Source organism: Jaculus jaculus, chromosome 2, assembly GCF_020740685.1.
Source record: "Jaculus jaculus isolate mJacJac1 chromosome 2, mJacJac1.mat.Y.cur, whole genome shotgun sequence".
NCBI classification, from domain to species: domain Eukaryota; kingdom Metazoa; phylum Chordata; class Mammalia; order Rodentia; family Dipodidae; genus Jaculus; species Jaculus jaculus.
Window position 1 is genome coordinate 128,514,445 of NC_059103.1, and position 576,716 is coordinate 129,091,160.

The following is a 576,716-nucleotide window of genomic DNA, read 5'->3' on the forward strand; positions in this document are numbered from 1 at the left end:
GAAAAGTCCTTCCACTTCAGTTAATCCTTTCTGGAAATGCCCTCCTAGACCTACTCAAGAGGTATGTCTCTTGCTTGATTACTGATCCAATCAACTTGATCATAGAAATTAACTAGCATAGCTCCAAAAAGAAAGTGTTGGCACTTAAATATTCCTTAGCAGACAAAGGTCTGATATTATTATAAGCCTTTAGGAAGATAGTAATGTTACCCCCATTTGATTCATGACAAAACTAGGTATAGAGAAGTTACCTAGTTTACATAGGCTCATAACACTAGTGAGTGGCAAAATGTGGATTTTAATTTACTCATGTTTGACTTCAGAGCTTCAATTCATGACCACTGTGCTGGACTAAGAGACTTAGATTGATAATTTAGTTACATGTAGTTTGGTAGTTTCAATGGCAAAAGATCATTTATTAGATGCCTTGTTTGTTAAAAGGATCCTTTGTTATTGAGTGTACTATAGATAACTTTAAAATGAATATTCAGATGATAATAATGATATTCAATGAAAAAGATAGGGTCAGTAGTTTATTATTTGTCAGGCACAGTAGGAAGATTTAAGGGACTGCACACTGTCCTTAAGTTTTAGTATTCACCCTTCCACTTGAGTGTGAGCTTAGTCCCAGTCCCTTCCTTTTACCAACAGAATACCACAGGTTGACATTATTTATTAACAAATAGTTAAATATCTCCATTATCATGGGATCAGAGATAGGTCTTACAGTACAATTCTAACTAATATATTTAAAAGTAAAGTGGGAAACAGAACATCATTATTAAGCAAAAACCAGGGTAATAAATGCTGAGGCAATATGCACTGATAGTTACCAAATTTTGTGGGCGTATTAGTTACTGTTCGCATGTTCAGCATAAAGGAAGGCGCATCTGTTTTGGCTGGTATTTAAGGCTATAGTTCATCATGGCAGAAAAGACATGGCAGGAGGGTCATAAAGAAGTTGGTCATTGTCTGTCTTCAGTCAGAAAGCAGAGAGGTGAACGCTGGTGTTCAGATCTCTTCCTCCTTTTTATTCCATCCAGTACCCCAGACCATGCAATGGTGCCACCAATGGTAAGAGTGAGCTTTCCTACCTCAATTAACCAAATCTAGAAACTCCCTCACAGACATGCACAGAGATTTGTCTCCTCTACGATTTTAGGTCCAATCATGTTGACAACAGATTTACCATCACAGTGGGCAAAATTTGAAGAGAAAGCAAGGTTTGACTATTCTCATCAACTACAAAATATTTATCCATTTTCAAGAGCAAAAAGAGTAACATTGTAGGAACCCAGTAGCCACAAACTTATCCAAGTGACCAAGGTAAACATACCAGTGATAGGACACATCGTTGTCACGGCCTCCATAAGAAGATGATGCTCAGGGGACACCCTTCTTCGCTAATGACATTCTGCCAGATGTGACTGATGAAATCATCAGGCAAATCATACTGAAGGTATTCTACAAAAAACTGACCGGTACTTTTGAAAAGCACATAGGTCACGGAGGATAAGGAAAGTCAAGGGAACTGTCCTAGGATAGAAAATACTGAGATAGGTAGGAAGTAGATGATAAATAGGGTCTTGGGCAGGAGGATTAGAACAGAAAAATTGTAATAATGGGAAAATTAGTAAAATTCAAATAAATAATAACATTGTATCTAGGTTTGACTCCTGTTTTTGGTAACTATAATGTGGTTATGTAATGCCACAAGTGGAATTAAGGGATATGAGGGACACTATTTTTTTAAACTTTATGCAAGTCTGAAATTAGTTTAAAGTGGTTAAAAACTTGTAACAGATACTAAACCAAATCCAACTATGTAGTCTTTATAAGAAATATATAAAGCTTCAGGTTATAGGGAGTTTTAAAGTAAGATGATGAAAAGCAAAACAAAATTTAAATGTAACAAAAAGGAAAAAGAAAAGAAAGTTGGGATGATACAATATTATGTTTGTAATATTAGAAGCATAATTAAGAGGCATGTGGGGTTACTTCATGATGTGAAATGGTTCATTTCATCTGAATGATAAATTAATTTTAAATGTATATGCTTTCAGAATCTATGAGGGGAAAATAACCAACTGTAAAGAGGAATGGATAAATCTGGAAAAATAATCAATAGTTGCTTAATAAATCACTTTCTCAAGTAGCTGTTAATGAAAAACAAAATAACGCAAACCCTAAACCTAGTAAATGCCATGGAAGAACCTTTGATCTACACAGCAAACAGAACCAGATGCTGCACTGAGCAACTGCAGAGTACATATATCATTGAAGTGTAAGGAACATATATAAATACTGACCCTCAACGATGCTATCAGGCAAGCCTCAAAACTGTGAGAAGATTGAAATAATACAAGAACTTTCATTACAATGCAGTTATGTTAGAAATAATGGAAGGTCAAAAATCACCAGATCTGTATAGACTTGAAATATTCTTTTACATAAACTATGAATTAAAGAAGAATTCAAATATAAATTAGAATATATTTTAACTGAATGGCAAAAATACCATGTTAATGGTATAGCAAACTCAGTGCTATTACATATTTTCTTATGGGAACTAAATAATAAGATACAATTTACATTAACAACTTAATAAAGCAAGCCTCACTTCATCCAAAGAACAAGAAATGCAGACATGACCAGAAATTAATTATATGAGACAAATATAATAGCAAGTGCATCAGCAGAGGAAAGAATTGGATCTTTATAAAAATTAATAAAATTGATAGCATCCAGATGCTACTAATAATACAGAGGACAAACAGAGCCAGTGTTTGGAAGAAAATGGCTATCTCAATACATTATGCAAACATTAAAAGATAACTGGAAGTTTTAAGAATAACAGCAAATCCATACATTAAAAAAATTTTAGAAGAATTGACCTTGTGAGGGGAAGAATACAAAATACCATTTTCAGAAGGAACAGGCATTAGACTTAAAACTACTTTAAATTTTGAATTAAATATACTCTGAAAAACTACAGGCTGAGGTGATTTCAACATTGAGTTCTAGCAAACGTTTACGTATGAAATAACTGTAGTCTTTTACAAACGTCTAGAAAATAGAGGAAGGAACTCTGTAGCTCAAGGACTACATAACCTTGATGCCTGTAGCAGACCTCTTCAGGTTCGCTGAGATAAACTTCCAGACCAAGCACAGTTATGGAGGAAGGGATATTTATTAACCCTTACAGATCCAGGGGAAGTTCCATAAATGGCAGAAGAAGCTGGCCTGCCTTCACAGGACCAAGCAGAGAGAGAGAAGTACAAGCCAAAAGCCAAAAAGCCACACAGCACAGCACACTTCAGGAACTCCAGCTAGGCACACTTTGCATATGTTTAGATTGAAATCTGAAACCCAACACCACACCTAAAGATCCACCCAGTGACATTGCCTCCAGCCAGGTAGCCAGCAGATGCAAACTACAAACAATAAAGAACTGATTATACTGGGGGCCATCTATCCAAACCACCACAATGCCCAAAGCTCACAAGAACACTGTAAGGGAGGAAAAGTGTGTCAGTCTCTTTCCTAGATGTAGCTGCAAAATTATTTAAAAAGGGAGCTGAATTTGCATATTCCCATTTATAACAATAGCAATTTATCTCAGCATGCTGAAGTTTCTTTTGGGAGTGTGAAATTGGTGAACATAGACTATTTATCACTTGACAAACTTTATGGGTAGAATGAAGGTGAAAGATACATAAACAACACAGTGTTACAAGGAAGGCACTTGACAAATTCAACAAGTAACAAAAAGAAATTAAAATCATGCTTAAGAAACTGCTAGAAATAGAAAGGAACTTATTTAATCTGATAAGAATATCTCAAAAGTAAACTAAGCATGCATGATTTATAATGAAGAAATATGAAATCTTCCAGTCACATTTAGGAGCAAGAGGAGGAGGTACATTAACACCGCTCTCTTCATGGGGCAGCACACAAACTCCATTGTATTGGAGGGTTAGGCTGAGTAACCAGCTTTCCATTACTGGTAAAAATACCTGAGATGATAACCTTTAAAAAGAAGGTTTATGTAAAGTAAGTCTGAGTTCAGCTGGCCTGTTGCTTTTGATATGGAAGTGAGGCACATTGTGGTGGAAGGCCATGCAGAATGGGAAGGGGGAGGAAGAGACCAGGTTCCCATAAACCCTCAGTGACCTTCCACTAGGTCCCACTGTAAAGATTCTTCCACCCTCCAGTGTTGCATCGGCTGAGAATCAAGGATTAACACAACTGCCTTTGGGGGGAAGATTCTGGATACAAACTTGAGCATTGCAATAGGACACAGAAAAAATAATTGAATATAAAGGTGGAGATTAATCTGTCATTATATGGCAACAACATAACAGCATATGTAAAAATAAACATAATTACTAGGATTAGTGGCTATGAGAAAATTATTAATTAACAAATTCAATGCTTAGATAATTATCAATGCATGAAAACCCACCAGACTCCTAAGTATTTCACAACCAGTAAGAAAATGAAAACAAAAGTTACCCTTTACAATGTTAAAAATGTCAAAACTCTAAGGACAAAGTGAATAAAAGATAGTTTTATAGATAGAGAATGACATAAATCTATAGGAAGACACATTTACAGCTAATCAAGTGGAGAGAGATGTCCTGTGCATGGATGAGAAAATACTACTATAAAGATGGAAATTCTTTTCAAAATTGTATATAGTGTCGAGGTAATCCTAATCACCTTAACTTTCTTTAAAGAAACTAGACATACTGATTATAACATTTGTTCTAAAATGAGGGAAAAGAGCGCAGGTCAGCCAAGACTATCTCAGAAAAGAACTGTATGGGAATCCTGACAAACCAGGTGTCAAGGATCTCTCTTAAACCAGCATGGCAGAGACAATGTGGTGCATGTCGGTGCAGTTACATGGATTGCTGGAACAAGACTGGGACTTTGGAAACAAATTGTGTCTTCATAGATATGTGATGACAGCAGTGATAACACTGAGTAAAGAGGGGAGAGAGCCTTGCTTTTACATTGAACTTGGACAAAGGACTCCCTGCCTCACACCAAGCAGCAAAATGTACTTCAATTGGATTGTAGTTCTCAATGTGAAAGACAAAAATATTAGTAATGATAATTTTATAAAGATTTAGATGACAATGCAAGAGAGTTTATTCATGTCTATAGATTTTCTTAAAATATGAAACACCAATCATAAAAACTGACAAATTTACTTCAATAAAATTGGCTGCATTCATCAACCTCAGACAGTGAAAAGTGGAAGGCATTTATGTCACCTATAAATAATGAAGTTCATATCCAGACTATATAAAGTGCTCCTAAATTACTATGAAATATGGAACTCACTGAAAACCATTGCAAAAATACATGAATAGTATTTTTCTGCAAAAGAAAAATAGAAAAAGAAAAAGTTGGGCAATCAAGCATATGAAAATATACTTAACTTCTTAACTTACTGGCCTCTGCTACTGAGTTTTTTCCTTCTCACACAGAAACCCAATCATCTGTAGCTAGGATCCACATATGAGAGAGAACATGCAGAGATGTAAAAGGAAGAGAAAGGAAGGGAGGAGGGTACTTAATAGGTTGGTATTGTATATATGTAAGTAGAAGAATAGATTGGGGGGGGGTGAAAAGGACCAAAGTGAGATCGGGGAAGAGATTGAGTAAAGGAAAGGTGGAGGGAGGGCTAATCAAAATCTAAGAGGATGCAAATAAATCATATGGAATCCTCTGGTTTCGGACAATGGACTCAGGAGCCATAGATCATTGTTAGAAAATTTTCAGTGCCAGGGATGGGATACCTCCAGTATGTTGTTGGCCAGGGAGGTCCCTGATGCCCCGAAAATAGGACATTGCTGAGGCCCTTGGTTTCCCGCCAGGAATAGATGTAAGACCCTATTGCTGAAGACTCCACATACTTGGGCTGCAAGGCCACTGAGAAATCCTGTTGGAACTGAGCTGATAACCTCCTCCATGTAGACCAACTGACAGAAAGATAGAAGCCATTCTACACGTAGTTCAATGGGAGAAAGAGATACCACCAGTGAAGGTTCTCAACAGTGGACACTGCAAGCCTTATAATTGGCCAGCCAGCCCAAATGAGCCAACGGGTGCAATAGTGGCAGGTCTGTCATGGTGCAAGCCAACTGCCCTCCAATTGGACTGGAGGCCCGCTCCATGGCGGGGGTGGAGGGGGTGGGGGGAAACACCTTCCTGATACTGAAAACTTAAAACAGGGGTAGTCATGAGCCCTAGGGGTGTAACATCTGCTGATGTCTGGATAAGTGCATATACTATGCTTATCAAACTGCCCAGTAAGCACTTAATATTTATACCCTTATATTAACGCTATTCTCACTTTGGGTAGAGAATCTTCTCTTTTCAGATGGCAGTGCTCTTGGGATGACTCAGAAGGTATCATAGTGATGGAAAGAAGTGACTGGAGTACTGACTAACATCTCAATAACACCTTCCAAGGCTCAGGGTCTAATGCAGAAGAGGTGGCAGAAAGAATGTAAGAGCCAAAGGAAAGGTAGGACTCCTTACAACATGCTCCCTCCAGACATAAAATGGCCTGGATATCCATGACCTCATAGTGCCTGACACTGCCTACACAAGACCGTCATAAGAGGAGGAAAAGATGATGACATCAAAATAAAAGAGAGACTGATTGAGATGGGGAGGGGATATGATGGAGAATGGAATTTCAAAGGGGAAAGTGGGGGAGGTATTAGCATGGGATATTTTTTATAATCTTGGAAAATGTTAATAAAAATTGAGAAAAAAAGAAAATACACTTAACTTCATTGATAATCAAATGCAAACTAAAATCACGATGAAATATCACTACTAACAAATTGTTTAAAATATGTTACAAAGAATTAAATTACAAAGCCATGACTTTGGACAGGACATGGTTTTCAAGATATTCTCATATTGCTATTGGTAGCAAGTATAAATTTATACAACAGCTATTGAAAACCTGTTAACATTAGCTAGTAAAATTGAAAGCATGCATTGCCTGACAATTTTTTCTATTCTTTTATACATATTTTTCAAAATTTTATGCTAAGCAATTCCAAGGCACATATATGAAGATGTGCATAGCAACATTAAAAGTGGCATCAAGTTGGAAGTACTTGGGTTATCATCCTGCAAAAATATAAGTAAATAAATAGTTATCTAAACAGAACAATATAGAGCAATAAAAAGAAACCCATCAAGGATATATTCCTCAGTGTTGATGAATCTCAAAATTCCCTGGTTGCCTGGAAGAAACAGGTAGCAGACACATACAGACTCACACAGATATATAATCTGAGGTCACATGCTGTGATTCCATTTCCATAAAGTTCAACATTTATCTAATGTGTATTAGTTTGAAACTAAATTATAAATAAAGAGAAAGAAACATAAGAAGCATTTATGTCCTGAGAATGTGTTATCACCACTTTATTATTCCTTGTACATTTACTTACACAAAGAAGAGAGTATGCCATTCAGACAGCATTTTTGGATAAATTATAATATCATAGCCCTGTACGATACTTAATAAGGTATTTTCTGTGATTAATTACATAATATTTGTAATAATAAATATTTATGCTTTTCTGAACTTTGATAGTCATATTTTCATCACAAGTGTTGTAGACAGAAACATTCTTAATAGAATTGTTGACAATGGCAATCTGTTTCATCAAGTTTTTCAGAAAATGTGGGCCAATTTCTTTTATTATAACCATATGGAATGTGAAACGAAAAGTCAATTTTTTCTTTAGTTGACTCCATTTTCAGTAAATGCCTCAGGCATAAAAGGGGCCCTAAATGTCTACAAGTTAACCAGTGAAACACTCACTGACTCAACTTCCATGATTCCACTAGGTGGCGCTAAGCACACATAGAATGATAGTTCATCCTCCCTGGAAGTTTGGCACATTAATGTGTTTTCATAATCATAGACCTTGTGAATTATAAAGGTCTTTTTTGGCTTAGAGCCTTGGGCATATTCAGTGTGGAAAAAGGATTCAGAATTCTTAAAGAATTATAGCTTATTTTAAGAATTAAATACATATGCTCAAACTCTAGGACAGAAAAGCCAATCTCTTGCCTCTTGCTGCTTCCACATCTCCGAATTATGAGCCCCAGGGAAACAAATAACATTGTCTCCAAACGACTGGAATCTTGGTAGAAATATATGAACCAGAAGATTTTCAATGGAATTAGTGTGGGAGACCAGGAAGGGAGAAGGAAGGAGTAAAGGAAGGAAGGTGTTCTGGGCTTGTCCAGCTTCCTAGGAGGTCAGGAAACGGTGGAGCCTATATGCCAAGGCTGGAAAGGAACATGATATTCAGACGGTTTTGGCTCTCTGTCTTAAGGAGGCACACTCATTTCATTTTCAGAGGGGCATCTTTGCTTGCTTTGTAGCACAGGCCAGACTGGAGCTCAAGGTACTCCTGCCTCAGCTTCCCAGTGCTGGGATTACAGGTGAGCATCACCAAAGCTCTCAAAGCAAAAGAAGTCCTTTTTATATGGACTCTTCTGCTGTTAGCCATAGACAGTTGTTTGTGGCTGGTGAAGACAATTGGTGGACAGCAGAAACACAAGAGGTGCCTGGGATGCTTTTTTTTTAACAATGATGTGCGTCAAATCAAGTCTTTTAGTTTCGTGTTACATGGTCTCTTAGTGAATGAAGTATGTCAGAATTTAGAATTGTTAAATTGTTGATAGGCTTGTTAGTACTACATAGTGTCAGGAATGACCTTAAAAGATACCTGAACTATCTCTTAGATTAATCTTTACCAGGATTTTTTTTCTCCCAATTTGCAATCCAGTATGATTGTTCATCTAAATCCTTTGGGAAAAAAAAAATCTTGTGAGGACTTCCTTCCTGTGAGGAACTCATGGCCTGCTTGCTTTTTGGCTTCTTCCCTTGGTAAACTCTTTGCCTGGGAGACAGGAAGCTCTTGGAGAGCATGGAGTGTGACATGTTTTCACCTGTGTACTTCCCAGCAGAGAACCAATGACTTATAGGAATATTCATAAACACACAAATGATGAATGGATTACTATTCTACTTGGTCTTCTACTTGGTCATCTACTTGATGAGATGCCAGGTCTATAACTACATCAAAATTGTCACATCTTAAGAGTAGAAAATTTGCTGAAAAATGAAATCAAATACTGTGCTTGGTTTTGAACCCAAATGATAAAATTTTAACCAAAACACCACTTTTACTCTTCATTTCCTTTCTTTTTTTGGTTTGGAGGCAAAAAGTTTTATTTAAAATGCTCCAGACTGTTAATTTCCTCCAAGAATGGAAATAATTTAAGTGATCACTCCTTTAAGTATTATTTGATATTCTTAAGGGAATTTTAGTTGTTAACTTTTAAATGTTACTCATAAGAAGCAAAAATGAATATATTAAGATTTAAGGAATTTAAAAATATACAGCTCTTTTGGACTTTGAAATTATCTTGAAAATCATATAAAGCACATAAAATTGGATTCCATTTATATTTAGGAGTTACCTTTATGTTTCTTGAACCATCAACCATTACTAAAAGGCCCAAAGTAATATCAGACATAGAAAAATATGAAATTTAACCTTAATCCACCCAAGAAGAGCTCTGTGAGACAAATTTGTATTTTTGCAGTCTATACAAATATGTGGAAAGAACAATAAGAAAGAATCACACTGCATTTCTTAACATTCAATAAAATGCAATATATAAGCTATGAATTAAAAGCCTCCCATCTTTAATGATAATCTCCTGATACAGAAAAATGTCCTTACAGGCAAAATCAAATGTTGCCTTCAAGGGCTTTTTATACACATCTAAACTTTAATGTAATTTTGTTAGAAGAGATACTAAGATTAAATGTTTCATATAGGTCTTGCTGATAGGTCTAAAGAGGGAGATTTTGTTGTTGTTTTGACGCAAAATGTTCTTCCTACAACTTTTAAAGAAATAATATGTGGAGGAAAAAATGAGTTACTGAGTGTTATAGACAGTTTCACGTTGCTGAGATGAACATCCAAACCAGGCACGGTATAGGGGAGGAAGGGGTTTATTTCAAGCTTACAGGTCCAGGGGAAGTTCTGTCAGTGGTGGAAGAAGTTGCTTCCATACATCCAAGCAGAGAGAGACCATCACCAGCCAGCAAACGCCAACAGCAACAAGCACAAACTTGGCACAGGCAGCAGGGAAAAGCCAGGCAGAGCTCAGACCTGAAATTCAAATCTGCCTCCAACATAACTTGGGCTGGACTTCAGAATCCACCCCCAATGACATCTCCTTCAGCCAGGTGGCTGGAGACAAGCTTTAATAAGACACCTGAGTCTATGGGAGGCATACATTCAAACTACTACACTGAGGCTAAACAAATGTTTGATTTTTTTTTTGTCAAAAAAGAAACATGGACTAATTTTTTGAACTGACTTTTGTGGATGCGAGTCTTCTGATTTGGATGTCTGTACCTCACACAGGACCTGGAAGATGTAGGCACTTCGTGAAGATCTGATGAGGAACGGTCCCTGGACACTGGTGATGCGACTTTCCCTGGAATCTTGCATTTGCCTCCTTCCTATACTGCCACTTCCTTCATGCTAGTCCCCATCATTGCTGGCCTTTTACAAACTTGCTGCCTAAATCCTCTCTGCTTCCTGTCATGTTGCCTTTGATTTATTCTCTATCATGTAACTTTAATGTTTTTTCCAATGCTACCTAAGATCACAGCTATAACTGTTTGGCTGGGGATATAGCTCATTGGTAGGGCACTTGCCTAGCATATGTGGGGCCTGGACTTTTATACCCAGCATAGAAAACAAAAAGCACTTTATGTAATATCATATGACTGAATTCTTGAAATCTCATTATAGTTTCAACTTTCAGAGAGAATATACTGAGAGACAGAGAGATTATATGAATTGACCATAGTTAGTATAACTATTGTTGCAACCTCCAAGTGACAACATCACAATTGATGTGTGGCTGGTGGCCCAGTTCTCCTTGGATTGTCTTAGTTTAGTACTACACTTCTGGTGTCAAAGGCAGTTCCAGGTAATGGATGGGGAGCAGCTGGTTATGCACTGGATAACATTGTCTTGGCCAATGAAGACCAGATACACAATGATGGTCTCCTAAGATAATACTGCCTTGTGACATTGTAAGCATCATAGTGCCTTGGTGTTTGCACTGTCATGAAAATACCCAGTGATGCTTTTCTCAGAACATATACTCCTCATCAAGAGACCAAATCTCTCCTTCATTTATCCTCTCCCAAATTTCATGCAATTCTGGCATACATTTTTACTCTTTAATGAGTTGTAATAAACTTCATGCTACATTGTCAATACTTGTGGCAAGCAGTCAATTATTCATAAGTTGGGATTTAAATGTTTTTAAATCTTCTTTCACTTTTCCTATATTTTCCAGTCTTTTGTATAGATCTAGATTTCCACTGCTCATTCATTTTGTCTTTCTGAAAAGATTTTCTTCAGCATTTCTTATGATGTGGCTTTGCGGCTGCCAGTCTTTCAGCTTTCATGTATCTTCAATGTTTTTAATTTTTATTATAGTATTACAAGAAAACAGAATTGAAAGAAATAGATTTATAGATTGATACTTTTATTTCAGTATTTTATTTATTTATTTATTTGCAAGAGAAGGAGGGAGGGAAGGAGGGAGGGAGAAGGAGGGAGAGAGAAGGGGAGAGAGAGAAGGGGAGAGAGAGAGGGAGAGAGAGAGAGAGAGAAAGAGAGAGAGAGAATGTGTGTGTGCCAGGGACTCTTGATAACATAATGTAATTCCAGACTGTGTGCCACTTTCTGCAACTGGCATTACATGGATACTGGGGAATTAACTCAGCTTTGCAGGATTTGCAAGCAAGCATCTTTAACTGCTGAGCCATTTCCTCAACTGCTTATTTTAGTATTCTAAAACATTTGCTTTTTAAAATATTTATTTCCACTTATTTATTTGGGAGAGAGAGAGAATGTGGATGCACTAGGGTCTCCAGCCACTGCAAATTCACTCCAGATGCATGTGCCATCATGTGCAACTGGTTTACATGGGTACTGGGGAATCAAACCCAGTCCTTAGGCTTTGCAGACAAGTGTCCTAACTTGTTCTAACTTCTTTCTCCAGCCCAAGTATTTGCTTTTAAGTTTTGTGATCTGCATTGCTTTTCCTTAAAAAATTTTTTTTTGTATTTATTTGCAAGAAAGAGAGAGAAGGAAGAGAGGAAGAGAATGAGTTAGCATACATATTAGGGGCCTCTTGCTACTACAAATTAACTCCAGACACATGGGCCTTCTTTGTGTGTCTGGCTTTACATGGATACTAGGGAATCAAACCCAGGCCAGCAGGCTTTGTCAGCAAGCACCTTTAATCACTGAGCCATCACCCCAGACCTATTTACGTTTGAAGTTTGCTACCCTCTGTGTAGCCATCTGTGTATCATTGCTCTGGATGTCTGCATGATTTTTATCTTTGAACAATTGGTTATGATGTACCTTGTTAATTTCCCCTGTTTCTTTTACTTGGGGTTTTGGGTTTTTGTATTTATCGTTTTCAACAAATGTAGAGCAATTTTGGCCATCGTTTAAAAATTTTGACTTGTCTGCACCTCTTTCATCTCTTTAAAGTTAATTTCATTGCAAACTGAAGTCTTCTAGTTTTAAAATGTCTCTTTTTATCCTCTTTTTATGCTTCAGTTTGGGTAATTTTGGTTACTATTTTTGAATTCATAATGTTGTAATTATTTGTGAACAATGTGATTTCTAGTAATAATCACATCCAGTGTAACTTCCACTTTAGGTATTTTAAATTTTTATCTCTAAAAGTTAGATTTGGGTCTTTGAAATTTTTATTCTATCTCCCAGCATATAAAATTAAGTTATAATGACTCTTTAATATCTTGCCTGCTAATTTTAGTATTACGTTCATACTGGGGTGGGTTTGATTGATTTCTGTCCTCATTATGAGTCATATATTTTTGCATCCTTGTACCCTGGTAATTTCTGATTAACTCCATGATATTACACAGTCTATGTTTTTTTTTTTTTTCTTTCTGTGATACAGTTAAGCTACTTGAAAACACTGATGTTTTAAAGCCTTGATGTTAGCATCTATTAGACAACTGGTGCTGGACTTAGTCGAGGATAATTTCCCCAACTCCAAGGCAGGACACTTGGAAACTCCAGTACATGTCTCATGAGTCAGAAGTTTTCCAGCTGGGCGGTGGGGATGAGTACTCTCTTTAGCCAGATGAAAGCCCTGGACCTGTCTACCTCTCGTGTTCCATGTGATTTCCTCTATAGCCCAAGAGTCCCTTTATTTGTACACCATAACTTGTAGTCCTCTGAGTATTCAAGAAAAATCCTCATTTGATTTTTCTGTTTTCTGTCGACCTTCATCTGATCTCTCTTCTCCCTAGACACTTGACTCATGCTTCTCTTCCATAGACACTCCTCTGTTCTTTCTTCTCTGTCCTGTGAACACTGGCTTTCTGGCTGTCTATGTCCTTGTGGACTTTCAGACTCATCTCTTCAAAGTGCAAAGTCCTCTGGGCTCCCTATGCTTCCGGCTCATGCTTTCTTGCTACCTGAAGACTCCGTTATGGCTCTAAGATGCAGCAACTGTAGCGTGTCTTCATTTGTTTCCATTTCTCGTGGCTCACTTTGCTTTGTTACCTGTCTCATGAGCCACTTTTTTTGTTTTTGTTTATTTATGGCTATTCCAGGTAGAGTGTAAACTCAGTCCCTCCCTGTTCCTCTAATTTAGTACTAAGTCCAAATTATGCTCACTAAGTGGTCAGGACATACTTTAGCTTACATGTTGCGTGATATATTAGCATACAGACTTTGTGTCACCGCTTATGTATTTCTGAACTTCATTCAGTCTTCTGCTCTTAAACAAGTTACTGTACTTGTATTTGTATTTTAAAGAAGATGAGAAGACGGAATGGTTAACTCTAAAGATCAGCTACTTACAGTGTAAGGCAAGCAGTACAGTTCTAGAATGGCTTATTACTTTTCCCCTTACCAGTTGCTTCTGACATTTTGAAATAACTACATTTAATTAGGCAAAAAACCATTTTAGATTATGTAAATGTGATTTAGTTAGCCAATAAAATATTCTTCTGAATGGATTATATCTGTTCATGTAGCTGGAGTCATGATCTAGAGAATTCAACTTATTTGAGTTCAGCTAACATTTTCTGGATACATTCAGCGTGGCCCACTGAACTTTGCCTAGTGATCCAGAGGGAAAATAAAGAGTCATGTTCAGGAAGGCCTCTTAGGAAGGAAGGGTCAAGATGTGAAGTGAGTGCTAGAGGGATGGCTCAGAAGTTAAGGCATTAACTTGCAAAGCCTGATGGCATGGGTTCAGTTTCCCAGCACCCATATAAAGCCAGATGCACAAAGTGCATGTATCAGGAGTTCATTTGCAGCAGTAAGAGGCCCTGGTGTGCCCTTTCTCTCTCCCTCTCCATTTCTTTCTTTCTTTCTCTCTCTCTCTCTCACACACACACATTCTCTTGTTGCAAATTAATTAATTAATAAAAAGTTGTGAAGTGACAGTGTAATAGTGGCTATAACTACTATATTTATGAGTCATTGTGGAAGCACTGAAGAGGAGTGCCCTATATAACTCAGAAGGGTGAGAGACTGTGGTCTAGAGGATGTAACAGATGTCCACTCTTCTCTTTTTCCTTGTTCAAAAAGCCTTGATTTAGTGACTAGGCCAGAAAATTACATTCAGAAGTTTGTACCAATTACTGTACTTCTATTCCCATGGTCACTGGTTAGTCTGGGTGTGAACCTGGGACATGACGTTGAGAAAGATGATAAAGTAGCTCCCATGATGAGACTTGAAATAGGCAGAAAGGAGACATTTCCTTTGTAGGATTTGATCACAATTATGTAGTGAAAACATAGAACTTATAACATCCCTGTTGTGATCCTGAAAGGTCAGGTGTGAGGAGAATATCTATCATGCTGAAGATGGAAGGGCACAAGGAGGAGAAGCTGCAGATCCTGGTTGATATCAGAGTATTGCTGGATTGTAGACATGACACTTTCCTTTCTATCTCTTTCTCTTTAGTTATTGTTTTAGACCAGATACTAGGCTTTTATTGTCTAATCCACTTTCACTGATAATATGAGATCAGAAAATTTTAATTGATCTGTAAGATTTCCAAAGAAAGTGAAATTTGATTCATGATTTGGAGAACCAAGAACATGAATGTTTGAGAGATGGAAGAGGGGGCAAAGGGACCCAGGCAAGGGGAAGAGAGCAACAGCTTACAGACATACAGCTGCATGGAGTGTTGAGAAAGTACAAGCAGGTGGTTTCAGACCAGTTTAGATGTTTTCATACTGACATAATGTGCTTTGCACATAATAGATATCAATGACTATTTTTGCCTGATTACTTTTATGTTTTTTTAAATTATATTAAATTCAATTCAAGAAATATATATAATGATACATTAGAATATAATATATATGATATATTAGAATATAATACATATAATGATATGTTAGAATATATATGTATACATATACATGTATATATATATATATATACATATATATGTAAAATATGATATGATATGTTAGAATTCCATAGGCACATGTGGCAGAATTTATGTGATGATACCCATTACAGCCCTATCCCCTTTCAAAATGCTGAAAGCTAAAACTATTCCTCATACTGTCTTAAGAATTGATATGGACTGAATGTTTATGTCCTCTCAAAATTCACAGGCTAAATCCCTAATTTCAAATATGATAGGATTGAAGATGAGGCCTTTGTGTTGTAATGAGGTCATGAGCATGAAGCCCTCATGAGGAGAGTAATGCTTCTGTAAGAGGAGACAGGCAAGTACAAGCTTTCTCTCCCTCCCTCTCTCTCTCTCTCTCTCTCTCTTTCTCTCTCTCTTCCAGTTCCTCCCAAACTAGGAAGAAGGCCCTTACCAAAAGCTGACTATGTTAACACCCTGATTTTACACTTGTAACTTTCACAGTTGTGAGCAACAAATGTTTATTTGTTATTTAAGCCATCTAGTCTGTGGTATTGTTGTCATAACAGCCTGAAATAGCATAAGAGCTATGAGCTATTTCCCATCACAGATACAATCATTTAGACCTTTGAAAAGTGGGTTGATTGTGTATAAGGGTTGGGGCAAAAATCCAAGTCCATACTCCTGCAATATTGATGGCATTGTTCTTTACACTGTGTCCTATGTATCTTTGTACAAAAAAATCAATTGTCTATAAATTTAATTTATTCTGTTGTTCAATGTGTCTTCAATGTGTCTATTTTTAGGCCAATGTCATGTTATTTTTATTTATGTAAGACCTCAAATTAAAAAAAAAACTAGAAGAAAACTGGGGAAATACTCATCTGAGCAACTTAATAGCCCCTGTAGAAGAAGCAAACAATAGAATTGAAACACACCCCCCCCCAGTATTAATATTTATAAGCCATACATTTGATAAAGGGTAACATCCAACATATATAAGGAGATCAAATAACTCAATAGGGAGAAGATGTATGAATGGCCAATTAGCATATTAAAAGATGTACACTACCACTAATGAAGGAAATGCAAACTCAAACCTCAATGAGATATCATCTCACATCTCTTAGGATGGCCATCATCAAAAACAAAGAAGAACTGGTGTTGGCAGGGATATGGAGAAAAGGGAACACTTACTTGTACACTATTAGTGGGGACACAAATTAGCACATTCATTGTGGAATACCACATAGAGGTTTCTTAAAAACTAAAGATAGGTATGATATAGTACTTCTTTTCTGGATATATTTCTAAAAGAGTCAAAATCACTACAAAGACATAGCTGCTCTCTCAATTAATTGCAGTGTTAGTCACAGTAGGCAAGATATATAAAGGACTTAAGTGTTAATCAACAAATGAATGGATAAAGAAAATGCCATATATATATATATATATATATATATATATATATATATATATGGACATATATATATATATATGGAATATTGTCTGGTTTTTAAGAAGGAAAAATGTGTGTCATCTGCAAAAGTATAGGTAAGCCTGGAGAGCATTATACTAAATAAAATAATCCAGACACACAAAAATAAATAGCTCACAATCTCACTTACATAGATAATCTAAAAATAAAATCAAACTCAAAGAAATAGAAAGTTGAACGATGGTTTTCAGGTGCTGCTAGGTGTTGGGTGAGGATAGATGAAGACATTTTGGTCAAAGGATATAAACTTTCGGTTAGACAGGAAGAATCACTTTAAAAACTGTAGATTATCAAGACAAGTGTGGTTAATAACAATAAGTTGCATATGTCAAAATTGCTAACAGATTGTAAATATTCTCACCACAAAAATAATAAATATGTGAGATGATAGATGTTAATTAACTTGATTTAATCATTCCCCAATATATTCATATAGCCTCATGTTATACTCCATAAATATATTCAAAAATATCTGTCAATTCAAGATAAAAGAGATGAAGAAAGAAACAACAACAAAAAAATCCAAATGAGGAGAAACAGATTGTGAGGCATTTCTGTTTTGTTGTGCAGGAGGCAGAGGTGATGGGTGACCACACATTTCTTCACTCTGGTGATTGTTTCATTTGCTTTGCAAAAGCCTTTTAATTTCATGCAACCCCCACTCCTTGACAGATATTGGTATTATTTCCTGAGCTATTGGAGTCATCTTTAGAAAGTCTCTGCTTATGCTTGTGTTGTGAAGTGTTTCTCTATTATTTCCTCTTATAGTTTCATTGTCCCAGATATCACGTTAAGGTCTTTTATCTATTTTGAGTTAATCTTTGTACATGGTGAGAGATGGATCTAGCTTCATTCTTCTACATGTGGGTATCCAGTTTTCCCAGAACTATTTGCTGAAGAAGCTTTCTTTTATCCAATGTTATTTTAGGCACCTTTTCCAAAATTCAGGGGGCTGTAGCTCTGTGAATTTATTTTTGGGCCCTCTGTTCTGTTCCATTGGACTACACGTTTGTCTTTATGTTCTCACCATAACATTCTTGTTACTAAGAGTGTGAGACCAGGTGGTGAAGCCATCAGCGCCACTATTTCTGCTTCACGCCCTGATGAGTCAGGATAGTTTGTGTCTACACATGAATTTTAGGATTGCTTTTGCTGCTTTTATGAAGAATGTCATTGGACTTTTGTTGGGAATTGGCCTGAGTCTATATATTGTTTAGGAATATAGATATTTTCACAATATTAATTCTACTGATCTATGAGCACGGGAGAGAGTTTTACAGATTATAGGTATTTTCTTCAAGTTTATTGTTTACTGTTTTGAAGTTTTCACTGTAGAGATCTTTCACCTCTTTGGTTAGGTTTATTCCCAGGATTTTATATTTTTGCACACACGTGTGCTTGTGCATATGTGTGTGCATGTGTGTAATGTAGTGTTGTAAGAGAATTTTGGCTATCTGCTGAGAACATCAGAGCCTTTCCCCAAGTATTGGTGAGGTTGTAAGTCAGGAGTTAGGGTGCCAAAACTTCTCTTGAGTCAGTGGCTTCTTGATTCTTGTGTTACGAATTCAAAGACTTGAAATCTATAGATAAGAGAATAAGGTTCACAAAGACTTTATTAGACTATAGGTAGAATTTAAGAAAAGGGAGGCAGGCAGGGCTCTTGCCCAAGGAAGCAAGTGGAGTTTAAATAAAATAGGGCAGGCCACCCCAAGATCTCCTAGGACAAATGTTAGCCCCTTGGATGGTCTGCTGGACTTCTGATGCCAGGAATCTGGGTGGTATTAGGCTGTGGGTAAAAGACTAACTTATATTCTTTGCTGTCCCAGAAAAGGAAGAGATAAGAACAGAGATGGTTATTTCACCTTCTCTGGTGAAACAAGTATAAAAATAAAACAGATTCACTCTTTTAACATTTTTGACCTGTAGCAAAGTGAAATAACCTAGAATTTTCCTCTGTAGTCTTCAAGACATTCTGTATTTTTACTTGGGAATGTGCCCAGGCAGAGCCCCTGTGCGCATGGGGCTGAGTTCGTTTGCTGCAGTGGAATACTGGTGTCCTGCTACATCATTCTTTCCCCTGGTCTCGCTTTTAAGCCAATGTTTCTTTTTACTCATACTAGAGCTTTTGGGTATCCTATAATTTTTAGGTCTGTTCCCCTTGTGGGATTAGTATTACAGATGTGCATGCTCACACCCAGATATTTTATGTGGGATCAAACTCAGGAAGTGTCAGGTCCCTCCAGGCTCTCATGTTTGTGCACACTTAACTGCTGTGCCAAATCTCCATCCCAATTCCTAGATATTCTTAATAGTTTCATGAATGAGATTTCCCCCCAGATTTCTGTCTCAGAAAATTCAGTATATATGTTTTTTGTTATTGTTTTTGAGGTAGGGTCTCTCTTTAGCTCTGGCTGACCTAGAATTCACTATGTAGTCTCAGGGTGGCCTTGAATTCACATACTCGGCTGCGTGTCTCGGCTCACAAGTGCTGGGATTAAACTTGAGCACAACTATGCCTGGAGAGAGAGGAAGAGAGAGATATAGACAGAGAGACAGAGAGAAGAGCAAGGAAATAGGTGTACCAGGGCCTCTAGCTACTGCAAACAAACTCTAAATACATGTGCCACTTTGTGCATCTGGCTTTATATGGGTACTGGGGAATCAAATTCCGCAGCTGTTGAAATGATTGTATGATTGCTAACTTCATTCTCTTTATATGCTGTACTTTTCTTGTCTACATATTGTTGGGGTTTGAATGCAAATTATCTCCCATATCCTCACGTACCTTGAGTACTGATTCCCAATCCCAACTGGTGGCAACTTAGAACAGTTGTGGAGCCTTTTGGAAGTGGTGACTTGCTGGCAGAAAGGAGATATGCCCCTGGCGAGGGAGAAAATCCTGAGGTTTCTTAGTCCTGCCCATTGGGTGTTTGTAGCTGGCTCACTCAGACCATTTCCTTCTTCTTGCTGTGGAGCTGTGACCCCGGCTCCCAGCTCAGGTTTGTCGTGCTTTCCCTACCAGCAAGCCTCAGAGCTATAAGCTGAAATGATCCCTTTCCTTCCATACGCTGCTTTTGGTCAGATGTTTTGTCCTAGAAATACTGCATTACATAATGTGTAGTAACTGCTGTAAGTGTGTGGAAACGGCCTTGTGTGCTTGGAACACAACCAGTTTGATCATGGCCTATGATGTTGTTCATGTGTTGTTGATTTCCTTTTATAAGAGTTTTATTGAGAATATTTACAGCTATATTTGGCAGGGAAATTGATCTGTAGTTTTATTTTTGCTTGGATTCTTATCTGGGTAATATTGGCTTCATACACAAGCTTGATAGTGGTTCTTCCTTTTCTACTTTATGGAAGAGTTTGAAGATACCTGATGTTCAATCTTTAAATGTTTGATAGAATTTTGTAGGAAATCCATCCAGCCCATGCTTTTCTTTGATGAGAGACTTTTACTGCTTAAATCTTGTGGGCTGTTGTGGCTTCATTTACATTGCTTGCAATGTGGATGTTGGGGATTGAAATCAGGTTCATGCCTGTGGAGCAAGTGTTCTTACTCACTGTTTCATATTACCACCCTCACTCTGATTTAAAAAAAAATTTTTTTTTATTTATTTGAGAGCGACAGACACAGAGAGAAAGAGAGAGAGAGAGAGAGAGAGAGAGAGAATGGGCGCGCCAGGGCTTCCAGCCTCTGCAAAGGAACTCCAGACGTGTGTGCCCCCTTGTGCATCAGGCTAACGTGGGACCTGGGGAACCAAGCCTCGAACCAGGGTCCTTAGGCTTCACAGGCAAGCGCTTAACCGCTAAGCCATCTCTCCAGCCCCTCACTCTGATTTTTTAATGAAACTACTTACATCTAAGAAGTTCCTCTTAGAACCTGTACCAAAGGTTCTGGTAAGTCATGCTTTCATTTTCACTTTGTTCTAGGGAATATTTATTTATTTACTTTTGAGGCAGTGTGTCATTCTAGCCCATGCTGACCTGAATGAAACTCATTTTGTAGCGTGTGCCACCATGCCTGGCTAATTTTTTTTTATAAATATATATTTATCACATCTTCTTGATGGGTTGTTACCTTTACTAACATGTGACCTTTTTTTTTTTTTTGGTTTTTTGAGGTAGGGTCTCACTCTGGTCCAGGCTGACCTGGAATTAACTCTGTAGTCTCAGGGTGGCCTTGAACTCATGGCGATCCTCCTACCTCTGCCTCCCAAGTGCTGGGATTAAAGGCGTGCGCCACCACGCCTGGCTAACATGTGACCGTTTTTATTTCTTTGGATTAATTTTGGTTTGAAATCTGCTCTACCTGGCTTAACTATAGCTGCTCTTACTTATTTTTGGCTTCTATTTTGTTAGTAGATTTACTTCCATGCTTATACTGTTGATTAATCTTTCTTTCTCTCTCTCTCTCTCTCTCTCTCTTTGTCAGTGAGGTGTGATTCTTGCAGACAACAAATAGTTGAGTCATTTAAAAAATCTAATTAGCTAATCTGTGGCTTTTAATTGGATAATGAAGATCTTTACTTTTAAGGTTATTATTGATATAGATTCATAGATTCTTATATTTTTTTTATCTTTTGAGATCCTTGTAATCTTTTTTTTTAAGTTTATTTATTTATTTATTTATCTGAGAGCGACAGACACAGAGAGAAAGACAGATAGAGGGAGAGAGAGAGAATGGGCGTGCCAGGGCTTCCAGCCTCTGCAAACGAACTCCAGACACGTGTGCCCCCTTGTGCATCTGGCTAACGTGGGACCTGGGGAACTGAGCCTTGATCCGGGGTCCTTAGGCTTCACAGGCAAGCACTTAACCACTAAGCCATCTCTCCAGCCCAGATCCTTGTAATCTTAATGGTTGCCTCCCTAGTTGGTTAAATTACAGTTTTGTTTAATCCCTATTCATATTAGAGACTTCTTGGTTTATTAAAGTGGATGTGATTGATTTTTTTCTTCACTATCCCTTGTTCATCTGTTTCTTTGATAAAATTCATTCATCCCTCGGCCCTCATGATGAGTTTGTCTCTCTCCTTCTTTAAGCAACTATTACAACTTGAATTTGGTAGACATTATTTGCTTTAGTTTCTGGTATTCTTGAAATGTCTTTGCTTTTCTATTATAAAAGATAACTTTCCTGGATAGAGTAATCATAGTTGACAGTTATTTCAGAGCTTCAAATATATTATTTCAGGATTTTCTGGGGTTCAGGAAAATCTGCTGAGATGTCTGATGTTGTTCTGATGGAATTGCCTTTATAAGTGAGTTGATGGTTTTCCTCTTACAGTTTTAATACTATTTGTTTGTTATGTAGTTTTAGCATTTTAAATATAATGTGTTATGGAGAGTTCTTTCTTTTATTATGTCTAATTGAGTTTATAAATATTTCCTGTTTTTAAAATCCATGTCTTTCTCAACATTTGGGGGATTTTCTGATATAATTTCATTGAATATGATTTCTATGTTTTTAGTTTTAAATCTTAGCTTTGTCTATTACCCAATAAATTCTTAGGTTTGGTTTCTTGATCACTTCCCAGAGTTTGTGGATGTTCTATATATGTTTTTTAATAGATACCTGATGTGATACTTCCTCAGCTTGTCATATACACATGATGCCCTTTCTTCTGATTGATTTCATCTATTGGAGTCACTGAATTTTTAATTTCTGATATTTTAATAAAAAATCTTAATTACCACTTTGTTTTCTTTTTGAGGGCATTTTAATTTTAGACTTTCGATTTCTTTGTCTAGCATTTCAACCATGCTAGTATGGTTAAATTCAGTAATTTGGGAGTCATCTCATGGAGGTGTCATTTTGCCTTGCCTTTTCTTATTTCTTGTGTTGCTATATGAGTTTGTGACTGTTAGCTTAGATATAACCATGGTGTTTATGTGATGCTGTTAGTGAATAATGAGGACTCAATACTTAGTATCACTGAAATAGAAAGAATTAATTGCTTGAGAAGTAACATCAAAAATTTAACAATATCTAGAAAAACAATAAAAATCAATTAAAGTCAACAGCACTATACCAATGACCACAGAACTGTACACAGCAAAAGCAATGTAGAGTGTGCTATGAAGTTCAAAAATACTTAGGGTAAATGTGAAAAATAGCAAAAATAATGAAATAAAGGAAAGTGGCAAGGAAAGTAGAAAATAAAAGGATAAATACAATACGAGAAAATAGGAACAGTCGAGAATATTATGGAGGGAGAAAAAAGACAAGCAATACCAATGACCTGATTCTGGGGCTTGGGAGATAGCTTGATAATGAAGGCACTTGTCTTGCAAGTGTTAGGGCATGAGTTGTCTCTTTAGTACCTGTGTAAAGTCCTGGAGGTGACAGTACATAGCTGTAATTCTAGTGTGTATGATGCAGCAATAAACAAATCCCTGGAGCTTGCTGGCCAGCTAGTCTAGCCTAATCAGTAAGCTCCATGCCAGTGATAAATCCTGTCTTAAAAAGAGGTAGGTCACAAAACTGAAGAACCACACCTTGTGTTGATTTCTGGTTTCACCATGTGTGTACACATATGTGTGTGCACATACATTCACAATTAGGTACCCCCATACATGAACACATACACATGCAAACAAATCTGATTGCTCAATAAAAATGTGCCAACAAAATTAGAAAAATGTAAAAAGATGAATCCTAAATAAAAATATAAAAGCTTTAAAAAATAAAAAAAAAATTGTGAAGTGCTTTTAAAACTATAGTAACAAGAGAAAGAGGAAATAGAAGCAGCCAAAATAAAAATAGAGAAGCTTTTTTTCTGGGTTCTTTAATACTGTAGTCTGCTCGGAGAAGATGGAGTGCAGGGTCAGTTGAAGTTGCAGATTATTGTCTTTCCTATCATCAAGGCTGATGCTAAAGTAGGACTGGACATGTGTCTGATGTTTGATAGAGCACTCCTTACTTCAATAGCTTCCTTTGCATAGCAGGAGATTTTGCTGGCTACACATAGCTTTGCAATCTGTTTGTCTGGCAGGTTATCACATATTCCTTGGTCTTCCCAGTAATTAGATTGTGAGGTAGCTAATTTTCTAACCAATAGGTGTTTCTAGATTGCACTGGGCATAGGGGAAATAAACAACATTGAGTTCTGTACAGGCTGAGCAGTCTCTGGCCTTTCAAAGCCTGCTCAGCACTAAAAACCATGCTACACAGATGTGGCTGTGGATATTGAGTTCTCTGTTGGGGCTTCAGTGTTTTTATTCTTTTAGCTGTGAACTGTGCATCAGATGGTGGTTCCAGAGGTTGAGCCGATGTCAGGCTCAGGGCTTTCAGAATCCACAGTTTATGGGATCTTCTCCTAGCCCCTGACTATAGAACTACCCATTGTGTGGCCGAGTCTTCCTGCTCCTGAAACTTTGACATGTTTTTATCTAGTCTTCTGCCTTGCCTCCTCCTCTTCCTGCCCCTTGGAGAGAGATTTAGCAGGCTGGCACCAGGCTCCTTGCCTTGAAATTGTTACTTGTTATCAGGACCCCAGGAACGATTAGTTTTAAACAGTAGGTTTCCTTTCATAATGGTACAGGGCTACATCATTTGTGAGAGGGGGAGTGGTAAAATGGGCCTTTTCTCTACTTTTGACACATCATACCAGAGGAAATACTGTCTCCTTAAAACCCACAATTGGATTCAAAGTTTGTGAGAACTGTATCTTGTGGGTAAAACAGTTAGTCCATTTTTACCAGAGCCACCTGGCTTTCTTTTGGGATGTAAGCTTCTTATTCTCTTTCCTGCAGTAGGAAGCCATGGTTGGAGCTTGTTCCTTTATGCCACACCCCTTCCTATGTCCCTGTTCTGTTCTGCTGGCCTATCATGGCCTTTGTGATTTCTGGTGCTCCACCAATCTTTCTGTCTTTGGAGTTGGGTCTATTCTTTCTTATCCTGACTCAATTTTCACTGCTTCACATAGGGGATGCTTTTAATCCATCATCAATGGATGAATTTACTGATAAAGTCACAGTTCTTATAGTGCAATCACTCTCAGAACTGCTGCATTATGGAACAAGTCTTCAACACATGAGATTTTGGAGGATATTTCAGATACAAACCATTATCTATATCTTGAGTTGAACATCCAGTATTTACCTTGAATATGGCCAGGGTGAAAGGAGGACCAAATCCAGTCAAGGTCACTAAACCCATCCACTCTAAGATGGGGATACCCCTGAAGAGAAAATTTTAGTGTCCCTCCTGTTGTAGTCAAATTATCATTGATGGGGTAATGCACTTGAACCGAGAGGTTAGTCACCAAACCTTAAAGCACCAGCTTTCTCTCAATTTGACATGAGTTCTAAAATAATCTGGGTCAGCCATATCTTGGTCATAATATTTTGATAATTGGAATTGGACAAATAGTTGGTATATACCACTGTGTCCCAGTTCTGAAAATGGTTATCTCACAAGCTTTCATAAGCATAGACATTCTCACCCTACAAAACATACTCAGAAAAGAGCAACACTGCTGAGATGGGGCTTGTCAACATCAAGGTTGTGACAAATAATACATCTAGTGCTCTGTATCTCCAAGTTTCAATAATGAAATCCATTAGACAGATTTCCTAGGTAATCTTTCTCATTAAAAGTATCTCTTCTCAGGGCTCAGGAGGTAAGAGAGCTTGCTGCACAAGAATGAGGGCCTAAGAAGGACTGAGATCATCTTAGTTTTCTTTCCCAGCATGCATATAATAGCCATATATGCCAGTATATGTCTGTAACTCCAGTCCTGTGGAGAGCAGAGCCCAGAGAATCACTGGCAGTAGGGGAAATAGTAGCTTCAGATACAGAGAAGAGACTCCAACTCAAGGAAACATATGAATGAGAGATACAGAGGGACACCTAACATTCTCCTATAGCCTCCACTTGCACACATGCAGGACCTACCCATCTGCACACACATATGCATATACCCCACAGACACTTACTATAAATACTACACACAAGAAAACCCAGAAAGAAGCATGTATGACAACTTACCATGTTTCTGAAGCAAGCAGAGTCAGCACTACAAAGTCATTGTTATATAAAGAAGATTATTATAAAAGTAAAATGAAAGGTACAGTAGTAGGAACTCTCTTCCCTCAGCCCAAAAGATGTTAAATAACAACTCAAAGAATCCTCCCCCACTCCTACTCAATTGTTTTGTTCTCAATCAACCTGGCCAACTGTGGATATAGGAAGAGAAAGGATTTATTCTCATGTTACATACAAGTTCACACAGAGAAGTCATCAATGTTGAAAGTGACATTCTGCTCTTGCTCCAGAAGTCAGAGCAAAAAGTGAAACCTGAGGTTTGTGATCTCTTTAGAGAAGTAAAATTGAATGCCATATACCCTCCATAGGACAAGTTGTCAATCAAATAGTATTTAAGCACAGTACAGAGCAAGCTGACTTCCTCTAAACTCACTGTGTTTCAATTCTAGGTCCATCCTGGTTTATGAGGTTGGCTCTTGAAAAGGATTGTGTTAGATATAACAAGCACATAGATTCAAGCAGTAATTAAAAGACAAGGGCTCCAATTTATTGTTTTAATTTCTCTGTATATTACTATGAATTATATATTATAAATATGTTGCATATGCTAAGAAAGAATATATGTGTACATGTGGTAGTTTGAATAGGTGGCCCCCAGTATATTTAGTGTTTTATTAGTTTGTAGTTTAAATCTTTAGCCACCTGGCTGGAGGAGGTGTCACTAGGCAGAGATTAATGTTTGGTGGTGGGTTTGATTTTCCAATCTAAAGTTATGCAAAGTGTCTGAATTTTTGCTGGAGTTCCTAAAGGGTGCTCTGTAGTAGTGGCTTTTGGGCTTGTGGCTTCTCTATCCCTCTGCCTGGTCTTTTAAGAAGGGGCCAATTTATTCTACCAGAATGGAACTTTCCCTGGATTTGCAAGCTTTAATAAATCCCTTCCTCCATAATTGTACCTGGTCTGGAAGTTTATCTTAGAGAACCTAAAGCTGACTGATTCAGAAATTTTAACAGGAGTAGGGTGAGATGAATCTGACCACATGGATTTTGGTCTTTTGGAACTTTTCTTTTGGAGGTACAGGAAAGGACTTGGTACTTATGAATGAAGACCCCTTCTGGAGCAGTAAGCTAAGTATTATGGACTATTCTGATGAGAGTTTGAGAATGCTAACTGCAATAAGAATTGTATTTGGAGGCTTGGCTTATGAGCTTTCATAGGAGAAAAAAAGACTATAGAAGGCTTTGTTGGAACTGGGCTACTGACATAAGGCTGGATTCATTCTACTGCCCAGGCCCAGAGAGTTTGACCAAGGTAAAATTTGTAATGGACTGATGTGCTTGGCTAAAGATATAGGACCAAGAGATTTAAGATTTTAAGTTGGAAAACCTCAAACAAGCTAAAATTACAGGCACTGAGACTGGTTTTAGGTTGCTGAAGCTGCTATTGTCAACATGTTAACAATCTTAAGAAAGATGGCCCAACTGCTTTACATTAAAACAATGGGAAAGATAAATGAAGAAAAACGATGATAAACATACAAACTCTTTAGAAAGAGTTGACTGAAAAAAGAACCTGCTTTTCAAGGTTACAAAAATATGGCTGTGTCCTGCACACCATGCATCAGTTTTAAAAACATAGAAAATAGGGTTTTTGGGCAAACAGTGTGTGGGCAGGCAAAGCAGTCCGGAGTGAATAGGCCAGACCCCTGTTTCCAGAGTCCTCTCACCTCTCCAGACTGGGTTGCTTGCTCGGGCAGTGTGTGGGCAATGCAGAGTGTGCAGGTGAGCATAGTGGTCTGGAGTGAGTAGGTCAGACCCATTTCCAGGCTCCCCCCACCTCCCCAGTCTGGTGGCCGGTACTGAGAGTGTGTGGGTGAAGCGGCAGTCTGCAGTGAGTAGGCTAGACCACTTTTTCTAGGCTCCTCCCACCTCCCTGGTCTTGGATCCCTGTGCTGGTCTGGGTGCTGGAGAGTGTGAAGTGTGACATAAAGTAGGCCAGGTCCCTATTCCCTTGCTCCTCCAAGTCCCCTGGTCCTGGTAGGTTCCACTGTGCCTTGCTTATAAAGGCCTGGTCCCTGTGTGAGCTGTGAAATCAGGCCATTTGCTCAGGTATCTTGACTGGCCACAGGGTACCAACATCCCATTTCACCTGAGTCAGAGGGTGCATGGGCCAAAGGACAAAAGCTTGCTTCTTCCTAAATAAAATAGTCTTCCTAAAATGGATAGACAACAACACAAAAAGCCAATAAAAGTCAGAAAACTGAGAGGTCTCCACCAAGGATGCCTAGTCCTACAATGGAAGCCTCCAGTGAAATCATAGAAAAATCAACAGAAACTTATTCCCAAAACGAAAACACAACAACCAATGAGACCCTGATCAAAATAATCACTGAACTAGAAACAAACTATCAAAGAATCAACAATTGTATCAATGAAATTAAACAGAATCATTTCCTAGAGCATTCAGCTTTTGACAGTATACTTAACTAAATTGAAGAAAACATTAGATCCCTCCAAAGTGATATAAATAAATTGAAGGTAAGTTGAGAAATGGAAAATCTCAACAACTGGTTGATTAAGCATAATGAAGACTTGATCAAATGCAAAACTGAACTCCAGGAAGCATCAAGAAAATCAGAACTCAAATTGAAATTGTACCTCAAAAAAGTGAAGGGCTTGATGCAAAATGACACAACAGAAAACTAACACCAAATAGAAATTTTAAGAACCTCTCTAGAACTGCTCACCAACAGAGTTAATCATGTGGAAGCCAGACCTTTTGACCTGAAAGATAATACAGAATAAATTGATCAGGAGGCCAAAAACTTTGCTAAGTTCAAAAAACCAAGTGAACAGAATATGAGAGAACAGTGGGACACCCAAAAATGACCAAATATGTTGATAATGGGCATACCAGAAGGAAAGGACATCCAGGCCAGAGGCAAACAGAACATATTCAACAAAATTATTGAAGAAAAGTTCCTGAATCTCTCAAAAGAGAGGATGATCCAGCTATAATAAGCCCAAAGACACCAAACAGACAGCACCAAAGAAGAAGCTCTTAACAACAAACAAAGAGAAAACTCTTAACAACAAAAACAAAGAGAGAATGTTAAAAGCAGCAAGAGAGAAACAATTCACAACATACAAAGGCGTCCCCATCAGAATTACATTATATTTCTCAATGGAAACCATGAAAGTCAGAAGGGCCTGGAATGGAACACTTCAATGTCTGAAAAACTATGGCTTCCAACCCGTAACTCTACCCAGCACAAGTATTCCTCAAAATAGTTGGTGAAAGAAAAACTTACCAAGAAAAAAGTCAACTCTATGACTATATGAACACAAAGCCAAACCTACAGAGAATACTTGAGGAAATACTCCACAAAGAACAGTCAAACAACCAATCTCAACAGCCAACAAGATCACAATGAACAAAACTGACTAGGCTCAAAATAGTACAAAACCCAAGAATACACCAAATCCCATAAAACACCTCATCATGACAGAGATTAATTCAAACCTCACAGTAATAACTTTAAATATTAATGGTCTAAACTCACCCATCAAAAGACACAGGTTATCAAGATGGATCAAAACACTGCACCGTTCTATTTGCTGTCTTTAAGAAACCCACCTCACCACTAAGGATAGACACCTTCTCAGGGTGAAAGGTAGGAAAATGATACTCTAAGAAAATGGATCTTAAAAAAACAACCAAGTGTTGCTATATTAATATGTGATAAAATAGACTTTAAACCAAAAGTAATCAAAAAGGACAAAGAAGGCTACTTTTTACTCATGAAGGGAATGCTCCAACATGAACACATCACAATCATAAACATATATGGGCCAAACACAGGTGCACCACATTTTATCAAACAAAATCTACTCGACAATAAAACAGAAATAAACAAGAACACCATCACAGTCAGTAACTTCAATACTCCATTATCATCAACAGATAGATCATCCAAGAAGAATATCAACAGGTAAATAATAGAGCTCAAAAACATCATAGATCAACTATACCTATTGGATATCTATAGAACTTTCTATCCCAAGTCTAAATAATACACAATCTTCTTAGCAGCCCATGGAACCATCTCCAAAATTACCTATATATTAGGCCATAAAGCGTGCCTTCATAAAATCAGGAAAAATGAAAAACTTCCTGCATCATGTCAGATTACAATTCTATAAATCTAGAAATTAACAAGAGACAAATCAAGAACTCCACCAGCTCCTGGAGACTAAACAACACAGTTTTAAACAATGAATGGGTCCTGGAAGAAATCAAAACAGAAATTATAAAATTCCAAGTATTTAATGATAATTAAAATACAACCTGCCAAAACTTATGGGACACAATATAGACAGTCATAATGGAAAAATTCATAGCCCCAAATAACTTCATTATAAAGATAGTCAATAACCTGACAGTCAACCTACAGGCACTGTAAAAACAAGAATGAAAACAAAAGAGCTCCAGATGAAAAGAAATAATCTAGAGCAGAAATAAATAAACTGGGAACTAAGAAAAGAAGGGTAAAAATTGATGAAATGAAGAGGTGGTTCTTTGAAAAAGTAAACAAGATTTACAAACCCCTGGAAAAAGTGATCAAGCAAAAAGAGAGAGAGAGAGAGAGAGAGAGAGAGAGAGAGAGGGAGGGAGGGAGAGAGAAGTCTCAAATTAACAAAATCATAAATGAAAAAGTAGACATCACAACATGCATCAATGATATTGGAAAAATCATCAGGGCACAATTCCAAAATCTATACTTCACAAAATTAAATAATCTGGAAGAAATAGATGAATTCCTAGACACATACCACCTACCAAAATTAAACTCAGAGCAGATTAATCTCCTAAACAAATTTATAACATGCATGAAAATTGAAAAGTTAATCAAAAACCTTCCCAAAAAGAAACCTCCAGGACCAGATGGTGTCTCAGCTGAATTCTATCAAACCTTCACTGAAGAACTGAAACCATTTTTTTCAAATTGTTCCACATAATCAGACCACAGATTCCTTCCTGACTCCTTTTATGAAGCTAGCATCACCCTAAAACCAAAACCAGAGAGAGATGCAACAAGGAAAGAAAATTATAAGCCTATATACCTAATGAACTTAGATGAAAAGATCCTGAACAAAATCCCTGACAACTAAATTCAACAACACATCAAAAGCATTATCTACCTTGATCAAGTAAACTTCATTCCAGTGATTCAGGTATGATTTAACATATGGAAATTGGTCAATGTAATACACCACATAAATAAATTGAACCATAAAAAACACATGATTATCTCAAATGATGCAGAGAAGGCCTTTGACAAAATACAACACCATTTCATAATCAAAACACTGGAAAGAACAGGCATAGAGGCTTTATATCCCAACACAATAAAGGCTATATATAAGACTACTGATGCCCAATTAATACTTACAAAGAAAAACTCAAGAAGTTCTGACTGAGATCAGGAACAAGACAGGGGTGCCCACTCTTACTGCTTTTCTTCAACATAGTATTAGAAGTACTAGCCCAAGTAATAAGACAGGAGAAAGAAATAAAAAGGATTCAAATTGGAAAGGAAGAGGTCAAGTAAGTACAGCTACTTGTTCTTTAACAAAGTTGCCAATAATGAAGACTGGAGAAAAGACAGCATTTTCAACAAATGGTGCTGGACAGCTTGGATGACTATATGAACAAAAATGAAATTAGACCCACTCATTTCATCATACACAAAAATCAAGTCCAAATGAATTACAGACCTCAATATAAGACCTGAAACTCTTTAACTACTGGAAGAAAAAATAAGAGGCACTCTCCAAAATATGGGAATGGGAAAAGACTTCCTGAACAAAATCCTAGTAGTCCAGGAAATTAAACAAGCACTCAACCAATGGGATCTCAGGAAGCTAAAAGGCTTTTTCAAAGACATATCATGAGCAGAACCAATAGATTACCCAATGAATGGGAAAAAAAATATTTGCCAGTTATACCACTGACAGAAGCCTAACCTCTAGAATCTAAACAGAACTCAAAAAACTAAACAATTAAAAAAATCAAACAGCCCACTCCAAAAGTGAGGCAGAGAACTAAATAGGTAATTCTCAGAGGAAGAATTACAAATGGCTAACATACACTTAAGAAAATGTTCAACATCACTAACTGTTAAGGAAATGCAAATTAAAACCACTGTAAGATTCCACCTTACACCAGTAAGGATAGCAAACATTAAAAAATCAAATGAAAACAAATGTTGACGAGGCTGTGCATAAATAGGAACACTCATTCACTGTTGGTGGGAATATAAGCTAGTACAACCAATATGGAAATCAATATGGAGACTCATGAAAAGGATGCATATAGAGTTACCAACAGACCCTGTTATTCCCTTACTGGGCATTTGTCCTAAAACTTTCTCATCTCAGTTCAGAGATATTTGCTCAAACATCTTTACAGCTGCTCAATTCATAATAGCTAAAAACTGGAATCAACACAGGTACTCATCATAGGATTAATAGGTAACCAAGATGTGGTATATCTACTCAATGGACTTCTACTCAGCAGTAAGAAAAAAATGACACGCTGAAATTTGTAGAAAAATGATTGAACTTGGAATGAATCATTTAAGTGAATGCACACAGTCACAGAAAGGCAATCCTTGTGATCTCATGATCTCACTCATCTGCAGTTCTTAACCTTGATTGGCCCAAGTTGCTGACATACCTGAATAGCATCTCAAGGGTTGCACAATAGGGAGGGTAAGGCTTGGGGGAAAGGAAAGGGTGGGGGACACAAAAGTGAAACCAAATTGAACTGGTACCTTAGAATATTATATCCTGGAAGTCAGATTAAAAGGTGGAACCCTCAAGAAAACATTAGTGGAGCACATACATAGAAGGGCCCTGGAGAGTGTGAGATGAAACCTAACCTCAAATTTCTCCTGTTTCTCTCTCTCTTTTTTTTTTTTTTTAATTTACTTGAGAGCGACAGACACAGAGAGAAAGACAGATAGAGGGAGAGAGAGAATGGGCACTCCAGGGCTTCCAGCCACTGCAAACGAACTCCAGACACGTGCGCCTCCTTGTGCATCTGGCTAACGTGGGACCTGGGGAACCGAGCCTCGAACCAGGGTCCATAGGCTTCACAACCTGATGTGATGCTCACCCAAGTGCAATAGTGACACACAGCCATGGTGGTTAACCAACTGCTCTTGTACTGGCTAGCAGATCTTCACAGTGGAAAGGAAACCATATCTGGAATTGGGAAAGAAGTCAGATTCATATCCAAATAATGATTCCACTTTCCATTGTGAAGTTCCCACTAACCTTAGACTATAAGAGGATCTACACCCTTTTAATTCTCTCTAAATTAATAATGGTTATCCCACTCAACCAGTACTGACTTCATTCACTGTTGGAGAATTTGCTTTCCTTTTTCAGATGGGAGCTGGACCTGAGGAGATAAACAACCCAGTGCACTCCACCCCAGCCCCAGCTGAAATCACAGAGGAACTGAGGAAATGAGCAAGAGTGCTGCTTTCTTAGTGAATCTGATATCAGCACAAGGGTGATGGACATAGATACTGAAGACACTCAACACCTTCCAAACCAGAGATCCAGAAACTCCTAAGTGCCCATCACTTAAGTAGACTTAAAATGCTCCCAGCATGACTCAGGGAATTTTGCCAAAGATGGGGCAGAAAGATTGTTAGAGCCACAAATGGGGACATTTTGCACAGAGATATTGTCCCCCCACCCATGATGCATGATTCATAATCCCCATTGGGTTGACCTGAATCCCCAATGAGAAAGGCCTCTTCAGAAAAGGGGCAAGGAGCTGACACGTAAAATGGAATGGCATGGCTGAAAGCCAGGAGAGAGTCAGTCCCCAGACAGTCAGTGTGTTTAGTGCCAGAAGGTGCTACATGGGCGACTGGGGGAAATGACCAATATTTGTCCAAGCATCTCATTGTCTAACCTAATTAGCAACAAATAACCTGATGTGATGCCCACACAAGTGCAATAGTGGCACACAGCCATGGTGGGGAACCAACTGCTCTTGATTTGGCTAACTGATCCCCTCAGTGGTACGAGACCCATAGCTGGAGCTGGGAAACAAGTCAGAACCATACCCAAACATAAGCCCACTCTCCAATATCAAGCTACCATCAATCATGGGCTACAAGAGGGCCTACACCTATCAAACTCTCTATCAAAAAAGTAATTGTTATCTCAATTTTCCGGGTGCTAACTTACTCTCCATTGGAGAATCTGCTTCTCTTTTTCAGATAGATGCAGATCCTAAGGAGAGAGCTGCCCCAACATACCTCAAAAGGGGCCCGACTGAAACTAAGGACAATTGGCGAAACAAGCAAGGGTGTTGTTTTCCTGATGAAATGGATACCAGCACAAAGGGGAAGGAGACCAACACAGAGAAAAATCAACTCCTACCAAATCACAGAGCCAGAGCCTCAGAGGCCCCCAACACCTCATCACTGAAGCAGACCAAAAATGAACCCAACATGGCTCAGGGAAATTTTGCGGAAGAAGGGGCGGAAAGAATGTCAGAGCCACATGTTGGATCATGATATGCAGAGACATTTATCATACCAATAACTGTGAGCTAACTCCACAATGCATGACCCATTTACATCAACAAGGAGGGTCCAGTGGGAGGGGGTAGATCATGGATGAGCCTAAACAATGGTACCAAACTGCCTGTATTTGCTGAAAAGAAAACTAATAAATTAAATTTAAAAAAAAAAAAAGAAAAGAAAAGGGGCAAGGAGGAGGAAAGGGATGGTACCAACATGTGGTGTTTATATACTAAGTATGTCCATATCGAATAAAAAGAAAATTGAAAAGAATTATCACATGAAATAACTAAGAAGCAGAAGTCAGAGTTACCTACACATATTCAAATCACAAATTTTAAGATTTTTCTGACACCCATCAGCTCTCTCCTGCTCCTTGATTCATTCCTTTTCCTTTGGTGATTGACAGCTTTGTGATTAGCAACATCCATTTCAAATTCTATGTAAAAATATATTTCACTTTCCCCCAGTTCTGAAGCTATATTGTTTCATTGGTATTTATTACATATCTCATATGACTTTTAGAGTCTTTTTAAAAAAAAACATTAAAATGCATACAGTGGTCATAAAATACATACAGTTTCAGGAGCCACTGCTGAGATGTGGCATGAGGCAGGGCTTATTGCCCTGATATGCTGACAAAGTATATTCCAGGACATGTTCCCACCAGGCACTAGTCTGACTGCATGGCTAGGGGTGAGGGCTGGTAGTGACTGTTCCCAAATGGCATTGGTATGTCCTTATAGCCATGTGGGCTAAGCATGAGCTCATGCCAAGTGTTGGTCCTCCTAACTGGAAGATGGACCCTGGTTTGCATGGAGACCCAAAGATGTTTTGGATATACGGGAATATGCAAGGGCTACCATGGAAGATACTGTTGGCCTAAAATGGAAATGTTCACTGTCTACTCTGCCTAGCTGGAGAGGTGGAATTGAAAAATCTAGAGACTGTCAGTCTCTGGTTATATTAAACTTAAACTGCAAAAATTTGATGTTTGGGGGCTAGGGAAATGGCTTAGTGGTTAAGGCATTTGCCTGCAAAGCCTAAGGACCCTTGTTAAATTCCCCAGGACCCACATAAGTCAGATGCACAGGGGGCATGTGTCTGGAGTTCATTTTACAGTGGCTAGAGGCCCTGGCATGCCCGTTCTCTCTTTCTCTCTCTCTACCTCTCTCTATCTCTCTCAAATAAATAAATAAATAAAATACATTTTTTAAAGTTTAATATTTTTCTGATGGTGGTTAAATTTACATTGTTCTAGTCTCTCCTTGCTTTGCCTTATACCAGTTGAAAATGTTTACTCTGTGCCTTTGTATGTTAAGAGTATTAAACTTGTTTAATTTAATTTTATAGGACTCACATCTAAAAGAAAATCTTAAACCTCAAAATAAACTTGGGACTATCTTAAGTTGGTCAAAACTTTGGGTACAATTAAAATTAGACTAAATACAATTTATAATGTGTAATGGTTTTAAAATCTATTGGGGGGCCAGGGGTGGAATGTGGTAGCTTGAATAGATGACCCCCCCCAGTATATTCAGTATTTTATTGGTTTGTAATTTAGATCCATAGCCAGTTGGCTGGAGGAGGTGTCACTGGGTGTATCTTAAGGTGTGGTGATGGGTTTGAAATTCTAATCTAAAGATACATAAAGTGCCTGAGTTCCTCCTGGAGTTCCTAAAGGGTGCTGTGTGGTTGTGCTTTTTGGCTTTTGATTTTTGGACTTGTGGCTTCTCTCTTCCTCTGCCTGGTCCTTTAAAGAAGGGGCCAACTTCTTCTACCAGTATGTAACTTCCCCTGTATCTGTAAGCTTTAATAAATCCCTTCCTCCATAATTGTGCCTGGTCTAGAAGTTCATCTCAGTGACCCTGAAGCTGTCGGCTACAATACACATATTGTATACAAATATATATTCTTTCTAAAACTATTTGTATTAGCATAAAAAGAATGTGGGTCCATTAAAGTGTTTTTCAAACAAATTAGGTTTTCTGTTTCCATTCCCAGCATATCCCTTCTCTCTCTTCTCACTTGTGCACTCCCTGCATGATAGCCTCCTTTACATTTCATGTTCCCCCATTCCCTGCACTTTCTCATCACCTATTGATCCTCTCTCATGGTCTGCTATCTAGTTTCATATCCTATATCTCCTCTTGAATCCTGTTATTTTACATGCATATAAACATAAAATTAGGATCCACATATGAGACTATTTGCATTTTTTGTCTTTTGCGGCCTAAACTATATCACTTAGATAATCTTCCCAGTTCCATTTATTTTAGTGAAGATTTACTAACTTCATTTTTCTTTAAAACTGAATAAATTTCCCCATTTTAAATACTTTTTGTTTATTTTTTTTAGAGAGAGAAAGAGATAGAATGGGCATGCCAGGACTTCAGCCATTGCAAATGAACTGTAGAAGCATGCACCACATTATGCATCTGGCTTATGTGGGTCCTGAGTAGTTGAACCTGTGTCCTTTGGCTCTGTGGGAAAGTGCCTTAACCTCTAAGCCATCCTTCCATCCATCCATATATATATAGGTTTTTTGAGGTAGGCTCTCACTCTAGCCCAGACTGACCCAGAATTTACTCTGTATTCTCAGGGTGGCCTCAAACTCATGGCAATACTCCTATCTCTGCCTCCCAAGTGCTGGGATTAAAGGCATGTACCACCATGCACAGCTTTTTTTTTTATATATAGCACATTTTCATTATCTAGTCATTAATTGATGGATATCTAGGTTAATTCCACTTACTATTATAAATACAACAGCAATGAGCATGGATATACAAGTATATCCAACATAGAGTATTGAGCCTGCATAAGTTACTTTCATGTTTGGACAAAATACCCAATCAGAAGCAGTTTAAAAAGTAAAAGTGTTTATTTGGGCTTGAACATTTGAGAGGAAGCTTAATCATGGTGGAGACAGTGTGACAAGTGCAGACAGCCAGTGTCATATCATTACGTTTACTGGGAGGACATAGAGAGAGCCAGCAGGGCTGGGCTGTAACTCAAGGCCAGCCCCCAGTGACACACTTCTTCAGCAAGGCTCCAACTTCTAAATGTCCAGTAACTTCCCAAATGTAGCCACTTTTCTAGGGAGTATTCAAACACATAAGAATATGGAGTCATAATTGATTCAAACCACTACAGAGTCTTTTGGGTGTTGAGCCTTGAAAGGCCCAGATGCGAGGCCTGGTGGAACTTCCTGAACCTAGCTAAAGTTTGGCAATCCGCCTGTGGCCAGCTATGATGCAGCAAGACGCCTAATGGCCTCTGTCCTCTTTCTTCCATATAGGAGTTGGAATTCCTGTGCATGCATGCTTAGAACCAATCATTTCAAAAGTCATGGTATACTATTGGCCCTTACCACTTCCCCCATCCTAGAATCCCCACCCTCATTCTCAACACTATATAGGCAACTGCCTGTAACAATAAAGTGAGTTCCTGCTTCGACAAGACTCCTGGCTCACTGGTATGTTCCTGGCCATTGACACTAATCCTCCTCCTCAACCCCTTGGGAGGAACCAGCAGGCCTGGTCCTTCCTCAGCACTACCTGCCGGGGGAGCCCAGCATTTGGGTATATACCCAGGAGTTGGTATAGATGAATCATATGACAGTATAATTTTTAGCTTTTATATTTTATTGAGAACTTTTATATATAAACATACTGCAAATTGGTCATCTTCCCATTAAGTTATATTTTTATGTTCTCTCTCCTTGTCTCCATTCCACTGAGATCATCCTCAGTGGAATTATCAATATTCACTGTGAGGACACGGATTCACCAATCAGTCTCTGAGTTGGGAGAGGGGGGTAATGACTCAGAGCATACCTTCTCATCTTGTAGCTTTGACATTCTTTCTGTCTCCACATCCACGATGTTCCCTGAGCCTTGAAGAGTGTGTTATAAGTTTCCTTTAGTATTGAATCTCAAAATCCTCTGATTTTCTGCTTCAATGAGTTTTGTGTCTTCTCAATATCTACTGCCATCTCTCTGGAGGAAGTTCACAGGCTAGCAGTGAGAGCAGCACTCATGTTTAATCCATCACTTCCTTTGCAATGTTTTCTAGGACCTGGCAGATGTGTTAGTAGAGATGAATGGTCTCACAGTAAGCAGTCGTTTTTCTTTTCTTGTCATACTGATGAGACTTGGGTCTCCCCAGTGTTCACTGTCATTTGTAAAAAGCATATTCTCTAGTCAAGAGTGAGAGTAGCATGGATCCAAAGGGGTAAACATAGACATTTAGAAGAATTTTTTAGGGGTATAACCTCTTCTTGTAGCCAAAGAATGGTGAAAGCTTCCCTCTAGAGTCCTTCCAAGCCATAGGTTTCCAGTACCAAGAGTGAAATCCCTCCCACTAAGTGGTCCTCAGATCCCATCAGAGAAGAGTTGATTATGCCCACAACCTATATGCCACTATTGCTTTTGATGTGCACATCTTGACTGCCTGGTTGGTTGTGTAGCTTACAAGAGCCACTGCTTGTTTACACTCTTAGTGACCATTATCACCCAGCAGCACACATAGCACTTTCTAGCACTGTAATAGCCATCAGGGAATTGGCTTCCATCTCAGATCCAGCTTGAAATCTCCATGTCCTGAAACCATAGCCTGTAGTACGTTCAGCAACAAGGTGGCCTACTTAGTGCATTCAGCTCTGGAATCCCTACTCTAGTTAGGTTAGGCAGGCAGGAAGGCTGGGCACTTTTAGCTTTTTGAGAAACTTCCACACTGATTTCCACCTCATGATTGCCCTACAACCTCCACATGTGTGCTTTGATACACACACACACACACACACACACTCACAAACACACATACACCAGAGCTACCTGGTGGTTTGTTTCATTTTCTGGACATGTTCCCACCAGGCACTAGTCTGACTGCATGGCTAGGGGTGAGGGCTAGTAGTGCCTCTTCCCAAATGTCATTGGTCTGTCCTTATGGCCAAGTGGACTAAGCATGACCTCATGCCAAGTGTTACAGCTGGATGGGCTGAGAAGAGCCTCACTTTGTACCTCATTTCTGGGTTCTAGGGTGTGTCTATTCCCCTCCTGATGGATCCCATACACAAGTAGGTTGCATAACAACAGAGTCTGTAGCTGGCAACCACAACCTTAGAACACAATTCTATTTTTCATCTTCTATTTGACTTTGGCATCTTTTATTTGACTTAGCTATAGTGGTCATACTGTTTTGATAAAATTAAACATGTAATTAAATAAATCATCTTATAGTCTTCCTAAATTACTATGATTAATTTAACTATTAAAAAAGAAACAAATCTGTCAAAGCAACTCATGGTCTAACCTACTTAGCAACAAATAACCTGTTGTAATGCCTGCACAAGTGCAATAGTGGCACACAGCCATGGTGGGGAACCAACTGCTCTTGATTTGGCTAACTGATTCCCCTCAGTGGTATGGGGCCCATAGCTGGAGCTGGGAAACAAGTCAGAATCATATCCAAACATAAGCTCACTCTCCAATATCAAGCTACCATCAATTATGGGCTACAAGAGGGCCTATACCTATTAAACTCTCTATAAAACAAGTAAGGGTTATCTCATTTGTCCTGGTGCTAACTTACTCTCTGTTGGAGAATCTGCTTCTCTTTTTCATATAGATGCAGATCCTAAGGAGAGAGCCACCCCATCATACCTCAAAAGGGCCCCAGCTGAAACCAAGGAAAGTTGGCAAAACAAGCAAGGGTGCTGTTTTCCTGATGAACCAGATACCCGCAAAAGGGGGAAGGAGACCAACACAGAGAAAAATCAACTCCTACCAAATCAGAGAGCCAGAGCCTCAGAGGTCCCCAACACCTCATTACTGAAGCAGACCAAAATGAACCCAACATGGCTCAGGGAAATTTTGAGGAAGAAGGGGCGGAAAGAATGTCAGAGCCACATGTTGGGTCATGATATGCATAGACATTTATCGTACCAATAAGTGTGGGCTAACTCCACAATGCACGACCCATATACCTCAACAAGAAGGGGCCAATGGGGAGGAGGTAGGTCATGGATGAGCCTAATAATGGTACCAAACTGCCTGTATTTGCTGAATAGAAAACTAATTTTAAAAAAAAGAAAAAAAAGAAACAAGACCATTATCTTCAGTGTGTAGTAGCTACACAATCATTCAGAGTGGCAGTAGCTCTCTAATCTGGTTCAAATCCCCTTCCAAGAACTGTTGTGTTACAGACGCTCTGATTGTTAAGGAAACTGTCTGAAACAGTAAGCAATGTGGAAGTGAAAAGAAGCCCAAAGAAGACAAACTTCTCTCAAGATAGGCCAATGTGGAAGAGGATAGTGGTTACCTTTCAGCATTTCTAGGATAAGTCAACTGATCTGAGGACTGAAATTAACTCAATATCAGCTGAACATTGAACACCCTCTGAGGTCCTTAGTTCAAATTCTTGTTCTTCACCAGTCAGAGCAGAACAAAGCAACATTTGGTAAAGCTGGGGAGCTAAGAGTTTGAACCAAATGTCCTCATAAACTCATATGCTTTGGGTGCTTCAGCCTCAGCTGGCAGTAATTTGGAAGTGGAGCCTTACCAAAGAAAGTGTGTTACTGGGAGCAGGCTTTGGTGTGTTGTATCCAGCTCCCTCTTGTCAAAGTTTGGCCCACTCTCCTGCTGCCACTTTCTGTCTGCTGTGCCAAAGGTGATGTCCAGTCTCTGCTCATGCTACACTTTCTCTCACCATCAGAAAGCTGCCACTAGAGACTACAAGGCAACATAAAAATATGCCTCCCATCAAGTGCTATTCTTTTTTTTTAAATTAAATAAACAATGATTCAACATCCAAATATCCCTCAAAATATTATCTAGTTGGTCTTATTTTTATTCTGCTTTTCAAAACTTATGTACAAGAGGCATTTATACCATGAGTAGGTTTCCAGAAATGTATTATGGTTTATTTTGAATTGTCACTCATTTCCCCTATCCCAAATTTGTACTGTTACCATTTTGGTATAGTTGTGTAAATGCATGCCACAGCTGTTCAAAAACCTCCCTGCCACAATCATTATCACCAACTGTTTGTCATAAATCACTGGTAAGTAAAAATCCACAGAAAAGGGAGCAGTTTTGTTTTATACACATGAGTAAATTTTGTATGATACTTAAAAAAATTCTATTATACTATCAGAATGAGAGCATATTAAGGTTCTGTTTTTCTGTAAACCTGCCTATAGCCAATCTTACAAATGACATATGCATAAGAACACTGAAGTCTTCTCATGTGTGATACTAGATTTGCCCTAATTGTATTTTTACAATGAATTTGAGTATATAAAATTTAGAACTTCAATAGGATACAGCTTTTCCATGTTGAACATATATCCAAAGGAAATAAACTCAGTACATCAAGCTATAGATACTTATACCCTCATGTTTATTGCAGCATTACTCACAGTATCCAGGATATCACCTAAAGCACCCATCACCAGATGACTGGAAAAAGTTATGTGACACATACATTCAGTGGAGTGTCATTAAGGTTATATAATTTCCTAAAGGTTCTATTTTACTATTTCTGTATTTTTCATATGAAATTTAACATTATAAAAACCAAATTCTTTTGTTCTGTTCCAGCACTAATGTTTCATTTAGGACAGAGGGTGTCCTTTACCATCCCTTGGGGACAGTGTGGACCATGGATTAAAACTACTCAGCCTGGGCTAGAGAAAGACTCTATATTGAAAAACCAAAAACTAAAAAAAATGTATTGAAGTATCTATATGAAACGTTCTTAGCATTTTCGTCTTTTTCTTCTTTAGTATTCTACTAACTCAACCTCTGTCAGAAATTTTATACTTGCCAACAGTTTGAAAACCAAGAATGCAACTGAATCCCAAACCCTTGATAATAGATTTTCAGCTTACTTGCTCCTAAAATAAGCAAACCTCCCTCTGCAAACACTCCAAGCCTGATGCCATTCTATGTGGGTCTTGTATTTTCCACCACTATCACACTGACATTGTTTTAACAAATATTCAAACATACAGCACTGTTTCCTGCAATATGGAGGAAGAATGAGGAGCTATTTGAAATTGAGCTCAAGTCATAGACCCTTGTCCTGGTGAGATTTCTAGGGTGACAAGTGCTACCCCTGATCTGGGCCCACACAGGTACGATGAACCTTAGGACTCTGGAACCTGAGTGCTTACCTGCAAAGTAGTCTGCCATTGGGAATAGAAACATTTTATGAAATACCCTGCCATGGTAGGATGATACATTAATTCTAAATGGGCACATTTTCAAATTTGTAATTGTGGATTACAATTACTTAACTTCAGGGCAACAGAAGCTTTGATTGTCCACAGTGTAAAGTAGAAGGATGACCACTCCTAAGGAAAACATAGTTGCTCCTTGGTGTCTGTGTGATTTGACTTCTAAGACCTTCGAGGATACCAGAAAATATAAGTCCTCAAGTCTTTAAATATGTGTGATATTTGCATTTAACATATGCATATCCCTCTATATCCTTTAAGTTGTCTCTATGACAATACCAAATGCAATGTTGATGCTATGTTGATAATTGTACAGCATTGCTTAGAAATAGTGACAAAGGATAATGTCTGTACATATTTAACACAAATGTATTTCTTCTGAATATTTTCAGTCAACAATTGGCTGAATCCATGATTATAAAACACACAGACCTAGAGGGCTACTGTATAGAAATTAGAGGACTTCTGTCTTCTAATGTCATAGCTAAAGGGAGTGTTCCTGTGTTTCTCATAGGCAGCAAAGAGCAAGGGCAAATGGCTAGGTGAAATACAACAGCTGGGCACTCATGTTATGCTGAGCTGTTACTGTTTTTTTTTTTTTTTTACATGATTAATCAGGCTAACTTGGTAAAGCTCTTTGAGGACACAAGCAGTGTTTCCAGAAAGTATTATTATCACAGATGTTACTGCAATATAATCAAAACAACACATCTAATTTCGGGATATAGAACACTTGGTTTCTGTTGCTGATTCTATCATTTGAAGCTTTCAAAGCTGAAGGCTTTCATGATTAAGCACATATTATTCTCCTGGAAGATATTTCTTTTTTGGCAGATAAGATAATGGAACAAATTCACTGTTTGTCAAGAGGAGTTACTATGTCATTAAAAAGCCTTTAACACAATGTTTTTTTTTTTTTTTCTCTTACCCATGCTGGTTGAAAAGATTTGAATGCAGAAACATAGATATAACAATAATAGTACAAAACCTAAATTGTACATAGAAGCTTAAACCAAGTTAGAATTTTCCATTTGCCAAATGCTCTTCAGGCAATTTAAATGTAATTCAAAACAGACATTCAGTAGCCACAGATGTGTGTTACATCTAAATGATCTTTGCCTTGGTTGCATACAATCAACTTCTTTCTGAATATGGCTACAAAAAATACTATTACCACAGAAGAAAAACTGTATAAATTTAATTATAAAACTTATATAATTAATTTTTTTTGCTTAACCCTAGGAAAGTATTATCATTCATCTAAAAATGGTCTTTAATTATTTGATGCTTTATAATTGAGAATGATCCTAGAAAAGGATTTTGTAGTGTCATGTGAGTTTCTTCCCCACCCAGGGCTGTGAAGTCAGGAATCATCAGGAACATTACTCATTGTAAGAGTACATGAAAAACAGCTATTGCTTTTTGCTCATTTGTAACACAAGGATCTTAAAGCACTCTATATCCAACAATGGGCAAAAACATACCTTGACTATATATCAAAAGATACTCAACATAGAGACCCCCACTGAGATCATGATTGATTTCCTCTCTGTCCAACCTAGATGCATATTGTCTATATGCATCTATATGCCCTACCCAATCCAGGAGTACCAATCCTCCAGGCAGAAGTCCCTGGTATTCTTGTGTTCTTCCTGTGGCTAATCCAGACACATGCAGGCTACCTTCCCAGAGCCAGAAGGACCTTATGAACACTTAATTTTTCAATGGAAAGTCTAAAAGGTAGAAGGGCTTAGAATGTAGTATCTCAAATAGTGAAAGACCACAGTTGCCAACACAAACTACTTTTTCCATCAAAATTATCCCTATAGTAGAAGGAGAAAAATAAGCCTTCCATGACAAAAGCCAGCTATATATGAATTTGTGAGCATTAAACCAGACTTTAGAGAATTCTGAATGAAATTTTTCACACTGAAGAGAAGAACAAACATATTCAAAAGACTATAAGAAGTAGACTACCAGAGTTAAGCTCAGGGGAGACAAGTAATTTAGACAGAACTATAATAAAGTAACACGATTGAATAGAAAGTGAAGGATAAGCGGGACTTAATAGGATGGTATTGTATATATATGAGTAGAAGAACATATTAATGGGTGGTAAAAAGGCCTAAGTGAGATCAGAGGAAGAGATTGAGCAAAGGAAAGGTGGCGTGAGGGCTAATCAAAATCTAAGAGGATATAAATAAATCCTATGGAAACATACCTTTCTGGACAATGGACCACTCAGCAGCCATAGATTGTTACTAGAAAATTTTCAGTGCCAGGGATGGGATACCTTCCAGTGAGTTGTTGGCCAGGGAGGTCACTCCTAAAACATTACAGGCCATTACCAAGGCTCTTGGTTTCCCACCAGGAATAGATGGTAAGACCCTATTGCTGAAGATTGCACATACTTTGCTTGCAAGGTCACTGAGAAATCTTGTTGGAGCTGAGCTGAAAACCTCCTCCATATAGATCAGCAGACAAAAAGCTGGAAAAAAGCTATACTGCATGCTGTTCAATGGGAGTGAGAGAAATCACCAGTGGAGATACTCAATGGTGGACACTATAAGCCCGAAATTTGGCCAGCTAGGCCAAATGAGCCAACAGCTGCAATAATGGGATGTCTGTTATGGGGGAAACCAACTGCTCTCTTAATTGGAGTGGAGGCTTGCTCCATGGGAAGGAATATATCCTTGATACTGAAAACTAACAACAGGGGTAGTCTTGAGTCCCAGGGGTTTAATATCTGCTGGTATCTGCCTATCTGCCTACATATATATATATATATATATAAATATATATATATATATATATATGTATATATATGTATACACTATGCTCACCAAACTGCCCAGTAAGCACTTATCTTAATGTTCATACCCATATATTAATGCTACTCTCACTTTTGATTAGAAAAGCTTCTCTTTTTCAGATGGCAGTGACCTTGGGATGACTCAGAAGGCACCATGGTGCTGAGAAGTGACAGAGGAGTGCTCAGCACTGCAAAATCTCTATTATACCTTCCAAGGCTCAGGGTCCATTGAGGAAGAGGCGGTGAAAAGAATGTAAGAGCCAAAGGAAGGGTAGGACCCCTTACAATGTGTACCTCCAGACACAAAATGGCCTGGATATCAATGACCTCACAGTGCTTGACACTACTACACAAGACCATCATAATAGGAAGGAAAGATCATGACATCAAAATAAAAAAGAGACTGATTGAGATGGGGAGTGGATTTGATGGAGAATAGAGTCTCAAAGGGGAAAGTGGGTGTGTGTGGGGGAATTACCACAGGATATTGTCTATAATTATGGAGGTTGTCAATAAAAAATTATAAAAATTTACCCCAACTAAAAAGTGTCTAGTACAATAGATTCACTGCTGAAATTTACATATTTTTATAGAACTGAGCTGAAACCACTGCTTCTCAAGATATTTCATAAAATTGAAAAGGAGGAAATGCTTTGTAGCTCTCTCTTTAAGCCACCATTACACTAAAATAAACACCAGACAGAGACATAACAAAAAATTATAGATCAAAAACCCTAATGTACTTAGATGCAAAAATTCTGAATAAAATTCTTGCAAATTGTATTCAAGAGCATATTAATAATATCATCAGCCCCAATCAAATTATATTTCATTCTAGGGATGCAGAGATGCTTCAACATATAGAACTCAATAAATATATCACATAAACATACTTATGGACAGAAATCACATTATCATTTCAATGGATACAGAAAAGACCTTTGACAAAATACAGCAGCTCATGGTATAGATCTTGGACAAACTTAGGAGTGATGGAACATAGCTCAATATAATAAAGGCTATGTACAAGTAACCTAAAGTTAATATCATACTAAATGGGCAAAAACTAGCTTTCCCACTAAAGTCTGGAACAAAGCAGAAATGTCCACTCTTTTCACTACTATTTTACATAGTGCTTAAAATCTTAGCTCAAGTGATAAGACAAGAAAAAAAAATTAAATGGCTACAAATTGGAAAGGAAGAAGTCAAAGTGGCCTCATTTGAAGATATGATTCTGTATTTAAAAGATCCTAAAGCCTCCACCAAAAAATCTCCTACATCTAATAAACACTTTCAGAAAAGTGGTAGGAGATAAAATTAACACACAAAAGTCAATAGTTTTCTTTCGTACCAACGACAAACATATGGAGAAAGAAATCATGGAAATAGTTCCATTTACAATAGCCATAAAATTAGATATCTTGGAATATCTGTAATCAAGGAAATGAAAAACATTGACTTCTACAATGAAAACGCTAAAACTCCAAAGAAAGAAGTTGAAGAAAACATGAGAAGACTAGAAGATCTCCCATGCTCATGATTTTAAATAATTTATATTATGAGAATGGCCATCCTACCAAAAGCTATATGTAGATTCAATATCATTCCAATCAAAATTCCAGCATGATTCTTCATAGAAATAGAAAAAAAATAATGTCAAATTTCATATGAAAGCATAAAAGACCTTGGATATCCAAAAATGTTTTCAGCAAAACGAACATTGCTGGGCTGGAGTGATAGCTCAGCAGTTAAAGATGTTTATTTGCAATGCTTGGGATAGCTTGGGATCAATTCCCCAGTACCCATATAAATCCAAATGTACAAAGTGGCACATGCATCTTGAGTTTGGTTGTAGAAACAGGAGGCTCAGGTGCACCTAACTATCCTCTCTCATAAATAAATAAAATATTTTATTTTTTTCTCAATTTTTATTAACATTTTCCATGATTATAAAAAAGATCCCATGGTAATATCCTCCCCCCCACTTTCCCCTTTGAAATTCCATTCTCCATCATATCCCCTCCCCATCTCAATCAGTCTCTCTTTTATTTTGATATCATCATCTTTTCCTCCTCTTATGATGGTCTTGTGTAGGTAGAGTCAGGCACAGTGAGGTCATGGATTTGCAGACCAGTTTGTGTCTGGAGAACCATGTTGTAAGGAGTCCTACCCTTCCTTTGGCTCTTACATTCTTTCTGCCACCTCTTCTGCATTAGACCCTGAGCCTTGGAAGGTGGGATCGAGATGTTACTCAGTACTCCAGTCACTTCTTCCTAGCACTATGATACCTTCTGAGTCATCCCAAGGGCACTGCCATCTGAAAAGAGAAGATTCTCTACCCAAAGTGAGAGAAGCATTAATATAAGGGTATAAATATTAAGAGAAGTGCTTACTGGGCAGTTTGATAAGCATACTATATGCACTTATCCAGACATCAGCAGATATTACACCCCTAGGGCTCATGACTACCCCTGTTTTAAGTTTTCAGTATCAGGGATGTATTCCCCCTGATGGAGCGGGCCTCCAGTCCAATTGGAGGGCAGTTGGTTTCCACCATGACAGATGTGCTGCTATTGCACCCATTGGCTCATTTGGCCTGGCTGGCCACTTATAAGGCTTGCAGTGTCCACTGTTGAGTATCTTCACTGGTGGTATCTCTTTCTACCATTGAACTACATGTAGAATGGCTTCTTCCAGCTTTCTGTCAGCTGGTCTACATGGAGTAGGTTATCAGCTCAGTTCCAGCAGGATTTTTCAGTGGCCTTCAGCCCAAGTATGTGGAGTCTTCAGCAATAGGGTCTTACCATTGATTCCTGGTGGGAAACCAAGGGCCTTGGCAATGGCCTATAATGTTTAGGGGGCATCAGGGACCTCCCTGGCCAACAATTCACTGGAGGTATCCCATCCCTGGCACTGAAAATTTTCTAGCAATGATCTATGGCTCCTGAGTGTTCCATTGTCTGAAACCGAAGGATTCCATATGCTTTCTTTTCCTCCTCTTAGATTTTGATTAGCCCTCCCTCCACCTTTCCTTTACTCAATCTCTTCCTCTGTCCTCACTTTTAAAAAAGAATGCTACTGGTTCATCATCATTGTCTGCAAGATATACTACAAAGCCATAGTAAAAAAATAGAATGGTGCTGGCATAAAAGGCAGACACAAAGATCAATAGAATAAAATATCCACATATAAGTTAAAGTAATTATAGTCATCTGATTTTCAACAAAGAGGCTAAAAATACACATGGACAAAAATAGAGCATTTTCCACAAATGGCACTCTAGAAACTGAATAACCACATGTGGAAGGATGAATCTAGACCTTCTCTCATGCTGCACAAAAATCAACTCCAAATGGATCAAGGTGCTCAATATAAGACCTGAAACTGAACTGGCTTCAGTTCCAAGAGGAAAAGGCAGGGAGAGTACTCCAACATATAGACACAGGGGAAGACTTTCTGGAAGAGACACCCCAGTAGCCCAGGGAATTAGCCCAGCACTCAACCCTGAGATCCCATGAAACCAAGAAGCTATTGCATAGCTCAGCAAACTATCAACAGAATTGTAGACAACCTTCAGAATGGGAGAAAGTCTTTGCTAGCTATACATGTGACTGAATTTACATTTGACAACTAATGCAAGAAACTGGGCAATAAAAAAAAATCAATCCAGTCAAAAAATGAGGGAGGGAACTGAATAAAGAGTTCTCAAAGGAATCAACACAAATGCCTAGTAAACATCTAAAAAATGTTCAGCATCTTTAGCCATTAGGGAAATGCAAATTAAAACTATTTTGGGATTCCCTCTCACCAAGGTCAGACTGGCTACCATCAAATATCAAATGACACATGGGAGAAGAGGACTCTTATTAACTATTGGTGGGAGTGTTAACTGGTACAGCCTTTATGGAAATCAGTATAGAGGTTTCTCAGTGTTGCAGTCCGGTTCGCATTGCTGGTCGAAATCACCCAACCAAGAGCAGCTTCTGGGAAAAAGAGATTTATTTTGGCTTACAGGCTTGAGGAGAAGCTCCATGATGCAGGGGAAAACGATGGCATGAGCAGAGGGTGGACATCACCCCTTGCCCAACATATGATGGACCACAGCAACAGGAGGGTGTGCCAAACATTGGTATGGGGAAACTGGCTATAAAGCCCATAAGCCCGCCCCCAACAATACACTCCCTCCAGGAGGCATTAATTCCCAAATATCCATCAGCTGGGAACCTAGCATTCAGAACACCTAAGTTTATGGGGGACACCTGAATCAAACCACCACACTCAGAAACTTAAAAATAGATCTATCATTTGACTCAGCTATACCACTCATGGACATACACCCTAAAGACTACAATTTACTGTAGAGATATTGTTTCAGCCATGTTTGTTGCTGCTTTATTCAGACTCCTTAGGGAATGGAGTCACTCCAGATGCCCATCAACTGGTAAATGGATAATGAAGATGTGGTACATATACATAATGGAGTTATATTCAACTATAATGAAAACATGAAATTCACAGGAAAATGGGTGGGCATGGAAAGAATTACATTAAGTGAGATAATCCAGGCTCAGAAAGACAAATGCCACATGTTCTCTCTCATATGTGGATCCTAACTTGGAATAGTTAGATTTGTTTGTAAGTTGTATTAAGCTTCAGTAGAACTGGGCAGGAAGCTAGAATGAAGCCTGGAAAGAGAAGAGGAGAGGGACTTGGGGACAGGATAGTAGACAGTTAAGTGGTATGACAGTATGGGGTGGGGGAGGTAGAAAGGTTTAAGGGGGAACAGGGGAAAGGAAGAGAGGTGAGGGTAATGTACGTACAGAACTTTAACGATACTATGAATTAGTACTGTAAAAACCTATTGTTTGTTAGCTCCTATAAAGATATAATATTTTTTTTTTTTTTTGAGGCAGGGTTTCACTCTAGCTCAGGCTGACCTGGAATTCACTATGTTCACTATGTATTCTCAGGCTGGCCTCGAGCTCATGATAATCCACCTACCTCTGCTTCCTGAGTGCTGGGTTTAAAGGCATACGCTACCATGCCTGGCATAAGATATAACTTTTTTAAAGAAAGAAATAAAGATAATGTGGACAGAAGTACCTGCTTGGGTGAAGAATGCCTTACCCTGAAGCTATAGGTTGTTGCAGGTTGACGATGGGTCACCTCTTTCAGAGTAAGCTGTTGGTGAGAGAGAGGCCCATGAAGCCTTCACCCCAAAACAATATAAACTATTGCTAATGCTCTTGGTTACTCCCCAGAACTGTATCATAAGACCGTATTGCTGAGGATACCACATGCTATGGCTGCAGGACATTGAGAAATCAAGCTGGAACTCCATAGAAGCCAGTTCACTGTTGGCTAGCTGTCATAGTGTTGGAAGGTGCTATTCTGGCTGCTATGGGATAAAAGTTAAGAAAAGTCTGAATAAACAGTGGATCCTGCAAGCTACACAATCAACCAGCCAGACAAGATGGACCCACAGGTACAATAGTGGCACACAAGTTATTCTGGTAATCAACTGATCTCTTAATTCTCCATGGGAGGGAATTCATGCATGGTACTAATAAGTGAGTCAATAACCTATGGCTTGGAAGGTCAGGTCATAGAAACCAGAAAGAAGACTCCCTGTTCTTTAGCTAAAGGGAGAGGTTATGCCCATCAATAAGCTTCTAAATGTCTACCACCTGTGATTAATGCTGCTCTCACTTTTGGTTAAAGAACCTGATCTTTATATATGATGGTGAATACAGAAATACCACAAACCCATTAAAATTACCAAAAGGCAAAGCAAGGTGCTTAGACAGTGTAGGGCTTGCTGCATGAGCATGGTTGCCTGGATTTGAATCATCAGAACCCATGTCAAAAAGCCAGGGGTGATGCCTCATTCCTGCAATCTCAGAGCTGGGGAGGTGTTGAGAAGATTCTAGCTAGTGTAGTCAAATCAGTGAGCTTGTTTACTGAGAGATTCTGTACCACAAAATCAGTGGAGAGTCATTGAGAAAATATCTGACATTGACCTTTGGTATGCATGTATACCCATATGCACATGCATTTGTACCTACCCATATGTGCCCACACACATATGAACATGCATACACATGTGCATGTATTTCCCCCACAGCCTGAACATGACCTGTTGAATGTAGTTTGAAATTAAGATTTTGTTTTCATAATAAGGCAAATCTTTATACACTAAGAGACCTCATAATGAGAACCTGCAGTCTATTCACTTCAAGCCCAGCATCAATGAATGAGATTCTATTGATCCTATTGAAATGGATTTCAGAAGAAATTGAACTGAGATACATATTCTAGAATCCTGGAAGAGATATCTTATTTATCAGTACAACAGGTTAAACACAAGGCCTTGAGCATGGTAGGCAAGTGTTTTTCCACTGAGCTGCACCTCAGCCCCTTCAAGGAGATTTTTCAGGCCCCTTCTGCCTCAAAGCGTAGGCCTGCATGATGCTTTCAAGTATGTAGGCTGCAAGAGGAGACAGAGAGGTGTTCACCACAGATCTCACTGAGGTGGTTTCTGTTTCACAGTGCTCTAATGGTTGTATTTATGAAAAGTTCCACTAGACAGTACACGATCCTGGGCTCTACTGTGAAAACCACAGGCTAGCTAACATCAGCCTAAGATTTAAGGAAAGCAGACTTATAATTATGTTAGCAAAGATTTGTAAGAGAGAAAAGCTAACAGCCCTCCAAAGGATTTTTAAGGAGAAACATATTGTTGATTTGTTACACTTTGAACACCTTAATGTACCTACCCATATGTGCCCACACACATATGAACATGCATACACATGCAAGCAAACTCCTACCTTTTTGTCACATGTTTGCATTCTGTCCACTGTAAGAATGAATAGGAATGGCTTTGAAAAAACCATGTCTGGTTTCTGAGCATAGCCCTGTCCATCAACAAAACAGATCTGAAAGACATCAGAATGTGGGGCCATGTATTGTGTAATAGGCATTTTTCCAACCAGAATGTCCTTCTTAGTAATTTGAGCTTTTCCTGAAGTTTGAAATTCTATTTCATGAGTTTTAATGTGATACAAGATATTAAAATTTAACAGTAGGAACACAGAATTTGTTGATCACATTTAAATCCTTAAATTCCCAATTCAGACTGCATTATCTGTAACCATAGCAGTATGCTAGAACTCCAAAAAAAGCCACAAAAATACATAGGTCTAAAATTACCCTAAGTTCCATTTTTGAGTAAATGATCCAACTGTGGTTTTTAATATCCTACCCCTAGTATCCTTAAAATTCTATAACTTAGAGACATTCAAATGTGAGCTGGCACAACCTTTCTGAAAGACCACACAGGCTGAATATACCTCATCTGAAATTCTTGCACCTGTGTTTTAACTGAAGTCTATCACGTGGTTAGGTGTTGAATTCTGTACTTGTGGCATTGTGTTATTTCCCAAAAAGCTTTGGATTTTGTAGCATTTCAGATTTTGGAAGTCCAGATTTGGGATATTCATCTTGTATACCAAATACACTAAAAATAATATTATTATTATATTTTGTCTCAGCAACCTTACCTTTGGAAATATATGATGAAAAAATAAATGGGCATGTATTGCCAATAATATGAACAGACCATTGATTACCAAATAATCTGTAGTAATGAAATTCTGGAAACAAGAAGTGCAAAATCATCCACCATAGCTATGAAAAAACAAAACTCCATGTCATTTTCATTTTCTTTTTTTATAAATGGCATGAGAGAAAAGGGGCCAAACTATTTTGGACAATGAATTTTGGAAAATGAAATCTCTGTTGAGCAACCCGAGTCCACTTGGATGGGGGTCTTTCAGCAGCTAGGCCTGGAGTCTAGCAAAAAATGGGCATGGGCTCGGTGGGGAAGCAGGACAAGATAGAGTGGAGTCTTGGAGGGGATCTTAGAGAGTGAATAGGATGTGGTTCAACTGCCAGGATGGGAGTGAAAGGCATGGGAACACACGAGCAGATCGCCCTCTACCGGCGGATGCTTGGCTAGACACTGGGTCTTGTAAGAGGTTGAAGGGACAGAGAGCGACTCTTCTCTTTCTCCACCTTTCTTCAAAACGTTTCTAGCAGAAAACTTTTATTCATGCAGTGTTTTTTTTTTTTATGAAAAGCTAATAGTAACCTGCTTGGCCTTGTCAAAGAAAAGGGCCAAAGTAATTACCACACCTGGGATTATAAATTATTAAAATCCACTCCAAGTTGATCTCTATTTTAAACGTAAGTTAGAAATTTTTAACAACTGTATGGAAGATAAAGTCTGTACCGTGAAACTTACAATTTTATTTGTAAAGTCAAAACTAGTGTGACCGTATTAAAACACACACACACACACACACACACACACCCATAAAAGTAAAGATAATATTTCTCATGTAATTGTCATATATTCCAGATTTCTATTAGTATTTCATGCACTGACCATTTTTTTTTTGTCACAAAAATTCTATGAGGAAAGTATCTGTAGTCCTATTTACAGATGAGAAAACTGGGGTGTGTTTGAAAGATTATCTTTCCTAAACAAGCACAAGATAATGGCTGAGCACAACATAACTGACTTGTCACTCCAAGCTCTTCAGAACCTCACATGACTGAAAGCCCAGATGTAGTCTGGAGGGGCATATGGTGACATGAAGTGTCTGCTCAAGGTTAACTTCAAGAACTCATTCCAGAACAACTTCTTGCTGTGCAAATCCAAGTGTGTCAGGGCAGGAATGGAAGTCTGTGCTGTCTGACTAGCATATGATTTTTCAGTATTGTACTGGGTTCTTGCTCTCTCACCTTGATACTTAGCAGCTTAGGAGTCAGAAGAGAAACCCAGGATATCTTTTTTTCTTATCCCCAGTATTAACCTTATCTATCAGGCTTTCCTACTCCATTGAAGTTAAGCTCATTTCAAGATGCAGCCTGGAAAACCACAGGGTCTACAAAAGACCACTCCTATTCCCTGGCATGTGTAATAAGATGGGTGGTGTCCCAGGTACTGAGGATGATGAAGACTTCTGGCTTACTGAATGTACTTCCTTGGCCTTAGGTAAGGCTGCACAGAGAGCTCCTGCCAGCCACAGCACTCTGCAGAGTCAGAGCTCCTGGTCTTGTCTTGTGTTCCAAATGGCAAGACATATAATCATGCACTGCAAAGTGATGGTTCAGTCATTGATGGACCATTCCATAACACAGTAATGAACCTGAGAAATTTCTATCCTCTAGTGTTTTAGAAATGTCTTTATGTAGCATGGTATTCATATGTTTGTGCTGATGAAGATGCTGGTCACATAAGAACCAGAGTTTACACAATCCTTCAAAATAGGTAACATTTGATAACAAACAACAAACTGGTTTATGCATTTATGCCATTATTTTTTATTGTTATGTTAAAACTATTCCTACGTGTAAGTGTAACACAGTATGAGGTGTTAGCCAACACAGCTGCAACCGTCCCATTTAATGCAATCTCTTGATTAAATTAGGAGATCCAATATAAGGGTCTGGGGAGATGGCTAAGTGGTTAAAGGTGCTTTCTTGCAAAGTCTGTTAGCCTGATTTCAATTCCCCAGCCACCCACATAAAACCAGACACGAAATAGTGGTGTACATGTCTGGTCCTGGTGTGCCTACCTACATACACGCACAAATAAATGAATAAGTTAATAGACTTCGTGCAGTGGTTGACCTGGACCATGCATCTCTGAGTAGGTGCCCTCTCTGTTGTCCACCAAGATCACCTAATAGCACATTTCTCATAACACATCCCCATTGTTAACTGACATAACCATCTTTCAGTACATTAGAGAAAATGATTAGGACATCAAGAATATGATAAATTGGAGGTTGGTGATAAACAGAACGAGTAAAGTGGGATTTGTATTAGGATTTGAAAATGCAAGATCTATTAGATTGCTTAAGATGTCTTTGCAAATCTTTCTACAGGAAATATCTACTAATGATAAGGATTTGCTTTTGTAGTTTTGTTTGCTGAAAGGCACACTTCCATTCCACAGGGAGCATTGTGAGGAGTGGAGCTCTTTTTTTAATTTTTTTAATTGTTCATTTTTATTTATTTATCTGAGAGTGACAGAGAAAGGAAGAGGCAGGTAGAGGAAGAGAGAGAATGGGCGTGCCAGGGCTTCCAGCCACTGCAAACAAATTCCAGATGCGAGCGCCCCCTTGCACATCTGACTAACGTGGGTCCTGGGGAATCAAGCCTCGAACCGGGGTCCTTAGGCTTCAAAGGCAAGTGCTTAACTGCTAAGCCATCTCTCTAGCCCATGGAGTGGAGCTCTTATAGTTATTCTCTGGAGTTATCAGAGTACCTCTTGTTTTCCAGCACAAAACAAAAAATATTAAAAGTTGAGTAACTAAATCTACCTCCTACTTATTCATCCTTCCTAAGACTTGGCTCCTTCACTTGTCAGATGGAGGTAATAATAATACTTGCTCCACGCACAAAGGAGCTTTGTACACTGCCGTATTACTGGTGCCTAAAAAATTACCCAAGAATTTAAATTATTGTTATTGACAATGTAGCTGTTACCTTCTCATTGCTGAGAACTGACCCAAAGCAGGTGATAGGAGGGAAAGGTTTGTTTCAGTTTGCACAGTCTCAAGGGGAAGTTTCATCAAGGCAGGGCAAATGTGACAGAGCAGAGGATGGGCATCACATTTTGCCACAGCAGCTGGGAAGTAACAGCAAGAGTGAGCCAGCTCTGACATGGAGGGCTTGGGCTGTCCTACATGTATGATGGAATTCCAGCCCATCTATGGCAAGACGGGAGACAGAGATAAAATAATCCCTGGAAGCTCGCTGTCTAGCTAGCCTGGCAACTACAGTGGTAAACAATGAAAGACACAGCACCAAAGAAAGTAGAAGGTGAGGACCAACACCCAACCTTGTCTTCTTACCTCCACATCCTTGCCATGCCACACGTGCACCTGGATTCACACACACAAACATGCACATGCAGGATGCGTCTGCTATCTCTGACCCTTTTGGTAGCAAAACAATCATCTTTGTCAAGATGGCCTGTCTGTATCCTGGTATTATCATTATCTTAGGATTCAGGCTTGGAACCTAGAGAGCCATTGGGCCCCATGGGAGTCTTCCTCTAACCAACATCTCTTGCATCTCTTGGCAAGGCTATGCTGTTTTTTTTTTTTTCCCCTGTACTCATAGACAAATACACTGAACATAAACCCAATTTTAAAGTCTTTTCTTTTTTGCCTACCTATGGCTTCACTTTTATGTTACTCAGTAACTTTACCCACTATTATATATCAAATTGTAATCAATTGGCTATTATAAAATCATTAGGGTTAAGTATATTGCTCATGGTTATACTTGCCATGGGGAACTTAATTGACCACACATTTTGAACTTCTGTTTGTTTTTCAACTTATTAATGAAACAAAGCAAAATAAAACAAATCCAGAAAAACCCCTAAACCCATAACTAAGGGAAGTGGTAGCTGTTAATTGTAAAGGTTTATCTCCTTTTCACCATGGTTTGGAGAGTAGATTCCAACTTTATTGAACTTTCATATTACGTGAAATGAAAAAGTCATTCATGCAAATATTGTTTATGAATATGGGTAACTCCACATGCATTATTTATAAACATAGAACATTTGGCTTTGCATCTAGCAGCAAAGAGAATAACAATTCCAGCCTTCGTCCTAGGAGACGTCCAGATCACTTTGTTATTCTAAGAGTTGCAATAACTCCAGGCACTTTTCAGACACCTAGATATTCACTAATGGTCCAAACCTCACTGATAGTGTGTGAGACAGTCAACTTCTTGAATTTCAACTGGTTAGGTTTCTAAAAATATGTGAGAAATAAATACTGATTAAAGTGTTAGGAGTGACATTGATAGTATTCTACTTCAGGGTTGTGGCTCTCTTTAAAGGAGAACTTGTGGTGGCTGCTATGGGAGCAGGTCTTGGCTTACTTTCTGTTGGCCTCATGTCCTCTGATGACTTAAATGCAATGCCTCGGTCCACAATGGCTGCCATGATTCAGTCTTCCCATTTTTGTGAGTAGCTCATAGTTATGATATCTAACTGGTACTAAGTGTTACATAGAGATCTTCTCTCTGCTTTGAATCTCACCCAGCCGAGCTGTTTGGGAGGAATTAGACAGAAAATCATGATTTGGGTTTTACCCCACAACCTGCTTAGGCAGTCTCTGGGAAGTTGTTTGTGAACTTGTGTTTTCTGACAGACACTCAGTGGGAGAACTTATCCGGAAGAAAGCCGTGTCTAATAGGACTGTCTGATCCCATTTATTTTTTGTTGCCATCTTGCAGAGTTGTTCTTGGCATGCAGCTATTTAAGTCATCAGTGTCAAAAATCAGAAAAACAAGGAAGGCAATACTTTATAAACCATTTCAAGCTTGCACTCCTAAGCATGTAAACATTGATCTTTTCTGTAGTACTCTGGAGTTTTTCCCTTTGACCTGCACTAGAAAGAGTTAAAGATGCTTTTTTCCTTGTTTATAGGATTTACATTGTTTTATTTCTAAATGCTAATTTAGAAATAAATCTTTAGTTCTTATTTGGTTTTATCATTACTTATGTTAATTTTGTTACTATTTAAATATTATTTTGAATATATCTGGTTTTGTTATTATTTACACTTGCTACCAAAAATATGAGTTGCAAATTTTAATTTTAGGCTTCAATGTGTGTTTTCTTATACAAGGGAAATGCTAGTAATTTAGTAAGGGCTTTTTGGCTGAGATGTCCAAAGAACAAACACTAAGGATCCTAAAACCCCAAAAGTACTCCCTTTCAAACAATGCTCTACCTAAGATTTTGATCTTACAAGATTACAAAATGTGTAGCCTCCACTCCACTACAAGTTTTCAAGCTTGTCATCTATTGGTTTCCTCCTAAATGTGGGGACATTGAAATGGAATTCCCAGTACTCACAAACCAAAGGCACTCTAGCCTCTGATTCCACTCTGACCTCTTTGCCAAGTATGTGAACTCATTCATCTTTTAGTGTAGTAAAAGAACATTTATATTATCTACCCCAGGCAACATTAGAGAGATGAAGTAACTTCAATGAGATGTCAGTTCATACCAATTAGAATGGCTACTATAAAAATAATAATAAAATTTGGCAAGAATGTGGAGAATGTGGAACCCTTGTGTACTATTAGTAGGATTGTAAAATGGTACAGCTATGGTGAGAAATAAGAAAAAATTTCAAAAATTAATCAAGCATAGTGGGTCATGCCTATAATCCCAGCATTAGGGGGTGAGGGACTGAGGTACAGGATTGCCATGAATTCAAGACCAGCCTGGGTTACAGGTTAGCTTGGACTAAAGTGAGACTCTGCCTCAAAAAAAAAAAAAAAAAAAAAAAAAAAGCAAGAAAGAAAACAGAAGCCATATATTGTTACTAGAAATATCTCAGTGCTAGTATTGTGATACTTCCAGTGAGTTTAATACCCTGAAATCATTACAGGCTATTGTCAAGGCTCTTCCTTTCCCACTAGAACTACTGCTGATATAGAGACTCCTAAAAAAAAGCTGACTGTAGAGTTACCAACAGAACCAGTTATTCCTGAACTGGGCATGTACCCTAAAAGCTCCACCCCTCAGCTCAGAGAGATTTGCTCAACCATCTTTATAACTACTCAATTCATAATAGTCAAGAGCTAGAATCAACCCAGATGTCCATCATTAGACGAATGAATAACTAAGATGTGATATATCTACATGATGAAATTATACACAGCAGTAAGGAAAAATGGCATAATGAAATTTGAAGAAAAATGGTCAAACCTGGAACAGATCGTTCTCAGTGAACTCACCCAATCATAGAAAGATAACCTTCACATAGTTTCACTCATTTACAGCTCCTAACCTGAATCTACTACCCAAGTTGCCAACATACCTAGCAAGCATCTTGAGGACTGGATAACAGGAAGGGTGGGGAGGGAGGGGAAGGTAGGGATGGGGCGGGGGACACAAAACTGGACCCAAACAGCTGTGGTACCATAAAACTCTACATCCTAAAAGACAGACCAAATGGTTGAGCTTTCACTAAGTCCTTAGAGGGAACACTGGTTTCACAAGGCCCTGGAGAGAGTACCATGAAAACTGACCTTTATATTCTCTTGTTTCTGTTCCTCTCTCTCTCTTTCATCTCTCATTTCTCTATCTCTTTTATATCACTTATCGTTTTTTTCCCTTCTTTTCTTGGGTGCTGCCCTGTAACTCCTGGTACCAGCAGGTGGATATCACCCACAATGAGCTTTTGATCTAGAGACCTACAAGGTTTCCCAATAGAAGACAGATTTATGTCAGAGTGCTTGATGACACACCATAGGTTAGTGGTAAGACTCTACTGCTGAAGACACCATATGCTGTTGGCACATAACATGGAGTGACATGGCTGGAAGCTGGAAGAGCATCAGTCACCAGACAGTTAGTACATCTAGTGCCTGAAGGCGCTACATGAGTGACTAGGGGAAAATGAACAATATCTGTCCAAGCAACTCATGGTCTAACCTACTTAGCAGTAAACAACCTGATGTGATGCTCATACAAGTGCAGTAGAGGTTCATAGACTTGGTGGGAAACCAACTACTTTCAATTTGGCTAACTGATCTTCTCAGTGGAATGGAACCCATAGCCAGAGCTGGGAATCAAGTCAGAATCATATCCAAAAATGAGCCTGCTCTCCATTAAACTCTCTCTAAAAAATAGTGGTTATCACATTTATCTGGTGCTAACTTTACTCTCCATTGGAGAATCTGCTTCTCTTTTTCAGATAGACACAGATCCTAAGGAGAGAACCACCCCATCATACCTAAAAGGACCCCAGCTGAAACTAAGAATCACTAGGGAAACATGCAAGAATATTTTCTTGACAAACTGGGAACCAGCACAATGGTGAAGGAGATAGAGACAGAGAATAATCAACCCTTACCAAACCAGATATCTAGAGACACAGAGGCTCCCAAGCTCTCAACACTGAAGCAGACCTAAAATGAACCCAACATGGCTCAGGGAAATTTGTGGAAAAGGGGGCAGAAAGAATGTCAGAGAGAGGGGAGGACAGGGAGGAGGCTAACAATGATACCAACTTGATTGTATTTACTGGCTACAAAAAATAAAATAAAATAAAAAGTTCATTAGAAATGAAATTAACAAAAAAGAAGACCCTGTTGATGAAGATCCCTATGTTTGGGCTGTAGGTCACTGAGAAATCAAGCTGGAGCTGAGCTGCAAACCTCTTCTCTGTTGACGAGCTGTTAGAATGCTGGAAAGAGAAAAAAATTGTCAACAGTCTTAATCAGCAGTGGACTCTGCAAGCTTTATCGCTGACCAAATGTACCAATGGTGGCATGTCCAAGCCAAGTGCTTTCTGACTGAACTTGAAGCCCACCCCATGACAGAGAAGTTATGCCTGGTACTGAAAAACTAATCAAAAGCCTATGGCCAGGGAGGCTCTAAACCCTAGGGAGGAAACTCCTTTCCTTATCTGGGAAAATGGATATATTATACCCTTGAGATACTTATGTTTACATAAGTATACGTATATATGTATATGTTTACATAAGTATATAGTATATATACATATATTAATGCTATTCTCATTTTTGGTTAAAGAAGCTTCTCTTTTCAGAGGGCAGTGACCACTGGGGTGACCCAAAACTCACCAAAGTGTTGAGAAGAAGTGATGGTGGAGTGTTTATCACTAAATGAGACATCCCTATCACACCCTCCAAGGCTCAGGAACCATTGCAGAAGAGGTGGTGGAAAGAATATAAGTGCCAAAGGAAGGTGAGCCGTGTTTACAATACTGTCTTCCTGACACAAAGTAGCCATGATATGCATGACCTCACAGTAGCTGAAACTACCTATTTAAGACCTGCATGATATCAGGAAAAAATGATGACATCAAAATAAAAGAGAGACTAATTGGGAAGAAGAAATGATTCAGTGGAGGGGAGATTTGGGAAGGGGAAAGGGAATGTAGTGGAAGGGGATTATGATTATCATATATATGTATTATATGATTATCATATATATGTATTATCTATATTTATGAACATTGCCAATAAAAAGCTTAAAACCAACAAAAACATTTAAAATGTAATTATCATATCATCTAGTGATTTTACCTCACAGTGAATTTTCAAGAAAATTGAAAATACAGTCTTGAAAAGATGCTCAAATGGTCATGTTCATAGAAGCTGTGATTTTGGAAATAACTCAAGTGTTCATTTACAGATAAATGTCACTAGGTTTTGTGTATGCACTCCTACAAAATAAATATATTAGAACATAACCTCTAGGTTAAGGACACAATGATGGTGGGGGTGGCATGATGAGATGGGACCATTTGGAGGTAATTAGACCATGAGTGCAAACCCCTGAAAAGTGTAGTTAGTGAATCCTGATAAAAGACTTGAGGGAATGAGTCCATATAATCCTTCAATCTTTGTTGCCAGCAACAAAGTATTGTCTTAGAAGCCGAGATCAGCTCCTTCCAAGACACCAAAACTTCAGACTTGTGATCTTGGATTTCCTATTCAGAACTGTGAGAAATAAATTTCTGTTCCTTTTAAATTCTCCCCTATTTCCTATTTTATTATAAGATAACATGGTTAAAAATTGTCTTATGTGCATAGACTGGCCTCTGAAAAGAAGGCCACTCAGACATGTACCATAATATGGATGACCCTGGAAGACAATATGCTAAATGAAACAGAATAGTCACAAAATGACTAGAGCATCCTAGAGAATTCAAATTTATGGATATAGGGAGTAGAATGGTAGTTGCTAATGGTTGCATGAGGGTTTGGGGGAGAAAGATTGTTCTTTAGTAAGGAGAGTTTCAGCTTTACAAGAAGAAAAGAGCTATGGTAATAGTTTCATACAATGTGAGTATTTTGAACATGATTTAAATGAGTCTGTAAAATATATTTGATAAACTTTATGTAATATGTACTTTTTCACAGTTAAGATGAATTAAGAGATAGATGCAAATAATATTTTCTCCTATCTCCTGTGGAACAATTTTAGTCACCTCTTTCTGCAGACTGCTGGTGTTGAGCTGTCCCAACAACTAGGCAATGACAGGCAGTAAGCTATACCACCAAGCTCCCTCCAGGCATGGACAGCCACCCTCCAGGGTCTGTGCCAATCACTCTGAGTTGAATGTCAGCTGAAGAGAACTCTTGCTGTCTGGGGTGATGAGGGCAACTGAAGGCAGCAGCATCTAGACTGAGGTAGGGCGCAGATGCCCAGCTCTTTTGGCTTCATGGCACTCTGATGGTGTCTGGATTGTTCACACTGGGTTTTCCGGACTCAGATGTTAAGATGGAGTTTGGGCATAAAGTTTTCATTAGGATACACACCTATGCCAATGAAGGAGTTAGAAGTGGATTTGAGCAGGCACAGAAGTAGAACAGATGCGGTCAGGTCAGCCCAATGTGTGAAGCAGTGGTCAGTCTGCTGACTGTCAGAGTGCCACAAGGCCAAGAGAACTGGTCATCTGAGCCCAGTCTCAGTCTAGATGCTGCTGCCCTGGGATAACATCCCCTCAGAGGGACAGAATACACAGGTTGGAAAGATCTAAATGGAGTCAGGGGAAGAGGATAGGGAGAGAAAGCTGTTGAAACAGGAACACACAAAATTCCATATGGAATCCTACTTCTTTGTTAACTAATTAGAAATATAATTGGAAAACAAAACAAAACAAAACAAGAGAGAGTTTGGTCTGAAGTGCCTTGCTAGGATGGAGATTGCTGTGCCCCAAAGTCATAGGTGGTTCCAAGAACATACCAGTACCAGGAATGAGCTATCTCTCAGTGAGTCATTGATCAGAGAGGCCCATGAGTTCCCCTCAAACAATATAGACTATTGCCAATGCTTGTGGTTACCAACCAGAATTAGATGTAAGATCCTATTGCTGAAGACAGCACTTGATTCAGTTGCAGGACACTGAGAAATTGAGCTAGAAGCCTCCTGCCTGCTGGCTAACTTCCATAATCCTGGAAAGTGTTATGTAGGCTGGAGGGGGTAATAACTCGGTAATAACTCCTTAGCAGTCTTAACCAGCAGTGGACCCTGCAGTTGACGTAGCTGGTCAGCCAGACAAGATGTACTTACTAGTGCAATAAGGGTACACCAGTTATGGGTGGGTGGGGGTAATGAACTATTCTCTGATTGGATTTGAGGCCCACTCCAGAGGAGGGAATTCATGCCTAGTACTGAAAACCAAGTCAAAAGTGTATGGCTTGAATGGTCATACACAGAGGTTATCAACCAGAAGCTGCCACTATTCTTTGGCTAAATATATACATTGTGGCCATCAAATTGCCCTCTAAAATGTTTGTGTTTATACCCACTGATTAGTGCTACTCTCACTTTTGGTTAGAGAAATTTCTTTATGCAGATGGCAGTGGCAACTAGGGAGATCCAAAACACTTGAAGGTGCTGAGAAGAAATAACAGTTAAATGCTCAGCGCTGGATGAGACATCTCTATCACACCCACAAAGGCTCAGGGAACATTGCAGAGGATGGTGGAAAGAATATCAGTGCTGCTCTCACTGCTTACCAGAGAAGCTCCTTTTAGGAAATGACTGTGGATACTGGGGAGACTCAAAACTCATCAAAATACTGAAAATAAGTGGCTGTTTAGAACTTAGAATTAAATGAGACATGTCTATCATACCCTCCAAGGCTCAAGGAACATTATAGAAAAGAGGACAAAAATGTAAGAGCAGCCTTGTAGAGAGGTGAACTTTGGGGAACTATTTTCCAGATATAAATTGATGGGTGCATTCATAACCTCAGAATGGATGTTGTTACTTCCACAAGATCTTCTCACTATTGAGTCCATCTACATTTTGACGTAGAGTATGGAAAAGAAAAAAAAAAGAATAGGCTCTTTGGAAAGAGGACAGGGTTCATTGGAAGAAGAGTAGGGGGCACAAAAGAAGGTAATGACAAGGGATTATGATCAAATTATAGTATGTTCATGTATTAAATTCTCAATAACAATAACAAATTAATCTAGATTATATATGTGTGAGAAAATATGTATTATATAATTAAAAATTAATGAAACTGGATGCCTTAACTTCTAAATGAGTGAACTAGATTTTAAGTCACTTAGCAAGATGATGACCATTTCATGTAAATATTAAAATATTAAGTTTGAGCTCAGAATAGGTAAATTAAGGCTTTTGTTGTTTTAGCAACCAGAAAATACATGACAAAGAAAATCAATGAATGTTAGAAATCATGCCACATAGTGATCAGAAGCTTGTATTCTGTGTAAGCTAGTGGTTATAAATCAGGTTCAAACATTGTGTATGCTTCCTCTGGGAGAATCCTCCCATGCTGTAATTGTAGATAGTGACCCATGGGCCTGGAGTATAAAAGGTAAATATAGATTAATCCATCATCAAACCAGTTCACAGGCATGGAGAGGGCAAGATAAAATGGAAAAACAATGCCTTTCAGTAGTTATTTACCTGATAAATATAGGTATGCCCTTTGAAGAATCATGGTCCTTTCTCTGATTCTTTTGACTACCTTGGTGAATGGTCCTGAAATTTTTTTTTTTTTTTTTTTTTTGGTTTGGTTTTTAGAGGTAGGGTCTCACTCAAGCCCAGGCTGACCTGGAATTCACTCTGAATTCTCAAGGTGGCCTTGAACTCAACAGCAATACTCCCACCTCTGCCTCCCAAGTGCTGGGATTAAAGGAGTGCACCACCACGCCCGGCTTTAAATCTTAAATTTTTTATGAGAAATCCTAGATGCAGAGGAAATGTTTCCAAACTTTGTTTCTGTGAATGTGAAAATTAACTTAATGTTAATTAACCTACAAGTGTCAGAATTAATCTTTGCTAATGTGAAAAAAGTGATCCATGAATTTTTAGGCTGTCTTTATATATAAAAATGATTAAAGAAATCATTTACTAATTTAACTTCTGCTTCATTTTAGCTTTAACTGACTGAAAAATACATGACTTTCTACACATACAACATTCTTGAATATCTTTGAAACCTTCCACACATAGAAATGAATTCTTGGTGGTCATAAATGAAAGAAGTAAAGTAGAACTATGTAATGGTTTGTAAAGGCATATTAATTATATTTTTATTTGACTTTGACATGAGATTTAAAATGTCATTCTGCATGTTTTTCCATGCTGTGCTAATGGAAAATAATATTTAGTGGCCACATAGGATAGAGTGTTCTCTATCATGAATCCCCATTTTCCTCAACACAACCACACAGAAGGAATTATTATCATACCTACTATACAGTATCGAAAGACAGATTAGAGAATTAAACAATTTGCCCAGAGTTACCGCAGTGAAGATGTGAAAGGATCAGGAGGGCTTCAGGTGGCTGCCTGCAGAGCAGAAGTTCATCACCAGCTAGCCTGCTGTCCTGGAATGCGTCCAGTCACATTCGCCAACAACTTGCTTAATTCTTGTCTGTGTCAAATGAATTGGCAGCTTACTTCAATGTTCTCAATCACAGAATTATATTATTTTGGGCAGACTGATATTAATTAGAAAATGATAAAATACTTAAATCGACTTATAAGATTTTTTTCATTAAAATATTTTGGGGGTAGGTGTGTAGTATATGTTAAGCAGGTGAAGCCCTGAGTTGGATTCTCAGAATCATAGAACCAAAAACAACACACATACATGCACATACACACATATGTCATATTGATATGCAAGCGTTATTGAAGGAAGACACCCATTCAACGAGAATCAATGAACAGTCTGTTGGATGATTCCTCCAAAGGTGATAATGGTGGAATGTCAAATGTACTGTCATGATAATCTAAATTTCATTTACTAAGGAAGTGATCAGCTTGCCTTCCTTTCTTTGAAATGTGTTTAATTTGAAGTTGCATTGCGTAACACAGGCACAGCAGATTCCTTGTCTTGTCTGGTTGCCAGCACTAACAGATCACAGCACACACAGAGCTTAGATGGGATCTACAGTTTATTTCAGCATAACCCAGGTGGCAGCCATCATCCAGTGCCTGGAGGAAATTCAGCTGCTTATTTTTTTTTTTTTTCTCCAGTTTTATGGCACGTGAAGTGGGGAAGTTGGGAAATCAAAGGTGAAGCTCTAAGTCTATGGGTGACTTCATTGCACATACCTGAGGAGTCATGATTCCAACTTCAACTTCAATGTAATACTATGGGCTGTGGTCTTAAGGAAAAAAGGTTTTAGGAAAAGAGCTATCTTTCACCTTCTCTTGGGTTCCTACTAGGTAACTGGATGGTTAGTTTAAATGATAATTCAATCTCATTTAGATTGATACTAGCTTAACATTTTAATGTTCTCATTAATAAGTTTGTTACATTAAGGGATTTTATCTTCCAATTCAAACTTCATACATCATTTTTATGTGACAGACACATGCTAGGTGATTTTTAAATCATTATATTGGGATGAAAACTAATTACAATGTTGGCCTCTTCAGAGACCTTCACAGGCTGAAGAGGGCAAGTATTCTGAGACAAGCCTTTTGGAAAACCTCAGATAACAACTCAACTGAGGTTCCTTTGCTTATGAGTAGGAATGAACCTGTGTCTTACAACTAAATAGAAATAAATGTTCTCAGCAGGGAAGAGTCATTACCAGTGTAATGAACCAGAGCTCTGTTTACAGCTCTGTGAAGGATCATAATGTGTAAATTTAGATAAAACACCATGGCTGTGGATTAAGTATTCACATGTGAAATATTGATTTAGTCTGCTCTTAACTTCAAAAGTAAGACATATAAAATGGAAATATGTCTACTGAGGTCTCTGAGAGGCTGTGCATAACTAGAGGCCCCAATAGAAATGCAAACAGCACCCTACTCAATAACTGCAGGGACCTGGGGTATACACTGCCACTTATGTTCAGCCTGTCATAGAGCTGATGGTCTATATTAGGAAGGGCATTGAAATATATGTTGCCATACATACTTGAATGCATATTTTTTCATTTATTTTTTTGAGAGGGAGAGAGAGAGAATGAGATAGCATGCATGCCGGGGCTTCCAGCCCCTGCAAACAAACTCCAGACACATGTACCACCTGTGCATCTGGCTTATGTGGATTCTGGGAATTGAACCTGGAACCTTTGGCTTTGCAGGCAAAAACCTTAAATGCTAAGCTATCTCTTCATCCCAGAATGCATATGTTTTTCTTTGAATTATAAACTGAAAGCACTGAAATCATCCCTTGAGATTTGCCACAAGGTCTCTTTCTCTAGTTTCTTCTGCAGGACAATGTCTCCCTCAATCTAATTTATGTTGCTATAATTTTCTATTAACTTTAAACATGAAGCCTGTGTAGACATTACTGATTTCTCAGTGCCTGAGTTTATGGACCCTTCCTGTTCCATATTTGGAGCTCAAGAAAGAAATATTTGTTAAAAAAATAAATGAGCGGATTTTTGAAAAGTATTGCAGCTGAACAGACATTTTTGTGTAGTACTTTCTTACCATAATTAGTTAGCTTTAGTTCCTGGTCAGCTTTGTTTTATATTAGTGAATTCAATTGTCTGATCTTCAATGAGAAACCCAACCCACATTAGATGAAATAAGTCACCTATCTCAATAGAAGATTCAGGTACTTCTGAAAATGAACCAAGATTTTTCAGATGGTCCAACTGACAAAAACCAAAAAACCAAAACAAAACACTTAAAAGGAATCAATGTCCACATATCTAATTTCTGTGAAAACTCCTTGCTAAAACTTATTTGTCTGGGAACATACACCCAACTCTTCCACTGCCATTATCATGTTTCTTAAACTTTGTAAGAGAAAGGATTGTTTCTTTCACAAATTGACTGTCACAACAATGGATTGCCTGCAGGATACAAACTGAGATGCCAATAAAAAAGGGTCTTCTTGACAGTAAATGTAGAATCTAATAGCAATTCACTTAGGGCAATAAAGTGTAACACAGATGTACTTTACAATTTCCCTCCCTTTGAATTTACTCTAAGCAAAAAACCAGCAGGTAAGTTAGTAAATATTGGTAGAAATTTAAAAACATTCTTCACAAAATTGATTAGGTGACCATATTCTATGAATGCATGATTTCAAAACAAAAACAGGAAAAGAAACTACAAAAACAAACCCTTATTGAGTTGTCAGTTGAAAGATGAAAAGACACAAAAAGATATTTATACCAACATTATTTGTAGCAGTCCTCAAAATAGCTATCCCAGCACTAGAGAGATGGTTTATCAATTAAGGTGCTTGCCTACGAAGCCCAAGGACCTATGTCTGACTCTTCAGATTCCACATAAGCCAGATGCACAAGGTGACACATGTGGAAGCGTACACTTGTACACAAGGTGGCATGTGCATCTGGAGTTCAGTGAAGGTGTCTGGATCCCTGGTGCGCCAATTCTCTCTCTAACTTGCTCTTGCTCTCTCTCTCATAAAACAACAACAGCAAAAAAGGCTAGTCTATTGGGCTTGCCCCACAATAAAAATAGTTATACCAAATCCTCATTGTGGAATGGATAAATAAATCATGGTATATTCACACAATGGAATTCTATGTAGAAATGTAAAAGATAAAGCTATTGTTACATACATTAAAATTAGAAAATGACTTTCATAGATACAATTATGACAAGTTCATTGTATGATTCCACTTTATGAAGTACAACAGCAGACAAAAACTGATTTATGCTAGAGACTAACGTAGTGCTTACCTTCAGAAGCTTAGAGTCTGGGAAGGAGGACAAGGCAGACACATGGTAGATGCAGCGAAAGCTCTATATCTTGCCCTGGGTAGTGGCCATTAAAATAAAATAAAAAACCAAGAAAAGATATAGGCAGGAGAATATATCATTAATATATTATAATATAATAATATTATATAATAATATAATATAATAAAATAATAATATTATAATAATATATTAATATCATTAAGCTCGTTTTCTTTTGACATGATAATCAACACTAACTTGCATGCTCAAAGTGTCCTGATCTCTGATAAATTATGTATGTGACAAATCACTTTGATATTGTGGGTCAGAAATCCATGCAGGACTCAGCTGAACAAATTTCTACCTCTATTGGCCTGGGACAATGCAATAAGTACATGACCTGGATTGGGGGACTCAGGAAGATGCCACTCATTAGTTGAGGTGTTTTTTTTTGGGGGAAGACAGAAGGCTGGGCTCACTTGAGACAGTTCATTGGGATGCCTACAGGGGCCCTTTCCAGAATGGAGGCCTTAGAGTAGTCGTACTTTCCATGTGGTGGCCAGTAGGTTTCCTTTAAGATGAATTTTGGGATATAGCTCATAAAGTCACATCATGTCTTTCTGCCTCACTTTGTTGGATGAAGCAGCCACAGCCTGCTCATGTTAAATCAAAGGACTTGAGAAATCACAAAGTTTTTATACAGCAAAGGACACTGTGAATAGAGCAAAGAGACAACCTACAGAATGGGAGAAAATCTTTGCCAGCTATATATCTAACAGAAGATTAATATCCAGAATATACAAAGAACTCAAAAAAAACTAAACAATAAGAAATCCATCAACACTTTTAAAAATGGACTATGGAACTTAATAGAACATTCTCAAAAGAAGAAATACAGATTACATATGAACATCTGAAAAGTGTTTTACATCCTTAGCCATCAGGAAAATGCAAATTAAAACTACTTTGAGATTCCATCTCACTCCTGTCAGAATGGTTATTATCAAGAAAATAAATGACAATAAATATTGGTGAGAATGTGGAAAAAGGGGAATCCTTCAACATCACTGGTGGGAATGTAGCCTGGTACAGCTATTGTGGAAATCAGTGTGGAGATTCCTGAGACAGCTAAAAGTAGATTTACCATATGACCCAGCTAAAGCACTCCAAGGCATATATCCTAAGAACTCTTCTCACTACCTTAAAGATATTTGCACAACCATGTTTGTTGCTGCTCTGTTCACAATAGCTAGGAAATGGAACCAGCCTAGATGTCCTTCAACAGATGAATGGATAATAAAGATGTAGTATATTTACACAAGGGAGTTCTATACAGCCATAAAGAAAAATGAAGTCATGAAATTTGCAGGGAAATGGATGAATCTGGAAAGGATTATACTAAATGAGGTAACCCAGGCCCAGAAAGCCAAACATTGCATGTTTTTTCTCATATGTGGATCCTAGTTACAAATGTTCAGACCTGTGTGTGAGTTGGAATGAAAATTGGTAATTGGCCAGTAAGCTAGAAAAGGGCTATATGGGAGAGAGGAGTGGGGTGGACTTGAGAGGATGGTAGCGTATATAACAGATTACTGTGTGTGGAATAGCTTAAGCAAGATCAGAGGAAAAGATTGAGTAAAAGGAATGTCGGGGGGAGAGGTAATACAAATCCAGGATATTGTGAATAAGCCACATGATAACCTACTTTTTTGGATAATGTCACACCCAGAAGCCATAGACTAGAAAAATTTCAGTGCTAGGGATGGAAAATCGTCCAGGGAGCTGTTGCCAGTGTGGTGGTTTGATTCAGGTGTCCCCCATAATCTTAGGTGTTCTGAATGTTAGGTTCCCATCTGAAAGAGAATTGGGAAATAACATATCCTGGAGGGAGTGTATTATTGGGGGCAGGCTTAAGGGTTTTATATCCAGTCTCCCCTTGCCAGTGCTTGGCACACTTTCCTGTTGCTATTGTCCACCTGATGTTGGTCAGGTGGTGATGTTCACACTCTGCTCATGCCATCATTTTCCCCTGCCATTGTGGAGCTTCCCCTTTGATCCTGTAAGCCAAAATAAACCTCTTTTTTTCCCCCACAATTTGCTCTTGGTTGGGTGATTTCTACCAGCATTGAAAACCTGACTGCAACAGCCAGGGAGGTTCTTGATGCCTCCAAATTATAGGCTGTTGCCAAGGCTCTTGTTTTCCCACCAGGAATAGATGGTAAGATTCTATTGCTAAAGACTACACATGCCTGGGCTGCAAGGCCATTGAGACATCAAACCAATGCTGAGCTGAAAATCTCCTGTAGACCAGCTGACAGAAAGCTAGAAAAAGCTGCACTGAATGCAGCATTATGGGAGACAGAAGCCATCAGTGGTGAAAGCAGTGGACACTGCAAGCCTCCAGTTAGGCCAGCCAGGCCAAATGAGCCAATGGGTGCAATAGTGGCATGTCTGCTATGGGGAAAACCAATTGTTCTCTAATTGGCCCAGAAACCCACACTATGGTAGGGAATATATGCCTGGTACTGAAAACTTAACCAAAAGCCTATGACAGGGATGGTCATGAGCATTAGCAGTGTAATGCCTGCTCTTGTCTGCATAAATGCATATATGTTGCTCACCAAAATGCTCTGTAAGCCTGTAAGCACTTTACTTAATATTCATACCCATGTACTAATGCTACTTTCACTTTTGGTTAGAGAAGCTTCTCTTTTCCGATGGTGGTGACAATTGGGATGACCAAAAGGCACCATAGTGCTAAGAAGACAAGATGGAATAATTTTCAACAGTAAAACATCTCTATCACACCTTCCAAGGTTCAGGGTCCATTGCAGAAGAAGTGGTGGAAAGAATGTAAGAGCTAAGGGAAGGTTAGGACTGCTTACAATGCAATTGACAAGACAGAAATTTCCCTTGGTATCTATGACCTCACAATGTCTAGAACTGTCTTCACAAGACCCTCCTAATAGGAGAAAAAGATGATGTTATCAAAACAAAAGACAGACTAATGGAAAGAAGGACAGGATATGATGGAGTGTTTATCTGTGAAGGGGAAAGTGGAGGAGGAGAGGGAATTATCATGGTTTATTTTCTGCAAGTATGGAAGCTGTCAATAAAAAGGAAAAAAAAAAAAGAAATAGAAAAAAGAGGAAAGGACTTGATTTGCAACCAGTTTAACTGCACTTCTCAGACCTGTCCCTAAGAGATTTTTTTAAATCAATTCTATCCTTTAATATTCTTTCATCCCCTCTCTGATGATGCTTGGTAGGGGAAGGAGAAGGAGATGGAATGGGGGTGGGGGTTACCTTCCTTAAAGCAAACAAAGGCTTGGCAGTCCCTGGACAGTTGGAGAAAGCGAAGTAACTGGTTTTATTATTAGCAAAGCCTCCTGCTGGGATGGGAGGGGTGCCCAGAGCTGGGAATCCCTTACACTTCCTTTTTCCCTCCCCTTATGCTATGATGGATCCAGCTACACCTTTTCTCATTGTTTGTTTTGTCAAGAAGCCTCTACTCTTCTTTCACGAGAGTGTTTCCCTCAGGTACAGTGATGTAGGGTGGCTTCCTTGACCCCTTGCTATTTCATTTCCTCAGGTGCTGTGAAAGAGAACACAGGAAAGCAGCTTAATGAAATAAAGAGGTTATTACAAGACATGAGTAAGGAAATAGAAATACTGAAGAAAAAACAGGGTGAAATCCTGGCTCTGAAGAATACATTCAATGAAATAAAATACTCTGTGGATAGTCTTTCCAGTAGGATGGATGATGGACAGAACAGAATATCTAAATTAGAAGACCAGGTGGCAGATCTAATACAGTCCAACAAAGAGAAAGACAAGCTAATAGTAAGGTATGAATGGGAATTTCAAGATATCTGGGACACTATGAAAAGATCAAACACAAGAATTAAGGGTATTACAGATGGAGAATAATTTCAATCCAGAAGCCTAGTAGGTGTTTTTAACAAATCATAGAAGAAAATTTTCCCCAAATTGGGAAAGGTATGCCAATGAAGATACAAGAAGATTTTAGAACAACAAACAGACAAAATTTGGAAAGAACCACTCCTTGCCATGTTATAATTAAGCTACTAAACACACAAAACAAAGAAAATATTTTGAAAGTAGAGAGAAGAAGCAAGTCACCTACAAAGGCAAGCCCATCAGAATAACTGCAGATTACTCAACACAAACTTTAAAAGCCAGAAGGGCTTGGAATGATGTATTCCAAGTTCTGAAAGATAACAACTGTCAACCAAGATTATTTTATCCTGATAAGCCACCTACCCAAATTGATGGAGAAATAAGGACATTTCATAACAAAAAACAGGCTAAAGGACTTTATGACAACTAAACCAGCTCTACAGAAAGTACCTGAAGGAATTCTTAATGCCAAAGAGAAAGGATAACACACACAGGAGGAAATAGGAAAAAATAAACCACACTCAAATAACAGTTAAAACAAACAAGTAAAGGGAAAAAAGGCAACACTACAAAATAAGAAGAACAGCAAGAATAAATGTATGTCTTTCAATAATAAATCTTAATATCAATGGCCTTAATGCACCACCCAAAAGACACAGGCTTGCAGACTGTGTTAAAAGACAGGATCCTGCCATTTGTTGCCTCCAGGAAACTCATCTCTCAATAAAAGATAGACACTGCCTTAGGGTGAAATGATGGAAAATGGTATTTCAAGCAAATGGACCTAGGAAACAAGCAGGATTTGAAATCCTAATATCTAAAAGGATATACTTCAAATCAACATTAGTGAAGAAAGATAAAGAAGGTCATTTTATACTGATTAAGGGAACACTCCATTAGGGCATTACAATCCTAAACATATATGCATGGGGGCTCCCAGTTTAATCAAATAAACACTGTTAGACATAAGGTAACAGATAACATCAAACACAATTGTAGTGGAAGACTTCAATACCTCACTCTCATCAAGTGACAGGTCATCCCAGCAAAAAATAAACAGAGAGACACCTGGATTAAATGATATCATGGAACAAATGGACCTAACAGATATCCACAGAACATTCCATCCAATTGCTGCATCACACTCCTGTCAGAATGGATACCATCAAGAAAATAAATGACAATAAATGTTGGTGAGGATGTGGTAAAAGAAGGACCCTTCTTGTTGGTGGGAATGTAATCTGGTACAGCCATTGTGGAAATCAGTGTGGAGGTTCTTGAGGCAGCTAAAAATAGATTTGCCATATGATCCATCTATAGAACTCCTAGGCATATATCCTAATGACTCTTCTCACTACCTTGGAGATTCTTGCACAACCATGTTTATTGCTGCTGTTTTCACAAAAGCTAGGAAATGGAACAAGCCTAGATATCTATCTACAGATGAATGGATAATAAAGATGTGGTACATCTACACAATGGAGTTCTATTCAGTGGTAAAGAAAAATGAAATTTGCAGGGAAATGGATGGATCTGGAAAGGATTATACTAAGTGAGGTAACCCAGGCCCAGAAAGCCAAACGTCACATGTTCTCTCTTATATGTGGATCCTAGCTACAAATGTGTAGACTTGTGTATGATCTGGGACCAAAAATCAGTATCAGAGGCCCATAAGATAGAAAAAGGCAATAAGGGAGGGGGGAGAGGGAAGGTCTTAATAGGATGGTATTGTATATATGTAAGTAGAAGAACAGATTGCAGGGAGGGGAAAGGGCTAAGTGAGGTCATGGGAAGAGATTGTATAAAAGAAAAGTAGTGGGGAGAGGGTCAATCAAAATTCAAAATATTTTGAATAAGACATATGAAAATCTACTTTCTTAAATAATGGCACATCCAGAAGCTATAGATTGTTACTAAAAAGTTTTCAGTGCCTAGGATGGGATATCTTGCAGCGAGTTGTTGGCCATGGAGGTCCCTGTTGCCTGCAAAATGTTACAGGCTATTTCCAAGGCCCTTGGTTGTCTGAGAGAAAGAGATGGTAAGACCCTATGGCTGAAGATTTCACATGCCTGAGCTGCAAAGTCACTGAAAAATCAAGTTGGTGCTGAGCAGAAAACATTCTCTCCATAGCCCAGCCAACTAAAAGCTGGAAAAAGCTGCACTGTATGCAGTCTTATGGGAGACAGAAGTCATCAGTGGTGAAAACGATGGACATTGGAAACCTCAAGTTTGGCCAGACAGGCCAAATGACTGAACGAGTGTAATAGTGCATGTCTGCTCTGGGGGAAACCAACTGCTCTCTAATTGGACTGAAGGTCCACTCTATGGGAAGGAATACATGCCTAGTACTGAAAACCTAGTCAAAAGCCTATGGCAGGGGAGGTCATGAGCCTTAGGCTATACAGCCTGCCCTTGTCTGGATAAATGCATATATTACTCTTATTAAATTGCCCTGATAGCACTATACTTAATGTTCATACTCATATATTAATGCTTCTCTCACTTCTGGTTAGAGAAGCTTCTCTTTTCAGATGGCAATGACCGTTGGGATGACCCAAAAGGCAACATAGTGCTGAGAAGAAGGGATGTAGGAGTGTCCAGCACTGAAACATTTCACACCCTCCAAGGCTCAGGGTCCATTGTGGAAGAGGTGGTGGGAAGAATGTAAGAGCCAAAGGAAGTGTACCACTACTTACGTACAATTGTCCAGATAGAATTTGGCCTCAATATCCAAGACCTAGCAGTGCCTAGCTATGCCTACACAAGACCCTTATAATAGGAGAAAAAGATGATGACATCAAATTAAAAGAGAGACTAATGGAGAAAGGGAAGTGATATGACAAAGAGCAGAGTTATGAAGGAGAAAGTGGGGGAGGGGAGGTAAGGAGAAGAGAGGGAAGTATCATGGTTTGTTGTCTGTAAGTATAGAAGTTTTCAATAAAAAAATATTTAAAAAAAAGCAAGTTCCTAGAAATTTCAAAAGCCAAACATAGCACAGTGTATTTCTTGATCACAATGATGTTAGCATGATAATTAGGAAATTTTAAGGGTTACAAATATTCAGATTTTATTATAAATAAAATACTATTTTAAATTAAAAAAAAAAAGAATTTGGTTACTAACAAACTCTTTTGCCTGCCATTCAAAGGTCTTGCTTGCCTGCTTCTGGCCTAGCTTTCAAAACTTACCTCCTGTAGCAACTCTGGATAACTTGAATCTACAGCCAGATGCTCTTCATCATGTTCCTTACAGCTCCAGTGTGGTATCCTATCTGAAATGTGCCTTTTGCCTGACATATCCAGCTGCAGACTAAGTCTAGAACTTCTTGGGAAGCCCAGGCTGACCTGGAATTCAGTATGTAGTCTCATGGCAGCCTTGAACTCACAGTGATCCTCCTCCCTCTGCCTCTTGAATGCTGGGATTAAAGGCATGTGCCACCATGCCCGGCTTTTCTTACTGCACTTTGAGTGAGCATGTGAGCTGCTAAACATTGAGATCCTGAAATTTGTGATCTTAGGAAATTTCCTGCCCTTTTGTGGGGCCTTGGTTTTCTATTCTGTAAAGTAGGTTAACAATAGGACACAAGGCAATGGTGCTGTGAAGTTCACATTTTATTAAATACAATACACTTAAGATATAGTATGGTAAACAGTAATCACTAAGTAAATCTTAGTCATTATCATTATTTTTACCATCATCCTTCTCAATTGCATATATTTACTTTCTCTCATAATTAGGCTATAAGCTTGCTCTTTTGAAGCTGAGGAATATATTTTATATAGTGATGATATTTTGGAATGAGTCGGAGCTTTTGGGTAAGGCAGGGCTTCTTGAGTCCAGCTCAGCAACTCATTAACTATAAGACTCTTGGCTGAGTTTCATTTCTGTGCCTTACTCCCCCCCCCCATATTTAAAGTCTGCATAATTATACCTAACACTGAGTTGTCATAGGGACCTAATGAGGTCTGATTTGTAAATTGCCTAGTTTAGTTTCTGATACATGGTATGTTCCCCAAATGATGATGATAATGATGCTGAGAGTATAATGATGATGCTAAAATGATCACTCTGATAGTTCTAAGAATCTCTCCACTTACTACAGTATATAATCTAGTAAGTGTTCTTCTGGACATTTATATGCCATTATAAACATATGTTCCCTTAATTAGGATTATATTATGTTTAATTTATTTCTTTTTAATTATTTACTACAAATAGTTAATGTCTTTAAATTTCAACCTATATATATTTACTTCATCTTTCACAATGATCATATGGTGCTTCTTTTACATGTACCGTAATCTTAATGCCTTACAATGAATATTCAAGGGTTTCTAACATTTTCTATTATGCACTAAGATGTAGCCAGATGAATTATATTCTTGCCTTTCCATGCCTATCTAATTATTTCTTAAAGATAAGTGATCAAAAAAATTACATGGGTGAAGGAAGCGTCCTTCAAGACTTGCATGTGTGCAGTGCATGTAGTCGTCCTACTGGCTGGCTGGTGCGGCAGGTGCTCCTCCCATGTGGTTCCAGTGCCTTCATCCCTCTTCAGTTCCTATGTTGAAGCCCAATCACCAGTGAGCGCTTGCCAGTGGGATTAGTGAGTGCTCTTTTAACAGCTTGCAACATCCAGGAGTCCATGGCCCCTTTCACCATGATGTATCAGAAGGCACCATCTGTGAGCCACGAACAGAGCTCACTAGACAAGGACTGGCAAGTGTCTTGATTTCAGAAATTCAATATCAGGAACTGTGAGAAGAAAATTTCTTTGACCCTAAGTCCCACCCCCATTTATGTCAATTTGTTGTAGCAGTTCAAATAGACCAAGACACTCACCAATTGGGACCATTTGTCCTAGACACTTTGTCAACTAGGCTTTGGCAATAATTTACACCTTTGTCAAAGGTATTTTCTGCATCTGCCCTCTGAAAATCAGTAGATATATTTCTAAGAAGATGAATTTTTATATGTTTTTATGACTTGGCATGTATTAATTGCATAAAATAATGAGTTTCATTGGGACAATTTCATACATACACATTGCACACATATTCATCTTCCAGTTACCCTCTTTTACCACATCCTACTCCCTTCTCTTCCTGAATGGTCCTTGTTCTATTTTTATGTCTCTTTCCATACATTAAAAAAAAAATGCTGAATCTTACTTAACTCACTTAACATGATGATCTTCAATTTTATGTATTTTAATATATATGCATATTATATGTACATATGTCTTATTTTTACAGGATGGCTTAGTACTATGTCCAACTCAATTGCTGTTTGTCATAGTTTGATCTGGAATGTTCCCTCAAGTGTTACCTGCTTATCCCCCACTCCAGGGTGGTGCCATTAGGAAGTATCTGAAGTATCTCCTGGAAAGTCTTAGGCCATTGGGGGACTCTAATCTTTTTGACTCAGTCTCTTCCATACCAGCTGTTAAGTGAATGGGCCTCTTCTACCAGATCTTTCTACCATGGGCCCAAAGCCAGCAGGCCAACTGGATCATGGACTGAAACCTCCAAAATCTTTCCCCTTTTGAAGTTCATTTCAGGTATTTGTTACAGTGGTAGAAAGCTAACTCATGCACTCTTATTCTACATGGTGTTGGCTCTGGGGCTGGAGGTAGTTAAGGTAGAGGAATGAAGGAGAAGAAAGAAGATACTGTATTTAACTATGAGAAATATCATTAAGTGATTTTGTTATGCCAGTGTGGTGGGATTACATATGATTTTTTTCTCTTTTTAGTTACTTAAAATGTATTTTATTTAGAGTGTATATGTTGCCTTCAAACACTATGGTGAAAAAATGGCTTGAACATCTAAGACTGATGGGAGCTCTGAGGTCCAGACAGGGTAAGTGGCTTTTCCAAAGTCATACAGCAGGTAGGCAAGTGGAAAGGTATCTCAACTAAGCTTGGAGTTTTAGACTCCATGTTTTTGGCCAGTGATCACCTATTCTGTCCAAATGTTCTCTAATAAACAAAAATATGGCATTCAGGGAAAACATTTGTTTTTTTCAAGGTAGGGTCTCACTCTAGCCTAGGCTGACCTGGAATTCACTATGGGGTCTCAGGGTGGCCTCAAACTCATAACTCATGGCGATCCTCCTACCTTTGCCTCTCGAATGCTGGGATTAAAGGCATGTGCCACCATGCTCTGCTAGGGAAAACATTTTTAAGAAGGGGAAATATGAATCTAAAGGCAAAAGACATAGTGAGTGCAATGGATGGAAATAATGACAATTGGGTTTTGGTCCATATCTGGATATTATGCTTTGTATATAAAATGACTTCCATAACCTCATTTGTTTTTCTTCCCAGGTGGTGGTACTCTTTTAGGAGGTGCAGGATCTCACTGGAGAAAGTAGACTGTTGGAGGCTGGCCTTAGAATTTTAGCCTAGCTCTAGCTCTGGCTCAATTTACTTCTCTGCTTTTGATCTGCCTCATGTTTCCACTACCACAACTATGAACTGTCAGGAACTCCACCATACCTTTCTTTTGGTGAGGGACTGTGTGAACAAAAATAAATCCTCTTCCCTGAAATTGTTATGTTGTCAAGGTGGTGAGAACAAATAATTACATGTATTGGAAGAGCCATATAGGGTACATGCTGGTTTGTGGAAACAGGGAGGCATGTAAGTGTGTCAAGGAGATTCTGGATGAGGACTTGTGGAGACACTGAAGAGAGGGGCAGTTTCATGTGTCCATCACATGCCTCATTGTCCCATCAGACTTTACTTACAAACCCATATTCAAAAATAAAATGTGAATTTTAATGCAGCAACAGGGTTTTAACTTCCAATTGTTTATCCTTCTGAGCATGAGGTTTATACAACTGCAGAGGTCATTTGCTCATGAAGTTGGTCCTGTTTTCTTCTTTTTAATTCTCTTAAGCCCTTGTAGGTACCATATTACATATTTATTTTTAAATATTTATTTATCAAATATTTATTAATGAGAGAGAGAAAGAGAGAGAGAGAGAGAAAGAGAGATAGTGGCCATGCAAGTACCCCTTGCTGCTACAAATGAACTCCAGAGGTACACACAACTTTGTGTATTTGGATATATGTGGAGGAATTGAGCCAGGCCACTAGTCTTTGCAAGGAAATACCTTTAATCCTTGAGCTATGTATCTAGTTCCCATATTTTATATATTTACTTGACTATTGTCTGTCTTCTCCCATAAGATGTAAACTCCAGTGAAGGATAAATTTTATTCATTCTTTATATCCTTAAGTGTCAATAGAATAGACACAATAATTTCATTTAGGTTCATTGTCATTTCCTTGCTCAGCCTCCTTATTATTGTTCAAATAATATTTAATTGATATTTTTCTAAAATTGGAAGAAAATTGCATGAATGCTGATTATCAGATATATGAAAATATTCATAAGTGCTCTATATGTTTAACTTTCTAATGTAATCTAGAAAAGAATTAATTCATTTCAGTTATTACTTTTGATGGAGTTCCACACAAAACAATAATTTTATATTATATGTCTTTCTAGAAACATTTTATAGAAAGCAAGAGGATTATTCCTTACTACCCAATGGGCAAACAAACATTTCGTTGTAGACAAAACCATGAAAGAAACAGTTCAAAATGGAGAAACAGATTCAGTATATCAACACATCTGAAAGGTTAATTTAGAAATAAAATCACATTTCTTGAATTGTAGTCATTTAGTTACTTCAAGAATATCTTAGAATTCCTCTAGATAATCACCCACAAGGGGTTCAGCATATTTGGTGGAACATATAAACCAGATGAGGGGCTGTTGATAGAAAATAAACATTAATATTCACCTTTCAATCCATGAGGGATTGGATTTTTTTTCTTTAGAGGTATGTTATAGAGAAACAGAACCAACAGGATAAAGGGCAGGAAGAGGTGAAGAGGACAGAGGAAAAGACTGAGAATCAGATTTTTTTAAAAATTTTTTTATTTTTTAATTTAATTTATTAGTTTTCTTTTCAGTAAATACAGGCAGTTTGGTACCATTATTTAGGCTCATCTGTGATCTACCCTCTCCCATTAGACCCTCCTTGTTAATGAAAATGGGTCGAGCATTGTGGAGTTAGCCCCCAGTTATTGGTATGATAAATGTCTCTGCAAATCATGACCCAACATGTGACTCTGACATTCTTTCCACCCCCTCTTCCACAAGATTTCCCTGAGCCATGTTGGGTTCATTTTTGGTCTGCTTCAGTGCTGAGGTGTTGGGGGCCTCTGAGGCTCTGGCTCTCTGATTTGGTAGGAGTTGATTTTTCTCTGCATTGATCTCCTTCCCCTTTGTGCTGGTATCCAGTTCACAGGAAAACATCACCCTTGCTTATTTCGCCAGTTGTCCTTAGTTTCAGTTGGGCCCCTTTTGAGGTATGTTGGGGCAGCTCTCTCCTTAGGATCTGCATCTATCTGAAAAAGAGAAGCAGATTCTCCAACGGAGAGTAAGTTAGCACCCAGAAAATTGAGATAACACTTTTTTGATAGACAGTATGATAGGTTTAGGCCCTCTTATACCCCGTGATTGATGGTAGCTTGATATTGGAGAGTGGGCTTGTGTTTGGGTATGGTTCTGACTTGTTTCCCAGCTCCAGCTATGGGACTAGTACCACTGAGTGGATCAGTTAGCCAAATCAAGAGCAATTGATTCCTCACCATGGCTGTGTACCACTATTGCACTTGTGTGGGCATCACATCTGGTTAATTGTTGCTAATTAGGTTAAACAATGTGTTGCTTGGACAGATCTTGGTCATTTCCCCCAGTTGCCTATGTAGCGCCTTCTAGCACTAGACACGCTGACTGTCTGGGGACTGACTCTCTCCTGGCTTCCAGCCATGTCATTCCAGCCATGTCTTCAGCAATAGGGTCTTACCACTGGCCTTTGGTGGGTCATCAAGTACTCTGACAGAAGTCTGTCATTGTTTTGGGAAACCTTGTAGGTTTCTCTGATCAAAAGCTCATTGTGGATGGTAGGCCCAAGCTGGAAGTGGGGGTTACAGGTCAGTGTCCACTAAGAAATTGAGGAAAAAGATAACTAATATACAAGAGTTAGAGAGGAGAGAGATAGAGGGGAGAGAGGGAGAGGGAGGGAGGGAAGATGTAGGAGATTTAGGTCAGTCTTGATCCTACCCTCTCCAGTGTCTTGTGGTTCAGGTGTTTCCTGTAAGGGTCTAGTGAAGGTTCAGCCATTTGGTCTGTCTTTTAGGAAGTAGAATTTTATGGTACCATTGCCGTTTGGGTCCGGATTACTGTTTTCCACCGTTTGGAGAATCAGATTTTTAAGAATTGGCTGTCATGATTCCAGAGGCTGGCCAATCCAAGTTTGATTGTATAAGTCAGGCCCGTAGATTGGATAGCCAAGGAATATCTGGTGTTTTAGTCTAGAATGTAGAGGCTGACTGGGGACAGAGCACCTCATTCTTCAGGGGACCTCACCCATTAGAATCTTCAACTGATTGGATAGAACTTGTTCACATTATAGAGAGCAATCTTCTGATTCAATCTACTGATTCAAGTATTTGTTACATCAAACAAATACTTTTAGGTCAACATTTATACTGGTGTTAGTCTGAAATGTGGGTATCATAGCCTACCTAAACTGGCCTGCAAAATAAATCTTTAGAAGATCTAACTTTCCCTCAGTAGGCAGTTACCAAGTGAACTGGAAAAGGTCCTAGTATGTTCAGGTTTCAGTTTTGCAGGAAATACAGGGGGAGTCAAAGGGGGCAGTCAAAAACCCTGGTAGAACATGAACTATAATATCTGACTTTGAACACAATTCTCTGGGGTGAAGTTAAAGATATTGGACAGCCAGGAAAACAAGTGAACAGTAAAGAACTTTGTCACCATATTAAACCAACATAAATTCTTCAATTTATGGCCAGTCACACAAAGGATCAGCGACTTTTTTAGTCTCCAAATTGTCACTGTGGTAAAACAGTTTGCTTTAATACATGTGCAACAGACATGCATAATGTCAGCATTTTTAGTAAATAATGCTCTATCAACCAAGAGAAATAAACAGAGTTGAGTTGTAATCTCTATCCTTTTTAGACATTACAAGGTAGTTAGTAGAAGGAAAGAAATAATTTAGATCAGAGTAGAAATCAATGACATAGAATGTAAAAATAAACAATAAAAACTGCTGTACTGAAGAGCTATTTTTGGAAAAGATAAGAAATATTGACAAACCATTAGTCAAAGAAAAAAGATAGAGAAGACCCAAATTGACAATATTAGAGGGGAATAAAGGAAACATTACAACAAATACCAAAGAAATTTAGAGAACATACCTTAAAAACTCATATTATGCCAAAATAAAGCATTTAAAATGAGTGAATTTTGAGGGCTCTACCTTTTGTCTTCTTATAAATAGGAGCTCTCTGTATGTTCTCTTCTTCCCTTCTCTTAACCTAATAGTCTCACTAAATCTTAAAAAGATGATGAATTCCTAGAGGATATGACCTACCAAAGTTGAATCAAGATGAGCTAACTAAATTAAATCCATTCATAACAATCAACAAAATTGAACCAATAATTAAAATCTCCCATCTTTGAAAAGTCCAGGTCCATATGGGAGCCACTGAAAAATTACACTAGACCTTTAAGGAAAACTTAGTCCAATGCTTTTCAAAATTTATTTCATGAAGTAGAAAGAAAGGGACACTCATGAAGGCAGCTTTAACCAATAGCAAAACCAGATAGTATCACAACAAAAAAGGAAAATTATAAAGCAAATGAGGAACAAAGTCCATAATGGACAAAGATGCAAAAATACTCAATAAATACTTGCAAACTAAATTCAAGATCACATCAAATATCCTCTAAATATTTATGTTTAGGTCCATAGATTAGTGCTATCTCATTGTTGCTCAGAGCAGCTTTGTTTTATAGAAGGTGGTAGATACTAGAGAAACTCAGAACTCCCTGATTTTTGAGTAATCAGTGCTAATTGAGACATCTCTATCAAACCTCTTTGGGTCAGTGAACATTGATGAAGAGGGCTGGAAAGAATGTATGAGGCAGAGGTTGGACAGGGGTGTTTTGGAATGATGCCTACTAGACATAAGTTGATGATTGCATTCAGAACCTCAGAGTGGCTATCATTTCCTACATAAAATATGCACAATAATGAGCCCATAAACATTCCACCGTAGATGATGGAGAGATAAAAATATATCAAGAAAGAAGGCCCAGTAGGAAAGAAGAAAGGATTTGGTGAAAAGAGGATGGAGGCAAGGGACAAAAGAAGGTAAGGAGAGAGAATTAGAAAATGAGAAAACAACAAAGAAAATGACAAAAAGATCATTCACTATGATCAAGTTGGCATAATTCCAGAGATGGAGGTATGGTTCAACATATGCAAATCAATAAATGTAATATATCACATATATGGAATCAAATACAGAAATTACATGATCTTCTTAATAGCTATAGTAAAGACCTTTAACAAAAACCAACATGTCTTCATAATAAAAACCCTGAAGAGACTAAGATTGAAGGGGAACATGTCTCAATATAATAAAAGCAATATATGAGAAACCTATAGCAAACATCATACTAAATGCAGGGAAACTGGAAGCATTTCCACTAAGGTCAGGAACAAGTCAAAGTCCACTCTCTCTGCTTTAGTTCAATGTAATGCTTAACGTTCTGGATAGACCCACAAAACAAGAAAAGGAAATAAAATGGATACAAATAAGAAAAAAGGAAGCCAAAGTATCCTTATTTGTAGAAGATATAATTCTACACACAAACAACCCTAAGGATCCCACCAAAAACTCCTAGAATTAATCAATGCTTTATTAATATTTATTAGTATTAATTTTCAAGATACAAAATTATTGTTTAAAAATCAGTCTCTTTCTTATATACAAATGGCAACATATTGAGAAAGAAGTGAGGGAAACAATTCTATTCACCGTAGACTCAACAAATTACCTTGGCATAAACCTAACCAATGAAGTAAAATACCTCTACTATCAAGACTTTAAAACTCTGAAGAAAGAAACTGAGAAAAGCACTGGAAGATTGAAAGACCCATGCTCATGGACTGAAGAGTTAATATTTTGAAAATGACAATTCTACCAAGAGCAATCTACAGATTCAATACAATCTCAGTCAAAATTCCACTGCGATTTTTACAGAAATATAAATAATAGCATTAAAATTTGTACAGAAGCACAAAACCTCCGAGATCCAAAGGAACTCGGGACACAGAGTACTGCTGGAGGTGTCACCGTGCCACGCCATACCTGCTTTAAAGTTACACTGTAAAGTCATAACAATTAAAACAGATGTAAGTGATGCAAACCAGAAAACAGACAATGTTGGTCAGAGAACCCATGTATAATTCTATATAACTAGAGCCACCTGACTTTTGACAAACAGTATTGGAAAAACTGTCTACAGGAGATTAATATCTAGAACTCAAAAAACTAAACATCAAGAAAACGAGCAACTCAGTTGAAAAGTGGGCTATGAAAGTCAACAGAGTTCTCCAAAGAAGAAATACAAATGGTTAATAAATATTTTTAAAAAGGTTTCAACATCAATATCTATCAGCGAAATGCAATTTAAAACTAGTTTGAGATTTCATCACTTTCAAGTCAGAAAATCGATCATTAAGAAAACAAATGTTCATGAGGATGTGGGGAAAACAGTGAATTCTTATCCATTGTTGGTGGGAGTGCAATGTAGAACTCTCATATTACCCAGCTCTATCACTTCTCGCCTTATTCCAAATGAAATCTATAGCCTGCTACAGGGATGCATAGCTATTCATTGATGCTCTATTCACAATAGTTCAGACAGGAGACCATCCTAGATGTCCAGCAACTGATGAATGGGTAATGAAAATGTTGTATATATGCTAAAAGGAATTTTATTCACCTATAGAGAAAAGTGAAATTTTCAGGAAAATTAATGGAACTAGAAATAGCATACCAAGTAAGGCAACTCAAGATCAAAACAACAAATGCTGCATGATCAGCATTCACTTAGGCTTGATTTAATGAGGCCATATTAGATGTGGGCACAGTTTTTATATATTCAGAATATAAAAAAGTTACAGATGAAAGCTTATTTCTAGAAAATTCACAATATGGTGTGTGAAGAGAGACATGCAAATGGTTTAGGTGCATAAGGCAAATGCATCATAGTTATATGTTGGCATAAAAGCAAGGCGGGGTCTGAATGACGAAGGGTTTCTTGGAGAAGGTAACATTGACCTCTATATTGAGGAAGAGCTTCCACGTGCAAAAGGGAGGTGTACAGTACAGACTAATGAAGAGAACATGAATAAAGGGTGTCGAAGGGTGAGTTTTTGGTGCTTGGGCTCAAGAATATATGTATATTGAGCTGAAAACTTCAGCAGAGTACAGGTGAAAGCATCAGATACATTTGCCACATAGGATTTGAATTCCATCTATAGGAAGTCAGGCACCATTGGGAGACTTTTAAACAAGATTTGAATTGTCAGTTCCCTACATTAGAAATGTCTTCTAGGTAAAACAGAAGGATAGATCAGTGTTCAGGGCTAGCTAATATGAAGATCTATTTCTTACAAAGGTCCAAATGAAAACCAGATCTGAGAAGGGACAGTCATGATCTAAAGGAGGTCAAGAATAGCTAAAGGTCTTCTGAAGGACACAAGGATAGACTTTTATTGTCATTTCACTGCAGAAGAAGAAAGAGAGGATAGCTGAGGATGACTTACATGTCTTGATCTGGAATCAATGAGAGTGAAGGATATAGCCACGTTCTTCATTGAGGCAAAAACCAGTAAGTGGATTAATGAAGGAAGGAACAGGTTGAGTTTAGTTTGGCCATTTAGCAAAAATATTATCACTGCATTTGTTTTTTTGGAAGGTCTCTGGTGATCAGAAAAAAAAGATGAAAGAGAAAAAAAAATGCAGGTGTGAGAGGAGAGAAGCAATTCTGAATAGGAAATAAGATTGGGTAGAACAAGTCTATCATCTGTATTTCTCTGATCTAGTGTACATTTCTAGCCCTTAAACCAGTTCTTTCAGGCTGGAGAGATGGCTTAAGGACCCAGGTTCAATTCCACAGTACCCATATAAACCAGATGCATATGTGGCGAATGCATCTGGAGTTTGTCAGGCAGTGGCTAGAAGCCCTAGCAAGCCCATTCTCTCTCTATCTGCCCCTCTCTCTCTCAAATAAATAAATCAATTTAAAACAGTTCTTACCTCCTAGTAATTATCTACAGAATCTTAAATTTAGTAGAGAAAGAGGAAACATTCAGTAAACTGGCAATTTTAAAACCGAATTAGAACATGCACTTAATCTTACCAAAACATTTGCCTAAAACTTCACATAATCTAAAGAAAATATTGTTACTATGGCATTAGCCTTTAGAAATGACAACAAATGCCCAAAATCATGTAAATTCACTTTGAAGATTTAAAAGAATGAACATCTGGCCATTATTTTAGTGCTACATTAGCAATAGAAAAACATAGCTAATATATATATATTTAATGTAGGCTTGATACAGACTCATTGTCTGGAAGCTTATAAGGACCACTTGTAAATAGCTTTGTCTTTGAATAAATATGATCAGAAGGTGGTCTTTATTTTAATGTGAAAGTAACTCAATTATCCAAACTGAGACATACTTGTAATTGTTCTTGGACTAATTTCTAGTGTTGAAAAAAAAATACATGAAGAGCAGATGTTCCTAATGAAAGATTTTTGTATCCCTACAAAACTTCTTATCCTCCATAGCAGGGACTTTATCTACTGGGGAGCATGAATACAGAATAATGAGAAAATCAAGCCAAAAATCTCAGAAGTACCCACATCAATTGAGTGATGTTTGCATTTTAGGATCCCTAGAGAAGATAGGCATATAAAACATCATCTGCTATAGTGCAGTTAACAGACTGTTTTGATGGAAATTTCCTAGGGTTCCCTGAATTATTTAATTTGTATCAGTGAAGCTTATCAGATACCACCCCAGAAAGACATAGGACAACTTCTTTTTCTTTTTGGTTTTGTGGCCCAGATTGGTCTTGATGTCATTGTCTTCTTACCTCAGATACTTGAGTGCTGGAATTGCAGGATAGGACTAAAATCATGAGATTATACTATGTTTGGCTTATGTGTAATTCTTTTTTAAGCAACTGAAGGCATTTAATGAATATTTTTCTTTTTTAGATTGTATTAACCGCAGGGTTTCCTGATGGATATCTGAAACCTGACACCCAGTTTGTAGGCAGCGGAGTCAGGTGATAGTGAACTGGACAAAGGCCATCTGGGTTCAGAAAACAACAGCAGGAATCAGAATTTGTGAGCCTCACTCACTCTTCTGTCACTAGTGGCTTGCAGTGTCCTAGCTACCAGAATCTGCCTGACCAGGTTGGAAAACACCAGAGAAGTCTGTAGTGTTTCATCTGTGTGCCTCTAGTAAAAATGCAAGTCCAGTGAGGACATGGATCATGTTTTCAATTTAAATTTCCCTTGTCAGGTACAGGGAAGAGGAGGGACAGCAAATTAATAGGGAGGGTTTTCTCAGAGTGGGAAATAGCTGACAGCTTTATTCAACCTCTGCTGGTAAATACAGTAATGTTATTGGGGTGACTGAAGACATGATTCTGTGATGTAAATACAGTGATGCCATTAGGGTGATTGGGGATATGTACTTTGTTGCACTTTTTATAGACTGGGGATATATAGATTCATCTGTGGAGTCATCTCCAAGTAGAAAGTAAGAAGAAAAAATTAGGTTTAATGGTTCTTTATCAAATTTCTGGCTGACTGACACTGGCTACCTTTCTTTAAATTCAAAGTAACTATTTCAAACTCCAAAGTCCATCTTTCTGGGCTTGTGCTCCTTCATCAAATACACTAACAGAGTGAGCAAAATCACCAGTCAGCTGGCCATTTCTTGACACTGTACTTAAGAAGGACACATGGCATGAAAAATACATTCTGTGTAATAAGAGGTTCATTGGCAAGAGCAGATGCTTCCCTTAGGCAATGCTCTTTCCAGAATGATATTTGGATTTGATTGTATCCAGGCTCAGTTCACTATCATTTTGGTGGCATATCGTAGCAAATACCTGCATGCACATATGACCCACCTGCACTGATAGGAATATCAGCTGGTACCTTCTAGTCCTTCTGTGGGTGGAACAGCCTGTTGCTATAGCAATCTTCACTTGTACCTTGCTGAGTCATTTGGAACCACTTCTGAAATGCTTGTGTGGTAGACTTCAAGAAAGAAGCCAGCCTCTCCCCGCTATGCTTCTTTCCAGTGAAGGAAGTCATAAATTTTAGCCAGAATTGTTTCACTCAAATGGGGAGGGCTGTACACTGATGTCTCCCTTATCTTAAAGGCTTCAGAAAGCTACCATTTTTCTTGATTTATGAAAAAGAAAGAAGACAGGGAAATTTTTGGTTGTTCCTGTTCCTGAAATGACATGGTCAGGTGTCCTGAGGAATGTCAACCCTGCGCTTTCTTTTTTCTCTCTGTGAAGACAGAATTATGACAGCATGAGGCTCTTCCCCGCATCCCAGCAGTACCCTCCAAGGCTTCTGGGATAGACCCAGCACTGTAGACCCGGAGCTTCTGTCTGGCACAATAAATTTACTACTTGTAGAGAAACTGTTTCCTCTTGCTCTCACAACCCTGTCACTTGTCAAGGTAGAGTTGTGAGTATATTGGGGCCAAGACAGTAGCTCTAATCTGTAGGATTATGTAAAACATAAATTAGAAAGCATTTATGTGCCAAAATTATGTGCTCAAAATTTATTTTAAGCTGAGATTGCAGAAACAATCCTCTTCAGAATGTGGAGTGGAGTTCTAACCTGATGATGATGCAATGTAACTGGAAATCCTGCCATTGAGGGAAACAGCACTGGGTAAATCCCATGCTACTGAGTAAGGCTTCTCTGCTCCTTACATCCCTCATCTTTGCTTCACTTTCCTTCTTGGTGGCTAGGGTTTTTAGAAGAGGGCTAGCTGAACATTGCTCTCTGCTTCCTCCCTATGGACTGAATGTGGCTGTCATGCCTTGCACACCATGATGGATTGTGACCTGAAACTGTAAGCAGAACTAAACCCTTTCTCCTTTAAACTGATTTTTGTCAGATATTTTGTGTAAGTATGGAAAGGTAACTAAAGGGGGCTACTGTTAGTGATGGTAGAACATTTAGCTTATAGGCCTTATGGGCACTCCTAGTTTATGGGAGTGTGTCCTCAAAAGTATTTATGGGATCCCACCTCTTCCTGATTCCTCTTTACTCCTGGCTTGTGATATGAGTGGCTTTGCTCTGTGATATGCTCTTTTTTCCAGAGGTCTGAAGCAAAGAAACCACTTGTTGATGGACAATAAGCTTCAAACACAAGCCTTTCCTCTTTATAAGTTACAAGTTAACTATTTAAGGAATCAGCAGTTAAAGGTGCTTGCTTGCAAGCCTGCTGGCCTGAGTTCAGTTACACAGCTCCCATGGAAAGCCAGATGCAAAGTTTCTGCTTGTCTATAATTCCAGTGTGCCTATGGCAATGGGACGTGAAGCTCAGCTCCAAGGTCAATTAAACTCTCAATGCAGGTGCACCTTCCCCTCTCCATATTCATTTAAAAATTAGCTATATAAGACATTTCTTTACAATGATGGAAAACCAACATATTTGTCTGGTTGATTTTGGCATGAGAATTTTCCTTCGTATTATGTGTATACACATGTATAAATGTAATATATTACATATTTATGTCTATATGTTATGTCTACTATTGACATGATGTGCATCTACCTAAGGGTGCTTTGTGAATCAAGGTTTGTTGGATGTTTATGGCTGTCCAGAGACAGATAAACAGTTGGAGAGAGGAGGCTTTTGAAATGGGCTTGATCTTCAATACTGTATACTTATGAGGTAGAGGCTGGAAGATCAGAAGTTTGAGGTTAACTTTCATTTCATACAGAGTCTGAGGCCAGCATGGGATACGTGAGATGCTGTTAAATAATAAAATAAATAAGTAAATAAAGTAACAAACTATAATATCAAGCTCTAGATGTGAAAAAATGTGAAAAATGACTAGATAATGTGAAGTCAATCTTTTTTTTAAATATTTTTTTTGTTCATTTTTTACTTATTTATTTGAGAGTGACAGACACAGAGAGAAAGACAGATAGAGGGGGAGAGAGAGAATGGGCACGCCAGGGCTTCCAGCCTCTGCAAACGAACTCCAGACGCGTGTGCCCCCTTGTGCATCTGGCTAACGTGGGACCTGGGGAACCGAGCCTCGAACCGGGGTCCTTAGGCTTCACAGGCAAGCGCTTAACCGCTAAGCCATCTCTCCAGCCCTGAAGTCAATCTTTTCAAATAATTTATACCTTTTATTTTATTCTCTACTGACTCCATTCTCTGGCCACAACATTGAAGAAAGACTCAGGAATGGAATGGATATGTCTTTAGGGTACCTGGATTAGTGTGAGAGCTAGTTACTATTATAACAAAATATCCACAACTGGTTACCTATACGGAAAAGATGTTTATCGAATTTGAGAGGCTCAGGGGAATGGCACCAGCTCTTGTGAGGACCTTTTTGTAGATGATACGACATGTCAGGACCATGTGGGAGAGGAACCACCTGCATCACCAGACTTTGGAAGCCAGAGTGAGACTCAGGGAGAGGGGTGCAAACTAACTAGCACCACAGAAAAGCTACTTAATTCCTTCCATGGCACACCCCCAACAACCTAACAACCTCCTCTAAGATCCAGTGCCTTAAAAGTTCCAACAACACAGGGACAGTTAGAGGACAAGCCCACATCCAAGCCTTAGCAGTGGTGACCAAGATTTGTTTTCACATTTTCAGTTGCTTTTTAACATTATTTTTTTTTCTTTTTAAATTGAGGATTTCATACATAAACAATTGTAATTTGATCATAATTCCCTCCCATTATTCTTTATCATCTATTCCACTGAACTTCCTCCTTTAACTAAGTGTCAATCTTCTATTTTGATAGCTCATTATTATTATTTTTGTCCTCTTCCATTTTATGTCAAAATGTTGATGGGTGCAATACTGTGCAAGTGTTATGGAGGTAGTATTGATAACTACTGTGAGGTCATGAATGCACCCATCAGTTCATGTCTGAAGGATGGTGCTCCAAAGTACTTCTCTCCACCCTCTGGCTTTTACATTCTTTCTGCCCCTTCTTCTGTCATCTTCCTTAAATCTTGGAGGCCATGAGAGAGATGTCTTATTTAGCATTGAACTTCCAAACAACTTTTATTTTTGAAGGCCAACAGAAACCATTGATTCTGGAGACATTACTGACCAAGGAGTGGGTGTACAGGAGTGGCTGGAGTTCAAACCAATAAGTAGAGAAGAGTGAGTAAGAGCCCCTGGAACTAATAATCATCCTTGGTCTTCTCAGTCTTTGTTCTTCTCAGACATGAAGGCATCCGCTTTCTGGGCAAAGGTTTCAGCAACCAGCAGGGGCAGATCACGGGGATGTCAGCGTGGACCTTGACTGGCTGTGTATCCATCCGGAGCTTGCCCCAAAAGATAGCCTCATCTGGACAGGCGCCCGAGGCATCAAATTCCTGGGCTGCGTTGATGGGGCATAATCAGCCCCATTCCGCATGAGTTTGGCATTGGCAATGTGGTGCTTGACCATACCTCCACTCAGGATGATCAGACTTGAGAGCTCGGCGAAGATGGCCTGTGTGTTGATGAGCTGCAGGTCCTCAACCATGTCTAGAACCAGGCCTGGGTTCTTGTAGGAATGGAAGAAGATCATGTAGCCCAGTGAACCATCCGAAGTGCAAGGTGCAGCACTGCGATGTGGTTCTTCTGGGCCCAGAAACACTGATTCTGGGTTGTTGATCTCCTTGCCTAAATGGACAATCATCTTGGAAGGGGTCCACTTAACACCCTCCGTGTTCTGCTCCAGCACCATCTGGTCTGGAATGGGCTTCTCGCAGTCCTCGAACTTGCAGTCACTGTCATTGGGCACAAGTAGGTTCCCAGTCCAGTTGATCCCGTTCTCCCGGAGGCCCTTTCCTCTGAAGCTGAAGTAGCTAAGGTATGTGGGTGTCAGACGTTTGATGAGGTCCTCTTCCACACCTCCAGCAGTGGTCACCAATACATCCACCATGTTGTTTTGTACGAGGCAGTGAATGGTCTCACGGATGCCTCAACTGATGAGTTTGGATGGGTAGTCCAGTAGAGAGGTGCAGCGGGTTAGTGTCCGTTGGCTCTGTGTCAGATCCGGATGCTGGTCTTCTCGTGCCAGTGCTTCCAGTTCGCCCGAAGCTGTCAAAGGCTGAAGTCGCCACCTGGGACCTGGGCCCTCTGGAGGCGCGGCCAAGCTGTGGGACCGATTTTTTTTTTTTTTTTAATATTAAAAAGAAGAGTCTCCAGGCTAGACTGAGACCCTATCTTGAAAAACAAAACAAAACAAAACAACAACAACAAAAAGGAGTCTCTCAGCACTTTGATGAATTTGATGAGTTCAGAGTTTCCTCAGTATTTATCACCATCTCCCGAGAGAAGTTTCTCTGGCCAACGGAAAGAGCAGAGCAGCACTAACATTCTCTCCCTGAGCCCTGGAGGTGTGATACAGATGTGTGGTCTAGTGCTGGACACTTGACCGTCACTTTTTCTCATCCCTGGAGCTCAGTTTGCTCTGGTAGTTACTGCTATCTGAAGAAAAGCGTTTCTCTAACCCAAAGTGACAAGCAACTCATAGTGGTTCTCCCACACTTGGCGCTGGGATTACCAGCAACAACCTATAGTTTATAGCAATTGTATTCTCTTCTCCGCAGAGTGATTCTACCCAAATTCCTTTCTTCCTTTTCTCTCTCTTTTTCTCTTCCTTGCCTTCCTTTCTTCCCTTCCTTCCTCCCTCCCTCCCTCTCTCCCTTCCTCTTTCCCTTCTTTCCTTCCTCCCTCCCTTCTTTCTTTCTTGTTTTTCAAGTTATATTTTAATCAGCTGACAAAGAAGTAGGTTTCCTTAAGGCTTGTTCATAATGTCTTTAGTTTTGTGGACATTCCCCCACCCATTCCTCTCCTCCATTTTCCTGGGCTGAACCAACTTAGACCTTTCCAGCCTCTCTATTATGTTCCTATACTTACATATATATACTATTCCCTCCCCTAAGCCCTCCCCTTCTGCCCACTCCTGGACTCATTCTATCTTCCTGGCCTCTACTACTGACTCAAGCTCCAATTTACATACAGATCTAAAACTCCAAAGCTAGGATCTGCATATGAGAGATAACGTGTGGCTTCTGGCTTTCTAAATCCCTCTATCTTCCTATGAACTTCATAATTTCAGTTTTCTTTACAGCTGAATAAAACTCCATTGTGCATATGTGCCACATCTTAATTATCCATTCATCTGTTGATGACCATCTGTGCTGATTCCATTTCCTAGTTATTGAGAGTACAGCAGTAGAGAAGCAACAAACATGGCTGAGCAGGTATCTCTGTAGTGAAGTACACAGTATAGCCTTCACGGTACATACCAAGGAGTGGTATAGTTGGGTCACACTGATTTCCAGAGTGGCTGCACCACTAAATAAGGGTTCCTCTTTCTTCACATCCTTACCAGCATTTGCTGCCGTCTGATTTTATTTTATTTTTTTTGAGGATATAGTTATTCTGATCTGGTAAGACAGAATTTCAACGTAGCTTCAATTTGTATTTCCATGAAGGCTAAAGATGTTGAATATTTTTGCAAATATTTATTGGCCCTTTGTAGTTCTTCATTTAAAAAATATTTTATTTATTTGCAAGTGGAGAGAGAGAGAGAGAGAGAGAGAGAGAGAGAGAGAGAGAGAGAGAAGAGAGAGAGAGAGTATAGACATGCCAGAATCTCCTGCCATTGCATACAGACTTCAGATGCATGTGCCACTTTGTTCATCTGGCTTATGGGGCAATCTCACTCAGGCAAACACACTGAATCATCTATCCAGCTCCTATGGTTCCTCTTTTGAGAACTCTCTACTCAGTTCCATGGCCCCATTTTTGGTTTGTATAAATTATGTTTTAAGAAGTTTTTCTTTGTATTTTTTAGACTTAATCCTTGGTCAGATATTTAGCTGCAGATTTTTTCCCCCCTAGTTTTTAGGCTGTCTGTTGACTCAGGTGATGGTTTGCTTAGCTTTATAATAGCTTCTTAGCTTCATGAGATCCCTTTGCTTATCGCTTGTCTTGTTCCCTTGACTGCTGGAGTCCTGTTCAGAAAGTTCACCCCTAGGCCTCAACCCTTTTCTACTCCATCTATGCAGGGTTTCAGATCTTACATCAAAGTCTTCAATCTATTTGGATTTGATTTTTGTGCAAGATGAGAACTAAGGTCCAGATTCTTTCTTCTACATGTATATATTCAGTTTTCCTAGGACTATTTGATGAAAATGCTGTCTTTTCTCCAATTTGTGTTTTTGACCTCTTTGTCAAAAGTCAGGTGGCTGTAGTTGCATGGAATTATACTTAGATCCTCTTTTCTAATACCACTGATCTACATGTCTTAAAATTTTTAGTATTATTATTATTATTTGGCCAGTACCATGGTGTTTTTATCACTGTGGCTCTGTAGTAAAGCTTGAAATCATGTAGGGTGATACTTCTAGCATATTATAATAAATATCCTCTTATGATAAAATCTTCAAAAAAAATTAGGAATAGGAACTGAGAGATTGCTCAGTGGTTAAGGTGCTTGCCTGAAAAGCCTAAGGACAAGAATCCAATTCCCCAGGATGTTTTTGGATATTGTGTGTCTTTTGTTTTCCCACATAAATTTAAAAATTCTCTTTTTCTGTGAAGAATGGTGCTAGAAATTTGATTGAAATGACATTAAATCTGTATATTGCTTTTGGTAATATATCCATTATTAATTATTACTTATTCCAATTCATAAGCATGTGTCTTTCTTCAGTGTTTTAATGTTTTAATTGTAGAGCTCTTTTACTCCCTTAGAGATATTTCAATGTATTTATATTTTGTGTCTATTGTGAATGAGACTATTTTCTGATTTCTCTCAATATGTTTATAGGTGGTTGTGGTGGTTTGATTCAGGTGTCCCCCATAAACTTAGATGTTCTGAATGCTAGGTTCCCAGCTGATGGAGATTTGGGAATTAATGCCTCCTGGAGGGAGTGTATTGTTGGGGGCTGGCTTATGGGTATTAAAGCCAGTTTCCCCTTGCCAGTGTTTGGCACACCCTTCTCTTGCTGTGGTCCACCTTATGTTGGCCAGGGGGTGATGTCCACCCTCTGCTCATGCCATCGATTTCCCCTGCCATCTGGAACTTCCCCTCGAGCCTGTAAGCCAAAATAAATCTCTTTTTCCCAGAAGCTGCTCTTGGTTGGGTGATTTCTAACAACAATGCGAACCGGACTGCAACAGTGGTACACAAGAAGACTGTTGCTTTTGGAAGGATAATTTTGTGTTCTGTCTCCTTGCCAAAAGTGTTTATCGGCTCTAGGTGTTTTGGGGTAGAGTCTTTTATATATAGAATAATATCAATTGCAAATAAGGAAAATAGTTTGACTTTTTCTTTTCCTATTTATATTTCTTTTATTTATTTTTTCTTGTCCTATGGCTTTAGTAAAGACTTAAAGTATTATATTAAGTAGCCACACAGAGACTGGACACATTTGTCTTGCTGCCAATCTTAGTGGAAGCATTTCAAGTTTTTTTTTTCTATAATTAGTATGATTCTAGTCATAGATTTGTTGTATATAGCCTTTACTATGTTGAGAGATGTTCCTTACATCCCTATTTAAATTTTTTTTTTAGTTTTTTATATATTATTTATTTATTTAAGAGAGAGTGAGTATGGGTTTTCCAGGGCTTCCTGCCACTACAAATGAACTCCTGCTGCATGGCCACTTAGTGCCTCTGGCTTTATATGGGTACTGGGGAATTGGATTCTTGTCAGGCTTTTTAGGCAAGCACCTTCTCTCCAGTTCCCATTCCTAATTTTTTCGAAGATTTTATCATAAGAGGATGTGGGATTTTGTTAAAGGCCTTTTATGCATGCATTGAGATGATCTTACGATTGCTGTACTTGAGTCTTTTGTGATATATTACATTTATTGATTCATGAACCATCACTGCATCCCTGAAATAAAACCTACTTTATCAAGGTGGATGATCCTTTTTTTAAATTAATTTTTATTTATTTGAGAGCAACAGATAAAAGAGAGAGAGAGAGTGAGCATGCCAGGGCTTCCAGCCACTGCAGACAAACTCCAAACGCATGTGCCCCTTGTGCATCTGGCTAACGTGGGTCCTGGGGAATCAAGCCTCGAACCGGGGTCCTTAGGCTTCACAGGCAAGTGCTTAACTGCTAAACAATCTCTCAAGCCCTGATCCTTTTAATATGATCTTAGATTTAATTTGGAAGTATTTTATTTAAATTTTTGCATCTACATTTGTCACAGATACTGGTCTATAGTTTTCCTTTTTTGTTGTGTCTCTGCTTGGTTTTGCTAATGGTGTAATGTTAGCATCATAGAAGGAGTTAGGGAGCTGTCCCTCTTTCTCAATTTTATGAAATAACTTGAAAGCAGAGTTTTCAGATATTTTATGAATGTATGATAGATTATGCAGTGAACCCATCTGGACCTGGGTGTTTTTATTGGCAAATTTTACTCTTTCAATCTTGTAGCTAGATATAGTTCTGTTTAAGTTGTGTATCACATCTCAGTTTAGCTTTGGTAGATCATATGTGTCAAGAAATTCATTCACTTATTTTAGATTTTCCAGTTTGATGAATATAGCTTTTTTCTTCTTTTTAAAACTTTATTTATTTATTTTATTTCAGAGAGAAAGAGGGAGGGAGGGAGGGAGGGAGGGAGGGAAGGAGGAAAGAGAGAGAGAGAGAGGGAGGGAGGGAGGGAGAGAATGAGCACACCAGGGCCTCTAGCCACTGGATATGAACTCCAGATTACATGTGCCATGTGCATCTGGTTTATGTGAGTCCTGGGGAATTGAACCTGGATCTTTTGGCTTTGCAGGCTGCCTTAACTGCTAAGCCATCTCTCCAGCCTTTGTAATACTTTTTGTTTGGTGTTTTTCCGAGGTAGGGTCTCACTCTCTCCTGGAATTGAATATGTAGTTTAGACTGGCTTTGAACTCATGGCAGTCATCCTACTTCTGCCTCCTGAGTGTTAGGCTTACAGGTATGTACCACCTCCCCTGTCTGCAATACATTGTTTAGAAAATGTTAGTGATAAGCCTTTGGAATATAACATGTACTTAGATTCTTAGTTTTTTGTGGAAGGCTTCACTGTTATGTAGAAATGTCTTAACTTTGGCTTAAATATTTGTATCCTATTTTTCTGTTCTTAAAAGTAGTAATGAATTGGAAAGATGGCTTAGTGGTAAAAGTGTTTGCTTACCAACTCTGATGGCCCAGGTTTGATTCTTTAGTACACACATAAAGTCAGGTACACAGGCTGGAGAGATGGCTTAGCAGTTAAGGCGCTTGCCTGCAAAGCCAGAGGATCACTGTTTGACTCTCCAGGACCCAGTAAACCAGATGCACAAGGGGGCGCGTGCATCTGGAGTTGGTTTACAGTGGCTGGAGATCCTGGAGTGCACGCACTCTTTCTCTCTCTTTCCTTTCTCCCTCTCAAATAAACAAACAAATAAAAATATTTTAAAGTCAAATACATAAAATGGCACATGCCATTTTACAGTGGTAAGAGGCCCTGATGTGCCTGTATTCTCCCTCCCTTCTTTCTTTCCGTCTGCTGTTTCTCTCTGTCAAAAGTAGAAATATTTTTAAGAAGCAATCACAGTTTAGCTGTCATATTGTACAAAATTGTGACTCTTACCTTAAATTCTCCAACAGTTGTATTAGGAGATATTGAATATAGACATGCTTATTATTTAAATGAATTATATTATTTAAATGAATATAGTTTTTTAAAGTATGTCCTTTCATCAATATATGTTGTAATCTCTCCCTTTTCATGTCAAATCTTATTGAATAGGGTCCCCCCACCTTTGGTTAATTTAGCTAAAGTTTTGTCAATCTTGTGAATCTTTTCAAATAACCAAGTCTATGTTTTATGGATGTCTTTGTGTGTTTTCTTTTTTTTTTTTTTTCTGTTTCATTTATTTCTGCCTTGATTTTGATTGCTCATTTATGTCTGGTACCTTTGGAATTGCTTTGTTTCTGCTTTTCCAAGACCTTCAAGCACATCATCAAATCATTTATTTGAGAGCTTTCTATTTTCATAATGTAATCATTTTGAGCTATATCTCTTAGAACTGCCTAAACATATATCCCATATATTTTGGTATGTTGTAGTTTCACTTTCATTCAGTTCTAGGAATTTTTTGATTTCCTTCTTTACTTCTTCAGCTACCAATTCATTGTTCAATAGTGCGTTGGTTCCATCTTCAGGTATTTGCACATTTTCCATTGTTTTTCTTGTTAATTACTAGCTTTATTGCATGGTGGTAAGATGTAATACAAGGAGTTATGTCACTTTTCCTAAATTTATTGAGGCTTGCTTTGTGTCATAATATGTAATTTGTTTTAGAGAAGGTTTCATGAGTTCGTGAGAAGTGTGTATATTCTATAGTGCTTGGAAGGGTTTGTAAATGTCAGGTCCATTTGATCTATTATCATTCAATTTAATTGTTTCTTTCTCCATTTTCTATCTAGATGACCTGTTTATTGCTAATAGCAGGATATTGAGGCCATCTACTATTTTCGTGTTGGGATTCATTTTTTGACTTTGTAATTAATATGTGCACCTGTGTTTGTTACATATATGTCTAGAATTTTAAAGTATTCTTTTGTGTATTGGTCCCTTGATTAGTATGAACTGACCTTCTTTGTTTCTTTTGATTAATATTGGTTTCAGGTCTATTTTGTCAGGTATTAGAATAGTCACACTTGTTTACATTTTAGTTCAACTTACTTGGGATATATTTTTTACATATGTTTCTTGGTGAGGTAAGTTTTTTTAAGATAGCAATAGATGGATCTTGTTTTCTGATCCAACCTGTCAATCTGTTTTTTTTTTTTTTTTTGATTGAGATGTTGAGATCATTAATATTCAAAGTCATTGAAAAGAGTCAGATTATTACTGTCATGATGGTGGTTTTGTGAAGTTTTATGTTTTTTTGATCGTCACATTTTTAAGAACTGTCTATCTTTGGTTATATATATATTTTTTACTTTTGAATTCTTTAGAATTTCCTCAAAGTAGCTTTTCTTTCTGGCCTCTACTATATGACTGGATCTTCTTTCTTTTTTCAGTATTTAATTATTTTTATTAATTTGAGAGATAGAAAGACACAGGGAGAGGGAGAGGGAGAAAGAGAGAGAGAGAGAGAGAGAGAGAGAGAGAGAGAGAGAGAGAGAGAGAGACAGAGAGAGAGAATGGGCATGCCAGGGCCTCCAGCCACTGCAAACAAACTACAGAACTCTGGATGCATGCTCTACCTTGTGCATTTGGGCTTATGTGGGTCCTGGGCAATCAACGTGAGGTCCTTTGGCTTGCAGGCAAGTGCCTTAACCACCAAGCATCTCTCCAGCCTGACATTCTTTCCTTTTTGGGATATATTTTCTTGATCTTTGGGTACTTGTTTTTCTTCTTTTTAAACATTGTTATTTTATTTATTTGAGGCAAAGAGAGAGAAGGAGAGAATGAACATGCCAGGGCCTCTAACCACTGCAAATAAACTCCAGACACATGTGTTACTTTGTTCTTCTGGCGTATGTGAGTCCTGGGAATTCAGATCTAGGTATTTTGGCTTTGTGGGCAAGCACCTTAACCACTAAACCATCTCTGCAGCCCTGTACTTGTTTTTCATTGAGATTTGCCTGTCAGGAGATACTCCATTTGTCTTTTAAGACTGTTGTACCATATACAAGGTGACAGTTCATAGGAAAGGCATGAGTTGAAGTGGGATGTTGGGCTTACATGTGGAAGGCCCACACAGTGGTGTGTGTGTGTGTGTGTGTGTGTGTGTGTGTGTGTGTTGTGTGTGTGTGTGTGTGTGTGTGTGTGTGTGTGTGTTATATGTAGTGCTGCACAAGGCTTTGTAGCAAGAAGTGTGATAATGGAGGTTTACCCAGCCATGATGAGTGGTGAGGGTGGTGTGTTCAAGTAAATAGGATGAGCACAGATAATTGGGACACTAGGAATGGGAAATTTACTTGCAAGGCTTGGATCCACAGACTGGTGGCAGCTCTGGTGGGTTGGGGAGGATACCAGGGTCTGTGAAATCGACTGTACCTGTCAGCTCCCTGAGACACTTAGATAAGAAGGATTAGAAGAGGATGATGAGGAACTAGGTACTCATCCCTGGTAGTGTGTGGCTAAGCTGGACTTAGTCTTCTGTTTTGATATTATTGCTTTAAATTACCTTTCCACAATTGACTAGCTTTGAAGTAAGTCAGGAGTGCCTGGCATTTTGGCTTCTCTGGGCAACATTGAATGAAAAATTATCTTGGGCCATGCATTAAATCCACAAACACTAATGAAGATTGATGAATGAATAAAAGATCTGCATATAGTTTTTGTGACATCTACCACTACAGATAAGCAAAAATTCCTCCCATTATAATCCTAATTATGTGGTGTTCTGAAGAGTATTTTAAAATTATCAAGTATGTCCCAAGTTTGAGATTACTAATAAATAAAATGAAGGCATATAAATAGTAAAACTTTGAAGCTGGGCATGGTGGCACACACCTTTAATCCCAGTACTCTGGAGGCTGAGGTAGCAGGATCACTGAGAATTCAAGGCTACCCTAAGACTACATAGTAAATTCCAGGTCAGCCTGTGCTAGAATGAGACCCTAACTTGAAAAACAAAACAAAACAAAAAGTAAAACTCAATTGATCTTTTAAAAATAGTTTTATTATAAAGGCAAGAGAAGAAAACATAACACTAGTAGGATATTTGACATGATACTTGAGAAACTAATACATCAGTACCTGTCTTGGTGGACGTATTTGTATTCTTCAGTGAGTTCTCAAGGTGCTTATCAGATATTTTGGTTATAATTTTACTCTTATTGAGCTTCATTCTTGGAAATCTTTGGTCACAAACATAGGCACTGCCAAAAAGTGACATGCACCAGGCATGCTTGTGAAGTGAGGGATATTTGTCTCCGGGAAGATGAAGCCTATTAAAGCATAATCATGAGAAATGTTCAAATTTTAACTTGGATATCAGATCATATACATTCCATTTGAAAATGGCAAGTAATATACTTACATTGACTGAAAATGGATTTGCGAATATGCCAACATATTATTTTCTTGGAAATCTTGAAATCTGTTTTCAAATACTTGTATCAAATCAAGAAGCATGGCTACACATTTTCTTGCTATCCATAGGACTGTGTTTAGTCAGTGTGTCAAACTGCATAAAACTGTTTGTCTTAATTTGAGCTTATCATAATTTCAGTTTCATCAGGAACACTGTAATGATTTAAAATATTATATTGATAAATGAGGTTTCACCTTAAAGATGCATATTTAAATCAGTTAAATGAGTGGTTAAATTCACAACAAAAAACCCCATAAGTTGTAAGCCAGGTTTCATTGTCAAGTTTTGGTGCTAATTTTGCTGTTGACACTGTAAGTGACTTGATAATGTGTTAGAAGCCATCTCCTCAAAATTTGGTCACTTAGACATGTTACTTCTGTAAAGTAAATGATGTATCCATAGTCAGCATCAACACTTTTCAGGAGTTCCTGGAAATAACAATGATTTTATATTTTAGTCCTTATGAAATAATAGCATTGATGATTTGTATGCTATTATCCATTTTTAATGCATTTGCATATCAATATTCTTCTTGTAGCATGCAATAACTTTATTAAGTTTTGGGCAATAATTGCCTCAACTTCTATTAATTTTATACATCTCTCTCTCTTTTACCTATTATTGTTTGGACTCCTTTTCTAACTATATCATACCATTGATAACTGACAACGAAAATTCGTTAATATATTTCCTGCTTTGTGCAAATCCCTTGATTTAGTTGCATCTTTTACTGGCACTGAAGAAACCATGTCTTCATCTATATGATCTTCATCACCAACATCTCTCATAAAATGGCAAGTTGAGAGTGGTATTTCTAGCATCTGTACTGCCATCTGTCATCAAAGTTAAAATTTAAAATCAGCAGTTCTACTCTATAAGCTTCTTGTCACAGATTTTCTAATTTTATCTATTTGCCTGGCTATAATATGGTGAAACAAAATGATTTCAGAATCATCTCCCTCTTTTTTGGTCATATTATATCTGCTTCATTCTCCAAACATGGCTTAACAAACTCATCTGTAAATGATAATTTTGCTATCAAATATACTACCACATACCTGGCTTTTACAATAGAACCTTTCTGAATTATTACTTATTAAAATATTTTGTTAGAAAGACAGAAATGTATGATCTTAGAGCATATATAGGTTTATTTTGTGTGACACTACAACATGATGCTGTCATCTTCCAAGTTCACACTTGAAAATTGTACCACTGAGTTATTAAAGATTGCATAGATTCTCATATTTTAAGTGGGTAATTTTTTGCTTTGGGCCCCATTCCTAGTTATCTTGAGCCATGATTGTGGACTGGACACTTTTGGTAAGGACTAAAAAAATAATAAGGGCTTGAAAGATAACTTAGTGGTTAAGAAGCCTGCCTTCAAAGACTAAGGACCCAGGTTTGATTCCCTAGTATCCATGTAAGCCAAATGCACAAAGTGGTACATGTATCTGGAGTTTGTTGACAGTGGCTAAAGGCCCTGGTGCTCACATTCTTTCTCTTTCATAAATAAATAAATAAAATGCAATAAATACCAATTGCGTGACTGCACACTGGGAAGTTCAAGAACAAAACCCCAACCTTTAGTTATAAAAACCAAACAAACAGAATAATAAGCCTGAGAAGTCATAGTGTGCAAAATTATAAGCAGGTTGTGAGAGACCTCCCCACCCTTTGATGATGGTTTCTGTTCCAGCCTTCTTCTATCATGCTGGTGTGAACATATGCCTCTTTCCCATTCAGGTTACTTTGAGGCACATCTCAGAGGCTGCTGGAGTTAGAATACAATAATTCTTGGGGTATAAAACTAATAATCTCAAATTTTTCTTTTCATTTTCTTTAGCACATTCACAATATATGAAGAAATAATGTATTATTATCTCAGAGGAAACATAAGCAAAAACAGGAAGCCTTGATTATTAATGTCATAAAGATGTTTGCTTAGAGATTTTCAAGATCTCTCTTCATTATGAATTACAGTATTAGCAAGAGCACATGTCTGTGCATTTGAGATTGTATCTGTTCCAGAGGAACTGAAACATTCTGCTCAAACCCCGTTTTCATGTACTGTGCAGATTCAGAGCTCTTTCTGTATTTCCCTAGAGTCTAGAGCCATGGGTGAAAGCATAGTTTTTACACTTCTTGGACACCTCATATTTCAGTCTCTGATATGGTTAGAATATTTTTTATTATCTTTTCACTTTATATATATTCTCACTCTCTCCCACTGTGCTGACCTGGGTGGGTAACTAACTGAGAAATTTTCATGATATCTACAAAAATTACACATATTATTTCCTGCGGATACAAAATATTTTTTGCAAATGTGTGTGGTAATGGTAAGGATGGCAAAAGACCAACATATTTAATCTTAAAATGGAAACTATGCCAGACATAATGCTCTTAGACTTAAATGTCTTTAAGTGAGCCTTTGAGATTAAAATTGAGAAAATTCAAACTTTGAAATATTTAGAATATAATAATGATAAAATAAAGATTAACATACAAACCACCCAGAATTATTGAATCTTAACAGTAGGCTATATAGTTTTGGATCCATTTCTTTAAATAGATGAAACATCATGGAGATAGCTGATGTTCCCTCTGCAAAATCCTCTGTGTCTCCTTGCTTTTTTTTTTTTTTCATTAACTCAAGTTTTATTGAACTCCTTGCTTTTTGTTCATATAGAAAACTGCTCTCAGGATCTCAGCCCTTAATCATTCTCACTTTTTTCACTTGTTTTACAATATCTTTGTAGCCATCATGAGTATATATTATTATATGACATGTTTTAAACTTTATGTAACTGATATAATTCCATATATTCATCTAAGTTATTATTGAAAATTCAACGTTCATCTTCCTTTACTTCTTTTCTTCTTCCTTCCTTTCTTTCATTTTGGGTCAAGGTCTTTGTATATAGCTGAGGTTGCTATCAAACCTGTAATCCTCCTACATTGGATTTTCAAGATCTGGAATTAAAGGTGTACAGCACCAAGCCTGGCCTTTGAATCATTTCTTAAAGGCTACATTGTATTCTATTTTATGAAAATTCTATATTTTATCCATTTTGCTACTACTGAAAATGTAGTTTGTTTTCATTCTTAGCTATCACACAAAATTCTATGAGAGGCATCTTTATCATCTTTCCTTGAATACATGTATTGCAAAACCCTTGAAGTAACATACCTGAAAGTCCCATTGAGTATTCTACCTCTTCCAGAGCTAGCCTAGTATGCTCATGTTGCTGTTTCTATTGGTTTTCCCCTTTTTATTTCTCTTTGTCCCTCCTTTTCGCTTCTATCAATTTGTGGCTCATCTGTGCAAATGCAATTCCACGATGCACATGTCTGCAGGGCAAAAAGTACAACTAAACTAAATCAGACCTTTTACCAGGGCTTGGGCCCTTCAGCTGTTGATACTGTACAAAGAGTTTGCTGTATCTATTACTCTTGAAAAACACTCCATAGGGTGATGCTTTCTTGTATTTCTTGGCTAAAAGGATCACCATCGGTTTGTGAGATGCTTGTCTTGAAGAATAAAATGCACTAATTGTTCAACACATCTCACACATGTTTACCTGGTACTGTACTTAGAGGTACTGGAATGATCACCAAGCAGTGTATGACTTAAGAAACTCAGTCTAGTCCAGAAAACAAACTAGAAGCAAACATTTATGTTTTAAAACTCTTTTTCCAAGTTGTGTGTAAATACCAAAATGAACAAAAGAAAGGAAGGAAGGAAAAAAGAAAGTAAGTAAGTTATGTTTTGCTTTCTTGAGATGGGAGTTCTCTAAAAGAAGAAGCAGGAGAAAGAATGACTGCAAGATGTAATGCTGTGTAGTGTCATGGATTGGCGATTGGCAAGGAATTTTGTAATTAAATTTAAAATTTTGGGAAATACAAGTGAGACATGGTATAGAGCAAGGTGAGCTGGTGCTAGACTTGTGTGGATATATACAGCAGGCTCAGCTACTGAGATTTTAATTCATAAACCAGGGAAGAGCCACAAGTGTTTAATAATTAAAACTTAATATTAAAATAAAACTAACAGCAGTTGGTAAGCATGGGATGGCACTTGGGTCACTGCAGTGGTGGCCCAGGAAACAATGCAGAGGGAGGGTGTTGAGGTTCTGGGGTAGGAATATATGTCTAGTAATTCATAAGTTTAATTGATCCTCAGGGTTTGACATTTATATAAGAGTCCCACTTTGGTGAGGGATGAAAGGTTCATTGCTTGGGAGGGCTAGCTATGTCACAATGACATTCTCCAAAGAAGGGAGTTTGAGAAGAGGATCAGGTCTTCATTGGAAAGGCATGGGCTTACTTTAGGCTACTTTCACTGTCAGGTAGGTTTTAAGGCAGAAGGCTGTTGTTTGCTGTGGTCAATGGAACTGCGCATTAGTATTTATGAGAAGTAAGGCTGATGGAAGAGACTTAAGGGAAAATTCCAGTATTTTCAAGAGCAGCAGAGAACTCAAGATGAGTGTAGAAGACATACTGAAGAAGCAAATCAGGGATAACTATGGGCACTTTTAACAACACAGACTGTAGGAATGTAATAGAAAATGCATTCACTGAGTGAATGGCAGTTGATGTGGTGGCTACAGCTGATCTCATTCCTAATGTCGGTTCTCTGTTGGTTTTTTTGACAGGACAATGAGCAATGGGAGATGCCAGTCTGAAACCACACAGTGATCGTCTGCTCGACATTTCTAGAAAAGTCTGTGGTTTCCTTCCAGGCATTGCCTCCTTTCATTTCCCCCTTTTATTCTCTACTTCCTTGCATCTTTCTAGAATTCTGTAGGTGGCAACAAGGATGTAAGGGATACCTGCATGTTAGGAACAGGTTGCTGAGAAGCCACACTTCCAGCCTACCTGGCTCCAGACATCTCAGTAATCATCAGCTAGGTCATTTTCATTAGGAGAAGCTTATTCTTCAACTTGATATTAACCTTGTGTACTGGCAACAGAAGGTCTCTGAGTCTTCAAAGTTTATGGTCAAAGATCAGCTTGGCATCCCTTTTTGTAATTAGTATGTGGGAAACTCCTAGATAGCTATGAATTGCAGGTGCTGGGACATCATTCTGCACTGACTGTATCAGGTTAGCTGGAAATATAGCCTGAGAATATACTTTGAAGTCACTGAAAATTGAGAAATGCAATGTTAGTGTGTTGTTTCTTTCTGCTACTTTTAATTGTATATGTAGACATATAGGCTGCAGGTGGAAGTAACTTCATGTCTATTACACTGTGGTGCATGGCTTTGCTTTTATCTGGACGGATTTTCAGGAATCATTAAAAAACTAATTTTAAATCCAGTGGGTAGGAAAGTCAGACTTCAATGTAGGCTGGTCTTGCATGGATGACATCAGTTCTCAGTGCCTGTCAAATGTCTAAAAGAGTTAAGTGTGGTGGGTGGTGCATGTCAGTAATCCCAGCACTCAGGCAGCGAAGGCAGGGAGACTGTGAGTTCAAGGCCAGCCTTGAGCATCAGACTTCATCCCAACCCCCCAATGGCCTACCAAAGTCTGAGAAAAATGGAAATCTTGAGGCCTATTGAATAACTAAAGGAGAAAAATTCATGCAAGCACATTGTGTGCAGGAATTTTTTGTATTTCCTTCAGCATTAAACCCATGGATATATGTGGTACCTCTGTACACAATAAATTCAGAAATTCCCAAAGAGCAAAGGGAGGTAGAGAGGAGACAGATGGAGTTAGAAGGTAAGTCACATAGTTGAATACTTATCTGTTTTAAGAAATTATGTTTTCATACCATACTATAGTTCTTATTGTATAATTTACTAAAGTTCATTGTTACATAGTTTCACTTTTTATTTTATTTATTTTATTTTTTATTGCATGTGTGTATTCATTATATATGATAGCTCATGTGTGTGAGGGTGCATATGGAGGCTGTCTTCCTTAATAATTCTCCACCTTATTTATTGAGTCAGCATCCCCTCATTGAATAAAGAGTGCACTGATATTACTACTAGTTAGCAGCTTGCCCTGGGGACGTGTCAATCTTGCCTCCGGAGCACAGGGATTGCAGGTGCATGGCAAGTGCTTTCCTGAACTGACCCATCACCTAAGCCACTCTCCCTTTCTTTTTTCTTTTCTTTTATTTTTTTCGAGGTAGGGTCTCACTCTAGCCCAGGCTGGCCTGGCATTCACTATGGAGTCTCAGGGTGGCCTCGAACTCATGACGATTCTCCTACCTTTTCCTCCTGAGTGCTGGAATTAAAGGCATGCACTGCCACACCTGGCCCACTCTACCATTTTTATCTTTACATAACTTAGATTTTATCTTCTTGTGCTAATACATACACTAAACCCAAGGTGACATCAGCCAACCAAGGTGTTTATAACAACTCTGTGCTGCACTTCAACATGGTAAAGTTTCAACGTGCTTATTTGCACTTTCCCTCTTTAAACATATATTCTCTGAAGAGTTTTCTCCTCTCGTATGGTATGTTATCCAAATGGAAATATTCTCCAAAGTAATGACATCAAGATAAAACCAAGATAAAGAGCCGGCATCATTATGTTTGACAGAGCATTACAGTGCTGATGCTGAAATGGAAATGATCAAAACTAACTTCATGGAGAAATGCAAACACTCAAAGACTGTATGAAAATATGCATAAATCAAATTTATACAGCAATCCCAGTCACTTTCTTAAAGTCTAGTCCCATTTAGAGGAGTCATCAGCTCGATTCTGGTCCACGAGCTCACTGGGCGGTGGGACTGATGATTAAAGCCCAAGACATCGGCAAAACTCCTACATCTACAAAAATGTGAAAAACCTTTAGGCAAAATGCTAAAAATAGGCTCATTTTGGTGAAATGAAGCTGTTTGAATAAATGAAACTAATAGTTTTTATCGAAACCATCTGTGGTGTGAAATGGGAAGTCATATAGAAAAGTCCTTGGAGACTGTGTGCTAGAGGAGAGGGGAGGAGAAACTGCTTACTCCCCATTTATCTGGGAATTAACAAAGTGATCAGTAAAGAAAAGCTGGAGGCCAGAACTTGCTGGCTGTAGGCAGTGTGCCTCCTCCAGCTGGTGCCGCCTTGGAGGTGAATGTTCCCGGAATATGGGACCAGATTATGTTAGAAAACTGATGGGCTATAGAAAGTAGCAGACTTTGTCTCCTGTTGGGAAAAAAAAAAAAAAAAAAGGAGAGAAAGGAAAGAAAGAAAAAGGCAAGGGAGAAGCAAAAAGGGGGGGGGGCGCCCGAGAAGCAGATGGCAAACAAAACAAACACAAACCAAAAAATAAAAACACGACCTATGCTTAAAGGACTATACGTGCTTAGGTTGGTCTGTTTAAACCACATTATAAACAGGTGCTGAAAATGACACAACTAGAATGGTTTTCTAGATATCTGTGGCTTGTAATTTTATCCAGACACTGCTGTTTCATTTAGATCCACATTTCTTTCTTTCATGCCATATAATATTCTTGCCAAAACCAGGTATCTCTGAGGCTAAATTGATTTTTTTAAAGAACAAGATACACAATACACCACAGATTGTATAATTTATGGAGAAAGGAAGAAATGAACTCTGGATTTTTCTCAGGTTGGGGAAATTGTATAGTACTGTCAAATGTAACAGGATAAATGTATCAGGATGAAATCACAAGATTCTTTTATTTGAGACAGTTTTATGCAATCATTTAGCCAAGCATGTTAGATTTTTGGTAAAATGGACAAGAAGCATTCAGGAGGGTAGGGAGAGCAACAAATTTGAAACACAGAAAGTATTGATCAAATAATTTTTGCACTGATATGAGGTTCAAGGAACCCTTCAAAGTAACAAGGGATATTTCTGCCCAATGTAGCATGTGGCCCAACTTCTTTTTAAAATAATTTTATTTATTTGAGAGAGAGTGAAAGATGGAGAGGAGAAAGAGTGAGAGTATGAGAGAATGAGCAAGCCAGGACCTCTAGCCACTGCAAATGAACTCCAGATGCATGCACCACCTTGTGCAGTTGGCTTCAAGTGGGTACTGGGGAATCAAGCCTAGGTCCTTAGGCTTTGCAGGCCAGTGCCATAACCAGTAAGCAATCTCTTCAACCCTGGCCTGACTTCTTATTGTGTGTAGTTAACCACCATGGATCTGGCTCTTGCCTTAGAAAATGGCTAGAGTTTTTATAAATCCAGAGCTATTTTAGGAACTCTGGAAGTGATGTTCATAGATGATGATGTTGATGATTTTGGTTTCTTTGAGATAGGTTTTCACTCGAGCTCAGGTTGCCCTGGAATTTACTATGTATTCTCAGGATGGCCTCAAACTCATAGCCATTCTCCTACCTCTGCCTCCTGAGTGTTGGGATTAAAGTCAGGTGCCACCACACCTGGCCAGAGTTTAATTTTTAAGTGGCTTCTTTATACTACAAGCTTTCTTTTGTCCATATTTTGGGTTTTGCAGAACTGGCTTACCATGACCAGCACATTGTGCCCTCATTGTAGTAACCTTGTTTCTCTCATTGCAGGTGTGGAGTGAGTATTTCTCATCCAGCAACCTTTTCCCATCATGGTGCAAGGAAAGGACTGTGCAGATAGAACTATGGAAATTTTTCACAGGGCTGAGTAGTATGGTTCAGTTGTGTATGTCTTGGGTTCTTCCTGGATTTCATCCTCATTCACATGTCAAGCTTCAGACAACAGTCAACTTCAAAACAAAGTTACATGCAAGTGAAGCGCTGGCAAACACCTATTTGAAGTGTTCTAGAAAGTTTAGTTATTATCCACCCCTCACCCCACAGTGCCATGTGAAGGCCAGCTGAGAAAGGTTTAGGATGAAAAGGTCTTTTGCATGTGCTCTGATAGCTTACTCCAGCCCAGTGCAATGTGAACAGGTTGAGATTAACTTCCCATTAGTCCTACTGAAAAGGTTAATGGCACTTTCACCATAACACTGGGCCTTTGTATTCTGATGTCTAACTACATTGGAATGCTGTTCTTTCCACTGCCTTTATTACAGAACTTGGATTTAAAATACCAGATCTTATTGCAGTACAATTTTCAATCAACTTTTCTTTCATATTATCCAAACTGGTTTTGTTCTACAGGTTTCTACTGAATCAGAGTAAGGGGCATTTTGTTGTTTTTTTTTTTTTCATATGGCTTGCCCTTATTCCAGAGAGAGCCAGCTGTTCCCATGCTATGTGGACTGATGGCCACTATCCAACTTTTCCTTACTTGGAGAAACAAGACATTAATTTTGGGATGCCAATGGCTGTAAACCTTCGATCACCACTTTCTGTCTTTAAAACCTTTTTCCTACAACAGTTGTAGGTTGTGGCTTTCTTGTCTGCATCACTAACCACACCACATTGTCTATGTGGGGAACGTGTTCATTTAGCAGCCAACCACCTCTTGGCTTCCGGCTGGGGTATCAGCTAAGCCATCAGCCATGAGCTGACATTTCAGCTCTGTCTAGTTCCCCACCCCCACCAGGAAAAAAAAAAAAAAGTGACAGGAGGAGAAAAAGGCTCATTTGGCAATGGTTTGTTCTTGCTGTTTGGCCCGGAGAAAGACATTCAGAATGGAGGAAGATTGTTCAGTAACAGCTGGCGAGCACCAGGGTGTGAGGCTGAGTTTCAGATATGACAGCCACTTACAGGAATGCTGCCAGATACAGCTGTTTAAAAGCCTTAATAAACAGCGAGTCAATACTAATCTTTGCCAAATTAATCTTTTCCCTGACAGCCCATCAGAGCAATTATGTTTGGGCTTATTGTAAAAACAATTGTCAAGCCAGAATGCTCCAGATTTTAGAAACACTGTACTTTCTCTTTAGATTAAAAAAATTATTTTTTGCTTTGTCTATAGAATTATCTTTCCATTTTATTTTCTGATACCACTTTTTTTTTTTTTTTACTGGCCTCTTGTCAGTGTGAATAGAATTTCACTTTCAAATGTCTCTGCCAGAAAGCTGTTAATAAAATGTGCAATGATTCGTGCTGGTGGGCTTCCTTAATTAGCTTCAGCTCTGACCATTCTGAAATACAACCACCATTTTTCTGTGTCAACTTCCATCAGGGAATAAGAACTCCAGTTCCCCTTCTTCTCATCTGCTGGGTACACATGACATGATACTGGCCTTAGTCTGAAATAAGAAGGCAGAGTTGAAACTCTGTACACTGGTTACCAAGTACCTCTAAGCCAGGGGCAACATTCCTTCTTCCGGCTGCTGCTTAGGCATCCCTTCCTCTCCTTTGTGGGTAGTCATCTGCATATTTTTTTTTTCCAAGCAATAATCTTGTCTCAGGACTTAAGAGATATATTTGTTAGGAAAGGTTTTCTCACAGAGAACTGGTGCCAAATGAAATCATGAAAATTCCCTTTGAGGATCTTTAAAGAGTAGAGCTACCTGCACATGTTTGGGCCAGTTATGAGTTCTGCCCCTCCCTGGGGCTTAGCTAAAGGCAGTTGGTGCTCGCCAGGAAGCAAGTCATGTTCTTCGGTAGTGTAGCCACTGAAAGGTGGTGGGAGAGGCAGTGGAGGTGAATATGCTTCTATACATATACATATACATATACATATACATATACATATACATATACATATACATATACATATACATATACATATACATATACATATACATATACATATACATATACATATACTATACATGTACATGTACATATGCATATACATATACATCATATACATATATAACATATAAAAATCATTAGAATAGTAGAATTATTGAATTATTTCTTCTTGTCCTGGTAAGATCCAGGAAATGAGTCTTTTCTTCCTATACTAACTTATACTCACATTTAGCACTTAGAAAAAGCAGTATCCTGTTCATCAATGTTTGAATTTAACATTCCATAAACGTTGTCTCTTGTTCACAACACTCCTACATGTCTAGCACCCGTTTCTCTATTCCTTATTTTCATGACATGTATATCTTTTGCTTTTGTCATGGCTATAAAGAAGCTCCTTTTTAATTTTTTTTTTTTTTGAGGTAGGGTCTCATGTAGCTTAGGTGTCTGGTTTATGCAGTTTTGGGGATTGAACTTCATGTCTGTTAGGCAAGCACTTTATCAACGGAACTACATTCCAAGCCTCAGGGGGAAAAAAAACTTGATCAATTATGTAGAGCACAACAATACAGAAGAAGTACTTTTAAAATTCTGTCTTTCAAAATTTTGTACCCTTATATTTCTTGATGAAAACTTCTCATCTTTTTCTCTTTCTCAAGCTTGCCTTTAAGTAACTACTAAATCTGTTGTATTTAAAAGAATGCACAATGCAATTTTTGTGAGGACAGTTTGTGATACTTCACCGATATAACATTGCATTTACTTTGTGCATATCTTGTGCTCTAACATTCCAAATTATTTTTAGAAATAAGAAAATGACCTAATTTCAAGGAGTCAGAATGAGATTATTTTGACATTTGGCAAATGACATAAGTTTACACAGGAGCTAAATTATGATATCAGATTTGTTCTTGGCCTTGTCCCTGTTTCAATGTTTTGTCACCAACAATACAGATGACATTTGTATCTTTCTTTTTCTTTTTTTTTTTTTTGAGGTAGGGTTTCACTCTAGCCCAGGCTGACCTGGAATTCCCTATGGAGTCTCAGGGTGGCTTTGAACTCACCGCGATCCTCCTACCTCTGCCTCCCGAGTGCTGGGATTAAAGGCGTGCGCCACCACGCCTGGCTTTGCATTTGTATCTTTCTATTCTTACCTTAAAAAGAGAATTAAGAGTAGACTAACAAAATTAGGTTAACTCCCCCAGTCAACAACTAATATTATGAGAGAATCTACGTATAACAAAGTTTTCATATTTTAATAGATAACATATTATAAATTTCCACATGAAACTTTGAAGACAATATGTGTGTGTGGATGTATGTATGTATGCATATATATATATATATATATATATATATATATATATATATATATGTATATGTATACTTTGATACCACATAGCTTTCAAGGATGCATTCTATGTGAGACAACTCAAACAAGCTGTGGATTAGTTCATTGAGTTTTTTCATCTCTAACTGCATTAGACACTATATTTAAAGTTGGAAATGGAACCAAATTTTGGAGTTCCACATCTTCTGATGGATCATCTAAAATGACCTTTATACAGGAAAAAGTGTGAAAACTGGCATTTTTCCATGGTTAAAGCGAGTGAGTTTTCAAATGAATGGTGCAACTATTTTGTAAAGGGTGAGAATACTATGGGAGCAGATTATAGGCTGTTGCTCTCAATTTTGAATTCTTAAGTTTTAAAATTTTCTTAGCAATTAACTTGAGTTTTTTTTTTTTTAAATCTTGTCCTCTATGGACATTTTATGCCCATGTAGGGAACTTCCTTGCATTTAAGATAGCAGATAAAATATTATCACTTAAGACAGCTTCATCCTCATGAATTTGATCTATTGGAAGTCATTATTTGTCTCATTTTCTCATTGTGTACTCATTGTCACTTGGATATGAATTGGGATTTTAGAAGACTCTTCCTTCATAATGTTAGAGATGCAACCCAGTCCTACTCATGGTCACACAGATTTTCCTGTACTGCTTAGCTAAAATTCTGGTATTGGATATGCTGGTGATGATATTTTGTGTTAAGTATCATGGTTGGCTCTCTCATAATTATTCTTCACCTAGGAATTCTTTGGATTACAGATACCACCACCACCACCTTCCTGCATGACATGTTATCATCTATTCTGCCTGAATTAGTTGCTTGATTCCTTAAAGGTGGCAGACTTAAATAAGGCACATTAAAAATGGTGGATCTCTTAGTCAATAGCTCACTTGTTCTAGAGTCTCAGATTTGTGGGAGGGCCTACTCAGAGTGTTGGGAAAGAAGCTCTGAGGCCATCACAGCCACTTACACATACTGTATGCAATCACATCTGGATTAAAGTTATTTGGGAATCCTCCTTTGACTAAGCTTGCCCTTTTACAGTGTGATGGATCAGTAGATAGGGTATGACAATGTGTGGTAAGAGTGGTTTTTTTTTTGTTGTTGTTATGATGGATTTCTCCTATTTATTAGCATTTGTTGTATTTTCTATTAAATTTCAACAGTCTTTCTACCCTGGTTACAGACCTGCTCAGGAAAAGCTGTAAACAACATCTCTACATAAACTTCCATCAAAGTCACATAGCTTGTTCTCACCCAGTGATTACTTTCTCAGCTCAGACTTAGTGAAGGAGAAAACTTACTTTTATCATAATATAATAAATAAAAGACATTAGGTAATTAGTAGTGCTGGTATATTTCTAAAATACTAAACAATCAAACAATAAACTGTGAACTTAACCACATGAGTTCTTACACAGTTTCAAGACAGGAAAATTAGAGGTCTCAGCTACAGTCATTTTAATAATTACATTGGATCTGCATTATTTATTCACTATTACATGCTGAAGTGATTCAAGGTTGTACAATGCCTACAATCATTCCAAAGCAAGCATACCTTTTGTCTTCTTGATTCTGACTGCATTATATAATGCTTATAGATATTTCAATAGCTGAATTTACTTTGTATATTCCATGAAAGAACTATTCTCTTGGTTTCCAACCATATGAACGGACTTGATATGATCCCCTCCCTAGAAGGGAGAAAGTTACTCGTTCCTTTTTGGTGTAAATGCTTGCAAACCCATGGATGCTTTTGATTCCCTAGTAAATCCCTACTTCCCTCAGAGTCATCTTGGAGGACCCAGGAAGCCTAGAATGAAGTAGCTTGTAGAGACACAAAAGACAGCAAGAATGTCATTTCTCACAAAGGCTTCAAACTTGGGATGCTTTCTCTCTTTCTTTCTTTCTGGCTGTGTGGTTACTCACCTTTCACTCAGATTTATTCTTCACAGTGTGCTCTCCTTTTATTTCTTCCTCACTCTTGTTCCTTCTTAAGTGTTTCCTGAATGTTGTGAGAAGCATGCAGCTTGAGGAATTTTGGATAAATCAACTTTAGTTTTGCTTTCAGAGGTCATTTTCAGAATTAACTAAACCAGCTGAGAAACGAGAAGAACCTTTTAGGTACAAGATACATTGGTGCCTGTTTAGCTTTGATGCTTATATGAACTTTGGGGCAATTCTCTGTTGTATTGTATGAGGAAAGAAAGTTCTAAACTAGAATACATTTTCATCTATACCAATCAGAAATATGCATTGGCTTACTTTAATCTGCTACTAAATGAAAAGCAGGTTTGGCTTCATTCATTTCACTGTAAAAATGGAGTAAGAAAATATTCACACCAAGCATGAATTTCTTTTTTGCCAGCAAAAGCTAAAACATCAAAGAAAACCCTTTCAAATACTAACAAAATTACTTACAAACACCTATATTTATTATTTCATAAATAGGCGCAACAGGTTTCATAAAAAAAGATTAAATACAGACACAGCATGAAGAGACAATGAAACAGAGCCAATGATAAAGGTTATAATTAAGCTGTTTCCAATCTGTCTGCATCTAAGAAGATATCAGGTAAGCATTTGGCAGTTTTATACATAAAAGGACTTAGATGACATTTACTAATCATTACACAAAAAGTGATACAAAAAGCAATTTTTTTCTGCAGTACAAAATAAATGTGTTTGCGCTTCCCTTAACACTAGTTTATTTATTTATTTTTTTGTCTGATCAATGAGACAAAGCCAATTTGTTTTTAAATTAAAATCATTTGGGAATAGTTTTTCAAATATTTTGAAAATATAGAACTATTAGTCAGTTGTTTTTTTTAAAAATGAAGTAAAAATATGAATGTTTGCCAATTTAACCCCTCTGTGAAATCAATAAACTGGAGTGAGCCAGTTTCAAATTACATTTTAGCTACAAAAACATTCACATTTTATACTCTAGGAGAGTGTAACATAGATGCTATTTACAAACTTGCTATGACTGCTACATCAAGCCATTTAAAAAGTCTTTAGTAGTTCCATATAAACACCCATTATGAAAACCAATGGAAAACCCAGGACTGTCACCCGAGACATCTACTGTTGCTAAGGCAGTTACTAGAGCGCAGCACTTCACAGCAAAAACCAACATAAAATCGGAATGGTCCATATTTCCTTCAGGGAAGAAGAACAAGTTCATAAAGGATTAAAAAAATAATAAAGAAGCATGACTATTTCTTCCAGAGTGGGTGACCCACAAGCTCAAATGGTCCTAAGTGCTTAGCAACTTGTATTTTCTAATAAAATGGGGAACTGCCTTGCGTGGACAAAGCAAACTCTGGTGAAAAGACTTCCCTGAATTCATCAGTGGAAAGAAGAGATGTTGAAATTTTCAGGTGAGGTACAGCGCTTTATCCCTCTGCATGCCCCTGTGTGGAGAGAAAACAATTTCCAGTTATAAGAAAACTGGCACAGCAGATGCCAATGGAGGGTGAAAGGCTGAATTATTTCTTCTAGCTTGAGGGAAAGCTCTCAGAACAGAAGCTCGAAGGCGTTTGTTTGTTCTTGGAATGGCCAGATGGCTCTAAATTTTTTGGTTGGTACCTTCTCCCTTCCTGAACGTGAAACCCTCCCAGTTCATGAAGACTAACGTGTATGCTATGAGACTATTCACCACCAGGTGGCAATGGCGGGCCGCTTACCCACTACTGCAGTAGTCGTTATTCCAGTCCACCGGCTGTGGGGCAGGATTTCTGCACCCTGAGCGCACATACTCCATTGCTTGGGTGACGACTTGTGCGGCTGTAGATGTAGGGTTGATAATAGTCTGATAGTCGGGTTGAAGAGTAAATCCCTGAAAGGGGAAAGCAAGTCCACAATGAAGAATCACAGTTCCATTTTGAAGAAAAGCAGCCCGTATATTTGGATTTATCCATTCTCTGCAAGCTTGTAGACCCTGCTGCCTTGGCCTTTGCAGGAAGAACCTATGAGAAGGACCCAGACAACTTACAGACATAAAAGAAATACCCACAGCCTCATTATTCTTACCTTTCCTTCGTTTAACCACGTGTCAAAAGCCTTTAATTATACTCTTGAGCAGAGTTGAAAAACAATTTGAGGTACAGAAATGCCAACTCAATCAAAACGAAGGGCTTAAGTCTCGGAAAGTTTGTGTTGTCTACTCAACCTCAGGATACATTAATAGTTAAGCCCCAGAATATGCAACTGAATCTTTTGTGAGGGATTCAGGCAGCAGGTGGCCGAGTGTTTTATTAGACTACACCTATTCACATATTGTTCTTAAAACCCCCTTTCTTCATTCGGTCACAAAGGGACCATCTGCTTCTTTTTTATTTGTATTTCTCGCTCAGCTAAAAAATTTCAACCACAGCTTTTTATCAGTTGTTGGGCTAATATGTAGGGAAAGAGATGGAAAACAACTTGCCCTTGAAGCACATAGAGAGGGAAAAATGTGAAAACACTGCAAATATTTTTTAACTGAAAAGTCTATTAGCTAGTAAACAATAATGAGACTTTGGGAGGATTCTTTTAATTCACTAGTATGGGGAAGTGTTGACTTTAATTCCAGCAAAGCAATTCAAAAATTCAAGACAGAAACTCTGCAGTGTATTGCTACATGGTAAACAAAAAGAATGATACACAAAGATTTATCTTTAGCCTATCTGGTTAAAGTCAAGGGCAGCAGAAGCAAGCTTTCCTGGAAGTGGCCAAAATAAGCAATTAATCTCACGGATGACTGCAGCAGATTCCAGCCATGGCTTTTAACCATGGAGAAATCTGCGTTTTAAAATGTACCATACTCAGGGTCTGGAAAGATGTCTCATCAGTTAAGGTGCTTGCCTGCAAAGCTTAATGACCTGGGTTCAATTCCCCAGTACCAGATGCAGAAAGGGTATATACATCTCGAGTTCTTTTGTGTTGGCTGGAGGCCTTGGCACACCTATTTTTGTTCTAATTCTTTTTCTTTCTCTATTTCCTTGCAAATAAATAAATAAAATATTTTTAAAATGTACCATCCTCTATTTGCTTGCAAGCAGCATTTTAAGGCAGAAAGTAGCTTAGTATTTCCTTTTCTTAATCTCATTGGGATGAGCAGAAAGGTTATTCTTGACAAGGAAATTTACTCATGTGTGGTTTTTCCCTCCCACAGTGATTCTAAGATAACACCCATTATCCAATGTCCTTAGTCCTAATGTTGGCTTGGAGATATTTATTAATTTTCTATTCAAGTGATAGCCTGCAAGATGTTCATGTCCACTCTAATATAATTGTGTAGAAAGACAAAATTCAGAATGGCTGGAAAAGAGTTAGTGAAGGAGCAGACATAGGTGCAACCGCTTGGTTGACCTCATATAGACTTAAATAAATAGATTTCATAAATTAACAATTAGATTGCCTGAGTAGATGTCATTTGTAACCCAAACCATAAACATCTTCTAAAATGGAAGTGTGAAAGTGAAAGGGCTAGAGGGTTGTTGGATATTCTCTCCTTTCCTGCTGAAATCATCTTTCTCCCATCTTCTGAGATTTTCAACCTGAAATGAGCCCCACAGCCTCTGTAAAATGCCATCATTTTCTGTGCATGACCCTGTGATCACTGTTTGATGTACTGTGTGTTCTCAGGGCCTAGTCCACAGGAGAGGCTCAATAGATTATGCTTTCCAATGAATTGAGTTCAGACTTTGCTATGTAAGAAAGACGTGGGGAGCGTAAGCAAGTAAAATGCCAGGGATCCTTATCTTTTCAATGTGAAATTCTCCCTATTAGCTCTTTTTCATAATCGGACTTTACACAATTGACAAAATGTAACTAAAAGTAAAAAAGTATCAAAACAAATGAATAGTTGGAAAAAATCTTGAGTTAGCTGAAGGTATGAAAACATGGAAAAGCAAAACACACACAAGTTGTGGTGCCATTTATTCACTCAGTAGAAATAGGTTCTCTGCTTGAGTGAGACAATATCAGGAAACATTATTTTTTAAGTGACTGGCTTTAGATGAAAATCATGTGTTAACTACAAAGTTCAAAGATGGAAAGAAAGTACAGCTACCTTTGATATCTATATTTAAAAATTCAAGCTGGGCGTGGTGGCGCACACCTTTAATTCCAGCACTTGGGAGGCAGAGGTAGGAGGATCGCTGTGAGTTTGAGGCCACCCTGAGACTCCTTGGTGAATTCCAGGTCAGCCTGGGCTAGAGTGAGACCCTACCTCAAACCTCCCCCCCAAAAAAAAATCACGCTAAGTGCAACTAACCAAGGGAAAAAAAAATATGTTGAGGAACAGTATTTAACATTGTACTTTCAAATTAGAAAATAAAACATTCTTTTTTTTAAAATTAGTTTTCTATTCAGCAAATACAGGCAATTTGGTACCATTATTAGGCTCACTTGTGACCTACCCCTTCCCCATTGGCCCCTCCTTGTTGAGGTATATGGGTCATGCATTGTGGAGTTAGCCCACAGTTATTGGTGCGATAAATGTCTCTGCATATCCTGACCCAACATGTGGCTCTGAAGTTCTTTCCACTCCCTCTTCCGCAAAATTTCCCTGAGCCATGTTGGGTTCATTTTTGGTCTGTGAAGCATTCTTCTTAATACTGTATGAAGATATGCTGAGGTCAAATTTAGAGCTAAGTACAAATTTATTACTGATGTAAATAGGAAATAACAATGATGATATAATTTTTTGAAAGATGTTTGCTTAGTAGTCTAATTAAGCAAGGCTGAATATTTTGCATTTTAATGCTCAGCAGAAAAATCACCAACTGTTTTGTAGCATGCCTGGAATTTTAAATTTCATTTTCTGGTGCCAGATTGAAATAAAAATAGGAAACATGATAAAGATTAATTTGATGTCAGAAGGGACATTTGCTCTTTAATTAGATGTCTGTAGCCCTCATAGTTTTTCTCTGCCACCATAGCAAGTCCAAAAAACCCTTACAGCATGACCAAACGGTGATCCTCATAGCCACACTTTACTGGGAATTAATTTCATTTCCTGCCTGTCTGGAGAGGTATTTTCAACAGGCATCAATGTTTTTGTCTTCATGACTGATTTATTCATCAATCTCAATGTGATTTTTCTAAACCTTTAAATTATGCTGTAATCCTAAAGCAGCTGTTTATTACACAAGGAAATTGAAAATCTGTCTGTGATATCAGAGAAAGATTTTTTTTTCTTAAGGTTATAAAGGAAGTTGACAGATATTAATGATTTTTTTCTCTTGACCTCATTCTACAGTAAGAATGAGTTAGAAAAAAATGAAGAAAACTGGACCAAAAAAAACAGGTCTAATGTATAAAATATTCTTCTAAATATATGAAACTACTATTCCCAGTAGACTGAACAATCATTTTTGTAGGAAACACTCATTTTCAAAAGGATAATAAAATAGATTAGTAATGAGATATGAGATATTCTTTAAAAAAACAGTAGCCATTAGTTTTCTTTTCTTTCCTTGTCCTCTTTTTGGAACTTGGAAATAGGTGTGTACCTTCTTAAACTAAGGAACAAATATTTGGATGATGAATCAAATAGATCAAATTTTACTTATACCTGGGGTCTGAATCTACAGGCTAAAATCTCACTGGTGACAAGAACACATTGTGTCCCCAACACATTGCTAGGATTGAAGCCAATTACTATCCATGGTGACAGACTTGACATTGGTTTGAGGATCATCCTCTGGCTGGAGCTGCCAATCTCTGTAACTTGCAGGATCCTGTTTCACCTACCTGCCCATGGCTCCAACCTGGTCCCCTCCACCTCTCAGTGCTAACCTGCTTCCTTCCATCTCCCTGGAGCACAGGCTCTTCCTCAGCTTGGTGTCCAGCCCAAGTCTCTTTTTTTTCCTTAATTATTTTATTAGAATGCAATGAATTAGGCTTCATTATGGAGCTTTGTTTTTCTTTTTCTATTTTTTTTTTTTTTAAGGTAGGGTCTTCTTCTAGCCCAGTCTGACCTTGAATGCACTACATATTCTCAGGCTAGCCTGGAATTCACACGATCCTTCTTCTTCCACCTCCTGAGTGTTGGCACCTCCTCAGTGCTGGGATTAAAGGTGTGCACTGCCACGCACGACTTAAAAAAAACTCTTTTTTCTTGACAATTTTCATACACGTACATAATGTATTTTGATCATAATCCATTATCAATATGGTGTTTTCAAATATATTTATTTCCTTTACTTTCTCTTTCCTCTTTTCCCCACCTCATTTCCCCTTCCCCCAGCCTCTTTTATATAATGGCTGATCTTTGCTGGCCTGTCTCACACCACCCACTTCTCAGTCTTTGCAGGCTGCCTACTCTCCAATCCCTCAGGTCTCTGCCAGGCCTTGAGAGGGGCTTGATCACTCTTCCTAGCTAAAGGCTCTGCCCTTCTTCCATGACACTGTGCGCTGTCTTTTCCTTTTCTTTTTCCTAAAGGATATCTGTTCTTTGCCATCTTATTATCACCCCTCCATGGGGGTGGGGTCTCCTTCCCTGTGCTCCTTTGTCATTTATTTCCCAGGACCTCAACAGTGCCTGGCACTTGGGAGGGTTCACAGAAAATATTTTGAGTGGGCTGGAGAGATGGCTTAGCAGTTAAGCGCTTGCCTGTGAAGCCTAAGGACCCCGGTTTGAGGCCTAAGGACCCCGGTTCGAGGCTCGATTCCACAGGACCCACCTTAGCCAGATGCACAAGGGGGCGCATGCATCTGGAGTTCCTTTGCAGTGGCTGGAAGCTGTGGCGCGCCCATTCGCTCGTGCGCTCTCTCTCTCTCTCTCTCTACCTCCTTATCTCTGTCTGTCACTCTCAAATAAATAAATAAAAATAAACAAAAAAGGAAATATTTTGAGTTATTCAAATTTTTAGACACTGAATGAATTAAGCTGCTACAACCTTATCTTTAATTGCTTCTAATAGTATGAGCAAGGTTTTGGTAAAAGTGATTTGGGTTAGTGTCGCTCTTGTAGCTACTTACTTTCCATTCTGAGTCCTGTCATTTTATCTGTTTCTTTTTAAGAAAAAAAAAATCATTTGGGGGCTAGAGAGATGGTTCAGTGGTTAAGGCACTTAGCTGCAAAGCCTAATAATCTGGATTTGAATACCCAAATAAAACCAGATGCACAGGGGGGCACGTGCATCTGCAGTTCATTTGCAAAGGCTAGAGGCTCTGGCATGCCCATATTCTCTTTCTCTCTGTTTTCATCTGTGCTTTCAAATAAATAAAAAAGTTAAAAATTATTTATTTGCAATGAGAGATGAGAGATGAGAGAGAGAGAGAGAGAGAGAGAGAGAGAGAGAGAGAGAGAGAGAGAGAGAATGAGAATGAATGAAAATGGATGCACCAGGGCCTCTTGCCACTGCAAATAAATTCCAGACACATGCACCACTTTCACTTTTTGCATCTGGCTTTATGTGCATACCCGGGAATGAAACTCAGGACAATAGCCTTTGCAAGTAAGTGCCTTTAACTGCTAAGCCATCAACCCAGCCCAGTGGGTTTATTAAGAGTATAAATTAGCTTCTACCACTAGATAAGTTTTGGAATGCATTAACAAAACTGACTTAAAGACTGAGACCTTGTCAAATGCAATGTGGTTTTTTCCCCTATCCCCCTACCTCCATTCAGTTGAGATTCTGTATCAAAAGAAAAATCTCTTGAATTTTTACATCTGGTCTGTTATAATTCTGATGCGTTAGAAAACTGTTCAGGATCAGAGCTACCACATGTAAGCTATTAGCATGAATAGAAAATGGAGAAATTTCTGTCTGAACAAATTAGGAAAAACTCCTCTCTGGACACAGCTCTGGCCCTAGCTTAGGGTAGAACTGTGCCTTTGGTATTCTTCCTTCCTGGAAACAGCAGCTGAACTACATACAATAGAGTGATTAACACAGGCTCTGAGCCCTGTACATCGACTACTGGTCAACGTGATGCTTCTCAACGAATTCATTCTTCATGCGACACTATTGGACTAAAATGGAGTGGCATCCAAGAGCATTTCATGGAAATAAACACAGCTGTAACTAGAGCCAGAGGTTAGAAACTGCACCTCCCTACCCTGGAAGTCTTCTTCCTAATAAAGAAGAGTCAACATGGCTTTCTCAAGAGTAGGTAGGAAACTCAGACATATATGCCTTCCGAACCAAAGATGACTTCAATGAGGAGATAAATTCCTTTGCTCTTCATAATATTTTGATTTTAGAAGTAACTAGGATTTAAAGACCTTCAAAATTCTTGAGACACAGGCTTTGTGATACAAAGTCATTCATTTCCTGTAGTAATGACTGAGGCTGAGAGGCAGCCAACTAGGCATTGAAGATTTCTGGCTCTGATTTGTGAAGAGACCTGGTTTGAATCCCAGTGCCCACCTTGGAGGTTCTTTATTCTAAGTGCCAATCCTCTATTACTTGATCTGTCCAATAAAGATAATACTCACTCCTGCACTCTTAAGTTTTCTGGGAATTAAAGATGAGATAAAATATTAAGGTTTGCTGTAGTAAGCTCTAAGAAATCTGCCTATAATGATCATAATAAAAATTTGAGACTACCTATATTTGGCTTCTCTTTCTGTCTCCTTACCCTCTCCTTTTGCCACAGAAACTATAAATTTCAATTATGCAAACAGCTAGATATGAAGTCTAAGGGAGATTATGTTTGCATATTTATTCATAATTCTGAGGATGAAAGAATAATTAGATAACAGAGTGATAGTTGAATTTTCTATAATTTGCAGTTTTTATTTTTATTTTCTTTAAAATAAGTTGGTCTTTTTTGTCATGTTTTTATGAGAGAGTGAAAGCAAGAGTGTCAGTGTGTGTGTGTGTGTGAGAGAGAGAGAGAAAGAAAGAAAGAAATCTATGCTCCATGGCCTCTAGCCCTTGCAAACTCTAGATGCATGCACCACTTTGTGCATCTGGCTTATCGTGGGTACTGGGGAATTGAACCTGGGTCCTTGGGCTTTGCAGGCAAACACCTTACCTGCTAAGCCATCTCTCTAGCCCTTTATTTTTATATTCTAAAATGAGAATTTTAGGATTTTTGAATACTTTAGGTTTTGTTAAGTTTATGTATTATATAGTAAGATACTGTATTAGTTATCATTGCAGGGACAAAATACCTGACAGAAATCAGATTGGGGAAGGAAGGATTTATTTCAGTTTACTGTTCTAGCATTCAGTCCATCATTGCTGGGAAGGCATGGTGTCAGGAGCTTGAGGTAGCAGTCACATTCAACATAGACAGGTAACAGACAGTAACGGGCCAGCTCTCAGCTAGCTCTTTCCTTTTCATAAAGACCAGAGTCTGGTGCTGCGCACAGTTAGGGTTGGTCCTCCTACCTCAGTTAACCTAGTCATGATTATTCCTCACAGATGATTGTAGGTCCAATAAGGTTAAGAATCAATATAGTACAACATAGCTCCTATTAATTTTGAAATCACACCAAAATAGAAAAGGAAAAGTTGACAGAAAAGCTAAGACTTCACAGAAACTATTTAAATACTCAAGGAGAGAGTAGAAAGGCTACCAAAATTCCTGTGTTTTCTACCTTCTCCAGAGGCTATTTATCCATTTTTATCACTCTTGCACATTTACACCTTCATTTGCAGTACTGAGGATCAAACCCAGGGCCTGACACAAGCTGGTCAAGTGCTCTATCCCCCCAGCACACCCCAATATCCATGTTGAAGTTAAACACCAGACAGAATGTTCAGTTCTGAGGATTTTTAGTGTTCCATCAAATTTGGTATTGAACTGACTTTCATTTTCCAGAAGTTATGGAACTCACAAGATGCTCCAGTCAAGAAACTGTGGTTTCCAAATAACATTTAAATAAATTATACATCTCTATTCCAACAAGATCTGCAGTACATGTGGCATCTTAAAATGACATATGCACACCACTGGGGAAAAAGGAAAAAACAGAAAAATGAAAAGGGCATTAAAAGGCAAAATCAGATGGATATGATAGAAAGATACCTGTCTGGACAGAAGCCACATCCATGGCCAGGGTGGGATGGCTCTGCACCAACTACCACTTGTAAATTATGTTTCCCAGGAAGTAGGTATCTTGTTGCATACCTGCGTTTTCCCTCCACATCAATAGAAGTACACACCTCCTCCCCTTCATCAGGTGACAAACTGGTGCCCCAATCCTTCAGGAGGACACTTACTTGTTGCATGGTGGGCGAGTGTAAGGCAGACTGGACCTGCATGGGCAGCTGGCTCCCGATGGGCTGCTGCATGGTGAGCGGCTGGTGCTGCTGCACACTCAGATGCTGGTGGAGGGGTGGGCTGATCTGCAGGGGAGGTGGTGGGGACACAGCCATGTTGGCTATGGAGACAGTCACTGGCATTTGGTTATTCGGCTTGGGTGCTATGTTTCTGGGGAGGCTTGGATGCATGGCCGTGAGGTGAGGGTTCATTGCTGGCTGTTGGTGATAATGAGAGCTTAGGTACAGAGCTGAGTGGGCCTGGGTGGGCCCGTGGAACACTGAAGGCTTTGAGTTGATCAGCTGGGGTGGCTGAGATGGCTTCACATCCACAGGTTCACTGTAGCTCTGTAGAGGGGACACAGGAGAGTGCTGAGAGACAAAGGGATCAAGACAATGAGTTTCCTCACCAAGTTTCATGTGAACCAACACTCACCTGTCTGGGGCTCTTATTTAAGGATCTCCCCATTGTTATTTAGAACATAATGTACAGAACACTGATTTTAGTTCTCTTTCATGAAATCTAAAGAATCTGTAATAGCATTTTACTCCTTTGCCAAAATGCCAAGCTCTTGCTTACTGACTATTCTCATCCAAAGATAGAGAAAAAAGTGGAGGAGGAGAGGACACACCATCACCCTATTGGGAAACAGTGCCACTCACTTTCAAAGTAAGTCACTTCTGTAGCTCTCCTATTGATTATATATGGTTAATTCTTCCCTTTTGTGTTCTCAAAGAGCATTGACTTAGATATTTGCAAAAAGAAAACAAATCTGGTTGATGGTATTGCTGTGGAAGAGTTCTAAAATACCTTTTCAAAGTCATAGGAAGTCACATTAGTATGTCTTCAAAGGACCATGAAGATATCTTGCTTTTTTCTTTTAAAGAAGTTTGTGATAAATTGTCCCTCTTAATGAAGTAGATAAAAATACTCCTTCTTAGAAATTTTAGACTCCATCATAAATTACTGTAATTTGGTCCTAATTTTTCCACAACTTCATATGGTCATTTCCTAATATCCTTTTAATTGGCTTAAAAACCAGACATTTCAGTGGAAGCTGAAGAATATCATTACCTCCTGGGCACAAACTTTTTGCAGAGAGGCAGAGATTGCCAAGTGGGGAGGGTGAACCAGCGGAAGGGAAAATGCTACTGGAGAAAACTCTTTGTCAATGGGTCTTGAGTATTGTCCTGCACTCTCACCCGGCAGCCCCCATGTGGCTTACAGGGTCACTTGTTTCTTTCAGCACTGTGGGACCCTTGTGCCTGTACTGGCCTTAGTGTCTCTCTTGCTTGGGCCTTACCACCTGCTATCTACAACCCGCTCATGGAGGAATCCACACCAACCTGTAGCACAGTTAGCAGTGCATGTGTTCCCAGGAGTGCAGGAAAATTCAATGAAACCCATAGCAAGAATGGTGTCCATATGTGTTCTGGATTCTTTGGTTTTCCCTACTGTGATGGGGTGATTCTCTACTTCATTAATATGGCTTATAAAAAGGACACACGCCAAATATATACATGTGTGAAAATAATAGTATGAAATAATGAACCTACCCCAAACACACACACATGCCAAACCATTGTGATCTGGGGTCCTTTGATAATGATACTATGCAATGCAGCATCTATCAGAAGGAATATCCAACGGATCCCTCCAAAAGCCCCTTCCACCAGAGTCTTCTCACTGGGACATTGTTTTTCTGTATCAGTGTTGATGCAGCCTTGTGAAATAGGAATACATGCATAGATTTCCTGTCTTCTGAATTAACATTAAGATGCCAAAAAGGTGTGCTAAAAGTTTGTACAAGGAGACTGAACACCAAACTTTATTAAACATAGTTCCTAAAAAGTACTTTCAGTTAAAGAAAGTTTTCTGTAGATGTTTTTTGTTTTGTTCTTGCTTTCAAAATTCAATCTTATTGTTGTGTAAAACACTTAATTCATGGAAAAGCTCAAGTACATTAATTCAAGCTGGTAAACAGTGGCACTTGCTACTAAAAAGGACATGAATTACAACCCACCTGCTCTGAGAAGATGATGTGTTTATTACGTGTTTGTCATCTGCAAAAGTGTTTGATTTTGCTGGGCGTGGTGGCACATACCTTTAATCCCAGCACTAGAGAGGCAGGGGTAGGAAGATCACTGAGAGTTTGAGGCCACCCTGAGAAACCATAGTGAATTTCAGCTCAGCCTGGGCTAGACTGAGATCCTACCTTGAAACACCAAAAAAAAAAAAAAAAAAAAAAAGTGTTTTTAATCCTTTATTCTAGACTATTGTAGAGGGGCAAACTTCACATTTAGTTATGGACTACATCTACTTCATATTAGAAAGAAATTATATATAATGAAATCCTTTTAACTTTAGAAAAATTAAACTCATTTACATTTTCTATATAATCTAAACCTTGAAATCCACCTAATTTTTAAAATAAATAAATAAAGTTTCATAGAAAACTACCTTATGTGTATATATTGGAGTTGCATCTGTAGATGTTTTGTGGAAGGTTTATCTTTAACATACTGAGTTTTCTTTTCTTGAGTTTTTTAAACCATTTTATATGTTATGCAACAAGGTTTTCATGTTTTCTCATTAAAAATACATGAAATACAGTAATTGTAAGAATGTTTTCATTTCTTTTTTAAACAGTGTGTCAGCAAATTTAAAAATTTAATCTATCTTTCCCTTCTTTCTTTCCTTCCCTCCTTCCTTTCTTCTCTTCGTTCAGTCCTTTTTCTTTCTTTTTTTTTTTTTTTAATTTATTTGAGAGCCACAGACATAGAGAGAAAGACAGATAGAGGGAGAGAGAGAGAATGGGTGCGCCAGGGCTTCCAGCCACTGCAAACGAACTCCAGACGTGTGCGCCCCCTTGTGCATCTGGCTAACGTGGGACCTGGGGAACCGAGCCTCGAACCGGGGTCCTTAGGCTTCACAGGCAAGTGCTTAACCGCTAAGCCATCTTTCCAGCCCTCTTTCTTTCTTTTATCTTTGTTTCAACATACTGAATATTGGTCATAGTACCCTCTGGTTAGATTTTTGTCTCTTCTCCCCACCTCTATTCCACGAAGGGCCCTCCTCAATGGGATTATCATTATTCATGATAAGGTCATGAATGCACCTGTGTGTGTGTGTGTGTGTATAAAGCAATGCTTCAGGATACATTTCTCTACTTTGTGGCTTTTACACTCTTTCTTCTCCCTCAAGATATTTTCATTTCTTATTTCTATATATTCCATATACCTTCTTACTAGGCAATGAAGTGATTGTTGGCTACAGAAATAAAAATATTGTGTTTAAGATAAAAAAAGAATCAAATCTTCTGCACTCTATTGTTAGAAAAATAGCATGTGTTCTAATGTAATACATACATATTTATACATATATATGTGCATATACATGTAGAATATATGTACAGATAGAGACACAGGACTTATAGAAGTAAATGGCAACTTAATTTGAGATACCTTATTGTCAACCTTGTAAAGGCTCCTTTACCCATGGATAATTAAACACAAAATATTTTCTCCATCCAGCTATGTGGTATTTATCTTCTCCATAATGAAGACTACAAAGACCAGACCTCCTAAACTATTTGAAATAACAGGACCTTTTACACACAAGGACTGCTTGATTCTCAGATTAAGTAAATTTCTGAAAACAATGATTATGACAATGCTTAAAATGTCATTTTTAATATAGAAGATTGAAGTTTCACGAGTAATTTTTTTTCCTTCTAAATGTTTGTTCCTTTCTAAATGGCTGATTTTCACAGACTAAATATCATTCTGAGCCCTTCTCTGTCCACAGCAGGCGCTTTGATATGAGTTTTCTCACTATATTTTCTTTACAAAGATGCCTGGAATGAAGGACGAGGTCTTTTCAATGGGAGGTCCCTGACTCTCTGCAGCCCATGTGGAGAGCATGCTGTCAAGCACACATGGTGGAATGAGTGAATGACTAGATGTCTGAATGACTGCTCTTGTCCATGCTCCAGGTAGGCTCTATTGTCCTTGCTGAGATCTCTTCCTTAGACATGCCCTTGGCTGCCCAAGGAGTGAGGAAGGATGTGAGGACTGAGAAGCACCACTGAATATATTAGATCACTCCTCTGTGCTGACTTTTCTACTCTGAGCATGGACTTCACTCTGTCTGAAGGAGAAATTACAGCCCTTTGTTCTGGGCTTGGGCCAGACAAAGAGCTCTTCTGCCCCATGACTTTTGGGTGGAGGGCCCCAGTAGGCAGCTTGAGATATCATACCCAGGCTTGGGGAATTTGAATCTTTATGTAAAGGTTAATCATTTAGATGAGGCAGCTAATTTCTAGCTTCACTTCTAAGTGTTAATTGGATCAATACAATAGGCCATCTTTTAATTATAGGGCTATTTGATTAGTTTGGCAGATAGATAAAATAGGTTCACTTTTAAATAACAAAGAACTGTAAATTTCATCATTCTTTTAATTAAACTACAAAAGGAAGACAACAATTTTGCAAATCAGATATGCTGCATATGAAGATACCTATAGCTGCCAGTTAAAAACTACAGCTAATTTGTAACATTCTGAATAATTTAATTTTTTTGCACTCTCAAACCCATTAGCCATTTTTATTTTGTGAGACTTGTGTTGGTCATTGTGGTGGTTTGAATAGATGGCCCTCAATATATTCAGTTTTTATTTGTTTGTATTTTATATCTGCAGCCACCTGGCTGAAGGCAATGTCACTGAGTGGATCTTAAGGTGTGGTGGTGGGTTTCAGGTTTCAATCTAAAGATATGCAAAATGTGCCTAGCAGGGGTTCCTGAAGTGTGCTGTGCTGTGTGGCTTTTGGCTTGTACTTCTTTCTTTGTCTGCTTGGACCCACGAAGGCAGGCCAGCTTCTTCTGCCATTATGGAACTTCCCCTTGCTCTGTAAGCTTCAGTAAATCCCTTCCTCCATAACTGTTTCTGGTCTGAAAGTTCATCTCAGTGAACCTGAAGCTGTCTGCTACAGTCATCTAACAAATGTCATCTTATCAGTGTAAACTAAAAATTAGGAGAGACCTTTTTTATATACTCAATTATTTTTCCAGTGCTGGGGATTGAACCCAGGGTCTTGCACATGCTAGGCAAGTATTCACTCACTGAGTCATGTCCCATGGTATTTTTCCCATTAGTTTCTAGGTACACTCTTTGTTCTTTTTGTTTGGAAGACAGGATCCGGATGACATTTTATAGGCAAAAGGAAAGAGTGCTATCGACAAAGACCTATTGGGTCTTATTAGTAGAGATTTCCTTTCATATGTGCAAAATGTGACAGAGCACAAATCCAAAAGCCTAAAGAGAATTCTTATTAACCAAGTTGATGACCATCCAAGATAATTTCACTTTCATTTACTTTGTATAATGAAGATAATGCTGTTTAGTGTATAAATGTCTCCATTCTGGGATGATGTGTGCTATAAAAATGAAAGACTGACAAAGTAATTGTTATTTAAAATAGGAAAGTATAAACATAAGACATAAAACCCAGCGGAAGCAACACTATAGGAGCTGCTGGACCAAATCAAATTAATAGTCCATCTAATTTGATTCTTGTTTTCAGCACTGACCAATACCTGATGTGCTGAAAATTAAATGGAATTTATGCACCTACTCAATTGTGCACTGTTGCTTCTAGAAGGAAAATCCTCCTTGGTCCTTGCAGGTGATTAACTTATACCCTGAAGCATGAGATTTTATTATCTTTAAATCAAGATCTCAGCTTACAGAGCTGCAAATTTTATGTTAACAGTCATAAAATGATCCATCCCATTTGAAATTCAGACTCCCTGTTTGTCTCAATAGTTCTCTATGGCATGAATTCTGTATGTTTATCTCATTGTGCAAGAAGTATTTTTGTTTCTAATTCATTCTCCTTTATTTCAAACGGAGCATTGTGCCTCTTTAATATTGATCATGGGAACAGAGGACGTCCTTAAGTTAAACAGATATTGTCTTGTCCTATATATTAAAAAAAAAGTGGTTGCAATGTCTTTTCTAAGCTTTGATTCCCTAGTTGATGAGCTAGTCCTTAAGGTAGCAACAAAATCTCATCTGTGATGTCAGAATTTTATCAGAATATAGACATCCAAAACTTGCCTTCCCAGTTGGCTCTTTTAAAATAAAAGGTTTATTTATTTATTCATTTATTATCCGTTGGCAAGGAGTGGGAAGGAGGGAGGGAGGGAGGCAGAGAGAGAGAGGGAATGAATGAACATGAATGGATGTGGCTGAAGGCTTGGACAAAAAAAATTACAGATGCATGCACTACTTTGTGCATACTGGGGAATTGAACCTAGGACAGCAGGCTTTGCAAGCAAGTGTCTTAAAATACTGAGCCATCTTCCCAGCCCTCCCTGTTGGGTTTTGTGAAGCCACTTCTTTGTTTCAATACTGATGTTTTCTGGGGGATATTTGGGAACTTCCCTAGTGGGCTTTAGAGCATATGGCATATTATTTGATATTTCCTGAGATAACACTTTTGTTTTTTGACTTTGAATTTGGAAATAGTTAAAAGTGAGTAAAACTCAAAGTTTCAGATTCTACCTAGGTAATGTTTGGAGAAAAGAATGAAGTTTTAAAAGAAGTTTGAAAACTATTTTGAACCCAAGAAACAATAAAAAAGTGAGTAGTCTCCCAAAGGCACTACTTTGAATTTCACCCTCACTTTGGAATATGAAACTAGTCTATGTGGTAAAATAAAGCTAGATCTATTGCTTTAAAATTATACATTATTTTCAATATAATTATTTAGACTTGTGTATAGGAAGTTCTTAGTCTATGGAGAAACTACATTTTCTTAAGCCTTATTTAATCAACTAACTCAATTTGACCTTCGATAGTGCATAAACTGACTAAGGCAGAGAGATCTGCTTCCTAATAGTACGCTTAGCCTTTGTAGGGTTCAAACAGACTAACTACTTCAATTAAAAAACCTGTATAGGACTGGAGAGATAGCTTAGCAGTTAAGGCATTTTCCTGCAAAGCCAAAGAATCCAGGTTACATTCCCAGGACCCATGTAAGCCAGATGCACAAGGTGACACATGCATCTGGAGTTCATTTGCAGCAGCTGGAGGCCCTGATGTTCCTATTGTCTTTCTGCTTTTCTCTCTCCATATATAATAAAAAAAATTTTTTAAAAAAAGTTTAAAAAAGAAACCTGTAGACACATATGTATATTTTGTTACATTTAGATTGTTATCTTTATAATGATAAAAATTTAAATATGTACCAAAAATTTTGATTTTTAATGTCACTTTGAAGTATCTTTATATCAAGGTAGTCTTGCAACTAAATTCAAACTATGAACCAGCTAAATTTTCAGCAACACACATGTTTTTCCTAGTCCTTTTCATATTTACCAATAATATTAAAATATAATTAATAATTACATGTATTAAGAATTTCCTATGTGCAACACCACAACCCATGCAGTTTGATTTTACAGTTTGAAAATTTCATTTTATTGTAATAAGAATTCTTCATATGAGATCTACCCTTCAGACAAATTTTTAAGTTGGCAAGAATTATTGTAAACTGCAATTACAATGTACCTGTTGGTTATCAGTCTTCACTTTCCCCTTCTGCCCATACCTGGAAACTACTATGTCACTTTTTTAATCTATTAACTTGATTGTGTTACATTCTTCATGTAAGTGGAATTGAATAAGGCTTGGTCTTTATATGATAGACTAACTTTATTTAGTATAAAGTCCTTAAGTGAGTCATGAAGTTTACATAGATATTATTTTTTGTTTTTCCTGGAGTTCTTATGATAAAGATCCTATTATTTTTTTTCTCTTTAACACTTGAGGAAGCTGAGACTTAAAACATCCAAGTAACTGCTGAAGACATGTGGATAGGGAGTCAGAAAGCTGGATGTTGATCCTAAGTCTCCAGTAATCTTTGGTGTGTTCCTGTAATGTGTTGATTCCTTTGATTCCATATGGAAACACAGGGAGAAGGTATCTTGGAGGCTTTCTCTACTTCTAGTATAACCTTTGCTTCTGCTTTTAAACTTTTATAGGAAAAGAATTTAGTCCCACAATTAAGATTTCAGTGTCTTCTCATCAGATTCAATGCCTCTCATTAGAAATGATGTCTGGTTTCTTGCTTTATATACAGACCAAATATAGTACAAGCAATCCCCAGAGTCTGCCTGTAGGCCATGGGTCTCCCCAAATCTTTGTGTTTCAAATTTAATAAACACAAATCTTCTCTACTTCTGATACTACCTTTGACCTTCCAACAATGTTTAGGCTTTCCTCTTAATTTTTTTATAATGACAGTGCCTAAAATTGAATGTTATTCTGGGGTCTTCCCAGCCCTATGTTTGCAATTCTCAGTGCTCTTGCAATTCCCGAATGCTTGAGTAGTAGGAAGAGGCTTGGTTCTGGGCAGTCTTTTCATTTCCCCATATGACTAGGTAAGGTACTCAACTGGAGCATTGTGGTTCAGTGCAGGGAATCCCAACATTTTGTAGGCCCCGAGTCCTCTGGTGTTTGTGGTCTGGTGCTAAGGATGGGCAATCTTCCAGACCTCAGCCTGAATTAAGCCAAGGCAGATGCACTCTTAGCTGTCAATCAGTAAGGTTTACCATGGAATTTTAGCGAACCAAAAAGGTATGGTTTCTAAAGATAAAACTCCTTAATAATCATTAATGTTAGAGACAAGGCTAGAAGCTCTAGGAGAAGCTTGGACCTCCATGTTGCACCACCTTCTTGTCATGGAAGACATGACATTTCAACTTGGTTTGGGAGTGGAGCTCAGACAGTTATAATTAGCAGGGATCTGTAGGTGATGCCTAACACAGGGCATGGGCACTCAATAGCAAGATGGTATTGCTATCATTTTGTTGTACAGAGATGAGAATATTCATTTATTAGCACTGAATTTGGGGCACAATTTTAATTTTACTTAGGCCTGGAGCCATGGTAATGATGGAGTAACATACAAATAAATGACAGAAGTCACAAGTGAAAGGGAAGGAACCCTATGGCTGTTCATAGAAATAGCTATGGTCACTGGCTGTTTCCATTTTAGAGTATGCTCTTCAAGAAGCTGCTAATTTTAGAGGATAGTTTCAAATCTCTGAATTATCATGGAACATTCCACTTGGACGTGCTTACTCCTCTTTGTCTTTCAGCACCTTGCCGTGGGCCTGCCATGGAACAGTGACTCGAAGCCCTGGGCTGAGTGCAGAGTGGCTTGGAAGGGAGGCAGTGAGAAAACTACCATGTGGCTACAAGTGAACAAGATCTATTGGCTTCAGAATGTAATGCCTTATTTGAAATAATGAATACATTGCATGGAAGATAGTTTGCAAAACATTTATTTTGGGGGAAGTAAATCAAAGTTGCTGGTAAGAATTCAGGAGAATGGACATGGTACTGTGGCTCATAGTTTTCATGGACAAAAGTGGCCTTTGAAGAGAGATTTCCAAAGCTATGTCCTGACTTTGGGACAGTGAGGACTTGCAGGACGCAGGTGAGTGGTGTGGTTTAAGCCCATGAGCAGTAGAGCCCAGCAGAGAGACAGAGGCCAGGGCAAGGGGTGGCACTCAAACAAAAGGCCAGAGGCCACGTCGGCAGTGCCAGCCAAGATCACCAGTTACCAGCTTGTTCTTTTCCTCTTCAGTGGAATGCTGGCAATTAAGCCTGTTTTGCAGAATAAAGTGTATGGATACCTGGAATTTTTACACTTAAAGTGAGCTTTCAAGTCTTAGTTCCTTAAGCCATTAAATAACTGCCTTCTACCTGGGAAGACACCGCACCTCCTTTTGCTGTCCCGTGTAGCCTCCGTGATTGGGCTTGTGCCCAGCTCCCGAGCCTTATATCAACCCACCCTTCCTACAGTCATTTAGTTCTGGCCATGGTGACCTCATTTAACTCACAGCCCCCACTTTGCTATCCCAGGCCTTTGCAGTTGTTACATTGTTGTTGCTGACTGCTTCTTTCCTTGGGCTTTCTCATTCAGCAAATACCAGTCCTTGAATCCCACCCCAACCATAATGTCATGTCTTCCAAGAAGCCACTACAAACTAGCCTAGCTGTTTTTTGTTGTGTGGCATTACATTATCCAAACTTTGATCATTTAGTACTTTTTGTTTTTACTAGGGCGCTCTCTTGACAAAAGAAAGTTCGTAATGTTTAGGGGATGACTTTTCCTGTTGTCTGGCATCCTCTGTGCCTGGCACAGGCAAGATGCACATGCTCAGAAAAAGTTGCCAATAAATACATGAGTGAGTGAACAATAACAAAAAAGAGTGGAGCCTGGTCAACACATGGTAGGTCTTTGGAATTATAAGTTTGTTGATTTAAGTCTTTCCAAATAGGGCAGTAATTTATAATGTTGTAAAAATTTATAACATAGAAAATGAATGGTGATTCTCTGCTTAGTCATAATTAAAATTGAAAAGAAAGGGATTGTGTGCTCTGAGAGGTAGGCTGATCAACTTTCTGTAGTTATGAGAAGGTTATCCAGCAAACATATGCTCACATATATCATAAGAGGGTCATTTTTCTAACCCGAAGAGAATGAAAGTGACTTTCATACAAGTTGTATACACATAATAGGGAGTTGTTCATAAATAGAGATTCAACAGCTCCAGCAAAATTTCTACTTCCAGAGAGAAGAAAAATGTCAGAGTAAGCTGTAAAAAAAGTGCTTAGTTTTTTAAATGTAGAAATGGCAATTTAGAGCATTTATACAAATTGCCATATACTGAGGGTTGCAGCTCTGAGTGAATACTGAGAGAAAGTTGTAGCAAAGAGCCAATCTGAGGACACTTGTTTTGGAAGTGAGACTTAGTGTTGCAGCATGCTGGCAATCTGCTTGTCATTAGCTAGAGTGCTTTGTGTCAGGAGTGAAACTCTTCCATATTGATTTTCTCATATATAAAAGTGCTCCAACTAAGACCCCATTGAAAAATGCTCAAAAGGAAACTTACCTTGGATGACATAATTTGTTGTTAAGTCTTGTAATTTTGGCATATAAATTTGTTAAAATATCAATGCAATTGATGGCTGGATGGATATTATATGTGGTGCTTTGCTTTTTTTTTTTTTTTAAAGAACATTGTATGGATTCTATACACATATTGAAGTATGAGATAGTGTCAGCTGAAAATACAACTAGCTTCAAATGGAGTTGAAAAATTAGAAAGTGCAGATCTTGAATGAGATAATACAAACAACTTGTAAATATTTAAGGCTAGAACATATATAAGAAGTTTTTCTTTAAAGTCATTCTTTGGAAGTAAAGCATGAGTTTGGGTTTATAACAGTGTACTGAGATATTTTATCCATTTGTATTTTGTCTTTTTTTCTTCTTTTAATATGTTCAGTGCATATTTACTTTAGTGAAAATCTAAGTTATTTAATTATTTTATCATTTTTAGAATGGGGGTGGTTATTCGTGGATGAAAACAGAAAGCATTTTTCATGGGTAAGAGTAATGAAGTCTAGAAAGTCTGTGGTCTTGGTGAACAAAGGGCATCAATCTTGACTTGGGATGGTGCAATATTATGTCCTTTCAGACACAGCTGTGTTGCTGTGTGGTCAACTGCCCTGGCAATTATATAAAGGGGAATGTGTTACTTTGTGTGTGTGTGTGTGTGTGTGTGTGTGTGTGTGTGTGTGCGAGAGAGAGAGAGAGAGAGAGAGAGAGAGAGAATATTGGCATGTCAGGGCCTCCAGTCACTGCAATTGAACTCCAGTCACGTGCACCCACTTGTGTGCATGTGCAACATTACAGGCTTATGTCTTTGTGTGTCTGGCTTACGTGGGACCTGGATAGTCAAACATGAATCCTTAATCTTTGAAGGCAAGAGCCTTAACCACTAAGCAATATCTCCAGCCTGGGAATGTGTTTTTAATAACATGAAACAAAGCAGAGTCAACTCTTCAGTATTTATATTAACAAGGACTAATGTATGAGATATTCTGAACCACAAAATACTTAGAACTTAAAGCAGGTGGCCTTTCCTCTGTAAAGACCATGGTTCAGAGGGAAGAGTTGGGTCTGTCTAGAGGGACAGAGGTTGGCTTCTGAGGGAGAAGTTACTATGTCTGCACCACACAACCAATAATCCACAGGTGATAGAATTTTACAGATGGCCAGCAGGGTGCTGCTATGGACTTCTAGTGATGAACAAATATTTCCATCACATGTGGCTTTGTTTTGGATGCACTTTCTTTCTAACAAAGAAATTGTGCAGAAATGTTAACGTGATCTTTTATGCTTTTCAATGACTATCAAAGTCAGCATAAGATGGCCACAGTCCGTCACAATATCACACAATTGCACGTTACCTTGGATACGAGGCTGGCTCTGTATGCTGCTAGTTGCTTCAGGTATTCCTTCTTTGCAGCCTCGGTTTTCTTTTTATAGACCTGTGACAACATTGAAGCATCTTAAATTAGAAAGTGCATCTGCTTTTGTTTTCTGAGAAGTACAATACAGAATGATAATCACACACACACATATAACTATATAATATAATAACACATATCTCTCTGAAGATTGTGTTTTCCTTCTAATACAGATTTGAAAGAAAAATGACAATAGACTCAATATGAAAAAGATTAACAATAGTAGAAATTTTACATTTTACATAATTCATGTGAAGAAATTCCTCTGGGTTACTTTGAGTGGAAGTAAATGGCTTAGAAAGGCACTATTGACGAGGGCTAGGAAACCACACTTGAGGAAATAAGAGGCTTGGTTTTTATAATGGTAGATTATTCTATAGTGCAGCCATGTTATAATGCATGGCCCTTGCTGAATACAAAATAAATCTGGGATTTAAAAATGTTCTATGTGAAAATCAAAGGACAGGTGATTAAGGGTAAAAGTTTATCCAAATCTTAAGATTTTAGTTTTGAAATCTGTTTTCAAAGATTCAGGAAGCAGGATGGCATCCAAGGGCTCATTTGGAGCTGGGATGGGAATCCACAGTGGCTAAGGGCCACAACCATGCCATAGCTCATGATGGTGCTGCTCAGGCCCTCCCCAATGAAGACATGGTATGGTACAGTTCTTTGCATGTATGATTTGATGCATGTAAAAGTGTTCTAAACTTGGGGTCTGGAGAGATGGCTTAGCAGTTAAGGCACTTGCCTGTGAAACCTAAGGACCTAGGTTTAATTCCTCAGGACCCATGTAAGCTAGATGTACAAGGAGGTACATGCATCTGGAGTTTGTTTGCAGTGGCTGGAGGACTTGGTGCACCCACTCATTCTCTATCTATCTGTCTCTTCCTGTCTCTCTCTCACATAAATAAATAAATATTTTTAAAAGTGTTCTAAAAAGAACTGCATTTCATAGAAACATTTCACTTTTGAGTGGAAATCATCCTGGAAATAAAAGTAAAATAATCTGAAATTGAAGGAAAGGTCATATGGCTGAGTTAAACAGAGAGGGAAGGCAGTGAATGTGAAAGATGAACTTGGGAACACTGGGTTACCTTCTGCCATTCAGTGTGTCCTCCAAAATATTGTCTACACATTTAGCAATCTGTTCAAATCAGCCCAAAAGAACAGAATCATTTCATCATTCACCATGGAATGAAAGTGTATTCCCATGATGGGACTATTGTCAAGTTTATTCATCTTTTATTTTTACAGCAAAGAACAATGGCTTGGATAATAGTTTGTAATGCTGAGCTCCAAACTAGACACAGGTTAATATTGCAAAGTGGCATAGAATTAGGCATGCCTTTAAAGAGGAATTATGTCTAAAGACCAAGTGTTTGCCAGGTGGCAGTAGAGGGCAGTCTCTGCTTTCCAGTGGTCATGGCTTGATAAGGCTAGGACCCAACTGTGCTATTCAAGATGTGAGAAATATTATTTGCTCATGAATATTTTAATTACAGTAGAGAATTTTATTTAAGGTAAACAAATGACTGACCTTGTCAACAGAATTATAATGGGATCCTCTGAATGTGCTGATTATTTATTCGCCTTTAGGGAGGTTTTCAGCCTGGGGTTTTGCATTTTTGCTAAAATAATAGTCAACTAAAATACAGGATCAATAACCACAATAATATTATCAATTGATCATCTGGCATCTTTATTAAATGGGAGGCTACAGAAACTTAAACATTCTATTTAGAATTTTATTGCTCTCAATAAAAAGTTAATACATATTATGATTAAATATTGAGAATATTCTGCATTTTCAGGGAGGTTATAGATTATTGAACTGATTGTCTGAATTCCAGTTCAGATTCTTGTTTAGAAATTTCCAGTAAGTCTGTGCTGGAGTGGTGGTGTGAAGCCCTGGGCAGTGTGGTACATGCTCACCAGGTGCTTGTATTGTCCAGGTTTAGAGCAGAGCTTTTCTCATTTTCATCATTTTTCTTCTGGGGGATAGACTTATGGCTTCCTCTAAACATAATTTGTAGTTAATGACCTTAAGCTGACATGGTTTACATTTATTTTTAATACCTTCAGATGGCGTTGAGAGGGCTTTTCTTCAAGCAGATAAATATCTTATTGAGGACTTGGAAAAAATATTTAATAAACATATCTTGATGCTAATACACATTAGTGTATCCTATATAATTGCATCGTGCTTTTTGTGAATAGCCTATTCCAAGTGACCCCATCAGGTAACTAGGGTTCTTGTAGACCCCAGTTATAAACATGACCTACTTTGGTCCACAGCATTGCCCCAAATTTCATTGTTCAAGTAGCAACATATGATAAGAGGGATGATACTAGCCCTACTTATTTTTCCCTCATTTGGTTTCTATTGATACAGCAACAGTATAAGGGTGAGGCTACCTTTAATTGGGCTCCTAACAGTTAACACTGAACAGTGTTAAAGTTCCTAAAATTTGTTGTTTAAGAACCATGGATAAAGGTGGCTAACTTCGAGCATTTCAGGCTGAATATGTGGCCTTTGTATTACTCCAGGATCAATGTTGTTATAGAATACCTGACTAGGGCTTAGAGCTCCCTGTTTTCTGCAAATGGCTCCCCATTGGCTATTGATGACCAGCGATGTGGGGATCACTGTGTAAGTGCCTAAATAGCACTTTAGAAAAGAGTAAACTCATCACATCACATTATGAGGATTGATGGATCCACTGATTCCCGAGTAGCTGAAGATGTGCAGAGGGAAAATTCAAAGGAGGTCATTTCAGAAGGTATGTTTCTGTGATTGTGTTCAAAGGGGGAGTAGCACAGACCTGAATTAAAATCTGTGGTCATCCCCCAACAGTAATAAGACCCTCCACCTTTGAGAGCTACCTAATAGTTCCAGCATTACACACTATGTATGCCTCCATAGATCTGCTTTCTGAAATCAGATCAGGAGGCTGCTTGAGTCCTCTCTTCAGAGAAAACATCCAAAGACCTCAGATATGTGAGAATGACGTTAATATGTAAGAACTCATGTGCAAAGGAAGTGTGGAAATTCTTTAGAAAAGATGTCTTAAAATTATCAGTAAAAGCTTTCTAAAAGTTGTTTCAAAGCCTCAAATTATGGATGGAGAAAGTCCTCTAATTGCAGAAACCACACAGGCTGTGGGGCTACATTTGGCAATGAACAGTCACCCCCACTACCAAGTATACAAGCCTAACCTGTGAGGATGAGTCTGATTTATTTCAGAGTTAAGTTTGAGAAAGTAACAGTTTCTCTCAGGGAAAGACAAATATTTTAAAGGTATGTGATTCACACAGTAAATATTAGTACTCTGCTGAGCTACAAAAGGCTTCCAAATGGCCCGCAGCTGTTTGAAATCAAGTACAAAGTTGGCCAGATGAGGATTTAAAAATCATATAATTTATAATTTTCTCCAGCTCATCCAAACACGTTTGAATTCATTCTGCCTAATGTAGTTATATACTGTGTTTTGTTATTCTAGGAAAGCTACCATGTCCTATCTAAGGATTGCATCTCAGTGGTTAAACTAAAACATACATGATGGCTAACCCAAAACATATGCAGACAGACATCAAATAGCAATCTGAACAGAACCCAGATTCTGTTTGTGTGATCCACGGATTCACTAAATCATTTCTGAAATGCTCTGAAGACCAGCAAGTACATATGTTTTTATAGGCTGATAATCTCTAATTAGAATCAGCAGTTCAATGTCAGTGAATATGACAAATTTAAGCAGAAAAAAAAAAATCCTTGCACAATCTGTCATTTTACTCTTGCTTTCTTCTTTCCTAAACAACTCATCTAACTATTAGAAGAAATCAGTAATCTTATAAATACCACCTAATTCCTTCTTCCTTCCTTCTTCCTCCCCCATCTGGCCCCTCATCTCTAGTCATAGTTTATTTTTTACAGTTGTTACAGCAATACTGAGCAAAAACTATAAAATCCTTCCTATTCTGCATTCTACCCAAATACTATTTTAAAAAGTTCAAAAAGTGTTTTTCTTTCTGGTTAAATTCAAATGTATTTTCCAATAACGTTTCCTATTTATAGAACATGCTTAGAAATAGAATTGTGTATAAAGAGGAAAAATCTCCCCTGCACCCTTTAGAAACCTGGAACGTTTGGCTTCTTTCAGAGCTGCTATTGTTTAGGTCAGTCAGAGCAAGTGCGTGTACTTTAGATGGAACTTAGTCCTTAAATGTGGTCACATTTCCATCTTGTATAACTTGCTCAGCATTTTCTTAAGTGTCCTAAAAAAACCAAAGATTTTTATCAAGTGGTATTCAGAGGATTGAAATATTACATGATATGATGAAAAGCTTATGGACTTTGTTTGAGGCCCATCTGATGTATCTAACAGATCTTGACCATATTGCTATTGTCTTTTTCTGGGCTGGTAGGAACCAGATGTGGGCATCTTGCCTTTAAAAATAGCTATAAGGGCTGGAGAGATAGTTTAGTGGTGTAGGCATTTGCCTGTGAAGCCTATGGACCCAGGTTTGATTCCCCAGTATACATGGTGGTACATTGGGTCTGGAGTTCATCTGCAGTGGCTAGAGGCCCTAGAACTCCATTCTGTCTGCTCTCAAAACATATCTGTTGATATATTAAGTGAGAAGGACTAGCCAAGTGCGATGTTGTTAAATTACTCTTATCCAGAAGAAAGTGAGTGTCTGCTTTGTGCTTAGCGTGGTGTGAGGCAGGGAACCCTCAGAAACAAAAGCAATAGCAATAGAATTATTCTTTGTTCCATACATTTTTGTTATTATCAGACATTTTGTTCATATCTCTACTTCTTCGAACAAAAATGCTACATTGGGATTATTGCCCCCATTTTACAGATAAGGAGACAGACACAGCTGGTAATTAGTATGTTATAGTAGAGCCATGGCTTGAATCAAACCAAGCTGGTGTCAGAGAGCCATCTGTGTTAGCTCAATTGCTCCCCCTGGCTATGGGAACTTCCTTTAACATCTCTCAAAGACTGAAAATACATGGCCTGGCTTTTCTCACTACAGGAACGAACCTCAGCATGAAGGGCAGTGCCTGATACACTGTGGCGCCTCAGGCCATGCAGCCAAGCATCACTTAGTGGCAGGGCTGCATTCTGAGAAATGTGTCAGTAGGACATCAGGCCAAATGAGATAGTCAAATGTCATTAGGCTACATAATTATATAGGATCACTATTGTATATGAAGGTCTCATTGATGGAAGTAGAGTTGTACAGCCCAAGATTGTATTTACTGAGTACATAATCCCTGGAATTGGATTTCTCCTTTTATGAATCAATGTTTGCATGAGTTCTAAGGATGAATTACTAAATATCATCATATAATCTAAACATACCTCAATGGAAATTGAGGGCTTGATAGACATATAAAACTATCACAAACTTTACAAATAAGTTGTAACAGACTTTAATGGGTATCACATTAGAATTATTTTCTTACTAAAATAATGAACAGCTTCAAATGAAATGTCTGTTCTCTTTGTGTATGTGTATGTGAATATTTATACACGTATATTACATGCTTACAGTCATGATGCTATGAAACAATCTTATTGCTGTACATATATATATATATATATATATATATATATATATATATATATAATCTAGATTTTAAAGAAATTCTTTTAAATGTTCAGCTGCAAATTTTTATAAATATAAGTGTGACTTATATTATATGGTTTGTAAATGGAAAATAGTTTTACATATTCTTTTTTCCTCTTTTTAAAAACATTGTGAAAATACCTGAGGTTTATAAGGAAATTGCTTTGATAAACTTACACATATATAAATGCTTCAGTGCATCAGGATTTCTGTTAACCTTAAGAATTGTTGACATAAAATCCAAATTTTATCATAAGACAAGGGGAAAAGCCCAGCAGCACTTATGTAGTGGGTGTCTGAGCACCAATGAGGAGTAAATGATTTGATTCTGTGGGCTCAGAGGACTTGTCAGCTGCCTCCTAAGTATAATTCTGGCTCTTCATATCCCTGCTGCTTCTAATTTAGCAGGACAGGCTCATAATTGAAGCAAATTAACTATTTACACTTGCTACTTCTACCAAGGAACAGGACACAGCAGCAGGAAAGAATGAGTAGGAAATTACATTCTTCCCACTTGTGTCAGATCTGCCCTTATATAAACACATTAACAGTAATTTCATGAGGCGTCAAACATAGGAATAAATACTGAGAGATAAAATAATGAGGTGCTGCTATTGAGCTGAACTGCTGTGGCTAATATCCTTGGATATGAATTATGCATCCTGAAAGAAGGCATATGTTACAGTATTCAAACACTTTCCCTGCAAGTGATATCTGCTCATTAGGCTGTGCGTCTCGAGGTAAATCCACTCTCTTCTTCCATGACAGGACTAGCATTTACAAAAATACACTCTCCAGGCACCCGTGGGCTGTGGTTTCCCATGAAAACACTAAATCTGAATAGGCTTTCCACTCCATTTTTAGCATAACAGCATGTTTATTTAGCTCTTGGCTGCAGCTTTAAAGCCATTTAATGTAATGTAAACAAGAACATTTTGTTTGTAATTTGCTAAATGTCTTACAGCCCGACTGTGTCTCCAATTAGGAACTTAAGGTTCATTTAGCAATTTACATCTGGTCCTGATTTAAGGTGACTTTCCATGGCTGAAAAAGGACTTAAGAATCCTTTATAGCTCACTGGGCTGAACTGTTGTATTTGAAAACTGGACCAGTGCTTTCATTGTATCCAGTCTGACTTATCTTGTCTTGTCACTTTGAACTCAGGTTCTGAACCACAGTGATCAGAGATCATGGAGGTAGACAAGAAATGTAGTTGCACATGCAGAAAAGATGCTGATGGTCACTGAAGCTCCACGGAGCCAAAATATAATGGGGGTGATACTGGAATCTTAGTTGTCTTTCTCTGTAGGCTCCAGCCAGTGAAAGCTAAGTGGCAAAGCCCAACAACACAGCAATGCTCGCATTTTATTCTCCTTTCTCCATCTGGTGCCTTTAAAACAACTTAGCATGTTTCTGAAATGGGCTCCTCATTGTCTTACGAGTCATTAGCATTTAAAACCCCCCGCTTGGAAGCCCAAGCACAATTTTCTTTGCATTCCAGATTCAGCCCATCTTTCCCAGTATTAAAAAGGAGGCATTGCTGATACATGGAGTTCGTTTGGAGGCTTTGGAAGGAATAATCCATAAGGGAGGTTTGGTGTTCCTGGAGGATTTTTTTTTTTATCACTTTTTAAAGTTTCCTTTTGATTTCTCTTCTTTGAAAGAGACTTTGCATAACCAGAGTACATACAGTTTCTCTGAAAAATAAATATCTGCTCTTCTGCAGTGACTTCTTGTTTCCCGCCCAGACTCCACAAGGAGCAGGCATGTGAGGTGAACACACAGCTGCTTGGAGTTTTGTTCCTTCTGGCTGTCAGTAAAACGTTCAATTGTAGTCTCACTAATAGCTGTTTTTTCTTAAATATTGTAATTTTCCAAGCTCCCCAATAAGTCATCGATAAATTGGTCCATCTCTCTCAGTTTATGTTTATATCTGTAGCTGCTCATGACTGTGGGTGGTTATGACAACAGGTGTTTTGAACAATTGTTGTACATGAAATCTTAGCTGTTGACTCAACCCAGCTGCTTACTCAAGGCTTAGAGCATCACATGAGTTTGGGCCATTGTATGTACTTTTATTCAAAAGTTTTGAAGTTTAATAGCCTCTAAGCTGCTCCAGAAATATTCCTTTAAAATATTGAATAGTGTATGTGTTCCTCAATTTAAATATTAAATGAGAATGAGATGCAATTAATTTAACTTTGAAACAGATATTACCTTCTGTTGGCACAATGAGTCAACATAAAGGGAGTGAACAGGTGGTATACAGCATCATAACACTGGGATATTTTGCTGAAATTTTCTGGATGCCCAAAGGTGTCTTTGAGGCAGGCATGTTTCCTTTGCTGGCAACTTTTGCAAATTGTGAGGGCCAGCTTCCAGCAGAGTGGTGGCTGGCTGATTCAAAGCTACACACACCCTCTCCTAAGCAGTGTCTGATGGCCTTCAATAGAAGTGAAGGGATGGGCCTATGACCTGGAAGCGCTGTAACTAAAACTTTTGGTGGAATCTGTGGTTTACCTTCCTTTATTAGGCAAGGTTATCTTTATTTCCAAAGTTGAGCTGTGCTGTTACTGTGAAACCAACAAGGTACATCAGGCCTGGGGGAAGACCGTCTTAGAGTGAACAAACTGTCCTCAATACTTTGTTTTGCTAATTCTGAAAGTAGTGCTCAAAATGTAAAATATTTATTCTTTATGAGAAACAAAAGACTGAATAATTTCTCTAAGAGTATTTTCCTAAACAATTTTATAATAACTTTTTTTAGAAACTGAATTTTGATTGTAGGATTGTTTTATAGATATCCAATGAGTTATGCAGGACAACTATTCAATAATCTCATACTTTATCAAATGGATTTCACCCAAAACACCTCAACTTTGTGTCAGTTTTAGAGAACCAGTGGTTGGCTCATTTTGAGTTGCTTTATCATTATAGGTATGAAATTAAAAATTCTTGAGTATTACATTATAATTGAAATCATACTTATTTTGAACTTCAGAATGAGGGAATGGGAATAATTTCCCCTCTTCATGTCACAGTTGATAATAACAAATCTCATATACTGTTTTTGCCTGTAAGTACCTGATATAGTGCATATAATTACCTGATATAGCCAGAACATAAACAATGTTGAAAGCTATTTTACTATGCCTCTTTTGCTATGGTACAAAGGACAAAATATTAAAATAGAATTAGTGGGATAAAATCCACTTCTTTATTTTTACTGCTTTGAGGAATTACCTGATTTTAATCATATGAATAACATTTTGTTTCCACCAGAAGCAAGAGTATAGGTACTTCTTTAATACTGGTCATATGAAGAACAAATACTGGGCTGGGGAAGGCTTATAAAAAGCTTGCTCTTAAAATCATGAGTTTTGACTATGGGAAATTATTAGGAAAATCAGCCTCAGATTAAGATAGGTTAAGAGTATTAACCCTGGCAAGTGACATTTTTTTTTTAATTTTTTTTTGTTCATTTTTTATTTATTTATTTGAGAGCGACAGACATAGAGAGAAAGACAGATAGAGGGAGAGAGAGAGAGAATGGGTGCGCCAGGGCTTCCAGCCTCTGCAAACGAACTCCAGACGCGTGCGCCCCCTTGTGCATCTGGCTAACGTGGGATCTGGGGAACCGAGCCTCGAACCGGGGTCCTTAGGCTTCACAGGCAAGTGCTTAACCGCTAAGCCATCTCTCCAGCCCAAGTGACATTTTTAACAAAGCAGAAAGTAAGGCAGAACAAGGCACCTTGGAGCAATCTTTCCAGCTCAGCCACTGAGTCTTCAGTCAGAGTGGCTGGGTCTTAGGAGGAGACTCCTACATATCTTCTGATAAACAAGAGTTGTCCCCTAGGGAGAAGCTACTTTCTGGAAATTTTATGTTAAAAAGAGTCCAAGGGAATGAAGCTCAGTACCCATCTAAGAATACACAGAGAGTTGCTAAAGCAGAGAAAGGGAGGTATGTCCTCCAACGTAGCATCATACATGGAATAGCAAGACATTAAGGTGACATCATTCACAGAAGAGGGACAAAGGCTGGACTTCTTCACCTATGTGCAATTAATCCACCACTCAGCCATTCTCTATTTAGTGTAAATTCTAGCCTTGACTGAGATTGGCCTGGGTGGGGGAGGGGAGATGAAGTATGGTAACAAATTGATCTGCATGAAGATCAAAACCAGCTCCAAAATCCTGAAATAATCTCTTGAGGCTACATTAGAATTACATAATACAATGTCACCTGCCATATTAATAGTCAGGTGCATTTTTCATTGTGTGTGTGTGTGTGTCCATGTGTTGGAACATGGGTGCTTAGGTTCCAGGGTTTACAGGCAGAGGTCAGAGAACAACTTTGCATGTCAGTCCTCCCCTGCTACCTCCTTTGAGGCTGGGTCTCCTGCTGTTTGTCTCCTTTTACCAGGTCAGCTGATGCCCGATCTTCACAATCCTCCTGGCTCTGCCTCACTTCTTAACATAGGTGCCCTGGATTAGATATTCTGTTTACATTATAGCATCTGGATTTATGTAGGTTCTTAGAATCTGAACCGGGATCATCAGCCTTGCATACTAAGTGCTTTACTCACTAAGCAATCTCACCAACCCAGATATTAAAATATATTTGTTTTTTACATGTGTATGTGTGTGTGTGTATTGGTCGAGGGGACATGCCAGAGCCTCTTGCCACTGCAAATAAATGCCAGGTGTTCCACTTTTTGCATCCACCTTATGTGGGTGGTTTGGTAATTGAACCTGGGTTGGCAGGCTTTGAAAACAAGTGTCTTTAACTGCTGAGTCATCTTCCCAGCCCCTGATTCCAGATCTTTTATCTGAGTGCACAGAGAAAGTTGCTGTGAAGTGTTCATCAGCCCTGAAGAAGACTCTTGCCACACCGTACGATAAGACAAGCCTAGCTTGCCCTACAATAGCATTCCTTCAGGCTTGCCATCTTGAGGACATAAGAAAATACTGGAGTGGCAATTGCTGTGTTGCCTTAGCAACTGGTTTTATCATTGCAACTCTCCTTGATACCCTAGCCTTTGTTAGGAATAAAAACATGCAAGCTAATCTACAAGTTCTTCTTAGAGTAATGCTGTGTTCCAGACATTTCAGTTTAGGCAAAGGCAATGGAGGCCTGCTTGTCCTGTCCTCTGCCATTTCTGTAGTGATTAGAACAGTGCCTAGCAAATGCATATTCAAAAAATTGTCAAATAAAGAGATGAATGATGTCAATTTACCCAGCCCAATTTCATAATCTATAAATTTTGGATACTTCCCTGTAAACCTGAGTCTTACGTCATACAAATGAGACAATTCAAAAACACTTTAGGGGTTGGGGATTTAGCTCAGTGGATGAGCGCTTGCCTAGCAAGCGCAAGGCCCTGGGTTCAGTCCTCAGCACCAAAAAAAAAAAAAAAAAAAAAAGACAAAATCATAAAAAGACCAAAAAAAAAAAAAAGGGAACAAAAACACTTTAACAATATAAAATCCTATTTATTTTATGATGCTGATACATAGTCACATGAATATATCTTTCTAGAAGCATGAATAGGTTTAAGAGTTTTTTCCTCATTTTTTCATACTTTTCTGGGCAGGGTAAGAGTAGTAAATGTCTCTAACATGAATCAAATATGAGACATCATTAATGCAGTATTTTTTCATAATAATTTTTCATAACCTACTAGTTATTTTTGCAACTTATTTTAAAGATGTTTATCTAGTGTTTTTTGTGACAGTAACATTCTACAATCTGCATAGTAACAAGGGCCATCTAGTTTCAGGTTTAGACACAGGGGATCAATATTGCTTCCCTGGGTGGGTTTCATCTATTTTCTGAAACCTCATTCTCTAAACATGCATCCTCTTCCTCTATAGGCACTGCTGGGCTACTATGCCACTGACATGTCTCATGTGGCCCTTCCTAAGCATGACCCTTGGCCACAACATGACCATTCACAAGAAACAAAATGAAACTTAAGCATCTGGTACCATTTAGCACAGCCTAAAATATGGTCTATATATACATGGGGGATTGAATAACATACCCTGGTAGTCTTTAGGGAATGACCAAGGGTAGAAACCCTTAAATTTGAGGTTCATTTTGCTAAGGACATAGAGTGTTTTGATGACAAAAGGGTAACTAGCAAGTGCTGAAGAGAGGTGTGGACAGTTTTCAAAATACTTTTAGGATTTTTAGTCTTTATGATCACATTGGCAACATTAAGAAGTTATGTAATCCTGGCTGGGATATGTAGAAGTCTTTCCAAAAGTAACTACACTATATAAACTTTGAAATAAAGCAACTAACATGCTGTTTATGGAGGAGTAGTAAAGGAGTATAAAATTAGGTGGGCGTCTCTTAAAGTCTGGTTCTGGGAGGGTACATTCTTGGCCATAGTTCTGGTGTCTGAAGAATTTACTGGAAGTCCTCAGAAGCCATCTCTTTAAACTTACATGCACCCTCTGAAATCATGCTGATTTCCATTCATCCTATGGAATCTTTCTTACCTGCTTTTGCTCTTCTCCTAAACCATCCCACATGGAAGCCACAATCTTAGAGACTTCTCCAAAGGTAGCATTTGGATTTTGACCCTTGATGGCAGCCTGGGTATCACGAAAGAATAACGCATAGGCAGACACAGGCTTCTGGGGCTCATTGGGGTCCTTCTTCTTTTTCTTCTTGGGAGTTTTTGGTTTTTTCCCCATATCAGAGGCAGGTCGCTTCTCCCCACCATTGATCTGAAATAAAAATAAAGATAGCATTATAGAGGAACTGAGAAAGTCTGAGGTTAACTCATGGTTTGTCTCCCTAGAGAAGTAGACATAAACCACACCCCCTTCTCCCCAGACATCTCACAGCAGAGAGACCTCTAAGGGACATTGGGTAGCATTGCTGTTGATTCTCCACATATAAACTGCATAGTTTGGGCTGGGGGTATAACTCAATGGAAGACTGCCTAGCATGCTTGAAATCTTAGGTTTGATCCCAGCATCACAATAAAAGAATAAAGAAACAAAACCAATATATTTCATGTGGTGTTCTTATTCAGTTTTCTCTCAGCTTAGTTTACATAGCTTTAAAATACTGTTGATTTTGTTTTAAAAATATTTTTATTTATTTCATAGCAGACAGAGAGAGAGAGTGAGAGCGAGAGCGTGCGTGAGTGAGAGAGAGAGAGAGAGAGAGAGGAGAGAGAGAATGCATCTGGCTTATGTGGGTACTAGGGGATTAAACCATGGGTCTTTAGGCTTTGTAGGCAAGTGCCTTAATTGCTAAGCCATCTTTCTAACCCTGATTTTTTAAAGATAATATTGCTACAAAATTGAAGTGCTACCCACTTAGCTCTTGTAACTTTCCCTCTTCCTGTAATGGTGACGGCTGACTTCTCTTGTACTGGCACTGCTGGATTGCACTCTAACTTGCTTTCTTCTGGAGAGTTCAGATTTAACATTCTTAATTATGAATTTAAAACCATGGGTCCAACATGTTCAACAAGTAGTCAGGTGTCTCTCCTTGACCATGTAGTCATGGTCCTGGTTTCAGAGCATGGTGTGATCTAGTTGCTGGGTCAGTACCATCCAGTGGAACTTCCTTCAATCATAGGAAAGATCTATAATCTACACTGTCCTATATAGAATATGACACTAAATGAACACATAAAGTGTGGCTTGAATGAATGTGAAGAGAAATTATAGCCTTCTTCAATTTTAAATACCAACAAAGCCTAATGACTACTTTATTGGAGGCAGCACCTCTAAAAAATGTGAGAGAGTTCTAGAATTTTACTCAATTCAAAATCAGCTTTCATGTTTCTACATTGCTCTCTGGTACAAATATTTAGGTAATTTTAATTGTTATTCTGGAAAATTTCACTGACTATGCTTATGTAAGTCTGATCATTCTATTTGTATTAAATAAAGATGATGCCATTTCATCCACATATCCAATATAGGATTCTAGCTAAGATTTCTGTCAAGCTCTAGAGCCATGTGAATTGACAGGCATGTTCATTAGGGCTGTATGTGAAGACCCCTGTTCCATTTACATCTAATCCACCAACCTAAGTCCCATGTGTACACTGCTTCCTGGCACATTTATCTTCTATGACATGGTTACTACTATTTTCTCTGTGTAGATATAGAGTAACATATATCTTACTTACATAACATTCTGGGTGGACATTCATGCGAAATAACTTCCACCCTAGCAGAGGAAGCAGGATACACCCAGGGTCCTATGGATATTCAGGATCTAACTTCATGCTTTCCTTTAATTAACTTTAGCTGTGTTATCTTGCACAAGTTAATTTTCCTGAGTTTCTGTTTCTTCTCTGTAATTTAGTTTCAGTGCAGCTTTAAATTATTGAAGTGGTGTGTATTTATATGCATTATAAATGTTAAAAGTAGGCTGGGACTATAACTCAGCTGGAAGAACGTTTGCTGTGCAAACCTGTTGCTCTGTATTCAGAACTCAGCTCGGGGTGGAGCACTCGCTTAGTGTTTAAGGTGTTTGCCTGCCTCTCTCAAACAAATAAATAAATACTTCTCTTTTTTAAAAAAGTATGCAACTAAAAAAAAAGTCAAGTGCAGTTGTACACAGTTGTAATCCGAGCACTGGGCGGGGGGGGGGGGGGGGGAGGGGGTATTGACAGGACGATCCCTGGGGCTCATTGACCAGCCAAGCTAGCTTATTGTTGAACTCCAGGGCAATGGTAGACCATATTTCAGAAAAAATGAGCAGTGTCCCTGAGGCACAACACCTGAGATTGTCCTCTGGTCTCTGCACATACATGTGCACATTCAACTATGCGTATATATGCAGCCATATACACAGGAACACACACACACATACATACATGCAAACTGTAAAAAAAATTCAAGTATTAATTTTGACATGTTAAAAACTTTAAAAATAACTCACTGAATGAATGATATAATACCTTACAATCTGTTTGAAAGACTAGCCAAAGAACAAAAAGACGTAAGAAAAATGTTTAGTTAATTCTTTCACTTTGGCTTTTTTTTTAAGCAAGTCAAAGAACCCCAGGGGGACAAGATGTTCTAACCAAGTTGACAAGCAAATGTAGATTAACACTGGTTGATTAACTTCTGTAGGATGAATATGAGATGTGGTCCTGTGAAACTACTGACCCCACAGTACTCTATTAGAGGAGTAACATAGTGGGTAGTGTTGACCCTAGGCTAACTCATGGGCCAACTCAAATTTCACATATAGGCATCTGTGACCTAGAATGGTCATCATCAAATATGGCTGCACAATCGAATGACCTGGAAAGCTTTTAATAAGTATGTCAAGGCCCAGAACACTGATTTAGTCAGATATCTAGGAATGCAAGACTAGCCTTTGTCACACCATCCCAATTCTGTTCTTCCAACTTACATTTAAACATGTTGAGAGACAAAAAAAAAAAAAAAAAAAAAACAACCAAAAAAAAATGAGCTAATTTTGTATCCTGAATATTACACATGAAAGTATTTTTCTCCTCCTCACAAACTTCACCAAGCCGTTGTATGTGTTGGTTTCATGCTGCCTCTGCCATTACTTCTAGGTGTTTTCAACCCCTCTCAGCTTCCCATAAAGTTACTGCTAAATCTAGTGCACCTTTTGCTATTGCATTTACTTGATTTCACCATGGGAAGGCCTTCTCTTACTCTAGTCTTAGAGTACCACCTTCTGGGACATACTCCTGTCTATTGACCTTACTGTTCATAGAATATTTTTTTGGTGGTGTGGGGGGGATGTATCTCATCTTCCTTCACATGGCCACTATATGGTAGCTTTTTTCAAGCATATAAGCAACAATTATTTGGCATCTTTATTTATAAATCTTAAAGATATTTCAAACTGGAGTTAGGCTCCTGTTATATACTTGATGGGTGATATACAATTCCATCCACAGAATATCTCAAACTTGAAACTGTACAGTTGTGTGTATGGTCATTTGGTTTGCCTCTATCCCTCAGTGTGTTATGAAGGTAGGGTCAGGACCAGTTTTAGTCATGAGCACTTATCTTGGTACCCAACATGCTATAGTAGTAGGAAGTATAATCACACAAAATGATAGTATGACTGGAAGAATAAATAATTGTCAACACAAATGGCTTTAGTTACAGGAAATTAGGCCTCACAAACATACTTGAACACATTAGTATAATAAGCAAGCATTCAGTGAAGGAAAAAGCATGACTAGTCTTTGTACAAAGCAGCTGGCATGGTGCTTGTGCTTTCTTTGCATTACAAGAGGGATCTTTGTGAGATTCTTTACAGTTTCCAGCATTCCTAGTTTTGTAAACAGCCGTTTTTACATTCCTAAACAAAATCTTTATTAAAAATAAGAAAATAATAAAATGAGTCAACAAGGCTTACAGTGAAGAATATTAAGAATGGAGTGACCAAAGTGTACAAACATTCCGTTCTGAGTAATTCTGGGGCTATAAACAGGCAGTGTAGTAAGTAGAGTTAACAACACTATAGTCACTACACTATAGTGTCTGCTCACAATTGCTGAAAGAGTATACTGTTAGTATTCAAATTAAAAACAAAACAAACAATAACAACAAAAAAGGTGACCAAGCAAGGGAAAGTGGCAGATGTGTTAGCTATCTTGGTTATCACAGTCATTTCGCAGCATATAGATTTATCAAATAATCACACTGCACACTTTAAATATGTAATTTTTGTGAATGATACCTTAATAAATCCAGCAATAGAAAGGGTGATTATAACATTGGATAGCACATTTCATCACATATTGATAACATTTAAAAACAAGGAACAGGGCTGGAGAGATGGCATAGCAGTAAAGGCATTTGCCTGCAAAGCCAAAGGACCCAGGTTCGATCCCCTAGCACCCACGTAAGCCAGATGCACAAGGGGGTGCATTTGTCTGGAGTTCATTTGCAGTGGCTGGAGGCCATTCTCTCTCTCTCTCTTTCTCTCTTCCCTATGTCTTTCTCTCTCTCAAACAAATAAAAAATATTAAAAACAAGGAACAAAGTGCGGAGATGAGTGTTTCTCTATAGAGAATATTACCTAGATTTTTTTTAAAATTCTAATTAAATAGCAGTGATGGGACAAATTGGAATCTATAAGACAGGTTTATATGAACATTTTTAGAAAATACTCAAATGTTATTCATAGAGATAAATCTCTTATATAGTGTGAATGTTCTTATTAAAGGATTTCTTCAAATTATTTAAATAGTTTTCTTTGTCTCAAATTGTGACAAATGCTTATTCTTATTTACTTATTAAACTGGCATTAGAATGGGGATCTACTTTGTTTCTAGGACTCTACTTTCTAGGATGAACTGAAGAAACAGGAGAACCTGTTACTGACAGAAAGAGACCCAAGTATCAAGTACATCAAAACTGAAAATTAGGCTTGGGGAGATGGCTCAGTGGATAAAGTATTTCCCATGTCAGCATGAACACCTGGGTTTCAATACTCTACACCCATATAAAATACTGGGCATGGGGATGCATGCCAATAATCCCAACTCTGGGAGGATACAGGTTTTTTTTTTGTTCAGTTAATCTAGCTGAATCAGTGAGCTCCAGATTCAGTGAGCAACCCCATTTCACAAGATAATAGGGGGACTGATTGAGGAAGACACCTAGTGTTACTCTCTCATCTCCACATGTGCACACCTGCATACAGACTTGTACTCACATACACATAAATAGGCACACACATGCACATATACCATAATCACATAAACAAGCCAAAAATCTCCTATAGATTATCATTTTGAAGTGATGTATGGTAACCCTGTAGAAAATCCTAACTAATTAAGCCACACAACTGACCCATTCGGTTATCAACCTTGTTGCTTTCCCTATTTTCCTATGGGGTGGAACAGATACAGGTTGGCTAAAGGTCAGAGTTTTGTTTAGTAGAAGGAAGCATTTCACAGACACTGTCTCCAAAATCTGGTGGCTCAAGAGACATCATCTATATGCCATGGGGCATAGCTCTGGATCTTCAATAGTTTACCTGATTGAGTTCCTGACAGTGTGCTGTTAATCTGGGGGGTCACAGAGATAAATCTCTTATGTAAGGTGAATGTTCTTATTAAAGGATTTCTTCAAAGGCCCAAAAATAATATATAATCTTTGTTTTTTTATCATGGCTGAAAGCAAGAACACACAGATCTTCTTTCAGTCAAGAGCATGCTATGGCTTCCCTTTAGAGACATACTCATGTTACCCTTGGTTTGAATTGTCTGCCATGTAAGAGAATTGGTATCTGAGAAGACCAGTTTAAAAGATAGACATAGAATATTCATTACTAAAGATTGACTACCTTTCCTTCACTAATTTATTCAGATCATCAAAGCTGTACTCTTGGATCATACTCTTGTAACACACATAGGCTTGATCAAGTGAAACTCAGCTATGATTTGAGATAATACCTTGATTTCTTCCAGACATATAAAGAGAAAAACAGCTATATATGAAAGATCTTCATTTTATAGAAATATGTGCCTTAAAGAGAATTGTTTGTTATAGATTAACTGTTGTAGTTTGATGCCATTTATATTCAAGTATTTGGACAGTGCTTAGTTAAGCTGCTTGCCTCATGCACACTGGGCATTGCCCCTTGATCTGTGGGTTGTATTTTCTCCCCAAACTTTTGTTACATGGAAAAGATGCAGAAATATTAGCTGGCATGTTAGATTCTATGTAATGAAATGGGAATTTTTAAGGCCTATTTTCTGGAGGTTTGTTACTTATGTGAAAAGCACATGGTCATTGCTCATATGCAAAGCCTCCTTGGAAAAATAATTTTGCTATAATTTAGAAGCACTTATATCCCAGTAATGGATTGCATTTTGAAAAGTACCTGGCTCTTTTGACCACAAACTGTACAGCATGAAGACAATAATGATGAATATGATTGTGGTTGAAAAATTAGCTCAGTGTATTTACAGTATGGCTCTGGACCTTAATTTCAGGCATTGTCTGGATCTTGACTTCTTGCATTGATGGTTAAAAGCTGCAATTTTATACCTTATCTTCCTAAGAAGCTCAAAATTCTATATATTCCACAGCAACACTGTCTCATAGAACTTTCTGAAATAAGAGACATGTTCTCTGTACTGTGCAAAGGGTAGCCACGAGCCACTTGCATATGCTGGTTCAATTGAAGAGTTGAAATGTTTTAGATTTAGTCTTAATTGAACATAAATTCAAGCAGTCATAGATTACTACTATCTACTATAAGGATTGCACAGTTTAATGGATGCTGTTCTATAGTGCAGCATTTCAGACTCTACCAGTGTTCCATGACCCGAGAATAAAATTGAGTTCCATTTGAGATTTTTAAGAATACAGGACAAAGAGCCTTATCATGCAAAAATATATAAATTCCCAACAATGACAAACATTGCAAATAAGAAACAAGTCCTGTTAATCTTCATATCCTCCCACTGCATTATATGATACCTCACATGCATTTCTGTTTTTATATTCTGCAGCAATGGGTGAAGGCATAGGACTGGAAATCAGGCAATATGAAATGTATTTAAAATTATATGAAAATAAAGTAATTAAAAACATGGCTGATCTGAAGCCATAAATGCAACTATGATTACTCACAGGTTTATTTCACATTAGTTAAAGCACTAATGAATAGATACATTCAAAATGCATAAATAAATATTATACATGAGCTTTCACAGTTATTCATGCTTCCTGTAACTTACAGACATAAATGTACCTCTTGAAACTCTGTAGGTATCAAAAAGGGTTCAACTCCTGTCATGGACTGTTGCTTAATTATAATGAAGCCTTGAACTTATTTATCACAAGAAGCAATAATTCTTTTACTGTTGAAAGGCATGTGTTCACAATGTTGCTTAGGTAATACTTCCTATGAATCTAGGGGTCAGGACCTTAAGATTATTAAGCAAAGGGAGCTAGGAGTGTGGCCTAGTAGTAGAGCACTTGTCCATCACACATGTGACCCTACGTTTAATGTACTTCACATAAGAAAAAATAAAAGATTATCATAGAAAGAGAATAACTGATACTGAAACATCCCCAGAGAAGTTAGCAGTGTCTATAAGCATATTTAAAATAAACTGCCATGGTCCCAAAGCCTTTAATGGAGCTGGGAGAGCTCTTTAATGCACACTATCTTGCAGTAATCGCTGTAGTTTAAAATAGATTTTAATCAAGCACCATCTGCATAATAGGCTGAACAAACAACATAGAACTCCACTTACAACTCTTATCATATCAAGTAAATATTATAAAATCTTCACCATAGAAACAGGCACATTATAGCACTTTTGTGATGGTACTGTTTCGGTAAGTGAAAATTTTGCTGTTTAAATTCATTCTCTCTTTTCTTTCTAAACTGTGCCATCTAAAATCCCCTTATGAGAATACATTCAAGTAAGCATGGAAAGCAAGTCATCTAGTTACTGCAAAATCAGCAAGGCTGTAAGATTTTGTTCATCTTACAATTGGGTTTATTATTATCACTAATAATAACAGAACATTCAATGACTCAAAACATAAATTAAAGAAAATACATATGAAGGGCTTTGCTTTCAAAATGATTCACAACTCTGGGGAACTGTGTCAGCATCACTTTGTGGAGCAAATTAATTTTTAAGAATCTTTGATTCTGACAAACAGAGCTGAGTATTAATTTTGGATGAGTTTTATAGATACTTGGTACCCTTAATGTGAAACAGTGTTTGGCTTCCATCTAGAAAAATAATTTTCTAGTGAAAAAGAGGTTGGTTTATAATTAGATGTACCTTCTAGTTTTCTTGAATCCATTTGATCTTTTCTAAGTTTTTCTGAATAGGGAGGCATGCTTATTTTTGACACTTTTGAAGGGGGAAGGGGTTTCTTTTGCCTTGTAAATAACACAGCTGCTGAGGTAGGGGCCCGATGAGCTAAATGCCAGGTGGTGAGGCTAGGTTTCACTTATTTTTATTCCATGAATTAATTAAATGTGCTCTGGCATCTAGAATATGTCTAAGAACATGTGCTCCTTGAAAATACTATATCCTAGTATTATTTAGTTGTTTGAATAAATTTTAGAAACAGCCATTTTGAATCAGGGGCTGGCTGGCTGGATTTTATTATTTCCTCTGAACTAATTTATTAAGCCTCACCTTAATGAATGGAGAATATAAATATATATAGTGCTGGGGCCTAAGGAATTCTTGGAATTATCATACCTATTACAGAAATTCTTGAGCAATTGCATAATAAATATACTATAAAAGTCAGGTTTAGAAAATATCTGACTGTCAGGACCCAATTTAAAAATTTCTGAGCCAGGTGTGGTGGCACACACCTTTAATCCCAGGACTCGGGAGGCAGAGGTAGGAGGATCACTGTGAGTTCGAGGCCATCCTGAGACTCCATAGTGAACTTCAGGTTAGTTTGGGCTAGAGTGAGACCCTACCTTGAAAAACCAAAAAAATAAAAAATAAAAATAAAATAAAAAATAAAAATTCCTGTCACATTTCTTTTTTAAATATTATTTATTTATTTATGAGAGAGAGAGAGAGAGATAAAGGTGGGGGAGAGAGAGAGAGAGAATGGGTGTGCCAGGGCCTTCAGCTACTGCAAACAAACTCCAGAGGTATGCACTACCTTGTGCACCTGGCTTACGTGGGTCCTGGGGAATTGAACCTGGGTTCTTTGGCTTATGCAGGCAAGTGCCTTAACCAGTAAGCCATCCCTCCAACCCCTCTCTCCTTCCTTCCTTCCTTCCTTCCTTCCTTCCTTCCTTCCTTCCTTCCTTCCTTCCTTCCTTTCTTTCTTTCTTTCATTTATTTATTTTTTGGTTTTTCAAGGTTGGGTCTCTCTCTGGTCCAGGCTGACCTGGAATTAACTATGTAATCTCAGGCTGGCCTTGAACTCATGGTGATCCTTCTATCTCTGCCTCCCAAGTACTGGGATTAAAGGTGTGCACCACCATGCCTGGCCTGTCCCATTTCTTGATAAAGTGGCATGACATTTGGTTCCAATAGCACTTAGTTTTATTTAATGTTTATAGAAATCTGTCTAGACCTTTTACCATACTTTAGCAGTCTCCTTGCCTATGAAACATGGCTAAAAACAAACTTTTTGTCTGAAGGCTTGTTTATTCACTGCCCTACTGACTTATTCTGTTTGCTTCAATAAAACAAACAAGCAAAAGCTCCCGTACCCCCACTCTTCTGTTCTAGTGTGGATAGTACATTCATTGAGGAACCAAGTACGAATCCTTTAAAGGCAAGGTTTAAGTGACAAGAGAGAAGTTAGGAAAGCCCTTAGGTCACTCGTCATCTTAGAGATATCGCTGTACCAGCTGTGGCACTGGGCTAAAGGGTGCAAAAGACTAAAGCCAGTGTGCATCCAAGGTGGGGTGTTCAGAGAAGGGTTTATTGCAAGCCAAGACACAAAATAATGAGGCTTTCTGTGCAAGAATTGAGTGAAAAAATTTTCCTTATAGGTACTCTCTTAGGACTTCAGGGATAGATTCTTTGGAACCCTGATACTAAGAGAAGAAACACATTCTCTTGCAGTAATTATTAAACAGTAGCCAACATTTGTAAGTACTACATGGGGTGGGGGTTAGAAAAGCTTAAGAAAAGTGGTTCTAGATTGTATTGGCTAAAATGGCCTGGATAAAACTCTTTGGAGGAATCTATTTTCAAACCATATCCAAAATATTTTCTACAAAGTTATAATTAATATCAACTTGCATTCTAAAAACAAAAAGAGAAAAATAAGACAAACTATTATAACCAATGGAATCACACTTCAAAAGACTTCATGTACTAGAAAAAGACAAGAAAGCTTGTAAAACAAATATACTTGACATGTTCATATTTTTTAAAAAAATATTTATTTATTTGAGTGATAGAGAGAATGAAAATGCATGCATGCCAGGGCCCCTTGCCATTGAAAATAAGTTCCAGATTCATGTGCCACTTTATGTATGTGGATTTTTGTGGATACTGGGGAACAGAACCTGGGTCATCAGGCTCTGCAAACAAGCACCTTTAACTGTTGAGACATTTCACCAGCCAACCATATTCACATTAAAAAAGGAAATTAAAGGCTGGAGAGATGGATTAGTGGTTAAGGTGTTTGTCAGCAAAGTATAATGACCTGGGTTTGGTTCCCTACTACTCACGTAAAGCTAGATGCAGTGGTTCATGCACTTGGAATTCATTTTCAGTGACTGGAGGCCCTGGAACTCCTATTCTCTTCCTCTCTTTCTGTCTGCTTGCAAATAAATGAATAACATTTTTTAAAAGGTAATTAAATATATGATAAAATGAAAAGCAACTTTAAATATTCAATTTGAGAAAAAAATAAATCTAGGAACATATTTATAATTAAAACTTCCAAAGCAAAATGAAACAAACAAAACAAAAAACACCTTCCATACATCATTTTGACTTTCAAATTAGTTATAACTGAATGGGAATTATGCCCTGGGAAATCAATATAGGCAAATTAATCTGAATGTAATATAGTAGGCCAGGAAGTCACAAAAAGGGGCCCGTGAAGGACAAGATTAGAAAGTCTAAACTCTATTCTCTCAGAGTTATAAAGTGACAAGTGAGAAAGGAGATGGAAGACAATATCTGAAATAATTAATGGCTAAAAGTGTCTGAGAATGACAAGGCAGGTAGATATTTGAGTTCAGATGAATGAGAAGGAACATCTATATACCACAGTGACACTGCAAGTCATCGAAAGCAAGAGATCTTAATACCAGAGACAAAGGGCAGATAGTTCACTCTCATAGAAAGACAAGGAGACACTGGATTTTATTTGTTTATTTATTTTTAATTATTTATTTGAGAGTGACAGAGAGGGAGAGAGAGACAAAGAGAGAGAGAGAAAGGGCACTCCAGGGCCTCTAGCCACTGCAAATGAACTCCAGATGCATGTGCCCTCTTGTGCATCTGGCTAACGTGGGTCCTGGGGAATAGAGCCTCAAACTGGGGTCCTTAGGCATCACAGGCAAGTGCTCAGCTGCTAAGCCATCTCTGGATTTTGAAATGCAACAGTGGAAATCAGTAATATGATACCTTCAAACTGATTGAAGGGAATTGCTGTCAATCTAGAATTCTATACCCAGTAAATGTATTTTTAAAAGTATACATGTTTGCAACATAGCTTACCAAAAACAAACAAACAAACAAACAAACAAAACCAAAAACCAAAAAACAACAACCAAAAATAATATTTTAAAGCTATACATAAAGTATTGCATTAGCAGTGATATAAATTTAAAATGGAAAGAAGGTGTTTAGATTTAAAAGTAATCCAAGAAAAGTATAAAGATAATGATTAATTCTTTTTGTGTGTGCTGAAGGTATTACTGTATGCAAACAAGTATCTTTAACTATTGAGCCCTTTCTTCAGCCACGTATGCATGTTCATATGATATGAGCAAACGTGTATGGAGGTGCATGTGTATCGCACATAACATGTGGAAACCAGAAGCTGATGTTGAGTATCTTCCTCAATCACTATCCTCCTTACTTTCTGAGACAAGGTCTCTCACTGAACCTACAGTTTACCAATTTTCCCAGCCTAGTCAGCAAGCTCCCATATATCTTTCTCTCTCCACCTTGCCAATGCTATGGTTACAGATTTTCTAGCATACCTAGCTCTTATGTGGGTACTAAGACCTGAAATCAGATCTTCATGCTTGCTCAGCAAGTATTTTGCCAAATCAACCATTCCCAGACCCAAGATATTGACTAATTTTAACTTATTTTAGGTTGTGTTCTAGAAAGAAGCCATGAAAAGAAAAAAAAAACTGTATAAAATGTAAAATTTCCTGATTTCCTGTCCTAAAATTATAAATAACAGGAGAAATAAAGAAGATGGAAAAGAAAAGTAGTATGAAACATTTGTGGGGCAAATAGAAAGTATCACAATAAGGATAGACAGATACATATATTTTAGTGTTTCTTTTAGTATAAATGCTATAACTGTTCCCGCTAAAGGGTCGAGATCATCTAACTACACTCTACTATTTAAAAGAGACATACAGAACAGAAGGATATTTTCAACAGAAAAACTGAAAAAAAAATACTATGATACTTAGTCTATAATTTACTTAAAGGAAAAACCATGCCACAAATACACTTGTAATGCCAGATACTTGAAGTGTCTGTTAAATTACAAGTACTGGATTACAGGCTTAGAGCCACAAGCTGCTGGAGTTTATGTTTCTTTGATGCTTTACTGTCTGTCTCGTTTGTGACTTAAAGCTGTCAACACAGCTTTGGAGCAATCAAAACCCTGGGTAGTGTTTATAAGGTGATAATTAATTCTGCTGGTGTATTTACAATATTTCTCTCTGTCAAAACAGAGTTATTTCATTTAATTGTTCAATTAGATAAACTGGAATCAATATGTAATTGCTTAAAGAGAGCACAGTGTTAATAGGAAAGCCTTAAAAGCTGCCTTTTTTTCTGGTTTGGAACTCAATATTCTTTTCTGGTTGGCTTGTTGGAAATGATTTCAATGGTCTATTTGACAATGCTGTTTCACATTTAACTAGAGTTCTGGCACTGCAACATCCCACAGAAATCCTACTCACAAACAAAGAAAAGAATTCTAGCTTAATCCTTAACTGAGCACTTTCATGAGATGACTTCTCCAACAGTGTAATAAATACAAGTTGAATGAGCAGATTTTGAATCAAAGGTGAACAGTAGTGTGCAGAGTTGAACAGGAGGCTGAAGTTTCTGGAGATGGAAAATACACTTGAATACTTTCTGTCAATGTCTGTGTAAACAAAAGCTAGCTTTAGGTGATAAATTCATCTTAATATACCTAAACACATATCAGTAGATCACAATACCAGCAGTATAGGAGTCCTTACCATTCAATGCTACGCCATCACTGGTAGAGAAGCATGCATGTTGTTTTAAACATGTGGATGCTGTTTGATTGGGTAGGAACCCGCAGACAAAATTTTGCAATGATCAGGAGGTTTATAGCATTGAAATACTGTATCAGAAAAAACTTAAGAATAATCCTAACATATAAAACTGTAGGAAGAGGCTACTAATTTTGCATCTAATTTTCTGTAATATCAGCAAGGAATAATGATAAAGATAAAACTCATATGCTAGTAGGAGCAGAACATTCACTTTTTCTGCCCATAATAAGTACATAACACTCCTATTTAGCAACCTGTTTGGAACCATCCATCAAGAATCCAACATTTATACCACTAGCTGCAAGTGAATTCTTGATATTCAAACTTAGACCCAGGTACTCAATGGCTATTAGGTACAATTAGAAGAATCCATATTTTCTGAAGAAAGCTGTTTTGCCTACTAAATAGCTATAGTCCAGACTTTTAGAAACACAATATATTATTTATGTAATATCAATTAGCTCTTTTTGCCTCTTCTTTATACCAGGGGATAGTGTCTTTTTGACAATAGGGAGAGGCTGTGAGGCATGATAATCAATGTTTGCTTGTGCAGCCATTCTATGATTTGTTTTTACTCTGGATGGGAAACCAGCAAACATGGAAATGATTGCTTTAAGGAGAAGTTTATATTCACAGACCCCAAGAACAGGAGGCATGGTATGCTACATGGCCATCTGGGGAGGCACCAATGTCAATGAGGGACACAGAGAAAGAGCACCAGTGTGGGACAGGGTACAGCTCATGTGTTGGCGATGTTATGGGCAGGAATGGGTGGGCCAGGCCAGGCCTGCTCAGAAAGTGGAGGACTGCATGATCTATATAAGGTCATCAAATGCTGGGCTCCTGGGCTTGGCCTAGTTGTCTATACCTGGTCCTGGGGTAAGGAAGGGAAAGGGGAGTATTATACTAACTTGGAATGTGAGGGTCTGAGCTATGTATGGTTGGCTGGTTTGTATATCAAAGGGGGCTTCAAAGGTGATTCATTTGTTGCCTCTAGAAATTACCAACCCTATAGTCTTTCTAGGATTATGATTCCCCAAATACTAGAGCATCAAGAATATAGAAATAAAACAAAAATGTCATCAATGTTGCAGTCTTGTCTGTCTAAATTCATCTATGAATCACAATTCTTTTGGATCTTTGAAAAATCACGTGGCTATTGGAAATTAACTGCATAGATCAGATCCCACAATTCTATCTTTGGCCACATGTTGACAGGTTAATTTTACCAAAACAAAATTCTCACAAATGTGAACGGAAAACTCAGTGGGTGACACATGGCTATTAGGAAGATATTTAAAAAAAAAAGGAAAGGAGAAGTATATAATACTCATTTAATAATGAGGGTCCCTCAGTCCTTTCTCTCTGGGATAAGTCTGGGAGATTCTTCACTGATAATTAGGGCAATGGAAAAAACTGTTTGGATGTTTTCAGGCAAAAGTGCACACAGTTTGGGTTTGGGCTTTTAAAAAAATATTTTAGTTTAAGTAATTAACTATTTCATTCAGCTAATTTTCTACCCTTACAGTACTTAAGATAAAATTTCCAAATGCATGGCATAAAAGAATGGCACTGGTAACAGAGTGATAGGGGTGATAACAACAGCAAGATGTTAAACAAAAGGCATGAAGCACCCAGACCTCCCTTCTATAAAAAGTCAAATATATCCTGGTTCTTCTTTCCCTCATCCTCAGTAGGAAATAGCTGGGCCAAGTGATTCCAAGAATTTCATCTTGCCATAGCATTATGTCACACATCCTGCCACACATACCAGTTTTCTTTGAACCATACAAGATGATTTCCATCCAACAATAAACTAGTCTCCTTTGACAATATGGTTTTTACATGGGTACTGTGTAATTGAACCTGGGTCAACAAGTATATGCCTTTAATCATTAAGCAATCTTTCAAATAAATAAATAAAATAGTAAAAATATTTAGGAAATGATGGTTTTTTATTATTTTTATTTTGAAAATTTTTTAAAAAATTAATGAGTTTTATAATCAACTGAAATGATGGTTTTTGAATGAGAGGTGATATGGATTTGACTTTCAATTCATGTCTCACAAAGCTTTTGGTGCCTTACTCACTATGCAGTCCATATATTTTAGGGGTGCAAAAAACTTTTATGATTAAACATATCTGTATAAAAAGGATGTAGAAAGAAATTAAAAGCCTATGGTTTAATTATTCAGTTTGTAACCTCATGCTTCATTAGCCAAGTTTTCATCCTCACCAGTGATTCTCATGGGGAAGTTATAAACTTGTGTCCCTCACTGGGCAAGGAAGGTGTAAAACAGATCCCATGGTAATGTCGCCATACCTTGGAGGTATCATCAGCCTCATCTTCATGTACTGAGCTGGAAGGGGAAGGTGTAGCAGACTTGCTTCCAGGTGGAGAGGGAGAGCTGTGGGGAACATTGTTCCCTCCCATGTTCAACCCCAGTTGAGCACTCAGCTGGGACTGGTTGATGGTGGTCAGCTGGCCATGCTGCATCATGCTGGCCTGGTGCCTGACATCTGCAGGTTGCCCTCGTGGCCTCATGGCTGCCATCTGAGGGTGGGAGCTGTACTGAGCTCCTTCTGGGTTCCGGATATCTTGCATCTAAAATAGATGAACAAAAACAATTTTTCAGAAACATTCTGATTATAAATTTTTGTTTTGTTTCATTTAAAATTTTTGGCCTTTAAAAATATTGTTTAATTAATTAATTTATTTATTTGAGAGTGACAGACAGAGAGAAAGCAGAGAGAGAAAGAGAGAATGGTCACACCAGGGCCTCCAGCCACTGCAAACAAACTCCAGATGCATGCATCACCATGTGCACCTGGCTTATGTGGGTACTGGGGAATCCAGCCTAGAACTGGGGACCTTAGGCTTCACAGGAAGGTGCCTAACCACTAAGCAATCTCTCCAGCCCAACTTTTTGTCTTCTTAAACACAGGATCTTACAAAGTAGCCCATGCTAGTTTGAGATTCAGTTTTCCTGCCTCAACCTCCCAAGTGCTGGGATTAGAGGTATATAATAACACGTCCAGCTAATGTTTTTGCTTTTATAAATCTGTACATTGCAGGATGTCCTACTGTTCTCTGTGGCAATATAATTCTAACAGTATGTTTCACCTTAAATATTAAGATATTGGGCTGAGGATATAATTCAGTGGCATAGCATGTTTTTAGTATGGGTAAAGAACATGGACTCCATTCTCAGCCCAAATACACAAAAATAGAATTTGATCATTTAGTTAACATCATGTTCCATTACTCATGGACAATTCATTACACTTATCATGCTATTGTACTGATATGTAGACATGTCATATATATATATGTATATATTTACACACATATATGTGTGTGTATTTGTATAACATATGATGCAAGTTTCAATATACTCATGTTTTAGAGCAACTATCCAAATTGTAAAATTATTAGTGGTTATAGAATTATAGCCAATCATTAAATCCTATTTAAAAAATTCTGGTTATTTAAGAAATGTTTTAGGAGTTGATATGTGACCTATTGTTCTTGGTTTAATTCTTTATAGAATAGTGCTGAACAGAATGGTCTCTTAACTATTAGGCTCAGAACACTTACAGACTGGTATTAACCAATTGATTAATTGACTATTGAAATGATTTGACTGCACAGACAGATTTGAAAGTGAAGCTCTAGAATTGCAAGGTCACCATATTAATCCATTACTCTATCTGGGTCACTGCTTTTTAGCCTTAATGAGACTCACTCTTGTATCAGGCAATGACTTTCGTCTCAGCAAGGATTAGAATTAAAAGCATTGGAGGATGAAGTGCTTAACGTTATCTGGAGGTCAAACGCATTGTGTAAAGAGGAGTATGGTGGATTTCACTTAACATTTCTCCAGATATTTCCAACTTAAAATATAATGGGGAATAGCTTGTGTGCTTAGAGATATAGCTCAGTTTTTGCACTAAGTGGGTTTGGGGAATTCACATAGGTAGAAAGTGTTCCAAACAAGAGAGCAAGAATAAAGAAAAATGGTCAAAAGGAGCATAGTGGAAGAATCTCTGGTTAAAATTCATGTAGAACTGAAAATTTTATTAGTGTTATCTGCTGCTTTGCTAAAAAAAAATCCAAGCTGGGAAGATATCTCATTGGGCAAAGTGCTTGCTGCACAAGCATGAAATTGAGGTTTGGATCTCCAGAACCTACGTAAAAATGCTGGGTGTGCACACATGTTCCCAGCACTTGGAAAGTGGGCACAGGGAATCCTTGGCTAGCTAGTCCACTGAATCAGTAGGCTTTAGGATCAGTGAGATACAATTTCTCAAAGAATAAGGTAAAGAGTAATTGAGGAAAAGTCCTGACATTGACCTCTGGTCTACCCATGCATATACATACATGTGCACATGTATCCACCCACACATAAGTTCACATACACATATGAACAGGCACTCATGCACACATGCACACACATACGCACTCGCAAATCCCACATACGTATTTAGTAATTGCCTATTTGAAATGTTATGACCTAGAAGTATTATGAAAGTCAGGTGAGGATCCAGGTCCTAGACTTTGTTTTAGTTTATTTTCTTGAGTTGATAAAGTTGTCTTCCACCAATGTTCTCTAGTCATGTCACCCAGCTAGGAGTATCCATCTGAACCTTGCATGTAGCTGTCCATGGTTCATGTATGTCCTATATTCAGGCTCTGTAACAGGTTTCCTACCATGACTCTGAGGTCTCTTATTAGGCCACTTCATCCTGTTGGCCCTTTCCCAAGCTTAAATGTCCAAATCTCTGGCCTTGTCTTGGTGAAACTTAAGTTGGCACAACAAGTTTATAGCTGCCAGATTCCTGGTCCAAACCAGTATTTTTTCAAAAAACATAAGCTATTTATCTAATCCTTTAAAGGTAATTTTCATAACTCTCCTTTCATGAGGTCTTCATGAATAGTTATTACTGTCCAATGACACACATCAGAGCTTGTGGGCTCTTAATGACACATTCTATAGAAAAGATATTTATTTAACTTTCACAGGTAGCCTGATAATTCTGCCATTTTCAGAGGAGGCCATAAAAATGAAAACTGACTTTTGAAAACACATCGAAGAGGGAATACACACTAAGTTCTTTTTCCTAGGCTTACTCTCAAGTACACTAAAACCTGTACTTTTAACATTTAAAGCAGTGTTAATTATGGACATGGACAAATGAGTGCCCATAAAGTAACACTATCCTATACAGCATAGCACTCTTTTCACAACCCCATGCCAAATAATGCACTCATTTGCACATTCAGACATATATTTATAGAACACATTTCATAGCTCTGTAAATTAAAAGTATCTGCTAGCAAAGTCATACTTTTGCTAAATTATCTTTCCAAAAATATCTAACTACTTGATATCATTGATGTCTTTTTTTCTCTTTCCCATAAATCCCTACTTACAAAGCATATACAGTTTGTAGCAAATCTACTTTGAGGTCATTTCATCTTATCTGCTCAGAAATCTTGTAGTTTTAATGTGAGGTTATTACAGGGGATGATTTCACAATTGATTTCATACAGTCCTTATAGATTGATGATGGCAATGTCTTCCTTCTCAAAGTCTAAAGCAATCTCATTTGATATTATCTATTTCTCCCTCTGTTATGCAATCTTTTAAAATGTTTTCTCATATTAGTTTGTGTTATAGGTGGCTCTGAGAAATAAAGTGTGCATTCCTTCCACTGTATTAAAGAAGTGATAGGCTTGGCCATTAATGGAGGAAGGAATTATTTAGGTAAGGTGGTGGTTAAGCAAGGACTTTTTCCCCCACAGACTCAACATTATTTCAAAATTCACATCAAAAATACTGTTAACAAAGTGCATAGCAGCTTTGATATTGCATTAAGATAGAATTTTTCTGCATGGAAAGCAGTAAGCACAAGCAAGAGATCATATTTATCCCTTTATCCCTCACCCATTCTTATGGATAGTTGAATCTTATTACCACCATGGCAATCCTGATATTGGAAGACAATTTTCTATGCTATCCTTCTTTCATAGGACCCAGTTCAGTATTATACTGACTAATGTTTAATAGGGGGGAATTAAACCAGATGGAGTTTTTGAAAATAAAATAATTAATAAGCCCAGGTAGCTAAGCAAGGGTTTTCATTACTGATTTCCTTCTAGGAAGGGATTAATTATCTACAGCTTCTTTTATTTTAAAATATTTTATTTATTTATTCGTTGATTTATTTATTCGACAGCGAAAGAGGGAGTGGGGGGAGAGAATGGGCACACCAGGGCCTCCAGCCACTGCAAATGAACTCCAGATGCGTGTGCCTCCTTGTGCAACTGGCTAACATGGGTCCTGGGGAATCAAACCTGGGTCCTTTGGCTTTGCAGGCAAACACCTTAACCACTAGGCAATCATTTCAGCCCAGCTATAGCATCTTAATGCCAAATAGACATTTTGAACTAGCCAGATATTTTTCCATTTATTACCCATATTTCAAAAATTATAGTGAATAATTCAGTCAAGGTATATACTTGGTACCATCAATTATCCTTTCTGAGCCTTCTTAACTCCTTCCCTGATTTCTTTTCTTTCCCACTCTTAAATGATTCCCTAACATTTGGTTCTGAGTCACTTTTCTTCCACCCATCTAAGATTTATCATGATGTATTCATGGAGAATGCTCTAGGACAAGGTGAAGTTCTGATGCAAATACCAGACCAAATTCTGCAACTACTTGCTAGATATTGCTGCTTGAACCTCATTCCAGCTGTAGGGGAAAACAAGGTTTTCCTTCCCAAACTTACTTTCTTCCATGCAACCAATTTTTGTTGATGCTCTGTTTATTCTCATAATTTCCCAGACATATTTGAATATTTCCTTTCCCAAACTCTACAGTTCTGTTGAGTGTAACAGAAATATCAATCTTTCCCACCTGTTTCTTCTATTTTCAGTCCATTTACCTGTTTTAGGCCTTCACTATCTCTTCCCTTCAAATAGCAGCTTTGCCAAAAACCAGAGTGTTACATAACTAATGTTCATGAGCCATGGGTTCACTCTCCAGTGGCACTGGCCTTCCAGATGAAATCCAGACTCTTGGTAATGGCTTTAAAGGTTCCAATAACCTTACTCCTGATCACTGCTTTCATGAGAGCTGCTGCTTAGCTAAAGTTAAGTCCTCTTCTTTGCTTGTGTCTCTCACCTTTGATTATTAGTTTTTTTATGCTGTTCTTTCATCATTTAATAACAATTTTCTTTGAATTTGCTGCATAATTTGCTCCATGATTTGTGTTCTTTCTGCCTAGTACTTTCATCTAGTGAGCATTAGAATTCTCCTTTGACACAGGCTTGCAACTGGCTGTTTCTCACAAACATGGTAAATGGAGATAGGTTAAGTGATCTTAGATTCTCTACCAACAAAGAACACATGAAATATATTTATTTTGTATGCATGTACTTTTCCACCATTCTATTGACATCGTTACCATCATCTTGACATATCCTAACCCTAAAGACACTTAAAAGCTTAAAACTTAGCTCTCCTATAAAGTTTCTAGAGCCTTCTTTTTCTAAGATGCCCAAACACTTTATTTACGTGGCACTATTTTTAAATTTCTCAGTCTGATGTGCATATTTTTTTCTAGAAAGTCTGCACCTTGATTAATTTATGATTAAGGTGATTTCTAATCCTCCGTGAAACTGTTTTTTATCCAGTGATATACCAAATACTCAAAATATTTTCTCCCCCCCCCCCTCTCTCATAGGTATATTGTTATGAATGAATTTAAACAAGTTTAAACAGGTTTCATGATTCTTTTTTTATTCCTCCTTAGGAAATTCATTTAGCACAAGTGAAAAAGTGGGAGGATTTTAACATCTACTTTGTTTTGTTACAGAAACTTAATTCCTCAGATACTGTCTTTATCTTGAGGAACAAGCCTCTTATATTTGGCTGTCTGACCTAGCAACTGACATAGGAGAGCATGAGTAGCTTCCCCTGGAGGTACGTATGGTCATACCTTGGGAAATGTAAGTGAAAATAAGGCATAACCTTCCAGAGTCTCCTTGAAGAAAGAAAACCACCTTCCTGTGCTCTTTTCTTCCTCCTGCTAGAAAAAATATGGGATGGTGATGTCTTGGACCTACAAGAACTGCTCTAAGGTGGTTGGAAAAGTAAGGAGGAAGGAGTTTCAGGGTCTTATTACAATGAAGTCTTACTACCCTGAGCTCTTTTTTTGTGTTTGTCTTTGCCAACTCATCATAATTGGAGTTATCTATTATATCCAGCTAATGAGAATCCAAAAGGGTACACCCTAATATAAACTCAAAAGAGCATGCATTTAATCTAGCTTATCCACCATTGTAAGCCAGGAGTCTAGATATTTCTGCATAGTAGGTATCATCACATATTTCTTGAATAATGAAGAGACAATTCATTCAGGTATAGTTGGGATTAATGATGCTATCTTCTTAGACACAGCAGTTCAGATCTTTGATCTCTTGGGAATTTTATATGCTAAACTCTAGGGCTCAAATGTATAATGTGTAATTTCAATTGTGTGGATTTCTCACTTCATTTCGAGATACATAAACTTCATGTAGTGTTTGTTAAAGATCTGTGTATCATTGACTTCCAATTTTGAGGGGCTTTAGACACTCATGTCACTATATGGGAAATACAGTCCATTTGAAAAATGAACTGACTTTCACATTCTTGAAAACCTGATTGATCTGTTTCTTTAAATATTCCATATGCTATTTGAACCCTAATTTTTTGTACTTATGGGAGTAAAATGAGTCAATTAAAATTGTAGAGAAGAATTATAATGATGAAGAGGAACTTTCATATGTGTTCTTTCAAAACCTTTTTTCAATTAATGTAATAGAAAAGTTCCATTAAAGACAATTAGGAATCCAAAGCAGACATGATGCATCCATTCTGTCAAGTCCATGTCCCATGATTCTCCCCAAATGTGGAGATAACAATCCTTCTCCTTTCCTGATCACCTAGACATGAAGAGTGCTAGGTGGAGGGTGGTGCTCAAATAGGAAACCTCAGCAGAGGATGCAGCATGTTTCAGCATGCAATTTCCTTGAATTATCTTTGAAAGGGGAAGTTGCACACCTTGAATTACCATTTTGAAATGTGAGTATTGTTTTGGTGTAACTGGAATTATGCTCCCCTACCCCAATCCTTGCCATACTGTTAGTTGTATTAGTGGCTAAGCAGTGTAGAAGCTGCACCCTGGAATGGCATAGCACACCTGAAAGGCCTGCTGTCAGTGTTCAGAGCTGTGTGTTTCACAATCCTTCTCATGTCTGCACTGCTGCTTTGAACATCAGCATTTTCCCTGTCCAACACTCAATCCTTGAAAGCTATCATTATCTCTACCTCTAGCAGACAATCTATATCAAGACAGTTGTACACATAAAACTCTAACGATGCCTTGGCTCTCTGTGCTCTGATCCAGCTGTTTGAGTGAATAGCAGTTGGTGAACAGAGTGCTACTGAGGTAGCCCCAAGGCCCTCTTTGCTAATGTGGCTCACCAGCTGCTGTTTTCTGTGGTCTATGCAGGCTGCACCTGGATGTGTGCCAGATACAGCAGGAGAACTGGAAGAATCTAGCAAGCCCTTGCATTTACCCCTGTCTGTCAGCATTTGACACCCTTCACTGTGGAGTGCTTTCCCCAGGGCCACAAGGAGACCCTACTGGCTTTGGCCATACAAGCAAGTGCTTGCTGTTAGTTCCTTTTATGTACACTATCAAACACATACCATTTTGAGCATGTAAAGAAAAACTTCTAAGCCTTGCTCTGAGTTCTTGCAGCCCTGTATGATTAATTAGGGCAGGAAGGCAAGGCTGTTTCATTTTTCTCAGGAATAATGCACTCCAGGAGTCTATGAGAAGAATGTAAATGTTGATGTTACTTAAGTCCCCAATTTGATTACATAGTTTTGCCAGGGATTCAATTAATATGTAAATGTATATACCAGAACAAATGTGTGGGTAAATTTAATGAACATATTTTATCTATTATTTTTCTAAATGCATTTCCAAGAGAGACCTTAATTATTTGTTGTCCAAACAAATTAGATAAATCATCCTAACGTGATCTCTTTGTGTGATCTATTTATCATTTAGAAATCCATAATTTATTGGAATGTTTTTGTTTGATATTGAACATTGATATTCTCATGCATAACATGCTATATTTATATATTTCATAAGTTATTTTAAAGATTAAAAAAGTGAGTTTTAAAAGTTAGGTTGATTGTTTAATGGAAAATATTTTATTTTTAAGTTTAAATTTAGATTAGCTTGAATTCAACTCTTTCTCTCTAAAAGTAAAATTGTTTTTGAAGTTAATTTTTCTAATCTTTACAACCAGTAGGGCTCATTTTCCTTTCCAGTGACCTAAAGTGGAATCTTTGTAGTTTACTGGGGTACAGAGAATTGAAAAAGCTATCATAAGAAGCAAGAACTCAGGACAGTTTACAGAATTTTACACTGAACACAGCACTCTCAGAACCACCACACCCTGGCAAGATTAAAACCTTGTTGAGAAACAAGAGTCATACCTATGTGAAACACCATGATGTTAACTCATGATGTTAACTTTCCTGCTACTTTAGATCATGATCTCTCTTTTCTCATCACCTCTTCCACAGATGCGACCCTGGTTATACGGGGGAATTAGCATGTGAAAGATAAATATCACTGAGTAGTTTTAAAAGTGATATTTAAAAAATCTCAATGGCTAAAAATCATTTCACCATTTTTTATCCTCTCTCAAAGATGAGGTGAGGAAGTATGAGACATTGGAAAGCAGTTACATCTGGGAGACGAGTATGTTCAACATTTATACAGTCCATCCCTCTCTAGAGTTCAGCTCCTATTTCTGCCATATTCAACACACCCAGAAAGGAGCATTTCATTCCTGTGTGCATGTAGTAAGATCCATATCACAAACAATTGAGAGAGCAGTCTTGTATGGCTTGTATCTGACATGCTCCCTCACAGGCTCATGTTTTGAATGCTTGATTTAGCAGGCCATGGAGGCTTTAGAAGTTGAATCTGCCTGGTAGAAGGAGTTTTCTAGGGTGGGCCTCTAAATGGTACATCTACTTTTGCTTCTGGCTTGTGATTTCTGTATCCTGTTTGCCACGATGTAAACATGTCTCTAAGGTTTACTCTGGCCACTGTGATTTCTGGCATGCTTTTTAGCCATGAAGACTGTAACCTCTGATTCTGTGAATTGAGATCATTCCTCCCTTTATCTGTTTCTGTCAGGCATAGTGATAAGACAAAATAGCTAATTCACAGTTTTGCTCTATTTTATTTCCTCTTCCTTTCTCAGAAGGAAGTGGGGTGCTGTCATGGAGGGTGTTCCGCTCAGCACATCAAGTCATCTCTCTTTCCATTGAGCTGGTATTCTAACTTTTTCAACCTTCATTCTTCACAATATTTAAACACATATTTCTTGAGTTCCTATTATGTTCCAGGCCCTGCCCTTTGTACCAAGCAAAGAGCAGTGACCAAGTAGTCTGAAACCTTTGCTCTTATGCAGCTCAGCTTCCGGGGGGTCAGGAGACACACTACAGCAGGTGAGTACCATATGTCATGTGTGATGGTGACAAGACTTGAAAAGATAGATGCAGATCCTAAAAAGAGAGCTGCCCCAACATACCTCAAAAGGGGCCCAACTGAAACTAAGGACAACTGGTGAAATAAACAAGGGTGATGTTTTCCTGTGAACCGGATACCAGCACAAAGGGGAAGGAGACCAACACAGAGAAAAATCAACTCCTACCAAATCATGGAGCCAGAGCCTCAGAGGCCCCCAACACCTCAGCACTGAAGCAGACCAAAAATGAACCCAACATGGCTCAGGGAAATTTTGCAGAAGAGGGGGCGGAAAGAATGTCAGAGTCACATGTTGGGTCATGATTTGCAGAGACATTTATCATACTAATAACTGGGGGCTAACTCCACAATGCATTTTCATTAACAAGGAGGGTCTAATGGGAGGGGGTAGATCACAGATGAGCCTAAATAATGGTACCAAACTGCCTGTATTTACTGAAAAGAATACAAATAAATTAAATTTAAAAAAAAAGATGAATAAGAGAGGAAAATGATATTGTCTTTCAAGTACTCTTACAATCACCCATCAGAAATAGCTCAAAGTATGCATAGTAGTATGAGTTATCCAAAATGATACTCCATGCTTATGTAACTTATGTAAACTTGAGAATGCAGTTGTTTTCTCATGTTTTTCACTGGCCTGTTGATGGGATATGCACAAATAGACATGTAAAGTGGAACACTGACTTCACCTCAATTTGGAGCAGGCACATTGGGTGGTGAATGGGGATATTGGATTCAGAATGGGGTATTGGAGTTCATCTGGAGTGTCTTAAATCATCAGAAACCCATGACATCAGCTTTAGAAGTACATCACAAAAAACAAAATGAACACATATTCTCCCAGCATCAAAGAACTTGCTAAGAAGAGTGTTTGTATGCTCGCATCTTAATCAGGACTTGAAGAAAGGTCTGATTTCAAATTAGCATTTCAGGGCTAGAGAGATGGCTTAGTGGTTGAGGCACTTTCTTGTGAAGCATATGGACCCAGTACCCAAGTAAGCCAGATGCACAAGGGGATACATGCATCTGGAGTTCATTTTCAGTGGCTGGAGGCCCTGGTGAGCCCATTTTTTTCTATCTGCTTCTCTCTCTCTCCCTTCCTCTAAAATAAACAAAAATATTTAAATTATCATTTTATTATGGAACTCAACCAATAATCTCTTTACTGACATAATCATAAAATATTAAAATAACATAAAACCCAGAGAGGAAAAAGCTGGAAATCTTGTCTGATTAAGCATGGTGTTAATAACTTGGGAAAATCAGTCTAGAAATATTGTAACTCTTCCAGTTCCTTTAAAGTATCTGACTCTGTAAGTGATCTTAAGCTCCTTTAAAACAATTAAAAGACTCAAATATTTGTCTGCTGAAATTTTATACCAAGTTAGATAATGGGCTGAATATAGTTATATACAGTCTCTATATTTCTGGGTGTATTTAATTTAGTTAATGTTAACATTACTCATTCATTTATGCCTTTATACATGTTGAGTCATATAAGGTCAAGGTCTTAAAACCAATCATAAAAACTACTGACTGCTATTCATGCTAATATAATAACCCTTTCTTTAAAACAACTGCCAATAAATTTCATTATAAGAAGTTATTAAAAGGGTTAAAAACCTATTAAATGTCAAAGAATTTGCTTGACTCAAACTTCTAATAAAGCAAAGAGAATAGGCTTTCTTTCTGAATTATTTAAATCTTTACTGACTGTGCATTGAACCATGAAATTAGAAAAGTGTTATTAGAAGTGTTCTCTGGTTTTTATAAAAGTTGGAGCCCAGAATGTATCAAGCCATAGTCTTTAACAAGACTAGTCAAAGCAGTAGGTTTTAATCCTAAATACATGGCTTCTACTGATATAAAGGTCATAATTAAAACTCTACCCTGTAACTTGGTGATAATAAAATTATTATTATAGAAGCACACATATTCATTTATAGTATGGGAACTTCATATTTTGATTTTAATTTGGACAAATACCTTCATATTTTGAGCATTTAGTGTCCACTAGAAGAGACCCTCTCAATCAATAATTAGGTTTTAATAGTGGCTAATTTTAAATTCATGTTAATTTGAATTATCCATAATTTAGATATTTAACACCTATGAAGTTTATATTGAAATTAGAGAACTATGGTCTAAACAGTTAAATAAAAACTAATAATCCTGTATGATAATAATCCAGTGAGGGAGTTGGCAAAAAATAAATTTGGTATCCAGTATTAATAAGATAGTAAATATATCTTATACTATTAAAATCTATTTGTTCAGTGAACTACACTTAGCACATCTAATTTAAATTGGTGTGTACCCAACAAACAGATAATTTCTACTGAAAGTGTCCTTACTGGCTTATTCACAGCCTTCAGTAATTATGGTTGTAAGTCCTTTTAGTAATACTACCTAATACTTACTGCTCTTTCTTGTACAGCAAACACAGTGCTCAATGTTTATATGCACTGCCCAACAGAGCCCTATAATAACCAAGAGTGGCCATCCCCATTGTCAGTGCTGCAGTACTGTGGGGACCAACAGCTCAAAGAAGCCATTCTGATGTTTTTCACTAAGTAGGTCAGCTGGAATTTGTCACAGGCCTAATGAACATCAGGAATATCTAACTGTATAAGTCAAATAACTGACAGGCATGCTCTGATGGTGAGACCATCAGCAGTCTCATAGACTGAGGCTTGCTTACTTGCAGAAGAGATATTGGGAAGGAATTGGATCTGGAGAGCTGAAACTTAGTCAATGCATCAGTCCCCTGATAGAGTCATAGTACTAGGATAGCATGATTTGGGGCTGGTGAAGAGAAGTCAGTGGTAAGTATCCAGAAAAAGCGTGTCATTATAGATTTGTTCTGTGGCTATAGTCCAACCCTGTAATCCTTTTACTCTGCTTGCCTGGCTGCCTTGATGTGAGCTGCTCAATTCTGCCACATCTTCCCCCTGTGACAGACTGATACCTCTAAAACTATGAACAAAGAGAAATCTTTCCTCCCTTAACTTGTGTTCTTAAGTATTTGATCACAGGGTAACAAAAGTAAGTCACACAGGTGGCATTGGAAACTTAGCAGAAAAGAACACTTTTCTCTGTATGTTCCATTCAATTAGCATGACTTTCTTTTAGATTTAGTCATCATGTATTACCTCCCCATCTCATTTAAGAAGGTCGAGAAGGCTGAAGAGATGGCTCAGCATTGAAGGCACTTGTCTGCAAAGCTTAAGGATCCCAGTTTGACTCCACAGTACCCACAAAAACCCAGAGGCACAAGGTGGCCCAGGTGTCTGAAGTTTGTTTCCTGGGGCTACAGTCCCTAGCATAGCCAGTCTCTCTCACTTTCTCTTTTTGTTTTTAAATAAATAAAATATTAATTTTTTTTAAAAAAGAAGGTACTAGAGAGGAAGAAGCTAAGCAGCTTTCAACTTTAGACACAAGAAAGCCTAGAAGCACCATTTTTGTGTTCCTGTGTGTTGTTTGAATTGTCTGCAATTGGATTCACTACAGAAGGGGATGAATATAAATGTTGACTATCAGGACTCTTAATATGGTCCCTGCCATTACATGGATGCTACCTCAGAAGATAAGTTCCATTAAGTTACTAGTCTAGATACCATGATTTTAGAAATGAGTCCAGGTCTTCCCAGGAAGAGGTGTCTTTCCTGACTTAAAAAATTTAGTATCCTAGGGTTTCTTTTGATTCTTGTAGAAGATTGTTTTACAATTCCTCTTCTTACTTTTTTGTTTCAATAAAGTACTTGATTTTAAATACAACAATATACACATATCATTTTTAATATATCTTGATTTTACAAACATAAATTCTCATCACCATCATTTTTCAGTTTAAGGGCTATGGAATATAGTAGGTCAATTATTTGCTGATATGTGGGAGCACCCATTTTATTAAATATATTTCTAGGTTTTAAATTGCTATGCAGCAAGGAAATGAAGAAAAAAGACAAAAAGGGAAACATAAGCCAGTCAGCCATGAAAAGCTTGATTAGACTCTTAATTTATATTTAACTTACCATGGAAAATTTTTTCATCAAAGCAATATTCAATTTGTTATTTTACTATTTTTCATAAATTATCTTAATAGCATTGACATTTTTTAACAAAAAAGACTTATTATTACCTTATATAAACCTAAAGTCTAGTTGAAGTTAAAGCACATGTTCTCTTAACAGAATTACTTAATAACACCATGAACTGCTAGATTTTACAGCACTTAGTCATGTAGAAACTGTCACAGGCAAACATTCATTGACATATTTAGCCAACAATACTTCAGCAGTAAAGTCCAACAGGTGCAGAGTTCAAGCCATGAAAAGCATCAGTTACTTTGGGAAATCTATAATTATAAGACTGATCAGCCCCAACCATTTCAAACCCATGGAAATAAGAGTTGAAGTAATATTTGTTATGAAAACTTAATTGTAACAAGTGAACCAGTAGAGCCACTATTCTACTGAACTTCCTTGTGGACCCACATTGTTGTATTTTCTATTCATTTATTGAGCAATGGCATGAGGCAAGCTTAACTTTAATATTTCCTAAACTGCCTCTTGAAAAATGTTAATTGACAGAAGAGTTATCAAGAATAGAATTAGTCTTGGGCTGGAGAAATGGCTTAGTGGTAAAGCGCTTGCCTGTGAAGCCTAAGGACCCTAGTTCGAGGCTCGATTCCCCAGGACCCATGTTAGCCAGATACACAAGGGGGCGCACATGTCTGGAGTTCATTTGCAGTGGCTGGAAGCCCTGGTATGCCCATTCTCTATCTCTCACTCTCTTTCTCTGTCACTCTCAAATAAATAAAAATGAAGCAAACAAAAAAAAATTAAAAAAAGAATAGAATTAGAGTCTTAATAATTGGCCATGTATATGTTGATACATGCCAAGTCTGCTATGCCTTTTTCTCGGATAATAAAATAATTCAAAACCCAATATCAAATCAAATGGCTTTTAAAAGAATGTTAAGTATCTGTGCTACTGCAAGGCAAGGCATTTTCTTGTAAGTTATGAAAAATGTACTTTGCTCATGGGTAAAATGTGGTTTAATGATATGGAAATAAGTTCACAGTTCCTCTGTATTGTATTTAGAATTTTGTGTCTAAAACATATTTAATATCTCTAGCATAATTGTATGACCACAAGATGACAGCTTCAACAAATGGGAAAAATCTCAATTACATCATTCAACCAAAGGAAAAAAGAGAAACTCAGATCATTAAAGTTTAGAGCCTATTATAAGGGAACAAGAAAGTATATCTACCCAGCAGTTTTTAAATTTAAAACCATCTGATCATTTTTCTGCATCTATCCCTATAAAAACTAATAGAATTTTCAAGTAACTATTTATTTTCTGATGAAAAATAAATGCTTTTCAAGACAAAAGACATAACTTTTTGAAATGGTACATAATATTTGACTTTTCATAGGTCAGGAATATGTGGTTATTTTTTAAGCTTACATTCCTTCCGTCCTTTTCTCCATGCTTTGTGTCTGATGCCCAAGGTGCAGCCTGGATTTAGAGGGTATAGAGGATTCAGTCTCACTTAGATGAAGTCTCCTTAGAGACATTTTCCTTGGCAGGCTTGTCAACAGACCCATTCTTGCCATCTCAGGCACTCTTTGTGGCATAATCACAATCTACAGTCATTTCAGACAAGGCTCTGTAAACTTTAACATACACATGAACTTCTTTGGGATTCTCTTAAAATGTGATTCTGATCATCAAGTCCAGGAAGGGGTCTGGAGTCACCATTTCTAGCAAACTTCAAGGTAGTGCCATGTGCCCAATGGATAAGCTTAGCCCTGAGAAGGAATAGAAGAGCATGGTTGTTCTATTTATTTAAGATTTTGCTTGTGTGTATGTGTGTATGTAATGTGTGTGGTGTGTGTGGTGTGTGTGGTGTGGTGTATCCATGTGTATTTGGCAGGCAACTCATGTGCTTGCCTGCTGTAGCCAGAGCAGAACATTGGATTTCCTGCTCCATCACTCTTCTGCTGGAGTCTCTTACTGATACTGGAACTTGCTACTTTTTTCAAGCCTGGGCAATTTCCCTGGTATCTCCTCCCCTTTGTTGGACTGGGGTTACAGGTATGCTGACCACACACAGCTCTTTTTATGGATTCTGGAGAGTTGAAGTAGGGTAGTTTCAGTACCCCCTCAGATCTTAATGATTGGGCTTGAAGCACACTAATTCCTGAGGTATCTGTCCAGCTCAGAGTGGTTCTTATCATTTGATTCCCTTCACCAGAATCTAAATTCTAAAGGTGCAGCCTATGTCTGTGTTGTTGATTGACAGCTGCAAAATTTGGGCACAGTAAAAAGCATATCTCAGAATATATTCAGGTGATTGCTACTGAATGGTGGAACCTTACTTCAAGCTTCATGAACATCCATGGGAGTTTTGTTTGCTCTTCAGGGTTCTCTTTCTGGTTCAAATGGTACAGATCAGGCAGCTGACAATAGGGCACTATAATTTGGCTTTTCTGTAGGATAGACTGTCAGGAAAATTATTGCTGACTCTGGGTTATTATTTATTTATTTATTTATTTTGGGTTATTATTTATTAACAAAGAAAGGAAATAGAGGGATTTCTTTCCTCCTGGCATGGCAGTACATTGGACAATGTGGGAATCAGCCTATGGCCTTCCTGGACTTCCAAGTACTTTCAAGTCTAGGGTACCTTTCCTAAAGTAACTAATAAGTTAGCTATTTATCATTTCTTGACACATTAATAACTTTAGAAATAACCAGTTGAAAAAAATCACAGTATAATTTGTAGTAAAAGCAGAGGTTAGAGGAAAGTTTATACTTACAATAGACCAAACAGAAGGAAACAATAAAAATCAGAAGAAGAGCCAATGGAAATAAGCATAGAAAGCTCAGGGTGGTAGCCTCAACAAAGTCCAAACTGTTTCTCTATAAACCAGAAAAACTGATAATGCTTTATATAGGGTCACCAACAAAAAGGAAAGAACTAGAAGCAAAAGCGGTTATCATGCTGGTAACAGACATTAGAAAATTCTTATTGAAGAAATAACTTGAACAACCCTACTTAAAATTTGACAACTTAGATAGTATATATAAGCTCCCTGAAGTTGAAAAATAACTAAAACATGAAAAAAATAGATTGTTCAAACAATTCAATACCTATCAAACAAGTAGAATCAATAAGTAACAATCTTTGATAAGAAAATCACTAGTCACAGGTGGTTTCTACAAATATGTAAGGAAGAAATGATACTGATTCTCCTCAATGTCTTTCAAAGTTAGAAGCAGATGAAGAACTTCATAATTAATTCTTTGCAGCCTTACCCTAATCCTCAAACTAGATGAAAGTGCTGGGAAGTAGAGACTGGTGGATCCCTGGAATTCTCTAGCCAGTATTGAGCTCCACCCTTGTCCCCTGACCAAAGAAAACATGGATGGAATGTTTGAGGAATGATACCAGAGGTTCTCCTTGGCCTCCACATCTATGAGCATGCACACACATACATCTGTACACACACTTGCACCTGTACACATATGGACACACCTACATGAATAATAAGAAAGCCCTACTATTGACATCACACTGAATGATGAGAAATGGAATGCTTTCTCCATAAGGTCAGAAAAAAGAAAGCAATGTTGCCTCTCAGTACTCCTGATCAACACTGTACTACATGTCCAAACTCATATAATAAAAAGAAACATGAAGTTATATTGTTTATGTTCCCAGTTGCCATGGTTTTACATGTAGAAAACTTCAACCATTCATCTTAAACAAGAAACAACTCCTAAAAACACTAAGTCAATACAGCCAATATGCCAAATACATATGTTTCTATACATCAACAGTGAAAAATTAGAATTTTTAAAATTTAAAATAACTTTTATGACAGTCTTTCAAAAAATGAAATACTTAGGTATAAATCTAATAAAACATGTTCAGGCCCTGTAGAACAACACAAAACATTAATGAACAAGTGAACAAAGATATAAATAAATGGAGAGTATTCTATGGATTGGAAGGATCAAGATTAACAAGATAACAAGTTTTTCTCACCTTGATCTACAGGACTCAGTGACATTCCAATGGGATCTCAGTGAGCTAGTTCACAGATATTAACAAACTGATTCAGAAAATTTTATGGAGAGGTAAAGGACATAGGATAAGCAATATAAACAGAAGAAGACTAAAGCTGGATTCATACTAATAGATTTCAAGATTTATTGAAAGATTACAGTAATGAAGACAAGAGTCCATTAGTAAAGAAGAAAAGAGCATGTCAACAGAGCAGAATAAAGAACATAGGCACAGACCCCCACAGATATAGTCACTAATCTTTAGAAAAGCAATTCAGTGTAAAACATAGTTGAAAAATAATTATGTTGAAACAATTGAACATCCATATGCCAAAAAAGTAAAACAGGACCTTGCAATGGCTATTGATGATATTCCAAAATGTTACAAAACCGCAGAAGACAGCTGAGTAGTTACTTATAAAATTAAACATAAAATTGCTACATAATTAGTAGTAATGATCCTGGTAATTTATTCACCTTATTTGAATACATATCCACATCAAAACTTTGTAAACAAATGTTTACAGTAGATTTAGATCAAGAGCTAAAAATACTCTGTAGTTGGTGCATGAATAAACTGCAGTTTATTTATATAATAATAATATAATAATAGAAAGTATTGTCAGAAACATGAAAAAGATGCATAGAAACAAATTATTATAAAGAATAGAAAGAGACTTTGAGAAATTTTAGTGCATATTACTAAGCTGGAAGGCAGGCAGAAGAAGCTACACAATACATAATTTTACATATGTTTCATTCTGGAGAAGATGAACTAGAGTCAGAAAACATTGGTTGCTATGTACCCAAGGAAGGAGAAGAAGTTGAATAGGTAAACCAAAGAGGATGGGAAATCTATTCCATATGACACATACTGTAATTGAGAAGACAGAATAGTAAATATTTGTCAAAACTCATAGAGTTCAACTGCTTAAAAAGTAAATCCAAGTCTATTGAAATGAAAAAAAAAAAAAGAGGTTGAGAGAATTCCAGGATGGAATGTATAACGTTACAAAAGAATCCTAAGTACTGCTGATGTATAAACCTCACTGAAGGCAGTGGGGTAATAAGAAGTTGATCTAAGTAACTCTGGGAATGCATATCCATATTACTAATGGGAAAAGAATTAGACAAAAGCACTTTATCCTATCTGAGAAAGTTGTTTCCTATGGGGATTATGGTTTATGATTCAGCTCTGACTACACATGTCCCAAAGAATGAAATAGGAAAACAGAAAGACAAGGGATGGTGTGAAACAGATTTCTTTTTTTTTATCATGGGTGGAGGTAATAAGAAGGAAAGGAGGCTAAATGGATAATAATAATTGAAGAGCTCACAATAAACAAATTCTTAGTTTGCTTAAGATGGTTACATTTACATAGGTAGATATTTATAAATATCTGTGTATATTTAAACATTCACATCTATTTGCCTACTCTGTCAGCTATGCGGTCCTTGAAGAAAGGATATCAAGGGAGTATTAACAATTCACATCCCAACCAATGTTTATGACACCATTCTGTGATAAAAGAAACTAGTGTTTCTTAGATAAATAGATGGTTCTAGGATGGTTCTAGAAAGTGTACAACATGAACTTGTAGCTATTTGGCAGATAGCGAAATTGTTCAAAATACATGACTATATCAATAGTGACAAATCACATTGGTAGTGTGAATCTTTGATGTGTTGTGATGATAATGGTACTTCTTCAGAGTCTCCTCCCAGAGATACATTACCCTCATCTAACCATGAGAAAAACATCACACAAATCTCAGTGGAGGAACAATCTATGGAATACTTAACCAGAATGTCTCACAACTTTCAAGGTCATCAAAACAAGGAAAGTCTGACACAATTGTATAACTGAGAGGAATTTAATGAAAGTTGAAGTCTTAATGAAATGTGTCACACTGGATGGGATCCTGTGCCAAGGAAAGGGCATTATGAGAAAGCTGAGAATATCCAAATGAAATAGTTTTCATTAATTATGTATCACTATTGGCTTAATAATTGTGAGATGAGGCATTGTCCTACTGAACATGACATGAACCAACTAGTGTATTCCTGATCCCTCAGTCATTACCAATACCCCTACTGAGGAGGGCCATCAGTGGAGTGGATGGGTGGGAGAGGGGAGAAAAGAAGATAACCTGATGGGAATATGACCAATTTAGAGTATGTTCATATATTAAAATTCCCAATATAATTATTTTACAAAAAATAGGGAAAGTTGGTTTGGTCACTTGGGAACTCTGCTCATAATTGTCTTTTTAAAAATCTTTTTAAAAATTAGGTAAATCAAAGAATAGGTAAACTAAAGGGGATAGTAAATCTATTCTATATAATACTATAACTAAATAATTTAAAAATTGTGTAGACAGAGTTTTTTTTTTTTTTGCTCACATGTGTGCAGTGTATGCAAAAATATGTGTCTTGAAGTGCTCCATGTGCTTGCCTGCTGTGGGGTGCTCTCACCTGTGGTGGTTGGAGTAGAACTTCTGGTGTCCTGTTCTATAACTCTTCTGTAGTGTTTGTTCTTTTGAGAGCCAGAGATTCCCAGAACTAAATACATTTTTCTTTTAGTTAGCACTGGTGCTTCTTGGATCTCTAGGATTACAGACACACATGGTCATTCCCAGCTGTTTATATGGGTTCTGGGGAATGAAACATGAATGGCCTCTCAAGCCTCCTCAGGTCCTCAAACTTGAAAAAGCTGGAAAGCTAAGTTTAAGCTTCAGAGAAATGTTTGTTCGTTTGTTTGTTTGTTTTGATCTTCATTGTTTAGGAAGAAGACTCTATCTAATTGTGTGCCTGTCCAGAAGGCTGTGAATACTGAATATTTCTTTTCCATATCTAAGTGCATACTAGAGATATCCACAGTGATTCATTCTTAATGAAGGAAGTATAGGGTCTGAACTTTTTTTCTCTCCATGATAGATGAGGTTCTATTGTTGGCAAGGCATGACAGAAAACTGGGTTCTATCATTAATCACATGGAACGAAAACTAACTTCTGTAATGTTCCTTTTACCTCATGGGGCTCCTGTAAGTAGCATCATGCATTTGTGGTAGATAGTAGTTCTACAGAGTTCTAACTGCTAATCCATGTATTTTTTTTTCCTCCTAACTTCTATTCCTTAGTGAGTATTGCAGATAGCTTTGCATTGTTGGCAGAAAACACCCAAGAGCAGCTGGGAACCTAGCATTCAGAACATACAAATTTGTGGGGCCACCTGAATCAAATCACCACATTCTGCCCCTGACCCTCATAAACTGATAACCATACAAGGTGTAAAATGCAACAGATTTAGTCCAACTTTAAAAGTACCTACAGCTTTGGGCTGGAGAGATGGCTTAGTGGTTAAGCGCTTGCCTGTGAAGCCTACGGACCCCGGTTCAAGGCTCGGTTCCCCAGGTCCCACGTTAGCCAGATGCACAAGGGGGTGCACGCGTCTGGAGTTCGTTTGCAGTGGCTGGAAGCCCTGGCGTGCCCATTCTCTCTCTCTCTCCCTCTATCTGTCTTTCTCCCTGTGTCTGTCACTCTCAAATAAATAAATAAATAAATAAATAAAAAAGTACCTACAGCTTTTATCAATACCAATGCTGGTCAAGTCCAAGGTCTTTTAACATTATACAAAAACCCCATAATGACTCAGAATAAATATTCACGCTGCAAAAGATGGCATTGGGTATAACAAAAAAAAGAAAATTCAAACAATATAAGATTTACAACAAACAGGACACATAGCAAACTCTGTAGATCCTAGTCTGACAACTCTAACCAGTGACAAGTCCCCAATTCTGATAAATATAACCAATGATAACTGATGAGTCTCTGAAGTTCAAATTCTCCTTTCTAGCTAGTCTACTCAGAGTTCTGGGAAGCTTCCTTTGGTGCTAGAAGATCTCCTTGGCAGTCATTCCATAGTGCTGACATCTCTACTGGGTATCTACTGCAACCTACAATTCATCCTCGTGACTCCTTTGAGCCTCTATGCAAGTAATCCAACAAGCCTTCTTCATACTGCCCATGACCATTTCCAAAATACAAAATCATGTTGCAAATTCAACAAACCTTTCTTTCCTGTATTTATTATACACCATAGTACCAGATGGGCTACCAACTTGTCAGTCCAGGGGGGAATACAGCAGACTTTGAAGAACAGGACACTTCTTCAGCATTCAGACCTCTTTCAAAGACTCTGCATTCTTTCTGTTGTCTCAATGCAAGTCAACTGGCCCAATCTCAGAGGTTATAATATCTTATATAATTTTAGCTGAACAGGTAGCAGTTTCAGCCCCAAATTTCATTTTTTTCTGTACTGTATCCCTCTGCTCACACAAGTCTGTTTCTATGTAATATAATGCTGCACAAATTCTCAGGATGCGGACATAACAGTAAGCCTCTCACACAAACTGCTTCTAGCCCAGTCCAGGCAAAGCTCTTTCTCATAAGCCAAACCTCATAAACCAAATCTCACAGTGCCTAGTTTTTACTGCATTCAGGTCTTTCAACTCTTACCAGAACACCTCCATCAATCTGTTTTTACCGAACTGCAAGGGTAAGGTTTCAAATTGTTTCACTTTCCTCCTACAAATCAGTTCCAAAAGGCCAAAGCCACAGAATCAGGTTTCTAGCAGTAACATCCCCACTTCTCAGTACCAATTTTAATTGTTGCACTTAGCTTTGTTTTTCTGGCAGATAAAACTAAACCAAGAACATCTTGTGGGAGGAAAGGGTTTATTTGGGATTAAAGACTCAAGGGGAAGCTCCATGAAGATATGGAAAACTGATGGCATGAGCAGAAGGTAGACATTACCTCCTGGCCAACATCATGTGGGCAATAGAATCAGGAGAGTATGCCAAACACTGGCATGGGGAAGCTGGCTAAAACACCTTTAAACCCACCCCAACAATATATTCTTTGGCTCCAGGAGTGTCCCATTTCCAAATGGCATTGCTGGGGTCCTAGTATTCAGAACATGTAAGTTTATGGGGGATACCTGAATCAAACCACCATAGTGGGATTTTAAGAACTTGAATATTAAGCTTTTAGCAAGTTTTACTATTTCTTTTAGTTTCTATAAAATAAGAGAGTGACTTTTGAGAATGATAGAATTTTTATTTTGTTTTTAGACCAGAAAAGCTTGAGGAATGTTTTGAGTTTGTGTGGGTAGACAGTGGTATGAATATACGTGTTCCCAAGAACATTCTGGATTCATAAGATTTTGTGAGTACTAAGGTAATTCTGGCTTTTGGATTCACCCACTCAATACATTTCTGTGCCAAGATTAGAAAATCAGAGCCAAGGACAAGAATCACCCACTATTCATTTTTGAGAGAAGAACGTCTATTTGTAGTGGACTCATTTTCCAAAGAAGGATGTCTAAAAGTCTCAAAAGATGTTACAAAATACAAAATGAAGGCAAATTTAATTTTAATCCACCTTAATTTAAAGCAGGAATACTATGCTATGAAAAACTTGCAGGAGTTAAAAAAAAAAAAAGCTAGTTACATTGGATGCAAAATTATCTAGATAGAATGTCCAATTTTAAAAAGCTGAGCCTGAGCTGGGTGTGGTGGCACATGACTTTAATCCCAGCACTCAGGAGGCAGAGGTAGGAGGATCAATGTGAGTTCAAGGTCACCCTGAGATGTCATAGTGAATCCAGGTCAGCCTAAACCAGCATGAGACCCTACCTCCAAGAACCAAAAAAAACAAACAAACAACAAAAAGCTGAGAACCCCTGTTGCTGCTGACAGTTTTGCAGATCATGAAAATCTTAACCTTTCTATAATTCATGCAACATCAGGATGCTAAAGAAGAGGATTATACAGTTCATTTGTTCTGGGAGGGAGAGAGATTTTAAGTACCACTCCCTCTATATTGCCTTTCATTACTGTCTGTTAGCATTGGTTTTAAGAATGAGGCCTTTCTAGTGATGCCTCCTGTCATTGTTTCCACATCATACATGAGAAGCCAACAGGAAGATTTTTTTTCAAATATTCCTTTCATTCGTTTATAAAAAGCAAGTGAGTTATAACATGGTCATCTTGCATGTACATGATGGAATCAGCTGAGCTCACAATGGCTCTTCCTTAGAAACTTCTCCTAAGTCACAATCCTCAAGAACCCAAGGATTCTATGGATTATTCATTGAGAGGGGGATAGACTAGCACGCAGCTACTTATTAACTCTCTGCCTCATGTTTTTCTCAAGGATGATTTTCTGAGCTCAGGAATAATTTTTTTTTCAAGGTAGAGTCCACGTAGCTTAGAGACTTAAAAAAAGTGATTCCTTGTTACAATAATAGTGTGCCATAAAAAGAAGAGCCTGGTATACTAAAAGTACTTATAATATCCTAGCTGTACAGTAGTTTAAGATAAAATATCTTTTCTTAAATACATGCAATATTTTTGCTGATATTTTATGGCAGTTGGTCTTGTGCATGGTGAGCAAAAAGGACTTAGAAGGAGTTGTTCAGTTCCTGACAAAAGTTCTCAAAGCCTCAGGGATCTGACCTAGGTTACTCTAGCTTAGCCACTGTGGGTGACCACAGACAGATATTGCACCTCATTCTTTGTTCTTTCAAACACTGGATGAGATCAGATGATTCATGTGGTGTTCCTGCAGCAGCTATGGCAGATGGATGGTGCATGGATTACAGAAGAATGTAAGCACACAGACAGCTTGTCCTTCTCCCTTACGAACAATCTAGGGCTAAGAATATAGCTGAATGGTGGAACATTTGCTTGATATACATGAAGCTTTAAGTGTGAGTTGTTTGTTTATGTGTGTTTAACACAATATACTTTATTGAGCTTCTAAGCATGCCTTATCATTTTTCCAAGTGTTACTATTTTATTAATAATCTAGGTTTAGATATATACATTTCAGAAAGCAAAGACTTGTCCCCAAATATCCATTAAGGTACAATCTAGCTATTTTTTTAATGGAGAAGATTGTGTTTCATTGTGTATTTTGATAACTAAGTGCCCGAATGTGCTTTTGTACCCCAGTATTTTTGACATATCTGTAATGTTGACTTTGTCCATATTACATTAGAAAGGGTAAATTTATCATTAAAGTAAGGTTAAGTTGGGTTGATCTTGGATACTTGATACTACAGATGATCTTCAACCTAGAGTATCCTGTATAAAGGGAATCATTAGGTGCTCATTGATTTAGGTTAACATGATTTCCTTAAAATAAGGGGAAGTGACAATTTTGAAACCAGATGTAATCAATCACACTTTTGTTTGATTGAATACAACATCATTGTTTTCCTCTGAAAGATTATGTGAGTAATTTATAAAGGTGGTTTAATGAGAGTTTATGAGGACAAGGACATTTTCCTGGGGATTCAGGATCCCAGCTATGTATAATCAGTTGGAACCACAAAGGATATAAGTGTTTAAGTAGCAGAAAAGATGAATGTTTCAAAGACTAGTGGTACTGCTATGTGGAAGGAAATATTGACCATTTTGTGTAGTAATTTCTATTTTTCTCCAAGAAAGGAAAATAAACGTGAACACCTACTTTAGAAAATCCAGAGGATGTTCTGAATTCTAATTAGTATAGTCTCTTCAGTATATTATATTTTGAACTTTTAGGATGAGGCACATTAATAATTTAGCTTTGAGGTGAACTCAAGTGAAATGATGTAGAATTAAAAGCATCACAAATGCTGCTAAAATATTTATGGAGACTGCATTTGACTAAAGGATTGCATTTACAGAGGGATTTATGCCCTAGTTCCTGAGGCCCCAACTTACAAAGGAGCCAAAGATGGGAGCAAACTTCACAAGTGTGCTTTTCATTATGAAAAGCTTGTGCATGTATCATCCTTTTTACTAACTATTTCAGCAATGCATCTAGATGGTCTATAGTAGAATTACACATGACTTACTTTCAAATCCTGTATCCTACATGAAGATCTACATTTTGTCTTTATACATCATGGGCACTAAATGTGTGAGCAGGACATGAGGGCTCAGGTCTAAACCTAAGCTCTTGTGAGTCTGAGGTAGATTGATTGCTATGAGCTCAAGGTCCATCTGGGCAATATCACAGCATAGTGAGTTCAAGCGCAGTTTGAGCTATGGTGTGAAAGCCTGCATTAAAAACAAAAAAGTAAAGAAGGTATAAAAGCTATTAGAAAGGGTTATCCCATTTATCTGATTTTAACTCTACTCTCTGTTGGAGAATCTGCTTCTCTTTTTCAGATAGACGCAGATCCAAAGGTGAGAACGACCCCATCCTACCTCAAAAGGGCCCCAGCTGCAACTAAGAATAATTGGCAAAACAAGCAAGGGTGCTGTTTCCTTGGTGAACCTGGTACCAGCACAAGGGTGAAGGAGATCAACACAGATCAACTCCTACCAAATCAGATATCAAGAGATACAGAGGCTCCCAAGACCTCATCACTGAAGCAGACATAAAATGAACCCAACATTGCTCATGGAAACTTGCAGAAGAGAAGTTGGAAAGAATGTCAGAGCCACATGTTGGGTCATGATACGTGGAGATATTTCTTCCTACCCATAACTGAGGGCTAACTCCACAATGTATGACCCATATACCTCAACAAGGAGGGGCCAGGGTGAGGGAGAGGGACAGTGAGGAGGCTAACAATGGTACCAACTTGACTGTATTCAGTGAGGACAAAGCTAATTAATGAAAAAAAAAGAAAAAAAAAACTATTAGAAAAATAAAATGTGGAGCTGAGGAAATAGCTCAGTCAGTAAAATGAGGACCAGAGTTCAATCCTAAGAACCCACATGGAAATGATGGGCATGGTGGCTCACATGTATAAGCACTAAAGAGACAAAGACAAGGGTTATTGGGGCTTTCTGACCAGTCAGTTTAACCTAATTTGAGAGATCTGGGTCAATGAGAGAGTGTCACAAAAAAGGTAGATGGTATTCCTGACGGGAACACCCAATGTTGTTATCTGGCCTCTACATATGTGTGTATTCATGCACATATGCACATGCACACACATGCACCAATATATACATGAACATGCTGTTGCAGTCAGGTTTTCAATGCTGATAGAAATCACCCAACCAAGAGCAGATTGTGGGAAAAAAATGGATTTATTTTGGCTTATAGGCTCAAGGGGAAGCTCCATGATGGCAGGGGAAAATGATGGGAAGAACAGAGGGTGGGCATCAGGTAGGCAACAGGAACAGGAGATGTGCCAACACTGGCAAGGGGGAAGTGGCTATAACACCTATAAGCCTGCCCTCAACAATATACTGCCTCCAAGAGGCTTTAATTTCCAGTTGCCATTAGCTGGAAAACCTAACATCCAGAACACCTAAGTTTATGGGGGGCACCTGCATCAAACCATCACATTCCACCCCTGGCCCCCATAAACTGATATCCACACATGATATAAAATATAATGTATTCAGTCCAACTTTAAAAATCCCCATAGTTTTTATCAAACCCCATGATGTTCAAACATCTCCATAGTCTAAGATCTTTTAACTGAGCCATAATACCAAAAAAAAAAAAACAAACCCAAACCCATAATGACACAGAATAAATACACTGCAAAAGATGGCATTGGGCATATCAAAGAAATATTCAGCCAAAACAAGATTTAAAACAACCAGGGCATAGTGCCAGAAGGTGCTACATGGGCGACTGGGGGAAATGACCAAGATCTGTCCAAGCAACACATTGTTTAACCTAATTAGCAACAAATAACCAGATGTGATGCCCACACAAGTGCAATAGTGGTACACAGCCATGGTGAGGAATCAATTGCTCTTGATTTGGATAACTGATCCACTCAGTGGTACTAGACCCATAGCTGGAGCTGGGAAACAAGTCAGAACCATACCCAAACACAAGCCCACTCTCCAATATCAAGCTACCATCAATCATGGGGTACAAGACAGCCTACACCTATCAAACTTTCTATCAAAAAGTGTTATCTCAATTTTCTGGGTGCTAACTTACTCTCTGTTGGAGAATCTGCTTCTCTTTTTCAGATAGATGCAGATCCTAAGGAGAGAGCTGCCCCAACATACCTCAAAAGGGGCCCAACTGAAACTAAGGACAATTGGTGAAACAAGCAAGGGTGATGTTTTCCTGTGAACCGGATACCAGCACAAAGGGGAAGGAGACCAACACAGAGAAAAATCAACTCCTACCAAATCAGAGAGCCAGAGCCTCAGAGGCCCCCAACACCTCATCACTGAAGCAGACCAAAAATGAACCCAACATGGCTCAGGGAAATTTTGCGGAAGAGGGGGCGGAAAGAATGTCAGAGTCACATGTTGGGTCATGATTTGCAGAGACATTTTTCATACCAATAACTGTGGGCTAACTCCACAATGCATGACCCATTTACATCAACAAGGAGGGTCCAATGGGAGGAGGTAGATCATAAATGAGCCTAAACAATGCTACCAAACTGCCTGTATTTGCTGAAAAGAAAACTAATAAATTAAATTTAAAAAAGCATATTATATGTACTAACAATGTAGAAACTTGAGACTAAAATAATGACATTTATATAATATATCATATATATTTACAATATATAATATAAATATTTTATATAATAAATAAATAAGGACAGTTTAAAAGTAAAAAAACCCAAAAACCAAAAAACAAAAAAAAGAACCAGGGCAAACATCAAACTCTGTAGCTTCAAGTCCAACAACTCTAGTCAGTAACAAGTCTCCAAGTTCAATAATCCTAACCAGCAACAAGTCTCTGGAGTTCCAATTTCACCCCTCCAGCTAGGCTACTCACAGTCCTGGAAAACTTCATTGGGGGCCACCAGCTTTCCTTAGCAGCCATCTCAGGGTCCCACTATCTCCACTGGGTCTCCACTTCTTGAGCACTCAGGCTCCTTCAGAAGAGTCTACATTCTTCCTGCTGCCCCAGTGCAGGTCAGCTGGCCCAATCTCAATGGTTGTAAACTCTCAAACAATTTGCAGGTAAATGGGTGGAAGTTTAGGCTCAAAGAGCTCATTTTTTTTCTGTGACAAATCCCTCTGCTCACACCAGTCCATTTCTATGCAAGGCAACCCTATACAACTCCTCAAAACATGGGCATAAAAACAAGCTTCTCAAACAAACTGCTAACCCAGCCCAAGCAAAGCTCCTTTTCACCCTCATAAGCCAAACCTCACGGTCCATAGTTCTTACTGCATTCAGGTCTTTCAACTCTGACCAGTATAGTCCATCAAACTGTACTTATTCCACTGCAAGGCATTTCTTAGGCCAAGATTTCAAATTATTCCACATTCCTCTTGAAAATCAGCTCCAAAAGGCCAAAGCCACATAGTCAGGTGTCTAGCAGCAATCCCACTCCTTGGTACCACTTTAATGTTGTATTCAGGTTCACATTGCTGGTAGAAATCACCCAACCAAGAACAGCTTGTGGGAAAAGAGGCCTATTTTGGCTTATGGGCTTGAGGGGAAGCTCCATGATGGCAGGGAAAACAATGGCATGAGCAGAGATTAGACATCACCCCCGGCCAACATAAGGTGGACAACAGCAACAGGAGAGTGTGCCAAACACTGGCAAGGGGAAACTGACTATAAAACCCATAAAACAAACTACACCTCCAACAATACACTGCCTCCAGAAGGTTTAATTTCCAATTGTCATCAGCTGGGGAACCTAAAGTCCAGAAAGAACATTTATGGGGAACACTTGAATCAATCCACCACACGTGCACATCCACATATATTAAAACACCATATTATTTAATACATTAAGTAAAAAAAAAAAAAAACCTAAAAAACAAAAAGCCATGCCTGATGGTTCCCTCTAACAATCCCAATACTCAGGAAGCTGTTGTATGAGTTCAAAGCCATCATGAATTACATAGTGTGTTCCAGGTCAGCCTTAACTACAGAGACCTTTCCTCTACAAGAAAAAAATGTTTGAAGATATGTGCTTGTACATACATATTATATATATACATTTGTTGTACTTCGGATGGAACTCATGGTGTTTGTTGTTCATACTAAACCAGTGCTTTGCCACTGAGCCATATCCATAGCCCTGTGAAAAGAAAATTAATGTACAAATGTTGCTAGTTTTAGTAATATGACTGGGAAAGTGTGGATCAGCTCAATTTTCCTAAAACTTCACTAATTCTGTGCAGGCACTCTGTGCTGATAAAAACTATATTCCCGTTATCAATCTCATGAAATAGAGACTCAAAATCCTTTTTAATAACCCTCTACCCTTGCCTGCTGTTTGCACACACAGTTAGCTGAATCACTCACTGCACATAATCCAATGAAGCTCACATCACCAAAGACATATGTAATCAAGGATCTGAAAGACGCCCTCCAGGTTAGATTCAGTCTCTTTCAACTTGTACTTCACTAAACAAACAGACTCTTCAGGCAGAAAGAAAATATATGTCTGTCATGAAAAGCAAACATGAAGTGGTAGGGTAGAGGAAACGTACAAACCCACCAAGCACTTTTTAACCCAGCCCAGTCTGGTTCACTGCAGAACCAGATGAATATTTAGAAAAAGCCTACATATTAAAAAAAAAAAAGCCTCAGGAAATCTCTCCAATTGATTCTGCCTGCTCTCAATATTGTTCTCTGATTGTTCTAGGTAATGAGGAGGACAGAGGGGCTCCCTTAGGTCACCCTGTTTAGGGAACAGCATAATAATATCAAATACTGAATGCCAAGGGTCAAAGGTCACCAAACAACCAGTTATACAGACCCCAGGTGTCTCAAGTCAGCTCTGAATCTTCCCACTAGTAGTGTGATGAGCTTTCACTTCATTCCTTTTTTCTTTTCTTTTGTTCCCTCCCTCCCTTCTTTCCTCTCTCCCTGCTTCTTTCCTTTCCCCTTCCTTTCTTTTCTTTCTTCCTTTCTTTCTTTCTTCTTCCTTCCCTCCCTCCCTTCCTCCCTCCTTCCTTCCTCCCTCCCTCCCCCTCTCTCTCTTTCTCTTTCTTTCTTTCTTCTCTAACTTTCCCCCTTTCCCCTCACTCCCTCCTTACCTCCCTCCCTCCCTCCCTACTTTCTTTCTTCCTTCCTTCCTTCCTTCCTTCCTTCCTTCCTTCCTTCCTTCCTTCCTTCCTTCCTTCCCTCCCTCCCTCCCTCCCTCCCTCCCTCCCTCCCTCCCTCCCTCCCTCCCTCCCTCCCTCCCTCCCTCCCTCCCTCCCTCCTTTCTTTCTTTCTTTCTTTCTTTCTTTCTTTCTTTCTTTCTTTCTTCTTTCTTTCTTTTGACACAAGGTCTTACTATGTAGTATGTTGGCCTGGAACTCACTGAGCAGATTAGGTCAGCCTCAATCTTACTGTGATCCCATTGCCTCTGAGTGCTGGAATAACAGGTGTGTGCCCTCACATAGGCTTAGTTGATCATATCTTCACTAACAGAAACTTCCCCTGAACTTTACAGGAGAGTGGAAAGAGGCTGGTGATATGAAGACAAGGGAATCCATAATCTCTCTTGTAATCCCTAAATCAATTGAACATGAAGAGTGTGACCTGGAGAAAGAAGCTAAAAGTGTGTTTAATGATACCCTAGTGAATATGTCTCAGTAATAGCCTATCTTCAAAGTCTTAACAAAATGTTTGGTATGCCAAAGAAACTTGAGAACCTTACATATTATCTTTTAAAATCATTCTTAAAATCTTTTAGGTTTTCCATTTTCTTTATTAGTTTGTGATGAAATGAAAATTTAAAAAACATTTTAGCTAGGTGTGGTGGTGCATGACTTTAATCCCAGCACTTGGGAGGCAGAGGTAGTAGGATTGCTATGAGTTTGATGCTACCCTGAGAATACATAGTGAATTCCAGGTCAGCTGGGTTAGAGCAAAACCCTATCTTGAAAAAACCAAATCCATCTATTATCTATCTATCTATCTATCTATCTATCTATCTATCTATCTATCTATCTATCATCTACCTACCTATCTATCTATTATCTATCTATCTATTATCTATCTATCATCTATCTACCTATCATCTATTATTTGTCTATAAAATGTGCAGGGGGAGGTGAGGAGTGTGAATGAGAATGGGTGTATGGGAGTGCCAGGGCTTCTTGTCGCTGCAAGCAAACTCCTGACACATGTGTCACTTTGGGCATTTGGCTTTATGTGAGTACTGGGAAATCAAGCCAGAGCTTGTAGGTTTTGCAAGCAAGCACCTTTAACCACTGAGCCATCTCTCCAGATTTGAAATAGTTCTTAATCTTTAGTGAGTGCGAGGATAAACCTTATCAGTGAAAGCACAGAAGTCATCAATCAAGTTCGATTTCATAATACCCTGCTCAAGTCCTGGATTCCTGGCTCAACACAATTGGCTTGGTTTGTCTTCGATAAGAATTCTGTCTTTCTGGACATTTCTGAGTCCTATAACATTCCCAAGGCCTTTCTGCAGTTCCAGCTCCCATATGGATGAAAAGAAAACAAGCCTTTGTAATAGAATTTTTTTATAATATTGCATTCTTTGCCAGTAGACAGATGCTCATAAGAATTGTATGTAGGTAAATGCAGCAAAAGGAGATGAATGAAATCTTATTTTCATTATGAGCTATATTCATGTGCAATGGCTTCTACTTAGAACTTTGTAGAACCAGTGGGGCTTTGATATTTAGGGCAGAAACCACATAAGTCTCCTGGCATGTTAGCTAAGAATTTCTGTGTTTCTATGGTGATTTACTTTAGTTTTGCCATGATGGTTAAAATGTCAATTAGTGAATAAAATTTAGAAATTATAGTCAAGCTTTCTAGAATTTTAAGTAAAAATCAGATGTTCTCCCAACAGAATTAAAATTAATTTTCTCTAAAGGAGCATTACGACAATTCAAGGGAACCTTAATTTCTATTTAAACACCAAAAGGAATCACTTAATTTTTTGACTTGGAGTCTGTGTGAAGCGACTGTTTCAGTCATAGCTATTACATCAAGCAAATACACTTTATTATAAATGAAAAAAGTATGTGCCCCAAGAGTGTTCAACCATGTAATCTAGCCGTCTAATAAATTTTTTACTGTGGTTGACTAGTCCTGTGGGAAATGTCACATTATATTCTCTGCAAAAATCAAGGAATTGGCTTGTAGCAAAGAAATTGTTTCTTAGAAACAAAACTAAATGAAACAAAAGCAAACTCTGGAATTATAGTTGATGAAATTGCAAAACAAACAAGGCTCATAATGGTATTTCTATGACAAATGTTAGATATATAACTTAGGTATTTAGCTATAAGAATTAGAAATGAATATTCTCTATAATACAATGCTGATTATATATACCAGATAGCAGGCTATATATTTCTAACACTTTTCATTTTCTTTCTTGTAGAAAATGGCACTGAATAAATGATTGCTGTAGTTTGTTATCTTCCATGTTTTCAAAATTGTTTAAGTTCCATTTCACAATATCCAACAAGAATGTTCTACAGAAAATTCACTCCTGTGGAAATGTAGAGCAGCCCACACAGTTCCCACTCTATAAGAGGAGATTATTTCTGGGCACCTGTGTGAATACCATAGAGTGCACTTCCACACACCTGGGGCATCTGTGTAAATACTGTAGAGTGCACTTACAGACACCTTGGGCACCTGTGTGAATACTGTAGAGTGTACTTACACACACATTGGTCTAGGTCTGTCACTCTAGTGCTGAACATCAGGTGCACTGGGCTCATGTGCTGCAGTATACCTACTGACAGTAAGATTGAATATATATTCCTTTTGAGGCAAGACTTCACTATGTAGCCCAGGCTGGCCTGAGACTCTCAAGTGCTTAGGATTGCAGGTGTGTGACACCAACTCCAAAGCTACATTAAAGCCTTCTTTATAGGAGGATGTTGTAAATGAATGGGTAAAAGCATAGAAAATACTTGCTCATTCATTTTCAAGTGCTATAGATTGCACATAAATGTATTGCTGTACTGGAACAATGTAGGCTTGCTTATGCCAGCATCATCACATGCACATGAGTAATGTGTGCTGCTATTACATCATTAGGCATTAACACTCTTTCAGCTGCATTGTAACATTATGGAGCTACCATGATTGTTCACAACAGTGTCATTACCCACTGTTGTTGTATATGGAATATATCTGGCACAATTAACATTTTAACAAATGTTGATGACTATTATTCTAGCCATATCACTTTTAGTTGAGGTAAGCCTTTTTTGGTATCCAGAGAAGGAACCATGACCACACAGAATGGCAGCTTCTGAGTAGTCTTTCAGTGAGTATAGGATGGGTATTAAATAATAGGAAAAGCAATTTCTCTCTTCTGTTAGGGCAATACTCTAAGCTAAACATGCAAAAACAAAATGGGTGTGGAAAGAAATTGCAGTGAATGTGCCTCGTGTGGTTAAGGTAGCTCACAGAAAAATTAAAAGCTGAAAAAAGCACTTTGATGTGCCTGATTGTCTTTGAATCATATTAGAAATGGTCCCTTGATTATATCCACTGAAGTTATATATTTATTTTTATGGTTTCACTGAGGAAGAAGCACCTGGTGTCTTGGGTATGTTGAAAGAATACTTTCACAACCCATTTTATTGCATCTGCTTAAGGTATCTATGAGTATGCACGAGTAACTTCACTCAACCATGTGGCTAGCCTCCAAAGGAAACAAACCATAAATAGGTTGAATGTCTACTCAACCAATAATTATTGTCATGCTCACCAATATGAGGCTTTGTAAGGAGTCTGGTGACAGTGGCAAAAAATGCTGAGTGAGGTAGGGGAGGAAGAAACTTGGCAAGCTCACAGCAGATAGCCAGACTTTAGGATTTCCTGACTAGCAATGTCTTCAATGTGATGGCAATAAAGATCTGCCAATTTTTCATGCTGGTCAGTGAATATGGTAACTGACTTAGTATTTCCATGTCACAAATGAAAAGACTAATTAACAATCATGAAATTAGAAGACAATCTGCAAAAGGGTTATCTCCTAAAGAGAATGAATTTTGCATTATGAAAAAATATCATGGATTTTCCTCCCTTCTATGAGAAGCAATAAGGATGTCAGGACTGACTAGTACCCATTCCTGCATGGGCACATGCAAGCCAGTGATGTGGTGGATAGCATGCCATGATATCTGTAGTAAACTAAGGGTCCTTTGTCATCGTCATGATTTGGTCACACATCATCTATAAGGTGGACAGCAAAGGCATTTTATTCACATTTCACAGAGGAAATGGGACCTGAAGCAGTGCAGTAACTTGCCCATGGTTTGTGTAACTGTGCAACTGTGATGAAATCCTTTTCTGTCACCCTGTAATTCCAGCGTGCGCATTGGGTGGACCATGGCAGCTAGAGAAAATGACCCCTTTTCTAGCAGCTACGGATGCCTTAAAGCCATTAGGATGACATAAGCATGGAATAAGAAGACTGTCCTCTCACAGGCCTTGTGTGGAAGTCTTGGTTTCCTGATTGTGCTGAAACCTTCCCTGACATTTGCATTGGCGTTGACTCTCACTGGACATGGAACAACTGTCACAGCAGAAGACCATAGGAGAACAAATGTCAGAGGGTATTGAGAAGTATTTCCAAATTTTCTTCAAAATTCCAAATCATAGCTAAGTGACTGTAATTTAACACAAGTTCTGGCTTACTTATGAGACCACAGAATGAGTTCCAGGGAGGCTGGTCCCAGTTCCGCTCTATAATTATCTAAACCTTTAATCTACACAACCAGACCCATTTCCTCTTAGAACACATCAATGCACCATATTTTTAAAAAGAAAATTTGGAAAGATGTTCAAGCTCAACATAAAGATTTTTTTTTTTTAAAGCAGTAGCAGACTACAGGGAATTGTACTAGCTTGTCATGCAAAAAGCTCTTAGTACTGAGAGTCTTAATGCATAGGCTTGAAGAATACATGATGGAAATGGGTGGGGAGGGCTGAAGTGCTTCACTGGGGAGAGTTCACTGGATACTCTTAATGTCAAATCTAGGATTCTTCAAATTGCCTCTTGCAAGTTTATTTACTGATTAGGTTTAGAGCACATGGTGCACATAGATACCTACATTTGGTCATTCTTTAAGGCACAGGAAAACTATATCTCATTTCCAAATAAAGTCTATTTCCAAATAATGCTAACAGATAAAAGTAAAACATTTTGGTTTTGGTAGATAAACATATTTAATATCAATTATTGTATGATATAGTCCATCAAACCCTTAAATATTACACATTCAAAAATAACTTATTACACTACTTTACTTTTTTGTGTGGGACTTATCAAAACACTTAGAAAATTATATTATAAAGAAGGACCTTAATGCTTCTTTTCTTAAAGTGATTTTCTACATTCACAAATAATCACAATAGCATCATGCAGTTAAATTTCTTACTTATGGAATTTTTTCCAAAGTTTTAATCATGTATTGGAATTCATCATTGTAACAACCTTGTAGAATGAAAGCTGCATTTAAAGTTCAGTATTTGAATCACTTATCAAAGAGATTCTATTTTCTTTATCTTGATAAGTGAACAAAATATGAGATATTGAAAAATGCTCATTTGTGTGATAGTTTTGGAAAAAAGTGTATCACTGAATGTACACAAATTATAATAATGACAAAATCCACAAATGGAAACTTCAAAGAAGACATCTGATTGCCTTAAAAAATAATTGGTATCTTTCCACTTAATCTACATTAATATAAACAATAAATCTTCTCCTAAACAAAGATTTTGTGAATCTTCATTTATCTTTTATGACAAGAGAACAAAGGTTGTAATTTAATGAATGGAAAGAAGCAACAAGGTCAGGTTTAAAAGCCTCAGAGGTCAAATGTCTGACATCACTGAACATTTTTTTAAAAAGCCCTAACATGAGGAATTCTATTTTAGTCAAACCACAGGGGTCCAGCTGAGGCTTCAAGTATAAAGAAAACACCATAATTTAGTAACATAGAGACAGGCAATTGGAATGACAATACCCTTTTAGGATGTATTCAGTAGCATCTTAATAGGTCTGAATTAGGTAGATCTGAAAATAATTTTGAAGCTTTAAGCTTTGAAAGCTGACAACAATCCCTGGCTTTCAGAAAGAGATAAAGAACAGCATATACTTTTATTTTTCATACGCATTGATTTCCCCCCAAATGGATGACCTCTGTCATCTAAAAAGGTTATTCATAGATCCAAAGAGCTGATCAGGGTCATTAATAACAATAGCAAACTGATCATCATTCCAATGGGACCTGACAAGTTTCTTTTCAAAGTGGATACTAATGTATTGATGCCTGTGAAGTTCATTACAGCAGTAATAAATCATTAGTCTTCACCAAGTGATTTATAAGTTGGTCGAAATGCATTACAACAGACTGTCAAAGAGCTCTGCTAACATGAGAAGGTCTCTCTCGTGTCTCTCCTACACTGTGGGGTTGAAATGCATTACAACAGACTGTCACAGGGCTTTGCCAACATAGGAAGGCCTCTCCCATGCCTCTTCATGATTTCACCCCACCCTCCCCTGTCAGCACAGGAAAATTGTGTTTACTATGCTTGCTTCTTGTTTGCCTACAAACCAAGTTTGAACTAGCAAATCTTTAATCCTGCCTTAAATATTTGTCATGTAGTTACTACTGTCTTATAAAAGCTTTAGTTTTTTTCTATTGTTCATTCTAGTACAACTTATTGTCATTTTTGTGTAAATTTCACCTTTTGTTTCTGGTCACAATTAGTCTCAAGATTATTTGCATGCATGATAATATACAGAGTAAATATCCGCAAGAATTTAACATTCTGAGCTAACTTTGCACTGAAGTGATTCAAGGTTGAACATAGGTGACATGTTTATTTTTAAACATGTATAACAATGCTTTTATTATGCCTATAATGCTTTTGAAAGAGCTAGGCATATTTCCAGGTACTATTTATCTTTTGCAAAAAGAGGAGTTAAAGTTAAAAGATTATTAAACTTTTTCAAAAAATAGGAAGGCTTTCTGATAGGAAGGGTAATCCAACATTCCAACAGAGGAATGGGCCATGGATGATCTATACTTAATTTGAAAGTGGACAGAAAGAAAAAACAAAAACTTTTGTCATTTATGTCTTTTATAAGGGAATTTGGCAAAAAGTAATTTTATGGCTTTCAATATTTCATTTCTCATGTGCGGTATTGTGTCGTGATGTGTGTGTCATGTGTGTATAGATGCATATACCCCATGCATGTGCGTGGAGGTCAAAGAAGAATGCTGGGTACTATCACTCATCGCTCTGCTGCTTATTTCCTTGAGATGGAATCTCTAGCTGAATACGGAGCTGCTAGTTTTGGTTAGTGTATTCTCCTGAAAGCACTGGGGTTCTAGTTGTAATGGCCCCTTGTCATATGTTCCTGTGGGTGGGGAGTGGACGTCAGGGTGAATTAGGCCATCTCAGCTGTTAGGCTTGTATGCAAGTACTCTCACTTGCAGAGCCTTCTCCCCCCTCATCCAAGATCCCATTTGAAAGATTACTTAATATATATTTTTCTTCGATTAGAGTACTTAGGTTGTATCCTGCCTATTGCTACTTCTGGTTGAAAATCAGTACAAGTGTGTTTATCTCCAGTCTTTTTTTCTTTTTTTCTTCTGAGTAGCTTTCGCTATGTGTTAAAGCCCACTTCTTATTAACTTCTTATTAATTTATCTACTTGTGCTGGCTCTTGAACTTTCTAATTCTTTCAATGTAACTTTTAAATTTCATTATATAGTCTTCATATGCTTACTGATATAACTAATTAAGGCCTCAAATTCTCATATCAAGAGAACATTATCTGTGTTTTGTAAATTCTGCAATGTCATATTTCATTCACTTATTTTTGAGAAGGACTCTAACCACATGGAAACACATGCTATTTATAATAGCAACATTAACTATGACTACTGATAAGTTGGCAGTAATGTTTGACAAACATGTATGTCATATGAGAGATATCAAAAAAAACCTACAAAATGTATTAAAGGTGACAAAAGAAAAATTTTTTTAAAAGAAAATTCATCCCATGTACTTGAAGAAATGGACTCAATAACAAATTATGCTGGTTTTCTATAGGCTAGTTTATAGGCACAGCGTAATACCAACAGAGGATGACCAGATATTTTGCTTCTGTTTTCATTTCATTTTTGGGTTTAGGCAAATGTAAAAAAATACAATGGAGAGCAATGGATAAAAATGATTTAGTTTGATAGACATTAAAAGGTATTGAAGGGCTGGAGAGATGGCTTAGCAGTTAAGCGCTTGCCTGTGAAGCCTAAGGACCCCGGTTCGAGGCTCGGTTCCCCAGGTTCCACATTAGCCAGATCCACAAAGGGGTGCACATGTCTGGAGTTTGTTTGCAGAGGCTGGAAGCCCAGGCGCGCCCATTCTCTCTCTCCCTCTATCTGTCTTTCTCTCTGTGTCTGTCGCTCTCAAATAAATAAATAAAAAATTAAAAAAAAAAAGGTATTGAAATACTTGCAAAACTCATAGTAAAGAGGACTACTAGAGGCAAAGAAAGATTACCAAACAGAAAAATCTATAAATAGATTTAACTGTAGATTACAAGTACATCATATAATCACTGGGCCCAAACTTTTGAATTAAGGTGAGTTTGTTCAATTTATGAGCTTGAGTTGGCTAGTGAGCCTGCAGAAAGAAATTAAATTGTATCCATACTTTCCATGTAAAGCAGGATATGTTCTGACTGACAGTTTACCTTGAAAAGGAGTCTTTATTTTATAAAATGATAGTACATTTTATTAATCCATCAGTTGCTCAAAACTTAGAAGTTTAATACAGCTGGAGAAATTGGGATGCCCCATAGCCAGATAATGACAATGTAAACTAGTACAACACCTAGAGCGTGCAATTTATTATAGCTATCAAAATATTTTATTTATTTATTTGAGAGCGACAGACAGATAAAGAGGCAGAGAGACACAGAAAGAGAGACAGAGAGAGAGAGAATGACATTCCAGGGCCTCCAGCCACTGCAAACGAACTTCGGATGCATGTGCCCCCTTGTGCGTCTGGCTTACGTGGGTCCTGGGGAATGGAGCCTCGAACTGAGGTCCTTAGGCTTCACAGGCAAGCCCTTAACTGCTAAGCCATCTCTCCAGCCCAAACTACCTACAGTTTTAATCTAGAAATGCTACCAAATGTGTCTGCACTTATATGTAGTATTCATATAGGCCTCCTTTGTTGCACCTTTGTCTATAAATATCAAAAAAAGAAAAAGAAAAGAAAATATGTCTCAATAAAAGGTTTTCTACTCAAGGGGTTGGGGATTCTGCTCAGTGGTAGAGTGTTTGCCTAGTAAGTACAAGGCTCAGGATTGGACCTAGCACTAAAAAGCAAACAACAACAACTCCCCCATAGAAACAGATTAGCTAATTCAACTATGAAGGGTCATGCAATGGAAAACTATGCAACAATAAAGAAAAATGTGGTATTAGATATCTGCCAATCACAGAGAAAGGAAGTGAGTACTACATCATCTTGTATAAAAGAAGTGGTGGGAGTAGGCTGAGAATCTAATGTTCAGGAAGGAGTTTAAAGAAACCAAGGCAGTGGTGACTTGGGAGAGAAGTAGAAATACAAAGATGGGGTGAGCAGAGGGGTTGCTTTCTGCCTTTAAAAGGCAGTTATGCTTACCACTATAATATCAACAACGCACCTGCTTCCTAGATTTTAATTATGTGGATACTAATTCTTTTACCTAATTTTTCAAAGGTTATCAACAATAAATCTGTGAGCAATGTAGGGCCCACCCATAGGTGTCAAAGATTTCCTATCTTCAAAAAGAGTATCCAACAGAAGCCACTGCTTACAATGTGAGTAACTATGTCCAAAAGACCTGTCCAGCACAATTTTAATGCTGAGATAACTATTATTATATAACTGTATTATTGCTAGGTTTGTTTTGAAATATCAATGATAAGTGCAAAATTGGCTAACAGAGTTCAAAATTCTGACTGTGACTCCAGTGCTCTCTTATCAGAATGAGACTTCCCATTGAGAAACCCTAGAGGCTATCGGTATGCTGTGATCTGACTCACAGCCTACCAGGTAGAGATATACTACTCAGAAGGATTGGGAGTGAACATTGAAAATTATTTTTTAATAATTTAATAATGGTGAAAAATCAGAGAAGAGAGGTGTTCTTATTCCCCACATTTTATAACATATGTTCTGTCCATAATCTAATATGCCTTCCTGGTTCTTTTTTTGTTGCTGTTGCACGTGTATGTGTGTGCTCATATGCATGTGGGCATGTGTGTATGTGTGTGTGAATGAATATAGGATTGCTAGAGGTTGATGTCTAATGTCTTATTTAATCAATTTCTGTTTCATTTACTGAGGTAGAGACTCTGTTTTGAACCCAGGTCTTGCCTACTTGGCTAGTCTAGCTAGCCAGTTTTCTCTCTCTGATCCCCTATCTCTGCTTCCTAAATGCTGGGATTACAAGTGGGCTGTCATGTCCAGCCACCATTTATGTGGTTGCTAGGAGCATAAACACAGCAAGTCCTTTATCTATTGAACCATTTCCCCAGACTCTTCTCTACTATTTTTTATTAGTTATGAGCACAGTGTATGTACAGTCATGTTGATACCATCATTACCTTTTACTAATATTAAATAAACCATCTATAAACCAAATATCAATCTATCTCATAAGTGAGACATATCCAGCACAAAATGTGGTTAGCATTCCACATTAGCAGGAATTCACACAAGGGTCGAATTATAAGGCTAGCATCTCGTAGTGCTCACCAAATAGTAAGCCTGACTCAACAATGTAGGGTGTAATGTAGAGAATGTGAGGGCTGCACAACAGAGGAGTCAAATATGCTAACCTGAAAGCACCTGGAACTGAATTTATACACTGGGACTAGTCATCAGAGGAAAGAAACACAGAATATTCCAAGTAAATTAATTTTATGTGGGTACAAAAAGTACAGGAAGTATTCTTAAAATGTCAATGTATTTGATTTTGTTAATGCTTGTATTAGACATATAGAGAAATAAGATTGTAATTAAAGATGGGTAGTAGGTGATACAGGACAAAAGGAAAAATATGTCACCAGGTCACATAATTCCAGGGGTCTCACCTCATTGATAGCTTTTCCCACAAAGGTGTCTTCTATTGAATGGACAATGAGAACCCAGAAACTCTTGTGAGCATGGAAATGAGATAATAATATTAAGCTTCCAAAGACTTACTCCTGTAATAACTACAACAAAGAAATGGGGGTCAGATGAATACTTCAGCATCTGAACATTATTTCATAAAAGAGATGATCCCTGTATTAATTACTTTGCTGCCACCATGAATAAATATATAACAAAGCAACTCAAAGGTTTAGAGGATCTAGCCCATGTTTTTTTGGTTGAACAGAATATCATGGTACAGAAAGGGAACATTTGACAGAAGAAATATGTTCATATCAAGTCAGGCAGGAAGTAGAGAGGTCAAAGGAAGTGGGCAGGGATACTATAACCCCAAAGTCCCATCTGTTGACCTATTTCCTCCAGGTAAACCCTGCCTTCAAAAGTTACTAGATCTTCCCACACAAAATACTACTAGCTATGGATCAAGAGTTTAAAGCATTAGCCTACGAGGGTCATTTCAGATTTAAAACTATAAATCTTTCACTTTCTCTTTGAAATTGTTAGATGAGTCTTCCACAGTGAGGTGCTGATGTGTAAAACGCTGTATAAATGTGAGAAATACTACAGAGGGAAATGACAGGTGGGTCAGGGAGAAGAAATAATGACAGGCTTCAGGTGCTAGTAAGTAGGAGAACCGTAATAGAAGATGAAGTCAAGCAGAAGAACTCAGTGTAGTAAGGATATTAAGTTTGAGATGCCAGCAGAAGACCTGAAGGGGACAGTGCATAGGCATTTTAGGTCAAAGAATCTGAAGTACAAAATGAGAGTGCCTCAATACAGTGATGGTGTTACCCTTAGTCTTGGCTGAGGTGTTGGCATGTGGTCACGGTTAGGATTGGCAGAGATGGCACTAGTGAAAAGCTAGGGATATGGACTCCTATCCAGGCAGGAAATCATCAGAGAGATCACTGTTCCTTGGCTTGAGCAGGCTTATCTCTAAGACTTTCTCCATTTTGTCTCTTCCTGTCATTTTTTAAGTGAAGAATCTGAGGTCTCGAAGCAAGGCAAATGGTTTCCAGGAGTTTTCACATGGATAATAAGGGCATCTCCGAGGTATGGGCAGTAAACGAATGAGATGGGCAGGCAAATGGTTGAGAAAATAAGTCTCTAGGGGCAGTTATCAGTTTCTGTTTTTCATTAATTTGTTTTGTACTCGGTGAATACAGTCAAGTTTGTACCATTACTAGCCTCTTCCCTGTCTTCCCTCCTCCCCCTGGGCCCTTCTTTTTGGAGGTATATGGGTCATGCATTGTGGAGTTAGCCCTCAGTTATAGGTAGGATGAAATGTCTCTGTGTATCATGACCCAACATGTGGCTCTGACATTCTTTCTGCCCCCTCTTCTGCAAATTTCGCCGAGCCATGTTGGGTTCATTTTAGGTCTGCTTCAGTGATGAGGTCTTGGGAGCCTCTGTGTCTCTGGATATCTGATTTGGTAGGTGTTGATTCTGATTTGGTAGCGTTGATTATCAGTTTCTTTTTAAGAACCCAAACACATGTGCAGGTAGAAAGACTTTAATCCAAAGTAACAGGCCAATACTTAAGATAAAGAGAAGAATTAAGAGTCAATACACATTTACACTTGTTAATCTAAAGAAAGTCAAAACAACACAGAAAAAGGAAAAGAAGAAGAAACTTAAACAAAACAAGGAGGCTTCTTTGTCAGCAGCTAAAGGGAAAGCAAGAGAGTCAGGCTGTAGTCCATAAGTATTTAGGAAAACAGGTGAGGAGCATGCAGGAATTCTACAAGAATGAGTGGCGGTGGAAGGAGTCTCACCTCTGAAGTTTGCCACATAATTCTAGTTTCTACTGCTCGTATTTTTTCTGAACCATTTGTGTGCACAGCATGCTGTAGGTGAAAACAATGAGAAGGCTATTGTATGAGGACAAAATCACCATTATCATGGTAGAAACCATCTGCAAAGATGTTGATTATCAGGATACTCAGCCATTTTGACAATTTGCCATTGTCATAATTGCTTTGCTAAGAACAGTCAAACATTTTGGTTCTTAGGGTTCCTACATTTTTTAATAGCATACGTTGGTGCAACACAATGACAGCTTCAATTCTAGTAGGTATGGATTGCTAAGGGAGGCAGGTGAAAGGAAAAAGGTGAGGGTAGGAAGAAAGGTAGAGGAAGACAGAAAGATTAATTTCAAATCAGTAAGGGGCATTTTCATCTCCACATAGAATGACACTGCTTTTCTTGTGGCTTTCAGTTTAACGGATACTGTAACAGTTAACTGAACAAATATAACTTGAATTGCCCTATACTGGATTAAAATACACTTCTGTTATGGTTGGATGAAGAATGTTAGCTAGATTGCATCTAAAACAAATTAAAAAAAAAAAGAATTTAGTTTTGGGCTCCTTTAAAAGTTTCACTCAACCTTAAGAACTCCACCTTTGCAAGATCTGACATAGTGAGTTAATACCAGATAGATAAAATCTTGCACACCAGGCACATTTGCTTCCCATGCAGACTACATGGTGTCCTGGCTAAATATGTGCATTGTAATGTTTTCATGAGGTGCTCTTTGGAGGAGTAGAATACTGAAAAGCAGCATCTTATTGCTGTGAGCTTCTTTGCTTTACTGATTCTGCACAAGTCATTAAAATTTTCAGCTCCCCCATCTGCTTAACTAAAAAATGGAGCTTACTATTGCTCAAGAGAGAAAAACTATAGTGGACAAACTTGGAATTACAAGAATGCTGACAACAATAATAGACAATGTTACAGAAATGGTTCTAGAAATACCTAGAAGATGATTGATATGTTGGTTAAAACCACATGTGTGAGGGTAGGGCAATGGCTGAATGGATCAAGTGCTTGCTGTGCATGCATGAGGAACAGAGTTTGGAAGCCCAGTACCCATGTAAAAGCCAAGTACAGTGGCAGTGCTTATAATTCCAGTGCTCAGGAAGCAGAGACAGGGCATCCCTAGGTAAACTAGCTACACTATTCAAATAAGTGAGCCCTGGACTTGGGAGGCTCTGCTTCAGTGGATAAATTGGAGCGAGATCCAGAAAGATGTCCAATATTAACCTCCATATGCATGTGTGCACACATGCATGCATATCTGTACAAACATATAAACATACATGCACAGACATGTACACTCAGGGAAAAACATGCATGAAGTCAAATAAAGCATAAATGCAAGTAAATTGACTCTATATTATGCTACATTATCTATTGGCTTATTTGCTCCAATTGCTACATAATTCAGCAGTAACAGTTTGTGTCTGTAGAAAACACAGAAAGTTATAATTTTGCAAGGAAATGATTAATCCTTCAAATTGCACAAATCACACATGTATATGTGTGTACACACATTCACACACACATCTATGATTCTGGGCATTAATTAAATTCTAAATAATTTCATTCTCACCTTTGAATAGAAGAATATACTTCTTACCTTTTCTCAAATACATTGTTTATTTTATATAGTCTTTTTAATTTTTTTGTTTATTTTTACTTATTTGAGAGTAACAGAGAGAGAGAGAGAAAGAGGCAGACAGACAGAGAAAGAGAGAGAGAGAGAGAGAGAAAGAGGCAGATAGAGAGAGAGAGAATGGGCATGCCAGGGCCTCCAGCCACTGCAAACCGAACTCCAGACGCGTGTGCCCCCTTGTGCATCTGGCTAACGTGGGTCCTGGAGAATCAAGCCTCAAACCGCTGTCCTCAGGCTTCACAGGCAAGTGTTTAACCGCTAAGCCATCTCTCCAGCCCTATATATTCTTAATATTAGGTACTTTGACATGATGCTGCTGTGGCAGTTGGTACATAAGAAAAAATGTAACATTCTGCCCAGTATCCCCATTTTCAATTTCTTTCCAAAACAGAATACTATAAAGTGCATATAACATATGCTAAACAGGATATGTTCACCAAAATTGTTTAATTTGCCACAAAGTGAGAGAATTATCCTGTTTGGATAAGTTAGGGGATCTCTAATAAAATAAATTGAACTATCTTCTAGTCTGTAGAGTTACAATTGCCTTCACTGCCTGGGGTGGGTTTTCTTGCCCAACAAATATCAACAAAGTACTTCATAAGACTAAGTTGGTGTTCCATGGATGAGAGCAGTACAAGCTTTCACACACTTCACTTTCAGGTTCAACAGAGCATTGCCCTCAACTTAAGAACTGGTCATGGTAGAAAGGTGAAGGCTAGTGGAACTGAAAGCGTGAATTATGAATGCAACAACTTCTGAGTATACTAGATTTTCTCGGGGCAGGTGAAAATGGAGGCTGCCCCAAGTAGTGGCTGGGAATGCATCCTCTGATCCATTAGCTTTACGTGAATCAAGAAGAATGATCAATGTTTGAGCACCAAAGCCTATCTGCTAGCATTAAAACTGACCAATCTTTGGCTTACTAGAAACAATTTGAAGAAACACATCCTTTGTTTTCACTTATTTTAAAAATCTTCTAAATTGCACATGTGCACTTTGAAATAATTGCCCCAAGGCCATTGTATATGCTATATGAAAGCTGAAAATCTGGACATAGTAAGACCATGGGTCAGACTGGACTCAGGGGCTTTGATGACTATATACCGTGAGACAAACAGGTGCTATCCATACTTTGCAACATTTATTTTCAAGCACTTCAACAGGGTAGGTTCTTTTATTTCCACTTCACAAATGAATTAATAAGGGGTCTGTGTTGAACCTTTATCCCTGGTTAGTAGTAAGTTGAGCTTTAAAAATAGGTTTTCTGACTTTATTCTTGGGGATCATCCTTGTTTATTTTTTACTATCTCTCCATGTGCATGATGTGTGTGCATTCATAAATGTAAGTATATTATGCCATTTTGCATACATGGAGGTTAGAGGACAACCTTGTCTTTAGTCCTTACCTTCCCTCTTGTTTGGTGGCAGAGACTCTTGTTGTTCACCACTGGACATACCAAGCTAGCAGTTCTGCAAACTTTTAGGGAATTCTGGTATCTCCACTCCCTATCTCTCCATAGAAACACTGGGGTTACATACACTTGCCACTACATCTGTTTTTTATGTGGGTTCTAAGGATGCAAACTTGGGTATTGCCACTTGTTTGGGTATTGTCACTTTAAACACTGAGCCATCTCTCCAGACCCTCTTTTATTGACATTGCTGTAAAAAAAGTAATAAAGGGGCTCCATCATGATTATTTCTTTTTTACTTTTTCTTTTTGTCTTTCAATCGTATATAATATACAATTCTCTCCTGATAGACAAATGCCATCCATATTGACATGTAAGAAGGTTGCCAAGAGTTCCACAATCAGTTCATTCATCTGTCTGCAGGCTAAATAATATCTTAACAATTTCAACAGAATATCACCCTTTGCACCCTGAAGAACTTAGCTAATAATAAAGCCTCTCAACACTTTATTTGTATGATTATGCAGATTGTTGAGTCACATCATGATTATTTCTGGTATAATGATTTATGTAATAGCATGACTGTTGTTAATTTATTTAAAATTTATTTTTCTAACATGTACAATTTTGGCAATTATAGGGTACTGGTCATTTGGAATGTAATAAATTATATTTGAATAACCTCCCTATTTAAAGTATGGTTAGTCTTTGGAAAACAAAGATGATTTGGAAAGCATATCTATATTAATAAAAAGATTATAGTTTTTTTTAAAAAAATATATTTATTTATTTATTTGAGAGCAACAGACACAGAGAGAAAGAGGCAGAGAAAGAGAGAGAATGGGTGTGCCAGGGCGTCTATCCTCTGCAAACGAACTCCAGATGCATGCACCCCCTTGTGCATCTGGCTAACGTGGGTCCTGGGGAATGGAGCCTCAAACTGGGATCCTTAGGCTTCACAGGCAAGTGCTTAACCACTAAGCCATTTCTCCAGCCCAAGACTATAGTTTTTACATACAAGTTTCTTATTTATTTGTGTTCATTTGGGAGAGAGAGAGAAAGAGGGAGAGCAAGCAAGAGAGTGAAAATTGGCATGGCAGGGTTTTCAGCTGCTGCAAATGAACTCTAGACACATGTGACACCATGTGCATCTGATCTACATGAGTCCTGGGGAACTGAATCTGGGTCCTTCAGCTTTGTAGGCAAGTACCTTAACCATCAATCCATCTCTCCAGCCCATGTTTTTTATATAAGTAAATACATATGGCATGAAACCAAATATTTTCATATGTATTATATTAAAAGTATAAGCACTGAACACAAAGCAGGATGGAGAATAAGAACTTCAGAGAGGTGTCATAACCCTTGAAGGGTACTAGTGAGCCAGTGGCACATATTCACCACTTGGTTCCTAGCCATCCTGGACAGGAATCCCAACAGTTCATGCATTTGGCTCCTGTGTCTCTTCTAAGCCAAAATCTAACTGGACTGAACTCACCTCACTTGAAGATCATGTGAACCTATAGCATACTTGTGTGTCACAATTACAGGCTTCTCAGCAGCAATTGTCCTAGGCAGAGAGATGGTACTATTTGCATTCCTGTTCTTTCCTTCATAATACAGCAGGTTGTTTAGGGATGGGATACTCTGGAAAAATTAATGTAGTAGTTTGAGTATGTGTTCCCCATAGGTCAGACCCAAAGGTATGCTTGGGCTGGGGCAGATCTGAATTCCAGACGGGCAGATAGGTCTGAGCTCTGGGGCCATGCTTGCTGCTGATTTTGTGCATGCTACTTTCTTGGAGTTTGCTGACTGGTGGTGGTTTCTCTCTTTCTCTCTGCTTGGATTTATGAAGAGGAGCCAGTTTCTTCAGCTATAGATGGAATTACCACTGGATCTGTGAGCTTTAAAGTAAACCCCTACTTCACATAATCTGTGTCTAGTTTGGATGTTTATCCTAACAATATGAAGCTGGCTACAGTCACCAGAAGGGAAATTAATTTATTGTTTTATGGTCATGGACAAAGAACCTGTGGTCATTCACATGTGCGACAAGCAATTAACAATTGGGCTATATGTCCAGCTCTTGTCCAGAGACACAGAGGCTCCCAAGACATCATCACTGAAGCAGACCTAAAGATGGCTCAGGGAAATTTGTGGAAGAGGAGGCAGAAAGAATGTTAGAGCCACACGTTGGGTCATTATGCACAGAGACATTGCCTCTTACCCATAACTGATGTCTAACTCCACAATGTATGACCCATATTCCCCAACAAGGAGGGTCCCTGCAGAGGGGGGAGGACAGGGAGGAGGCTAATAATGATGCCAACATGTCTGTATACACTGTGTACATAACTAATAAAAAATGTTTATTTTCATACAGCTTCTCACTGAATTGTCTATGTTGACCTTAAGCTAGCCATGTCACCTATATGCATTACAAATCACTCAAATGGCTCACCCATCCTTTACTGCAAAACAAACATGTACTAGGCTGGCTTGAACTCATGATATTCCTGCCTCAGCATGTTGGATTTACCAACATGCACCACTACCTCCTGCTCCAGAATGGTTATTAATGTTTTCCTTATTTCCTGAGTCTGATTCTCTGTCTACAGAAAAATGGAGATCACTGTGTCCATCAGAATGGTGCTGTGAAGATTAAACATCAAATTGTAGTCATAAAGCTCCTAACACATGCTTATTCTGCACTGAAGGATGGGTGAGTCATTAAAGAGTGATGTGTAATGCATATAGATTATTATTTCAAAAACATATTTGAAAAGCACTCAATAAACATCAATCAAACATTTTGCACATACTTTTATCACTCACCCCAATATTAATAATATTCTAGTGTTCACATACCTTTGATTCCCTAAATTTACTTTTGCTTCCTTTGGACTTTATCAAACATGGAGTAAAAAAATCTTTCTACCTTGGTATGGATGAAAAGCAGGACTATGTTTATTGCCACTCAATTCACAATGGCTGAGAAATGGAACCAGCCTAGATGTCCCTGAACTGATGAGTAGATAATAAAGATATGGCACATTTATACAATGGAATTTTACTCAGTGGTAAAGAAAAATGAAGTTATGAAATTTGCAGGAAAATGGATGGATCTGGAAAGGATTATACTAAGTGAGGTAAACACAGGCCCAGAAAGCCAAGCGTCACATGTTCTCTATCATATGTGGATCCTAGCTAGAGATGATTGGGCTTCTGTGTGAGAGGGAAAAAACTCAGTAGCAGAGGCCAGTAAGCTAGAAAAGAGATATAAAGGGAAATGAAAGGAAGGGAGGGTGGTACTTAATAGGATGGTATTGTATGTATGTAAGTAGAAGAATAGATTAATGGGGGTGAAAATGCCCAAAATGAGGTCAGGGGAAGAGATTGAGTTTGAAAGGTAGAGGGAGGGCTAACCAAAATCTAAGAGGATATAAATAAATCATATGAAATCCTACTTTCTTGGACAATGAAACACTCAGGAGCCATAGACTGTTGATAGAAAATTTTCAGTGCCAGGGATGGGATACCTTCCAGTGAGTTGTTGGCCAGGGAGGTCCCTGATGCCTCCAAAACATTATAGGCCATTGCTGAGGCCCTTGGTTTCCCACCAGGAATCGATGGTAAGACCCTATTGCTAAAGACTCCATATACTTGGGCTGCAAGGCCACTGAGAAATCCTGCTGGAACTGAGCTGATAACCTCCTCCATGTAGACCAGCTGACAGAAAGCTGAAAGAAGCCATTCTACATGCAGTTCAATGGGAGAAAGAGAAATCACCACTGAAGATACTCAACAGTGGATACTGCAAGCCTTATATTTGGCTAGCCAGGCCAAACATGCCAATGGGTGCAATAGGAGCATGTCTGTTATGGGGGAAACCAACTTCCCTCTAATTAGACTGGAGGCCCGCTCCATAGGAGGGAATACATTCCTGATACTGAAAACTTAAAATAGGGGTAGTCATGAGCCCTAGGGGTGTAACATCTGCTGTTGTCTGGCTAAATGTATATACTATTCTTATCAAACTGCTCAATAAGCCCTTCACTTAATGTTCATACCCTTATATTAATGCTACTCTCACTTTTGGTAGAGAATCTTCTCTTTTCAGATGTCAGTGACCTTGGGATGACTCAGAAGGTTTTATGGTGATGGAAAGAAATGACCACAGTGCTCAGTACTGCAACATCTCTATCACACCTTCCAAGGCTCAGGATCTAATGCAGAAGAGGTGGTGGAAAGAATGTAAGAGCTAAAGGAAGGGTAGGACTCCAAACAACATGCTCCTTCCAGACACAGAATGGTCTGATATCCATGGCCTCAGAGTGCCTGACACTACTTGCACAAGACCATAATAATAGGAGGAAAAGATCATGACATGACATCAAAACTAAAAGAGTGACTGATTGACATGGGGAGGGGGTATGATGGAGAATGGAGTTTCAAGGGGGAAAGCAGGGGAAGGGAGGATATTACTATGGGGTATTTTTTATGATCATGGAAGTTGTTAATAAAATTTTGGAAGAAACAACAACAACAAAAAAGAAAAGCAGGGCTATGGCCACAAGGAGGCTTGAGTGGCAGAGTACTGACTACTTTAAGATTCAAACAATATGACAAGAGGGGCAGTCACCCCAAACTTTTGGGAAAGAGGCTTCTAGGCCTCTGGCAAAAGTTCATGTACTGTTTTTCCTATAATCTGGATTCATGCATCCTGGGATAAAGGGGTAGAAATGGGAATGGTTTCACTTATCATCACCCCAAGTGACCTATTATCCAAATTTTTGCTTCCTGTTCCTGCAATTTTATACTCTGCTGGCCTAGAGGTCTTGGTTCCAGAATGGAGGGAAGCTTTGGCCAGGAGGCACAAAGAACATTCCATTGAACTGGAAACTAAGACTGCCCCCTGGTCACTTTGGGATCTTGATGCCCTCCAGTCAACAGGGTAAGAAAGGAATTACAACAGTAGCAGGGGTGATTGATCCAGACTATTGGGGGAAATCAGACTGCTGCTCCACAATGGAGGTAAGGAAGAGGATGTCTGGAGTGCAGGAGATCATTTAGGGTGTCTTTTAGTGTTACCCTGCCCTGCTATCAAAGTCAATGGAAAACTGCAACAACCCAATAGAGGTAGCGTGATAAATAGCCCAGATCCTTCAGGAATGAAGGTATGGGTCACCCCTCCATATAAAGAACCAAGACCTGCTGAGGTGCCTGCTGAAGGTGGAGGAAATACAGAATGGGTAGTAGAAGAAGGTGGTTACTGTAATTGCCATGAGTGCTTCTGTCCTATCTTGATAAGGAATGTTTGTACATATCTACACCAATATTAAGATTATATCCCTATCTATCCACTGTTGAATTTATATTTGACCTATTATATTAGAGATTAAGCATTCCTCAAGGAATCTTCCTTTGTGTTGGGGGGAAGATTATGCATTTCTGGCTGTGTATGGGATAGTTATACCATGTTAGGCAGAATTATGAATTTATGACTGTTTTCATTTAGAAATTAAGTATGATGTAAGGAGATATGGTTTGGGGTCAATTGACAAGGGGTGGACTTGTGATGGTTAAGGTGTTGTCAACTTGATCTGTTTAGCAATCCACAGAAATCCTTTTTGGGAGGTTGCTTCCAGGACGGATTATTTGAATGAGGAAGTCCTTTCCCCAGAGTGAGCCCTTCCCCTGAATAGTGGCCCCTCTCAGAGGGGGAGTTTATATAAGGAAGCTCTGGGCAGAAAGAACCTCCTTCCTTCCACTTGGCTGCCACAGCTCCTTGCTGCCTTCCAGCGTGGATTGAAGACCAGTGCATACTGAAGACAAGAATGGATTAAAACCCAAGAATGCCTCAGGAAGCCTCCAGGCCTTTAGTGCCAGATTGGGTCTGCTGAGGCATCCAGCCTCATGGACTGAGCAGCTACCAGGTTCCTTTATTCCCAGGCCTACAATTGCTGTTGGACCATCGTAAGCTAATCCAATAAATTCCCTTTTAATATAATTCGTTCTATTGATTCTGTTACTCTAGAGATCCCTGACTAATACAGGGTTATCCCCAACTTTTGGGAAAGGTGGCTGCTGGTTCTCTGGCAATAGGTCATGGGAATAATATTCCCTGAACTGGCCTTGGGAATACTCTATTACTATTAAAAAGTACTGTATATAGTAATTTTTAAAAATAATTTTCTACTAGTGAGAAAAATGTTCCTGTATCCAAAGTGCTGAGCTCAGGCCGTTATTCTGAGTAGACTATGTGATAACTTGCATCTGGACAGCCACCATCCTCTCACTTGCTCACTCACACTTACACCAGACACAAAGAAATGCTGAGATTCATTTTTGCAGCATATTCCTGAAGCAGGGATGAGACATATGTATTCTGTCTCAAGCAGCACAAAAGCAAGACAGACTTTTCTTAAGTCTTTTATTGTAACAAAGAAATTGCTACATTTCTTTGCTGAGACCATTGATGCAAATGGTTGTAATTCTTAGTATGTCACTTCTGGATACAGTAAAAATGATATTCCTAATATTGCATCTACCATCTAATATCACCAGTGACAATAAAACATAAGGTCAATTACACACTGGATTATATTTCTTAGATATAGAAAACTCTAGAAGCAAATTTATTATATGAAATTACACCACTTTCCCTAAGCTATGATTTCCATGTTCCTTAATTATTGCTTATGTCTTACTCCAAAAACATATTTCTTTTTTAATGTTAATATTTATTTTACTTCCACTACAACTTCTCTATCTAGATGTCAGAATCCTGAAATTTGGATTTAGAACTCCTGGATACTATAGAATGAATTTACTTGTCAGAAAAACAATACCCAGTGAAGACAGGGTCTTTCAAACACACTCAGGAGGGTGTAAACCATATATCACAAGTGCATGTCAAGCACAGGCATGAAAGGAACTCACTGTAGGAAGAAATATATCATTCAAAATCAAACTGCAACACCAAGTAGAACTCAGTAATGTGTTCTCTGCATCGCTTTGACCTTCTATTGTTGCTTATTTGAAGATCCTGGCAAGTGTCAGTGATGGAATATTCATGAGCCATAGTCATTCCAAGACTAAAATGTTAAATTCTGCCACTTTTTCATAGATGGCTGTAGAAGTGAGAGTTCATTTAAATATAAGTCTTTAAAAAACACACACATCCCACATACATGAGTCAGTAGCCATTGTGGCTGAACCATGAATATAATTTCCATGAGTGATAAATCCTATTTGCCTCCTATAGTGGACATTTCTACATTTTTTGTTATAATGACTTGGCAATATTTCAAAAGATTAGATAGCTCTTGATTGCTCTTATAGGGAAAAATTAAATTGATTTTTGATTCAATATTCATTTTTTACTATAATTACATAATAATCTAGTAATGTAGTTGTAAACTATAGTAATATTAAAATGTTTTCAGAATAAATTTGATAAAATATAAAATATTTCCAGGTATAGATATTAAAAATCTTTTAGCTATCATGCACATACTAAACACATACAGGCTGCATCTCACAATCCTATGCAAATATCAAAAAGATTTTTCAATTTGACTTCCTCAGTAGTTACATAGAATTATTATGAGTGTAATAGTTTTATGTTCAAGTGGGATTTTTCTGTATTAAACTCATTGTTAATCAAATCAGTCAAGCTCTCTCTGGAATTTCAATTTATACCTTTGCAAAATATTAACCATGATTAATGTTTGATTTATTCACATTTGATTATTATTCACATACAGCTTTACAAGCATGAGTGTCACCTCCCTAAGCCACTTTCTTTTATCTTCAGTTATGCTGGAAAACTATACATTTTCATTCTAATAGGTTATAATTAAATTTTTAGTAATATAACAACTACTGACTCACTAATGATTAAAAATTATTCAAAACTTCTGGATTGGGGGAAACAATTGATATTTTCGTCTATGTTTTACATAGTTGTGATATGAGTAGCAGAGTGTCATACCAGGATATAAGAACAGAGCCCCAAAGAACAGCTTCCCACATGGACCATGAGGAAGGCATTGAGGCTTATAACACTAAGAACACAATCATGCATGCTCACAGTTTTGTGAGAGTCCAAGGTTGTCTTTCTCATCTCAGTTTAGTGTTCAGAAGCAGCATTCCATGATTTCTTTGCAATGCAAACCCTTGGAATGAAAACCCTCTAGCTCCAGAGTAGCATTTAGGGCAGCCCCACACCATCTTATTTCCTTAGAAGTATGTGCTCAACCATGTTTATTGCTGCTCAATTTATAATAGCTGGGAAATGGAACCAGCCTACATGTCCCTCAACTGATGAGTGGACAATGAAGATGTGGCACATTTATACAATGGAGTTCTACTCAGAGGTAAAGAAAAATGAAGTTATGAAATTTGCAGAAAAATGGATGGATCTGGAAAGGATTATACTAAGTGAGGTAACCCAGGCCCAGAAAGCCAAGCGCCACATGTTCTCCCTCATATGTGGATCCTAGCTACAGATGATTGGGCTTCTGCATGAGAAGGAAAATACTTAGTAGCAGAGGCCAGTAAGTTAAAAAGGAGATATAAAGGGAAGAGAAAGGAAGGGTGTACTTTATAGGTTGGTATTGTATATATGTAAGTAGAATGATTGAGATGGGGAGGTAATATGATGGAGAATGGAATTTCAAAGGGGAAAGTGCAGGGGGGAGGGTATTACCATGGGATAATTTTTATAATCACGGAAAATGTTAATAAAAATTGTGAAAAGATAAAAAAAATTTTTAAAAAGAAAATCAAGGTTCTAGAAGATCCAGCAGTTTGGCTAAGGTGACACAGCTGGGTCTAACCATGATTTGGTCTTGTTACTCCAAATCTGGTGCACTTTGCGATTTCTAATGACAGGTGCCTGTCCTCCTTGTATCACAAGCTGGTTGTGAAATTCGAATGAAATCATATACATGGAAAGAAGTCCTTTGTAAGCTAGAAAGAGACATAAAGCTGGAAGGGACCTATGACTAACATACTTCATCCTCATTTTCCTTCTTTTCTTTGCACTAACTGGGTAAAATAGTATAAGTGTCTTATTCTTTACCTGGGAAAATAGCCCTTAAAGACAGTAACTTCAGGAGAAATATGAAGGAATACTGGTAGAAACTCTAATTTTTCAATTTTTAACAGACTCTAGGCTTTAGACACTATTCACTTTAAGAGATAATGTCTTTCTATTTTGGGGAAATGTTTTAAGTTTTGCTCAAACAAAATAATATCTGAATCTCACACAAAATTATGGCAGAGTGACCAAATGAGAACTTCATGTTGAAAATGAGAAAGTTGGGAAATATTATTAATGTCTCTTAGCTGAAAGAATAATGTAAAAATACTAATAAACCTTAACAAAATGAAATTTTGAAATGCTATTTGGAAATTTCAGGCTCTGGTAAAATACTATTGATGAATAGTATTGACTGAAACCCAAACTTGTTGCATACATGTATATGTTTCCATAATTACAGGTCAAAGCCTTCCCAGTTGGATGCTAAGACAGGGCTAAAATTGTCACTTAAGGTGACTATCCATTCCTTGTAATCTGTGTAAGCAATTACTCTGTACAAAATTATTTTCATTTATTGCAATCCATCCTATTTCAACTTGACTGTTCTCATATGCACTTTCTATATGCACACTTTCACTTATCCATTTACTTATGCACAGAGAAGTATCAATGGAATAGACTTTGGCTTCAACCAGAGATTATCTTATCAGAAAATGAATGATATATCAACATTTGGAAGAAATATATTTTATTAAGAAATGTGACTTCCATGTACAAATGAGTGACTACATGTTGTGATATATTTCACAAGATAGATAATGCATGTATGAAGATGATCATGAAATAAAGAAAATGAGTAACCAAAAGAAAAATATAACTGAGCATGTATACCAATTTTTATTTGTTTCTGGTAGAAGCTCTTTTTAACTAATTTTTAAATTTTTGGTTGTCTAACAGTTATATGAGCATAAGTAGATGATCACATTAACTCTAAATTGAAAAAAAATCATATCTTATAACAATTGTGAATATGTACTTTTAGTAGCAACTGACCCCATCTGTTCATATCACCTAAGTGTATTTCTTGGGGCAAAAGACTTGCAAGGCAATGCATATAGGCCATAATTTAATCATTGCAACAAGGATAGCCTAGGAATTATAGTAGTGTGTATAATTATTATATATAAACTTTTACATGTGAACATCACATCAATATGGTACATACAGCAATAAAGATAAATAAATTAAAATGAAGATAATTTGTAATTGGTAATGTTTTTAGTAAATGTGTAGATATGTGTTGGAAATAATTTTTATGAATACTAAAGAGCAACACTAAAAAATTTCTTCCTGCATATTTCATCATATCAGAATGTCTGTACAGCTCATATCACTAAGGAGAATCTACTATTTAAACTTTAAATTTTGGACAGCATTAGTAGAATTTTTAATTTTACTGAAGACCATTCTTAATTAGAAACCAAAAATGTGGAATAGCTTATCAAATACTTTATTTTTTCTGTAAAAGTACACATAGGAATTTTTGGTGACTTTGCTTTGAAGAAAGTATCTTTTATTACTTATTTTAGTACAACACATTAAAATCAAATATCTCCTATAGCAAAACGATTCAAGTCCCTGGAACTCAAATAATTTTCTAATAAAAAATGCATGAGACAAATAAATGCACTTTATGTTCCACAAGAAAAGGCAGTTTCAACAGGCTAATGCTCAGAGAAAATTCATTTTATCAACCAGCCATTTCATTCTTTGGTGCTGTTACAAGCTCCTTCTAGTTGCTAGGCAACCATAATTCATAGTACCTTTTAATGGATACTCTGCTACTGCTGAGAACATTAAGGTGAAGAGAATAAATGCCTTGGGTGAATCTTGAAATCTTTCATTATGCATGTCATTCTATTTCTGTAATGCTATAATGCTGAAATGTTTCTGTGGCAGGAAACTGAGTTGTAGTAATTGCATATTCCACTCATATATGTTTTGTAAGCAGAGCAGCACGTACTTGTCTAAAATGAGTTATTTCAAACATGATTGAAATTGGACTTTTCTACTTCTAAAGGTAGTAAATAAATCTAAAGAAAGAAAGAATAGGTTTAGAGTAAAATGTCTTGAAATTTCCAGGAAGAATGAAGAAATCCTACAGAACAAATCAAAAGTAATCAAGCTGGTTCAAGCTTGATCAGTATGGTTTATAAATATGTGGTACATACAAGTTGAAGTTTAAAAATACAATAGAGAATATGCTGCAGGCTGTAAAATAACCCAGCCAGACTTCACAAATAGGTGTATGCATGCAACAGACATTTTTTGTCTAATTCTTGTAGGATAGAATTGGGATGTTCCATGTATACTTACTATACTGTTGTCAAATGGAAAATATATTGCATATTAATGCCATAGTTTATGTATTCTATAGTGCAGCATTCGTTTTCTTGACACAAGTAAGTTACCTATATATTTTAATGCATAGATATATAACATTGCATTAAAAATAAATCTAGGGTCATAAACCACAACAATCATAATTCTAAGCTTCATTAGAATGTATGTTCTCCTCCACGTTTCTGCTTAACTTGCTACATATGTTCCTTGTAATATAAAAATAACAGTCTTTATTGGACAGATTCCATTTTTAACTCTTATTGCATGCACTTACTGGTCACCATCAAATTCTGGGCTGAAAAAGCATAACTATTCATCTGTCTTTATGCATGAATGAAAAATGAACACTTCAATCTGTCATCTGCATGCTGATCCAAATCAGCAGGTCTTCATTGGTGGCAGTTGGAGGAGGGCCTGGAAGACAGTCCTTTGCCTCCTGTTGACCCACAGAATAAGAATCTCTGGAAATGGACATTGGTGGGGGAGACACCTATTTGGGGTTTAAAACCCAAGCTGAGTAAACAATTTCAAATAGAGAGGCTTCTTTCAGGCTAGAATTTAAGATTATTTTAGTTTTCATTTTTGCATCATACACCTATTTTTTTTAATTTTTTTTATTTATTTATTTGAGAGCAATAGACACAGAGAGAAAGACAGACAGAGGGAGAGAGAGAGAATGGGCGCACCAGGGCCTCCAGCCTCTGCAAATGAACTCCAGACGCGTGCGCCCCCTTGTGCATCTGGCTAACGTGGGACCTGGGGAACCGAGCCTTGAACCGGGGTCCTTAGGCTTCACAGGCAAGCGCTTAACCGCTAAGCCATCTCTCCAGCCCCATACATCTATTTTTTATAAAAATGTGGGTTATATGCATGTTTTCTGGAAAGATGAGATCATAGATCAATTTATTTTGTCAAAAATGGGATATGGATCTTTGAATCTTCTGGCCACTTGGATTACATGAATTCATTTTTTAATTTAATAGCTGATTGAATTACATCTACCAAATCATAGTGAAATGCACTTCTTTGTTCTTTAGGATCCTACCCTTATGCCTAAAGAGAAGCTACATTTCCTTTACATTTGAAAATCCAGAGAATGTTTCGTGTATTCCTATGAATTTACTTGTATTCAATTGCTTAGAATACTCCTGGCTCTGTTGGTTCCTGGTAAGTGTTGCCCCACTATCCTCTGATATCTCATTAAATGCTGGCTGATAGCCCAGCATGAATTATGAAAATTAAAGTGCCTGCTCTAAAATAAAAAATAATACTGTTTACCTTAAAAATGTGAGTTTAAATGAGATTAACCTTTTGTCAGAAAGAAAAGCACACTAAGTAAGCAAACAGGACTCACATAGTTTATTTGAAGAAATTCTATAGAAATTAAGAACTGCAGAAATGTCAGGGTGAGAGTAGAGACTTAGAGGAAATGGAAAATTGTGTAGGAATTGATGCTGCTGAAACTCAGTACTAAACAAAGGTTCCAAGATGAGTGTTAAGGGAGTTTACTAGATTACAAATGTGTAGTGGACTCTGTTGTGGACTGGGTGTTAAAACTGAGTGTCTTGATCATATGCCATCATTAATGATCCCATGGTAAATGTAGTTCTTGTAGGAAAAGTTTGGCTAGTCAAAAGCTTCTGGACAAATTCCAACTGTGTAATTACATCCCATCTAAATTCCCTCTACAGTTTCCACTGGATAAAGTATTTTTTCACTTCTAATCCAAAATTCAGATGTAGTTTGTCTCCACACTGCTCAACAGCTGCTGCCTTTCTGCCCCCAGTGGTATTTAGAAGTGGACTCAGATGGGTTTTCCACTTACTTCAGGAATATTCATCTTTGCTTCCCAAGTTTAATAAGGGATCTTTTTGAATATTGGCTAATATTTACATTACTGAAAGCCTCACGAATTGGGGGATACATGGTGAATAGAGAATTTTCAAACAGAGAGAGACTGCAGGGATCATCTCATCCTGCATCTTTCCTTTAAGGGAGAAAACTGAATTGCTAATGGGTTCACAGAGACCTAGGGCTATTATCTGGATTTAGGAAATTTAATTATTGGGTTGCTCAAAGTTAAAGAAATATATATGAAAGTTAAAGAAATCATATCTAGAATTCTTAACCTGTGCCCCCAGCCTGATCACATAGGACTCTTGGCACTATGCTGCTGTTTTCTATTCATTTCTAATAAAGTGTACTGTTTTATGCTTGGTCATACAGGATAGTGACCAAGCAGTAGAAACATGAGGTTCACATGCAATACCAACCTTATTTATACCATCAAGAAAGTAAGTATGTTTAGGAAACAGGGTCCAAGACATGTTTTATAAAAAGATGCATGGCCTGTACCAATGAGAAAAGTATTCAGATATTTACTTTGATAATTTTGCTAAGGAATGTACTAAAATTCTTGACCAACAGAATGTTACATAATGGAATAAGATGCATGATAAATGCTTACATATTGTTAAATGAGTTAATTTTTGTATAGTAATTTAATATTTTCTTTCTCAATTGTATATTTCATGATTGTAGGGACTACCATGGACTATTGTCAAAACATGTATATGCATATATAAACACAGATATACCACATACACACATAACTCACACACATTTTGTTTACTGTTTTATGTGCCACTAAGGCACAGGACATGGTTCCCCAAAGAAGGTACAAGAACTATTTGCTGTCAGATTACTTGCTGGATTTCCAGATTCCAAAGAAAGCAGTTCCTCATTTGGTATTTGATTCTATTTCTACGATCAACTAGAGACTAAAGCACCATTTCCACCTGTTGGTGAGATCTGGCAATATCTATAAAGGAACATTCACTCAGGTTCTGTTGACACAAAATGATAGGCTCTTCCATTGTAGTCCTGGAAGGCCCTGGGAAACTAGCTGCATGCCAACAACTACTTTTCTTTTTCCCACTCAGGCAACAGCTTGAGAAGCCTCATGGAGGTAATGATCATCTATTGTACACTCACTTTTCCTTTTCCCACATGGCATTGGCTGAGAATGAGTTCCATTCAGTCTCAGTAAGCTCACTGTGACTTCAGTGTGCTGGCCACATTGCAGGAGTTCTACAGATATTTATATTTACTGGATGAGTGAATGAAAATTAAGTAGCCACATCAGAATGGATGGGAAGATCATGAAGGACTAGAACACTGTCAACATTAACACCTATCCTGTTCTAGTTGGTACAGGATTCACCCTGCACAATCACAGGCTTCACAGACAGCCCAGCATTGGGACATCTTCCCCATCTGTAGGATAGGGAGATATGGATGGAATGGTCAGTGAGGCACTTCAAAATTCTAAATGAAATGAACAGAAGGTTTTGAATTTCAATTACTTTTTGTGAAAAGTGAAAGAACAGGAGGGGTAGAAATCTGACAGCAGATGAATGAGGAAGGAAATGTCTGTGTCACGGAAGTATAGATAATTGTCATGAAATAATATTATTCACTACTATAAAGGAAAAAAATTATATTTATTTAAATCAAATTACTATTTATTTAAACTTTTCTTCTTGAAAGATATCGTTGACAGGCAACGTTTACCACTTGAACATTTTCTAATTTGAAAGGTGTCTGCTGACAAACAAACCTTTACTAGACATATTGCTTTGTTTTGAAAATGGAAAATACTTCCAATACTTCCATTGACAGAGAATAAGCAGCATTACCAATAAATTCTGCCTTCCAGGCTAGTCGTACAGGGAGGGGTTTTGTCACCCTCGGTTGAGAAGTCTTTCATAGGTTCTGCTGAATTTGCTCCTTATTCTAGAAACAGATCCAGCTTTCTCCTCTGTGCTGTGTGGTGGCAGATTTTTCAGTGAAGGCACAGTGCGTGTTCACTGTGTGAACCATTCCTACATTGTTCCTTTGTATTATCAGAAGTGTCTAAGGTACTTTTTGGATTCTGTTTCCATTATGTTTCATTAGCCAATCACCCAATGTTGACAACATGGCAATCTTTAGTCACATTTCTGAATGTGACTAAAGAAGATCAGGCGAGGGGTTGTCACATCATGTCAGAAACTTTAAGCCAAAACACCTCCTAATTTTGCCTTGCCAGCAGTTTGAAACCATTTTCATTTTAATTATAGTCAAATTCAATTTTATACCTTCTCATTCTTTGTTTAAGAATGTACTTTTCTAGGAATATAAAATATTAACTGCTATTTACACTTTGCCGAAGCTTCCTATTAATCTTTTTTCTGAAACAAATTTAATTGTAAGCTCAATATTAATTTGAAATTGACAGGGATGAGTATTATATAAACACAGAAAATGAATTTCCTGTCAAGCAAACATGCTTTTGTCAAGTTTTCTGTTTGGTCCAACACATCCACTGTAAGGGTCACAATCATGCAAGAAAAACATGTAAAACTAATATCTTAGTTATGCTAATGCAAAACAACCAGTGGCTATTCATATCATTTATCAAAGGAAGAAGGAATAAAAAAACAAACAAAACCCGAAACCATCCAGTGGAAGGTCACAACCAATAACATTTCTGCAAATGGGAAACGATGCTGAAGCATCAGATGTAAATTGCCATTTGCTGGAGAATTTTAATGGAGTTCTACGTCACATTATAAAATGTTTAATTGTAACCCCATTTTAATAACACCATCTGATTAAATGAAAAGACGCCTTGCTGATCGCAATTACAATCTGTCAAGCTGCATATTTATTTACAGTTTGGTTTTCTAAAACCATAAGATAAAAAAAGAAAACTCTATTCAGCTTGTCAGGAAACTATAATTATTGTGTATCCTTCTGTCAGATTCTGCATAAAACTTTTGGTCCTAAAATGGATCTAATTATATCTACATCAACATTTTTATAAATGCTACATTTTTTCTTCCATCTCAGAGAAATCTTTGTCGTTAACTAGGAAAAACATATTCTCTCTTTTAAATAGGCATTAGCCAAGCTTGTTTGCTTTCTTCCTTCAAGATGTTATAAAATAAAACATCCTTTTCAAAATATAAAAATATTTGCTTATGTCCCTCTCTCTGTTGGCATGAGATTATGAATAAAACCTACAGTTTTGGGTTTTCTGGCAACATGGTTTTGATTGTCTTGGAGATCATGAAATTATTTAAGTGCTCAGCAATGAAAATCTAAGCCTCATTTCATAGCTATATTCTGAGATTTAAGGACTAGAAACTCCCTCCAGATACCAGCAGGACCAAGATGTGGGAAGTCAGAAGGAAAAGACTGGTCAACTGAGGCATCTTTTCCCTGAGGTCCTCTTGCCCTGAGCCTTCTGTTTGCCTTACCCTCTGACCTTCAGCACACTCAGTGCCTTTGTTCTTCATGTGGTTGTTCACCTCGCCAAAAAGCTCATGGGTCTGGCCAGGTGTGTTGGCACATTCCTGTAAACCCAATACTGGGGAGGCAGGGTTGCAATAGGTTCACTGGAAGCTTGAGGTCAATCTCACTTACACCAGAAGTTTCAGGCCAGCGAGGATTACATAGTGAGACCTTGTGTCAAACAAACAAACTCAAATATCGCAAACACTGAATATACATCAAATCATATACACTTTGATTCCATCAAAACACATACATTTTATGTCCTATCCTTAGAAGTTTCATTTAGGTGATAGACTGGTTTGTTGATATGATGTTTGTGCCGATATGTGCATAACTGATAATGGTTAACATGCAGCCTATTCTTGGAATATGAAGCTTGTAGTTCTTTAATGGAGTACTAGGAATCACTGTTTGCAGGTGTGAAGGCAGCGCCTATGGTATTAAAGCACAAGAACCTGAATTGGACCCTTCTTTTTTTGGACAACCTGGATCACCATCTAGGACGTCCTTTAACATTTCATGCTGGCTTAAGCAAAACAACATAGAATAAAACCTGTGGCAACTTCTGGAGGTTACAATCTAGATGCTCTTAGTTGACTTTATAGAAGTAGAGACTAGAAAAGCTGTTAATCAGAGGCTGAAGAGATATTGGTCAGTGAGTCAAAAGTTAGAGTCAGACTAGCAGAGAAAGTTCTGGTGTTCTGCTGCCTAATAGGAGACCATGAAAGTTCTGCACTGAATATTTCAAAATACTGAAAGACAGGATTTTGAATATTCTCACTCCAAGGAGGTGATGAAGGAATCTGATACAGATATGCTTATTACTGCGATTTAATTAATATACAATATATACATGTAACCAAACATCATGCTGTATTTCATAAATATACACAATTATGTTCCAGTTAGCAAAATTAAAAAGCAAACATATTTGAGGCAAATAATCTGAATTCAATTGACTGGATTCCAAATATGATAGGTGCTTTCAAATATATAGAGATATATGACTTTATAACTCAGAAAGATAAACGACTATTCAACATGAAAAATATTATCTCAAGTCAGAATGGGTAGAGATTCTCTAGGTCATCATTGCAAGCCTTTTACATGTAAGTGATTTGTACTATCACGACATGGCACAAAGGCCCTCTACAATGGTTTCTACCCAATGGGCTGGCCTTCTTTCCTCTCATGCCTTTAATGCCTTAGCACCTATCTCTCCTTCCCCAGCTGTGACAACTCCACACCTTTCTCTGGTCACAGTGGTTCTTCTGCCTTAGAAACTTGTTCTTTTCATTCCTCAGAATTTCTCACCTCTGAACATAGCTTGAAAATCTGTTGCCAGATTTAATGAGATTTAATGAACACTGTTGGCAGATACATGAGGAATTTCTCCTATGTCCCTCAATCAATATGATTCATCTCATCCAAACATTGATCAGAACACATTTCTTTGTCTGATAATACAAGTGCAACAGTTGTGGTACCACTGCCAGGCCAATGTGTGTTTTACTGCTTAACACACAGAAGATAGTGTGTACTAACAGAATGAATCAATCCATGTAGCATGTTTGCTACTTTCTCATGAAAAGTTCTCTGGTCTCGGTCTGACTCTAGGGACAACATTTATTTCAGCCAGATCTGCCTGTTCACAGCACTAGCCATTCTACTAGACAAAGGCTTTTCTTTTCTTTCTTTTTTTTTGGTTTTTCGAGGTAGGGTCTCACTCTGGCTTAGGCTGACCTGGAATTCACTATGTAGTCTCAGGGTGGCCTCGAACTCACGGCGATCCTCCTACCTCTGCCTCCCGAGTGCTGGGATTAAAGGCATGCGCCACCACACCCGGTTTACAAAGGCTTTTCTTATACATTATCATCTATATTCTAGTGCTTCTCATTAACAGGATGACATTGGCAAACTTCCCTTTTAAAGAACTAGATTCAGAGATTAATGAACTTTAAAGGAAAATAGAAAAAGTGTAGCTTCATGGTTAGAAATCATGGATGCATATTAGTTTAATCTGGGGAGTTACAAAATGTCCTAATCTCCGGATCCTAGAATAATCAGACCAGATGGAGTCAGGGTGGCATGTGGTGCATTGTCTCCTGCTTGTCATTTATGCTGGGCAGCAGAAAAACTGCCTCCTCAAGCTGTGGTTCTGGACCAGTAGTACAAGCTTTTCTCTGAAGCCTCACCTCAGGTGCACAGTCCCAGCATCAATATTCTAGCAACTCCCTAGTGATTTGCATGAGCATTCTAGTTTGAAAAGCTCATAGAATGACTCTGAATTAAGCTTTTGGGTCCAAAGTTCATGAAATATCCATCAAGAAGCAGAGCTTGTTTCAGGCAGGTGAGGTGATCTTAGAGACCATTTGACACCATCTTAATTTGCCTAATTTTCTGCTATTCTGTTTTGGCAATACATACCCTGCATGATTGATAATCTTATTTGTCACCTTAGCTAGATTTTGAATCACCTAGGAAATAAAGTGTGTCTATGAGGGCATTTCCAGAATTTGGCTGCGTGAAGAACCTCACCCCTTCATTGTTGGTAACATTACCTATGGACTGGTGACTTGGATTGAACAAACGGGGAAAAAGAAAAAGCCAGAGTGTTCTGACACTCCTGCTCTCTGTTCCCCTTCCATCGCAGTGTAAACTATGCTGCCCACCTCACTGCCTCATCCTCACTTTACAATGAACTGAGCCCTGAAATTGTGATTAATAATAAACCATACCTCCTTAAAAGAAATTTATATTAAGTAGTTTGTCCTAGCAATGAGAAAATAAACTAGTATACTCTAATTTGAGTTAGGTGGTTTTGGAGAATTCCAGTGGTATAAGAGCCTACAAGCAAACCACATAATGTAAGATATGACAAAAGATTTTTTTAAATTAAGTCTCCAGAAATGCTACAGAATTTACAAAGGATAATCAATTCAATGGCAGCATTGCTAAATTCTTTGGCAGTTGGGCATTTTTTTTAAATGATAAAACTTGAAAGCTCAACTATTATACATTGGAGAAATTAGGTATATTTTTTGAAATTTGAATGTTATAAATTTGCAAGCAATTATTTAAGTGCCACCTTTCAGAGTGAGTAGAAGCTTACTGAGCCTGTATGAACAGAAATGCTAGCTTTCAGTGTCTTACTGGCTCTTTCTGCATAGATATAACCTCACATCTATCAGGTGGCTCACATTTTGTTGAAGCATGTGGTGACAATATGAATTCTATTATTCAGGAACTGATTTTTGGGGGAATATAGTTTTGAAAGTTTCAAGGAAGTGAATTGAACAGTATGATTTGGTTTTCCAAAATGTATTTCAGAAGAACCTCTAAAGGAGACCACTTACTCAGTTGCAAAGACCTGTAAATGCTAAACACAAAGAAATGGGCCTTTTCTAAGATCATTTTCATTCTTCGACTTCGGCTGTCTGTATCTCCTACTCTGGGCCTCTGTTCTATTTTGAAGCTATTGTTTGTGTTTATCAAACAGATCCAAAAAGTATTTGCAATGAAGCACAAACACAGTGAGGTACTACTAAGCTCTGAGGACCACTAGAACATGCATCTTGGACAGACAAAATACATTTTTCCTAAGAAACTATTTTACATATGATAGTTATGGTCAACCATTTCCTAGTTCAGCACATCTTTTTTTTTCTCTCTTCAGAACAGCATTTCTCTCTACAATGTAATTTTTAGTCTTTTCCTTTTCCCTGTCAAATTACACAACCTTTTGGATGTCTTCCAAATTCCTTGAGGAGCTTATTTCATGGTTTAATACAGGATGACCCATTTTAAACAGCTCTTCTTGAAAGTCTACAATGGAGGCTGTCTAAAGTGAGGCACTCTCAGTTTGGGAAAAGCATAGTTATTTAATTTAATTTAATATCTGGGTCCATAGCTAAAGAGGTCATTGGAAATGTCCAGAAACCTGAATGACAATATTTGAAGAGAGCAGAGATTTGAGGAATATTGACTTCTACTTTCAAATTTGTTTCAATCTTATATTATTATATTATTTAACTATGTGTGTGTGTGCATGCGTGTGCATAAATGTATAATTGTGTGTGAATGTATATATAATATCTCACTACCCTTGCCATTTGGGTCAAGTTCAGTAAATGTAAAATTTCATTAACTATCAAATATCAAATTAAGCCTCCATTGATAATTCTACATTCCTCAGAATTGATTAAACCACATGATAACAACTGAGGCTGATCATTTTGAACTTTATTAAAAGATGACATAGTAATTTTTAAGCAGAACAACAAAAGACCATATACCACACTCAAGCTCAATTACTCGATGTAATGTCCTGTGTTGCCATATCTCTAGGCTTCTGCTAAATTGACAATTGAGTTTTGATGTTCCAGAAGGTATATTTGAAATGGATTTAGATGTTTTCTTGATTTTTTTCTGGTTATAGGATATTATTGTGTTTTCCTCTGCAGATTCTATCATAATTTTCTTAAACTATATTTATATATTTAAATGAACTTATATTTTGAAATCAAAGAAGGATGCTTCACCTTATTCCTTTAATGGATTTATATTGGGATTTAAAATGGACTGATTAGGTCTTATAGGCACAAGGAAATATACTAAAGTAGTGGGAGAGAATTTAATTCACTTTATTTGTTATGATTGGGTTATATTTTAAAATCAGACTAGATCAAACTGTGTATGATTCATTGTATTTTTTGAGGACAATGATTGTAATTTTTCTCTTTTTTAAGGGAAGGTTGTGTGCATTTTCTTTTTTCTATCTGGTAAATATTTATAGATAGTCTAGATAATGTCTAGAACAGTTGTCTTCAAATTAGCAGAATCATTCTGAAGGTCCCCACATCCACATTTCAGGTCAGGAAGTCTGAGGTTAGGGTTAAGGCTAGAGGATGCTGATTCATCCTGTGGCTCCTGGGTGAATTAATATTTCTAGACTCAGTGGGCACAAGGTATGGGAATACCTGGCTTCTCTTTCTCTTTGACATCATCATTTTGTTTGTACTAAATGAAAAGTTTCTCGCAATGGCTGTGCTAATCTCCCATCCTTGGAGTTATGATTAAGGCATAGATCTCACTCCAGTCATACTATGACCTTATATCAGAGTTTGAAATTCAGATTAACTAAGGAAGACAATGGCAAACTACAAATTCAGTAACATCTCCTTTGATTATAACCCTCCGTGGTTTGGATGCCATGGCTTCACATTAATTGTTCTCTATCAACTGGCCCCAATCTAATCATTTTATCATCTTCATCTATTAAATTGATGTTTGGTGTTGTTTAGTTCTTTGTTCTTACCCATTGTACAACACAATGGAATTGAAACTCTTGTTTGTTGGTTTCACTTACCTTCACTTACCATCTATAAGATGCCTTCACATGCATTGTATTCCATACAACTTTTCTCTTTTGCAAATGCAGGAAATAACTTCAAATCACAGGATTATATTATAGTATTTGTGCAGAGACAAGCATGGCACTTGGCATAGTGTGTTCTTAGTGAATGTCTATTCTTCCTTTTCTCCTATATTTCACCTAATGTGCCATACTTTCCTACTAAGTATTGCATTAGATTGACTCAGTTATAACTCATTTCCTTTTGTATGCATTTTAGAGCTTTCATATTTTTACAGGAGCATTATGTCTTCCTTAGAGCTAATAGATAGTTAATAAACATGTTAAATGTTAAATATGATGGTACTAATATTGAAAATTTTAAGTTCAGATTATAAATGTCTATTCAATGCTATATGGAATAGTTATTGCTGTTTTTTTAAATGCCTTTAGAGAAATTCAGATTTACTTAATTTTGTGTTTAGGAACCATTGTTTGGCTCAAAAATATCTTTCACTTAGCTGTATTTCAAGGAAAATATAAATCATATCCTAGTCATTAGAATGACAATGAATACAAGACTAAGTAAGCTGATGGTATGTTCAATAGAGTTGAAAAGAGTTTCAGTGGCAGATGGTCTATCGGGCTCACTTTGTAGGTGGCTGACCTAGGTAAGCTGGCTTAAGTGGTATTTGTCAGAATGGTAACCTGAAAGAAATGGAGAAGATCATGTCCTTAGCTCAATTCTGTCAATTTCTATGCCTCCTACATCCATTAGGAATGACAGAAAGAACCCAGGTAAGTCAGGAGGAATAGGTCTCTCCCTGCTGCTAACTGCATGAACTGAGGCCAACTTGAACAATTCTGAGCCTTGATGTCCTGGACCACAATGTGAAAGGTTATAGGGTTAGGGTTGAGCCATATAATTTACTCTTATTCTATTTTTATTCTGATAGAGTCATAGTATAGGTAGGTAGAAAATCCAGATGCTCCTGCAGAGAGATGGCTGGTATAAACCTCTAATCACTATACACTTCATGTGGACTAAAATGATCAACCTAAAAGAGTGATGTGATGGTTAATATTGTCATCTAGACAGGATTTAGAATCACCATGGAAACAAACTCTGGGTTTGTTTGTGAAAGAGTTTTTAGATTAGGTTAAAATTAGATAGGAAGACTCCCTCTAACTTTGTGTGGCACTGTTCCATAGGCTAAGGCCAGAGATGAAACAGAAGGGAGAGAGAAAGCTGAGAGTCAGCATTCACCCCTCATTGCTTCCTTACTATGGATTAAATGTAATCAGCTACCTCAAGGATTTGTCACATATGCCTTCCTTGCCATGTTGGACTGTATGCCCTTGACCTGGAAGCCAAAAATAAATTATTTCTCTCTTAAGTTTCTATTTGTCAGATATTTTGTTAAAGAAACAAGAAAACTAACCAATACAAGTGATTCTCATTAGCAGACATTTTTTTCCCTAGATGAAATTTGATAGTTTGGAGATATTATGACTGCCATAGCTATGGAGTGAAATCTAATGAGTGGAGAGCACAGCTGTTGCTAAGAGCTTACAAGGTAAAAGACACTGTCTTCCATTCCAACAGAGAATTATTCAGCTGAAATATCAATTGTGCCAAAATTAACTCTCTGATCTAGGCACTAATTTGGATAATAACATCTCTGTAAGAGTTACTTTTTAGCATCCACAATAGTCTTGGGAACATAAAAAATTGGATATATGCTAGCTAAAACTAAAAGAAAACATGCATCTAGTTTTAAAAGCACATGATGTTCCTGGCTCATTAGTCATCTCTTAGAGATAGGATCACGTAGGTCCCTCTAAAGATACATCTATGACTCATGGTCAGTGACGCAGGAGCTGATTCCATAAGATGTCTGGTCATTTAGGAGAACAGGTCCTGTCTTGTGTGTGGGCAGGGAGTTAGGAAAGGAAACAGAACCATGTGATGTTACTGAATGAAAAGCCATCTCATACAGAATGTCAAAAGGGACTTGGGACTTGAAACTTTCAGACTATGCAACATGTAACCTAAATTTCTATTTTAATGATGCAAAATGACTACTTTTAAAATTGAACTACTAGTCAACTTTCAGCATGAAATATGAATTGTCTCATGAAAGTTTCAAATGACTTCAAAGAAATGTACAGCTGGTACTTTAATTGAGATAAGAATAAATAGGGCTCAAATTTCCTAAACATTTCTGTAAGATCTCAATGTATGTAAGAATTTCCAAAGGCCAACATGCTCACAACAAATACAGAGTGCTTTAACCAAACATAATATCAGAATAGATTTGGTGTTAAGGCTCCAAAGGATAGGTGACTTACCACCATCAGTTCCCATAGGCAGAAATCAGAAAGACAAGAACAGATCCCAAACTCTTTATTATTTTTCTATATATTTTTCTATAAAAATAACTAGGAAAAATATTTGTCAGTCTACTAGATTCAACAAAATACTACAAGAAATGTTGTAATTACTTTTAAAACCCAGGTCATTAACGTGCTACTTAAATGTCCTGAAAGAAACTGTTTTCAGTCATTTTATTAAATATATATTTAAATATTTATACTTTAATATTAACCTGGAAATTTGGTCAACTGGAGAACACTTCCTGTGAGGATATATTGTCAACACAGTCCCAGGTGTCATTATTTTAAGGATTGTCATTAGATACCTTGAGATGGGAAGAAAAATTATATGTCACTGGCCTTGTTCCAGAGCTTCCTTCTCTGCTGGATTACAGAATGCTGTGGTCTGATGTCATCTATGGCATGAAACTAGGGAATATCAGGTGTAGAACACACCCCACACATGTAAATTAACACTGGGGTCATCTATGTGGCTTATAAGCTATCTCCTTGATGTCTCAATTATATCTGTAAATTTTTCTAGGATTGTCCTAAGTTCCTTATAAATTTCGTATCACTGGAATTGATGCTTAATGGGTAAGAGGCAAGAGAGGAAGGAAAGACAGAATCATATTTTCATCATTATGTTAGTGTATTTATTTTCACAGAGAATGTGTGCATGTGTGTTTATATACTTGCCAAGTATATAAACATATATATGTGAGCTTTACTACAGATTAACCATTCAAAGGCCTCTTAGAATCTGTCACAGACACTGTACTCAATATATATATATATTGCCATTCAACCTGTGTCTGTGATGTTTCTTCTAGCTGTGTGAGACAATGCAGGTTAGGTACCTGACTTCCCACCTCTCATGGGAACCTCCTGTCTAACTGTAGTGAGGGTGGGGTACAGATTCACTCCTTAAAATAAGACACATCATTTCAGAGAGCTACAATACTTTGAATAGCTTACATGTTTGCATTTCTTTTTCACCATTTCTGCTTTATAGTGTTAACTGACTTCATAGAGCAGCACACTGTGGTGAGGAATAGGTGACAGGGCAGGTGAAAATGCCACTTCAGACTGATGTTTCTGAGAAATGACATTTGATCTGAGAACTAAATGTGAAGGTATAAGGTAAGAGTGTTTCTATCAGGGGAAAGCCGGTACCAGATCATCATGTGGGAGGTGGGAGTGAGCCAGAAGCATGACACTGTGCTTCTGTCAATGGCCCAATGGTGTGAAACCAGCCAGAAAGCTAAGAAGAGCCTGAACATCATGCTCTGAAATACAGAAGGTTTTTCTTTTTTGTTCTAAGTGTAAGAGTGAGAGTCAATCTAATGTACACTAAGGTCATATCAACTCTAGTGTCACCATTTGAATTGTTTCACGGCTCTTTGTGTCTATACTCATTTGTTCTACTAGACACTTGAGGCAAGGAACTGTTCCCATGTTAATTTTTGTATCACCTCCATCAGTAGGCCTATTTATACATCTAGTTATGACCACTTGCTTGCATTACTTTCACACTGAGTTGGTTTGAGTGACATACTCCTGTACAGTAGATATTCAACTGCCTCATCAAAAGGAACAAAAAGGTTCAGTTTCAGAATCAGTTTTGGAAACTTCCAAATTCTTTGAAGCATTAAGGTAAGACACTTCTAATAAAGAAACTAGCATAGAAGCTAAGAGTGGTTACACTGTAGAAGATCATGGCCCATCTGCAAACAGAGGTAGATTGCAGAGTGATGAGTTGCAGACATTTGAAGACTTTAATACTTCAAGCATTGTTCTGTTTGAGATAAAAAATGCATGCTTGATACTAAAGCAAGTCCTGAATTTTCCAATATCATGTGAAGGGTTAGAATATGTATGGAGCCATTTCCAAATTATACTGAAATATTAAAGTTGACTTCCTCTCCATACTTTTATGCTTAGGGGAAGTAGGAGACTTTGAAATGAATCTCCCTGACAACTAGTAGCAGGATTACTGCCACAAATTTTCACTCAAGTATTCTCAAAAAAAAAAAAAAAAAAAAAAAAGGAGCCAAAACTAGCTTTGGTTAGGGCCAGACATTTGAACATTTGATTGTTCTCTTGTGGACACAACCACCATCACTTTCTCCTCTTGCTCATTTCATTCCTGAATAGCATCTTCGTAACTTAGTCCAAGAGCCCTCTGGCCAAGATCCTTCTTTCTCTGCGTGGTAAAGTCCTGTATTATGGAAACTCTTCTCCAATAACCTGCAATATGGAGAATCCACTAATTTCATACATCATAATGTTGTTACTAAGATGCCAGAGGAAACCCTTTTGTGATCCATGACTTAGTTACATGCATTTCTCTCTTGATAGGTATTTGATATTTTCTAATTACTAATGTATTTTATTTTTTTATCATTTTATTTATTTATTTATTAGATACAGAGAGTGAGAGAGAGAGAAAGAGAGAGAGAGAGAAAAAATGTATGTACCAGGGCCTTTTGCCACTGCAAACAAATTCTAGATGCATTTGCCATGATGGGCATCTGGCTAATGTGGAACCTGAAGAATTGAACCTGTGTCCTTAGACTTTGCAGGCAAGCGCTTTTACTGCTAAGCCATCCTTCAAGCCCACTAATGTATTTTTCTCAACATTTTGACAGATTGCCCAGAGAAATTTATTTCCTACATTTTTTTTGTTTTCTGGATTATTCAGGAAGATGTCATTACAGTCATCTTTCTGTTTTCCTCCTTTTTAATTTTCGAGAATGGTTTCACATTTTTATTTTGTGTTTCATGTGGTCATTAAAGAATAGGGTGATAAAATGTGAGGCATGAAACAGCTCCTCCCTTTTTGTACTGTAGCCCTTAACTTTCAAGAAGCTTCCCTCCCAAACTTACTGCGTTTGTAGAATCTGAATCTATTACGTTTGGGGTTTTTGCATGTGCATGTGTATGGAGTGCATGGATATGTTTGCATGTGGAATCCTGAAGCCTATGTCAAAGATCATGCTCAGTTGCTGTCCACTTTATTCTTGTGAGCATTGTCTCTCCCTGAACCCAGAGCTCAGTGATTCATCTGGATAAGCTAACAAAGAAGCCCTGGTGGTTCTCTTGTTCCTCTTTCCCCAGCACTAGGATTACAAGCATGTGCCACAATGCCCAATATTTTAGATGGGTACTTTGTACATTGTATCAATATCATATCATGTAATTTAAAACAGCAGGTTTTGTAAATCTTCACATTTACACATTACTGTGAACAAGATCCTAAAGCAATTGCCTTCTTTGTACAATCTCATTTAATTCTCATTAAAACAAGGAGGAAACCCAGTACATGTCACTCAGTTTCCCCATGTCACAAGCAGGGAAAACTGTTGTCTTCTGTTCTACCTCCTAAACCCAGGAAGGGTTCATGTTTCTATCACTCCCTACTCCCACACACATACATGATCATTGGTACTTTCAGTACACCTTGCCAAATTTCTGTCCCTGTGATAATCAACTTAAAAGAAGGAAGGGTATAGTTTTGCTCATGGTTTCACTGCATGATCACTTAACCTTTGGGACTGTGAAGGTATAGTGCTTCACAGTAAGAGCTCATAGTGGAGGGCATGTGCTCACTTAATGGCAGCCAGGAAGTAACGGCAAAGACACTGGAAGGGACCAGGATCCCAATTTACCCTACTAAGGCATTGCCTACCTTCTGTCTACCACACCCTACCTCCTGAAGATTCTACCAACTGGGGACCGAGCCTTCAACACATGGCAGATATTTAATATCATACCAGGCCTCTCTATGTTATGACTGGGATTTTTTTTTCCTTCAGATGTCCCCAATTTCAATGTTCTTGTCATTATAACAATAGCATGCTCCTGAATGGTCAACACATCAACACTTGAATTATGGCATTAAATTACTTGTGCTTTAAGTAGCTCTTTGATGTACTATTTTTCTTAGTTTAGTGGCACCTAAATGTGTGACAGCATACATTCTAATGTCCTATCATCTTGCTGTATAATGACCTTTTAAATTTTAATTTATTTGGTTTTTGAGACAGGGGCTCAGTCTGTAGACCAGGCTGGCCTCACACTCATGGCCTCTACCTTGCCTCTACCTTCTGAGAACTGGGATTACATGCATGTTCTAGCATGCCTGGCATGCATGTTCTAGTGCCTATTCTAAGTCAGTAAAGATGCTACAATCTCCCAATCCCTCCCCCGCAAAAAAAATTCACTGTGGCAGGAAGGCACCCTGGGCATTGACACAGCTTGGTCCACTTCACTGCCCTACTAGGTCCATTACAGACTAGATCTTGCAAGCAGGGGGTAGGGTTTCAGAGTGCCTGGGTTGACCAGGACTATGTGAAGAACCTCACAAACTCAGACATGTTCAAAACATACAGTTATTCTGAAATAACCAGGCAATGCCCTGGTGGGAAGAGTAATTTTCTAGCTGACTTCTGGTCTATGAAGTGGATATTCATGGCAAGGCACTCTGGCTGGGACTTCCACTTCACCTGGTGAATGGAGGCTAGAGACCTGTTGGCTGGCCTCATCCTATGCAGACTGACATTTCATTCATATCTGCAATTCAGGCTATACCAGGAAGGTCCTGAGCTCACCAGGGCCATGGCCTGCCAACTTGCTTTTATGTTTCCTATCATTATTGGGCAGAAATGAAGAAAACTTTGTTGAGAGTCATTCACAGTACACTTTTTCTTTAGCTTTTATCAATTCCCTGTTGCAAAGAATGTTCCAGTTTTAGAGAAAATGCAAAGTGATGCGAGCACATCAGAATAACAGAAATCTTTTAAGGAGAATGAAACATTTCTATCTAATTTTAGGTCAGTAGTCACTGGCAAGATACCTAGATATTTTCCTTCTTGGTTTACAGAAAAGGCAATTATTTTGTACTTTTAAAAGTTATATGTTCCATGTTGCTTCAGCAGCATACATACTAAAATTAGAATGAAAAGAGAAGATGAGCATGGCCCCTGTGTAAGAATGAAATGCACATTCATGAAGCATTCCATATTTTCATAAAGCAAGACAGGGATGCCCACTCTCACTGCAGATCTTCAACATAGTACTGGAAGCACTAGTGCAAACAATGAGACAGGAGAAAGAAATAAAAGAGATAAAAATTGGAAAGGAAGAAGTAAACAGCCCTATTTGCAAATGACCTGATCATATATATAAGTGACCTGAAAGTCTCCATCCCAAAACTTCTAAAGGTGGTAAATTCCTACAGAACAGTGGCAGGATACAAAATCCATGCTCAAAGATCAGTAGCTTCTCTATTTGCAAAGAAAAAGTATACAGAGAAAGAATTCAGTGAGGCTATTCCATTTTCAATAGCAACAAAAAAATTAAATACCTTGGAATAATACTAACCAATGATGTGAAAGATCTCTATGATGAAAACATTAAAAAAAAAAAACTCAAGAAAGAAATTGAGCAGGACTTGAGAAAGACCTAGATCTCCTGGATATGCAGAATTAATATCGTGAAATGGTAATTCTGCTAGAAGCAGTACACAGATTTAACACAACACAAATAAAAATACTAGCATCCTTTTTTTTTTTTTTTTTTTGCGGCAGGGTCTCGCTGTAGCCCAGGCTGACCTGGAATTCACTATGTAGTTTCAGGGCACACTTCAACTCATGGAAACCCTCCTATCTCTGCCTCCTGAGTGCTAGGATCAAAGGCATGCACCACCAGTCCCTGAACCAGCATCATTTTTCACAGAGGTGGAAAAACTGATCTGGAATATACAAATAACTCAAAAAACTAAACAATAAAAAAATCAAATGACTCACCCCAACAATCGGCAGTGAACTGAATAGGGAGTTTTCAGAGGAAGAATTACAAATGGCTAACACACAGTTAAGAAAATGTTCCTAACATTTTCCTAACATAAAAATCCCTAACATGCCGGGCGTGGTGGCGCACGCCTTTAATCCCAGCACTCGGGAGGCAGAGGTAGGAGGATCGCCGTGAGTTCAAGGCCACCCTGAGACTACAGAGTTAATTCCAGGTCAGCCTGGACCAGAGTGAGACCCTACCTTGAAAAAAAAAAAGAAAAAAAAAATCCCTAACATTAGGGAAATGCAAATTAAAACAACTATGAGAGTCCACCTTACCCCAGTAAGGATAGCAAACATAAAAAAAAATCAAATGAAAACAAATGGTGAGGATATGGAAAAAATAGGAACACTTATTCACAGTTGGTTGGAATATGAACTGGTACAACCACTATAGAAATCAATAGAGAGACTCCTACAAAGGCTACCAACAGACTCTGTTATTCCTGTATTGGGCATTTACCCTAAAAGCTCCACATCTCAGTTCAGAGATATTTGCTCAGCCATATTTATAGCTGCTCAATTCAGAATAGCTAAGAACTGGAATCAACCCAGGTACCCATCATTGGATGACTAGGAAAACATGATGTGGAATACCTATATGATGGGATTCTTCTCAGCATCAAGAAAAGATAACACAATGAAATTTGTAGAAAATGGTTGAACTGGGAACAGAACATTCTAACTGAACTCACACAGTCACAGAAAGACAACTGTCACATGGTCTCACTCATCTGTGGTTCCTAACCTGGATCAGCCTGAGTTTCTGACATACCTGAATGGCATCTGGAGGCTTGGACAATAGGGAAGGAGAAGGGAGTTGGGGGAGACACAAAAATGAATGCAAATTGAACTGGTACCATAAAATCTTACATCCTAGAAGTTAGACTAAAAGCTGGAATACTCAAGAGGACCTTAGGTGGAGCACCTGAATAGAAGGGCCCTGGAGAGGGTGAGATGAAACCTAGCTTCAAATTTTTCCTGTTTCTCTTTCTTCTCTGTCTTATTCTTTTTTCTTTTCCCTTGGAACTGACCTGTAATTCCCTGTACCAGGATGTAGTTTATATCCACAATGATCTGTTGATCAGAGAGACCTACTAGATCTTCTAAAACAAACAAGACAGACTTCTGTCAGAGAACTTGATTACTTACCAGAGGTTAATGGTAAGACCCTACTGCTGAAGACACCATACACGGTTGGCATGGACCAAGGAGAGACCTGGTTGGAATCCAGAAGACAGCCAGTCCCCAGACAATTAGCCCATCTAGTGCTGAAAGTGGCTACATGAGCTACTGGGGAAAAGTAGCCAACATTTGTCTGAGCATCTAAATGACTCAGAAGCAAACAACCTGACATGATGCTCACACAAGTGAAATAGCAGCACACAGCTATGGTGGGTAAGCAACTGCTCTTGGATTGGTTAACAGATCCACTCAGTGGAAAGGAAACCATATTTGGAACTGGGAAACAAATCAGAATCATATCCAGATAATGATTCTGCTTTCCATTGTCAAGCTCCCACTAATCTTGGGCTATAAGGGGGTCTATTCCCTTTAAATTCTCTCTAGATTAATAATGGTTAACCCATTTAACCAGTGCTGACTTCACTCTCTGTTAGAGAGTATGCTTCTCTTTTTCAGACAAGAGCTAGACCTGAGGAGATAACCAACCCAGTGCACTCCATCCCAGCCCCAGCTGAAACCACAGAGCAACTGGGAAAATGAGCAAGAATGCTGCTTTCTTAGTGAATCTGATATCAGCACAAGGATGAAGCAGATAGACACCGATGACACATAACACCTTCCAAACCACAGATCCAGAGGCTCCTAAGTGGTCATCACTGAAGTAGACTTAAAATGCATCCAACATGGCTCAGGGAATTTTGTGGGAGAGGAGATGAAAGATGGTTAGAGCCACAAGTTGGGACAGTTTGCACAGACACATTGCCTCACCCCCATAACTAACTTCCTGCCTCCATAATGCATGACCCACAATCCCCATGGGGTTGACCTGAATCCCCCAATGAGGAAGGCTTTTTCAGAAAAGGGGCATGAAGGAGGGAAAGGATTGTACCAACATGTGTTGTTTATATACTAACTATGTCTATATCTAATAAAAATACATTTTAAAAAATGAATAAAATACTTATTTTCTTTTTTTTAAAAAGTTATACACCTTATGCTATGATGGGAGCAAGGAATAGCTTAAGATTAGTAGAGTGTGGATATATGGCAGGGACAGAAAACTCAACTTCTTAGCCCGAGGCAGAGAGCAGGCAACCTGCCTATGAGGTTAGCCTGCTGTTTCTTGAGGAGGTCTTCTTGAAGAAATGTGGAATCACTTAAACTACCGGATCATGGTGAGTAGCTAGCCAGGCATCATCAGCAGCAATGCCAATATGTACATGATCTCTGGAGAGTACACCTAAGCCCTCATGTACTAGAAATCCTGTTCTTGTGTCCTGATCCCCACAGCTACACAAAAGTATAAATATTATTGTCGTCACATTTTCCTTCTACAGATTAAAAAATATTGAGGTTCAGAGAGATTAAGGGATTTGATAGCCATCCAGCTAAATTCCAAGTACATCCGATCTTTTTCACAGAAAAATTTGCACTGTCATTTCCTACTCACTTTATGTAAACACAGTGTGAAGGAGAGAGAGGGAGTAGGGGAGGGGGGAGAGAGAGAGAGAATGAATGAATGAATGAGGATTGTAAGTGGCACTACATTGAGTAGCTAAAACATTAAGTTGGTCAGGACTTACTCCATAGAGGCGAAGAAGTGAGAAGTCAGGACAGGACAGGACAAATGGCTCAGATGAGACTCTCGATGCAAACTTATTGAGTCACTGTCATATGCCAAGGCCAGCATCCTACTCCATAAACTACAGAGGTGATTAGCACCCACTTGAAATGACATACGTGATAAGACCTGTAGGTCTTCAATGTTGCTCTGCTCCGTAGGGCATGACCCACCCTCTGGTGCGCTTGTGGGGATCCAGAAGGAACCAGTAGGTATACACCAGGCCCAGACCTGGTGTGCTTGTCAGCTATCTTGCCACTGTGACAAAGGACTTAAATAAATCAACCTGTAAGGAGTGAAGTCTTGTTTTGACTCATTGCCACTTGTCCCTGTTGTCTCTGGGCCAGGGGCATGTCACAGGACTATGTGTAATACAGAGTAGAAGAAACTGCTCATCTTATGGTGGCTATGAAGCAAAGAGTAGGGGACAGAAAGGGGCTGGTATCTTAATTTCTGCTTGGAATGTATGCCCCAAGCAAATTAACTCCCTTATGACTAGGTTCTACCTCTTAAGGAATCCTCTGCTTCCTCTAGTTTCATCCTTGGAGGACATTCAAAATCCAAACTGTCACACCTAGCAAACAGAGATATAAAGCAGCTAACATGTAGTTCACGGTTTGCCTAGAGCTGTTTCCTGGCCATCAGACAAAGATATCCACTCAAGTGTCAGTATCAAAAGGATATCTGAGGCTCAGAAAGTTGATATCACCTGTCCATAGTGGGGCACTGCTAGTGAGAGGCAAGTCAGGGTCAAGTTCAGGCCATTTTACTTTGGACTATTGGCAAAACCACCATTCTCACGTTTCTTAAGTATGATGTCCTCATCAGGATTCAGCAGGTCATGACACACTCCCAGACAATATGAAGAATGCTACATATTTGAGAATTTAATCTCCCAAGCTTCCATACTTTCTCTGTATTCTCTATATATGTACCTTTTAGTACCCCAAGTGAAATGTTAGTTCCTGGATTTTAAACATGCTATACATAGCAGTCCTGAGGCACAATATAGATAGAATAGCTGGTGACTAGATATTTTATGGCAGATTGTAGCTTCAAAAAAGGCAAAGGATTGGCCACATGCTGGGCTGGCCTTATGTGTTGCTGTAATAAGAAATGCTGCTGTTGTGTGTGTGTATGAAACTAGCCAAGTGCAGAAGAAACTATCTCATAACAAGTAGCTGCTACTCAAATGGAACATGGTCAGAGGTGGTGACCATTATAGTACCTGGTTTTCTCCTCTTATCTGTTACTTTTCAACCATCATATGCATCATTAAAAAATTATGCTTCAAAATGCTAAAAATTTTGTCAATTTTTAAAGGGGGAGAGGTAGTAGTAGGGATCATTTCTAAGTCCTCAGTCATGCTAAGCAAACATTTTAACACTGAGCTCCATTCCAGCCCTCAGTTCTTACCTTTCAGTTTGAGATAGGATCTAAGTTGCCCAGGCTGGCTTTGAACTCATTCTGCAGCCCAGGCAGCTCTTGAACTTACAACTCTCGTGGGTAACTGGGGTTCCAGGACTGCACCACTAGGCCTGCTTTGTTTGACTTCTGATAGCCTTTGCAGCACAATGTTTTGAGTAATAATATTAAAGAAACCACTATCTTTAGAACTGAGGAGTTATTTTCCATTCAACACTGTTGAAAGTTTCACAGTGCAAGAAGGATGGTCCATTTTCAGTTTGGCAAACCATTAGTTATGTATGCTTTTTGGTAGAGGATGAGATTAAATGGTATAAATGAGATGGAAAATTTTCACAGTATAATATATTTTTCTGGGCTGGATAATATTTTTATTAAGAATAATCAATATTACTATTAAAGAAAGCAAAACTCCCTAAATGTTGAAGAATAATACTTTTTGAAAGTATTTGGGTAATTTGGATAAAGCATCCTGCTTATCAAAAACAGAAATGCTACCCTTATGTATAAGAAGGAGTTTAGTACTTTCCCTTGGAAATGAATGCTGTGCATTAAATTCCAAGATGTTCAACTATCAATCTTGTGTGTGAATAAGTGTTTATCAAAATGTAAACTTTCCCTGTTAAGTAAATGAAGAAAAGACCTGCTCTCTGCATGATTATTATATGGGTGACTTAAATAATTCAAAGCATGCAAGTCAAATCTAAGATCTTAATGATTCAAACATGGTTCACAACCCTGCAGCTCTTCATCACATCTCTTCTGTGCATTGTGCACTGTTCCAGCAGTGACAGCGAGAGTGGTGAATGCAAAAAGACAAAGATCACCATGTTTCCATTGGTGACACTTGTCCACATAACAGAACTTTCACAGTAAAAAAAAAAAAAAAAAATGAAATGGGAGAAAAATGCAGTAGGAAACCAGAACCTGCTCTTAAAATATTCCTATGTGCTCTAGATAATAGTCAATAAATAATTAAATAATGAAGCATGTAGTGCTTGAAAAAGAGACTAGCTCACTGTTCTCATGAAATACAATTTAGACTAATTCTCCCCTGACTCCACAAAAAATGGGTTTAGAGTGCAAAATTTTAATTTTAATGCAAATAATCCACTTACTGAAATGAGGCAAATGGGAAGTCAAAGGTAGAATCATTTTGAAAAAAACAATCAGCACTGGTCATATAGGCAATTCTCTCATTACTGCTTTATATTTCTACTTTTTGGAGGGGGACTATGCAGAAATGAGTTCCTTTAGAAGTCTTGCCAATTACAATAATATTTTCCCATAAAAATACCACAACTCAGAAAATAAAAGTATTTGGACTGGAGAGATTGCTTAGTGGTTAACTTGCTTGCCTGCCAAAGGACCCAGGTTCAATTCTCCAGTACCCACCACAGCCAGATGTACAAGGTGGCACATGCATTTGAACTTTGTAGTGGCTAGAGGCCCTGGTGCACTCATTCTCTCTCTCTCTATCTGCTTCTTTCACACACTTTCTCTCAAATGAATAAATAAAAAATATTTTTAAAAAGAAAATAAAAGTATTGATCTAAAAAGGAGAATCAACTGTACATTGTAAATGATTTAATTGTGGTGAGTTAATAATTAGTAGCTAATTATGACTACAAAGATGTGTATGTTTAGGGATAAAACCTATTTAGTCACATTGAAAGTACTATAATGGGTTAAGTACCTTTTGACCACACATTATGCAATATTATGTGTTTTTAAAAGTTGGATGAGCTGGGTGTGGTGGCGCATGCCTTTAATCCCAGCACTCGGGAGGCAGAGGTAGGAGGATTGCCGTGAGTTCAAGGCCACCCTGAGACAGAGTTAATTCCAGGTCAGCCTGGACCAGAGTGAGACCCTACCTCGAAAAACTAAAAAAAAAAAAAAAAAGTTGGATGAGTTGGACATGTTGACAAATTCCTATAATCCCAATGCTTTAGGAGAGTAAGGCATGAAGATGAGGGGCTTGAGGCCAGCTTGGGCTACCCAGCAGCTTGGTCTGCAGAGTGAGACCAAAAAGAAACAACAACAACAACAAAAAAAACCTCACAGTTATAAAAGAAAAAAAAAAATGGAACATTTGTATCATCATAGGCGACAAAAGAGCCCCTTGGGGGCAGTTTCCAAAGGGACACTAGAACCACACATACAGCCATAATAGCTTCATAGCTGTCTAGTAAAAAACAAGGATTTTAGATGGAACCCACTGGGCTCATTCATACACTTAGCAGAAATAGCCACTGAGCTCCTGCAGGTTTGGCTTAGCTGCATGGTGAAGGGCACCCAGAAAGTAGTCTGTGACCCATGGGGGAGGGGTCTTGATTGTTAGCTAGTACTAATACTATCACAGAGAATGATGAGGAAGCAATTTCTGAACAAGAAGTTGGATGGGCAAGAGTATGGAGGAGAGTACCTCAGATGAGCCCCTGTGGCTTGAGCAGGGTTCTGCAGAGTTTATTTTATTGTATTTGTGATGGGGTTTGAACCCAGAGCCTTGTGTTTGCTAAGCACATGCTATACCACTGAGCCACACCCCACATCATCCCTGAAGTTCTGGGTGTATGCGGTTTATTTCTACATCTCACCTACCTACTTTTCCTCCCAGCTCCATGTTGCTTTCCCCAAGTTCTTGCATCGACATGCCAGGAAGCCCTGTGCTTACACTGTCAAGGCTCCAGTGTGAGATTGAATGTTCATGGCTTAAACCCAAATTCTTTCTTAAGAATCCACTTGTCCACATGTAACTCTGTTTTCTTTTCCCTCTTTGTTTGCTATGGGCTATTTAACTAATGGATGCCCAACCAGGGGGAAAACATAACAAAACAAACCAAAACAGATTCCTTAAAGAGCAATACCATGATGGCCTTACCCAGATGTTTGCCTTTAGGATGGAAATTGTGTTGCACTAATACAACACAGGAAATTACTGGTTAGAAACTAAAGCTGCATGAGACACACTGTGAATTAGTATAATTGATTAGTCAAAAATTGAAAATTTCAGCTACCAATGACATCATTAAAGACCCTGTCATCCATGAGGGTCCAGAGAATAAGTTGAAAATTTCAGAAGTTATTCTACAATATCTAGAGTTGTCTCCCACCACGGCCAACATTCTTTAGGATTCTAAATGTTTAAAAGCAAAAGGGGTGGAAGCTAATTTGATTTACAAGTTGAAAAACAATGACCTCTGAGGTAAGGCTCAAAGAATTGGGGTTACTTGGGCCAGGTAACACACCACTACAGGATTAACTTAATAAATGTCAAATACTTGAAATAAACTCTTCTATAAGCATTTACATGGCTGAAGCAGACAGAGCAAGCTGGAATTGCAGTTAGAAACTTGGGGTTAACTTTAATAAGGAATTTCCTGAAAGGAATCTAAATCTCTTACTGCAATTTAACTTAATGTTACAAGGTTAATTAAACACAAACAGGCTACCAAGCAAAGTTGTGGAATCTTGGCTCTTGGGGAGGAAACCATACATCTCAACTGGTTTAGTTTTACTCCTGCTCTGACCAGAGACTGGGGTGAATAGCTCCCCAAGTTTGCTTATGGCAGATCATATAACTATGTCACAGTTTTTTTTTTTGTCTTCTACCACACATGAGTCAGGAATACATTCATGTAAACTGTATAGCTGAAGAAAAAGTACAAATTCACTATTCTAGTGAATCCTGAGTGCCTGACATACAAAGGAAACTGTTATTTTTAAATTGGCTCCTTTCCAGAGTACTATTACAGAGAACTCTAGTTTGGAATATTTTATTATAGCACTAAAAGATATCCTAAGTCATTAGCATACTGAAGCATGGAACAACTCATTGATACCCCAGTTGAAGTGCTCTGTTTTGAGCAATTAAAGTGCTCTCATGCAGCTTCACATGCAACAACAAGCGGTGCTTCTTTTTGGCCTTATTAAGTATTTGTTAAAAAACAAACCAAAACAAAAGTCTGAAACACACTCATTCATTACATGTGGTCAAATGGAAAATGAAAATAGCAGCCATTTCTTCACAGTATTAAAAGGATTTAGTAGATTAATTTCAATTCTAAAATATTAAAGATTAATTACTTTTTAGTTTTGACAAGTTCATACATGTATATAGTATGTTTTTACCATATTTATGCCCCATTACCCTGTCTTATCCCTCTCCCACTGCCATGAAGTCTCTTTTTCCTTATTAATTCCCTTTATCTTTTATGCCTTTTTTGTAATGATAATTTGTATAGATAAGTGAGGGGGTAAATTGTAGTTGTTAAGTGCTTAATGAATTATGGCATAATGCTAAATAGTTATTCTTCATATTTTTCTCCTATTGAAATGGGCAAAACTCACTTGTATTTATTGCTCCTTTCATAATTTTTTAAAGAAAGAAATAAGCCATTATGGCATCTCTCACATTTGAAACGAATGTTTATATTATTCTACATGGAAATAGGCTGACACCATCAGACCATCTTGGCCTGAAAGGTCTTTAGCTCTGGTCCACTGTTACATACTTCATGCATTACATGAAATAAAATACCTCAAGATTTTGAAAATATTTATTTTAAAAACAGCAATCAAATTGTCTATAATCACATTTTCTGCTTGGCTTTGAAAGCTGCATTATTCAATATGCCACTGGTCTTTCCCATAATGGCAACATATTAGAAATTCACGCTGCTCTAATACATCTGAATTCCTTGATGTACAGCACTCCCCATGGGCCCAGAGGAGCGCTCTTGCTTCCATTGCATGAGTCCTGCATGGGACCCAGCGAAGTGATGGCTGTCAAAACAGCTGTACAGTGGCCTTTGAACGCAAAGTGTGCCATGACTACATGCAAAAGACTACAATAAATCTAAGTATATACATTATGCTTGCTTTTGTTGCCTGGAAAAAAAGAAGGCATTTGGGAAATAAACCCCCAATTTTATTGCCTTTTAACATCTTTTTTCCATTTTAAACTCCAGAACTGGAAATTTGAAGCATTCAAAGAAATTGAAATCTTCTTTGTTGCTTTTTTCATTGTAAATTTTCTATAATGTGCCATTAGAAACCACACTCTACAAAAAGCTCAGGTTCTAAATGAATCCTTTCTGTGAGGCCATTCTAAAACTTTGCACGGTTTTTCTTTGTATGAAAGAGCTTCTGTTGATTGCACAAAGAACAAGCAATCGCCACATATAGGCCAAGCAGAGGCCTGGATGACTTTATACAAGGTTGCATTTTTCCCTTCCACCAATCCATGATTAAACCCAGCTCTGAATGTATCACAGTGGAGAGAAAAAAGAAGAGTGGTGCTTGATTTCAGTCTGTAGGAATCAAAGGACTTTTCTGAAGCCATGAATATTTAAAAAGGGCATTTTCTTACTCTTTCCTCCAAAAATAGTTTTGTAGCTTCTTTTTAGCAACATGAAAACCCCATCCATCCATACAAAGCATTTAATGGTAGAATAATATTTTCCCTCCAAAAGAAACTATCTGTTCAACAGGTTCAAATATCTTCATAGCTGATTAGGCTTTGAGAGGATCAGTTAAAACAGTAAGAGGAATAAAGCCATAGCAGGAAAAAATATTAACTGGCCAGGCAGGGTCATATACTCCTGTAATCTTACCACGTGGGACACTGAAACAGAAAGAATTCTAGTTCTAGGTCAGCCTGGGCTACATAATGAGACCTTGTCTCTCAAAACAGTGACTGATTAGAGAGGATGATGGGGAGAAAATAAATTATTAATGAACTGATGTTACAAGTCCAGTAAGTCTTTGAATGTGGCACAGAATTATTTGGGCCCCAAAAGGAATCATAGGAGGATGGCAGTCATGGAAAGGGCTACTCAGATCAAACATGGGTTTTTACCTTTCTGGGGAGAGAAGTTTTTGTTCAGGGGATTTTTATAAGAAAAGCAAATAACATAAACACAAGAAAACTCTGCTGTCACTCACTGCTTGCTTTCCTGGCTCTAGGTAGCTGTGTTTGGGCCACAGAGTAAATCCATCCCCAGCGGTAGACAGGGTGTGGGTCTTGCTTGTGGTTAACTAGCTTATCCAACCTTCATTCCATTGCTTCTATAACTGGACCCCTCTCTGAGGAGTGCAGACAAATCAGTTATCCTGTATCAAAACAACTCAGGAGAATTTTGAGAAATTGCACTCTTGCATATTGGGTCATGAATGGCTATTGAACTTGAAGCTAGAGAACAAGGACTAATTGGCATTTTTTTTAAACAGTATATACTTAAAGAATTTCTACTTTGCTTTATAGCCTATTCATGGACCAGAGGGATTAAGAAAATGGAATCTTTTTAAAAGTGCCAGAAAACAAACTTGTTGCAGCAGTTCTAGTCATCCACTGGATGAGGAGTCCCAACTGATCATAAAATGGCAAAGAATATGGAAAAAGAAAATGAAAAAGTCAACAGTGGGGAATCTGGAAAAGAAGAAAACTTCCACCCTCTGTGTTCTGCACTCTATATAGGCCCATGGTAAATTTCAGAAGGCAGAACACATTTTACCATCTTGGTGGCTTATCCAAAAGGGATTCTCATTGAACAGACATTAATTTGTACTAGTAATATTGCATTATGTCCTTTTGTTTTATTTTTATTATTTTAAGAGATGAGATTTCACTATATTGCTCAGGCTGGCCCTACACTACTGAATTTAAGCTATCTTCCTGTTTCAGCCTTAGGAGTAGCTGGAACATAGGCTTGGACCATCACACCCACTATACTCATTTTTAAAGACGAGAGAACTAGAGCACAAAGAGGTTATATAAATTGTTCAAGATTACATCCAGATAGGCGATGACACCAGGATTTGAACAGAGGCAGCCTGGCCCAAAGGTGCTGATTTCATTCAATAATGTATAAGGACATTCACAAGGAAGGGAAGGCCTCTTTGCTTAATAACAGGCTTATTGCTGTCCTTTATTTTTCTTTTTTGCCAGATGTGAAGAAGATTAAAGATTAAAGTACAGGGCTGGAGAGATGGCTTGGAGGTTAAGCACTTGCCTGTGAAGTCTAGGGACCCTGTGACGCCAGGACCCACATTAGCCAGATGCACAAGGGGGTGCACATGTCTGGAGTTCATTTGCAGTGGCTGGAGGCCCTGGTGTGCCTCCCTCTCTCTTTCTTTCAGTCTCTCTCTCTATCTGTCTCTTTCTCTGTCACTCTCAACTAAATAAATAAAAATGAATAATTTTTTTAAAAAAAGATTAAAGTGTAAATAACTCTTTTGAAAAGTCTTCTATCTCATATATTTTAACATCTCCAAAACATTCACTCAGGCACAGGCATGAGAAAACCATGTTATCCAACCAGCACGTACATAAGGTTTCCTTGGTACAAGCCACCATTCTCAGCAATTATTCAGACTCCTTTCACATTATGGGGTAAGGCCTAAATATTGTTCCCAATTTCCCCTGAATGAATCTGGAGCATTGCCTGGCTGAGCCACTGAACAACCGCTCTAAGCTTCCATTTACAATTTGTGACTCTGGGGTATGGACTAATATGTGTTTAATATACTAGAATTTTGAAGGTAACACTGTGCCAGGGTGAAGGAGACAGGCCCTGAGGATACTCAACACTTACTAAAGCAGAGATCCAGAGGCTTCTAAGAGCTCATCACTGAAGTAGACTTAAAACGTACCCATCACCCTCAGGGAATTTTGCAGGAGAGGGCAGAAAGAGTGTAAAAGCCACAGGTTGAGACATCATGTCCAGAAGAATTCCCTCTGCTGCTCCCACAATGTATAACCCACAATCCTATAGGGAATACCTGAAACCCCACTAAAGAGGGTCCCCAGTGGAATGGGGGTAGGTACAAGGGAAAAGAGTCTGCCAACACATGCTGTATTCATACAAAATATGTTAATAATAATCATAATTAAAAATCAGAAAAACAGAAATAAAATAGTTCCATCTCTTTAATTCACTCAGACATTAATGTTCTACCATGTAAAAACAGTGACATAAAGATATGGTCACAGTTTTCTGAGCACAAGGCTCCATGTCATTCGACTGAAGAGCTTCTGTACCTGTTGATAGTTGAGCATGCACAGATATATTCCCAGTGTGGTTACTACTCACAAGACTTTAAAGTCACCTCAAATTCCTTACTTAGAATATACAATGGTTGGTTAGCTCTTACTAGTTACTTGAATTTTTAAGTGAGGTGAAAAAAGGGAGAGGAGTGAGCACTGAGGTTTCTAAGGTTTCAGTGTTTATACTCTAATTTTGGTATTATTTCTGTCCTGTCTGTGTGGCAACTGATAACCAAAATTCTTCTTATTTGTAAATATATTTCAACAACAGGCAAACTCATCAGTTGTCAATTTTTAATTTATTTTTTATTTTAATTTAACTTAACTTTTTATGTGACATATGAAATTTGCACATATTTATGGTGGCTTATGCAATGTTTCCATGCATATATACATTGTGTGATACCAAATAGTTTGGTTGGTTATGACCCTATCCAGCACGAGCACAAATTGTTTTTCCAAGGAGGTATGTTGTGATAACCTTATGCTCAAAGTCTTCTCCATGAAAAGAATCTTCGGACTGGGAAGATGGTTAAGTGACTAAAGGACACTTGTCACTTAAGCAGAAGGGCTAATACTGATATAGCTCAATTCCCCAGTGCATACACACACACACACACACACACACACACACACACACACACACACACACCAGAGGGGAAAAAAGAAAGAAAGAAAACTATCCCTTAGTGAGTTTTAGCTTAAAATAAGGAAACTTGAGGAGGGTGTTCATGTTTAGATCTCTATGCATTCAAGGGTGATATGGAAACAACTTAACGGCCCATCTTCCTGTCCTTATTGTTCTACCTCTGACAAAGTTCCTTCACATTTTTCTCTTGACTTGGGACAACAGGCTTCTGAGGCTTAAACAGTTTTTGACCATAGCTGTCCACTCAAGATCCTGTTTCCAGAGTGTTCTCTGGCAGAGAGGCTTTTGTGATGCTCTGTCTCCAGTCTTGCCTGTGGTTTTTTATAATCTATTCCATCAAGCCAGCAGTGTCTCATTGATTTTGAATCTCTTAGGCAAATCTCCCAGTTTAAATATCCAACCTGATTTCAAGTGCTCTCAACATGCTTTTCTTCCCCTCTCTGTTTACCCAAATCAAAACCATTCCTCAAGCTGACTTCACTCCTGTCTTTCTCACTAAATTTATAACAAAACCAGGCAGGTTACTGTAATCTCTACAACTAGGAATTACTACAGAGTTCATGGCCTCTACCAGAGAGTTTAGGCTGCCCCATGGTCTCTAATTACTTCATGATTCCCTCTAATTTTCATAACATTTTATTTTTTCTATAGTCTGTAAGCTCCTAAGGGAAAGTGATCATTTCTTATCAATCAGTCACTTGAGCTTCACACATTTGACCAATGTGAGCACTAAGAATGGACACACTAGGCAATGGCATTCTAACTGACAGCTTAAAGCAAAAGCTGAAGAGGTTCTTTGTTTCTCCAGGAACTGACAGATGAAAGATAGCCATTTTCTCTTCCACTGTTCTAAGATTTCTGTTTCACATTAGACTATATAAAACTCTCACTCCTGAAATCCATCCAGAAAAAAATAACATCTTAAGATACAGGAAACACATTTAATCTGAACATTGTCTTTCTCCAAGCTCATGGTAGCTTGAAAAACACAGAACTAATATGAACTTAATAGCTATCATTCACTAGACCTACACTGTCTAATGTAGTTGCTATTAAGTGCTTGTAGCTGCTTAAATGTCAAGGCCTTTCAATGAAATAAAATAGAGGTGTCCTTCAGTGCTGCTGGGCATACTGAAAGTCCTTGGCCTATGGGTGACTGGTATCACAAAACTGTACTAGTATCACATGACATCCCACTGCAGAGCCCCTCTAGCCCAAGACTCTCCACACTGGCCATGTGCAGCAATCAAGTATGATTGTGGATCCACTGTATTGAAGCTGTACACTGGCCTCTCCCAGGCTGCCTGGTCTTATCAGAAGGCCTGAGGAATGCTAACGACTGTAAACCTTGCCTAGGAAGAAGGTATGGTTTCTATAAAAGGCTTTGAGACTTAGAGGATATGTCACTATTTCTATCACTCCAGCACCGAACTCCCATTCCCACCAGGAGGATGGAGCACAGCAATGGACAGCTTGCTGCTTCTGCGCTCTGCCTCAAAGTAGATAGGGTCTCAACTGAATCTGATTAGGCACAGGACCTGAGTCTGAAGGTAAAGTCCCAAGGAGGAATTGACATGCACTTTTTCAAGCTGGTGACTTCGATGTACAACAATTTTCAGATTCACACCTTCAGAAATTTAAAAAAAATTGACTTCTATTTTATGGAGTCCTACTTTATACTTGTAAGCTACATCTACATTGACTGAACACCATCTGAAAACCGAGGATATTGATGTTAAGTTTTCTACTAGTAATTGTGTTACAAAGGAGTTCTTCCCTCTTAGCCACCCAGAGAGATGGAGAGTTCTGGAAAATTCCATGCACTGTGTGGCATTCAGTCTTGTTTCCCCAGAAAATCTACTTTTGTGTTTCCTTTGATGATCCTTTATCCACCCTGAAAATGACAAGATTTAGTGATACCATTAACAAGTTGAACAATCAAAACCAAAGAGCATGAATGAAGGTTTTAGGATATGGTTAGATGACGTTGGTGGAACATTGCTCACTTCTTGTTTGCACTCTTTGGAATAGATAACAGAAATTAAGCTTATAGAAAACATAAAAACTGGAATGAAAATTGTTATGATAACCCAGTATTTTTCAATTAAGGGAGCTTATTAACAATAGAGGGTCCTAGACTCTGAATGTGGCCTTGGGATTTTTTTTATTTTTATTTTTGCTAACTTTCTAGGAATGTCTTTAAGCAATTCAGAATGAAAAAACATCACATAGATGAATCATCTTCATGGAGATAGTGTTGATTAAAAATGTTCCCTCTCTCAAACAGAAATGAGGGCTGTTTTTTTAATTTTAAATTAAGAATATTTGTGGAATTTTAGGTTGATCGAAGTTTCCTTTGAGAAGATGCAGGAATCTTACTTGTAAGGAGGAGTGCAATAAATACCAGAAACAACTCCACTTAGGATAACCTTTCATCTGGAAGATGGTAAGCCACTCTATATGACAGCACTGTCAACAATATTTCTGGGTTACAAATATGAATGATCACACAAGTAATTAACTGATTTTCTCTTGAATTAAATATAAAACTGAAGATGGTTGTAGGAATTTACAAGAATTCTGGAGACCACTTCTAGAGCTAAAAACATCTGCCTGAATTCCCAATACCTTTCATATCTTTGTTTTTTGTTTTTTGTTTTTTGTTTTTTTTCTTTTTCAAGGTAGGGTCTCACTATATAGCCCAGGCTGACCTGGAATTCACTATGGTGTCTCAGGGTGGCCTCAAACTCATAGCGATCCTCCTACCTCTGCCTCCCAAGTGGTGGGATTAAAGGCGTGCGCCACCACGCCCGGCCCTTTCATATCTTAAAGGGACTTGCATTGAACTGTCCTTTGCCTTTCCTATGCCCCTTACTCTGTGCCACCATCAGATAACTGAATTCTTACCACAGAGATGGAGTTGGAGAGCAGTGTGCCATCCTGACCCAGCATGTTGGACACGGTGATCTCTGGCAGGTCTATGTTTTGTGGGTGGAATGGAAGCAGGCCATTGTGGTTCATGGTGTGACACAGAGAGTGGTAACCAGCCTCGACTTCATTCAGGTGCACCAACGAGTGGTCAGGGAGGGAGGGAGGAGTGATTGGTGGAATGTTAAAGTCTTCACTTTCCAGACTTGGACCTGGGTAGGACTGAAAAGACAAAAGTAACATGATTGCAAATTAGCATCTCCCCGTTTTTCCTTGTCATGAACAAGTAAACACGACCCTTTGCATATGGCTCCAAGCACCAGATCAGATTGAGCCAGGAGGCTTCAAATACCCAGACCTCCCTGTCACTATTCCACTTGTTCTCAGAGAAGAAAACTGCCTCAAAGGCATTTCCACTTCGCGTACAAAGCCTCCTTCCATTAGGTGGGTTTATTTTTCCAGGAAGTTGAACTCAAACACATTTTAAAGATCTCGTACTAAAATTTTCCAGAGTTTTAATCTAGATGAGTTCTTGAGTTCTTGAGAATTGTGGGCAAGGAAGGCAATTTATAAAATGAATGTTTGATCAAACAGGTTTCATAGGGCTCCCTACTGCATAGATTATGGGATGTAGTAAGACTGAAATCCAGAAGTCTGAGGCAATTTTCATCTTGAAAGCCACCTGCTCACAACCGACAAATCAAAGTTAGTCAAGGATAAGCTTGAGCATGTGCCTAAGTGTGTGTGAACTGAAATTTTGGCAGACTTAAAATGCCATTAAAAGCTAATTTTAACACAAACATTTTAAAATCAAAATAAAAGTAAAAATGGTTCTATGATGGATATTATTTCATCTTTTTCCTAAAAGCCAATTGTAACCATTTAAATTTAGTTCAGTTCACTGTGAAAAACAAAAACAAGTTTAATATTATTATTATATATAATACTCATTCCAAAATAAAATCAATCATTAATATAAACAGCATAAACACATCTTAGGATTTTCTTTTATAAACTAACATAACAAAATAGGAAGGGAGGAACAGAAGAAAGATTGTATATGAAGATCGATCCATTTCAAAATGGAGTGTGGTTATACTGAAAAATATAAGAAACAACTCAATGAAAGCATACTGTTAGCAATCAATAGCAAATAGCCTAGAAATATATGGAAATTCTTTGTAAAACAGGTGTTATAATATTAAAGGAAAATTTTGGTGTAAATAATTCTTGCAAGCCTATCATTAAACTGCAGGGGCCTTTGGTGTTTGGGTCCATGGCAAACAGGATTCCCTTGTCTAGCTGTACAGCATGCTACAGCATGCAAGGTTTGATATGTGCAGAAGCCAAGTGAAGGAGCTCCAGAAAGTCGTGTATGGCATACATTGGGTCTTTGGCTAGTACATTTTGGTCTTCGTCATCCAGGTGCCTGAGTTTTTTTCCAGATGCCATCTATTTGTCTAACAGAAAGAAAATCTCCGAAGTTGCACTTGCAAAATGTTATATAAGTTTTGATATATTTGTTTAGGTGCTATCAGAATGCAAGATTAAGTGACAAGTTATTTGGAACATCTGGTTACACAGAGAGACACTTGTAAGCTACAGTCTGAAGTACATGAAGGAAAGTGTTGACTCACCCATGCAGAGAAATTTTCATAAATATCTAATATTCTGCTGAAAAAAAGTCACTAGTTCTAAAATTTCCATCACCTGCTACGAAAGTCTTCTGTTAAGAGTATATACTTCTTGTCTAAAAATATATTAGTGCTCTGCATCAAAATTACAAGTTTGATTAAATATACACAAGTCCTTGGTGCACCAATCTAGTCCTATAACTCATTGTGTGACCAGTTTACGTAAGTTATTAAAGATGACCAATGGGGTGGTGGTAGAGATCACGTACTTACTACTTGATATGAAGTCCCTCCACCATGTTGTCTTAATTGAAATTTTATTATAATCCTTTGTGTAGTTTACTATTTTGTTTGTTTGTCTTTGAGGCAAGCCCAGCAGACTGGGCTTCTTTTATGAGAAAGAGAAAGAGAAAGAGAGTGAGAGTGAGAGTGAGAGAGAGAGAGACAGTTGGTCTCCAGGTTGGTTAACAGGGCCTCCAGCCACTGCAATTGAACTCCAGATGTGTGTGCCACTTGTGGGCATGTGTGACCTTTCACTTTGGCATTACCTTGTGCATCTAGTTTACATGGGATCTGGAGAATCAAGTATGGGTCCTTAGGCCTTGCAGGCAAGTGCCTTAACTTCAAATAATCACTCTAGCTCCTTTGTGCAGTTTTTATTCCTCCCTTTTCCTGATGAGAACACTGAGGACCAGAAACATCAATTTCCATTTGCCATCAACCTAGTCCATCTTGGGGATGAACATCTGATGAAAGAAGACATAATAATGGCTGTGGCATTTAAAAAAGTGGTTCCATTGTTATTATTTTACTCTTCCTTCTTCCCTCTTATTACCTCATCTTTGTGCTCTACCACTGAGCTATCACTAATTGCTACTCTCTTCTTAAGTTGAATGACACAAAATTACTAAGATCTGTCTTTATTACACAAAATGTCATCATTTAAGTATTAGTTTTAGCATTACCCATAAGTTTTTCCTTGTCTCAAATTCCCACCTATGAAGATTAATATTTACCCTACAAAATCACAAGATTCCATTTGTCTCTTTTGTAAATGCTGAATTTTAAATGCATATCGTTTTAGGCATTAATCAGTACCTATTTGAAACTTTTTCAAAAAAGGAACATGTAATGCAGAATGCCATTAAACCTCTGAAAATACTAAGTGATATTTCACACAGGGTATACCATGACTTCACATTCTAGAATTTCTTTAGTAGTTAAATCTTAATTTGTGGTGCTTTAAAAGAAGGTTTAATTGGTATCACTTTACGTTCAGTGATAACAATTGCCCTGCAATTTAACTAAGCTACATGGTTTATTTTCATCTAATTACACATTAAGGTTATTTAATCCATGCAATTATATACCAAAACCACAGATTCCACAACTTAACCAGTAATAGGTAGTTATCTGGGTCAGGAATTTTAACAACCTAAGGTTACTTAGCAGTTTCTGTTCTTTACATTAGAAGTCATAATGTGGTTATTTGCCATGAGCCTATTACAGTGTAATCGATACCATATAAAAGTATTGTCATAACTGTTTAAACGTCAGAATGCTCCAGTAATTTAAAAAGTTCAATTTCTAGCTAATTTTCAACTTTTTTAAATGTAGAGATGAGTTAGTTAATTCTCCAATATTGGTTTCTATGAAATGACAGCTTTATTTTGATTTTCAAAACTTAACAGGAATGTGTTTAACCTAATAATAATTATGGTTTGTATTACATCTGATTTGCAGTTTGGGGCACATAGTATGAGAGGATATGATTCAATATTTTCTCTATGCCACATGAGACTGCCTGTTAGAATTAGTGAGAAATATTTGATGAATGAATAAACAAAAGAATTACTGCATACATGCATGAAGGAATGAATGCTAAACTGAGTTTTTAAAAGCACAAAGCTTGTGACTGCACCAATGTTATTCCACTAGTTTGGTAATTATCTTGCAACCTCAAGACTGTTCTGACCAGCTCATTATACAGAGTGTATCATTCAACTCACAGTGTGACAAAGAAAAAAATCCTATTAGAAGTGTGTGGCTGAAATTGCATGAGGATGGAGGGGAAGAGGAACTGTATTCTCCTATGGCTTCTAACCTGGCCACAAAGTGGCTCATACTTCTGTGGACAGGACGGTTACCAGGATAACAGCTAGGTAACCTGAAGTCAGGTTATGGCAGAAGTTCTGATACCTACCTGAAGAGCAGCAATGGCCTGGTAAGGGAAGTGGGCATAGTAGGGTGCTCTGATTGTAATGGAACACATAAGAAGGGCTAGGGGTGTTTAGTCAGATGATGCCATGGTAAGGCCATCCTGGTGAAGTGGGACTTGGTATAGTTGCTCATAGATCTGGCCCTATTATCACTCCCATTTATGTTTCTCCCTTCATGGTGAACTGAGGGTTAAACAATAAGTTATTCCCCAAACACTTTTGGAACAATGATCATGTGGTCATTTCCCAAAAGTTATCTATATCCCCATGTACTCCTGGAGAACACAGTATCATGCATTTTGGTCTGAGTTAGTGTCCACTGAGAAGTCCATCTGTGCCCTGGGAGGCTCTCTAGGGATGAGACCCACTGAAGACTGCAGGGTAGGCCAGGTATGGATCTTAAAGGAGTTACTGTCTTCCTTATTTCCACCTATAATGTCTTTTATGTTGCTCACCACAGATGCCAGAATACAACCACCTGGCTCCCCTGTCCCCAACAAATGAAGAAAGTCACTGGGAGCTATCTACATGAATGGAGAGAAATCACTTAAAGAAAATGGGGTGTAATTACTGCCAATACTTTCCATTTACCTTAGGTCATCACCTTAATAAAAGATGAATTGGAAATACCTACATATACTGTTATAGTATAAATTATAGTTATTTAATTCATTAAAGTGATTCAAAAGAATTCAAAATATATTATTGTTACCTACGCAGATTCCCTTGATCTTAGGCCACATAGTAGGTGGAGACATGGGATAAGTGGGAATGGCACTGGGGCTGTGGTACATTTCCAGGACCCTCAATGACAATGCAGAGGACCTGTGTCTGTGTCCTGGTGCATGCAAGCTCCCCTGAATGTGAGGTGGGATAAGGTGTGCTAGTGGAAAGCCTGGCTACTTCTGGAAAATAGAGGAACTACTCAAGGCTGCAAGGAGATTGCTGGAAACATTAAAGTAGTTATTTAAAAGTGTCCTCTTCAAAAGGGTATGTTTATATTTGTAAATAAGAGTCGATGACTATTGCGAGTCATTTTCTTGAAACCGTAAAAAGCCATATTTACATGTTGTACTTACAAAGCACCACATATTTCTCTGATGAGGAGCAGATAAATATTGGACTACTTATAAGTATGCATAGTGATTCCTTTCAGGACTAAGAAGAATGGTTCCAGAGCATATTGGAAGGAATGGAGGCTGTGTCAGCCAATCACAAGTCTCAATCCAGGTTCTTTTTAGCATTTCTGAATCTGGGTTCTGAACCATGTTTCTTATTCCTCCTGAGTCTGTTTCCAAACTCAGTTCGTAGCACTCAAGTATTACATAAAAGCCCAGGAGTCTGTGTTATATACATAAAAATGTTTGATAAAGCATAGTTGTTAAATGAATTATACATGGCTTAGATTGGGTCATGTCTAAGAAGACAAACATCTTTGGGCAGCCCACTTGGGATTGAGACTCCACAATGATATTGTAAAATAATTTTCATGTATTTGCCATTGATAAGGCCTCATAGGAGAAAAGTGTACATCATCTGTGAATAATGTATCTAATTGCACAATACATAGCCAAAATAAAGTTTCATATTTACTGAAATGGATAAAATTGCACATCTTATGTTGAAAAACAAAAAGAATGGGGGATAAGTTGACAAGGAATGCTAATGTACAGAGGGCCAACAAATTCGCTCTTTGATGCTCATCCTACTGCCAAGGGCAAAGGCAAAGGCATTTGTGAGCTAAAATGCTCACATTTATGTGTGCACAAGGGGTTTATTGCTAACATCATGGCCTTATATGTTCTTATAGAAGCTGTCTTCCCTGAGAGAGATTTTTGGCAAGAAGGTAAATTGGTAAGCAAAGGGATTAGCTGTGGGCCAGAACCAAGAGACTGGAGTTAGGAGCCTTCTAGATGATCCTTTTCACTTTCTGTGAACTTGTGTGCTTTTTCTTCCATCTGACCAAAGCCACTATCTCTCCTACATGTCTCACCTACCCAGTCCCTTTTTCAGTGGGACAGAAAAATAAAGTTCTCACCCAATCTCTATAAAGTCTCGTTTCTCCTGTCTGTTTAATTACATACCCATACCCCTCTTTAATCATCATGCTTTTTAGCCTCCATGACCTGGGTATCTTGTTCATATTATTTTCTCCGTCTGCATCCCACATTTCCTTTGCTACAGCTTGTTCTGATTTTGTATTCTCATTCTACATTATTGCATCTGCAAGTGGAATGTTAATTATGCTGACTTTGCTTTGGATTGTGGAGATTTCATGTTTTCATATTGTCCAGCTACAGAGTTTATATATGCTGACCAGGAACAAATGAGGAGTTTCTTCTAGCACTTGTCTGCCCCTCTCTTTGCACTCTCCCATTCTCTATAGTAGGGTATTGTGCTCATAGCTCCCTACCACATATTGCAATGATTATGCACAGCATTCGATGTTTGGTGACAAGAAGCCCCATAACTCAGAATTCAAAAGATATCATCTTGTATACATCTTTAAATTATGTGATGGGCTCATGCAATCATGCATACACTCAAAATATGGCTATAGTTATAGCATTGTAAAATATGTTTCTCATATAGGTCTTTATTTGAAAGATAAATACATACAACTGCCATCAAACATGTCCAGAATGCCTTAATTTTTAATCTGTAACATAATTCCTAAAGCCAGTAGAAAAATGCCAGTGTTTAAATATGTTTCATCTTATATTACTGAGGATTCTTGGTGACTGATTCAGATAATTCAGTGGAAAGCAAAGGAGCAGAGAAATTTATCAGGAAAATAATAAACTCTCCTCTGTACATGTTCTGAAGTTAAGACATAGCATTGTAGTGATTTCCCCCAAAGACTTTAAACAGCATCAGCACGATCTCTAATTTCTTTTGAGAAGACCTTCAGAAGTAGGTATTTTCTGATTCTTTTGTCTCTGCATGAACAAGGGTTGATAGCTTGAGACTATAATGTATTACTGTGGAAAGCTTCGGTCTGTTACATAAATCATCTTAACACTCAGCAAGAATTGTCCAACAGTGCCTTGATGTGCTCAAGCCAATGATCCTGAAAACAATTTTTTGTCTTTCTTCACATGTTAGACAATAGCAATAAATCATCTTCATTTAAAAACATACAATGAACTAATTTTTCACTGAACAGTTATAAAAATGAAATTTTTGGTAGAAAGCATAATGTTTATTTGTGCTCATTAGTTTTTATAATTTGTGTTAAGTAAAAGACATCAAGTGCTTATTTGGTATGGAAATATTTGTTGTGTGCCTACCATGTTCAGGACACTCTGCAGGGTGTAAACTGAGATGTAAGAACCAGATCATGTGTACAAAGGAGTGAATCAGAAGAGAGAAATAGAAGCCCAATCTCCCCATAAAGGAACACATACTTGAAGTGCCAGACTAGGTGATCTCAGAAGGTGATGAAAGGGGACTTACTTCAGGGTAGCATGAGAGAGGAAACTGCATGGATAATGGGCCTGAAGAGCAGATGCCTCTGTGGAGCTGTGACATGTCTATCTTCTCCCATGTCTTCCCAGGAAAATCTTTAGCTTCTGTATACATGGTTTCTTGTGCCAGCATTCATTAATGATTCAGGAATAAAGAGATCTATGTCCCCTCAGTGTTTCTGGGAGGTCCACATGAATCTCCACACTACATATATATATATATATATATATATATATATATATATATATATATATATATATATATATATATATATATTTATTTATTTGAGAGTGACAGACAGTGAGAGAAAGAGGCAGAGAGAGAGAGAGACAGGGAATAGGCACACCAGGGCCTCCAGCCACTGCAAACGAACTCCAGATGCGTGTGCCCCCTTGTGCATCTGGCTAACGTGGGTCCTGGGGAATTGAGCCTCAAACCGAGGTCCTCAGGCTTCTCAGGCAAGCGTTTAACCGCTAAACCATCTCTCCAGCCCAACACACTATATTTTTAGAGGGTATTTTAACCAAGTATTAGGTCCAGTAGTAAAAAATTGGAGAAACAAAACAGAACAACAACAAATAATGTACTTCCTTGGGCACTGACAGTGGGGGGGGGGGAGGGGCTGCTGCTGACATATGTGCAGGCCTCAAACACCCTTTCCAAAAACAGAACATCACTCCACAGATAGTGTTGAAAGGGGCTAATTCAAGTCTTCAATTTCATTGTTTAACAGGAAGTCATATAAAATGTAATCTATACTTTCATGAGTTGTCTAGATTTTTTTTTTGATTCCTAAAATTACTTGATACATTCTAAGGTCTACTTTTGTAAATCATTGAGATTTGGTTTGGTCGTTAGAAACATGAACACAAATCTGAGGTTATCTCTTGATGAAAACTGTTACTTAGTTCCTTTAAATGTCAGATTCTTAATTTATAAAAGAGAGATTCAGCTCATTAAGAGGTCATGAGGATTAAGAAAAGAATGTGTACCTACTAGAGGTGATACACTGGTTTCTAAGCAATCAATTCATGTTAGCTACATTGCTGTGTCTGCTATGCTGTAAAATTTAATTTTACTGCATAAAATGAATCATGAATGATTTTTCATGCCAATCAATATTACCTATTCCATAGTTTATGCTATCAAATATTTTCTATCTGTTAATGGGGTGCTATGGGGTCCAGAAAAGTCCTTGAACCCCCAATCCTAGGTGAACTTTTAATTTTAATCAATGAATTGAATAAAAAAGAAGGCTAAGAAGGATAATAATTAAATTATTATATTTACTAGCCAGGCGTGGTAGTGCATACATTTAATCCCAGCACTCAGGAGGCAGAGGTAGGAGGATTGCCGTGAGTTTGAGGCCACCCTGAGAATACAGAGTTAATTCCAGGTCAGCCTGAGCTAGAATGAGACCTTACCTTGAAAAACAAACAAACAAAAATTATTATATTTATTGAGGGAAGTGCCTAGCTAAGGAAAGGCACCTATGTGGCTAGAGAGCCCATGTGGAGTGCCTGGAAAAACCACAGGAAGACAAGAAAGAAAAGAAAGTTCAAGGAGCTCCTGACATGTGGGGATCTGGAGAGGGTAAAGGAGCTCATGTGGAGACTAAGGGCTATGGGACCCTCCCCTCAGCTCAACCTGGCCAGGCCCAGGACAAAGCTCAGCTGAGAGAAAAACTCACCCACACCTGGAAGTTCCCAAGTGGTGTGAGAGCTTGCCCTACCCTTGCAAATGTATGTATAACCTTATGGTGGTGGGCTATCTTCTGGCCGAGGAGAACCAGAGGGATAGGTGGTTGGATAAGGTTAGTTGCAGGGGCTGAACTTGATTAACCACAATGTTTAAATCTTATGAAAGTGGCCCCTTCCAGGAGAAGTCCAGATTGTTTGTGGAAAATCAAGTCTAGCAAATTTGGCAAGAGATAAGAAGTCAGATCATCTTTGATTTCTAGCAAGTGCAAACTTTCCTGCCTTTTTTTTTTTTTTTTTTTTTTTTACCTTCAGGGGACTAGTCATCCTAACTGTGCCCCCCTCTCAGATCCATTAGGCTTCCTGTTAACTTATTTTTAATACCTTATATATCAATAAAATAGAAGAAAAATGGAAATAGAGAAAAATTAAACAGAATCCTTCTTTGGGTTTCTGGGAAGACTAGCTGGTTCTGCTCCTAACTTGAGGAACTGAAATTGTTAAAAGAAACTTGACACTTGTGAAAGGTGGTTGAGGGAGTAGCAGGTGAAGAAACAATGGAAAGTCTCAGGAGAGATAGGGGTGGGCAGATGTAAACCTCAGCTTTCAGAAACTGTGGTGTTCTTATACTCAACTGTGGTGTTCTTATACTATGAGTAGGCAAAAAGGCTTCTACTTGACATTAAAATTTTAGCGAGTGTTCAGAACAATTTTCAAGTGCCTTGGAAACAAAGTTGGTATAGATAGACATTCATTATTCAATGCTTTGCCACTCTGAGCTTGAAATGTGACATTTGGGACATTCCTTAGTGACGAGCATATTATGAGTGCACATGTATGTATGTGTGTGTATGTATGCATATGTACATATATATCATGTTATAATGGCAAATTTTGCTAGGAGAGTTCATTAAGATTTCACATTCATTTCTGAGCTCCATAAAAAAATTCAACATACAATTGTGAACAAGTAAAAGAGGTTGTTTTCAAAAAGTATCCAATGCCATTGTAACAGTTTCAGGTGGTACCATAGCCACATTCTTCTTCCCATTGCCCAAATGGGCATGGCATGGCTTCTCTTGAGTTTTTCCCCAAGAAGTAAACCATGCTTAATATGTTTTTAACACTAATGCTATTCCATTCATATATTTTTATAATTTTTATCACTGAAATACATTTCCCTAATGCTTGAAAAAACCAAAATATTAGACAATTACCATGAAATTCTCAAGCACAACCAGAAACAAACATTCATTTTCTGAAATAAAAAAAAAAAATGAGTCTTATATTCACAAATCCCACTGCTTGGAAATGTATATGATACACAACATTTAACCCGTCAGCAGCCTCATTAGTGTCAATGAGAAGAAACTGGCAATCAGTAGATGCTGAGCATCACATGTGTATGGTTTAAAATGTTCCTAAAATAGCTGCGCTAGCAAGGCTGATACACACACTTCTACTGGACTCATACATGTCAGTTCATATTTCATGGTCTACTTATACCTTTAAGGAATTCATATTTCACAAGTAAATGACCATTTGTAATTAACATAGTTAGTTCCCAACTAAAATAATAATAACTTTAATGTATGAGAACTCAAAAGTTCAAGTACACCAGTAAATAAATGATCAAGAAAATAATCAGGATGACTGAAGTATGTTTAATAATCATAAGCCCAAATATGTATATTTGCATGGTGCCTGCATTTGGCATCCATACAGCTATTAAGATATTTTTTATAAACTCTAAGGAATATGTAAGCTATTTTGAGAGATAATGCTGAAAAACAGACTTCTAGGTAAGAAGCCAATTTAGGAAGAAAACAACATAAACAATAGTAACTTGTGTGCTCAAGTGAAGCATCTTTTTAATTTTGAGTAATGAAGATGTCAAGCCAAGTGCTACAGTAGTTTAACTTAATTAGGTGGCCTATTTTTCCAGGCATCCTCTCATTTCCCATTGAAAACCCAGCTTGTATGCAAGGCAACAAGAGCAATTTTGTCTGTAATGAATACCTTGGGGACTGCACAGAGTGATCATTTGAATGCTATACTGAGGACTGGTTTGAGTAACTAGCTGGGCTTGTTAAGATGCCAAACTGTGTTGGACTAACTAGATTACTAAAAGCATGGCAGTTTGATCATGGTATTGGGCCAATGGTCAAAAAGTCATGTTGTCTTTACTCCTGATATTTCTTCAAAACCAAAAAAAAGAGCAATTGGTCCAATTTATGGCTCAAATTAACGTCACAATCATGGAAATTGTATATATCATTGCAAAGAATTTTTTTCAAAAATAATACACTTTATAGGCTTCTTTTGTTATGTCTCATTTACACTCTGACATGCAGAATTACCTCATTAGGAAAACATGTAATTACAAAATACAGATACTTGTCTGTTTGCAAATTTTATAATACAATTCAAAGAGTAGACTTGAGGAAACACTATAATAAAAAAGAGAGCATGTGACTGCCTAGTGCCACCGTCACAGCATTGGTCATTTCAAAACACGTGACATTGTTCTGGTAATTGCAAGCTGTTAATTTATTCATTTCTATATTTATTGCTTTCTTATTGAGATGTCTTTCTCAGGAGGAAACGACACTGGCACCTTGGGTTAAGAAATTTTGGGGGCGTGAGGTTTGAGATTACTGGAGAGCATGAATTAGATCTGTATGAACTGATACATAGAGTATGCCCTGGTGATAGGGACAGCTGCCTAGTGGAATAGAAACAAAACCTGAAACATGGAGAGAGCTGCCTGGCACATGTAAGTTGTATTATAGTAGTACATATGCTTCATTATAAGTAAAGCACAAAACTACTCTATTTTATTGTGCCAGTCAGCTTCCCAATAGTAAAGTATTTAAGACAATTATCAAGGGAAAGGCTTGTTTTGACTCATGGTTTAGATAGTCCAGTTCATGACTGAGCCGGCCCGTTGCTCTTAAGCTTCTAGTAGGCCTGCTGGAGGACAATGTTGGGGAGCACATGGCCAGGAGTCTAAAGGGGCCATGGTCACATGGTCCCTGCACAAGCCTGTCCCTCTTAACCAAAAGACTTCCCATATGGCTTTATGTTCTAATGATACCACATCCTGATCACGCCCCTTTGCAGACATGACTATAGTATGGGAACATCTGAGGAGATTAATCTAAACCAGAGCATTTTATCTATGTGTGTTTTTTAAAAAGTATTTTATTTATTTTATCTATTCATTTACTGAAAAGAGAGAGAGAGATAAGAGAAAGAGGCAGACAGAGAAAGAGAATGGGTGATCCAGGGCTTCTAACCACTTGAACTGAACTCCAGACATAGACGTTATGAGGAATTGAACCTGGGTCTTTAGGCAAGTACATTAATCACTAATCCACGTCTCCAGCCCTTGTTATGTGTTTTAAATCTTGGGATTTGAATATCCAGGTCAGGATTCCACTGCAGGGTGCAGGTGAGAGAGGGACTGACAGAAAACAGATCGCAAGCTGAAAACACCTAAAGCCTGATCCTCAGATCCAATGCTTATGACGCTCAGAGTTCCTAACAAAAGTTCACCCAAGATGAAAGGGATGAAAGGGGACTGCCCTCAGAAAGAAAGATGGAAGAAGGACAGAGGAAGGAGGAGCAGAGGAAACAAAAAAAGCCAGTGTGTATATGTGGCAGGGGACAGACAGACAAACAGAAGGGAAAAATTTAGCACAGTGAAGGCCAAATTTAGCCCAGATGTGATTCTCCCCCCAAAATCTTGTTTAAACATGTAGCCCAAGCTCCTCCATTACTGGACACCAGAAATTCCTAGTTCCCTTACCAAAGGGAAATCACTCATTTAAAAATGGCCTGTCCTTTCCCACTGCTTCACACAGAGCTGACAGAGTACCTAAGTCCAGAGACCTGGAGTCCAGCACCAGCCCCTGTGAATGGAAGAGTAGTATAAGTGGATGGCATGTGAAGGGATGTTCTTGGAATGGACCTGGACTAAAGAATAAGCAGAAGCAAACAAAATAACACTGCAGCCATACAAAGTTCTGAAGAGAACCAAAGCCCACTTCTGTTTCACTCAGACATTTATAACTTGATATAGTTTCATGTGAGAGACTATGGGAGATGCTGCAATGATGCTTGCTTATAGAAAATGGCTTGACTTGGTTATGGAGAGAGGAGACCCCACAGCAGTTGTATCTGAGTGGGCTGAGAAGGTTCTGGTGGGAACCCAACTCAGGTACTTCCTAACTCCTCTGTTCTATGCTGTTTTGCCATGCTTTCTGGCATAGTGTAGGTAGTTTGTAAAATACATTTTGTTGTATATGTTCAACATATGCAGCATGATGTTATAGAATATATAGAGACAGGAAAACGGTTATCATAGTAAAGCAAATTAACATATCCATCATTTCACAGAACTACCCTTTTCCTCTATGTATATAGTAAGAAGACCCAAAATGTACTCATATAGCAAAAATCTCAAATATGCTATTACTAACGTTACTCATATTGCACATAAGATTTCTGGATTTATTCATCCTAAGCATGTGATACTTTGTATCTTTTTAGTCTAACTGCTGTCCTGCCAGTCAAGCATGACAGCAAAGAAGAGAGTGAGTCTCTTTGGGACTGGTGCCCTTCTTCTCCTCTGGCTTCCATTCATTAGCCCCTCCCACAAGAGTGTTCAAGCAGGATCCTGCCAAGTGAGCTGACTGGTAACATGGTCCTTTCAAATAGGGTTTGGAAACACAAAGAAGACTTCCATTACTTGTTTTAAATTCTACCCAGAGTAAGAAAAAGTTAAATGGTGTTTAAAAATACTGAGTGACCATAACAGTTATAACTGCTATAGCAGAATAGTCAATATTCCAAGAATGGCACCAGGGTTCAGTGGCAATGTTATGGGTTTTTATGACATACTCATCAGTCTTATTATGGGTGATATATTCAATTTAAAAACTGCCTATCAATTACAAAGCCATATGCAAAAAAATTTAAGGATCTGTATATGCTAGCTTAAGAGGTACAAATGCATTCCTCAGATTGGGCCAATGGGCCCTTTGAGACTGTCTAAAAGAATATCATTAATTTTTACAGTGTACTTTCATTCCTGGAGCAGCTCCAGCCCCTGCTTTCTATAAAAATCATTTCAAGTTCAGAATCCTGCTATATGCTTGCAGCAACGTTCCAGCCACAGTAGTGTTCCATATGCTGCTACTTAGCAACACAGTCTGTAAGTCCCAAAGCATGTACTGATTTGAAAATTGAACAGGAATTATAATTGTTGAGCGATGCTATGAGGCAAGTTATCTTGGATTACCAAACTATGCAGATGTTTGATGGTACGGAGGAAAGGAACAAAAACTTTTGTTTTTCCATGGGATGACTAAAATCTTTTTTTATGGCTACCTAAAGGGGTAAATTGATTAAAATTCCCTAAAAGAATACCAGGTAATGAATTCTTGAACATATTGCATTACAGGAAACAAAAAGAATGCTAAATATAAAATTGAGCAAAGGCCATTTAACTTAGGTTATATGAAGCCTATTCACCTCCAGGGCATGCATTATCTTATATTAGTCTGATTTTTAAAACAGCTCATTCTAAAAGCACTTTCATACATGCTACATTATTATTAACAATTACTTCCTTTTGGCTTACAAACCTAACACATCGTTAGATAGGACTGAAAGTATGTGTCACTGATATTGGAAACATACTTGGCAGCTCCTGACCAAGTATTGAGAGAAACAATGGCAATGGTTTGGTTTCAGTCAGGGCTGAGCATTGTCCATGATACTTGAGTTTAGAAATCCAAGGAGAATTGTTATGATGCATATGCTCTGCATTTCCAATCCTTTATCCAAAACTCCTTAGGATGGACATAATGATTCCCTGAGAGGCAGCAGCTGCTTTATAGCACTAATCATTTATTGAGTTTGTGTTTCTACTGTTTCAAACAAATTCAATTAGCCCTTACACTTCAAAACCCTAAAGGCACCAACGAGATGGTACCAGGTTGCTTTAATCTAATAGTAATACTAAACTTGTCAGTACAGTTTTGGGATTGATGGTTAGAAGCAAATTAATAGTAACATTTTTCATTTTTTAATCAAACAGTCCTATTCAGATCTACCTATGGGTCCTGGAGGCTACTTAGCAGAATGAATTTAACTGAGGAAGAATTTTCAGCAGGAAGCTTGTCTTATAGAGTATTCTCAGATGGATCTGCTCAACTGAATGAAAGAAAGCCTGCTCTGGGTCTTTGAACTTTAGGATGATCTTTTTGGCCCAACAATAGAGTGGAATGTTCAGCAGGTCTGCAAGAAGAGGCAGTGCTCAAAATGACTCTTAAATAAATGTTGTGTTTCTAGATATACAGGCCTGGCTGCTGCCAGTTGAGCAGGAGATAGGTTGCTCTAGAAATACACCCCTAACGTACATTAGATTGGATTGCCAGACAACCACCACAAAGAAAAACATTTTATGCACCCCTTAGCTCCTCTGCCCTCCCTCTCAGTGATCAAATCTATTTGGGCAGATAAAAAAGCATTGAAAACTACTATCTAGAATTTACACTATAACTACTGGTATGCTGGTATGTGAAATTCCAAGCAACTATGGATTTACTGTTCCAGAAAAAAAAAAGAAAAAAAGGTTCATGTCCACAAATAGCTGCCACGAACCCTTTCTACTCTCATTTATTCACTTATTTATTTATTTATTTTTTTGCTTACAGCATTCTTATATTTTGTTATGTTGGTACCCTGGGGCACTTATAATTTTATTTTAAATGCCCTCTATGGATTCCAGGGTCTTGTTTTAAGTATCTAAAAATAAATAGGTAAGTATTTGCTTTTATAAATGTGACCATTTACATTCTCATTGTACTTTTCTTGTCACTTCTTATGATTAAACACCTTGTCAGCTTCTCCCAGGGAAACAGACACAGAGGTGCCCTTGAAATATTTCAATCATATTGTACTCTGGGGCCTTAAAAACTCCTTTGCCCATCCCACACCTCTCCTAGAAGATCCTAAACACAGTCATCTAGTACCCACCAGTCCTGGGATCTTAGAAATACAGACTATGTGGTTGAAAATGGCCTGAAACAGCTGATCATTAAAGCGCTTGGTGACATGTGCAGCTTACAGTGATGAACTCGTCTCCAGTCAGGAAGCACAAATAACCTGCACCTGTGAAGACTTTATTTCCTAAAGGTAAAACAACTGTTTAGGAAAGATCATGCTGTCAAAACAGCTGCTTGCCATTCTGGAAAGGAAGCGAGGTAGCATCCTTCAACAACCGCCAAAGCTGGTGTTTTATCAGCTCCATCTCATTAACTGGAAACAAGGCTTAAATGCTTTGTTTATAAATTATGATTATTCCTGATTGCGGCAGTTACTGATAGTGCTACTCATTTGCAATGCAACTCTTTGAATTTGTTTAATTACAATTTGAAACAAGGCAGAGAAGATTAATTAACCCACCTGGCTGGCTGGCACATAGTCCTGGCTCGGCTCTGTCATGCTCATATACATGTTCTCACCGTCAAACTGCGAATGAAATAATAGTAAACATTCAGCAATCTTCACTGTGTGTGTATTTTTTTTTCTACCATCAAACTGGAAAACAGTAGCCATAAAGAAAAAAAAAATTACTGTGGTTGGGAATATGAAAAATCTGTCACAGCAAGAAAGCCCCATCTTTTCTTTGATGTTTCTGTTGTCATCCTTCCTGACCCTGGCTGCCAGTGATTCAGAGTAATTAGGGCTCTAGTAATTACAGCAAGCAAGCAAGAAATGAATGGTTTCCTTTCATCTGCAATCTGTTTTAAAACAAAATGGTTCATTTTGCACGCCGTGTATACATATCGCAGTTGCGCTGTAATGAAGTATTAAATGAATGGCAATGTTTCTGGAAGAAAAGTATAATAGAAAATACAAGGAGCCATGCTTGGTGCATTTTGAGAGCTTAGTTTTCAAAACAGAAAAGGTGCAGGGTTTTCATAATGCACTAAAACTGACTTCACTTCTGGTGAAAAAATATTTATAATAATATTTGAAAAGAGCCTATGTCACTATAAACATGGCTAAGAATGGATATAAGAATAACAATGGATAACAATGGAAACACATGAACCAGATGATTAATTTAAATTTCATTTTCTGAAATTTGCCAAGACCGCATGAATGTACAAAAGCAGAGTACTTTACCCAAAAATGTGCAGGTTGGGAATCAGAGGGAAGGAGGACATTTTGGGGGCAACCCAGTTGAAGTGGAACTGCTCAACAGCCCAGCATAGCAGCGAGGGCAGCAAAGTGTTGCTCATGAGGCCGGGTTGGAAGACAGTCATCATTCCATTCAGATTTTATCCTGCCCTATCTCGAGACACCCAGACACTTGGTCTCTTCTTGGGAGGAAGAGTTTTCCAACTCATCAATGGACAAATAGAATCAACTTCAAACAGCTGAGTCTGAATCCATGTTCAACAACAGGCTCTTCAGACATGGGAATTGGCAGATGTGAAAAATCACTTGACAAAAAGAACAAATATCACTAGAAATACTACAAGTGAATAGTAACTTGAACATATTTTGTATATCTCCAAACAGAAAAACAAAACACCTTTGTGATATAAGCAAAAGTCAACCTTACTTTACAGACAGTGCATTTCATCACCTATGAGCTGCTAACCTTGTGAATACAAACCCAAGGGATTTAACAAAACCTCTGAACTGTAGTCAGTGAGAGCCTTGAATATTTAAATAAATAAGCTATGGTAGCAAAAAAAAAAAAAAAAAAAGTCTCATAACACCACTGAAGCATTCATCAGGTTTAACTTAAATAATCAAAGGATTTTCATGCCATCACCTTGTAAACACAGTCCATGTCATGCAATTAGCTCAAATCGAGAAGGGCTGGGTGATTCAGCTGCTCTGTCCCCTGGCTCAGCAGCCTTGAGTTCCAGTGACTTACCCACTGGTCAGGTAGACCTCCTCAAGACAGTTGAACACTGTTTCCAGCAACCGGAAACCCAACAAAGAATTTCACACAGTGTTCCTCCAGCATTGCCTGCTGTTAGAGTACACTGATTTGTTTGCAAATGTTTTTAATGTGAAGATGCCAAAGAGTAATTTAAAATAGGACAGTTTCCTTGACTGTAACACACTGAGTGGAACAGAAGTAGCGAAGTGAATCAAATGTTCCCTGGCCCATGCATGTTCTATAAATGTGTTACTTTCTATTTCATCTTTTCAGACTCATTTTCTAAAACGGGCATCATTCTCAAAACTGACTTGGGCTTTGAAGTTTTGGTTTTAGTCTTTCCAAAGTACAGGCTAATTGAGTGTATTCATGCTACTGCTTTGGATAAAGACTTTTCTCTCAAAAAGTACCAACAGTGAAGTGATTCTGAGCCAAGGCTGAAATGGCATTTTACAATAATAAGTATGTAGCTATAAATATTGTAACTTTTTGGAACACATTCCATGTCTTCTCTACCTATCTATGTATTATCTGACATGTACTATTTCAGTCTTCATAAAATCCCAGTTTTAGGGATCATTATTAATGTCTGTATTTTATCAATGAAGATGTGATACAAAAGAACATAGAGGTTAACCTAGATGCTCCAACTTATACTGCTCATAAAATGCATGGTGGGACTAAGTCCATAAAATGCATGGCTGGTTGGCACAGGCACTCACTCACCTGTCAGGGCATGTCTACATGTACTGTGAGTCATCACAGCCTTGCTACCACTTCTGAGAGCAGTTACATCACAGTAAGGCTGAGTATTCCTAATCTGAAATTTGACATGCTACAGGAAATTACCTTCAGATTTTGTGTATATGGTACATATGGCATATAAGTGAGTTTCTTGCTTTGACTTGAGTCATAACCCCAAAGCATCATAATATATACATATAAGCGAATATTCCACATTTGGAAAAATTGTAAAACTCAAAACACTTGCAGTCCTAAGTGTTTGAGATAAGACAAACTTAACCTATATCTGAACAATCTTGAGGTACTGTGTGTGGAATTTCCATGGTACAGTAAATTTGTTTTGAGGTGTCATAGTGAGCTTATAATTTAGTAATTTGCCTGGAAGTATGTCACTAGATGTTTCAAAAACTGATGGAGTTATGATGATTAATTTTATGAGTTAACATGACTGGAGCCATATATTTCCCAGGTATTTTACTGAAGATATGGTTAGGAGGGAATTTTTGTATAAAATTGGCATTTAAGTTGGTAGTCAGAGTAAAGCAGATGGTTCTTCCAATACAACTGGGCACAATACTGCCTGCTGACATTCTGGATTCCTCCTCCTTTCTGCTGTACTAGTACATCAGTGTTTTTTATTATTATTTTTTTTTATTAATTTTCTATTCTGCAAATATAGGTACTTTGGTACCATTATTAGGCTCATCCGTGACCTACCCCCTCCCCATTGGCCCCTCCTTGTTGAGGTATATGGGTCGTGCATTGTGGAGTTTGCCCACAGTTATTGGTATGATAAATGTCTCTGCATATCATGACCCCTGAACTCAACTGAAACATTGGCTCTTTGCATCTCACAGCTGCCAGTGTTCAGACCAGAAGTGTATAATCCATTCTCCCAAGGCTCCGGTTTGCCAAGTGCAAGTCTTGAAACTTCTTGGCTGCCATAATCACATAAGCCAATTCCTTGTAAGACATCTCTCTGTCTCCCTACATGTAACGATACATATACTGTTGGTTTTGTTAACAGTGGTGGCTTCTTTCATTACAGTCATGCTATTCATAATACCTTCCAAAGCATGCTGGCTAGGCATGGTGGTACACATACATAATCCACACACTCAGGAGATGAAGCAAAGGTCTTAAGTTTGAAACTAATCTAGGCTGCATAGAAGGAAACTGAAAAAAAACTATGACTGAGAAACATAAAATAGTCACATTTCTGGAGCAAGTACAATGTGTAAAACATTCGCTTCTTTAGAGCACATGGTTTCTAGACAACAGACCATTGGGCTTGCTAAGAGAGTTGCTGGTCTGATTTCTTACCATGCCCACTTCCTGTGCTTGTACACCCCACACACATTTACTCCCCTTTGTCCACACTGCCTTCTGTCCCTTTGCATAATGAAATATTTCCTATTAGTGAGGGCCAGCCATGCTTTCATTGGGAGTCCTCTGGGCAGGACTCATTTTCTGGTCAGGTTTGGTGGATGAGAATGGACAGTGAGCTAAGCAAGAACAAAGTTTATATCCTAGTTATCCTTATTCCCAAGGCTTAGGGTCAACACATGCTCAGTCATGAAGAAATGTTTATTATCTAATTGCCAAAACTTGAACCATGCTTGCTTCAGAAACAAATGGCCTTCCTGAAAGAGTGACAGTTACTCTGAGGAAGAAGAGTCAGCTTCCACAGAATGTTTGATGACTTTATTTTCAAAATTTTTAATTATATCACTATTTTTAGGTACTTGGGTGGAGTTCAGGGTTTAGTATATGCTAGACAAATGCTCTACCACTTAAGGAAATTGACTCAGAATTATATAATGGAATAAAATTGGTGGATATTAAGAACAGAAACATTAAGTAGTTAAAAAAGAAAAAGTACAGTAAGGACATGAGCACAATTAATCAAAATGCTATATCCAATTGCTCAAGATTTGTGTTTCCTAAGACTTTATTTAATATAACATACACAAATTGGCCAAGAACCAAGAGATCTGACTATACATAAGCATGTGTCCCCTTTCTGAGTTGCAGAACAAAACTCTATACGTGTCAAAACAGGCCTCCTCTTTCCTTTTGCGGCCAAGGTTTATAGCTGACTTGCTGATGAATCCTGAGGGAGAAGACAAGCGTACCCACCCAGCTCCCCCTCCAGCAGGCTCACCTAACAACACCCTTTCCAGGAGCTGTTGCCAAGGGCCTCAGCAGGCCTCCTGCTGATCCAACAATCTTAAAAGGCATCTCATGTCACGGGCTTATGGCCAGCTGTCTTTCGAAGTACTGAAGTAGAATTATAGCTCATAGAGTCCTAGAATTTGGTTTGGTAAAAATCCTTTAAGACATCTTTCAGAATCTTTCATGTCATGATGGAAGCTATAGACTCCTTTGCTGGTCACATGGTTCATCTGGGAATAGGACCAAAGCCTGAGTTCTTAGTAGAAAAACTTTCCACCATGATATACTACTTTATTTTCTAGCACGCATCAAAGTGGGAATCAGATTCTACTGCCTCAAATGTTCCTGAACTTGCCCTAGAATAAAGCCCTGATAAACCCATTGTTAGGTAGAAAATATTGTGAGACAAAAATGTACTAAATACACCTAACTATCAAGTCATACAGATTTGCAACAAAGTACATTGGTGAGTGTTGGTGCTTTCTCTCATGTCAGCATGGCTGATGACGTGGGGTGGCTTGCTTCCAGCAATCAGCCTCAGAGAGAAGATTGAATGGCCTGCCACTGGGCCACAAAAAGAACCAAACTCAAAACTAGAAGTATGGCACTGGGAATACGACTTAGTGAAAGAGTTGTTTCATAGCATGCATGTGGCTCATATTCAGAGTGCCCCAAACAAACAAACATTAGAATGACAGTTCCTACTCAATGCTTATTATCATTGCTTATTATCATTGCTTATTATCATTATAAAGGGTAACGAAAAGCTAACCTTGAGCATTATAGGGCAGACATTATCTTACATGGTATACTCCTATACTCACAGATCTGAAGGCCCACTGGTAATCTTATTACACTTTAATGACCCCAGCTTGCTTTACATGGACCACATATTAGATGAGCCTTATTAGATTATTAGTAATTACTACCATCAACTTGTTTCATTAAACATTACTAACTACATTTCCTTATTCCTTCTGTTTATCCCTGTTGTTATTCTTAGAAGTAAACTGAATTTAGGCATTATAACTTTTCAAAATGTATATAAGCATGCTAGAGCTTTTAATTTCCATGTATTCTCAATTTAAAAGCTGAAGCAAAGTTTGAAAGAATAAATAGACTGACTTATTTAAATCTAAATGTAAATGGCATCAGCTCAGGATTAGCCTTTCTGACCAAGTGCTTTCATACTCTTTATTGTGTTTTCATTTCAAAGCACCAGGGGATGCAATCACATAAAAAGTCATTTATAATCTTCTACTACAGTTTTTTGAAATTGTTTTTAGAGGATATTAACCAAACCCATAATCCCAAAGAGCTTTTCAAACTAGGTAGTTATTATTTCTTCTATTTAAAAACTGAAAGCAGACATCTAGCTCTGGGTGAACAGAGTGAATGATGAGCAAAATTGGGCACTATTAGGCTTCCAAAACCACAGAAACTAGAGAAATCAAAGAGACATAAAGAAATATAAATCAACCACTGGAATTGGGACAGAAAATGGGATCATTTTTAGGGAAACTATTAAAAGAAAACCAAAAAACTGCTGCTAAGAAAGAAAAAGAAAAAGCTCATGGAATTCATGAAACACTACCACTCTGTATTGCCTATGAAGGGAACAGTCGTGCATTTCTAGTATTTTCTAAAGGAACTTTAATACTTTAGTTAAAAAAAAATAAGCTAAAAATGGAAATACTTATATTAGGGAATTCATTGGGTATTTCTTCAAAGATGTAAGTCATAATAACGGAAGATAATGACATTAAAACCAAATTGCATTGTTGTATTCCATGGTTCAAAAATAATAATTTAGTGTTATTTATTTATTTATTTATTGTAATGAAAGATATAACTTTGGGTGGCAAAGGCAAAGAGATTTTGCTTTTTCATTCACAGCCAAGAGGAGTTGGAGATTTAAGACAGAGGAGAACATTTACCTATTAAATGTGAGACCTGGCTTTGATCCCCTGCACCAGAAAAAATAAAATCACTTAGAGGTATATGTAGCAATAATGCTATTCCGATGCATAATAGCAAGCAGCCAGCAAGAAATGCAGCAAGCTTAAGTGTTCTCCTCCTACATACCATTGTGGTTCTCTTTGGGACAGGAGGCACTGGAGGGTGGTAGGGGACACTTGTCTGTTCTCTCCTGTGGCAGTCACCTGGATGCTGCACCCTGCTGGATGTATTGAAAGTGTGGCTCTCACAGGGTGAGTCCAGGTTCTCAACAGGCAAAGCAAACAACCCAGAATTCTCTGCTCCTGCTTCCTAAGCTTATGTGCTTTAACTCAGGGATACACTGAGCTGGACAGGGATTGCCTACCTCCTGCCTGTGTGTGTGTGTGTGTGTGTGTGTGTGTGTGTGTGTGTGTGTGTGTGTGTGTGGTAAAATTTCACTATAGATCTTAATGGGATGTAAAGGGAAATGGACAGAACATAATGTGAGTGCTAGGAGAACTTTGCCATGGGCAGGGTAAAGAGAATACTATACCACAGGTTAAGTCTGGGCTCTGCTTTGTTGACTGAGTTTAGATGATCACCTTTGTCGTAGAAGAGTATTTATTTATAAAGTATTACATCATGTGGGTTTTGTTAACTTGGAAACCTGTAATTTTCAATACTGTGGCTATACAGCCTTAAACTTAAACTTGTCCTTGTAAACAGTGTTCTATCACCTAATGTGGCTCAAGGCATGGATCTCTTTCTTTAATTTATTTTTATTTTTATATTTATTTTGTATTTATTCGAGAGAGAGAGAGGTTGTACCAGGGTCACCAGATACTGCAAATGAACTCAGGATGCATGTGCCACCTAGTGTACCTGGCTTATGTGGGCATTAGGGAATCGAGCCTTGAACTGGGGTCCTTAGGCATTACAGGCAAGTGCTCTGCTAAGGCTTCTCTCCAACCCATTGAATGGATCACTTAGGAGGAGAAGCCTCTGCTGTTCAGCATGTGGTTTCTATGCATAGGGTTCTGTTTTGGTTGTTAATTATTCTAAACCAATGTGCTAAACTTACTAATTCAAATGGTCATTGAATTCTTTGGAGGAATTTTTGCACAGCCTCCACATGTCTGGTAATAAAGCCATTATGAATCAAACCACTTCTAACTTATCCATTGGGAGGTACATTCTGATCCCATTGCATATACTTAATCATTAATAGTTGGTCACAGTACTGGAATATTGTGTCTAAAAGAACACCTACTTCACAGAAGATATAGCTGAGCTGTGAGAATTTACAAGCTTCTCCCAGATAGACTGGATCTCATGCTCTTCAGATCAGCTCTGCCTTCCTGATTCTCAGGCCTTGCCTAGTGACATTGGTTTCCAGGGATGGCTACATCATCCCCATGGTCGTGGAGCTCCCTACAGCTAGGAACCCAGGTGTTTCCAAATAGGGCATACACCTATATGGAAAAGCTTGGCTTCTTGATGGAAAGGAGAAGAGGGTCTGCTTGCTTCGGCATCTTCAGGCCTGGATGAGGTTCCATGAAAGAATTATCATTAAAAAAGGAGAGGACTTGTCCCTGCCATCTCCTGTGTTCTACCTGGAGATGCCCCTTATGCCTACCAGCTGTGACGAACGCTTTACAGCCACATCAGCTGGAAACATACACATACACTGTACAAAGTGTTCCTCCACCTCCAGTCTTCCTTTACTCCCTCCTTTCTTCTCTTCCTTCTTCCCTCCTCCTTCCTTCCTTCCTTCTCTCTCTCTCTCCCTCCCTCCCCCCCCTTCCCTCCCTTCTTCCCTCCCTCCCACTCCTTTTTCCTTCCAAGGCACTTTGGCTTCCCTGGGCTTACACTTGTAAGATTCGTATGGGAGCCCACACTTCTGGATCTATTTTCTGGAGAGAGTGGGTCAGGACAGTGCCCAATGTCATTGATGATAAGTGACTATGTTCTTAACTGCAATGCTGCACTAATCATGTCTTATCTTGTTCTGTTTCATTATATTATTTTTTTAAAAAATTTATTTATTTATTTATTTGAGAGCGACAGACACAGAGAGAAAGACAGATAGCGGGAGAGAGAGAGAATGGGTGTGCCAGGGCCTCCAGCCTCTGCAAACGAACTCCAGATACGTGCGCCTGGCTAACGTGGGACCTGGGGAACAGAGCCTCAAACCGGGGTCCTTAGGCTTCACAGGCAAGCACTTAACCGCTAAGCCATCTCTCCAGCCCTGTTTCATTATATTATTATTAAGAGTTATGAGTTTTATTTTTGTCACTGTTATGTAAAGATAGAACCAAACTCAGGAAGGATAACAGGCAAAAGAAACAAGATTTCCTCTAGGGTTAATAGAAATACTTCATTTAAAGGACCTAATACAAGTTTCTAGAAAACTTTATCCATCTCAAATGTTCAATACCAAGCAATCTATCTTCATTATGTATTGTTTAAGAAAGAAAAGAGATATCAATTCTCCAGGTCCCATGTGAGCCAGATGCACAAGGTGGTACATGCATCTGGAATTTGTTTGCAATGGCTAGAGGCCCTGGCATGGCCATTCTCTCTCTCTCTCATCAATAAATAAATAAATAAATAAATAAATAAATAAATAAATAAATAAAATGTTAAAAAAAGAAAAGTATGTGGATGGAAACTTAGCTATGCAACCATACTGGTGAGCTTGATCAAGTTAATTTAACACAATTAAAATACTCATGACATGCTTGCCTGTTTTACTAAAAGGTGATTATAAAGTTCATAGGTATTGTTCAGAATGAGCAAATGGTTTTGATGCTATGCAGGGTTCTTGTTTATTAAGTAAATTCCCAAGTAATTTCTTTGGTACTGTAAAGCTTCATGCCACAAAACTGCAGCACATTTGAAATGAAGCACAGTTCCAAATGTTTGGTTCAGAACATTCCTCTGACTTGTCTTGTTTTAGACAAATTTTTCTGAATCTATCTACAAAGGGAACATTTGAGAAGTACATCACACTTGCTGGCAACCTTTACCTAAGCACACTTATTTCCACAACATATCAGCTGTCACTTCATTTACCACAGTACCTAAATCCTACAGAGATGTGGAAGGAAAAGTATGAAGGCAATTACTCTGGGGGTGGTTGGCTCTTGTATTGCCGGCATTCTTTTTTAAACACAGTGAACATTTTTCAGTATCTGACATGTACAGGAAAAGGTGAGAATATTTTTTCAACACATGTCTGGTCTAGAAGAGTATGCTCAGCTTGGGGAATCTCAAACAAAAAAATGTCAAAGTAGAAGAAATTCAGAGAATTGAAAGATTATGTGAATTAAACTACTGTCGTGTATATATATATATATATATATATATATATATATGAACAACAGAGTAACCGTAAAGTTATATTTAGACCAGTTAGGTGACAAGTGAGCAAGTAGTTAAGAGCTACAGCCTTTAAAATAGTCCAAGGACATATAATTTGAATAATTTTGAGATTAAAAGTGATAGTACCAAATAAAAACACACACAAGAAAGTACCGGGTTATTAGGGTGGATATTTTCACTTCTCCATTATTATTACTCAAATAGCTCTGTGACTAAGTATAACATGGTTATAAGAACAGACTTTTTGAAATTAAAAGTTCCTAATGTTAGGTCAGGTGAAGAAATGTATTTTGTCACATTTAGATTGAACTTGACCAACTAGAAATATGAATCTCTGTTTCGATTTACTTCATTTCTCTTTAGAGATTGTCTTTGACATTTATTTTTTCACATTCCAGAGGTTGTGCATTCTAAATGAAAATATGATGACATTTTGAAGAACTGCATGAAAAAAAAAAATCCTCCAAGTCACTGAGTTTGAGGATAGATCTGTCCATTGTGAGAGCATACAAAGCTCTGCTCTAAGGGATTTGAGGTCATTCAACTCCTGTTAGAGCCAGAGGGGGAGAATTTTACATTGTCTTTAACATCTTAAAACATTCCGCGGCTACATCCATTTTTCCATCTCCTTGAATATTTAACTCATGATCTGATCTGACTTTCTCTGATGGTTTGTTCACACTTTTATGTGGAGGAAGATGTGATCATTTGGTATGCTTACATTAAAGTTGCATACAGTGTCCCTTCCCAAGGCATAGTCAATACATGGATTTTAGAGTCAGGTCCAAAGTTGATTTTTATCCTGTTTATGGAAGTTCTAAATACTCCCTGGGATCATTAATTCATTTTTCCTCTTCAAGTTAATAGTTTTTGTAGTGTCCATTTTCCAGATGTTTCATCTTCCCCTGTGACATTATCAGAAGAACACACAGATTGGAGCTGAAATTTTGTTATTGAAAGCCATATGTGTTCTTTCACCCAAACCTTATCTATTCTGCATGGTGAGGGATAGCTGCTTTTCTTTGTCTTAATTTCTGGAATGACATTCCTTGGTGCACTTTTGGCAAAAAGTTGTGAGTAGAAGATATTACCATATGACCCAAGTAAGCATGTACTCCCTAAAATGGCCTTGCTGGCACAATAACATTAAATGATGATTGATGCATTTCTAATGTAGCAATAGCTCATCAATTCATCAGGAAATTCACATTTTTCATCTAATTATTACAGGCAGGGCACACAGCAACACTATGATGAAGGCAGTTTTCATATATTGTAATCAGTAAGCAAGGTGAGTCCTAGAAAAGTAGATGTTAAGTGTTCTTAGCATCTGGCTTCATCTACAGTTTTATTCTCACATGTCCTTCTGTATCCCACTCTTGCTTAGTGACTTGTATGTGGGCCTAGTCTGTGTCTCTCACCACTTTTCTTCCTTTTTTCTCTCCTCATTTCCTAATAATAAGGTAGGGTTAGGACTCATCAACCAACTTGGAACACATATGAGTGTGAAAGGTGAGACTACTACTAATTATGAATAATAGACATTAACTTGGATCTCCCCAACCAAGGGGAACCTTTCCATCAGAAAATAATCCTTCCTGGATGTCATGATGATTGTCCTTCTCTGCACCTGTGTAAGAGCTTTATAGGATCTGTGCTTATATCAGCCTGTATCTCATTGTAGTAGTAACATTGGGAGGGCAGCAACTTCCTGACCCTAACACTTAGCCTAGTCCTAGCAGGGTTTTTTTTTTTTTTTTTTTTTTTTGCCAATGACAATAACTGATCTTCAGAGGCATGGGGGGAAATCTTCAGTATACAGACCACACATCAGTTTCTTATATTACTTCCTGCTCTACAGGGACAGATTCTTTTCACTCTATGATTTGAATATTTGAAAGCAAGTTGTTTTTCTTTTAAACCAAGGTCTAGATAACAGTTAAATACTTCATGGCACAGAGCAATCCAGCATTTGGGCTCCTTGATCCAGTGAGTACACTGCGCCCACAACGCTCTGCAGCTCATGCCCAGCATGAAGCTCTTGAGTACTGCTAGGAGGCTAGAGCAGCATGGGAAGGAAAAGCCCATAGGCTGCGTAGAGAACACTTCATTCTTTCTGCTTCCCATGTGGCTGGTGGGTAATTCCCGGCTGGGGTTCATTCATAGGTATGGCACAATGGGTCAGCTATGAGGAGAGACAAGACATCATGAAGGGATCAAGCACCCAGAAAAGAGTCATGTCCTGACACTTCTGCTCAATTTGCTTTGGGATTAAGAGTAAAGTTTGTTCCTGCTTTATGCAATTATGGCAGATTCAAATGAGATATGCAAAACCATTTTTAAATTGTAAAATACTATACCTATCGATGCTGAGCTCCATTCTGGGGACTATGGGACTTCCCCCACATCGCAAATTTGTTTGACTGTTTCCATCAGCAGTTGGCAATGTCACTAGGTGGAAAGTAGTGGAGTCATCTCAACAGGCCCTAACATGGACTGTGATGAAATGTTTGATACAGAAAAATAATATCTAGACAAAAATTTTATCTCTCTATATGTAAATGCAGCCATACATTAAATATTATGACAGGAGAAAATTAAAGGAAAAGACAAAAGACATTAATAATAAAATGACCAAATAAATGCAAATTTCTGTATATATATATAATATTTACCCACTGTGTATCCACAAATTTTTTTCTTACAAGATTTTATTTCACTGATGATTTAGTTATTCTTAAATAGTTTCATTTAGTTGCAAGGAAATAGAAAGGCATAGAGAATGATAATGAGAACGGGCTCACCAGGGCCTCTAGCTGCTGCAAATGAACTCCAAATGCATGTGTCATTTTGTGCATCTGGCTTTACATGGGTATTGGGGGACTGAACCCAGGTCATTAGGCTTTATAGGCAAATGCATTAACTGTTGAGCCATATCTCCAGCCCTTAGTTAATTATTTTGATTATATATGAGAGCAAATATTATGTCATAGTAGTAAAAGCTAGCCTACAAAACCCCAGGGAGGTATGTGAAAAGGCAAAGTATGGTTGAACTTCTCTCTTTTTGTATTTGTCTGTCTCTTTCTGTCTGTCTGTCTATCTATCTATCTATCTATCTATCTATCTATCTATCTATCTATCTATTTATTTATTCAAGAGGGGGATTGAGAGAGGGAGAAAGAGAGAGCGAAAAACAGAGACAGAAAGACACTCTGGGCATGATAGCCTCTTGCCCCTGCAAATGTACTCCAGATTCACGTGCCACTTTTAGCATCTACCTTTACTTAGGTAATAGGGAATTGAACCTGGGCTGGCAGGCTTTGAAAGCAAGTACCTTTAATTGGTTAGTCATTTCCCCAGACCTGAACTCTTCTCTGAATGCATGCAGGAAGTTTTATTCATTCACAGCAAACTGCATATCACATTCATTAAAATTACATCAAGCTAATTTATTGTCATAAAAAGTGATGCATCAGAGGTCCCTCCCCCAAAGTGCAAAGTTGTATAATTTAATGAATGCAATAGTATGATATAGGGTGGTATAAGTCTTCTATAGATTTCTATTTTCCATAGCTTATTAGTTTTATTCATTCAATTACCCATAAGATAACAATTATTCACTCTATTTTATTGAACTGTATGATAATTTTTGTTCTAGTTCAACAATTATATAACTTAGCTAGAAACCTGAGCTATTTCAGTTACTAATAATCATTCCGTGTATTGCTCACATCAAGGAAATTATATCATCTCTACTACTGATCCATTATTCACCTTCTTCAAGAAATAGTACATTGTTAATATCTTTTTCACATTTCATATTTTCTATGAAAGATTCTGGCATGATATATTTTTATAACCATTAAGTAAATTAATATTAATGTTAGATTAAATGGTTTCATAAATTTTTTGCTTGAAATGTCTTTGGAATAGTTCTGAGCAGAATGTACATGTTTTAAATATGTCTAATGAGTCTTGTCTCCAAGAAATTCTTAAATGCTACTTGAGACATTGAACTTGAACCAATAACTCAAACACATTGAAATAAAAAAAGACAGAAACTAAACATTAGAACAGATTAAATTATCTAAAATGAATTTTTATTTTTAAAAGCAGAACAATATTACTTTATTCAAAGCTAATACAACTATTCTTCAAACATTAGAGTCTCTAATCCCTATTCTACATAATTTAAGAGCAAAACTCCTTGGACACATGACAGAAAATATCACACATCTAATATTTAACATCCATATTTTATAAAACTCTACTGCAACCCATTTTCAGGTAATAAACCTGCTTTTGTAAGAGTCCATCTTTATTAGTGGTTTCAAAGGTTAATGCAGTTTCTCAAAACACCTATTTTCCAACCTTTATGTAGACTGAGCACTATATTTTTTAAAACAGTGCATTTTCACACTGTCAGATTACTGAAAAGGAAAGGGCTTGTGAATACACATTTGCAGAAAAGCCTGTAAGGCTCCATGCATCTGCTATTTTCTCCATCACTTCTCTGTATATTTTCTCTGTTAGCAGCCTCTGAATACTGTTTTCAGTCAAATACTCTTTGTGGTGTTAGGATAACTTAATGAATGGTTTCAATGATGCCAACTACATTAACTATGTGGTTTAAGAGGTCCCATTATTAAAGGGCTATTAGTATTTTCTTGCTTATTTTTTTATTCAAAATTTTTAGTTTTGTTTTTCTAATTGCTTGACCAGAGCTCTACTTACATAAAAATTTATTTATTTATTTATTTATTTATTTATTTATTTATTTATTTATTTATTTATTTGAATGAGGGAGAGAGAGAAAGGCAGAGGGAGAGAGAGAGAGAGAGGGAGAGAATGGGTATGCTATGGCCTCTTAGCCACTGCAAACAAACTCCAGACACATGTGCCACCTTGTGCATCTGGCTCTATGTAGGTACTGGAGAATCAAACCTAGGTTCTTTGGCTTTGCTGGCAAGCACCTTAGCCACTATACTCTTTACTTATGTTTATTCAATCATATATTGATAGAGACACCCTGCACCCACAGCTTTCATGGAATTTGTTCTTAACTGGAAATGAGTTTGCTATGCTCTGAGAAGGGCATTTGGCAATCTCTGGAACCAGTTTTGATTGATGGGAGCTTCTGACATCTCTTGAGTTGAGGACATGAATAGTGCTGTATATACTAAAATGCTAAGGACAGACTTCAGACTGGTGCATCCTCAGTCTACCATTGCTGCTGATCCTGGGAATCATCCTCTAACTTTGGATCATTTTCACAACAAACTGAGTGAGAAAGGTGAGATGAACTATGAAATGATTCATGTGAATAATAAAAGCATGTCAAATCAAACAATAATGTCATTTGGAAAACTCACTTAAATATGGCTCCAATCATCTATGCACTATAATAGAATTTCAGAATTCCTATTGGGGCCTATAGCACTGGTCAATATGCTTTGGGTGTGGTGCTCTAAAACAGAATTAAAAGTCCTTAAGTATCTCAGACTTATTAGCTCCATTATTTCCAGATAAATAAATAGTGTGTCTTACATATTTGGAGTTACAATTATTATTAATCAATGAAGGTTAACAAAATAAATTCTTCAAGATACACACAAAACTGCCACTTGTCATGCTGAAAACATAAAGCTTTAAGAGAAAATTAATGATTTGTTAATTAAAATTCTATTTATCCTTTCCTACACAAAGCTAATTATTTCTTTACAAGATGTTGCATCTTCATTGAAGCCATCAGTATTCTGAGTAGATAGTATGAATTTTTTAAATGGAATCAGGATTTTTCACTACCATGTTTCAAGCAGTTCTTATAAGTGCATATTTCCACAGGTAATAATATGTCTCAAAAGGGCTAACCTTGGGCTGAGGGGATGGTTTATTATTTAAAGATGCATGAAAAGGCTGCTGGCCTGGGTTCAATGCCCCAATACCCATGTAAAACTAAATGCACAAAGTGGAATATAAATTTGGAGTTTTCAGCAGAAAAAGGATCTGCTGTGCCTATTCTCATTTTCTCTTTCCTCACAAATAAATAAATCTAACACATTCTCCTGCTAACCCATTTCTGGGGATATATTTAAAGAAAATGAAGGCAACATGTTGAAGAGACATGTGCACTACCATATTCATTGCAGTCATATTCATGATAGCCAGAAACAGAGTCAACCTAAATGCCCTTAAGCAGATGAAAGGATAAAGAAAATGTTGTACCTTTCTAAGATGGAACATTGTCCAGTCATTAAAGGGTAAAATCTCTACATTTGTTACCATATGGGTGAAACTGGTGGCCATTGTTATTTGAAATAAATCACATACAAAAAGACAAGTATTACATAATATCACATATAGACTCTGAACTTCTAGAAGTTGAGAGTACAGGAGTAGGTATATAAAACTGGAAAAAGTCAAAAGGAATGGATGGAGATGATCAATGAATAATAAATTAGTTTTAATAAAATAATTAACAAGTTATAGTTTGAAAAAATGAGTTTCTCATGTGCTATTGAGTAGTAGAGACTATCTTATTAATATACTGCATATATTTAATAAGCTAGCAGAAAAAAGTTTGAATGTTTTTATGACAAAAAGATAATTATTTTAGGAAATAGATTTATTTACTCCAATTTGAATATTACATATTATCTGGATATATAGGAACAGCACATGACATCCCATAAATGTGCATTTTGTGTATCAATTAAAAATTGAAAATCAGCTATTTTATAGCATAAAAGCTAATTAAATACACTACATAGTATCCTGCATGAAACAGATAATAATATTGTGTGTACATGCATATGATTACATATTAAATTATATATATATCACTATTGGGAGACTAAATATAAATTCAAAGAAATAAGTCTCCTTTGCAATTTTTCTAAATATGGGGAGTCCATGATCAAGTTATCTCCTAAGAGAAAACTTATCAAAATTCAATAGTTCAATTTTAAATGTATTCCACCCATTCTGGGCAGAGTATTTATTTCCCCAGTTGTGATTTAATTGATTAGTAACATTATGGACCTCATTTTCTCATCAGATGGAGGGTATTCATGGGGAGATGCTTCAGGGTAGCACAGGGAGCTAGACAATTAGATAGCCCCAGGCAACTTACTAAGTAGAGGATTCCCCTAGTGGACAGCTGGAAGTAAGGAAGTGGAGTCACTTTATTTATTTATTTCTTTTTTTGGGGGGGAGGGAGTTCAAGGTAGGGTCTCACTCTAGCCCAGACTGACCTGGAATTCACTATGTAGTCTCAGGGTGGCCTTGAACTCACGGGGATCCTCCTACCTCTGCCTCCAGGGTGCTAGGATTAAAGGTGTGCGCCACCACGCCCTGCTGTCACTTTGTTTTGAGTGGAACCAAAGAAGAAAGCAAGAAAATTGGAAGTACTCAGATGAAAACAAACAACAACAAAACAAACCAAAAGCCCTAAAGCAGAAATCAGAAATCTGTAGGGAGTTGGTCTGAGTTCCTCCTTCTCCAGAATTACAATGGCAGATCTCTCTGTGCTTCTGAGGTGCACCCTTCACACTAAACACATGATTTTAATGAGAAAAGCAAGGAATTTGCGGATAGAGTTTGTTGAAAATCTGAGAGACTACAAGCTACCTAACTAGTTAGTAACTATTTAAACACATTTCTAAACAAAAAGTGCATTAATAAATACCACATTGAAAGTAGCTTTTTAGGAACTAGAGGGCAGGCTCAGTGGTTAAAGGCACTTGCTTGCAAAGCTTGTTGGTCCAGGTTAAATTCTAGTACCTATGTAAGTCAGATGCACAAAGTGGCACATGCACCTGGAGTTCATTTGCAGTGGCAAGAGACCTGGCACACACATGGTATCTTTTTTTTCTCTCTCTCTTTCTCTCTCTATCCTTCTGTCTTCCTTTTATCTCTCTTCTTGTAGATAAATAAATAAAATATTTTATAAGAAAATAGCTTTTTAAAATTAATCAACTTCATTTTAAGGGCAACTATAGGTTAGAACAACATACTGTCGCATTCTCCAAACCCTTCACATCATTATTATGAATGCTTTCCCCCAGAGTGGAATATCATCTAAAAAATCACCACCCTACATTGATGTGTTATCATCATTAAAAATACACATTTTAGCCAAAAGTGGGGCTAGAAAGAGGGCTTAGCAGTTAAGGTGCATGCCTGTGAAGCCTAAGGACCCTGGTTCAATTTTTCAGGTCCCACCTAAGCCAGATGCACAGGTTGGCACATGCATCTGGAGCTTGTTTGCAGTGGCTGGAGGCCCTGGTGCACCCATTCTCTCTCTCCCTCCCTCCCTCTCCCTCTACTTCTCTCTCTCTCTCTCTTTCTCTAGTAAGTAAATAAAATCTTTTTTTTTAATGCCAAAAGTATTTATTAATGAAAAGATAGCCTCTCTTCAGCAAAAGGTGCTGGGAAAACTGGGTATGTATCTGTAGAAGGATGAAAATAGATCCTTATCTCTCTCCATGCACAAGAATTAAGTCCAAATGGATCAAAGACCTTAATATAGGACCTGAAACTTTAAAACTGCTAGAGAAAAAAGTAGGGAAAACCCTTCAACATATTGGTCTTGACAAAGACTTTCTGAATATAACCCCAATTGCTCAGGAAATAAAACACAGATCAACTGCTAGGGAACCTCATGAAATTACAAAGCTTTTGTACAGCAAAGGGCACTGAGAATAAAGCAAAGAGGCAACCTACAGAATGGGAGAAAATCTTTGCCAGCTGTACATCTGACAGAGGATTAATAACTAGGATATACAAAGAGCTCAAAAAATAATCCCAGCATTTGGGAGGCAGAGGTAGGAGGAACACCATGAGTTCAAGGCCACCCTGAGACTACATAGTACATTCCAAGTCAGCCTGAGCTAGAGTGAGACCCTACCTAGAAAAAACAAAAATCAAACAACCCAATTAAAAAATGGACTATGGAACTAAATAAAGAGTTCTCAAAAGAAGAAATACAGATGGCATATAAATATCTTTAAAAAAATGTTCTAGGAGGGAGGGAATTTCCATGGGATATTTTTTTTATAATCATAGAAAATGCTAATAAAAATATTAAAAAATGTTTAAAATGGAAAAAAAATACATATTTTACATTGAGGTTCACTATTGGTATTGCATATTCTATAAGACTTGATTCAGTTAGAATGACAGATAATGTACAGAAGTACCATGGTATCATATAGAAGAACAATTCTAATGATGGTTCTTAATTAAGTATTTTCATCTATACATTTCACATTAAGTGACTTCTTTTCAGCCATTTCCAAAAGGTGCAGCTACTGTAAATACAGCCCCAGGTCTGAATCTCTGCTTGTAGCTCACACCACACTGAGCATTCATTGAATTTTTCTTAAATTAGTATTGGGGAAGGTATGGAAAATGCTATGCCTACTTAATGCTCTGCTTATTTGACATGATACCTGTCCAACAATCTCTGTAAGTAGAGCCAGGATTTTACATGGATTAAATTGTTGGTGGTTAACTTCACAAAGAGAAACTAGAACAATTATAGTTCTCCTGTAGTTCATATTCACACTATATTTCTGGGAAAAATTCCAATTGTCTCCAACAGTTTTTCTAGGTTAGTGACCAGGAATGTTTGCAAGTGACTAAATTTACATCATTTAGACAAAAATTCCATTTTTATTTCAAGCAATGTTGATATAGAACAAAATAGAGAACTGGCAATTACCCTATTAATTTGATGAATGTGGATATTCATATGTGATGTTTCAAATCACCAAATAGATTTTTGTCCACTGACATTATTTGTTAATTATATTGCCAAGATTTCAATTTCCTTCTCTTCTATATGAAATTATTCATAATTTTTTCAGTATTTCCACTATCAGCTACTTAAGGGAAATATATGTAAATAGGTGTTTTTTTTTTAACATTAAAGCTGTATTTCTCACCCTGTACTAATGATATCTAGTGAAACATTGAAAGAACAGAGGCAGCTATGGTGATTTTTTTCCTTGTTTTCTCAGTGGCTGGCATATAAAACTATGCTATGCAGCCTAGTGGACATGCTAAGCAGCCTTGTAGCTTGAGTTCACATCCTGGCTCTGTCTCTTCCTATGAATGTGACCATGGCTCTGTTTTTCTATCTGTGAAATGAGCAAACCCTGTTGATTAACTTCTAGGTCACTGTAAAGATTGAATAGGTCACTGCATGTGTAATGCTTTAAATGGAACTCAGAGCAGAGGAAACTCATAAACTGCAACTATCATGTTGACATTCAGATCCATTGTTGAGAGTGTCCAAAGCCATGAATGATGCTTCTTGTACGAGGAAACTGTTCTAAAACCCAACTTATAGTGTGGTTGTATTACTATGAGTTTAGAAAACAAACAAACAGAATTATTTAATTGTTCACTTAGCAAAGATGTCAAGGGAACTAAGTGATATCTCAACAAAGCTAGTATTTAAAAAAAAATTTTTTTTTAATATTTATTTGAGAGTGACAGACACAGAGAGAAAGACAGATAGAGGGAGAGAGAGGGAATGGGCGCGCCAGGGCTTCCAGCCTCTGCAAACGAACTCCAGACACGTGTGCCCCCTTGTGCATCTGGCTAACGTGGGACCTGGGGAACCGAGCCTCGAACCGGGGTCCTTAGGCTTCACAGGCAAGCGCTTAACCGCTAAGCCATCTCTCCAGCCCAACAAAGCTAGTATTTTAAAGAAGATTGTACAGTCTAATGTCCTTGTCATACCGGGGTATAAATCCGGGAAGTAAGACCTGAGAAACATGGAAGAGAAACTATCAGAAGGAGCTAGAGCCTGTGTCCTTTCTTCAAGCAAGAGCTAAAGAGCCTCCTTTAAACATGTAACCTCTGCATTGTTCTGTGACCTGTCCTCACATAGTCCAGAGAATGTCACAGGTTGTGCAGGACTGGGAAGTGACCTTGAAATGCCTAGGTATTCATTTAAAATGTCTCAAGACTAATCCAAAAGATTTTGCTTCCTCTCACTGTCTTCTTTAATATCAAGTCCATGGTAACAACATAGCATGTAGTTGTCCCAATGCTGGACAAATAAGTAAAGAAAATAAATGTGAAACCTTGAAGAGACATCTCAGTCCCATGTTTGTTGCAGCACTACTGACAAGGGACAAGGAGTAAACATCCACCAATTGATGAGTGGATAAAGGGAGCTAGGATGTACATGGAAAACTGTTAAGCAACAATAAAAATTGAATCCTAACATTTTTAAGAACATGGAGGGGCTGTGTACTTTAGATTAACAGTAGTAATTCAGGGACAAAAACACAAACACTGCATGATCTCATTTCTAAGTGGAATCTGAATCTCACAGGTAAAGAACAAAAGATCTTCTTTCCCAAAACTGGGAGGGAGTGACAAGGTTAGGTTGGCCAACAAACACAAAGTTACAGTAAAATAGAAGCAAGTTCTGGAGTTCTAGTGTACAGTAAGGTGACTAAAGATAATAATGCACTGTGCAGTTTCAAACGGGTATAGGAAATGATTTTGAGTGGTGTCGCCATAAAGAGTAATCAATGAGGACATAGGAGATTACTTGAGTCTAAATATTATATATAACACGTGTGTATATGGAGCCATCACATCACAGGGTACTTCAGGAATATGTGTGATTTTTATGCATTTACTGTAAAAAGTCTTGTATGAATTAGCACTAGTCTAGGCAGCATTTTCATTACCTTACTTCATTGAATTATTATTTTTAATTTATTTGACGATTTATTTTATAATTTAGCTTTATTATTAGCATTCCACATGGTTTAGGAGTATTCCTAGAAATAAGACAGAAAAAAGGCCAAGATAATTAAATATCTTCTCTCCAAGGTCTTATAGCTGTTAATGTGTTTTAGACCATCTGGACCTGCCCTTCTTCAAATTTACTGACTATTCCACAGTTAAAAGCAATAAACTGTAATTAAGCTATTCCCATTTTTTCCTTGTAGATAGTTCTCCTACTCCTTCCTCTCTTGGGTTACAAGGGAGAGATAAGGACTGGTTCTTCCCCTCTAATGCCCCATTCTAGGCTTCTCTTTATAATCTGTGTCTACTTCATATATATATATATATATATATATATATATATATATATATATATATATATATATATATTTGTCTTAACTGTTACCATCCTGATTTGTATATTTCTATTGCTGACCTTTTCAAAAGTAGCTTCAGATTTGGTTTGTGGCAATTTCAACTAAAGATTATGAACACAGACTTCCTGTAGGCATGGAAGTGGCAGAGACTGCAGTGTGCGAGAGTGGCCTTTGTGGACCGCAAATGGTAAATCCCTTACCTGAATAGAAGTCACTGTCTTCTCACCTCTTTCCTCAGTTATTTTGGATCACTTTTCCTTCTCCTCTTCCAACTGCCTCTACCTTCTTTATAGGTCTGTGCTCCATCCAAGTGAAAGGGCAAGATATGAGCTCAATTTCAGGGTTGATCACTTTAAGGAAAATTTCTGTAATCCTTTGTTTATAGAAATATTTAATTTTTGCTGCTTTGTTTAATTTCCTGGAACTTTTGGTTTAGAGCTTTATTTATTTATTTATTAATCTATTATTTGTTTTTGCCTTAATAGTCTTTTTCTTCCCTGATCTCCTATCCAAGTACTAACCAGGCCTGATCCTGCTTAGCTTTCAAGATTAGATAAGATTGATCCTGTTTAGGGTGTATGGTTTGTAGACATCCTTCTCTAATCTCATTCTCATACTCAGGCCCTGCTTCAAAGACACGTAGTGTATAGAAATAATCATAAACTTGGGCTGATTAATTCCACTCTGCAGTCATGTTTTCCGATCTTATCTTAGTTCTAACCTCATTGTTCAACTTTTCCATTAAGTAGACATCACAAATTCTGTCTTACTTATTCCAAACTTCTGCTCTTTGGATGCTCCAATCTCTGGTTTTATTAATGTACAGAAAGGTTTACCTGAACTGGCGCTCTCAATTCTAATCCTCAACATCTCCATATCTTTATTTTGTTGTTGTGGTTGTTGAAATGGAATATTTTTTCTTTTTAGTTGCAGGGATGCAGTGCTATTCCCGTTTTTTTGTTTGAGTTTTCTTTTGTGTATGTATGTGTACATGGTGTTCATTCATGTGTGTGTGTTTTAATGTGCATGGTGTACATGTGTATGGGCATGTCTGTGCATATGTAAGAGTCTACACACTGGTTCCTGGGGTGGACATTGGGTGTCCTAATCAACCATTGTGTACCTTATCTTTTGAGTCAGGGTCACCTTGATTCAGCTAGGCTAGCTAGCCAGCAAGCACTAGGGATCCACCGGTCCCCATCTTCTTATTGCTGGGATTATAGGCATGCACCACTGCACATGGCTAGATTTTTAAAGTAGGTGCTAGGGCTAAAACTTGGGTCCTCATTCTTGTTTGTGCCTTACTGACTGACCCATCTCCTTACCCTTCTTCTCTTTTTTGTGTGAATAATTTAGCCCTTTCACACTTGCTTGGCTTCCCTCTATTAACTTGCCCCATCTGTTTTCTCATCTTTTCTTTACCCTTTTCACCTATAAAGAAGGTTTTGAGTCTTCTTTGTCCTAGAAACAAAACAGAGTCCATACAATTAACAATATTTCCCTATACCCAATATTTCCCTCAAGTTACTAGTCTGTTTCTCTATTCCTCATTATCACAGAAATAAAAAGAAAATGCTATGACATGTTTCTTGCATTTCCTCACCACCTATTTATCTCTCAAGGACTTGTTTTGAAATCTCCAGCCTTTTCAGTATGCCCTTACTCTTTGTGCATACCCCTAAGTACTTCAAAATCAATGGCTTATCACATCCTGTTTTTAGGGTGATCCTCTTCTTGCAGAGATGACTCAACATTTATAGGAATGGTCTCTCTCATTTCTTTTTGTTCCTCATTATTCCTTATTGAACCCTTTATCAGAGAAACTTGCCAGAACCCCAACATGATTGTATATAAGATTCAATTTTTTCTCCCTTCTAAAGTTGGTCCTCTAATTTTATTTAGAGCAAAACTCCTCTTCTTTAGTCCTGGAATATGAAGAACATAAATGTCTTGTAAATCTTCCCATCATCTATACACATCAAACTGTTGATGATAGTTCCCAAATCCTTCATCCTTACTTATGTCTTTTTCAACTCTTGTGTAGATGATTGCTATCATCATCTATGTAATCATCTAACAGATTTTCCATATCCCTGCTTGCCCCCTCCCTTTGTATTATTTCTGTCTCTATCTCTATGTTTATATCTCTTTATCTTAACCCTATGGACTAAAACCTGGGCCTCAAACATGCTAAAAACAACAAATCCCATGTAATTTCTAATCCAACCCTTCCCAGCTTCTCTTATCACAGTCTATCCAACATAATTATGAGAATAAATTTCTTAAAAATGCAGCTTTGATCATGTTTCCTGCTCAAAAATTTGCCCTGACTTCTCACTGCCAACTGAATATAATAAATACTTATTCTAATGTACAAAGCTTTCTGCCAACTACTCCCTGCCTAGTGAAGCTGAAGCCACTGCCAAACTGAGCTGCTCCACATGCCTTTATGGCCCCATCACCCTTCTCTCTGTGTTCATGTGGGCTATCTAGCTGGAATATCTAGTCTTAACTCCAAATGCTTGATTCAACCATTCCTTTGCATCCCTCACTGATACTCAAAGCCCCAGTGCGATCTAGGTCTCCTCTAAAATCAGAAAAATGTCCAGTCTGTCTATGAAGTTGGTATCATTTGCCCATCTGAAACATTATGCATTGCATGCTTGCTTGTTTGCCCATCAAGAGCAGAACCTGTGGGATTCAGGATTAGTCAGTGCCTGTGCCTGTACTATTAGTAGTGAGATGTTTGCTACACAAAACAAACTACAGAGTTCCCAGGAGCTTATTCAAATCTAGGTGACTGTATCATTCTTATATTTATGAATCAATAAATCATGGATAGGTTCTGAGAATCTGTATCTACAGTGATGCTAGTACTTCTGGTCCAGGAACCATACTTTTGAGAAACACTTTAGAGAGCTAAAGCTCCTGAGGTTAATTATATTTTCTACCTCTTAAATGCAGGGGACTTTGAATTAGTAGACAAACTGTCTCAATGCCAAGTTCTTCCTATGAAAAAGGGAAATCACAATACTGCTAAACCTACAAATGTCTGAAATGGTTGTTAAAATCAATGACTGAAAAATCTGTATAACTACATATAATCAAATGTCAAATGAATAAAAATAATTAAGCTATCTACCTTGGAATGTCAAATCCATTTTGGTGACATTTCTCTTGGTTCCTTATTTCTTGCTTCAGGGTATGTTTTTGAGTTGATTCTCCAGGGAAATAGTCACTTCCATTTTTCCCAATAAAAGTGTTAGATAAACCCATTGCTATATTTAAAAGCAAGCAATGAATACATTTCATAACTTCCCCCTTTGTGTTTTAAGATATACATGATAACTATTGGGCCTGTCAGTCAAAAGGTCTATTCACTACAAATGAATGGCATGGTTCACTCCATATGTGTTCCTGAAATTCACACCAGTTCTAAGGAAATGAATTTATCTCAGAAGGAAAACTTAAGACAGTGAGGAAGAAATGAGTATCCAAGATAAATGATATTTAAAACAATGTTTGTAAAAATCAAAATCAATACAAAAAAATCCTTTCTGACAGAGAAATGTGTCATGGTATTGCATTTGGTAAGATTTCATAGATTACTTTGAAAACACAGGGAACAGAAGAGTAAGAACAGGCAAACTGGACTATATCCTATTAAAATTTCCACACATCTGAGGAAAACATTCATGACTTCATATCCAGAATATACACAAGAACTTCAACAGCTCGACAAACAATTTGATTTTAAATAATCAAAGGACAATAGTCAGTTGTCCAACTAAGATCCATTACTGGCCAAAAGCATGTCATATGATGTTCACTACAACTAAGCAGTAGGGAATGCAAACCAAAAACACAAGGACATGATACTTCACACCCATTACTATAGTTATTGATAAAGAGGTCTTAAAAGCATTGTTTGTGAGAATATGGAGATACTGAAATTCTTGAAAACTGTTAGTAGGAATGTAAAATGGTGAAGATATTATTGAAAAATAGGATAGAGTTTTCTCAAAAAAATTAAACATAAAGTTAGCATGTGAGTGAGCATTTCCAATTCTATGTATGTACCCCCCAAAATAGAAGTTGGGCTCTAGGATATATACAGATACCCACACATGATCATCACAGCATTATTAACAATGGCAAAAGGTGGTAGCAACCAGTTGTCTAAGAACAGACAAAGAGATACACAAAATATGGTATATTTGTGACAAAGGAAAAATATTTAGTCATAAAACAAAGGAAAATCTGAACACTGATATTTTAAACATGAGAGAACCTTGAGGACCTTAATCTATGTGGGAAAGCTAGCTATAAAACTCACACACTATATGGTTCTACTTATATGAAGTTCCAAAACAAAGTAATACAGACAAAAATATTTGGCAGTTATCAGAAGCCAGAGAATATTAGAATGGGGGCACAGATTTTATTGTAAGCTGTGCTTGGGGAAGCAAGTGCTGGTTGCACAGCTGTGTGAATGCACTCAACACCATTCAACTATACACTGGAAAATGAATCCAATGCTACATTTTGTTATTAGTATTTTTCTAAAACATTAAAATATAGATGAAAATCTATAATGAACAAAATGTTATATAAAACAAGATTAGTATATATTTTTGATATTTCTATTTTTATGGTAACAGATCCTCTGACCACACAGATCTCTTTGTTAAATTTTTGTGAATTGATAAATGTTGTCTTAGTGTCTTGTGAAACAATCTCCTATTATTTGGCTTTTCCAACTACCAGATGTCCGAAGTTTTCAAGGAGCCCTGTGATATTCAAAACCTTCATTTCTTCATGTGAAAGGATAATAGGACCTGCAATGCTCCATCAATAATAATTTGTCTTTGAAAGGACAAAAGTTTTCTCGGTTGACCTACAGTCTGTGTGCATGCTCTGTTCAATGATGAGCCCTTGCAATAATAGACAGCATATTGCAGTTTCAGTGAAATTCAACCATTCCTTTAAAAATTCTGGCTTTTTAAAAAAAATATTATCCTTAAGGATCATTACTTAAATTTACTGATGAAGAAACAGGGCAGACTGTGGTGGTTTTGCTGTTCAGAGAAGGCTTTGGAATATAGAACAAAACCTTCACAGTATTGAGAGTTGAGTTCTGATTTCTCAACTGTGGACTGAAAATTAAACATAGGTTCCAGGAAGAGACTACCACATTGCATCCTCAAACAGAAGTTCTCAGCTCCATCATTTGTACCTGAACCTAAAGAAAAGCAAGCAACTTACTGCTTAGTTCATGCAGTTCAAACTAACTTGAAGCAATGTGCATTGCATACGCCCCTGGAATCAGGAGGAGATTTGAGGAATATGCTTTGTATCTTTTTTATTTCAGCTCAAAAAAGCAATCTGAATTATATATCTGATTTTATTTCTTCCTGTTAAACACAGACATTGAAATGTATATCTTGTCCCTCTTAGAAGTACAAAGTCAAAGTCATGTCATGCATTGTGCTCTAGCAGGTAATTCAGCATTTTAGGAGCTGTCGAAAGATTTATCAAGCCGCCTCAGAGAAGCAGAGTTCATGCCTGGGCTCATCAATAATACATAAATAAACTAAACAATTAGGTACAAAGAGGCTATCTTGTCAGACAACTTATTAGCTGATAAGTGATATACTCACTCTCTGCCTTTAGTACAGGCAGAAAAGATGAATTAGGACAGGAAAGGGCTGAATGAGAAACAGAGAAGCCTGAGCACCAGGAGAACTTCCTGCAGCTTGTCATCCTTCCTATCTCATCTGCTATGGAGAAGAAAGGCCGCAATATGAGGGGAAGATGCTCTTGCCAGAAGCCACTAGTCTCTATGTCTCTGCTGTTTATTAGCAGCCTGGAGGGTAGCATCATTATTTCTAGAGATGTGGTGGGTAGGTCATGGGGGCTAGGTTCTTAAATTGATGCCTAAGGTACCACATGGAAACAAATGGCCACAAACAATTCTATGGCTGATCTGGATTTTGAGATGTCTAGTGGAGTGCCTCTTCCTCCATGAGGACCACATAAAGAGAGTACTTGTGTTTCAGGGTCATGGAATAACAAAGGCCAGTGTCACACATACCTGTTTCTCAGCATGTGTAAAGAAAGGACCAGAGGACATGCAACCAAGCCTAGGCTCCACAAAGGAATGGACAGAATGGATCCTTGTCACCTAATCTTGCTTTTCCTCAAGACCAAATTGAAATTCTGTTCCTAAATTTAAAACATCTTTGTCTCCTCTGTAAATAAAAACATATTAAGTACCAATCATGAGGGTGCTTTGAAACAGTGGAATATAAAGTTAATTGATATACTAAGTCCAACTACAGCTGGTAGAGTTTTTAAAAAAAATCTGAAGTGGGAGTTGCATGGGAGATTGCTTGTCTGACAATGTAAGGCCCTGGGTTCACAATCTCCACTGCATAAAAGAAAGGAAGGAAGGAAGAGAAGGAGGGAGGGAGGGAGGGAGAGAGGAAGGGAAGGAAGGGAGGAAGAAGAAATACAGGTGAGAAAGTAGGAAGGAAGGAAGAAAGAAAAGAAGGAAATAATGAAAAAAGAAAATTAAAAAAAGAAAAGACAATTCAAATTATGTATAATACAAAGTTCTAAATCAGTGCTAAGGTGAACAGCACGGAGTTATTCCTGACAGCTAAGGCTCCAAATAGGTGTTAGATAAAGTGGCTAACTTGTGTTTAGTAACTAAGTATGATATACTTCGTAAATTATTTTTCATTTCCTTTTTATTCCCTATTTTTTTCTTTTATTTATTTGAGACAAGGTCTCTTGCATCCCAGTGTGGTCTCACACTTGCTATGTAGCTGGGGCTGCTCTAGAAATCTAGATATTCTCACTTTTACTTCCTAAGTACTGGAATTACATATATGCACAAGATATATGTCTTTAATTTAACAGCCAACTCCAACACTAGACTCATTGTGGCCAAAGGAACTGATAGAGGTGAGGCTGGTGGAGGTGAGGTCAGAAGGGAAATCATATTACTTATAGCAGGTTATGTATGTACCTCATGAATGCACTCACCTCTGATTGTTAGAGGAGACTACTGTTCCCTAGCTAAAGTGTTTCCTTACAAACAAATGAAGATTAAAACTCAAAGAAATGAACTTGTTATCCTCCCTGAACCTGATTTGAATACTTAGAGCCCAATTGAATCTACTACTATGCTGCTGTTTGATGAATAAAGACAGGAAAATTCAGTTTTGAAAAATAAAATTGTTATATTTGTGTGCGTATGTGTGTGTGTGTGTGTGTGTGTGTGTGTGTGTGTGTGTGTGTGTATGTTCATGTGTGTTCCCACTCCCTGCTTTCTGTGCTGGGATCAAATCTTGAGCTTCATACATAAGCACTCTACTGACCAATACTCTAGACTAAAATTGAAATCATCATAGTGCATTGATTAATCAAAGATAGATGTCCATTAACCCCTGTCATCAGGTATGCTGGCATGCCCCAAGAAGGTTATTAACACTTTATAGCAGCACAGTTATGCCCTTCATTTCTGTGTCTTCACAGACTGTTTCTGGGCTACAGTAACAAAGCTGAGTAGTTACTAGTTACTGTTTGGCCTGGCCAGCCTCAAATACCTACCTACCATTTGATATATTACAGAAAAAAAAAAAAAATGCTAACCTCTGAGCCAGGTCAGTCTGGAAGCAAGACAGATTAAAGGTGTTTGCAATGAATCACATTCATTAATCAGGGTAGGCAATTCTTAAAGTGGGAGTCATAAAACTAAGTCTGTTAAACACTAAGAGTGTTTTGTAAAGATGAATACAATGAACCAACAAGTTTGGAATGTTTTAAAAGCCTACTACAGGATGTTTTAGTCTTCATTCTGCCTTTGTGTATTGAGAACATTCAAAATGAAGTGAAAGGTATCATTTTTTCTTCAATACTTCCCAAACTTATTTGACATATATACCACAAGCCAATCATCTGCTTAACTAAACCACCGGAGCTGGGAGAAAGAGTGAAGGCAGGGCAAAACTGCCAAGACTGGCAGCCACGGATTTCCTTGCTGAATATCTAGATTCTTTACATATAAAGTAGAAATGATCAAATTGTTCTCCTCCAAGAGCCTAGCACAGATCATCTAAACAGATGCCTCAGCCTAGAATGTGGACACACCCCAAAGAATTCACCGTCACTTGAAAACATCATTGAAGATAAAAACAAAAATAAATATTTTTTTAAAAAAAGGTCTGGCTGGGCGTGGTGGTGCACACCTTTAATCCCAGCACCTGGGAGGCAGAGGTAGGAGGATCATTATGAGTTCGAGGCCACCCTGAGACTCCATAGTGAATTCCAGGTCAGCCTGGGCTAGAGTGAGACCCTACCTCGAAAAAACAAAACAAAACAAAAGAAAAAAAGGTCTGGACATTTTTCCTACCCATAACTGAGGGCTAACTCCACAATGCATGACCCATATACCTCAACAAGGAGGGGCCAAGGGGCAGGGGTAAGTCACAGATGAGCCTAATAATAGTACCAAACTGACTGTATTTGCTGAATACAAAACTAATTAATAAAAATAAATAAATAATAAAAAATTAGAAAAAGGTCTGGAGAAAAGGCTCAGATGTTAAGGCACTTGCTTGCAAAGCCTAATGACTAGTGTCCTAATTCCCCAGTACCCATGTAAATAAAGCCAGATGCACATTGGTGCATACATCTAGTTAGTCTGCAGCAGCTTGAGGTTCTATGTACCCAGTCCATTCACATTCTCTCTCTCTCTCTCTCTCCCCCCTTGCAAATAAAAATATTTTTATAAAAATGGTACTAATAAAACTGACCTTCCAAATATTATCACTTAGCAACACAAAGCACTCTGCAATATGGTGTGTTTTACCCTCAGGATTGTGAGACTGGAGGGGAGCTTAGGTTCAACTGCTGCTACACAGAGGGACATCAGAAAGTCAAATGTGTATAACCTTTAAAACAAAAAATATATCATTAATCTGAGCCAGTGTGTGGTGGCTTGAATGTAATTTGCTCCATAGAGTCAAGGTCTTTTTTTCTTTTCTTTTTTTTTTTTTTTTTGATTAAGCTCCTCCTTACATCTCTAGTAAGCTGAGCCCTGCTAGAGGTGTGTCCCTGGGAGTAGATCTTGAGTTCAGCCCTACTAGGTTTGGGTAGACAGTCAGCATGAGCTCTGGTTGCTAATGTTGGTTTTTCTTTCTCTTTAAGTGATGCTTGGAAGTGAGCCAGCTTCTTCTGCCGTGATGGAACTTCCCCTGGCTTCTGTAAGCCTGATCTGGTCAGTATCTGACTCAGCAATGAGACACTAACTGTAACACAGTTCTAGTTGGAGAATTAACTGTATTACAGAACCTTGAAAAGCATAAAATATTTAGGTATGTTTACTGTGCAGTGAAACAATAAAGTGTCCTCATCAACAACCTAAGACTCCCTGAAACCAAATGGGTACTGAGCTGTAGCCACTGAATGAAGGGACTATTTCTTTCTGCAATGCTGTGCCTGGGATTTGGTGGAGTTTCCTGGTGACTATGTTCATTTAGGATTCACTTAATGAGAAAATTAAGTGTGGGCTTCCCAGATGGAAGAGAGATTCATATTCTTTCTGAAACATTGAAGTCTAATTTCCCAAAATGCGTGTCCTATTTAGGAAAATCCAACAATGCCTTCATTGACTATTTTGGTGTGTATTTTAAAGTCTCATGTGTTAAAAGTCTGGTCATCAGCTTGAAGTGACACTGGGGGGTGCTGAAGCCTTTTTGAGGAGAGGCATGATGAGAGGAAGTTCGTTTATTAGGAGCATTCCCTTGAAGGAGACATTGGGGCCCAACCTCTTCCTCTCCCTGCTTCTGCCAACATAAAAGTGAGTCTTTTTTTCTACTAAGTGTACCACCATAATGTAGTTGGCCACATTAGGCCCAGAGGCAATAGGGCCATGTAACCAGGAACTGAAACCTCTGACATAGTGAGCCAAAACAAACCCTTGCTCCTTTAGGTGAATTTGCCATTGTAAGTACTGTGTCATAAAGAAGGCTCACTAATATACCAACAGAAAATATACAGAACACCAAGTAAAAGCCTATGAGAGGAACTGCTATTCATAGCATTATTGTTCTGACATCTTGTATCTTCAAAACCTTTTCTAAACCATAAATGTTTAGCTAAAAATAAAACATCTTTTGAAAAGTCTATCTACCCCAAGCAGCACTTTTTTTTTTTGAGGCAGGGTCTCACTTTAGCCCAGGCTAACCAGAAACTCACTCTGTAACTCTGGCTGGTGCCTTGAACTTATAACAATCCTTCACTCCAGCCTCTTGATTATTGGGATTAGAGGTATGACCCACCATACTTGACTCCACCTAGATTTTTAAAAATGTTTATGCTGACATTAAAAACCATGTGATCCAAAGTTACTGGCTGTCCTGGATTTATGAAATAAGAGTTGCATCTTTAAATACTAGAATTCCAGCCCTTGGGAGGCAGAGACAGAAGTTATCCAGGGAAAGCTGGCTGGCTAGACTATACAAAAGGATGAGCTGTGGGTTCAAATGAGAGATCTTATGTCAGTAAATAGAGTGTAGAATGAGTGAGGAAGATACCTAACATCAGTGTCTGGAGAGATGTTTTAATGGTTAAGGCACCTACCTCCCTGCAAACACTAATGGCCTGAGTTCCATTCCCCAGTATCAATGCAAAGCAAGATGCACAAAGTGATACATGCATCTGGAGTTCATTTGCAGTGGCTAGAGACTCTGGTGTGCCTATTCTTATTCTCTCTCTTTCTCCTTGAAAATTTAAAAAAAAAAAATTTAAAAAAGATCCCTCACTGGGCTGGAGAGATGGCTTAGCAGTTAAGTGCTTGCCTGTGAAGCCTAAGGAGCCCGGTTCGAGGCTCGGTTCCCCAGGTCCCATGTTAGCCAGATGCACAAGGGGGCGCACGCGTCTGGAGTTTGTTTGCAGTGGCTGGAGGCCCTGGCGCACCCATTCTCTCTCTCTCTCTATGTGCCTCTTTCTCTCTCTCTCTCTCTGTCGCTCTCAAATAAATAAAAATTTTTAAAAAAAATTAAAAAAAATAAAAAAGATACCTCACATCAACCTCTGGCCTCCACATATTCACATCTCCACACATCTCACACATATATACAATGCACAAGCAAAACCAACAAAACAAAACCAATTTCAAAGAAGCATACAGTTCCACACTCCAATATCATTTGCATTGCCTTCTTGGGTGTTTATCTCCTGCAATAGACCCATCTTGCAGAAGTGTTAGTCATTGCATACACCTGTGAAATCACTGCTCCTGGGACTTAGGAGAGTCAGTTCCCTGGGGGACTCCAGTCAAGGAGAGCAGTAGGAATCAAGGTTGCCCTAACTGCTCAGTAGCAGTGGGTTAGGAACCGATCTCAGCATGGCAGAGCTGAGGGCAGAGGGCTCTGTTAGACTAGTTGTACCTGGCAGGCCATGCTGGTTCTGGGAAAAGATAAAAGAAAAAGTCCCCAGGCAACCTCAGGCTATCTGTTTCTGCTGCACATGCTGCTGGCTGTGACTTTGTAGTTTATGTAAATATAGTTGTTTTCTGAAATGCAATGAAAGCAAGTCCAAGGGAGGCAAGCAGACACTGCAACTGCAAACCACTTTATAACACAGAAGCCAAAGCCTACAGGAATTCTGAGGGAAGAGTTGATTAGTCGTGACTGACAGCCAGGAGGCAGCCACAGGATTCTCAGCTTGATGTCTTGGTCAGTCAATGTATACAAATGGTTGCCACAAGTAGAAAAACATCAGTGTTTCCAAATGGCAAAATACTGTCACCTTTGTGCACATATTTTTTGTCTTTTCTACACTGGTATATATCTGCTCCAGCACTGTACAAAATATTCATATTCAAATATATGCAAATGATTTTTTCTTTTAAAAACCACATACATAGTCTGGGGGTGTAGTTCAGTGGTAAAGCATGTACTTAGGATCTAGGATTTCCTGGGTTCAAACTATAGCTCAAAAACTTGATTATTTTAGACTCCCAACATTATTTTTTGGTTTGGTAGCAAACTCCTTTTTGTTTCTCCTAGATGGATTCATGGTCACCTCTGTTTTGCAACTTCTGAAGGTCATGTTCATAATGTTTAAAAGTTGGGCTGGAAAGATGGCTATTGTTTAAGGGTACTTGCTTGCAAAGCCTGCTGGCCTGAGGTTCAATTCTCCAGTGTCCACAAAAAGCCAGATGCACAAAGTGATATGTGTGTCTGGAGTTTGTTTGCAGTGGTAGGAGACCCTGACAACACATAGTCTCTTTCTAAACAGAACTTTTGTCATATCAACTGGCTCACCATTTTTCACCTTATTTACTTAGAACTTAGGTCTGGAGATGTGGAGTTGACAAAACATGGGCGAATCATCTTTCTCAGCTGTCACTGTGATTATTTGTGAGCTCTATTTTTTTGCATAGAGTAGGTATCTTCACTATGTGGAATTTGAACCATGGGAGTTAGGATGATCTATCCTTTGATCCTAAATAAAGACAGGAGCCAGAACACAGGCAAAGTGGCTGCCTGGCCTCTCTGGTATATGGCCTGTCACAAGAACAAAGAACAGGAACTGGGCCCATAGACAAGAACCAGAACCTAGGAGAGACACCTGTCTGGCTGAGTGTGGGTAGAATGAAGTACTAGCACTGAATATTTCTCTGTAAGAAAGGTTCAGAGTCCTTGTGGTTCTTTGGCAGGGAGGAGATAGTATAATCACAGGTTTCATTTGAGGAAATCTGGTAAGTGTAGCAAGGGATAATGACCACTCCCATCCTGCCTCCTCCACAGGCTCACTGCCTTCCACAGATACTAATAGAACTGTGTTGTGGAGTTCTGCCAGGGACAGTGGGAAGAGGGTCTGTAAAATGTGCACAGAATATCCAAAGCACAGGCACAGAATTGTTGGGAAATGCCTGTCTCATCCACAAGGTACAGGAAGAGCAACACTGTCTGTGGAGAAATAAAGAATTCACAAGCTTAAGCCAGAGTTTCTTTTGAGTGAAAATGAAAGCCACGATGTCACTCAGAGAGGACAAAACTGAGACAGGGCTTTGGATTACATTAACATTTCACTTCTTTCTTACCATTCAACTTTCCAGCCTCTTGACAGAGTTAAAGGCAGAATGGGAGGAATAATTTATATAGCACTTTAAATCTAGGGCCACAGAACTTTCATCTTGGGCAATTATTTTTATTATTGCATATAGTGTGCATGCCAAGTTTATTAGTGATAGTGCTTCTGGCAATCCCAGCATCTTCAATGATGACCTAGGGGAAAGGCATCTGGACACACTTTGTTCCAAATAAAGATACAAACATTCCATGCCTAGCTGGGTGAACAGTTACCATAGTAGCAAAAAGTACAGTCTAAGTATAGATTTCGTGAGATGTTCTACCTATGGAAAAAGTTTTCAAAAATAGAACACAGCCTATCGTAACCTACATTCACAATACTTTAAAAAACAACACTTATCAGAGGCTTCCAGAGACTTAATCCAAGACTACAAGACTACAATAGTCAGAAAGCAGAGAAGTGCTCAACTTGAAATGACTTGTCTTGGCTAGTCAGCTCCTTCCAGAAGACCTATATGAAGTGATCACTTTCTAGTCCTATATAGGCAGTAGTCGAGAAATATCTATGGCTCAAGAGGAAGCTCAGTGAATTGGTATGATAATATCATAGAAGAGAGGGACTCGGAAACAATCACTAAGTGCTGTTTTAACAGATAGCTTCAGGTTCGCTGAGATGAACTTCCAGACCAGGCACAGTTATGGAGGAAGGGATATTTATTGAAGCTTCCAGAGCCAGAGGAAGTTCCGTAATGGCAGAAGAAGCTGGCCTGCCTTCACAGGACCAAATAGAAAGAGAAGCACAAGCCTAAAAACCAAAAGTCACACAGCACAGCACACTTCAGGAACTCCAGCTAGACACTTTGCATATCTTTAGATTGAAATCTCAAACCCACCACCACACCTTAAGATCCACCCAATGACACTGCCTCCAGCCAGGTGGCTGCAGGTGCAAACTACCAATTAATAAAACACTTAATATATTGGGGGGTATCTATTCAAACTACCACAGCTGTGTAGAGGAGAATGCAGAACCCATCAATGTGCATAATGAGACAACGCATATTAGACATGCACACACCTTTCCATGAAGAAAACAATCACAAAAGTCATGTGTCTCTATTTACACTGTACCTTTCAAGTACCAAGAGTGTGTACATGTCCATATGTATTACATTTTAATTTAGTAAAAAAAATAACCTTTTTAGGCCTGCTCAGAACTCCAAGCCTCTGTAGTTGAAAATTTGTTATGTAGAATGTTGAATGAATTTCTGTTCTTGCATGACTGCTAAATTCTTACTGCTATTCTCTAACCACACTCTGTGGAAGAAGTTCTCTGGTAGAACTGAGTTATAGACATAGAAGTAGATATGTATTATAGGAACATAAAAATTAAATATGTATTAAATTTTAAACAGTTTAAGGCATTGCCCAATCTTTCAGAAAGGTCCCAAGACATGGTTGATTCCAAATAAGCTATTACCCTTCTCCCTCACTTGAGGAATATAGATAATACAGATGTCCAGCAATATATCATTATCAGTGCCAGTTTAGCCACTCAATTTTTTAAAAATCCTAATTGACTTCCCTTAAGACAAAATTAACTTTTCTAAATTTTTGCTTATGCTCTGCTAATTTATTCAGACTGCATTCTTAAGAGAGCACACTGCAAACCAATGAACAACACTGTCTTTAAAACAAAGTAAAGTCTACAACATGACAATCCCCTTTTACTTTATTGTCACTAGGAGTGATACTACTATTTCTATCAGGCCAAGCTGATACACAGAACACACAGGTGATGCTTGTCAAGATCCCACCATCTAACTGCATAACAGTGAGTACCGAGACTGCATGATCTGAATAGTAAAAATAGAGATACACAGAAGTGATTACCTCCAAAATGGAAAAAAAATAAATGTGTTCACTTTATGTTCTAAAAACATAGAAACTTGGAGGACAGCAATCAAGACCCAGCCTTCCTCTGCTGGTCATCTTTTCTATCATGAAAAATACACTTTAGCATTTCATAGCTCTGTGACTGGTGTGTTGATTGAATGAATCCTTACCAACAGGTAAAACACCATTTCGATTACTCTGTGCCATTTCAAACTGAGGTGACTCATTCAGTGATGAGACAGAGTAAAAAGTTGTTGTTTTCAGTGGTTTTTTTTTTTTTTTTTTCCTGGAGCTGGGAATAATTTTAATTTACTTGTCCCAGATGCCACATTTCATCTAGTTGGTATTCCCTCCATTCCTGAGCTTCTCTCCCCTTACTCAATAAATATGGAAATCTATTCCTCATCCAGCTGAACACTGTAATTTTTATAGTAGTTGTACTTTCTCTCACAAGCATGTTTCTACTTTCCTTATAGTCCTACAGAATGTGAAGAAATGCATTCTTTCCTAAAAATGCTTCCCATTTGTACATGTCTTGTGGGATTCAAATTGCCTATGGAAATTGTTTAATTAGTATTACCACAAGGGCCTACAATATCTTCCTACTCCAGCAAGTTGACCAGAGAGAATGACTGAAGATCTGAGTGGGTCTAAATAAAATTTTGAGGTCCAATTTTAAGAGTTTTCCACTCCCAGGGTCTCTTTTCAGAGGGTAATGAGGCTCAGAATGACACTCAACCTGACAATCATCAAAATTGGTAACCTGTGCATGGGTCAGATTCTAAACATGTTTTTGCTTCTATTTCTTTTCTTCTTTCATTTCCTTTCTCACTGTCTGTCTGCTTCCCTCTGTTTCCCTTCCTCCTTTTCTTTTCCCTCCCCTTTTCTTTCTCTCCTCCCTTTCCCTCTCTCTGTTTCTATTTTGAAGGACTAAATGTAGAATGCAGGGCCTTCAGCATGCTTGGGGTGTGTGGTATACAGTCAGACTACACTCTCAGGCCCTATTTGCATTTTTAAAATCCTTTCTGGAAAATGAGAATTTAACAAAGCAAGAAAATAAGCAACCAAGTAATTTAGTAATGAATATAGGAGCAAGGTAACTTCTTTCACAAATAGTCATCGAGGCCCAAGCAAACATAGATGCCAACCTACTTTGCAGGACTGGAAGAGAACTTCAATCTGATTCAAGGTGGTGATTAGAGACCATTTCCTGGTTCTTCTTCCTTAACTTTTCTAAACCTGTTCTGAGTTTGCACTCTACTACTGGGCCTACCAACCAATTAAGGTCCTTCAGGTACATGTGGACAAGGCAATGAAACTTACCCCAATTGGTTGTCTAATTTATAAATAAGAACTGAGTCAAGTCTGCCCCCTGGATTTTACCATTCAAGACCCCTCCCAGGTTCTGGAATGGAGGTCACTTCTCAGTGTGGGAGCTTTTTGCTTCTATTCTTTCTTATTTTTAGTCTCAAAATAAATATTTTATAACTTAACCTTCCATCTGTCTCCATTTTTTCAACTCTTTGTTCATGGAAAGACAAAAGAACCTAAGACTTGAGAGCCACTGTATTGGGGATTTATGTGTCCATACAGAGCTGAGTGGGGCTTTTTAAACTCCTAACCTCATAACATAATGATTGAAAACATAAATTAGTCCAGTGCTCCTGCTCTGTAACTTTAATCTCTTGTGTCTTTTAATGAGGAAACACTTTTTCCCCGAACTTCCATGAATTTTTGAGAACATCTGATTAATCAGATATGTAAAACCTGTTTATTATAATCCTAGTACTCAAGAAATTGAAAAAAAAAAATCAAGGCTAGAGACACTCTATATGGAAGGGAGTAGAAAAAAAAGCCAGATATCTTTTTTAACTAAATTGTTTCATTGTGCTGTACTTAGGAATGAACAAGAAATGGACAGTCTTTATTAGAAAATGGATGTTTGTATGCAAAATATTTCATGTTTATTCCCATTAGTGAATGATCTTTGTTTAGTCAACACGACAATGAAGTGGTCACACTGACTTTGGTTGAGAAAACTATGATCTTTGAATTTCTAGTAGCATTTGAATTATCAGTTATCAATAGGCCATTTTGCAATGCTATTGCAAAGGCTCCCACTTCAGCTGTCTACCAAGTCCTGTCCAGAGGGTTTCCTTCAGCCTGTACCCATGTTCTGTACCCAGAGCTCCCCACGGTTGATCTCAGCCTCTACTACGCCCTGTCCCAGCTTCCTTCGGCCTCTGTCATGCCCTGCTCCACAGCTTTCTTCAGCCTCTGCCGTGCCCTGTCCTTAGTACCCCCACAGCCTCCACCACCACCACGCTCTGTCCCTGGAACTCCCCTTAGTCTTTGCCATGTCCTGCCCCTAAAGCTCCCCTTAGGCTCACAGAGCTGTGGTGACTCATTTCCTGTTGAAGTATTGTCAGAAATGCAAGACTACATGAAGTTCACATCTTCACATGAGTAAGCAGAGCCCACACAGCCAGATATTTGGTGAACACACCTTGAAAGCAGTCTTACAAAATGTATAGGCAGGAAGGTCTCCAATACGAAACTCAGCTTTCCCTCCAACATAACCACAGAAGAAATCTGCTGTTACAAGTGTCCAGGAGAAAGACTGTTATTCATAAGTCTGTGAGATGAAAATTGTGCCCCATGGTGGGCTGTGATGATAGTGATTGTAGCAATGGGTGTTGTCTAAATAACAGAACAAGCATGGAAAGCCACACTGGGATCCACCCTATGAAGAACACTAGAATTGATGGCCACGGTCCAGACCCACATATATGGTTTGTGCAGCTCTAGGACTTTGATGAGGCTTTGACACTTATGAAGCCTTTTGGTGGACTTCAGGTTATCCATCCTCCTAGAGCAACATTATTCATCAACCTGCCCTCTTCTTATGGATGTCAGGACAAAGTTGTCTGTCAGTCCTGCTTCCACACCATCTCTGCATATCACAGTTTGACAATATCTTTCTGGGTTTATAGAATAGGTTTTAAATATAAATGCTTAGAAGTGGAATCTCATTCTGTGGTAGTGTTTGCATAGCATGGGAAAGGCCCTGGGTTTAATCTCTAGCACCATAAAATAATTAATTAATAAATATTCAGTGCAATAGCCAACAAATAATAAAATTAATATATTACAAGTGACATTTTACCTGTGGAATGAATGAAATATATATTTAAACCATACATATAATTTATATTACTATTATAAATTTTGAAAATACTTCTTCTTGGGGAATAAATATTACATAGAACACAATATTAGATAGAATTCTTTGATTAAGGATACTATGTGTGACCAATATGTACATTTAATATATCTACAATATTTAACTGAATATGATAAAATGATTAGTATTAACACAGCAAAATAATTACAAAACATTTTGCTTATCAATCAGTAGCAGTTAAAAGGGTTATTTGCCCCAAATTATACACATATGATAAATCTTCATTACTTACAAAGATTCTGTTACCAGAGTGACTGATTCAGATAGTGTTTCTATTTGGAAAATGAAAACATTCAATTTTTTGGCCGTTGTTATTTTTGGTTTTTTGAGGTAGGGTCTCACTCTAGCCCAGGCTGACCTGGAATTCACTATGGAGTCTCAGGTTGGCCTAGAACTCACAGCAATCCTCCTACCTCTGCCTCCTGAGTGCTGGGATTGAAGGTGTGTGCCACCACGCCTGGCTGAAAACATTTTTTGAAAAGTGCAGAGGCTGGACCTGAACTCACACAACAGGTTAGCCTCGGTGCAAAGGCAGAGTTGAATTTCTTAAGTCTGAATCCTTCTAACTGAATACACTCTGAAGTCATCAGTTGCTAATTCATTTTGTTAATTCAGTTCAGTCTGTTGCTTCAGAGACCTACCAAATGTTTTCTTTGGCTTCATGTTTATAATCAAAATGTTTGCTTTAAAATTAAAACATTTGTTTTGGTGACATGAATTTCCAAGTGCAGCTGTAATTCCCAGTGACTGAAAAGAAATGAAATTCAAATTGCCAGAGAGTTTTCTGCACTTCTCACTGGTAACCAAATAGCACAAGGGAGAACAGAACAAAATATTTTTGGTTTTGGGAATATAGACATGATTGATGGAAAAAAAAAAAAAACCACCTGATTTTAAGACAACTCAAATGGACAGTTCACTAAAAATGAACCTGATGAATGTATCCAAACACAAATGAAATCTGTGTTTCTGATCCTCAGGAGATAATATATCAGTTGCGAAACAGATAAAAATTTAAAGACATTGAGTCTCTGCATGGTGTAACCAGTCAGAATGGAAAAAAAAAACGAAACTAAAAATAAAATTGGCAAAGTTTTTGGTAAACTAACAAAGCATTGCAAGATTGTCTGGATCATTGTGGATATACTGTCGAGCCTGAATGGAAGGCAGAGGTACAAAATTACATAATTACCTATGACTTACTTTGATATGAATTAGGTATTAAACAAAAACAGGTTCAATCCCATGAGGCAAAGGACTGGGGAAGAAGACCATGCCAGAGAGGACAGATTCATAGTTTTCTATAGAAGATGTCATCTGTCACTTGTAGATGACAGGCAGAGCAAATCATGTGAGGCAACGATTTCTAAAATGTAGTAGGATGGTAATGTCTAACTTGTAGCAGAGACAGGGGGATCAATCACTTCAAATTCGCTATGGGACTCAGGGATTTTCTAGAGAAAAATCAGTTTGTTAACCTGAGTGAGTTGTTATCACATCATGAATGGAAGAAGAAATACCTTAGTCACTATTCTGTAAGATCCACATATAAACATAGATTATAAACACATGATGGTCTGGACTGATTTTGAAACTCAACTCAAACTTATAAAGATAAGTAAAAAGTCTTTAGGATTCTGCAAGTCAGATTTTAAGATGGAAAGATGAAGGCAAAATAGAAATCTTTCTATTTTGTGAAAATTCTAAGAAAGTTTTCTATTTTTTTATCTTTTCTCTTCTTTTAAAATTTTTCCTTTCCCCTTCTTTTTCTTTTCTCACAACTAGGTATCCTTTTAAAAATGTCCTGTCTGTACAAAGGGAAGAATGTGATTTACAGAGATTTTTGTATTTACTGAGTGGTAGTGGGAAATCCTTCGGAGAAAATGAAATGTATGGATGTGTATATTCAATTCTTGCAGATAATTGTTGAGGGGTTATAAAATAAAGCTAAATTTAATTGATTGGCAGCAAGGGAGAAATGATATTAAGGAGAAAATGATAAGGAAGGAAAATTGTGTCTATGGTTCTACACTCTAGAAATAATAAAGTAATTATGGTAAAGGCACTGTGGGAAAGCCCAGCATGTACAAAAGAGGCGCTGGAGTATACATAGATATTATTTAAAGTTCACTGGAAAATGAGCTGGATCCTGTAGGAAAATACAGTTAGATATACAGTGGATTTATAATTGGCCCTAAATTTGTACCTATAAATATCTTTTGATCAACCCAATAGTATAAGGATTTTCTTGTTCAGTTTGGCTTAAGGATCTTTGAATTTTCTACCAGAATGTTTAATGAACTTGGCTCAGGTCACCTGACATCACTGCTACTTAGTGGAAAACTTACTACATCAGAGCAAGTCTTCCACAGATCTTTCAGAACTGTCACATATGGACAATGAAAGTTGAAGACTTCTGTCATATTTGATGTCCATGTAGCAATACTGCCCAGGCACACATGCGACAGAGACGAAGCCTTTTTGGTCACATATCACAACTCTCAGTAAAAATTCAGAGCACGAGGAGGAATATGGAAATAATTCAAGAAATTAAATGCAAACCAGGCAATTCAGTTATGAAATTTAAAGGTGCTTTCTTATCTGACTTGTGTGTCTGTCTTTCTTACTGTTAATCTATTTAGAACATCTCACCAGAAAGAGAAGATGGACTCACAATAGAATTATGACAGCAAAACTGGCACCACTGGAGGTTTTGGTGGGCCTCTGCACAAGAGTAACCTCCCTAATAGTCTCAAGCAAACCCGAGTCTGCTGGATGTCGGCAAGAACTAGCATTGCTGTCCCTCACCCTCAACACACTTCCAGTACTGTGTAAAGGAGGGGTTTTCCATGTTGAGTAGTCCAATCAAGTATCAAGATGATGGTCTTTTTATTGTTATTTATTTATTTATTTAGAATGACAGACGAGAGAGAGAGAGAGAGAGAGAGAGAGAGAGAGAGAGAGAGAGAGAGAGAGAGAGAGAGAATGGGTGCAGCAGGGCCTCCAGTCACTACAAACGAGCTCCAGATACATGCATCTCCTTGTGCTTCTGGCTTATGTGGGTACTGGGGAATCAAGCCTCGAACTAGAGTCCTTAGGCTTCACAGGCAAGCACTTAACCGCTAAGCCATCTCTCCAGCCCAGTGATGGCCTTTTTGACGTAGACTATCAGGTTAATTTGTCAAGGAAGCAAGAGGAGCATTATCTAACACTTTGTCTTTCGTCTTAGAATCTACTACTCAGCATCTAAACTGACATAAACAACATTTTATATTTGTGGTTTAGTCTTCCTCATTTTATTTACTTGATAAGCAGTCCTTCCCTAACAAATTGTATTTAGAAGTTGACAAATGCTGATGGGAAAAGTAATATTAGAAACACAATGTGATCAATCATTCATTACTCTATGGGACATCAATTGATAGGACTGAGCATAATTATGAAGATGGCATTTTGTGTTCTGTCCCAGTCCATGATAACTCAGGCATATCAATAAGTGGCAACTGTGAATTTTAAGGGCAATACTGATTTTGAAGATAAAATAAGTACTTCTAAAAGATAAGGATCCAGGGCTGGTGAGATGGCATAGTGGTTAAGGTGCTTGCCTGCAAAGACAAAAGACTCAGGTTCAATTCCCCAGGACCCACGAAAGCCAGATGCACAAGCTGGGACACATGTCTGCAGTTGGTTTGCAGTTGATGGAGGTCTCGGTGCCCCATTTTTTAAAAATTAATTAATTTATTTATTTGAGAGCGACAGGCACAGAGAGAAAGACAGATAGAGGGAGAGAGAGAGAATGGGCGCGCCAGGGCTTCCAGCCTCTGCAAACGAACTCCAGATGCGTGCGCCCCCTTGTGCATCTGGCTAATGTGGGACCTGGGGAACCGAGCCTCGAACCTGGGTCCTTAGGCTTCACAGGCAAGCGCTTAACCACTAAGCCATCTCTCCAGCCCTCGGTGCCCCATTTTGTCTCTGTCTGTCTCTGCCTCATTCTCTTGCTTTCAAATAAATAAATAAAAATTTATTTAAAAATATAAGCACACATTAAAGAAAAAAATAACCAAACATTTATTACACGTTTGGGTAACTTTAATGTGTGTTTTATCACAATCTTATTATGATCAAGAAATAAGAAATACTATAAATACAAAATTATATATTACATATATACATTAGTCGCAAAGCAAAATCAAAACCAAACAAATTGAAAGAGACCAGGAGAAACAAGCTTTTAAAAATATTTCGTTTATTTATTTGAGAAAAAGAGAGAAGGAGACAGAGAGAGAAAGAGCGTGAGCAAGTATGGGCACACCAGGGCCTCCTACCACTGCAAATGAACTTCAGACACATGCTCAGCTTTGTGCATCTGGATTTACATGGGTACTGGGGAACTGAACCCAGGCTGTCAGACTTTGCAAACAAGCACTTTGAATTGCTGAGCCATCTTTCCAGCCCCAACAAACATGTCTTATAAAAAGTAGTTTCCCTGTATATATAAAAACAGACTTACATAATCAAAATTCATCTTATTTAAAAATATCTTATAAACATTTAACAGATGCACCACACATATATATGATATTACGAGGTAAATGAAAATTATAATTTTCATTATTTTTAAATAGTTTATTTATTTATTTGCAAGCAAGGTAAGACAGATAAAGAGAGAGAGAAAGGGTGGGGGGCGATCCAGCCACTGCAAACTAGCTTTACATGGGTACTGGGGAATCAAACCCTGGTTATTAGGTTTTGCATTGAAGTATCTTAACTACTAAGCAATCTCTACAGCCCTAAATTTTTATTTTATATGTTTAAAAATCTGTCACTGTTCAATGAGATAAATATCACATTCTCATCTTTTTCACTAGGAACAAATTATTAGTGTTAAGCTATTTAATTTTAAAATGAATGTGTTGCAGTGAAGTCAACTAATGTCCTTCTTGATGTTATTAAGCAGTTGGATATCATTGCCTCAAATGAATGAAAAGGGACATTCACATATTAACATGAGCTGGTGAGGAGAATCACATTTCTTTCCATTGAAACTTATGTCACATTGAAGTTAAGTGTGGTCTTGTACTTTTAACTTGAGGCCTCTGAGCTAATTACATTTTGATAAAACCAATCTTTAGGTTCAACTTCTTCCAAAAACTATCTTTGATTTGTTTTAAACCAGCATTAGCTAATACAAACTTGGAAATATATTTATACAATGACCCTTTTTTAATATTTTACTTTTATTATTTATTTGACAGAGGAAGAGGGAGAGAGAGAGAGAGAGAGAGAGAGAGAGAGAGAGAGAGAGAGAGACAGAGAGAGAGAGACAGAGAGAGACAGAGAGAGAATGGGCATGCCAGGGCCTCCAGCCACTGCAAACAAACTCCAGATACATGTGCCCTCTTGTGCATCTGGCTAACTTGGGTCCTAGGGAATCAAACCTGGATCCTTTAGATTTGTACGCAAATGCCTTAACTGCCAAGTCATCCCTCCAGCCCACACAATGACCCTTTTTATGTAAATAGTGATACTGTTACTGATTGGGTGAAAAAAAATGTATTATTTCAACATATTGAAAAAGAACAACTTGCATGCTCATTACTTTCAATGTCTTTTTTCCATTTGCTGACTTATTTATAACTAAATAATAATTGAAATGTTTTCTTTGTGAGATCTGACTGAAGAAATATTATGTTCCCAGCACAGTCTTGAAGAGCTCTTAGCCATGGGTTCTAATGAGTGACTTCAGGATAGGGCACTCCAGTCCTGTGGAAGTTCACGATTCAAGACAGTAAGAGAAAAGCTCCACACTGGATTTTGTTTTTTCTAACGATGAAAGACAAGGAAGGGAAAAACTGAAGAAAATGTTTGGTTTGTGAGATGTTAAATGATTGAAACAGTTTCTATTTAAATGCAAATTTGACTTTTTAAAAGATGAGACTACCAGTAATGGCACCCTAAATGGTAAAATGAAAATCAATTTGAAATACTGGATGAGTAAAGTATATGTGGGTTTTCTGGGACTGATCTTTTTTTATTATTATGAAAACCCTGATCTATTTTCCTTTGTTCAATCCATCTTATACTGTGGACAGTCAGGTCTGGGAAAAGCAAATATTTTAAATTTGTTTAAGCAGAAAGGTAGTATGCTCACTGGACACTTTTTTGTTCAGGTCAGATTTCACAAACTAATGGTTGACTCTACGATATATGTAAAAGGCAAGACCAGAAATGAGAGTTTAACTGTGGCATTAGAATGCCCAATACTCACTTTGTATTTTTTATGAGGTTGGGAAAATCACTTTTAAGAGATGGAAATCACTACATCCTATTGATTCAGGAACAGAATCTTCAAACATAAGTCAGAGTGGCGACACATTCAAATACATAAAGTGTGACATCTGCTCTTACAAATGCACTATACAGGCTGTAAATCACAGCAGAGAAAAGCAGTTCAATGTCATCTCAGCCACTGTAAGCTATGGTTTAAAAATAGTCATATTGTCTCTATGACATCTAAACCACTTTTCAGGTACAGTATTCCATGTTCTAATTTATCTTTGTGGTTGAACAGCACAATCAATTGTGAGTAACCACTGGAGTTTGATTCTAGTCAACAGCAATTTTCTATAGCTTTATCTTTCCCTTCCATTTTGGAAATATCCATAACATACTATCTCAAGTTTTGTGGTTGCTTCACTATGTCAAGCATTTATTCATCACTCGAAAGACCAACTTATGGTATAATCCATACATCACATTTACATTCCATAAAATAGACACTAATGATTGTAGCTATTATGAAATTATAGAGTCTATATTATACTAGAATATTTTATTAGACTGAAAATAAGAAGACTAGAAAAATATAGACTTCATGTAAGACTCTTGCTTTCCCCACTTACTAATATTAAAAAATTGAGGGCTTTTTTTTTATATTATATGACAAGCAATGGTAGGCAAGTAAATCATCCAAAAAATAGGATAAAAGTCCTACCTAGCAGAGCAATTTTAATGATTATGACAAGATAAATGCCTAACATGGTGCTTGACAGATTAAAAACATTGAATATATTGAATATATATTGAATATATATATATTGAAGTTTTAAAATTTTAGTATTTTTATTGGTATAAGATTTTTTAATGGTCACAGAAAATAATAATCTTTGTTTACTTGTCATCAGGCTGGAGAGATGGCATGACACTTAGAGCAAAAGGACCCAGGGCTGCTTCCCCAGGACCCATGTGAAGCCAGATGAGCATAGTGGCACTTCTGTCTGTAGTCTGTTTGAGGAGGCTGAAGGCCCTGGTGCATCCACCCTCTCTCTCTCTATATGCCTCTCTTTCTCTCTCAAATGTATAAACAAAAATAAAATATTTTAGAAATTCCAACACCTAAGCTGTGCCTGGAATATGAATTGTGTTTTGATTTTAGTTTAAAAATAATGTTGATATCCAATTATTTTCAGAAACTACTTCATGTAATCTTAACATAAAAATATCATCATAGGTAGTTTTTTATACAATTTATTCAATGAAAATTATGGTAGCAAGGATTACAATTATCTCTTGTTAAAATATAATGGATACTAAGTAGATCTAAAAAGAAGATGAGACTGTCTATACACGTATTGTTATTAGTTGGGAAAAGAGTTCAGGTACACACATGCAGGGTTGTACCCAGACTGATGGTTTTACTTGTTGCACTGCTGTGCTAAATAATAACTTTTGGAAAAGTAAAAATTATTATTACAATAAAATTTAGTGTGTAGTTTTCTCATAGAATTAAATATATATATATATATATATATATATATATATATATATATATATGTATATATATATATATATCTCCACTACGTAGTACTAGGAATAGAAGCAAGGCCATCAGACTTTGCAAGCAAGCACCTTGAACTGCTGAGCCATCTCTCCAGCTGGGCCTTTAGCTCTTGAAGTTGTACAACTATAAAAGCTAATTGTAATAATTAAACCAAAATTTAGAATAATGATCCTTTTGTCCATAGGCCTCCAGACCTAAAAATAACAAAAAAAATAACTATTGAAGAAAAGGTGAACAGCTTTAAATTCAATTATGCTGGCTGCCTCATCCAGTTGCTCAGTTCTACTTCTCCCTCACTCTAAAAGGGATAGATTGCTTTCTTTTCTTAATTTCCAGAAGGAATAATTCTGAGTGCTGTCATGTGGCTTAGTAGTATAAGATGTACTTAGCAGAAACGATTCCACTGGTTCAATCCTTAGCACCAATCTCCCCAAACAATTATGCTAATAATAATACACATGTAATAGCCATGGGCTTGTGGCATGCAGTTAGTACACAGTTGATGGAATGACTCACTTTGGAACTGGGCAGCAAAATCCTGGACTGCCAATGCTAAGAAAAGGTAGAATTTTCTCCTATCCAATGTATAATAGTAGTGTGCTTTCTGCCTGCTTTCCTTCTCTCAGTGCTCACAAAAGAAGTCAGTGTTTTTCCAGCATATTCACCATCATCATAGCTCAGCTGGGAAATATCTAGATTTACATGCTATCTTAAGTATTCCTATTCTGAGGCTGATGTAGTCACAGAATAAAGTACCTAAAATAAACTCACTAGGTTTCACTCAATGCTGGTGTGATGAGATTACTAATGGACACGGGGTATACAAGGAACAGTGGAAATTGCGTTGGATGTGGTTTTCTTTCAGTAAAAGGGAAAACTTCCCTCCAACCCCATTCTGGGAGAGGGGCTGCTGAGCAGTTAGCTGGTTTGTTCTCATTGCTAAGTGCTCCCTGTACCTATAGAGGCTGGGTGTCATGGGCCATCCTTTTGTGTAGAAACCTTCTCTACCCTACTCAGTCCCACTGAAAGAATCACATGACACAGTGACCACTTATAAAAGTTTAGGAATGACCAATTCCCACGATGTCTCCTCCACATGGGCTGTCTTCATAGCAAATTTCTTAAGATGACTGTATCCATTGAAACTCACTGGCAAGTTACCCTGATAGGCAATAAAGTTGATCTCAAAGAAGGCCATCAACAGACAGTTACTCAACACTCTGTTACTGTTATACCTGAATTTTACAATTGTAAACATCCAAACAGTGTTCTTTCCTAGGGAGTGGAGTGGACAGACCAGGAAGATTCCAAAACCCTTTACACTCTAGCTTTGTCTTCCTCATTGAATTTTGATTAATTTTCTTCCCTGCTTCAAGCCTCTTCCTTCTGTCTCCTCTTGGCTTCTTCCCCTTCCTCCTTTTCTATTCCCTCCCCTGCCCACCTTTCAATTTCCTTCTTTCTTTATGAATATATGATTCCAGAAGATACTGATTTTACCTTCTTATACTGTTCTGTTCTTTACTCTTGTCTTTTCTGTCTCAAATTCCTATTTTATGCCCTTGTCTTCTGTACGTAGCAGAGGGTCTTTTATATGTGTCCCTTCCTTTTCCACTGCAAGCTTTGGCCCAGTTTATGAGAAATCAAATGAAAAGTCAGCAGCTCCCTGTCTAGCTCTTGAGACACCCCTTGCTCTCACCCACAGCCTGACAACAGCAAAGAGATATAAAACAGGCAAGAAACACACAAAGAAAAGTGTATTAAAAAGCTGACCAGCTCCTAGTAATTTGTAATCCAGTTTTAGAATCAACATGGGAGGAACAAAGAATGGCTTATTTAGACTTTCAGCTTTTCTATTTGGAACATTGGAACATTCTAGAGATTTATCAGAATGATCCTCTTCACTTTGAAAGAATTTTCAGTGTATATTAAAGATATGAAAGAACAGGGAATTTATGAACATCAGTGCCCAGATCTTCAGTATGAAGGCCCTATTAAATTTTGGACAAGTTTTTAAAATCTAAAAGTCTGAGTATTCTCATGAATATTATGATACAAAATATACTTAATCAAAAGATTATTGCAATACTAAATGAAACAATTATTAAAATGCCCACTAAGTTGCCTCACACACAGTTTATAAGTGTTAGCAATTATGGTGACTTATTTTATATTCAAAAATCAGCCATAAAAAATTTTAAAAATTGGAAGAGCTGACTGAAGCATTTTGTGTTGGTAAATCACTGATAAGATAATAGTAAAACATTGCATATAATTTTAGGAGTAAAGAGTAATACAAAACTGAAATAAAAAAAATTTCCATGGTGCCATAAAGGTGCTGGCTTCCCCACAGAGCAGTGAGTTCTGATGAGATGTGAGCCTAGTTGTGTCATCTGACCCCTGTTTGAGATCATGAATGCCATTTAATCTTTGTAAGTTGTGAAAATCACAGCTCTTCTCAATGAAGCTGGGATGATAACACATATAACATATCATTATTACAAGGACCAACCCTACTAATCTGCTTGACAATGCTCTATAATGAGCCAAGTGCTATTATCCATATTTTTCTGCACTACTAGAACACAAGTATATTTCTCCTATAGTCATAACTCCTATTAAAAGCAAGTGGGAGTTAATTGGAAAAACTGGTGGGAGTTTTGACAGAGGATCACTGTACATGTCAATTGCATTAGCCTGCTTTGGTTCAGGTTGCCTGCATGTGGGTCCATTTGCATGTTCTAATAGTGCACAAGGGTTCTTCCCTCCCTTGCTTTGGGAAATGAGATACAGCTAGCTTTCTAGGGAGACATTTGCCTGGATAAACGAGGGTGTCATGGAAAGACCACAGAGTTAATTTCAGGTATGCTGTATTTTTAGGGCTCTTTTCCCTTGTCTCATGAAACATATCAGGCTTGGCAATTGCATATAACTTATCTAAGAACATAGAGATACAGGTGGTATCTGGACATTGTTTAAGAAAAGCCAAGGTAATAATGTGACCAAAGATGCCACCAATATGATTTCAATCTATCAAAAACTTTCTCTTGGAGGAAAATCCTATGTATTTCTTTTCCATTTTCCAAGTGAGCAAGTTTTCTGAGCAGAGTTCCCTCCCTCCAAGAAGCAGCCTTTCCCAGGGAAGCCTGCCAGTAGTATCGTCTGACTCCACAGGGACCCCAACCCAGACTTGCTGGAGTTGATCGAAAAGCTCTGCAAAAGGCAAGAGGGAAGAAAGAATTTTTGTTTATAGTTTGGCTTTTAAGAGAATCAAAGCTTCCTGGACATGGCAGCTTAAGTTGGTAGAACTCAGTAAATCAATTTTTCAGCGTTTTAAAATCTTTTGACTAATAAATGCATGTATTTGTAATATTTTCCAAACCAGGCTTAGTTTGGGCTACAAGGGAAGTGCTTCTCTATCTTACTGTCTAGAACGTTGACCAAGGCAACCTCTTTCCCATCTTCCTCTAAGTTTCTTAATTTGTCAGATGGAAAAGTAATGTTGTCTTTTGGTTTTACAAGAAGCTGAGATGAAAATCATGTCTATAGGGATTGCTTGATGGCTCAGTAGAGATGAGAAGCTTCTATCCTGCCACTGAGTATAAATGAAAGCACGTGGAGTCTCTCTTGCACCTCTGCTCAGAAGCCCCGCATCCCCAAACACACCACCTGCTTTCTTTTTTTTTTTTAATTTTAATTTTTTAAATTTATTTGAGAGCGACAGACACAGAGAGAAAGACAGGTAGAGGGAGAGAGAGAGAATGGGTGTGCCAGGGCTTCCAGCCTCTGCAAACGAACTCCAGAAGCGTGCGCCCCCTTGTGCATCTGGCTAACATGGGACCTGGGGAACCGAGCCTCGAACCGGGGTCCTTAGGCTTCACAGGCAAGCACTTAACCGCTAAGCCATCTCTCCAGCCCACCACCTGCTTTCTTTTGAAATCGCTGTTCAATATGCTATCTGATACCATTCCTTAATAGAACTTTTTCAGCACATGATGGGGACATAAATGTCACAGAGAAGAATTCATTCAAAAGCAAGTTAGGATCTCACTAAAACTTAAGAAAGAAAGAATCTCAAATCCAGCCTGTCCTGGACTCACCTTTTATGTTGGAAATCATTTCTGAGGCAGAAAAGGCTATCAAGGTGTCATTGCTTCGTTTTCCTCATCCCCTCCCTCATGGTCATCATATCCTCTCAGAACACATGAAAACCAAACGAATGTAAGTGTTGTATCTTTAAAGTAGTTACATGACTGGCTGAGATGGCTCAGCAGATATGAATGCTTGCCCTACTATTATGAGAGCCCAAGAGCATCTGGTTCAACCTGAGTTCAATTTCCCAGGGTTCAGTCTAACATCACACCATGGCCATGCACATCTATAAGCCTAATTCTATGGGGAGCAGAGACAGGAGAATTGCTGGGGTTCAGTGGTGAGCCCGTCTGATTGAAAACAGAAACTCAAGGTTCAGTGAGAGACTGTCCCAATGAAACACATGGATGAGTGATAAGGAGGCCACTTGACAGTCTCCTCTGGCCTCTGCACATGTGCACTTGTAGCACCCACATCTGCATGTACATATGCATATACTATACACATGCCACACTACAAACACCACACACACACACTAGTTAGAATAAGTGTGCATAAACACCCTAGCACACTGCATAAAGATTAGCAATGTAATGGCTCACTGAGCTGACAGTCCGTTTCATATTTGGAGCACACAGCAATTGGAGGAGCTCTATTTCTTAGTGAAGAACTGAAGCAAGAGGACATATTGGTGAATGAATGGGAAAATCTCCATAAATAGACATTTCAGCTTGAAGGTTTTAGGGTACATGGGGAATGTTGGTTTGGGGAATGAATGGGGGAAATCTCAACAATTGGTCATTTCAGCTGTAAAGTTTAGGGTACACTGGCAATGTCAGGAGAGTGTAAGGGAGGTGTACTGGGCCCAGGAAGCCAGGTTAGTAAGCATTTTGGGAAGCTGGACTGGAGACAGTGTCCACATGCCAAAGGACAGGGACACTCTTGCCTGCTGAGTTGCCTTGCCTATGGCTGGAAGAGAACTCAAACTTCATCAGAGTTCATGGGAAATAATATTTGGTTTTGAAAAATAGGACAAGAAAGAGTTAATGCTAAAGGAGAAGCAGGATATTGGTTTCTTTCTGGAAAAAGTATCTTGTAATTTCAATTAATAGAACACTGCCTAGGACATTAATTTATATTAATCCTCATGATTTGCTCCTTCATTTATAAAATATTGATCATGATTATAACACATTTTTAAAGAATCATATTTGTCTAAATACATCACTTTCTCTTTCACTTGAAAAATGGCAGAATCTCAGTGAAGAAGAGATCACCATCTCTCACCTTTACCAAGAAGAAAACTGAGACTCTGGGAGAAATGACAGTCTTAGCTAGCTGCAAAAGCCTCCTATTCCTAGGCACTGGGCCTGTTCCCCATTCACATCTGTTGCAAAAGTTAAAGCACACCATGAAATAAACTGAGGCAGGAAACACTGGTGACAAATAAATCAAACTTGTGATTCATACCATGAGACAGTTCTTAGTAATATGCCAGCAATGCTACTCCTGTTGTGTTGGTAGCACATTTTCACATATGCCTTCATACAATAATGAACAAGGCAACATTTCCTCCACTTTAGGATCTCCAGCCATTAGTGAGGCTGCTGTTGTTTATCTGTTTATCCCCGCCCCCTGCTTTGGTTCACTATTGCCATCCTGCTTATGTCTAACAGAAGCATGAAACAGCATCCCCTGTGTTGGACTTTACTACACATAGCTGTCATCAGCTATATAATGTCATCTAGCCATCGAGTGACAAGAATGTGAAATAAATCATTCCACCCTAGCATGGTGGAGCAAGGCTGTAAACCCACAATATAGAAGCTTGAGTTTCTAGCCAACCTGGACTACATAGGGATAGTGTTTCAAAACAAAACAACAGGGCTGAAGAGACAGCTCACCAACTAGAGAGGCACTTTCTTGCAAAGCCTGACAGCCTAGGTTCAGTCCTCCAGTACCCAATTAATGCCAGATGCACAAAGTGCCACATGCTCCTGGAGTTCTTTTGTAGCCACAGGTGACCCTGGCATGCCCATTCATATTCTCTCCCAAATAAGTAAATTAAAATATTTAAAAAAAAAACCACAAAAGCATTTCATACCAGAAAATTCTATAAGTGTTTTGGCTTTAATAATCAGGCCAGTCAACCAATTCTGTCCCCATTTTCATCCACCAGAATTTAATTGTGATTTGAAACATTTTCAGTTAATTTAATTTAGCTAAGTAGAGAAAGCAAGGCAACTCAAGTCCTTTTCCTCTGTCTATTTAATTAGTAAACTAAGAAGAATTTTGTAAAATCCTGTCTCTCTTTCAAGAAATATAATATCAAAGCTGTCTTGAGAAATCTTATGTGAACCTATTTCTAAAACCCACTTCCCAAGGGACTAGTTCTCTCCTCTAAAGGTTTCTATTACTGGAGAGGTTAAAGGGGGAAGAAACAAGTCATTGTTTAGAAATGAAAAATTCACAGAGAAACTGAATTTTATGCTAATTTAGAGAATGTTATTTATTAATAACTGATTAATAAAAGTATATCATTGTACTACAAACGAGGCTTTTGCACACTGGGGACACTGACAGAATGCTCTTACCCTGTGGGGTTCTGAGACATTAATAAATGAGTTCCAAAATAAAACACTGATAACAGGAGTTAGTGCTCTAGCTTTTGTAAAGCTCCTTTAAATCAGAAACCATCAATAAATTAGAATGGGATGTCTCTTTGCAAATTAACAGTTTACATTCTCTCTCCTGACTAATCATTTAATATTTCCCTGTCGTCTAAGGTTCTCATACTGATTCTGGACTTCTGTTAGTTTTCCCAAGTCTCTGGAAGGAAAGAGGAAGCAACTCTATCCTGACATACAAAATTAACAGAGCACTGAGGCTAGGAAGACTTCCTTTTGCAGACGAAGCAATCTAAATTCAAGCTATAGTGAATATCTGAACTTGAAGACTAGATAGAAAAATCTAGTTAGCAAAATATTAATGGTCCACTCCAGTGCTCAATACCTTTGTTACAATGACAGTTGCAAATTGAGAGCATTTTGGAGTCCTCAGAAATATCACAATTTCATTCCACTCCTGTATTTATTCTTAGCATCTATTATTATTCATTGGGTACTCCTCAAATCATGGTGGTATGGTTTTGCACAGCAGAATGGGATAGGGGAGTTGCATCATATATTTATAATGGAAAATTTACAAACACATAGAGAAATTAGTAATACTATAGTTATCAAAAGAAACAGGCCTAATTAAAGAAATAGCTACTACAAAACATATGCAACTCAAAGCAGAAAAAGACAATTCAAGTTTAATGAATGCCTTTAATATTAATTACAGAATTCTTAACAATACATTGGGACAGCTCTCTTGGAGAATTCAGCTTACTGTTTAACAGTTTCTGACTAATTTTATTAACCTGTACATCTGAGAGGATCAACCCCCTCTGGGTTTAATTAGAAGGAAATTCAATTTAAATCTAAATGTCAACAGTGGTTACTAATTATGGCAGCGCCTGGGATGGGACAGTCAGTCTGCAATCAGGCAGTACCCTGGTAACAATTAACACTTTCTTTCTGAGTTCCAAGAGAGTTAGGATATTTTAAAATAAATATGATTCAGCATGGGACATTGCTAATATCATGAGCCCTTACTGCTAGGTGCAGACATGCAGAAGAGGATGCCAAATTAAATTACAGAGATTCCTCAAACATATAGCTGAATAATAAGCAGCTACAAAACTAGGTCAGGGTCGAAAAGCTGGTGCTGAATGCCCCTCCCCCAACATGCAAAATAAATATACCCATCTCTGAATAGAAATCATTCTTTTGTTATGCCCTTTGTCAAGAATACATTATTGCAAAATGATATTTATTTCCACAATCTTCATAGCTGTGAGCACGACTAAATTAATCTTTCTAGAACTGATTTCATTTGCAATTTCATGATTACGATTACAAAATGTAAATTCATTACTTAAAAAGAAGTGGTTATAAAAGATATAAATAAAAAGACAGTTCCTTATCTGTAGGTTTGCTTTGCTCAATACTAATGAAATAAATAGCTGACTAACCCTGAAATAAAAACAAACAGTATAAAGATGATTGCAAAAATGTAAAATGAAAGCTAGGAAAGCAGTAAAAACAAAAAAAAAAACCAAAAAAAAAAAAACCAGCTTTTAAAATTTAAACATACAGTGATCATGTGGCTCAGAGAAGTACCAAAACATGCACAGTTTCTTCATGGGTAAGTTTTAATAGTCAGTTATTTGAGATGTTCCTGTTGCTACATTGGCAGTAAAGAGAATACAGAAGATACTTGGTACTACTAATCTCCCCCACTACCCAGCTTTCAGTTTTATTCTCTTATATGATCATCTCTGGAACATTATGTTCAGACTGTTTAATATTGATGACCTACACAAATTAGTTTAAAGAAATCCATATTTATAAGATTTCAATTGTAAGTCATTGAACTGTTCCTTTCTTAAAATACATTGCTTCTTATAATCAATAGTTACATGCCTAATGTGTGCAGAAAATTATATGTTAGGATATATACAGAATTTTAAATAAAAGCATCACTAGCTTTAATTATCGCTAGTTAAAAATAATGACAGGACAGGATTTTTTGTTGTTTTCAATAGGTAGGGCAAAGTAAACCATTATCCTATGAAGTAATGAATTGCCTTTATTTAAGTAACTCAGCTCCCCATATACAATGATCCATTTCTTAAAAATATAATAATTTAAGTTTTCTATTTAAAATTGTGACTCAAGAACAAAGGATAATATGATTAGTATATATAGTGTATTTAATATACACAGTGTCAAATGTCTACTTACAGAAAGACTACTAATTATAACTGATTCAACTAAATATTAATGTCAATAAATGGTTCTATAAGCACATGTGCTCATAATATATGCAATAGCATCTCTGAATAAGTATTAACGTTCAAAACTGCTATTTATTATGTCAACACGATCAATGGAGACCATATTTCTATAGTAGCCATGCATTGGCTATCTCTCTGTACTTCCTTGATCACAAAGCAAAAATGCAAGCACTGTCACAAGGCATTTATTGTATTCAACCGGATCCAAACTAGCTGTCAAGGAAGAGGCAATTTAAGCTTGTACAATAAAATAAGCACTATATATATGTGTGTGTATATAATATATATGTATATGTATATATATATATATATAATAGATATGTGTGTGTATACATTTCTTATACTATATGGTTCCTTTTGATTTGTTTTACCTGTCTAACATGCTGAGTTTTAAATAAAATATTTCTATTTATGACTTTCATAGTTTCTAGAGCAAGAGTCTGGTAGAGGTCTGGGGTTATGCTCTCAATCCAAACATTATCTATCACCTCCTCGAGCATGAAGGTTAATAACTCCTAGCTGAAGTTGTCTATATTGCTTCTTTACTGTTCACAGCCATGAGCACTTCCAAAGGGATGGCAGGCTTCCTCTCTTGAAGAGTCCACGTTTCACCTCTGGGAGGCATGATGCCTCCACCTGGCTGCTGTGGACCACACTCCAGCTTACACTAAACAATCACTAAGTCTGAAAGGAGCCTCCTCATCTGTCTGCTGCAATAAACAAGCAAAAATAATATGCTGCTTATCATAATGACATGTTTAGAAATTCATACTATCATGATGTTGATAAGTGAAATTTGGAAAGGCCACGTCTATGTATGTAAAGCATGAATTTATTTCTGCCCCCCCCCATGACACTGTATACTAAGAAATCTCCCCTAACTTGTTCACTGTTCTCCAGAGTCTCTTAGAACATCACCCCAGGCATTGTATTGTCCCCCAGAGGAAAAGAGCTTAACAAGTGTGCCATGGTGGTTAATTGTAAAGCTTCCAGGTCACTTTTAAACTAGTATTTAATGACTTGCTTTCCTTTGCTAAGGATACCTTTGAGATAATATTCATTATTATACATGTTAGGTGCTGGCTCAGAAGAGTGAAATATGCACTTCAAAACTTAAGTAAAAGGAATAAACAAGACCAATGACATTAAACGTATGATAGACAACATAATATGTTTGTTATCCTAGTTCTAAACTGTAATTTACCATGCAATATTTTTCTGAATATTATATTACAAGTTCAGAGCAGGTGTTTAAATCTATTTTCCTACACTATCAAATGTTAACTCTTTCTGCCACATAACTGACGCTCTCGTTAAGATCTTTTGATAACAAAAACGGAAGAAGTATAACCACAGCTCAATAATAAGGCGAATGGAAAAACAGTTGGTTTCCATCTTCCTCAGCTGCTTACCTTGATGTGTTCCAGTCAAAAAGAGAGAGTGTGCCTTCTCCATTATACCAACAACCACAATGGTAAGCAATAGCTACACTCCTCTATTTTTTACTTGTTAGTTACATAAACTCTTCACTTCTCACAAGTTTACAAGTAATCTTATTATTTTCATTTGGACCCTAGGTGTAGGCAAGTACTGAGTAGACCCATAATGACACAGTGTTCAACTGAACATCTCAACTATGAGCACAGAGATATTTTAAGAAAACCCACAGGGGTATTGTATAGGTGACATCACATAACTACAGTACACAGTGGAGTTTCTGAGAAAAGGGGACCAAAATAGTAGGACATGTCTGAAGTGGTGTGCAAGGCGGGGTGGGGGGGGTTGTCTCACGAAGGAATTTTTATTTCCCACTGTTCCTGGCTCTTGACTGTAGGCTCAATGAGGCTGAGAAGCCCTTGTGCTTCATTTCAGGGTGAGGAAGACTCTAGAATGGCATTTCTCAAAGTGGACTCCTCTACATAATAGATTATGCTCAATGGGTTCAATATAGTGAGACTTGTGTGGTTGCATAAGGCCTGTGAGCACGCTTAATGCAAAACAAAGCAGGGGTTTTGAGTGACACAAAGGGCCGTAAGCACATGTGTTCTACATGCATTGTTCACTGGTTTGGTGTCCCTGAGTTGATGCCTTCTTGCTTAAGAATCTAGGAGAACTAATGCCAAATAAAGCTTCAGAAATGTGGCTACCTGAAAGTGTTTACCTTTTTTTTTCCTTGATTTAAATAATATTGCCCTAGTTAATATTTTTCTTGCTGAAAGAAATACTAAAAGCCAGGATGTATCCAGAATTCTGATATACCATCTAAGACTTCGTACAGAATTATAATTTTATTATTTTAAAAGTACTTATATTTTTTAAAAGATATAGATTATTATGGTTGACATGCTCATGTCTGACTCTGACAACAATAATACTGAAAACTTCGGAAAATTCCATTTATGTTGTCAAATTTTGTAGTCCAGAGAATCACTACTCTTTTGTTGTTCTGGTTACTTCATATGAGAATTTCAGTTGTTTAATAATCCTTGCCTTATAAAAATGTTTCTTAGGTAATTCCTGACTAATTTCTTTCACAAGGATAACATCTTTACTTTCCTTAATGGGCAACATTCTTTTGCTTCCCTTAATATTAAAAATTTAAACATTATGTTTCTCACACTGAGAGGTAATTACATGATCTAGAAAATTGATATACTACAGATGAATAGCCACAGTACTTTTCAGGGTATGTGTTTCCAACATGCCTGGATAAATAAGGAATATGTAAGCCTTCAGCATTAAAGCTGGATTATTAGCAAGTAAGTGGAACAACAACAAAAAGTCCACAATCCTGATCATATCAAGATAATTACATAACCTTTAATGTCCCACAAGACAGACAGAAAAAGAAGGTAGCCCAGAGAGAACGTCATAATGGAAAGAGACAGAAATAGGACAGTCATTCTACCTTTCACACAGTAGACACAAACTACTGTTGAAAATTGAAGATGATACAAAAATTGCTGCCTGACCAAAAATTAAATTAACATGTATTTCAACTGGTAAAAATGTTTATAGTAAAACAGAGGTATGTGGCAATTTACTAGGGTTTACTCTTGTCATTTCACATAGAAAAACATTTACATCAAGAGGCATATCATATACATATGTATAGGTATTAACATGGCATTTATACTTGACTACATAAAATGCAAGGAAAATATGTTTGATATGCATGTATTCTACATCAGAATCATTATATATTATCTTTCTCAGTTAGCTATTCATTGGATATATCTTATGCTATATATTTATTTAATTATTTATGTAATATATCTTACAATTTGGACACTTAGCATACACAGAAAATTGAATTGTCATGTAAAATGCTTTTCTTCTTATGAAACTTGACTGTAACCTTGCTAAACAATTGCATTGTGCATAGTCAGGACTTCACAAAATGAATAAGCAAATGAATGAATGTTTATCTCATCCTGAGTCTTTTTTACACTGCAATTTTCACCCTAGCTCAGAAGGTACTGCAAGTTGAGTATCTCTAATCCAAATATCCAGAATTCACATAGTTATAAAGTCTAAAATTTCCTAAGATCCAACATGACAAAATAAGTAAAAATTCTGTATCATTAAACTTCATTTCATTCACTAAATTATTAAAAATATGACACAGAATTATCATTAGACTATGCATATAAGGTATATATAAAACATAAATGAATTTCATGTTTAGACTTGAGTCTCAAGAGATCTCATGCATATGCAAATATTAAAAAGCCTGGAAAAAAGTCAGTGGTATAAAACACTTTTGATCTGAAAGCATTTTGGATAAGGGATACTCAACATATATCAAAAATTTTAAGCAGGGCTGGAGAGATGGCTTAGCGGTTAAGCGCCTGCCTGTGAAGCCTAAAGACCCCAGTTCGAGGCTCAGTTCCCCAGGTCCCACGTTAGCCAGGTGCACAAGGGGGCGCACGCGTCTGGAGTTCGCTTGCAGAGGCTGGAAGCCCTGGCGCGCCCATTCTCTCTCTCCCTCTATCTGTTTTTCTCTCTGTGTCTGTTGCTCTCAAATAAAAAAAAAATTAAAAAAAAATTTTAAGCAAGTGGTCCAAAGACTAGCTTTCAAAAGCAACTACTTACTTTTGTTTCCAGAACTATACTGAAATGGGCTTCTACTCAGAATTCATATGAAAGGACACATAACTTTAATTTATGATATGAAGACTCCTGAAACACAAATTCACTCAATCATCTTCACAACTGTGTACCAACCCATTTTCTAATCATTTCACTTGGGTAAACTGAAAAAAAAAATGAATTCCATAACTTCTTGCCTTCCTATAGGGCCACCTTCCTACCAAGAATGCTTCTCTTTATCCTCCTGGTGGATATAAAACTTTACCTTTGTTTTCCAGACATAGTTGGGAGTCAGTGTTTCTACATGGCCACAGTTACAGTAAATTAACTGAATGTGATAAAGAATTTAAAGTAGGGTTGGAGAGATGGCTTAGCGGTTAAACGCTTGCCTGTGAAGCCTAAGGACCCCGGTTCGAGGCTCGGTTCCCCAGGTCCCATGTTAGCCAGATGCACAAGGGGGCGCACGCGTCTGGAGTTCGTTTGCATTCTCTCTCTCTCCCTCTATCTGTCTTTCTCTCTGTGTCTATCGCTCTCAAATAAATAAATAAATAAATAAATAATTGAAAAAGAATTTAAAAAAAAAGAATTTAAAGTATATCTCCTATTAAATTACTGAGTGCAAAGTGCTTATGTGGCATCAACTAATTCCGTTTGAATATTACTTTATAAGTTTTACCTAAAAGCGTTACAAGCTTCCCACTATAAACATGTATTGTAATCACTCCCCTTTTACTTTAAGAATGCAAGGACATAGTTTATGAGATAATCATTTACAAAGGAAAATTTTCTTCTGCTAAAATGAGTAGAATTACAAAGTATAATTTCTCTAAGAAAATATAACAGAAAAAAGTGTATCTGAAGCTTTTGAACAAAGGGAGAATTCATTCCAACCATTTTTATCGATACAAAAAAAAATCCTATGAATTCACTGAGCTCTCCTAAGTGTGCCAACTCCTTACTGTGGGAGGTGAGGTAGCAGGAGACAGAAATATTGTAAAAGATTCTCTTGTAGCTAATAAATACATGGCTATTGTCCCTGAAAACAGTGCCATCTGTTGTCAAATAAAAGGTCACTTGTTAAATTTTGCTAAGCAACAGGTTTTCTACAAGTGAAGAAAAAAAATATATCTGACTGTGTTTCTTCACTGAGTTCATCCTTCAGGGAAAGAAGGCACCTGGGAACAATAAAAATGGAAAAATGTCCAATTGCTTACAAATAAACAAACAAAATATATTTAAAAAATTAAACAGACATACCTTTAAAAAATCAATCAAACAAGGTATTTCTATCTGTGGCCACCACAACAGTTATCAGATACTGGTATACATTGTTTTCATTATCCTTCAAATATATGCAGGGAGCTAAAATAATGATTGAAGTTCCAACTATCACAGCTGTGCTAATATTATCTATTAACTTTTGAAAAAGATTTCATTAAATTTTATGATGTGATAAATGGTACACTATTACCTTGTGGACCTATCATAAAAGATAAAAGTAAAACATCACCAAAATCATGTCTAGCACATCTGCATGTAAGGGGATTTTAAGTCTATACATAGTATGTTGTCTTCTGTTACAAAGATTTATATTTCCCATGAAGGGATCATTATAGAACTCAGCCTCTGAAGTTTCACCATTTTAATTAGGCAATTTTAGGCCTCACCCTGGATTAAATAGAGAAGGTGTTTATGAGCCATCATTATATCGATTTATTTAGTTAGTTTTTCAAGGTAGGGTCTTGCCCAGGCTGATCTGGAATGCACTCTGTAGTTTCAGGCTGTCCTTGAACTCAAAGGAATCTTCCTACTTCCATAATATCAATGTATATGCTCAAAATTAAACTGTGAATATTTTAACTATGACTTCAAAACTCTAATCCTACTGCAAATTTAAATTTTCATGTTTTGTGAATTTTATTGTTGGGTTCCCAGGCACCCATAACTATTTCACTAATTGAGAGAAAAGATAAAGTGTAGAAAATCAAATAGGCACTGAGCTAGGGCTTTATACACAGTATTTGCACAAAATCTATGAGGACCCCTCTAGATCTTACTTGTAAATGAAGACATAAAGAAGACTATGACTTCCCTAGTTCCCCCAGCCTGTAACAACAAGGCCAGGATTCAAATTCCCAAATACCTATTTCAAAATCCTTGCTTTTCCTTTTATATCACACTCTCTCCATCACATGTGAATCCATGCATGGTGATGGACTGGACTTTCCTAAGTAATTTCTGCTCCATTAAATATAGCTACTGTGCTATAAACTGGCAGTGAGGAGAAGGTAGTCAAGGATGTCAGGTAGAAGAAGTTCATGAATGTAGGATTGAGATTCAAGGGTCCATGATGATCAGCAAAGTACAAATAGACCAGGAGTCATCAAGGATAGGTATGGAAGACTCAGAAACAAGAAGAGTGCATGCAGTGGGCTAGATGTGGGCTTATGTTGCCTAAAGGCCATTGTCTAGAGACATGTCATCAGAACCAGCTTGAGAAGTTTAGAATGGAGACCTTGTGACTCCAGTAGGAGGAGAAAGGTTTAAAGAAAACATACAGTCCATTCTGACATGGCTAGACATCAGTTACCATCATAAACTGAAATTCTTCTCACCAAGTAGAATATATATGTTATTCAACCGTGACTTCTACTCTGCAATTTTTTCCCCCAGTACTGGGGCCTAAGCCCAGGACTTCACACAGGCTAGACATTGCTCTACTGAGAATTCCCAACCCTGTGTTCTATGCATTTTGAAGCTCATACTAATGATGTCCATCAAACCTGCTTTAGAGATTCCATCCTGCTGAGAAAGTAAAGGTTTTTGAGAAAGTTTCTGAGCCCAAAGTTTAGCTGATGTATGTTTAGCGTGTTTTATAACACACTGAAAATAATTCATGAATCTAGTTTTAATGCACAGTTAGGGACTTGCCTCTTCCTGGTGCTATAGCAGTCCATAAGCCTAACTGTGTTACATATATCCTTCATACTCTTGTAAACTGTGATAAAATCTGAGTGGAAGTCTTTGATTAAAAACATTCTAAAGTACTATCTAACCTTGGGTGTCAATATTTGATAATTATTTTATAGATAAAATACTTATTTGTTTTGTCTAAACGATCCATTAATTTTGCAGTTGTGGAAACCCACTCAGGGAAGACATGAGCTTTGCTAAAAATGCCACAAGCAATTTAGTAACAGATTTTCTAAGAACCTTTGCCCTCATCTCTTTCCATTATATTTATAAAGAAACCAGAATTTTTCCACAGTTAAAATTTTCTGACTGTGACATTATCATGCAAAGTCATTATGATTTCTTTTCTAGGGATGGACACCTGCAGTCCTAATACTGAGGAGGCTGAGGTAGGAGGAATCCAAATTTGAAGTTAGCCTGGGCTACATAGTGACCTCATGGACAGTCTGGGATATATAGTGAGACTGTCTCAGAAAAGCAAACAAGCAAACAAAAAGTGATTTATTTTCTAGTCTTAGAGCCGATTGCTCATTAATTATTAGCTTTGTGAAGCAAAGTTAATTTTATATTCTGTAATATTGCTTTTCTCATCCACAAAACAAGAGTAATCATACTAACTCCATCACACATCACTATTACAGCAAATGTATATGTTGCTGTCTTTCCAATAAGGTGCCACATCACAAATGATTAGAACCATTCTGTTAGTCACAGAGCTAGAGCTTAGGCTTGAGAAAATTATGAATAAACTTCCTAAACTTTCCAGTTCAACTGTTACAGGGAATACAGAGAAGACTCTGAGTTGGGCATGAAAAAGAAAGGAGTTCTTATTTTCAATATAATCAAGAGATATTTGGGCTGGGAGTGTAATTCAGTGGTAGAGTACTTGCCTAACACACAAAAGATCCTGCAAGCAAATATTTACTAGATATAGATGTATAGGGGTGTGTATGTGTGTGTGTATGTTAAAAATAATAAGCAATTCATGGGCTGGGGAGATGGAATAGCAGTTAAGGTGCTTGCTCACAAAGCCAAAGGACCCAGGTTTGATTCTCCAAGAACCATGACAGCCAGATGAACAAAGTAGTGCATGTGTTTGGAGTTTTTAGCAGCTGGAAGCCCTAGCATGCCCATTATCTCCCTCTTTCTCTGTCCAATGTAAATAAAATAAATAATTTTTGAAACAAGTATGCAATTCAATGGGGAAAAAAACCTTACTGAGAAAGGCTACTTTGGGTGGTTCATTCAGGTCTTTCTCCCAGCCATGATTCATGAACCTCCCCTTACCACAGAGAATTCTCCAGTGAATTATAAGCTTCTTGAAGGCAATACACACGTTTTCATCATGGTAGTTCCTCAGTCATTAACACAATGCCTGGCATAGGAGAAACATGGGTCTGTTGACATTAAGACAGTCTGAAAATCTATCACTTAGATCTCACAAAAGACAGGTATTCTAAAGCACTTGAAGCATGTTTAATGGAAATAGCTTTTAAAATAAACTGTGTAATCACTTTATCTAAACACATAGATTTTTTCATGGCAAATCTGAATTTTTGATTGGAACATTAATTATTTTAGTTTCCCATAGGATTGTGTTATCTGGAGCTCCTAGGTATGTCATACTAATGAAGGGTCCAGGCCTTTACCTCTCTGAAATTCTCAGCAGTGAGTATTTTTAAAACAGGTTTTCATAGTCTTACACACCTGACATTCTGTGGTCTGGTAATGGCCTGACAGTAGTACGTCTATGATTTGCTGCTTCTCAATGCAGTGGTGTGAGAAAGCTTACTGCCATCCCAGCCGACTTTGTACAGAACAAGAGTGTTAGGACCTCTGAATTACATCTCTCCTGGCTGCTACTGTTCAAAAACTAATTTATGTATGTTGACTTCCAAAATGTAGAACAGCAAGTTCAAAATGTAGAAAAATTGGAGGCTCATGGAATTTAGAACAACATATCTAATGCTTAAAAAGTACATACATGGATGGAGAAATGGCTTGGTAGTTAAGAAGCCTCACTGAAAACCCAAAGAACGCAGGTTCAATAGTCAGGACCTCTGTAAGCCAGACAAGGTGGCTCATGTGCCTGGAGTTCATTTGCAGTGGCTGAAGGCCATAGCATATTCCCATCCTTTCTCTGCCCCACTCTCTCTTTCTCTCTCTGTCTCAAATAATAATAAAAAAAAAAAGCACATACACCTTCCAGAGCTAGTTAAATTTGGCAAAGTGGAATATTAAATAAAATATTTAAGTGTCTTAAATATCAACCATTAGCATAAAAAGATGGCCACCACTGAAATCCCATCATGGTTTAAGAAAGTTCTGTCCCACAAAGCCCTTTAACTATTATGAAATGAAATGAAAACCAAGACCATATTTTTCTCCTCTAGTTTTACCTTGCACTCCTGTCCCCTAGTCCCCTGACACCTTATTCTCTTTCTGTTTGGCAGCATGGCAACATACCTGGGCTCTCAAATGGACAAGGCAAGTTTCTACCTCTGAACTTCTTGTCTGCTCAGCTATTTCTTATACTTGTCAATATGAAAATATACTCCTCATGGACTAAATGTAGACAACATGCCTTGTAATGATCAGAAAAATTGAATAAGTAGATAAAGTGAAAAATTCCTGAATCTTGGACTCTGATGGCTCAGATCCCCGTCCAGATGGCCCCTATCAACTCAGATTGGGCAAGTGCATCACAGCATGTACCTTTAAAATTTCCATTCTGCACAGATCCTTTGGGATCTTTGGGAATGAAAGAGCTTGAACTCATGCTTTCTGTATAAAGTGATACTTCATTGTAGTAAATATGTGCATGAGGGGATGTTTTACAAGACAGAAAGGGGAAGTTTCTTCAATCAATTCATTAGCTCCTTATATTAGGTCTACAAATATTCACAAAGCACAGACTCTATACCTAGCATGAGACTAGACCCATTGTCTTGTTCAGTGATGGAAGGAATGCTCCCACACAAACGAAGGAGCAAAGTTACATTCTTAGCAGGGTAGGTTTTTTCTAAACAGAACCTTGGCTGTCCATTCTCACCTCCCGTCAATTCACTGCAATCCTATAAATGCTACATTTTATATATTTTATTTTTTAAATTATTTTATTAGATAGGGACATATTTGGTATGTAAACATCACATGTTGGCACCATCCTTTCCCTCCTCCCTGCCCTTTTTCTGAAGAGACCTTCCTCACTGGGGATGCAGGTTGAACCCATGGGGATTGTGGGTCATGCATTATGGAGGCAGGAGTCAGTTATGTGGCAGAGGCAATGTCTCTGTGCAAAATGTCCCAACTTGTGGCTCTAACAATCTTTTCTCCTAGTCTTCTGCAAAATTCCCTGAGCCATGAGTGCTATATTTTGAACATACCAACTTGATAATTCTTGCCAGTGAATATCCAATATACTTCTGCCTAGTTCACATTGTTCTTCTGCCCTCAACCTGATATCTCTATAGGCCCAGTGATCTCTTCATCAAGGCCCAGCTCTCCATTATGGTTCTTTATTTAGGGAGGGATGCTTACTTATGAACCTCTTTTCTTTCTTCATTCCCTTCACTGTTTATCTTCATCACCATGACCACTCTCACCATACCACACCAGAACACATGACAGTACTGTATTTTGTTCTAGAGCTCTCTTCCTCTTTGGGAGGATCTGAAAAAGGACAGAGACCTGGGCTGGAGAGATGGCTTAGCGGTTAAAGCACTTGCCTGCAAAGCCAAAGGAGCTAGGTTCAACTCCTCAGGACCCACCTAAGCCAGATGCATGAGGGGGAACAGGCATCTGGAGTTTATTTACAGTGGCTGGAGGCCCTGACACACCCATTTTTTTTCTCTCTCTCCCTGCCTATTTCTGGATCTCTTTTTCAAATAAATAAATAAAAATAATAATAATTTAAAAATAACAGAGACTTTACCTTGTTCTCATTTGACCTCCAGACCTAGTGGAAATCCAAGCATCCAACAGATGCTCAAAGATGGTTGACTGACTACAAACTGGTTGTTAAAGATGTGCCACATGAGTGGTGTACATGTATGTTTCAAAAAATAACACCAAAACCAATAAAAATGACTATACATAACTGCTCTCACACATTTATTCAAGTCTTTCAATGGGATTTGTTTCTATTAGTTTTAATTATCTGTTGACTCAACAAGTTAAACAAGGTCCCAGAGGAGTCTAACTTTGAAATTGGATATTACCCATGTAAATGCTTTATTACCTATCCTATGAGCCCTTTTTATTGCTGTTTCTCTTTTGAGATTTTAGTTTCTATGTTCTCAGGTTTATTCCAAAGTTCTGGGCTACCCTTGTACGTCAGCCTGAAGAAAGGCTGAGACTCCAGGCACACAACAACATAGCCTGAAATGATATCTCATGATTCTGTCATAGTGATGATTTACTTTGAGGTTGAGTGCTGCTGGAATTTAAAAAAAAAAAAAAACCCCAAAAACAAACAAAAAAACAGGTTTGAAAGACTAGTAATGTCTTGAGAAGAATGTATGAGAATGACAATATAGGAATGAAATGTAGCAAGCAATGAAAAGGAATACCTCATTTTTAAAACAATAATGTGGTGAATGTATGTCTCCAGCATACTTGTACATTTTACTGAGCTTGTAATTTAGATCTGTAGCTGCCTGGCTGGAGAAGCAGGTGGCATCTCAATCCAGCCCAAAGATATAAGGGAGCAGTCTGAGTTCTGCAGTCCTGGTGGCTGCCTGTTTGATTTTGTTTTTTGGGGCGTTTGCTGGCTGGTGATGGTCTCTCTCTGCCTGGATGTATGGAAGCATCTTCTTCCACCACTGACAGAACTTCCCCTGGACCTATAAGCTTGAAATAAACCCCTTCCTCCTTTAACTTGTGCCTGGTTTGGATGTTCATCCCAGCAACATGAAACTGACTGCAACAAATAACCAAAAAAATGAAGAGTGCAGGGATTCAACTTACCAATGCTTTTGAACTACACATGAACACCCTTCACAGAACCATGCTATGGACTCTGCAAGGGTTGCTTTTATCAGATAAATGAGCTATTTTCCATTAGCAATCTGTGTTGGATAAGAAAGCTTACAAGATCTGCAATCCACTATTGTCAGTCCCATAAGCCTGTAACCCTTAGACACTGGGAAATGTGATTAACAGCACTTGCCATTTGAGTGACATTCAGATACCATGTCTAAGACAGAGCGATTCTATCATTTAACATTTCAAAGTTTCAAGTTGCCAGAAAGAAATTCACGTCACTCAAGTCCCAATATTTGACAAGTGTTATCTTTCTGCTTCCATTGTCCTAATAGCACCAAAAATTTAGTTACAAAATTTCCATGAGGCAATATAGAGAATTTCTGAAATAAAAATAAAACAAAAAAAGAGATTAAAAAGGTCCTTGTGCATAGGACAAAGAAGGGGGTAAGCATTGAGGAGGAAGCCAAGAGAAGAAAGGGAGTGCTGACTATAAAATGACTTTCACGATTACAAAATTTGGCTGGCTAGGGCCCTGTTTGCATATTTATAGCCTTTATTTGTGGGCTCTCCAAGAAAGCAACTAAGTCTGCTAAGAAACAACCTATGGAGGAAATGCTTCTGGTTCATAATTCACTGTTAATGTTAGGTCCAGATCCTTTACACCTAGGCTCTGGGGCATTGTATAAATGATACTTCTGCTTACATAGAAGGTTCCAAATGTTATATATGCATGTACAATCCTCAGCGTTGAAAAATGACTATCCAAGAGATGTTAAAGACCATGAAATCATCATTTGATTGGATGTCAGATCAAAAAGTAGCATCTTTGTTTTTTTCAATGATTTATTTTTATTTATTTATTAGAGAGGGAGAGTACATGCATGCAAGAGAGAGATAGAGAAAGAGAAAGAGAATGGGCATGCCAGGGCCTCTAGCCACTACAAATAAACTCCAGATGCATGCACCCCTTGTGCATCTGGCTTATGTGGGACCTAGAGAATTGAATCTGGTCCTTAGTTTTCGCAGGCAAGCGCCTTAACCACTAAGCCATCTCTCTAGCCCCCAAATTGACATCTTTTCTATCTGCAAACGCTTCTGTAGTCTATTTATTGTCTTTTTTCTGCATTAGTAAAATGAACTACATCCTTATGTTTATATTAATTTCTCAATGACTTAAAGAGGATTTGAAATATGAGAAACATTCTCAGTTAAAACCAGCCTTTCTGTTTGACAGCACCAACTGGATTGAGTATAAGGCCTTTTCTAAAACACTCTTGATTTGTAGTACAGATTTATGTCTTTTCATGTTCCCTCTCATCATTAAGCCAATTATGAAGGAATTACTGCCTTTGCTCAAACTGATTTTTTTATGGACTTCATTGAAATTGTCTCATCACTCACAATATACTGGTGAGATTGGTCCATTGCCCAGAAGTGCACAGAGGATAATTCTGGTGAACTTCCATTAGCCATATGAAGAGACAGTCATACATGTACAATCTTCATCAGAAGATGAATATAGACCTCTCTGCATTTGGCTATGGTAATGGATCCTGTCTTACATGGCTGTGACCTGCTGCACTTTGTGCATGTGATTGGTAGCCAGTCAGATGCAGAAGAGCTCAACTACTCAACATCAGGTCTTACAGCTGTGTACAAAGCAAAGACATCTTTGAAATCATTCAAAGTGCGACTTTATTAATAGATAATATAATTCCCATTAGAACTAACCATATTGGTAAGTCTCTGTTACTGGATTTTATTTGTATGAAATGTCAATATCTTCCCTTAATAAGTAATTCCTTTTAATATTGCTCACCCAAATATTTTTAATTCCGTTATTAAGGCAGCAACATTTTAACCCAATTATGCTCAATTTATCATTCTTGCATAAAAATATGATTGTTTTCTTTTCAAATATGAGTTCATAAATATTGTAGTTGTGTCTTTCCAACTCATAACTCTTTAAACTGGTGGTTCTAGAAAGAACTACAAATGAATTATTCTTTATTTGTTGTGATAATTCAGAAAAAAATAATTATTTTTGAAGGCTTGGAAAATATTTTTTTCCTTATTGGGCATAGAAAGTGGATTGTTGGCAAATGAAGTGCATAGTGGTTTGGGCTATTTCAACAGAAGACTAATGTAAGGGAGACCTAATGCAAACAAACGCACACACACATTCACATCATATGTGTGTGTATGTGCATATGTGTATATGTATATGTATATATATTTTTTTCCAGGAATACACTCTGAAATAACATTGAAGGTACAAATTCAGGGGCTACAGAGATTGCTTAGTGGTTAAGGCACTTGCCTGTGAAGCCTAAGGACACAGGTTCAATTGCCCAATACCCATATTAGCTAGATGCACAAGGTGGTGCATGCATCTGGAGTTCATTTGCAGAGGTTGGAGGCCCCAGTGTGCCCATTCTCTCTCTCATAAATGAACAAAATAAAAATAAAATATTAAAAAGGTGCAAATTATGAAATGCAGATTGGGTTCATTTCTTTATTAGACATTTGGTTGCAGGTTATTGAAGCAAATAGCAGATCTTCTTTCAGAACTTTTCTACTCTTGGGTTTCTAATTAGCAGACTTCATAACATGACTGGAAGCCACATCTGCTCAGTCTTTCAAGTCACATTGAAAAGCAGTTTCTCTGCTCTGCCAGAGTTTATAAACAGTTTACTTCAGAAATATTCTGCACATCCTAAAACAGTCTTTAAAAACTGGATTTTTTTTTATCACTGCTGTCATTTTAGGTTTGATTAGCCACCATCTTAGCAAACCTGGAGATGCACAAATGATAAAAATATGAATTATAGTTTTAGGAAATTTATTTTGTTTCCAGCAGCATACAAATGGATAATTGCTTGTTTGGGGGCTGGAATGTTTTATAACTTAAGTACATTTCCCCTGGAGGGAATCGTGCTATCATTAGTTTTTATTTTCAAAATGAAAACAAATAGAACTAGAATTCCTAAAGGCAAGAATTACTTTAGTCTGTTTCTTTTCCTTTAACGTCTCATCTATTCATTTTGGTTAGATAGCATATAGATATAGTCCCCGTTCTCCCCCTCACCTCCATGGCTTCCCTTGCTGCAAAATGTATTCACTCACTGTACAGTAATTAACAGCTCTTGACTGGAAAACTGCCAGCATGTACAATGTGACACTCTTCCTTTGAACACTAACAAAGTGCATAAGTAATTTATGTTGGATTAAATATCCCTAACAGGGACCCTTAAGTAACCCAATCACTTTAAACAGGCTCCACATGCATGCTCCTGAGCAGTGAAAATGTCAGACAGGGATAACCCACTAATAGCACAATTCTAACACTATTTCAGCCATTAGCATTTTATGACATCAATCCTCATTAAACCTGGCAAGGAAAAAGATACTAATGTTTCCCAATTTTACAGCCAAGGTGGAGGGAAACGGAGAAAATGTAGACAGGTGCTGTCTCCCAAAAAGGATTAACATTTTTTAAAATGTGGTAGCAATTTTCTGTTAGTACCTTTGTTTGCATTGAAAGAGAGACAACAAAGAGGTAATGGCTACAAGGACCTCGATGGAATCCAGCCAAGAGTGAAAGAAAAGACTGGTATTTCAGCCATTGTGCTCTCTGCTAAAGCACTGTGCCAACTCATCTTCCAACCCATTATATGAAATTTAATTTAACCTGCTATGCAATTAATTCAGATGTTCAGCCTATTTTTCTCATGGCAGAATCCCTCACACAATGCCTTATTTAAATATTAATCAGTCCTCTTTCAATTAGGACTAATTTGCTTCACAGGGTTTCTCTCATCTTCTGATTGCAGGAAAATGGAGGTAACTTGCAACGTTTGAGGATAATTAACATGGTATTTTTATAATACTGATACATCAAATGGGACCTTAATGAACCCCGCTGATTCCATTTAGTAAAGCATGCCTCAAAGTTATAATCAAGAGGAAAGCCATTGCCATCTGTTTAAAATACTAAGGAGCACAATTTAAACAGAAAATGCTTATTTCTCTAAACTGTCTATTGGAGAGGTCTGCAAAAGTCATTTTTCTATGCAAACTAATTGTACAGTATTTTAATTTGAACCTTTTATTGCACGTATACAAAGCAGTGACATCTTAAGATGTAGGAGCCCTGTTTAATTAAATGTTGACAATCACAGAAATAAGTAATGTCTGTTAATGTTACTTCTTTCAAGCATACTGTGCAGTTATTGCTAAAGCAACAGTGGTACGTGGTAGTAAACTGAACATTTCTAATGACTCTAATATTTCACAACCTGGCTTTTGTTTATTATTTAAATAACTTTTTCCTAACAAAACCACCGGAGCACTACGAAGTGGAAAAACATAAGCATACACAGTTCATTTGCTGCTCCTAACGTCACAAAGTAAACAGGTGAACATTTACACATAGCCAGTTGTTCTCAAAGTGTTCCATCTGCTTCCAGGCAGGTTGAAGGTCAATGTTTTAGGCTTTGCACTGTTGTTCTAGAGTTCCTTGGTAACATATAGGTGGCTGAGGCTATTGGCTCCCAAGGTCATCATCAAAGCACTCAACAAGCTCCAATGGTAATAAAACATGATTTATGACAGATTACTTCTTTACAATGTTGACACTGGCCACAAGGATTTCCTCTGTTAACTTTTGCAAAGGTAGGCATTACCTATGCATGTTTAAAATAAGAATCATGATCTCTTCTTACTCTCTTTCATTCCAAATGCTGGGTCATTATGTCCAAAATATCCTAGACCAGAATTTATTGCCACAGAAGTATTAGCTGAATGTCTAAGATATATTTACCATATGTAAAGATGGAATTATTTGTGTTACAAAGGCATATAAGCAATTCTCCACTTATGGGCTACTCAAAGGGAGAACTATATCCCAGTTAAGCAATGACAAATGAGCAAGAGAGCCAATGGATATGAGGAGGGAAACAACAAGATCACAATGATTAACAATCCAGGAGAAAGGGTATTAAGTTGAAGCACTACAGAAAATAAAAATCCATAGCTAAAGTTAGGATATTTTATTAGTCTCAGCAGAAAATGGGAACTATATGTCTGTTTCTTCATTGATTTTGAAAAGTTCTAGGATATGATCCACAAACTTTTCCCAGCATACCCACTGAAGGTACCTACATTTCCTATACATTGAACATGAATCCAACCCTTTTAAATTTTAAGAAGATACATGTGCTCACTCAGCAAACACTCACGTTCCAGGCACACACTGGTGAACCTAGGCATGTGCCTGGTCTCAGGGGACTTAACTCCCTTTGGGAAGAGCGTGATAATATAATACAATATTTTCTAATCATACACATTTAAGAATGGTGCAAAGTTATAGTAAGCATGGGCACTGAAGAGCCAAGGGAGACCTTTCTTTTTTTAATATTTTATTTATTTGTTTGTTGAAGAGAGAGAAAGGAGAGAGAGAGAGAGAGAGAGAGAGAGAGAGAAAGAGAAAGGGGGTGGCACACCAGAGCCTCCAGCCACTGCAAATGAACTCCAGAAGCATGCGCATCCTGGGCAGCTGGCTTATATGGGTCCTGGAGAATCAAGCCAGAATTCTTTGGATTTGAAGGCAAATGCCTTAACTGCTAAGCCATCTCTCCAGCCCCCAAAGAAGGCCGTTCTGAGGAGGTGAACTGAGCTAAAGCTGAATGATATCAAGTCAACCTCTAGGAAACATGTACCAGGCCAGGCTATAACAGTAAGATGGGATAAAACAACCTTGGCTAATGTACGAAATACATTTTACAAAGTGGATAAATGAGTCTGAAAAACACAAAATTGCATAGACATGAGATCAAGAAAAGAAGTCAATTATTTTTCTCTGAATGAAGTGTGAGCAAATGGAGGGGTGGAGTTGAATAAGTGAACTCATCTGTCTTTCAAGGAAAGAAGAAGCCATAGAGGAAAAGTAAATGGCTAGGAAGCATCTGTAGCAACCAGGTACACTATGCTGGAGCCAGACTGGCCACAGCAGAGATGGAGAGAAAGAGATGCACCAAGTATAGGCAGGAAGGATGAGGTTAAAAGACACTCTAAAGATGTGCCTTATGTAAGTGAGTGCCCTTTTTTTCTGAGTCATCATAGGTACTAAGAATACACATTGGAAGAGCTCATAGATTTAAAAAAAAAAAAAAACCACTTAGAATCATCTTAGAATTTCTTTAAGCTGAGCTGGTAAAATTAAAACTATCAAGAAACAATAATGGGATGTAACATTTTATCTACTAATCATTTATTATTTCATTCTGTATGATATGTAATCTTTGTCTAGTTGTCACTACTACCCTACAAATGAGACAAGAGAGTAAAATGAGCAAGGCTGGCTGTAGAAATGAGGAGCAAGAAAAACAATGACTAAATTGCTAAAAGGGGATTCCTACTCTTTTCCAGCTTTGGCCACAGTTCTTGCTTTTAAGTTCAGTAGGAGCCTTGCAGTCAGGACCTGGGAACCTTTGTTCCTGCCATAGCCTCTGACTGCCTTGGTCTTCCTATGTCAGTCACACTAGCCAATGCTTACACTTCAATTAGTAACGTTGAAAGTTAATACTTATAACTATTTAGTGACTGCAAGCCAGTGTACTGACCAGCATAAGTGAGATTAATGTTCAAAGATACCCTATGAGGGCTGAAGAGATGGCTTAGCGGTTAAACACTTGCCTGTGAAGCCTAAGGACCCCGGTTCGAGGCTCAGTTCCCCAGGTCCCACGTTAGCCAGATGCACAAGGGGGCGCACGCTTCTGGAGTTCGTTTGCAGAGGCTGGAAACCCTGGCATGCCCATTCTCTCTCTCTCCCTCTATCTGTCCTTCTCTCTGTGTCTGTCACTCTCAAATAAATAAATAAATAAATTTAAAAAAAGATACCCTATGAGGTAAGTAGTATCCCAAATTTATAAAATAAGAAACTAAGGCTGAGAGTAGTTAAGATTTATCTTGGAGTTTGATCCTAAGATGCCACTCCTGATGTTGAAGGCTTGGCTAGTCCCTTCCTCCCCAAGTTCTCTAAGCATCTCTCCCCCACAACAAACTATAAGAGGACCAAAAACATGGCACCAAAATTTCTTGACACTCCCATGAAACACTTTAGAGCCAGACTTGTCTTTCACACACCAGGCTAGTGGAGCCAGAATACATGAAGTACTCAATATGAAACACTTTCTAGAAATGAAATCTGGTGCTGCAAAGGCCTGGCAGAAGGAATATTGGGGAAATGGATCCTGCTTTCAGTCTGGAATGATGAAACATTTCTGAAGGTAGACAATAGTGAAGGTTTCACAACAGTTTAGAAGTGCTTAATGTCACTTAATTGGACATGTAAAAAGTAGTGCAAATGGAAAGTGTGCATTGTGTGCATATTATCACAAGAACATTTTCTGAAGAAAAGCTCACTGCCTAATCACCACTATTGAAAGATAGGAGGAATCAGATGGAATTTAGTCACAGACAGGAATGTAGATGTCTGCTAAGTTGTGAGTTAGGATCCATCATAAAGAAAAGTGGTCTTATCAAATTAGAGTAAGTCATAAGTATGCATCCAATATCTCCACCCCATCACTGCAAGAAAATACCTCAGAGCTGACACTGGCATGTACTGTGTTCAAGGAGGCAATGTAGTCTTCTGAGGGATCTCAGGAACACAGTGCATTTTCTGTTGACAAAGATAGTAGGATGGAGTTGATCCTGGCCTGTCAGCAGAAAAAACTACCTTCACAGAGACTTCTCTGGCCATGTATCAGCTGTTCTCGAGAAATCTAAGAAACCTAAGGGGGGAACACTGAAAGTAAATGGATTCTGAAAAAGATAATTTAAAAGTAGCCCAAGACTTTGACTTGTACATGGACCATCTATAAAGGGACTGTACATGTGTATGTCACCACTGACTTCCCTGTCTAAGTGACAGTGTCTGGGTTTTGAAAAGCTTTCTGTAATGCCTATGACTTCTTCAAACTCCCCCACCCAATTACTTATCCCTCGAAGCTGGAGAGATGATATCTCCTCACAGTTTAAAGACAGATTAGCTGCCAACAGGCCAAAGTGATCATTAATAAGTTAACTGTTAGCAGATAAGATTGAAATCTAGGCCAGTCCCATTTTAAAGTAATCTCTACTATAATTACTACACCAACTGCTGCCAAAATGCAAACTCTGATGTAGAAGTGGGTGAACCCATGGTCCACTCCCTTCCAAGTAGAGAAGACAGCTGATGTGCGTGCTCTTCCCTGCCCCAACCTCATTGCTACCCTCTCACCACCACCCCCCCACATACCAAGAGCAATTCAGAAAGTCACAGCAAAAAGTTCACCTTCTACAGCTTACCATTCCTCTCTGTATCTAAGAGGACAGCCCAATGTTGGTCATAGGAAGTGAGGATAAGACTCACAAAGTTTAGGCACTCTCAATTTGCACACATCTAGGGAAGACTTTATAACCAATATCCATCTCTTCATCTCTACCACACCAATTCACCATCATCGTATTCTCCATTTCGACTATTAGAGCCAGAGAAATATGTGTAAATCACAAGAACAGGTCATAAGATATCAAACTCACATACATCTTTCTTACGTGTGATCCTGTTCCTAGGGCTTGTAGGTATGCACTCAGCTTATCCCCCTTGCCATCCATCCATCCATCTATCCATCCATCCATACATACATCCACAACACCTCTGAGGAATGAAAAAGTAAAACCCCCACTCTGTAGATGAGCAAACTTAGAGACAAAGAAAATGAGAAGCAGCTCAGTCTCTCAGAGGTGAGGCAGATGACAAGGATACTAGGAAGAGGTGTGATGAAGTGGGAATTTGATCTTCCAAATTCTGGGAAGAAATATAGCACACAGAAGGAAAGTGGGGCATGGGGAATAACTTTCCTACCACAGAATTTTCAAATCACCCAAGCTTAGTATGATTACCATTTCATAGAATGTTAGCCTATTCTACTACTTAGTAATTTAAATATTTGCAAAACTATATCTTAGTTGGAGAAATAACAAATATGTTTAAACTGTAGGTATATGTATCCAAACTAGAAAAATTTCATTCCCTATATGACAGTTACCTATAGTCACCCACACTCTAAAAATATTAAATGGAAAATCCAGAAATAAATATTTCATAAGTTTTAAATCACTTTTATTATGACAGACTATTATATTTGCTCTACTTTCTTCTTAGTTGTTGTAAATATATTACTGTATAAGCTATACAATTTTATCCTAGATATGCTTATATAGAAAAAAAATTACATGTAGGATTCAGTATTCTCTGTGGTGTCAGACATCTACCTAGAACACATAGTTCTTGGATAAGGGGGGATTACTGCACCATAAAATCCACCTATATCCTCTGTGGTGTCAACCACGTTGGACATTGTTTCCTGTATCTTTTAGCTCATATTTCTGAACATTTATTAAACCCATGGCTCTGCTGAAAGAAAGAATATTATGGAATGTCCTCTACTTGTGGCTCCCTTGGCTCATTTTATCTTGTTTTCTAAGCTGTAAAAACTAAAGGGTTAGCACTATCTATAAAAGTATAAGCCTATAGACTCAACCAATAGATTTCTATTGCTAAGCAACATAAATGTGTGTAGCAGGAAAGTTAAAACCAATTAATGTGAATTATGGTGACTTCAGTGTAATAGTAATTTCTAGATTATGCCTATTCCTATTTTTTACTTGCTTAAGCAAATAAACATAAACCATGCTTCTCATGGCTGGTAAATAATGTCTCAGAGGCTACACTCATTTTTCTCTCACTTGCTCATTTTCTCAACAAAATACTTAGGGAAACATATGGTCTGCAAGGGTATCTTTAAGTTGTAAAGTTTAAAATGATATGGCAGGAAATATTTTCTTTTTTTCATCATCAGCTACAATTACAATATGTGTTGCAAGTAATGATGGCCATGGTCATAATGACCATGGTGAAGAAACCATGATGTTACAAGCAAGGAGGCCGATGGGAACTCATATGTGCAAGGTCAACCACCTGCCAGTCTTTAGGCACAGTTCAAGTTGCTTTCTACTATGCACTCATCCAGACACTGTACCACTCTGAGGCTGTGCTGTGCTTTCTTCTTAAGCATCCTCCAAAGACATGTGTTAAAGACTTGGTTGGAGGGCTGGAGAGATGGCTTAGCGGTTAAGCGCTTGCCTGTGCAGCCTAAGGACGCCTGTTTGAGACTCGATTCCCCAGGACCCACATCATGTTAGCCAGATGCACAAGGGGGCGCATGCATCTGGAGTTCGTTTGCAGGGGCTGGAGGCCCTAGCATGCCCATTCTCTCACTGTCTATCTGCCTCTTTCTCTCTGTGTCTGTCACTCTCAAATAAATAAATAAAAATGTACAAAAAAATTTTATAAAAAGACTTGCTTGGAGTCTAGTACACTTGGAAGGAGCAGGGAATATTAAGGAATGGGCCTAGTAGAGTGTAGCCTCTGAGACATTATTTATCTTCCATGAGAAACATGGTTTATGTTTATTTGCTTAAGCAAGTAAAAAATAGTAATGGGCCTTTAGGTCAATGATATGTCGTTAAAAGGTATTGTGGAAACCTAGCCCCTTCCCTTGCTCTTTTAATTTCTGGGCAGGAAGTAAGCAGCATGGCTCCACCCCCTTTCAGCATGACTGCTGGCCACAAACACAAAGGGATGGGATCAATTGATCATGGACTGCAGCCTCCAAACTGTGAGAGCCCAAACAGCCCTATCTCTTTGTCAACTGATTGCCTCAGGAATTTGTTTCAATAATGAAAACTTGCCTAACACAGGTGGTTCCTATTATGGTCACTCCAGAAGAACAAACAGCTCAGAGAGGTAAAATCTCAATTAACTCCCCTTGTTACAGCTGGCAAGAGTTCAAACAGTCCTTCTAGCTCTGGCAATGGCTTCAGTCTTTGTCCTGAAAAAATATATGATATTTTGCCATGCTAGTCATTTACAGAATATTCTGGAAGTTTAGGAAGTATAACACAGGTCAGTCTTAAGTAAGGAGAGGAGGATGCTAGAAGTTACCAGAAGGAAGTGTTCCTTGAGTCTAACTTTAAGTGTAAATGAGAGTCAGCAGGTCAGAGGTATGGTGTAGGTTGTTCGAGAAAGGGCACACACTGTATAAAGGCATGAATCCAAGACAGCCTGTCCCTCTGGGAAAACACAGATTGCCAACAGGGCTAGTTACACTGCAAACAGCAGAGAGAAGACCAGAGAGCTGATCCTGTCACAGGGTATGTGCCCTGACCCTGCTCAGCATGGAGGTGCTTCCTCAGCACTGCTGGGTTTCATCATGCATTTTGTAGAAAATTATCTTTTCTCCTGTTAAGCATTTCAAGACCTCATTGCTGTCACTGGAACCTATGATTTTTGCTAAAAAAAAAAAAATACCTAGTATCTAAGCCTACTAACCAGTCATTGATCTGTATAGAAATAGTGAGGCTTAACAGTCAGGATGGCCGAGCGGTCTAAGGCGCTGCGTTCAGAAATAGTGAGGCTCTTTCCTGAAGTGCCAATAAAGACATTGTGGATTAATCAGTCAGGACTGTTACACCTGCTCTTTTATGGTGGATGTTAGTATTCACAGGATGAAACCACCTTACACATTATGGGTATTAACACGGATGTAACTGATACTGCATTCTTACGTCTGGTGCATGTGGGGGGTGTACACACATGACTGAAGCTGATGGATGTTATTTGTCCTGGTTGAACTGATTGATTTACCAAAACCCTTGTGTTCTCTCATGTAGAAGTTCCAAAATCGGTCAGCCTGTACATGAAAAGTGATGGGCGAGGGAAGGGCTTGGTGATTGCTGGAGGTAGGGAAGAAGTGGAACAGCACGTGTGGAAAAAAACAGCACTGGGTTCCATCAGCACAGGCTGTTGTCTTAACACTGAACCCAGCTAAGAAAAAATGAAACTAAAGATAAAATTAGTCAGACATATATTTAAAAATGTTAAATGAAATGTTATAGATTATTTCCTTTACCAGCTATAGGCCCATTATGGTCCTTCTCCAATATACACCCATTTTTCTGCCTCATGAAGAATCCTCAAAATAATCATCATGTGTGCTAGAATGTAGTTCAGGGACGGGATAAGAGGAAGTTCTTAGCACAAGTCAAGGCCATATTAGAATATCAACCTTACATAATTAGGATATATATCAAGAAGTACCATAGTTAGCCTGTACAGGTTTTTGAGCATCAAATGTTTGCTCAGTTATGAAATATTATGTACTGTGTGTGCTGTGATCACAACTGACCCCTTGTACTAAAAAGTTGTACTGAAAAAAGAAAACAATTGTCAGAAGTATCATTTTCATACCTTTTGCTTGTTTTTCCCTTTATATCCTGCCCTCTCTGCTTAATTACATCAGTGTAAACTTTTGATACTATGTGAATATATTCCTTTTTATTTATTCTTCAATGTATAGGATTTCATTATTTTAAATTCTACTTTCCTAAACTTCCTGTACTCTGCTTTCCATTTCCTAAGCCTTGATAATGTGTAGACAGTCAGATTGTAAGTGTACTTAACTCATTCTTCCTATTATAGGATTGTGTGTATGCTCATAATTTTGTACTTAAAATAAGCAAAATAAAATTAAATGGTTTTTCTCTAATCTTTTCCTGATTTTTAAGGAGGTCCTGTCAAATTTGTTTCATATAATGTTACTTTTCTTTTTTTTTTAAACTTTTTTTTAAATTTTTATTTATTTATTTATTTGAGAGAGACAGACACAGATAGAGAAAGACAGACAGAGGGAGAGAGAGAGAATGGGCCTGCCAGGGCTTCCAGCCTCTGCAAACGAACTCCAGACGCGTGCGCCCCCTTGTGCATCTGGCTTACATGGGACCTGGGGAACCGAGCCTTGAACCGGGGTCCTTGGGCTTCACAGGCAAGCGCTTAACCTCTAAACCATCTCTCCAGCCCCAATGTTACTTTTCTTAAGACATCCAAGTTGTGTGCTGATCTATTCTGTCTCTGTTGAATAAAATCAGGGAGTGACATTACCAAGGATGACTGCAGCTCTGGGAAAATTGTAAGTAGTCTAATGGGACTAGGAATTTCAGAATATGAGACTTCTCTATGGAATAATTTCCTGAAAGTGTCACTAATTAAATGTTGTTTTATACAATCTGAAGTGCCTAGTATGTGTGTGTTTGCTTTAAAACATATTCATAGTTACAATAGTAAAACTCATGCAGTCTATTGTTAATGAAATCTTTCAAAATACTATAATATCATGGGTTAGGGATATAGCTCAGTAGTAGAGTGATTGCCTAACATGTGCAAGGCCACTTGTTCAATCTCCAGCACTGAAAAAATAAAAAAATAAATAAATTTACACTGACATATAATTTCTAGTATATCATTTTACTCTAAAGAAAGAGAATTGAGGGGCTAGAGAGATTGCCCAATAGTTAAAGCAACTGTTTGCAAAGTCTGACAGCCTGGGTTTGATTCCCCAATATCCATGTAAAGCCAGATGCATACCATGGTGCATGTGTCTGGAATTCATTTGCATTAGCAGGAAGCCCTGGTGCACTCATACTTTCTCTCTGTCTGCCTCATTCTGTAATCAAAGAAGAAAAAAAAAAGAAAGAAAGAAAAAGAAAGAGTAAAGAAAGTAACAGAATTGGGACCTGGAGGGAGAGCTCAGTCCATAAGGTACTTGCTGCCCAAACCTGGGGATCAGAGTTTGATCCTCAGAAGCATGTAAATGCTGGCCTGCACATGAACATGTAATCCTGATACTCAGGAAGCAGAGACAGGCAGATCCCTTTGGCAAACTGGCTAGTTAGTCTAGCCACATAGGCAGCATCTAGGTTTAGCAAAAGATCTTGTCTCAATAAATAAAGTGTAGAGTATTTGAGGAAAGATATTCAATGTTGATACAGGTGCAACCCATGCATGTGCACCTGCCTCCTGACAGATAAACATGTGTACACACATACATACACACCACTGCATGCACACAAAGTCAAGATGACAGTTTCTAAACTTTCACGTGACAGAAATAACTGTCTCTATGAGCCCAGTAAAACGGGCATTAAGGCTAGAGTTGATTTGGCTGTGTTTCTACATGAAAAGTTGCTTTCTGTGGCTGCCTCCTCCCTTATGTCAAGTGCATGGAAACATTTTCCTCACTGTCCTTCTGAGATTTGGAGCCAAGAGTACTACTATTTTACAGCAACAGTGGCCATTTCAGAGAGATTGTGGGATGTAATTTTCCTCATTTTGTTCATGTGTTAGCCTTAGTGTAGATCCTGGTGGTATGATGAGAATATAAGAGATGCAAGAAAACTTTCATTTGATCAGCTCAGCCTTCTCAGGTGAGAACCTGAAGAAATAGATCATCCAAAACAGTATTCGTCATTTCCAAGTGCCTGGATTAACACAGTAGCAAGGTAGTCGGAACTCTAGGGACAGGATGCTTGGTTCTTGGGTCCCTGCTTATTTCCAAACACCACTCCCCTCTCCCTTCCTGGGCAATTTTGACTTGTCCTCTTTTCATTATTATTTATTTCCCTTTAGTTGATTCCGTGTGTAAGCCAGTAACCGACTGACTGATAAAATGACATCTATAAAGCAAAGCATCTTGGCTTCCTATTGCCTGAGATCTGGACAGTGCCAGGGTGAGATGCAATCTCTGGGTCAGGGAACAGTGAATGGAGCCTTGGTTAACTCCTAACCAGCACAGGGCCTCGGGCAAGAGCACTGAGATTCCTTAGGAATTTGTTTTCTTCCTCTATCAAATGACAGTTAGGCCTACTGACCTTTGACCTCCCTTCTCTGCTTTAGAATTGAAACAGTATTCCCAAACTACACTGAAGTCACTTCCACATGCACTGGTAATCCTACATGATGTCAGTTCCCATCAGCCATTCATTAGTGGGACTTATTGAAAAAGTATGAGCAAGCTTGATTAGGCAAAGAATGTCAAACTCAGCCAACCTGAAGCAAATGGATTGGATCTGAATTGTAAATGGATTGTTGCTGTACCTGTTATGACTGAAGGGAATTATTATCAAATATTTTTAAATTGGGCTGGAAATATGGCTTAGCAGTTACACGCTTGCCTGTGAAGCCTAAGGACCCCGGTTCGAGGCTTGATTCCCCAGGACCCACATTAGCCAGATGCACAAGGGAGCGCACGTGTCTGGAGTTCATTTGCAGTGGCTGGAGGCCCTGGTGCACCCACTCTCCTCTCTCTCTGCCTCTTTCTCTCTCTGTCTGTCACTCTCAAATAAATAAAAATAAACAACCACAACAAAAAATTTAAAAAAAAAATTAAATTGTCTTGCAATGAATCTCAAAGACTACATAGTGAGGACTATTATACTATTTTTGTACCAGGGTTAGCTTTGGGTCCTTTATGAATAGGGCTCAATATCTCTTGCTTATGCAAGAATGAGCACACTTAGAAAAGGAAGGGACTTGGAGTTCTGTTTGTAACTTCATTTTTTTGTCATATGTGAAGCATTTCCAAATTGATTTTCAGTAGTTTCACTCCTTTTCACAATCAACCCCTTGTCTTCTTTTCTTGTCCTTTGAACAGGCCACTGCCCCTATTATTCTTCTTCACAAGATTCTGCAGAAGTTGCAAAGCCTGTGTGTGTTTCTGTCTGGTTGCAGCTAAAGGAAAACTAATCTAAGCACAACTTTTTAATTGTGTTCTCAAAGAAAAAAAAACAATATTCAATAAATTAATGCTTTATTCTGATGTACCTTACAGTGAAAATGAAAAACACCCTCATAAACCTACAATTCCTTACTTAACAGGAATTGAAGTTTTCAGATAATTATTTGAAATATAATTTAGTAAAAGAGTGGAGTTTGAAGAAGCATCACTTTTCATCAGGTTCAGAAAATTCAGAGGTACTTGCCATCTTAGACCTTCTCCTGCAACTGTCAGGCCTCCATAAGGTACAGCAGTAACCTTAATGCTGCCAATAACAGCATTCTGTCAGGCTCAACAAACACCCATCTGACTGCTAATATTGGTATTAAAGACACTACTCATCTGTTAAATAAACAAGCCATCTGAGTGTACAACTGTCAATATGACAGTAATCTGATCACTGAGGCATCAACTGTGTGCCCCTACCAACTAATGAAGGGTAGGAGACCGCACTACCCACTGGGGCCACATGAGTGATACACATCCAGCTGCCCACAGTGGAGGTCTAAGAGAGTCTGGGAAGGTCAGCACCTCAGACTGCCCTGAGATTTACACACATGCCAGAGAAAGAGTTCTGCTGCCTCTGGGTCTGAGATAGGCTGAGTGCATTTCATCATCCCTCTGAGAGTCCCTTCCTGACCCAATCTTACTGTCCTCCAAGACTGCCAGAAATCAGTCATGAGCCTGACACACAATAGCTACCAGACCTTCCAGTCCTTCTGCATGGCTCCATGGGTTGTGCCACAAGTCTATGCTGTCATCGTCACTCACTGAAAGTGACATCTTTGGCCAGACCACTTTCTAAGAAGAGGTGTGTCTATGTGTGTGTGTGTGTGTGTGTGTGTGTGTGTATGTGTATTGCTTTATTTTTATTCCTACATATTTATTTCTCATTAATGGTTATTGGTTAAATATATGTGATTTTCTCCCTCTTTCTCTATTAATTTGATGGCTGGATTGATTTCAAATTTCTTAACTTAGTATGCTAGATGTGGTGGTTTGATTCGGGTGTCCCCCATAAACTTAGGTGTTCTGAATGCTAGGTTCCCAGCTGATGGAGATTTGGGAATTAAGGCCTCCTGGCGTCAGTGTATTGTTGGGTGTGGGGTTATGGATGTTATAGCTAGTTTACCCTTGCCAGTATTTGGCACACTCTCTTGTTGCTATTATCTGCCTTATGTTAACCAGGGGGTGATGTGCACCATTTGTTCATTGCATCATTTTCCTCTGCTATCATGGAGTTTACTCGTGAACCTGCAAGCCAAAATAAACCTTTTCTTTCCCACAAGCTACTCTTGGTTGGGTGATTTCTGCCAGCAATGCAAACATGACTGCGACACCAGCCATTTGAGTTACCTGCTGCTTCATACCTCCCTTCATATCCACAGCTCAACCCCATTTCAGGTACACAGGTTCTTCACAACTTACCAGGCGTGGGAAGGAGCCTGTGTGCCTGTAAGTGTATTTGTTATGCAATGCCAAACTTTTGCCTTTCTCAGACCCCTGTGTGTCAGTGCTCCTGTTTGTCTCACGGTCTAGCTGCTCACTTATGCACTCATTCACAGCAATCTTGGGCTGTGATTACAAGTTGGACCCTGGTTGCTCACTTTGGCAGCAGATATATCACAAGTGGAACAATATAGAGATGAACATGGCCCTAGAATAAGAATGACATGCATATTCATGAAGCATTCCATATTTAGAGCAAAAAGGTGGACTTTGGAATCCCTGCTAGGTTATTCACTTGCCATGTCAGTTTGGGAAAATTAGCTAATCTCTGTGATCCAATGTAATTAGCTACACAACATGTTAAGGTTTCTACTTTTGCCACATTTACCACATTGTAGGAATACTTAAGTATGGAAAATAAGAGCCTTGGGTTCTTTGTGGTTCTTAGTATTTTTGCATGAGTCTCAGCCTGCTGGATGAAATAAGCAGTAACTGCCTTCATAAGCGATCCACTGTCATGTTTTATGCAAAGTAAGGGCATGAATTATATAATTGCTCTGACATTTTCTCTGTCTGGACATCTACAGTACAGGTTTTTAAATACATACACACACACATATATCATATGTATTTATATATATATATAATATATATGTGAATGTGTGTGTATAAATATTATAATCCTTTTTCTTTTCTACATAGTATTCTTTCTTCAGTTGGAAACACTATAGTCAAAGGGGTTTTGTGTCAACTGTTAAGGAACTTTGATTACTACCAGTAAAGGACAAGGAACACAACAAATCTAAGATGACAATAATTTAATAGTCATGAGTGTTTTTTTTTTTTTCACATATCAAGGATCCCAAAGTATTACATCCAAGATAAAATATAGCTGGCCACATGTCGTTTGCTATCACACCTACTTTAATATTCCTTAAACTACTAAATACTAAATACTAAAGTGACAAAGCCATTTCAAAAAGTACTGAATCAGAAAATTTAAAGCCACAAGAAACCTGAACCTTTTTTGAGGTGAATGTTTCCAGTTTATGTCCCATGCCACCTTTACTTTACTGTTCCATAATAGGAACAAGAAAGGAATGGCTGAGAATCATTTTCCTCTTCATAGGAGCTACCTGCATCTGCACTGCTATGAAAAAGCAAGTACTCAGTAAGTTCACCTTTGTTGATTGTCTAGGCCATATACCTCATTCTATATCAAAAAGCCCTACATTCAGCCTAGGTGTTTATATATAGATACAGTCTTACAAGTAAAGACATCACAGGTTGAAAGGTTGAATAAGGTATGGCTATAAAGTAAGAAGCTGTTTTCTAAACAAGTATATTTCTCAAGCATAGACAACACTTCAGATAAAGTTTTCTTGAGAATTCTGATGAATTCAACTATTTAATTAATTTAATTTTATAATTTGTGCATGTGTGGAAGCTATTTTTAAGATGCATTAAATTTGCAAAAACTACTAAAAAGGCAATCAGATATACATTAGTATAGAAACATTATATGTTTTAATTGGAGATCTTCTAACTATGTATGTTGGAAAAATACAAAACTAAACATACTGAATAAGAAGTGATTTGTTGAGCAGTGGACCAATATATAAAATAATGCAAAATAGGGCTGGAGGGGTGGCTTAGTGGTTAAGGCACTTTCCTATGAAGCATAAGGAACCAGGTTTGATTTCCCAGTACTCATGTAAGCCAGATGGCACATGCATCTAGAGTTTGTTAGCAGTGGCTAGAGACTCTGGTGTCCATCTTATGTCTCCCCTACCTCAATAAATAAATAAAAATATTTTGAAAACTTTTAAATAATATATATTAAATTACAAGGCCAATTTTCTTTATTTTTTTTAAACTTTATTTTATTATATTTGTTTGGGAGAGAAAGAGAAAATGGATACACCAGAGCATCCAGCTGCTGCAATTGATCTCCAGACACATGCACCACCATGTGCATCTGGCTTATGTGTGTCCTGGAGAATTGAATCTGGGTTTATTGACTTTGTAGGCAAGCACTTTAGCAACTAAGCCATCTCTCCAGCCCAAGGTCAATTTTCATATATGTTCTGATTCATATAAATCCCTTTTCTATAGACAATTATAGAAAAGGTAGTCCCAATGTGCTTCAAACCACAGCCACACTTCTGGGTTTCTTGGGCTGTGTGAAAGGGGCCATCAGACATATATATATATATATATATATATATATATATATATATATATATATATATATATATATATATACATGCTTGAATTCCTGCAGCTGTGTTGATTATATACAATGGAGGTCATTTATGACTTCCCTCTGACAGCTAGAATGTGGACTGACTTGATCCCTCTAAATTATCTAACTTCTATCATCCTTCTAACTAGGCAGGGATTTTTTCTTTTCTTTTCTTTTTAAGTTTACTTCTCTCTCTCTCTCTCTCTCTCTCTCTCTCTCTCTCTTTTCATGTGGGACTGAGATTTTGAAAGAATTATGTAGGCAAGAGTGGGGATTTAGTCAAACATGTGGAAATGCTTGATCCTGGCGTTCAGCTCTGAATTCATTTAAATTAAGACACCAAATACAGTACAGAGAGATCAAGACTTGTGAATGGATACTTCCTATCTTTGAGTGGCACTGAACCCCTAGGTGTGCCCTAAGCCATAAGTAAGTCTTAACAACCACAAAATCTATTCTTCCTTTTTTCTGTTCCCTTTTCTTTTTTGGAACCCAGCAAATCCTCTGTACCGAGCTATTTCCCTGAGCCAGTTTTGGTCTAACACTTAGAAACCACATAATTATGTTGAGAGGTTAGCACTAATTCCACAATAGAGCTAAGAAGCTAGGTCACATCCAGAAGAGTTATGTTCCTGTCATGAAAGCACTGGAGAAAGAAGAAAGAAAGAAAGAAAGAAAGAAAGAAAGAAAGAAAGAAAGAAAGAAAGAAAGAAAGAAAGAAAGAAAGGAAGGAAGGAAGGAAAGAAAGGGAGAAATAAGGAAAGAAATCCACTTTTCTTCCCATGGCACTCAGCAAAATGAAGGTGGACGACAGCCACCAGCACTGTATGAGGCCCCAGCACTGCCAAAACTGTGAATAATTAGCAGGTCTGGAGACATCAGCAGTTGAAGCCAATCACACATTTGGCAGAGGTGAAAGTTGACCAGGGTAATGTGCTACTACAAGTGCACTCTTCTTCAAAAACAGTTTCCCACCTGTCTCTGACTGGCTATAGTCAGTTGATTCCCCATTCAGTTTTCCATAGGCTAACAGTCCTTGTGAATTGCTGGATAATATATATAACTGGATATTTATATCATTTTACATTCAAAACATTTCAGATCATTTTCACTAAAACAACACCTTATGAATTAAAGTAAATTGTTTCCCAAGATATATACATTCTTTCTTCACCTAGCACAAATGACCCGTTTGTGTCATAATAGAGCATTTTAAAATTATATATCAAGGAATTACATATCAGGACTCTTTAAAGATGCTACTTCTTTTCCTCTTTATACATACATAAAAAAATGGACAAAACTTGGAGGATATATTTTAAATATGACTGATATCACTCAAAAGTCTTTTTTGGGAAGAAAATATCACATGGCATCTGCTTATAGAACACAAGGAAGTGTAAAATGAAGAACCATAGGTTAGCAATAAAATGGCAAGCAACATGCTTTGTTTTCAAAAACTCATTTAAAATTTAGGCCATAGTTCCTTTAGCCCACTGTGTATCACTCCTCCAAGAATTCTATGTCCTCTCCTTTGAATAGAATTATCTTGCTGTAATAAAGTGAAGGAAGTCTCATTATTTTCTAGCCTTTTCTTGGTGAAAACTCATCTCATTTTTCTCCTACATAATTTTCTTCTTTTTTCAGATATTTATCCTTTGCTACTTTCACATGATTCTCCTTTCTTAATTTTACTTCCTTAATTATCTGTAGAGATGTCATATTTTCCTACATTTTTCCCAATGATACTCTATGCTTCTTTAAAATATGAAGATTTTCACTTTGGTAGTGCACATTTGTCATTTTCTCTTTTTTGATATTTTAATTTTTATTTATTTGACAGAGAAAGAGGGAAAGAGAGAGAGAAAATGGGCGTGCCAGGGCCTCCGGTCACTGCAGATGAACTCCAGATGCATGCCATCCCTCCAGCCCCACATTTGTTATTTTCTGTGTTTATATGATGGTGATAATAAAAGAGCTTTCAACCAGCGTGGTGGTGCACACCTTTAATCCCAGCACTTGAGACACAGAGGTAGGAGAATTGCCATGAGTTCCAGGCCACACTGATACTACATAGTGAATTCCAAGTCAGCCTGGGCTAAAGTGAGACCCTAACTCAGAAAAACAAACCAAATAAATAAATAAATAAATAAATAAATAAATAATAAGTTTTCAGAAGCCCCTTAGAGCTTGAAATTCTATTTTTCAAATAATTCATAGTCACCTGGTTAAAAAAAATAATTAAAAATCTTGTGGCTGAGACACAAAGGAATCCTATTTCCTTGCCATGCTAGCTGTTTGAACATGACACAGTCCGGATGCAGAGTCACATGTCTTCAGAATGTCACAAGACTGGAAAACTGTGAGTGATTTGGACCCCTGCAATTATCACCCAATTTAAGATTAGTTCCAATCATTTGTGAAACAAAAAACAATAGCCTCTCAGAAATAAACAGTTCAATTCACACACAAAAAAATTCTCCTGCCTAAGAAAATAGAAGTGATTTCTTCACATATATATTATCTGATAATTAGTAGAAGATGACATTTTCAGAGCTAAAACATTTTTTTCTTGTTGGTAGGATACCCGTGCTTATGATGGAATGAAGCCAAAATATTTGAGGGACATTTTGTTTTTGATGTCACAGAATTTATTAGAAAATTAGAAATGAAATAGGTATCCAGCTCTGGGGACAATACACAACACCCTAGATAGGTCCTTTCCTGGCAACCATGACTCTTCCCTGTGTTTGTGTCCGGTGCTTATTGTGATCAGCTGGGCTTACGGTCCCCTGTGTATACTAGCTCTGAAGAAACTACTTCAATTACAGAAACCTATTGTTAGTTGATTATTTTTCTTTTCCCTCCATGTTGCTTTACAATCTCATTCAATTGTTTCTGAATAAGAGCAGCACATGCCATGGTAATATGTATCCCATATTCATGGAAGGTCTACTATGTATCATGCCATTTTCTGGTTAATAAATGTATCACATGAAGAATTTTAAATATCTAACTAAGAAATTAGTAATAACAGCAAGTAGAATAATTTATACATATATATATTTTTTATCATACTATTTTTTTTTTCAGAACAACCATATCATGCTAGTGCACAAGTTATATCAACATACTGGATCATGAAGGTGTTATTGGGTAAGCTGTAATTTTAGAGAACTAAATAATAACCTAGGTGTCAATGAAACTCAGAGTCACTGAGGATTTGCAATTTACAAATAAAGAAATGATTGAGGTGCTGAGGAAAAAAGAGCATCTTCCTGTTGGGAAATAAGGCCTCAAAAACTGAATCATTGTCTATTATCCAGTGGCATGTCTCCTAAGCTGCAAAGGGCACAAAACATACTCTAACTGCTTACAGGAATAAATGCCCTGCAACATGGCATGATCCAGGCTGGAAGACAATGTGTACACAGAGAAGAGACTAGAGTTCTAGACTCACTCATTTCTGCCACATTAATTCACCCAAAGCATGCAACTTTTTTCCCCAACATATGCAACTTTTTAACATCAGGTTAGTTTGTATTCACAATTAGTCTCATAAAATTCAGAATTGTGCTGCCAGTAAAGCCAGATGTAGTTTAGTAAATTTTCAACTTAGAAGAAGCCTATACAATACTACCTAAACTGCCTCATTTCAAAGTATCACTGAATGACATGATAAACAATGTCATTTAAGTCATCATATAAAGGACTATAGTGATTTCTGATAAACTTTTACTCAAAGTTCACATCTTTGTATTATGAATAGAAAAGAAGAATATTATGTATAATAGAAAGTTGCAATACAATTTCTTATACACAGGTTCACATGGCCTTTAAAAACCTAGCACCAAATTGGAAAGATACTCAGAACAAAAGATGATTAATCATCACTATTACAGTAATGTAATTTAAAAATATAACCTGAAGTAAGCTTTACAGAAAACAATCTCTAGTTTCCTACGGGTAAACAAGCTACCTTCTCTCCTGCCCATAACATGAAGACCAACGTGATTTTTTATGACTAGAGACAAAGCTACTCAATGTAGCAGATTAAGGCAATAATTCTCAAAAGCATCAGATGTTCTATACTTTCTCTTTTAGCCCAGTAAAAATATTTTTAAGAAGCAAAGCAATATGGTGGCTGAGTAGCTGCTCTGTGATCAGCTTGCACAGACTCAAAAATTCATGCAGTGATCCATGCACCCAATTGCCTTCACACAAGCTAAGAAGTCAGATGACAGAATGCAGCTACTGATTTTAGAACACACCTGTATATGCTAACAGGTTTTGAGTCAAATTTAACTTGTAAATTTTGGTCATTCCATAGTTATAACTAGGAAACCATTGGGCCTATGAGCTGTTTGGGGATCTTTTTAAAAATATATTTTATTTATTTATTTGAGAGAGAGAGAGAGAGAGAGAGAGAGAGAGAGAGAGAGAGAGAGAGAGAGAGAATGGGCACTCCAAGGCCTCCTGCCACTACAAATGAACTCCAGCCACATGTGCCCCCTTGAGCCTCTGGCTTACATGGGTCCTGGGGAATCGAACTGTGGTTCTTTGGCTTTGCAAGCAAATGCCTTAACTGCTAAGGCATCTTTCCAGACCTGTATTGGTATCTTCTTAATGCCTTGTTTGTACCTTCAATTCATCTCTGAGTCTGCATCCCCACAGACAACCTCCATAAGTGTGACAACAATGAAATATGAAAAAGTCCAGAGAACTCCAAGTCATAGAATATATAAAAAGCAGAGCAAAATTTCCAATCTCCTCACTTCAAATTCCTCATGAATAGTAAGTAAAGTAAGATGATTTCTTGAAGATAATTTTCAGTTTTTATACTATCATGAATGGAGCCACAAAATAAATTTTACAAAAAGGATCCCACTGCTGATTTTTACCCAGAGACACTATCTAACACAAGTAAAATCTTCTACTAGGAATACTTTCTATGATGTTAACACATAAGCACTCATATTTATAACAAACATATGAGACACTAGTAAAGGAAATGTAGTTACTACAAAGTAACAAAATATTTTATATATTTCCTAGTCGACTCAATGATACCATGATCACTTTTAAGGTACTTTGGAATCTGTCCCATGAATTATTTTTCAGTGGTATTATAAACAAATCAGTTTATCAACCATTTATTACCAGAGCAGATTATGGAATGAATGCTGTTTCTTCATTTTTTAAAAAAAGAAACTGCTGATGATGGAAAAGAATATACATACTTAAAGCATCTTCACTGTAGTAAATCACAATATAAATCCATCTACAACAAACTCAAATTAGTGTGCTCTTTCAACTTCGGGGTCATAGAACTATTTATTAATCACTCAACTGCTAACAAATGTGACTCTGATTGCACTTGGCTATTATGTGATCATACAGAGAATCAATGGCAATTATGTACATGATCAATAGTCTCTCCTCTGCAATGGTTAACAATGATTCCAACGTTTTAGATCTAGTCTTCTAAATAAAGTAGGTGAAATAGCATTTTATCGGCAAACTAAACTGAAAAGACTTGAGGATCAAATATCTTGTTCTACTTTTTAAATACAGGTTAAAATCCAATGTGATAGTAGTAATATGTTCAATAGATCAAAGTATTAAATATTAGAAACTAGATTTAGAAAATAGATCCCTTGATTGAACAAGTAACAAAAGCATGCCAACAGCTAAGTAATTATTCAGCTGGCTGAAAACAGCACTGTGGTGGACTTTAGCTCTCCATTTTTCTAATCTATAAATTATTTTAAATCCCTTGCAAAAAAAAAAAAAAGATTTAAAAAAAAAAGACTTCAATAGGATTTCAAACAATGGATTTCAAACCCTCAGGTAGAAGAGCATTTCTGCTGGTTACTGATACCTTTATGAACTCCTGAGTTAACCCACTGCTGTGGATCACACAGCGCTTTGTAGTTTTCCTAAAGAAAGAGAATCTGTTTGAAATATGAGTATGTTGAAAGTTCGCCCTTCTTTTGGAATGTAGTCAAAGGCGAGAGAAGAGTGGAGTAGTGGGGGTTTCTATACTAAACAGGCTTTGAAAATTTAAGGCCCAGAAGTATATGTTCTTGTATTATGTAGTCACACTAATACAAGCAATAAAATATATCCAGGGCATGCTTGGCAGGAACAATTTCAGAAGCCTAGTATCCTTCCCTGGACTCTTTTCAAGGAAGATTGCTTTGCATAACCTGTACCCTTACAGCTTCTCTATCATGACATTCAGCCTTATGCTAGATATAGAGCTTGGGATTTCATGTTTTGTGACAATGCTTTTTTTTGTCCTGAAAGTGTTGCATGAACTAAACAAGAGTACTTACATATTAGTGATGATATACCAGTGAGCAAAACAAGCACATGTGCCATAATCTCCATGCCCAACATGGTGCTGGAGATGTAGTTCTGTAGCAAAGCACCTATCCTGAAGGGGCCCCAATACTGATCCAAAGTAAAAAATACTATATTTGATCCACTTCTTTAAAAGTCACCAGATTAATGAATGAATTAAATTCAAAATATTATACACTTTAGTTGAGATTCTTTTTCCTACCATAATGCCAAAATCAGTTTCATTAATCTCTGTTATGAATTCTAAGGCACTAACAGAATCATGAAAAGCTCACACTTTCATTTCATCCCGAATCCTCTTACATCCAAAAGCTCATGCTGACTTCCAGCATCTTCTTATATTTGTATCGCCTAAGGTTTGGACTACAGTGTTGCTTCAGCCTTTATATAGCTTCATTTTGACATTATTGAAATGTTTTTGCTTTGATGGGAAATATCTACAAAAATAAAACCATATACATTCTGGTTGCCTTCCACAGTATTTCATTTCTGCAATGCAAATATCCTCACATGAATCCATAGAGGTGGTAAACTATTCTCTGCTTAAAACATTGATTATTCACCTTCTAAGATAGAGGAGTTCATTTTATAAAAGGAATTGCATTAGAAGTGGGCCCCATGAAGATTAAGGTGAGCATATATATGCTCAAGTGGTTCAGGTCATGAAATTCTGAGCTGAACTAAGATGACTTTTAGATGACTTCCTAAACATAGGAGAAAAGGTTGGCTCTGGTACTCCCTGAACATTTGGTATCTGTATACGGATGGCAAATATAATTTAGAAAACAACCCTTTGGTCTACTTATTGGGGCATTAAATTATTCACAATGGGATACATTTGGTCTCTTTGTGATGGAACAGATTTCCTACTACTTGATAAGGATGCAGTTTATTTTAGTTAATGTGTGAAAAGGCAGTAAGTGACTTCATGAAATTATTGAAAACAATAAGTCCAATGCCATAAAGTTTGCAGATTATAGCAGTATCTCAAATTTAGCAAAACTGAAATATCTTCAAGATACTAATGGAATAGAAACTGTAAAAACAAACATAGTTGCATTTTAGTTTACAATTACACTATTTTATCTCATAAACATTATGTTCCTATTCAATTTATGTCTTAGCAAACCAACACAATTTATTTTTAATTTTTAAAAGTCCCATAAGCATATTGTATATCCAGGTTGATACTGTAAAATTTCTTACTGGGGTGGGGATTAGTAGGGAGATCACTCAGTCAGTATAGAGTTTGGTTCACAAACACAAAGACTTGAGTTCAAATCTATAGTACAAGTATAATATGCATTCTGGGTGGTACATGCTTATAATTATTCCACTATGGAAGCAGACAGAAGCATCCCCAGGACTCGCTGGAAGGCTAGGGTGAGTAAATCTATATTGGTGAGTAGTAGGTTCACAAAGAGATCCTGTCTCAAAAAAATTAAGGTAGAGAGCACCTACTGAAGACACTTAATATTGACGTCTGATGTCCAGATGCATGTGCACTACACACACACATACATGTGCCTGTCCATATAACCCTGACACACATGTGCACCCACACACATAAGAACATACCCACATACACAGGCACATATTTATGCAACAATAAAAATTACCTGTTAGATGAGATTGAATGCTCAGATTTCTTACAGAAGTAATCATATGATCCACTTGTTTGAAGAAGTTGAATTAAGACTTAAAGACTCAGTATTACACTGACTTCAGATTTGTCTTTATTGTGAATTAAATTGAGATGTTAATCAGCTCTGGCTAATGAGTCAAACATCCTAGCAGTCCTAAATCCATTTTCCTTTCCAGAAGGTGTGTTTGAAGCAAGTTTTTATTCTTGCAGCCTCTCAAAGCTGCTAGAAATTTGTGGTAAGTAAAAAAATGAAACTAAGGTGTATCAATCCAAATAATCTGAAACATAGAAAGAAAGTTGCATTTTGGATAAAATCTGAGCCTGTAATGAACCATCTCAGTGTGGTTCTCCTACATCTTTACAGATAAAAGGGTGTTGTACTCTAAGTGTGATGAAAACATATTCAGGCCTTCTTTTGTACATATAAATATTTCACTACAACCCAAGGTAAGTATTCACTCTCACACTAAGCGTGAATTCTTTTTTTTTTTTTTTTGTTATTTTTATTTATTTATTTGAGAGCAAGAGAGAGAAAGAGTCAGAGAGAAAATGGGCACACCAGGGCTTCCAGCCACTGCAAATGTAACTCCAGATGCATGCGCCCCCGTGTGCAACTGGATAACGTGGGTCCTGGGGAATGGAGCCTCTAACCAGGGTCCTTAGGCTTCACAGGCAAGCATTTAGCTGCTAAGCCATCTCTCCATCCCAAGAGTGAATTCTTGCATGCTGACAAGCAATTTACTGGGCACACTGTTCAATTCACTTATTTGTACAGAGCACATATTGAAATTGTACACTACAGGATAGACCAGTATAATAAAATCATGTGGCATATGTGATGTGGAGATAAATCGCATTACTTATGGATTGTACCTTCTCTGCTTGATTTTATAATATGTGCAATGGGAACAGTTACCAATAATTTGGAGATTTCCTTTTTGGGAATTAATTAAAATGTGGATTTAGCTTGAGTGTTTTTCAAACAAAAATTCTATTTTTATAGTTTACCAAAATGCTACAAGTTGCTCTTCCAACAATTCTTTTTATTGAATAGAATGTTCATATATGCTGTTTTGTTTTTACGAGAGACAACAAAATCCACCTGCACTGAACCCATTTCTGCCATTAACTAGCTGGGTGACATTGGCAGAGCTACTTAGCATCTCTATTCCTCAGTTTCTTCTGGTCTTATTAATGGAGAATTTTAGGATGAACCTGATTATCCTTTTAGTATTAACAACACACTCCATAAAAGCAATATAAAATTCAGTTCAGCAATATTTGAAAGTTCTTAGAAACAGGTTTGACATACACAAGCTTTAAAATAACAAATGCTTGGGGAGTTTGAAGGTATAGATTAGTGGGAGAGTACTAATTGGCAGGCATGGGAGCAAAAAGTAAAATTAAATATCTTTAAATATGTTCTAATCTTAGTTCACTAATATAGGAACAAAATCTGAGCCTAGACAATGAAAAACGTGCTCTAAGTATTTCAACTGCTTGGTCTAAGTCTAAATATCTCTTTGAAATCCACATGGCACTAAAGCTAATGATGATTATTACTTCTAAAGCATGCCCATGACATTTCTTGCATGAAGAAAAATCATATGTACTATCAAACCAATCACTGTTTAGGTTAGTGATAAAAATTGTGTTCAAAGGCATTTTACTTAATACATAAACAGATACACTATCATTGTCTAAACCATTCAGTATTAAAATAAAAACACCATAATATTTTGACTCCCAGAATTGCAGAAATTCCCTTTCCTTTTCAGTCTTTTAATATGTTACAATGAATAAATGTTATTGTCCATAAATCCTGAAGGACTTCTCATCCCTCATGAAAAGATCGACAGAACACAGGGTTTGTGCTTGCCCACTGCCTATAGCCTCTGCTTTCTCTCCTGGTGCTGCCTGTAGAATCACAGCAGGTTTGTCTAAGAAATATACTGGTCTGCCTCAACTAGAAAAAACATAAAACATAATCTTGACTGTTGTTTCATTCCTTTTATAAGAGTAATAATTCAGTTGTCTTATATCCAGAAATGCCGTCTTTATAACACAGTCTGTTCTGTCTTGACATTTTTATACCATTTTTCTGTAAGTGTCATGTATTTCAAATAGTGTTATAGGAAGAGTTATTGCTCAGGACCCACTGCATCCCTGATGGAATTCAGGGAATGTGGATCAATGTGCAAGTGGTATTGAGAACACATGTTCATGTTCTCATGTTTAAGGGGTTCCAACTTATCATAAGATTTGAGATATCCAAATGCCTAATCTATGTCCATGGAAAAGGAAAATAAAAAAGAGGCTTTCCTAATGATGTTTAAAAATACCTTCATAAAATTGTAGTTGATGACCAAGCAGTACTTTTACCTACTCTACGTAAATTGAAACAATATTCTCAAGTGAAAAAATACACCCTATGTAATTTATGCTTGAAAAATAATTATGTTAACTTTTATTAAGCAGTTACCCAACTGTGCATCTGGAGCCTAGGATTAATTTTAACCATCTTGGAAAAACCATTAGAGAAGGATGAAAGAATGGTTAGTTCAACCAATTGAACTAACTTGAAAATTTTCCTCTCGTGTATGAGAATGAATGTCCAATATAATCTACTAATTTTAAAGCTATATATGGAACCAGAGAGGTGGTATAGCACTTAAGGCACTTGCCTGTGAAGCCTAGGGACCCATGTTCAGTTCTCCAGATCCCACATAAGCCAGATGCACAAGATGATAGAAGCATGCAAGGTCGCACATGTGCCCAGGGTGGCACATGTGTCTGGAGTTCGAGTGCAGTGGCTGGAGTCCCTAGCATGCCGATTCTCTCTCTCTCTCTCTTGCTTGCTCTCTCTCATAAAAAATACAAAAATCTATGCATATGTAATAACAACTCACTTTAATTATTAACCAAATGCTTGTATTATAATATCAATAAATAGTTTATACTATAATTGACTATATTATGAAGAGTTTTTGAACAGACATGAAGACTGGGGTCATTCTGATCTTTTTGGACTCCTCTTCCTATGACAGAAAGAGAAAAAGAAAATATTTCCACCTACATGGCAATTTTAATGCCTCTTATATTCCCAAATCTCAGGGATAGGAAATACTTTCTTTCGTTCAGATCATCTATACTTACACTTGTGAGTTCATTACAAATGGCTTCTGTGATTTATATCATGTTATCTGAAATTTTCTGGGATTAATAATTAAAAGGAATTACAAGCTTGGGTTTTGGCATAAAACATGAGAAAAATATATGGCTTCAGGAATATGTTAAGCAATATTTCCAAGAGCACTAATAAAAAATTATAGTCCTGAGAACTATCTTAAAGGTTGCCCTATTATAACTTTGACAAAAGAAGTTTCCTCACCACAAATCAAACACCTTCCTCTAAACATATTCCATCTCATAAATTACGTAAATGTTTTCTGTCATATACCACCATCCACCAAACACCATAGACAAAGAGAGTAAAGACTGAAGAAAGTGTCAAAGTGAGATGAAGATAGAGAAAAGAGAGGGGAAGGAAAGAGAGAGGAAGACAGGGGATGCTGAAAAGTTGGAAAGAAAGAAGGGAGAGAAGAAGGGAAGGAGGAAGGAGAGAAGGAGGGAGGGAGGATGCTCAATCTGCCTTTACTGTATTACTTTACAATGTTCCAACAATTTTTCCCAGACTATGGCACATGTCAACAAATTGTTATGACCAGTTAGCTGTCTTTGCAAGCAAGTACATTTAACCGCTGAGCCATCTCCCCAACCCAGTTTGCTATCTTTGAATTCTACTCCTAAAGCTAATATAAACACTAAGCTCACTGTGCTATCAAAAGGAGAACTGTGCTCAGATCAACTGCACACAGGCTTCTTGGGGACAAGCATGGTTGTAAGCCAATAGGAACCTGTCTTTGTATCCCTACCAGCTTGAGAGTTGAGGAAGGCTTTTCACTGCTTGCTCCCCTGAAAGATAACATTTACTCACTACTGAGCTGTGAATAAAGAAAGGATTGGGGCCTAAATGCCTACTGCCCCTTCTATTAAGCCTGTTAGCATCATGTAACTGCAGTGTTCCAAATAATGAGAATGGCTACACAGAGGAGGCGCCGACTAGGAAGTGAGGAATCCCAGCACAGTCAACATGGATAAATATGAATTTGAGCTTAGAAAGATGAACAGAGGGAAGAAAGACCAATTGCACATGGTAAGTGCCATGTATAATAAAGGTACCGTTGGGAATCCATGGGAGAAGGAGGGGTTGCCAGACACCATAGTTAAAATGAAATTCACTGAAGGGTCAAATATTTTAAATTAAAAAATAAAACCATAAAAACGGAAGGTACTTTAACTTCAAAAAAAACAGAACGCTTTCTAAGTATAACACAAAACTTTGAAATTGTATATTTCTTTCCCAAACCAGCAAGCTTGGCCTGTTCTCCTAGTGGTACTCAATGGCTTCATGAGGAATCTCTCAGCACTGAGTTCAGTCTCTCTTCTCCTGCAGCTTTAAGTAGACTGTACAGTGCTATACCTGAGGACATGAAACAGCACCCTTCCTGACTAAGAAAGACAATGGCAACCTAATGAAACATTTAATTTGCTCCTTAGAATGTCTGAAAGAGCTTAAAGTATCTCCAAAGAAAATTTGTACAAAGACTACATTTGCCAAAATGAACAAAAACATTTTGCAAAGCATTGTATATAAACTTGTGAAAATAAATGATTTAAAAAGTTTTTCATGGAAGTGTATCCCAAACCAATGGCCCCATGAATTTTCTTGATACCTTAAAGTGATGAAATGAACACTTAGTAAACGTTCAAGGTGAAAACACCTCTGGGCTTGCTTTTCAACATCTCCCAGAGTGTGTTACTAAAACTCTCAACCCTAGTTTCAGATACTAAAAGTAGTTCTTTCCTGTTTAAAAACTGAAGTTTATTTTATAGACATGTAAGAAAAAAAATATTTCCTGACATCCATCATTCAGTCTATGAAGGGCATGCACATCAGTGCAGAAATTCTGCCTGCTTTATAGTAACTGGAAACTCACAATCCACCAGTACCAGAAGTATGAACAAGGAACCATGTGTGCAAGCTCTCTGGACACCCATGTGAGGTGCAATCAGGAAAGGAGAAGAGCCAGGCATCTGTATCTGCAACACCTCAAATATCTGTACTTTAACTAACCACCCAAGAGTAGATGATAAGATCAGCACATTTCAGAGGAGCTGAACTGATCTGATTGACAGATAATATCCACAACACTGGACCAGACTTTTCCAATGTGAGGTCCTGAATTTTATCACTGGAAAGAATAGGAAAGATGCCCTTTGGTTTGGTTTTAAAACATTCACTAGAAAATTTATCCTTAAAGAATATGTAGAGGAGGTACATAAGCATAAAATTAAAACTACGCTATAAACCATCTTGTTGCTAAAAAACATCTACATACAATTACCAGAATCTGCACTGACCCTTCTCTGACATCTGACATACCAGGGTTCTCTTTACAAGCATCATTCACACAACATAGGTAAAACTTCACAGTGCATGCTCCATGGGCCTATTATGAGAAGTAGAAAGCTAGCATGCAAAACAAACAAACAAACAAACAAAAAGTTTAAAACAATGTCTGGTGCAAGAGAAATACTCAATAAATATTAGTTCCTAGTTTCTCATTTAATCTTCAAGACAAGCAGAATTTCAGAGATATTAAACAACTTGCCAAAAGGGGCCTATGCCTTACTACAAATAAAATCTCAGTCTTTCTCTCTCTTTCTCTCCCTTTCCATACTGTGCACATGAGTAAAGCAGTATGAGTATATGGATTGCATATGGATGGCACATATTTATGCATTATGTATGTTAATTCTATAACACAATGTATGTTTAATGGTAAAATTTATTTTTGTAGCTTTTTTCAGATTTTCTACTAGTAATACATATTATTTTAATAATCTACTGTTTTCCTAAAGATCTTTATTAATCCTAAATCCTTAAAATATAGAAGTTTGAATTGTCTCATATCATTAGCCAACAATTTTTCAGTAACAACGACTCATTCTTGGTTGTGTGAACAGGCACCTTAGTGGATAGCACAAGTTCACATGGAACCTCTGAAATGTTCCTGGTTCTCCCAGTGTCAATAGCAGGGTGAGGAATTTGTCATTGGGGAAGACCCAGAGGGAAGCCAACAACGTGGACCACATGTCACTTCCTAATCTATAGGATAAAATGTCAATTCTATACATGGAAAAGAATAACTGTCTTGCAGTAAAGGTTTCTTTCTCTACAAACCAGGTTGCTCATGTGTCTCTGGTTAATGAATGACATATCCCAGCTGATATGTTTTCTATGGGTCTCCATCCAATAAGCTTCACTTTTTAAATAGGAAAGAATAGCAGAGTTCATACACTTCATTTTTTTTTTTTTTCAGAATCAGAGAAACACATGACTGCATTCCTGCACAGTTCTACTCAAGTACATCTGCTGAGAGGCAGCAGAACGTTCTCCAGCTGCTCCAAGTGGCATTGGTATTTGGAAGCAGGGGCAGCTCATGTCCTGGAGAACCATCCATGTTGCCTTTCTTGGAGAGCCAAGGTACAGGAATAGCTTTGCCATGGAGAGAGAAGAATCACAGATATATTGTTCAGGAATGCACTCTCTACAACAAGCCTTCTTAAACTTTTTCCACTTTCAACTCCTTCTCACCAGAGAAATTTTTTCATGACTCTGGATATACAGGTGTGGTAGTTTGAATAGATGGCCCCCAATATATTCAGTGTTTTATTAGTTTGTAGTTTGCATCTGCAGCCACTTGGCTGGAGGCGGTGTCCCTGGGCAGATCTTAAGGTGTGGTGGTGGGTTTGAGATTTCAATCTAAAAATATACAAAGTTTACTTAGTTGGAGTTCCTGAAGTGTGCTGTGCTGTGCAGCTTTTGGTTTTTAGCTTTTTCTCTTTTTGCCTGGTTCTTTAAGAGGGTGTCAACTTCTACCATTATGGAACTTCCCCTGGATTTGATGCTTCAATAAATCTCTTCTCCATAGCTGTGGTTGGTCTGGAAGTTCATCTCAGTGAACCTGAAGCTGTCTACTACAACAGGTATATAAAATATGCTTACAAGTCAAACATTTACTGGTAAATAAATCATAAAGAAAGTTAACAATTCTTTGAAATACATATCTTTGACTAATTGTTAAAAATGGAAGCAAGGGAGCTGAAGGGATGATTTAGTGGTTAAGGAACTTGCCTGTGAAACCTAAGGACCTAGGTTTGAGTACCCGAAACCCATGTAAGCCAGGTGCACAGCATGGTGCATGCATCTGGAGTTTGTTTTCAGTGGCTAGAAGACCTGGCGTGCCCATTCTCTCTCACTATCTGCCTTTCTTTCTCTCTAATAAATAAAAAATATTTTAAATGTAAGAAAATTTGTATACTAATAAGATGGATGTGCTTGATTATTTTTTGTATAAATAATTAACTCTTAGCTGAATATTTGATACTTCAGGGTGCAGAACACCTTTAATGTTTTTTAGAGTTGACTGATATTTTGATTTTATAATTGTCAATGTTATAAACATACTTAAATATGTAGTAAAAATTGGTAGAGTACTCTTTAAGACTAAATCATAAATTATTAGTAATTTTGTCCTAATCTCAAGCCAAAATTCAATGAACACTTTTTTTTATAAAATTCATCAGAATTCAAATATCAGTTTTTAAAACCCAACATTCTAATACAATATAATCCAAAGATGTATTAACTTGATGGTTACATGTAGAGTAATGACAGGCAATTACTAAAAGTCTATTCTTGCCAGGCGTGGTGGTGCACGCCTTTAATCCCAGCACTCGGGAGGCAAAGGTGGGAGGACAGCTGAGAGTTCGAGGCTACCCTGAGACTCCATAGTGAATTCCAGGTCAGCCTGAGCCAGAGTGAGACCCTACCTCAAAAACCAATAATAATAATAATAATAATAATAATAATAATAATAATAATAAAGTCTGTTCTTCATAATTCAACTATTATATTTCTGTAATAGAAAACTTGCAGGTACAGGCAAAACACTGTAGTTTATGGAGTCAAAGTATTGTGACCTGCACTGAAGCACTTTGGGCATCCTTCTTTGGTGCTCGATGGCATGACCTTGTGCACTCTGCACAGTACACATACTGTGCTCAGAACCAAGGCTGCCATGAAATCACATGATACAACATAGCCAAGCACTGCCAAAACCACTTCAGTTTCATTACCCACTTGATTTTTCAATTAATTTTTTGTTGCTGAGCCTTCACAAACCTTTTTACTGTTGCCAAATTATTCACAATGTTTACATTCAGTTATGCAACCTCACCAACCGTGTGAGATGCTGTTCACTAGAGCTATCAGGACTTGGAGGGCAACAGCCTGAGCCCAAGGGTCCCCAGGGGGATGTCAGATGCAAAGTGCCCTGGAGCGGCTGGGACTGCTGGACAAGATGAGGGGCTCCACATGCCCAGCTGCTGGCCAGAGGCAACTTCATCGTGTCACTTTCTTTCTGACTTTTAAGAATCCAAGTTTAGACAGTCATACTCATGCAATGTGGCACAAGCTAGGTCCACACAGGCTATTGGCATTCCTGAGAGTTGGTCCACAGGTATTGACTCTTACATCCCATGGGCAGCCAGAGTCAAGATGGAGTTAGGCAAGCACCATAGTGCCATTCTCATCTGAAACTGTCCCGAACAGCCAATGTCTATCCATAGACTCCTACACAGGAGACTAGTATGTATTTATTTGCAATTAACAAACACATAGAAAGGAAGTGTGTGTGTGTGTGTGTGTGTGTGTGTGTGTGTGTGTGTGTGTGTGTGTTTGTGTGTGAGTGTGTGTGTGTGTTATTGGAAACTGACCACTGAAGTACATCCCTAGTCTCTTTACTTTTTATCTTGAGACAGGCTGGCCTTTAACCCACTTTGTAGTCCAGGCAGGCCTTGAACTTGTGATTCTCCTTGCCTCAGCCTTCTAAAGTAGCTGAAATTACATTTCTGCACCATTTTTTATTAAGAGTCTCTGGATAAAGATATTTAGCAAACCTTAAGGTGTCTATGAAATAAAGATACTCAGATCTGATCTTTTGTTGTCTTAATTAAGCACACCCTGATAGTGAACTTCTAAGCAGCTTCCCAGGCCTTCCCAGAACACAGGAAGCAAAAATAAAGCTTTCTTTAAGAGTAGCATGAGGAATGGGAGAATATGAATTTATTGTGGTACACTGAGTATGCTGAAGGTAATGAGCACAGAGAACTATGAACATAAAAGCCAGTTTTCTATAGAAGTAAATATTTTCCTTGTTGGGAATTTACTTGGTGGAAGAGCACTTGCCTAGCATTGTCAGGCAAGACCCTGGGTTAGATTCTTGGCACTGCAAAATATAAATAAATAAAAATCATTTGGGGGCCATAAAGGAAAAGGAACTGAAAGGTATCATATCTTCTCATTCCACTTTGACATGTCACTGAAATTAGAAAAAAATTAATTAATTTCTTGGACCCAAAAAGACTGGGTTCCTTTGATATCCAACCACAGATCAAATGGGCTCCTACTTACTTCACATGCTAGGTATGGGAAGAAAACAATTTAGTTGAAGGGAAAGAGAAGAAAGCCCTTTGGTGTTTTAAAATATATATTACTGAGAAATTTTACCTACTTAATAAATAATAAACTGAATGGGTAAAGGAGAAAAAGGACCTTGTAGTAAGCATATCTCCTCTGGATATCATCAGTACTGACATTGTTTCTTAAATAGCCATACACTGGGCAACTGTTAAATTAGATAACAGAGATTTGTATTACTATTCAAAAAAGAATTCCATATCAGAAGGTCCATATTTCAGTGCAGAAAGGATTACATTATTTGTCAAGGAAAACACATCACTCTGTGAAAAACAGAAAAGTTGACCTTGGCAAACAGTTAGTGAAAATGTTCCCTCCTTGACTCCCCTCATGTGCAGCATGTGGGAGAATGCACACTGAGTGCTGCTTTGTCGCATTGTTTCAAAAAGAATACTTGATATTTTGGCCAGAAATGAGTAGAAGCTGTCTAGAAAACAGTTCACAAGTTTTGCAAAGGGACTGAATTCTTGTACACATCCTTTATGTTACACAGTAAGACATCTTTTAAAAGAAAAATGGCCAAGATCAATGTACCCAACTAATACTGGTTTAGTGTTTATTTACCTTTTTATCAATTTTTCTTGATCAACCATATTCTGATTGTTTTCCATAAACAGACAAATACATGAGATTTTTTTTTTTCTTTTGGGTTTTTCAAGGTATTGTCTCACTCTGGCCCAAGCTGATCTGGAATTCACTATGCAGTCTCAGGGTGACCTCAAACTCATGGCAATCTTCCTACCTCTACCTCCCGAGTGCTGGGATTAAAGGCATGTGCCACCATAACCGGCTTGAGAAAATATTTTTTGATAAAATTGTATAGCTGTATAACTAATGTCTATTTGATTACCTGCTCTTGCCACTTTGCCCCAATGGAATTATTATAATAATTAATAACTTTGATTTTGTCAAGGTTTATTTTTTGTGTTTCTCTATGGATTACTCAAATCTGAGACAGATAATAGATTTACTTATCCCAATTCTTCCCCTTATTCTATTTTTCTCACTTCCAATACTACTATTATTATGGATTTTATAACTTTGTAGATACTAATAATATAAGAGCAACTTATTTTTGAGAACCAGTGGCAACATTTTTAAGTTATGTTATGCTAATCAATTCTCTTAGTAATGCTACAAATTAGATAACTCCAATATCTTAGGTTATCAATAAGGAAATCTAGTCTCATTGCCCTGGTTTGATAATAAATTACCAACGGTGACTTCATCTTTTTTGTATTTTATACTATTAATGCTGCAAGGTCTAGCCACACAAGGCTAGCTAGAGGAAAACCTCATTGAAAAATGCAATTGATTCTTTGTGCTGAATGTTCTTTTCTCTTGCTATTGTCACTCAAGATCTTCCATAAAGCTGCATCTTTTTTTTTTTTTTTTGATTTACTGAGAAATGAGTCAGCAAGGATTACAGGAAATTACCAAGACTGTACAGTAAGAATGATAAATTGTCAACAATGCAAAATAGAAGATAAAAACAGCATCTTTTTTTTTTCAATTGCAAATCGAATCTCTGTTTAAGTGTGTATGTGTATATACGTGCAGAAAAACATGCCATTATATGAGTGGATCAAATATTTATCAATGGCAGTGCCTCAGCTTCTAAACAATCAACCTGAATCATGAAAACAAATGTAGCTAGGCAGGTGGTCCTGATTGCTATGCTAAAGGCATTCAGTAAAAAGATTTGCTGATCAGCAATGCCAAGGACCAGTACATGAGCCCCTACCAATGGAGACCCAGCCCATAACTTTACAAAATAGAGTCAGTAATGCTTTTGTAATTGCCTGGCATGTCCTGCCTTTCATGGTGTCTACTTCTATAATTTTCTCTAAACCAATATTTCAAAAATTTAAAAAATACTTATAGGATAAAAATCTCCTCTCTTCCCCTAGACCATAGTCCCTCATTACTAGTAGAACCTTCCATCTGACATTTGAAATCCTTGCAAGCTTAATGTTAGTGTCCAGCTTACCATGAAGGAAATCCATCCTTTACTTTTGGTCATTTTACCACTTAACATCCACCTATCAAGAGAGGAAGACACTAAGAAGGTATGGAATTAAGGTCCTATATGAACATCAACAATGCAGAGACTTCATAGAGCTTGAAGGGCAGTTCCCACACTCCACATCTGGTGATCCTCAACCCATGTCTTTAGGTCAGAAAACCCTGGCTAAATAGCCAATTAACATGACTTCTCATTTTTTTCTGTTCTGCAGACTCGCATTTTATTGTCTGGATTGGGGATTTTCTTTCAAATTTTGCTTCATTATTTTTTTCTCAAAGTCTTATTTGCAGATAGATTTACTAATTTTAAACAGAAAACCCTGACGGGAGGTCCCAGTGCAGAATTTCAGTATCTTCAGAGTGTCATCAAGGTCAGAAGAACCTGCCCAGTTTCCATTTGATCCCACTTAAATAGAACCGAAGGCATTTGTCAAGACCCAAACCCCTGAGTCAAGTAGGAGGTGCTAAAATATTTCTATATAACATCCATGGCCTTTCTCATAATGTACTTCATTTTCTTCTTCCTCTGTCTCTTTATCTCTCTCTCCCTCCCTTCTTTATTCCTTTCCCTTTCTCCCTATCTATTTCATTCTTTCTCTGGATTGCCATAAATATTCTCACCAAACACTGTGGAAGAATTGGGGGACTTAAAATGAGTAACACAAAGACATTCTGCTTTAGGAATAATCGACAAGAAGATGAAACTTGCAAATTGATAGATAATTGCAAAGAAATGTGAGAAATATTCTAATAGAAGAAAAGGTATAATGGCAAAAAGAGGTGGTAGGAGTTAGAGAGAAAAGGAAGGCTTAACACCTTTAGGTTAGGGAAGTCACCCTTAAAGAAAACTGAAAGAGTGAGTATGGTCCTGCCCAGGAAACAAGGGAAAACAGCTCCTAATAAATTAGTTTCTGGAGCAAATATCAAAAAGATGTGGTTCAGGTAGTGGGTCCTGAGAGATGACTTTGCAAAAACGCATAATAATTTCATAAATATAGAAAATTCAAATGTGTTTTAAGGCTGAATAAGAGTAAAAGAAATGGTTTTTATTCACAACTTATTTAATGTGTTCTACCAGAATCACTTCTGAGCTGAAAGGATTATTGTAGACAGAACATCTTTCCCATTTAAAAAAAAAAAAATGTCAAGAAAGGGTATTGTTTTATTGTTACTCTTAGTGACAGAGTTTGAACTAACCATATAATTCCTTGGTCTTTTACACCTTACCAGGGAAGTCAAGGACAGATAGAGACAGACTTTCATGTGTACTCAACATTTTCATGCTCTGTGAAGTCTATTTGCAAGAGGAAAGTATACGTGAGGAGAGTAAGAAGTCATAGAAGCAAAGGGAAACAGTCCAATTTGTCAAGCATTATGCCATCTTGTTTCCTGGTAATGTCAATTAACTTCTCTAAGTGATTTAATACCTTTAACAAGGAATTAAAACCATATAAATCTTTTAAAGGACAAAATGCTTAGAAATATATTCCATATTTGTGTATGTGTTTGTTCTGAGTACAAAGAACCACTGAAAAATCTTGACAAAAAAGCATGTTTTTGGTCTTAAGATGCACATTTTTAGCTTATATTACTTTCATTTCTCTACTACTAAAGACAGATACATTCCTCAGTGGAAGCACCTATAACCCTAAGCATTCATAGTTTGTGAGAATCTCAGCTAAACAAGGCAACTAAGCAAATAACAAAAGTAGAGTCGCTTGTTAACTGACCCCCATGTAGTTAAACACCACACTGAAGACATTATAAATAAATTGCTAATAAATGCTAGCTTTTATGCATCTCATCTAGCAGTAAAATTTTCAAAATTAATATTGAATGGTGGCAAGAAACTTCTGGCCAAGCATATCAACTTACTGATAGTGTGGCTTTAGACTCATCTGATTTATAAAAGAATATTCCAATTTTGTATTAAAATAATCTTAATAACTTGCATAAATAGAAATATCTACACACTTACTTAAGTAAACAGAAACACTCTTAATTGTTTTTGCCCAGGAGCTATACTACACTTTCCTAGATTAACAATTTTGTACTCAATGCACTAAACAAAGGATAAGAGATTTTGTAAATGACATAGGTGAAGTCCTTTGACTAATTCCACTGGGATTATTCAAGAGTTTAGGGTAGGGGGAGGTGAAAAAAAGACTAGAAAGAAGCCAGATATTACTGCTGTTGTAATTACAGTGTTCCCTATGGTCTGAAATGCTAAAAATGAATGTTTCCTCTATTACATGGATATAGAGCTTTCTCACTACAAAGTTATTAGCATATATAATGCACTTGTCTGAAAACCATGGCTTCTCTGTCATTCTTGAGAGACCTTTAGGGACCTGGGCAATTGTGTAGTACTGAATTATAGCCAAAGCATGATTTGTAGCTCTCTAGTTTTCTGGCATATTTAAAAGAATCAGTTTAAGCAATTTTGCACATATTTAGTGGCTCAGTCTTTCCCAACAAATTAAAATGTTTGCATTGTCTTTATGCAACAAAATTGCTATATAACTTGCAAGTGAGAAAGCACATTAACACACTTCATCTTCTATTAGCACCTACAAATAAGATGGTTTAATACAGATTCTAGAAATCTATTGATGTAATATTGTTTTGAAAATAAATAAACAAGGTTCTATGAAATAAAAAAATATATATAGAAACTACACCTGCTTATATGATTGTACGGTCAATGAAGTCACAAGAATATAAATGGCATTAATTTGTACCTTTTGGACAAATATATTTCTTCTTCCATTTTAGAGGAGGAATAGTACCTTAGGAGACTTGACATTTTTTCTCTGATTTCAGTTCTTTCATCACAAAAGTAGAATAAAACAAGCAATGTTACTTCCCTTATTCAGTCTAATTTCAACCAATGTCAGTTTAACATATTTTAAATAGCCTGTATAATTTTAAAAAATGAAAGGACCATTCTAATGTTAATTTGGATCAATCTTCCAAACATATGATTCTAGGTTTCTAAAAGGGGCCCACTTGAGGGGGCTTTTTAAGAGTGAACAAAAAAGCGCCCTGAGGCTCTCCAATTCACATTTAACCTACTTACATGAAAAAGGAACTGCTTTGGTTAAGAATAAACTTGCACAAGCTCAGGTTCAAGCTAAACTGGCCAGAATATTAGTGAGGAAATGACACTGCAAATAGTAGCTCCTTTCATACTAGTAAAAGAATACTGCATTTATTTAAAATATCTGGCATAAATTCTCTTTTTAATTTAGTTATGTTTATTAACATAACATTTTCATAATTACAAATGTGCAAAATATCATTTTTCCCAACAAACAAGCAAAAAAGAAATCAGTAACTTTTCACATTTTAATGGGCAAAAGAGTAAAATGATTGTTAGGATAAATTTGACTAGTTTCTGGTACAATTGCATGTTCTTTCTGTAGTTTTCAGTGATTCAGAAGCCATTATTGTTCTCTGTTGCAAAATAAGGTTAATACAAAATAGATAACAAGCTTTGTTACTAATGCTTTTTAACAGGAAGTAACAGTGCAAGTTTACATCTTTTGTTTTTATGGCTCATATATAACAATTCTAGACTATTATTTTGGGTTATATTTAAAGGAATCTGATCTGTCTTCTTTTACAAGTGAGAAAACTGAGACATTCCATACGTGCTTAACCATTTAGCTAGTTTGAACTAGTCCTAAAGCTAGTTCTAGCGTTTAGCAGGTTCCAGGCCATAGCTGTCAGTGTGGAAATGGGTATAGTGCACTGACACCAGAAGAAGAAACAAAGTCAAACACCATCTGTGTAAATTATGGTGGAAACAAAATTCCATTTCAAGATCAGGTTTGGCTTCTTTCATTCCTGTTTCCCTCCAAAAAGCTCACATTAGAACTGAAGTTCATGTTCCAGCAGGAACAAAAATTATCCAATACTCATGTGAAGTCTCACACATGGGCAAAACCAGTAAGTGTATCCCATGTTTCCATGGTTTACCAATGACAGCTTGAGTGAGAGCAAAATTTTCTATGAATAAAACAAACCCAATGCCAAAAGCATAATTCTTCCAGGTAGACAAAAAGATTACAAAATCAGCCCAGTGTTCAAGCTGTGATGGAAGGGATGCTGGAACAGAGAAGGAACATTTAAATGAGAGGGAAAGTATACCAAACCACAGGGGAAACACACCCACCCCTTCCTTCTTGGATATTGCTGAATGCCAGTCTTGTGGAGAGACCAAAGCATTATATGGCCAAGTTGTGCCAAATAAAGTTTCTACCATTCAGAAGCAGACTCACAATAGCTTTACACATGTGCTGAAGAGCTTAATGAACACTACGTCATGGTGAAGCCTAGACAACTTGTACAAAGGAACACTGGTGAGCTTTCATTAGCTTCCTTCTGCATTATTAGTTCACATTAAAGTAAAATGAGTTAAACCACCACACAACACTTACTTGTTCAGAACAGATTAATAACAGATTAAATGTTCTTGCAATCTTAACGAGTTGCACCACAAAACACAAAATAACAAATACACATTAAATCCCATAATACTGAATATTTGTGACAGTGAGTAATGTAGAGCCCCCATTCTTTACTCATTCTGAAGAGGCTGCCTTCCCTTCCATCCAGATTACATATCTTGAAGAACCATTAAATATACTCAACATAGTTTTTGCATTGAAAGCTTCCCCAAGATTCTTAACAATTGATTAATTTTTCTGCTCTGTATAAATATCAAATTAAACTATAGTACAAAGACCATTTAAGTTCAGAGGGCCTCAGCTACCATTGAGGAAAAAAAAAAGTCTCTCTAAGAGTTTAATTAAATAGTTAATTGATTTCCCTGTTCACTGTCATTAAGGAACAAAAGGATATTGCTACTAATATGAGAAAACCCAATATTAAACCTGTAAACACATCAAGATTCTGTAATCCATGTTCCATAGAACACTAATGTACTTGGTAGTAATAGATACTGGGGTGCAGGAGGTTGGTGTTTGGGAAATATGGAAGTATATATAAGGTAAAAGGCCATTTCTTTTTTCAGACTTTAATGGCTTTGAAGCCCACTGCAAATCCAGACACTGGGGAACATTGGCTATCACTTTCCAACTTCTAAATAAATTAAAACATCTGCAATCTTCTTCAACTTGTAACAACAAAAACAATCTAAAGATACAACTTAGTGTTCCAGTTAAGCATTGGGCTGGGGCTAAAGCTCAGAGAAAAATGACTGACCTAACATGCATGAATACAAGCCTTGGACTTTACTACCACTGTGGCAAAACCAACAAAAAGAACTTTTGAAGCTTTCAGAATAACAAACACAGCATATGGCTGTTTCTAAATTCATTTTCTCATTGCCAGTGCCTTGTGGAGACTGGACACATGCATGCTCAGAAAGCTCAGCTAACCCATAGCTGCTGTAGGAGAACTGAGATAGGGCATCCTGAAAAGGAGCACACTGCTTCCATGACTTACCTCGTGTTACTAGCTGCAATCCTGATTAGAACTGTGGTATGAGTTTAAAAAGAAGAGGAGAAGGAGAGGCAAAAGAAAAAGAAGGTGGAAAAGAAGAAGGACTACTTCTTTTACATTTTTAATTTGCATATCTGACACCCTTAAGGCTTTTCTTCCTTTTCCTCTGAACAAACTGACATTTCCTTCTCTTTAGCCTATTATTTCACATCTAATAGAAAACTATATGGGTATAGTAATCATATATAAAGTAAGTAATCTATCCATATAACTTGATCAAATAATTTGTGAATACTAGACTTTATTAGCTAAGACAATGATGCGGTATGTTCATACAGGTATAAACACCTTTAACTTGTAGGTAATAGGTAATGCTATTATCATGTTTATGTTACATTTACATAAAGACCTTATTTTGTACCTTTGCATTCATATAGCTCTTATTTGTTTATTTAAAGCTAGAGATCAAACCTTGTGCATGCATGCCCTCAATCACTGGCTATACCCCCAAGCAATCGTTTGGTCTTTGTATTTTATCATTAACAGTGAAACATGCTAACTTTTTCTGCTTCTTTATTAATATTTTAGGTTAGCATGTGAAGCAGTGGGTTTCATTCTAGCATCTTTATGCACATGTATCAAAGTACTGTGTTTACATCTGTTCCCCCAATACGTGACTTTTTACATGGAGGGAATTGGATATAGTATGATTTCAGTGAACTGACATGGAGTGGTATGAAGTGTGGGAGAAGTTTGTAAAGGGAGGAGATGGAAGATGAGGAAGAAAATGAGGAGAGGAAAGGGGGAAAGAATGAAAAGGGGAAGAAAAAGAAGTAAATGAAGAGAAACAGTACAAAATTGAAAAGAAAGTGGGACAGGACAGCAAAGGAAAGAAAAGGAAGAAGACAGAGCAAAAAGAGCAAGAATGGAAAGAAAAAAATGTACTAAGACCTGCGCCATCCTAGGCATTCTAAATGTCTGACAGGTTTGGTTAGCACAACACCCTCAACTTGGTAAGTATCTCCTATTCAAGATGAAGTAAAAAGTGTAGTACCTTGCTACCATCATATGAATGTGTGAGCTGGCCTATTCCCCCAGTCAGCCTGACTGTGAAGCCTGGGTTGGTAATCACTATGCTACATCACCTCCTGTCCTGACATCAGGAGGCACACAGTGGGTTACCTAAAATGTGAAGGGAGTACTTATAACTACAGTATGGTCTGTGAGAAAGGACAGACAGACAGGTGTCCTACAGAGACAGATGTGTATGAGTTTGCAGGAGCTCTCTAGGTGAAGCATCCTTTGAATCAGAGAGGGTGGCCCATGAGAATACAGATGGCCTCAGATAAAAAGGGATGTGCAAGCTCAAGGTCATTCAACTATGAATAGGAGTCATCGCAAAGCCAGTAGTGAGGCTAGGAGGATCATTTTGTCTGGAAAAGTTACCAGCAACAGTACATGTTATTCATGGGCTCCAGGGCAAAGTAATAAGGGCTGACCAAAAGGTCAGAAGTAGGAAAGGAAATGGGGGTACCAAATAAGCAGAAATTTAGGTCATTAACATAACAGTGTGAGAAATTTATTTGCTCTCTTTCTCTTCTTTCATTTCTTTTTTAATGCATGTGTATAAATGCTTGCATATGGAGTCCAGTGTACAGCCTAAGGTGTTCTTCTGTACAAATGATATTTACCTTTTTTGGCAGTGGGTCTCATTGGCTTGGTGTTTGATAAGGAGGCCAGATGGCTGGCCAGTGAGTCCCAGGCTTCTGCCTGTCTCTACCTTCCCAACATAGGAATGATAAGTTTGCATCAACACACTGGGCATTTTTACGTGTGCTTTGGGATTTAAACTTGAGTTCTGATGCTTGTGAGGCAAGTACTTTACTGACTGAACTATTTCCCTAGCCCACCATTTTGTTTTGTTGAGAAAAGTTCTCAAGGACTTCAGGCTGGCCTTCAGCTTGCTAAGGGTAGAGGCTACCCTTGAACTCATAATCCTTTTGCCTTCACTTCTGAGTGCTGGGGTCACAAGCAAGTGCCACCATGCTTTTCTAATTCAGTCATTTACAAGGTGCTAAAGAGGGTCTGACTAGGATCCCTTCCAGGGCACTGGCTTGGGTTAACTGGCCATGGCCATAATTTTCTACACTGAAGATTACAAGTAGACAGCAAGTCAGGGGGAAAGCATGATTTTTGAGCTACTGTGATTTTGAGATGCAGGATAACTATTACAGAAGGCTAAGAGGTAATATAAAGGCATAAGAATAAGGAGATCATAGGTACAATTTTAGAAACATCAGTTTATATGCGTTCCTTGAAAACATTTGTTTGGGATGGATCAACATGGATAATAACATACTTACAAAACAAAATACCCAAAGACAAACCCTGGAGAATATAAGCACACAGTGGCAAGCTTTACAAGCTTTGTATGCCTCAACCTCAGAGAGCCCCAAATAGTGTCTGATTTTTAGTGAAGCAGAAGGATTGGTTCATTGAATCAAGAGTTTCACCAAAGATGATCCTGGGGAGTAAAAACCAGAAAGATGCAAGAAGAATATGGAATATACTGTACAGTGAGTCAAATACTGCCTGGGAAGATCTCTAAAGGTAAAGTGTTCCTGGGTTTGGTAACATGGAAATTAAGAATGACAGCTGCCTACAAACATTTACAGGGCAATGAGGGCTTACAACAGATAAAGACGAGTTCCCATGAATAACCTGACCTTCCAAAGGCTTGGATAGAACTGGAAGACAAGAGAATAAAAAAGTCAAGAGCCAGTTGGATTCATATACTGGTATTTTAGAGATGAAAGGGTCATATTTATGTGATTGTGTTGAGCAAAAACATAAGATGGCGTAGTGGTTAAGCGCTTGCCTGTGAAGCCTAAGGACCCCGGTTCGAGGCTCGGTTCCCCAGGTCCCACGTTAGCCAGGTGCACAAGGGGGCGCACGCGTCTGGGGTTCGTTTGCAGAGGCTGGAAGCCCTGGCGCGCCCATTCTCTCTCTCTCTCCCTCTACCTGTCTTTCTCTCTGTGTCTGTCGCTCTCGATTAAATAAATAAATAAATAAATAAAATAAAATAAAATAAAATAAAAAAAACATGCAACTTAACCAAGATTGAAGGCTGGAGACAAAGAAAAGAACACAGGTGGGGCTAGAAAAGTATCTAGCCCTGGAGAGGTGTGGCTAAGTGTGGAGACATTATTTAGTTGCTGAAACATGAAAAAGTAACAATAAAAATAGTATAAAATAATGTGTTATTAAGTACTAAGATGGAGTGGACCATATTACTGGTTATCATAGAGAATTTGGCCAGAGGAAAAAATTTAGGTGAATTGGAATTTCAAGAAGAATATAAAAGGAAGATGTGGCCTTGACTCTTTAATTTTTTTGTTTATTTTATTTATTTATTTGAGAGCAACAGACAGAAAGAGAGAAAGAGGCAGAGAGAGAAAGAATGGGCGCGCCAGGGCTTCCTGCCACTGCAAACAAACTCCAGATGTGTGCGCCCCCTTGTGCATCTGGCTGACGAGGGTCCTAGGGAATTGAGCCTTGAACCGGGGTCCTTAGGCTTCACAGGCAAGTGCTTAACCTCTAAGCCATCTCTCCAGCCCAGCCTTGACTCTTTAAAGGACACAAATAAAATGTCTTTGTCTTAGCATTTAAGATGATAGAGGTGGGTGGAAAGGACAGAGACTTGGGCATGTGCAGAACTGAGGCTGAATGTGAAACTTCTGCAATTAGAGGGTTTGGACTATTTGAGAACAGCACCAGATGGAAGAACTCATACAGCCACTAGAGGAATGAGACAATGAAATCACATTTAGGAAGTCCAGCCTACATATTTGTCTGTGTTCTATTTATTTTCTGATTGTTGGGATAAAAGCACCTGACCATAAACAGCTGATGGGAGAGTCAAGGGGAGGCTTCATCATGTCACAGTACAGCACAGGTTGGACATCGTTTCCTTGCCAGCAGCAGTAGAAAAGTGAGGTGAACTTGAGCAAGGGGGAGCCAGCTATAAAAATACCCCTATGCACATCCCCAACAGCACACCTCCTCTAGCAGGGCTCCACCTCCCAATTGCACATCCCCAACAGCACACCTCCTCTAGCAAGGCTCCACCTCCCCAATTGCACATCCCCAACAGCACACCTCCTCTAGCAGGGCTCCACCTCCCCAATTGCCATCATCTACATACCAAGCATTCTCAGCACATGAATTTCTGGGAAACATCTGATTTGACTCCTGGTCTCCCTATACTAATGGCCATCCATTATATAAAATGAAATGCATTTTATCCAAGTTTAAATTTTCCCCATAATTTTTATCAATCTCAACAGTGTTTAAACATCCCCATAGTCCCTGGTGTCTTAACTTTGGCACTGTAAAACCAAAAACTCTTACTGGCACAAAATAAACATTCAAACTGAAAAAGATTACATTAGTCATAGCAAGGAAAAATTGAACCAACCAAGGATCTAAAAAAACAGGGCAAATATCATAACCTGCAGTTACATGCCCACCTGGAACCTACTATGAAGTCTCTGAGGTTCTAGTTCTATCCTTTATGCTGCACTGCCCATAGCCCTGGGGAAAACTTAATTCCCAGTCACCAGCTCTCCTTGGCAGCTGATCTATAGTCCTGGTATTAAAAAAACCCTGGAGTCTCTGTTGCAATCCATTCATACTTATGGCTCCAACAGGTCTCTATGCAGGGACTCCAAAATCCCTGCCTCACACTACCCAAGGGATATTTAAAAAAAGTCACAAATCTAATACACCCTTTCTTTCATGCATTTGTTACATACCTATAGTGGCAGGTGGGCTACCAAATTTGTTAAGCCATGGGTAATAGAGCTTATTTGGAAAAGTAGGATTTTTGCAGTTTTCCTTCAGGTTCCCTACTTTCAGATGAATCTGCATTCTTTTTCCTGTCCCAAAGAAAATCAACTGGCCCAAACTCAATGGTGGTAGTTTCTCAAACATTGCAGCTGAACTGAGTTGAGCTGTAGTATCAGCCCAGAACTTTCATTTCTTTCAGTTCTCTATCCTCCTACTCATACCAGTCTCACTCTCTTTTTTCCTTCCTTCCTTCCTTCCTTCCTTCCTTCCTTCCTTCCTTCCTTCCTTCCTTCCTTCCTTCCTTCCTTCCTTCCTTCCTTCCTTTCTTAGCAGAGGGAGACAGATAGAAGGGAAACACAGAAAAAGAGAATGGGTATGCCAGGGCCTCTAGCTGTTGCAAACAAACTCTAGACCCGTGTGCCACATTATGCATCTGGATTTATGTGGGTACTGGGGTATCAAACTAAGTTCATTAAGCTTTACATGCAAGCACCTTAATTATGGAGCAATCTCTCCAGTCCCTACCTGTCCATTTCTTTTAAACTCACCCTGAACACATTCTCAGGACATGGGCAGAATGCAGGGTATGCATGGTCCTTTTTTCTTCCTCCTAATTTTTCTTCAGGCACTCTAGGTCTATGGTGAATCCAGATTCCTCCTTCCTAAGTAGGTTGGAGTATATTTATCCTATCTGTTCTCCCTTTCTCCTTACTTCTTTTCCTTCCTTTCTTCATTCTTTCCTCTGTTCCCTCCCTCTTCACTTTCTTCCTCTTTCCTTCCTTTCTTTTTTCTTTGTTTTCCTTTATTCTTTTTTAGAGAGGTGTGTGTGATGGGGGGATGGGCTTTCAGTAGAGTTTTCTTATATTTCCCAATGTAGTCTAAAACTCACAATATCCTTCTGCTTCAGCTTCCCAGATAATGGGGTTATAGGCGTGCACACACATGCCCTGCATTTCTTGTCCTTATGGGTACACATAAGTTCAGAATAGTTGGCTATCTTTCATCAAGAAGCCTCTCTTTCATGTATGAGGCCACTCTATTAACAACATACACACATTCACTTCTAAAATGGGACATAACCTATGTTTCTTTGATACCAAGAATGTGTGTTTTATGGGTCTGACTTCTGAGATGTGGGTAACACAGAATATATCCGTGCACATACTTGAGATCTGGTCCTGTTTCAGCTGTTGTGTGCTATGAGCTATAATGTTTCAGAGAGCCTTGGTAAAAGTCTGATTTTCCAGTCTGTGGTGGCTTGAATGCAAATGCATGTTCTCCACAAACTAAGGTGCTTTGGATCAAACTTCTTAAAGTCTATAGCAGGGCACAGGAGGTAGATCTGGAGACCACCCCTATAGGGTATGCAGAGAGCCAATTTGAGCTCTGGTTGTTGGTGCTTTCTGGTGTTGACCTTTCTCTCCCCAACCCCCAGTGGATGCTGAAGCCAGTTTTTTCCACCATAATGGAGCTGCTTCTGAAATCTGTAAGCCTGAAATAAACCCTTTCCTCACATAAGTTGCTTCTGGCTACATGTTTGTCCCAACAACGCTAAGGTAAATGCAGCACAGACTGAGGGCTTGAACAACTGACATTTTATTTACATGGTTAATACTGAATGAAGCTCAATACTTATTGATTCATGCTTGTTTGCTGAGGGCTATGATGTAGAAAATGTGCTACTAAAACAAGGAAAATTTATTTATTGGACTATAAAGAATAAAGGCAACTGAAAGATCAGCAATGCTATATGGAACACACATTTCCACCCCTTAATCAGAGTAAGACAAATGTTAAGCACGGTGGATGGCTCTTTGTTGCTTCCAGGGCCAGCCTGCACTGGGCAAGTTATGTGCCAGTGCAGGGAGAATGAATCCACCTTAGAGAATAAAATATTATCCAAACAAGGAACTGGAGCAAAAATTACTAGTTATGCCAATAGCTAAATTATGAAAAAATGTTAGTAATGTCACTAAAAGTCATTAAGCATAATCGTATCTGTGTTACAGTCCAAATTTTGGATGTATCCAGTCTCATGGGCCTATGTGATCTGTGCCACAGCAGAGGTGGCAAGCAAGTGGTTGGAGCAGTCACTTATCCTGGCCATACTAACTTTTCTATAGCTACCCGTACCAGTCATCACTCTTCAGAGCAGCCTGGAACAGAAGCCTCTACCTGTGGTCTGGTAGAAATCATAAACCTCACATGGTGTATCTAGGTTGTATACTTTAAGTTTATTCAATGGGAGGAATATAATTCTGTTTAGAAAGGGGATTTACAAGTTAATTCAGGTTCACAACACAAAAGAAGTGCTAAACTAATGGCATGGCTCCCACACAAAATTGCATGATGTCCCAGTAAGTCCCTAAGCAATACCTTCAGGTGCATCGGAAATTTATTCCTGCCATAGGGCAATAGAAGAGACACTCCATGTATGGATGGTAGATTCGAGTTTCACATTTTGTGTTCTGACAGCATTATTCAGTATCTTCTAAAAGTAGTGCTTGAAAAAGTATCTTTACATGACATCTAAGAAAAGCAGGATAAAATATCTCCAGCGGTATTGATCAAGGTATGTGAGCACTGCTACTGTCAGGCATGGTGAAGTGCCAGCTTTTCATGGCTTTATGGTCAGAGATAGTGGATAAAACTGAGGCAAAGAGTAACAGGTAACTCTATCCTATTTTAAAAAGCCATAGATAATTGGCAATGGAAGTTAACTGAACAATAACATCGTGTGACAGATTTCCCATGGCAACTGCAATACTGTATCGTTTCCAAAAAATATGCATATATAGTTTTCATTTTCCCACAGTTTACACTGAATAATTAAAAATTTATAAAGAAGAACAAAGATAAAGTTGTTTAACCTTGAGCCACAATAACCAGATATCTGTTTAATTTGGTTCTCAGATATGAATATTGCTAGCTGACTAACTCAACTAACTCAAGCAGTAATTGAATTCATTCTATGTGAAAATAGCTTTCAGAAACTGTCCTATCACTTTAGTGAACATTAGTGTAGTTTTAATATTGTCCTGTTATTTTTAATTTTTTTTCTTTATTTATTTATTTGGAACAGAGAGGCAGAGGGAGAGAGAGAGAATAGGCACACCAGGGACTCCAGCCACTGCAAATGAACTCCAAATGCATGTGTCCTCTTGTGTATCTGGCTTATGTGGGTACTGGATAATCCAACCTGGGTCCGTAGGCTTTGCAGCCAAACACCTTAACCACTAAGCCACCTCTCCACCCCTTGTCCTGTTATTTTTAATGCCACACCATAAGCTGGTGAGCTAAGGATTTTTTGGACAGTTTAATTTTACTTCCTAACACTTTTTGTTATGTTTGGCAGGATATACTTTGGAAAAAGGCTTATATTAATTTTGCTCTTCTAGATTGGAGACCACTAACACGTTATAGCATGCTCTTAAAGCAAATTTTCCTGAAGGAATGGGAGAACTGAAAACATCACTACTGCTGGGTCACCTGGCTATGGAGGACCCAAATGTCTGTGAGTTTTAGCTTTGAGGCCATAATGGGGATGAGTTCCTCCTGCTGTCTGCACTGTGACATCTTAGTACTGGACAGGTGGAGTACTTGAAAATAGCAATATTGTGCAGCTCTGACACATATCTATGGATATAAACTTTATTTAGTTAATTAAAGCCATGCATCCTTACATCTCTACCCTCTGTGCATGCATTAAGCATGCATTTATGAAATGCTTTGTAGATTTTCTCCTGCCAGGCCTTCTGCTGAAAATAATGTGGGTGATTCTCATTTCAGAAGAAAACACACATAACATGAACTTTGTTCCTGATGGAAAAGAAAACCATTTATACCTTAAAATACCTATTTTTTATAACTTCAGTCATTCTCAAATGACTTCTGTAAGCTAATTGATAAAATGATGTTTAAGTTTTTTCAATATATGTTCACAAGTGTAGCTCCATATTTCATGTAATTTTTACATAACGTAATGAGAACTATGTTCCTCATACCTTCATCATATTATTCTGTAAGTATAAAGGAGTTCAGCTTTATTTTTCTCCACCACAGTGCTATCATGGATTTGGCATTGTTTTGGAGAATTCAGGCTGTCAGATATTTGCATTGATGAGGCTATCCCTGCACCTCTGTGTGGGGGTGGGGTGGAGGGCTATAGAGAAAGCCAAGTCCAAGAAGAGACAGGCTTCCCTTTGTACCTCTATGGACAATCAACAGACTAACCAGGGAAAGGAATCCTAAGTTTGGCTGTCTTGATAGGCTAAAATTAGAAGGGAGGAAGGGCAAAGGAAGAAGGGAAGGAAGGAGGGCTTACAGGAGATGCAGCCATCACAAGTGTACTTTGTAACTCTTAATTGTGGAATCCACACCTCACTATAATAACTATTCAAGCAAATCCCTATTTCAAGGCTAGTTTCTCTGTTTTAAATAATCTTTACTTCTGGACATGAAGCGAAGGGGACCTTAAGAATCAGACAACACTCCATCCTATAAAGGATTCAAATGGTGTTTTAAGAGTTATTCAAATGTATTTGGTTACCAGACAAGATTTACTGGAAAAAAATGAAACCAAAATGAGTGTGTCAACATTTTAGTTTTTAAATTAATACTACAGGGATCATTTATCGAGATGAAATGTGTTTATAATAAGAGTGCCTTGGAATAAATGTCATTAAGAAAGCATAGATAATTATTATGTTTTATTTCAAAAGAAGGAAAAACAAGAACAACAATTGAACTCTGCTCCTGTCTTCTGTTTCATCACCATGTCTCTGTCCTGCCTCGTCCTGTAATAAATATTCTTCTGCCAGGCCTGCTGCTGACAATAATGTGGGTGAACTCCGCACCACGTGCATCTGTCATTATTAATGACATGACAGAAAGAAACATAACTCACTCTTTCAGGAACCAAAAGGCTAGAAATGTTATCAAAATTCCCTTTCATGTTTTTTTTCTAGAAGAATATTTTCATTGATCCTTCCTAACTTCACAAACAAAGTTGCTTTAGCATACAAACATGGATAAGTAGCAGGGAAGATACCTGTTGCTGTTTGCACAGTAATTTTTATAACAATTCCATGGTAGAATGTTTTAGATATCACAATACATATAATCTTTTTAATGCTCATGTTATTAAAATTTTATGTTAAGAAACATTACATATCTTAACCAATACTCTACTATTTTTTCACATGACGGCACCACAGAATTTCCTTTCTAAAATACTAATTCTATACTCTATGAAATTATGAAAATATATAGTCACTATAAAATACTTACTGCCTTTTGATATTTGTCCTTGATTTACTAAAGAAACCTTAAAATCTTATGTTTTCTTATTATAAAACTAAATTTAGGTATTTAAGTTTTAATTATAGAAGAAACATGCTTAAAGTATTATGTTTTCATTATCAAACCATATAATGCTATAGATATAAAGAAAAATGTAGAAATAGGTATTTCTTCAAGGACAAAATACCATATTAGTTGTCCCCAAAATGAAGGAATGGGTGTGTTCATGTTGGGCTGAAAAACAGCCATAGAAGTCTGAGTTAGTCACTTACCAAAGGGACAGGTGCCATTCTGGTAAAATAAAAATATACCCTTTTATGCAAATATGTTAGTACAAACTAATTCTTGGGAAGCAACTTTCTACCCATTTTCAACTTTAAGCTACAGATGATTATTATTCTTTCAGTTCTCCTTAGCATTAATGCCAATGAAGTATCATGAAGGCTATTTTGAGTTATTAGAAGTGAACTTTTCCAGAACATAAAGTTTAAGACTTCAGCTGACTAAGAGGGCTTGTTTTAAACCACTAAAATGCTCTGTTTCCTCGCCAGTTTTTTACACTGTTTTACAGTTTTACTGATGTGAAATTCTAGAAATGTCTGCTTTGATTTTTTGGTTGTTTTTGTTTTTCAAAGTAGGGTATCACTCTAGCCTAGGCTGACCTGAAATTCACTATGTAGTCTCAGGGTGGCCTCGAACTCATGGTCATCCTCCTACCTCTGCTTCCTGAATTCTGGGATTAAAGGCGTGTGCCACCACACCTGGCAGCTTTGGACAATGATACAGTTTGCATTGTTATTAGTATCTTTCACAGGGAAGTATAAGGGAACATTGGAAAAATAAGTTTGTATTTTAACATATGTCTAGAAGACAGTAAAATAGTTAAAAAATTTAAATCCTAAACTAAAATCCTAGTTTTCAAATGCAATGCAGAGTATAGTTGTATATGCCAACAAATTTCACATGTATTAAATGAGAAATCATGCCAAAGAGAAAGTCAATAAACCAAAGAAAGACATAAATATAATATGTAGAAGGAAACCTTGCATATCTAATGGAGAAATGTCACCCTCCTCTGGATAGTACACTGTAGCAATGACCAAATGGTTTGACCTGAGAGGATTATTCTAGCAAATCCTGAGGAAAGCAATGCCAATAATTTTTACAAGAGATAATTAGTAAACTTGTCATGGTACAGATTTTAGCCTCTAGCAAATAATGACTGCATTCAATCATTCATTCAGTATCAACCTACATTCAATTTTAAAAAAAAGTAAACTCAGCCAAACATGTTTGATTTGAGGTTAGTCCTAAAATAGCAAATCACCAATTTGAAATTGTAATTCTTAAATTCATCTTCATTAGAGAAAAGGGAGGTAGCAATGTTTGTATTGACAAAGGTTCTCTTTTAGTTAATAAAATGGCCCCACTTTTTTTTTTTTTTCATATTACCAAAGGAAGGAAAGGAAGGGTGTGGGGCCTAGGAGAAATAGAGAGATTCTTTTTCATTGGTCTTTATTTTTCCAAGCCACTGTCACAGATGTTCAGGGTGAATCTAACCATCCTTGTTTAATTCTTGGAGTATAGGGTGCCATGGGCACACATTCGTCTCCCCAGTTCTTTCCATATTCTTACACTCTGTCCAGTAGTCTATAACCAGATGACATAATCTGGCCAAATGGGTATGGTGGTATTTGCCACTGTTTTTGTTAAATAGGCTCCTGTCCTCAATGAGATAAACTCCTCTGTTATAAAGTCCTTTCCTTGGCCTCACTTAAATTTTAAGCGACCAAGACTAAAACTAAAGTTATCAATGTAGATTTCAGAGGCATAAAATCATTCAATTCAACAAATTGCTTTGAATCAAATTAGCCTGAAACACTTTATCCTTAAAAGTGCAAAAACATTGTGCTACTAAATATTCAATATTATCAGTCAGGCAAATTGGCCCAGGTCAAATGAGCAAATCTAAAAAATGAGATTGCTAAATTTCTTAGTTTGATAGCTTCATAATAAATAATGTGCTTCTATTCAATCTGTACATTAAGTCTTTTATGTGGCCTTAAGGCACTCTCTGATGGCTATGTCCATTATAATGTAGCCATAGAAACTGACACATTTATTTCTTGGATTAGTGTGCCACTGAAAATATTAATATGATTCAGTAAATGGGGACTTAATCTAATCTACTGATGGCAAGAAGAAGTTAGTAAAAGGTTGAGTGCCCTTACAAAGAAAGAAAGATGATGTCTGCAGTCAGATGTTTGTTTCTGGTTATAAACACTGACTAATTGGCCTATAACATATTACACACTTTTAACATTTAAACAGATTTTTGTCATCCTCAGCACGCAGGATTTTCTGCAGGCTCAAAAATGCTTTTAAAGTTAAATACATAGTTTTTGAGATATTTCTACCTATGCTGAAGCCCCTTTCATCTGTGAGCACACACAGAGCAGCATACCTTTCCCAACATACCTAGAAAGTGTGGCACCCACGGCCCAAGGCCATTGTAGTGAATTTCATTTTGTTTTGATTTGAAGGCATTTCCTTAATCTTTTAGCTTTGCCAAGGGTTAAAAGAAAATCAGAAGACTTTCATCAAAGGGAGCCAATTCTGTTTGACATGTTTAGAGAAAACCCAACTAATTACTTTTTTTTCCCTTAATGTTGTTAATTCCTAACTCAAAAATCAGATACTGGTAAATGCTCTTTGAATTGTGGGCACAACTTATGATGCTGGTGTCTCCTGATGCTTCATAAGGTGCTAGCTCTATCTCTCTTTACTCAGCTGCAAACTACATAAATTTTTAAGATATATGCTGACATATAAAGCATTATTGAAGAACTAAGTACAGTACTTTGTCCTTGAAATGTTAGCATGGAATACCATAAAGTATTCAAATAATAATTTACTCAATCTTTCAGGGTAATTAATTAAAATGCTTAAGATGTTGGAGAAAATCACCTTGAGCTTATAAAACTAGAGAGCCTTGCCTCTCTCTCTGCATGCAAGCTGCCCTGGCAGACCTACCACATGCTTTCCCAGTTATGGGGTTGGATTTCAGAAGATAATAAATAGCCAGGATCTAATTTTGCCATGTCACAACCGATTATGTTTCACAAGAAAAGGTGTAGTGCTCACCTACCAGATGAAGGTGAAACATAAAACCACTTTTATTTATGTCATGTGCCCACGTTCAGCTCAGCCTGGCCCTGGGTACTGGGAGCATGTAGACTTTCACTGTCATGTGAATTTATGTATCTCAAGAAAGTGTCAAATATAAACGTAAATTTAATCAAAGGGATAGAAACCTTTATTATATATAAAAATACATTCCTGACATTGAATATAAATTATTTTAACGTGTGTTTTACCACTTTTCAGAAGGTCACAAAGAAAGAATAAGACATTGAACAGATACAGCTTATAGATAGCTATATCTTAACTCTGGCAATCATTAGTTGTGTATCTATAAGACTTACTTTTAAGAGCAGCCTTATTTTGCTTCCAAAAGTTCATTTCAGCTTATATTAATGAACTGCATCAGCATATACTAATGTAAGGATAGATATCCGTGTGAAGAAAAATTGTTAGGAATTTATGTTTTCAATGGGACTATGGGCAGGCCCAAGCTTCTGAAACTCCATATGAAATGGAAGATTCTAGACATTTTATGAATCAGGTAGGCCAAAAAATGTGTCGAGATCATCAGCATAATCGCTCCAGAATTACATTTTCGGTACAGGCAGAATCAAATGTAAGCTTTGGACATCATAGTTCCTGTTTTGGTTCAGGTCAGGAGAATAAAACAAAAGGCTGATAACAATAGATTAACAAACCCTGGGTATTATTCAGCCATTCCTCTTAGTTGGATAGGCTTGGGACAGAATTTTAATGACTAAAAAAATTGCATATGATGAATAAGGATGTCATTTTCAATTAACATGAACAAAGGACCATTCCCATATTTGGCACATGAGGCAGCTGTGGTATAAGGCAAGCAGGAGCACCCACAGACCGACCAGCACTACTCACAAGACAAAACACACGGATGACATTTGGGGAGCCTTGCCGTGACATGACTACAGCTTTTAGTAGGTACTTAGGAGCCACGTTTATAGACCACACCAATAACCTTTAATTAATTAAAAATAATACCAATTTAAGCATTGCTCATAAAATTTTGGATGCTAAGAGATTTTAGCATCCAAGTTCATCTTATATAGAATAACTTATATATATTCTGACAAACTAGCAGTCAAGACTTAATAAAGTTAAACTTTGAAGTCATTTTGTATAAAGCCTGCTAAGAAAGCTTCAGGCTGTCATGGGCTCTGAATACATAGTTAAGACATAGCACACATGCTTAAGACATGAGTATATGATGAAGTACAAAATGGCTGTAGGGCATAGTGTCCATCCTTATGCTCTAATGGACAGGTTTAAAGTTTTAATGTAGTCCTTGCCTTCTGACCTCTTCCTGTGGGATATTTTCTCACTTTAGGGCTGGTATCAAGCTCAGTTTATTTATTTATTTATTTATTTATTTATTTATTTATTTATTTATTCATTCATTTATTGTACAATATTGGTCACTTTTGGCTCTATAGTAATCTAGAAGATATATTTAGAGTTCATAAAAATTCCACATGAGGCCTCTATTTTACTTAACAGTGGATACTGAATCAAGGTGGCTTCTCAGATTTAGGAACAGCCAGCATTTCATTCAGTCTTTGTTGGCCTTATTAGAAGCATCCCAGGGAAGCCAGCTGAAGCCTAGTTAACCTAGGCTACTGGGCCAGAAGTTCTATGAGCTAATACTGTCCTCCACTCTGGGAACTTAAACGTTTTTCAGCCAGCATTCTCTAATGATGGCCTATCAGGTTGATGTTCCCAAGGATTCAGTGTGCTGTCCATCAGTGTGGTCAGGCACTGTTAGGGGCACTATGGTCAGAGATGAAGCTCTTTTTTTTTTTCCCTTGAACCTATATTCTAGATATGGTATACATGCCTAGAATCTCAGTGTAAAGAAGCTGAGGCAGAAGGATTGCCTTGAGTTTGAGGACAGCCTTGACTATAAAATTGAGTACCAGGCCAGTCAGGGCTACATAACAAGTTTCTGCCTGTCAGTACCCCAAAAGCTAAACTGTCATGAGATTCTAAGAAGAGAATATTAAGCTCAGGTGTATCCTAATTTATGTGACAAACAAGCAGCTCCTTATTAAACGCAAGAGATATGTCCAGGAAGATCCAGAAAAACCTGAAGTAAATGACTCACTTAAAAATCATTAAAATCACTGATATCCCAGTAAATATTAATTTGAGGCAGGATCTCCTCATATACCCTCAGTTGACTTAAAACTCTATCCTAAGTGCTGTGATTACAGATGTGCACTACTACCATGGCTAGTAGCCCCTGTGATTTTTGAAAACTCTGTTTAAATACAAGGACACTTTTGTTGATCTATCACATGTTTCCAATATAGTATAATACCAGATTCCATCTAATTCAACAGATGGGCACTGTGCAAACCAGAGAATCCCACTTTTGTGTACCTGACAATAATGGGAATGTCTCCAAAGAAATGAGGGGTCAGGGATGTTGACAAAAAAGATCAAGAGATTCTCCAAATGCCTGGATGCATTAGTGCACGCCTTTAATCCCAGCATTTGAGAAACAGAGGTAGGAGGATTGCTGTGACTTCAAGGCTATCTTGAGACTACATAGTGAGTCCCAGGTCTGTCTCAGTTACAGTGAACCCCTACTTCAAAGAGAGACAGGAGAGTGAGACATCCTCCAAGAAGAAATCCAAGTATGAACTGTTTATACTCAACCTTAAGAGGGTTCTTTAATACTGCTCACAAATTTTTGTCTCTGTAGTTGGTAATTTTCTCTCATGTCACGACATGTATTTCAAATAACCTCACTATCAAACTCTCACTAGTGAGCAATATGGATTTAAGCAACTTCCTCAAGGCTCAAAATGCAGCCTACTACCTTTGTCCTCACTGTCCACCCCATCTGCAAAACATGTCCTCCCCTGGAATGAAGGCAAGAAAGTGGCCTGACTCTAGCTCTGCTTGCCACACTCACCTTAAACTCCATGATATTTCTCCACCCATCTTCTGTGGTGGTGTCCCTGAAGTTTCTTTTACCCAACACTAACCAACCACTAACACTAACCTCTTACAAACATCTTCCCAAATACCATTCCATCGTTTCCCTCACTACCTTAGGTAAGTGTTCTTGGAAAGGCTTCCATTTCACTGCTCTCAACAGTATCCTTGTCTCATTTCTCAGGCCACTTTTGTCTGAGTTAAGACTCATCATTTTTTTTGTTGTTTTTATAATGAAGTTTCATGAAACAATGAATTATGTGACAAATCTATGAATACTTTTCTGTCTTTATCATTCTTGATGATACATTTCCTGAAAGTCAGTATTATCTTGGCATCCATGATACTCTATTCAGGTTCCCACTGATGGTTCCTTCTTGTTTTTGCATGAGGGTCTCTACCACTGTTCACCCTTTTAAAACTATGGTTGCCCCATGATTATTTCTCTAGCCTATTTCCCTTCATTATTCAATCTCAATGAGCTATTCCTTTAACAATAATAACAGATCTGTTGTTAGCCTGAGCTTAGGTAAAATGCTGGGATAGGGCTTTTCCCCTGTACATTGATACTCACATGATACCCTGCAATAACCTGTTGGTGAGTCTCTGCCCTAACAGACCATAAACCTTTCTGGACAGTGACTATATCCTACTTATCTTGGACCCTTCTTGCTAGAGCATACATATGGAGGAGCAGCTGTATGTGACACGCTAAATACTGATGAGTGGTATGGTTGGGTCATGTGTAATATTTTAGTTTTATTAGAATTGCTTCAGTTGTTAGAACAGTTTTTATATAATACTTGTGAATATTGTGACATCAATGCATATTTTCCCTAAGCCTGAATAAATAATCAAATATTTAAATCTATCTCTATATTTTTATCACTTGAAATTCCTATCTACACTATGTACCCTTAAGCCTTTGCTTTCTTCTGGAAGGACATAATTCTTGCTCTGACTCATCTACAAGTAGAACACAGTTGTTTAAACATACATCTTTGCTTCTACATACATGACCATGATTACTTAGTGAAGTTGATAACTGAAATGTGAAGCTATCAAACACAATTTTCCTCTAGTAACTTAATTGTTTATTGGAGAAAGGGTCTTGCTATGGATTCCTAGCTAACCTGGTACTTGCTATATAACCCTGGCTGCCCTGGAACTCATAGCAATCCTCCTGGGATTGCAGTCATATACCACTATGCACAGTTTTGATCCAACCTTTGAAAAACAGCCTAAAGGGAATCAATGCTAGACCTGACCAACTTTTATTGGCATGTAGGTAAGTGCTAATAATAAGGTTTCCTACAGATAATTTCACATCATTTGTATGCATCTATTGACTTCTCACACTAAAGACAAATACTCATTTATGACCTGAAAATATCAAGAGTGATGGCAATATAAGCATATGCCAACAAACTATGGACCTTTATTTATTATTTACTAAAATTTATGATAAGCAGGGCTGGAGAGACAGCTTAGCTGTTAAGACATTTGCCTTTGAAGACTAAGCACCAAGGTTAGATTCCCCAGCACTCATGTTAGGAAGATACACAAGGTGGTGCATACAGCTGGAGTTCATCTGGAGTGGCTGAAGGCACTGGTACCCATTCTCTCTCTCCAAAATAAATAAATAAATAAAATATTTAAAGAAATAAAGAGAAGCAAAAAAAAAAAAAACTAACATGACATTTAATATGATTCTAATTTGGTTAAAAATTACATATCCTATAGGGGTCTATAAGACTCGATACACATTAAGTGTATCTCTATAGCAAATGCCTACATTCAAGTAGAAATAGTAAAATTAAAAAGATGCATATTAACCTATTAGCAAATATTATTTCTCCAGGTAAAATCAGAGAGGAAAGCAAAAATGTTTCAACTTTTTATTCTATTATTTCTATAAATTTAAAATGTGACTGCAATAAGTATTAAAAGCATTGCATAATTTTATGATTCAAACCATATATAGCATAATATTATGATAATATGATATTATGAAGTAAGATTATATCTATAAATATATTAATTATAATCTATAGTATAATATTTATTTTTAATAATTATATATTATAATAATATGTATCAGTTATTCAATAATTATTGGGTTTAAAAAACTGTGGATTTCATTATTATATCTGTTATGTTGTTATTGTGGTCAGTAATATTTAATGTAACAGACTCTATAATTAAACATTTTTATTTTATTTTACTAATTTCTTTCTTTCTTTCTTTCTTTTTTTTTAGTTCTGGAATTCTGGACCATGGTCTTGGGCATGCTGGGCAAGCTCTCTGCCTTTCTAAGCTACATCCTATCCCCATTCTCAACATATTTAGGAAATGCAAACCAGTATTGCTCTGATTCAGTACAAAAGGACATCTGAAGTGGCGTAGAGTACAACTCTCAAGGGTCTGACGTTTCTGAAGAACAAGCCACATCTCCACCTAAGCCCCCCACGAGGTCTATACTGCTATAGACAATTCTAAAAGGAAAATGTACATTTTAGTAACTTTTCATTCTGGTTTCTACAAAATGATGTACATTCAACCTGCCCTTTGGCCATACTGGTGTCATGATATTGGCTAGAGGCTTACAAAAGCCACAGCTATATTGTATTACAAAATAATGATGCAAGTGAAGTTCAGTGTTGGAGAGCATTATTCAAATTTTACTGATACTTGTATTTCTTTTGCAGTACTACCACTGTCTTATATCATCATTATACAAATGTCTGATGTAGAACCATGCCTAATCATCTTCCAAGGGTTTGTTATTTTATACTGAATTAAGTGTCTGAGGTCACTTAATTATATTTTAGGGTATAATTTGATCATGCAACACACACACACACACACACACACACACACACACACACAGAGGGAGAGAGAAAGACAGAGAGAGAAAGAAAGGAATAAAGTAAATATTCACTTGAGAAGATAAGTGTTTTTTATTGTTTCTGGTTTTCCATAAAAAAATCCAAGATACAATCTAACTTCACATTCCAGCACATTATGAAAATGACCTCTCTCAGCTTTCAAGTAGCTTTCATACACTACCAGTGTTGAATTAATATGTATTTTATTCTCCAAGAAACCCTGCAAGAGGAACCATATGAATAATAATAAAAAGGAAACCCATTATTTAAAAACAGGATTTGTAAAAGGCAAAATAAATTAGCATTACTTGAATGTCCTCTTTGACCAGTGGCTTGGATATTTCAAGGGACATGCTGAAACCCTCATGGCTGTAGATATGCAGGAGAACTGAGGGTCTGCGGAATACATGTGTGGAGATGGACTTAGATGGGCTTACTAACACACTCATTCCTGGGCTACATGAGTTTAAATTACTCACTTTACTCTCAACCTCAGTTTCCTTTGTTGTAAAATGGAGATCCAAATATCGTTCCTTTCTCCTCCTCACACTACAGTGTTACTTAATATTTCAAATGCATGCACAAATGCACTGAAAACGACAAGGGGATGCTACCAATTAAAGGATAATTACTTGTTATCAAATTACTAATAAAAGTACAAGTGGAATGGTAATATCACTTTCACACTCTTATCACCTGGTAAAATAGACTAACATGGTTTCAAAAAAATGACTCTAATTAGCTTAATTTTTAAATACCCATTAGCACTCCTAATAACATTAGTGGCCATTAGAACAGTGCTGGGAACTACTAACCCATCTCAACTGCTTCCCACTGTAGTAGTTTACCTTCTACTAACCTCAAACTGAAGCTAAAAAGTGACAAGAGATACAGACACGATCTATCTCAATGTGAAAGTAAGTTCCTCTTCTCCTTTATGAAATTCACACTACACTATAATATCTTAGAGGCAATTTTAAAAACCTTGTGTCATGCAGATAAATCATGAGTCTGTAATTTTGTTAAAAGACGAAAACTCACCCAGATATTCGCAACAAAGGCAATAGAACACCTGTTTCCAGAAGATGGTTCAGAGATCATGTCTGGTAAATTTGGAGTGAACAGAAGGTTGCCAGAGACCTGGGTTCTTGGAGGCAGAGAGCCCTTTTGCTATCTTTTAGACTTAGAGCACTTACAGGTGCAGTTATGGGAGGAGTAACCTCAGAACCAGGTGATACTACTGCAGGTGGGCTCACATTGTCTCTTTCAGGGAAAGTCCCCTGTTCTTTCCTACACTGTATCCAAATGGGGCATCTTTTTACAGAAGTCTAAAGGTATCCTGGGTTGAAACTTCTGTATCTGCCTTCTCATTCAAATGAGGATGTCAACATATAAATATGAAAAATTAATCTAAGTGGGTTTAGAGGGATGGGTGAGGTGAGAACATAATCTTGGGTAAGACACACTTTTCTGTGGCCCACTGGAGACAGTTCTTCACTTTGAGGATTTAGTGGTAACTAAAGTGTCGAGAGCCTGGATCAGGAAACCGGCTGCCATCTTCTTATTCACATGTCCCTGCAACAGTGCTTTCTCTGTGGACTCTGATAGCTGGTCTGAGACTATAACCTTGCCAGGCTTGAAACTCTCTTCGTGAGGTGTTACCAGCAATGCCACAACCACTATCAAAGTGTAAGGACGCCTAAGGAATGCTTGTTAATGAGTCTCAGAGGAGCTGGGATTTATGGACAGCACAAGTTCTTCTAGCAGGACTAATGAGCCACAGTGAGATCTTCATGGTGACAATGGCAAAACTAATGCTTTCTGACCATGTCTGTGTGGTGAAACCTGGGAGGCCATTCACTCAACCAGGATCACTTAACACTCACTGTACATTATATAAATGAAATTATATACATTACAACCTTTGTGCACACAGGAAACAGAGGTACAGAGAAATAAAGAAACTGGTCTATATTCTCATAATGTCATAACAACCTTGTGCTTATAGTCTAGACTCATTCATAGCATGTTGTATGCCAGGATTATTTTGTAAATTCCATATGTCTATCTTAACTCAAAAGTGAGCATGTGAGTGATTTATACTATGGTTTAGTAGTCTGTACAGGATGGGGAGGAAAATCTCTAATATTTGATTCCTGAAAATTTGAAAGCAAACTAATTTAAAAGTTTTAAAATGTGTAAACATTAGGGTTTATGAACATATGATGTTAATATTGTGTTTCCATCTGCCATAAACAGACAGAGGTTCTTTAGTACTGCTTCAATCAGTTTTCCAAAGCATATTTTTCTTTCCCCATCTTACATGGTGGGTCTATAATTTTTGACCAAAGTATGCCATTTATTTTGCCTTAAGAGAGTTAAATTAGTTATGGCCCTATAAGACCAAAAGAACATGGAAGGAGAATCTTGTTGCAGCTCAGGTAAGAGGTATAAGAGTCATAATGAATAAGGAAAAAGACAGCTTAGAGACCTAAAAAAATGTGACTTCATGAGTACTTAAGGAATTGGCATCACCAGTTTCAACAGAACAGATAAAGAGCTGGGGAAGAGCCATAGAGCTATTCAATATTCCTTTCTCTATCTTGCAAAACTTCTAAAAAGGTATTGAACTATAAATTCCTTTAAGAATAGTGTCAGAAAGTCTATAACATGTATGTGCACAAGTGAACCAAAAGATTAATAATAACTGATTGAACTGAAACTCTAGAGTGAAGAATATGTCTGGTTTCATGCTATTCTCTCTGCATTTCTTATTTTTGTAATATATCCCTCCACCCTGAAATCAAGAACTTCTTGAAGTGAGCAACTCTGCCTCTTTGAAGCTTGTTCATATATGTGTAAGTAGTGGAGCAGGATGATAGGGGGCAGGTGCTTTCTGAGAGCCTACACACTCTCAGCTTAGAATCAAAACCATGGTATTTGTTTCAGCTACATAATAATCCTATTAATGGTGATGGTAAACCTATTAGAGGGCCAGGTCACTGTTTTAATTATGATAGTTGGATCTAGTTTCTAGGATTTCTTCTGGACTCTATTGCCTCCTATCCCCTGTAGCATTCCCCTGGTATTCAGATTCCCAGACTCCTTTCCCAACCTGTAACTCATGACTTGCTCTCTTAGTACAATGAAGCATCACAGAAATGCTTTGCCATTTATCACTTCAATAAGCTCAAGTTCTTTTTGTCCACAAATGATTGAGGAAAACTTCAATCCAAAACAAGTAGTTTTCTGGTATAATGCCATAATGGAACCAGAGAGTATTATGATCAAAGTTTTCTAAATTAAGTTTTCCTCCTTAGAAGGCTTGTCTATTATCCTTGCCTGTCACTACACTAAGTCACAGTGATTTCTTGTGACAGTGACAAAGGACAACCATGTTAGGTGTTGGTGTTTGTGACAGAGATCAGAGAGTAGTTGCTCAGAACCTCTTGATAGTATGAGTTTCCTACCTAACAAAACAATGGATCCCCTCATGCTTGGCCTGAAAAGGGTAAACCTTAAAGAGAAACAGGCCCACAGTTTTAGAGGAGAAAAATTAAGGTGAAGCAACTTGCTCTCATTTTGTTCAGCTCAATCAATAGCATCTTCCCCATGATTCCATCTTCATCATCTGACCCATCAAGCTACAAAGGGTGCCATCAAGTGGTCTAGTTTCACTGTCAAATTCAATTAGAAATATGTATGAATATACCTGGAAGACAGACACCAAAGGACTTGTTACCATTAAAAATATATTCATATATTTAAGCACTCTGAAATAAACTATCTATAGGTTATGAATAATTACCCACATATCTCTGGATATTAGACATTACACATACCTAGAGTATTAGCATTTGGTTCATTTTTTTTTTCAATTTTCCAAAATCTCTATGTTGGAATTGGGTATCAGGAAATACATGTGATTATATCATTAAATATATTTGATTATAAAATTAAATTATTATATTATTAATTAGGAATATTTAATATTGTTTATACTTGAATATCAAAACTTTATAGTAGGTATTCTAATGCATACTTGTTCTACTATATGGAGTGGAATAAAATTTTGAAGACAATCTTCATTACAAAGAGTAACAGACTGCATGATATGGCTTTCATCATCAACCAAGCCTCTGTGTGGAGGACTCGTGAGAGAGAGAGGGGAAAAAAAGAAAATAACATGGAAGAAAAAAAAATGAGAAAGACAAGAGTTTCTCTTTGCAAGATAAAAGCAAGATTTTTGATATTGTTATTACACATATTCCACATTTGAATATATGGAATTGCAGCAATGTATTTTTTTTTCTCCCCATAAAATACAATTATGGAGAATGGAAGAACATTTGAGCAAATTATTTGAAGTAGAAAATGTTAAACAATCTCAAGCCAAAGGAGCTGGAACACAGATGACATCATGATTCTCAAGTTGCTACAAACCCAAGCACACACATTAATATTGTGTTGTTTTCCTGCTTTTCTCTTGGACAATGATCACAAATAAAGATTCAACCTCCTAAAACACATGGGCCTAATTCTACAAGCTGTTATAATGAAGTCCTTTGAATTATTATAAATGCTTGGATATTAAAAATTCATCAGCAAGGAGAGAGAAGTACTTTGTATTTGTGGTGTTCTGAATTTAAACACAACCCGCTAAGAATGGCTGATTGTCCCACAGAAACAGTGCTGACAGCCATCAGCAGGTCTGTGCAAATGGTATTTGGAAAAGGTAATAAGAGCTTCAGGAGTATATTTCAGCCTGTATAATAAAGTAATTGTGAAAGTGTAATTGCAGTCTGCTTCCATACCACATTAGGGTAAGGAATGAGAGGGTAAGAAAATATGAGACCCAGAGAGTTATATTATAAGCCATTTCTATAATACCAGTCTCACAGAATGCACAGAATTTGTCAGAAAAAAAAATTCAAATGAGCAGTAGTGTTTATCTTTTGAAATCCATTATGATGAACCTGAAGAAAATGGACAGTGATTATGTTACCAATCTACAAACTCCCTGAACTTGTGAATGGCTTCAAATATAAAAACAGTATTGAATCATGCTAAGGAACTGATTTCAGCCTATGAAAGTATTAAAAGGAAAACTGAGTATAGACCTCATTTTTTTTTAAAATTTTTGAAGATACCTACCTCAAATTTCTAAAGATTTAAGTATTTGCATGACTACAATCTCAGGTTTTAAAAATTTATTCCCTTAGGCTGGAGAGATTTCGTAGTGGTTAAGGCCCTTGCCTGTGTAGCAAAAAGGACCCAGATTTGATTTCCTGGGACCAACATAAAGCCAGATACACAAGGTGGTGCATGTGTTTGGAGTTCATTTGCAGTGGCTAGAAGCCCTGGTGTGCCCATTCTCTTTCTCTGTATTTGGCTCTTTCTTTCTCTCACTCTCTCAAATAATAAATTAGTTAACTAAAAATTATTATTTTGGCTACTTCATAAATGATCACCATTTCGTCCCAGCACCCCATATGCTATCAGTAGCTCTCACAGCAACATTTGATGTTCACAGATGAAATCTCTTAACAACATGTTTTTCAGAACATATCCTATCATTAGGTGATGTACAACTCTATTTACAAATATCATGCCATTTACAAGAATTTGAAACCATGATGTCCCTCTGCCATAAGCACCAAAACACACACATAACCTAGAATCAGGTATCAGGAGTCTGTTTGTGTTATCAATTTTTGTTCCATTTTAATGGGAACTTGGTCATAAATTCTATAACTTACAGGTAAATGCATTGTACGTTTCCCTACTCTAAAAGTCCAGAATAACTTTCAAAATATGTTAAATGTGAAAAAGCTACCTTGATTTGAGTATAAGCAAAACTTAAAATGTGTATAGACTCAGAGTGTCTTAGGAAAAAAAAAAAGCAACATATAAGTAGGAGGGGTTATCTAATTTTGTATGTTGTGTGTGTGTGTGTGTGAGTATGTGTGTATTGTGCTGTTTTTGGAAAAGCTCATTTCAAAAAACAAATAAAGGCACAATAAAGCAAAAAGTGTTTTCAAAAATTAACTATGGCTAGGAAGATGGCTCAGCAATTAAAGGTACATGATTGCATAGCCTGCTGGTCAGAGTTCAGTTTCCTAGTACCCATGTAATGCTAGATGAACAAAATGGCACATGCATCCAGAGTTCACTTGCAATAACAAGAGGTCCTGGTATAACCAAAAGTGCCACTCTCTGTGTCTTTCTCCTCTCTCAAATAAGGAAATACATTAAAAAATCAAAATAAAAAGTAAACTAAATAAAATAACTTTGATTTAATATTCTGTATATAAGGGAGAACTTCCTCCATTGAAAAATTGTTGATGCACACACCTGAAATCCATCCATACAACCCTTTCTCACCAGAGCTCCTGCCTTCACAGTGTATCCTAGTGATGAAGAAGATGGAAGAGAAAGTGGCCCAGAAACAGAGCCCTTTTCTGGAGAGCAAAGATGCAGATGGGAGGTTCTGGAGAAGGGCATCCAAAAAGGAGCTCAATGTTACAAATTAACTCAGCTAGCAGTAAAGGGTGTGTATAGAGGGAATCCAAGTCTCCTCTACGTGTTGAGATTTAGGTTTCATTCCATCCTTTACTAGTTCCCACCCACCTCACCTTCGGACCATCACCATAACTGTTCCTTCATGTTATTTGCCTCTTTGTGGAACTTTCTTGTCTCTGAACTTATGTTTGACAATGATCTCCAACAACACCATACCATACCACATCTGATTACTTGATTCATTACTAAGCATCATCAGCTTGTGCAGTAATGAAGGACCATTGTTCTCCCAGCTACAGGTAGAATAGGACTTTCTCCCTTATTGTCTTTTTTTTTTGAAGCATGGTAGAGACTATGTGACGGTCAAGAAAAAAAATTAAGATGAGTGAAATACTATGTTTTCTGTGAGAAAAATACCCCAATAAAAGGAACTCCTACCAGGCTTCCAACCTATATCTTTATATAATAACAAAGATAAAAAGTCATGGTTCTGTTTTATGCTTCTCAAACTTAGATCCTTCAGAACAAAACACTATGCCAAGATAGTAGAACCACAGAATATCATATACTACATTTCTAGAGCAGAGAAGTTGACACAACCCTATTATATTAAGTATCAGATTTACATTTAACATGGAGATGTTACATTAGTCATGAGTATGACACTGAATATAAGATGTCTTCATTTTTTTTTTTCCTTTGGAAGTTCTGGGGCCTCAGGAATAATAGGCAAAGGATCTTTATACAACCCTAGTCCCAAATTCACATATTTTTTTCCAAGGTAGTCTTTGAATACCATGTGATTGCAAAGGTCTTTTTCCTCCTTCAGTCCCTCCAGAAATGAACTCTCTCCCATTAACTAGGCTACTTCAGTAGAAAAAGTGAGACAACTTGCTGAATATACATTGGAGAACTGTAATACATAAAAGTGTTGTTGACTAAGAGTTCTAAAAACAAATTGGGCATTTTAGCATACTTCCTACAATGACAAATCATGTATATACCCATCACTAATAAATTACTAATAATTTCAGTTTAAAAAATGATATCACAAGTAGAAGAGACTAGAAATTATCTCAGCAGGTGCACTATGACGACTATGTAACACTTATGTTGATACTGACAACTAGATTTATGCACCCAAAACAGCCTCATGTAGAAGACAACACTAACGTCCATTAAGAATTTAGAGTCCTCCACAGTGGTACATACTGTTGCCCTGAGAAGTCCTGGTGGATTTCAGAAAATCTCATTCCAGGGGTAGAATAACTAACCCAGTAAGTTGTGGGTCAGGGAGGCCCCTGGTACACCCAAAACAATACAGGCTATTGCCAGAGTTCTTGGTTGCCCATAAAAACTACATGCCAGGCACTATTGCAACTGGCATTACCTGCACAAGACTTGCATGATATTCATTGTGATGAAGGAGGGTAAAACAGAAAAGACATCAAAGAATAAGAGAGACTAGTTGGAAATAAAAAGGAGGTTGGTACAAGGAAGGACAAGGAAGATGGGGAGAGAAGCCAAATGAAGGTCATAGGAGGGAATTATGATCAACACACATTATATACATGTCCAAAAGCCAAATGAGCCAACGGGTGCAATAGTGGCATGTCTGTTATGGTGGAAACCAACTGTCCTCTAATGGGACTGGAGGACCACTCCACGGGAGTGAATACATCCCTGATAGTGAAAACATAAAACAGGGATAGTCATGAGCCCTAGGGGTATAACGTCTGCTGCTGTCTGACTAAATGTATATACTATGCTTATCAAATTGCCCAGTAAACACTCTCTTAATGTTTATACCCTTATATTAATGCTGCTCTCACTTTTGGTAGAGAATATTCTCTTTTCAGAAGGCAGTGACCTTGGGATGACTCAGAAAGCATCATGGTGCTGGAAATCTATGTTATACAGTAAAAAGAAATTGTTAAAAAAAATGAATTAAGATTTGCGGTTAGAGAGAAACTCAGTTGATAAAGTGTTGCTTTCCAAGCATAGGACTTGAGTCCCATCCCCATAATCCAGGACACATGTGGATTGTGTCTGTAATCCCAGTGCTGGTGAGTTCCTGAGGATGACCTTTGTGGTTGTCACCTTGCCTCCACATACACATGTACACATTGAAGTAAAAATAAATAAATAGGAAATTAGATATTAAACTATCAATAATTAGAGAAGTCATCAAAATTAGTTCAATCTCTGACCATTCCTCTTTACATGTGATCATTCTCGGGATGAAAGTTGTAAAGGTTAATATCTATTGTCAACTTGATTGGATTGGGAATCAAGTAAGCGACACCCACTTTGGAAAGGTTTGTGAGAGCATTTCCAGGAAGACCTTCGCCCAAGGTGGGCAGCCCTTTCAGTGACCGTGAAAAAGTGGTCCTTTGTTCCGATCTGCCTTTGGCCCTCTGTGGTGAGTGTGTCTGCCCTGCTGCTGCTACTCTTCACTGACACTACAGCACAGCATTTCTGGCCTTCAAGTATAGATTTTAGACCGGAGGCTTTCCAGGAATCCTCCAGGCCTTCAGCATCAGATTGGGACTGCTGAGCCATTCAGTTTTATGGACAGAGCAGCTATTGTTTCCTCAGGATCTCCAGCCTGCAGGCAGCCATTGCTGGACCACCCAGCCCATACTGTGTATACCAATCTAATAAATGCCCTTTATAATATGTGTTCATTCTATCAGTTTTGTTCCTCTAGAAAAACTACGGAAATCCTTTTTTTTTTTTTTTTTTTTTTTTCTCGTTAGTTTCTTGCTATATAGTCCAAGGTGGCCTTAAGCATATGATCCTCCTCTGTCAACCTGACCAATGCTGAGACCCGTGGTGTGAAAAAGCATACTTGGCAGGTGCATTCTTAACACTCACAAATAGACCACTGAGGATAGAAAATACGAATTCTACTCCAACTTCCCCAGTCCATTCTGTTTACCTCAATATGTTCCTGTTTATGTATGAATACGCTCATTTCCCATTCACTAGACCCCATTCTCCACTGCAGTGACTCAATCCTCATCATAGTCCACTTTTTTTTTTTCTTTGATTTTTCAAGCTGGGGTCTCACTCTAGTCCAGAGTGACTGGAACTTACTATGTAGTCTCAGGATGGCCTCGAACTCAAGGTGATTCACCTACCTCTGCCTCCCAAGTGCTGGAATTAAAGTCGTGTGCCACCACGCCCAGCCATAGTCCACTTCTGAACCCCTGGGGGCTCACCCTTCCAGGCATTTCCTCCTTTTTAGTCTTTGGCCAGAGTTCTTTTTTTTTTTTTTTTTTAAGTTTTTGTTTATTTTTATTTATTTATTTGAGAGTGACAGACAGAGAGAAAGAAGCAGATAGATAGAGAGAGAATGGGCGCACCAGGGCCCCAGCCTCTGCAAATGAACTCCAGACACGTGCACTCACTTGTGTATCTGGCTTACGTGGGTCCTGGGGAATTGAGCCTCGAACTGAGGTCCTTAGGCTTCACAGGCAAGCACTTAACCGCTAAGCCATCTCTCCAGCCCTGGCCAGAGTTCTTATAGCTGTTTAGTAAAGAACATTTTTGGAGGCATGAATAATTAGTATTGATACATGTCTCAAAAAGTCAGAATTCTTCTGTGCAACAAGGTCCCCCTCCCACACCACCCTACAGAGACTCATTGACTTTATGACTCCACAGTGAATATTATAACCCTACTGAGAAGAGGCCCCAAGGTGTGTGTGTACATATATACATATATATATGTGTGTGTGTGTGTGTACGTGTGTGTGTATGTGTGTGTGTGTGTATGTATACACACGCACATACACACACACATATGTGTGTGTATGTGTGTGTGTGTGTATGTATACACACGCACATACACACACACACATATGACAAAAATTTCGGGATTCTGTCACTCCCTGTATTGTCTCTCATTGGTAGACAACAAGAGTCAAATTTCAATGATTATTTATAGTTTAACTAATATCCAGGACAGAGGCACCCTTCGTTTACCTTTCCTATTTGTCCTATGATAGTCTATGTTGATAACCTAACATACATTTCCTGTCTTTTTGTGTTTGTTGAGGGGTTCCATTCATTTGCTGTGCTTCACTTGGTTTTTGTGCTGGAGACTAAAGCAGGGCTATAGGTAAGCTAACTATGCCCTCAACCACTGGGCTACCCCATAGTTCCAAGTTTCCTATTTTAAGTTACCTCACATCATTTTCAAAGGGGGCAGTCCAAAGCATAACGCAAAAAGCTAGAAGTAAGTTTCTTCCTTTTGATGCCCACTTTTTAAGACCAACTGAAATGTCACCTCCTCTGTGAAGGAATGAGAATTGCTCCCACCTCATGACTTCTTTTCTGACCCCCACACTGACTACACATTTTCTGTCCCATCAGCTATGCTGCAGGCACACCATGGTTATTTATAGTCCCCTCGGTTGCTTAGCCACATGGAGGCTGGGCCAGCTCTTACTCATTTCTCAGCCTCTCCCCTGCCCCTTTCACACTCAGAGTAAGGTTTGGCCTCCAGTGGTGTTCAGCAAATGCTTTCAAATTTTTAAAAATGACTTAAGTATGCCTGTTACTAAGGCCAGAAGCATCATAACATGTGCATTTCCAACAAAATAGTCTACTTTAGCTAAAATATTCTCGTTTACCCTTGTGCAAATATTTGTATGCTGCATTGAAGTCACCTGAAAATAACAGTTTATAATGGTATCAGTGCCACAGCCCTAAATGAGGCAACTGGAATGGGAACTATTTTAATATTTTGACTCAAGTGTTCTGTGCTTGATAAAGTTCCTTACCAAAATATCATCCATAGAAGTGAAATGCATTGAGCTGAGCACTTTTTTTTTTTTTTATTTTGCAAATAGAGTTTTTCTTGCCTGAGCTCTCAGTAGAAAGTATAAAACAGTCTTTCATAACATTGGGAAAAGTTCTCTCTATACAAGAAGCTGACACTTTAAATGGAGATAGATTTTGCTTAAGCATTTTAAATGCCCAGTAGTGCCTTCATGTAGTGGTGACCATATTCTATGTAGCATATTAAGGCTGAATCATCAGTGGCAATTTAATGTGCTGTAAAATGTGTTGAGATAACATTTTAGAGCCCAGAATAAGTCAACTTCCCATGGGATATTGTAAGGTTGTAAAGTCACTATTATTTCAACATTTCCTTCCCTATTTCCCTGATTATATTTAAAATGACTGTGGCACTAATCTCCTTCTCACCTACTCAGAAACACACTAAAAGGTAGCTAAATTTACCACTGAGGTTCCAAACTTTCACATAAATGAAACTGTTTTTACATTAATAAGTTTTTGACCCACCTAAAGTTATAGTAGCTAAAGTTACCTTAAAAGCAAGTTTCATTCCCCTTTAGAATCTCACATGCATTGTGTGTAGACATTTAAACAGTGTAAGTGATGTCTTGGTAAAGAAGTAATCAGAAATCAATCTTTGACCTTACAAGTCATCAACCAGGCAATTTCTCCAAATTAATATGTTCAAAAGTGTCATTTTATAGTAAATATTGCTGTTTGCTATTTTTAACAAAAATTCAAATGTAATGATATAAGTCATTCAGGTGTCAGAAATATATCTTTCTTCTCCACCCCACCCCCATAAGGTTTTTTCTAAAGATCTGTAAGTTCAATACAGATAATTGATCCTCAGTAAATTTTTAAACTGGCTACATGTTTTTTTCTGTTCAAATTACTCTGGGGAAAGGTAGTGGGAGGAGGGAAGACAAATACATTTGCTGTAGCAAGTGTCATGAGAAAAATATGGTCTGGCAGACTTTTCCCAACTTGTAGCTGAAAAGGATTTACATCAGCCAAGTATATTATAAGTACAGAGAGTAAAAGAAAAAAAATCTCCAAATAGATTTTTTTTGTTGTTTTGTTTCACATTCAAACCCCAAAGCTAAGAGAAACAAGTGTTTTACTTCAGAAATGAATAAAGCATGATTTCAGTACACATACACCTTTCCCTTTTTGGAAAAATTGTACATAAAAGAGCATTTTTTGGCACGGCTGACCTACAGAGATATGGAGCTAAGCACAGTCATGAATTCACTGGCTCTGATATACACACATGATATGCAATTAAAATCTCCATTCACATTCCTGCCGGGTTGTCAATCATGAGGAAAGCCTTTTTGACAACATTCAGCGAAGCGTACCAACTAACCGCTCCACAGGAACTTAAACAGTAACAGCTTTTCTTACTAGCAAGAATGAATTTCTTACCATGATTGTGTTTTGTTTCTAAGAATTCATTAGGCTCTGAAGGTTAGATTCTTTCATTAAAAATGAAAATGTCAACAAGATTTTGTTCTGGAAAGCTATGTGATGTCACACACACACACACACACACACACACACACACATACATACATATACAGTCACACACACATCTATATCTATCATGGTATATATATATATATATATATATATATATATATATATATATATATATATGCAAAGACTAGCATATATATATATATATATATATATATATATATATATATATATATGCTAGTCTTTGCAACTGAGGGAATCTTTTAAACTTTTCTTTCCTGTTTAGAACAATGAACAATAATTTTAGAAACCAATTTGTTGGAGGAAGTATTTCTACTGCTTTCTGCAGTATTTTCACTTGAATTTTTATTTATTTAATTAACTATTTACATACTTGAATGTAACATAATTTGATCATATTTTCCTACCAATACTTTTTTCCTTCTCCTCCCACTCCTCCCTTCTACTGAATTCCTTCTATCTGACCAGTCTATTTTCTATTTTGATGATTTTTTTTTTTTTGCCTAAATTTTAAAACTATTGACTGGGGCTCTAAATTCACATGAAAAGTGACCAACTAGTTTACCAACCAATGAGAAAGTGACTTTTAATCATGAGAAGAATATGCAGAATTACAAGAAATATTGTGTGCACCAAATCTTTCAATTTATGCAGGTTTATAGAAAGTATTATGCACATAAATTCTTTCCTGATGAACCCAGAAGGTATTCTGCCTATAAGTTAGTTTATGTTGAACATCTCATCAAAGACTGTGCCCTTCCTAATAGTGTATTATTGTGCTTTAATGCTATAAATCCATGAAACAGGGCCTAGTAAAATTGAGTACAGGATGCTTGTTAATCTGCTGCTGTGTCTGTATTGAGCAACTAACCTTGGATTACAAATTTGAAACAAGTTAATACTATCAGATGTTGAGATATTTTCCTTCTTGCTTATCAGGCTGTGTAACTGAAAGAGTGGATACATCCTGACCATTACCAGTCATGACAAATTGCCTAGTTAATGAACGTTACACACTGAAAGTGCCATAACTGATTAAACTACAATTTTCCACTATGAGAGAGGGAGAGAGAGAAGGAGAGAATTGGGGACTCCAGCAGTGGGTGACTTTATATTTTGCCAACAGGCCTTAGGGCATAGTGTGATATTTAGAAAGACTCTCTAAATTCCATATGAACAGATTCTGAAAGCCTGTGCATATACAACAGGTTTTTAAAACAGCTTAGGTTGTAGCTGATGAGCCATGAAAAATTGATGTGTCTTCACTATTTGGTATCCTTGCAAATATGTGTCAAAGAATATATATTTTGTGATGGGGTTCTTTTTCTCTCTTTCATTTCTTTTCCCCACCCCCAAAACATTGCTTGTGCTTTGCATTTCACATAAAATCTTTCTTTTGTCAGTTCTTTTGTTGGTGCAAAATTGGCAGCAGTTCAAATTCAAAGTACTCCTATTCATTTACTGACCAATGTCATTGTAGTTCACATCAGCCAGAGAGCTAAGCTCTAAAAAAACATAAAAGACTTGCCTCACCACTGACGAATAATGTGTACATTTTTACAGAGCTTAAACCTTAATGCTTTCCCTGAAACTAACAATACAGTATATCTTATCATTCCTTTTTCACAAGCAGGCAGCTGCTGAAACGCTTGCCACTTCAAAATATCAATTGCTTGCCAGAGGTGTCCTCAACACACCCTGTCAAACTCATGTATACTGTGCAATGAAAATGGTGCAGGGTTGAAAGCTAGAAATTGTGTCAAATTTTGCTGTAAGGGTATGATGTGCAAAGAACAATGTATGACAACCGTAGAGACTACAAACAATGGCACTGAGCCAGAGACTTCACAGATCACAATTGTGCCTGTACATATTTTATTGTAGGCATTATATATTTAAAGCATGACAAATGCCCCATTGTACTTTTTGTGCTGCCCACATGGAAGCTCCACCCACTATGCTCTTGATGATGAGAACATAGTTGAGTTTCATTTTTTTTTTTTTTCCTCCTTTTAAAGCATGTAAGTCATGGAGGAAACATGCACGCACACACACTCAAGGTTATCAAAGCGAGTACCAGAAAACATAAGACAATAATACAAGATGAGAAAATGAGATCTTGTTCACTTAACATTTTGCTTTCTCTCTCAGGGCACAAAAGCAAGGACTATTTTAGGAAAACATGAAGAAAGGGTTGAACAAATTTAGACTACCACTATGCCTTTTCCTGTAGATAGATATTTTATTGATTCACACAAATTTCTAGCAAAATAGAAAGCCCATGTGAATGGGTTCTTTGTGGAATAACAATAAGGCTTAAGAAACTGACTTTTATTGCTTTCCTACATCAAAAGAACAATCAAAAATATTTCATTACTGTGTCAGTCTAGAAACTAGTACTACTTAATGTTTCTTTACATTTTAAATATCTCTTCCCGTTGCTTGATTTGTTCTGTGTATTTGAATTGATGCTGGTTACTAAAAGACTGTTTTACTTCTGACTGTCTTTGTAAATGCCCTGTGAAATTTGAAACTAGTCTCACGTTGGTATGCTTCTACAAAAAGGACCTTGTGGCTATAACAATCTGACAGTAACTCAGCCAGTGCCTCTGGAAACAGAAACACGTTTATTAGAGATTAGGATGAATATATATTAATCTCCTCTACAACCTAGCGTAGGTTACAAAACTGTTATCACCTAAGTAGCTTGGAGTGGAATTAACAGACTGGAGGCTATGGAAAATGAAGCAATATGCTGTGAAGGTGTTAATAAATATTTTCAAAGAGACTAGGTGGTTTAGGTGCTTAGGGGTGCTGCCCTTTGCTGTGTTGATTAGTGGGACAATGATGCGTTATTAACACACAGCAGCTGTACCTGAACTACCGCCATGAACATAATAGCCTTTTATAGCCATCAGGGGAGTGAGGTAGGAGGCCTTTATTAACCACCAGACATGATTAGCACATTATGTGAACTTTAGAAGGCAAATTATCTCTTATTGAAAAATAATGTTGGCTATCACTAACTGTAAACATGATTCTTAAAACTTTGTACTGAAAATCTTCAATGTTTTACTATAATTCAGCTCATTATTTACTGGTAATGGATGAGAAAACATGTTCTACTGTGCAGCTGAAGGAGTTTATAGGAGCTTATTCTTGAAGGAATCCGTGGGGCACAGAAGTTTGACTTTAAAGTTATCCAGCATCACAAGATAAGCGATATTAGCATGCATGCAAACTTTCCCTAATTAATTTTTATGAACTAGAAAACTACTTTGGGATTCTTCCCTTCCTATTATTACTTTAAGCAGTTCTTAATAGATAAGTTTTGTAGTAACTTTTTTAGAGTTACCTTGAAAAATAACAGCAAAATTTCTTTCAGAAAGCTTAATTTTGGGAGAGGAAAGATTATCTCATTAGACTTAGTAACTGAACATAGCTCTGAGAGTCCATTATGAGCAGTCTTTTATGCCTGAGCTGAAAGTCATTAACATAAAATAAATCATTAGCTTTGATATTAAGCTTCTACTATCTGCAGGTTTCTATGATTAATGTTCATGACTGCATCTGCCAAATGATAAAATATACTTTTTGTTGAAAGGTTATCTTGCCTCTTTATTATTAGCATTTCTCTTTACACAATTGTTACTGGCATTTTAGGCTAAGAGGTACTGCTTCGAAAGAAAGAACTGATATTTACAATGCTACAGAAATACCAACACGTGAAACACTTCACCTATCATTCTTTAAATTAACCATTTCATTGAGTTAAAAGACTCCAGGAAATTGGGCAGTGCTCAGATATGCTTTTAATGTAATTGCAATTTCTTCAGACCCAGTTGTCCTGTTCCTTACTTAATCTTTTACATTATGGTGCAAATCTCTGTCTTGCATATTTGAGGAAAGTACAGTCAAGCTTGCTTTCCTGAAGTCAGGAGCTGCAAGAGAAAACTTTCCTCTTGAGCAGTTATTCTCAACTTTCATCTTATCACCTCAAAATGCAAATCAGGAAACTGCCCCCCTCCAACAATAGCATCTCTCTCATTAGGCCCAAGACATCTGAATGTGGAGAAGAAAATAACATCCCCTGTGGGGAGGTGGCTTATCAAGATCTGAGGGAGAGGTTATACACTGCCCCTACACAAGCCCCATCTTCCCTAATTTGCCTTTGACCCTTCAAAAACTTTATCTCTTTCACTCCCTTCTAGACATAATCACTGTTGGGCAACTTTTGAGAACACTTATTCCACCAGGGTTGCAGACATCGAAATGGGCTGATCCGTGTTCTGCTAAGGCCTATCTTTGAATTTATGCACTTTTCACCACAGGATGTCAACATAATATATTTCCACTGCCTTTTTGATTCTCATGTTTTATGGACACAAATGTAGGTTTTCTTTCTTTACAGAATGGGTGGATTAAAAGTTTTTGTGTCAGAACTTTAATCAGCCACAGAGCAAAGAAAGGCCTCAAAAAATGGAAAACAGAGTGGAAGGGAATCATAGCCTCCCTTAATCAGGTCTATTCTACCTAGGACTTAGTGAACACAGGTTTAAGTGTTTTCATCTTAAAGTATTAACAAGGAGGAAACTTTCCTTGAGTTATAGGATTCCCCTAATCTGTTAGGTTATAACATGTATAACTATGGCTCTGACATTCAAAAACATCTTTTTTTCTTGTGAAATATGGTTAAGTTTCTTAAAAGCGAGTGGTCACTGGGGATTCCAGTAGCTGTGATGATTTCCTTAATTGCTGTTCTTTTACATGTTGATTGATGGGGACTGCCACTGAGTGTAAATCCTCATGCATTTATGGCCAGAAATAGATGAGAAGAGCAGAAGCACACACAAACCCAAACATAGACATATTGTAGGATGCTGGTTCATGCATGTGTGTGTGCACACCATTTTTCTGGCTACGAAATCCCCAGTGCTGAGACCTCAGCTTGCAAGTGTTCTGTGCTGAAGCTGTTCTCATGACTCCTGTGGACCAATTCTGCATAACTTGTAAGTCTACGTGTCCATATTGCTCCAATGCATGATAAATTCTCAGTCACAGATAAAGTTTGTCACCAGCCAACCACAAGCTTCATTTCATTTAGAATCCTTTCAAAACACTTTTATGAAAGACAACTACTTAAGAATGAAAAATAATAAACACTTGCCAAGGCAACCCTCTTAAATATTATAAATGAGAAGTGGACACAGAGAAAAACATGGAGAGTGTCACTGGTATCATGACTTTTGGTACTACAAATAGATATCACTGATGATTTTTTCCTCAATAAATGGAAACAGAAGTTTGCTTTGTAAATTAACTTCAGGACATAGATAGAGGCCTGAACAGTTAAAGGCTCTTGCTTGCAAATCCTGACAACTCAGGTTCAATTCACCAGTGCTCCTGTCATGCCAAATGCACACAGTGGTACATGTATCTTGAATTTGCTTACAGTGATATGCCTGATGGGCTCATTCTCTCTGTTTCCCCCCTCTCTTTCAAATAAAGTTTTAAAATATTTTATTTATTTATTTGAGAGAGAGGAAGAGAGAGAGAAAGTCAGGGAAGAGAATGGGCATGCCAGGGCCTCCAGCCACTGCAAACAAACTCCAGATGCATGCACCCCCTTGTACATCTGGCTTACACGGGTCCTGGAGAATTGATCCAGGATCCTTTGCCTTTGCAGGCAAACACCTTACTGGCTTAACCATCCCTCCAGCTCTAAATTTAAAAGAAAATAACTTCATAACTTCATATTGTCTCATTAATGCACGCAAACTTTCCAGACAAGAGATCAAGCTGAAGAGGTCTAGAAAAAAACTGCCCACCCCCAGTGCAAGAGTAGAGAGTTTCTCTCTGGAAGGATCCTCCCTCTGTTTGTTCTGCTACATGTCACCATACACACCACACACACACACACACACACACACACACACACACACACACACACACTTGTACACTGCAATAAAATGTTTCCATTTCTGAATGGAATGCTGTACGGAGAACCAGAATAGAACCAGGAAATTCTCAGTAAGATTGATTTGTACTCCGCCTCTCCGAGTAGGAGGGAAGAACTACTCTAATTACTGATCTGCTGGTACTTTTGTTATAAACATTTATAAGCAGTTTATAAGTCAGTTTTGTTTGATGGTAATTCTCTATTCATACTAAAACTTGGTATAGAAGGTTTAAAACAAAAATTCTCAAAGTTGTTATAACAGACATAAGCTGTATTATGTTGGCACTCTGGGTTACTTGCAAAGAGTCCTTTAATACAAATCACTATCAATAAAGACAGACTGTGGGCTCCTGAAAACCATATGTTCAAAGAAGAGAAAAGACATCACCAACTCCAAAATGGAAGTCAAGAAAGGAAAAACATGGCATTGTTAAATTGATAAAATTAACACTTCATATAAACAAATTTAAATAAACAGTGTGTCTAGATGCTACAAAATAAAACATCTTGTATGTAAGAGCTACAGTCAAGGTTGTCAGAGTCTCAGTATTCAATAACTATAGTGGACTGTAGCCTTTTTCTTAAGTTTAAATATTAGATACTTGGATTTGGTTGCACATGAGTTGTGTTTTAAGAAAGTTGAATGTTTTAAAGATATAATTGTTTACAGCTCTTAACAAACTTATGATATTGATATTTAATTTCTGTTGGAAAACAAAAATATATTATCTTACCTTATTACTTTCTGATAAAAAGTTATTATTAACATTCAGATAACTAAAGGGTAATAAGTAATATACCTGTTATTAATTCAATAAATTTCTCATGTCTAACTCTTCCCACATTAGCTGTATATGATTTGATAGCAACATGTGAACCTGTTGGGCTTCTCTCTGTAAGTTAAACACCTTACTGTGTGCTAATTAAAGACCACAGTGTCATTTTTGTAGTGTTTATGAGTCTAGTTAATGTTTCCTTATTGCAGATGGACTTCCAGCATTCATTTTGAGTTGTAAACTCCCTGGGTAGTGGGAGAAAGACTATGATAGCTAGAAATACCAGTCATGGATACCTTTCTGTGTGATGTCGCATCTAAGTTTTCTAGTTATTGCTGTAGGACCTTCACTAGATGGCAAGTGGAATAGGGACAACAGTACAATCCAGGATTTTAAAAAGAGAGCATGGCTGGGCTGGAGAGATGGCTTAGCGGTTAAGCGCTTGCCTGTGAAGCCTAAGGACCCCGGTTCAAGGCTCGGTTCCCCAGGTCCCACGTTAGCCAGATGCACAAGGGGGCGCACGTGTCTGGAGTTCGTTTACAGTGGCTGGAAGCCCTGGCACGCCCATTCTCTCTCTCTCCCTCTATCTGTCTTTCTCTCTGTGTCTGTCACTCTCAAATAAATAAATAAAAATTAAAAAAAAAAAAAGAGAGCATGGCCATCAATATTCCAACTTGCTACAAAATACAGCCAAGGATACTGGAGGACCAAGAGACAGGTCAACGTGATTATGACAATGAGAGTGTCAATAGGAAAGGGAGCAAGACAACTGCGGTGGTGGGATTCATGGATCCCTATAAACTTAGGTGTTCTGAAAGCCAGGTTCCCAGCTGATGAAGATTTGGGAATTAACACCTCCTGGAGGCAGTGTGTTGTTGGAAGTGGGTTTATGGGTGTTATAGCCAGTTTCCCCTTGCCAGTGATTGGCACACTCTCCTATTGCTGTTGTCCACTCGATGTTGGTGAGCAGGTGATGGCCACCGTCTGCTCATGTCATTGTTTTCCCCTTCCATCATGGAGCTGCCCCTTGAGTCTGTAAGGCAAAATAAACTTTTTCTCCCTTAGGCTGCCCTTGGTTGGGTAACTTCTGCCAGAAATGTGAACCTGACTGCAACATGGATGGTGCCATTAACCAGCAAACCTTGTGATTCTTGAATTTATCACTGACTGCAACAACAACCAAAACTAACCATGTGCAAAAGACCTGACAGGAGAAGATGAGCCAACAGTGCAGAGTATTGCCCTTCTAAGTTCAGGTTAAGACTGGGCAAGACGGTAACAAAGCCAGAGGTATCCTGGAAGTGGAGGTGGATGGCTATGGGCTGGGAAGCAAGAAGTGACGATCTACTGCTGAAGTTTGCCTGTGATTAGGCCAAAGATGGCCACTATTTTAGAACTATCCCAAGGATCTTTTCAACTGTCCAGTGTCATGGCAAAATGCTCAGAAGTGTTAGAAAAGATCATCTTCCATGGTTTAAGAAGACTCTCCTACACCATCATTGTCCTAGGATATCCTTCCTTAATTGAGCCCATCACACATACACACAAAATAGTATAAAAGGACCATCGTAAACAGCATCCCACACCAAAACCAATTTTAAAAACAAATAGATGCTAAGGAAAGCACTGTTAAACTTAAAAATTTCCCTCCTTCACCCAATATCTATTGCTTTACTGATTTTTTATTCTTAATTCTTTTATAAGAACATCATTAAAATATTTTTAAAACTATACTATACATTCAATTAGTTATTAAGCATGGCTTAGCTTTCCTAACTAAGCAAAATATCAAACTTTCCTTAATATTATTCAGTAAATTATAAAATACATAAGAAATTGTTACTATACTAAATCATATCAGAGATCTCCAGAACTCAGTGCAATAATTTCTGGATTAGACATTTAGAAACTGGAATTGTTGACAGTAAAATATCGTGCAAAGTCACGTTAGTCACATGGGTAGTTTTTAAATGCTATCTGACTAAGTGGCCATAGCTGTATCATTTCTTGGTTATGTTCTTTTATGTTTATAATCTTATTAAAAACAAACTTAGAGGACTTCAAAACTTGTGGAAAGTACTGGATCACAAACCTCCTAGAGAGTTTTAACGGTAGAAATGATGTATGAGGTGTTAACAATGAATTTCCTGAAGCCCTAGAAGTTATGGAGTTAGGTGAGATAATCAGGGCACATGCTCTCAACCTATAACCCTCCCTTTCCTCCCACTCCTCCTATCTTTCTTCCTTCCATCCTCTTCCTTTCTCCCCCCTTATATTTATTGATCAAAATAATAATGACTCTAGAGATGTTGGTGGTACAATGGTTAGCATAGCTGACTCCCAAGTATTATGATTTCATCTTAATGTCCTGTATTTTACACATGATGAGTTTTGTCACACTAAAGTACAATACAGGAGATGCTATAAATAGGAAAATAAGTTCAAAGGAGATTTCTGGGATAATGTAATTAATCATGTTTAACTAAAATTTATCCTATGTCTGACATTTGTCCTGATGTTTTCCAGCATAGTTCTTCCCAGATGGTCCTTTCTCCTGTGTTTGCATGGAAAGAGTGTCCACTGTCTTTGCAGATCTCAATGTGAAATCCCAATGTTTCAAGTGGCCATTTTTCTTTACTTTTTGTATAGCTAGTAGTGTGTGTATGTGAGAGGGGGGTGGGGTGGGAGGCTATATCCAAGTTTCTAAATTCACAAAGGATGATCCAGGACATGATTCCACAAAAGTTTCCACAGAGAACAGTAAGGCCCATTCTTCTCCTCCCACTGCTAGCCAAGGTCAGCAGCCTTGTCATTAGACATATCATAACACAATTGTATTACTACTCCTTCTGTGGGTAGATACTGAGCCAGAACTGAACACATCACACCACTGTAAAAATGAACAAGTGCCATGTCTTTGTACTATTTTAGCAAAATCAGTGAAAACAATCTTTAGAAATGACACTGCACCAAGAAACTGAAAGGGGCTGTTATTACTCTGTAGGTATATGTTTAAATTGATCTGAAAACTTCCACTAGCACAAAAAAATAGGACACATTTTTCTACTGAACTCCAATTATGAGCTCATTTAATGCAATTTCTTTTGGTAACATTCAGTTCAATTAAGGGATCCACTGTTACTTAAAATAGTCTAATTAGATGAAACTCTACTCTGGTACACATCTTTCAGTGTCTAAAATGAAACTATGCTTTCACTTGCAAGAAGTGAATACCACTGACTCCAGCCTACATGTTTCTGGTCAGTCTCTGAGCTACAGTGCTTTTTCAAAAGCCGACCTACATAGAGCAGATCTGGTGGTTTGTATAAGGGATACCTCGCATACTGCTTTAACGGACATCAATTGCATTGTTCCCCCAATGGACTATGGGAAAATGAAGGCCAGTTTGCACAGTGATTTGTTCATAATGTAACATGCTTTTACTATAGAGCCCTGAGTTAAACTGCTCCCAAACCTGCCTCCTGCAGAGTTTATTAACTAAAAAATCCGAGGAGTGTTTTGGCAACGTATGTAGCAGTCATGCTGGAGAGTGTCAGCAGAGTTAAACAATCACATTTCAGTTTAGAACAGCTCAGAAAGAGGACATTCATTTTCTCAATTAAGGTCTCTTCTGACATTGAAAAGAATGTCACCAGAAAAATATATTTACATTTGCAAGACACTAAAGCACAGAGAGGTACTAGATCCTCTGGGATTTAGCACACCAACTTTAAATAGTATGGTATTGACAGGTTTAAAATAAAGATACTTAGTAATTTATGATCTTATCACCTTATTAAAAACAAATGACCTGACAAAGTACTGTTATTTCCAATAAAAACTGCATACTCATTCCATCTCTGAAGGAGGCAAGGCTTGCTTTACAGACTTGTCTCTTTGGGGAAGTCTGATCTAACTTGTGTTTTACTAAATATAGATACAGATTTCTTTCCTCACCTTTTCCAAACTTCTACTTTCCTGTACATTACATGAGTGATTTCATAAATGAGTTTTAGAGGGCTAAATTTTAGGCAGCTTAAACTGTGGAGCTGGGCTGAATTCTATAGCAGTGAGTCTTCATGGAGAAGGAAGCACAAGTGCCTAGCTTTGTGGGGCCCTGAAACCATCTCAGTACATGTAAATATCACTAGGGATCAGTGACAAATATATTTGATGGGTTGATACATAGGGAAGGGCAGGAGAAGCGGCCCTGGAGACATTTTCATGAAGTCTTTTCCTACTAGTTGAAACAAGTCTTATGACTTTGCATTTTTAAAAATCCATTATTCCCTGGGTAAGTTAAATAGAAGACTTGCAACTAGTCTATAGAAAGGATGGCTAATTTGCATTTAAAAAGAACAGTTTGCTTCTTATACACAGGGTGACTTAAAAGGAACTTCAATGAACTACTAAAGAAATTGTGAAGATTTTCAAAATTAATGTAGTCAATTCACAGCACAATCCTCTAAAATTATTTAAAGCAGTTAATTGGAAAACTATTTAATATATCGAAGTAATTCCTGATTTTCCAAAGCATTTAACTTTTAAATTAAATCTGACCCTCCTATCTCAAGAATGACAAGTGAAATGTGTATCCAAGTCATTACCTCCTTTTTGAAGCCTAAAAATCACTGATAAATTTAATAAGATTTGTCCAATTTCATTGCCAAACTTGTTCTGATCTTTTGGTCTCCGTAACAACTGTGGAATAGGTCTTTTTTCTTTAATCTCCAAAACAAGACTGCCTACTTAAAAAAAAAAAAAAGTAGCAACATTATTGTTGTTACAAGCAAAATAACAGTGGCATGCAAAGTCAAAATAGCTTTAGACGATGCTACCCTCCAATAATGCAACTTTTGCTTAAAGTTCTCTGTACCTATCCACTTGCCTTTAGCCAACGGGCTCCTCAGGCAAGTAGGTGCCTTTCTGTTTTTGTCGTCCCGTCTAACTCCTGACCTCACCTTCCTGCACACAGCGCAGCCTGAGTTTTGGTGAATCTCACAGTGGACAGGGCACCGAGGGGCTTCTCTGTGGGTAATGCCTGCCTGACGGTCACATAACTCACAACGGGGTGTGTGTGTGTGTGTGTGTGTGTGTGTGTGTGTGTGTGTGCGCGCGCGCGCGCGCCCCCGATTGACCACGACTCAGAGCAGCGAGTCTGTTGAGTGATGGGGACCCCAAGGGTGAGAGTGCAGCCCTAAACGCCTCTGGAACACGTTTATTAGCTGTTTGTTTAGTGATGACTCGCCACGAGACAAAATATTGGGAGTCCCAGGCATTTTTTTTTTCTCGTTGGATTCACCGACCAGTCCAAGTGAAGTGCCTGCAGGGGCCGTGGGAATCGTCTGAAAGGCCCAGCGCGCATTGCAGAGAACTCTAGTTGCCAACCTTCACACTGGACAGCCTAGACACGTCCAATAAGCCTGAGGCCAGAGCAGCGGTGGTCTGCAGCTGCTCCGGGGAGCCCATCCAGGCTTACCATCCACTTGAGGCTTTTCGTTGGAGAAACTGGAATAGTAAAGCCTTTTTAGGTACCCCTAATATCCTACCCACGGCCCAAGCCGAGCTCCGGAGAAGGTCCAGCCGTGCCCCCATTCCAGTCATCAGCATGGAATGTCCGCTTTGCCCTGATCCCCCTTGGATCTGGCACCCGAGCCAGACCTGGGACCCTAATTGAAGGAGCTCTGGACTTGAACGAGACGAGCTAGCCCAACTTCCGACAAACTTGCACTTTCCGTGTACCCCCAAACGAAAGCCGTTTCCACAAATCGTGGCCAGGCTAACACCCTGTGCCCTGGCCCACGCGAACTAGGGTCCGAACTCGGGGCTCTGCTGCCCGAGCAGGTCTGGAAAAGCAAAAGTTGTGGAATAATTTTCACGATGGGGTATAGGGGTACCTTCGTGACCCGGTACCTTGACCTCCGGCTGATCCCTCCAGGCAACTAATCCTAAACCAGGAAGCGATGCCATGAACCACAGTTGCCCAGGAGAGGGAGAGAGAGAGGGAGAGGTAGGAGAAGGAACGGAGAAATAAACTGAATTCTCTTACTCTGCCTGATTTCCGGGACCCCAGACACACCCCCAAAGTATTCCGTGGCTTTTTCTCGGAAATTTTAGCGTTCCCCCCCCTCCCGTCAAGCAAAGTCAGGAATTCTTAGTCGCGAACAGCAGGAAGGAAAGAATCCGAGCAAATCGTGTCACTTTCCGCACAATCGCGGGGTTTGCAAACCCCCAGAGCTGCTCCACAATATTTACTACCCAAGCGCACGGTGCGCGGTCGCGGGCGGAGAGCCCGGCGCGCCGGGAACCGACCTTCCCGAGCCGGTCCCGCTGGCCCAGCCGCCCCGCCGCCGCCCCCCTCCCGGGCTCAAGCCGCGAGAACACGGTGTTTCGAAACAAAAGCAGAGCGTTCACCTTGTTGCAATAGTAGGGGTCCAGGCAGGGAGAAGGTCCCAGACAGGGAGCGTCAGGCGCGGCGGCGGGCTGGGCTGGAGGTGGATAAAATCTTACGTCCATTTCACTCTCACATCAAGCAACTCCTTTGCTTTTTCTTTTTCTTTCTTTCTTTCTTTTTTTTTTTTTGTCTTTTCTTTTCTTTTTTTTTCTTTTTGTTTTTTAAGTGCTCAGCAAAACAAGCTTAGACGGAACAGAGAGAGGTGTCTGGGCTCAGTAGTAAAAGAAACACCTTCCTTCCCTCACATCCGTTTGTGGTTTGTTTAAGAAGAAGAGGAGGAAGAAAGAAAAAAAAAAAAAAAACGAAGAAGAAAGAAAAAAAAAGAGAGAGAGCGAGAGAGGGGGGAAAAGCGCTCAAGTCTTCCCCAAGCCTCGGCGCGCACCCGTCGGCACCGAGCGCGCAGCCTGTTCCGCCGCCGCCCGGCCCCGGCGCTGCCGGGCAGGTAACTTCATGCGCTCATTGTCCCCCCGCCCGCCCGCCGCCCCATCCCCGCCTCCCGCGCCCCTCGCCGCACGCCCGGCCCTCGCTCGGGCTCGAGGTACTGGGCGTTTTATTGGAGACTCGGAGTTGCTCTGCTTTGAGTTTATTTTCTCCACCTTGGAGGATTGGGGAGGAGGAGGAGGAGGAGGACGGGATCCACGGGACAGGAGGGGACCGACGCCCCGGCCGGCGGGATGGAGATCGAGGCGGGACGCCGGCTGCTCGCCGCCGGGTGGTTGCTGCTGGGGGCCAGGGACCAGGGGAAGAAGGAAGGGCAGCGGAGAGGCGGAGGAGGAAAACGCGGCCGGGGCCAGGACGAAAGGGAACGGACCCACCCCCCTTCCCGCCCTCGGAGCCTCCGCGATGCCCAAGTCGTCTACACTGTGTCTCACACAAAGGGGATGGCGAGTCGCCGCCCCGGCTGCCCGGGGCACCGCGGGGAGCACGCGGCAAGGGGGCGCTGTGGCTCACCCCGCCCCGCAGGCCCGCCCCCGGCCCGCCCCGGCCCCACCCCTCGTCCGCCGGCTCCTGTGCGGCGGTCCCCACCCTGTTCTCTGAGCCCCCTCCCCACCCCCAACTCCCATTCCGCCGCTATGGGACCCAGTCACTGCGCAGCCATCGTCCCCCCGCTGCGCGAGGTGGAGGTGACTTCTCCTAGAGGTCGGGATGCTGCAGGCAGCGCGACCTCTGTGTGCGATATGCGAGGCCAACTGTCCCAGGGACCCGAGCTGGTCTCAGGGCGAGGAACTGTCCTTCTGGGGGTGGATGGGCGCCGAGAGTGGCCCCTCTTTAACCCCTGTTTCCCGTCAGCAAACTAGGTCTCCCATATACCCCTGGAAGCTTTGAGAAGGCCGAGCCTACCTTGGGGACTCAGAAAAAGTCCAGAAGGGTGATTGCACACCATCAGCTACTGGAAAAAAAAACATGGGTTGGTTAGTTAGCCCTCAGGGAATTCTGTTTTTATAAAGTGGTGGTGGAGGTGGTGGTTGGGGGGGGGGTGCCAAAAGTACTCTTGGCAGCCCACAGATGACCTGGAGTCAGCCTCCACTTTTCTTGGGTTGGCAGTGTGATAAGGGTACCACCAATGATTTGCTTTACTTCGCCAATACTGGGACAGCTTAGTGGCTCTTGACCGAGGTCCAGCAGATTTTTTCACTGGAGAAAAGTCTTGGGGGAAGAAATCCAATTAAGAGTGAGCAATTTTTGTCTTTTCAGTAAGAAGCCTCCACACCTCCACACCAAAAGTGCTTAAGACCCTGCAAAGAAGCCTGGGAATTCATCTTTGTTTCCGTTGGTTTGGGCTCCAAGGAAGATTTTGAGACAATGTTGCTACAGCACTCCCTTTAGTACACAGGCTGCCGTTTGCTCAGTGCAGTTTTGCGCAGCTGGCTCTTCCGCACAACTAAGAGTGCCTGTCAACGACAATCTGGGCCTTGGGGAAACACTGAACACATGATGAGTTCACATTCTTGAGCTTGGCCTCATCCATCAGAAAGATGGAATAGTTTATAGCGCAGCTGTAACAGCATCACCCACCATCCTCATCTTCACACACCAGAGATACTGTAGATACTCTTTGCATATCATAATACTCTTTTCTCTTCACTACTTGAATGGAAAACTCAGTGCCTAGAACCTGTGTATCACCACTTAACAATCAAAAGCCTGACTTCTCCCTTGCAGAGATATGCAAAATCCAAGTGATGCACTGGTTCCTTGAATGGGAAGGGAATATGAGCTCTGAGGAAAAGCTCTTAGATCACTAGAGAGCTAAGTCATAGGTCATGGTCATCTCAAGAAAATCCCCACTCCAATGACCCGCAAAAATCTTTATAATGTCCTATCCAAGTTCTATCATATGTTGAATGTATGTATTCTATTCCAATGGAGGGCAAATTGAATAGCTAATTATTCTTAGTGAGTCTTATTTATTTTTTTAAATTTGGCCTTATAGTATGGCTAAATTTACACACTTGCTTGTCCACTTGTTTATTTGTATAACATTCAGTATAGATAGAGGACCGCACAAAGCTAAGAGTAACTTTGAGATGTAAAACACAGTACTTAAAACATCTACTAGCTAGGCGTGGTGGCACATGCCTTTAATCCCTGCACTTGGGAGGCAGAGGTAGGAGGATCACTGTGAGTTTGAGGCCACCTGAGACTACATAGTGAATTCCTGGTCAGCCTGGGCCAGAGTGAGACATAACCTCAAAAAAACTAAACAACAACAGCAAAAGCAAAGCAAAACAAACAAACAAACAATAAAACACAAAAAACCCAGCTCCGGATCCAGGTGAATACAGGTGAATACAGTCTTTATCGTAGTTACTGACATCCTTGTTGGGTCTCTGGAGTTATTCTAACAGTCTTAAAAACACTCATGCCTGCCCCTGACCTCATGGATTTAGTTCCATTCTTTTGGAGTTAGACCTAGCCATAGAAAGTTTTGTAAGATTAACATTGCATATAAAACAACTTATTTATAAATTAGCACTATGGAAATGTTAAAAGCATGAAATGTTATTAATTAGGTAGAGTTGTCATTTTGTGTTGGTCCTCACAAAGTTACAATGAGGATTGCCACTACTAAGACATTGTCATTTCCTCTGCCCATTTAAAGATGGAATTTTGCAGGTTGCCCAGGTTTTTTTTTGTTGTTGTTGTTGTTTGCTTGTTTATTTTTTTACATAAACTTGCATGGTAAGTTGTATAAACCCAGGTTACAAGTCATTCATTGGTATTGGACAGTTCATATAAAAGAAGATGTGTGTTCTCAAAAGAAATATCTCCTTACTATATGGATGTCACAACACCAATATCTATGCTTTGTAAAATGCCCACTATAACATAAACATGGTCATAATATTTTTACATTGAATTTTACTGTATCTTTTAATCTTGTAAATGGCACTGGGAAGCCAACCAGTAATTACAGAGCACAGCCAGTATTTGATAGTTGTTGCCTCAGCATCATCCATGTTCATTTTAATTATAGTTTCATGAATTGTCTTCAAATTTGCACATGTTTTCACTGATCACATTTTATGTTCATTGATTCTTTGTGTTATGTGGGTGAACCCTTAATCTTGTCTTCAAATCATGTGTAGAGGATGTGTTACTTTGGGCGAAAATATCCTTTAGGCAGCTGATCTTATCTATGAATTATGAGCGTTTTATAAAAGTCATTCAATAGAAAGTGACACTTCCTGTCAGGCATTTTTTGGTTAGACTTGGCAGTTAGTTTCACTTCAAGGTGGAAGCCCTATATAGATTGACTACAAGAATGAAACATCATATGGAGTGACTGGTTTTGAAATGCCAAATAGTAACAGCAAACTTGAGTTGTGCTGTATTGCATAAATAAGTTAATGTTCAGTTCTACATTGCCTCTTCTGGCATTGATGGTGAATGTTTTGGGGATAGCTGTTGTCACAGTTTTTTTTTTAGAAGAACATAAGGTAGTTGTTTTTTTTTTTAATACATTTTTTTTAATACATTTGCCCTTCACATGGCCCATTCCCAATCATATTATGGGGGGAAGATGCTGTGTTTGTCTCCTTAGAATCTAATCAATATTCAGCCATCCACATTTTAAAGATTCACAAAACATCATTAATGGTTTTGATGGGAAGCTTTACATTTTCTCAATCTACCAGGTTGAAGTTACTGCTGTATGGAGTTATTTAACATTTTTCTAAAGTAATTTAAATGTAAAATAGAATGATATGCAATAAGTAATATCTTGCAATGAAGAACATTGAGTACTGGAGTTTATTTCCTGGGGAGACTAGTGAGAAATGACTAGATTGTAAGTCTTTCAACCAGAAAATAAAGGATTTCAGAATGCGAAGGAAAGTTTGAAGGAAATGATACAGGGTGCACAGATACCTCACATGGTACTAAATGACTCAGAAAATGCAGTACTTTTACATAATACAGGAAGTGTGCCATGCTTGTACATCTCACCATTGAGTGTGGTACAGTACTTTGATCTTCAACAATGTACAGCATTTGTGGCATAATGGCCATAATAGGACTATTCAGCTATTTTACACGGCAATGATCCAGCTCTCTCTCATCAGGATAAACCATGAGGACAAACCCTTTCAAAATCAGAATTAGTTCCTTGTAGAAGAGTGAAGCTACAATTATCCCTTAAATAGGAACAGCTGCATCATAGTATGGGCCTGGAGCGTGGCAGTGAAGTGTTTTTCCAATGCAATTAAATGGATTTTTTAATGCAAACTAATATTCTATAAAAAGTCAGTTGAAAGGTGAATAGGTGTGGAATTGCTAGGATGAAAGCAAGAGTCATTTTGCTTACCTGAGTTAATATTCCTGCCTGAGTAAAAGCTATTTTGGTGAAAATGAATGATCAAGATTCACATTGTTCCATGAAGTGGGGCTCCAATTGGAACCAGCGTAATGTAAAAGAAAGGTAATTCTGGTTTATTTGTCATGCTACATCTTATTTTGAAATGTTTTCATAACTGTATTTTGCTATTGTTGTTTTTCAAAAAGCTATGAGTAAACACGATATTTTGCTGCAAATAGGAAAGGAATACTTGGGTAGAGAATTAAAGAACCTGTAGGATGTGTACAAGTCAGGGTATACATCCAGATGGAGACACAGAGGCCTGGGGACTAAAGGGATTTCTTTTCTTTTTACTTTTCTTTTTTCAGCAAGATGATGAAAGGACTGGAAAATAAAACCTTTAGGAAAGATGAAAGGATTGAGAGCAATGTAATGTCTTCTAACCCTGGGTATCAAAAGTTCTGTCAAAATCAGCATGAGATAAACTCCTCTATGAAGATAACAGTGAGAGCAATGTGATGGAGTCCCAGAACAGAGAGCACCTAGCCACACAGGGTGACAATTTCTTCAGCATGCTCTTGTTTTTCCTTTGTTTGGACTTTTGAATCAGTATCTCATTATATCATCCAGGTTGGCCTCACAGCTGGACTCAAGTGATCCTTCAGCAGAGCTAGGATTTGCTATGCAGGAGACTGCATCCATTCCTTCTTCATAGTTGGAATTTGAAGTATAGATCACTGTATCCCATCCTTCTGCAGTGCTAGGAGTGGAGGTGGAGACCACTGCTTCTGACTCCTCAGAGCAATCTTGAATGTTGAGGAACTGAGAGCTCTGACTATGAAGTCTCTGGTGTACACCCCCTGCCCCAGGATCTTCCTGAAAGACCAACTTTCTAATGTAAGATTTAAAGGACAAAGGGGCTGAAGCTAGCTGCAATATCTAACAGCCTCTATGCTCATAAACTTTCAGGGACATCCAGTGAAATTCATCTAGAAAATGGGCACAAGAACTTCGTGGGCGTCTTTGAAGTTTAAAAATGCTTTGTTTTATAGTAAATCTTGTTGCTGAACACTTTCAATAACTTCGGTTATCAAAAAACCCTGAAAATCTGATTTTCAGGGAAATGTAAGATATGACATAAAACTTGGAGCAACAGTTATTAATACTCTTTGGAATGTCACTTTTATTAAAAGAGGATATGTACCTCTAGGAAAGTATTATATTACACATATTTCACATATATTTAATAATATTAAATATTAAATTGAGCTGCTCTGATCTACCTATCTCTCCAACTTCCTATTTTCATGTTCTCACAATCTGTTTCTCCTTAGCTCAATTTCAGCACCTTAATTATAGCAGCCTTCTGGGATAAGATTACATCCCTTTCATCAAAATTCTGACTTTTTTACTCTCACTGATTTTCTTTCCCCCAAAGCATCATATAAGTTTGATAATTTGATGTGATTCTTTTAGATCAGTTTTTCCCTAATCAAAATACATTTCTTATTCATTTTTGTTTTATGTCCATCAGTGGCTTGTTTTTTTTTTTTTTTTTTTCAAGGTAGGGTCTCACTCTGGTGCAGGCATTAACCATGTAGGGTGGGCCCCAAACTCATTTCAATCCTCCCACTTCTGCCTCTCAAGTGCTATGATTAAAGGTGTGCACCACCACGCCCAGATGGCTTGTTCATTTTTATAACTGAATAGTATTCCATTATGAATACAATGCCATTTTGTTTTGTGCTATTCAGAGTTTGGTAGTTATTTGAATTATTTCTGGTTTAAGCTATCATGAGTAAATGTGCTATGAAAATCCAGATACAAATATTTTCATGGATACTTGTTTTCACTTATGTTGAGTAAATAAATTGAGGAATGTTACTGTTAGAATTTTTGGTACATATATGTCTACATTTATAAGAAAATACCAGGGGAAGTTCAGAAGTATCTATGCTATTTTTCATCTTGTGATAAATGCAGAAGAGATTGGGCTGCTCTAGATCATTAGCAGTATGTGGCATCACCAGTCTTTTTAAGTTAGCCATTCTATTGTGTCTATATTTCATTTACTTTTAGACATTCCAGAAGGTATCATCATGTGATAATTGCCCTGAGGATAGACATATAGAGCAAATAAACACAAGAGAATTCTGGAAATAGACCCTCCACATAGTGTTAATTGATTTTTGACAAAGATACTTCAATTATCCAATATGAAAATAATTATTTGTCAGGTAAGTTCTATTGAAAGTACTGGGTATGCTTATGTAAAAATAAACTCTACTTCATATAAAATGCCAAAATCAGCAGAATACAGACATACATACTAGCTGAAGCTATAAAGCTAATACAAGAAGATAAAGGATTGAGTCATTATGATGGGTTTGAGGAAGCTTCCTTAGGACACAAAATGTAAAGGATGGGCTTTGGATAAGTGGGAGAAGGCTTAAAATGAAACACTTTGGGTTCAATCTCCAGCACTGGAAGAAAAAAAAAACAATTTTATAAGTACACAAAATGCAATTAAATTGAAGTTTTAGAATAATTGAACATTTGCCTTTCAGGAGATATCCTTTAAAAAATATATTTTAAAATATTTTATTATTTATTTATTTCAGAGACAGAGAGACACAGGGAAGGGGAGGCAGAATGTGTATGTCAGGGCCTTCAGCCACTGCAAACGAACTCCAGACACATGTGCCACCTTGTGCATCTGGCTTACGTGGGTCCTGGGGAATCGAATCGAGGTCCTTTGGCTTTGCAGGCAAACACCTTAACCACTAAGCCATCTCTCCAGCCCTTTAAAAAATATTGTATTTTTAGCTAGGCATGGTGGTGCATGCCTTTAATCCCAGCACTTGGGAGTCAGAGGTAGGAGCATTGCCATGAGGTTGAGGCCACCCTGAGATTACACAGTTAATTCCAGGTCAGCCGAGACCAGAGTGAGACCCTACCTCAAAAAAACAAACAATTCTTGCTTTTGAGAATTTGCAGGTGTGATCACATGAATTCAACCATCTTCAAGCTCATGTCAGATATTATTTTAGTAAAGCCTTAGCTAATAAAGCTTTATCAACCCCTTCATACTTATCTTCTATTTCTGCCTGTGCTCTCATGATTTGTTTATATAGGCTCCTCTTCCATTTCAGATTATATCTCAATCAACTATATCCCAAACCATTTAGAATAGAAATGAATACAAGAAAGTTCTAGTTCTGAAAAGGCAAATAACTCTCTGGTGTTGATGTGGCCAGTTTCTATTAGGTGTTATTTGGGAACAGTGTCATGTATTTTATGATGAACACAGAACTTTAAAAACACAGTACTTTTAAAAAAAAGGTTTAGTCACTTGGCAATGCTTTATCTCTTCTCAGAGAAAACCAGAATGATTATATATATATATGATTTTTAAATGGGGTGTGGTGGCACATACCTTTAATCTCATCCCTTGGGGGCCAGAGGTAGGAGGATCACCTTGAGTTCAAGTTCACCCTGAGACTACATAGTTATTTCTAGGTCAGCCTGGGCTAGAGTGAGATCCTATCCTGAAATATATATACATACATACATACATACATACATACATACATACATGTATATATATATATATATATATATATATATATATATTTGAGAGGGCAGGATACACCACACACACACACACACACATGAGGAGAGAGAATGAGTGTGCCAGGGCCTCCAGCCATTGCAAATGAACTCCAGACACATGTGTCACCTTGTGATTCTTGCTTACATGGGTCCTGTGTAATCAAACCTGGAGCCTTTGGCTTTGCAGGTAGTTGCCTCAAGGGCTAAGCCATCTTTCCAGCCCGATATTTTTTAATATTTTTATTTATTTTAGAGGAAAGAGAGAGAGGGGGGGGGAGAGAGAGAGAGATAGCACACCAGGGCCTCCTGCCACTGCAAATGAACTCTAGATGCATGGGCTACTTTTTGCATCTGGCTTTCGTGGCATCTGGCTTTGTAGGAACCCTAAGGAATTGAATCCTGACCAGCAAGCTTTGCACAAATATACCTTTAACCACTAAGCCATCTTCCTGTCCCCCAGAGGATATTCTTAACAAGATGAAAATGCATTGCATTGAGGACAGAGACAACACATACCTAATACATATGATATACTCATGTTTTGAAATCTTCTTTGCTTGGTGGGTGTTTGCTCTGAGTGACTTGTGCCTTGGTTATTACAAGAGCAATTTCTCTTGTTAGCTTGCTTTGTTCAGAAGGCTTCAAAGCCCCTCCAATTCTCACATTCCAGAAGACTCAGCACCATAGCTCTGCAGTCCGTTTTCCATGATAAATATCACATTGAGGACAGAGATAATATTCTTTATTCTTTTCTGGGCTCTTGCTCTGAAGAAAACTCTCTATATAGCCACAGCTGCCTCAACTAAATAGCTTTATTTTTATTAGATATGGACATCACTAATATGTAACAACAGAGGTTGGTGTCATCCCTTCCCTCATTCCTGCCCCTTTTCTGAAGAGGGCTTCCTCTTTGGGGATGCAGGTCAACCTCATGGGGATTGTGGGTAACCATTGTGGAGGCAGCAGTCAGTTATGGGGAAGAAGCAATGTCTCTGTGCAAAATGTCCCAACTTGTGTCTCTAACAATCTTTTCATCCCCTCTTCTGCAAAATTCCCTGAGCCATGTTGGGAAATAAATAGCTTTAAAATATATATATTTATTTATTTGCAAGGATAAAGAGGAGGAGAAATAGAGAAAGAGAGAGAGAGAGAGAGGGCAAGAGTGAAAGAAAGAGTATGAGAAAAGGATATGCCATGACTTCTGGCCATTGCAAATGAAGTCTACATGCATGCACCATTTAATGCACCTGTTTTTACATGCGTACTGGGGAATTGAACCTGGACCATCAGACTCTGCAAGCAACTTACTTTAACCACTGATCCATCTTTCCAGCCCCCCACCCCAAAACAGCTTTTTATTTATTTTTTATTAGTTTTCTATTCTGCAAGTACAGGCAGTTTTGTACCATTATTAGGCTCATCCGTGACCTACCCCCTCCCCATTGGCCCCTCCTTGTTGAGGTATATGGGTCGTGCATTGTGGAGTCAGCCCGCAGTTATTATCTCCTTCCAGATATTGTTGTATACCTTTCCAACCTATTGTTAATAAACTTCTTGAAATCATTTCCTACTTTTTTTATACCAAGCTCATTTCTTCTCCAACTCACAGCAATCTGGTATTCTATTACTCGCCTATATTCCATGGAAACTGTTCTAAGGTTTCCATTGAATTTATATTTATCCATGTCAGGCACTCTTCACCCCTCTCTATTTCTTCCATTCCCAAACATTTCTGGAGACTTACAATTAGGTACCCATGTGACAGAAGCCTTGGAGGCAAGGGATACTGTTTCAGTTCTCTTGGTAGATCATCAAATGGGAAGCCTCAGGTGCAAAGAACAATCAGACAGAGAAAGCAGAATGATAAGAAACCAATAAATGAGACAAAGTAATGGGACATGAAGCCAAAAAGTTCAAATGAGAAGAATTTTTTAGAAGAGTTTGGACAGACCTTCATCTGTTCCCTTACACAGCTGGTCATCAGTCGAACAAATGTTCCTTGGTTCTACTCTAAACCAGACACAGTGCTAGGATACAGGTCCTCAGAGTCTCCTCTATACCCTTTTCTTGAGAGGCATTTTCTTCCATGTTCCAAATACTAATTTTCTGATTATTCTCAACTCTATGATGCTTTTCTAATATTTTGAGTCCCAGCTATCCACTTCTAAGTCTCTATAGCTAGATGTATTTCTATAGATCCTCAAACTCAGCATACTCACTTATCATTTAAAATTTTTTTGTTTAATTTTATTTATTTGAGAGTGACAGACAGAGAAAGAGGGAGGGGAGAGAGAGAGAGAGAGAGAAATGGCATGCCAGGGCCTCCAGCCACTGCAAATGAACTCCAGATGCATGTGACACCTGGGCTTACGTGGGTTCCAGGAATCAAATTGAACTGGCGTCCTTAGGCTTCATAGACAAGCACTTAACCACTAAGCCATCTCTCCAGCTCCTCACTTATCATTCTGATGAGCATAATACATCTATAAATCATTTCCTCCTGTTATATCTTAATTAACAGTTAAGTGCTTGGCCCACAGCTATGACAATTAGTTACAGTTCTCACTATTTCTTAGCTCTTGGGTGGATTCTTATAATGGCTTGACATTCACTGGGTCTCCTCACATGCAACTTAGGTCTTCAGGTCTACACATAGGCTGTTACTGTCAAGCTAAGAGTCAATGTGACTCTGCCTGCAACCGCTTACAGTGCACCCATCATTTGATGTATAGCAAGTGACTGTGTACATCTGCCTTGCTTTTTAGAATTTGCAGGTGTGATCACATGAATTCAACCATCTTCAAGCTCATGTCAGATATTATTTTAGTAAAGCCTTAGCTAGTAAAGCTTTGTCAACCCCTTCATATTTATCTTGTGTTTCTGCCTGTGCTCTCATGATTTGTTTATATAGGCTCCTCTTCCATTTCAGATTATATCTCAATCAACTGTATCCCAAACCATTTAGAGTAGAAATGAATACAAGAAAGTTTTAGTTCTGAAAAGGCAAATAACTCTCTGGTGTTGATGTGGCCAGTTTCTATTAGGTGTTATTTGGGAACAGTATCATGTATTTTATGATGAACACAGTACTTTAAAAACACAGTACTTTTATGAAAAAATTCAATTTATTAGTTTTCTTTTCAGCAAATACAGGCAGTATGGTACCATTGTTTAGGCTCATCCATGACCTACCCCCTCCCAATGGCCCCTCCTTGTTGATGTAAAAGGTTTAGTCACTTCCTTGGCAATACTTTATCTTTTCCTCAGAGAAAACCAGAATGAATTTTTAAAAATAAAATTATTGAAAAGGTACACCTAATCTCCAATTTAATTATTTCAATTCCTCCATGAAGGTCTTTCACAGACACTACTGCTTGGTAAAATGTGATAAAGTTCAAATACATTCTTCAAATTTGTAAATTAATTTATAAATTTCCATTCATGGTGTAAGCTGCAACTTTCATACATGAAAACTCATAAAGTTGTTTCCTATTGACTTAGTATCTTCACATCTAGCGTTTAAACCAGTATTCAATCTCTTTCTAGAAGTTTTGATAAAAGCTTGATGCATATTAGGAAAGGAATGTTGACCATGTTGACCTTTTGAATAGAGCTCCACACACCATCTTCCAGAACCTCTGTTAGGTTTCTCAACTTAGTGCTTTCAATTTTCTTGTTTTCACAAAGCTGTTCCCGTCACCTTTCTTTAACACACGCTGACCTGCTCTGGCTTCAGTATGTCCACAGCCACTGTTCTGCCTTCCACAACCATCTTGTCACATCTGGTTTTGTTTTATTCTTAGGGCCATTGCCTTCTGAAGACTCTCTTTTGGTCTATCCAAGGCAACCAGTGCTTACTCTCCCTTCCCTTACAGTACTTGTTAGGGATCTGTTAGTGACATATTCACACTTTTATCCCATCTTCCTTTTCACTAGTAGAAAGGTTTTGGATTCATGGTGTCCAGTTCATCTCTGAGGTGGGCTCCTGGAATAAAACAGCTCTTCAATAATTATTCGTTTAATTTAACTAAGTTAATGTTAATTCAAACCAATTTCTCTTTAATATGTGTTAACAAAATAATTACAAGTTCATAGCCATGGGAAGAGTTAGGGCCAGGATCAGAACACTTGCACATACAGTTCACTGCGTGTTGGACCTTTGGGCTTTGTTGCCTTGACAACTGACAGAAGATATCTCACAATGTTGTCAGTGTAGTCATATGATTTGGTTCTAGTTGCAAAAATACAAAACTTGTCCTGATAAAACTTATAATCTCTCTGACTGTGTGGAAAAAAAATGTATGGATGGATAGATTGATGGGTTTTTATGGTGCTAAAGATCAGACTTAGGACCTACTAGGCAAGTGCTTTACCACTCAACTGTTTCTCTGTTTCCCAACTGTTTTCATTCTGTGGCATTAATTTTAAAGAGTATGAGTGCAGAAGAACACTCATTTGATAGATCAAGATTTTAATCGTCTCTTGATTATCTTAATTTTGCTAGGATCTATACATGAAGATGTATAGACATATAGAAATAATCATGTCCTATCTGCTACTCAGTAATGTCTCCTGTCTGAAGAGAGAGAATAGTATGAGAAGAGCATGGTGGCTTACAGATGGCAGTGCTCTATGTGGGACCAAGGTTCAAGATTTGGGCATAAGCTTAGTAAAGAGCACATGTGCTTATTTGGGGCCTTTGGGCTTCAACAAACGGGAAGAAGGAAGCTGCAAACCATCTTATTCTCCATGTTGGGACTTGAACATTTAACACTGGAATCTGAAAGCTTACATTCACAATTCCTGTCCTCAGATAGTCACCACTTGCTCTACAGGAAGCATTTCTGGTTCTTTTAGAGTATGAGACAGAACTGACTAAAGCAGTAAGGTAGCCCTGCATATCCTGCTTTTTGTGATACATTTACATTTATTTTCTATAAATTTTGGGGGTTTGTGTGTATGATATGTATGTATTTGTGTATGTGTGTGTGTGTGTTTATATGTGTGTAAATTCAAGTGAGTGTGGCTACATTCATGCAAGAGCATGTGTGTGGAAGTCAAAGGACAATTTTCAGGTGTTGACCTTAGACTTCCACTTTTTCTGAGGCAGGGTCTCTTGTTCTTGTTCTGGAAATCTTTCTCTCCCCATCTCCCATCTTTGTCACGACCATGTGCTGGGGTTACAGAAGCTTGCCACAGCTTCCAAGGATAGGAGTTCAGCTATTTATCATTGCATGGCAAATTCTTTGTCTACTGAGCCAGTCTTGGGATGTGTGGGAAACTACTTTCCATTTGTGCCTAGGATTTGGAGGATGAGAAAGATCAGAATCATTTCATAATGTCTTTTGCCATCTATCAAAACTCTCTGGAATTATGCATGGTTATTTTCTTATTTGCAGTTGTTTATTTGTTTTATTTATTTAATTAATTTTTTTAAATTAATTTTTTATAAGAGGTTGTACACATAGATCCCCCCCCCCACCTCTCTCTATGTCTCAATTTTACTGAGTGTTTTCAGTGGAGTTATTTGTATTCATTGTGTGGACCAAGAAGCCTCAGCGAGTCTCTGCAGGGATGGAGGAAATGTGGTATCTCAGGCTATTCCCATCCATCCTGAGGCTCTTACAACCTCTCTGCAGATGTTTATTTTTATCTCTTTATGATTTGTGCCAATAGTCCTCTATCATTTGTATTTGTGATTTCTTTTAATTTTTTGTTTGTGTGTGTGTGTCCACCTGCACGTGCATGCATGTGCACATAGATGTGCACAAGCACACATATGTGTGAGGGTGGAGGATGGGGGTATTAAATCAAAGACTCGAGCTTCTACAAGCAAACACCAATCTAGCTTTATGAGAGTGGCTGGGCTTGAAGTCAGGCTTTGAAAGCACATGCCTTTAACCACTGAGAAACTCTCCAGACCTTTCTCCACTGTTTTTCTGGACAAAGAACTACAGTCCATTATTAAAAATGTCTTCAGAAGGTTTTCTCTTTTACAAACTAGTGTCTAGTTTTATTTCTAAAATATTTTGAGAATTTGCAGCCCTGTCAGAATACAGGAACTGGAAATCAGGTCAACTAATTTGCATTGCTCAATAATCAGACAGCAAAAGAATACTACAGAAATGAAAAATACAGATGGCACTTAGAGTGTGTTACCTTCTGTTTACTTTTTTTTTAAATTTTTTATTTATTTATTTGAGAGTGACAGACACAGAGAGAAAGACAGATATAGGGAGAGAGAGAGAGAATGGGCGTGCCAGGGCTTCCAGCCTCTGCAAACGAACTCCAGACGCGTGCGCCCCCTTGTGCATCTGGCTAACGTGGGACCTGGGGAACTGAGCCTCGAACCAGGGTCCTTAGGCTTCATAGGCAAGTGCTTAACCGCTAAGCCATCTCTTCAGCCCGCCTTCTGTTTACTTTGAAGGAGTTCTGAAGTATGAAAGAATTCCCTGATATTGGAGGAATCTTGGCCCTTTTTCCTGCTCTGGACCAAGAAGTATCCAAGATGTGGCATATTTCCACAAGCATATTAGTCTATGGGTGCTCACTGAGATAGTTGACCCAAGAGTTTATTTATCTAGATAATTCAATATACTTGTGTGACTAGACTGAGAATATTACCTGCTTTAGGAGGCACTGTTCAGCTTTACTGTCCTTATCTTAAAACTTCCCCAGTGCAAGCAGGGATTTGTGTCAAGGGAGGAGGACAAAACCTTCTGTGTCCTTGATGGTGAGGTGTGATGAGAAAGTGATATTCCTGGCAGAATTAAAAGTTCTCACTGGGCGTGGTGGTGCACACCTTTAATTCCATCACTTGGGAGGCAGAGGTAGGAGAATCACCATGAGTTCAAGGCCACCTTGAGACTACATAGTGAATTGCAGGTCAGCCTGAGCTAGAGCAAGACCCTACCTCAAAAAAACAAAAGTACAAATAAAAATAAAAATTTCTCAGTTCCACTCAAACTACATCAAAATAAGATTCTGCAGACATTGGATGCAGGACCCCATCTTTCACAGCCTTTGTTTCCACAAGTGCAGGACAAGGTTGCTATCAGGAGTACACAGCATACCACCTGGAAGCAGAGTGACTGACACAGATTTGGAAGGCTGTTTCTTGAGCACCACTGACTGGGAGGATGCCAGGTCATCCCTGAGATGGCAGAAGCACATGGTAGCAGAAGCTTCCTGTGGCATCCTGGGGAGAAGGGCTGTTCACAACTGCATGGCCTATAACTGATGTCTCAGTGTGTTTTGAGTAATTTTTTAGGAATATCTTTTCCAGCAGTTAGAATTAATTTCTATGATACATATATCACCATCACAGCATAGAAATTCCTGAAAGTGAATTTAGTTATTAAAATGAAAAATGTGTGCACTTTTTAAACTAAATATTATTATTCTAGGAAGCAAACCTACAATTAAAACCATGAATATAAAAAAGATGTTCTTGTCAGGGTATAATTGCAATAGGAATAAAATCAACTATATTTTCACCAACAGAAAAAAATGTTTTAAAAGTCATGACACATTGACTTACTAAACCTACATAGTCATGAAAATAAGAAGAAAAAAATCTTTATGTACTGACCTGGGAGGATGCTGGTTACATAGTTATTTACACAGTAGTAAACTTGCAGTAAAACAACTACTGAAAGATTATTGAGTTTGTATTAAAAGTTGCATATACAAATATGCATGAAATTAATAGAATATTAAGAAGAAAAAACATATAACTTTATTTGAAGTAATTATGTTAGGTAGATAGAATTTTAAAATAGTCCAAATTCTATATCTCTTTCTTTCCCATATCCCTCTCAACACTAATTTGGAATGTTTTATCAGGAGATAGATCCCATTTCTCTAACCTTAATTCTGGATTTGGACCATAACTTGCTTTGGACAACAGAAAATGGTAAGAACTATTGTGTGTTAATTTTAATCCCAGGACAAATCCTTCTTTTTTTATTTTTAAATGTATAGCCCAGACTGGCCTTGAACTTCTGCTCCTCATGCTTCTACCTCTTCAGCAATTTGTTGGGAAACCAAACAAGATGAGAAAATTGACTACAGATATACAAGTCAACTCCTGCTGGGGCCAGAAAGTCTGACATGTCACCCTGAAGTTCCTTCTCCACTTCCTCCCTGTTCTCTCTCTGTCTCTCTCTCTTTCTCACCCTTCTGGGGATTAAAACCAGGATGTTATATGTGGTAGGCAAGAACTCTACAACTGATTTATATTGTCATCCATTATTCCTTTCATTCAGTAAATATAAGATTTTCTTTAAACTCATCATAAATGGTATAGAATCTTCTGGCAGCCTATCACATCTTTCTAGATCACACCTGTAATGGTTGAAATTAAGAAAGGCATATATTATTTATGGCATATTAAAAGATGAATTACCTCTTCACAAAGTAAGTGTACTGGTTCAAGTAGGCACGTTATTATCATTGTCTTCTTGTTGCTGGACAAAGTACCTGAACAAAAGCAGCTGATGAGAGGAATATATATATATTCTCTTTTTGATTACAATCTCAAGGTTAAACTTCATGATAATAGGGAAAGCATGGCAGGAGCAGAAACTGGACATCACCTCTGCTACAGCAGGTGAAAAACAGCAGCAAGAGAGTGAACTGTTTTCTAGCAAGGGGGAATTGACTATGACACCTCAAGATACACACCACATCCAGCAAGGTCTCCCTTCTGAAACTGCCACCAGCTAGCATTCAGAATGCATGAACTTATGGGGGACATTTGATTCAGACAACCACAGTAAAAGTTATGGTAACAAAAGTTATTTCTTGAAAAAAAGTTTCTTAGTAGTCTACTCTTTTCTTGTGTTAAATTTTTCATGCTTCTATATGTTAAGTACAAGGGTATATATGCATATAAATAAATTTTAAAGTGGAAGTAGATATATTGATAATAATATGTTTTATATACATTAGGCATATCATTTATATAATATGTAACATACATACACCATACAACACATACTTATAAAATACATGGTTATACATTATGTTATGCTTGGTACTTGTATGAATTTTCCCATTTTGTCCACTGGTACTGCTTTCCCTGACAAATGAATGAGTTGTAAGGATTTTTATCCTAACCCACAGCATACATGCTCAACTGACCTGGTCCTGGATAAAAAGTGATGAAAAAGCAAAAAAACTCTGTTTGGAGTTTGAAGGAGCACCCAGGTAGGGATTTCACACAATTTTGACTGTCACTCCAAGGAAAGTTATTATGAAGAGTATGACAAAACAACAGGAAGATGAAGGAATGGGTATTCCAAAGGATGCATCCCATGGAAAAAAGTTTGTGGGAGGAAAAGGTTGATTTGATATACATTGGATAAATGACACTAAGAGAAGCTTGTGGTATGGGCAGTTGTGTTACGTTCTAATCATTCATTAAATAATATCTCATCATGTTGTTACATAAGGACCAGTAGATGCTGTTCTAACAACAATGGAGAAGTTCAATATTGCTGAGTATAAGGTTGGCATAGAATGTAATGAGTGCTGAGTGGGTTTCAAAACAGTCTGACAGCAGAATACCAATAATAACCATCAAACAGCCTAATTCAAAGTCATTTAAAGTCATGTTTCAAAATAGCATTTTCTTTATCTTTTCAATAGGAAGCATGGAATTATATTCAGGCTCATTGTGATTCTTCCAAATAGTGAAATTCTGATCATTTCTTTGGAACAGCAGTGTTTGTTGAGCAGAAGCTATCATTTGATGCAACATTTCCTTGCTTCATTACATAATTGTCCCTTGATATGTTGATAATTCTATGGGCATTAATGTGTGCTGGTCTGAGGCACTAATCCTTCACTTTAGCACAATACTACATGTAGAGTAAGGTTCAAGGTGCACAACTGTTATGAATAAAGGAATGATCAAAACTCCAAATGGCATAATTAAGGCTGTGACACTCTCTTGAGGGAACTGGCTAAACATAATGTGTGGTCAACTGTTGTTCCTCCTCCTGAGTCACCAGAAAATGCACATGACATCACAGATGATACATCACTGTGCCTGTCACACACTGTGGTGAATTTTAAATTGCTTCCACCTTCCTAGAAAGTAATTTGACAAAGTAGATCAACAGCTCAAAGGAGTTCATACCTTTTGTTAGGTATAATGTCTCATCCATATAGTATTCTAAGGGGACAGTCAGAGATGCAAAGGTTTCTGCTTATAGTTGTAGCATTAGCTATAATTTTGAAACTATTAATTTTTTAAATGGTTTGAAAAAGTTATTAGCTGAATCATATTGCATTTGTTGGGCTAAATGCTGTGAAATCCATAATAATTGCACCCTTGAGGAATTTTCAATGACATTCACAGAACAATTCAAGCTACATTTCATACTCTAGTTGTGTGTAGATAGCACAGTAAATGAAAAGAAAAACCGCATGAAATATGTAGGCAAAATATTTTTAAACATAATTGAGCTTCTGTCAAAGAAAAATAATTCCTTACAGGCAAGGAAGAGTCAGAAAAGGAGAGACTATGGGGTAAATATAGGAGCTAGTCTTTCACTTGAGGGTGCTCTTAATAGGGCCTGTGTGGGGGCTAGAGGGATGGCTTAATGGTTAAGGCACTTGCTTTTAAGCCAAAGGACCCAGGTCCAATTCCTCAGGACCCATGTAAGCCACATGTTCAAGGTGATGCATGCATCTGGATGGAGTTTGTTTGTAGCAGCTGAAGGCCCTGGCACAGCCATTCTCTATCTGCATCTTTCTCTCTCTCACTCAAATAAATAAAATAAATACTTTTTAAAAGTTTAAAAAATATAGGGCCTGTGTGTTGGGAGTGGGTAAACTGAGAAGCTGGACAGCCATGAAGAAGGTACTTGCTGCTGGCTAGCCCACACCCTCAGCAGTCTGTAGACAGAACACAACAGGGAGAGATGATGGCCATACCTGTGTATCTTTTTCTTGGAATAAAGAAAAATATTTTGACAAAAATTTCATTCCTTGAGAGGAGATATCAACTTTGGATACCTTAGCTTTGTTTGAGATCCTAACTTACACTGCATATAAGGGAGCTTGCAAATGGCCCAGATAACACATTGGTTGAAGGGTTTGTGGTTGGTTATATCCTTGCAGCTCAGGCTACTTCACTAAGTCCCTAGTTCTAGTGGTGAGGGAGGTTTCTCACACTAGGCATATGAAGATGGCTGGACAGAGGAATTCAGTATCTGATAGAGGAGATTGGTAACTTTTACTGTCATTTTTCACCAACATTCCCAGCCCATTTTAAAATAGAAGTATATGTATGTGCCACACAAGGTCACAGGTTGTTGCCCCTGCAAACAGTGAACAAACAGGCTATGGGAGGCTGACTTTGTAATGTATGAGGGTGAGGTGACCACCAGCTTGGGCAGAAAACAGTGGCCTGCTTGTTTCAATAATTCTGCTCATGGTCCAGACAATAGGGAGGCAAGGGCTTTGGGAGCAGGAAAGGGTGTGTGTTGGGGGGGAGGGGAACAAACACTGAACCCAACATGAACTGGTACCATAGAAACCTTTATCCTTTGAAACAGACTAAAAGGTTGAACCCTCAACAGGAATGGTGCGGGGGGGGGGGGGGGAGGGGGGGTTGCACCTGAAGAGAAGGGCCCTGGAGAGGGTGGTATAAAGCCTAATCTTAAAATTCCCCCCCCCACCCCGCCATGGCTCTGCCCTGTAACTTCCAGTACCAGGATATGGTTACCACCCACAATGAACTGTTGATTGGAGAGGTCTACAAGGTGATTACACACCTAAGGTAAATGGTAAGAACCTAGTGCTGAAGATACCATATGCTGTTGGTTCAGAACACAGAAAGACCTGGCTAGAATCCAGAAGACAGCCAGATCCCAGACAGTTAGCTCATCTAATGCTGGAAAGTGCTACATGAGCTACTTGGGGAAAGTGGCCAAAAATTTTCAGAGCAACCCAGGGTCTAAGCTACTCAGAATCAAACATGCTGACAAGATGCACAAACCAGTGCAGTAGTGGCACACAGCCTTGGTGAGTAACCAATACTTTCTGATTGGCTAAGATATCCACTCAGTGGAAAGGAACCCTTATCTGGAACTGAGAAACCAGTCAGAACCTTATACAGACAATGATTTTGCTCTCCAATGCCAAGCTCCTACTAATCTTGGGCTAAAAGAGGGACTACATCAGTCAGACTCTCTCTAATAATGCTTATCCCATTTAACCTGTACAGACTTCACTTTCCATTGGAGAATCTGCTGTTCTTTTTCAGATGGGAGTGAGATTGGAGAAGAGAAACTACCCATTACACTTCAGCCAAGTCTCAGCTAAAACCACAGAGAATTGGAAAAATGAAGAAGAATGCTGCTTCCATGGTGAGCCTGACAATCAGCACCAGCTTGCAGGAGGCAGATGCTGAGGACACTCAACAATTACCAAAGCAGAGATCCAGAGGCTCTTAATCATTACTGAAGTAGACTTAAAACACACCCAACATGGCTCATAGAATTTTGTGGAAGAGTGGTGGAAAATTGGTTAGAGCCACATTTGGAACATCATGTCCAGAGGCACTGCCTCTACCTAGTAACTGGCTGCTGCTCTCACAACTCTTTTTTGTTGTTTTTGTTATTTTTATTTATTTATTTGAGAGCGACAGACAGAGAAAGAGGCAGAGAGAGAAGAGAGAGAGAATGGGTGCGCCAGGGCTTCCAGACACTGCAAACTAACTCCAGAGTCGCGCACCCCCTTGTGCATCTGGCTAACGTGGGTCCTGAGGAATGGAGCCTCGAACAGGGGTCCTTAGGCTTCGCAGGCAAGCGCTTAACAGCTAAGCCATCTCTCCAGCCCTGCTCTCACAACTCTTAACTCACAATTCTCATGGGAAACATCTATGACTCCAATGAGGAAGGCCTCTTTTGGAAAGAAGGCAGGAATGAGGGAAAGGATGGTACCAACTTGTGATGTTTCCATTCTAAGTATATCCATAATTAACAACAACAAAAAAATTCTGAAGACTGGTAGAAAATGGAAGTCCACATGCCACTGTGCTGAGCTTGTTCTCCATGATGGAGTATTTCTAGCTAGAGAACCCTATCCAAGGAGGCAGATGGGGAAGAGGGGTTGCAATTGGCAGTATGAAGCCCTTGGATTCAGGGTCAACACAAAGCTTAATGTTCAATATTAATTCAAACCTTGAACTACTCCCAAAGGAGAAAAAGCAAATATGGGGAAAAAAAAATCGGTCTTGGGGCATCCCCACAGGTATCCTCAAAAAGAGTCCAAGAGACACATGAGCCACAAAATGACCCAAATAAGACTCATCCTAAGCAAAAAGAAAAGACTTTTTGTCTATAACTTAGGATGACTAGGTACAATGTAAAATGAAGCACTTGAAAAATGTCTTATGAAAAACATAATTTGAAAAAAATTGATTAGATACATTAGCTTTAAAAAGTAGTGGTCCTAAGCCAGGTGTGGTGGCACACGCCTTTCAATCCCAGCACTCGGGAGGCAGAGGTAGGAGTATAGTCATGAGTTTGAGGCCAACCTGAGACTCCATAGTGAATTCCAGGGCAGCCTGGGCTAGAGTGAGAGCCTACCTCAGAAAACCAAAAAAACAAACAAACAAAGAAAAAATATAGTGGTGCTGAAAATAAAAATTTACTTGTTAGGTAGTAATTAAAAACAATTTTTTTAAAAAAAATAGAAAACTGGTAAAGCTAACTGAGAAAGTGAGATCAAGAGACTTGTATGACATAATGAGACACTTCAATGAATGTGTAAGCAAGAAAGAATGGGGGTTGTATATATTTAAATATGCAAATGTTGAACATGTGAGCCTGGATTTTGGAAACCCAATAGACCACAAGCAAGAAAAAAAATCTTTAGGGAAATTAAAGCAGAGCAAGTGCTTAACACAAGCTCGGCAGACTTCTGAGCACTTTGCTTACATATAATACCTCTCAAATATCATAGATGAGGTTTAATGTGCAACTGACAACTGAAATAATATGCCCAATTTTGCATAGCTATGAAATTATAGGTGCATTCTGGTTTCTGAGTTCATGCTGCTACCCATTTAAAATATTGAGTCTTGAAGAAAGACTGGAGATGTGTAGACACATATTAGTGAAATGGAAAAATGCAAAAGACAATGAGAAAGAAAGAGAAAGAAAGAAAGATAGGTAACCTACAAATGGAAGGCAATTAGTACAACAGCTGGCTTCTCAAGTCCCTAAGTATGAAGGGGATTTGTTACTAACAGGACTATTCCAAGAAAAATAATATACTTCAGATAGAAACAAAATAATTTTAGAAAGATGATGAAATAAGATAATTTTATGAGTGGGAAGAATGAGAATAAGATGAAGAGGCCACACAACATGTGTAGATATAAAATTACCCTACAATAAGTAAAGATATGATTATTTGTTTAGAAGAAATGTCATACATGAAAATAAAATCACCACCAATAAATAGCAATTAACTTATAAAACACCCAAAACATGAGTACCAGACATGGAAATGATGGGTAATTATGTACTTAGAATATTTTAGAGTGACAAGAGACTTCTTACCACTGTCAAGTCTGTTTCTCACCCATTGTCCCTCTCTTATCACACAGATTACTGTGAAGCTTGTCTTATTTGCTTATGGATGCTAGGAAGTCTGCCATCTGCCTTTATAAATGAAGAGAACCAGCTAAATCTTTCCTGTGATACCACTGCAGACTTGGGGTCCAAAACTGGGTATGGTGGGGGAATGACTGATCACAAGTATGAGCTTCAGGGCCTGAAGTCTGAGAATCAGGGCCTGTTGGTCAAGGACCCCAGCTCAAGAAGAGAGAGAGAGAGAGAGAGAGAGAGAGAGAGAGAGAGAGTTAGTTCACCCTTCCTCTACCATTTTGTCTATCTTGGCCCTCACAGGATTGAAAATTTCTTGCTCATATTAATGTCACTTCTTTTCAGCACCTTGGTGCCTTCTGAGCCATCCCAAGGCCACTGACATCTGAAAAGAGAAGCTTTTCTAACCAAAAGGGAGAGTAGCATTAATATATGGGTATGAACATTAAGAAAAGTGCTTACTGGGCAGTTTGGTGAGCATAGTATATACATTTAGCCAGACACCGGCAGATGTTACATTCCTAGGGCTCATGACTACTTCTGTTGTAGGTTTTCAATATAAGTGATGTATTCCCTCCCATGCAGTAGGCCTCCAGTCCAAGTAGAGAGTAGTTGGTTTTCCCCATAACAGATGTGCCACTATTGCACCCAGTGACTTATCTGGCCTGGCTAACCAAATTTATTGTTTTTTTTCAAGGTAAGGTTTTACTGTAGTCCAGGCTGACCTGGAATTCACTACATATTCTCAGGGTAAGCTTCAAACTCACAGTGATCCACCTACCTTTTCCTGAGTGCTGGGATTCAAGGCATACTCCACCATGCCCAGCCTGGCTAGCCACATTTAAGGCTTTCAGTGTCCACTGTTGAGTATTTTCACTAGTGGTTTCTTTTTCTCCTATTGATCTGCATGCAGTGCGGCTTTTTCTAGTTTTCTGTCAGCTGGTCTACATGGAGGAGGTTTTCAGCCCAGTTCCAGCAGGATTTCTCAGTGACCTTGCAGCCCAAGTATGTTGAGTCTTTAGCAATAGGTTCTTACCATCTATTGCTGGTGGGAAACCAAGGGCTTCAGTCTTTAATGTTTTGAGGGTATCAGGGACCTCCCTGGGCAAGTATCTCTCAGGTAGTGAGATGAGTCCTTAGGATATATGCCTAGGAATGGTATAGCTGGGTCATATGGTAGATCTATTTTTAGCTGTCTCAGGAACCTCCACACTAATTTCTACAATGGCTGTACTAGATTGCATTGCCACCAATAATGTAGAAGGGGTCCTCTTTTTCTCTATTCTCTCCAGCATTTATGGTCATTTGTTTTCATGACAGTAGCCAATCTGACAGGAGTGAGATGAAATCTCTATGTAGTTTTAATCTGCATTTCCCTGGTGACTAGGGATATAGAATATTTTTTAGATGCTTATATGCCATCCGTATTTCCTCTTTTGAGAACTTTCTATTTAGTTCCATAGTCCATTTTTAATTAGGTTGTTTGATTTCTTATTATTTAACTTTTGAGGTTTTTTTGTTTATCCTAGATATTAATCCTCTGTCAGATGTGTAGCTGGCAAAGATTTTCTCCCATTCTATAGGTTGCCTTTTTGCTCTATTCATAGGGGACACATTTTTTTCAAATGATAGAAGATGATAGAAGTAGAGCTTTTATTTGTAATTTTGCTTTTTATCTGCTGGCCTCAATTTTGTCAAAATATTCATTTATAAATGAAGCCTGTCTATAATCTTGTTTGCAATTAGTAACTTGGGTGATGGGCTTATCAGCATACATGATGTCATTTTTAAATACTTATTGTAGTTAATTCCATGTTGCTGACAGGAACATCTAAACCAGATACTTTTTAGGGAGAAAGGAGTTAAATCAATATTACACATCCAGGGGGAAGTTCCATTAATGGCAGAAGTTGCTTCCATACATCCGAGAAGAGAGAGAAAACCAAACATCCAGCACTCAGGACCTCCAATGTTCAAATTGCTCTCTCTATACCTTTGGGCTGGAATTCGCACCCTTCCTCAGTGGGTTCTTAGGGCTGGACTCCAGGATTTGCCCTCAGTGCCATCTCTTACAGTCAGGCAGCTAGAGATCCAAGTTACACATTTTAATAAAGCACCTGAGCCTATAGGGTACATATATTCAAGCTGCCACACTGCTTTTGTATTTTGAAGTTTTCCATAAGAAGCTCTACAAAGAATAAGAGGTCAAATAAGTTTCACTAACCTAAGTAATAAGACAGTCAACATTTTGCATCATCTACTATGTAATGAACCCTGCCCTTGGATATCTGCAACAAAATTAAAACCTGCTTTACAAAGTAAGGCAACTGAGGCCCAGAGAGTTGAAATGTCTTGCTCAAGGAACTGAATCCTTGCCATGGCTTACATCTTAAGGGACGCATTTAAAAATATATATTTATTTATTTCCAACGAGAGACAGACACAGAGACAGAGAGGGCTGCAAATGAACTCCAAATGCATGTGCTACTTTGTGCATCTGGCTTTATGTGGGTCCTGGGGAATCAAAGGCAGGGTTTCTAGGCTTTGCAGGCACAACCCCAACCACTGAGAAATCTCTCTAACTCAGGGACACATTTTGACAATATGATGAAGGAGTCCTATGACAAGAGGCAAAACTGAAGATGGATTGAAGGAAAGAGATGAAGGAAAACCAGTTACCTGAGAGTGAGCGCGGGAAGTTTAAATAAGTGAAAAGGCTCAAAGAAGCCATGAGTGCTGGGACTTTGGAGTTTGTGTGCACACACTTGCAGTGTGAGTGGGAAAGTACAATAGTTCACCCTGTCCATTTTTATCCTCCCTGCCCTCTTGGCCTCCTACCCTTCTTCCTTCCCTTTTCGTTCTTCTCTGTCCTCTCTCATTTTCTCTTCCCTTCTTCTCTTCCTTTTGAAAGCATGTCACTCTGCATCCTAGAGCTGGCCTCTGGCTTGCTATCTCCCTGTTCTGCCACTCAAGGGAGTTTACATGTGTGCTTCCATGACAGGCTTACAGTGTTATTTTCTATGGCTTCAGTTATCTGAAGTCAACTGCAGCCAGAAAAATAAGTTAACAGAAAATTTTAGAGATTATAATTTTCAATTTTCACACATTCTAAATGGCTTAGTGCTCAGTGAAGTTGCACGTTGAGTCCTTTTAATCACCTGGGATGAATGTGAACAATGGCCCTGCCTAGGGCAGCTGTCCTTTATGTGCTGCCCATCACATGGCAATGAGGCCAAGACCACATCAGACATGTAACTCTTATTAGAGTGTATCGAACTATTTATACTCTTTTATTATTATTTATAACCTTTTCCATGCCAGATTTACAAATTAAGTTTTATCATATGTATGTATGGGTAGAAAAAAACATAGCCTACCCACACTATCAGGCATGCAGTGGTGGTGTTGGGGTGCATATGTGGAGACTAGTGTTTTAGGGAGTAAGGCTGGGGGAAGGGGATAGAATGTCTAGAACACTGTAGTCTACTTTTTTTTTAAATTTTTTTTGTTCATTTTTATTTATTTATTTGAGAGTGACAGAGAGAGAGGGAGAGAGAGGCAAATAGAGAGAGAGAGAGATTGAATGGGCACGCCAGGGCCTCCAGCCACTGCAAACCAACTCCAGACGCGTGCGCCCCCTTGTGCATCTGGCTAACGTGGGTCCTGGGGAATCGAGCCTTGAACCGGGGTCCTCAGGCTTCACAGGCAAGCGCTTAACCGCTAAGCCATCTCTCCAGCCCTGTAGTCTACTTTTAAGAGCATGCCTGGCCCTTATCCACCAGCAGCTGCATATAGTTGAGCAGTCACTTGTAGTGGCTCCAATCAACTCTTCTGTGGGTAGGACTGGAGGAAAGATGGAGAGGCAACTGGGTTGTGGGGATGGAAGCTGCGATGGTGGAGAAAAATGTCCCACAGGCCCCACCTTCTAACTGTGTATTTCTGCCTGAGGATAAGAATTCCAGGCAGATATTCAGGAGATGACAGCTGAGATGTTATTCAAATCAAAGACCTTTGTGAGGTTCCTCATCTAAGAGGATTACTGCCTGGATATTAACAGGTTCCCATCATGGAATATGCTCTCAAAAAGATGTCACTTTGCTTCATTCATAGATGCATACTTTGTGCATGGAATACTACCTGACATAATATTGTGACAAATAAATATCCTTAATTCTGCATCAAGTTAGTGAATAAAAGAATAAGAGTCAGGACTTCTGATTTATTCCCACTACTGATGTGTACAGGGAATATAAGAGTTAAATCATTTTTTTAAATGAAAATCTTTCTTTAGTTTAACTAGATGGTTCCAGATTGCCAATATGTGTATAAAATACAGCCAAATGTTCCTTTTTACCCAGTCATATCTTATCAGTGTCAGTTGGAGACAAAGCCTCATTGTTGAGATATTTTTCAAGAGAATTTTCTTTCAGACATTGTGAAAATATGAAACAAGAACTTGATCAGCCACAGGGCATTTTTGCATGTGTGAATAAAATGTAACAAGGTCTGAATTTTTCTTCATCATAATTAGTAATTAGAACTTCCAACGGAGGCAGTAACTTTAAGCCCAGTGAATGAGGTTGCAGAAGGACAGCTCTAAAACATGCTAAGAATCTGGATGTCACTTGGTAGTTGGTCATGTTTATGGCTTTGATCCTCAGCCCAAAAGGGTCACTCTCATCTTCATAGATAAAGGGACAGAAACTGACAGAATCTGTGATGCATGAGAAAGTCTGTGTCATGCTTTGGGAAGTCTAATACCTTCATCCAATTTCTAGTACTTTTAAGAAGTAGCAGCAACAGATCACTTTTAAGACTGTCTACAAATGCCCTGGCCTGTGGTGATGTTGTCCCTGATGCATGTGACATAAGTGGAGGTAGAGACAGGATAAGTAAAATGTCCACTCTATAGAAAATGCAAGAGTGTTAGATGTCTAAACGACAGAAAAATACATTTTACCATTCAGTAGGATTACACATGCACATGTTTAGCAATTACATTATTCTTTAGTCAGATAACATAAAATCTTATGCTGTCAAAAACAAAAAAGATTCCATTAATGACCACCACTTAGAAAGTATATAGCATTATTTTCAGCTGAATTAATATTAACCATGAGTCCCTTCAGAGAACCATGTATTTTTATATACTTCAGGTAAAATTTAGCTACTCTTCATATATTTATAGGTAGTCATATATACAAATGAACAGCAAATAAATTTAATCTGAAAATGATTACAGTAAACTAAGTTTTTAGAGATGAAAAACCTTTTAAGGATATAGTGCCCATCTCATTATGGAGTACTGCTAAAAAATCAGTGGAAACCACATCAACTGTGAAAAAGTAGATATTCTGAAATATCTATAAACTTAGTAAAAAGGAAAAAAAAGTAGTTTAGACTGAGTGCTGAAATTAGTATAGAAGTGCAATGTTCTTCCAAGCATTATAGAATCTTTTCTAATAATAAATGTGGTGCCTATTACACAGCCTCACTTTTGGCACTGTATCAATGTGAATCATAATCAAGTCAAGAAAACACATGATTGCAGATGAGAGAAAAGTGAAAGCACTCACGACATTGTTAGTACATTTATGTTGAGAAACAATTTTAGTGGTGGAATTGCTTATTCTAAATTTTAATGCTGAGTTAAGTGGTTTTAACCTGTCAAAAGTTGTCTGACTGTGTTTCTAATTCCATGGCTAAAAGCCCTTTCAAACAGTAAGCTGCCTAACTCATTTGTCCCCTGGGCTTGTCTCTCTACTGTTCATGAATTCTGAAAAAAAAAAAAAAAAAACCTATCATATTTTTTCAAAACAGGATTCAGAACAAAGTCAAGTCATGTTTCCTGCTTAAAACACAAAAACACCCAAAGTGTTCCCTTCACAAAAGAAACAGACACAAACCCCTGCCCCAGCCTAGAAGGTCTCAGTTGGTCAGGTCCTTGCTGACCTTTCTTTCCACCGTTGTCTCTCCTGCTGAGGAGTTTTCAGCTACACTTTCCTTCAAACATGTTATTTCATGACTCACACAGGGACTTTGCAGCAGCTGTTAGTTCTGCCTCACAGTTCTCCCATATCTCCTCAGGGCTACCTCTTTCTCACCAGTGAGGGAGAATTTGATGGATGTCACCCTTCTTTTAGCCAAAGTCTAGAGAGAGCTTGACACTGGAGAGCATAATCTTGGTCTCCATAGGATTCTGATCTGGTTCCCAATTCCAGATATGGGTTCCTTTCCATTCAGCAGATGTCTTAGCCAATCAGAAAGCTATTGGTTACCCACCAAATCTGTGTGCCACTGTTGCACTGGTGTGTCCATGTTTTCAAGATGGGTGCTTCTGAGTATCTTAGACCCTTGGTTGCTTGGGTTGTTGGCCACTTTCTCCTAGTAGCTCATGTAGTGCTTTTCAGCACTAGATAGGCTTACTGGCTCTCTTTCAGGTTCTATCCAGGTCTCTTCATGTTCTCTGCCAGGAGCATATTGTGTTTTCAACAATTGTGCCTTACTTTTTACCTCAAGTGTTTTGACAGAAACCTGTCTTGTTCTGGAGACCTTGCAAGTCTCATTGCTCAACAGCTTGTTGTGGGTAGCAACAACTTTTTTGTACTGGGAGTTATAGGCCATAGCCCCCCACAAGTTTTTTAGCTTAGGGTTCATCCCACCCTCTCCAGTGCCCTTCTTTATAGGTGCACCCCCATAATCCTGTTGAGAGTTCAACTTCTTAGTCTATATACAAGGATAAAGGTTTCTATGGTTACACTTGATTTTGGGTTTCATTTTGTCTCTTCCCCTCCCTTTCCCCTTCTGCTCTTCTCAAATACTTCTGTCCCTATTGTCTGGGCCTTGAGTTGCCTATCAGGTATATTAGCAACTCAAGTAGATCTAGGATAGGAACCACATATGAGTGAGACTATGTGGTGATTGTCTTTCTGTGATTGCGTAAGTTCACTGAGTATGATCTGTTCTAAGTCCATCCATTTTTCTACCGAATACATTGGGTTGTTTTTTCTTGCTGCTGAGTAGAATTTCATTGTTTAAAGATTCCACATCTTCATTCAATATTCGTCTAATGGAGGACACCTGGGTTGAATCCAGTTCTTGGCTAAGATGAATTGAATGTGGGTTCCTCTTTATTCACATCCTTGCCAGTTTGATTTTCTAATGATTGTAATCCTTACTAGAGTAAGATGGAATCTCGTACTTGTTTTAATTAACATTTACCTGATGACTAGGGATGTTAAGCATTTTGTTCAAGTGTGTTTTAGCCAGCTGTAAATTTTCCTCTAAGAACTCCCTATTCAGTTCTCTGCCTCATTTTTTGGAGAGAGTTGCTTGATTTTTATTATTCAGTTTTTTTAAAGTTCTTTGTAGTTTCTAGATATTAGGCCTCTGTCAGTGGTAAGATGGTAAAAAATCTCTCCCATTCTGTGGATAATTTACTCTTTCCAATTATGGTATATGTGTTTGTGCAAATTTTTTCTATCTTCATGAGATCTCATTGGTTGAGTGATTGTTTAATTTTCTGGGCTATTTGGGTTACTCAGGAAGTCCTTCCCCACTCCTATGTTGTGGAGAGTTCCTCTTATCTTTTGTCCAGTAGGAGAAAAGTTTCAGGACTTATATTGAGGTTTTTAATACATTTGGACTTGCATATATATATATATATACATATATATATATATATATATATATATATATATATATATATATAAATTTTTATTTATTTGAGAGCGACGGATACAGAGAGCAAGACAGGTAGAGGGAGAGAGAGAATGGGCGCGCCAGGGCTTCCAGCCTCTGCAAACGAACTCCAGACGCGTGCGCCCCCTTGTGCATCTGGCTAACGTAGGACCTGGGGAACTGAGCCTCGAACCGGGGTCCTTAGGCTTCACAAGCAAGTGCTTAACTGCTAAGCCATCTCTCCAGCCCTGGACTTGCTTTTTATGTATGGTGAGATGAGTGTGTCTAGTTTTATTTTTCTACACATGGTTACCCAATTTGTCCAGCACCATTTATTGGAGATGGAGTCTTTTCTCCAGTCTATATTATTGGTACCTTTTTCAAATTTCAAGTAGCTGTAGTAACTTAACCTAAGGTGTTGGTTTTCAATTCTGTACCACTGATATATATTTCTGTTTTTATGCCTGCTCCCTGCTGGTTTTTATTAGTTATGTACACAATGTATACAGTCACATTGATACCATAGTTAGCCTTCTCCCTGTCCTCCACCCTCCACAGGGTACCTCCTTGTTGGGGAATATAGGTTGTGCGTTGTGGGGTTAGACATCAGTTATGGGTAAGAGGCAATGTCTCTGTGCATAATGGCCCAATTTGTGACTCTAACATTCTTTCCACCCTTCTTCCTCAAATTTCCCTGAGCCATGTTGGGTTCCTTTTAGGTCTGCTTCAGTGATGGGTCTTGGGAGCCTCTTTGTCTCTGTATATCTGGTTTGGTAGGAATTGAATATTTTCTTTGTCTATCTCCTTTACCGCTGTGCTGGTTTCAGGTTCACCAATGACACAGCACTCTTGCTCATTTCTCCAATTACTCTTAGCTTCAGCTGAGGCCTTTTTGAGGTGTGATGAGCTAGTTATTTCCTTAGAATCTGTGTCCATCTGAAAAAGAGAAGCAAATTTTCCAATGGAGAGTGAATTTAGTGCCAGATTTTTTTTTATTTTTAATTTAATTTAATTTAGTGCCTTTTTTTTATTTTTAGAATTTAATAGGTATAGGCCCTTTTGTAGTCTATGATTGGTGGGAGCTTGATAATGGAGAGTGGGCTCATTTTTGGATATGGTTCTGACATGATTGTCAGCTCTGGCTATGGGTTCTGTTCCACTGAGTAGATAAATTAGCAAAATCAACAGCAGTTGGCTTCCCACCATAGCTACATGCCACTATTACACTTGTGTGAGCATCAGATCAGGTTGTTTGCTACTGAGTTGCTTAGACCACGAGTTGCTTGGAAGGATATTGGTCATTTTCTCCAAGTCACTCATGTAGCACCTTCTGGAAATAGATGAACTAACTGTCTGGGAACTGACTCTCTTCCAGATTCCAGCGAAGTCACTCCATGTTCCGTGCCATAAGCATATGGTGTATCCAACAGTAGGGTCTTACCACTAACATTTGGTGGGTCATCAAGTGCTCTGACAGAAATCTGTCTTCTTTTGGGAAACCTTGTAAATCTGTCTGATTAACAACTCATTGTGGATGTTAACCACATGTTGGTACTGGGAGTTACAGGTCAGTGCCAAAGAGGAGAAGGAAGAAAAAGATAATTAATATGAAAGAGATTGAGAGAAGAGGGAGAGGGAGAAGGAGAGAGAGAGGGAGAGGGAGAGGGAGAGGGAGAGGGAGAGAGAGAGAGAGAGAGAGAGAGAGAGAGAGAGAGAGAGAGAGAGAGAGAGAAAGAGAAAGAAACAGGAGAAGATTAAGGTTACTCTTCATCGTAGTCTCTCCAGGGCTTTGTGATTCAGGTGTTCCCTCTAAGGGCCTGATGATGTTTCAACCATTTAGTCTGTCTTTCAGGATGTAGAATTTTATGGTACCATTGCCATGTGGGTCCAGTTTTGTGTCCCTCACCCCCGTCCTTACCCTCCCCTGCCCCACCCACCCTATTGTCCAGTCCTCAAGATGCTTATTAGCTATGTAAGCATATCTGGATGATTTAGGTTAGGAGCCAAGGATGAGTGAGACTATGCAATGATTATCTTTCTGTGATTGAGTGAGTTCACTGAGGATGATCTGTCCCAGGTTTGACCATTTTTTCTTCAAATTTCATTGAGCATTTTTCCTAACTGCTGTGTAGAATTCCATCATATAGATATACCACATCCTGGTTATCCATTCATCTGTTGATGGACACCTGGGTTGGTTCCAGCTCTTAGCTATTAAGAATTGAGAAAATATAAACATGGATGAGCAAATCTCTCTGAACTGAGGCATGGATCTTTTAGAATAAATGCCCAGTAAGGGAATAACTGGATCTGTTGGTAACTCTATAGTCAACTTTCTTGGGAGTCTCTATATTGCTTTCCAAAGTGGTTTTACCATCTTGCATTCCAACTAACAGTGGATGAGGGTTCCTATTTGTCCATAACCTCACCAACATTTATTTTCACTTGATTTTTTAATGTTTTCTATCCTTACTGGGGTAAGGTTGAATCTCATAGTTGTTTTAATTTACTTTTCTCTGAGGATTAGGGATGATGAAGATTTTCTCAAGTGTATGTTTGCTATTTGTATTTCCTCCTCAGGTCTATACTCCTGTTGTTTTTATGTCAGCACCATGCATTTTTATTACTATGGTTTTGTAATATAGCTTTAGATCAGGTATAGTGATGCTTCTAGAGGTGTTTCTTTTGTTGAGGATATGCTTGGATATCCGAGGACTTCTGCCTTTCCAAGTGAATTTTGAGACCATTGTTTTCTATCTCTGTGAAGAACAATGTTGGGATTTTGATTGGTATTGTATTAAATCTGTATATTGCCTTGGGTAAGATTGTCATTTTCACAATGTTAATTCTGCCTGTCCAGGAACATGGGAGGAGTTTCTATTTTAAGACCTTCTCAATTTCTTTTTGAGTGTTTTTATGTTTTTATTGTATAGGTCTTTCACATCCTTGGTTAATGTTATTCCAATGTAATTTATTGTTATTATTGTTACTATTGAAAATGGGACAATGACACTTATTTCCTTCTCTATATCTTTGTCTTTTGCATATATAAAGACTAATGTTTTTGTGCATTGATTTTATATCCTGCTACTTTGCTGAAGGAATTCATCACCTTTAAGAGTTTTGAGATGGAGGCTTTCAGTTATCTTATGTAGAGAATCATGCCATCTGTGAATAGAACTAACTTAACTTCTTTCTTTCCAATTTGTATCCTTTTATTTCTTTCTCCTGACTTATTGCTTGAGCTAGGACTTCCAGCACTATGTTGAAGAGTAGAGGTGAGAATCAACATCCCTGTCTTGTTCCTGATCTCAATGGGAATTCCTTCAGTCTCCCTCCATTAAGTATTATTTGGGCTTTACGAGCCATATATGTATACACACATAGCCTTTATTATGTTGAGATATAAACCATCCATGCCCATTCTCACCAATGTTTTGATCATGAAGTGCTGTTGTGTTTTGTAAAAGGCCTTTTCTGCATCTATAAAATGATGGTGTGGTTTTTGTGTTTAAGCTTATTTATGTGGTATATTACATTGACAGACTTCCCTATGTTGAACCACCCCTGAGTACCTGGGATGAAACCTACTTGACCAAGGTGGATAGTGCTTTCGATGTGTTGTTGGATTTGACTTAAGAGGATTTTGTTCAGGATCTTTGCATCTAAGTTCAACAGGAAAATAGGCCTATAGTTTTCTTTTTTTTATGGCATCTATGCCTGGTTTTTGTATGAGGGGGATATTAGCTGGATAAAAGGAGTTGGGGAGTCTTTCATGTTCTCTGATTGTGTGCATAGTTTGAGAAAAATTGGTTTTAGTTCTTCCATGAAGGCTTGATAGAATTCAGCTGAGAGCCATCTGGTCATGGACTCTTCTTTTTGTGGAGGTTTTCTTTATTACCTTTTCAATCTCAAAGGGTGTGATAGGTTTGTTTAGGAGATTAATCTGCTCTGAGTTTAGCTTTGGTAGGTGGTATGTGTCCAGGAATTCATCCAATTCTTTCATATTAACCAGTTTTGTGGAGTAGAGGTTTGTGAAATAAATCCTAATGTTTTTCCTAATTTCACTTATGTTCTGTTGTGATCTCACTTTTTCATTCCTAATTTCATTAATTTGTGGCCTCTCTCTCTCTCTCTCTCTCTCTCCCTTTTCTTGAGATCAAATTGTCCAGGGGTTTGTCTGTCTTGTTTATTTTTTCTGAGAACCAGATCTTTTTTTCATCAATTTTCTTAGTATTTTTCTTAGTTTCAAATTCATTAATTTCTGATGTGATCTTAATTATTTCTTTCCTTCAGGAACTTTTTGTGTTGGATTCTTTTTGCTTCTCCAGTGTCTTTAGGTGGATGGTTTGGATATTGGTTTGGTATCTCTCTGCCTTTGTCATGAAGGCATTTAGTGCTACAAATTTAAAACAAGCAAGGGTGCTGTTTTTCTGATGAACTGGATACCAGCACAAAGGGGAAGGAGACCAACACAGAGAAAAATCAACTCCTACCAAATCAGAGAGCCAGAGCCTTAGAGGCCCCCAACACCTCATCACTGAAGCAGACCAAAAATCAACCCAACATAGCTCAGGGAAATTTTGTGGAAGAGGGAGCAGAAAGAATGTCAGAGCCACATGTTGGGTCATGATATGCAGAGACATTTATCGTACCAATAACTGTGGGCTAACTCCACAATGCACAACCCATATACATCAACAAGGAAGGGCCATTGGGGAGAGGGTAGGTCACGGATGAGCCTAATAATGGTACTAAACTGCCTGAAATTGCTGAATCAAAAAATAATTTAAGGGCTGGTGAGATGGCTTAGCGGTTAAGTGCTTGCCTGTGAAACCTAAGGACCCCGGTTCGAGGCTCAGTTCCCCAGGTCCCACGTTAGCCAGATGCACAAAGGGGCACACGCATCTGGAGTTTGTTTGCAGAGGCTGGAAACCCTGGCGCTCCCATTCTCTCTCTCCCTCTATCTGTCTTTCTCTCTGTGTCTGTAGCTCTCAAATAAATAAATAAATAATTAAAAAAAATTTAAAAATTATATAAAAAAATTTCCCCATGAAGACTGACTTCATTGCGTTCCATAAGTTTTGGTACAAATGTATTCTCAATGTTATTCATTTCTTCAAATTTTGAAATTTCGTTGTCCACTACCCAGTTGTTTCAAAGTGTGCTATTCAGTTTCCAGGAGCTGATTGGATTTTTGGTGCTTCTTTTGTTGTTAATTTCTAATAATATAGCACTGTGATCTGATATCATGCAGGAAATTATGTCAATCTTCCTAAATATATGGAAGCAGACTTCGTGACCCAGTATATGATCTATTTTAGAGAAGGTTCCATGGGCTGCTAAGAAGAATGTATAATCTGTGGATTTAGGCTAGAATGTTCTATAGATGTCCATTAGGCCTAATTGTTCTATGGTTTTGTTGAGCTCTCTCACTTCCCTGTTGATTTTCTCTTTGGATGATCTATCTATTGCTGATAATGGAATATTGAAGTCCCAGACTATGATGGCATTGGTAATTATTTCTGTTATTGTTAAGTATATTTTGTTTCATGACTTGTGGTGCACCTGTGTTTGGTGCATAAATATTAATGATTGTGATATCCTCTTGTTGGATTGTTCCCTTGATAAGTAGGAAGTAGCCTTCTTTGTCTTTTTTGATTACTTTTTGGTGTGAAGTCTATATTCTCTGATATTAGCATAGCTATGTCTGCTTGTTTCGTATTCCCATTTTCTTGGAATATCATTCCCAACCCTTCCACCCTGAGGAGGTATCTGTCTTTAGTGGTGAGGTGGGTTTCTTGAAGACAGAAGATTGAGGGGTCTAATTTTCTGATCTACTCTGTTAGCTTATGTCTCTTGATGGGTGAATCAAGGCCATTAATATTTACAGTAATGACTGTGAGATTTGATTTGATCCCTGCCATATCAAGTTGGTTTATGTGGTTCGGTGTTTTATTGGATTTGGGAGATGGCATTCCGGAGTCTGGAGGTGCAGGTGGAGCTAATCTGGCTTTTCTGTGCTCACAAGGGGATGAAGGGTGCTCACAAGTGGGATGGCTTTTATGAGACAGGATTTGCAATCATGTGGGCTGGGGGAGTGTGACAGCGGTCACTTGGGAAGGGGGGTGAGACATTGGTTGCAGAACTTGGGTGGGAAATATGATGGCAGTCACTTGGAGCATGGGAGAGTGGGAAGGTGATCGGGGCTGGGGGTGAGGCAGTGGGGTGGTCATGCGGAGGGGGGAAAGTGGGCTTATTGCCCACATGCTGTGGCTGCAAGTGGAGCTATGCTGGCCTGGGTCACCTGGCTTGCAGTTGCTGCAGGAGGAAGCTGAGCCTGGGACTATGGCTAGGAAGGCTGTTTGAGGGTATGAGGAATGATGGGCTACCAGAGCCTGTGGGAATCAGCCCATTCCCTTTTTTGTGCCTCCACATCCTGCCACTGGAGGTGTGTTCAAGACTGCTCCCAGTAGAAGACCAATGAACCCTTAATGTCTTGCTTTACCTGCCCTTGGAGGTGAGTAGTGGTAAGACAGATGCCATCTTGACCAAAAGTCTCCTTGCTGCTTTTGTTACTTTGGGTATGTGATATACCTTTATATTGGGAATGGTGACACCTCCAGAGGTGTTTCTTTTGCTGTGGGTATGTTTGGATATCCGAGGTCTAAGGCCATCCAATAGGAATTTTGAGATTTTTTTTTTTAATCTCTGTGAAGAATGATGCTGATATTTTTACTGGTATTGCATTAAATGTGTTTATCACTTTTGACAGAACTGCCATTTTCACAATATTAATTCTACTTCTTCAGGAGCAAAGGAGATCTTTGCATCTTCTCAAGTCTTCCTCAAATGCTTTCTTGAGTGTCTTTATGTTTTCTTTACGTAGCTCTGTCACATCCTTGTTTAGTGTTATTCCAAGGAATTTGTTGTTGTTGTTGTTGTTGCTATTGAATATGTGACAGTCTTGATGATTTCTCTCTGTGCATATTTTTCCTTTGTATATACAAAGGCTACTGATTTTTGTGTGTTGATTTTCTATCCTCCCAATTTACTGAAGAAATCAATTACCTTTAAAAGTTTTGAAATGGATACTTTTAAGTCATTTACATATAGGATCATATCATTGGCAAATAAGACTAACTTAACTTCTTCTTTTCCAAGTTGTATCTCTTATTTCTTTCTCTTATTGCTTGGTCTATGACTTCTAGTACTAGATTGAAGAGAAATAGTGAGAGTGGGCACCCTTGTCTTGTTCTCACTCTCAATGGAAACTATTTGAGTCTTTCCTCATTAAGTATTATTTGGGCTTTAGGGGATGTGTAGGGATGTGTGTGTGTGTACATATATATTATTGTGTTGAGATATAAACCATTCCATACCCATTCTTTCCAGTGTTTTGTTCATGAAGCTATATGGTATTTTGTCAAAGGCCTTGTCTGTACCTATTTAAATGATCCTGTGATTCTTATGATTGCTTATTTATGTGGTACATTACATTGGCCAATTTCTATATGTTGAACTATTCCTGCATCCCTGGGATGAAGTCTACTTGATCAAGGTGGATAATGCTTTTGATGTGTTGTTGAATTCAATTTGTGAGGATTTTGCTCAGGATCTTTGCATCTAAATTTATCAGGGAAATAGGCCTATAATTTTCCTTGTAGTAATTCTGTCTGGTTTTTGTATCAGGGTTATGCTAGTTTCACAATTATGTAAACTGGTTTCAGTTCCTCAATGTTTGCTAGAATTTGGCTGAGAAACCATCTGGTCCTTGACTTTTCTTTTGGGAAGTATTTTTTTTTTCTTTTTCAATCTCAAAGGATGTGATAGGTATATTAAGGAGATTAATCTGCTCTGGGTTTAGTTTTGATAGGTGGCATGTGGCCAGGAATTCATTCATTCCTTACAGATCATCCTATTTTTTGATTAGAGATATGGGAAGAAAGTACAGATGATTTTTTTCAATTTCATTGATGTCTGTTGTGACCTCTTCTTTTTCATTTCTGGATTTGTTAATTTGAGACTTCTCACTTTTTTCTTGATCAAACTGACCAGGAGTTGATCAATCTTGTTTATTTCTTCAAATTATAGCTCTTTGTTTCATTGAATATTAAATTGTTTTCATCTCATTAATTTCTGCTCTGATCTTGATTATTTCTTTGCATCTGGAGCTCTTAGGGTTGGATTCCTGTTGCTTTTCCAATACCTTTAGGTGGGCAGTTTGGTTATTAATTTGGGATCTCTCTGTCTTTGTTATTAAGTTATTTAGTGCTATGATTTTTCCCCTAAGGCTGTCTTCATTGTGTCCCAAAAATTTTGTATTTTCACTCTCATTCAATTCTAGGAATTTTACAGTTTACTTTTTGATTTTTTTCCACAATTCATTTATTGTTTAAAAGTGTGTTTTTCAGTCTCTAGGAGCAGGCAGAGTTCCTAATGTGCTTCTTGTTGTTAATTTCTAGCTTTAAATTCTTGTGATATGATATGATGAAGGAAGGTACTTCTATTTTCTTAAATTTATGGAAGCACTCATTATAGCCTAATATATGCTCTACTTTGGAGAATGTTCTGTGGCTGCTGAGGAAAATGTGAATTTTGTAGGTAGAGTTGGGGTGGAAAGTTCTATAGATGTCTGTTAAGTCTAGTTGATCTATGGTGTTATTGAGCTCTATTATTTCCCTGTGGAGTTTCTGTTTGGATGATCTCTGTGTTGTTGACAGTGGAGTATTAGTTCTGATATGTTGTCAAGTAGATTTTGTTTTATAAACTGTGGAGCACCTGTGTTTGGTGCATATAAACTTAATGATTGTGATGTTTTTATGTTGGATCAATCCCTTGATGAGTAAGAACTGGCCTTTGTATTTTTGGATTGTTTTTGTTTGAACTCTATTGTATCAGATATTAATATAGCAACACCTACTTTTTTTCTTATTTCCATTTGCTTGGACTATTATTTTCCATCCTTTAACTGTGAGATGTCTGTCTTTAGTGGTCAGGTAGGTTTCTTGGAGACAGCAAATCAAAGGGTCTATGTTTCTGCTTCACTCTATTAAATTGTGATGGGTTATTTAAGACTATTAATATTTAAGATTGTAAGTGTTGCATTTGGTTTAATCCCTGCCATGATGAAATGGTTTATGGGTTTTGGTGTTTTATTGGACTTTGTCCGTGTTTGAGCCTGATCTAATTTTTGTTATTGTGATGTTCCTCTTGTAGGCTCCAGATATTGGTTACTTGACTCTTCTGTGTGGAGAGTTCTCTGATGTATTCTCTGTAGGTTATGTTTTCAGAACTTCCTTTAATCATTGAATGTTTTTCTTTCATCATTGCTTATGAGGTTTACTTTTACTGGGTAGAGTAGTTTGGTTGGAATCCATAAATTTTAGACTTTGAAGTGCTCCATTTAAGGCCATTCTGGCTTTCAGGGTTTGCATTGAGAAATCTGAAGCAATTCTGATAGAGTTGCCTTTGTATATGATGTGTTGTTTCTCTTATTGCTTTTACCACTCTCTCTTTGTTTTCCTTGTTTAGAGTTTCAAAGATGATGTGCCTTGGAAAGTTTCTTCTTTGGTCCAGTATTTTTGAGTGCTGTTAGTTTCTTGTATCTTTATGGGACACTTTTTTGAGAGAGTGGGAAAGTTTTCTGTGATAATTTGGTTGAATAAGTTCTCTATGCTTTTGGTCTGAATTTCATCACCTTCTGGTATGCACATGATCTGAGTGTTAGGACATTTTAAGGTGTCCCAAAGTTCACTCATGGTAAGTTCACAAGATTTTTTGACTTATTAAATTTTTGGACTCCTGTACTGTTTCTTTTCTTTTATCTTCTAGCTCTGAGGTTCTGTCTTTCCCATGATTAACTCTGTTCTTAAGGGTTTCTAGAGAGGTTTTAATTAGTTAAATTTGGTTTGTATTTTCTGTTGTCTTTTTCTTTATAGTATTTAGTAGACAGCTTCATGATGTTGAGATGAATTTTCAAACCAGGCACAGTTATGGAAGAAAGGATATTTATTGCAACTTACAGATCCAGGAAAAGTTCCATAATGGAAGCAGAAGCTGGACTGCTTTCACAGGTCCAAGCAGAGAGAAAGAAGCCATAAGGCAAAAAATCCCAAAGCCACACTGCACAGCATACTTAGGAATTTCCAGTGAAACACAGGCATATTGTGTATCTTTAGATTGGAATTTTAAATCCACCACCACACTTTAGTGCTGGACCCTTACATCCATCCAGTGACAACTCCTCCAGCCAGGTGCCAGGAAATCTAACTAATAATCCCCTGAATCTTTTGGGGCATGTATTCAAACTACTACATTTTGTCCCTGGCCTCGAATAGATGTAAAATCATCTTATATTGTAAGTTGTACTCAGTCCAATTTTGAAAGTTCCCACTGTCTTTACCAAATTAACATAGTTGCAATATCCCAAGTCTCATTTGACATTTAAGATTGTCTTTTAGCTGTGATTACTATAAAATCAATCAAGTTGTATACTTGTAACATATAAAGCCATAGAATAAACATAAAGCAAAACAGAGAGAGGTAGAAACACTGTAAACTTAATAACCAACAAGAGAACATCAATTTTTTGTTATTCAAGTCTGATATATCCAATGACTGAAAGTTTTTAGATTTTTAAAATTGTTTTCCTCTAGCTGGACTGAGTAATCAGGTAAAACTTTCATCCCTAGCCAACAGCCTTTATGGTAGCCCTTGTACAGTACTGGTGTATATAAAACACCTTTGGGTCTCCATGTAAACCACTATTCATCTTTCAGTGACTTTGCCAGACTATCAATGTCATCATATCCTGTATCATATTGCATCTCAGCAGAGACTGTTGGAACTGTGTGTGTACTTCTTGACCCACTCTATGTATATTATAAGTATCCAAAACCAAAACTAGATGTGCAGGACTCAGCCACATTTTATTTTTATTTTTTTAAATCTTATTTTATTTTACTTTTTCTCAATTTTTTTAAAAAACATTTAACATGATTATAAAAAATATCCCATGGTAATACCCTCCCTCCCCACTTTACCCCTTTGAAATTACATTCTCCATCATATCCCCTCCCCTTCTCAATAAGTCTCTCTTTTATTTTGATGTAGTGATCATTCCCTCCTCTTATGATGGTCTTGTGTAGGTAGTGTCAGGCACTATGAAATCATGGATATCCAGGCCATTTTGTGTCTGGAGGGAGCACATTGTAAGGAGTCCTGCCCTTCTTTTAGTGTGATCAAGAGGTTACTCGGTACTCTAGTCACTTCTTTCCAGCACCATGATACCTTCTGAGTCATCCCAAGATCACTGCCATCTGAAAAGAGAAGATTCTCCACCCAATGTGAGAGTAGCATTAATATAAGGGTACAGATATTAAGAGAGTGCTTACTGGAAAGTTTGATAAGCATAGTATATACACTTATCCAGACATCAGCAGATGATATACCCCTAGGGCTCATGACTACCCCTGTTTTAAGTTTTCAGTATCAAGGATGTATTCCCTCCCATGGAGCGGTCTTCCAGTCCAGTTAGAGGGCAGTTGGTTTCCACCATGGCAAATATGCCACTATTGTACACGTTGGCTCATTTGGATTCTTCCAGCTTTCTGTCAGCTGGTCTACATGGAGGAGGTTATCAGCACAGTTCCAGCAGGATTTCTCAGTGGCCTTGCAGCCCAAGTATGTGCAGTCTTCATCAATAGGATCTTACCATCGATTCCTGGTGGGAAGCCAAGGGCCTCAGCAATGGCCTATAATGTTTTGGGGACATCAGGGACCTCTCTGGCCAAAAACTCACTGGAAGGTATCCCATCCCTGGCACTGAAAATTTTCTGGCAACAATCGATGGCTCTTGAGTGTTCCATTGTCCAAAATCTGAGGGTTCCATATGATTTATTTATATCCTCACAGATTTCAATTAGCCCTCCCTCCACCTTTCCTTTACTCAATCTCTTTCCCTGACCTCACTTTGGGCCTTTTCACCCCTGGTAATCTATTCTTCTCCTTACATATATACAATACCAGCCTATTAAGTACCCTCCTCCCTTCCTTTCTCTTCCCTTTGTATCTCTATTTTTAGCTTACTGGCCTCTGCTGCTGAGTTTTCTTCCTTCTCACACAGAAGTCCAATCATCTGTAGTGAGGATCCACATATGAGAAAGAACATGTGGCGTTTGGCTTTCTGGGCCTGAGTTACCTCACTTAGTATAATCCTTTCCAGATCCATCCATTTTCCTGTGAATTTCATGACTTCATTTTTCTTTACCGCTGAGTAGAACTCCATTGTATAAATGTGCCATATCTTCATTATCCACTCATCAGTTGAGGGATATCTAGGCTGGTTCCATTTCCCAGCTATTATAAATTGAGCAGCAATAAACATGGTTGAGCATGTACTTCTAAGGAAATGAGATGAGTCCTTAGGATATATGCCTAGGAGTGCTATAGCTGGGTCATATGGTAGATTAATCTTTAGCTGTTTTAGGAACCTCCACACTGATTTCCACAATGGCTGGACCAGATTGCATTCCCACCAATAGTGTAGAAGGGTACCTCTTTTTCCACAACCTCTCAAGCATTTATGATCATTTGTTTTCATGATGGTAGCCAATCTGACAGGAGTGAGATAGAATCTCAATGTAGTTTTAATCTGCATTTACCTGATGGCTACAGATATACAGCATTTTTTAGATGCTTACATGCCATCTATATTTCTTCCCTTGAGAATTCTCTATTTAGCTCCATAGCCCATTTTTTTAATTGGCTTGTTTATTTTCTTATTATTTAACTTTTTGAGTTCTTTGTATATCCTAGATATTAATCCTCTATCAGATATATAGCTGGCAAAGGCTTTTTTCCCATTCTGTAGGTTGCCTCTTTGCTTTATTCACAGTGTCCTTTGCAGTACAAAATCTTTGTAAATTCATGAGGTCACAGTGGTTAATCTGTGGTTTTATTGCCTGAGTAGTTGAGGTTGTATTCAGAAAGTCTTTGCCAAGACCAATATGCTGAAGGGTTTCCCCTGCTTTTTCCTCTGGCAGTTTTAGAGTTTCCAGTCTGATGTTAAGGTCTTTAATCCATTTGGACTTAATTCTTGTACATGGAGAGAGAGAAGGATCTATTTTCATCCTTCTATGGATACACATCCAGTTTTCCCAACACCATTTGCTGAAGAGGCTGTCATTTCTCCAATGAGTATTTTTGGCATTTTTATTGAATATCAGGTGGCTCTAGCTACCTGCACTTACATCTGTGTCCTCTATTCTGTTCCACTGATCTACATGTCTGCTTTTGTGCCAGTACCATGCTGTTTTTGTTACTATGTTAGTCACATTTTAAATTCAGTGATGAGATAAATTATAACCTTGAAAATCAAGTTTTTTGTCAACTCTTTTCTAAAGGAGTTTGCAGTCTTATATTATTTCCTTAACCATTTTTGTTTTGTTTTAATGTAAAGCAGTTGGGTCTTTTTAAGATTATAAATATGTTTGAGAATAGTAGATTTTGAGACCTAAAACAGTTTCAGTGTCTGTAATTTTAACTTGATTTTTTTAAAACATAAAACCTTAAACTTTCAGTAAAATATCTTTAGCCACGCATATCAGTCTATTACGGATTTAACCTTCATCAAACTCTCTGGGCATGGGCAGTAGAATTCATCCAGTAATTTTGTCAGCAGCCCAGTATCAGCAAGGTTTTCTGTTGTCTTTATTTTTTCCCCTTTGGAAGTTCATAAGTCAAGGCTCCAAGTTCAGGTTTCTTTTAGTACTCAGTATTTTTAAAATTTTATCATAATAAACTATAATACTTGGCTTACCACTCCAGAAGGCATCTTGAGTTGCAAGTACCAAATCTATGTATTTCTCTAAAATAAAAATGTCAAAAGTCTAAAATCCAAATGGTCAGATTCATTTCAAACCACTCCTCGGTACCAATTTCTTTAGTAGACAGCTTCAGTTCATTGAGATGAACTTCTAAACCAGGCACAGTTGTGTAAGAAGGAATATTTATTGAAGCCTACAGATGCAGGGGAAATTCTATAATGGCAGAAGAAGCTGGCATGATTTCACAGGTTCAAGCAACGAGAGAGAAACCACATGGCAAAAAACTCAAAAGTCATACCACACAACATATTTAGGAATTTCTGGCTTTACTCTCGCACTTTGTGTATCTTTAGACTGGAATTCCAAATCCACCACAACACTTTAGGGCTGAATCCTAAGATTTTTGCCAATGGCTAGAAATCTAAGAAGCACTAAGAAACTACTGAATCTATGGTGGGGGGACACCTATTCCAACAACCACAGTGCCAAGTTGTCAAGTTCCAAATTAAGGTCATGTTTTTATTTTCTTAATGCTTGGAATTCATCCTTGCATTTACTTTTATGTCTTCATTAAACTTAACCAGGTGGTTACTGAGATCTTCTATTTTTTGGGCTCACCTTAAGTTCACTTAATGGTCTTTCAAGGTCATTCTAAGTTTTGTCTATTAGTTCAAGCTTGGTGAAGACAACCATGTGCATTTTGTTTATGTGATTGTTGGGTTATTTTTGTTGTTGTTGTTATTATTGATTTGCTGTAAGTTCTGCCACTTGCTTGGTCAGTGTTGCACATCTTGTGCATTCATTTTTGGCTTCTATTCCTTTTGTCTACTCTATGTTTTCATTAAAGACCTCCACTGTGGGACTAGGCAACCTTGTTGGCCCTCCTTCCTTTTGATGTGCTCTGGTCTGCCCTTCACAGTGTGGTAATCTTATTTAATTAAGGAGGAACCAAGACTTTTCCTTTGTAGTGTCAGTGTGTGTTCAGTTTTATGTTTGACTAGAATAGGCTAATGATAGCTTAGTATTTTCTTATGCACAGGTTGTGAAGGGCGTAAGCATAAGCTACTCTGGGCTGGTGCTTAATACCAAAGGTGGAATTGGAGGTCTGGGATCTCTTTGACCTGGGCTCAGCTGTGTCTTGCCTGCAGTTCTGGGACGGTATCACTTTACCTTCCTCTACTACTGAACCCAGAAGGCAGGTTATGGAGGACTCCCTGATTATCCCTGGAAGGTGATTTCCTGGTTTTCCTATGTTCCCCTTCTGTGACTAATGTGATGCCCCAAGTATTCATTGGGAGTGGGGCACTGGCTTAATGGTACACACAAGGGTAACTACTGCCAGCATGGGGAGTTGAGAGTCTGTGATTAAAGGGAGCAGACATAGCCTCTAGGCCAGCCCACCAAGGATGCAAGTTAGGGGAGCATAGCAGGAGACGGGAGCATGGAGGACTGTGTATAAGTTAGGTGGAGTCAGTGGGAGTGAGCAGTGGGCTGGATGCAGTGGTGTGGGACCTCCTGGAGACTGAGAAGATACTTGGACCACTGACAGATGCAGTGTGCATGGGTCCTTGACAGATGCATTGTGGGGATGGTAACTTCCAGGAGACAGGGAAAGAGAATTGGAGACAGAGAAAGTGAATGGACCACAGGTAAACATTTTTCACACCACTGACTGACACAGTAGGAGGGGCCTCCAGGAGATAGGAAATGTACATGAGTCACAGACATATGCAGTGGTTAGGGCCTTTGAGAGACAGGGAAGGTGAATATACCCCCAAAAGATGTGAAGGGTGCTTTTGAGACAAAAAGGGTGCATGTCCACCAACAGATGCAGTGCACATGGACCAACAGACACAGTGGGCGTGGCCTCCAGAAGACAAGGAAGGCACACAGGTCACTGACATGCAGTGGAATGGTCTCTGGGAGACAGGTAAGGTGTGCAGGCCACCAACATATGCAGTGATTGGGGCATCCAGGAGATAGGAAAGATGCATGGACCACCCACAGGCACAGTGGGGGAGCCTCCAAGAGAAAGGAAAGGTGTGAGAACCAGTGATATATGCAGTGGGAGCACTTCTGGAGACAGGAAAGGTGTGCCAGCCACTGACAGACAGTGGTAAAACCTACAGGAGAGAAAAGGTGCTTGGGTCACTGACAGAATTTGTGGGCTCCTGGAGACAGAGAAGGTGCATGGCCATGGTTGGATATCCTGCAGGTAGGGCAGCATAGAACCGTCTCAGTGAGTCAGGGGTGTGGCCACTCGCCAAGAGGTTTGGGGAACCCTAAGTCCAGTGAGTTACCTGAGGGCATGGTAATCAGGAGATTTCCAACTCTGACCCAATGTGTCTGCCCACTGGAGGTCTGCTAAAACTAGAACCCCAAAGATCTTGCTGATATGACCCTGGGAGCTTAAGTGTGGTTAGGAGGACACCATCTTGCTGGAACCTAAGTTCTTTCACTCTGTTGGAAAGCATAAGGGCAGACCCTTTTTAAAGATATAAGCAACCTCTTAATTGTGAACTCATATAACATCAAAAACAAGTTACATTTTTCCAACACAATGCACAGAGTGAATATTTCCAATTATAAACTTGTTATGGGAGCATAGCAAGGAAAAAATGGATGAAAGAAAAACCAATTCTACATCCTAAAAGGTGGACCAAATGACTGATCCCTCATGAGGTCCTTAGAGGGAACACCTGAGCCACAAGACACTGGAGAGAGTATGATGAAGACTGATCTTAATCTTCTATAGACTCTCTCTCTCACTCTATGTTCTCTCTAACTCTTTTATATCAGATAACTTTTTCTTCCTTTTCTTAGTTGTCACTGACCTGTAACTCCCAGTACCAGCATGTGGCTATTATTCACAATGAGCTTTTGATCAGAGAGACCTACAAGGTTTCCGAAAAGAAAGACAGATTTCTGTCAGAGTACTTGATGACCCACCAAAGGTTAGTGATAAGACCCTACTGCTGAAGACACCTTCTGTGGTTGACACATAAAATGGAATGGCGTGGCTGGAAACTGGAAGATAGTCAGTCCCCAGACAGCGTGTTTAGTGCCAGAAGGTGCTCCATGGGCGACTGGGGGAAAGTGACCAATATCTGTCCAAGCAAGTCATGGTCTAACCTACTTAACAGCAAATAACCTGTTGTGATGCTCACACAAGTGCAATAGTGGCACACAGCTTTGGTGGGAAACCTACTGCTCTTGATTTGGCTAACTGATCTTGTCAGTGGTACAGGACCCATATCTGGATCTGTGAACTAAGTCAGAACTATATCCAAACATAAGCTCACTCTTCATTATCAATCTTCCACCAATCGTGGGCTACAAGAAGGCCTATACCTATTAAATTCTCTATAAAACAGTAAGGGTTATTTCATTTGTCTGGTGCTAACTTACTCTCCGTTGGAAAATCTGCTTTTCTTATCCAGATAGACATAGATCCTAAGGAGAGAGTCACCCCATCATACCTCATAAGGGTCCTGGCTGAAACTAAGAACAACTGGTGAAACAAGCAAGGGTGCTGTTTTCTTGGTGAACCAGGTACCAGCACAAGGATGAAGGAGATCAACACAGAGAAAAATCAACTTCTACCATATCAGATATCCAGAGACCCAGAGGCCCCCAACACCTCATCACTGAAGCTGACCAAAAATGAACCCAACATGACTCAGGGAAATTTTGTGGAAGAGGGGGAAGAAAGAATGTCAGAGCCACATGTTGGGTCATGATATGCAGAGACATTTGTCCTACCCTTAACTGTGGGCTAACTCCAGAATGCATGATCCATATACCTCAACAAGGAGGGGCCAAGGGGAGGGAGCAGGACATGGATGAGCCTAACAATGGTACCAAATTGACTGTATTCGCTGAGTACAAAACTAACTGATAAAAAAAAAAAGTAAAAAAAAACAAAAAAAACCCCACAAAACCCAGCAAGGCAAATTCCAAATTTTGCAGCTCCACATCTGGCATCATAAGTTGATGGTGGAGTCATCTAGATTCCGAAGGTCTTTGATAGCCCCACTTCTCCATCTGTTTCCTGCAATATACATAGCTCTGTCTTGAGGCAGCTCCACTTTGTGCCTGCAGCTTTCTTTGGCGAATATCCTATGGTACTGGCAGTTTCATTGTCTTGGGGTCTCCACTGAAAGTAGTGTTCACATTCATAGTTCCATATAGCAGCATTTCAGAGCTTCATTACACAAACTTCAAACCTACCACATACTGCCTGGCTTCTCTGAAACCCTGGAACAGGATTATATGATTCTTTAAATCTTTCATCTTTCATGCCTTCTAAACCTATGAGACATGAGCAATACTGTCCAGCTCAGTTCACAGCTTGTGACCTAGTACACTTGGATCATAGCTCGAGAGTTGTCCATGTGCTTTGTTTTCTATTAAATGCTTTTCTATGCAGTTATTTTTTTAAATAGGGAGCTCCCTTTGGAGCATGCTCTAGCATTCTCCATTCAGACTCTACATTCAAACAATTTGAGCCCTAAATGGATGGGATCTCACCATCAGGGTCCCTTTTAAATCGTTCCAGTGAATAGAAGATGCTGTGAAAAAATTACTTCTGCTCTCTCAGTATTCACTTTGTTGGAAACTTTAAACTCACATTCCGTTCCTTGAAAAAGTTCACATTTTTCAAATCTTTCTGTTCTACTTGTTACTGTCTCTCAGTAAAGATCTGAGTAAGAACAGTCAACAGTTATCCATCCCATAGCCTGAATGTTTGCCTATCATGAATTTCCTCTACAAAACAAGTGAATCCATGTATTCAGAATTCAGACACACTCAAGTTCTCAGTATATGCACAACCATATAGTGAGAGTCTTTTCCAGAATATTGTAAAAATGACCTCTATCCCAGTTCCTGATAGAGTCCTTGTTCCCCCCTCAAATCTCCTGATATGACCCTCTACTCTCTACATTTCTTTCAGCATTCTTGCCTTCCAGGCTCCCACCAGAATGACCAATTAAGCTCTGCAGACAGCAGTCAATGTTTTTAGCCCAAACTCTTGCTCATTCTTCCATGAATCAGTTGCATAAATCCTCGGAACTGCTTGGTCGTGTTTATAATAGTACTAACTCCACTTCTTGGTACCAATTTTCTGTATCAGTTACTTTTATTGTTGCTATGACTAGATATCAGAAAGAAAGGATTTGGTTTGGCTTACAGTTTGTTGGTAGAGTCCATTATGGCAAGGAAGTCATAGTGGCAGAACATTGAGCTGGTTGGAAACACTGAGTCAGCCATCAAGAAATAGAAAAATCAATGCTTTGTCTTCACTTGCTGTCTTTTCATTCAGTCTAGGATTCCCAGGCCATGGAATGGTGCCTCCCACAGGGTGGATTTTTCCGCCTCATGTAATCTATTCTAGAAAACATTCTTCACAGAAATATTCAGGGATTTATTTCCACATTGATGATAAATTCTTACATTTTGCATAGATGTCTGCATTTATTTCTCTTGTGTGTGTATGTTTGAGTAGAATTGCTGTGCCAAAAACAATGCTATGTTGAATAGCGTGTGTAGCCATGAAAATGTTTTCAAAGTAGGTGCAAGGTTTTACACACCTACCACCAGTTTCTGATTTTTCTATGTCTTAACTAGCATCTGTTTTCTAATTTTCTTATGGTGAGTATAAAGTACAACCCACTGTAGGTTTGATTTGTACCTCCCTAAAAAGTAATGATTTTGAATATATTTCTATGTATTTACTGATAATTTCTATATATTTAGAGACCTATTTATGCTATTGTTTTCTCAGTTTTTTTCATTAGGATTATTAGCTGTTTGATATTGATTTCTAAGTTAGAGCAAACACTAAAATACTCTGAAGAGAAAACAGGGCCTTTCCCTCATCTTTTCTTACTGCCATTTGGACTTCTTTTGTTGTCTTCTGTGCCATTTCAAGGATTATGCTTAGCAAAGAGGAAATGTGACAGATTGCAATGCATCTTATCCAGACTAGAAGTTCTCCCTGATAAGAATTTCATCTGGGCCTTTTCTAGTAGTTTCCCCACCTCTAAGAATCATCCTTTGGGACGAAGACATCCACTCAGCTTCTGCTTCAGAGGCTTTATCTCCAGTCACACAGGGGCTGTGAAGAGTTGTCAGGGAGCCACTCACCTCTCGGTTCTATTCTAGTGAAGTTTCTTACAGAAGGAACTGTCATCAATCATTGCTTTGTCAGGAAAAAGAAAAGAAGGATGTTTTCGGGTGAGGGTTAAGGTTTTCCAACTGTTGTGACCCTTTCCAGAGAATGTTGTTGCAGTCGTTGGGATCTTGTGCTTCACAGTTAGCTTACTGATTCCAATAAAGGAGATCAGGGAGAAAATTCATTCACTGAAATTCTGCAGGCTATGATTTCCTTATTTGGAATGTGGAAATCTTATAATGCTTGTGATTATTCTTTGGATGTGAATTTGACTGGAAAGGATGATCTGAGGATATTCTGCATATAAAGACATCATCTTTATTTTGTGTTATCTGAAGATTACCCCTGTTTTCAAAATAGACTTTCTGTGGTACATTGATCCTGTGCATTGTTTTGGAAAGTTATGTTCCAATGCAAGATAAAACATTTAGTTCTTAGAATGTTATTCAAAGCCTTTGTAATACAGCTTGGGTCTCTCTCTATTTTATTTCTACCTCTTCATGCCCCCTTTTACTGTTCTCTAGCTAAAATTTTCTTAATTTTATTTCATGTCTCTGGAAATCCACCCCATACCTTTATGTTGTCTTATAAAGGACTCCTCTAATTAATTTTCTTGTTTATTCTTAAATTTACTTTATCCTGTATTAACAATAATATTTTAGAATGTTTCAAAGAAGCTTTCCTCTTGGACGACTTTTAGAAACTAAAAAATTAATTTGTTTTAGCAGTAGGTTGTCTATAAATGCTCTATAGTAATCTCAATACAATTACTACTTCAGACAAGTAAATGTTAAAATAAAATAATAATACTGTTGGTCACTTCTCTGAATTACAGTGTATCATCAAAATGAAGAAATTTAGGTGTAATCATATATATGAAGTCATGAGAATATGCATATTTTGTGGTAAATGATAGGCACTCAAGAATCCTACTGTTTCATTTTTAAGTGAGAACTGTATTATATAAACATGTTGCATATTGGTCATATTTCATTAAGGTTAAACAATTGTTACCTTTCCTCTGCTCCCATTCATGAGATTTTGTTATTTACTATGGGGTCAGGAATGTACCCAATAGTCTCTGAGGGGCCTGTTGGGGAGGCAATGCATAAGCATACACATTCCTACCCTGTGACTCTTACTTCCTTTCAACCATCTCTTCTGCAATGAGTAATTCTATTATTTATTTTTGAGCATATGGATAAATTGTTCAATTACATTTCTTACCATGCTAGCATTCCGATAGGGTTGTGTGAATAGCTCTAGTCAATGGAATTTGAGCATAATGATAGCTATCATATCTAGACTGAGTTGGATAAAGCAATTTTGTTGTCTTCACATCCTGCATCCTACAAACTTTATCCCCACCAGGTTCTTACAGCTGCCTAAAATCTTTAAACTCTTGTAATGATAGTGGTCACAAAAAATGATACATGAAAGTACATCATACCTCTGGTCTTCACTTTCATAGAATCTTGACAAAATATGCTGATATTTTCTGTCATCAGAGAACTATGACTAGTTCTCATTTTGTTATTAAGTGTCCCCATATATACTATCATTGTAGGCATATAATTTTGATTTTGAAGAATGGTGAATAAATTTCTGTTCTTTCATACTATTTACCAACTCTGAATAACATAAAGTTATCTATCTATCTATCTCTCTATATTTTTTTAATTTTATCTTTGATTAACTTACAAAATCCAGACAAAAGGAATGGATTTTCTGGGGTGTTCTTGCCTTGTAATTAGTACTGAAATTGTCATTAATATCTATTTGCATTTACCAGTTTTTCTGACTTCTATGTAGATGTCCAAGGTTGCCTAGCTAGTGTTAATATACCATCACAAATATGCTAGGGTATGTTTATATGTCAAAGACCCAATTTACCTATCTATCTATCTATTTATTTATTTATTGGTTATTTGAGGTAGGGTCTCACTCTAGCTCAGGCTGACCTGGAATTCACTGTGTAGTCTCAGGGTGGCCTTGAACTCATGGAGATCCTCCTATCTCTGCCTCCTGAGTGCTGGGATTAAAGGCATGTGCCACCACTCCTGGCCCAATTTATTTTTAATTAAGACTGTCTGTTTAGAGTACTTTTAGGTTTACAGAAATATTGAGTGGAAGATAAGTTTCCTACTTGCCCTGTGACATACCACATGGATTGTACACCCATGGTCAACATTTCTTTGAAAGTAGTGCCATTGAAGAACCTATGCTTACATGTTATTGCTAAAATACCATACTTTAGCTGGGCATGGTGGCATATGCCTTTAATCTCAGCACTCTGGAAGCAGAGGTAGGAGGATCACTGTTAGTTCAAGGCTACTCTGAGACTACAAAGTGAATTCCAGGTCAGTCTGAGCTAGAGTGAGACCCTACCTTGACAAAAAACAAACAAATAAACACCACAAAAACAACATACTTTACATCAGGCTTCTATCTATCTTCATGTTGCATTTTGGATCATAGAAACACATAGATCTGCTTGCAGCCTACCTGACAGTGTTTTTCATTGTGCGTAAATCCTCTGTTCTCTTCCTGTTTATTCATTTCAATTGTGAAAACCATTAAAACTTCTACAGTTTTGCCTTTTCCAGAAAATCATATAGAACTCACACAGAACATAGATGTATCACGGTATCTATCATTCAATTATGAATAAAGCTACAATAAAAATACATAAGAAATATTTATGTGGAGATGTTTTCAAGTCCTTTGAGTAAATATCAAGGTATGCACTTGCTGGATTGCTGGATTTTATGCTAAGAAACTGCCAAATTGCATGTAAAGTGGCTGTTCTATTTCACATTTCCATCACAATGAGTGAGAATTCCTTTTCTTCCACATCCTCACTACCATTTGGGGTTTCAGTGTCTTAGATTTTTTTTTTTTTAACTCTAGTAGGTGTTTAGTAGTATCTCATTGTTTTACTTTGTGTCTTGCTAGTGATTTAACATGACCTGCCGCAATTGTTTTATGCTAATTAGCAACCTGCATCTCATCTTGAGCCAGTTTTCTGTTTAGGTCTGTGTTCATAGTTTGACCAGGTTGTTTGCTTTCCTACTGCTCAGCTTTAAGAGCTTTTTGCACATTTTGGATATAGTCTTTCATCATATCCTCTTTGACAAATATATTTTCCTAGTCTGTAGTTTGCAGTTGGCATATTTAGTGTGATTTTTGTATTTATTCTTTTTGGCAATGTCCTTTGGAGATTGAAAACTTTTGATTTCATTCAGATCTGATCTACCAATTCCTTCTTTCATTTCTAATTGTGACACCTTGCTGATGTTCTTACTGATGTTGGTTCATTTGAAAAAAATCACCCAACAGATGATGTAAAGATCCATAAAAACATCAAAGTATACAGACTAACAATAAATATGTAAGCATCCAGCATTATTTTTTCAATCTTCATCAGAAGAACTTGATCAATGACAGAAGGTCCTTGGAGCCAAAGCATAAGCGGAAGCCTGCATTGCAGTCCAATTAGATTTCTCAATACAGAATGTGAACCAATCAAGTCTTTGTGACTGGTTTCAATGGGTATTAAAATACTATTCATATTAATATAATAAATCATACTTGGAATGTATTTTTGATTCGCTTTATTAGCCCTGTGGTTTCATTAATGTATCTATTGATTGCTTTTAAATTATTATCTAAAAATTGCTTATCCTTGTTTTCTGAGCCAATATTTCTCAAAATGTATTCTAAGACATTTTAACAAGCATTTCATGAAAAAGTGGGCTTCAGGGTACAGTAAGTTAGAAAGACACAGTTTAACAGTTTTCTTCACTACAGGACTGTGTATGAATTTGAAATTCCATGAAAGAAATTTGGTAAACATCATTTCACAAATTTATTTGATACCAGAATGTTTTAATCAAAGATGATCTTAAATTTTCTGAAATGGCTGCACATGTAAGAGAAGAATCCAGTGTCACATTTGTGATTGTGTAACCCTCTTCTCACACATGATTACTCAGCCATAACATTTAGTTGGGCATAAAGCAAACAAAGGAAAGATTTGTAGTTTCCTGGATGAAAAATATAAAAGGTAGGTAGAAAAATCAATACTATGATACTGTAATGTAAAGTGACTAGGGTGTAACAATACTGAAATTTAAAAGTATGATAATGATTGGAGGAGGAATAGAAATTATAGCACAAAGGATGGAGAAAGTGGGGAAAAACATAATTAATGCTTCTAACTCTTTGTATGCAGCTAAAAACTAGAAAAAAAGGGGAGAATCAAAAAGAGAGCCACAGAGCTTATGTTCTCTGAAAACTGAACAACAGTGGGGGTACCTACTCTGTTCCTCACTTCCACTTCCATTGAGTTTAATTAGATTTTCATTAACTTTATCAAGAGTAAGCAAAATATGGGCTGAAGAGAAGGCTTAGTAGTTAAGGCATTTGCCTGCAAAGCCAAAGGATGCCAGTTTGACTCTCCAAGCCCCACATAAGCCAGATGCACAAGGGGGGGTGGTGCATGCATCTGGAGTTGGTTTGTAGTGGCTAGAGGCCCTGGCATGCCCATTCTCTCTCATTCTGCTTCTTTCTCTCAATAAATAAATAAATAAAAATACATTAAAAAATCCTAGCTACAGATGATTGGGCTTCTGTGTGAGAAGGAAAAAAAAAAAACCAAAAAACTCAGTAGCAGAGGCCAGTAAGTTAAAAAGGAGATATAAAGGGAAAAAAAAAAAAGGAAGGGAGGAAGGTACTTAACAGGTTGGTATGAATATATGGAAGTAGAATGATTGAGATGGGTAGGGGATATGATGGAGAATGGAATTTCAAAGGGGAAAGTGGGGGGGTGGAGGGAGGGTATTACCATGGGATATTTTTTATAATCATGGAAAATGTTAATAAAAATTGAGAACAAAAAAGGTGCATACCACCCAAGAAAAAAAGAGTAAGCAAAATGTGCATCTCATAGAATATGGTCTCTTTATTCCTAACAAAAGTGTGAATGATCTCTGTAGATTATTCGTATGACATTTGTTAACTTGTTACCATTGCAATACAGTATTAAATCTCGGATTCCAAGGAACATCTGATTAGTAACATGACATCATTGAAAAAGCCTAATGTATGGGTCATGAGGTTTTGCTTAAAGGGTGTACTAGGAAAAAGAAGGCCTGCCATGCAGAGAAAGATATCAACAAAATATGGACATATATTAGTTGCATTTAGTGAAGAATAAAGGATAGATTTTTATTGTATTGTTATTTTTTTCTCTCTATTATTTATTGACAACTTCCATGATTGTAAACAATATCCAATGGTAATTCCCTCCCTCTACCCACTTACCCCTTTGAAACTTCACTCTCTATTATATCCCCTCCCGCTCAATCAGTCTCTCTTTTATTTTGTTGTCATGATCTTTTCCTCCTATTATGATGGTCTTCTGTAGGTAGTGCTAGGCACTGTGAGGTTATGAATATCCAGGCCATTTAGTGTCTGGATGAGTATGTTATAAAGAGTCCTGCCCTCCCTTTGGCTCTTACATTCTTTCCGCCACCTCTTCCACAATGGACCATGAGCCTTGGAAGGTGTGATCAAGATATTTCAGTGCTGAGTGCTCCTCTGTCACTTCTTCTCAGCACCATGGTGCCTTCTGAGACATCCCAAAGCCACTGCCATTCAGAAGTGAGAGTAGCATCAATATATGGGCATGAACATTAAGAGAAGTGCTTACTGGGCAGTTTGGTGAGTATAGTACATACATTTAAACAGACAGCCACAGACGTTACATCCCTAGGGCTCATGATTAATCCTGTTGTAGGTTTTCAGTATCAGGGATGTATTTCCTCCTACGGAGTGGGCCTCCAGTTAAATTAGAGGGTGATTTGTTTCCCCCATAACAGATGTGCCACTATTGCACCTATTGGATCATTTGGCCTGGCTGGTCAAATATAAGGCTTGCAGTATCCACTGCTGAGTATCCTCACTGATTTTTCTCTCTCTCATTGAACTGCATACAGTGTGGCTTTCCAGCTTTCTCTCATCTGGTCTACATGGAGGAGGTTTTCAGCTCAGCTACAACAGGATTTCTCAGTGACCTTGCAGCCCAAGTATTTGTGGTTTTCAGCAAAGGGGTCTAACCATATATTCCTGGTGGGAAACCAAGGGACTCATCAATGGCCTGTAATGTTTTGGGGGCATCCGGGACCTCCCTGGCCATCAACTCACTGGAAGGTATCCATCCCTGGCACTGAAAATTTCCTAGTAACAATCTATGGCTCCTTTGTGTTTCATTGTCCAAAAAAGTAGGTTTCCATATGACTCATTTATATCCTCTTAGATTTTGTTTGGAATTGTGTATTTGTAAGTAGAAGAACAGATTAATGGGAATGAAAAGGTCCAAGGATAAACTTTTATTATTTTTGGTTTATTTCAACATTGACTTTATTTTGGGGTTATAAAACTGGTCCTTACTGAATTATTTCTGGGCCCAGAAACATGATTACTTACCTGTGAATATTCTCAAATGACTATCAAATAATTATTTGTGCCATATATATATATATATATATATATATATATATATACACACACATACATACATGTATATATGTATATATGTATATGTATATATGATGTATACATATACATATGATGTACATTTTATGTGTAAACTGTTTTTAGATGATAAATTTTAAACACATTTGCTTGAAATTTATGGAAAGGAAGCATTTAGCAGAGAGGTATACAACTTGAATGAGAAAAGTTCCCTGCCCATCTCTATGTCCTCCAGCAGGTTACTTAGAGTTTGCTGGGATGCTTACTCACTTTGACATATACTGTTGAATAAACAACTTCAGCACCTTTACTTTCATGTTGTTGAGGAGTGTAATAAATTAATGTATTTTTTTAAATTTTTTATTTATTTATTTATTTGAGAGCGACAGAAACAGAGAGAAAGACAGATAGAGGGAGAGAGAGAGAACAGGCACGCCAGGGCTTCCAGCCTCTGCAAACGAACTCCAGACGCGTGCGCCCCCTTGTGCATCTGGCTAACGTGGGACCTGGGGAACTGAGCCTCGAACCGGGGTCCTTAGGCTTCACAGGCAAGCGCTTAACCGCTAAGCCATGTCTCCAGCCCAATTAATGTATTTTAATCAATGTCTTCATAGAGGCTTCCTCAACATCCATACTGACAAGTGGAGGGGCTCAATCCTTCTGCTGGGTTTTAAACAGTAAACTGGTATTTAAGGATGGGAGCACAGCCTATAACATGACAGTCTCAGCTTAATTTATTACTTTTACCACCTACTTTCTAGCTAGATATTATAAGCAAGAGACATGCAATTAATTGCAAAGAAATGAAAATAAATGACACTGTCCACTACACTTTATAAAAAGTCTGGCAGAAATCATATTGTTTATTAAGACCTAGTATAACACTGTGGAAAATACACTTCTATCTGGGAAGGTGCTAAGACTGACTGTGACCTGGTTTTTTTTCTGTCACCTCATAGACATGTTCTTAACTCACTTATATTTTCTTTCTGATTTAAGATCAAAACAAAATATATTAATACTTTAACTGCCATATAAGCTGAGTTACAACTCTACAAAATGCCCAGGAAATTAATTCTTTATTGATCTATAGGGAGTCAATAATTAAATTTGAGCACAAATGTATATATTCATAGAGATACATTTTAACTGGTTTTTGTAATAGTAATTATATGAATAGCAACAATTTTACATAATACTCTTTTCTGAACAGTTATTTAAACATTGTTTTGTGAAATAAACATTTTAAAGCCTAATTGATTTCCAAAACTGTTTCTTAAATAGCATTTAATTTAGCTTTATTGGATTCACTTGATAGTAGTTCAGTCATGCTAAATAAACATCAAAAACAGGCGGAGAGAGATAGAGTCTTCAGTGTATACTATATGTTGTCAGGTATACTCATTTTGAATGGTGAGTGGAGGGTAAGAACTGAGGTGCTGTTGGCCACACAGTTCTGAAGAACATAGCTGAGCCAGCAGAGAAGCTCAGAAGCCTCCAATTTCATGCTAAGAGTTAATCTATTTAATAAAGACTTCTCCTAGATTTAGATGAAATTTCAATAATAGAATGGCATTACAAATTATTCTACCACATGCTGCTAAACAAACTACAGAAAACTTTATTATCTGAAATATTTTAAAAATATCAATGGAGTTGAGGAATTTGTGGACTCTAAAGGAACTGAAGAGTGATTTTCCATAATAAAAACCCATTGGTGATATTTGATAGAACACAAGTAATAGACAATGGAGAACAAAAACATGCCCAAAGCTGGTAAAGGAATGAGACCCTCTGGGTGGCATTGCAAGGATGCTTTGCCTAGGGAAACTGCCTCTCTGAAACTGGGAAATATAGAAAAATAAGGTCCCAGTAGAAAAATAATTCTTAAAAATCTTAACATTTGTTATAATTCAAGTTGTTAAAGTTAATATTGCCAACAGTACTAACCTAATACTTAAAATTTCTATTTAAAACACTGTTTCTTCTAGTTCAAGTTTTGGTATGAAGCTGTATAATAAGTAGAGAAGGCTCTTGCTGTCCTTGGCTCCAGGGTGGGGCAGAATGCTTCTATAGGGAATACTGCAGTGAGTCTACTGAACTAGAAATGAACATCAACCTTCAATGTAGATGTGTTTGTCAAGGTTCAGATTATAATCTTGCCTGGTTGCAAAATTACCTCCCATATCTTCAACCTCTGACCAATATGTTTATCTTCTATAATTTTTTTTTCAGATTAACATCCCAAGAGGGAGTGAGAGAGAATTTATGAGAATATGCCTACTTAGTTAATTTTTACGATGAAGATTCTCATTATTTCTCTAATTCAGAGCATAAGCAACTTGGCAGAAAAGCCACAGGCCTTGACACAGATGAACAGCTGTGTTCCAATCTCAGTTGTTTACTAAATTCAATTTTCTGAGCCTTAGTTTCTTGATCTGTCAAACAGGAATAATGACACATGCTCTGCACCTCACTGTAATGTGAAGTTTCTTATAGCTTCTCCACATTGCCTTGTTGACCATCCAGAGGCACAGTTCCAGAATTATTATTCTTAATTAGATTACTTAGCATTTGTAACTATATTAATGACAACATTAATTATTGTATTCCTTTTCAGTGTCAGAAGTTTGGATGGCAAATAGTATGTTTGCTCTAATATAAAAAATTAATGTTAGTTCACACCATACAATTTCCTATTGCTGATGGTTGAAAAAGATTTCCATGATGTAGAATTTGGAAATCATGCCACCTCCCTCCAGTAAATACAAACTTTAGTTAGCAACTGTAAGTCCTACTGTTATGGTGAACAACAATAAAAGCTTAGGTACTAAAATCTGTCCAGAGAAGAAAAGTTAAATTGATAATTTTTTTGAAGTGTTAACTTTATACAATGGACATGTTATGGTGCATGTTTACTCCCCACTCCCTTTATATACTGAATCTGTAATGCTTAATGGGATGATGGTTGGTATAAGACTTTGGGGAGAAATTGGGTTTAGATAAATTTATGAGGATCATGCTTTCATGATAAGAGCAATGGTTTTACAAGAAGAGAAGAGAGAAAAGCCATGTGAGCACAGAGTGAGAAAATGACCATCTCAATGACCATTCTGAACCATCAAATACCCATCTTGAACCAGCCAACACTGGCCTTTGATAATGAGCTTCCAGACTTTGGATATAAGGAAGGGGATGAGAATTAAGTATCTCTTTCTTTAAATCAGCTTATCTACAATATTTTGGTTATGGTAATTTGGTCATGAGCTAAGAAGGAGTGTAAAAAGATACCTTGATCCCTAAAAGAGCTGGAAGAATTCAAATTAAATACATTCTACCATTTAAACAGTAAGCTGTGGAAAACATGAAGATATTTAGGAGAAATTCCATGGTCTCATACTTTCAAATGCTTTTACCCTTGGAATGCTTGTGCAGTGTTAAACACAGCACTCTCTTAGGCTGGGACTTCAATGACTTGGTCTTGAAGCTCCCCAGAGCTGGAGTCTGCTTTGGAGCCAGTCTCGGCCTCTGAGGACAAGTTTCTTATCCCTTGTCTGCTAAGCAATGTGGAGAAAGATGATCTGTCAGAGTATTTATAGAAGCCATTAGCATGATGAGTGAACTTTACAGATACTGATAGTTCTTTAAAAATATGGCCTTAAGAAGAGAAAGGGGTAAACTTGCAGGGTGTGTTTTCCAAATGGCAGATTGCTGTGTTTGTGTGGTGTGAGGATTATGACAAATGTCAAGGGTTTTGTACCACATGAAACAACTCATTACAGCAGAACACATAGAATGCCACGTTCAAGATTGAGTGTTTGAGTTTGTTGCAAATACTAATTTTCAGATTATACAATTAAAACATTTTAATTATCCATGAGTCCTAGGGATAATATCCTCATTTTTCTTTATAACATGATTAAAAGAAAGGGGCAGATTTGGCCTCAGCAAACTATAAGCTCAGGACAAGGGTTTCAGTATGATATTGATTGTTTCCTCCTAAAATGTTAATTTAAAAAACTCATGTTTCAGAAGAATTAATGGCCCAATCCTGTGGTCACTCTGCATTTCTAAATCTCATTAAAGTTAATGAATTCTGAAAATTAAAATAATAAAGAGGGCCTTTTCAGTTTGATTTAATTTTTACTGCATACTAGAGCAAAATCCATAGACCACTCAAATGTTGGTGGTGCACACTTTTTAAATAGTGACTAGATTCACATACATACACACAAGATCTTTATTGTTGTGACCATGACATCAACACTGTGAAGCATGAAATGAAAAAGATTCATTTAGTGTACTGGGCTTTTCTACTTAGACTCAATATGTGTCATATTTAGAGAATGTGGAAGCCAGTGAATTGGCAAAAACACAGTCCTTTGGGATGGAAGCACTCTACAGAAGGTTTCATTCTTGGAGATAATGATGAGAGAGCTGGAATATACGTATATACACCATTAAAGCATTGCAGACGAATCAGACAAGGCAATTCTACATAATGGTGGGCAGTGTTTTAGATGGACTGTTAACATTCTTTTTTTCCCTCTATTCACATTCTTGCCTCCCTTGTTTAACATTTGCATTTCTTTCCTCTAGTGAGTATGTAATGTCAAATTACTTTCTACTATGTATGCATACTTCTCTAAATTCAGATCTTTCCAAATCCATGCTTCATTTGTTAAACTTATTCTCATATAATTTATGGCTTCATTATGTTTCAAAATTTTATTTATTAATTTGAACATATGTGTGTGTGTGTGTGTGTGTGTGTGTGTGTGTGTGTGTGTGTGCACATGTATGGGAGCCCAAGGGCCTTTGCCTCTGCAAATGAAGACCAGAGGATTGTGCCACTTTTTATATCTGGCTTATATGGGTGGCTTAGGAATTGACCCCAGGCTGGAAGGTGTGGCAAACAAGTATTTTTAGCTGCTCAGCCATATATCTTCCCCTTGTTCAAATCCACCTGTTAAAGGGTATCTATATAGGATAATATTTTGTATCCAGGATTTCTATGATTCAAATATTTCCCATAACTTTTTAGTATTCTCATAGCTCTGCTAAGCCACAAACTGTTTGATTTTTTTCTCTTTTCCAGGCTGTTCTACAAAATCCCAACCTAGAAAAGGAAGCTTAATTATCCATCTTAATGATTGACTGTTAGATTCCATTTCATGGGGACACTGAGGTATAGAGAAATGGAGTGCCTTGCCTAAGGTCACTTTCAGCCATAAGCAGGTTTGCTCTATATACTGCCAGCAACAGAGTTCTATGATGATGTCTGTCTAGACACCTATATGGGTGAACTCACATATTATAACTATCTTTCCTTTTAGGAAATGCACTTTATATCAGCTTAAAATAGGAATACTAGAATTATGAGCAGAATAGTGTGATTAAAATTTACTAATTTTTTTCTAAATATTTTTAATATAAAGAAGAACCTAATATTTGGTATCACTATGAACAATATCAATCCATTTTTTATGCTCAAAGCCCATGGTGATGTACTACAGAATAAAACAAACTCAAAACACTAGTAGCACTATGAAGTCACTAAATTTGGCAATCCAGATGCATTGTTTTGTGATCTCAGATTTGTTCCAGACACCAATCCAATAGGCATCAAAAAATTCAGATAATATAATAATGGATGAACTATATATTTAGATTTGAGGGAAATAGAGTAAATCATTAAAGTTCCATACTTTGAACAAGTTTCAGCTTTTCAAGTGTCTTATTAAAGGTCACAACAGCTATAGAAATATGACTTAATATTTATATTTTTCAATTCCTGTCCCAACCCTGAAATTCCTCTGTTGCATATCCCAGATTCAGACCATCATCTCTTCAGCATCTTAATTGAACCAAAGAAAATTTTCCATATCCATCCTGAACTCATTCCTTCAGACTCTACTTACCTGGAGTTCCTAATTTGGAACACTGATTGAGGGTCCAACTACACTGTGCTAGGTGCTAAGATCAAAGTAATGGCCTGACTCACATGTAATCTTTCTGCTTTGTGGAGTCAAATATGCTCTGTTTGTAGAGTGAATTTCATAACACTCTTGACAGCTCAAGAAAATAACTGCAATCAAAGACATACTTTTCATAAAGAAAAAAGTATCTCACTGAAATTTTCTCTATAGATAAGCTTTGAACAGTATTTTTTTTTTATTTTATGGTGTTGAGGATTGAATCTATTACTTAGCATATTTTAGGATAGTTAAATTCCATTTACCTGTATCATCAGCCCTGATTTTACTGCTTTATTTTGAGACAGTTTCTCTAAATTTCTCAAGTCAGTCCTTAATACTTTTAATGACAATTTATACATAATGTGGCCATATCACACATTTTTATTTGCATTTGTTATTATTGTGATAACACTGTATTAAGACTCGACTTCCATTTTTGGTGCTATATAAAACTATTATTGTGTGTGTGCATGTCAGTGTGGTGCTAGGGATTGAGCCCAGGACCTTGTGCATACTAGGAAAGCTACCTTTTAAGGGTTATACAATTCATTTTTATTGACTTTGTATTTGAAATTTTGGCTTAATTTATTTAGCAATTCTAGCAATGTCTGTAGATTCATGATGTAAATCTTATACATACACAATCATGTTTTCTTAAATAATGACAGTTATGCTATGATTCTTATGTATTTTTCTTGCTTTATTATACCAATGCCATCACTGGTCAGTTCTTGACTAGAAGTAGCAATTGTGGTTGTCATTGTTCCCTAATTACAGGTAAGGTTTTAAGATTTTGCATTGAATATTCTTTTGTAGCTATTGTTGTTTTTAGATAATTCTCTGCTAGAGTAGTCTTACTTTCTCTTTCTAGTCTATTAAACTATTAGAATGAACAAATTTAGATTTAGTCAAATTTTATGACTAACAACCATTCATATATATGCATATATTTTTATATTTAAAGTATTAGTTTTATATATATATATGTATATATTTAAATGTATTTTAAAGCCAGGAATAGTTATAAGTTCATGATTATAACCCCAGCACTTGAAAGGCAGGTTAAAGAAGGAGGAAGATCACTGTGAGTTTAAGGTCAGCCTGAAGTACACAGTGAATTACAGGTCAACCTAGATTAAAGTGAGACCTGTGCCTCAATTATTTGTTGTTATTTAGCTATTAATTCTGCATGTGCAAGGTACATGAAGACCAGACAGAACCAGCCCCATGAAAGGATAATTGATTCTCTAATGAAGGAAAGGTATATTTTTTCTCTTCATGGGTAAGTTCAGCTATGATTCTTTGGGCTTGGGCTCATGTGTTTTTGTGTTAAGAATTCCATTTTTTGGAAATGCAAATTAAAACTACTTTGAGATTCCATCTTACTGCTGCCAGAATGGGCATCATCCAGAAAACAAAAGACAATAAATGCTGGCAAAAATGCAGAAAAAAAAGAACACATCTACATTATTGGTGGGAATGTAATATGGTACAACCATTGTGGAAACCAATGTGTAGCTTCCTGAGATAGCTAAAAATAGATTCACCCTATGATCTAGATATACCATTCTTAGTCATATATTCTAAGGACTCACTTCATACCTTAGAGACACTTGCACATCCATGTTTATTGCCTCTCTATTCATAATAGCTAAGAAATGGAACCAGCCTAGGTGACTCTCTACTGACGAGTGGATAATGAAGATGTGGTACATTCATACAATGGGGTTCTATTTAGTGTTAAAGAAAAGTGAAATTATGAAATTTGCAGGGAAATGGATGGACCTGGAAAGGATTATAATTAAAAAGGCAACCCAGGCCCAGAAAGCCAAATGTCACATGTACTGTCTTATATATGGATCCTAGCTACAAATGCTTGGACTTGCATGTGAGTTGGAATAAAACTCAGTAGCAGAAGCCAGAAAACTATAAAGGTAGGGAGGAGAGGGAGGCATTTAAGGGGATGGTATTGTATATATGTAAGTAGAAGAACATAATCACTGGCGGGTGGAAAGCCCTAAGTGAGGTCAGTGGTATAGGTTGAATAAAGGAAAATTAGGGGAGGGGGTTAATCAAAATCTAAAAGAGTATGAATAAGTCATATGGAAACCTTTTTTGGACAATGGCACACCCAGAAGCCATAGATTGTCACTATGGAAGAATGTAAGAGCCAAAGGAAGGATAAAGCTCCTTACAATGCACTCTTTTTTTGACGCAAAATGGCCTGAATATCCATGACCTCACAGTGCCTGACAAGGCCATAATAATAGGAGGAAAAAATGATGACATCAAAAATAAAAGAGAGGGCTGGAGAGATGGCTTAGCGGTTAAGCGCTTGCCCGTGAAGCCTAAGGACCCCGGTTCGAGGCTCGGTTCCCCAGGTCCCACGTTAGCCAGATGCACAAGGGGGCGCACGTGTCTGGAGTTCGTTTGCAGAGGCTGGAAGCCCTGGCGCGCCCATTCTCTCTCTCTCCCTCTATCTGTGTTTCTCTCTGTGTCTGTCGCTCTCAAATAAATAAATAAATAAAAAATTTTAAAAAAATAAAAGAGAGGGCTGGAGAGATGGCTTAGCGGTTAAGTGCTTTCCTGTGAAGCCTAAGGACCCCGGTTCGAGGCTCGGTTCCCCAGGTCCCACGTTAGCCAGATGCACAAGGGGGCGCACGCGTCTGGAGTTCGTTTGCAGTGGCTGGAAGCCCTGGCGCGTCCATTCTCTCTCTCTCCCTCTATCTGTCTTTCTCTCTATGTCTGTCGCTCTCAAATAACTAAAATAAAAAATGAACAAAAAATATTAAAAAAAAAATAAAAGAGACACTGATTAAGAGGGGGAAGGCATATGATGGAGAGTGGAGTTGTGAAGAGGAATTGGGGGGAGGAGTTACTATGGCTTATTGTCTATAATTATGGCAATTGTTAAAAAATAAAATTAAAAATGCCATTTCTGAAAGGAGAGAAAGGAAAGCGCTAGAAGCTGCTGACACTGCCAGCGGAGCTGCTCCTGGGCGGCCAGGAGCCCGCCTTGCCGTTCGCCTCGTCCTCGGACTTGTTCCAACAATCTGAGAATGCATGGTGGATTATGAAGTTCTAGGCATGCCTCACCTGAGGATATCAAAAAGGCGTTATCGGAAACTGGCACTAAAGTGGCACCCAGATAAAAATGCTGAGAAAAAAGAAACAGAGAGAAAGTTCAAACTATTAGCCGAGGCATATGAGGTGCTAAAAAATGAGACATCTATGACAAATAGGGCAAAGAAGGATTAAATGGTGGTGGAGGAGGAGGTGGAAGTCACTTTGACAGTCCTTTTGAGTTTGGCTTCACATGCCGGAACCCAGATGATGTCTTCAGGGAATTTTTTGGTAGAAGGGACCTATTTCCATTTGACTTTCCCTTGAAGACCCATTTGATGACTTTTTTTGGAAACCGAAGTGGTCCCGAGGAAGCAGAAGCCGGGCTCCTTCTTCTCTGCCTTCACTGGCTTTCCATCATTTGGAGGTGGATTTTCTTCATTTGATCCAACATGGTTCACTTCGTTCGGGTCACTAGGTGACTGAGGTCTCACTTCATTTTCTTCAACTTCATTTGGTGGCAGTGGGATGGGCAACTTCAAATCGATATCCACTTCTACCAAAATAGTTAATGGCAGAAAAATCACTACAAAGAGAATTGTGGAGAAGGGTGAAGAAAGGGGAGAAGTTGAAGAGGATGGCCAGTAAAAGTCCTTAAAGATAAATGGTAAAGAGCAGCTGCTACGCTTGGATAACAAGTAACTCAATGCACTCATTTTAACAGAAATGTTAAACAATAACAGGCACCATTTGAAGATTAACTCGAACATTTTTTTTTGAAGATTTCAAATGAACTCTACTTACAGTATAACTCTACCTAATTTCAAGTATTTATAAACAGCTCAGGGGAACCCCTGTTTGTCACAGACTTTTTGCTTTTATTGTTGGGACCACACAATAGGACCTTTTTTTTTTTTTTTTTTTTTTGTCTTCAAAATTGTTGTAATCTCTGTACGCATGTTGCCTTTTTATTAAACGTAATCTAAGGTGAGCCTGTGACGAGTAGTGTAGGAGGAGACTGTGCTCTGACGCAGCGTGGACCTGCCTTCCCCTGTGTCTGGAACATGAGCTGGGTAGTGTCAGCCTGCTGTGAAGTTCACATTGCCAGGATGATCCTCCACAGAAAGAACTTCAGGGCTTTTCTTCAGTATTTTAGTAATGAAAGATATTACTGCTTTACTGGCAATACACTTCTGGTTTAGTATAAGTTAAGGATGTTTCTAGTTGTGCATAAATGCTGGCAACTTTGTACGTTCTGACAATTGTTTAAATATGTAATGTTATGCTTAGGTTTAAAGAAGCTGATAAACTGGGTCTTTGTCATTTGCTTAAAAAATAAATGCAAGTGTGTTTGGTGCATTCTTTCATGAAAAATTCCATTTCTATGCAATGTACAGAATTAACTGGGTCTTACATAGCACACTCCTATGCTCAATCACTGTGACTTGACTTCTTTCATTGTAATTCCTATAATGTATGCTTATACCTAGCCTGGGCTTTGTAACATAGGCTGCTTGGCTGGGACCCTACACCTGCTTTACTCATGGTAACTTCTCCTTGAGATCTGATACCTAACTTTGTTTTGACCAGTTCTAAGTTGGCAGTTAGTTATTAGAGTCAGCACATTTATCTCAGCATCCTTCAGAATGGTAATATTACATTAATACTTTCCTTTTACTTCTTACATATCTGATGGTTTATAAATTAATATAGTCATCCCTTGGTGCCCATGGGATTGGTTCCAAAACCCTCTAAGTCCATGGATGCTGAAGTCCTTACATAAAATGGCATAATTTTTCCTTATATCTGATAGTTCATACATGTAAATTATCTCTAGATTACTTAGGACACTTAATACAAGGTGAGTACCATGTAAATAGTAGTTATACTGCATCTTTTAAAGAACAGCAAGAAAAAGTTTGTACATGTTCAGTACAGACCTAATATGTTTCTGAATATTTTGGACACTTGGTTGTTTGAATCTGTGTGTGTGGAACCTGTGGGTTAAGAGCCTGCATGTGCCTAAGCCCAGCCAGTCTTTGGCCATCATGATTCTGATTGTAGCTCATTTGTTTTTACCCAGTTGAGCATCTGACTGTTCCAGATTTGAGCTCTTCATTACTTAGCTTATTTCTCTCTTCCTCTTTTTTTTTTTTTCAGAATAACCCTGTTGTCTTATATATAGTTGTTGGGAGAATTTAAACTTTTCTAACAGACAATTTTGTCATCAAAAACTCCCAGGCCCACTGGTTATTGAAGACAGAATGACCAAAGAGAAGAATGCTCCCTCCATCTTCCAATGTCAGTCAAGCACAGTGTAATGTGACTTAGAGCTAGTTTTGTATATGGACTTTTCCATTCCCTATATAGAGAGGTACATGGACTCAATTTCTTGGCCTCTGTTTTCTATAACAACTACAGTCTGTGAATAAACAAAAATGGAAAAAGGAAGCTGGTGGGTGCCTCTGTGTGAAAGGGTCCAACATGATTACATTTCAGTGTGTCTCAGAGTTAGTATTTCTTGACAAAATGCTCCATGGGGGCCTGGTAATTATTTTCTGAGGTTTGTTTTCCCTTCTGACTCTGTAATGAACAGGACTGAAGGACATGTCTAAAAGTCTCTTCCACACATTCCCTTTCCACAGGAAAGTGAAGGTCCCCTAGGCTGGAAGATTACTCCATTGTGTTATCACAGTTATATTTTAGGTAGCTTCTAAGTCCCAGTTTACACAGAGCATACCAGTTTAAAAAAAAAAAATCTGTGTATTCTTTCTCTAAATGCTTTTATATTACACAACTACTTGACTTGACTATTAAAGTTAGCATATCTGAAATATTTTCCAAAGTTGAATTTTAATTTATCATGTTAGAGACTGTTTGAGTCAATGCCATTAATGTCACTTTACAATGCATGTGAAATTGGGATCCATGGTTTGATGTCATTATAAATATCAAGAAGACTTTTGGTATTGAGTGTACTCTAATTACTTGACTAGAGTAATGTATTGCAAATTGAATTATTTTCTTACAATTTTATACATTTTCCTTAGCAATTTTATGTGACATTTTATGTATTGAAAACTTTTATTATAAATAACTCTGATATGTTTTTCACATAAATAAGAGAAAAGAATTGCTTTCCTAACAGAATATGTTTTTTTGTGGTGAGGTAGGTGGTTTATAAAAGCTAAACAAATAGCAAGTAACACCCCATATTTACCTTGCTGCAGGTGAATAAATGAAGTGATACAGAAATAAATTATTTTTCCTTCTAGCTCAGCACAAAGTCAGCCTTCCTTAATAAGGCAATGGAGCAAGGAGCAATACTATATTTGCTTTTAATGTGCAATGTGGAAGGATCACATCTCCAGGGAAAGAAGATTTGACTACAATTACAGAATAGCATTATTGCTGTGCTCCATTCACATTCTCATGCCACACTTATTCTTTCAGCTTCTCCTTAAGTACACTGTACTAAAAATGCTTTAGGACCATGGCTGGAGAGATGGCTTGGTGGTTAAGGCACTTTACTATAAAGCCTAAGGATCTATGTTTGATTCCCCAGTACCCATATACATCCAGATACACAAGGTGGCACATGCATCTGGCATTTGTTTGCAGTGTCTAGATGACCTGGTGTGCCCATTCTCTCTCTCTATCTCTCTCAATCTGCCTCTTTCTCTCTCCCTCAAATAAATAAGCATATAAATATAAAAAGGTCTAGGAACAATTTATAAGGTTCTCTGAAAAAACTGCAAGGATCTAAAGGGAAGTTGCTTTAAAACCACAAAATATAAATGAATATAGACACATATACATATGTACATGCATACCTATGCATCTGTGAAGAGATAATCAAAGTCACAGCCTAAACAATAAAACATTATTCCTTTATTATTTTTCATACAAATATACATGTCTGTGATTTAGTTATTATTTAATGTATTTCATAACTGCAAACTATGTGGTACTAAAGTATACATGGCATAGTATTTTCCATTTAACATGTTTAAGTGTGTGTTTCATGGGCATTTAGTGTCTTTGTAGTATACAGCCATCCAAATCATCCTTTCCAGAGTCTTATCTCATCTTCTCAGCCTGAACTGTGCTCTCAACATACCTCTGCACTCCTACTTTTGCCAGTACCTACAAATCCCTTCTTCTGTCTGTCACCGTAAATTTGAATAATGTAGGTTCCTTTTATAAGTAGAGGCATATTTTTCTTTTGTGCTTGGCTTAGTCTACTTAGCACAGTATCAAGGTTCATCAAGATTGCAATATCTGTCAGAATTCCCTTTCTAATCCAGGCTAAATAATATTTCTTTGCATGTATTCACAAGCCTCTATTCAAACATTCATAATTTGTTACATGAATTGCTACTAGAAAGTAAAAAGAAAATTGAGTAACATTGGTGTATGACTACATTTTGGAAGCATCTCTTTTACATATTTTTGGGTAAATACATAGAAATGGAGTTATTATATTACATGAAATTTTGATATTTAATGCATTTAAAATTAAAGTTAATGATTACATATAAACATATATATATATAGATGATGTTATAAGATATAATACAGAGAGATCTTATGTACCTTTTTACTCAGTTTCCACCAGTAGTAACATCTTATGAAACTTTAATAAGTACAATATCACAATCAGAAAGCTGATTTTTGTAAAATCCACTCATATTATTCAAATTTCACTATGTGTGTGTGTTAGGCTCTATGCAAGTTTATAAGACACAGTCTCACCATGTAGCTCAGTTGTCTGATCTTGAACTCATCTTGAACCTTCTTGCTTGAATGTTGGATTCCAGGTGGAGGCCACCATTCGCCGCTCTGGCTCTAAGCAATTTTATCATGTCGCTATGAACACAGTAGAGAGAAAAAGCATTTTCTTCATGGCCATGTTCCTCTTGCTGTCTTTGTTTAGCCCTGTTCATCTAGTGTCTAGTCTTTCTTTAACACTTGTCCTCCATGTTTGTGTTACTGTTATTTCAAGAATGCTGCATAATTGAAATTATACAGAAGGATCTGGGAATTGGTTTTTCCTTTTAGTATAATGCCGTGGGAGCTCATCCAGGTTCTTATATATCACAATTGTTCATTCCTATTTACTTCTGAGCAATATTTCATAATATAAAGGCACAAAAGACTAACTTAACCTATTAATGAGCATTTGTGTTATTTCCAGCTTAGGACTATTATGAATAAGATTCTATGGTCATGTTTTAAATGAACATTATATGTAGCTTCTATGGTACAAATAGTCAAGAGCAAAATTGCTAAATCAGAGGATAGCTGAATGCTAAATGTATAAGAAAGTATCAAACTTTTTTTTTCAGAAAGATCATACCAATTTACATTCTCATGAAAGTATGTGAATGATTTGGATTTTCATGTCCTCATTTCCATTTTCTAATTTTATTCTTTTTAGTTTAGTCATTCTGATGAGTATGCCACTCTCTTAAAGAATATTTTACTTCTTTAAAAGATAGATGATAGATAGATAGATAGATAGATAGATAGATAGATAGATAGATAGACAGACAGACATAGATATTTAGAGAAGATGAAAGTATAGGCATGTCAGGACCTCTTGATTGTGCATCTGTCTTTACGTGGGTACTGAGAATTGAACCCAGGCCGGTTAATTTTGCAAGCAAGCACATTTACTGATGAACTATCTCAACAGTCCAAGTATGTCATCTACAAATTTTCATGCACTTAATTTTCTCTTTTACATTCTCTTCAGTGAAATATCTAGCCATGTTTACAATTCATTTTGATATGCATTTTGTTTTGTTTTTAACTGCTAGGTTTGAAAATTCTTTACCTCATCTTGCTACTAGTCCTTTAATATGTATATGGTTTGCAAATATTGTCTCCCAGTCTGTAGCTTATATTTCCATTACTCTTCATAGTGTATTTCATAGCATTAAGTTTGTTGGTGAGTTTAATGAGGCCCAGTTAAACATGGAATCTTCTAGGATTAATTAGTATCAGACATTGTACATAATGGGCATTTGATGCAGTTTCAATGAAGGAATGGAATAAAATAAATGAGAAAGAAACTACTAAGTTAACTTCTAAACTGTTCTTGAGGCATGTAGTACTTATATCTTGATCCTGTTAGGGTGAAGATGATAACATTGCTTTTTCTTCTTTATTTTTTTTTAACAATTTACCATTTTACATGTTGCATGAGAATATGAAAGAAATGCTGCATTTTTGTGAGGCCAAGCACTGAAAAGGAGTGGAGAATCAGAAGGAACAAGAATGAGGTGGGGACATGGGGTAAAGGGATCTAAGCAGCAATTTGCAAAGTGAGGCTATGGACTCCTGAGGGGCCACTTGCCTGTTGTTCTTTGTTGACATCTGTACTTGTGCTGCGGATGTTCTGGCCCTTTAGAAAGAATTAAGGTAGTGGCATTGGATTACACTACACTTCATTACCTTATTGGCCACTATGCACTTGCAGAAAAAAAAAAAAATGTTCGTTTCACTTAAAAATGCCCTTAATTAAGCACTAAAAATCACTATTTTTACGAACTTTTAATCTATGTGTGCATACAGTTCTTGTGTTTCCCATGATGAAATGATTCAAAGTCCTCTGTTGAGTTCTCATGAGTCACTATGTAATATCATAAGAATTCCTGATCTCAGATTCAGAGATATATATGGGAATTTAACAATGTATGTGGAGATACAATGGGAATGTATAGCAAAATACCTATTTGGTATGCAACACTCCCTAGCTCCCTTATAAATACTCATAGCTTAGCAACTAGTAAATATTACTGCACTTGCCTGTTCACTTGCTGCTTTTGTATAGTAGAATAGACAGTATATATGGAAGACAGGGATTGTTGTGTTATCACACATGTGACTTGAAAATTGGCAGTGGGCCTGACAGTGTGGACACTTGATATTCTTTGCTGAAAGAATAAAATTAATAAACAAGAAATAAAGGAAAAATTTACCTCTAATTTGTGGCAACCTTTTGATGATATCTTGAACATCTTTATATTTAAAAAAAGTATATCATGATTTTTTGATATCTCTTACAATATGGGTGCCAAAAATATTTTCAACATGACATTTAGGGTGGGAGTAAAATGTGGGCAGTAATACATATTTTATGACTTTGATAAGATAGTGCAACACACACACACATAAATAGTTACATATACACATATATGAAATATATATTTAAAAATTATTATAATTTCCATTGAGACTGCAATGACCTCAATGAAGAAAATCCTATCTATTTATCTGTCTCTGCTTTTGTATTCATCTTACTTTAAAACTTTTAATTTGGTATTATGACTAAATAATTCAAGAAAGAAAGAAAGAAAATACACTCATGCCTTAGTGAAGCCTAAAATTTGGGGGCCATTAACTCTATGTACAGATTTGAAATTTTCTGTTTATCACCTTATCTTGCAGTTTACTCAACAGCTAAGAATAAAAAGTATGATCAATGTGGCTGAAGAGATATCTTAGCAGTTAAGGTGCTTCCCTGTGAAACCTAAGAGCTCAGGCTCAACTTTCCAGGTCCCACATAAGCCAGACTCAAAGTGATGCAAATGTGCAAGGTTGCACATATGCACAAGGGGGTATATGAGACTGGAGTTTGATTGCAGTGGCTGGAGGCCATGGTACTCCAATTATTCTTTCATTCCCACGTTCTCTCTCACACGCACTCATTACAAAAGGTAGTCTGTTGTGATTGCCTCAAAAAACTATGATCATGGCCAGAAATTGGAACTATGCCACTCCATCTCCAGAGCATGGTATATTATACATTGTTAGCACAACACAGGTAACACATGATTCTGGGTGTTTATCTCTTTTCCACTCTAGTGCTGGTAGCATATAGCTCACAATGGGTCCATAATTCATACTTTCTTTATATAATTTTAAATTGTTTATGAACTTTCTGTTATAATGTTTACAGATTTTAATTTTAATCAACAGATATATATTTTTTAATTTTATTTTTTATTTATTTGAGAGCGACAGACACAGAGAGAAAGACAGATAGAGGGAGAGAGAGCGAATGGGCGTGCCAGGGCTTCCAGCCTCTGCAAACGAACTCCAGACGCGTGCGCCCCCTTGTGCATCTGGCTAACGTGGAACCTGGGGAACCGAGCCTCGAACCGGGGTCCTTAGGCTTCACAGGCAAGCGCTTAACCGCTAAGCCATCTCTCCAGCCCTCAACAGATATTATTAAAAACATTGGAGATGGCATATCAGTTACTTTTTCATTGTTGGAACAAAATACAAGTGGTGGTATTTGGGGAAGTTAAAGACATATTTTTGCTTTGCACTTTCAAGGGAAAATCCATCATAGCAGAGAAAGCATGGCAGAATCAAGTAGCCAGTGTCTCATTATCATATTCACAATGAGGAAGTAGAGAGGAATGAGTGCTGAATGTTCAGTTTTCTGTCTCCCTTTTACATTTTTCAGGAATCCAGTCCAGGAATATTTAGTGTAGGTCTTCTCACCTAAACTGATCTAAGATAGAAAGTCCCTCACAGATATTACCAGAGATTTGTTTACATAGTGACTTTAAATCCCATCAAGCTGACAACCAGAGATTAACCATACAAGACCACCCCTAACCAACTTGACACTCAAATGTAACATTTTCAAACCATAATCTTCTGTACCTTGTTCCCACAGGCTCTGGGCCATCTCCTAATGCAAAATGCAGTCAGTCTAACTTTGAAGTCCTCACAGTCTTTAAGAGTTCCAACACTATTTAAAAGTGTAAATGTAGAGTCTTTTATGTGACTCAGGCAAACTCTTAGTTGTGAGCTTATATAATGTCAAAAACCAAGTTAATTACTTCTAGCATGCATTAGAATAAAGTAAATATTCCTAATCCAAAAGTGAAAATTGAAGACATAGCAAGAAATGATCAAACCATAGCAAGATTGAAATCCATCAGGGCAAACTTCAGATTTTGCAGCTCTATATCTGATATTTGGGAGTCATGTTAAGATCATCTGGACTCCACAAGGCTTGAGTAAGTCCACCCAACCCCTCCAGCTGTGTTGCCTATAGTCTCATTCCTGAGCTCTATCTGCTCAAAATAGCTTTTCTTAGCAGATAGATATTCCATGGCCCTGGTGTCTCTAACACCATGAAGTCTCCATTGAAATGTAGGGCTCACCAACAGCGTCACACAGTGGCCTCATGGGGCCTCCTTGAGAGGACTCTGACCTGCTTCATGTTTCTTAACCTCAGTGGCTCTTTGGAACCATGGTTGAAATATTCCATGACTATCTCAATCTTATCTTTCTTTCTTCTAAAACTACTACACTGTGGGCAAATATAGCCTGGTTCTACTATGAGATTATGATGAAGCCTGACCTTGGAACACAGCTTTATTAGCTTTTGTATGCTGACCTTAGGAGTAGAGATCTTCAGCATTCTTCCTTAAGGGCTTTTTCTTTTACAAGAAATTTGCATTATTCCTATCTGAGACTTCAATGGGTTGGGTCTTGCCATCAGATCATCTTTATTATTGCCCCAGTTCAGAGTACTTTGTTTATCTTTAACGGTGGTAATTTCTGTAGCAATTACTGCAGATATAGCTGCAGTGTCTGGGCCTGAGAATTTAAATTTGCTCACATGGTTTTCTGTCCCAAACTCTTAATTTCTTATATCTTACTGCTTTGAATTTTGGTCTCTTTCACTTTAGATTTGAATTAGCATCTAAAAGAAGCCGTGCCACAGATTTAATGTTATTCTGCCTTGGAATTTCCTCTGCCAAACACATTAGTCATTATGCTTCAATTCAGCTTCATTCAAGTTCTCAGGACCTAACACAAAATGCAACCAGTTTCTTTACCAGAACATCACACGAAATGTTTCTAGCCCAATTCACAAGAGAGTCCTGTAGGGTCATATACTTTTAATAGGCTTGATTTCTGACCAAGCATAGAAGATGTCTGAAGCTTACAATTAAAATCAGCCAAGAGAGGTGTATCTGAACAAGGGTGAAGAAACCCTGTTCTGGAGCAACTCACATGGACTTGAGAGCCTCAGGACAGTTCTATTAGAACCATGAGGTACAGAACTAGACCATAATGTCGCCTTATGTCTCAATATTGTTACATGGCTAATTTAAGTGTTTGAAGAGTTACCAATGACTAGTGTGCTGTTATAAAACAGTGTGGTTCTTTGCCAATACTTATCCTGCTAGTAGAGGAGGAGGTGCCACCTTCTACTGCCCCTATACAAGGAGAAAAGTTATAGCATCACTGGCCTGGCAAACAGCTATTTCTGCAGCCATTCTGTCACAAGACAAACTGGTATCATGTATATTGGTATCAGTAACTTCTCTCTCTTTCTACTAGGCTAGCCCAGGCTAACTAGTCTCTTGGAATCACCCCTTAGCACAGATCCACAATGTGATTTGGTGCTAGATATGTAAAAAGCTGCCTCCATGCAGTAGGGGGACTATCGTGGCACATAGCCTCAACTACTGAAAAAACTGGACTGCTTTGCAGCAATAGATCATTTGTCTGGCTCAGTATAGGACCAACAGAAACTGCAGATTGAAGCCCCTATTGAATCATGTGGTATACAATAGGTGGAAATGGATGGAAAGTGTTTATATCCAGTTGGTCCCAAATGTATATTGAATAGCACATAAAGATGTTTCTCATAGGATGGTAGGTTGGATGACCCCCTCAAATTCTGTAATTTTACAACACAGAACAGAAAAGTTACATGGTGGGATTTCCATCCACTTACAGGCACTGAACCCACTCAATTTCTTCCCCAAGGGTATATTTGGGTATGTGGCAGATTTCAACGTTATTATCTCCTTGCCAAGAGAACAGGATGTTGTACTTGGTGACATCTGTATATACCTGGCCAAATCCGACCACTCCCTCCATGGCCACATAATTGGGATGCTATGATTCATTACTGGCATCAAAGCCACAACTGAGTGGCAACTGGTGTTTTTATTTGTACCCTGGACAGGTACAATTGCTTTAGAATTACAAGGAGAAGCTCTTTCCCAACATGTGGCTCAATCCTTGAACATAACTCAGCATGTTTTTGATTTGATCTTAGATGAGGAAGGAGGTGTTACAGATGAGAATGGCCTTAGATTTGCTTATTGCTATTAAAGGGGAGACCTGAGACTTCTTAACATGTAGAATGCTATGTGTTTATCCCAGACCATGCACAGCCTAAAATAACTACCATTCCTCCCATAAACTGTGTCTGGTTTGGATGTTCATTCCAGCAGTGTGGAGCTGACTATGACACATGGTGATTCTTTTTTAAAACTTACTTATTGCTTTTATGTTTATTATTATTATTGCTATTAATAACATATTTCATATGGATACATCTTGTGTTGGTACCCTCTTTTCCTGTGTCCTTGCCCCAAATCTATTGAGAATGTTCAGTGGGGTTGCAGGTAGTCTCCATGGGGTTGTGGGTTACAACTTGTGGGAGCAGCATTCAGTTATTTTTGTGGGGAGGGAATGCCTCTGGGCATGATGTCTCAATCTATGGCTCTTACAATCTTTCTGCCCCCTTTTCCACAAAATTTTCTGAGCCACTATGGGTGAGTGTTAAGTCTACATGTGATTCTTTTTTTTAAAATTTTTTGTGTTTGCTAATTTTTATTTATCAACTTGAGAGTGACAGACAGAGAAAGAGGTAGACAGAGAGAGAGAGAAAATGGGTGTGTCAGGGCCTCCAGCCACTGCAAATGAACTCCAGACACGTGTGCCCCCTTGTACATCTGGCTAAAGTGGGTCTTGGGGAATTGAGCCTCGAACCAGGGTTCTTAGGCTTCACAGGCAAGCGTCTAACCACTAAACCATCTCTCCAGCCCAACATGGTGATTCTTAATAATATTAAGTTGGCAACTAACCTTTACAGTTAGTAATAGGAGAGAAGCAAGCAACCAAAAAGTTATTTGTGTAACCCAAACCAAAATGTCACTCCAACACTTCTGAGGAATTTGTTTTGTTATTACAAAGGTGATGCAAATGTAATGATTGCCAGAAACCAGTAGGGTTAAAGGACAAATTCATGGCATGCAGAGGACTCTGGGGGTTAAACTGCCCTTGAAGATATGATAAGGGTGGACACATGTTAGTAAATATTTGTTCAAACCATGGAAGCTATAATACCAAGAATGAACAATAATGTAAACTGTGGTCATTAGAAAGTAGTAATTTAATATTATCTCATAAATTTATTTCTTTTTAATATTTTTAAATTTTATTCATTTATTTAACACACAGAGAGTGAGAGAGAGAGAAAGAGAGAGATAATGTGAATGGACATGACAGGTCTCTAGCCACTGCAAACAAACTCCAGACACATGCACCATTTTGTGCATCTGGCTTACATTGGTCCTAGGGAATCAAACCTGGGTTCTTAGGCTCTGCAGGCAAGCTCCTTAACTGCTAAGCCATTGCTCCAGCCCATAGCTCATAAGTTTAGATAGTACTATACCTCGTAAGTTTAAATAGTACTATAGTTTAAGATGAAGATACTGGGTGAATGAGGGCTGTGCCTGTGTGGAAAGAAGGCCTGTTGTGTTCTGGGTATAAACTGTTTCCCAATAGTTCATGTACTAAAAGCTCAGTGAATTTTTCAGAGACTGAATTAGTCAATGAATCAGTCCATTGATGAATGTGAATGTGGTCTGTTGGAAGGAAATTGAACCTGGGGAAAGTCTGGCATGATTGTAGGAAGTGATTCACTGGATGCATGCCTTTGAGGAGAATGATTTGTATCTAGTCTCTTTCTCTGTTTGCCTCTCTCTACCTCTTGGCCATCACTAGTGACTAGCTTAGTTATGTTTTCCATTTCCATTTCCATCATCTTCTACTGCCTCACTAGAAGCCCAGAATCAATTGGAACAGCCAAAATAGACTGAAACTTTTGAAAATGTGAGTTAATAGTTTTTCTCCAGTGAATTTGTTTTTCTCAAATGTTGTCACAATGATGAGAAGAGTTAGCAAATATGGCTATATAGGAAATCTTTTACCCTCCATTCAATTTTTACAATTTAAAATTCCTCTAAAAGTAGTTTACAAAAATGTGAGACTGGGCTGGAAGGGAGGGGTCACTCTTGTATGGTAGCCCTATGGTTAGTCTTCTAGTAAATATGATATTAAACTACTTCCTGTGGAAAATTAATCAACAAGTTATTTTTGCTTGAGAGAGAAGCAGGACTTACTCATTTTACCTATAATGAAAAAAATTACTTTTATTTTCCTAGAAATTATAAGTTTCATATTATAATAAGTGGCTAAAAGTAGTATATGAAATTATAGGACTTTTGGCTTGCATAAGTTGAGCTATTAATCAAAGAGTTTATCCTATAAATAATAATTAAGTATCCAGATTGCCCAAAAGTCCATGTTAAATATTCTAACAAATGCAGAAGATTTTAAAAATCATATGCTTTTTTATCTATGAAGTGGCTTGACATTTTCAGTATTTTTAGATAATTATGTTCATATTTCTGTTATTCTTCACAGTTATGAGAAGTTACCTAGGAAGATCTTAAAACTCGCACCCAACACATTTTCATTATTTTTAAAAGGTATATTTTGTGCAACAATAAAATTAAGGCAAAATAGAACACAAACACCTTTTACCTAATATATTCACAAAATAACTTTCATTCTTAAAATTCTCTCAGTTAGACTACCCATGTCTAAAAAATAATCATTTTGGAGACAGAAGGTATATTCAGAAAAAATATTCACTTATAGAAGTAGAAAAAGTTATTACAGTTAAAGTAATACATTTAAGAAAAAGTCATGATCAGTAAAATCTTACCATGGGATATTGTTTACAATCAGGGAAGTTGTTAATAAAAAGTAATGAAATTTTAAAAAAAGAAATAGAGTGGGCCTATAAGAACTGAGTGATATATATTTTATTATTTTAATTTAATTTAATGTTATAAGCAAGAAAGAAGGCAGTTAGGAAAACAGTTAACATGGCCAGGTGGAGTAAAGTCTTGAAAGGTTCTACTCTGCATGCTTAACTTCGATGGCTTCAGAGAACAAACCAAGAAAGCGGGAAGAAGAGAAAGGCCATCTGTCATGGCTTAGATCTGGAATGTGTTTAGTACCCAGTGCGGTACTGATGTGAAGTAATGGAATCTGAAGAAGTGGGTCTGAGAGGGTGGTCTTCTGGACATAAAAACAGTGCTCTTGAGGGAGACTGTGGCACCTCAGACCTCGTTCTTCCTCTGTGGACAGGCTGTGCAATGGACAGCTTGGCCCTACCCGTGCATGCCTTCCCTGTGCTGCCTGACCACAAGTCCTGAAGCAATGTGGCCAATGTGCCAGGGACTGAGCTTAACAAAACTGAGCCAAAACAACTTTTCATGAGTTGACTGTTGAAAAGCTGAAGGACACAGCCTGTATCTCATGAGTTTTGTCTTGGAGAAAGTCATAAGACTGTGAGTTGGGCTGATACTGTCAGTATAGGCTGAGAGTAGACAATGGGGTCAGAAACACAGCTTGTGACAGAGCCTAGTACCCAAGCTCTTTCTGCCACTGTCCATGATGGAGCCACTGCTGATTCTAACCCCCGGGGTTTCACAGCTTTACTTTTCCTCCTCTCCTGTCAGTATATTGTCTGGGTGGAAATGGTGTAAATGGCAGACACAATACTGGAGAAATATGTCAAGTCAATAAGCCTGTTTATTCCTAATGACTAGCCAAGAAAGTTAGGTCCAACTAGAGTTCCTAAAATAGAAAATGAACACCAGTAGACTCAAACATGTACATTACAATTTTTATAACCATTAAATAAAATCTTTTTTGGTTTTTATTTTGTTCCATATCTGACAATAGCTATATTTGAAGTTATGAACAATTTTATAGTTTTTATTTTAAATGGAAGATCATGTTATAGATGTTGTACACTATTATTTATGGGCATTTGCCACACATAATTTACATTTTTAAACTTGTAATTTGTCTCTTCATTGTGAGCATCTATATTCTGTATTTTTACATTGAAAGAAGGGTTTGAAATATTTGCTTTAATGTAGGATATGCTCATAGCTCTCTTCAAATTTTTTGGTCTCAAAGTTTGCTGGTAGAAATAAGTATGCCACTGGTTTACCTTGCATCTCTTTGTTATTAGATTTCATTTTAAATATTATTCATTATTTCCCCTTGGGTGTGAATTACTAGCTCATGTTCTTTTCCTTCCTTTTTCTTTTCTGTTATCTCCCCCCATATGTTTCCTGCTTTGTAGGACGTAAATCTAGAAGAAACAATAAGATAATATGTTCAAATAATTGCAGCACAAGTTAAAACATTAGCCCCCTTCAATCAGTTTAAAGTTTCTGCTCCTCCCTCAAACTATTCTTAGTAGGTTTTTAAGCAAGTTCTTTTCACTAAATTTTATAATGAATCCATCCACACCCTCTTCCTCATTCCTGTTTCAATGATAGCAAGCCACAAGCTTCAGATCTTATTAATTCTTCTCTTTCCCACATTAATTTCATCACCAAGTCTTGACAACTCTGTGTTCTAAGCAACTCTCAAACCTTCATTTTTATTTTATTTTTCTGCCCAATCAACATTACTTTGGTTCAAGTCACATGGTATATCTCACCTGGTTTATTCGATTGAGGCTTTTCCCCCTGCTGGTCATCTTCCCCCATCTACTTTTAGAATCTCCTCTACCCTGATTGATCTGAAACTTGGGGGACATTCTCCCTTTTCTTTTTTGTTTGCACACTTATCTTTCTCCACTGTGCTATAAAATATTGGAGTTCTTTAATATTGTACTGTTTGCCTCTCTTTTTCCTGTTAGAAATCTCTTTAATTAGGAACTGTAAGCCTTTCATTCTTAAGATTTTATATCCAAACACAACTTTTTTTTTTTATGATTCAGACCATGTATCCAACTACTTCCTAAATATTCTGGATTTCAAAGCTTCATAGGAACATCACATAGAAGAAGCTTCTCAGGGTTTTTTTTTTTTTTGTTTTTTTTTTTTTTGTATTTTTGTCCAAGGTCCAAACCAGAAACCTTGGAGTTGCTTTGTTATTTCTTACTCCCTTGTTGTTATCTTCTCAATTTCTCATCCCTATCGAGTCCTATAGCTGCCACTTACTATATATCCCTTAAGCCATTTCTGTCTTAATTGGCACCAATGTAAACTTGTTTATAATCTTGAATTGCATGGAAACTCTCAGTGTCTCTATGTAGCCTCTCCTCACCACTCCTGTCTCTCATCCTTAACTTGTTATCCACATGGAGGTTCATAATATTTTTTAAAGTTCTGATTACAATAGCCAGGAGTGGTGACACACACCTTTAATCCCAGCACTGGGGAGGCAGAAGTAGTAGGATTGCTGTGAGTTCAAGGCACCCTGAGACTACATAATGAATTCCAGGTCAGCCTGGGTTAGAGCAAGACCTTACCTTGTAAAACCAAAAACCAAAGAAACAAATAAACACAAAAAGTTCTGATTATATCATTACATTGATGTAAGGGAAGGCAGAATTCTTTGCATGGATTTAAGGCCACTAACCGGGAATCCCCTGATTCTCCCTTTTATAGTTCTCACCTTTTCTGGTGCTAGCTGTAAGATCAACCTTCTCTTTGTTCCTTACATGCTATATGTTCTTTCCTGCCACATCCCCTCTTTCTGAAATCATCTGCACATACTTCCTCTTGATCTATTGCTTATGAATTCCTTCTTGCATTCCACAGTTCACTTCAAGTGTCACTTTCCCAGACAAACCATTTTGTTGTTACTTATTCAAGCACGGCATCTCTGCTGCCCAGGCTAGGCCTGAATTCCTTCTGCCACAGCCTCCTGAGTACTGGGACTAAGGTGTCTGGCTAGAAAAAAATACCCATGACCCAGAAATCTAGGTTCCTGTACTCTGTGATTAATGATTACTCTATTTCTTCCCAAAGAGCATATATCTTTATACTCTTCATAGGCCATACAAAAACAGATTCTCTTTGGTTGATAGAAATTCATTCTCTATCAAATGAATTTCCAGAATTCAGATGGCACCATGCTATTTTTTTGCATTTATTATGTCATTTTGTAATTATTTTATTTTTTATTAACATTTTCCATGATTATAAAATATATCCCATAGTAATTCCCTCCCTCCCCACCCCCACATTTTCCCATTTGAAATTCCATTCTCCATCATATTACCTCCCCATTACAATCATTGTAATTACATATATACAATATCAACCTATTAAGTATCCTCTTCCCTTCCTTTATCTACCCTTTATGTCTCCTTTTTACCTTATTGGCCTCTGCTACTAAGTATTTTCATTCTCACGCAGAAGCCCAATCATCTGTACCTAGGATCCACATATGAGAGAGAACATGTGGCACTTGGCTTTCTGGGCCTGGGTTACCTGACTTAGTATAATACTTTCCAGGTCCATCCATTTTTCTGCAAATTTCATAACTTCATTTTTCTTTACTGCTGAGTAGAACTCCATTGTATAAATGTGCCACATCTTCATTATCCACTCATCTGTTGAGGGACATCTAGGCTGGTTCCATTTCCCAGCTATTATAAATTGAGCAGCAATAAACATGGTTGAGCATGTACTTCTAAGGAAATGAGATGAGTCCTTTGGATATATGCCTAGGAGTGCTATAGCTGGGTCATATGGTATATCAATCTTTAGCTGTTTTAGGAACCTCCACACTGTTTTCCACAATGGCTGGACCAGATTGCATTCCCACCAGCAGTGTAGAAGGGTAGAAGGGTTCCTTTTTTTCCACATCCCTGCCAACATTTATGATCATTTGTTTTCATGATGGTGGCCAATCTGACAGGAGTGAGATGGAATCTCAATGTAGTTTTAATCTGCATTTCCCTGATGACTAGTGACATAGAACATTTTTTTCGATGCTTATATGCCATTCATATTTCTTCCTTTGAGAACTCTCTATTTAGCTCTATAGCCCATTTTTTGATTGGCTTGTTTGATTCCTTATTATTTAACTTTTTGAGTTCTTTGTATATCTTAGATATTAATCCTCTATCAGATATATAGCTGGCGAAGATATTTTCCCATTCTGTAGGTTGCCTCTTTGCTTTTTTCACTGTGTCCTTTGCAGTGCAAAAGTTTTGTAATTTCATGAGGTCCCAGTGGTTTTATTGCCTGAACAATTGGGGTTGTATTCAGAAAGCTTTGCCAAGACCAATATGTTGAAGGGTTTCCCCTACTTTTTCCTCTAGCAGTTTCAGAGTTTCAGGTTGGATGTTAAGGTCTTTAATCCATTTGGACTTAATTCTTGTGCATGGCGAGAGAGAAGAATCTATTTTCATCCTTCTGCAGATATATATCCAGTTTTCCCAACACCATTTGCTGAAGAGGCTGTCTCTTCTCCACTGAGTATTTTTGGCATTTTTTATCGAATATCAGGTTCCTTTAGATCACTTTCCATTCTGCTTAGGATAATGTTCAAAGTGTTTACATGGCTTTTGACCCTCCTTGTGCCATTTCCTCTTCAGTTTCGAGTTTATTTCAGCTTAGTCACACTATGTCAGTATTTACATGACACCTAGTAAGCAGCAAGTGGTGATTTGTGTAGATGATTTAATGATGACAAACATAGATGCTGTATTACAACTCCAGAGTTTAGGATCCTATGGGATTAAGTAAGCCATGCCAGCTTAGTTACCTAAATTATAACATTTACTACCTCCTTCACACTTTTGATTCCAGCCAGCTGCAGCAAGTTAGTAATTCCTGAACACATTAAGGACACTTGCCATTTTTATTTTGAGGTAGTGTCCCAAAAAGTCCAGGCTGATCTGTAATTAGCTATGTAGTCTCAGGGTGCCCTCAATATCCACCTACTTATGTCTCCTTAGTGCTAGGATTAAAGGCATGCACCAGTACACCCAGAGACACTTTCCTTTTGCCTTTGCACATGCGGTTCACTTCTTTTTCTTCTATTGGCATATATGTGCCTCTGTGTACCTTGCCCCCACCCTTCCCAGCTTTGCTTCACTTGCTTTTTTATTATTAAAATTAAAAAAAAATTCCATTTCCCCTTCCATGAGATCCCAGAATGTCTTATAGTTCTTTTGCCTTAGCTTTCATAGTTCTATAAATACTTCTTACTTGACCACATACTTCTCGAAGGCATGACTGTGTCTGGCTTGGTCATTGTATCAACCAAATATTAGGTGCTTCATAAATAATACTTGACCATGTGACTAGAAGATAAAAGTACTATGACATTTCAGAGTAGAGAATGTCATTGATTTGTAATAAAGAACAATTAATGGAACAGATATATGCCTTAGTTAGTGAGGGGAAAGTTTTATTTGGGCTAGAATGTTGAGTTTAGTGTGACTGATATTGGTTGCTGAATCCATAGCCTGTGCTAACCTGTTATGCTTCAGTTTCTGTCATTAGTAACATCTTAGCTCCAACAAGGAGATGCTACCAGCAAAAATTCTTTCTAGCACATTCATGGGTTATAGAAACATTTGGAGAGTTCTAAGTAAAAGTAAATTGGAAAACAGTAGTTTTGATGATGCTTGTTCACTACCACATAAGTTCACACCCCATTTGGACCAGAAAAGGAAACAAAGAGAAGTTATGTAGACATGTTGACGGACACTGCTGTTTCCATTTCCTAGTCCTGCCTCCAAATGGTCACTAAGCAGTTTGTCTTTCACATTATCCAAGCCCTAAAAGGCTTTGTAAATCTGAATGTGATTGTTTACATGAAAAATTCAAGATGCTTAAAGTAACGTGCTACCAGGCTTGAAAATGCAGTACATACCTTACAGATGTTGTCTGGATGCCAAGGTGAATGAAGCCCTGAGTAGAGCTCTGGGACTTCCTGTAGGGACTTTATCTTTTGGAAACATGGCTAAGTTTATATTGTTTGTTTATCTCTAATTATTTTCATTTTGTTCTCTCCCTGAGCATTTAATGAAGTTTCCTTCAAAAATATTAACTGCTCCAAAATGTAAGAAGAGGAACTGAAAAAAAAAAATTTCTTCGTTCATTTTTACTCCCTTTACCATCTCTTATCTCCTACCATTCCATTTGAATCCCTTCCTCTACTTACCACTTACCAGAGACTATACTGTTGAAGAGAGTGTTTCACTTCCCCTAGCACCAATCAACTCATTAGCTCCTCAGGGAGAGGTGAGATCTCCTCAGGGTGAGGTGAGGCCTCATGAGCTTCTCCTTCATCCATGGAGAATTCTGACTGGCTCTATAGTGATGAGGTCTTGTGCAGGTAACCACAATTGCTATGAATTCATGAGTATAATAGCCTTGTCTTGTCAAGATGATATTGTTCCACTACATTCCTCCCCATACTTTGGATCTTAACATTCTTTCTATCTCCTTTCATACAATGGTCCCTGAACTTTGGAGGGAGTGATACTGATATTTAACTTAGTACTGAGCACTCAAGAGTCACTTGTTCTCAGTAGTCTTACATATTTTCTGTATCTGCAGTAGTCACCACCAAGTGATAAAAGAAGTTTCTCTGACCAAAAGTGAGAATAGTACTAAAATATGGGTGAAAACATAAATATCTACGAAAAAATTCGAGGGGCTCAACATATCCATTTATCCAAATAATATTAGTAGCTTTCCATGTAGGGCTTATTACCTTCCCAGCCCTAGGCTTTTGATTAGGTTTTCAGTGCTAGGCATGAATCCTCCTTATGGAGCAGGCCTCAAATCCACTCACAGCGCAGTTAGTTACCCTCTTAAGTCATGCTACTATTGGAACAATGGCCACATCTTGCTGAGCTGGTTGACTCTGTGGCTTGCAGGGTCTGCTGTTAGGTAAGATGGTTGATGACTTCTCCCTCCCAGCAGCTGGCATAACATTTTCCAGCACTGTGACAGCTCTCCAGCATGCAAATGGCCTGAAGCTTAATTTCTCAGTGTCCAGGAAAACCTTTGCTTTGAATTTCATTTTGTTTCAGTTGGTGGGTGGTATTAGGTAAGGTCATAGTATCAAGAGAAGTTGGTGGGCTGGAGAGATGGCTTAGTGGTTAAGCGCTTGCCTGTGAAGCCTAAGGACCCCGGATCAAGGCTCAATTCTCCAGGACCCACGTTAGCCAGATGCACAAGGGGGCACATGCATCTGGAGTTTGTTTGCAGTGGCTGGAGGCCCTGGTGCGCCCGTTCTCTCTCTCTATCTCTGCCTCTTTCTCTCTCTGTCTGTCTCTAAAATAAATAAAATAACAACAAAAAAATTAAAAAAAAAAAAAGAGAAGTTGGTGTCTGTGGAGAGTCAGGTGTAGGCATAGGTGCAAGAGTCCTGGTGAGAGACTATATGACACTAGAATAGTAGAATCACATGTCTGCTCTCCATATAGGAAGAAGCAGATCTGGATTCCGTGCTGCACACTGTCTAGGACTTACACTTCAGAGTTTCATGCCTCAATTTTTACAACAGTGAATTTCATCCTAGAATAATAATAATAATAATAATAATAATAATAATAATAATAATAATAATTCTCAATACTTTGCAAACTACTGATATTCTTATCTACAACTTCTCTGTGTGACTTTGAGTATTTTCCATTCAATTATTTATTGATTGATCTTTTCTAATCACATGTTTGTTACATAATCCAATACAAAACAAATACAAAACAAAAAAATGTGTACTTCCCATGGATTATCCTATACTCCTTGAGGTTTTGGAGCAATTTTTTTCACTAATTTAGAGGTAATTTTCTTGTTATTAACAAGGAAAAGTAAAGGTGGAATAAAGAAACTTTCTCCAAAATGTATCACCTGTCAGCCAATAGAAATCTAAAATGAACTTCACCTTGGTTATTATTTTGCATCCAAATGCTCATAAATGTTTTTGAAAACTCAACACCCACGCCACAGGATCTTGCTCCTCTTTAATTTTCTCTAATTTGTGTAATGAATAACCAAATACTCATAATGCAATTAGAAGATAATCAGGCTTGTAATTATGTTAATTGCTGGAGACTTACATCAATCCTCCAGCAAAGTGATAGGATTTCAGGGGAACTATTAATGTGACAAGAGACTGAGGCAAAGACTAGGATGGGGAGGAGGTAAATTGATGCAAACCATTGACTTGTATCATTTGACAACAAGGAGAAAAGACAATGGAGCCACACATGAAAAGGCTTTCAGTGGAGGATGCCAAAACAAAACAAAACAAAACAAACAAACAAACAAACAAACAAAAAAAAACAAAAATGGGGTCGGGGAGGGCTAGGTTTCAGTTAAGCAACCTCATTTCTTCTTTTACTTACTTTTTCTTTTTTTTGGTTTTTTCCATGACTAATTACATTGTCCACTGACACTGTAAGAAGCCTAGCTTAATGAAAGTAGATAGAATAGGAGGAATGAAGAAAGGAGAAAGAGAGGAAAGAGAAACGAGGGAGAAAGAGAGGGAGAACTTGCTCATGTTAATCCTAAAAAAGTCCTAAAGCAGACTGTGGCACATTGTATACTTCTGCATAGGAATCGGCCTTTCTGGCATGCTAGTTGCTAGCAGTTAAATTGGAAGCGCCACTCATTGGCTGCAATCTACACAGTTCCCACCCTAACTTTAGTTCTAAAAAGGGATAAAGTAAGGAATTAATGCTTACAAGTTCCTTTTGGAGCTGGCCAATGGGACCGCACCCCCCACCCACAGGCTCTGATTGGCTCTCTGTTCTTCATCATCCTCCTCAGTCTATGAGCTGCAGTATAGGCTCCCTGTCCTGTGTCCAGTTTGGCTATTAGGCATGACATGTGAGATGGCTTAAAGCTTGGTGTATTTGACACTTACCAAGATCTATACAACCTCTGTCTGTTATTTGAAATCAGAAAAAGGGGATTTTGTCATCTATTAGTTGGAACAAACACAGCTTTTTTTTTTCTTTCCATTTCATTTCTTTCTTTCTTTTCTTTTTTTTTTTTTTTTAAGGCATATGAGGAAGAAATGACTTCAACAGCAATTGCCAGGCCAGGAAAACCGAATCTCCACCAAAGCTACTTACGTGAAAACATGAATGTTCATTTCCACAAAAAGCGGTGTTTTATACCTTTAATGTCAAAATAAAGTGACAAATTTGGGTTTTCAGCTCCCCATATGCTTGCTTCTTTGTGGCCATTTGGGAAGCATATGGAACCACACAGTGTATAATTCTGCTGTAAGGATATTACAGGCTGAGTTAAATAAGGTGTAAGGTTAGATTACATGATGTGCACTCATTTTTCTGCTATGGTTGTGATTAATTGTTAACCATTAATACAAACACAGTCTCTTCAGGTGTATGGAAATTTGGGTCATTACAATGACCCTCAGTATCAGATGTTGCTATTTCTAGGGAAGCCAAGAAGGAAGTAGATGCTGAACACAGAACTGTGTGAGGAGTTCATCCTCCAGAGGTGACAGTGAGCACAAGATGTCCAAGTAGGAGGAAGATTCTATCTGCAAGAAATGAGTAACCTCCAGTTACAAATATTCAAGAATATTTGAGAAAAAGTCAAATTGCGTGAAATGGAATGATTAGGAAAATATATTCACATAAAACCTAGAAACTTTTCTTGTAATTTATTTATGGTTGGCAAATTGTCCAAAAGTCTAATTAGACAAGCTGATATTCTTGGAAGAAATCTCAGACTAGCTCACTACATTAGCTCCATAAATTTGTTCTTTCAGAAATCCCCAAGTAGGCAACTAATCACGCACAAGGTTTCTTGCATTTTTCTCATTCTCTAAATCTAAATTTTTGTCATTGGCTACAATTCTATTTTTACTATGGGCAGAAGTAATTGAGGCTGAAAATTTTATTTAGCTTGGAACCAACACTGCAAATCAGATGCAGATTTAGAGGTAATTCAGTTAACATTTTGCTATGGTTTTTCCTCAATAGAAAAACGTGAACTTCATCTCTAAACCCTACTACTTTGTATTATGAGAATAGAATTCATGACAGTATTATCATATACTGAGGGAAGCAATGTTTATTCTAAAAAATGTAAAGGTTCTTTTTATATACAAATGGTTTTATGAACTTGTTTCTTTCTAGTCCTATAATGATTATGGATTAGGTGAAAAGGCTATGAACATTTGTCATAGACGTTGTGTCATAGACATAAAGTCAGAAGGAGTAGATAGATGACTTCCCTTATAACTGCATGTTGGTAAATATATCATATGCTGCTTATATATATATTTTTAGTATAAAACAGATGGGTAATAGTATAGTATGGGTTAGAATATCATGTTTTAGTGCAAATAATGTTTCATGAATGTTATATGACAAAATAGAATAAAAATGAAAATCATGTCTTACTTTCAATACACCTTCCTTTTCCTTATCAATGCATCTTTTCCCTTATATTCCAAGTTTCTCCTTTTAACAAACAAACTGGACTCCATGGATTTTTTTCAAATTGCATTCAGGTTTCTATTAAGTCTAGAGCAAGATTTTAGCTTATCTTACTTTATGCTGATTTATTTCCTAACTTGTTAAAATACTTTCAATAAGCGATTAATGCATCAGAGAGTAGCTAAAACCTGTACTTAAAGTTTAAAGGATTATTGGGCCCAGACATCCTAAGAGTATTAAATAATTTGAAGGAAAGTGACTAGACATGAACACTGAAATTACTTCACTAAGAACTAGTTTTTGCAAAATCAAGCTTATGGCTTTAGAGGGGAGCAATCTAAAAGTTTTAAAAGTAAATATTCCATCAGTATAACCTGAGATCCTCTCTGAAAACCCTAGAAAGAATCACCTTAAGATGTGACTGAATTATTTAATACTTGTTCCTTTTGAAGTATAGTTTATAGGGCTAAATTGCATTAGTAGAAAAAAAAGATACTCACAGTTAAAAATGGAAATATATTGTTAATAATGTTTTTTAAAAAAATCTATCAGTAAATCTGTGTGTTAACATAAAACTAAACATACTTGGTTTATGCTACCAAAGTAAAATATGACAGAAATTAAGAATTTTTTTTTTTTTTTTTTTTTTTTTACAAATTCTAGTAAGCATTTATTCTGATTAAATCAGATGCTGAAAGTTTACTTAAAGGATTAGGATTTCTAGAGAGAAGAGATGGCTGGCTCTCATATTTGCTTTAGGGGTCAGAATAAGAGTTAAATAGTGAGTTTGATTCATTGGGTAAAAGCAGTTTTCATAGCACTTAGATACAGTAAAACACGTTTTTAGGTGGTTTAGGTCAACTAGGTGCATAAAGAATTAGAAGACTAATGTCAGTATACAAAGATAAATAAAGGTTTTCCTTGAAATAAAACCTTATAATTATTAATCAGAGAAGGATTTGAACAAACAAAAACCTCTTTGTGACTCTATGGTCACAGAGCTCATGATATTGAAATATTAGAAGGTTATATTAAAAATAATACACAGTAATGTAAAGCTCATTAAATTTACCACCAATGATACTCAGAAGGCAATAAATCTTAGCTGATGGAATATTAACTGTAGAGATTTAACCCACAACTACACCATCAGATGGAAATAAATCTCAAGCAGTAACCTTACATAGAAAGGCTCAGATGAACATATCTAAGATGATAACTTTATTTCATAAAAAATTAGAATATTCCATTATGTAAATGCATTACATTTGTAGAAAAATGTTCCACCTCTTTCATATTAGTTCACAGTATAAGACAGCATACTCATCGCAATTACAAGTTTGTCAGGCATTTAAACCAAATGAATATTGGTGTAGAAAAATGGTATTTTCTGTAAAAGTGACAATAAAAGACTATGAGTTATGATCCACTTATTTCTAAATTATTTAGAATCAAACTTCCAAATGATTCTTCTGTATAAATTCTTGAATATAGAGGAATGAAGAAAATAATTAAGTCACTGAGAAATGATGACACCTTTGGGGATTTTGAATTGTTAAACAAGGTTGGTCCACTTAACTGATTCCACTTAAAGGTACTAAATAGAGTAGCCTCTTTATGAATACTAAAATGAAAACTTTAACTACCATTTTTATTAAAGTATCTTGCTATTGCTGGTGTGGAATGAGAAATTTATAAAGTATTTTGATTAACCACTCTAAAATTGTGTTTATGCAGTTAATGTTTGAACTGAATTAGAATTTATTGAATATAAAAATGTCACTTTAGATATGCAATAACTCCTGCCATCTGAAATAAATGGCAATATCACAAATGGATGATAAAAGATTAAGTCCATTTTAAATAATAACTCATGTAATTTAGAAAGCAATTGGCTGGATGGAAAGGGGTTTGTTGTTAATAGATCTGATTTTCCTATAAATGGAATGTACTACAAATAGAATTTTAAATAGTAAATAACTTTTGTACCTCAAATCCTCATTTTACTTTTTAATGATTTATGATTTATAAAAGTAACTCTCAATCAAATTATTATCTTTAGGATTGTTAGCATAACACAGCTTTGCTCCCTGGTACCTCTCTACATATCATTTTCTGACCTGTTTTAAATTTTCCCAAACAAGTACATTTAACTGTGGTTTAATTTGGGGAAGGGTCTCTGGGCTCTTGACCTTAGCTAATTTCAGCATCAAACATCTTTAAAATAACACTTTAATCCTTAGAACTAGTTTCAGTTTATAAATTACTAGAGAAGTATACATAGAATTCCTATAACTCCCTCCCTGCTTCCACATTATTAATACCTCCTATTAATAGAGTACACTTTTACTCTTCATTAAATAATATTTATATGTCATTATGAGTAGAAGCTCATCATTTGTTCAGATATACTCAGTCTTAATACCACTTCTCTATTCTAACAATTCATCTGACATCTCATTACACTTGATTTTTATTTACCTTTTGGCTCTTCTTGACTGTGAGAGTTTCACAGACTATCCTTGATTTGTATGCTCTTGGCATCATGGATGTGCACTGGGCATGTTTTGTAGAATGCCTTTATTTTGGATTTTTTTTTTCTGATGTTTTCTTCATGAATAAGCTCTTTTTGGCTCTCTCTTTCTTTCTTTTTTTTTTTTTTTGCCTCACTTTACCCCTCCATCCCTGACATTACACTTTCTATATTGCCTTTCTATTAATAAAGGATCCTCCCATGACTTTATTCACATGCTTGAAATCATGAATAATACCAAACTCTTCATATGCATTTTTTCATTTGTTTTTGTATTTGTATACCTTTGACAAATTTTAACTTATGAATTAGGTACAGTCTGAGATTAACAACCATAGCAGCAGCAATAATAGTGCAGAACAATTCAACAATATGCTTTACTAATAGTGCTTGTTTAAAACATTTGAATTATTTATTTCTGACATTTTCCATTTAATATTTCAGACTGCTCTTGGTTACAAGTAACTGAACTCTGGCACATGTGGTGGTTGGTCATGGAAGACTCTTGCATGCAATTAGACTGTTCAGAAAGGTTTCATAATTTGCATGCTTGTGCTGTAAGCCTTCCATGTATGCAAAGACATGGTTTCAGTCCCTTAGGAATGAACTACACTGTGTGTAAGTAGCTCCTTTTAAGATTAGGAATGGTCAGAACCCTATCTTGCTTTAATAGCTATGTACCACACCATGGTGTTTTTACTATAGATTTAATAACCATATCACAGACTTTGCTGGAAGCTTGTTTACGACCTGTGGTTCAGTTCACAGCCCCACAAACATGAGCACAAAGAAAAACAAAGAAAATTATTGACTGTTTAAAATTATATAAAAGGTACTTATATTCAAAACCCTTAGTAAAGAATATTTTATTTTTTATTATAATATTGCCAGAAGTACTTCCAATAAGTGGCAAAATTTGCATTGGCTCATATTAATCAGCAAGCCCAATCCTCAATGGTGTTACATTTTTTTCTTTTCCTTTTCTTCTTCTTTTTTTTCTCAATTTTTATTAACATTTTCCATGATCATAAAAAAATAACCCATGGTAATACCCCCCCCCACTTTCCCATTTGAAATTCCATTCTCCATCATATCTCCTCCCCATCTCAATAAGTCTCTCTCTTTTATGTTGGTGCCATGATCTTTTCCTCTTCTTATGATGGTCTTGTGTAGGTAGTGTCAGGCACTATGAGGTCATGGATATCCATGCCATTTTATGTCTAGAGGGAGCACAGTGTAACCTTCCTTTGGCTCTTACATTCTTTCCGACACCTCTTCCGCTTTACACCCTGAGCCTTGGAAGGTGTGATTGAGATATCACTCAGTACTCCAGTCACTTCTTTCCAGCACTTTGATACCTTCTGAGTCGTCCCAAGGTCACTGCCATCTAAAAAGAGAAGATTCTCTACCTAAAGTGATAGTAGCATTAATATAAGGGTGTGAATATTAAGAGAAGTGCTTACTGGGCAGTTTAATAAGCATAGTATATACATTTATCCAGACATCAGCAGATGTTATACCCCTAGGGCTCATAACTACCCCTGTTTTAAGTTTTCAGTATCAGCGATGTATTCCCTCCCATGAGTGGGCCTCCAGTCCAATTGGAGGGCAGTTGGTTTCCACCATGATAGCCGTGTCACTATTTGTACCCATTGACCCATTTGGCCTGGCTGGCCAATTATAGGGCTTGCAGTGTCCACTGTTGAGTATCTTCACTGGTGGTATCTTTTTTTCTCATTGAACTGCATGTAGAATGGCTTCTTGCAGCTTTCTGTCAGCTACTCTGCATGGAGGGGGTTGTCAGCTCAGTTCCAGAAGGATTTCTCAGTGACCTTGCAGCCCAAGTATGTGGAGTCTTCAGCAGTAGGGTCTTACCAGCTATTCCTGGTGTGAAACCAAGGGCCTCAGCAATGGCCTATAATGCTTTTGGGGCATCAGAGACATCCCTGGCCAACAACTCACAGGAAGGTATCCCATCCCTGGCTCTGAAAATTTTCTAGCAATGATCTATGGCTCCTTAGTGTTCCATTATCCAAAACCTGAGGATTTCATATAACTTATTTATATCCTCTTAGATTTTGATTAGCCCTCCCTCCACCTTTCCTTTACTCGTTCTTTTCCCCTGACCTCACTTTGGGCCTTTTCACCCCTGTTAATCTAGTCTCCTACTTACGTTTATACAATACCAACCTAATAATTACTCTCCTCCCTTCCTTTCTCTTCCCTTTATATCTCTTTTTAGCTTACTGGCCTCTGCTACTGAGTTTTTTTTTCTTTCTTCTCACACAGAAGCCCAATCATCTGTAGCTAGGATTTACATATGAGACAGAACATGCGGTGCTTGGCTTTCTGGGTCTGAGTTACCTCACTTAGTATAATTCTTTCCAGATCCATCCATTTTCCTATAAATTTCATAACTTCAGTTTTCTTTACCGCTGAGTAGAACTCAATTGTATATATGTGCCACATCTTCATTATCCACTCATCATTCGAAGGACACTAGGCTGGTTCCATTTCCTAGCTATTATGAATTGAGTGGCAATAAACACGGTAGGGCACGTACTTCTAAGGAAATGAGATGAATCCTTAGGATATATGCCTGGTAGTTATATAGCTGGGTCATATGGTAGATCAATCTTTAGCTGTTTTAGGAACCTCCACACTGATTTCCACAATGGCTGGACCAGATTTTATTCCCACAAAGAGAGTAGAAGTGTTCCTCTTTTTCCACATCCCCACCAGCATTTACGATCATTTGTTTTCATGATGGTAGGCAATCTGACAGGAGTGAGAAGGAATCTCAATGTAGTTTTAATCTTCATTTCCCTGATGACTAGGGATATAGAACATTTTTTAGATGCTTATATGCCATCCATATTTCTTCTTTTGAGAACTGTCTATTTAGCTCCATAGCCCATTTTTCAGTTGGCTTGTTTGATTTCTTATTATTTAACTTTTTGAGTTCTTTGTATATCCTAGATATTAATCCTCTATCAGATATATAGCTGGCAAAGATTTTTTCCCATTCTGTAGGTTGCTTCTTTGTTTTATTCAGTGTCCTTTGCAGTACAAAATCTTTGTACTTCTATGAGGTCCCAGTGGTTAATCTGTGTTTTATTGAGTGAGCAATTGGGGTTATATTCAGAAAAGTCTTTGCCATGAACAATATGTTGAAGGGTTTCCCTTACTTTTTCCTCCAGAAATTTCAGAGTTTCACATCCAATGTTAAGGTCTGTAACCCATTTGGACTTAACTCTTGTGCATGGAGAGAGAGAAGAAACTATTTTCATCTTTCTACAGATACATATCTAGTTTTCCCAACACCATTTGCTGAAGAGGCTGTCTTTTTACCAATGAGAATTTTTATCAAATATCGGCGGCTATAGCTACTTGGACTTACATATGGGTCCTCTATTCTGTTCCATTGTTCTACCTGTCTGCTGCTTTAGTGCCAGTACCATGCTGTTTTTGTTAGTATGGCTCTGTAGTATAGGTTAATATCAGGTATGATGATACCACCAGCCTTATTTTTCTTGCTCAGTATTATTTTAGGTATTTGAGATTTTTTGTGATTCCAAATGAATTTTTGGATTGTTTTTTCTATTTCCATGAAGAATGTCTTTGGATTTTTGATGGGGATTGCATTAAATGTGTAGATTGCTTTTGCTAAGATTGCCATTTTTACAATATTGATTCTTCCAATCTAGGAACAAGGGATGTTTTCCTATTTCCTAGTGTCCTCTGCAATTTCTTACCAGAGTGTTTTATAGTTTTCATTGTAGAGATCCTTTACTTCCTTGGTTAGGGTTATTCCAAGGTACTTTATTTTCTTTGATGCAATTGTGAATGGGAGTGATTCTCTGATTTCATCCTCTGTGTGTTTGTTGTTAGCATATAGGAAGGCTACTGGTTTCTGTGTATTTGTTTTGTATCCTGCTACATGGCTGTAGGTTTTAATCAGCTCTAACAGTTTGCTAGTAGAGTCTTTAGGGTCTTTTATATATAGTATCATGTCATCTGCAAATAATGATAACTTGATCTTTTCCTTTGCAATTTGTATCCCTTTTATGTGTGTCTCTTGCCTTATTGCTATGGCTATGACTTCCAGAACTATATTAAATAAAAGTGGGGACAGTGGACACCCTTGTCTTGTTCCTGATTTTAGTGGAAAAGCTTCCAGTTTTTCCCCATTTAGTAATATGTTGGCTATAGGCTTGTCATAAATAGCTTTTATTATATTGAGATATGTTCCTTCTATTCCCAGTCTCTCTAGGACTTTTATCATGAAGGGATGTTGCATTTTGTTGAACGCTTTCTCTGCATCTAATGAGATAATCATGTGAGTTTTGTCCTTCAACCCATTTATATAATGTATTACATTTATAGATTTGCATATATTGAACCATCCCTGCATCTCTGGGATAAAGCTTACTTGGTCAGGTTGAATGATCTTTCTGATATATTCTTGTATTTTGTTTGCCAATATTTTCTCGAGAATTTTTGCATCTATGTTCATGAGGGAGATTGGTCTGTAATTTTCTTTTTTTTTTGTTCTATCTTCACCTGGTTTTGGTAACAGGGTGATGTTAGCTTCATAGAAGGAGTTTGGTAGGATTCCTTCTTTTTCTATTTTATGAAAAAGCTTAAGAAACAATGGTGTTAGTTCTTCCATGAAGGTCTGGTAAAATTCAGCAGTGAATCGATCTGGGCTTTGGCTTTTTTTAGTTGGGAGATTTTTGATAACTGCTTGGATCTCCATGCTTGTTATAGGTCTATTTAAGGGATTATTCTCATCTTGATTTAATTTAGGTAGGTCATATAAATCAAGGACATCATCCATTCTTTTCAGATTTTCATACTTTGTGGAGTGTATGCTTTTATAATATGTCCCCATGATTTTTTTAATTTCTCTGGCATCAGTTGTAATGTTACCTTTTTCAAAACTAATTTTATTAATTTGTCTCTCTTCTCTCTTTCTTTTGGTCAGATTTTCTAAGGGTTTACCAATATTGTTTATCCTTTCAAAGAACCAACTCTTTGTTTCATTGATTCTTTGGATTGTTTTTTTTGGTTTCTACTTCATTAGTTTCTGCCCTAACCTTTATTATTTCTTCCCGCCTACTGAATTTTTGCTTGCTTTGTTCTTCTTTTTCCAAGACTTTAAGGTGGAACATTAGGTCATTTACTTATGACCCTTCTACTTTCATAATATAGGCACTTAAAGCTATAAATTTACCTCTTAGGACTGCCTTCATTGTATCCCAGAGATTTTGGTATGTTGTATTCTCATTATCATTTGAGTCTATAATTTTTTTGATTTCCTTCTTGATTTCTTTATTGACCCATTCATCATTTAGTAGTGTGTCATTTAATTTCCATGATTTTGTGTATGCTCTATAGCCTTTCTTGCTATTGATTTATAGGTTGATTACATTGTGGTCAGATAGAATGCAAGGAATTATTTCAATTTTCCTATATTTGTTAAGATTTGCTTTGTGTCCTAATATATGGCCCATATTAGGGAATGTTCCAAGTGTTGCTGAAAAGAATGTATATTCTGCTGCACTTGTATGAAATGTCCTGCATATATCTGTTAGGTACATTCCTTCTATGACCTCATTTAGTCCAGGGGCCTTTCTGTTTATTTTTTCCTGGGATGACATGTCAATTGATGAAAGTATGGTGTTGAAGTCACCGACTACCACTCTTTTTGGTGTTATCTGTAACCTTAGTTCCAATAGCATTTGTTTGATGAATTTGGGGGCCCCCATGTTAGGTGCATGTATGTTTAGGATTGTAAAGTCCTCCCATTGGAGGGTGCCTTTAATCAATATCAAGTGACCTTCCTTATCTTTCTTGACTAACATTGGACTGAAGTCTACCTTGTCAGATATTAGGATAGCAACTCCTGCTTTTTTTCTAGGTCCATTTGCTTGAAACACTGTTTTCCAACCTTTAACCCTAAGATAGTGTCCATCCTTTGTAGAAAGGTGTGTTTCTTGGAGGCAACAAATTGAAGTATACTGCTTTTTAACCCAGTCTGCAAACCTATGTCTTTTGGTTGGGGCATAAAGGCTGGTGATATTAAGAGATATTATTGAAAGTAGTGTATTCATTTTTGCCATTTTTTGTAGTTTTTCCGCTTTTAACTTTGCTCTCTGTGCTAACAAGTATTTGAGTATTGTTTGTTATTTCCCAGTTCCATATATGTGTGCTTCTCCTTTTGTTCAGTATGGAGGATTCTTTCAAGTAGTTTCTGTAGAGCTGGTTTTGTCTTCAAATACTCCTTTAGCTTGCTTTTTTTGTGGAATGTCCTTATTTCTCCATCTGTTTGAATGGACAGCTTTGCAGAATAAAGTAACCTTGGTTGACAGTTGTTATCTTTTAAAACTTGGAATACATCACTCCATGCCCTTCTGGCTTTTAAAGTTTGTGTTGAATAATCTGCTGTATTCCTGATAGTCTTGCCTTTGTAGGTAACTTTATTTTTCTCTCTGATTGCTTTCAATATTTCTTCTTTGGTTTGTGTGTTTGGTAGTTTGATTATAATATGGCAAGGAGAAGTTCTTTCCAGGTTTTGTCTGGCTGGTGTTCTAAAGGATTCCTGTATCTGAATTGGCACCTTTTTCACAATTTGGGGGAAGTTTTCTTCTATGATTTTGTTGAAAGATGCTGACTATGCCTTTGGAGTGAAATTCTTCTCCTCCTACTATGCCCTGAATTCTTATGTTTGATCTTTTCATAGTGTCCCACATATCTTGAAATTCCCACTCATACTTTTCTATGAGTTTGTCCTTCTCTTTGTTGGACTGTATTAGATCTGCTCCCTGGTCTTCTAGCTTAGATATTCTGTCCTCTCCTTCATCCATTCTACTGGTGTGATTTTCTACAGAGTTTTTTTATTTATTATTATTATTTCATTAACTGTGTTCTTTATTGTTAATAATTCTGACTGATTTTTCTTTATTATTTCTATTTCCTTATTTATGTTTAGTATTGACCTCTTTATTTCATTAAATTGGTGTTCTATATCTTCTTTGTTTCCTTTGATTTGTTCTTTGACTCATTTGAACATATTTATAATCAATGTTTTGAAATCTTTCTCAGGCATTTCCATTAACTCCTTCTCACTTGAGGTCATTTCTGATGCATTAATACTTTTTGGTGGATTTATATTGTCTTGGTTTTTGGGGTTTCTTGTGTTATAATGTATATATTTTTGCATCCTGGATTATTTAGTGATTGGATTTTCTAGTTAGCTGGGTATTATGAGATGTATCAATCAATCTGATGTCATATATCTTCAGGGAAGGAGCTTAAGGCACTAGGTGTGGCTCTCAAGACTCGCAGAGAATCTACCAGAGTGCCTCTAGGTGTTGGGTTTGCCTATTAGTATATTCAAGTAGGCTGAGTGGAACCAAATACATAGTTTCTAAAATTTAAGTCAACAATATACAGTTTCAATGAAAATCAGGATGAGTATTTATTGAAGAGTAGGTATTATGACAACTAGATCTTCCATCTGTCCCTTAGGCTGTGTGGTGCCTTACCCACTCCCTTAATCATGACAACAAAGAGGTTAAGATTCTGGTCTGTAGAGGGTTCCAAGTCAGCTTGTGACCAGGTAAGACCCTTCCCTAAGGTACAATAGAAGAAGAAAAAAAGCACCAAAAATCAAGAAGCAACAAGTAACAAGCCCAAAATACAGCTTATTTACTAGTGGCAAATCTGACCATCCATCAGATTTAACATATAATTTATCCTTATATAGAAGGTGTAATTAGCACTACTGGTTCAGGTCTATATACAGGTTTATTAGGCAAGTACTGACCTGGTGTAATCCCAGTTACCTTTTGGGATGACTTAGTCTCAATTATGCCTGGGTCCTGCTGTTGGTTCAAGTTGGCGTGGCTGGGTCCCTGGACTGCTGCTTGTTCACTGGAGCTGGGCACTGCCGGTGGGGGAGGGGAGGCTGCCAATGCTGCTCTAGTTCTCACTGTTCCATGTGTTCTTCTCCTTAATGATCTGTTCCTGTGTTGTTCACTGCCATTCTCCTTTCACGTTTATTGAGTTTGCGGAGAGCTCTGGTGTGAGTGGAAGGTCCCCTCACCTGGCTTTTCCTGCAGCTCAAGCCAAGCCTGGCAGCTGGCTGGAATGCTGCTGCCACAGTTCCATGCACGGACCTGCCAGAGGCACTTCTGCTGGCCTGTGTGGGCTCTGGATGCTTTGGATATCTCCTACTCAACTGCCATCTCAATTTCCCATACACCTCACTTTTTAGTAAAAGTGTGTATTTTGCTGTTTTGTTTTTTTTTTCTTTTTCCTTCCAGGCTGCTTTGGAGTGGTACGTACACTGCCGTCTTAACTAGAAGTTTCTTTTCTTCCTCAAGAAGTAATGCTTCCTAACTAGTTGTGAAAGTCTTTTAAGAAGTTAACAGGGGGTGGAGAGATGGCTTAGTGCTTAAGCATTTGCCTGTAAAGCCTAAGGACCTGGTTCGAGGCTTGATTCCCCAGAACCATGTTAGCCAGATGTACAAGGGTTGTATACATCTGTAGTTCATTTGCAGTCGATGAAGGCCCTGGTGTACCCATTCTCTCTCTCTCTATCTCCCTCTTTCTCTCTCTTTTTGTCACCCCCAAATAAATAAATAAAAGAAGCTAACAGTATCAGATGGAATGTAGATAAGAGATAGAACACTTCACTACCATTCACAAGACCACAAGTTTGTTCCCAGAACTGTTAATAAGTAAGCAAATAAAGTAATATTTAAAACTCTGGCAAAAGTATTTACTTAATAAATGTTTGCTAAGTGACAACTAACTGAATATATAATCTGAATATATGATGAATGATATTTTTAATCCTTGTAATATTTGCCAAATTTTATTCATAGACTAGTGGATATTTATTTGATAAGCATTTTGGAAATGATGTATTAGTACTAGTACTAGTGGCAGCAAAACTGCAAGAACTGAAAGCTTTCTCTCTCTATTTTTCTCCGATCTGTATTTGTTACCTCCAGAGATCCCAAAACATCATATTTGTGGGTTTAGTGAGCATTGTGGAAAGACTTAAGTTTTCTGACATAACTCTCATAAGAAAATGCCCTTACTTAACATTTTTTTATTCTTCTAATATTTTATTTTATTTTTAGAGAGCAAGACACACACACACACACACACACACACACACACACACACACAGAGAATTGGTGTACCAGGGCCTCATCCACTGTAATCGAACTCCAGGTGCATGCACCATGAAGTGGGCATATCCAACCTTGCCTTTGCCTTCCCTTTGTGCGTGTGGCTTCTGGGGGATCTGGAGAGTCAAACATGGGTCTTCAGGCATCATCGGCAACTGCCTTAGCCACTAAGCAATTGCTACAGCCCAACATGTATTCTTTAAAGAATATTTTCCATTTTACGTGTCAGGTGCATATGGTGTCTTCAGCAATAGGGTCTTACCACTAACCTTAGGTGGGTCATCAGGTACTCTGACAGAAATCTGTCATTCTTTTACGAAACCTTGTAGGCTTCTCTGACCAAAAGCTCATTGTGGATGATAGCCCCATGCTAGTACTGGGAGTTACAGGTCAGTGCCCACTAAGAAAAAGAGGAAAAAGATAACTAATATACAAGAGTTAGAGAGATGAGAGAAAGAGGGAGAGGAAGAGGGGGAGGGGGAGGGAAGATGTAGAAGATTTAGGTTAAACTTGATCCTACCCTCTCCAGTGTCTTGTGTTTTAGGGGTTTCCTGTAAGGGCATGGTAAAGGTTCAGCCATTTGGTCTCCCTTTTAGGAAGTAAAATTTTATGGTACCATTGCTGTTTGGGTCCAGATTACTGTTTCCCACCCCTTTGATGCCCTCACCTCCCTCCCCACCTATCCTATTGTCTAGTCCATGAGATGCTTGCTGGGTATGTAAGGTATCTTGGGTAGATTCAAGTTAGGTGTTGTAGATGAGTGAGACTATGTGGAGATTTATTTTTCTGTGATTGGGTGAGTTCACTGAGAATGATCTGTTCCAAGTTCAACCATTTTTCCTCAAATCTCTTTGTGTCATTTTTTTCTTACTGTTGTATAGAATTCCATTGTGTAGATATACTACATCTTAGTTATCCATTCTTCTAGTGATGGACATCTGGATTGATTCCAGTTCTTAGCTATTATGAATTGAGCCACTATAAACATGGTTGAGCAAATCTCTCTGGCCTGTGGTTTGAAGGTTTTAGGGTAGATGCCCAGTAAGGGAATAACTGGGTCTGTTGGTACCTCTATAGTCAGATTTTTCAGAAGTCTCCATATTGCTTTCCAAAGTGGTTGTAGTATCCTACATTCCCACCAACAGTGGATGAGTGTTCCTACTTCTCCACATTCTTGCCAGCATTTATTTTCATTTGATTTTTTGATGTTTGCTATCCTTATTGGGGTTAGATGGCATCTCATAGTTGTTTTAATTTGCATTTCTCTGATGATTAGGGATGATGAACATTTTCTTAAGTGTGTGTTTGCCATTTGTATATCTTCCTCTGTCAACTGCCTGTTCAGTTCTTTGCCCCATTTTGTGAGTGGGGTATTTGACTTCTTACTGTTTAGATTTTTGAGTTCTTTGTAGATTCTAGAGATTAGGCTGCTATCAGTTGCATAAGCCACAAATATTTTCTCCCATTCTGTGGGTAATCTATTAGCTTTGATTATTGTATGCTTGTCTGTAAAGAAACTCCTCAGCTTCATGTGATCCCATTGGTTGAGTGACTGTGTAAGATTGTGAGCTACTGGGGTTTTGTTCAGGAAGTCTCTTTCCATTCCTATATCATGGAAAGTACTTCCTAAGGCAGAATGGCTGGAAGCCAGGAGAGAGTTAGTCCCCAGATAGTTAGCATATGTAGAGCCAGAAGGTGCTACATGGGCGACTGGGGGAAATGACCAATATCTGTCCAAGCAGCTCATGGTCTAACCTACTTAGCAAAAAATAACCTATTGTGATGCCCACACAAGTGCAATAGTGGCACATAGCCATGGTGGGGAACCAATTGCTATTTATTTGGCTAACTGATCCCCTCAGTGGTACAGGACCCATAGCTAGAGCTGGGAAACAAGTCAGAACCTTATCCAAACATAAGCCCACTCTCCAATATCAAGCTACCATCAATCATGGGCTACAGGAGGGCCTATACCTATTAAACTCTCTATAAAAAAAGGAAGGGTTTTCTCATTTGTCCTGGTGCTAACTTACTCTCCGTTGGAGAACCTGCTTCTCTTTTGCAGATAGATGCAGATCCTAAGGAGAGAGCCACCCCATCATACCTCAAAAGGGCCCTGGCTGAAACTAAGGAAAATTGACAAAACAAGCAAGGGTGCTGTTTTCCTGATGAACTGGATACCAGCACAAGGGCGAAGGAGACCAACACAGAGAAAAATCAACTCCTACAAAATCAGAGAGCCAGAGCCTCAGAGGTCCCCAACACCTCATCACTGAAGCAGACCAAAAATGAACCCAACATGGCTCAGGGAAATTTTGCGGAAGAGGGGGTGGAAAGAATGTCAGGGTCACATGTTGGGTCATGATATACAGAGACATTTATCATACCAAGAACTGTGGGCTAACTCCATAATGCATGACCCACATACCTCAACAAGGAGGGGCCAACAGGGAGGGGGTAGGACATGGATGAGCCTTAATAATGGTACCAAACTGCCTGTATTTGCTGAATACAAAACTAATAAAAAACAAATATTTTCAATAAGTTTAGTTTTCTTTTGTTTTGCATTTTTGTTAATGTGATTACTCATTCATGGAAATTCTTGATGTTCTTAGAATAGTCATCCATCTTGCTCGGGGTGGAAAAATCATTTAATGTGTTGGAGGTTGTTGCAGTCAGGTTCACATTTATGGCAGAAAACACCCAACCAAGAGCAGGTTGTGTGGAAAAAAAAAAAAGTTTATTTTGGCTTATAGACTCAAGAGGAAAGCTCCATGACAGCAGGGGAAAATCATGGCATGAACAGAGGGTGGACATCACCTCTTGACTGACATCAGATGGACAACAACAGTAGGAGAGTATGCCAAACACTGCCAAAGGGAACATGAATATAACACCTATAAGCCCAACCCCAACAATGAACTGCCTCCAGGAAGTGTTAATTCCCAAATGTCCATCAGCTGGCAACCTAACATTCAGAACACCTAAGTTTTGGGGGGACACCTGAATCAAACTACCATAGGGGTAGATGACAAAAGTAACATTTATGTTTAATATTCACTGGACTTAAATTAAATCCTCAGCAGCACACACACAGTCACACATACACACATATGTGTGCATATACGCACACTCCACAGGAACACATACATACATTATTCATTACCAACAACAAAAATATAATCCACTAGTATGTCATTGATACTATAGTTTATTCAGTATAATTATCTCTGAATCAATGCTTTTCATCAAGATGTAGAATGCCTCATCTTATTCTTTGAAAATATTGCTTTAACTTTTTCTAAGTTCTTTACTACACTGTTATCTTTTCTTTGTAGAATTGAAATTAAAATATGTGAGAGATGGTCTGTATTTATGGGTTAAAAGATTCAACATTAACAAAAGGCAATATCTTCCAAACTTTATCTATAAATTCAATATACCACAAATCAAAGGCCACTATTTTGTAAATATTGATAAGCAGAATCTAATACCTATGTAAAAATGGGAAAGATTAAGAATGGACAGTATGTCTCAAGAAGAACAAGGTCGGAATCCTTGCTGTCGACTATCAAGCTATGGCAATCGAGACAAGGATTTATTGTCAAAGTTGCCTCTTGCTTGATGGAGCAAAACAGACAGCTCAGGCATAGACCCATGCTATTGTCAACTGGTCTTTCAAAGGGAGCAATCATACTCCATTGGAGAAGGATAGCTCTTTTCATTGGAATGATGCTGTGTCTGTCTATCACAGAGACGACGACTGGACACTGACCTCACACCTGCCATAAAACTAACTCCAAGTAGAGCATAGACTAAAATGTGAAGTAAAAATAAAATCTGAAACACTTATAGTTAAAAGGGAAAAGGAAAAATCTAGGTGATGTTTTGTTCACTGATAAGTTTTCAGATACAATATGAAAAGTGTGAATCAAAGTTAAATTTTACTCATCAGGCATTATTAAAAATAAAAATTTACATGGAAGTAAAGGCATAATTATTAGAATTCAAAGATAACTCAATAGTTGAGAAATATTTTAATAATAAATACCCGATAGGGTATTTGCATGGAATATGTACAAAAAACTCTTAAAACTTAACTTTAAAACACATTTCCCAGGGTGTGTAAACAGCCTCCTCTCTCAGATGGGAGACTGAAAGAGAGATGCTGCTGTGCTCCATTATCCGGTCACATTGAAGTTTCCAAAGGGAGCTCATGATTGTGCTTAAAACCACAATCCTACACACTGCAATCTTCAGAGAATTCCGAGAATCCAGCAGAAACTCTTCTCCCCTTTCTCCAAGACCATGCCAAGAGGAATTGTTACTGGAGGTCTTCTAGGGGGAGGCGAGGGTTTCAACTGGCCTGCATCCTAACACTGAGCTGCCTTCCAGTGCACACACATGCATACAAAATGTGACCTTGTTGGGGCTGCAAGATGGTTCAGTGGTTAAATAAAGGTGCTTGCTTGCAAAGCTTTTTGGCTGGAGTCCAATTCCCCAGCAGCCAGGTAAAGCCAGATGCAAAACGTGCTGCAAGAATTTGGCCTTCATTTGCAGTAGTAAGAAACAATGTCATGCTTTCTCATGTGCAAATAAATAAATAATATTAAACAGATATCAACATTGACAATAAGGAAATTAAACATGTAGTAGGTGGGGGTTTCCTAAGTCTAGAATAAAGAGTACGAAATAACAATGGATATGTTTGGCTTTTTAAATCTGTTCTTAATCTCTCCACATCATTGTCATGCCCCTTTTCCATCTAATTCTTACCATCTATACTCCTCTTCACTAATTCTCTCTTCAACTTGGTGTAAAAATGTTAATAACTTCTAATTTTTGGCTTAGTGTTAATTACTACAAATTATCCTTGATTTTTTAAATGTGTCACTTTTTTATTATTTTTCATATCTTATGGTTATTAAGCTTAAGTCCTTTTATCCAAAAAAAAAACAGTAAGTATAATCACTTATGAACATTCTAAAAATCTCCATAGCTGGTGTTTATGAAATACATTTCTATTGACCCTGATCCTGTCTTTGCTTTATGGAACTTGTTTCCTAGGTTTGTTTTGGTGACCATTTAATGTTTGTGGCCATCCTTCAAACATAAATATATTTGGTTGTTCCTATAACTACACTGGGAAATTTTAATTCAGTTCATGGTTGGAGGTTGTCTAAATCTTCCAGGCAATATGAACCTAGGCTACAAATTGGGCCACAGCATATCAGATTTGTGTTCTTTCTTTATCACTCTACTCCAGTTCCAACCCACTGATTTCTGTGATGGGGCGGATTGCTTCTGCTTTATCTTTGCTTATAAACATTCTTATAAGCACTTAGTGCTCTCAAATTTCTGCTCAATGAAAACAAGTTTTTCTATAAAATTCCTTAAGTGGCCACTGGGCCTTACCTGCCATCTCTTCTAGTGAAATTGCCAGACTGAAGCCAACAATCTGTTTTTAAAGTTCTTCTTTGTGATTAACAAAGATAGAAAATTTAAAAAAAAATATTAAACAACATAGTAAGAAAAGTCCAGATGCAATGTTAGATGATAGAAATCAGGATAAAGATGAGTATAAATGTTATGAAGAGGGATGGGGTCCCTAGGACTTTTAGCTAGCAGAAGTTATTTGGTATGAAAGGGAGGGTTTGCAGTAAAATGTGTTTCCTGTTGAATTTTGATGGTAGTTTAAAATAAATTTAAATCTATAATTGACACTTTTCCTACTAATATTCAGTGCTTAGGCATAAGAATTACTGAAAAGAGAAATTTAGGTCATTGTATACAGTAGTATATATGTACCTCCAAACTCAGTACAAATTTAATTGCACATTGAGTTAGGTATGTTTTATAATATCCTTGACAATATAAGTGGACATAGATAATACTTAGGACCATTATTAATGGGTCAGTGAACCAACCTCTTGACTCTGGCTATGTCATAAATTGTTTTTGATTTTTGTATTTCATTGTCTTTTCTCTAATTTAAAAAAAAAAAGTATTCACTTCAAATATTTCTCAGCTTTCCTTTTTTGTATTAACATGGAAAATAAGATAACACATTTTTCAATCTTTAAAATGATTCTCCTCTTTCTCTCTAAGCACACCACAAAATGCTATTAATTTTAATGAAAAATTTTAGTTGTATTCTATAAGTATTAACACATAATCTCTTCATTATTATTCAGTTAAAATATCTAATTTTTTTGTGATTTTTTTTGAGCAATGTGTTATTTAGGAATTAGATGCTTAATTGCTAACAGTTGGTGATTTTCTAGTTATTTTCTCTCATTAATTTTTAGTTTGATTCCACTGTTGGCAGAGTACATTCTCGGAGTGAAAGCAATCCTTTGAAATTTTAAAGCTTCTTTTACAAAGCAGCATATGGTTAATTTTTGTAAATGTTCTACTTGAAGATAAAAAAAATATGTATTTTACTGGTGGTGAAAGTAATGTTCTGTATGTTTCAATTAAGTTAAATTTGTTAATTAAGTTTTCTGTTCCATTATGTCTTTTCACCTTCTGTCCTATCAGCTATTGGGGATGTTTGTGTGCTGAAGCCTCACTGATTGTGAATTTATCAGCTCCTGTCTGATTTGTCTTCTTTTACTAGACACATATTAATTTTGAATTAAAATTTTCTGGTTGACGGATGTGTATACCATTACATAATATTCATTTTTATCTCTGAAAATTATTTCTACTTAAATTATGCTTTGATTTTGGCATAAAAGGATATTCTTTTTATATTCTTTTTGTTAATATTTGTTTTCCATCCTTTTACTTTTAAATACACTATTTCCTATATTTAAGTTGCTTCTCCCATAAGCAGAAAGTATTTATCTTACATCAGCTAATTTCCTTAAATTTCGTTAACTGGATTAATTTTCTACCTTTTAGTGAAATTTGTTTTCTTAGTAAAACTTCTTTTACATTTTATTTTTCACACAAATATTTATTTTATCTTTATTTCAGATGAATTCTTTTGCTTTTTGTAAAATTCTAAATTATCAACTTTATTGTTTGTCTCAGCCCCTTAATCATGGAAATCTTATTTCATTCCATTCTACTTTCCACATTTTTTTTGAGAACTCAGGTCCCAGTTTTCTGTCTTCTTTTGAAGCAACAAATTCACTTCCTTCTGCTTTGTCTCTCCTTTCTCCTCTCTCAACACTTTTAGGATGAGGAACACAATTGCTTCTTAGTGAGTCCTGTATCCTGCTGAGGCTCACAGAGTAGTAAACAGATATGAGGTGGATATCCTTCTTCAATGCAATAACATCCATCATCTCTTTACTCCGTTTTAGACAAAATGTATATTGTTTTTTATCACTCAAACAGATTGCAGTTACAGGCATGTACCACTTCACCATGCTAATATAGGAGTTCCTGTCTAAGACTATTGTCTTTAAGTTTCCCTTCCCCATCCTAAACTTTGATAGCTATTTCTGCCAACTTCAGTTCATGAAGACACTTAAAATTGTTCCTAGGCTTCGTATTTATTTATTTATTTATTCATATATTTATGGTAGTGAAAGAGGGAGATCCAGAGAGAGAGAGAGAATTGGTGCAGCATAGCCTCAGCTACTGCAATTGATCTCCAGATGTTTGCACCACATAGAGGGCATGTGCCACTTTGCACTTGCCTCACCTTTGTGCTTCTGGCTAAGACGGGATCTGGAGAGTAGACAATGGGTCCCTAGGTTTTGCAGACAAGAGCCTTATCCACTAAACTATCTCTCCAGTCCCCAGGTACCATTTTTATCCAGCAGTGGATGTGGTGATATCTTGATGATGCCCCATGGATGTCTCCATGAAATCACCTGTGGGTGCATTCCCATTGATCTCCTTCTGGTTGAAGATTCCAGGGTATCTCCTCCCACGGTGGTACTGCCCCATAGTCATCCTTTACTAGAGAGTGTCTCTGGTTTTTCTGTGACACAATGTTCAGGTACTTGGTATCCTGGCCAAAGAATTTAACAAAACACAAAAATCAGCAGGAAATGCATAGAGTTGTTAAAAAATGAAAAGTAGAACACACTGCAGAGTGGGAGCAGGTTCTAAGCAAGCATATAGCTGAAGAGCTCAGTTTTTTTTTCCCCCTAGTACAATGGCTACTTACTAGAAAAAAAGTGAATTTTTCCAAGGCATAGACCTTTCTTTGACTGTCACTGGTGTTTGATTTTTTTTTGGTTTGTTTATTTGTTTTGTGGTAGGGGATTTTCACAAATCTTGGGGTAGTCTAAGACAGTCCAAGGATTGATCTTTCTGGGTTGATGAATCCTGGAGTTAGCCTTCTTATGACTCACAATCACAGAGATTTGACCCTCCTTCCTGCCTCAATCATGACAGAGGCCCATGGATGTTTTCATCCAGTTGAGTATCTCCAAGGAGATCATGCAAACAGAGAAATGATATCAGAGTTAATCAAGAACACTTTGTTTATAAAATATAGCATATATTTTGCATAAATATTACTTAGGTTGCTTCTGCAGACATCACTTTCTATAATAAGGCATAAGCCCATATTATGTGACTTCAAAGCCAGTCCTTGAGTTGGGACACAGTGACAGCTTCCTATACTCCACCATTGCTGCTCAGTTCCTTCTGCAGAATATAAAATACATCTGAGACTAGAGAGATGGCTTAGGAAATACGTGCTTGCCTGTGAAGCCTAAGGACCCTGGTTTGAGGCTCAATTCCCCAGTACCCACATTAGCCAGATGCACAAGGGGGCACACACATCTGGAGTATGTTCGCAGTGGCTGGAGGCCCAGGTGTGCCCATTCTCTCTCTCTCTCTCTGTCACTCTCAAATAAATAAATAAAAATAAATCTGAATTATCTTTTAGAAAAATAAATAAATAAAAATAAAACACATCTGATGTTTCACTTTTACTGCGTCCATTGCATTTCAGAACTCTTCTAGAACCCTAACATGAATCCCAAAACTAAAAATAAATATTTGCAAGCACATAGCACACTCTTCTGCTATTTATGAAATTAGAATACAATTTGTTATACCTTCAACAGAGTGAAAAAAAACTAAGTAATTTCTATAATTTCATATTTACCTTATAAAAATATTTGTAATTGCTGTAATAAAACCAGACCAGTCAGGTTCTCATGTTTTAAAAAATTAATAACCTACACTCAAAGTGATCTTCGCATGATAAAATCCACTCCAGAATGTCTTATTTCTCAAAAGTCCTAAGTAATCTCTAAATTTTCATGGGACCACACACGTAAGTCCTAATAGCAAAAGGAAACTTGAACAAAATGTGTAAATCAGGAGTTATGACAACACTTGACACTACAGAGTTGTAGTAACCAGAACAGCAGAGACACTAGAGCAACAAAACAGAATATGGAGCCTAGAAGTCAGAAGACACATCTTTATCAGGCCAATCTTCAGAAGAGTCACTGAAACTGCATTGGAATAATAGTATCTTCAGTAAGTGCTGCTGGGAGAATTGGATACCTTATGCAGGAAGGAGAAGCTAGATCTCCCTTTCTTAGAACATAAGAAACTCAGCTCAAAAAAATACTAAAGACTTAAATGTAAGACCGATACTATAAAAATACTAGAAGAAAACATATCAAATGTTTCAGGATATTAAACAGGGGGAAAAAAGAAAAGCTGTTTGGGTAAGATATCACTCAGTAAATAAAAGCAAAAATATACAGATGGGATGGCCTCAAACTAAAAGCTTTAGCATCACAAAGGCAATAATGAACAGGATGGAAATAAAATTTAGAGAAGGGAGGGAATGTTTTCAAATCAAACAGCTGAGAGAAGGGGTTATTTTCCAGACATATAAGGGGTTCAAACATTTCAATAGCAAAAAAGCTGCCAAATAACTTAATTAAGAGAATGAGCAAATCACATTTCTCAGTGCATAATGCATACAAAAAATGTCTTCATGTATAAGCCAAAATTTTCAACATTACTCACCATCAGGTGAAATAAAAATCTCATCTTATTCTGATTGAATAGCTATTATTGAAAAGAAAAGAGAGCACTGAGCTGGGTGTGGCGACGCATGCCTTTAATCCCAGCACTTGGGAGGCAGAAATAGGAGGATCACTGTGAGTTCAAGGCCACCCTGAGATTCCATAGTGAATTCCAGATCAGCATGAGCTAGAGTTAGACCTTACCTCGCAAAACAAAAAACAAAACAAAACAAAACAAACGAACAAACAAAAAAGTCAAAGACAGAGCACAGAGAATCAGTGGTGTTAGTTACCTTTCTCATCACTTATAGCCAAAACAACTTAAAAAAGAAAAGGTTTATGTTGGCTCACAGTTTTGGGATATAGTCCAGAGTGGAGGAAGCCACAGAGCCAGGAACATGAAGCAAGTAGTCATGTTCTGCCCACAGTCAGAAAGCAGACAGCTATCACTGCTGATGCTTAGCTAGTTTTCTCTATTTTATTCAGTTAAGTATTCCTAGCTCATGGACTGGGGCTATTTAGGATGGGTCATCCCACCTCAGTTAACCTAATTTAGAAACTCCTTCATAGATAAGAACAGAAATTTATTTTCATGGTGATTTTAAATCTCATCAAGCTGACAATCAAGTATTACTCTAAATTCTTAAAATCTATTTGCTGGACAATAAATTTGTACAACCATTATGAACATCAATGTTTCTAAAACATTTTAAAAATAGGACTAATATATGATCTGGAAATCCATTCCTGAGTCCAAAGAAATTACAAGGAATGTTGGAAAGATACTAGCTTTCCAATTTTTTATTTCAACACCAATAAAAATAGTCGGTAAATAGAACTTGGGCCTAGAGATACACACCTTTTGGTATTCAGGAGAAAACGGCCAGAATTATTGTGAGTTCCACACAATATGGTCTATATAACAAGACTCTGACTCAAAACAAAAGAGAATAACAAAAACAAAAACCCAAAATGTCTACAAAGTATTTCCATGATGTATGGGTTAGTATTCACCTACAAAAGATTAAATTCTTTCATTACAACCATATAAATGAAATTGTGGGTGATTATGCTAAGAGAAATAAGCTGGGCATAGAGAGATAAAAACTGCCTGATCTCTCATTATGCTCATTCTAAAAACAAGTTTTCATAGAAGTTGAGGATAGAATAGGGATTTCCAGAGATTGGGAAGGGTAAACAGGAGGGAGGGATAGATAAGGGTTGGTCAACAGATACTAAATTATAGTTACTAGAAAAAAGTTTTCTTATGGCATGCTATGGTGACTAGCTAGATGCTTTCTAGACTCTGTTCTTGATTTTCAAGGTTTCGTGCAAGTTTCCTGAGAAGGAAGCCTGAGTGCTGTGGCCCATGCTTTTGCCCAGAATTTAGAATAAATGAATGGGGACTCTGTACTTATATAAATGAGACTTAAGTGCATGGATAGCATTATATTGATTATAGTGTGTGAATTACAACAATAGGAATACAGAAGAAGCAGGATAACATAAGTGTTTTCAGTGTAGGTTGGGATAGGCTTTACTAGGAAAATTATTGAAATTCTATGCTTAATAAAATTTGATATGTTAAAAAAACTGTTATTCTCATAAAAAGGAAGCTTTTAAATAAGTTCTACTTCCAAGTTTCATGCTATTAGTAGTAAAGGTATTAGGTGGATAAGCAGGTGGTATTAATTCCATCTGTAATAAATCCCAACTTTTAACCATTGGATGAAACAGAGCATCTGCGTGGTATTGACTGCTCTCACTGATAATAGATTTCATCTTTAATCTTCTCAGAAAATGTAGTCAGCTCTGTCCTTACTCTTAAGGGTCATTCAGAAGGCTTTTTTAGAAAGGGATGGCTCCTGCTCTGAAAACCACAGCAGTTGGGCGAGACCTGATTCACTGTGGTCAGGGCAGGCAATCTAGTTGCTCCCATTACTTCTCCCATATGCAGGTGATGAAAGGTGAGCAGAAACAAACATATTTCTGCCAGAGTACAAAGTTCAAAACTTTTCACTAAGCTTTCCTCTTAAACGGCTGAGTCATAGGGCCTGTTCAAGTTCTCTTGATCATTTCCCTCAGGGAGGTAACAGATGAGAGAAAGACAAGAAGATCTGGAAGATCAAAAACCAGGAGCAAATAACTTTAATGAAAGAAACAGTGGGCTGAGAAAATGATTTGAATGAGTTTTTGTAGTCCTCCTACATGTCTGCTCTGAGGAGAAAATAGTTTAGGCTATATACCACTTTCCTACAAGTAAAAGGAATGTGCTTGTGTCCTGGAAAGACAAACTGCCTTTTGTAGAACATTAGCAATGGACAGTGTGCCAAATGGACAAAATGCCCCATATAATTCTTCATGATATTAAACTTTTTGGGGTTCATTCATTCCAGACCCTCCTGTAGAATTTCTTGTTTTCCTGTAATGCTTTTCTTAGAAGACACTCTCTTTCGACTTTTCTTTATTACTTACAGACAACAATTCTGTACAGTGGCCAAGGCCACAGTTCCTAATTTTCAATACCATGAACTATTATAGACCTTACTGCTGACTGAAGTTTTAACAAAATACCATTTTTTCTTATCTAAATGCTATTCAAAGTAGCAGTTCTATTTCAACTGTATAGACTTAACACTATTTCTATCCTTGACTCTCAAATTATGTGTAGCAATTCCTATAAAATTATGATGCAAATGATGTATTATATCATCCCAATGACAAAGGACAGTTGTATAGATTATATTTATAATACTATTGCAAAATACTTTCTCCTCAATAATTTTAGACATGTTATTTGTCCAGGAAGTGTGTTTAACCTATGAGTCATCTTTCTTGCTCAGAAATGATATTCCTAAAATTATTAAGGAGAAAGTATTTTGCATCATAATTTTCATCTTATAGACCATGGAACTATGAGGCCACTAAATCTCTAGAACTAACATAAGCACAGTGGCCACACATGTTTGTAACCTCAGTCCCATATGGAGCTAACCCCAGAACTGCCGGAGCTCCTATACTCCATAATGGAAAGTTCCATGATAAATAAGAGTCTCTGGCTCAAACAAGAATGGGCAGAAAAGCATGGAGCAAGACACCTTACATCCTTCTCCAACCATGTATGCAATGGCATGGGCACATATACTTGCGTAAACCACTTACACAAACACACACACACACACACACACACCCAACACCCCCCCTACACACAGAGGCAATAAAAGTGATCATTTCTATTTATCCTTTTATGAATTCACCTTGAATAATTTAGATGCCTCTTAAAATACATAGATGGACAATTTTACAGAAAATTTGGGAAAGCAGTTTAAGGGAAATATATAACAAAAATCTATTAGGAGCTTATTGAATACATACACATATTGTTTTAAATTGGAATCAATGAAATTTAAGAAGAAAACTATTTTATTCCAATTCACAGAAAAATTAGTGCATGAAGAAAGTAAAATGTGGAAACTATACTGTAGATATTATGAAAACCATTTCAAAATTATGCAATGTTTATTCATAGCTCAATGTCTACAAATACTTTGAATATTGATTATTAATATAGTTCCATGCATTCAAAATGCACAAACAATATTTAAATATAAAATTATTAAAGTTACTTTACTAGCCATTGAAGAATCTGTTCTGTTTCTGAAGGTAATTAGATCCAAGGAGATAAACTACCCCTTACACATCAGCCAAGCCACAGCTGAAATCACAGAGGAATTGTGGAGATGAGCAAGAGTGCTACTTCCATGGTGCACCTGATAATCAGCACCAGGGTGAAGGAGACAGACCCTGAACCCTCAACACCTACCAAAGCAGAGGTTCAGAAGCTCCTAAGAGCTCATCAATGAAGTAGTCTTAAAACTCATCCAACACAGCTCAGGGAATTTTTCAGAAGAGGGGGAAAAAAGATTGTAAGTGCCACAGGTTGGCACACCATGCCCAGAGGCATTCCTTCCATACTTCAAAATAACTGACTGCTGCTCCCACAATGCATAACCCCCAACCCCATAGGGAATACTTGCAACTTCACTGAGGAGGGTCCCCAGTGGAATGGAGGCAGAGATGAAGGAAAAGAGGATACCAACACATGGTGTATCCATACAAAATAAGTTGATAATAATAATAATAATAAATAAAATAAATGGAAAAATTATTAAAGTGAGGGGTTGAGATGGCTGAGCAGTTAAAAGCACTTGCTTGTAAGGCCTGCTGGTTGGGATTTGATTCCTCATTACTTACTTAAAGCCAGAGACACAAAGTGGTACATGCCTCTGGAGTTAATCTGCAGCTCCAAGAGGAATTTTGGCAAACCCATACTCTTTCTCACTCAAATAAATTTATATTTTTTCTTTTGTTTTCTTTTATTTTTCAAGGTAGGTTCTCACTCTAGGCTAGGCTAACCTGGAATTAACTACATAGTCTTAGGTTGGTCTCAAACTCAATGTACTCCTCCTATCTTTGCCTCCCAAGTGCTATAGTTAAGGGCTTGTGCCATCACACCCAGCCCGTTCATTTATTTTTTTATATTTCTTTTTTTTAAATTAAATTATTAGTTTTCTTTTCAGCAAATACAGGCAGTTTGGTACCATTGTTTAGGTTAATCCATGATCTACCCCCTCCCATTGGACCCTCCTTGTTGATGTAAATGGGTCGTGCATTGTGGAGTTAGTCCACAGTTATTGGTACCATAAATGTCTCTGCATATCATGACCCAATATGTGACCCTGACATTCTTTCCACCCCCTCTTCGGCAAAATTTCCCTGAGCCATGGTGGGTTCGTTTTTGGTCTGCTTCAATGATGAGGTGTTGGGGACCTCTGAGGCTCTGGCTCTCTGATTTGGTAGGAGTTGATTTTTCTCTGTGTTGGTCTCCTTCCCCCTTGTGCTGGTATCCAGTTCATCAGGAAAACAGCACCCTTGCTTGTTTTGCCAATTTTCTTTAGTTTCAGTCAGGCACCTTTTGAGGTATGTTGGGGCAGCTCTCTCCTTAAGATCTGCATCTAACTGAAAAAGAGAAGCAGATTCTCCAACGGAGAGTAAGTTAGCACCCGTAAAATTGAGATAACACTTACTTTTTTGATTGAGAGTTTAATAGGTGTAGGCCCTCATGTAGCACATGATTAATGGTAGCTTGATATTGGAGAGTGGGCTTATGTTTGGATATGGTTCTGACTTGTTTCCCAGTTCCAGCTATGGGTCTCATACCACTGAGGGGATCAGTTAGCCAAATCAAGAGCAGGTGGTTCCCCACCATGGCTGTGTGCCACTATTGCACTTATGTGGGCATCACACCAGGTTATTTGTTGCTAACTAGGTTAGACCATGAGTTGCTTGGACAGATATTGGTCATTTACTCCAGTCGCCCATGTAGCACCTTCTGGCACTAGACACGCTGACTGTCTGGGGACTGACTCTCTCCTGGCTTCCAGCCATGCCATTGGATTTTACGTGTCAGCTGCATATGGAGTCTTCAGCAATAGGGTCTTACCACTGTCCTTTGGTGGGTCATCAAGTACTCTCACAGAAGTCTGTCATTGTTTTAGGAAACCTTGTAGGTTTCTCTGATCAAAAGCTCTTTGCCAGCCCCTTCATTTTTGATGAGTCAATTCTTATACATGTCTCAAAAGGAAACTATCTAAAAGATGTCCACATTCTGAGTGACAAAAAGTAGGTGTGTTCATTTTAAGAGGCCTTGTAGCTCAAGCAGAAGCAACTTTGAATTGTCACTTTATTGTCTTATCTGTGTGCCTTCCTGCCTCCCTCCCACTCATACCACTGAATAGCCTTTCTCCTTTAGAGACCTTGAAGGCATTTTATCTCCCACTGTCTCCTCCACTGCCTGCTTCTTCCATTATTTAATCTATGCCCAGATATACCCTTTCCCCAGAAACTCATAAAAGCAACTCTGTGTTGTTTGGAACTGAAGCTTGAGCTTTGGAATCTTGCCCGTGCTCTGCTATGGAATATGCCTTTCCAATAAACCCTTTTTTTTTTTCCTCATAAATGAATCTGCTTCATCATTTGTCTCTACCAGCAACCTCTAGTTAACTTTTATGCTTTTTATTTTTTATTTTTATTTTTATTTATTTTTTTTTTACTGAGAGTATGTAATATGGGCAGATTATTTTTTATTTTTTATTTTTGTTGTTTTACTGCCAACGTGAACAGAGAGAAAACATGGGAACAACAGATTTTTTTTTTTTTAATGAGAGCTAAGATCTTTGAGAAGGAAACACATGAGCAGATCCATGAACATCAGATTTGATATGCAGCACAAGTTAAATTTAGATATTATGTCTAGATTTATAAAATATCACCAAAAGTCAAGAGTTAAGGAAACCATAATTATATGATAATATTACATATAAAAGTACAATGCATTGGTAGAGTTATAAAACATATACAAGTTTTGCCAGAAGGTGATCCTGGAAGAGGAAATAGAACTATGGTGATTTAAGTTCTTATATTTTATGTGAAGCATAATATTTAAATGTAGACTAATTAATTTGAAGATGAATAGACACATATTAAAGCACACACACACACACACACATGCACACAAATCAGGTATGGAGGACAAACCAGTAGTGGAAATAAAATAAGGCAAATGCAAATATTTAATTCAAGAGAAGGAAGTAAAAGAGAAAAACAAAACACATAACAGTTGCATGAACTGGAGACAAAGAACAGAAAGTAGAAATAAACATGAAAATATTAATTATATTAAAGTAAATTATAATAAAAAGAGAGTATGTAGAAAACTTGAATAAATACCATCTAAAACTATCTATTTATGAAAGATAGTAGATTAAATGTAAAATATGGAATAAATTATATCTTAAGGATGCAGAAGATTGCTTAGCAGTTAAGGCATTTGTCTGCAAAGCCAAAGGACCCTAGTTTGACTCCCCAGGAACCATGTAAACCAGATGCACAAGGTAGCACATGCATCTTAAGTTCACTTGCAGTGGCTGGAGGCCCTGGCATGCCCATTCCCTCTTTCTACCTTTTTTTTCTCCCCCTCAAATAAATAAATAAAATATATTTTTAAAATATTTAAAAATGTATAGTAATCCTAAGTGGGTATGTGCCTAATAATATGTTTTTAAAATTTCTGAACAGGGACTTACGGGTAAGATGGCTTCATAGCAGTCACACCAATCCAGCCCAGGGAGAAATTTGAGCAAAACCACAGCAAAATATACTCTACATCTGAAAAGTGAAGTGTATAGATTTTTATTCACCACGGCAGAGAAGCAGGAGAGACTAAGATCTATCAGAAAGGAGGAAATTGGTCAGAATCCCACTGAGGAGCTTGCAGACCTAGATCCACACAGACACACCTGAATCCATAGGCCCAACCCGATGCAGCAGAGGCCAAACAAGGGGATTTTCCAACCTTACCAGACTCCTTGAAAAGTCAAGAAATCTGAAGGGGACACAGGAAGAAACAGATGAGACCAGCTGAGTAGTTCCAGTACAACCCCAGGCTTCCTGAACTTTCCCATCCCCCAACTGACAGAACCACTACCGTCCATAGAACACATGCAGCAATGGCAGGGCATCCAGCACAGCTGATCAGAACACCAGATTCATAGCACAACACATAGGGATCAGAGTGGGCACTCAGTATTGGTGAGATTTGAAACCACCCCAAAAATAACAAGGCCAACTGACAAGAAAGTAGGTACATTGGCCTTCACTGTAAGTGCTAATCTCACTTTCTATGTCAGGGCAGGTTATGGATTACATATTCTTGGTTAGTTTTACCATTCTCAATTAAGCTATATTTGGTGGTTGAGTCTTGTTTCTTTAATACTTTCAGATTTTTAGGGCCTTTCTCTTTTTCTTCTGTCATTATTGGGGACAGGGTCTGATTCAGACCCAGGCTGACAAGGAGCCCATTTCAGAGCAAAAATATCAACCTCCCAGCTGGCAGGATTAAGGGTGTAGAGCAACACACACCCTTAGGGATTGTGGCTTTATATGGCTATCTGTTTGTTTCAATCCCCACACTTGCATAATCTGGGCTAGTTTTAGTTGAATGTATATATTGCTCTGTTGAATTTTAGAATTTGCCAATAAATTGCACCATCCAGTCCACTAGAATACATGAATAGCAGTCAACCTAAACAACTAGCATTACCTCTGTGGTAGGATTGGAGTACAAGAGCTATACATGGCACCTTAAACTCCTACTCCGAAGGCACATAAAGTTGGATTTGCAAATCTAAAAGCACCACAGATTATTAGAGAATCCAAGAATTAAATCAACTCAGGATACAAAAAATCACAACCTTATATTATAATACAAGAATCACAAAGAATCAAGATAATACAATCCCACTAAAAAGTATAAGTCCCTTAGAAATGCTCACCAATGAGTTTGCTTTAGATGAAATGCCTAACAAAGATTTTAAAACAAATGATTTTATCTATACTCAAAGGAATCAAAGAAGAAGACAAAGGAAGTAAAGAAGAAAACAAACTCCTGAAGCAAATCCAAGAGAACACAGGAAACTAGGTTAATGTAGAAAAAGGGTCATTGCAAGACATGAATAAATAAATAGAAATAATGAAGAAAATCCAGGCAGAAATTCTAGCACTGATAAACACAGTCAATCAAATAATTAAAAAAAAAACAAAAAACAAAAAACCTCAGTGGAAAGTCTCACCAGAAGAATGGGTGCAGAAGAGAACAGAATATCTAAGCTAGAAGAACAGGTGGCAGATCTAGTACAGTCCAACAAAGAGAACGATGAGCTTATAGGAAGGTATGAATGGGAATTTTAAGATATCTGGGACACTATGAAAAGATCAAATGTAAGAATTCAGGGTATAGTAGAATGAGAAAAATATTCCAGATGATTACTAGGCACTTACAAAATTATGGAAGAAAAATTTCCCCAAATGGGAAAGAAATGCCAATGCAGATATAAGAAGCTTTTAGAACACCAAACAGAAAAAACCTAGAAAGAACCTCTCATTGCCATGTTATAATTAAACTACTAAACTTGCAAACCAACGAAAACATATTGAAAACAGAGAGATTTGCTCAACCATGTTTATAGCTGCTCGTTACAGGAAACACCTGAACCAAAAGACATTGGAGAGGGTAGGATCAAGTCTAACCTAAATCTTCTACATATTCCCTCCCTCCCTCTCCCCCTAGCCCCCTCTCACTTGCCTCTATAACTCTTGTATATTAGTTATTTTTTCCCTCATTTTCTTAGTGGGCACTGACCTGTAACCCCCACTACCAGCATGGGGCTATCATCCACAATGAGCTTTTGATCAGAGAAACCTACAAGGTTTCCTAAAAGAATGACAGACTTCTGTCAGAGTACTTGATGACGCACCAAAGTCAGTGGTAAGACCCTATTGTTGAAGACTCCATAGCAACTGACACGTAAAATAGAATGTCATGGCTGGAAGCCAGGAGAGAGTCAAACCCCAGACAGTCAGTGTGTTTAGTACCAGAAGGTGCTACATGGGCGACTGGGGGAAATGACCAATATCTGTCCAAGCAACTCATAGTCTAACCTACTTAGCAACAAACACCTGGTGTGATGCCCACACAAGTGCAATAGTGGCACACAGCCATGGTGGGGAACCAACTGCTCTTGATTTGGCTAACTGATCCCCTCAGTGGTATGAGACCCATAGCTGGAGCTGGGAAACAAGTCAGAACCATATCCAAACATAAGCCCACTCTCTAATATCAAGCTACCACCAATCATGTGCTACATGAGGGCCTACACCTATTAAACTCTCTATTAAAAAAGTAAGTGTTATCTCAATTCTGGGTGCTAACTTACTCTCCGTTGGAGAATCTGCTTCTCTTTTTCAGATAGATGCAGATCCTAAGGTGAGAGCTGCCCCATCGTACCTCAAAAGGTGCCTGACTGAAACTTAGGAAAATTGGTGAAACAAACAAGGGTGCTGTGTTCCTGATGAACTGGATATCAGCACAAAGGGGAAGGAGACCAACACAGAAAAATCAACTCCTACCAAACCAGAGAACCAGGGCCTCTGAGGCCCCCAACATCTCATCACTGAAGCAGACCAAAAATGAACCCAACATGGCTCAGGGAAATTTTGTGGAAGAGGGGGCGGAAAGAATGTCAGAGTCACATGTTGGGTCATGATATGCAGTGACATTTATCGTACCAAGAACTGTGGGCTAACTCCACAATGCACGACCCACTTACTTCAACAAAGAGGGGCCATTGGGAGGGGGTAGGTCATGAATGAGCCTAAACAATGGTACCAAACTGCCTGTATTTGCTGAAAAGAAAACTAATAAATTAAATTAAAAAAAATAACTAAGACCTGGAATCAACCCAGATGCCTACCATTAGATGAATAGATAACCAAGTTATGGTATATCTACATGATGGAATTCTATACAGCAGTAAGGAGAAAAAAAAAAAATGACACAATGAAATTTGAAGAAAAATGGCTGAACCTGGAAGAGATCATTCTCAGCAGACTCACCCAATCATACAAAGATAGTTGTTGCATGCTCTTACTTGTCTGTCGCTCCTAACCTAAATCTCCCCACAATGTGGACATGCCTAATCAGCATCTCAATGACAAGACAATAGGGAGGGAGGGGCGGGAGAGAAGAGTAAGACTGGGGGTTGGAGACACAAAAGTTGATCGAAATGGCAGGTACCATAAAATTCTATGTCATAAAAGACAGACTAAATGGTTGAACATTCATCAAGTCCTTAGAGGGAATCAGTGAATCACAGGGCCCTAAAGAGGGTATGATGAAGATTAACCTTAATCCCCCATTACTATCTGTCTCTCTCTCTCTCTCTCTCTCTCTCTCTCCCCCTCTTCTCTTTGCCTCTTATATTATCTATCTTTTTCTTCCTTCTTTTCCTTGGTGCTGGCCTGTAACTCACCGTATCAGCATATGGTAAATATACACAATGAGCTGTTAATCAGACTTACAAGGTATCCCAAAGGAAGACAGATTTCTGTCAGAGTACTTGATGACCCACCAAAGGTTAATTTTAAGACGCTACTGCTAAAGACACCATATGCTGTGGGTATGGAACATGAATGAACCTGTCTGGAATCTGGAAGAGAGTCAGTCACCAGACAGTTAGCTCATCTAGTGCCAAAAGGTACTAAATGAGTGACTGGGGGGAAATGATCAACATCTGTCCAAGAAACAACCTGATGTGATGTTCACACAAGTGCAGTACTGGTACACAGCCATGGTGGGTAACCAACTGCTCTTGATTTGGCGAAGTGATCTGCTCAGTGCAATAGGACCCATAGCTGGAGTTGGGAAACAAGTCAGAATCATATCCAGAAATTGAACCTAATCTGGAGAAATGGCTTAGTGGTTAAGGCATTTGCCTGAAAAGCCAAAGGACCCAGGTTCAATTCCCTAAGACCCACTTTAGCCAGATGCACAAGGGGGCACAAGCATCTGGAGTTAATTTTCAGTGGCTGCAGGCTCTGGAAGACCCATTTTTTCTCTCTCTCTCCCTCTTTCTGTGTCAAATAAACAAAAAATAAAATGAGCCCACTCTCCATTATCAAGCTCTGACCAATGTGGGCTATAAGAGGGCCTATACCTATTAAATTCTGTCTAAAATAATAATTATTATCCCATTTATCTGGTACTTACTTCACTCTCCATTGGAAAATTTGCTTCTCTTTTTTAGATGGATACAGGTCCTGAGGAAAGAATTAGCCCATCACACTTCAGCAGGGCCCCAGCTAAAACCAAGAGTAATTGGGGACATGAGTAAGAGTGCTGTTTGATTGCTGAAACTGGTACCAGCACAAGGGTGAAGGAGATAGACAAAGAGAACATTCTATTCCTACCAAACCAGATATCCAGAGATACAGAGGCTCCCAAGACCTCATCACTGAAGTAGACCTAAAATGAACCCAACATGGCTAAGGGAAATTTGCGGAAGAGGGTGTGGAAAGATTGTTAGAGCCACAAGTTGGGACATTTTGCACAGACACATTGTTTCTTACCCATAACTAATGGCTAACCCCACAATGCACACACATATTCCTCAACAAGGAGGGTCCTTGCAGAGGGGAAAGACAGGAAGGAGGCTAACAATGGTACCAACATGCCTGTGTACATAGCTACACTGTGTACATACACTGTGTACATAGCTAAAAAAATCTAAAAAAAAAAGGAAGTCACCTATAAAGGCAAGCCCATCAGGACCATAGCAGGTTACTCAACACATATTTAAAAAGCCAGAAGGGGTTGGAATGATGTATTCCATGTTCTGAAAGATAACAACTGTCAACCAAGAATACTTTATCCTGCAAATTGAAGGAGAAATAAGGATATTCCACTAGAAAAAAAACAGGCTAACGGAATTTATGACAACCAAGTCAGCTCTACAGAAAATACTTGAAGGACTCCTTCACACTGAAGAGAAAGCAAAGCACACACACAAGAAACAGGAAAAAACAAACCATACTCAAATTACAGTTAAAACAAGAGAGTAAAGGGATACAGAAAATTCTACAAAACAAAAAGAAAGGCAGCAACAAACACATATCTTTCAATAATAACTCTTAATATCAATGGCTTCAATGCCCCAGTGAAAAGACACAGGCTTGCAGACTGGATTAAAAGGCAGGATACTGCTGTTTGTTGCCTCTAGAAAACTCATCTCACAAAAAAAGATAGAAACTGACTTAGGGTGAAAAGGTGGAAAACAGTATTTTATGTAAACGGGCCTAGGAAATAAGCAAGGGTTGCTGTCCTAATATCTGACAGGATAGACATCAAACCAACATTAGTGAGGAAAGATGAAGAAGGTCACTTTCTATTGATTAAAGGAACACTCCAACAGGAGGACCTTATAATTTTAATTGTGTATGTAACTAAAATGGGTACTCCCAATTTCATCAAACAAACACTATTAGACTTAAATTCACACATAACTCCAAACACAATTGTAGTTGGAGACTTCAGTGCCTCACTTTAATCAATTGGAAGGTCATCCTGGCAAAAAACAGAGAGATATTTGGAATCAATGACATCATGGAACAAATGTACCAAAAAATATCAACAGAACATTCTATCCAGATGCTGTAGAATATATATTTTTTTTCTCAGAAGCACATGGAACATTATCTATAATAGGCCATATATTAGGACCAACAGCAAATCTTTACAAACATAGGGAAATTGGAATAATCCCTTGTACTCTATCTAACCAAAATGGGGTTATACTACAAATCAGCAACAAGAAAAAGTACATAACATACAGAAATTGATGGAGACTAAACAGTACACTATTGAATGAGGAATGTGTCATTGAAGAAATGAAAAAGGAAATCAATAAATTCATAGAATCAAATGACAATGATAATACAACATACCAAAACCTTTGGGACATAATGGAAGCAGTCCTAAGAGGGAAATATATAGCTCTAAGTACCTATATTAAGAAATTAGAGAGTTCACAAGTAAATACTTTAATGCTTCACCTTACAACCTTGGAAAAATAACAAGGGAATCCAAAAATTAGTAAATGGGAAGAAATAATAAAGATTAGGGCAGAAATTAATGAAATAGAAACAACAACAAAAAAAAAAAATCCAAAGTATCAATGAAGCAAAGAGTTGGTTCTTTGAAATGATGAACAGGATTGATAAACCATTAGAAAATCTGACCAGAAAAAAGAGAGAAGAGACAAAAATTAATAAAGTTAGAGATGAAAAAGACAGAATGACAACAGATACCAAAAAAAAAAAATTCAGAATATCATAAGGACATACTTTAAGAATATATATGCCTCTAAGTTTGAAAATCCGAAAGAAATGGATCATTTCCTTGATTCACATAACCTATCAAAATTAAATCAAGATAAGAAAAATCATTTAAATAGACCTATAATCAGTACAGAGATTCAGGCAGTTCTAAAAAGTCTCCCAACTAAAAAAAGTCCAGGCCCAGATGGATTCACTATTGAATTTTACCAGGTCTTCATGGAAGAACTAACACCACTGCTTCTCAAACTTTTTGATAAACTATAACAGGCATAAATTTCACCAAACTCCTTCTATGAAGTCAGTTTCACCCTGATACCAAAACCAGAAAAAGACAGAAAGAAAAAAAGAAAATTATAGATCAATCTCCCTAATGAGCATAGATGCAAACATTTTCAACAAAATATTGGCAAACAGAATACAAGAATATATCAGAAAAATTATTCAACCCAACCAAGTAGGCTTTATTCCAGAGATGCAGTGATCATTCAACATATGCAAATTGATACATGTATTTCTATATGTAAATGGACTGAAGGACAAAAATCGCACAATCATCTCAGTAGGTGCAGAAAAGGCATTTGGCAAAATCTAATATCCCTTCAAGGTAAAAGTCCTACAGAAAATGGGAATAAAAGGAACATATCTCAACATGATAAAAACTATTTATGACAAACCTATAGCCCACATAATAATAAATGGGGAAAAACTTCAAGCCTTTCCGCTAAGTTTAGGAGCAAGACAATGGTGTCCTCTGTCCCCACTTTTATTTAATATAGTACCAGAAGTCCTAGCTATAGCAATAAAGTTAGACACACTCATAAAAGGGATATAAGTTGGAAAGGAAGAGATCAAATTATCGTTATTTGCAGATAATATGATCCTATGCAAAAAGGACCTTAAGGACTCTACCAGCAAACTGTCAGTGCTGAAAAACACTTTTAGCAGTGTAGCGGAATACAAAATAAACATGCAGAAATGAGTAGCTTTCTTATATGCTAACAACAAATATGTGGAGGAGGAAATCAAGGAATTTCTCCCATTCACAATTGCCTCAAAAAATAAAAACTGATCTAAATCTCCTACATCTTCCCTCCCTCCCTCTCCCCCTCTCCCCTCTATCTCTCTCCTCTCTAACTCTTGTATATTAGTTATCTTTTTCCTCAATTTCTTAGTGGACACTGACCTGTAACCCCCACTTCCAGCTTGGGCCTGCCATCCACAATGAGCTTTTGATCAGAGAAACCTACAAGGTTTCCCAAAACAATGACAGACTTCTGTCAGAGTACTTGATGACCCACCAAAGGCCAGTGGTAAGACCCTATTGCTGAAGACTCCATATGCAGCTGACACGTAAAATGGAAAGACATGGCTGGAAGCCAGGAGAGAGTCAGTCCCCAGACAGTCAGTGTGTCTAGTGCCAGAAGGCGCTACATAGGCGACTGGGGGAAATGACCAAGATCTGTCCAAGCAACACATTGTTTAACCTAATTAGCAACAAATACCCGGATGTGATGCCCACACAAGTGCAATAGTGGTACACAGCCATGGTGAGGAATCAATTGCTCTTGATTTGGCTAACTGATCCACTCAGTGGTACTAGACCCATAGCTGGAGCTGGGAAACAAGTCAGAACCATACCCAAACTCAAGCCCACTCTACAAAATCAAGCTACCATCAATCACAGGGTATAAGAGGGCCTAAACCTACCATACTGTCTATCAAAAAAGTAAGTGTTATCTCAATTTTCCGGGTGCTAACTTACTCTCCGTTGGAGAATCTGCTTCTCTTTTCCAGATAGATGCAGATCCTAAGAAGAGAGCTGCCCCAACATACCTCAAAAGGGGCCCAACTGAAACTAAGGACAACTGGCGAAATAAGCAAGGGTGATGTTTTCCTGTGAACCAGATACCAGCACAAAGGGGAAGGAGACCAACACAGAGAAAAATCAACTCCCACCAAATCAGAGAGCCAGAGCCTCAGAGGCCCCCCAACACCTCAGCACTGAAGCAGACCAAACATGAACCCAACATGGCTCAGGGAAATTTTGCGGAAGAGGGGGTGGAAAGAATGTCAGAGTCACATGTTGGGTCATGATTTGCAGAGACATTTATCATACCAATAACTGGGGGCTAACGTCACAATGCACGACCCATTTTCATTAACAAGGAGGGTCTAATGGGAAGGGGTAGATCACAGATGAGCCTAAATAATGGTACCAAACTGCCTGTATTTACTGAAAAGAAAACTAATAAATTAAATAAAAAAAAATGGGTTATGGAATTAAATAGAGAGTTCTCAAAGGAAAAAAAAATACAGATGGCATATAAACATCTAAAAAAGTGTTCTATATCCTTAGCCATCAGGGAAATGCAAATTAAAACTACTTTGAGATCCCATCTCATTCCTGTCAGAATGGCTACCATCAAGAAAACAAATAACAATAAATTTTGGTGAGGTTGAGGAAAAAGGGGAACCCTTCTACACTGTTGGTGGGAATATAGTCTATTACAGCATTGTGGCAATCTGTGTGGAGGTTCTTGAGACAACTAAAAATAGATTTACCATATGATCCAGCTATAGCACTCCTAGGCATATATCCTAATGACTCTTCTCACTACTTTAGAGATACTTGTTTATTTCTGCTGTATTCACAAATGCTAGGAAATGGAACCAGCCTAGATGTCTCTTGACAGGTGAATGAATAGTAAAGATGTGGTATATTTACCCAATGGAGTTCTATTCAGCAGTAAAGAAAAATGAAATTATTAAATTTGCAGGGAAATGGATGGATCTGAAAAGGATTATACTAAATGAGGTAAACCATGCCTAGAAAGCCAAACATCACATGTTCTTTCTCATATATGGATCCTATCTACAAATTTATAGACTTGTGTGAGAACTGGAACCAAAAATTGATAGCTGAGGACAGTAAGCTAGAAAAAGGTTATAAGGCAGAGGAAATAGAAGTTTACTGGATGATATTTTAAATATGCAGTAGTAGAAGAACAGATAACAGGGAGTGAAATGGACTAAGTGTGGCCAGGGGAAGAGATTGTGTAAAAGAAGGGTGGGAGGAAGGCTTAATCAAAATTTAAGATATTCTGAATAAGACATATAAAAGCCTACTTTTTTGGATAATGGCACTTCCAGAAGCCATAGATTGTTATTAGAAAAGTTTCAGTGCCAGGTATGGGATACCTTTTAGTAAGATGTTGTCCAGAGAGGTCTCTGTTGCCTCCAAAATATTATAGGCTATTGCCAAGGCCCTTGGTTTTCCATGAGTAACAGATGATAAGACATTATTGCCAAAGACTTCACATGCCTGGGTATCAAGCTCACTGAGAAATCAGGCTGGTGCTGATCAGAAAACCTTCTCCTTGTAGCCCAGCCAACTGAAAGCTGGAAAAAGCTACACTGTATGCAGCCTTTTAGGAGATAGAAGACATCAGCGGTGAAAACAGTGGATGTTGGAAGCCTCAAGTTTGGCCAGACAGGCCAAGTGACTGAATGGGTACAATAGTTCCATGTCTGCTCTGGAGGAAAACAACTGCTCTCTATTTGGACTAAAATACCTGGTACTAAAAAACAAATCAAAAGCCTATGGCACAGGAGGTCATGAGCCTTAGGGGTATAAAGCCTGATCTTGTCTGGATAAATGCATATATTACTCTCACCAAACTACCCTGAATGCACCATACTTAATGTTCATATTCATATATTAATACCATTCTCACTTTTTGTTAGAGAAGCTTCTTTTTCAGATGACAGTGACCACTGGAATTACCCCGAAGTGACAGAGGAGTGTCCAGCACTGAAATATCTCTATCATGCCCTCCAGAGCTCAGGATCTATTATGAAAAAGCTGGTGGAAAGAATGGGAGAACTAAAGGAAGGGTACAATTCCTTATAATGCAACTGTCCAGACAAAAATTGACCTTGATATCCATGACCTCACAGTGCCTAGCAATACCTTCACAAAACCCTCATAATAGGAGAAAAAGACGATGACCTCAAAATAAAAGAGAGACTAATGGAGAGAGGGAGGGGATATGATGGAGAGTGGAATTGTGAAGGGGATAGGGAGGGAAGGGAGGAAATTATCATGGTTTATTGTCTGTAAGTATAGATATTGTCAAGAAAATTTTAAAATGCCTGAATAAAGCACTGGTAATTGTTCAAGAAACAAGTTTGGCTTATAATTCCAGTTGATTTGAGATAAGGTTTTTCAATGCAGCCAAGATTGTCATGAAACTTGCTAAGAAAGCTAGGCTGCATTTGAACTCATAGACCTCCTGTTGTCGCCTCCTTTGTTCTGAGATTGCAGGATTACACCAGTACTCCTTATCTTAAAGTTGAGTGTCTTAACACTCTTTTCTTATATAATGCTCTTTTCAATATAAAGATGCAGAAAACTTTAACCACACTACAACAAAATTGACCTATTTTGATACTTACCAAATATTTCAATAACATCAAGGAATAAATACATGCAAACTTTCACAGGTAAATTATATTCTGGGTTATAAAATTAATCCAGGAGGAGCAGAATTTATACCCCTAAGGCTTATGACCACCCATACCATAGGCTTTTGATTAGGTTTTCAGAACCAGGCATGTATTCCCTCCCATAAAATGGGCCTTCTGTCCAATTAAAGGTCAGTTGGTTTCCCCCAGAGCAGACATGCCACTATTACACTTGTTCAGTCATTTGTCCTATCTGGCCATAGTTGAGGCTTCCAGTGTCCACTGTTTTCACCTCTGATGTCTTCTGTCTCCTATAAGGCTGCATGCAGTATAGCTTTTTCCACTTTTCAGTTGGCTGGTCTACAGGGAGAAGGTTTTCTGCTCAGCATCAGCTTGATTTCTCAGTGAGCTTGATGCCCAGGTATGTGAAGTCTTCAGCAATAGGGTCTTACCATCTCTTTCTCATGGGAAACCAAGGACCTTGGCAATAGCCTATAATGCTTTGGAGGCAAGAGGGTCCTCCCTGGCTAACAACTCACTGAACCCTCCCTGGCACTGAAAATTTTCTAGTAACAATCTATGGCTTCTTGGTGTACCATTATTCAAAAAAGTAGATATTCATATGACTTATTCAGAATATTGTCTGGATAAATGCACATATTAGTCTCACCAAATTGCCCTGAAAGCACTACACTTAAGGCTCATATTCACATATTAATGCTAATCTCACTTCTGGTTAGATAAGATTCCTGTTTCAGATGGTGATGATCCAAAAGGCAACATAGTGCTGAGAAGAAGGGATGGAGGAGTGTCCAGCACCTAAACATCTCACACCCTCCAAGGCTTAGGGTCCACTGTAGAAAAGGTGGTGAAAAGAATGTAAGAGCTAAATGAAGGGTACCACTCCTTACATAAAACTGTCCAGACAGAATTTGGCCTTGATATCCAAGACCTCACAGTGCCTAGCAATACCTACACAAGACCCTTATAATAGGAGAAAAAGATGATGACATCATATTAAAAGAGAGACTAATGGAGAGAGGGAGGGTATATGACAGAGAGCAGAGTTATTAAGAGGAAAGCGAGGGAGGGAAGGGAAATACCATGGTTTGTTTTCTGTAAGTATAGAAGTTGTCAATAAAAAATATTTTGAATAAATAATAAAATTAGGGCTGGAGAGATGGCTTAGCGGTTAAGCGCTTGCCTGTGAAGCCTAAGGACCCCGGTTTGAGGCTCGGTTCCCCAGGTCCCACGTTAGCCAGATGCACAAGGGGGCGCATGCGTCTTGAGTTCGTTTGCAGAGGCTGGAAGCCCTGGCGCGCCCATTCTCTCTCTCTCCCTCTAACTGTCTTTCTCTCTGTGTCTGTCACTCTCAAATAAATAAAAAATGAACAATAATAAAATTAAAATTAAAATTAAATTAATCCAACTAAATTTAAAAATATTGAAAAAAGATATGACCACAAAAGGATTGTAATGGAAGTCAACAAATATATGTGCAAAATTCCCAGCTATTTGCAAATTAACACATTTCTAAATAATCCATGGGTCAAAGAAGAAATTACAGAGCAATTTTAAAAAAGTCAACTAACAAAAAAGGAAACAATATTCTTATTTATAGATATTATAGATTTATAGATTGCTCCTAGATAAATGCTTAGTGTGAAAATATAGCTTTATAGATATATTAGAAGAAAGGAAATGTATAAGTAAATCTGGGGTTCCAATGTAAGAGTCAACATAAAAATCACATTAACCCTTCAATAAGTAGAAACAAGGGTCATTAATAAGAAGAGCAGTAGTCATTGTGATAGAAAATAATGTCTCTAATGTCTAGAGAACACTAATGACTTCAGAGCTTGTTTTCCTGCATAGATCAAGACTGCATCCCAAATTATAACTGTGGCAAATATTAGGGAGTTTACAATAAGCTAAATTGACTAGAGAGGGAAATTTAAATTTTACTCTAAGTCACAGCATATTGGCCAGTTTTGTTTCACAAACAGTAGGCTGAAGGAGGCTGTCTTAACAGTTGACAGAGTTCATAAGTTCAAGACAAGGTTCATAAGGTAAAGTTCGCCAACAGAGAATATATGCAAGATCTCAGTTTCAGACTCATTTGAATTAGGATCAAGCCATCACTTGGCCTTTTCTTGAAGAGTAAGTTTTTGTTGTTGTTGTTGTTGTTGTTGTTTTTTAAACAAATAGGTGAAACAATTGGTAAAGTACATTTTTGACCAGCCTTTCATTTGGACATGATTTCTAAGTTTTAAAATGTCATAAAAACATTTCTATGTTTAACTTTTTAGAGATGTTTTCTTTTGTTGTGTCATCTATAGCATCACGATTTCAGTAGGGGATTTTGGATGTTTGAAACTATTTAACATTTTGCTTATCAATAAGAAAACATTTTCAAGTGGTGTCTTTGGAAATTTCAAAAACTGTAAAATATTTACTCTAGAAAAAGTATTTCAAGAACTCACATTTCTTGATATATGATGATCTAAGCACTCTTGAAGAAGACCCCAAACCAGCAGCATCCTTCAAAAATATAATTGGTACACATCACAGAGTTAGAGATAGCCTTATGATACTTGCTAGTTACAACCTAAAACTTTTGTGCCTTATTATCATTTTAAAAATCATATTTGTAAGGAGGGCACGGCAGGATACTACTATCCCACCAGCACCCAAGGAAGCTGAGGCAGAAGTTCAAGGTCAGCTTTGGCTATGGAATTAGTTCAAGATCAATCTGGGATAAATGAACTTTGTGTCAAGAAACAAACAAGATAAAAGAATAAAAAGTATATACTTTCAATTGTTTTGGTCTTAGCATGCTTTTCATAGATGGACAAATTTCTTCTTATCTTCTTTAAGCACTCTGATATTTTCTATGAACTCTTCTTTATGAATTTCACAAACGTTCTCCTTTAATTTAGTATGTATATTTCTAAACTTTGTGTACAGCTTAATTAACTCTATAGTTAGCTTTCAGAATGGGTACAAATATTGTAGCTTATATTCACCCAAATTTATGTACATATTAGATATATTATAGATACATTTTATAATGATATGTGCATATATAAAATTTATTCCCAAAATATTTTTACATTTCCTCTTATCATGGATTGGATCTTTTGGCTTCGAATATGCACTTCAGTCAAGTGTGTAAATATATACTGATATTTGAATGGAACATAGCTATGCTAAGAAACTATTCCTAGCCCACGAGACCTAACTTGGAGTTGACACTGCTCCATTCTAATGTTTAGTTTTTAAGAAAATTCTTGTAGCTACTTTGGATATTCACTTTTATCATCTGTTAATTAATATACTGTCTCTTTTTGTTGTTTATTTTTACTTATTTATTTGAGAGTGACAGAGAGAGAAAGAGGCAGATAGAGAGAGAGAATGGGCTCACCAGAACCTCCAGCCACTGCAAACGAACTCCAGGCGAGTGCGCCCCCTTGTGCATCTGGCTAACATGGCTCCTGGGGAATCGAGCCTCGAACCGGGGTCCTTAGGCTTCACAGGCAAGCGCTTCACCGCTAAGCCATCTCTCCAGCCCCTGTCTCTTCTTTTTCAAATTGAATTTTCTAATTTTTTCCTGATACATAGCATCATGAAAAGTTAATAAACTTATTTTTGTTCTTTCCAGTTTATTGAAAATGCCTTTATACATTTGAATACTGATTTTTGGAATCAAATAGTTATTTTATTTCTATTGACAACTCTCATGTACATGTATATATATGTACATAAAAATATATATGGGAATAAGTAAAAATATATATGGACATATATACATATATACATATATACATATGTACATAAAGTGTTTTGGTCATAATCCCCTCCCAATACCACCCTTAGTGCTTTATTTTGTTTTGTTTTTTAATTAAGAAGTGAGTCTTAGCTGGGTGTTGAGTTTGCAGCCAGCCTGAGACAATAGACTGCATTGCACTTCAGCCTGGACTAGAGTGGAAACCTAACTCAAAAAAATCAAGCAAACAGGGCTGGAGAGATGGCTTAGCGGTTAAGCGCTTGCCTGTGAAGCCTAAGGACCCTGGTTCGAGGCTCGGTTCCCCAGGTCCCAAGTTAGCCAGATGCACAAGGGGGCGCACGCGTCTGGAGTTCATTTACAGTGGCTGGAGGCCCTGGAGCGCCCATTCTCTCTCTCTTCCTCTATCTTTCTCTCTGTGTCTGTTGCTCTCAAATAAATAAATTTAAAAAAAATTAAAAAAAAAAATCAAACAAACAAGAGAAAAAGAGAGGTGAATTTTACATTCTCATTAATTTCTTAAATTTTAGAGTATAGTAGTGATCAAAAAATAGAATGCTAAGCTGGAAATATGGCTTCATCATTAAGGCACTTGTCTGCAAAGCCAAAGGACCCAGGTTTCATTGCCCAGGACCCGTGTAGGCCCGATGCATAAGATGGCACAAGTGTGTGGAGCTCATTTGCAGTGGCTGGAGACCTTGGAATCCTCATTCTCTCTGTATAGATGCCTTTCTCTCTCTCCTTCTCTCTTTGATAAATAAATAAAAATAAAATAAATAAAAAATGTTTTTTAAAAGTAAAAATAATAGAATATTATCTGACATATAACATATAAGAATTGTGATAATATTACAAAATTTTGACATTATCAGGCTATAGCATTCTGATTAATATATAGGGTAGCAGGTGGTTAGAAGCAATGTGATGTCAAACAAACTCGTATAATGAAATCAACACAAAATAACATTGGTCTTAAAATAAATATTCCCTATGGTTCTTATTTTAAGCAAGAGTCCTCATTAGTGCCAGTAATCCATCCTGGATCAGGTACAGTTAAATATACATATATTTAAATTGCACTGGCCTGAAATGAAGTGAGAAAATATTTAGCATGAGTTGAACACTAGAGTGTTGATCAGTGAATGGAAACATTAATGGAAAAGGCAGATTTCATTAAAATTTAATTAAATGAAAAATCTTAAAGCCTACGTTTTAATTACATGATTTTTTTTCATATTTTCTTCAGAAATAAGAAAAAGAAATGGTAAAAAATAAGCAAAAAGAACACCCCAATATATAACCCTATGACATTGTCACTATTAATATTTCTTTGTGTATTTTACAGATCAATTTCTTTTAAACAGAGAAATTTCTTCACAAAGATAAAGTTAATATCATAATCACCATATGGTGTATTTTATGAGTATTTCCTATAGCAATGGGTAATTTTATTTTAACTATTCTCTATGTTCACAATTATATACAATTAACTACTGTATTCTATTACATTATACCATTATTTACTTAGTCAATCTTCTACTATTGCATACTTATGTTGTTTCTAACTTTGCATTGATATGTACAGAAAAGAAAACAAAAAATAGTTATTTTAAATAATAATGGAATATATATTTTTAGTACAACAAATAAAACCTCTAAATACTTAAAAAAGGAAAGAATAAAGATGCAAAAACATGTTTCTAATTTCCTCCAAAGTGTCTGATATTTCTCATTTTCAAATAATTAAGTATCATGAAGATGGATTTTGAACATGTTGACTCTCACTTTTCAAAACTGAACATGGGATGGAGAATGTGCTCAAGGGTAGAGGGCTTCTCTAGCTTTCACAAGATCCTGGCTTTGATGCATGGCACTGCATATATATACATATACATATACATATACATATACATATACATATACATATACATATACGCATACGCATATGCATATGCATATGCATATATATATATGTATGTATGTATGTATGTATGTATGTATGTATGTATGTATCTATGCTTGATTTTTGTTACATTGACAGTTTTAGTAGACATTCATACATTCATAGTTATCTTTATTAAGCTTAAGGTTCATATCTTATTTTACCCAATGAATAAATCAAGGGGTTCCTTATTATTTTTCTGTGGATTAAATAAAATACCTAACATGGAAACAATGTAGTATGTACTATTTAAAATGACTAAAGACCAAATCTGTCACTATTTGGCATTTTGGGGTAGTGGCTTCTAATATGCTTTTAATTTATCCTATCATATACTGATTTATGTAAGTTTTAAAACTTGTATGAACTTTTGTTTTTTATAATTTCTAATATAAATTTAACAATTTGAATAATTAAAATTATGAATGGCATATCACAATATGTATAAAACTTGTTTATTTATCTTTTAAATTTTGAATTGCCTTTTTTATTACATTTGTTAGGGACTTTAAATTTTGTGTTAAGTGGTTCATCAGCAAAGCTACTTTTAAATTTGCCATTTACCTGTTAACTTTCAATGTCTAAGAAATAATATCCTCATGCAAACACCAATATTTCAGCGTTTACCCATTACAATTTTCTGTATTTTATGATTCTTCAGTAGTATAGTACTTACCTTCTTGTTGCTGGGACAAAACACCCAACCAAAAGCAGCATATGAGAAGAAAGGGTTTATTTCAGTTTACGGTCTCCAGGGGCAGCTTTATGATTGAAGGGAAAGGATGGTCCCAGAGCAGATGCAGATATTATTTCTTGCCAGACCACGTAGAAGATAAGAACAAGAGAATGTGCCAGGCTCTGGCCAAGAGAAAGCTGGGCGGTAACACCACTCCCAGGAACACAATTCCTCAGCAAAACCCCACCTCCCAAATTGCTAACAGTTGGGGACTGAACATTCAAACATATGAGTTTATCGGATTCAAACCATCACAACTAGACAAACTTCTAACTTGTCTTCTGACATTAAGTCTCACTCTATGGCTCATGGTGGTCTTGAGCTCAGAGTTGTCCTTCTTACACAGACACCACTCTAGGCTCAAATTTCTAAATTTTAAAGAGTTCTCACTTTAGCCAACTACACAGACACATCAACATATAAGAGGGTAAATAGCATAAAGCTAACATACCTAGATAGCCTTTTCATGAAAATAATAATGCTGGACTGTACGATGTAGAAGCATATTTCAAATGTTTCCCACCTTCATGTCATGTGAGCATATACAGTTTTCCCCTTGGATGAACTTCTTTGGTATTCCACAGTAGTGAGCATACTTTTCCTCTGACATAAGTGCTATTGTGAAAGACATGCCTAGAAGTTTGTATTTTTTTAATTTTAACTTTTATTTATTTATTCATTTGACAGGGAAATAGAGTGAGAGAATGGGTGCTCCAGGGCCTCCAGCCACTGCAAATGAACTCCAGACATGTGCTCCCCCTTGTGCATCTGGCTATTGTGGGTCCTGGGGGATCCAACCTGGGTCCTTTGGCTTTGTAGGCAAATGCTTTAACCATTAAGCCATCTCTCCAGCCCCCAGGAGCTTGTAGTTTTATGACATGGTGCTTGATTGAGAGAATAATCCATTCAACTTTGTTCTTTAAATCTATTTTTCATTTTCAGCACAGTTCTATGTTGACATGCATCTACCTATTGATATGCATGAATGCTTTGCAACTGGAATACTGTGGGTAGAGATGATAATTTTTAAATACCTACTATATATAGTGATTTCAATATTTTTCTCTTGTAATCCCCATAACAGCCAGTGCAAAAGCTCCCTCTTTTAGTAGCAAATAGATTTAAAGTTACAGACATATTCACGATTACAGCACTAATGAGGTAGTGCTGGAACACAAAACTATGTAGGAGTGAGCCAAAGCCCCACCCTTTCAAAAAATCACAGTGCCTTTCCAGCAGATATTCTTCCTGTCAGGGACATGATGCATATCTAATTGTTGGATGGTTACTGTATTATTTATTTCTTTTCTGTCCTCATTCAAATTATAATGGGGATTTAGCTGGCATAAATGGATGTAGTGATTTAATGCTATTTTTTAAGTGTGTATTCTCTAAACCATCACTCTGACCTTGTGCAGTTTATGGCCTCAACAACAAAATCCTCATGGTTGTTAATGGCAAAACTTATTTGAGCCCTAGATTTGAGCTTCACACATGTCGCCTTTAATTTGTTTGTGCTTTTGGTGCTGGGGACTGTCCCATTTGCCTCATTCTTTCCAATAATATTTGAAACTCACAAACAAGGCCCCTCTGCTTCTATAAATATAATTTTAAAAATGAAGATGAAATATTTTGCCATATTTTCTTGATGATTAAGGATGATCCATAAGTATTTACCACAGTACATTAAGAAAACAATGGAAGACATGAGAAACATAATAAAAATTAACTCTCATACCCAACGTTGAGAGAACCATTAATATTTTTATATTTTATTTATTTGTAAGGAGAAAGTGTACATTGGGTGCACTGGAGCCTCCTGCAGGCTTTGAAAAGCAAATGCCTTCAACCACAGAGCCATCTCTCCAGCCCTTTGTATATTGTTTGTTGTATTGTTTCTTTGTTAGCACATATTCATGCACATATATGCTTTATCAAATCTATTCCTTGGTCTTAAATCTCTTTTTCTTTCTCAATAGAATAATATGTATACTTCTATGTTATGAAAGTGAGTTTTCATTCACCTCACTGTATGGTGTATCAGAGTGTAACAATCCCTTATTGCTGTCCACTGAAGATTACTATTATATGTATTGTTTTTGCAAGCCAAGTAATGGATGCTGGTGTGCATTTAATTTTACTTAGCGATATAACAAATTAAATTACTTTTAATAAAATTTCTTTAGGATTGGTAGCTGTGGGAATGAATAGTCAAGAACTAACAGTGTTAAAATATGCATCAGATCTTTGACTACCATTTTCAACATTTCTGTTAACCCTGGTACATTACATTTTAGAATGGGTTTCATCATGAAATATCTCTTCAGCAATATCCTAAACATTTCTCTTTATAAAACTTGCATTCTTAATTAGTCTTTCTTTTAGAAAGTTTAATGATGTGAATATTTTCCTTTCATTTATTTGTAATTGAAATTTTTTCTGTTGTGATGATAACAGGTATGAAAACTGAAGTGGTCTCTGCAGATAGTAATCTCCCAAGGTCAGTGAACTTGGAAAACACATTTCATAGGTTATTCAATGCTGCAGTATAAATCTTCATAAGACTATTCATTACTGATTCTGCTTCTGTTCTTGGTATCCACAGAATTTCATCTTATACTTTCTTGAATTTGTTATTTGTATATTTGTGATTTTCTATAAGTGGTTCATGAAATACAGAGAACATTTACTTCCCATTTGACTATTTAATAATAGCTTCTAAATAGGAAAGTTGTGAGAAAATGTTCACATATAATATGAAGCCATTGGATTTTTTCATAAAAGGCGAGAAAAAGAAAAAAAAATCTCATTTCACCTAATGTATTTCACAGATTGCCATAACCTAGGACTGTTTATCATTGGAGAGAAAATGCTCGTTTCCTTCAATAGGGGAAAAAATTATTTGCATCATAAGAGAATGGAGGAGCTAGAAATAGAAGGGTTACTTTTGGTTGTTACTATGTAGACTGGGCTAACCATTTTAACCTTCAGAGACTTTGGGAAATATTTTCAAAAGGTGAGAATCTAACCATTTATTTATTAGAATTTGGAAGTTAATTCCCATACATAATCAAGCACCCTGTATAAAATATCAAAATCTCAATGACTTCAGGTCTTTTAGGAAAATTCATAATCTGTATTGATAGCCCTGTTGTAACTCTAGCTCACACATTTGTGCTTCCAGAACTCCATCTCTTTGCAGCTTTGGTTAGTAGTAACAGCCTTTCCTTTCATCCATTCATGTCTATGACTTATGATGATTCTTTCTTCAGGTACTCAGAAATATTTTTATTAATTTCAAAAGAAACTCTTCTTGTTGTCACTGTGCCATCTAACCCTGGCTATGAACTTTCTGTGTCCACCTTCACTTCCCTGCATATTAGGTTGTTATTAATTGAAAATGAAGTGGCTTCCAAAAAAAAGTCCTCAGCTGGTGATGGTACTTTGGGAGGTCTTGGAAAATTTTGGAGATAGGGCCTCACTGCAAGAAGTAGGCTCCTGAGGATATGTCTTTGGGGGATGCATTTTGTCCTAGTCATTCTCTCTGTATCTGTCTTTCTCTGTGTCTGCCTCTGATTCCCTTGTACCATAAGACGATAGCATCTGTCACATGCTTCCATTTCCATAATTCTCTGCCTCCTCACTGGCACAAAACCTCTGCAACCATGCACCAAAGTAACTCAGGAAGAAGGATGACTGAACATTTGGTTTTCTTTTCTAGCCAGGCCTAGTTGAGGACCCCTTCCTTTTGTTTTTCTTTCCTCTATTTCTGCCTCCTATTAGCTCAGTAAACTTAATCTCTAAGAATCTTCATCTTCTGATTTCCATGGCTACTCTTGTTAGTCCTGAACCATAGGGAGTTGATAAAGGCATAATTTGAGCCTTAACTTTTACATACCCATCTTAGTCGAGTTGGGGTTCTTTCTATGGCTGAAAATTATTTTTTTTTCAAAATCGTTTCTTCATAGCTGCTATTCTTAGTATTCTGCCAGTATCTTCAATGACTATGGCAATTCTTGTGAGATCTTTGTAAGTTTCCAAAGTGACTCCATTTCTCTGGTTCTGGCCAGGAATTTAGGTGTCTTCTAAATTAATCAGGCTCTGTGGCCTTCCATTGTGAGCTATTACTCTGCCCTTTTGCTCCATGAATTTCTCCCACTTGCTTCTTCACTTCCAATATTTGAGAAAAAATTATTTATTGCAGGGGTTCTGAGATTTTAGTAAATCACAGAATCATAAGAAGCCCTTAAAAACAGCCTTGTGTTTATCTTGAGTACAATGATTACAGAGGTTTGTAACTGGGCCAGGAATCTGAGATGGCATGAGCCATTCAAGAAGCTCCGTGGCCACAGGTGCTCTCTCAGAAATTGCCTGAAGGCTCAGGCGCACTTTCTCATGGCCTCTGAGACTCATTTCTCCCACTTGAGTTGCTCATGCAAGACAGGACATTCAGCAAAACTGGAATTTCAAATAACTGGTGAATTTTTTTAAAGTATACATATGCCTTAACTGTCAGAGGAAATACATTTAAGCTAAAAAGTATTGCTTATCTGAAACTCAAATGTACTGGACACTTTGTAGTTCTACTTGCTGAAGCTGGAACCCTGCTCATAAACTCACGGACACTTTGCTT

The 576,716-nt window shown here is 37.7% G+C and overlaps 1 protein-coding gene, 2 non-coding genes and 2 pseudogenes across 4 annotated transcripts; 3 read left to right on the forward strand and 2 right to left on the reverse strand.

Moving 5' to 3' along the window:
- Positions 1-92,776: 92,776 nt before the first annotated feature.
- On the reverse strand, positions 92,777-106,173 carry LOC101603176 (annotated as a pseudogene).
- A 9,849-nt stretch (positions 106,174-116,022) lies between these two features.
- On the reverse strand, positions 116,023-435,389 carry Tox (thymocyte selection associated high mobility group box). Of its 2 annotated transcripts, none has more exons than XM_045144132.1 (9): positions 434,945-435,389; positions 276,221-276,286; positions 259,706-259,948; positions 167,102-167,383; positions 151,334-151,564; positions 139,127-139,207; positions 126,756-127,166; positions 118,275-118,426; positions 116,023-118,001 (listed from the first exon to the last, which is right to left on the reverse strand). In XM_045144132.1, exons 1-9 carry the CDS (start codon positions 435,044-435,046, stop codon positions 117,965-117,967), a joined length of 1,605 nt encoding a protein of 534 aa, XP_045000067.1. In that variant the 5' UTR covers positions 435,047-435,389; the 3' UTR covers positions 116,023-117,964. The 2 variants fall into 2 exon arrangements, with proteins under 2 accessions (XP_045000067.1, XP_004653391.1); XM_004653334.3 differs by having other exon boundaries at positions 126,756-127,142; positions 434,945-435,386.
- LOC123459037 lies at positions 242,945-243,046 on the forward strand. The gene has a single exon (XR_006635967.1). It is a non-coding gene; the product is annotated as a U6 spliceosomal RNA (small nuclear RNA).
- On the forward strand, positions 362,541-362,644 carry LOC123459073. Its single transcript, XR_006635999.1, has one exon. It is a non-coding gene; the product is annotated as a U6 spliceosomal RNA (small nuclear RNA).
- A 65,894-nt stretch (positions 435,390-501,283) lies between the features above and the next one.
- On the forward strand, positions 501,284-501,985 carry LOC101602873 (annotated as a pseudogene).
- The last annotated feature ends 74,731 nt before the right edge of the window (positions 501,986-576,716 follow it).

What these genes read in the sequence shown, in the direction of transcription:
- Tox (XM_045144132.1), bottom strand. Translation starts at nt 435,046, where the DNA reads ATGGACGTAAGATTTTATCCACCTCCAGCCCAGCCCGCCGCCGCGCCT. An exon ending in ACCCCTACTATTGCAACAAG is followed by an intron (nt 276,287 to 434,944) that starts GTGAACGCTCTG and finishes TTTCATTCGCAG; the next exon opens with TTTGACGGTGAGAACATGTA. An exon ending in ACTCGCCCACCATGCAACAA is followed by an intron (nt 118,427 to 126,755) that starts GTAAGTGTCCTC and finishes TTCCCCTTTCAG; the next exon opens with GGATTTACTCTTCAACCCGA.